This window comes from Ambystoma mexicanum, chromosome 8 (assembly GCF_040938575.1).
Source record: "Ambystoma mexicanum isolate Mex_15411 chromosome 8, UKY_AmexF1_1, whole genome shotgun sequence".
Taxonomy (NCBI): Eukaryota; Metazoa; Chordata; class Amphibia; order Caudata; family Ambystomatidae; genus Ambystoma; species Ambystoma mexicanum.
The window spans coordinates 1060879565-1061456280 of NC_090929.1; the positions used below are offsets into that span (position 1 = coordinate 1060879565).

A 576716-nucleotide genomic window follows, 5' to 3' on the forward strand; every position below is an offset into this window, starting at 1 on the left:
CATAGTTTCATGGTTTCTGAACAGGAACCTTTTCTGCCCCACAGGAGATCCTATTGGTCAGCAAGACGTTAAAGGGGACTTTGGGGAGGGTTGTAGGGGGTGAGAAGTCATGGAGGAAAGGTTGAATTGTTTAAGGGGGAGAGGAGGCTAGTTTGGATGAATTTTGTACAGTTTTCTTGGTTAGGGCACCCTTGGATTATATGGCAGAGCCTCAAGTTGAGCTCTTTTGCCTTGCAATTAAGTGGCATTTTAGAAACTTACGATCTAGGGAGTGGGCTTCTGTACACTGTCGGTACCCTGTTCCGGCTGCACGGCTTTCTGTACCATGCCCACCCTATTTACAAGTCTGAAACCTTAGCTGCACCCTCCAAAAAGAAGTCAATATCCTTTTAAAGGTTGAGGGGGGGCCAATGTTCTAATATCGCGGGACCTTGGCACTCATTTAGTACCTTAGGGAAATGTAGGAGCTAAAGCACAGTCCTTGCAAGATCTGTGGAAGTTAAGCATGACAGCTGCTTTTTTCCTGCAGCAAATCCATGAAGTGGTTTGCTATTGTACACCTCCGGGCTCAGTAGTAATGGTTGCTTACAAACCCTATGAGTTTTGTTGGATGACCCTAGACACCAGCAACCCCAGGCTGAACATGATTCTGTCACGCTTGGCGCGAACCTTTGAATGTATAACATCACTGCAATTTCATTATCATCCATTTAATTTACTTGCGTGTTAATTGAATTCAATGTTTCCAATTCACTTTGCTCTGCGAGCCACGACACATGCCTCAGTGGCCTGTGCTTGGAGACGTTACTTTCCTCTGCAAAATGGAGTCCATGGAAGGGCATGTGACAATTGATGGCAGGCCATAGCCAGGGGTGAACTGGGCTGGGAACCAAAATAGGCCCTGGAAATAATTTTAAAGTGCCCCATATTACATATTTTCAGCATGCCCAACCCTTTTCCTATGGTAAAATTTAGAAATACCACACAAAAGAGGCACAGGGTGCAGAGGCCTACCAAGAAATCTCTCGAGTTCCCAATCACCCCTGAGTACGTCTCAGAGGCTGGGTTATAAACTGCTACCTGGATTGTGGGCAGAGGATAGCACAGGGGCAATGGGCAAAGAGCAGCAGACTTTCAAATCCTGGATCCACGCTTTCTCGGGTATTAAGCGCTTTTTAAACAAACAATTGAATAAATACAATAAATAAACAAATGACAACGTGCTGTATGTAGGATTAACTGATGAGCTGGTGCAAAATTGAGCAGTCTGTCTTATTTTTCACCTTCTCTCCCCCTATCGTCAAGAACTCCATTGGCTTCCTGTGCATCAACAGATTATCTTTAAGATATTATGCTTCGTTTTCAAAAGCATGAGTTAGCTACATCTTACATGTATTCCCTCTTAACATGGGACAAGTCAACTACAAGCCTTAGATCAGAAAATAGATGTAGTTTGTCCAATCCAGATGTTTTTCTGTGGCAATTCCAAACGGTGGAATCAACTGCCTATGGAAATTCACGTAGTGAGTTCTTTGGAAGTATTTCAGAACAACTTCAAACCTGTCTCTTATAATTTGTGCTCGTTGTTTGATATGCTGAATCTCCTTATCTGTTTGATGCTTATAATAGATCTGCGCCTAGACGCAGGTTCTCCAGGGTGGTTCCTTATGTAAAGGCACTTTGCTAATGAAGCCGTTAAACTGAAATCACTACTACAGGGTTATCTGCCATGTACCCTGCTCCCCTGATGAAATATCTTCTCCTTCACTGCCCTGTAGTGGTCCTTCCTACGTCACCCTCTCTCCTTCAATGCTATCACCCCCCTCTTGAACTGGCATGTCCCATGCTATCATCTCCCCTCTCTGGCAGTGATGTCTCCAATCCTCCTCTACCCATCACTCATAGCTGGAGCCCCATTGGAATCCCTGCTAATTAAAATACAAGGTTTGTACAGTTAGCATCATATTTACAATGAGACCATGCACAAAGTTCACCTTGTGCAATGTATTTAATGCAAAGTTGAAGTTGAACAGGCATTTCAACATCAGGCAACCCCCAACAAATCCGTGATGGGATGAGAGCTGTACCTCATTCTTGCAGTGACATGTCATGTCTCGTGTGTAGCATTCCATAAGGCCCCCTCCCTGCCCCCCGTAATTCTTTGTGCACCTCTCTCGCCTTCAATGGCAAAGCCCATTCTCGCTACTTTCCTGTGAAGGTATCCCCCATGCACCCCTTTGTTTTTTCAGTTGTATGCTCAGTGCTCCCCTCTCAGGTGCAGTGGTGCATTTAGGCAGCCCTTTCCCTGCAAGGGTACAGGACTGCACTGCTCTCATGTCACAGCGCTTTCTTTCCTCGGATAAATGCGGTTGGCCAGGTAACCCCAGGAGATACTTTCCATAGAAAAAGGACTGGACTCCCATAAATCAAGCCACTGCTCTTCCACTGTGGGTAATAAACATCTTCTGAAAAAGTCCTTACTAGGGCCAGAAAATCCTATTGCAGACGTGCAGCACCTTTAATTATAGGAAGTCAGTCAGTGGTCAAAGTGTACGAAAATTAGTGGAACTGTGTTCTCTACTGGCCTACACTGCTCCTCACAAACCCCATTGCCCCCCCCCCCCCCACACGCAGATTACAAACCCCGAAACCCATGCTCCTGCTGTTTAGGGGAACGCTCAGTGCAGTGCACTGAAAGTGAAAGTTTCACTTCTTCCTACAGTTTTATTTTAAAACGAAACCATTCCAGAACGGTTTCTTTTTAAAATAAAAGTATAGGAACAATAAAACGTAATTGAATGACGTATAGGAGCACTAGCTACGTCAGTGTAAAGCGGGTCTGAACACTCCCTGCCACACCCCCCGTTGCATACCTCTCCTGACCCTGCCAATCCACATCCTTCTCTACCTCCTTCTCATTTTCCCCCCCCACCTCTGTCTCCTCACGTTATGTTCAGTGCAGCTGGGGTCTTGCATCCAGGGAGAGGCCGGGGCCTAGGAGCTTCAAGTTCAACTTAAAAGCTCCAAGCTACGGTCGCCAGTGCAGGCTCAATTATATTAACTTAAAAGCTTCAGGCTACGGTCGCCAGTGCAGGCTCGATTATATTATTATGCTAATATAATCGAGCCCGCACTGGCGACCATAGCCTGAAGCTGTAAATTGAACTTGAAGCTTGTAGGCCCAGGCCTCTCCCTGGAAGACCGGGGCCTAGTAGCCCACCTGACTCTCGGTCCCCTCAATGCAGGAGGGACAAAACGTGAAGTATGAAAGAAACTAAGGAATGGGGTGTTTGCTTACCAGGAAGCAGGCAAGGAAGGCCACAAGCACGCACAGGTTCACTTTTCTCCTTTCTGGCTCTCGTGAGCCACTGCACCCACCCACACTCAGTGATTGACAAATTTCAATGGCTGGTAAACAGCCAATTAAATTAAAGTATTTCTGTTACACAGATCCAGGTCTGGCCTTTCTGCTTTTAACACTGTGTTTGCCTGCCTTTTCTTGAGCACTGCATGTTTGGTGTAATGGTAAAGACTGCAGCCTGTTAACTTTGCGACCATGGTTGATTCCAGGGGATGGCAGATTACAAAAATGAAATGTAAGTTATATTATTATGCACATGGCCAGGCCTCTAAAATACCCAGGTGGGACGGCGTCCACCCTCTGAAAATAGTGGGTGGACGGTGTCCACCCGCGTGCACCCTCGACTTCAGCCCTGGGTTTATTTTCCCCGTCGTAAACAGAAACCTGCAATTACCAGCGTGCAATGTAATGCGAGCATGAACAATTCAAATCTGGCTTTGAAGTTTATTATCAAGATTTGGAATCCCCTTCCAGTTCCGCTTACCCACCAACTGCACCACCATAAGGGAAAATCGTGCTCCCAATCACCCACTCTCTGCATTGTCTGCAGCCATCTCACATTAATCACACTTTAATGTGCCTGAATGCAAAACCAAGACCAACTGGAGCAAAGCTTTTCCTAGATCTGAAGTTTATCCCGAAGGTTGGGGACAGCCGATCACTGCAGGTGCACTTCATGGTATGTCGACTTAGTCTTTCTTTCCCTGTGATTTTGAATGTGGCACCCGGGGTGGGACCTTCTTCTGATTTTATTTCTGTAGCACAACAACAGATTTTAAGGGCACTTAGAACTGCCAGGTAGAAAATCAGCATCCCATTTCCCCGATTCGACCATATACTGTGTTGAAGGGTGGGGGGGGTAGAAGGGGCTCTTTCGTCACCTCATGTCTCTGCCCGTCACGTGCTGGGTGAGGCTTGTTGACTGCAGCTCTTACCCGATTCTGCAATCAAGCTGGGGCAGTGTAGGGTGCAGAGAGTCTTTGTATTGGGACTTCAGTCAGTCTAGCCCATGCATACAAAATTGAGGCGGTCATGCACAAATGCCAGCGAGGACTCGCTCAGTGAGGAACAGAATACTTTGCTACTGATGTTTTTTGTTAATGTTTAGTGAGTGTGTGCTCACTAAACATCAGAGATCGAAGTACGCGGGAAAAGACAGGAGCGGAGTTCCATTACTTTTTCTTTTTTATTGTTAACAGTTGCACTACTTTTTACAACCTTTTTCACCTTTCCGGAACAGTACTTTTGGAAGTTAAAGCATACTTCTTCACTTTACCATGCTATTGCAGTTGCAGCTAAACTCAAATCTGACTGCAGAGTTATGAAGCCTAAGTGACATAGCCTGGATGAATTCTAACTGGCTCCATCGTAGCCAGGGGAAGATGGAGGAGATCCTGCTAACATTGGGAAGGAATCTCTTGCACACTCCATTTCCCCCTGATGTTTGCAAAACTTGTCAAGTTAGCATCTCTGGTTAAATGCCAAGACAATATTGTTTCTAAAATTTCCATGCTATTTTCAAGAGATGGCATTTTAATATATGGTGGCTATATAAAATCGGTCCACTCATGTCCCTGGACAAGTGTGCAGTTGCAGTAGAAGCTTAGTGACTAGTCACTTGGTCCATTGCAGTGAACTCCTGGGAGGGGGTAATTGAATGAAACTTTAGACTCCAGGTGGCTACATACCGATTGATTTCTGGATGTTGGTAAAGTGATCATGTCTAAGCTGTTCACAGGAACTGGCTATGGTTTCTAGTACAGTTGAGAGTTCATCTTAAAATGTGTCGCATTCTTTTCAAATGCATCCATGGAGCTGCTCCTGTGTACTTTAAGGATAGCATCATGAAGTAAATCCCCAGGATGGAATGTTTTGGCCTATGGAGCATCACAGACTATATCTAAAACTCTATCAGGTCAGAGGAGATTAGACTTTCAATCTTGGGACCCAGGACTTGAAGTAAATTATCAAGTTCTGTTCCTGACAACGCAAGTTTTTCTAATTCCAGGGAGCTTCCAAAAAGGCACCTGTTCAGGTAGAAGTTAGGTAAAGGTTCGAGTGAAGTTAAGGTCCGCAAGTCTAAGCAATATATAGGCACACTCAGGTCCGTCACGAGAGGGGTGCAGGGGGGGCAAACTGCCCCGGGCCTCGCGCTTGCGGGGGACCTCGCGGCCCTCTCTCCTAAGGAGAAGGCAGCACAGTCTCCCGTGTCCTTTATTCACACGGAGGACTGTGCTGTCTGCGCTCTGCCCCTGCAATGATTTTGCTGTTTGTTGCGAAACCGTTTGGCTCCGCAACAAACAGCAAAATAAGGGGAGGCAGCAGGGCTCAGAAGTGAGCTCTGCTGCCTCCCGTCATTCAGCTGAAAACGTGGACATGCTGAATGACAAGAGAGGACTCCTCTCCTGTCAGTCAGTGTGTTCACGTTGCTCAGCATGACCACACTGACTGACAGGAGAGGAGTTCTCTCTTGTCAGTCAGTGTGTTCATGTTGCTCAGCATGACCACACTGACTGACAGGAGAGGAGTACTCTCTTGTCAGTCAGTGTGTTCACGTTGTCAGTGTGATCACGCTAACTGATGGGAGAGAAGTTCTCTCTTGTCAGTGTGTTCACGTTGCTCAGCGTGACCACACTGACTGACGGGAGAGGAGTTCTCTCTTGTCAATCAGTGTGTTCACGTTGCTCAGCATGACCACACTGACTGACGGGAGAGGAGTTCTCTCTCGTTAGTCAGTGTGTTCACGTTGCTCAGCATGACCACGCGGACTGACAGGAGAGGAGTTCTCTCTTGTCAGTCAGTGTGTTCACGTTGCTCAGCATGACTATGCTGACTGATGGGAGAGGAGTTCTCTCGTCAGTCAGTGTGTTCACGTTGCTCAGCATGACCACACTCACTGACAGGAGAGGAGTACTCTCTCTTCAGTCAGTGTGTTCACGTTGCTCAGCATGACCATGCTGACTGATGGGAGAGGAGTTCTCTCGTCAGTCAGTGTGTTCACGTTGCTCAGCATGACCACGCTGACTGACAGGAGAGGAGTTCTCTCTTGTCAGGCAGCATGTCTTTGTGTCGGCTGCGTGGATGCTTTTTAAGGGTACATGGACGTAAGGTAAATGTTTTTTTATTTTAAATTAAAAGTGTATATGTGTATTTAAATTAGTATGTATATGTGTATGTATGAATGCATGCGTGCATGTTGGTGTTTGTGTCAATGCTGTGTTTGGGTTTATGTATACATGCATGTATGGAGTTGTGTAACTGGTGGATGAATGCATGGGTGAAAGTGTTTTTTGTGAGTGAGTGTTCAGCACCACCCCTAAATGTACGCGCCCTGGGGCCACTTCATTAACGGGTGGGTTCATGGCATCAGAGGTGCACCCAGGCTAAAATGTCAGGGCGGAAAGGGGACTAACACTTCAAATGTTGGGAGAGGCGCTAACGTCAGAGGCTGTGAGGAAGGGGCAAACTTCCTTGTGTGGGGGCACCTAACATCTTTCGGCATTTTGAATGAGACTATTCTTGTGAAGCTTCAATGTTACAAGCAGCTACCTCTTGCCTTCATTTCTGAAACGTCACACTTAAGGACTGCTGTGAGAATGAGATGTCTCATGTCACCACTTCCCTTCTAATCACTCCCCTAGCATGCAAGTGCTAACCCCACATCACGATTTCAATTACCTAAAAATGTATGGATATGAATGCAGGTGCTAACAGTGAAGTGACTTCTCATGGCCATGCTAATCCCTATGGCAATTCTCACCCAGTTCCTGCCCTCCCCACCCAAAACACCTTCTCACTGCAACTCTTTGAGCTAGCTTTACACATGCCTTGCCATCAAACTTAGCCCTCAATGTGCCTGCAAGTGTTTCCTCAAAGGAGTCTTCTGAGAGTTCATGACTTCATTGGAGTTGTAAACACGTAGCGGGTGTAATAAAAAGGTCTTAATCAGGTCTGCCTTTGGCCAATTAATTTAAAAACACCCTGCGTGTCTTTTGCTGAAGTCCTTTTAATAATAAGCATTGGCAAAGCCAACAGTTTTGACTTGTGTATAAGTATTAGGCATTTACCAGGCACTATTAGCTGCTGAGGTACTCAAACCATTTTGCACTGGCACTATCAATGGCCAGCTAATACCAACACAGAAGTGCCTTTCCCATGCCTACACAAATGTCCAAACTGTTAGCATTGCCAGTGCTCTTTTTCCTTTACCATTGATGCACAGGACTATGCATCAAGGTTAAATCAAACATACTACTTGGCTAAATTGGCCCACATTGAATGTAGTCCAATCTAGCCAGTAATAACACTTATGGTACACAGTCAGCCTGGATATACTTTCTGTGGTATGGCATTTATAATTAGAACAACCAGCATGAATATATTTTTATACTAGCATATCTCACGTGGAAAGGCGGCATGAAATGTATTGGAAAATGTTCCTATGCACAATTTATGATTTGCTACTTTGGGGAATTTCCATGTGCTCCCATACAAAACCAAATGCAAACTGTATGGATTTCTACCCAATTTTGCAAAGAAAGTGCTGTAAAATGCATACTTTTAACCCAATCTTTCAAACATTTTCTTGGGAGTGAGAGCCCCCCCCTCAAGCAACCCTTGTTTGGTTTGGGCTCCCTCACTGTGCTCTGTTGATCCTGCCTAATTGGCACAAACATTTAAGCCTCTTAAGTTCAGAAATGTGCCAGCCTCCACTGTGCGTCATTTGTCACTGTGTATGATGTGTGTTTTAATGCGCACACAGGGGCAGGGTGCTCCTTAATGATATGATATGGCATTTATAAAGTGCCTGTACACAGATGTTTCTAGGCGCGAGAAGGCAAGGAGGGAGAAACAAAAGAGTAGGACAAAACACAAATCTTACTAGGCCTTGTGTTATTCAGATCGCACACGAGCAGGCAAGGGGGAGGGGAGAAGTGCAGAGGGTGGGGTAGGATGCAGAAGTGCAGTAACAAAGGAGAAACAAGAGTGCAGCCAACGGGTGGCAAGTGTGGGTACTCATAAGTGCAGCCACCGGGTGGAGAATAAGAGCAAGAGCGGGAACTGTAGGGTTACAGATACAGACCACAAGTGCAGGGGAGCCAAGAAGCAGTGCGGGATTGCAACAGGACAGGAAGGGACCTGGGCCCAAATTCAGAGCTTGACCAGGTGACCAATGCATGGATCAGGCAGGTGATCAGCAAGGGAGAGGAATAGAGAAGGTAGAAGCAAAGACAGGTTTTGAGGTGCTTCTGGATACGGAGATGGTTCTCCACAAGTTTCAGCGAGGCAGGGAGGCTGTTAGAGGGAGGCCCCAGCCGAAGAAAGAGATCTGCCCTCAACTCTTTGCTTGGAAAAGTGACTGACCCTCAGAGAATTGGAGGTGGCGCAGTGGAGAGCTCATGCCATATTATTTATATTTATTCATATGATAAAAAAATTAGTCTGGCATGAACCTTTCTTCAGTAGAGCAATCTAAATGTGCTGTAGTTGATTTGGAGTTGTAGTAATAAAACATATTTGGGATCCTGCACACAAACTCAAGGGTAGATTTCTCGAGTCTCCTGTTTGCGGAGGTGCCGCTGCTGGCCGAGTGCAAATAATTGTAAGGGGGCCTCACCAAATGTTTTGTCCCGGGCCTCACCACATCTTCTGACAGCCCTGGGCACACTGACTGACAGACTGAGAAAAAGAAAAAGAAAAAGAAATACAGTGTTACCGCTGTCATTAGCCTGCCCCAGTTGCAATGTCATGTCACGTGTTGCACTAGTCTACCTACCCCGTCCTGTTACAAGGTCACAGTTCCATTACTTTTTTGGTGCACTTCTATCACTGCTAAACATTAACACGTGCATATTTGTGCATGTGTGTGAATATGAAAGAATTCCTGTGGACTTTGCTCAATGCATGGTAATGTGTGAAAGAAGCAGCAGTCTGGTGCACCCAATGGCTCTACCTTGCATGTGGTGGTGACCTACTCCTGTGGCACAATCTTTTGGTGAAAACGATCACGTGCCACAATCATTGTGGCATCCCTCAGCATCGTGGTAGATTTAGGATGATGTTTGTGGGTCCAGGTTTCAGAGCTAGATGTGTGGCCCATGGCATTAGGGACATGGGATTGCTAAGCATGGCTTTTGTCGGCCCTAGCGGCTTTGCCTCTTTAGCAGCATCTTGGATTTGGTCCTGGACTGACCGAATACAAGGTGGTATACTTTCCCAAAAGGTCTTCCATACTTCATAGCATTCCTTCCTTTCCACCTGATGTTTGGGACAACTTCTAAGCCTTCAAGGATGGCATGTACTACCTGTCAGTTGACTAAAAAGCAGTATGAATAGACCTATCAGCAGGAAAGAAGACATGTCAGAACACTTGTCATTCTTTGCCTCCATGATTGCCATATTTTTTTGGTGTCAGCTGCATCTGTTCTCAGAGTTGAATCTGATGGCTCTCGTTTTTAATGCTTTTCTGCCTTAATGTTTGTCTCTAGCAAGGGGTACACCCATGGGACACTCTGGACACCAAGTCAAAAGTGGCACCATAGAATCAGAGGCTGGTTGCCCGCACCAAGGATAGAGGAGCCGCACAGCCCCAAATACCCGTCAACAATGTGAAACTGGCATAGTAATTTTCAGGGGTCATTGTGAAAGTTGCTGGGGGACCCTTCCATGACATCAATACACCGACATGACATTTATTTAAGTAATGAGAAATCAACTGGATAACATTCTGTGAATCTATCACTAACAGCTAGCGAGAAAGCACCGGGACCAGATGGAATCCCAATCGACTTGTTAAAAGACAAGCCAGCCATTTGGGCGCACCTTTTAACACAGGTATTTGACCTTGATTCGAGAATGGGGATGTTGTGGCGTGAAGTGAATATCATCCGCTTGTATAAGAAGGGTTATAAGAAGGACTCGGTTAACGAGAGACCATTCTCACTACTTGATGCAGTGCGAAAGGTCTGTGCAAAGGTACTGTTGGCACGACTACAGCGTTGGGTCCAAGAGGGTAATGGGTAATCATATCAACCATTTGCAGGCTGCATTCCAGTCTGGCATTGGCACAGTGGACCAATGCCTTCGACTGTATGCAGTTCTGTCAAAATACATTTTCCTGCAAAATAACAATATCGTTGCTGTCTTTGTGGACTTACACACAGCATTTGATAGCGTTTCACGTAATAAATTGTCGTCAATATGGAAGGCTAAGGGTATCCCAGGGCCACTGCTTTTCAATATTAAAGCACTTTGCAGCAATAATGGACCCCAGTAAGATGGGGATTGGGTGGCGAAACCACCAAAACCTTCCCGGTAGAGATGGGGTGCGGCATGGGTGTGTGTTTCCCCCGCTCCTTTTCTGTCTGTACATTTAATTATATTGCGCCGGTCACATTAATGTGATCATTGAAGAATTGCAGGTGCGTTGTCTAGATCCCCCTTAAACTTGGGTCTGATACATTCCCTGCACTTTTTTATGCAGATGATGCAGTACTGCTATCCACTACCCCTATAGGTTTAAGGCGCAATTCGTTCATTAAGACGTGTAGTGAACTTTCTATGGAACTTAAAATAGTGAAACCAAAGGTAATGGTGCCCAGCCGCAAATGTAGCAAGAACATAAATTTAAGGATTTGAATTGATGAGCATGTTTTAGAGCAAATCTTTTTTTAGTGATTATTTAGTGGTTTGGGGAAGATCTATCCTTGTCTGCAAATTGTACCATGGCTCTGACCACCTTGGAAAAGTACATTAGTGTAATACGTTGTTTCTTTAGTTCTCATGGGAGAGGAGCAATTGCCACTGCCCTGAAACTGTATAAAATGTAGGGGTGGGCAGCTACTTTATATGGAGCTGAGCTGCGGGGTCATTGCCCGTGCAATCAAATTAAGGTGGCCGCCAACCAGTTCCTGAGGTCCTTACTCATGCAATCAAAGCAACCTCCAATGGCATGCTTGCACTGGGAATGTAACCTTATGCCCCTGTGTGACGGAGCAGCTAGTAAGACACTGCTATTTTTGACCCAATTGTGGTGCATGCCTGAACCTGCGAAATACACTGCAATGCTTATAAATTTACAAAATGTGCTTGGATCGAGTTAATTGCCATGGTTCAAATACATACACACAGTGTACCTGGAGTTGCCAAACATTTGCTCATGTCTAGAGGGTTTACCAGTTGGCTCAAAGGATGCAATTAAAACAAAATTCGGTGAATCTATAATCAGGAATATGAAAACGGTGTGCACCGCTCTAAAGTCTGGAGCTCCTTAATTATTGATAAAATAGTCGACTTTGAGCCCTATTTAGATTGCGTGACTCACGGGTATGCACGTGCATTATTCGTTCAACTAGGTACAAATGCTCTTAAGGTGGCTGCCTTCACTGCAAAATAGACCAGTCCACTAGACACTCAATTTAAATTCTGTGGCAACCTAGAGGAAATGGTCATTTTATTTTACTTAATTACTTATTTGTCTGTGATACCAGGGTCTTAGGAGGCATTACCGGGATACCCCTTTTTAGATTGAAGAGTATTTTGCATATGGAAGAGGCCTTGGTATATTGTAACAGTACAACAAATGTGAACAAGGTTTATTATGTTGTAACATTTCTTCATGGGGTCTGGTTAAGAAGAGCAAAATTGATATTGTAAGACTGTGGTGTTAATTCTATGATGGCCTGTTTTTATGATATACCTGATATTAACATCTCATGTTATCCCTGTTTTATCTATGAATTAATAGTATGTAATGATTGGTATTTGCTAAACATGAATGATATTTTATGGTGTATTAGAATATATGTATTGCTGCTTTTATGGTATTTATTGTGGAATAAAGTGTGTTCGAACACATGACAATTTTCGGTTGTCCACGTGAAACAGGTGCTACAATTTTCTTGGTATAAGAGATGCTAAAATAGTTTCTGGTGCAACTTGACAATCTTCTGGATGCATGTGGAATTCCTTTGACGGAAATTTGAAGCTAGCATGTGGCATTTTTATGGGGGTGCTGTGAAAATGACATGCCTCTTTTCTGAAGGAAATGTGAAAATGGCAAGGTCATCTCTTGGGGCAATGCAATGGCAAAACAATGTGAAGCTTTGGAAAGTGGCTGTAGAAACTGGCATGGCAGTTATCTGGAAGATATGCCAACTGGCATAGTAATATTCTGGGAGCAATGTCGCTGGAAAAGCTGCATTGTCTTGGGACAATATCAAAACTATTAGGACAAAATGCTTACCTTGGTAATAACTGTAATGACACAGCTGAACTGAGCATGTCAATTTTCTGGAGGTGGTACGAAATTGGCATATTTCAGTGTGCTATGAGACCGCCATGATAATATTCTATTGTCTTTTGAAATGGAAATGGAGCCTTTTCTGAGTGCAGTATGAAACGTACATATTTATGTTTGTGGGCACAATTAGCCTCGAGACATGTTCTGGAGTACGGTGTAAATGACTTGATATTTGACCTGCGGATGTGAAATTGAATTTTCTCGAAGTCAGCTTGAAACGGACACCAGCAAGGAAACGGACCAAACCCTCGCCAACTGCCTCTCACAAATCGATGCCCAGATGAGGAGCAACAGCCTTAAAATCAATCAGGGCAAAACTGAAATCATGATTCTGGCCAAGAACCTCTCTATACACTCTCATATACTATGGCCCACTGAGATGTGAATCAGACCTGTAGTATCCAAAGTAATACAAAATCTCATAATTTTCATGCACAACAACCCAACGCTAGAACCTCAGGTCAAAACAGTAGTAAATACATGTGTCTTCCACCTATGTACTATCACGCATATATCACTCTTTCTCACCTTCCCACACAGAGCACTCACCATTATCTTACTCCTCATGCCAAGAATGGATTCTGCCAACAGTATTTACCTTGGAATGCCCGACTACCTTATCAAAAACCTACAATGGATCAGGATCAAGAATGCAGCAGCAGCAACACTCCTCCTAAGACTCAGCGAGAGAGCACATCACACCAGCACTAAGATTTCTGCAATGGCTAACAGTCAGGAAAAGTATCTATTTCAAAACCCTCTGCATTGTTCACTGAGAAATTCAAGCCCAAGCAGCAGAGTTCATGCAAGAAACTAAATCTTAACCTGCAGAACAAGAAGGGCCCTGATTTCTAGCAATGCCATGCATCTTGAACCCAAACAATATTTGAAAATGAAATATAGTGGATCATACATTTTCAGCAAAACTCTGAACTCCCTTCCAAAGCGAATATGCACTATGGAGGAATGCCTGACCTTCAGGAAAGCATGAACACGTGGATCTTTGATTTGCCGACCTAATGCACCCAGCCATGGCCCATCATGCAGCTCCAATGCCAATGTACAGCACAAAATACCGGCGCTCACCTCATGATGTCATGGCCACATCATCCAAGCAATTCGTCCAACCAGTAGTGGTCATGCCACTCCAGTTCCCAGTTTACTGACAAATCTGTTCGATAATTCAGTCCTACACCACGAGGAACAACCAGATCTTTACCTACTAAAACTCCCCATACTCCTGCAAACGTAGCACACACTAACCAACTATGCCATCCACACACTGAATACGCAACACACACACGGCCACCAAACTCCACACCTTCTCCAAGAACACATACAGGGGTGCCACAGTCATGGCGCCCCTTCGCCACATACACAGACCACCACCGTTATTGATTCAAGTGCATGCATGTCCACTGACCAATAGCACCTGGAAGAAAACCCATACAAGGTGACCGATATTTCTGAACTGAAACTACCAGAACAACAGCAAAGCATGTGTGCACTCTTCCTCTGTACGCACTAACAAACCCAACCCTTCCTCTTATTTTCAGACTCCCCCAAAGCGCCTGAAGACCATGCAAATGGCAGCGGTGGGCAGCATAAATAACTTTAACATAATGATTTTTTAGGCTAGCTAGCCCAGAGTCCTGACTGTCCCGACATTAGCGTAGCCCCAGATCTTTTTCCAGACCTAGAAACACCCCCGGTGACTTGCTTGCTCCCTGGTGCAGCCTGTGTGAAACTGGCTTGTTAATTGTGTAGAGGCAGTGTGGAAACTGCCTTGACAATGTCCTTAGCTGAGGCAAAACAAGATAGTGGTGTGTGTGCCAAGGCGTAACTGGCATCACATTTTTTGCATGTAATGTGAAACTAGCATGCCCTGTAGAAAGGTTGCCATTGTAGCTTGAAACTGTAACCAATGTGGAAACTAGCAGCCTTGCACGCTGAGCGGATCTCTAGCATCTCGGAGCACGCCGTGGTATATTTGCGCAGCGCTCATGGCAAGGTGGCACAATGAACGTTAGATCAGCACCCACTTGAAAAATCTTCACAACACACTTCTATTACTGACAGCCATCTGGGTAGAACCCCACAGGGATGTTTTGGAAGTAAAATGTCAGATAATAGCACATACAATTGCATTTTATTTTCTGGCAATGCAGATAGGCTGTTATCAAGCACAGTACCAACACATTGCATTAGATCTCCTGGTTATTGTGTAATCTGGTGTGTTTACATATTCCCTGACAATATGCGGAACTGGTGCCATTTCTACTGGTATAGGTTTTAGAATGTTGCTAGTTCCACTCTTACAAATGACCTTTACCGTCTCAGGAACTGCTTTGGTGGTGAGGATTAGGTCTGTGCCTCCAGTGTATTGAGGATTTGTATCGGGCGGCTCAAAGTTCTGTTGCAGAGACATGCCCCTGTGTTCCGTGCAGTGCAGTCCCCTCCTCTGTACGGTTGGAATACTACTTGTCCCAATTGGAGCGTCCTCTACATCCTTTTGAGCTTCAAAATTCTCCATTTGGCTACTGATGACAAATGTAGAGGGTGGCACCCTCCAGCTCTCCCTGAAAGGCCTTGTGTTCATGCTTCGCTTGCCGCAGCTTAGCTGTTAATGGCCCTCTACGCCAGATAGTAACAGATGATGTGTTTTTGCATATATTACTGAATTGGCTAGGATTACTGGGTAGTTTTACTCTCCGGATGGCCCTCACTGAGGATCGGACTTTAGTGGGCTGTCCTAGTCAATGGGGTGGCCGACTACAAGCTACCAGTGCCTAACATTGCATGAAATTATGCATTCGAAAACTCTGTACTCCTCTAAATCAGTGACTGGTGGGGCAATAGGTAATTCGTGGTTTTGGCTGGTGGACTGTATGATGTTGAGGCTTTTCAGATGGAGAGGAGGGTGGGCGAGATTTGTGTTAAGGTTTTGGAGAGCTGGAGTCCTACAATGCCAGGCCCAGTCTCTGCATCACCACATCTCACGGTTCTGTAGCCATTGTTTCTGCAGATGTTTTCAACTAAAAAAAAGTATCTGCCCTAGCCAGCAGAGTCACTGTTGATGGCTCATGGGAGTTCTAATCCAATATATATGCTCATTGAACGGGTTATGGATGTGGCATGTGTTCCATTGTGGGTGGATGTCTGTTGATTATTCCGTTTGGACCTTTTTACTATTGTGTTGGGCCCAATTATTGTTGCTGTCTGTCTCTTGATTTTATTAATTGTTTTTTATATACATGATTGAAACTCCGCACTAAACATTAAAGGGAATAATATTCTTTAAAATGATACATCCGGCACGTTTTTCTGCATTAAAAAAATATATATAAAACTGATGCGAGATGTAGTCCTGAAAATATGGGAGACACAAGTTGCAGGTCCCTGAAATAGCAGGGTGTGCATTAACTCAATGAGACATCTATTGGATAAGGGGAGCGTGTTAAAGCTTATTCACACTTTTACTGATCATCCAATACACGCTTCATTTAGAGTTTGCCATATTACATTTCACATCTAAAAACCCTTTTATTATATACTCGGTTTCTCCACAACTGCTCTGATAAGTCTGTGGGTGAAAAGCTAGGGAGGTGGGGGGTGGGGGGGCGCAAGGAATCATATCAAATATATGGTTAATGAGGAGAGGAGGATGTTCACTTTGGCACATCAATGGAGTGAAAGGGGGGGGGGGTCACATAATGTGACGCGTTTTCATTTGTGGGAATACGACTGCATGTTTTTTCACTTGTGCTTTTTTTTTTTTTACCTTGAAGCAAAAAAATCCGGAGAATAAAGCAACAGGAAAACAGGTATAACTGGAAAGAGAGAATGGACACCTTCGCTCCCTCCCTCCCTCCCTCACTACCCATTTAAAAATAAAGTGGAGAACCTGCCAGCTTCTTCCGGGTGCAGACTCAATGCACCAAGTAGCGAAGACCCATCCACAGACCAATAGGTGCAGCTAGTTTGCCAACATGCCAGTGAAGGCCTGTGTTCAAAGCCTTCGATGCCAGTTTGATTGTAAAGCATGACTAAAAAGCCCAGTGGTTGAAGTTCTAAAAATAAAATCCCTCATTCTTTTCTGGCATAGCCACCTGACGGAGATAGGTAGAGCTAAAGATGAGACTGGACATCTGTTGGTTGAATACCCCGAAGGAAAGTGGCTAAGGGTGCTGCAGAAGGAATCAAACTCAATCATGGCAGCCGTAGAGGTTCTTTTGCCTTATGGTTGACACGCATGTCTCCCATGAAAACACCTCACTCTGCCACAAGCTGCCTGCTCTTCGATTTAATGAGACTTCAGTAGAAGCAGAACGTTCAGTGGTTGCGTCTAATGGCAAGCATCATCCTACCCATAGCACTGTCAAGCCAGCACTGGAAATTAACATTTCCTGGGAGGACCCCCCCCCAAACCTCTCCTATTTGGGCAAGGGGGGCAGATTGTCAGTGTTGTGGGCAGGACTGGAGGCAGAGCCAAGTGTTGAATGATGTGCGTGCCATGACTATAGAATGCTAGCTGCTTTGCATAAAAACACACTGCATTCTAGGAACACAAGAATGACCACCAATTTATCAAACATGCCTGTGCTACTAATTCATACGTTCATTCCTTTTGAGCATTGTGAGAAACCTAGTTCTCCCATATAGACCCCAAAAATCCTCTATTCAGGTGGCAAGGGGAGGGCCATCGCTTTTGGATTCCAACCCTGTGGGTGGACAAGTGAGGGAGCATCAACTGGGTAGGGGAGACCAGGACTGCTCCCAAGAGAATACCTAGGAGAGACGTAGTATTCCAATGGGACAATGGGTAGAGAAAACCCCGAAGCCTTTGTGGCTTATGCAGGCCCCATTATCCCTAAACCAAGAAAGAGACAAACCAATTATACCGGAGCAACCCTAGGGAACAGGGGAAGTCAAGTAAGACAAAGCCAGAAGCTCAAATCCAATGCTGCTTGGTCTTTTCCTCCCATTCAGATCATGGGAAGGGCTATGCAGGCCTAGGCTTGCATATCCCGGTGGGTAACAGAGAATAATTTAACAAAAAGAGAGGTCTTCCCATATTCTTTACCAATCATCTTGTAACAACATAGCCTATCAATGTCAAGTCCCATCTCACTCCATCTCCCCCTCCCCATTTCTAACAAATACTGAGACGAGGAAGAGGCAACCAAGATCAGTAAAGATTACCCGTAGGACTAGCATGGGGAAAATAAGGGCAACCTACCATCGAAATAACTCAAGTTGCCCCAATAATGGAGTCAGGCAGGGTCAGGCATTTAAAAGTAACCATTCACACCTGACCCCACTTTACTGGTCTTTTCACTTATAAATGGTGTGGTCTGACACAGATGGATGAGCGAGTAGGAGAGCAAGCAGGAGAAGGCGTTAGGAGGAGTACAGATGTCAGAGCTGCCAGGACTGGAGACATTAGGAAGCCGAGACGCTGGAAAACTGCAGTGCGAAATAGCAGAAGCATGGCGAGGGAGCCATGTGTCAAGGGAGCCAAAAAGAGTCTGTATGTGGGAGCTGAGAGGTGTGCTGGTCCTCTACGGGACCGGCAATTGTGAATGCTCATTCCCCTGGGCCAGGGAGACAGTCCAGGTATGTTTGAGGAGCAGGCAATGAGACCCTGACCTCGGAACGAACAGCCCAGTGGAACTGAAGTGCAGAAGTCAGCCCGGTGAGTGTGAAAGCATTACAGGGTGTGAAGAGTGCGATACATAGTAACACTGGAAATGTGCAAGAAAGAGGACCACATTTGTGGGAGTGTTTGATGGAAGATTTCAAGAATGTAATGGATTGCTTAGTGCAAACTGTTTTTTGCTGGTAAAGGACTAAGGGAAGGAATTGGCCAGAACAAGATGGAGCTGCGCTCCCACAAACACGGTCTTGGCAGAACGCTGTTCCGTGTCGATTCGAGGCCCATTTGGTGACTATTATGACAGATTAAATGAGCATCTGGGGCCTATGGGCGTGCTGCGCAGTGTACATATTTAATAATAATCATACCAAGTGTGCATTGCATGCTCAACATGAATGCACATTTGAATTACTCTTAGACATATTTGATAAATTGGTGTTCATTCTTATCTTCCCAAAATGCACTTGTTTTTATGCAAAGCATACAGAAATCTCTATTCAGGGCACCCACATTATTCGACACCTAGCTCCACCCCGCAGTACCAACCACACCACTGACAGTCTTCCAGCCGTACGTGCGAAAGGGGGGCGCGGGAGTCTTCCCCCCCCCCCCCCCAGTAAATTGTGTCAACTTCCAGCCCTGCTAAAGGTGGTGTTTTTGGAGGCAGAACGGGCCACTTTGAGCAGGAAGAGGGCATGCTTAGCTTACAGTTCACCGTAGAAAAAGTATTTGGATAGCCTCTTTAACCTGGGCCACGACGCCGACTAATGGACCCTTCACGCCCCTTCAAGAACGAACATATTTTAGCACAAACCATGCTATAGTTAAGGGGAAAGCCTGCAAATGAATTTTGAACCACTAGATGTCAGTACTGCTTCACTTCAAACCCGAATGAGCTTACTGGTCGTTTCTAAAAATGCCATTAGGATAAAGTGTTTCGCAATTTGGTTTGGGGTGTCCAAGGCGTACTGCTCACAGGGGACGGGTAGCTCTAGAGAAAGGCTACCTATTGAATTCTGAGACTAATAATTTTTCCCCCCTATATTAAATTAAAACTACAAGACCCGGAATTCAAAAAGGAGAAAAACAGGACTGTATGGCAAAGGGAATTTCGAGAGCTCTGGAACTCAAGGTTGTGGTAGAGGGGCAGAACCACAATAGAAAAGCGCACCTTCTCAATGTCTCATGCGGCAGTGCACGTCTGGCTCGCCCACCCCTTTAAGAGGCCAGCTCTTTACTAGAAGGGATGCATAGTTCTCTATGCGTTCCTTGGTATAGTCTTGGCAAGATGTTCTAACTATGCAGACTGAGATCACGGCAGACTGCCTTATGAGGAACTCCAGTAGGTAGTTCACGATAGAGGAACAATAGTGCTGTGCTTCATTGGCCCTACTCAAGTGCAGAGCCCTCACTGGATTGTAGGTCCTCTCCCTTACTTATTTCAGAGAATACTGATGATAGAAGCAAACACCTGGTAACAAAAAAAAAGCGGTGGGGGCTCACATAGGTTCCCTATGCAGCACAGGGAAGACGATCTAAACAGGGAAAAGTTACACTTTGAGGCAATTAAGTGCTTTGATGAACGGTTTTGAGAATGGGAGGGATTGCGTGAGTTAACATATACAAGTCACCACCAATATGGTAGTATGGTCATCCCACCAAACAACTAGCTTTTAATAAACCTTAGCATCACACGTGTATTTCAGAAGCATGGGGTAAGTGACAATTATGTCCAGACCCATTGTAGTTCAGAAAAGAAAAGGGCCCGCTTTTCAGGGAATTCCTTGGTCTGGTTTAGGCTCCACTGTTCCAGGATTAGCACCGCTCTAGAATGGTCTTGTAAATGTACACATCTGGTTCTCGCTAATGCACATACACCCACAGGTGGACTGGCCTACAGGGAACTCCGGAGATCACACAGTAGCACTCTGCACACTTGGTCTCTTATATGGCAACCTATTTTATTTCCACATTTTCCTCATAGGCAACGGGTTGGGCTTGCAGAAAATGTGCAATATGGGGCCACTTGAAAATTATTTCCAGAGCCTCTTTTGGTCCCAGCCACCCTTGTGTACAGCACTCCACTGCAGCAGAGCTAGGTTCACACTACTTGTTCTGGGCCAGTCTGAATGAGTCTTATGGGATATGGTGGGCGAAATTTCCAATGACGATTCCAGCTCATGAGGTGTGACTTCCCTGTTTTACAGGTTTATCCAATGTAAATAAGGCGAAGAGCGAGCTGGAGACCAGCAAATGACATGCACAGGAAAAGACCCCATAACTATTTGCCAATTTTTTCAGCTTTTACAAAAATGCATTAACAAATTGGCAAACAGCCATGCAACATGATGCACCCCCGGCTGTCGTTTTATTAAATTCCCCAGGATTAGCTGACATTGGAAAATATATCCATTATGGCAGTTACTTGTAAATCACAACATTTTTGACACAACTAGATTTTTGCCAAAATGTGACATGGGAACAAACAGGGATTTCAAATGGAAGTTGCCATATGTCTGCTCCAGAATCCTAAACCAATACAGAGAGAGAGTTTGGATTTGGGTGGAGAGAGAAGGGTAACTGTCTGATCCTATTTGCAAGAACTCTTGCAGGGCACTGCCAAAGATTGTAAACTCGAGGGCGTCATCACTAGTATATAAAGTTTATGCACGATGAGTAATGGACAGAGCTGCTGAAATGTACATTCTGACAGCCGCTAGGAAACAACAGAGGAGATTGCTGAGCATTGGATCTGGGTGAAGCGGTCTATTGAATTATGGCCTAAAAAAAAGCTGACTGGGTCCTATGGTGACAATCTGGGGGCCATCCTTGTGAGTGGAGTGACTAGACCCCTGCCCTGTTCTCCAAGAGGGTCCTGATATGCAGCTGGCTTTCCAGAACTTTAAACAGAGGCTTTCGATGCAAGTAGAATTGAGCCAATTGAAACCAAAAGGTGGGGGAATCTGCTTGCCTTAAAACCTTTCCCCGATTAGTGGGTGGGTGGGGCGTGCAGAATTGTGTAGATCCTTAGCCTATTTAACTAAACATATTGATTTAATTCCACTTGGCAGAACATCACTGGGAGATTTTTGTTACAATTCAAATGACCAAAGCTCATTCCCAATGTGCGCTGAAAAGTATAGACTAATTTAATTGGGTAATCTTTCAGTTCAGCTTCCCCAACACATGCCTTTAGGTAGCGGGCGTCTGAAATCCAAAATTCTTCAATCATCTAATTTTTTTGCCAACACAGACGTGTCAGGGGGTGTCTGAAAAACCCACTACTAAATCATAAAAAAGGTAGCAGGTACCCCTCTCCAGAAAGAACATGGCATGATAACTCTCAAAGGGGGGGGGAAAAACCACAGAACAGGTTTGCAGCCATCGCTTTTTGCTCACTGTAGCTTTCACAGATGGGAAATCTTTGTCCCGCCCTTGTGGGTGGGACAAAGGCTGATTATGCAAATGGATATTTCCCCATCTGTGAAAGGTACAGTGAGCAAAAGGTGATGCAAACTCTCAAAGTGGGAGTGCCTGCTACCTTTTTCAAAAATCCACTGCTAAATAACCCTATTTTTATTTTGAGCAAAGATAATGCGTGGGTGAAATAATTGCCAGATGCACTTGTCCAAATCTGTAAGCCAAACTGCTAGCCTTTTAAGCACGCAGGAAAATCAAAATTGCACAGAACTACATTGGTAAATTGATTGTGTTCACTGCCCAGCACCAATGATTTCTTGAAGTGAAATTTGTAGATAGAACTGTATTGTAATTTGCGTTTGTCCCAACCCAATGGTGTGATTGATTTGTGTGACAAGAAGTTAATTGTGAGCCACCACGAGGTTGGCGTGTGTAGTTTAGAGTGATTCTATTACCTATAAGTCAAATAAATACACATTTATTTCCTGTACACCAGTCTGGTTCTTGGCTCATTGGTAGTTGAGGGGTAGAGATCCAAGGGGCATGATATGAGGCTGAGCTAGGGCTCAATAAAGAAACTGACATTAACTGTTTGTGTGACACTTTGCTTGGGAAGAGAAGGAACTCCCTGTGTTGAGGGTGGCCTCTCAATAAACCGTTACATTACCCACCCAAATATCTGGACACAATGCAAATTTTGTTATACTAGAATGTTATGACACATTGTAAGATTGTCATGTTTTGTAGTTTCACACATGTCATTTTGTAGAAGGGCTGTCATATGTTGACATGTAGAACCCCTCAAACACCCGTAGAACATGTTAGCGACATTACATACATGAAAAATGCCAGAATGGCCAAATGAAACCTGCAAGCATAACCTGGTAAGCAGACTACATCTCTGTTGCCCCCCCTTTGACGGGGCAGGGTACCTGCAGCCCAGGTTGAGAAAGGAAGACAATGGACTAATAACCACCTTGAATCCAGTCCTTAAGTGAAGGCTTCTTTTGACTTGCCTAGCATGACATGCATTATTTTTTCAACGTTACCTCTACATTAATTCTCTTGCTGAAGATACACCATCCTGCCCCCACCCCATCACGCACAAACCACAGTATTTAGATGTGTTATGCGCGATGGGCTTCCCCCACATATTCCGTTTCTCTTCACAGTCCTCTGCATTCACCTGCCACCATCAACTCTGGGTTCCGTCACTTCTAACAGCAAGGCAATCACAGATGTATATGTATGGTAGGTTATTTAAACACCCAACGCTTTCTCATTTCAAACATAGGCGGGTGGACAGCTCAAGCCCATCATGCATCCGTGTAACTACTCATTTCAGGACTTTTTGAAAAAACTAGAAAGGGCCACCACAGGTTATATATATATGGATACTCAGGCACAGTATAAAAACGGCATCACATAACAGTCAATGGGTTTTGCGCACACAGATTTCACATGATATGGCATTTGTAACGCGCCTATACACAAGTGTTTCAAGGCGCGACGAGGCAAGGAAGGGGAAACAGATGGAGGACAGAGACAATGATCTCAATAGGCCATGTGACATTGGAGATCGCACAAGTGCAGGGGAAAAGTGCCAGGATAAACGGGGGGGCAGTGCTGTACAAGGGATCAAAACAATAACAAGAAGTGCGTCCAGCAGGTGGCAGGTACAAGGGTAAGTGCAGACAGCAGGTGTCCAAAGCGCAGGTAGGACTGTAGGGTTACAGACCCAACTGTGAGTGTTGCTGGGAGGCCGTGCGGGTGTGCAAGTGAGCAGGCAGGGACCTGGCCACCAAATCAGAGGGTAGCCAGGTCACCAGTGCACTATCAGACAGGAAATCAGCAGGGGAGAGGAAGAGAGGAGGCAGAGGCAAAGAGGAAAGTCTTGAGGTGCTTCCGGAACCAGATATGGTTCTCAAGTTTCATAGAAGGAGGCCCCAGCCGAAGAAAGATATCTACCACCAACTCGTTGCTTGGAGAAGCGACTCACCCTTAGGGAGTTGGAGATGGAGGAGCGAAGAGCTCGAGTAGGAAGGTATTTGCGAAGAGAGTTTGAAGTATTGAGGACCCAAGGCCCCAGAAGGCCTTGTGGACAATGCAGAGGGTTTTGAACATAATCATTGTTGCCACTGGGAGCCAATGCAGATATTTCAGTGCAGGAGAGATAAGAGCTCTGGGCTTGAGACCAAGGACAGGTCTCACAGTCCTGTTCTGGATGAGTTGCAGAGAGTAGAAGCAGGCAGAGTTAGAAAAAGACGCTGTTGCAGTAATCCAGTCTAGAGAGAACCAGAGCTCTAGAGACAGTGAGCTTCTGGGGGAAGGAGAAAAATACCTCTGAGGAGGTGCAGTTGGTAGTTTTACTTCTTAGAGACATCAGAAATGTGAGGAGAAAAGTAAAATGTGAGGAGAAAAGTAGAGTGTGGAGTTGAAAATGACCCAGAGGTTCTTAGTCTCACAGGTGGGAGCAGGAAGAGGGCCAATGGAGGCCAGCCAGTGTGTGTCTGGAAATGAGGGTGCAGGTGTGCTGATGGGGAGAACCTCCGTTTTACTGACATTTAGGCAGAAATCGTTAGCAGCACACCACTCTTTGGCAGCAGACAGACAGAGGAACGAAGAAGAGGTGGCAGAGGGGAGCCTGAAAACAAGCTGAGTATCATCCGCATAGCACTGAAAGTATCATCCGCATAGCACTGAAAGTTGGAGCAGACAATGCGGTGGGTGAGAGGTGCCAGGAATTGTTTGAACAGCCAGGGAGAGCGGTTAGACTCCCTGGGGAACACCAGAGGAGGAGAGTGAGATAGATGAAAGGAAGGAACCAAGTTGGACCTGGGAGGGTTGATCAGAGAGAAATGAGGTCAGCCAGGCCAGGCCCTGATCAGAGATGGCATGGTTGACTGTGTCAAAGGCAGAAGAGAGATTGATTAAAAGAAGGACAGAGGGAAGATTAGAATTAAGGTTAGAGAGCAGGTCTTCATGGATGTTCAAGAGCACAGTTTCTGTGCTTCTGGCTGCTCTGAAGCCAGACTGATGGGTCATGGAGAAAACCAACTGATTCAGGTGAAGGTTAAGCTGGGAGATGGCCAGCTTTTCCTGGAGTTTGCTCAGGAAAGGAGTGATGGAGATCAGTAATAGTTAGCTGGGCAAGAGGGGGAAGCTGAGGGTTCTTGAGAAGAGGGTGCACAAGAGAATGCTTTAGGGGTTGAAGGGAAGATTCCAGTGACAAAGGCATGGTTGTAGAGGTCAGCCAGGGCAGGAGCAAGGGTGTCATTGTGGTCCTTGATGGTTCTGGAAGAACCTGTTTTTACAAGACTTTCATAGATCGGATTGGTCTAGAAAGCTTGTCAGGGGAGAATGGGGGTAAGGAAGAGAATGAGGGAGGGGAGGTGGCCACAGGGGGGGCAGAGGTAGAAGAGAGAGTAGAGGGGGAGGAGGAGAAGAGGACGAGTGGATGGACAGGATGTCCTGGGTTCTAGAGATGAAAGGAGAAGCCAGGGCCATGCAGAGGGCCTGGGAGGTTACAGGAGAGGTAAACACTGCTGCAGGATTGGCCAGCTACTTGCAGATTTTAAAACATTCAACCAAGTTATTGGATGCTGCAGCGACACAGGCTTGGATGTGGGTTCTCTTCTTAGTGTGGACAGAGAGCCGGTATTCTCTTTGGAGCAGGCGGCAGGCCAGTTTGTGAGAGCATGTACAAGACGGTAGCCATTTCCTCTCAGCCACCCTGCACTTGTGTTTAAGGGTGACAAGGTCAGAGTCATGCCAGGAGTTGCACGTGGCTTTGGGCTTCAAGCAGATCCTCATGACAGGGGCAAGAACATCAAGACCATCAGAGATAGAAGAGTGGAGCATGGAAAGGGCTGTGTCAAGATGCGAGTCAACCAGAGGCAAAAGCCTCAACTGACACACACTTCATGGGTCGGATGACCGAGAAGGTAGGTGGTAGTGCTGGAGTTGGCTTGGCCAGAGGTGTAGAGGGAGAGATGGGAGGAAAGGAGAAAGTGATTCCCAGGAGAGAGAGGAGTGGTGAATGGGATAGAGAGGGGGGGGGGCAGATCAAACAGAGTGTGTGGTTTGCAGAGTGAGTCGTGCCAGAGTGGAGAATAGAAAGAGTCGCAGAGGTCATCTTTCCTCTTCTCTCACTAACCATTTTACAGGATCTGGCTTCAAGAGGCTGCCAAAATGGCACACATTGCACCATATTTTTTTTTTTTTTTTTTTTATTGATTTGGTTGAATTTAATCAACCTTTCAAACACAGAAAAGAAAAGAGTAAAAAATACAACATTTAACATAAATTTCAACAATCATTGTATAAATCTTAGACGACAGCATTTTGTATACATTATTCACCACTTAAAAGGATGTGAAGAAGCTAGAATATGCAACATTTAATTAGATTCTTGCTTGGATTAATTGTCTAGTTTAAGACTGATGAGAAAATTAACAGCTGCTATTTGGATTGCAATGTTGTTTGTACTCAACAGGACCGACCAGCATTCATCCTGTGAGAGATTACCCAAATATTGACAATGTCTAGCAAAGGCAATTCGTCTGTTAACACTCAGTGATAAACATTCTGTAAATAAATGAGCCAGTGTTTCACCTTTCGATGGGGCTTGACAAAATCTACAGATATTTTGGTCTGGTCTAACTAGTCTACGTTTAGCCCTGACTTCCATAGTAGCCCATAGATTAAAGCGCAGACGCATTATTCCTGCTCTATATTTTAGAGCAGGAGAGCGTACTAGGTACGCTGGGAGAGAAGTTTTTTTGGAGGAAAGCAGGCAAGATCACTGTAACGATACATGGTGCTTAATTCACATGTATTGATCCAGTCTGCACCATATACAACCACTTGCCATGTCCATCTGTAATGGTGGGCTCTTGTTGATGGATGCAATCTTGGAGGTTCCACAAACTATTACAATAGACAAAAGGGAAAACAGCAATTATTTGTAACACGCCCATTTACAGCACTTTTTCCATGGCCTTGACATTCTAGACTCCCACCAGGTAACTGCAGTACGCTTTCAAGGTCTACACCAGGAGGGAAGGTTACAAAACAGCCAGGAGCGAATTGCTGTTAGGTCTCGGGAGAATAGCTCAGGGGCAGCGTGCTCGCCTTGGAAGAAAGACGACACGGAGCAACACATGTTCGATCCTCAGGTCCTCACTTAGAAACATCTGGGTAAAAAGCGCGTTAGAAATAGCCCATCAGATCATAACCCAGACAGTCATATGTTTCAGGGATACTTATTAATTTATAAAACATATAGCCCAGATTGATTAGATTTGAGATTAATGTGGTGTACCCAAAAAGCCATTCAAAATGTTTTCGGGGATTTATTTTTCAATGTGTAAAATATTACCAACGTGTCCCTCTGTCACTTTTAAATAAGTCGCGTGAATTACATTTCTTAAACTGGTCCCCAAAATGCATTAAATGGCAATTTATAGGTAGTCTCTCTCTGGGCAAGAGTTGCATGGATGGCTGCACATTTGCTAGAGCCCTTGCAGTCACTGTTGACCGCAGCAAAACCAGATCCATCTCGAAGGAGGGGCTGCTCTGTTTTTTATGGTCAAACATTGAATAGGAGTGGCAGAGGCACCCTAGATGTTGGGACTGGCGTGATGTTTGTCGATGTAATTGGGTTGTAGGTCAAATGATCGAATCTAAATGGTCGACAGGATAAATGGTCGACACCAAAAGGTCGACAGGTCAAATGATCGAATGTGTTTTTTTCACATTTTTTTTAACCCCCCCTTTTTTTTTGCTAAAAACCACTTTTTTTCCCCTAAACGAAAACCTAAAAAAATATACATAACTAAAAAAAAATTAAAAAAAATCGATTATTTGACCTGTCGACCAAATTGTGTCGATTTTTTGACTGTCGACCCTTTGTCTGTCGACCATTTGACTAGACACCCGTTAATTGTGTATACGTGTGCCCTGCAGCAATGCGGCCATCCCATTTAGGGCAACTTGCCCGAATTGGGGGGGGGGTTTAAGAGGGTGCAGATAGGATTTGTGGGAGTCGGGTGCTGAGTTCTGACAGACCATGTAAGGGACCAGAGAAACAGGACGCTGCGTCTCTAAAAATTTCTGTGCTCCCCTACTGCTCATAGAAACAGGTCATTCGGTTTAATCCAAGCACGCCCCTTTCCAAGCAGGAAGGACATTTTCAGAGACAAATTAGCATTCTCAGCAAAACAAGCGATTGAAAGGAAATTATGTAATGCCACGAACATTGCAAACTAGTTATTGATCAGTGCCAGTATGTATTGTAGTTTTCGTAAGAATGTTACATTCGTCTTACTGCCGAAAGCACATTATGAAAACTATATAAAAAATAACCAGGGAAACTGTTTTCTGAATTAAGATCATCATTCTAATATGGCCTGTCTCGTACACTCCTATTGTAATCTTTTGAAACACCCTTATGAGAAAGGGGAATGGGACAAATGGGAACAATGAAGGTTCCTGGCTGCTGTGCAAATAAAAAAAAAAAAAAAAAAAAAAATGCATTTTAGACCATAGAAAATACATCTTTCCATTTGTCAAATCTGAACATTTTGAGTATTTTGAAAACGGAAAGAGCACCATCATTACATTCATCAAAATCCTGCCATTGTCTCTCACTATATTTGGTGCGACTCTGAAATGGCTGCAACATCGGTCACTCCATCAGGGTCTGAGGGTCAACCCGCTTATGTTCTGAAATGAGAATGTTCTACTTCCATATGAGGGGAGCCTTATGAACAGAGGGAGGGGTGGGTGTTACGGTAAGTGTGTCTCTGCATATAGGGTTGTTAGCTTGTCCAGTCACCAAGACATCCTTTGAGATTAAATAAAGAGTATACTATTCTATGCCTTTTTGCATGTAGGCTATGCCTCATGTATGCTACATTTAGGAGTAGCAACGTTGTCATTTGCAGAGGTACGGTTCAGATATTTCAGCACTTGAGCTGTGGCCTGCAATCCTAGAGTTTGTGGCTTGTGCGGTCTTCTACAGTGGTGGCTTGTATCAGACATCTAATATTGCAGTACATCTGGTTACCTTTATAGAATTGATTTCCTTACATCTGAAACTGTAATGTAGACGGCAAAATCTGGTTGAGACTTGTGACTAAAGACGGTAGAGAGACTCCCATAACCCCCCCACACCCCCTGTTTTGCATGTAGAAGGGAGAAAGGAGTCACAGTTCCTCCTGTTCCGAGTGTCCATGATTGCTATTCTTGCCATACCTGGTCCTTGAAGAATGTTTATATTGACAAATTACAACTGGAGTTGCCATTTCCTCCCGCAACGTTCGCCACCCCAAGACTATCTGGACACCAGTGTGTATTGAACAGGCCGTACAGTCACTTGGTGGGATGCACTGAACGATAGGATTAGGAAGCCAAGTTTGGCTACTCAGAAAGGCTAGCGTTATGCATCTGTACTGTTGTATACCTCTGTAAAGCGCTCCGTTATGCATCTGTATTGTTGCATACCTCTGTACAGATGCATAACGGAGTGCTTTATTGTTGCATACCTCTGTAAAGCGCTCCATTTTGCATCTGTATTGTTGTATACCGCTGTAAAGCGCTCCGTTATGTATCTGTATTGTTGCATACCTCTGTAAAGCGCTCCGTTATGTACCTGTATTGTTGCATACCTCTGTACAGATGCATAACGGAGTGCTTTATTGTTGCATACCTCTGTAAAGCGCTCAGTTATGCATCTGTATTGTTGTATATCTCTGTAAAGCGCTCCATATGTTTCTGTATTGTTGCATACCTCTATAAAGCGCTCCATTATGTATCTGTATTGTTGCATACCTCTGTAAAGCGCTCTGCTGCTTCTTGAAGCGAGCGCTGTGCTCCTTACATACCATAATAAAAGAACCATTGCGGTCAAGCTCACAACAAAGAGGACATCCTGTGGCGCAGTGGATTTCTAGGTTTTGCAACTTGTGGGGTACCACTAACACGTTCATCCCTCCAAATCAAACAACCCTTTTCCGATTCCTCCTTGAAGACTCACTTTCTCAGCTAAAATGGCTTCCTTTCCATTCCCAACTTAAATTTCACTTCCTTTGTCTGGTCTTTAAATCTCTTCATGACCTTGCTCCTCCTTACCTCTCCTCTCTTCTGTCATTTTACACCCCCTCTCACTCCCTTCGTTCTGCCGATCTCTTCCTACTTTCAGTTCCCGCTCCTCCCTGTGCCTCCTCTTGTTTCCGTTCCTTTCAACTCCTTGCCCCCTTACACTGGAACTCCCTTCCTTCCGCTCCTCACTCATTCCCCTCCCTGATCCCCTTCTTTCCCCCTTTTCTTCTCAAGTTCCCTTCTTCCTACTACTCATTTCACTCACTACCCTCTTTACCCTTTTTTTTTATCCACCCCCTCCTCTCCTCTTCCTTCTCATATGTAAATTGTTCTACATGCTGATTTTCTGGTTTGACTCATGTTTATCGTTATTGCTTCTACTGTTCCTTGTTTAATGTATATGCTGTTGTTCATTGTAAAGCACCTTGGTTTAAGGCGCTATATAAAACAAATACAAGACTTGTTAGTCTTTAGGCTAATCCCTGGAGTCTCATCTCTGGGCAATGTCTGTTCCGAGCCTACTTGATAATTCACCCATCAGGTTTTCCTTCCGATCGGATTATTGGTAATTTGGCCAAGTGAAAAGGAACACCTACATTAAACAAAATGTAAATAACGCAAGAAAAACAACTCGCACCAGTTGGGACACAAGGGAGCAGCTCACAGTGATTTAGAAGCATTGCAGTATTTTATTAACACAAGCACATCCAGTCAACACACGGACTAATCTGCATTATGGTACAGCCTATTAGTTAACCAGTGATTTTAGAACAGCAAAAGAATGTAGATTTTCAGAGCGTAGCCAACTCAAGAAGAAAAACACAATGATTAATACCGGGGTGCGAGTTGCATTATCTAAAAGCAACATACGGAGAGAGTGGGTGACCAGCTGCAGTCGCATAGGAAAGCTTGTTCGCAGAACACAAAGCACAGTGTTCCAAAAGTACATTTCAAATATATAATTTCTACCATTTTAGCTTCCTTTTTTTTTTTTTTTTTTTTTTTAAAAAGAAAACAAAAATACACACAAAGCAGATATACAATCCCTTTTGTAGTGTTCCCAGGCGTCCTGTACCCAGAAAGAACACTTCGATTTGAAAGTGCAAAAAACACTGTAATAATACAGTACGCATATTTGTAAGCTCAAGGACTCGACACAGGAACATGTTTAGCAGCAGAGTGTAGAATCAGAGCCAGCCTGTATTCTGGATGTTCTAGTAAACAACCTCCCTTCCCTGCCATCAGTACAGAAGCATCCCTCCGTTGCCATGGAATCTGCATCCGAGCCCAGCTATTCAACACCACCCCCTCCCTCTTTGTACCCTTTGCAGTAAACCAACGCCAGCACTGCCCTCCTCGCTGGATTTCTTTGCTATAGAAAAGACTCTTAAATGTCAACTATTGGCAAAATGAGTAGCCTTACAGTAAAGTGTGATTTTTGGATGCGATGTGGGTTTCAATGACCTTTACATACAATTACTTTCAATTGCTAATCCAGCATAATGCCACCCACCCCCACCCCCCTGGTCCGCCCCTAGGACCCGTCAAAACAATTGGAAAGATTGAAACGTTGACGGGCATGACTCTTACCCTCAAATTATAAATACCACAGAGGGAACCGGCTATGCCTGCACGTTTGCGCAACGAAAAGAAAGTGCCTCTATGCTATTTTCCACCATATATTGGCAAAGTGTAGTACTACAAAGGCACGGTCTCCCACTTGTTTGAGGAAAATAGCTATTGCCTCCCTTAACGATTGCAGGAGGCATTTTCAATGGCATCTTAGGGAATCCACCTACTTTCACCAGGTGGTAAATCCAGGTGGTTTTTTCTGCCGATCCCCAAGTCGATTTGATGGGCGGACCTGGAAGAGCAGGTGGACGTGTTAAGTCTGCTCTGCCAAATCAAAGGCATTCTAGCGGATCAACGCATTTACCATCAAATTAATAGAGCCGCAGGAGTTGGTAAAGGAACCCAGTGGAGGGGCGCTAGGTGGGGACCCAAATGAAGAGTGGAGTCTAAGCAAGAGGAAGAACAGAACGTTATATTCTTGGATACGGACTTGCACACCAGGCGTTTTGGCAAAAGAAGTCTAATTTGTGTAGGTGTTCAATTCTCCAATTAGTCGGACTGCAGAAGGCGTAATGTTTGGTCAGTCCATAAACACTGCAACCAAGTCAAAAGCAAAACGGCTTCCTCCGGTGGTGTAATAAGGGGGAACAGAGCAATGTCAGTTTACACAGCCGAACACCATAACATAATCTATTGGTACCAACACATTTTGGATCTTTATGTACAGGCATCAGCCCCATAGAGCAAAGACCACCCAATCTGGGTCTTCCGTTGCACTGGCACACTCTCCCTTTGTGCTTCAACTGCGAGCACAGGTGAGTTGCAAGATTAGGGGCTCGTGGCTATGACTAAAGAGCCATGCATGTGATCAGGAGAAAGCCCCTCCAATGCCCCCTCAGCTAAGTAAGAGAAGCAGAGCGAGTGAATGAGGTGATGCGCACAACACTCAACCAGCTCAACTTCATAGGAATGGCAGTCACTGGGAGCAGTCCCAAACCAAACGACTACCAACTAGAATGTACTAGCCACTGTATCGGACACACTTTCAGCATTGTAGAGATGTGTTCAAGTGGGTAATGGGGGTTGGGGTGGTCACTAAAACTAGCTGCACAGCTCAAGTACAAGAATCTCTTTGGAAACCTTATACTTCAGCCCTGGGAAGTACTCCAGATACCACACTGAAATGGAACCCACGATAGGATCTGCGACGACACCGTACACAGGTCAAAAGAGGCACATGCACAGGGTTGTGTGTGCCTCCATTCAGACACTCGCCTACAAAGACAAGTGTCCACAGGTCACCTTTATAAAATGATTGGTTCTGAAGGGCCCATTGGGTAAGGTCAACATGCACAAAGCATTGGCATCTAGGAAGCCATGTGTCTGGTTAAAAGTCTTGACAGTGAAGTTCTGCACAGATTCCAATGAATAGCCTACCAAAGCCACCAAACAATGAACTCTCGTGCTCTGAATGTGTTTCGTGGGTGGGAAGGGCAGATGGAGTTTGCGAGTTCTTACCATACCCAAATCTAAATCAAACTTGGCTTCCACAATATTCAGTACAGCCAGTGGGTTTACCAGAGAACCGTTTCATATTGCTGGCGTCCAGCAGTGCAAACATCTGTCCATACCACCTCTATTTGGTCAGTTAGACAACCTCAGGGTTATCGTTAGGGACATACATTACCCTACACCATGGAGCAAAGAGATCTGTCTCATGTGACCATTTTGCACAGAACAGAGTATAGGTCCAGATTCAAAACTCCCAGAAGTAATTGTTTTGCAAGTACTATTAAGAACAGATTGTGCATGAACCAAAAAGGATTCCAGAAGGAAAGACGTTCTAAACCTCGGCTGCCACAGGTAGATTTACTTCGCATGGCTTGTGTCTTTATGCACTTTTACAGATGGGTTTCCTCCCTCCCCCACTCCTCCTCCAGAACACACTGTGACCACATAGGCAGCCCTGCATGTACTAACTCATAACCCACTTAAGGAACCATCCCCTCACAAAAGATAATAGCCGCATCTCCTCTGTAGGTTATTGCCCCGCCACCTTCAGGGATTCACTTTCAAGTAATAAGAGTTTTTATTGAACCAGCTGACACCTCATATTCCCCCCCCCCCTACCCCCCCCCCGTCCCTTCCATGTAGTCAATCGTCCCTTCCATGTAGTCAATGATTGGACGGCCCGCAAAAGTGGCATCCGTGCTTTACTGCTTGCATATGGCACCATTGGGCGGTGAATGGGGTAAAAGTTAAAGGGAAACTAACCAACCTGCCATAAGTCAAAGAATACAGGTAGCTTTAGATTGCCTGCCTGGCTTTTAATTGGGTGGGAGATCTTTCACTCTGCCAATCATCTCACCAGCGGAGGCGATCTCCCACCGTCCATCCCCTAACATTTCAACAACCCTCCATTGGTCCCCTTCCATGGTAGGTCCTTCAGTGCACCTGCCGACTGTCCCGCGCCGTCACAGTTTGGGGGCGTTTGGCCTCTTCTGCACAGAACTTGACATCTTCAACTCGTCTGGTCCTGCGCATCCTTCACTCGTATAAGCTTCAATAGCATTTGTAAAGCTGATGTTTCACAACACTGGGAGGGCAAGATCAGAATTTCCCGGTCAGAAATCTCACCTCGTCACAGTCTTCCGCTTGTGGAAAGAAAGGCCGACGACCTCTTGCTCACAATTCGCCTCCACTCTTGGTAAATAGGGCCCTGCCCTTCAGTTTGCAACAAAAAATATAAGTTTCTCCTCAATGTTTTTTTAAGTGCCGGAAATTTGACTCACGAAATATATATATATTTATAATATATCCAATTTTCTTATTTTTTTCTCCTTCATAAAAGTTATTTACAAACTCCGCCTCAGCCAGTGAGGTCGGACTCATTCCAAACTTTGTCCTTTAGGCGCAATAAGCATTTCTTGCACGCGCTTCACTGCCGATGGAAGAGGTCAAGCCCTATTCAAAAGGGTACTCCTGCAAATAGAAGGAAAACGAAATATAAACTTGATGTATTTTCAACATTTCTCAGTACAGATTTAATTCCCTCGGGGATGGGGAAAAGCCACATGAATATTCGGGAAGAACACTTCATTTTCCAAGTACATTTTCTCCCATTGGCACCCAATTCTCACATTTTTGGAAGCTTTTGGGCATTTGCCCAACTAGGTTGGTGTATAGTTACCATGTATTTTGCTATATTTATAGTGGTTCGCTACAAGTTACTGTAATTGGTTATTTAATACCCAGAGGTTTCTAAGCCCGGACCCAGGGAATCAAGCCTGTGTTGCTCTGCATCGTCTGGCTTCCAAGGCGACGTTGCCCCCAAGCTATCCTCCCGATATTACCCGTAAATGACATTGTTAGGAGAGAAGGCTTATTAATCAAAATGGCATTTGAATAAATTACAGTGCACATGGAAATATCTTACATTATGCTAAATCCCGCTCATGTAATGCAGAACCAGGATCTGCCTACCATGCTACACCATCTGTTTTTTAATAGGTGTATGTGGTGAGGCTCCTTCCAGCCACTATAAAGGAGTGCCATGGGTGGATAAGTGCACATGTAAAGCATTTGTATCCGCCATGAGGTCTGCCTACATTTTTTAGGTTCGAATCCAGTAGCAGGATCGACTTAACCCATTACCAAAAAAAAATTAAAAAATACCGTGGGAGCCCTGAACATGGGACAAATACCGGGTTCCTTGGAATTTCTCCCACTCAGGAGGGTCTACAACCACGTTTTAGCTTTCATCCTTCTAAGGTTAATAATCATTTTATAGATTACACACCTTTTATGAAGCATTTATAGAATGATGCATGGAGCACTGTAGAAGGGCACAATAGTGTTATCAATTAACGCCAATAGCCTGCACACGATCGTAATATGGCTAGTCCTCCTAGGGTTCTGCAGCCACTTGCCAAAATAGCCACGAGTCGAGGTTACTATGGAATCACATACGCCAATATACTGGTTAAATAGGAGAGGGAAAACAAGTGGACTAAATCATATTGCAGGACTGCAAGTTTCATCCATTCTTGGGAGTGCTTGAGGTATGGGTGGGGGGTGGGGGGGTGAGACTTGTTCACAGCCCTAAAAGTTACCAATAAATATTCGTTGGGCACAAAACGGTTGGCTCAGTGATTCGCGATTATTCATGGGTCCCTTGGAGAAGTTCGGCCTCATTACAGCCTAGGCCAGAACATGCTAGTTTTAGGACTATTGAAAATCAAAAAGGCATGAAAGCACATCCATCCTAAATACAAGTGTTGTCACCAGCTGGATGGTCTGGCATGTACCACTGTGTTCAGGTGGTCAATGGGAGAACACACTTCCCGCCCGCCCCCATTAAGCCTCCCCATATTTTTGGCTGGCTCTTTTACAGAAACAGCACGTCCTGCCACATAACTTCATCACAAAGACAAGTCACATATAGGCTTAAGATTTGATACTAACCCTTTACCAGGGAATACCTATAGACCTATGCTTATCAGTGGCCTTATAGAATATCTAGAAATCTCTTGGTAATTCAGGAAAAACACGTGTATTGATTGCATCACCATCTCCTAAACATTGGGAAATGTAGACCATTTAGCCACGTGTTCGTTCATATATGGCAGTCGCTGCATACTTTAGAATACAAACCAAACTGGACCTCAACTCAAAATCTGATGCGGTCCCATATGAACACAACCCTTGCGCAGGACCCACCCATGGGCCCATGTAGGTAATCAAGGTCATAGCTATTTTTTGAATAATTTGTTTTCTCAATACAATATAAACATTTAGCATGCATCTGTAATACCTTGACTTACAAGGGGGATACCCAGTAAATGATCCTGCAGTACATTTCAACACAACCGGCAAAGTGAATAGCGTACGGGGGCCAGATTACAGAAATGTGGCACTAGTGCAAGGGTGCACAGCATTAACAGGGCAAAGTTTGCCCTAGTGCTAAAAACATTGGAGACACATTAGAAAACCTTTGCTCCCTGACCAGTGTAAGTTTGCATGGTAATACTTTAGATTCATACCAGGCAAATTGTAACTTCTCACAGTGCAAAGGATTTCTAACTTGGCGCCAATGTTTTTAGCACTAGGGAAATCTTTGCCTTAGTCGAATTCTGTGTAAATTTGCACTTGCACCAGTGGAACGTTTCTGTTATCGGGCCTGTTGCGCCCTTCTAGTTGTCGATTATCTGTGCTGGTCATGAAAACTAGAATGTTTTTCCCCCAGTAACTAGATAGGCCAATACTCATATGGCAGCATTGTACTAAAGTTACCCAACGCTGGTGCAAAGCGGATACCTGAGCGTCTTCCAGCTGTCCTTCTCCATGTGGTTCTCAGGGCCTTCGCTCTCAAAGGAAGCCAGGTACAGAGCTGGGGAGGAAGAGCATTTCTTAAGTGGGCGCCCCGCACCATTTCAGATCATCGTACTATTACTGTAAAATATTAGACACACACTTCTACACATTCCCCCAATCCCATTAGATTAGCGATTTTTAGACAATTATAGGAGAATATTGATTTAAAGCACACTCGAAAATTCAGATCACTCTTAAATATCCATTCCGCTATGCTAAAAGGGTTCCATGTCATTTTGTCGACCCGCTTTTCTGACAGGTGTTTTGTCACGTGAGGTTTGCCAAAAAAGTCAGTGACATTTTTACATAATTTTTTTTGGGGGGGGGGGCTTCCCACACCATGCCCCCCCCTTAATTTTTTTTTTTTATTTACCCCCCCCCCAACCCTTGAGCTTCCCCTCCTCCCCCCCAAAAGAATTTCGATGGGAATTTTCAGCAAAACTCCTGTGGCAAGACAGTCAGAAAAATGGGATCAGCAAAAAGACACAATACTGCTAAAAGCAGGAGGGGGTAACAATGTCAAGTTGCAAGTTACTAGCCAGCCATAAAAAAAGCCACTCACCACCTTAATTCTAAAAATCCACAGCAGACAATTGTACACGCCAAAAGTCAATCATTAGCCAATGGCTAGTGCAAATTGTGGGCCCTGCTGAAAGGGATTACTGAATGCATCATTAAGCTAGCATACATGAAAGGTAGCAGTATTATTATGCTCCCTTAGCAACATGCGAGGCAATTCTGGCTGCTCAGCCTAGGGACTGCATTCATGAGTAAAAAGCACTCGTTGGAGCAGCTACATAGCTGCGTGCTCATCCTGCCGCCATTGCCCTGCCTACGCCCCAGCATCCCCTGCGATTGCAAGTCACAGGTGCTTGAATCACTTACCTCATCCAGCATTTCTGACTCCTCTCTGTGCAAGTCAGTTTGCTATAGTTATTTACCCGGTCACAATCAGCCCACACACACACACTTCAGCAGAGGGAAGCAGCTACTGAAGGAAAGTTTGAGCAGGGCTTACCCTCTTCGGTGTAGATGGGGGCGGAGAGCAGGTACGTCTGGATCTTCTTGTCTTTCTCGAAGGGGCACTCCACCTGCTTCCAGGTCAAGAAGTCGTGGATCTGTCGAGAAATCTCCCAGAATTTCTGCAAGGACAAAGATTGGAAGAGTTCAGGAAATGGCAGCACGAGGGCGCCTATTTAGTAAACTAAGCACGCTGGTGCACAGGACACTGCGCTTTATGTGCGGCAGCGCACACAAAGTGGCCCATTTAGTAAATAGCCCCCCCCACAAGAAGCGCGCACATACGTTTTTTACAGAACTTGCTTCAAAGTTTTCCCAGGTATCACACAATTTCTCTGGCAATTCTGCAGGACATTGTACAAACTATTGCAACAGCAGTTTGTGCCCCAGCTTCTGCACCACTTGAAGTTAGGCATCAAAAAACATGGGCACGTTAATCACCACACGACAAGTGTCCTCTTATGTCCCTCAAGCTCTACCGAATGCCACTTTTGTAAAAGTAGCGACAGGCCACCAGAAAACCCTACAAAACACTAACCAGGCAAAACAAAAAACAAGTTACACAACTCAATAAAACTTGTTTATGTCATACTTCAAGTCTGCATGCTATGTGGCTATAGAAGAGAGAGGGTTGATAAACCACTGTATACCCCAAAGTATATCTTTAAAAACAGGGTGGGCCACTGGTTAGCGAGGTCAATCAATATCTGAAATAACCAATCAGTGGCCGTGAATCCAACTTATTAAAAAATGAGTTTAATTAGAAGAGTCTGCCCTGTGCTTTGCATCCATTCTTGTGCTTCACCAAGTAAGGGGATAAAGAGCACTCTGCCTTTGATAAGCCGCAGCACATACCACTACTGTACCATGCCTTGAATAAAGAATGGGCCAGGTTTTATCGACCAGGATTGTAAACAAACTTCTCAATTTAGGATCTGGAAAGGATTGGCAAATACAGAAGAAAAGGGGGTCTGGTCCTGGGGTTGCTCTCATCTCTCGGCACTCTCACTCTGTCCGAGTTTCGGTGGGTGACACGTTTTAAAAGCTTTGCTTATGGATCTATTAAATATGGTCTAGGTGACATCTGCTCTTCAGTATGGGGTTATCAGAGGAACATCCACTGGGGAAACGAAAATCTTTAGCTGTATCAGGAGCGCTCCCCATCCTACAGGAAGGTCACTCGCCAGCATGTATGGAACGCATTTTAACTCGGGGACGGTGGAAGACCAGAGAAAGAGACGCTACCCACAAAACTATTTGCAGTCACTCGTGTGGCCTTCTCCACCAGCCCAGAACCCTGCCTGCCAGCATCACTCCCACAGCCAAAGAGGACTCCAGCTCAGATGGTCCCCATTGTAGCTGGCCAAATGGACAATGGCTACAATAAGAGCACCCTGAATTTGCAAACATACACCCCTAGCCGATTGGTTTTTCTTGGAATCAGTTTAACAATTGAGTTTGTGCTACCCAAATCTTCAAAATGGAACAAAACTAAATTATCCAGCATTTTATTAAACACACATTTGTTGATGTTATGCCCAAAACCAAAAATGCTGAGACATTTTACTGTCTTTTTCATGGTCATGACTTAACCGTGTGATAAGCCATGGGGTTGGGAATGCTCAGACGAAGCTCATGCTGTTGGCGGGTGACAGAGGGTGGTTCCCCGACTCTATAGTGGGGGCATTGATCTCAGGACTTTTGGCACCGGTATGCACGCCAGTGGTTTTATCAAAAAGAGGAATACTGTCATCGCAAAACGCTTGTGCAATCAGAATATAGTAGGCCTGCATTCATTTACTAATCCAACTCCAGTCCTAGAATATTGGGAACATGATGGAGGGGAAACAATCTCCAGCCAAAACCGTTTTCACATAAACGTACCATGCCTATATGTAGATTACATGCATCCTAATGTAGATTGGCTCTATATGTGTTCAATGGATAACTGCTGCTCCCGTGTGCCCGCTCCCTGTAACTAAGCTCCTATCAAGTAACAGCGCCTAGATGCCCAAGGGCTGCTGTGCGCTATACAAATGTAATAAGCCCTGATGCCTGCGGGCTTACGGCGCTATAGAAGCATATATAAATAAAATAAATAAATAAACTTGGAAAAGAACTGGCTTTCACCACACCGAGTGCCTTTTCCAGCAAGAGGACCGGCTGGCCGGCCCCAGCGACTCACCTTGAAGTTGATCTGCTCGCTTGGCAGGCGGTTGGTGTGCACTTTGTGCAGGAAGAAGATGTCCTTGATGAATAAATTAAAGACGGGGATGACGATTTTCTCTCGGCTGCTGTTTGCCGTCTGCGATCGCTGTGCTGCCCCCTGCAGGGCCGTACGGTAATTGCAGAAGTTGCTGGAGGGGTCCATGTGATGCTGTTGGGAAAAGCCAAGAAAAGTAAAATCACAGCTGGTGGTATTTGTAGGCTAGAGGACAGAAGGACAGGGTCAATTCGTTAACCACATGCCATCAGATTCCGCTTTCATATCAGGCGCACACTTCCCGCCGGGTTGGGCACCGGCTCAAGTACGGTTGAAATATTGCGGGGCACATCTACTGCAGAAATACGTGTTGAATCTGGCGGTCAGATTTTAATAGGGTTAACCTTTCAACCTTCAAAAGGTTGAATGAAAGGAGCACCACTGAGCTGGACAATAGCAGTACTGTACGGTAGACCATCTATAAACTGACATGGCCATGATCTGCACTGGACACAGGTATGGAGGGTCAGTTACATTACAGTCATTTCATTTAGACTCCTCCCAACCTACGACTTCTTCAAACCATTTTCTGGGAACCCAAATAAGAGGCATACTGAACAGACCAGCAGCGCATAATGCCTGTGGGCACAACGCTGCAGAGAGGTAAGGGCAGCGTATACCATTTCAGCAGAGTCTACAGCGATAAACCACAGAGGTCAAAGTGGGAGGGAACTAAAGGGTACAGCGTTCCCTTACTTCTTGGGGAAAATCGTTCATAGTTATGTGACCCAGGAAGGAAGGAAAGGCCAGTAAACGACGTTGTGCTATTTCACAAGTGCTGGCTAAGTGTAGGTGTAAGGGGCTTTTTTAGGCACAGAGGTGTTTGCAGGTAATGGGAGGGGCGGGCCTATCAGCGACTATCGTTATGTACATGCCCCTTAAGAGGTGGGAATGGTGGGTGAAGGGGAGGCTGCATAAAGCTGCACGCTGTGGGGGGCAATGACACACAAATGGTTGTGTTGATGGTCTCGTTTTGTTCCAGATTTTTTCCTTTTTATCGTGTCCTGCAGCCATTTTAGTTTCTTTTAGATTTGGTCATTCTAATTAACAATGAGTTACTTTATGACCTTGTGAATGTTAATACATTTCATGTTAAATGTATTGAAAAGTTGATTAATTTCAGCTAAATCAATAAAGAAAAAAAAAAGTGGTCATTTAAATGTATACTCCTTCACTGCGTTTTCTTAGTTTTGAGAGAACTTTTCTAACTCACTGATTTTTGGAGTGGGGGGTGGGGAGGACTGCAAGAACCCAGTTAAGTGCTTGAATTGAGGGGGGCGGTGGGAATTGCTGTATGGGCGATTGCATGAAGCAGAAAAGGGGGCGTGGCAGAGGAACATTGTTTCGACCACTGATAAACCACTTCCAAATTGAAATTAATTTTTATAATACATTTAAACTACCACGTTCCAATATCCCGCCAGAGCATCTCACTTTTCCTTTCCCCTTCAGACAATAGCGGCTATTTTTTAATCAGATCGTTTGCACAAACAAGGTTACACATTGTGCGTGTTGTTCACAAACGCATTATTTTGGCAAACCGCAGCCTTACTAGTATATAGAGCGCACAGTACCAAACTCCACCACCACGAGCAGGCCGAACCAACTGCTGCCAAATCCCAAAAATGAAAAACCTACACACATGTAGCGAAAGGGTGGAGTTTTACAGGGGCAGCCCTTGTGTGTTTCTGAGCGTAATCCTGCAGCCAGCTTGGTTGCTTGGAGACTGGAATCTCTGAATAGGAGCCAAGACCACCCAAACCTGGTTTACATCTTCATCAACGCCCCAAGGCTGCGGCCATGCGCGCAGCTCAACTGTGCGAGACCCACAGCTGCGAGACTTCTGTTAAGGCTAGACTTCCAGGAACAAAGGCTGGCTCGGCCTTTTAACCTCCCCTCCACCCACTCGCGAAAAGATGATGACGTATAGCACAGACTGCACCCCCCTGACCCCCCCACCCCCGTCTGGAAAGCAATTGGAATCCCGGCCATGTGGACTATGCAAGGGGTGGATTGCATGGACCGTTTACACCACATAGCACAGTCCTACACGGGGCTTCTAATAAGAATAAAGGCCTTCACAGGTCAGGATTTAGTACACTTACGAGCGGGAAGCACTCCTTGCATCTTAGCGATGGAGGCTTTAAAACGGCTTGAAGACCCCCCCCCCCCCCCCCCCCCCGCGCGCTCCACTCCCCACCCCGCCCCTCCAAAATAGCTTTTACTTGAAAGGTGAAAGTAGAATTCGCGATTTGAGCCAAGTCACATTTTCTGGACCTAAAGGCACGCATTGTGATAATGCGCGCAAGCCTACATGCTTTTTGCGCAGGAGGCTGGGAAATGTAGGTGAACTTCCTGCTATGGCCGCTGGGTGATGCTGTGGCATGTGTGAATTGACTCAAAGGACATATTCTACTTTCTCATATCATCAAATGGACGTACTGCTGCGGATTTTTCTTTAAATAGCTTGCTTTGTTCACTCCAGGAAGTTTTTGAAATTTTAAATACTGCATTTCTAATCCTTTTCCCCCTGTGTGCGCATCAGTTTAATGTTTGCATACGTTTTATTGGAAACGTAAGATTGCCCACCCAACATTGGAAAGAGGAAAACCTTTCTGAATGTGCAGCTCTGGATTGGTGCCATGTCTTGATGGCTCGTGACATCACTTTCCACGTATTGAGGCGAACTAACAAAACGAGAATAACCCTCCTTCAACCAGAATATTTGGTGCTTTAACATCTTGTGAAGTGATCACCCCCTCTGACTCTAGAGGACAGAACCGTTTTCCTGGGAATAGGGAGAATTTGTCGAAGTACAAATTGCCAAATTCGAATTAGGTGCATTTTTTAAGCCACATTTGGCCATAAATGTATGTGGGGGGGGGGGGTGGCGGGATAAAGGTAATTTGGATGAGGGGGGGCGGGGGGGGGTCAGGGAGACTAGGGAGGAGTGGTCTCCCCCAGCATTGAAATGGAGGATATTTTTTTTTTTTTTAAAAAAAACGGCATCGAATTCGACGAAATAAACTCGATGAAATCACACAGAACAGTCTTCCTGCACTGCCTTTGTCTAGGATGAAACTTCAGATTCAAGAAACAGCTTTAGAGCAGTGGGTTGGGGGATGGGCAGGGAGTAGATACTTGGGATTTACAGATGCGATAAGGGGGAACGTAATGAGGAGCCACCAAGACTAAGAGGGGAATGAAAGGAAATAGTCTAACCCTGATGTGCAACTGAGGATGAAGCTACACTCTTAAACCAGAGGAAGAGCGGATGAACTGGTGACGAGAGAGGTCTACTAAAATTCGATGGAAGGCGCAAAGGTTTCCCCCATTAGAAGTCTGACCACCAGTATTCATGCCTAAAGTGAGACTGCATACATATTCTGGCAGCGAGCTCCTTTATCCCCAGCCTTTTCACGAGCATATTGTGACCTCGAGCAGCGGCTCTTTACCTCAGTATCTGGAATTATGTGATGAGGCTTCAAACACGTTCCATTGTTTAGTCCAAACATTGGGGAGTGAAATATGCTCCCTCTTTTGCAGGGGAGCAACTTTATAGTTGATGAAGCCTATTTAAGGCAATTTTCAAACAAAGTCAAGAAAGAGTTTACTAAGGCGTTTTGCATAATGCAGCACACCTGCAGTGATTCTGAACAGGGTAGGAGGCAGTGGTCGAAGTGTAGTGGAACCATGTTCCCTACTGGCCTGCTCCTCTCCCCACAAACCCCACTGATGCACCCCCTCCCATGCACGATACGAACCCCAAAACAGATGCGCCTGATGTTTAAGGGAACGTCCAGTGCAGTGCACTGAAAGTGCAAGTTTCAATGTGTTCCTACACCTTTATTTTAAAACGAAACCGTTCCGGAATGGTTTCTTAGTATATGAACGGTAAAACCTATTTAAAAGAAGTAGAGGAGCACCGCTCCCGCGCTCCCGCCCACTGGTAGGAGGGCAAAGCGACTTCGAGCCATGCTCTAAAGGAGCTGTAATAAAAATGGAGAAGTGAATGTTGAACATACCTCCAAAACATCGAATTTGGCAGTCTTCACTTTGGACCACGTCTTTTTAAGCCGGGCCACAGGACTGAGGTTCATACCAGCTGCAGAGAAAAATACAAAGCTTATTTTAGGTTCATGTAAATGGCGTGGTCGAATATCAACATATAAGGGATTAATCGTGTTGACATCTGCTGATGGGACCAGACTCCCTTTATAAGGTCAGGCCCAGAGTCACCACACACAGAAACATCACACGATGGCTCGAGAAAAATGTACTCCGCGGATAATGCACCAAACAAGGTTCAAATATCCTTCCTGGTTTCATTAATTTGCCAGTGTGTTGCACCCCAAGGTTGTAGGGGGATTGCCCCCCCAAAAGAGAACCAGAAGTATACGCATCACTCCAACCATCACCTTATGCCACACAGCTCCCAGCTTCCTCCTACTCCCCATATGTTCCTGCTCCAGTGCATCCATCGGGTGCATGGGTAAATTAGAAGGGGAAATGTAACCTTTCCGGGAACTCCCACCCATCTCAAAGAAGAAACTATGCAGAACACGCCCACAGTGCCGTTTAAAAGGAGCACCATTTTCATTTTTGACAGTAAAATCAGACTTTGGGTGTTCAGTGGGAAAGAGGATCTGAAGGCAGCTGACCGGAGGCATCGCTTGTGATCGGCAGTAGGACCCAACCTCAGTGGTCCAGTCTAAATGTGAGGGGGTGGGGGAGGGGTAGAGCAGTTAATGCTAGTCAGAGGCCTCCAGCATGCCTGGGAGCCCTTCCTGTTGGTACTTACAGATGATGGCCATCATGGAGTTGAAGTTGCCGATGTTGAAACACTCCCGCGCCACATCGATGAAGAACTCCACCACCCGCGTTCGATGCTTCTTTTTCACCACCTGCAACATGCAAAGAATAACGTCCTCATGAGTGCAATGACTTTAGCCTGCATCTTCTCTGCCAGGCCTGGCCCTCGAGGAGGCTGGGGCACCCAATGAGTGGAGCAATAAGCAAAGATCAGAAGATTGTGATGAAGCGCTTAAGCGTGGGTGCCTCAACTTGCGATTCTGAATCTCATTCCCCAAGGGCCTAAGGTCTCCCAGTAAATGGATTTCTAGGAACATACTGGTCCAGAAGGAAGGGCACCCTGGTGAATCATGGGTATAATGGTCTGGTGTAGGGCCTGGAGTGGGTTTATTCTGCCTAAATCACTTGTAAATTCACCACATTTATTTACACAATTATGCAGTCACCATCTATCCCCGAATGCTCTTTGGGAAGAAGTTGACAAAATTGTGTGTGTTCCTGCTATTGTCAAAGGCTGTGTGCGTTATTGTTCCACGGCAATACTAGAGCATCTACAAGCTTTCAGTGGCATGTGTGCAAATTAATAGCCCTTACAGAATCAGGTGGTAACGTTTGAGAGCACGCTCTAGGTGATCGTTGCCCACTTTTGAGGCAGAGGGCAATGGTCATGTAAAACATGGTTATCCAGCAACCCGGTAAACCCGACAATATCCCACAAAAACTTACCCTGCAGATTTCCGTGGCCACGAGCATGCTGAGGCAGTTAAACCAGTTGTCGTAGGCCTCCAGGTTGTAGGTCTTGCCCATGTCTGTACTCCGGCACTGAAAAAAAGTGGAGAGTGAGGATGGGAGCAAAACAAAGGCAATAGTGCAGATTTGGCATAACTGCTCACATTCACATTAAGGGAGCAACATAACTGGCTACAGGCAGGGCAGAGGTAAAGCGGAGGGCACACTGAAGGCAGAGAGAGGCAAGCATATAGGACAGGAGATCAAGACATGCTGGAACAAGCGAACACGCAAGAACAGGATAGGCATGTGGACTTTGCGAAATTAAAATGAAACTGTGGCAAGTAAAAGATATGAAAGATTGTACAGCTCGGTAGTGGGAAAGGGGGATGGCGGGAATGTGGGAGTGTAACTCCATTAGGCGGGCAAAACCGAGAATGAGACAGGAGAGTATAGAGAAAGAAAAGATTCACTAATGGGCAGAAATCCAATGAAGAGCTAGAATGGATCAAGAAAGCGGGAGATCGAGCAAGCAGTACATAACAGACAAGAGTGGGCCATCAGTGCAGGGATCAGGAGTGATGTACACTTACAGAAAGTACAAAGGACAGACAAACAAGATTCTAGATAGAACCAAAAGCAGATCACATCAACAACGTGCAGGAAAGATACGATAGGAAACTACACATGGAGAAAAAGAAAAAAATACATGAAGGACTAGAAAGAAAAGAGGCAGTATCCGCGGAAGGACCGACACCAAGGAGAACTAGACCAACACCACATTGTGGTTCTAGCTGCATCCCTTTCCCTGGCACCACCTATTAATTCTCCCTGTATTAAACACCAGCATCTATTTAACAAGTCCTACTATTCTGAAGGCAATTTCTACAAGGGAAAGAATTTCCACCTATAAAAACACAGGATTTTGATACAGGTGTAAGCTTGGTGGGGACAATGTCGTGGACTCCAAACTTTTAAGGGCTGAGGGACCATCGGTTACCATTTTCTTTGGTACCCAGGAATGTTCGATTTCTCTGTCTCCCACCATTTATGATGTTGGCAGGATCTTGAACTAAAGGCATAACTCCACCTCCGAGAAGTCCCTCCCTCGTTTTTGCAAACACTAGTAGACAGCCTCTCCTCTCATTCATACCTTATGGTTGTCCAATGAGTCCATGTGGCAGACTATCTGCATCAGATCCTCAGGATAAATATTCCCCAATCGCTCCTAGTGTGGGAGAAAAAGAAATTAAAAATGCATCCTGGTTGCTGATATCCAATCAACATCAATACAGAAGAAATATGTACGCAGATGACTCCAAAGAGCACAGACTACAGTATTGGGACACTCCAATGGGTTTGATGCAGTTGGACACATTTGTTGGATCTGAGAAGGCATGCAACATCCCATCAGTGGTCTGCAACCTTTGACTCTGCAGATGTTTAGACTGCTGCACCTATGATCCTTCACCATTGACTTTGCTGGCTAAGGCTGATGGGAGATGTAGTTCAAAACTTCCAGAGAGCAAAAGATTGGAGATCCCTGCCACAAACACAGTGATAATCCTTCAATATACTTTGGAAACTCCCCAAAGGTGGTTCATGATGTACAAAAAACCTGCATTTTGATTTGCATCTTCAATAGAATCTCTATGGAACTCTGACTTGCACCATCTATATTCCAAGCCAGACTGTTCTAGGCTATACCCCATGCAACACACCACTTATTTCATCATTCTAGGATATGTTTCCCCATGATCCATCACTCATGTGGTAAGCCGTCATATTTTAGGTTCCGTACCAACAACCTACAGTTGTAATCAGTACATTACAATAAATCAGGGAGAATAATTGTGTGAGGAGTTTAACCAACCGCAGGATCTGAATCAGAGATAAAGGAAGGTAGACGCTAATCTGGGAACACCGAGTAGTCAGGCCTAGAGCGTCCGATCTCAGGTCACTCATTTTTATACCTCACCCAAAAAAAAAATAAGGCTTTTGATTTTTTTCTCAAGAGTGATGCCAGACTTCCATTCTATTCCCCGAAAAACAGATTTCAGACAGAACATTGAATTCTGGTTCCCAGTGCATAAATATCTGACCCCATAAACTGACTCAAGTACCCAGGTTTCGAAATTAAGCTACAATGAGCAGGATCCAAAACCAGCTCCTGGGTGTCGGGCATCACCCGTTAGGCATGAGCTATTGAGTACCCAGCGCACCACAAATCTCACAGCCATATGAGTTGCACACTAACTTTTTGTCCATTTTGCAGGATTCATTGCGTTTAAATGTGTAATAGATGTGTCCTAAATCTTCTTTATCCGCATTCTCAAACTTAATGTCACATATGCATGTTTGTAAGGCACCATTTGCCCAGGGAGCCAAAAGTAGCTCCTGGTAGTTGTGGGTTTTAAGCTCATCAGACTCGCCTAGGCTTGAAGCAGGAGCTAAATAGTTCACAGCTCCCCTCAATTTCGAACTCTTGAGTTCGAACATTCAGGTTTCAGATCGAATTTGCAGGACCTGGAGCTCTAGACTAGATCCACCCCCCCTCAAAACTCGAGATCTGCACCAGGCAGACAAACCCAAAAGTGCTTGATCTCATCCACTGCCGTAGCCCTCACCAGTTCGATGTAGGTCAGCTGCTGCGCCAGGACAGATGGCTCACTGCACACGCTCAGGATGTCCTTCTGCGCGGACTGAGGCTTGTTCTTCATGATGGTGCCCTTGTCCGGCACAGGCTGCCGGATTTTCTCCCGGATGTCCTGGAACTGACCTCGAGCTGCAAGCGCCCTCACTAGGGTTTGCGTCATCTGAGCAATGGTCTTCTTCACCGTGGCATTTTCCTGTAGGTGGGAAATGAAGCACACTACAGGATGAGCATGTACCAACATTCATGGGCCAACGTGAACAGCCTCATCAAACGCAATCTCCTTGCATACCACCAACCTGCACTAAGGAGCACCGGGGCAGCGTCATTGTTAGACCATCCTTTATAGTTTGGAGGTTAATACAAAGAGCTAGCATTTCTTTACTACAAATAAAGAGAATCATGTTTGTTTTTTTATAGGCATCGCCTTAACCCCAAGACTAGTAGGAATGCACTCAGGTGTCTTCAGAAGACCCTGGGGAAACCCAGATGCAGATCTCAATGATAACAAACAGACGGCTCCACCACATTCATGGTTTTAGTTGGATGCTAAATCACAAATAAGCAGCATTTCATGGGCTTTTTTCTTAGCAATTTTCCCCGTCGACCCACTCTGCAGGTAATTCAATCATAGGCATGCAAGGTTTAAAAATAAATAAATAAAGGTTTCTGCCACACATCTACTGTGTTTCATAGATTTCAATTTGACAAATCAGAGGCTTCACAAAATGTACATTTGTATTATTGTATGTATGCAGGAAACCTAGCCATGGACCCCTCTGCTGCGCTTGACCTCATGGACCATGACACACTCTGCCTGCACCTCATTTGCCACTCACTTCACACTGGATGCTACAACTTGGATCAAATCCTTCCTCAGTGACTGCACTTTATAGTGTTCATTCGTGAGGCAGCTGCTGATCACATTCAGGTTCCTTTTGGCCTCCCCAAGGATCCTGCCTCTGACCCACCCTGAACAACACCTACACTAAGCCCCTCTCCAATCTGCTGGACTCCCTTGGAATCATCTCCACAAACTTAACCCATTCCAATCTCCCGTAATCACTCATGTGACGGTTACCATAAACAGAACTCTGGATGGCCTCCCACAAGCGTTGTCTTAATGATAAGACTGAACTGCTCATTGTAGGTTACCCCACCGATTAAAAAGCCTTCTCCATCATCTGCATTCATGGCTCTGACATACCGGTCCTTAAATGTTGTTAAAACATTTGTTCACCTGGATGCTGAGTTATCCATCACGAAACATATCAGTATGCTATAGTCAGCCACGGACCACACTTCCAAACTCTTCTTGAGCAGACAATTTCTCCCCTCCCTCCACCCCCCCACAATTGCCTTACGCTCACCAGAGCGCTCAGGATTAGTAAATTGGATTATTGCAATGTACTCCTTATGGGTACTACTGCAGCTAACTCAGCCAAACTTCAGCTGCTACAGAAGAAGGCCCTGCGTGCTGCTCTTGGCTTATGCCGATCTGATCACATCTCTGCTACCAGACGTGAAGTCCAGTGACTGTCCCATGAAAGCCTGAATCGACAGCCACGAAAAACCATTTGCACTCACTATGATCGGCATCCAGCACTGCGCTTTTCACTCCTCGCTACAGAAAGAGGAGAGCAAGTGGCGTTAGCTTTGGTGTCACAGGGCCCCACCCTCTTGAATTCTGCTACCGACAATCAGAAATGAACAATCGTACACAACCTTAAAAAACTGGCATTTAAAGTATGACTATAGTTTCATGTCTCTCCTCCCTGCCAACCTACTGCACAAATGCTGTGATACCGCTGGGTCTGGGTGTTACGTAAATGTGATAGAGTGTCAATAAAAGTGTCTTGCTCACCTGCTCAGTGGCGCTTATTTACCAAATTCAAAAGGAGGAAAGTGTGACACAATGTGGGCCATCTTGCCCAAAGTCGATGGATATTATAAAGTTATGTTATGCAGCATGTTCACCGCAGAAATTGCCACCATGGTGGCATGGCATTGTTTTCTTGTTTGGGATACAGAAGCTATGGTCAACATGTCAAACATCTTCACACACAAAATGTGAAATCAATCACGATTTCTCCATATTGAAATATGTTTGTGTTATGCAACTAATCACAGTGAAAAATGATTAAATAGCAAATATACTAATGCAATTGGACCCTCATACTTATTGAGTAAGTTAAAATGATTAGGACAGTCACTTCCTGTATGGTTTGGCGTTGAAGAGACTGGCCCTACAACTTCAGTATTAGGCATGGGAAACGATGTTTGCAGCTACACTGCAGTGAGATCCAATTGTGCGATCCTTGGAAAATTATTTAGTGAAGCAGGGATTTAAACCTCCAATGTAATTTTGGCACTTACCTTCCAAGCTCTAGCTGGTAGAAATAGAGGTTTTGGCTCTCAAGAACTATAATCTTATAGAAATAACGTGTACAGTGCACACATCACATAGTAGAACAATCTGTAAATGTATAAACCCGTGTAGCCAAAACGTGTAGCTCAATTTTCCAGATTCTGAATGAAAGACGAGTCACAGAATGCAAAACAATGCATAAACGTTCAGCACTTAAAGGCACACAATAAAAGAAACGTGCGTGATAAGGTTACCTGCCAAAATTATTAAGATGGGCACAAACAAACCCATTCTTTTTTTGCATGCTAAACTAGCACACATGGCCATAAACCAAGCATTCAAATTGAGTTTTGAGCTCACTCATTTTAGAAGGCACATTTTTGCAAGGAAACTGGGCTGCGTGAGGGCTTCTAGTTCCACAATACTCCATCACCTTATCAATCACCTCAACATTCACACATCAGAAAATGCTTTGCTGAGAACAAACCAATGCGTCTAGAAGCAATGGGCATGCCTTCATGTTCGCCTCTGCTCTTAGTCTACAGAGTGGAGCGGGAAGAAGCAATGGGCATGCCTTCATGTTCGCCTCTGCTCTTAGTCTACAGAGTGGAGCCGGAAGAAGCAATGGGCATGCCTTCATGTTCGCCTCTGCTCTTAGCCTACAGAGTGGAGCGGGAAGAAGGGAACACCATCGAGGACCGCTAAGCTTGGAGAAGTGCCAGTCCTCAATATTGCCAAAAACAAGCACATTTAAAGCACTGTGTCCAGGCATATTTCGAAAACTACGCACAGGATTTAGTAGGCCTCAAAAATAACGAGACTGATAATTGTTGCAACAGCTTTTACCAAGACTCCCAATACCACCACGCAAGTCACCCAGGTTGCAACTGTATTTCAGAAGCCGAAGGTATCCCTTTTTGGGAGGCGCGGCTGGCGGTCGCTACCATGTCACTCACTGTGGTCAATTCCGAAACTCCAGTTCTTCCTCGACGGCGGCTATTTATCAGATGTCGCCGGTATCGCTTCCACCCCCGCTCCGCCAGTGTTACTGAACCGGTTTTTCCAATTTCACTTGGCACTTCTAAACAAGGCACTTGTGCCTGCGGCCTAGCAATTTGCACTGGCTTATAAATAGCCTGACAATTTTTCTGAAGTGCAAAATGTTTTCGCAGCCAGTCTCTGGATCGGCTGTCCTCAAAATGGGGGGCTGCCCCCCCCCCCCTATAGGGAGGGGCGGAGGATGTACAGCAGGACAGAAAAGCGATTAAGAGGACTGTTTTTAATATAAAATATATGCAGATTTTCGAATGCTTCTATTTTCTGTTAAAAGCAGTACCCTTCATCTTTTTTTTTTTTTTAAAGAGACTGAGCCACCCCCTCCAAACCAACCCCTACGTGGACATCCTTTGCCTCCCTCCCCTGCCCAAGCGGGGGGGGGGGGGGGGGGTGCAGAAACATTCTTTACCAAGGGGGGGGAGGGAGGAGGGGCGCTCGGTATGAACACGTTTGAATAGCACTGCTCGAGATAATGTCTGACCCAAATTCCAGGTGAAAGGAAGTGTGCTCTGTCCTCGAAACAAACTCAATTGCATATATTATGGAGGGCAGAAAGCGTGCACTAGAAGAGTGTGCTCAATGGTGTGTGGCAGCACTGCTGTACACGTTCTGAGATTCGCACCCATGAAACGAGTGAAGATTAACTGAGTGGGGGTGTCCCGACCCATTGCCAGAAAGGGTGGACACCAAAGCACTTCATGTGCTACGATGGCCTCTTGCTGCTGTGCAAGCTCTAGGAAATATGCGATTTATGCTGTGGCGCGCGCATGGCCAGCCTTGAAGAACTTAAAGCCCATTCTTGTGAAATAATTATCAAACACCAGCCACATTGAGTAAGTCAGTTAGATCAGGAGAATGCTGGTGAACGCACACCAGTGGGCGATCCTCCTATTCTACTCAGTTAAAGGTGGCCGTCCCTGGCAGGTTTAAAAATATCCAAAAAGCAGCAGCATCTGACTTCCTACTGCAAAGGGGCGCTCCGATTTGCCATTCCACTTGGTGGGTAGGGTGGGGTGGGGGTTAGGGGAGGCAATTGCGGTTCTCTTCGCAGACTGGGCCAACCGGGCCTCCCATACATGCTGTGCAGAATTAAGAAACAGTGATCCAAGCTGGAAAAAAACAAGGAGGTGGTTGGTGGTTCACACATTCGGGAAAAAAAGGCTACACCAGTGGTATTCAAACTGTGGGTCGCGACCCCCTAGGGGTCCGCGGGTGCATCCCAGGGGGGCCCTGAGAGCTCAGCATGAAAAAAGATTTTTTTTTTAGATTGGAAGAAATGGGCAGGGGTGGCCCACATGGGCGGGCTGAAGCATGAAACTGTCTCAGGCAACAATGAACAAGTGGCCCACAGTTGTAAATGGATATTCATTCCTTTAGTCACAGACTGGGCCTCATTACTACTATGGCGGACCAGTAACAACGGTGCTGGTAAGCTACCGGCACCGTTGCTACCGTTCCGCCATAGTAAGAGTTGTGCTCGTGGGTGCTTGACAGCCCCCGCCAGGTCTGACCTCAGCTCGTCGGATGCACCAGCACCGTTATTAACGGTGCCGGTGCATCCGAGCTCCCCATTCCCATTTGAGCCATATGGGGCTCAAATGGGAATGGGGATCTACCGGCACCTTCGAAAGGGCAATTATCATGTCCGCCTAACTCGGCATGACCTAGTAATTGCCCATTCGCGGGTGCCAGACCCGGATGCAACTCCAGTGGCAGCCGTGCCGGTTTTACCGGCACAGCTACCGCCAGAGTAGTTATGAAGCCCACTGTTTCAATAGTACCCAAAGGGGTGCTTTGTGTTAAAATGTAAGTAAATTGTGATATATTCAGCAACAATGGTCAACATTACTAACTGCATAGTTAAGTAACTCATCAAAATGGTCCACATTGGCCAAAATGGTGGCCCATTTTGATTGGCCCAAACTAGCATTTTACATTTTTGGTACAGGCATTGCCCTATAGGCCTGTCCGAGCCTGGCGGCTCATCCATAATGGCAAGAGGCGCCCACCCAGTGGCCCCTCACCCATTATGGAGGAGCTAAGGAGCCAGCCCAGTGAAACAGTGAGCACTCCCTCAGCTGCTTTATCCAGCTAATGGAGTGCTCCTGGGCTGGCTGAACTGTCAAAGGGAAACACTGTTTCCCTTTGACAGTTCAGTTTAGTTCCCCAGCCGCACATGCTCACTGAGCCATGCAAGTGCTGGGGCGTTTTGCTTCGCCAGCATTGCATAGCTCATTGGAAATGCTGGCTGGGGCACTGCATGTCTGTATGTCCGAGGGGGAGCTCCTGCGCCTCCTCGCACATACGGACAGAGCAGCTGGAGCAGGCCGTTTCAGCACCCACACACAGGCCAATGCAGAAGGTACGTTTATGTTCATTGTTTTTATTTAAACATGTGTATGGATGCGTTGTGAGTGTATGGTGATGGATGCTCATGTGAATGATAGAGTGATTGCTGTATGAATGTGCAGCGCCTTGCATATACACATAATCATGTTCATTGCGTTAGGACCAGTGGGGCCCAGGGGACAGGGATGGTATCTTTTTACCGGACATCTATCATTCAAAACCCTCTGCCTTGTCCACAAGGCTTTCTGGGGCCTGGGTCCAAAATACCTTCAGCTATTCCTCCGCAAATACCTCCCCTCTCGAGCTCTTCACTCCTCTACCTCCAACTCCCTCAGGGTCAGTCGTTTATCAAAGAAACGAGCTGGGGGTAGATCTCCGTCTTCGGCTGGGGCCTCCCTCTGGAACAGCGCCCTGCCACTCTAAAACTTGAGGAGAACCATCTTTCTTCCTGCACTTATCAGACCTACCCTGTCTGCTGCCTTAAACGTAGCACTTGCAAATTGCTGGCTGCACTACCACTGTTTGTTGCCTTTATTATTTATTTATTGTTATTTATCTGTTTCTCCTCTGCTTCGCACTTTCCACTTCTCCCCCCTTCCATGCACTTTTCCCCTCACACTTGCGCGTTCTCAATGTCACTGGGCCTAGTAAGATCGCTGTTTTATTCTCCTCTGTTCCCCTCCCTTGCCTTGTCACGCTCTGAAACACTTGTGTACGAGCGCGATAGAAATAAAATATCAATGCCTGGACTCCCAGCAACAATTGCAAACTGTTTGGCTATTTACCCATTTTTTGTTAAAAGTATGCTCTACAATGCAACATTTTAACCTATTATTTAAAAAAAAATTCACAGGGGGAAACCCCCCCGAACCTCCCCTTAATGCCCCTCCACTTAAAAAAGATTCACCAGCCGCCACTGGCCCTCAGACTGTGTTGGGAACGGGATGGGGGAACCGAGGGACTATGGTGGGAGCACAATGGGCGGGAACCATGGGATAGTGATGGGAGCAGAGTGGGGAGAGCCCTGGGTGTGTGATGGGGTGGGGAGAGACCAGCGACTGGGTAGGAGTGGGATGAGGGAGCCCAGCGACTTTGATGGGAGCAGGTGACGGCGCGCAATATATACTGTCCATTTGGCATTTCTGGGGGGTCCCGACCTGCCCAAATTTTGCTCAGGGGGGCCCTGGCCAAAAAAGTTTGAAGACCACTGGGCTACACCATGTGGTCTTTTCATGATGGGCATGCAGGTATGTGCATATTGGACAAACTGTATTGGCCACTCACGCCATGGACTGGTCGATACATGTTGGGAAACAGGATGGAGCTTCTGGCCACATATGCAATACAGCCTTGACCGATGGCGTGCTAAATACGGGTTTGTCCTCCAAGATAAGCCCGACAATCATCATTACAAAAAATGTTCACTTTTACAGGGGTCTCCAACCTATAGCTCTTTGGAAATTTTGGACTGCAACTCCCATCAATGGCAAGGCATCATGCGAGCCATAGTAAAAAATTAATCATCTGGCAAGCCAAGGCATGCGACGCTTTGTTCTGAAATGTGATCTCTTTTCCAAAGTGGTGGTTTAGCATGGGATGGGTTTGATGAAGTAAGAAGGTGTAGGAGTGAGAGAGGAGTAGTATGAAGGAGTGCTTGATGTGGTTTACTGCTTGGATTTTTCACAGCACAAGACACTTTTCTATGAACAAAAAAAAAAAAAATAATGCAAACTAAATGCCCTGAATACGATAAACTGTCACTGTTTTGCACCGTGCAGATGACAAAACTATTGAGTAATGATCACCTATTACTCTGCGTATTTTGATTGCACTTTTAAGATCGTTTTGATATTAATAAAATGGTCATTTTTTTTACATTTGTCTCAGGAGTTTGGCTGAGGCTTCTGGTTGTCTTAACCAACGTTTGGTTGGCATTCACTTCAAAGCAACAGGGTGGCACGCCCCTTAGCACCGTTTCGTTTGTTGATGAAGGCTTCTCAGCCCATTTGAGGGATCGCTAGATGTGGGCTTCATTTCCCTTGCTCCTCCCCTCTTGTTGTGGTGGTGGTTTAGCATGTACCTCATCACACTGCGTGATCCTGTGGGCAATCTCCTTCAGCTCCCGCATAGTCTTCTCATCCTGGAAGTCATACGGGAAGGTCTCGGTCCACTCCTTAAGCAGCTGTATGATCTTGGCAGCAAAAGACTTCAGCTTGGCCTGCAAAGGGAGGGAGAGAGAGAGACATCTTAAGCTGTGCCAACGGGGTCACCACTAGGCCCTCAAAACAGCGATGCATATCTGCATGATACAAACAATGTGCTTATTACCGATATTGAATATGATAATCCTGTGAATCTGCCAGGTTGGCAATAACAATGGGGAACTGGAACAGTATGAAGGTATTCCTTTCCTCATTTTTAAACTAAAATAGACCCCAAACACATTGTGGGATGAAAGAGGATTGCACAGTTTTTACATTCTCAGAAGAATAGTGGGAACGTTTTTGTGCACGGAATGCAAGGGTTGTGAGCCTATTTCGATTTTCCTCATTAAAAAGCTTGTGTTTCTGCATTGAAGCCTAGAAGTTTAAAAAAAAAAAAAAAGTTTACCACCACCTACAGAACAAATGTTACTTACCTTATAATAGTCTTCCTGTGGTTTGGATCGGCTTAGAATAACATGAAAGCCCCAGGGAAAATAATAATTCTAGATGACATATCTTAGTTCCCATACTATAGCAGTATGGTTTTCCTGTGGGCAGCATTTCGATATACTGCCCCTTTTCACATTACCATCTTAATGAGAGCCTAAAAGGTTCTGAAACGCAACCAGATGTCCACCCACGCAAGGAAAGGTTTTTACAGACCATATACGCTTAGTAAAGGTCAGTGGCAATGCGTTCGTCTTGGAATCAAGACGACACAGAGCAACACAGGTTTGATTCCTGGATCTGCACTTAGAAACCTCTTCGGCATTAAGCACGTCATAAATAACCAATTAAATTACACACAAATAAATTAATTTTCAGAAAGGTTCCTTTTAGCATGTTAACATACATTGGTCATCGGTACTACCAGACTAACCAAACTAACCAAACCTTTTGGAGATCAGAATCGCTGTGGCCCTCAGCCAACGTGGAGATGCCGCGGAATGTCAAAATATAGAATGTTTACTTTTGCTATGCAGGAGTCTCACCACAGCTGTCAAATCCAATAGGTGGATTGCATCAGTTCAAGAAAGGCCCCATCAAAACACATACAACCGCAGTCACCTATGCGTCCTGGTAGCCTTCATTCTAAGGGAAGGTGCCTGAAGACACCACACAAAGAGGGAGCTTGCAAAAAAAGCTCACAGCAATGGATTTCAGTGTGCTCCCAATACACAGGAGGGGGAAGGGTGTCGGAAGAGGACAGGGATTTAAAAAATAAGGTATTTTACTGCATGAAACCGATGACCAAATGTGGCACGAAACGAGACAAAATGTGAGGCATGGATGGCAGCACACTGTGCCATGGTCCTGTCCATACTGGGTGATGATGGTAACTCCCTTAGTCTATGCCACAGAGAGTTATGCTGTGTGGTACAGGAATATCAACACGTCATGGCACTGCCTACAGATGGGTGACTAGGCTGGAGCAAGCAGATGACCCCCTACAGTAGCTGAACTCAAGAGGGATTCAATTCCGACTCTTGTATAATGATATCTAAATCTCCTAGCATCCCTCAAGGACTTCCAGGCAGAACTGCCACCAGGAAGTCAGTGGAGAGCGCCCATAGACCCAACCAGTTGTCTTGCTTATAGGATATGGCTGCTCAAGGTGTACTGGGAGCGCAGAATGAAATGCACCCACTTGCACCATTGTTTCAGCACTGCCACCTAGCCATCGCGGAAGGCACCAAAGCCTGATCGCAAATGAGCCTCAAATCATACAAGAGCAGGGTCTGAAAACTCTCGCCAGACGTTTTGGACTACAACTCCCATGAGCCCTAGCCAGAATACTCAACAGTGGCAGGATGTAGCGAAACAACGCCTCGCCACTATGCCAGCCATCGGAATCAAAACTATTGGAGAGGTGAATGATGTGCTTTAACAATGCAATTGAACATTAAAAAAAATTATATACACACACACATTTGGCGCGGAATTATCCATGCTATGTAGCGCCACCGAGCAAGTCTGTTGCAGCGGGTGGCACACACAAACTGTAAGATTCCTATGTGGCACGGAATGTATTGCTGAATGGCATGAGGTGTCACGCGGCACAGCATTGATGGGAATGTGGTTTGGCGTGTGTCAGTGTGTAACGTCTACTGTGCAGCACAACAGCTTGCGCGTGGGTGGTGTGCCAATTCTGAGCCGAGTGACAGCGGAAAAATAAATACAAATTCGTGTGTGCGCAGAGGACCCAACATACCGTGTTCTAACACCAGCAGCAATTCAGCCGTTCGGGAACAGGTTGAGCCGAGAACGCGGCGGCTTGTTCGCTCCATGATCGACTTGACCTTTCAAGCTGCTCCGGGGGTTGAAACGTGCAGCGCGTAACGAGAAGGTAGACCGGTTTATCGGCCGCAGTCCACACAGGGTTGTCAGGAGTTTAACGAGCATAAATAATACGGGAGGGGGGGGGGGGTAGTGGCGGTGTCTCGCTGTGACCACCAGGCGGCCGCGTTGACCTTTAATGTGCAGTTAAGGACCGCCCAATAGGAAAGACAGATTTTTCCATCACCTCACGCCGCCCCGGCAATGTGCGCTGAAACAGCCCAACCAGTACATATCAGTCTAGTAGCTCTGGCCTGCAGGAAGCTGTACAAACCCTGGCGTGGCGGGCCCCGGTGCATCGGTGAAAGGCCGGACACAAGCCAATAGCACACCCACGGATGCTCCTGGTAATTTGAACCCACGCGCATTTGTTAATAGTAACAGTTGTGGTTTAGGCGCTTAGAAGCGCGAGGATTCCGACTAAAGCAGCAAACGTTCTAAATAAAAACCAGTACCACCATGACCTGCAGGATGCCGCGAGGCCAACCAAACCCAGCACTTTGTTAGCCATGGCCCTCAAATGAACACCTCAAACATGCTGGGAAACGTGGGATACTCCCCCTGGCACACATCTATACAGCAGTGGCAGGATGAACTCCTCACCAAATAAAAAAAATAAATAAAAAAAAAGTGGTATATATCGCGCTTTATAAGACCGGGTCAGTCACATTCCATCAGAACGCTGAGCACATGTGAGACATTTCACACAACAGGAGAATGCACAGGATTTAAAACATTTTTCTTTTAAATTATTCCAAGACCAACTTTCAAAAGCAGCCGGGTTGGGATGTCAACTAAAAATGAATACTTGGCAGGCGTTTGGCAGCTCGACTTTGTTAGCGTGCGCCCTTAAAGGGCCAGCGCCACTGGCTTCTTAAGTACGATGTATGGCTACGTCATCATTGTTAAATACCACTCATGCCCGCAGCAACTACATACACGTGTGCGTTGTGGTTTAGCTACCATGGAGGATTAGGACAGGCGAAGGCCTTCACAAAGGGGCTGGGTCCGAGTCAGTGCCCCCCCCCCTCCCATACCCCCCCAATAGGCTACTATGCGTCAGAGAAGCCGCCGGAAGTGGGCCTTGTAAGGACCCAATGGCACGGGCATGGAGCGCTTGCTTGTAAACAAGATGTTCTCAGCGAGGACCGCAAGATCGGGGCGAGCGGCCAGCATTCCTACCCTCGTGCCTCTGGCAGGAAGCAGCGCCGCCGAGGCCTTGGCTTCGCTTGACGCACGCAGCGGTGGCGATAACCGAAGCGGCGGCCTGGGGTTGGCTAGTTCAATACACGGAGTGTGGCTCGGCACCTGCGGCGTGCGGGCATGCAGGCCTGCAAACAGGCTACACGGCGTCGCTGCAAGACCATTTGATACTTATTCTCCCTGCGGGGTTCCTGTGCTCGCACAGCCACTGGCTGCTGTAGGAAGCAGCAGTGCTGAACTTGGGGGGGGGGGGGGGTGTAAGTGGGAGCAAACCACAGCGAGTGCATTAAAATGAGGTGGGGGTGACGTACTCGCAAAAGTTCATACTTTTGACTGCTGTCCACGCTTTTGTTTTAGGCATTTCATGTAGCAGAGCGCTTCACTAAGACCATCTCAAACATGAGTAAACACAGATCATTCGTTCGGGGTCCCTTTGAGACTGACGTACAGAAACGTGCACCTGCGATTGGGTGAATAGTAGAGAGCAAACTGTGCCATAGAAGAAAGATTAAGACAACCCAAAAGCAAGCGATTTATTTCGCCACGAGCCCAGGATTTCGAGTTGCAAAGATGGCGCCTCTCTACAGAAGGCCTGCCGTAGAGATCGAGTACCCACAAATCTCTAAGACACACTACTGCATTTCAAAACCAGAAAACAAAAAAAGAAGAAAAATAACAGATAAGGATGCGTGGCGTGCAAAGGTTGTGTATCCAGTGGAGTAACACTGCTGAAAAAGTTGGGGTGGGTGGGGGGGGGGGGGACATGACATCTGCAGAAAACTTGCCCCGGCCAAATGAATGGGGACAAAATGGTGTGCCATGAAAGTTGGGTACAAACACCCCTGCCCCCCCCTAAAATGAGACCCATGCGTATATCAGAAGGGATTTTTTTGTTGTTGTTGTATATGGGGCACCACGCTTGCAAGGAGAACAAAAACAACAACTTCAGTTTTAAAAAGACGATGTGGCCACAAGATTGGACCAGACAGTGAGCATAGCGCAGTGGACAGAAACCTTTGACTCCAGCGGTTTTGGACTACAACTCCTATGATGACCCCACCATCAGGCTCGGACTGGCCTATAGGGCATGCCCGAGCCAAAAACACAAAATGCTAGTGTGGGCCGTTTTTTTTTTGGTCAAAACAGGCCATTTTTGTTGACCCATGTGGGCCAGTTTGATACATTACTTTGCCATCCGGTTAGTAGTTTTGACCAGAGTCGCTGAATAAATACCTTTAAAATGCACAATTTGATCAAAAACCTCCCCCTTGGATACTACTCAAACATTCTGTCACAAAAGGAATAAATTGCACTTTGCAACAGTGGGCCACTTTTTCATTGGTGCCCGAGACAATGCCCCAGTCCGACTCTGCCCACCATTGAAAATGCTGGTTAGGACTGGTGGGAGTTGTTGTCCAAAACACCTGGAGAGCCAAAGGTTGCAGACCCCTGGCATAGCGTGATCATTAAGGGCCATTATATATACGCAAATGCCGGTGCAATATTTCAGCTTTAAATCTGCATGTGCACACTTACACTGGAATAAATAAATAAAAGCCAGGTGGCCAGTCGGGAAGAAGTTGGGGCTAAACATGCACACGCAGAGTATGCCACAGTACGCATGTGAGGTTCGTGTAGAGCTGCGGTCTGGATGTACCATTCCCAGAGATCTAAGAGAAATGTGTTCAGATGTCTTGGCTTCCACAAGAAGAAGCTGCGACCCAGGCCACGTCGTGTATTCAATTAGCTAAAGCACTTTCGAACGGTGGTCCTATAGCTTTGTGGGCAGTAGAAAATGGCCGTTGGTGGTCACAGAGGACTGGCTTAAAGTTGTACTGGGAGTTATCGTGGCCAATTCAGTGTCCAAGGTGGCACCTGTGTAACCAGGAGATTGGAGTTCGCATCCCAACGAAACCACTAAAATTGCGTTAACATTGGCAAGTTCCTTTAATTACCTCATGCCACAGTGGCCTTCTATACTAAAAACTTCATTACCGATGGCATAGGTGCACCACTGTCATGGAAGTGATTTAAAGTGCAATTGATGTACCTATGGAGTTTGGAAATTAGAAGCATGAAAGACATTGCATAATTTAAACTATTATTTTGAACATCTTCGTTTGAGTGAAGTTCAACTGCCAGCTCCGCCCCCTCAGATGTCCGCCCCCGCCTCGGCCCTTGTGGGATCCATTTAATGTTTTTCCATTTCCACCACTGGCCTGATCAAAGATTAATCCAGGACAAAAGCCGACATGTTTTAAGCAAAAGGAATACATAAGTTACATTAAAAAAATGAAGGAAAAACGCCTCTCCCGCCCCCCAAAAATGTAAACATTTTCCATAAAATAAAACCCCAGCTGAATGAAGTGGAGTCGCTAGAGACGTTCGCGTGTGCCGTACAGATAATGCGTCACAGTGCTGCCAGTCAAGTGCCTTGCAATGAAGCCGTGGCGCGTGAGTCACAGGTCTAGGAACGCGCGCGCGGGACGGGCAGCCTCCCTCGCCTCAGTCTGACAGCTGCTGGCGCAGGAATGCAGCGGGGCCTCCCAAAGAATGCCCGCGAGAACAGGCGCTTGAACTTGAGGGAATAGTACACATAGTCCGGCCCTGCAGCTTCTCTTCACAGGAGCCGCAGCACGCCACCGTACGCCACCGTGACGTCCAAGGCTGGAGGATAATCAGCAGAGGCCTACGTGGCGCAGCACCGTGGCCCGGCGCCAGACTAGAGGCACCGAGAAGGCCAGCCGGCTGCGCCAGCTCCCATTCCAAACTATTATTTTACGCAAGACTTTTTTGCATTACTGTTCATAGAAGAACTGGAACCACGGCGAAGAACAAAGGTTGTTTTCGAAAAAATCTCACATGCATCCCCAATCCAACTAAATAATGTAGAAACATATAACTACAATGTATTTACATCTTCCCTTTTGGTGGTGTTGAGAACCTCAAGACTTCTTTAGAGAAAGCGGGAAAACACACACACACACCCATCCATCCACCCACCCACCCACCCCCCCTCCCTCCCTCCCTCCCTGGCCCACCTACCTACCTACTTACCCCGACACTTACTCGGCCCCCAAGAAAACAGGGTATTGTTTTTTGGAGTGTTATTAACCTATAAATCTAGGGGACACAGGGAGGAAATTGTTGAGGTGAAGCAAGGACTCTCATTCAAACTGAAGAAACGATTTTAAGGATCTGCCCCTACTTTTTTTTTTCACCATGTGCGAATCTTTTATGAAATATGTGGATACATTTTTTTTTGGGGCAAAGAAACTACGTGGTTTGACCCACCTACAAAACACGCCTGCCATATCATGCAAGATGGTGGCAAGTTTCACTAGATGGCTGGTCTCGCTTCATGGATTCCAGTTTCACTGTGTACCTGGCAGTTGCACTCCAGACAACAATTGAGGGATGACGAGCTTAGTCACCATTACTAATACTTTTTGGCCTTGTCCCGTTGAGCACACCTATACACAAGGTAAGGTATGGAACGCCGGAGATTGGGAAAGAGGCAACAGGTGACATCACTTGAAATAGCTAACTGCTGATGCAGAAGTGATCCATGAACATTGCTCCCATGCGTGCCCCTTCCATTTGGGAGAGGTTATTCCAGACCACTTTCCCCAGTTACAAACCTACCAGCACAAGTCCCAGAATGCCAAGTTAAAACCTGATCGGGAGGGGTTCTCCCTTCCCCCAAATGGAATAGGGCCCGTCAGCTTGCATGTGGTCTTTCCGGTAAAGGATTCAGATGCTGGAGGCCGCCTCCTGTAAAGGAAGCGGAGCTCAGAGCAGCTAGATTTGTCGATGACAAGGTAGACAGTAAAGCAATGCCTAGTGCCGATCACAGTTCGGTGCTCATCAGTGCAACCCGACCTCTGACATCACCTACGCCCTTAAATCACAGCGGTTCATTTTATTTAAAGAGACAGCAGTTAAGATGGCCTAGCAACTTTGAAACCTACCGTCTCAAAAAGTGCCTTTCACAGGCAGCACAAGCACTGTGGTATGCAACATACCATTGCATGTGAGTCAAATTAAACCAAGGCTATGCACACACCACTCCCAGCATTCTCATTACCAATAATATAAAGCCACTTCAAACGTTTTGAAACAAGAAACTTGTTCTATTTGCCAAAACCCATAGCACCCAACACGTGTTTCAGCCACCTCGTGGCCTTCCTCAGGGTTTACGTGGACTGTGTTCCCATTTGATCAATCCAATGCCTCCAAAATAATTGCATTTACAATACCTCTTAGCACTCGTGTAATTCTCATAAATGAATCTAGTCATTTTTGCGTCACAGATTCATGTTCTGCCACTATTCCAGCAAGAGTATCTTCCTATGCATATGCCGGCAGGTTCCGTGCAGAAAGCTGCAGTTCTCCCATCGGGGAGCTGGCTCTAACCTACCAGCACAGGAAAAAGAAGACACTCGTGGCAGAATTAATCTGACACAACTTTGAGACAAAGGCTGACACCGCAGTTTGCCTATAAGGGATCTGATATTAATCTCCCAGCACATGAAGAAGACGACCCACTTACCTCGTTAGAGGCTAAATACTACAGCATTACACAATGATGAGATAAAGGCAGACAAGATTACATTTATGGAAATTAGAGTGCTAAGAGACACTGGAAGTTCAATTATTTTGGAGGAGTTGTATTGAACACGGTCCACAAACACACGTTGGACGTTATGGATTTTGAAAAATAGAAGTTTCTGGTTTAAAAACCTTTGTATTATGGATATTGAGAATGCTAGGAGTATATGGGTGCAAGTAGCCTGCGTTTAATTTGACTGATATTACTTCCGGTGATTTAGGGCTGAGGTCACAAACCAACCAAGGATAGTGCAGACCCACCCCAAAAACCAATAATGTAGTCATAAAGAGAAAGTGACACTCTTGAACCTGATGTGTGGCAGTTTGCTCAAACTAGAACTAGTCCAAACCTACTATTTTCTTTAAACATTGAATGAGGGTAGGTATATAATGGAACGATAAGGTGACCAATCACTCCCAAGTGACAAACATAGCTCAAGATTTGCTCTAGTGGATTAGAGAAGCACGTGAAACTCCCTGGGGATTAAATATATAGAATTCTAGATAAGTAGCCATCAACTATAGGGGCCCATTACATCGAGGGGTTCTGAGACAAAACTGACAACTCGACCTTCACCCGGAACCCAGAGGTGGGTTAAAGTTACCCATCTATGATCTGTTTAACATATGGCCTCTCCCAGCACTCTTTTTCCAAACCTTGCACTGTCCTGTATGGCCCAGCTTTCAGGGGATCACGAGAGACTACCTACAAACTAAAAAAATATACCAAGGATGCAATGCAAGTTTGGCTTTGGCCATTTATGGCCGCTTCACCGCTAACATCCGGCACTACCAAATTAATCTGCAGAACAGTCACTCATTTGTACCCGGGTGGCCTTCCAGGATTGTGAATGGTAAAAATGTTTGGCGGTATTGCCACAGGGAATATTGCCAAACTTGTGTATGGCTACCTATGACAGCCATACACAACACGCCTAGTCTTCACTCCCACCCCATGTAGGGCCGTCTGAAGATCTGCCAGGTCTGGTGGGTGCCCATTTCAACACAATGTTTGCGCCCCCCTTCCCAACCCAACTCCTGCTCTTAAAGGGTGTGAAAAACCGTGAGTCAAACGAAAGTAGCGAGGTGGGTAATCGCAGTAGGTCATGGGGCAGGCTGCCAGCAGGGAGCAGACACACCAACATTCTGCTGAAATGCCACGATTCGCCGTTTGACAGCAGGGTGCTAATGACGGGGAGTCCTGCATAACGAGGCGAGGTGATAACAAGGTTGCTATATTCTGCTAGCGGTAGGTGAGTGCCCGTAACATGCGCCACACTGCACCATGTTTCAGTGTCATGTTACTGCCAACATGGCGCAGATCCACTGGGCCCCCCCGAGCCACGAGGCCCATTTTGATTGAAAGGCCCAAGAGCCGTCCCTGCATTCATACTATTCTGTACACTGTGTTGCTCTCCAACCACTGCCTCGATATTTGGACAAATGGGGCAAATCTATGGCTCCCACTGTGCCCGTCAACAAAAATGCATCCATGATGCCTAAAAAAAAAAAAAAAACAGAGTTTCTATGGTGTATATTACAATGAATATTCTCAGTGCTGCAGATATGATTTGAAAGTGGGAGTATGTTATTCCATATTTTTTTAAGTTGGGAGTAAACCGATTTTTTTTTTTAGGGAATATTTTATAAGCAAGTAAAAATAGGTTTTAACTGAAAAACGGAAGTGTTTCTAATAATAATTTCTTTGCACCTATTTTTTCATGCTTATTAAAAAAGATACATGTTTAATTCTCACAATCAGGCAGTTAAAATAGTAGTTCCCTTCCTGTGGTACTACGTGCATTACTGGTCCAAACATATGCACGGAGCTGTGAGGGTGAAAGCAGGGGTGCAATATTCTACTTGCCCGTTTCCTAATTTTAGTTGGGAGTATTTTTACCCCGTTTGTAATTTTTGGAAGTACTTGCCAATTTTTTTTTCCAGGGAGTAAAGGTGGCAGACACACCCCGTATCTGAAGGGCTGGATGTTCTATGTTAGCCACTCTCCTTCATGAGTCACCGCTCTCTGTGTAAGCCACCTCAATAGTATATGGGCACTAAAAAGGGGCGAAACGTGGTGGTGGTGCTCCATGAACATCTGGAATATGTCCGTTTTCGATGCACACTGTCGTTTCATGGTGCACTTTTTCCTGGGACATCAAATAATAGCAATGGCAACTGATTGTACGTGGATTCCGGAAGTTGAATTCCCCCGCTGCTTAAGGATCGTGGTGGGTCCGTGGGATGCGCACATCGTGTCAGATGTGCCCTGGGATACCTTCAAGTCTATTGCTCCCCTAATTTCGGACCCCGAGCAGACCAGACTCCCACTTACAGTCTTGTGCAAGCACATTTTTAAAAGACTGCGGCCTCACAAATATGGGTGGAAGAAAAAAAAAAAATCCATAAGCAGGCCCTTTTTTGTTGGGAGGCCCTTGTGCAGTTACCTTGTCGGCACCAGCGCCCGTCTCCAGTTGCTGCTTCTGCTGGATGCAGATCTGCCCAACCTTGGCCAGCAGCTCGTGGGGGTGGATGAAGACGCGGGAGCTCAGAAGAAAGGTAAAGATGTAGGTCCGCTGCAGAAACAGAGGCAGAAAAGACAGAATACATTTTTTTAATATTTTATTTAGTCATGCATCAGGAAGAAAACCAAAAATAACCACCATCGTCTCCAGTTCCTCACTTCTATTACTCGGCTTCAAGGAACACTACGACTCCCACACCACACATACTCCACACCATTTCTTCATCCTATGACAGCCACCACCAAATAATCAAGTGGCAGGCCCATCCTCAACCCAAAATTCTTCCTACCTCAAAAAGTTTCCACGAGCCGTAACTCCTACCAAGGTAAGCATACATAACAGCTGCGGCTGCCCTTGGATTGCAGAGAAGACTCCCTCCAGGCACTTGCATTTAACCTACAATAACATGCTCGCTGAAATCAGGGCACAGAACCTCCCAAACACCATCCGCTACCACCATAGCGACAGACCTCTTTGTGGCTGGCGGCCATTTCCCAAACCACCTATGCAGGATCCCAAATGCGGGTGCTCGGATATAAAGAACTGGCCACCAAATATCTGCTCCGATTGGGGGGGGGGGGGACCCATTTTTGTCGTCATCTAGTATGGGACACAAATCGCTAAAGCCGAAAGCGGTCAAAAGGGTGCGACTTTCGTTTACTCATGCCTGGTAAGTTTGTTCATAGAACTCTGCTCCAGCAAAGCAAGCCTCTGTGCTATAAGCAACTGCACATCATTTACAATACCCCTCCCCCATCTTCTCCACTAAGGGGGGGGGCGGTGGGGAGAGAAGTAGTGCTGCAAAGGAAAGATTAGAATCTTATAGCGATAGTTGGTGCTAGAATACAGAGCCAGGAAGACCGCGATTGCAACATTTCCAGAGAAACCGACAAGGCCTCAAACCCAGCAGCTCTCGGAACACAATCAAGGCCAGATGTGCAGAAGACATCCACTTCCGAAGGTGCCACGGTGCAGCCACTCAATGTGTGACCCCCCATGAGCTAGTCCTGGATTTTACACCATCAGGATTCTGGGTTTAAAGAAAGCTCCAAGCTCCAGAATGCAAAGCGCTGCCAAGTGAACAGCCAGGGCTTCTGGTAGGACGTTGGGTCGTTTGGCAGCTATGGGGTAGACCGATCTTTTGCAGCCATTGCCAAAGCCACAATTCAGGTCCCCCAACTCCAGATTTGGGTACTGGGTTGATTCAGAGCAACGGGCCCTGCAACGTACAGCTCTCGGTTAAATGCACAGATTCTCATCCCTGACCCAGGTGCTGTGGCACTTTCTACGCAAGGGTGTGATGTGGCGGCTGCTGAGCGTTTTGGACATGGCGCGTGCAAATTTAGTCAACGGCTACACAAACAGGCCAAGTTATTAAAATTCACTTCACGCTGGATAATATTAAAAATACTACCATTATGCAGAATAGAGCACACAGTCACTTTTGTGGTACACGAGCAATTCCAGGGAGGTTTCAGTCACCAGATGAATGCCAGAGAGGTAGCACCAAAAATAGCATTGCAGATGCGACCTCCCTCGCCCCCTCCAAGATTAGGACGCAGTTAGCAAATCAACATCCAGGGAGGGAGCACCCTCCACAGTACAATTGCCGCGGTACTTTTGCTTCCCAAATTGCTGTATAAAAAAAATGAAATTCCTGGGCCTGCAGCCGACGCACAGCCGTGCCACGCATTCCCCCCCACCCCTCCCACCTTGCCAGCACTGCTGTTTTTTTGTGTCAAAAAGTCTGGTTTGGCTTCAGAGCGTACCAAGTTTCAGGGCCCGACCACAGCAGTGTTTGCGTTCTGTGTGTTTTCTTTCCCGGCCTCTTTTCCCACCGCCGGTGACCACGTGACTTGGCTCAGGTCGGCCCTCATGTGTCAACAATTACGGCGACGTTTGCAACATGAAACGGTTCCGAGGCGGCTGTGATCACTGAACGAGGCACAAGGGCATTGCAGAGGACGGGAGGAGTCGAAAAGTATGTTAAATGCATATTTAGCCTGGGAGTGAAATGCTTTGTGTGCGAGCGGTTTACTTTCCCGTCAGCACCGCACCGCCACCACCACTTAAGTAACGAAACATGGCATACTGAAGTAGCAACGCGCCCATTACACGTCAGAGCCTTTGGAAAGGCCGTAGATAGATCTTTGTTTGCGATTGATAACTTCCACCCAGGGGAAAGAAAAAAGCAATGCTCCAAGAACTGTCAGCAGTGGTATTAGAGTGGGAAAAGGAGACAACACTACCTTCTGGTCCACTACACAGAGTGGTTAAGTGGCAGTGCAGGGCCAAGGTCAGGAATTTAGCAATCACCCCAGCTCAGGGGTGTACAGGGTAGGTATCAAGGACAGTGACTGGTCTTGTCAGGAACTATGTGTTTACAGTAGTCATTCCCCACAAGGCCCCCCACATTCATAAGGTACAAGTATGTGGTTTAGCGGAGACCAAAAGTTTGGTCTTGCTGCAGCTTTAGTGGAGACCTGCCGCTTCCATCTGGAACCACAGAGAGCTCAATTAACTAGAGAGACCCTTTGATTTACAGCAGACAGGAAGATGGGTGCGACTTCTTATATGTTTTCACCCCTTGACCTTTTCTGTAGCAAAGCACTCTGGTTATGACCTCATGCATACAGGAGATTGTTGGTGGGGACCTACGATTGGTTCATTAAGGTAGGCTTAGACTGCACCAATCCATGTAGTCCATTTGGCTTTGAAAGAAGGCTGAGCCCCTCTTTTGGGCAGATCATCTGAAGACTTGGCAATAGAACTCAGCATTGCACACTGGCTGAAGGTATAGTCTGCCTTACAGTTTACACCAGTGAAGGAAGGCCAGGATTTCGAAAGAGGGAAGCAAGATCCCTCCCCTAAACTTCTCCCAGGGAACAGATGAAGGGACCTCTGGTTTCAGTATCTCCATCAGCTCCAGAACCGGTACCCAGTGAGCACACAGCATGCCCTGCTGGGCTCTGCAAGCAAGCTTCCTAGGTGGGAAGTGCCAGAGTGTTTCTGAACCAAACCGAGGACAAGGCCGGTGCCTGCAACACCCTTTCAGCTTTAGGCCATCCCCCCCTTTAGAGGACAACACAAGCCCAGTGAAGAAGCTAGGAGTGCATCAACCAACATCCACCTTAAGGACATTCGAGCCAGTCGAACCCCACAGACTGTTGTCACGATCATCATCAGAGATGCCTCACCAGTGCTTCAGCATCGCCAACCAGCACTAAGACAATTCCTGACCCGAGCCGCTGTGTAGGTCAGCCTGCAGCCGTCCGTACAGCCTTGCTTGCTCAACTGCCTGCTGCCTGATACCTGCAGCAGTCTCCAGTCTTGAACGGTCAAAGGAGCTGCAAAGCACCCTGAAACAGACTTTGACCCTGTCGAGCACCAAGAACTACATTGTGGTTCCTTCCCTGTGGTCCCTCTCTGAAGGCCCCTAGTGACATTTTATGACCCATTGCTCCCTTTGTGTTGAAACCAAGTATCCTTGAACTAATGCAATTAATTACTTTACCAACTACCTGCCTGCCAGTATCCAGAGTGCACCTCTTCCTTCTTGAAATCGTCTGTCCTCTGCATTGCTTTACAGGGGCAGTTGTATTTTGTAGTGTGCTAGAACGGTCTTGAATAATAATCAAGTAGATATTTGTATACAAACTTGACTGGACAGTCCCTTTCATTACTGGGTAATGGTTGTATTTTTGCTGTGTTGCAACTAACCAACGATCTTGTGGAGATCAGCCTGCTGTTCCGTTCACGTTACCTAAATTGGACAAGGTGGTTTATAATTTGCTTGCGTTTCCAGTCGGTTTGGATCCCATCTGGTGTATTAGAGGTGTGGGGCTAATTGATGGTTTAGAAACCGATATTCATCCATGTACCATTGGTGCCCCGGACGTTGGTTAGTCACACTGTCCACTTAGTGAGGGATGGGACTTGTATAGCACCCTAACCAGAGTTTGAAATGCAAAAGAAAGTAGTTCAGGTGCTCGGACCGGCTTACTGTTGTGCAGCACTAGTACTCCTCCACTAAAAGTATTAGCTTCCCACTGAGAAGTGCTGGTACTATGTCTTTCATAGTAAAGAAGAGGAGATACTCGGACCAGGCAATTACATGCCCGTTTAAAAGCACTGACCATGCCACTCTATGAATGTCCAATGATACAGGACATGGTCCCTGCCACCCCACAAGGCACAGGTCTTCTCCAGACCTGGATTTCAGGTCCCTTACATTTGCCTGTGAAGCACAAAGCAGTCAAATGAAAATATATATATATATATATATATATATATACAAAAAATAAATAAAGGGAGTGCTAGCGTAAAAAACAACAAAAAAGGTCTGTACCAACTCCCTGGATTCAATCCCTGCAAACATGCACTTCGCCTGCCCCAAAACAAATATATATATATATATATATTTATTTATTTATTTTTACTAAGAAATCTTATGTTTGACTTCAGTGAACATATCTGTCAGCTGACCGGCTTCCATTATAGATAATCCAGTCAGTATCTGATGTAAGGAAAACACTGTCCGGCTTCGAAATTCCTTAACCTCCTCAGTCCCAAAAATGCCACGCACGTGAGAACGCCTGGGAAGACAGGGAATGCCAACCAGCCCAGGCTTTTGGGAAAAGTGCGAAGTAGGCAGAAAGAGTCAGTCATGTGACTGACTTCAAGACCACAACAGTGGCATGTCAAGCATGCACAAGACATGTGTCAAGAGTCTTCACCGGCCCTGGGTGTCCTACAATTTCCCAGCATTCCAGGCGGCATTTGTCCAACTACAACCAAAAAGGCCTCTGCAATTCAGGAGAACACCTGGGATTTCTGGAGCCGTAACATTTAGGCCAGGCCCCAACATTACGGGACATAAATCCAAGTAAGTAGGTGATGCTACACTACTCTACAATAAGACATTGGGCAACTCTAGCCCAAACAAGGCAGCCAGTCCAATCATCCAGAACCAATGGATTTTAAGGTTTGCGTAGCTCAAAAATCTGAATTTAGACGTTTTCCAATGAGGGCGGGGTAGGAACTGTCGATTCAGAACACAGGGACACTAAAAGTGTCCAGACGTCCCGTTTTTTCCCCCTGGGACTGTCTTGGTATTGGGTGCTCCGTCCTCCATTCTCACGAATATTTTCTCATTGGAAAATGCAGTGGGCCCGTTTTTTTAGTAGCGAATCTTCATAGCAGGCAGGAATGGGCAATCCTACACAAAAGAAATGCAGCATTTTACGAATTGGTATAGTGAGTGAGAAATGTGTTTAATCCACAAGCACACAACCTTTCTCCTCCAACCACTACAGAAGTGTAGTGCCTTTACAGTCCGTTTCAAGAGTTAGTCCCAGTTTTTTACTTTTTAAATCTGATCAACCTTAAGTAGGGTGACAAGAGACCTGAAAGATTAAGGATGCTTGAACAGCATGTGCAGTCTTTGGGAATCCTCAAGTGAGTGCACTGACTATTAGCAGGCCAAACAAATGTTTAAACACATGGCTTATGATCACCCTGATTTGCGACAGGGTGCACGTGGAGGTTGCCGTCAGAGTGGAGAGCCATGGGATGCTACCAGATTGGATTGTGGGCATGCAGAGAAGATCAACAGCCAGATTCCGGCCTCAGGCTCGGGCGTTTAAAACCTGTGGGTGTGTAACTCGACAATCAGTGAAAACAAACCTACCAGCCAGCTGGCTGAAAGGTTCCCCATCCTCATCATCAGAACATTCGTGCAGGCGACGGGTAGGCTGTGCCGTGGCGGTTGTCCAGATCGCCAAGTCGTGCCAAATTACTTCCCCAAAGATCTGACCTTTTCATTTTGGACGTAAATGGTGGTTTAATCCACAAAGCCACCGCTTCTGCCTTCAGTTCCAGATTCCAGGTTCCAGGTTCCAAGGCCCTAGAGACACGCGAGGCTCGGCCGCGTTGCGTCAGTGCAAAACCTGGGAGTGCGTGCACGACCCAGTGGTGCATGGGTTAGAGCCGACATAGTGACCAACACATCCAGATCTGCTTAAGAGTGGTCAAGAAAGGGTGGGAAGGGCTGGGGCAGAATCTGTGCAGATACCATGCCACAGAAATGTGCTTGCTAACAGGTGATAGGAACAGGGTCTCAAGTGCAATCCATCAGGAAAGGGGGGGGGGGGTGGAATAAATAATTAAAATGGAAAAAAAAAAACACAAACACCTAGGGCACTTCCGATGCCATGAATGGAACGGCTAGCTCACAAGTGACGTGCTGGGCTGGGAACTGAGGGAAGCCTACACTTGGCAAGTTTGAATCTTCGCAGCAAGGATTAACACCTATTGTAGCACTTAGAAGTGTGACGGACCCCTCCCTGCCTGGAAGTTGAGGGAGGAAGGAAGGACACCTGGCTAAAGGCATCTCCAAGCCACAGAAGTGTGAACAAATACTGCATCAAGAACGAGCTTCTCTCTGTCGATTCACAGCAGTGGTATTTAAAACGTTATGCGCAGAACGTCCCCCTTGCCCCCCACCCTTCAGTATAAGTATTGTTGCTCCTCCCACCCAAGGTCAAACCCGCTTGCATTTTCTACTAATAGCAGTCACTGTCCTCGCTTTTGGAAGCGCTTTAAGCCCCACTGGAAAATCCTTCGGCCAGCCCCACAGTTTGAAGACCACTGACACACAGTGACAATGCACCGTTTATTTGGGGGAGGGGGTGGAGTGGATGAAGGGAGGGCGTCAGGGGTGTTGCTAGGTCTGGAAACAATCCCGGCTACGCTAATGTCGGGACTGGGGGGGGGGGGGGGGGGGGCTACAACCAAAAGGCTAGCTAGCCCAGAGCTACAACCAAAGACCTGGGGTTATAGCCCCCAGAACCCCCCCCGCCCCCCAAATCAGCAAAGTGTCTGAGGGGTGCAGAGGAGCGAGTGGTCAATCATGATGACAAGCAGACCACTCGCCTGCAAATAAGTATTCCAAGGGGGGAGGGTGGAGGAAGCAATGGTGAGGTGGGGATGGGGGTCAGAACTTCCTGCGCGTCAGGATGTTATGCAACACGGTCAGCCAGAGACCGGCGCGCGCGACCAGCCCTACAGAACATTGCCTTATGATCCGGGAATGTTCAGGGGAAAGGGGCATTCCTCTCGCGCTCAGACTTAGGATTTACGGAGGCGTTTGTTTGCGAGAAGCTCGACCCAGAGGCGCACGCTGTGGCAACAGAGCTGTAGATGGGACATTCCATTCCCACAAGCCTAGCAACGCCCCCCCCGCCCCCCCAAAGAGGCACGAGGGTCGGCACACAGTACCAGAAGTCCTTTGCGCCTTTCTCAGATAAACAGAAGCGTGGGAGATACAGGGTAGCCCCTGCAAACCCCCCCCCCCCCCAGGGTCAACGGAAGGTCGCCATTTACGACTCCATCCAAAAAAGAAATCTTCTGCGTCACTGTCGCTAGCCAAGATTCCATTTTCAGTTGGAATGGAGATGGGAAAGTTGCATTTGTGCCACTTCATGCGTAAACTAAAGCTAACCTTGCCTTTGACCAGTTATGTTAATGGCTTTTATACCGTGCCAAATCACCACCATAGCAGTTTCAGAGCACCGGGATTGACCACAGTGTGGCATATTCTGCCCTGTCCAGGGGTATCCGTCTCTTGGAGGAAAGAAAACGAGAGGGAAGATAAGAGCAGCCCGGCAGACAAGGGGTGAAGAATAGGGAGTACAAAAATACTTCCAACATTAAAAAGGAAACCGACCCATAGTAGCGTGCCCGCCTGCTTTTACCCACACAACAGCTCCATGGACAGGTTTTTATCCGTAGTACGTTTAGCGTCACAGTCAGGAAGGTATATTTTTACTGCCTGATCTGAGGAGGTACAAATGCATCTTTTATTGTGCATGAATAACTAAGTGAAAATAAATATTAGAAAAACATTTGTTTTACAGTAAAAAATATTTGTATTTGCTTATAAAATATTCCCATGGAAAAAGAGACCTTACTCCCCTAAATACATTTCTTACTCCCAACTCAGTCAGTAAATTACTCCCACTGCGCGCGCGCGCACACACACACACACACACACACACACACACACACACACACACACACACACACACACACACACACACACACACACACACTTGTGATAGGCTGGGTGCATGCCGGGCGTACCATAGTTCTGGCAAAGGGAGGGGCGTATACGTCCTGAAGTGTTGCAATAATTGGGTTCCCCTCCAAAGGGAGGTTTGGGGAATTCTTAGTTACCAGACAACGTAGTGTTGGATGCATGAGGGGTTCGCGAGCGGCCTTGAAGTTTGGTGGCTTATTTGCCTGGGCATCTCTATACGTTGTACGTCAGGTCAAACCGTGCACCCTTCACGCTCACTGATCAAAGTAACAATGTTACTTCACGAGATGACAAAAATGGTTACAGAATCATCATACCCCCTTACAAGCCCTATCCCCCCCCCCCCCAACTAAAGCCAAAAGTCTTCACGACTTGAGAGGCCAATATGCCCAATGCATTAGCTCTAGCCTAGCTGGTTCACCACCAGACCAGGAAATCACACACCCGAGGCTGGGCACAACATTTAAGACAAGCTCCAACATCTGTTCATTTTCTCACACCAGTTATCTGTCCAGTGCCCTTCAGACACGAGAACTTATTGGCCCTTTTGGCTCTCATGATGACAAAGGATGGACCATGAAAGTCAAGGTTGGACCATCAAAGTCACGCAAACAGCCCAGTCAGCTCTGGACGTTCAGTTCTGCAACACGCGTTCAAACCAACCGTTCATGGTTTGCTCAACACCTGCAGGACACTTATCAGTGGCACACAAGTCACAAAATGGCTGACTAGAAGGGAGCATAGGAGATCAATTACATGGTGGGAGAGGCGAGATCCAGACAAGCCATGCCTTGCACTTACATCAGGGTAGTAGTCCACCGTCGGCACAAGCCGCTCGATCAGAGCCTCTAGGGATCCGGACACAACGTTCCCGTCCTGATACACTGGGTCACCGCTCCGCTCGCCCATGTCAGGGTGCACCTGCCCACTACAGCTGGATCCAAACATGCTGGGAAAAATCGGAGTCTGTGGCATAGTTTCCTGGGGAGAAGAAGAAAAAAAAAATAACTTCAAAATACACTTTTTCAGAATTCTCCTTTATGCAGATTTCACATCAGTTTCAGATTTCAAAGATAGTCCTCTTTCCATCGCAGCACCTAGCACGTGGCATAAATAAAAAAATCACTAACAAGAAACTAACATGATCTGGCAAAGGTCACACAGTGTCTGCGGTTGACATCTGCAACCAATGACAATGGCCTTCAACCCAGAGGCCATAACAGGAAGACGGAGCTACAGCCTCTTTTCCATGGCCATTGTCTCCCCCTCCTACCGTCTGGAGCTGGCAGGCTCCATCTTTACCGATTCGAACCCTACCACCTCGACACTACAGCAGGCCTCCCGCATCCCCCAAACTCAATTACACCATACCTACTGCCCATTACCAATTAACCACCAAACTAGACCACACCTCTTGCCCAGTGCTAAAGCCTCATTTTTAAATAGGTCCTTGACAACCCAGCTTGCCATCTTGTATGAAAAAGCTTTTTTTTTAACAACACATTTCAAATGTATATAGCAGAGAGAACACTCATTGAACCGTCTCCAAGCGCTCAGGTGTTATTGGATTCTAATCTTTGTTATACCTTCAGAAGGCAGAGTCAGTCCTGAAGGGATTCAAACTCGTTGCATGCAGATTTATGGCATCTCTCTACAGCAAGTAAATGACCCACTGAGCTGCGTTTCTCAGGACAACGAACCTCAAACCAGAATGCGTACCTCGATCTCAAATGACCGCGAGTTCCCATTAGCAGTTGACATTCTCACTCACAGCATCCACATTTTGGACAGGTCTTATACAAGTAATGCTTGCACTAGTAGCATCCAATACCCTATGCTGCTGCACAAGACGTTGCACTCGACAACTGACAACATAGGAGTTAGTTAGGAGCGCAAGAATCAACTTCCGGGGCACCAGCGGTCCAGGGATGAATATCGGTTTCTACACCATGAATCTGCCACACTTCTAATACACCTGAAGGGATCCGAGCAGACTGAAAACACGTCAATTATGAACCTTGTCCAATTTGGGTACCTGGACGTGAGGTAGGGTTGTCTCCGCAAGGCCGTAGATCGTTGGTTAGTTACAACCCATCCAAAATACAGTTATTAACAAATAAGGGACAATCCAGTCAAGATTGTATACAAATATGGACTTTATTATTAACAGGGTCGAGTCAGTTTCAGGGTGTTTTGCAGCTTCTGCAACCGTGTTCAAGATGGGAGACCGGCAGCAGGCAGTTCGGCGAGCGAAGCTGAACAGACGGCTGCAGGCTGGCCTACATGGCGTCCCGGGTCAGGAATCATCTTGGTGCTGGTTGGCAGTTCTGAAGCAGTGGTCGAGGTGTTCAGGGGGCCTTCGTGAAAGTCAAAGGGGGGCCTTCGTGAAAGTCAAAGGGGCAGTTGATTGGGGCTCAAAGATTTTTTTCCTTTATGGCAGACATCAGTAGATGTCCTCCTAGCTTCTTCAACGGGCTTGTGTCGTCCTTTAAGGTGTATGCCCAAAGCTGAGAAAGAGTTGCATGTGAATGCCTTGTCCTTGGTTTGGTTCAGAGAATCTCTGGCACTTGCCAACTAGGAAACTTGCTACAGAGCCTAGCAGGGCACGCTGTATGCTGGCTGTGCACCGGTTCTGGAGCTGCTGGAGAGTCCTCTTGATTTGCATCCCTCTCTGTTGCCTAGGAGTTGTTTAGGGGAGGGATCTTGCTTTCCTCTTGGATGTTCTGGCCTTCCTTCTATGGCGGAAGATGCAAGTCAGACTGTATCTTCAGCCAGAATCCAACGAAGAGTTCCTCTTGCTACTACTTGCAAAGTCTTCAGACTATCTGCCCAAAAGAGGGGCTTCACCCTCTTTAAAAGATAAATGGACCACAGGGATTGATGTAGGCTAAGCCTCTCATGATGGACCAATCCTAGGTCCCCCACCAATCTCCTGTATGCATGAAGCCATACCCAGCGTGCTTTGCAACAAAAAATGTAAAAAGGAATGAAAACACGCAATACTAAGCCCCACTCATTTCCTCCTCTGTTGTGAATCAAGGTTCTCTCTGGTCAATGGACTTTATGATTAAAACAGCATGTCACTCTTGAAGCTGCATCGAGACCAGACTTTTTTTGGTGCCATCAATCCGCATACTCTTACTTCCTGAATGGGGTCCCCCTGCGGGGATGACTACTGTAATACACACAGTCCCAGATATGACATTTCACTGTCAAAAGCGATACTAAGGGCAGGAGCGGGCATCAGGTTGACACTGTGCATATGAAAGGTTGTTGGGGGTTTCCGGTCTCCTGTGTTAGCATCTGCAGCCAGGCTCCATATTTGTATGTTAATCATTGCCACCAGCTGAAGGTGGCAACAAAACGACAGGGTGGATCTATGGGGCTTTGTCAAGCAATGGGGTTTTTGTCAGTCAATCAGGCTGGCCATGCAGTGGGAAAAGTTTGGCCCTCCCCCTTCTGAGACAACAGGATGTATTCCTGGCTGTCATATCCCAACTAATAGGAGAGGAGGGACTGTGTCTGTAGGCTGTGGCCACCCAGAGTACACAGGTCTATGTGTATGTCGTGCAGTGAGCATAGGAAAATGTGTGCGGATTAGCCCCACACATTTTCCGGAGGTTTATCTACATTCAATTTCATTTTTTTAAAAAGTTGAAAAACCCAGCCGCGTGCGCATACCCATCGCGCGGATGGTCGAATTCCTGCCAAGGAGCAACCAGAATCGTGAAGTAAAGCCTACATTACAAAGCCATAGCAAGAAAAGATTTGCACCTTCCATTGCATCATTAACCAAGACCGGTGCAGCACATACCAGTGACAACAAAGCGCTGTATAAAAAGCCAGGTTCCATTTAACACCGAGAGCAGACCCTGCAGGGGAAGAGGAGAGTACCTTTCAAAGTGGGCTGAAGTCAATATTTTGTATCTGGAGTGATTTTCATAAAGTAGTACGGGGTGATCGCGCCTTTCTACCACGGCCACACTCGGCCTGTCAGAGGTGTCTCCCCCAAACTGTTGGGATCTTTCCGCATGCCAGGGGGAGGGACTTAAGAAGCCTCCTCATTGTACGGCTGCTGTCTGCACAACGGGCCTGTTTATTTTCGCAACACTTGGACACAGAACGCATTCCAGCACCCGGCCTGGCTATTCTTCAGTCGACAGGTTGTTGGACATGTTTCCTTACACTGCTTCCTTTGTCATACAGTGCCTGGAATGACAAAAATCTGTTTTTCCGAACTCCTCGGCGTTAAACACAGTCGCCAGCACATTCTCTTGCCAACGCAACAAAGCCACGCTCCTTCAAGGCGCCCACAAAAAACAAAAACACAACTCGCACAACGGCCGCCCGGCCTCCAAGTCAAGGCAAGGGCCAATATTTACCAAACATCACGCCAGGGCATGTTGCTACACACAGCACCCAGAGCAGCAAACGAGCACGGTGTCCCCATACGTTGTATATACAACAAACAGTTGCTCTACGTGCAAAGCCAGCACAACGCCACAAGTTCACGAGAAGGCTGCAGTCCATCGTACCACATGGGTGTCTTCAAGTGAACACATATGGACCAAATAAATTTGACATTTTTTTTGTTTAAAAAAAACGATATTTTTCGACTAAGGAGGGATGAAAAAGGAGGGATGAAAACAGGATTAACACCCCTTCACCTCCCTGCCCCACCTTACCATCACCTGGGTCCAAAGTTGTCATCAGACAACATTAATCTACTCTGTACTAGAAGGTGTCCGACAGGCTATCCTATATTTTATTTATTTATTGGACACAGTGTTTCCAGGTGCCACATGACAATATGGTTGGGGAGGGGGGGGGGGCGCGGAAATGGGGAGAAGAGAAAGGAAAAGAAAAAAAAAAATTGGTCTTGTGTCAATCCTGCCGCGTAAGTGCTTGAGAAGGTTTTAAGTACAGGGGGTGCAGGATTGGGGAGCCAAGGGGAAGGGGTCAGGGAAGTGCGGATTGAGGAGTGCAGTGGGCCGGATGGGCGAAGTTGGGTTAATCCGGGAAAGGGAGCTTGAGGGCAAGTGTTAGCAAATGATGCAGAGGGGTGGTGGGGGGGGGGGGGGGGGAGGTGACAGGTGGGGATGGTCTGGCCCCTGTATGACTCTGAAGGGACCAATCGTAGTGGCAGAGAGAGTCAGCATGGGAGGGGAAAAGGGTATGAAGATGAGAAACGGACGTCTTGAGAAGTTTTCAGCACTTTAGAGGATCTGGCTCAAGTCAGGGGGGGGGCATTCCAGAGGGAGGTGCCGATAGCAGAAAGGGAGCTAGCTTCCGCTCTCGGTTGACCAGCAGAGAGTTGAAGCCAGGAGGACCAAAGGACTCTGGTTGGGAGGTATTTAGGGATGGAGAGCTGGATTAAAGAGGTCCCAGCCCCCCCCCCCCCCCGACGGCCTAGTGGATGATGCAGAGGATCTTGAAGTTGATCCTGCAGTCACCGGGACCCAGTGGAGAGCTTTTAGGACAGGAGAGAGGATGCCACTGGGCTTGAGGCCAATGATAAGTCTCTCGGTCCTATTCGGGATTAATTGGAGGGGGCGAAGGGAGGAAAGAGGAAGAGGCTGTTGCAATAGTCAAGCCTAGAGAGAACCAGGGCTCCAGAAACATTGAGCTTTGGGGGTGAGCTGAGGAAAGGTAGAATGCCAGAAAAGGTAGAGCTGAAAGTTGGACTTCTTGGAAAGGTCTGATGTGTGGAGAGAAATGGTCAAAGATGATCCCAAGGCTTTTTGCCTCACAGATGTGTGAGGTGATGGGACCCACGGAGTCTGGCCAGAGAGAGGGGTGAAAACAAGGAGCAGGCTCTCTGTCTTACTGGTGTTAAGGCAGAGATCTTTGGCAGAGCACCAGACCTGAATAGCAGTCAGGTATGAGGGAGGAGGAGATGGCAGCTTGAAGAAGAGCTGTGTGCCATCTGCATAACATTGTGAGAAAGTGAATATCAGGTAGGCCAGGTAGATGTTGAAGAGCCATGGCAATAGAATGCAGCCTGAGGTATGCCACAGGTAGAGTGTGGTGGAGGGGGGGGGGAAAAAAAAAAAAAAAAAAAAAAAACCCAAGTTGCACTTGGCAGGGTCTGTTAGAAGCCTGTTCGTGATTCCTAGGGTATCACAGACTGTTTATGAGGATGGAATGGTTGACAGAGTCAAAGGCAGAAGAGAGCTTGAGGAGGAACAGAACAGAGGGGGAGTCCAGGCTGGAAAGTAGATCCATGGTAGCCCTAAAACCGGACTGGTGATCATGGAGGCAGAGGGCCAATTTGGGGTGGAGGGTCAGTTGGGGGTGGAGGGGTTACCAGTTTCTTCCTGAGTTTGCCCTGGAAAGGGGTGATGGATAGGGCGATAGACAGCCAGAGGGTCAGCTGACTTTTTTTTTTAGAAGAGGGTGCACAAGAGAGTGCTTGAGGGGAGGGGGGGGGGGGAGGAATAGTCAGTGGCAAATTAGTGGTTGCAGAGGTCAGCCAAGGCTGAAGCGAGAGAGGCAATGTTGTCTTTGATGGTTTGAGGAGCACATGTTTAGAGGAAACTTCATAGAGTGGTTGACTCTAGAGATTGAGGAGAGTATGGGGGAGTTAAGGGGGGCCAAATGGAGGCGAGCGAGGCAGTGAGGTGATGGAAAGGGGGAGAATACAGAGGACAGGCTATCCAAAGTTTTGGAGGGGAAGTGGGTGTCCAGTGCAGAGCAGAGGGGCCTTGGAGGGGGAAGAGGAGACGAATTGGCAAGTTCCTTGCAGATTTTAAAAGGAGTTCACCCGTGTTGTTGGTGGCGCCATATATACACGCTTGGACATGAGCCCTGTTCTTGGAGCAGATGGAGAAATGGTATTGCCTTAAGTAGGCGGCAGGCCACTTTGTCCGAGGATGAGCTAGATGCCTGCCACTTCCACTTTGCACTTGTGTTTCAAAGCGGTCAAGTCGGAGTCATACCAAGAGTTGCATTTGGATGCAGGCTTCATGTTGATCCTCATGGCAGGAGCAAGGATGTCCAGGGTGGTGGAGGTTAGCAGGAACCGAGGGAGAGGCCAAGGATGGGGGGGGGGGGCGCGGAAGAGGGATGAAGGAAGAGGCAAATGCAGCGACTGACACACGCTTCATTGCCCGAATGACAGAGAAGGAGACTGGCAGTGCTGGTGGTGGCATCAGAGAAGGTTGAGTGGTCAGACCACGAGAGAGGAATGAAAGGGATGTCTGTTGAGATGAGAGCATCAAGGGTGTGTCTGGCTGAGTGGGTTGGGCCAGAAGGAAGGATAAAGAGGGAAAGTGTTGCAAAGGTTGTGGAAGAGAACACTAGCCCCATTGAGAGTCAAAATGTATGTTGGAAGTCCCTAAGGAAGACAACGTTTGGGGGAGGAGGTGAGAAGAGATGATGAGGAGGAGAGTCGGCCCATTCTGAGAAGAGAGGATGGTCGGGGCAGGTAAGATTGGTCTGTAGGTGTTAACGAGAGTAAAGTAGGTGAGACAGACAGCCTGCAGACTAGGCTTTCAAAGGATTAGTAGGTTTGGGTGGGGATGATGGAAGCAGGAACCCATTCAGAGAAGATCAGAGCCACTCCACCACCAGCCCGTGAGGGCCTGGGATTGGACAGGATCTTTTAGCCTTCAGGGAGAAGGGCCTCCTCAAAAGCAGTGACTGAGCTGGCCTTGAACCACGCCTCAGTGAGAACAAGGACACCAATGTCTTCAAGGAGGTCTGTGAATAATGAGAATTGAGGGTGGCTAAGTACAGTTGGTTGCTCCCTTAAGATTTGAGGGGGGGGGTGTGGGAGAGGGGATAAGGGGTGGAGCAAGAAGGGGTGGGGAGGGAGATGAAGAGAGAAGAAGATGCCTGTCCAGAAGGTGGAGGGCCATGATAGTGCCATTATGATAGACATTAATTGTACATTTGGAAGATGCGAAGTGCAGAAAGAGCACTTTCCATCTGGTGCTGCCAGTAATGGGGGATTGGACATAGACCGGATGGGGGTGGGGGTGGGGGGGGCGGGCCATAGGTTGGAAGAAGGAACGGCAAAGACAAGGTCAGTGATGGTCTGCCTAGATGAGACATTGATGTAGGTGTCTGCGATGAGCAGACCAGGGTTGTAAATCAGGAAGGCCTTTTTTAGTTTCTTCCTTCCAGACTTCGTGAGAGCGGGAGGATACGAGATATAGAAGCAGTTAGAAAAGATAGGGGATATGCATAGAGTCATGAGATGTGAGAAGAGGGGGTGAGGGAGCCAGAGGATACCATGGTAGAGAGTTAAGCACTATGCAACAGTAGAATCACACCAGGGAGATCGGCACAACTGCATCCTCCTTCCCAGTCACTCTCTGACCGGCCTACCTTGGCCCTCTTCCTGCTCCCACCTGTGGGGCTAAGAACCTAGACTCCACCCTCTCCTTTTCTCCTCACATCTTTAAGAATTCAAACTACCAACTGCACCTCCCCAGGAGATATTCTGCTTTTCCTCTCCTTCCCCCAGAAGCGCACTGTCTTCTAGCGCGCTGGCTCTCTAGGCTGGACTACTGCAACAGCCTCTTTCTAAGTCTGCCTGCTTCTACTCTCCACCCTCTGTAACCCTACAGTGCCCCTACCTGCACTTATTGTACACCCGCTGTCTGCACTTAGCCTTGCACTTGCCTACCGCACTTCTTATTGTTGTGATCCCATGTACAGCACAGCCCCCAACCTTGCACTTTTTCCCCTGCTCTTGCGTGACCTCAATGCCACTTGGCCTAGTAGTATCGTGGTCTGTCCTCCTCCCGCCCCCACCCCCCCCCCCCCCCCCGCCCTTGCCTCATCATTATGAATGCCATATATCATTGAGCACGCTGGAAATCCAAAAGCTAAATTCGATTTTAGCCAAAGGCACTAGAAACAATACAAAATGCACAGTTGGATGCACACCGACTTCAGCAATGGCATCGATTACCAGTAGCAGGCATTTTAAATCCGCAAATGAACGGCAAAGGGTTTTCAACACTGCATCCTTATAATGAACAATAGTGGGTTTTCTTTTTGTTTTTTTAAGTGTGGAATGCAGGCAGGGTGGTGATATTTTACTGCTGAACATGTTCACTGTAACCAATTGTGTAGTATTTGGTCCTACCTAGCACAATCACTGATGTAGTAAATTAATATGGACCGTAGGTTTCAGCTCATATAATCCTGGGGACCATGAGAGTAAAAGTGAGCTCCAGGAACAATGTGGTCCACACCTGAAAATGTGGGCAAACACCCATCAGCCAGTACCGACTTGTCTCAAAGTCCATATTTACTAAATTTAGCCTGCAATTGCCCACTCACTCCCTTTCCTCCAGTTGCTACTCTAGCCAGACCCAATGCCATGGTACTCTCACCTTGATGAATTGATGGTCAGTGGAAGGCCATATTCTTGGGGTCACAGAACATTTCCATGGTCGGGAAAGAGCCACCTCTTTAGGCGAGTTACTGGGGTGGAGGCTTGGAGGCATGGAGTGGTCCTCTTTCAGCAAGCACTCAAACACTTTGTGCACAGGGTGTTTGGCTACGCGCGCTCTGGCTCCGTTTAGAGCTGTCGATCAAGGCATGTGCCGAGCAATGGCGTAAACAGGCCGCAACCAAACCCCTAACCCCCCCCCCCCCCGTCAACAATCCAGGGAGCGCCAAAAAGCAAGGCTCTCCCTCGCATTACAGGGCGTCTGCCCAAGCCTGGAGCACGCAGGGCATTTCCCGTCACTTACCCGTCACAGGGCCCAGGGAGACGCCCATTCAGAAAGGAGGCCATGGCGACGGCTCCCGCCCTCCCCTCTGCTGCATATTTACAAGGTAATGCTTCGAGTTCCTAACAATCAGTGCAAACAACACCTTATGCAAGAGGGAAAGAAGCAGAACAGCTCGGCCTTTAATCCACTTTCCGCCCTTGAGCTCTAACAGGGCTCAACGGGATAGCTGCAACAATACAGTGCATTCTGTAAAGCTGCACGTCTGTAGTTTGCAACAGCACACAAGGCATCCCCAGGAGGACCGTGGTGCTTTACAAAGTTTGCTACAGGCCTGGGATTACGCAAAATAACACTGTGGCACACAGACCCAGTAAGCATTCCTATGGCACTCAACCATCGCACAGTGTGCGGTTATGCAACAGAAAAGAGCGCTTCAAATAATCGGATTGACAGAGTGCAGGTTGATCATAGTGCTCAATTCATCATCCGATACACAAATAAGAGAGGAGGGTCGGAGAGGAGGATGCAAAGGGCGGAAGGTCCCTCTGGCTGCACCAACACAGAGGATGCAAAGGGCGCCAGGTCCCAGAGGGCTGCACCAACACAGAGGACGGAGCGTGAGCAAGGTCCCAGAGGGCTGCACCAACACAGAGGATGCAAAGGGCGCTAGGTCCCAGAGGGCTGAACCAACACAGAGGACGGAGAGTGAGCAAGGTCCCAGAGGGCTGCACCAACACAGAGGATGCAAAGGGCGCCAGGTCCCAGAGGGCTGCACCAACACAGAGGACGGAGAGTGAGCAAGGTCCCAGAGGGCTGCACCAACACAGAGGATGCAAAGGGCGCCAGGTCCCAGAGGGCTGCACCAACACAGAGGACGGAGAGTGAGCAAGGTCCCAGAGGGCTGCACCAACACAGAGGACGGAGCGTGAGCAAGGTCCCAGAGGGCTGCACCAACACAGAGGACGGAGCGTGAGCAAGGTCCCAGAGGGCTGCACCAACACAGAGGATGCAAAGGGCGCCAGGTCCCAGAGGGCTGCACCAACACAGAGGACGGAGAGTGAGCAAGGTCCCAGAGGGCTGCACCAACACAGAGGATGCAAAGGGCGCCAGGTCCCAGAGGGCTGCACCAACACAGAGGACGGAGAGTGAGCAAGGTCCCAGAGGGCTGCACCAACACAGAGGACGGAGAGTGAGCAAGGTCCCAGAGGGCTGCACCAACACAGAGGATGCAAAGGGCCCCAGGTCCCAAAGGGCGCCAGGTCCCAGAGGATGCAAAGGGCGCCAGGTCCCAGAGGGCTGCACCAACACAGAGGATGCAAAGGGCGCCAGGTCCCAGAGGGCTGCACCAACACAGAGGATGCAAAGGGCGCCAGGTCCCAGAGGGCTGCACCAACACAGAGGACGGAGAGTGAGCAAGGTCCCAGAGGGCCGCACCAACACAGAGGACGGAGAGTGAGCAAGGTCCCAGAGGGCTGCACCAACACATAGGATGCAAAGGGTGCCAGGTCCCAGAGGGCTGCACCAACACAGAGGACGCAAAGGGTGCCAGGTCCCAGAGGGCTGCACCAACACAGAGGACGGAGAGTGAGCAAGGTCCCAGAGGGCTGCACCAACACAGAGGATGCAAAGGGCCCCAGGTCCCAAAGGGCGCCAGGTCCCAGAGGATGCAAAGGGCGCCAGGTCCCAGAGGGCTGCACCAACACAGAGGACGGAGCGTGAGCAAGGTCCCAGAGGGCTGCACCAACACAGAGGACGCAAAGGGTGCCAGGTCCCAGAGGGCTGCACCAACACAGAGGATGCAAAGGGCGCCAGGTCCCAGAGGGCTGCACCAACACAGAGGATGCAAAGGGCGCCAAGTCCCAGAGGGCTGCACCAACACAGAGGATGCAAAGGGCGCCAGGTCCCAGAGGGCTGCACCAACACAGAGGATGCAAAGGGCGCCAGGTCCCAGAGGGCTGCACCAACACAGAGGATGCAATGGACGGAAGGTCCCTCTGGCTGCACCAACATGGAGCGGAGCATAGCATGGGGAGAAGGGCCAGAAATACTGCATCAGCTTGGAGGAGAGCATGGGTGGAAGACTTGGAGTGGCTGGGGGCGGAGGGGGGGGGGGGTTGTGGGGATAGAATCCAAATCAAAGGTTGACTGCAGGTCCGAGAGGAGTGTATATGGCTCAATGTAAAGCATTGAGCTTTGTCCAACAGGTTCGATATGATTAAACACTAAGGAGCCCTGCACAAGCCAAAGAGCCCCGGCAACCTTCAGGCATTTGCCATGGACGCACTCTTGGAAAACAAAACAAGGGAACCCCCAATGACCAAAAGAAACACAGGAACAAATGATTGACAGCTAAAACAGCTTCCGCTTCAGGCACACGTAATAAAGAGTGATATTTCAAGCAGCTGACATGACAAGGCACGATGCAATGCCCTATCGTGACACTGCGCTCACGGGTCCTAAAATAACAAAGCATGACCTGTGTATGAGTCAAGTTGGCATCCCTCTTTTTTTCCCTTCAAAATCCAAGAGGAATGCCTACGAAACTCGTACACAGCGTGACTTGGGCCATGACAAACTCCCCCGGCAGTCCCGCTCTCCACAGCAGGAAGTAAAAAGCAGCGCATTCCGCGAGTATTACAGGTGAGCGTTTCTGAGGCGCATGGCAAGAGGAGGCCCAGGCGCTGCCTGCAGTGCAGGCCTTACTGGGACAGGCGCTGGCTTCCTTGGAAAGCGTGGGAGCAGGCCGCGACAGGGGCGACAGGGCCGCCAGGCTAACTCGGGCAGAGCTCCTTTATTTGGTCTGGGAGCGGTTACTGCGCCGGGCCAATGTCAGCTTTACTGCTGGGCACCGTGGGCGAGGATGACAGCGTAAACACTCGCGCGTCGGATTCCTGCAGCCTCCGGGCTCGTCTTCTCCCCGGGGAATCGAAAGCCTCGGCATCCCTGCAATACAGTTCCCAAATGAAGGCCCTCTATGGAAGCACACGCCAGCCTTGGCACCGAGCATCGGCCATTAGCTGTTACGTGTATTTAGCATCAGGTTTGAGTCTTGTTGGGCTTCATACGTGGCTTACACGTTTCAACTCACAGCCCTTGAAATGATGGAGCTACATTAGCAACATACTAAAATACAACTGAAAATAACTAGGTGTACACATTTGGATGACGCGAGGCAGTGCCAACATGTGGACTATATCAGACTGGGGAGATCAATACATATTATATTTTTTTAATCAGGGTGATCAGGTGCCATTAATCGATATTTGACATGTTCTACACCAGGAGAACATAATAAAACACAAGCTTCGTGATAACCAACAAACCACAGATAAAAACATAAATATAAGGGCAAGGGGGTGGAGATGTGGGACCCACACAGACCAGCCGTATACACTATGCTTGAAAAAAGAACCTGGGTACTCACTAAACGTGGCTTGTAGATTCGCGCAGCACGTTTAACGGAAGAAGGCCACGCTCTGAAGAGAAATCCAGGATTTTGACAATCAAACGATATTGCCTCCCACAACATCGAGCGTCCCCCCCCACTTTTTTTAGAGGGCACCTTGATATGCTAATTTCTGGTGACATCACATTCCATTGGTAGGTTATGGACTACTCCATTTTGAGGACTTGACCCATCGCCTCGAGACAGACACACATCTCATAGGACCTTAATCAGAGAAATTCGGGTGTGAATATTATCACGGGACGATAAAAAGACGAGAGTCAAGTGGTTCGCGCGGCGTTTCTTTGTAGCCGAAAGACTGCCAAGCGGCGCTGTACCCCTCCATATACACCCCCCCCCGACTTGACCTGCAGCAGAGGGTCACTGGCGTATTCTTGGTAACCGCTTACACAAGGGGTTACATGACCAAGCTGTTATGAACATGTAGTAACCAGGCGGTCCGGACAAGTGGAACAGGACAGAGGGAGTGGTGCGGGCGTTGGGCATGGCCCGCTTGGCAGCACTCCCCAACTACTCCTCCCTCTGTACTGTTCATCTTGTTCTTACCGGGACGAACGTGTCAGCACGAGGGAGAAGCTCGCCAAAGATACATGGGGAGGCAGCAGACAACGGCCTCTCCAAGATGCACAAAACAGCAAGGACGGCGTCATGGCCTTGCACATTTTTCAGTTCAAAGGAGCCTCGGGCGTCAGGGGGCACCCCAGCAACTCTCCCTATGTTGCCAGCCAGCAGTCTTTTAACACAGCAAATATATTGCCTTCTATAGGACGTTGCATTACAAGCCCCCCCATTTGCTAGAGCACGTCTGCAGTGACTTCCCTTGTGGTACAAACAAACAGACAGAAGAAACAAACATGTGATCACCTCATTGCCCTTAAAACCAGCTCCTTCACAACAGCCACAATGAATGATTTATCGCTTCTCAGTGGGCATTTAGAGTTTCAGCTCCCTGTTGGCTGGACGAATAGTGATAATTGGCGGCTGTATTTCTTGGGCTCTATAATGTACGTACACCACAGGGGCTACAGACTGTTTTCCCCTCCAAGCAAGGGGTGGGGGTGGGGGGTTGTTGGTTCTTCCCCATGTTGAATTGGGTCCCCACACATCTTCGGCCAGGCCTGCAAAACAGCTTGTCGGCATAAATACCTAGAAATGGTCAGCACCTAAAAAAATAATTAAAAAAAAATAAAAATAAAAAAAATAAAAAATCCACTGGGCCTATGTGTGAACCAACCCAGACTGTGCTTTATGCACCCGGGGCACATGTACACTGCTCCAGTGAAAAAAAGCCACACAAAAAATGTTATTTTAACAGAGTGAATAATTAGTCTGACCAATGTTGATACTTGGAAATGATCAAACATAAGACTACTTAGTAGGCAGTGCAATATTGCATTCCTTTGCTTCATCTTCACACAACTGCGTTATGCCATCTAATGACTGGGGGGGTGGGGGGGATCCGTCTTGTGTGTTCTGGAATCTGGACAATATTTTGAAGAAAACATGGCAATTTCTAAATGAAGTCAGAAGACCGTTAAGAGCTCTGCACAACACTCAAACGCGATTGCAGTATTCTACTAGAAAGTTACTTTTTTTTTTTTTTTAAATCCTGCATTTCTTAAAAGATCACATGTTCCCATTTAGGCCGTGTAGATCCACAGAAGTAATCTGATCGACTGCACCCCTCCTTGTACTTCGGCCAGAGCCATTTTGCATGCCTGAACGCAGTTCAGCAGTATGGCAATATTCCACTGACAACTAGCCTGCTTTCAGAAAGAAAAAAGTATCTTGGCTGCCTCCAGTCATAGCCAGACAGCACTGTCCAAAGGAACGCATATATGGACGCCTCCAGCCACTGGAACGTCTACAGTGCAACCCAACATTGCTCTCTCAGTGGAATGCGCCAGAGCGGCTTAGACTGCAACATTGTAACCAATACTGGCCAACCAGAAATCCGCACCACACACAGCGAGCTTTGCAGAAACCAAGGCCCAAAAGAGTGTGCCTAAAGCAGGACGACATCATGGTTTGCTTGCCAAAGACCCCGACCCAATGATCCTGCTAAATAATGGTGGCAAGCCAAGCATGTCTGACAAGCCCCAAACCTGAAGCACTAGTAGAAAAGAACACGAAACAGTGAATGCATACGTTTTAAGGCAAGTAGAAATATTCAGTGTGCATGTCTCCTGCATGGTATAGCAGGGCCCTCAACTGTAGACAGTGGCCCTTGGTTGATGTTCTTCCTTTAGCATCACAACTCAGAAAATTTGGTCCAGCTGCCACGTAGCCATCAACATAGCATGCCTAAGTGTTTAAACCAGTCATCGCCGCTACTACACTAGTTGCCCAATTACTATTCACAGACACTCTTATTTTCATATTTGTTTGGACTGATATGCCAAAGGGCTTTACACCACACTCAGGGGCCATAAAAATGGAAGCAACACTATACAAATATAAAGTTACATCAACATATGCAACTTACTTTCACTCCCCCTGCATAAAATGTTTAAGTCACTGGGATCTGTCACACTCCGGAGCCCTGTATTGGCAAAAGAGAGAACCACTTTTTTGTCAGCTAGGCATAATGTGTTGATAGTCACCAACCCAGAGATCTCTACCATTTAATGCCACCGGGCTTAGACTTATGGGCGAGATCAGCGCAAGAGGGGCTTTCATGAGCAAAGCAACCATGGCTACTTGGTGTAGCCGGTAATCGGGATCCAAGACTGAAGTGCCACAAAGCAACTCCCACCGGAGAGCAGCTGGGGCCCACTCTGCACTGCCTGTGGATGGACACTTGGTCACAGGAACATGCACCGCAGGCTGGTGGATACGGCTAGAAAAACACCAATCACTGAGCTAGATTCCACTAATGGTTTACAAAGTAACGCCACATGAGCCGTCGCCAATGTGAAATACCCGGGGGGGAAAGCTAACTTCTGAAGAGACCTTGCCAAGGAGTGCAGTCTAAAGTCTTTTTCTGGACTGGTACACCGTTTCCAGAGCTTGTGGAGGCCCGCCCTTCCCCGACATGGAAATGTTTTATAATGGCGCAATCCCATAGGAAAACGTTCCATGAATCAGGCCCTATGCATTTCTGTTTTCAGACCTGGTCCATCTCACGGGTTGAGACCATGCACCTGGAAGCCTAGTACACAATCCCTCAACATGAATTTGTTTCAGTTGGAGCAGACATTGGGCTTCTTGCTAAAAAGATTTGATTGGTGCAGTTTAGAGCCTTGATCTCGAAGCATTGCATACAGAACACAATGAGAACAGATTTAGTGCAGTACCCAATTAGTGCAGTACCCAAATTGATCATCTGGCAGCAGGGTCCAAAAGAATTCTGTGTGGCAAGCCTATCACTTTGTACCATGCCACTGTCTGAAGAGGCCTTCCTTCTGATGCCGGCGCCCATTTCCCAAGCCTCTCAAGCCTACACGAAGAGCCCGGCTCATGGAGGCCCCCTTGTGTGAACTGAGAAGTATCACAAGATTTGATCAACTGTGTCTTGACGGTTTAGTAAAACAAGCGTGGAAATGTTTTGTTGCACACAGAAAAAAAAAATAATAATAATTAAAGAAAAACCGAGTTGAACAAGAACTCACAGTACAATACTGTATAGAGAACAATGCACACTTAAAGGCAGTAGCACTGAAGAATGCAGTTTCTCAAGGCGTCATTTTCTAACAAATAGCACACCTTGAAGTTAAAAAATAGCATCAGTTATATTCAATAGTACATCAAATCTAACTGATCTAGGTCACCCCCGCAGGTAATTTTGCTATTGAATAGCAGATATTGTGCGATTACCCCGAGATATGAATATTAGATCAACAAAACGTAGTGACAGCGTCAAAGCTTTGACGCCGTCACAAAGGTTTTGTTGATCTAATATCCACATTTCTAAATAAAAATGATAACCAAATTTTTGTTTCAGAAGCATGCCCTTCTCATAACAGAATAAAACCTGTAAGTCGGCCGCCCCGTCCTCCACCCGCGGCTTTGGTCCTCCATACAAGCAAAGCCGCGGGTGAGGACGGGGTGGCCGACTTACAGGTTTTATTCTGTAATGAGAAGGCCATGCTTCTGAAACAAAAACTGGGAGTACCTTCATTTAGAAATGTGGCCACCCATTAAAGACTTTTATGGCTAATTGTGAGAATCTGTTGTGTTGCGAGTAGAAACCTGGTAGGAGCTTGGCTGGGTTGGTTGGGCGTGGTTTGTTGTTTACATGTGTCAGACTGTAATTTTTTTAGGAATGTTTGTTAGTGTTTAATCATCACCCTGTTACACTATTGAAATATTCTTATAGCTGGTGAGGAAAAACTAGTCATGGATGCCAGCAAAATGACTTTCAAATTTCTTACTGTGTTGTATTTTATGCTAAAATTAAAGAAACGTATTTTTTTAAAAACTAGCATCAGTTAAAGCACATCTTTTTTTAAAGGATTTAAACAAGTTGAGGCGCTCCAGGAAGGCTGAAATGAGCAGCAGAGGGGAGATTGCATTATTGTTGTGCACATCACCAAGGGCAGCCGTGGCCTCATCGTTACTGTGCCCCGGTCTGAAGGCCAGAGTACTGTGCCCAGCTTTGAACGCCACACCCAGAGCATGCCCATTTCAGAGACCTACTGCCGCAGCACCAGGCCCAGTTCCCACCCCTACAACTGCTCAGAAGCAACGCGACAGAATGGAAACGGTCCAGAGTCTGGGGACCCAGAGCATGCCAGCGTAGACTACACACAGGGTGTGAAATGTGCACTCTCCACTAGCTAGTGATATTGGACTCTTGGCGAATAAGAAATGGAACACTGTGCATAGGCGTGTCAAGAGAGTGGCCTGGAATCCAATTGGCCAACCCTGGTTCCCCCTCCCTCATTATCCTAAACTATGATCATTACCTGGCGGGACTTGTGTGTGTTCGTACTACTTGCCGCATCTGCATAAATCCGTGCCCCGCTTGGGCCATCCCAGTCAAAAGAGTCCGGACACGCCACTGTGTGCACGCACAGAAATGAGGAGGCGCGCGACTGCGACTTATGGCTGGGTAGTAGCTTACATTTCCCCCCAACCCCACTTGCCACACATTTAACAAGGAGGGGTTTAGGAGCGTAGCATTTAGTAGACCGAAGAGGATAAAAGTAGAATGATTGAGCGCCACTCAATCGGCAAAGAGAAGCCATGTGGTGAAAGAAGCTTCCCTTTCAGACCAAACACGCTCATTGGTTAGGCTGGGCATGATTACATTAGAATACGTTATTATTCTACCTGGAAACAGCACAGAAGGTCCATCCTTCAACCCCAAGTGGAAGAGACAACAGGGATTGAAATGAAAACTCTCAATTAAAATGAATGCCAATTTGGAACCAAAGACGTAACTTTAAGAGGCAAGATTAGCAAATGTAGTGAGTAGCATGAGCGGTGCCCAGCTGGGCTCTCTGCGTCCCTGGCCTTTCATTACATGGGTGGGGGCTGTATGTGCATCATGCGTGCATGGGCCTGGACATAGGTGTTGAGAGGGCAGCGTCACGCAATGCACAAAGCAGCAGGGATTATCATGAAGAAGAAAAGGCTGAATTAGCCAATCCCAGGGGCCAGCTAGGCTAAGGGACACTTCACAGGTCGGTGACCCCGGAGGGCCCTAGTGACTGCCACAGAGTCAGTTAGATGCCGGTCCCCACCCGAGGTCACCCATGGACGGCAGGTGAATTGACAGTGCCCCCCCCCCCCCATCAGGCAAGCGACGATGGCCGCTTTGCAAAGCGTCGAGTTACGAGTTTGGCGCCTTCAATGGCAAATTACACCGTCAATTCGAGTTGGCAGGCGGAGAAGACGCCGCTCCGCCATCTGAAATGTAATTATCCGCCTAGCCCTCGCGGGACCCTGGTTAGCAAGGATCAGGGCAGACGGTGAACGGCGCGGGGGTTCCTCAGGGCAGAGAGGGGGGGGGGGGGGTTACGAGGATAAAAACACCGGCTCGTGCTGCGTCCTGCGTGCGAGCGCCAGGCGGCACCTGTCACTCACACCATCAGAGACATACATGCCTGCAGGTACCGAGTCCACGCGCAACCTTGCAGCTCGTGGGGGGCGCGCTGTCAGCGGAAGTGCTTAATGCCAACCGACAGGCCCAAGATTGCAAGAGGGAGGAATCTTACTGTGGCACAAAAAAACATAAAACAAAGATGCGCCGGTCACGTGCTTCGAAAATCCAGAAGAGACCAGCAAACAAACCTGCCCAAAATACGGACTCTCATAAAGCAGCAAGACTCCTCCCAACCTACAGGAGCTTGTCATTTAGGACTTATCCTCAAATCTACCCCCTACTAAGCCCTTTAAGACAACATTTCAAAACTCATTTGGGGGTCGCGCCTATAAACACCTGTGTACAACACCATCACAGCAAGGATGAAGGGGTGCTGCCAACCAATTACAAATGATGCCGGGTTTCAATGTCAGTCTATGGTCTGGTGGCCCAGCGGTACCACATTAGCCGCAAGGATTGAAAGCATGTGGGCAGCTAGAAGAAATTGCACACAAGAATTGGCAGGATGGTGCACGCCAAGGCCTGCTTTCGTTGCCATTCAGCAGCGGCAACACTCGGGTTAAGACATGGGCTAAATCCTGATGCAGCAAACAGGTGGCAGGAGAGGCAGGGCAGTGATAATTGGCAAGATGGATCTCCTCTTTAGATATGGCATGCTGGGTAGGCCACCGTCACAGTTAAAGACTCTGTGGGGCAGCATTAAGAGCCTGTTGTCACTGAGGCCTACAAAGCTCCCGCGTGGCAGGGATAGACACGGGGCATATGGGATCTGTGGCCAATAGTCTGCAGAAGGCCAGTGACCCCCTACCACTGAGGATGTATAAGTGGCATGTGGGCGCCCAATAGGATAAAGTGGCACATGTGATGCAATAGACCTCTTCGCGCCACCTTTGGTTTCCGTTTTTTGTCAGGTACCGGCGTGGCAGGGGGTGGAGGGGGGGGGGGGGCAGTGTATTCCTCCTCAATGGCTGCCACCAACGGTTGAACGGGCTTCAGGGTAGATACTTTTCATGCTGGGTTCCTTCTGCTTTTAAGTACTGCAGTAACAGGGGTCAGTATTACCCAACTTCGGAGTATGCTAATGAAGTTACATTGCGGGGGTTCGCCAAGCTGGAGGCTACGCGAGAGGTCTGAACCCGGTGCCCATTGGGACGGGCACTGCAGCAATTAGGGGGGGGGGACTACAATACTGAGGCCAAAGCACCCCAGCAAGAATGAGGCATGTCGTTGAAAGGTGCACTGAAGAGCACGGTACCTTGTGGGGCAGCCCTGGCGCCAGAGTGCACCCAATCCACGGCCTTCCTCCATCTGCATGCCACTCTCCTCCACCGGCTTTTACACAGATGCGGTTATGTTTCCCTGGCTTGCCAGGGTTTTACAGCTCCAGTAAATACACACACAGGCTTGACATGCACCTTCAAATTGTGAAGTTTACATGTGAACTTCGTAATTCATAACGAATCTGACGGTAAGTCACAAGCCTCGATTATTCACTTTACATTTGATAGGCAGAATCCACGCCAGTGCCAAGGAGCGCTATACACATGCCGTTAACCTAACAGTCGCACTGCCGCTCCTGCCAGGCCTAAAGCGGTTTGGCCACAAATACCAGAGCTGGCAGCAGCTGATGCACACATTTGTTCACAAAACCAGTACTTAACAGAGCTGTGCAGCAAATGCACTGTCTGACAAGTATGCAGTGCCATGAAGCCATACGATAGCAGCTTCGCGCTATAACAAAATACCCATGACACAGACTTCCATTCTAAAGGGATTTCAGCTTCACAATCCTGAGGCCTGGACCCTTTAACAACATAGGTAACAGAAAAATAAATATAAGAGTCTTTATATGATGATGGAGAAGAACGGACCTTTAAACTGTAAAACAGAAGAAGAAAAAAAAAAAAAAAAAAAAAAAAAAAAAAAAATCACATTGAATGAACACAATAATTCCATCGGTTATCTACCAACACTTGACTGGGGTCCAGTGGGTTTAGACAACCAAGAACAGCGGCTGCTCCAGGAAGAGCACATTATGCATCACTCAGTAACTGTGCCTCGAGACCGATTTCAGCGCGCTTTATCACAAATGACCCATAATCAGGCATTCATCTTTAACTGGGAAGCAGAGACTCCTCATCCACTAGGACCACAGAAGCAAACATTGCCACTGCACTGTGACAGAAGCGCAACTCGAATTAACAGAGGGGTTTCGTTGAAGACTTCCCTTCGGCCAATCAGAACGCATTCTATAATCTCTGGTATAAACCTCATTCCAAACATTCCAATGTAAGACTTAGCTATACAAGCAGTACAGAAACAAGCAGCGTAAAGGCAGAGGGGAGCATGCGCAATTCAATCCGCCAAACTAAAACAGCTGCACCTTACATTAAGTGATTTGCGCACGCTCACTCCCCCACCCCTTCAATAAACACATTCTTGTTTAGCTACACAACTAGCCTCAACTGCCTGGAAGGTGTATTTATTCCTCACGAGGACGACCCTTCCCCCATTTTATAACCGATGAGAAACTTGGTGGGGGCCGGCATTATTCCACAATAATGACCCCTCCCTAGGTATGAAAGTCTTAATTATAGAGGTACTCAATCATATATTTCAACTTGAGAAGCCCAATGCCCATTGAAGCACCATACAGCCAAGAGACACAAACAGCGTAAACCTGTGGTCTTCCAACGGGGCGGGGGGTTCCGAGGGTGAGCAAAGCAGACTCTTAATAGAAGATAAGCATTAGGTACTGGGCTTATTTTTTAAAGAGCATGTGCACCCCCTGGACATAATTTGGGACCTTGGTGGGGCAACCCCTAGGGCGGGCGGGGGCGAAACAATGTTTAATCAAGGGTGAGGGGAGCTCGGTATGAAACAGTTTGAATACCACTGGATTAAACCCCGAGTTAGGGCATCACACAAACATACCACATGCAAAACGAAGGGACATTTACTGTGACTTCACACAAGATGATTCGAGCCGCACGTGTTATTATGACAAGCCACTGCATAACACGGCAATTGCACAGAAGCAGCTGAGGGGCGCTGTCTACAGTTCAAAAGCAGCCACTCTAGTGTTGACATTAAAAGACATCTTTCGTTCTAGTCAACTTGGCGCATCGAAAGTATAAACCGTGCAAGGCACCGCCTATTTGAGGCGAGGGGCGAGCCAAGTGAAAGTCGTACCACCCCCTGATTTCAAACAGCGGCGGCAGCCCCCGCCCACCTAGCCCGGGAAAACTGACAGCCGCGGCCTCTTTCAAACAGAGAAGGGGGAAGCAGGGGAGCAGCCCCAGGGAGAGAAGGCGGCCCCAGCTCGCGCTCCAGAGCGGAAGAGGCCAGAACCGTTGGCCTCCCAAGTGCAGGGAGTCGGCCCTTCCTGGGTCATGCCCGTAGGTGTAGAATTGCAGTGACTTTTCTGTGTTAATACGCACTAAACAGCAGGTAGATGCACTCCTTTTAAAATCGGCGAGGGGAATGTGTTGAGAGGGGGGGTGTATTCCCCATAATTGGCACCGTGACCTCTCAACTGACCCCACCTATGCATCTCCGGGGAGCAGCCGCTGCCTGCCTCCTGTGCGCTTCTTTACAAGCTTGGAAGACCGCAGGACTCAGCACTAAACAATTGTAATTGTTGGACCCCCCCAGGGTACACGGGTCCAGACACAACAGAAACGTCTAGTCTATACAAAAATAAACTACTCACACTATCAAGCAACCCCACGCCATACACACACCCCCTTCAGAAAATGAAAAGGTGCCGTAAACAGCGGCGCAGATCTGCTCACCCGCATTTTCCGCACCAGGCTGCGCCTGTGAAACCGAGGGGTGGCCGTTCGGATCTGCGGGGGCGCCTCAGAAGTCCAGCGCTGTGCCCCCCACACTCCCGGCGGCACGGAATGTCCTCTGCTTCCCGCCAGTGCAAACAGTCAGCCAGACCTCAGATATACGTGCGTGTGTATATGTACGAATGCCTCCAGAGGACGCTGCCTTGCAGTGGGTGGTCCTGATCCGCCCCTGACCCCAGTCGCCGTCACTCTCGGAGGAATGCCGGGCACTGCTGCTTTTGTATGTGCTCTGAATACTTCTAGCGGTGCGGCCGCCCCCTTCTTCCTGCGGTGGCGGGACTCGTCCAGCAGGTTACAGACAGACAGCCCCGTTCCCTGCTCTGCACCGAGCTCCGCCCACAGCGCGAGGCCACGCCCCCAACCTCTGCTCTGGCCGCCCCTAGGCAGCGCTGTGATGGAATCACGTTTGTCTTCAGCACCCCGCTGCACTGTCATTGCCGAATGGGGGCATGACGTCACACAGGCATACAATGTGACCGGGCACCAATGAAAAAGTTACCCACAGTAGCAATTAATTCTTTTAGTGACACACTGAGTAGTACCCACGTTTCTTGGAGGGGGGAGGAGGGGGGTGGGTGGGCAAATGTGTTGCATATTGTGCATTTTGAAGGATATGTGTTCAGTAACACTGTTCGAAACTACTAGCTGCATATAAGATGTTTTATTTATATAGTGAAGTAAGTAAGCTAAAACAAGGGCCCATTTTCACACCCAAAAATGGCCCATTTTCACACCCAAAAATGGCCCACACTAGCATGTTGGCCATTGCCCCATGGGCCAGTCCATGCCTTTAGGACACACTGAGCCAGTCCTAGCTCATTAGCCGATAGACCACTGCATTCTGGGATATGTAGTGAGCTTTTCATTTTCTTTGTGCGTGCAGAGTCGCAGCATGCAAGTTGATCGTCGATGGATGAAAGTACGGATAGGCAAGTTATGTTCTAGGGGACAGAGTAGGCATCCTCCTTTCCTGAGCAGGTCAGTGGGCAAAAGGGTGGGGGCGGGATAGAGGCGGGGCGTTTTTATCAGGGAAGCCACGTTTTTCTCCGCAGTTCAAGTGGGGTCTTATTTAACTGATTTGTTCATTTCATTATTTTATAAGTCCAGCACACACTAGACCCACACTTTTCTGTTGGTTTGGTGCGACTTTTATCGTGGCACCGCCCCCAGGGCGCTTTATGGCATAACACTGCATTGGAGCGCTTACGTAATCAGGATGCTAATAGATGACACATCACCAAAGCACTTTATATTGTGACAGAGCATTAGATAATTTTATACGTGACAGGGCATAGTATCAAAGCATAACACGAAAGACCGTCGTGGTTATTTGTAAACATCGGTACTGGAGCGCTTTTCAAATGCAAAGACATCGAAGTGCTACAACAAGGCATCGCAGCACGTGCGGGCACCAAGGCTCATTGCAGATGAAGGGGCATCGGATCGCTTGTTAGCATGGCGAGACTTTAGCCTACTTTATACGGGACTTCCCATCACAGCGCTTTACTATAACACGCATCGCAGTACTTTACAGCATGAACTACCCCGATCATCTTTTGCATGCTTGGGCAAAAGAGCACTTTGTAGCAGAACGGGAATTTAGGACACTTCACGACATCAAATGCCCAGAGCACGTCGGAGCATGACGTCGCCAGTACGGTTTACTAATGATAGGACTTGCGAGCACTTCACAACATGCCAGGGTAGCAGAGCTCTTTAAAAATAGAATGGCCTCGGAGCGCTTTACAAATGACGGGACGTCAGAACAGTTTGCACCCTGACCGGGGTTATTTGTTTACAACAGTAGTGTGGCCATTAGAGCGATTTACCGACATCAGATGCAGAAATCAGCAGTTGAACATAAAATAATGGCTTCTGGGGATGCTTGACTGGTATATGCTCCCCACTGTGCTTGAATTAAAGAGACCTTGTCTGGTCTCCAGCTTTACCGTTTCTAGCTCCACGGCTGCCCACTCCCCCTTGCCTCCAGTCACTATCTGTGTCTCCCCACAGCTGCCTGCCAGGAAACAATTTCCTACATGAAAACGAAACTGTACTGTTTTCGTTTTCACTGTGCTGACTGGGATTTTCCCTGCAGGTCTTTGTGCCAGCCACAGAGCTGTCTTGAAGTATTTAAAAATGCCACAAACCGTTTATGGGCGCTTAATGCAGGGATGTCATTTCACCAAAATGTGTGTGTGTGTGGGGGCGGGGGATGGGGTAGAGGAAGTGACATCACGCGACCTTTGACCCCCTGATGATATCACAGGAAGTGATGCCATTGGACCCCAGCCCTCAAGTGACATCACGGGAAGTGATGGCACACGACCTTCAGATTTTTCAGATGCGTCTAGCACCCGTGTTTCCAGGTGCTCGCATTTCAGCCAGATATAAGAACCGAGGCACAGAAGAAGGCATTATTTCTCCACCATCACACACTTGGAGAATGTCATTTTCCTGATTCGACCTGGGGTCTATATGTAAAGCATATATTATGCAGTACTTGTAACAGGGTAACCCGAAATCTGTAACGTAGGCTACAGCTCAGCTAGTGTAGGAAACATCTATAGATCAATGGACACAGAAGTACGCGTTATCTGTGGCACAGACGTTATCTGTGGCATTACTGTGTTAAACAAGCCAAAAAGCACTGATCTGGAGAGGTGTGCACTGCTGTTTACCCAGGAGAAAAATGCTGCACGAGCTAGGCCTGAAAATGAAATCATTGACCAGGATTTAGTATCAACAAAATTCCCTGGCTAACAGTTTATCTATGAGTCCGCTACCACTACTATAGAAGAAACCTATTAGACTGGTCTGCGTGCACACAGGGGAGTACACCTCATAATGTTATCTTTTCTGCAGTATAATACCTGGGAAAGGTTCTTTCAATATAACCAAGATCCCCCCCATACATTTTATTATCTAAGCGTAATACTGGGTGCCAGAGGACTTAAAAAAACACCATTTAATGTGATATCATTACTGCACACATAAATCCATGGCCCCACAGTTATTTTAAATTGAGAACACCCGCAAGTTGCTTCTCACCCGTGGACTCACTGGAAGACTTCAAGGCGCGCACTGCACACTCCCCCTTTGTTAGACCCAGTGGTGCCCAATGGCTTAGCACAACATTTGACGGCTCCCCTGTGAGCTACGCTGTGCCCTCCCCCCAAGCTCCTTATCAAAGCATAGGGCATGCCACACCCTGGGCCGGTCCGGACCACCACGTGTGCGGCATGTCCATGATGATTATGCCTCTGTAGGGACATGCACTATTGCAAGTGAAATAAATAAATATGTTTTTTAATCAAAGCTTAAATGTTTGACGTAACATAAAAAGAAGGGGGCAGTGCCTAGTCCACAAATGTAACAGCCACAAGTGGTGGCTGGTGAGTTGTTTTTTGGAAGGTATAAATACTTGCCACAAGTGTATGATTGCGACCAAGTGTAGCAAGGGAGCCCGAAATAACGAAAATGGGTTTGGGGGGGTGGGTGGGTGGGTTTTAAATCAGGGAAAGTCTTTTCCCTCCCCTGAGAAAATATTTTGAATAATGGGTTAAAATGGTGCATTACACAGCACACTTTCTGTGAAAATGTGGGTAAAAGTCCAACAGTTTGGGTAAAAGGCCAACAATCTGTTTTGTAGGGTGTAGGGTAAATTATGAAAAGAATTACAATAGATGCAAGTTACCAAAAGTGCACAGGGCATTTCCCAATGCATTATCATGCAGGTCCCTGCAATATATTCCAGTATAAAAAATGGTTTCATGCTGGCTGTGCCCATACATTTCCATGCTGGCTCCACCAGCATATGCTGGTATTCCCATATAAAACCATACTCATGTTCGCTTTAAGATGTTTTTTTAATAGTATAATTACTGGCACTTGACACAAAACTGGCTCTGCTAATATATGCAAATACCTCCTATGTAAGAACATACTCCTGTTGGTTTGGCCATTAAAAGTGAAATGTCACAATATGAGAACCTGTCCAAACTGGTTCCAATGTAAGCCAGTTTAGACCCATAAGAACACTTATCATGCTTGATTCATCATAGATGCTGAGTTATTAAAATGCCATGCTATGGTAAAAAATATACAGGCCGCTACACCAAAACATCAGTCTAGCGAGGTATCACTACTTATCATATTTGCCTTTTTTAAAGATGCTGAGTAATAAATGTCATGCCACAGTGAGCAATGGCAAGACTGACTGCACCAAAATGCCAGTCTAGACAGGTAATTACACACATGAATTTAGCTCTGCCCGAAATACAAGTAAAACATGCAAAGTCAAAAAAGGACGTGGCAAACCTGCTCCAGGGATCTCAGTCTCCCAGGGCCTTAAACAAACTTGCACCCCCTTTCATCCACCGGTCACTTACCCATACATCCCATCTAACATTCACTCACACTGGATTCACCACACAGGCACACTCCAAACCCCACCCAGAACATTCAAACACACACTACCACATTCATACTCATTTGCCCACCAGTCACTCACTCACACCTTTTCTTACATCCTCTCATTGCATTCTCTACACAGGCACACACACACCCACCCACCCATCACATTCGAAAACACACATCACATCACTTCTCATTCACCCACCAGTCGCTCACACCTTCTCTTGCGTACACTCATGGCATTCTCTACACAGGCACACGCCCACCCACCCAGAACATTCAAAAACACACATCACATAACTTCTCATTCACTCACCAGTCGCTCACACCTTCTCTTGCGTACACTCATGGCATTCTACACACAGTCACACACCCACCCACCTAGAACATTCAAAAACACACATCACATCACTTCTCATTCACCCACCAGTCCCTCACACCTTCTATTACATCCCATAATTGTATTCTCTACACAGGGACACCCCACCCACCAGAACATTCAAAAACACACATCACATCACTTCTTATTTACCCAACATTCACATACATACAGCTGACACACACTTCACACATACAAACTACACATCATATTTCTTTTTTTTTAAAGCCTTCTTTCCTTTTTCTTGTAGCTTGCTCTCTCCTTCCAGTCAGGCCAGCCTTGGCTCCTATGTGCTGCTCACCAACAGGAACCAGGAAGCTGCAAGCGTCTCCTGGTTCCTCTATGTGAGCTGCAAGGAAGCCCAGGGAGAAGATTTTATTTTGATTTTGAAGAATGTATAACACGCTTGAAACAAACTAAACCATATAATGGCACAGGTGACATGTAGAGAAATGAGTTAACTGAGTTGTATAGATACTCTGTATCCCGTCCTAGGGGCCAGGCAGTTCCCAACAGGCCCGAAGCTGGCTAAAACTTGATTTAAATAAAAAAGTTTCTAGGGCCTTACAGAACTTGAAGAGTGAGTCAAGGGACCTAGTTTCCCTATGTATACTATTCTAGAGTCTGGGGCCAAACACTGCAAACCTTCTGTCCCCTCTTGATACAAATGTGAATGGAGGAATAACCAGCAGAGCTTGGTCCCTTGAATGTAGACTTCTGGAAGGCTGATATTGCTTAATCTTATCCTTCAAGTAGTCGGGTGCTAGGTTATTCAAACACTTAAACACTAGGCATGCTACCTTAAACTTAATGCGATCCTCGACCGCTACCCACTGGAGTAATCGACGTGAGGGGGAAACATGAGAAGTTTTATTCAATCCACAGGCCACCCTCACTGCTGCATTCTGAGCCTTTTGGAGTCTCTGAAGCAGTTTTTTTGGAATACCCTCTTGAGTGGAAAACATTTCATAGAACATGGTATTTACCCATGTTCGTTCTCAGTCGAGGGGCTCCCACGCTCCTTTGTTACGGAAGCAGGTGCATCAGTGCTGCAGTGGCACCTGCTGGCCAATTCAAGCATTGTTCAGACTGACATGTTTGTATCTCTGAAATCTGTTTCTTGGCCAGAGAGGGCAAAATGCTCACCACTTGGACCATCCATGTGGAGGCATGAGACAGGTCGCTTTACCCCCTGTGTGCCAATACCTCAAATAAATGTGTCATGTTGGGCCTATCTCTCAGGACTAGCAGTTGGAACTCTATTGTATTGATTGAGAGTACTTTGAAGCAACATTGCACTGCTACAAACAGTATACAAATACCAGATAACAAACCAGGACATTTTCAGGAACATTCACGCTATGTCCATTCTCAAGCAGGCGTGGCAATTTCAGGACACGGCCCTGATTTCAAGCTCATATCCTTAAATGTGACAGTGTTTGCCACCCTTGTCAGCGCGCCAGTGGAAGAAAGACTGGAGTACTGTCATGATCTCTGCTTCCAAAAGATCAGGACTTGCCCGACTCCCTTGGAAGCAGACCCATAACCCCGGTTCCGAGTGCCAGCCAGTCCCAATTGGGACCTTTTGGACCCTGTCCTGGCGCCAGTGGCACCAGGCTCATAAAGATGCCCAGTCCCAGCGCTGGAAGCGCCGGGCTCATAATGCTTGGGTGGACTTACCTGCAGCAGACCATGCTGCTTACTTACCTGCCAGTTGAACCCCTGATCCTCTTCTGTTTGGGACTACTTTTCCTGTTGGGTGGGACAGGAGCCACTCCCTAGGTTCAGAACACTGGAACTCTTCTGGAAAGCAGGAACTCTTTTCTTACCTAGGTGTGGCTGTGGAAGGAGACACCTAAGCACTACAGGAGGCTATTTAAACCACACCCGATGGATGAATCTTGCTTTGCGTTATTCTGCATTCTCTGCAGCAGAACGCTCATCGTGTCTTCTGCTTCTGATCCTGGGCCTAAGGGAACAAAGGCTTACCATCCTGGAATCCAGTCTTCAGCAGCACCTGTAAAGACAAAGAAAGAACAGGTTAGCACTACGGTCTTCAGTGGCAGCGCATCTCTTACCTGGTCCATCGGCTGTCACCAACGCCTCGCGCTGCATTCCGGCATCTGAAAGACAAAGGCTTACCTACTCTTCGCATGCTCCAGAGGTCTTCGCACTGCATTCCGGCATCTGAAAGACAAAAGCTTACCAGCTCTTCGCACGCTCCGGAGGCCTTCGGCGCTGCATCCCGCATCTGAAAGACAAAAGAAGGTGCGTTTAAAGACATTGGGCAACTTTATTACTCACGTGCCATTACTCCTTCCCACGCCGAATCCAGTTGGTATTCCAGCACCCTTCAGCTTCTCTAAAGCTCCAAACTTGTACCTGCAAGATAAAAGGGACAGTTAGTGCGCATCGTGAAGCAGGCTACAAGCGCTTACTTACGTGCTTCCAGGCGCTTCTATTCCTCACGCGGGTTCGATCCTCAACTCTCATCAGCCCGCCATCCGCCATCGCCGGAACCCTGCAAAACAAGAGATATCATTACAAAAGACTTTTAGGACATTTGAAGTGCCCAGAACTTACCGTTCGTGCAGTTAACGACGGACAGCAGTCCTCTGAGGTCAAGAGGCCTGCACCCTTATCCAGTGAAGAAACTGGTTACGGCACCCTGCCCCGAGGCAGATGGAGAGCTCGCGTTCACTTACCTAAGGTGAGGGCGTTAACCTTTGGGGTTCTACAGGAGAAGAGAAAGGGAAGAGGAGAGAGGCACCCAATAACCCCAGTTCATTAATCCCATATTTTCTATCTGCAGACATCTTACTCTTCGAGTCAGACATACAGTGCACAGAGGTCCAGCCCAAAGAGCCAACCGTGTGTTACACATCACCTTTGAAGATACGGCATTCACCCAGTCAAGACCGGCGCCTCTGCGGGAATCAGGTGAGCGTTACAAGTACATTGTATCAAGATTAGTGATAGTGTTTGATGGATGGCCTCTGCAATACAGGCATCATTTTCAAGACCACATAACACCACGTGGTGGGAGGGGGGTGGGAGGCGTATTGGAGCACACCCTCTGAGAATTTTTTTAAATAATGTCTTGCCATGATGCATTATACTGAACAAACTAAACAAAAATGTGAAAATAGACACAATTTACAACCACGAGCAGCTTAATTGGTTACACATGAAATGTTCAAGTTGATGCCGGGTGACTAATGGTACACGTGATGCCTCTCTCCCAATGTATAATAGCACTGCTATTGTAAAACACAATTCATGATACTTGTGCCCAAAATATGGCAGTATGTCCACTGTAAAACACTTTCATTAAGTCTATGCTCACAATATATAGCAGGTTTGCCACTGTGACTTACACCTCATGATGTATGTGTCCCAAATACGTACCAGCCTTGCCACTTCAAACACTTTCACAATACATGCCAGCATTGCTACTGTAAAACATACTTCACGTGGGCTGAATGTACCCATGATTTATGCCTCCATTACCACTGTAATATGCACTTCATGTTGCATGTGCCAGCGATATATGCCAGATTTGATAATGTAAAACACCTGTCATGTTTCTAGTGCTAACAATGTAGACCATCCTTGCTCTGTAAAACATGTTTTATACAAAAAGTATTCATAACTAACTCAATGGAACAATGCTCCTTCAAAGGTATTATTTTAAACTCATGATCTAACAATGCCCTGCGGGGTGTACCCCATTCTATCTAGATCCTGATTTCTAAATGCTAACAACATTTAATCACTATACATGGCCCAATGTGCTTTAAATGAATCAACTTGCCACTCCACACTTGGATGAATTGTGAATGGTAACATGTGCCACACTTGGATGGAATTGTGAATGTAACAAGTGCCACACTTAGAATGGTTAATGGTAGCATTTGTCTCACTTAGATGAAATCGTGAACATTAGCATGAGTCGCATCTCGATAGAATACAATTGTCAGCATGTCCCAAACTTAGATGGAATTGTGAATGGTAGCATTTCCCACACTTAGAGATTAAATCATGAACATTTGCCTGCGTCACATCTAAATAGAATTGTGCATGTTAGCATGTCCCAGCATGTGCCACACTTAGAGATGAAATCGTGAACATTAGCCCGAGTCGCATCTACATAGAATGCAATTGTCAGCATGTCCCACACTTGAATGGAATTGTGAATGGTAGCATGTGCCACACTTAGATGGAATTGTGAATAGTAACATATGCCACACTTAGATGGAATTGTGAAGGGAATGGATTGAGGGAATAGATGGACGGAATGATGGAGGGAATAGATTGACGAAATGGGTGGATCGAATGGATGTTGTCGATGCATGTATGGAGTGACGGATGGAGCGAACGGAAGGAGTGGATGAGAGGATAGAATGAATGGAACAGATAGACGCATGTGAAATGAAGAATTGAATGTATGGCACAGATGCATGTAGAATGAATGGAGGGTATGCATATAGAGTGGATAGAATGGATGAACTAGAGAGAATAGACAGAATGAATAGAACTGATGGATGGAGTGGATGGATGAATCGGACAAATGGAACGGCGGATTAATGGATAGATGGAGGGGCACGAGTGGACGGTTGGATAGAGGGGATTGATGGAAAGGATGCTGGATGGAATGGATGGACGCAATAGATAAAAAGATGGACAGATGGAAGGGATGGATGACATGGATGGAGCGGATGGACGCATGTGTATCTCCCCCCTGTTGCTGTAAGCCCAGCCCGCTGTCTCTATGTTCCATGTGTCGCTCTGTTCCCTGCCATTCTGTTCATGTGCCTCGTCTCGGGTGCTTCAAAGATAACTATCATATCACATCACTATGCTTACTCTCTACTATACACCATCATTCAACTAGAACACAGCTATAACCCAGATTAATTCAGCCTAGCTGTTCCCATACGAATGCAACCCCATGAACACTCATCACCCTAATAAAACGCAGCTAGCCAAGCACATCCTGGCCTAGTTGCTCACATATGTGTCCTTCAGGCCTAATGCAGCCAGAGCCCAGTCTGGGTGTCCACCCACCCGACTGTACACATCCAACTGATATCTTCAGCACCACACCTAACGCTAGGATGCAGCTACCACCCTGCCATTACATCAGCTGCACACACATCTGGTGCACCCACACACCCTACGACACAATCTCTATCTACTGACCAGAACTACGGTTCCCGAGGGCGTTCAATCTACCAGAGCTTTGAGGTCATACCAATGATATATAGAGCGCTATATAAATGCCAAATAACATAACATTCATTTTCCCTTAAAGTGATCCCTCTGGTCCCAGTAAATTGTTTTAAGTTGTATAATATTTTGATGGCTGTTACTGACACAATCTACATATATTTATGGATTATTTGTATGAGGAGGCTGCATACTTTTGGATGGGAACTGTAGGGAGCAGGAATGCAAAGGTTTTGCTGCATGCTGTGATGTGGTTAGCATGCGGTAGCGATAGATGCATCACCCCATTGTTGATGCTCCAGGAAGAGCTACTTACACAGCCACCACTTTCATCTACACATCCTGTACTGTTCTGGTTTTGGCACTTCTAGAATCCCCCAGAACGCAAACCTTTCCACTGGAGTGTCGGACAAGGCCGCGGCTGGCTAGCGACCTGGATCAGCGAGTAGTGGACGAGTGGCAGTGCTGGCTGGCGCAGTAGGGTAGAGGGTACAGTGCCCCTCCTCCTTTTACCCACCAATAAGAGGGGGACAATGTCCATGAGTGTGAGGAAGCCCAACACTGCCTCACTCGTGGACATTGCAAATAGATCAGAGTTATCCAGTAAACCACAAGGTGCTCTTCAGCCTGGCTCCCGTGACACAGCCACATACTAGCACAATCCACACACACCTCGCATATGTACTCCTACGCACACATGCACACATACATACTTATCAACACCCTCTCACACATGGATCTGCTCATGCACACCCACTCTCATGCAGCCACACACGCGCACACACACTCTCAAACAAATTCCCTGATTTTCACCCACATACAGCCCCCGCACACACTGACACTTAAACATACACATCCAAACATGCATAAAAGCTTGCGCACACCTACACACTCTTCAAACAAGTGCACCCACTGTTACACTCATACTCTCTCTTTCTCTCTCCCACCCTTTTGTCTCCCTCTCTCCCCTCTCTCTCCTCCTTTCCATCCCTCTCTCTGTCTCGACCCCCTCTCTCACACTCTCCCTCTCCCCTCTGTCTCCCCCTTCTCTCCTACCCTCTCTCCTCTCTCTCTCCCTCCCTCCCTTTCTCTCCCTCTCTCCTCTCTCTCACTCCCCCCTTTCCTCTCTCTCTCTCTCCCTCACTATCTCCCTCCCTATCCCCCTCTTTCTCTCTCCCCTCTCTCTCTCCCTCCTCTATCTCTCTTTCTGGCTCTCTCTCTGTCCCTTTCTCCCCCCTGTCTCTCCCTTCTCTCCCTCTCTCTTTCTCTCTCTCTCTCTCTCTCTCTCTCTCTCTCTCTCTCTCCCCCTTTCTCTCCTCCCCCTCTCTCACTCCCTCCCTCCCTTTCTCTCTTCTGCCCCGCCACCTCTCTCTCTCTCTCTCTCTCTCTCTCTCTCTCCCCGTCCCTCCCTTTCTTTCTCTCTCTCCTCTTCACTCGAGAATCATACTCGGGATGCTGGCAGCCAGCAGGCACACCCAGACATACTTTTCCATGATTAACTCCTCTTGCATCGGGCTAGAACAATCGTATTACATAAAGCGGGAGTGGCCCCGCACAGGATGCCACCATTCACCCCTCCCTCTTCCTACTTCGGCAGAGTCTACGGGTGGGGTCACTTATTTAACAGCATTCTCTGCTTTGGTAAGAGGGGGGTCATTGGTTACAATCATAGAGCTTTACGCTTCCGTGTGTCCCTGGCTTGCAGAGCATTGCTCCACAAGCTGAGTACAAACCTGTCCTTTGCACGTGCTCCAAAGATGGCTCAGCCAGCCATGCCCTCCGTACAGCCACAATGTCCAGGAACAATGTCAACGAGTGAGGCAATGTTAGGCCTCCTCTCACTCATGGACTTTGCCCCTCTGTTAGTGGTCGGTAAAGGGAGGTGCGGCACTGCCCCTATGTCCTAATGGACGAGACACCTCTGCCTCTCACCCAAGGCCTTCTGGTCCATGTCACTAACCAGCCCCAGTCTTTTGGACACTCCAATGAAAAGGTTTCCATTCTGGGCGATTCTAGACGTGCCAAAACTGTAATGGTAGAGAAGGGATGGATGTTTAGGCAGATATTCGCAGAGAACCCAAAAGGTGGGTCCTGGGGAGAACGAGAGGGGTGATTCCCCACAGTGTTTGAGATAGGGGCAGTGAAGGCTCGGGAACAGTGAGCTGTTGGACCCATCTTTTGTTGCACCTAACCCTTTGTCTTGCAACAGTAGGCTCCTGGCCACGTGGCATGGCAGGCCTTCTTGGCATGGTTGGTGGTCCAGCGCGGGTGGTGCCTGAGAGCGTGCCAGAGTGGATGGGTTGACCAGTTGTCCAGCGGTATGGCCTTGCCGCCAATTTGTGGGAGGGGTGGAGATGAAGCCATGCAAGTGGAGCAGGTAGAGCAAAGGCGATCAGTGCTAGGAGTTGGGGGTGGTAGAGCATTGAGGGAAGGGGAGTGGCTAGTGCACAAGCAGGTGCAGCGTGCCTGCAGAACCTGGAGACTGCCGGGTGAGGACTGCATTCGCTAGAGGGTGCCAGATAGTGGGGGCAGGAGAGGTTGGGAAGGAGCGGGACAGCGGCAGCCACTGCAAGTGATTGATGGTTGGTTAGGAGGATTGGGGGGCGAAGCGCTTCTCGGGTGGGATGCAGGAAAATGTGATAGGTAGCTGCTGAAGGTTAAAGTGGGATGGTGCAACATGAGAGGGGGCACTCCAGCTCAGCATATAAGAGGAGTGCTTAACTGTTTACCAGGTACCTGGCGAAGTAGGGCATCACAGTGCAAGGTTAGGTCACTTTGGCACTGTACACCAAGGGAGGTGGTGCTGTGGGTTGTGTGTGCAGCATTGTGAAGAATCTTGCTGGAACCTGAGCAGTTGAGGTGTAAGGAAGGTGGGAGTGTGGTTGATCCAAAGGCCCTGAAGGAGGCCTTCCAGCTTATTAACAGTGTGACATAGGGGCCGATAGCAGAGGTTGTGACGGATATTACTTGGGAGGGAGAACAAGCCGAAAGAGGGGATATGTGACAGAGGAGAGTAGCGTCAGATGGGGCTCTCACTGCAGTGGTGGTGTGTAGAGGGTAAAAGGGTGTTAGGGAGAATTCTCTCTTTAGGATGAATTTCCTAACCTAGTGAGTCCCCCAGCAGCTTTGCTGGATTTCTGGAGTTTTTTTTTCCTCCTGCCAAGAGTGAGACTCTTTCCCTCCCACTCTTGGACATGATTCATGGTATTCCTTTGATTGGTAATGTGTTTTATGGGCTATGGGGTCCTTTACTCCATAGGGTCTCATGTGTTTTTACTATGTGTGTTACACAGCACCCTCCGTGCAGTAACACAGGGGTGTGATAGTGACACCCCACCATAGACTCCATACCCTGGGACTGACTACTGTCTCCCAGGGCATGTAAAGTCACCATTGGCTTTACTGGTCCCAAATTATTAACAGAAACCAGTACAAACCATTGTATTGTGGACGTACAGGTTGGGGCAATTCGATTGCCCCGGGGTCTGTTATTCAAGGGGACACGTCTCCGTCCCCCCTGATCGAGTTTTGGCTGGTGGCAGTGGAAACTACTTTTTATATTCGACCGCAAATATTTTCCTATGGGATTTTCCCATTGTTCGAGGCTACCAAATTTAATTATTTAATTCTCATAGCCTCGAACATACCGCCGGTTTATTTAATTAATATTAATTCTCCGGTTGGTATTTTTTGCCAAGACTCGATTCTAAAATGGCGTTTGTGTTCTCTTCTGTGACTCCAACCGAAGTCGAGCCCTTGTTCCACTTTTTGGCGGGCTTCTCAACAGAAGCCTCCAAAAGTGGTGGCACTCTGTCTGGGTACCACAGGGGGTGTGGGAGGGGGTTTAGGCACCCTGGACCGAGTTACCTAGGTAACTCAGGTCGCACTCTTGTGTGATTGGCCCAAGTGGTGAGCTGGCCGGCTCACCACTTAGCATGTTTGATTGACAGCTAGGCTGAGTGAATGGGGGTATGCTGCATAAAAGCAGGGCTTTGGGGACTGGAACTTCAGATGTCGCCACAGGACCTGAGAATCTGATGAGGGAGAAGCTGAGCCGACCTAGCATGAAGACACCACCGGTGGAGCCCTGCAGAACCGACTCACCACTTCCCGACGACAGAGAAGATCTCCCGGCTGGAGAGGCTTCTTCCCCTGACTGGTGGGCACAACCAGTTTTCCTTTCTTTCTTCGCACCCCAGCCCGGGTTTGTGGTCAAACTGCCCGTGCCAAGCACCCCGGCAGCCGGATAGCCACTCACCACTGAACCGCGAATCACCGGACCGCTCCTTGTACCTGAGAAACTCTGCGGCTGGTTTCTTCCATGGCAGTGCAACAGACTCCTGTCTTCCTCCACGACGAGATCCTCTCTTCCCCCGGATGAAGCACCAACTTGCACCCGCTGCCAGGAACAACTGCCCCCGCTGGAGCGCTCTCACCACTTTAAGGTACCGTGTCCGCCAGGCCTCCCTTTCTAAAGATTGCTACAGGGTAATAATAACTCCTTAACCTTCTGGACTGGGCTGGCCACCTTGACCCTCTAACTGGTCCCTTTCTGTGGTCCAACTCCTTTTTGAACCTTTACAAGACCTTTGTGCACTGCAACCGTGTGACCTTGGACACATTTCGTTTGGATCCTCCGAAGGTGGATCCGGCCTCTTAAACTCTAACTTCACGGTTTTACTTTGCCTTTCTCCCTTGTTGTGTTCTTGAAAAAGTGTTGGGATCTGTTTCAATTTGTTCTCTGCTTTTCTCTCCCTTTTTAAAACAAACTATTAGAGTGCCATCTACGTTAAGCGCTCACCGCTGTCTGAAAATAAGTGGGGCTTTACTTAAGACTTGTCTAATATTCTTTTAAGGGAGTGTATATCTTTTAGTGACCGTGTTTCTGAATTGCTTATTATTAGTGCCTGTGTGTTTTTCTAGATGTGGTTTTAAATAAATAATTATATCTCTTTTACACCAAGCCCTGGTCAGTGTTTACTTGTTCTATTGTGTGCTCTTGACCTATTGTGAATACTCTGTATACTGCCTAACTCTTCTTGAGGGAAGTCTGACTGCTCAGCCACAGCTACCAAGTGAATCTGTGTGGTACAGACTGCTACCAAGTGGGTTTACTGCCAAACACCTGTAGTCCTAAATCTTTTGCAGTGCTCCCAGAGGGAACTGCACAGGTTTCTGTCTAACACTGGTGTACAGCGGTGGGATTTGTATTGAGTATACACTTTAGAGTGCTTGTTGAACACTTTAGGACAACTATCCACAGAGCTTAGCACTAAAAAGCTGATTTTCTAACTATGTCTGCTATGGAGAGTTATACCCTAGAATCATTGTCTGCCAAAACTGCTGATTGCTTAAAAGTATTGTGTAGACATAAGAACCTCTCTGAGAAGGGCAAGAAAATGGAACTTATAGAAAGATTGTTAGAAAACCAAAGTCTGGGTGGTACAGAGGAATCTACCCCCCAGCCAATGTAGAAAACAGTGATGGTATTGATCTGAATCAAAGTCTTGAGAATGAGTCAGAAGAGGGAAGTGAACCTAATGAAGTTAGCCACTCTGAGCCTCTGTCTGCCTTATCTACTGTACCTACTGGGCCTATACCAGGTCCTACATGTAACCCTGCTTATTTTGAACTTGAAAAAATGAAGCTTGAATTAGAGTACAAACGTTGTATTGCTCAATCTGAAAGAAACCAAGAGCTAGAGTTCAGAAGAATGAATGTCCAGGCTGAGAAGAAGCAAGCCGAGTTAAGACTCAGAGAAATAGAGCTTAATCATGAGTTAGAAATGAAAAAGTTGTCTGTGGAAAATGCTTCTCTCTCCTCTGGTTCTTCTAGGAGTTCCAGTCCCAAAAGTCCCCGGATGCCTAAGGAATTAGTGGGTATGTATGAACCTAGATTGGATGTGTTGGATTGGTTGAAAATGTTTGAGTTTAATCATTGGCTCCAGGACATCACAGGGAATGAGTTACTTCCCTGGTTGTTCTCTAGGCTTCCCCCTGTTGCAACTGATGTGGTAATGAGTTAGGGGAGGTGGATAAGAAGGATTATGAATGTGTGAAGCTAGCTTTGATAGCTAGATTTGAGAAGACCCCTTCCCAGTACCTTAATAGGTTTAGGACCCTCAAAAAGAATGATGGTACCCCTTGGGCTACCTGGGTGAGTGAGTGTTTGAAAAACTTAGAGGGATGGATTAAGGGTTACAAAGTTAACACTTATGAAGGAATGAAGAATCTTGTAATGTTGGAGTCAATTTATGATGCCTGCTCTCCTGAGCTCAGACAGCACTTGGCTGATTCAAAGGAATTAGATTCCAGGAAGCTAGCTAAGGCTTCTGACTTGTGGGTTGCCAACAGGGCCACTCACAAGGATTCAGGGGTCACTCAGAGAAAGGATGAGGGAAAGCAGCCACCAAAAGGGAACCAAGAGATTTCTAATACCTCCCGACCCAAAGAGGGCCCCAAACAACAAAATAACCAGGGTAAGCCCCAGGTTAAACCACAACAGGCTAGTGTACCTTCTGGTCACAAACCAGAAGGAGGTCAGGCCAAGCCACCCTTCCAGAGAGCACTTGGAACATGCTACCTCTGTGGGGCAACTGACCACATCAAAGGAGATCCCAGATGTAAGGGTAAACCTACAGGAATCGGCACAGTCTCCTTAGCCTTCACTCCTGAGGAGGAAGTCCAAATGGCTAGTGCTCACTTTGAAGTCTTTGCTGAAGAACCTTTGGGTCTTCGAGCAAGTGTAACAGTAGAGTCCATGGGTCTGGTTAGTGATCAGAATAGGAGTGTGTACAACTCCATACCAGAAAACTCTGAAGTTTATTATATGGACAGTGTTCTTGTCAATGGCCAGGATACTCCTGCCAGGCGAGACTCTGGGGCCAGCAGAACAGTAGTGGATGAAAGCTTTTTCAGGCCTGAGGATGTTGCTAAGGCACCCAAAGGTCCCACTAAGATGTCTGGAGGCTCTGTCCAAATGGTTCCAATTCTACCAGCCCTCTTTCAGTGTAATGACATGACAGTGTTGATTCCTGTCAGTGTCCAGACTGAGGTGCTGTCAGAAATGTACCAAAGTATCAACTGAAAAGGATACAATACTCAAAAGGATACAGGAGGTAGGGTCTTCCGGATCCCTGTTCACCCGACTTGATAGTCGTGAAGTCAACAAAGACCTTCCAAATGATACAACCCTCTGGCTGATAAAACAGGCAGAGCGATGGATCACTGGAAAGGGCGTGGGTAAGGTATAGTAATCCAGCCTAGGACAAATTAAAGTATCATGAATAACTGCTCCAATCTGAGTATGATGAATTAGATAATGACAGGAATGATCACACTGACCTGTATCTCTGGGTAGAACAATCCAGAAGTCTCTTGATGGATTTGAAATGAAGAACAAAACGACAGGGAAGGGAAAATTAGTAAGGGAGACTTATCCCGAACGGAACGAGGCTCACGCTAGATACGGGTTGAATTCACCACAGGATAGCGTCCAAAGTTCAGTTCAAAGTTACTTCCAATGATCCTTGAAAGGCTTCCTTCCCACTTTAGGGATCAATCCTTCTGTTAATTCCACAGATGCAGGAGTTAGAAGAAAATAGCGTTTGAAGACAACGTGAGCGTGTGGATTTACACGCGGGCAGGATTCGCGCAGCCTGGGCCAGCCGCGTGTGAAGACAACGTGCGCGTGTGGATTTACACGCGGGCAGGATTCGCGCAGCCTTGGCCAGCCGCACTTGAAGACGAAGAGCGCGTGTGGATTCTACACGCGGGCAGGATTCGCGCAGCCGCACTTGAAGACGAAGAGCGCGTGTGGATTCTTCACGCGGGCAGGATTCACGCAGCCTTGGCCAGCCGCGTGTGAAGACAACGTACGCGTGTGGATTTACACGCGGGCAGGATTCGCACAGCCTTGGCCAGCCGCACTTGAAGACGAAGAGCGCGTGTGGATTTTACACGCGGGCAGGATTCGCGCAGCCTTGGCCAGCCGCGTGTGAAGACAAAGAGCGCGTGTGGATTTTACACGCGGGCCGGATTCACGCAGCCTTGGCCAGCCGCAATTGAAGACAGAGAACGCGTGTGCATTATCACGCGAAGGGATAGTTCCAGGAATCAGCGTGTGGCGGAACACACGCTATCGAAGGCCCAAAAGTAGCTGTAGGATTATGCCAGGATGTAGATCAGAGGTTCAGCTACACAACGCCAATAGAGACGATCAGAAGCAGCGAGTGAAGTTTCTACGCTGCTTAAATACGTAATACCGTAGTTCACGTGACGAAGCAAAAGTCACGTGAAGTTAGCGACGTGAAAAGTGTAAACGTCGTTTTCCCGGTAACGTATCGAATAGCCTCCATTTGGAGTAGAACGGTCTCGCTGTCCTACGAGCGTAGCGTCCAGCATGCATGACAGGTGCCTGGGAGAGTCCTGTTGGGGAATGATCTAAGATCTCTAGGAGTAGTATCCAGTACCCCCAGGCCTCCCAGTATGGAGACCCAGAACCAAACCAAATTGGCTAGAGAGGCCACCTTAAGGAGCCACTCTAAGCCTGTGGGAACCTCTACTGAGAACCCCACTACAAGCCCTGGTGTTGGTAAATTGACCTCTGACCCAGGCAATTTTCAGGCTAACTTGTTAGGGAAATGGGAGCCCCAACCAAGCTCCATCATTGTCCCCCCAGTTATAGAGTCTGTGACTCCCCCTGCTTCTGAGGAAGAGGTGGATAGACCTACTGGAACCCTAACTAGGCCTAAGAGAACTGGTAATTCTCAATGCTGGTGGAAAACAGAAAAGAAAAGTCTAAGGCCAAAAACCTTCAGACTGTTGGACCTTCTACAGAAGACTCCAACCCAAATCCTAGTATTAGGGGGGAAACTCCTAAAGTAGGTAAGGTTAAATCTAAGAGGAAGGGGAAGCAGGTACATTGCCTAACCCCAACCCCTCCAACCAAGAGGCCTAAGACCCAACCTGCTCCCACAAGAGAGGTGGTGAGGAACCTTGGAGGCCCCTCTAGATCTAAGGGAATCCTATATAAGGACCCCTTGAAAAAGCCTAACACAGGTTAAGAAGTTGTACCAACTTCTGAGGGACTGGTCAACCAGATCCCCTATAACATTAAAAAGACTGATGTTCCTCAAAGGGTTTGTAGGTCATATAGTCCACAAAAGAAAACCTTTGATGTAACAATTGAACATAGGTCAAGGTGTCCCACCAAAATGCTGATGGTCTCTCTAGGATGTATGTCATCGACTAGAGGTATGAGATTCATCCAGGAGTGGATTAAATCCTCCTGTCCTTTAGTCTGGGGGGCGCGAGTGTTAGGGAGAATTCTCTCTTTAGGCTGAATTTCCCAACCTAGTGAGTCCCCCAGCAGCTTTGCTGGATTTCTGGAGTTAGTTTTTTTCCTCCTGCCAAGAGTGAGACTCTTTTTCTCCCACTTCTGGACATGATTCATGGTATTCCTTTGATTGGTAATGTGTTTTATGGGCTATGAGGTCCTTTACTCCATAGGGTCTCATGTGTTTTTGCTATGTGTGTTACACAGCACCCTCCGTGCAGTAACACAGGGGTGTCATAGTGACACCCCACCATAGACTCCATACCCTGGGACTGACTACTGTCTCCAAGTGCATGTAAAGTCACCATTGGCTTTACTAGTCCCAAATTATTAACAGAAACCAGTACAAACCATCATATTGTGGACATACTGGTCGGGGCAATTCGATTGCCTCGGGGTCTGTTAGTCGAGGGGGCACGTCTCCGTCACCCCTGATTGAGTTTTTCCTGGTGGCAGTGGAAACTACTTTTTATATTCGACCACAAATATTTTCCTATGGGATTTTCCCATTGTTCGAGGCTACCAAATTTAATTATTTAATTCTCATAGTCTCGAACATACCGCCGGTTTATTTAATTAATATTAATTCTCCAGTTGGTATTTTTTGCCAAGACTCGATTCTAAAATGGCGTTTGTGTTCTCTTCTGTGGCTCCAACCGAAGTCGAGCCCTTGTTCCACTTTTTGGCGGGCTTCTCCACAGAAGCCTCCAAAAGTGGTGCCACTCTGTCTGGGTACCACAGGGAGTGTGGGAGGGGGTTTAGGCACCCTGGACCGAGTTACCTAGGTAACTCAGGTCGCACTCTTGTGTGATTGGCCCAAGTGGTGAGCCGGCTGGCTCACCACTTAGCATGTTTGATTGACAGCTAGGCTGAGTGAATGGGGGTATGCTGCATAAAAGCAGGGCTTTGGGGACAGGAACTTCAGAAGTCGCCACAGGGTCTGAGAATCTGACGAGGGAAAAGCTGAGCCGACCTACCATGACGACACCACAGGTGGAGCCCTGCAGAACCGACTCACCACTTCCCGACGACAGAGAAGATCTCCCGGCTGGAGAGGCTTCTTCCCCTCACTGGTGGGCACAACCAGTTTTCCTTTCTTTCTTCGCACCCCAGCCCGGTTTGTGGTCGAACTGCCCGTGCCAAGCACCCCGGCAGCCGGATAGTCACTCACCACTGAACCGCGAATCACCGGACCGCTCCTTGTACCTGAGAAACTCGGCGGCTGGTTTCTTCCCTGGCAGTCCAACGGACTCCTGTATTCCTCCAACATGAGATCCTCTCTTCCCCAGGATGAAGCACCGACTTGCACCTGCTGCCAGGAACAACTGCCCCCGCTGGAGCGCTCTCACCACTTTAAGGTACCGTGTCCGCCAGGCCTCCGTTTCTAAAGATTGCTACAAGGTAATAATAACTCCTTAACCTTCTGGACTGGGCTGGCCGCCTTGACCCTCTAACTGGTCCCTTTCTGTGGTCCAACTCCTTTTTGAACCTTTACAAGACCTTTCTGCACTGCAACCGTGTGACCTTGGACACATTTCGTTTGGATCCTCCGAAGGTGGATCCGGCCTCTTGAACTCTAACTTCACGGTTTTACTTTGCCTTTCTCCCTTGTTGTGTTCTTGAAAAAGTGTTGGGATCTGTTTCAATTTGTTCTCTGCGTTTCTCTCCCTTTTTAAAACAAACTATTAGAGTGCCATCTACGTTAAGCGCTCACAGCTGTCTGAAAATAAGTGGGGCTTTACTTAAGACTTGTCTAATATTCTTTTAAGGGAGTGTATATCTTTTAGTGACCGTGTTTCTGAATTGCTTATTATTAGTGCCTGTGTGTTTTTCTAGATGTGGTTTTAAATAAATAATTATATCTCTTTTACACCAAGCCCTGGTCAGTGTTTACTTGTTCTATTATGTGCTCTTGACCTATTGTGAATACTCTGTATACTGCCTAACTCTTCTTGAGGGAAGTCTGACTGCTCAGCCACAGCTACCAAGTGAATCTGTGAGGTACCAACTGCTACCAAGTGGGTTTACTGCCAAACACCTGTAGTCCTAAATCTTTTGCAGTGGTCCCAGAGGGAACTGCACAGGTTTCTGTCTAACAAAGGGGGTGCTAACTGTGTAAGGGGTCCAAGGGAGGTGTGCGTGTAGGAAAGAAGTGAGTTACCTGGGGGTCGCAGGGGAGCGAGCAGGGACATCAGGGGTTAAAGGTGGGAGGGAGATGGGCATGGCGGGTCAGCCAGAAGTAGCAGAATTTAGGTGGGTGGGTGCAATGAGGAAGGGTTAGGGTTTTGGCCGCCAAAGCCTGCAGTGGAAGAACGTCCAGGAAGGTCCAGAACGGCCCCATGGAGTGTGGCGAGAGGTGTGTTAACTTTGCTCTTGAAGGGGAGGTGGCTGGTATGCCCCGCCCCCTGAGGACGGCGGCTTAGTGGTAAAGGGTGTCCAGAATGGTCCTAGGGAGTGTGGTGAGAAAAGGGGTAGTGGGAAGGACACCCTCACCCAGCTGCAGCATCGGGGAGGTGGCCTTTACTTTACTTAATAGCATTTGTATGGCGCACCATAGACCCATAGGTGTGAGGGCGCAGACAAAAACATAGAAGAAAGGGGAGATAGAGAGGCTGAACGATCTAATGGAAGAAGTAACTGAAAACCAGGGGTAACTATTTGAAGAGGAAGGTTTTAAGGCCCTTCTTGAATGTAATCAGGGATGATGAATTTCTCAGTTGGTCAGGCAGAGTGTTCCAAAGCGCCGGTGCAGCTGAGGCAAAAGCACCACATTGTGCCTTTTTGCCTTTGACTCTGGGCTGCTGGAGCAGATTCCGGTTATTGGACCGAAGGTTTCTGGCTGAAGATTTTATTCCAATGTACCTTTGCAGGTAGGAGGGCATCTTGCCCTGACGGCATTTAAAAGTGATGACCATAAGTCTGAAGGAGATTCTTGATTCAACGGGCAGCCAGTGTAGTGCTCGACGTGCCTCCGAGACATGTACCCTGTATGCAAGACCAGATACCACTCTAACAGCTCCGTTCTGAATCACCTGAAGGCGTTTGATGATTTTTTTACTGGAGCCTGCTAATAGGCTACAACAGTAGTCTAGTTTGGAGCCGATAATGGCTCGGGCGATGGTCTCAGCATTGGATTGGGAGATGGATGGACGCAGATGGGATAACAATTTAACATAATAGTTGGTGGAAGAAACGGTACTGGCCACATAAGAATTCATCTTGAGTGATTGATCCAAAACCACGCCTAGGATTTTAACCTTGGGAAGAGTGGAAATTAGAGCATCTCCCAGCTGGAAATGTTTGTAAGTTGAGTCTAATTTGGCTATGATGCTATCAGATCCTACAACCATGAGTTCTGTCTTGCTGCGATTGAGTGCAAGATTATTCAACATCATCCATTGTTCTATCATAGCAAAGATGCGATTAAGTTCTTTTTCATCCTCCGAATGCTAGCCTGTAAGAGGGATGACACATTGAGTGTCATCTGCATAGTTGGAAAAGAGGATGCCCTCATGGGCCAGATGGGCAAAGAAAGGAGACATGAAGATGTTATAGATGCAAGGCGACAAACTGGCGCCTTGTGGCACTCCAAACAGTGTCTGAATTGCAGGTGCTTTGGCATTGTTGGCACATACCCTGCTAGACCTGTTGGATAGGAATGAAAGTATCCAGTTGGTAGTGGCCTGCGAACAGTTAGCAACTGACATGAGCCTGTCTGTTAATATGGCGTGATCGACGAGATCGAGTTCGGCCTGGACTGCTCCTCAGAAGATGGTGGCCAGGAGAGTGGGGATGAACCCCCTGATGGGAAGAATGTGAGCATCCAGGGAACAGTGAAATAGGGAACAGCGATTGGTACAGGGCATGGGAGAGGGGAAGGGGTTGAAGGGGCTGTGATTGATTGGGAAGAAGGGTTAGGAAATGATTGATTGGGGAGAAGGGTTAGGAAATGATTGATTGGGGAGAAGGACGGCCAGAGTGTTGAAGAGCGGGAGATTTTGGAGCAAGAGAGTGTGGGCCAGGGGCAGGTCAAATAAGAGAGGAGGATGTATGGCCTTGGTGGAGGGATATCCGGGGTGAGTTGGTGAGAGGAGGATGGACGTAGGGAGGTGGGATGTTGTGCAAAGTTGCTCCGCAGATTTTGTTTCTTCCAGCTGCAGGAGCCCCCAGGTGTCCGGATCGAGCGTGAGGGTAACAGGGCCTGCCAGTATAATGCAGGCAGAAAGGATTGCAAAATTTCTGAGAGGCGAGGAGGTGCAAGGATGGTCCTTGGTGTGGCAGCATGCCATGGATAGTGGAGGGCAGCAGGGTTGGGATGTAGCAGCGGATGGCCGGGGGTGAGGTGGTGGGAATGATGAGGGTGGACATGGAAGTGCAGAAAGGGGGTTGCCGTCGACGAGGGTGGATGTGATGGTGAACACGCGGGATGGTAACAGGTCAGGAGAAAAAGCAGGGAGTAGCAGCGGGCAGTGTGTAGGGGATGGGTGAACAAGACGAAAAGGGTCACAAGACGGAAAGGGGCAAGGAGGGGGAGGTATGGGAGATACATTGGAAGAAGTTACTGTATAAGGGGGTAACATAGCCTTTGGGATTGTATTTGTTGCAGTGAACAAAGGAGAAGATATGGAAAGGCGAGTTATTAGACATATTTAACTTACTCCATAGAGATGTGAGGGCTAAGGAAGGGTCTAAGGAGGAGGAGAATGAGGTGGCCAGGTGACCACTGCAAATTGCGGTACCGTTATTAGCTTCATCCCCATTCCCATTGAGCCCTATGGGGGCTCGAATGGGAATGGGGAATGGTTCCCGGAATGGGGATTTACCGGGTCCTCCAAGGTTGGAATGACCTGGTAAGTCCCTATTTCGGGAACCCGGACCCAGAATGCAGTAAGGGGGTAGCCATGGTGCTAATAGCACCATGGCTACCTCCAACCTCGTAATGACCCCCATCAGCTTTTATTGTTTATGCAAGTGGCTACTGCGAGAATCACCCGGAAAGGTGTGTGATGCTATTTTGATACATGGATACGATTAGGAAGGCGTCTGTACATTGTGGGGCTTGGCCTGGTCAGGTACGATGATGAATTTAGATCAAGGATGGGGGAGGATCAAAACGTGATATGGAGGGAGCTGGATCGTTGGCTACAATGGATGGCGCCAACGTTCTGTGCCCCGGCCATCCATATGGTGAGTGGTTTGCTACTTCCGCAACGGCCCTTTATTGGCTGCCGCTCCCAGGAAGGGGTCGGGCAGCTGGCAGAACAGCAGCCCATGGTGTGCTGAGTCTTTAATAAAGAAGCATGTTTTAGAGCCGTCAAGTTCAGGGATGAGTGCAGCAGGTGCGCGGGATGGCACCCAGTTACTAAATGCTTTGGGGCCATGACAAGAGGGGCTAAGATTAGGGGCCTTGGATGCAGGAAGGGAATTTCTGGGCAGAGGCCCATACACCAGATAAAGTGGGCCTTTTGCTGAGCTGGCTGGAATTTTATATGCAACGGGAGAGTGCAGAGGTTCTTGTGGAAGGGTTTGAGGTGAGTTTTGAGTTGGGTTACCGGAGGCCCAAGGTGACTAGATGGGCAGAGAATTTGGGGTCGACTAAGGAGAGGCCAGAAGCGGTGTAGATGCAGAATGGAAAGGAAGTTGCAGAGAGGAGAGTGTTGGGCCCCTTAAAAGATTGGCCGGGGCGGGGGGGGGGGCGATCTAGTGGTATCTCTGTTGGGGATGGTGCCAAAAAAGAAGGAAATGGAGTTTGGACTCATACATGACTTATCCTGGCCGGAAGGCAGGTCGGTCAATGATTTCCTTGCAGAAGAGGAATGCGCAGCTACTTACGCAAGTGTTGATCACGGAGTGACACTGATTAGGAAGCGTGGACTGCGGGCCCTGTTAGCAAAGTGCCTTTAGTTTGCTGTCTGCACATTCACAGGATTTTTTAGGGATGCAGTTCCAGGACAAGATATTTGTTGACAAGGCCTTGCCGCTGGGTTGTGCAATTTTATGTGCTTTTTTCAAGCTTTTCAGCCCACTTTTGCAGTAGTGCTTCTCGTTCAGGACAGGATTGGACCAGCTCTTACATTATCTGGATAATTTTCCCTTCATGGGGAGAGCGGGGGAGCCTGGTTAGTGGGGAATGAAGTTACAGGAGTTCATGGCCTTGTTGAGTGAGCTTGGAAAACACTGGTTGCAGAGAAGACCAAGGGCATTCCTGTGCATTTAGTTGGACTAAGTAGCTATGACATGCAGACTGCCAACAGAGGAGGTAAGGAATTTGTTTGACATGCCTGTTGCGTCTTTGAGTTATGAATCATGCTATTTCTCCATGTACCTGCCATCTGTGTCATTATGGTTAGGTCATGCTCCATGTAACCCACGAGCACGCCCGCCTAATCCTGTAACTAAGACATCTGCTTGCAACAGCGCCTCGATGCCCGTGGCTGTAGTGCGCTTTACAAATTCAAAAATAAAATAAATAAAGGCTGTCAGTTGAAGTGGAACCCCAGATGGTGACGCTTCAGGAAGAACAAATGTTGGGGCACCTACATTTTACATGTAAAGCAGTTGTTCGGTGGATGGCTTTTTGCAGGAACACTGCACGGTTATTGTCTGGGGCAAGATACTGCATCACAGAGTGAGATTGTATGGAGTGATGAAGGAATACTTTAAGTTCTGCTTGACAGAACTGGAAGGACACAATTGGGTGTCCATTTGTCTTCTGGGGGACCCTGAGTGTTGTGAAGTGCAAATATTTACAGATTCTTTAAGAGCGGGAGGTTTTAATGTGTATTGAAAGGGAATATGAAGTGCAGAGGACTGGCTGGAACAGTGGAAGGGCAAAGGGTGCACCATTTCATTTTTGGAGTTTTTCCCATTGGTGGCGGCGATGCCCCTAGGAGGCTAAGCTAGCTGGCAAAAAGGTGAATTTCAATGTGGATAATAAGAAAACGTTTGAGGCGGTGAATAGACTGAAGTCAGCAAGTGATGTGAGGGTGGTCAGGCTCTTTCAAGTTTTTTTCAGAGGGTGCTTGTACAATAACCTTATGTTTAAAGCACAGCATGTGCCTGGGAAGGACCATGGTATAGCAGATGCATTGTCTTGTTTCCTTTGGCAGAGGTTTCGTGGGTTGGCTCCGGAGGTGAAAAGTGAGGGATGGCAGATTCCAGAAGTTCTATGGCAAATGAGAGATTGAGGGTGCTGGAGGTGGTGGACATATTGCTGTCAGCAAACTCACTTTCAGCATATCAGATAGTGTGGCTGGGGGTTGTCAGATGGGGGCAAGGAGCTGTGCACTCAGAAGAAAGTTGGAGAGATGAAGTGGTAGAATCAAGGTTAATGGACAAAAATAGGTTGAGGGTTACAAATGATTTGCAGGTTAGTTGGCTGGCATTTCCTTTTATGACACACATTTGCGGCTTTGAGCTGAACGGGGGCGAAATGGCAAGGCAAGCGATGGAAGTTTGGGTAAGGAAAGAAGGCAGATGATGGCACTGAGCAAAGCAGATTGCTGAGGTGTTGTTGGGGAAAATGTGTTGGTTAGGTTGAGAAGTCGCAATATTTAGGGCATGCTCACGTGGATATTTTTGTGACCTTTTAGGGTGTCTGAGTTGGCTTTAATGAAAGTGAGGGGGATGTGTTGGTAAGATGTGAGTTTTACGGAGGAAGGGTTCGATATTTTGATGATGGAGGTGGAACGTAGTCCAGTGTAATGAAAAGGGGAGTAGATTTTACTTGGAAAGGGGGGCAGAGTTATGTCTGGTCAAAGAGGACAGGGAATGGTGACAGATTTGTGGGGAGCACACACTTCCTCCATCTCAGCTTCCTGTTTCTCCCACTGCTTGTAACCTGGGACTCCATTTAGGCTCTGCTTTATCCTTTAAGCACCACATTTCCCTATCTTCGTGAGCCTGTCACTTCCATTTATACAACATTCGAAAAGCTTGTCCTTTTCTGACTTCCAAGGCTACTAAACTCTTAGGCCCTTATTCACAGAGCATTTCCCAATGGGGGTTTGCTGTTATAAACGCTTGTCGGAATTAGACCCTTAACGTTTTCTCTAAATTTTTCACTACTGCTCAACTGCTCTTTTTGGTGTTACACTTAATCAACGTGCTCCTCTGAAATCTGTTTTTAATGCCTCCATTCTCCTACTTTGCTCTCTTTTTCCTCGTGATCCTATTTCTTCTTCCTTTTCTACTCTTGGCTGGTTTTCCATCCAATCTCAGCTCAGATTATATTTGTTGTGTCTTGTCTGCAATCCCTTTATGGCCTTGCACGTGACTACCTTTCCTCTCTATTCTATGCCCCTTCTCGCTCTCTACATTCCTGTTATCAATTTCTTCTCGTAGTTCCCTGTCCTCCTTGTGCTCAGTCACGTTTCCGATCCGTCTCTCTGCTGACACCCTTGTACTGGAATGCTTTTCCCTTCGCTCTATTTTAGTTTACTCTTTATTTCGTAAGTCGCTGAAATCCCATTTGCTTCACATTGGCTGACAGGCAGATTTTAGGTGTATGGCGCAAGACTTTTAGGGTTTTAGGGGAGGATGCTACTAGTTTTACAATGCATTTCGTTTAGAATTGGGGCTACATCGGAGGATTGGAGATGGAGGAGCAGGAGATAAAGAAGCTGGGAGGTGGAGGTCTGAAAGCTATAAGGGGTATATTAGAAGGATGTAAGGATTAGAAGGATTTAATGTCTTTGTGGAATGAGGAGGTATCAGTTTGATGTGGGTGGGGGGCCTTTGACTGTTTTGATTTTCTTTTGCAGATACATTGCGAATGCAGGGTGGCGTGTCAGAATCATGGATTTACGTTCATTCCTTGTCGAAATGGGTGGGCCAGCAGGCATTGATGAAAGTTTTTGGGACCCAATTGGGTTGCAGTTAAAAAGATGTAGTGGTGAGACGGTCTGGGTTTGGGGTTTTGGATGGGATGAGCTATTACCAATGTTGATAAAGTTGACGGTGGGGCATATAGTGCCAGCAGCGGTTATTATAAATGCAGGGGCTGATAGTTTTGTAAAAGACTCCGGGATTGCTCTCGTCAAAAAGATTGAAATAGATATTGTGATTATAGGGGAGGATGGGCCAGAAGTGTCATTGTTTTTGACAGAGTTTTTGCTGAGGAGGGTATGGAGCTTTGCTCTTAGGGATGGGGCGAGTGACAGGACTAGAAGGAAATAAACAGAAAGATGGAATAAATGGGTATGAACTGGGGAGTTCAGGTGGTGCAAAACCCAGATATAAGCTATGAGGTGGGGAGTTTATTTAGGGAGTTTGGGGTGCATATATCCATAATGGGAAATTAATTTTAAAAACTATATTTGATGATGGTGTTGGAGGGCATAGCAAAAGGTTTAAAAAGCCACTTATTGAGGTTGGGGAAGAAATCTCTCCATGGTCTTGCTCCCCCTTATCTCTCCTCCATCTTCTCTTTCTACACTCCTTCCCGCTCCCTTTGCTCAGCTGACCACTTCCTTCTCACTGTTCCTCCTTCCCTGTGTGCCCCCTCCCATTTCCGCTCCTTCCAGCTCCTAGCCCCCCTGCACTGGAACTCCTTACCTCTCTCAATCCGCTCTATACTTATCTTCTCCTCCTTCCTCACTTCCCTAAAATCTCTCCTTCTCCATGCCCCGCCATGAAACCCTCCCTGCTTCTTGCTCCCCCTCCTTCCTTTGTCTGTTCCCTATGATCCTCTACCTCCCCTTCCCCCCACCCACCCCATTCTCGCCCTTATACCCCTTCTGTTTCCCTCCTCTGTCCCCTTCTCAACCTTCCCTCTCAGTTTAATTGCTCTACTTACTGTTTTGTTGGTTTGATTCATAATTTAAAATTGCTTCTACTGTTATAATGTCATATGTATCCAGTTGTTAAAATGTACAGCGTTTTGGAGTAAAGTGCTATATAAACATAATAAATACAATACAATACAAACAACTCCTCTGGGGAGGGGTTTTCTGGATGCCCAACCATCTAACTGACTGGTTGGTTTAAGCTGCAGGGTTATTATTATATTGTTAAGGAGGGTGGTTATTTTTGTTTGGATGGACAGGCAAGCCCGGAGGTACAGACGGGGGTGAGCTAGTGGAAAGCGGGTGGTGTTGCAGCTTGAGAAAAGGGAGTTATAAATCTTTTAGGGAATGCAGAACAATATGTTTGTAGTATTCTTTGAATTTTACAAATTATGTAAATGTAGATATTTTTGTACAGAAAAGTCACACAACAGTTATTCACATAGCCTAGCATCAATGTCGGCTAGGCTGATATTCTGAGATGGAACTAGAATCTTTGAGTGAAAATATCAAAGAATAAAAAGCTAAAATCTGTCACACGCACATCACATATTGTGTGGAGATGAGACTAGCATCATTTGAATCACCTGAGTGAGATCATTTTGGCAAACAAATTAGTAACTTAATCACATGTGTAGAACATAATGTTTTGGAAAATCACAATTATTTAATGTGACATCTCCACAATTACATCACATCACATCAAATGGGATGAATACCGGGTTATAATGTTACTCCCATTGGACTGCCTCTATAATATCCCCAGTACAAACTGGATGGTCTATTGTTATCTCACTTTGTAACACTGTTCAATCACATAGACTGACCAATTAAAATAGAAAAAGGATACACACCTCTACAGGCCGTGGACTTTGACCTGTAGAACAAAGTACTTATGGGTATGATCCAAAAAGGGGATGAAAGGTGCTAAAGGCCATAAAAAGTAATGATAGTCGTATGTTAGAGCGGCAGGCCAGGTGCTCTAAAGACCAATAGACCACCTATATAGGCCAAAGATATGTGTAAGTGGAGAAAAAGGAGCTGGGTCTTAAGTGTCAGCGCTCTACCCTGTCGGTTCTCAAAAAGGTATTTTAAAAAAGTTAATACAAATATTAATCAAATTCCAATTCTGTGTAGTTAGCAACACAATATCCACCTTCAGAGGTATTTAATGTATTCCTTAAGCATAGTTTGTGCAGCTGACATGTGTTTCGACCCCCTCTGGGTCATCTTCAAGGCTGTTATTGTACATGCAGAATAGCATAAAACAGACAAAACCAGGTAATACATGTGTTGAGTTCACATGATAAACAGCAATCATAATGTATGGCAAAGGTGCACATATATTATACAATAAAGTCAGTGGTACAAAAACAGAAGAAGAAAACATAAATTGTTTGTTACATACCAAATGGTCATTGTCACAGAGAGACATATAGACTTCCAACGCCCAGATTTCAGGGGACTGCTGGCAGACTGATTGGCAAAGGGGAGGGAAAGAGGAATTGACAACAGAAAAGAGACTAGAATAGCTTGCTTTCCTTTGGACTCATTTTGGATTGCTGGCAGCACACTGTGAAAAAAAAGCTTAAATGGAGTTCAACCCGAGGCCTTCCTCAGTGGAAACTGAAACAAACAGACCCAAAGCAGAAGGATAGAAACCGGGCTGTGAAGGGTAGCTGACCCATCTTGCTGACTGATGCAAATCTGTTACTAGAGGGGTAGACTTGAACCAGCCTTTGAGAGGGTGCCCACCTGTATGTGATACAGCCAAAATATATTCCTATGTGAGTATAATGGGAAGGGGAAATATCGTTTTGAGGGAAGGGGTACTCTGAAGGGGAATAGATTACATTGCAGCCCCTCTTTTTTTAAAGTACTGAATGGGGTATATTAATTGACTGTACATATGGGGAAAATGAAACTTTTTCAGAAGTGTAAGTGCTTCTGTAAACTTTGGATTCAATCAAAAAGACCCAAATAGTGTATATATTGTCAGATCTCTGACTCCTTTTCTGTGCAATGGCCAAGCACTGACTGGGAGCCCAATAATATCTCATGTTGCACAGGCACAGCAAAATAGTGTAATTGAAGTCAATCCCTGGTTATTTCACTGAGCAAAGTCCTGCTATTGGCTCTGAACCATTCAGGGAAAATGGCAAAGGGTTTTTAAACTGCCACCCATTTCCTCACCTTAAATTGCACACTGTTGACGTGTGTGCCTTTAAAAGCTCTGTGGCCAAGTTAAATGCAGCTTTGACAATTGAATTGACCAGTGTATTGATCATTCATCTTTGTGGTAATTATTGACAAAGGGATTTTAGAGAGAATGGTAAAGATGTATAATTTGTTTATATTTTAAATCTGTTTGATTATTTCTATTTTTAATATAAAATATAGACCTTCAGTGCAACCCTACATATTTCTTGCCCCAAAAGGGCAGGGAGACTGTAGTGGATCAATACTGTTAAACTGGCTTGTCCTAGATTCATTAAAAAAAAGAACTTTGGTCAATAAATCTAAATTGTGCACGCCTGATGTGGAGTGGGTGGAAATTTCCCCTGAACTATATATCGCCCGATTAATTCCTCCTATGCACCATATTGACCACTAAAATGCATACTGCTAATTTCACACGCCCGGGAACACACATTGTCTGTTTCACATGCTCGGTAACAATAGTCCCAGTTCCCAAAGGCCCAGTAACAGATATTCTTAGCTTCCGCCTCGCCAGCAACAGGTACAAACCTTTTCATGGGCCCTGGAATATATTTGATCAGTTAAAAAAAAAAAACGGTAACTTCACTGTTGTATGAACTGACCCAGTGTAAGAGGTATTTTAAGACTCTACATACCGAGCCGCAGAAATTACATTCCCACATTTAACACACCTGTAACACATAATGTCAGGATCCACGTGAAACACTTGTGTATAGGCCTGTTATAAATGCCATATCATATATCATATCATATCATATCATATCACTGACAAGTATTGCATCCACCTGTCTGCATACTTCTCCACATATAGCATGTGCCCAGTAACAGATAATAGCCGTTTTCCACATGCCCGGTAAAGGCCTTTGCAGTGGATCCATACTAACAGGTGTAACTGATTACATGTGCCCGCTCATCAGCTCTTTCAGGTTCCAAATTCACAGAAACACGCATGGCATATTAATGTGTGCAGTACCAGGTGTAGCCACAATACACACGCTCAGCTTTCTTCGTTTTCCAAGGACCCAGCAGTTCTAACCTGCTGCTGGCAATGGGGCAAGGGGGAGTGGACAGCTTTGCTGTGTACTCTCCCCAGCTCAGGGTGACTAGATAAAAAAATTTAAAAAATTACGGGACAGGCCATAGACATGGAAGTAGGACTAAAGTAAAACCAAATAAAGCGGTAGTCCTACTTCTATATCGCTATGGTTTCGAAATCGGGTCCCGTCAAAAACCGGGACCATTGCCACCCATCCTTCCAATCCCGGGACGGGATGCGATTTCCCCGGTCTGTCCCAGGAAAACCGGGGCGTCTGGTCACCCTACCGCAGCTGTACACCACGGCAGCAGCCAGGGTCCCTGTTCTTTGATCGGCATGGTGGCTCATTCAATGCTGAGAACATTCACAGCCATTTGTGGAATGGGCAGTAATACCAATCAAACAAATGCCTGTCACATGTACAAGCCATTCGAAAAGTATACTAGCAGTGAGGCAAATCATCGACGTCCATCAGTTGTTTGCAAAGAGCTTGCTGAAAGAGAAGACACAAAAGAAAGGTATCATGGGATAAAGTAATCCTGGCACCACCACAGCAAGTTTGGATCAAAGGCATGGCATATGATGGCGTTAGAGTTACACCATCATGCTTATGTCGTGGGAAATAAGTCGAACCCACTTCATCCGCGGTCCCGACCCGTATAAAATGTACGCTGTCGCTTGCAGGGTCGCAAGAGGTGTGGGTGGCAGAACTATACAGCAAAAGGTTCCATCGCAGAAAAGGGCATTTCTCTGTAGTAAATTGTATCATAGCGCTGCACGGGTACGTTGGGGCACGTGGGGGAGGGGCATAGAGTAGCTTGGTTGCAAATTCATATCGATGTTTTGTTGTGCAGAGGAGTGGATGCAGTTAGAATTAGTTGCTCTTGAAACTCTGTAAATATTGTAGGTTGTTCAGTGGGCAGAATCGGCCAACTGCCTGATAACATGCTGTCAGTGCAGTCTGTCACACATTTCGGGAAATGAGCCAGTCCGTATCGCTTCCCCATCCGTGTTGTCATTCAAGGAACCTGAAATCAGCTGAACGCGCCCTGGAAGTGTAAACGCGTTTCCGCATGGTTTCTGCAGTCGCCATGCGTCTGTCTCATTGGAAGGGACAGGCTGAAGAGAATGTATCCCCGTGAGAACCCGCGAACACACATTCCAGCCCGACCTGCCCAGCGACAAGGAAAGTTTAATATGGCAGCAAGATTACCGCATTCGGTTTAACCCTTTGAGCCCTACAGAGGCCTCCAGTGAGGCGCAGGAGGGGCCCAGACGTACTTGGGTTCTTCCCCAAGCCACGCTGGCACCCGAATGACAGGCCACTCGTATACGTTCCAAACGTGTGCCTCTTTCTCCAGAAGGTAAAGGGGGCGAGGCCCAGACTGTCCTTGGAAAGCTTCCCTGGGAAGCACTCCTTTTCATCATGGCCGCCCTCGCTGCTCCCTGTAACCAGATCCAGGGGCAGGACTTCTAGCCGCTGGGCAGGGAAGTTGTTAGGTCTGGAAAAGACCCGGGGCTAAGCTGATGTTAGAACTGTTGGGACTGGGGGCTAGCTAGTCTTTTGGCTGTAGCTCCTGAGATTCTATCCGGGGCTACAACCAAAAGATCAGGGGCTATAGCCCCCTTAGCCCCCCCTAGCAACGCCCCTGCCGCTGGGTGAAGTAAGCTCACCAACTCCTGAGTCATTCCTCTATCCAATGCCTGAAGTGGCACGGCAAAACGAGCCATAGCTCATCAAGAGGGCGTGACCTAACAGCGGGGGCGGGGGGCTGCCTCTCATTAGGCAACGCCCTCTTGACGAGCCCCGGCTTAAAGGCCTACAGACACCCCCACCATGCAGCCCTTTGTATGGGGGAGAGGGGGTTGATCTCTGCATTTATTACCTAAAAGGATGGCTGGTAGGGGACAGTAGCCACATGTTTTTAGCCTTAATGGGGGCGCTGACCCTCGCCAGGCATTTGACAGGAGCAGCAGGACCATTAAGGCTGAAAAGGTGAGGTCGCTGGAAGCCGAGGACTTTTTTCCTAAAGGCTGAAGCTCCCGCGAACAAGTCGGAGCTTCAGGCTTTACAAGAAAAAGCCCTCTGCTTCCAATGGCTTCACCTTTTTTTCCATAATGGGGTGGCTCGCAGGTGCCAGTGGCACCATTATAGAGAAAAGGATTTTTTTTTTCTGAAACCTGAAGCTCTTGCACAAGAGCGAGAGCTTCAGGCTTTAGAATAAAAAACCTTGTCCTCCAGCAGCCGGGCTGCCAGGGGACACTAGTGGGGCCTGGGAGGGCCTTACCTCAGACCGATTTTTCAGAGCCTGCCAGGGCTCTTCCCCATCTAGCCCCGGTCCACTGATGGATGCCAACTCCAAAAATGTGTCATGTGGCCCCTATAGCCGAGGACAGAGTGTGGACGCCTAGCGCCATGTAGCCAGCCTAGGAAATCTCTGCACAAGGCAAGTTTTCTTCTGTGGCATCAAGCCAGAGGTGGAACTAGTCGAAAGTGGTACCCAATGTTCCTTCTCATTTTTTTTTTAAGTCACCCTGTTCCTTGTTTGTGGCAATCATTTTACTGTCTCCCCTTTATATCCCAAGCCAAGGAGTCGATTAAGTCCGCTACGCCACCCATGGGCTTTAAAATGCTGATTGTCACTAAGTCTCCGTCTTCTTTCTTATAATAGGTCGGGTCTTGGGAATAGGCGAACTGTGTCCTTGCTGCGATTCCTTTCACAGGAAACTATGCGTAGTGGCGGGTCCAGCCTAGGGTCTCTCACCTTACCTGCACAATGAGCTCTGGCCGCGATCTACCACAGGGTTCCAAAGCAGCGTGCACATAGGGCCTTTCCATCAGCCTTTCAAAACGTGATACATCTAGCAGGGCAGCCAACCCGCTGCACATTTCTTACCTAATATACTTATTTCAGTCACACTTTTATTCCTAAAATAGGCAGAACATGTTTGTAGTCTATATAAGTTTACATTCTTGTACATTTGAAGTTTACGCATTATAGTACATTTGAAGTTTACACTTGCATCAGTGGACCGGGGCTAGATGGGGAAGAGCCCTGGCAGGCTCTGAAAAATCTGTCTGACGTAAGGCCCTCCCGGCCCCGCTAATGTCCCCTGGCAGCCCGGCTGCTGGAGGACAAGGTTTTTTTTCTAAAGTCTGAAGCTCTCGCTCTTGTGCAAGAGCTTCAGGTTTCTGAAAAAAAAATCCTTTTCTCTATAATGGTGCCACTGGCACCTGCGAGCCACCCCATTATCGAAAAAAAGGTGAAGCCATTGGAAGGAGAGGGCTTTTTCTTGTAAAGCCTGAAGCTCCGACTCGTTCGCGGGAGCTTCGGTCTTTAGGAAAAAAGTCCTCGGCTTCCAGCGACCTCACCTTTTCAGCCTTAATGGTCCTGCTGCTCCTGTCAAATGCCTGGCGAGGGTCAGCGCCCCCATTAAGGCTAAAAACATGTGGCTACTGTCCCCTGCCAGCCATCCTTTTAGATGTTGGCTGCCCGAGCCTCTTGAGCCCAAGAGCATTATTTATTGGTGGGACACGAGTCTTGGGGGGAGGGGGCATATTACCTGGGGCCTATGCCTCCAGCTCTCCCCGTCTCACCCACTACATCTAATGGCTCACTGGGTAAATCTATCCCTCAGGGTCAGTGAAAAGGGAGCCGAGAGAGATTATCTGTAGAGACTGTGGGGAAGCTCGCTAGCCTCCTTCTTCTGCCACTGTGCTCCCTACGTTCACTGTCAGAATGCTGCTTCTTTCCACTGCTGCCATCTGATTTCTCTTCCACCTTCGCCAGTTCCTCTTCGCTCTCCTAATCGCTTTCTGAACCCTTTCTTCTCTCTCCCAATTCAACTTGAATCAGCCTGAAGGTGGTAGTGAGCTCTATACAAGAAATATATGTACATTCAAATCTGCCTTCTGATCAAGGCACATTTGGAAGGGTCACGGTGCATGGTGACCAGGGGAGATTACATGTGTCCCTGTGTGCAAAGTATGCATGCATCCGGGACATGTGATGAATGGATGCATTGATGCAGTCTGCAAAATACGGTGGGGTCTTCAGTGTATAAAAGGTGATCTTTTACCCAACACCCCATCTCCCAAGCCACTATCTATTGGCTCACCACCCCCCTAAAATCTCTAAAACATGTCACACTTTCACAGCCCTCCTCTCACTCCCTGCCCCATACTCCTTCTGTCCACCAACTCTCCCACCTACCCCATCTACTCTTAAATACTTCTCCCCTTCCACTCATTCTAAATCAGCACCCATCCTCCACAGAGCCAACCCATCTTGCGGCCTGTCAACCCGTTTTGTTTACTTCTCACAAGATCAAAGGCTTACACCCAATCACTTGCCTTTATCTCTCCTAGCTCTTTGCCCTCTCTATTTCTCTCCGCTGGACCATTCACATCTTCCTCCAAATCTGCAACTTTTCTACCCCTTTTGAAGAATCCCTCTGCTGAAATCCTGGCAAAATATTGCCAAGTTTCCCTCCCGATTTTTAAAAGGTCCTTGGGTGGATGATCTACAACCAAATCATTAAGTATGGTCTTGGAAATCCATGTCAATCTGCCATGCATAGTAAACACTCCACTGAGATTGCACACATGCAAGTCTCCAGCTTTGTCATGGATGCTCACCGCTCCAAACGCCCTTCTATACTCATAAATTGGGGCTTTTTTTCCACAGTGCCCACTGCTCCTCTCTCCTCCTCACTCTCCAGGACCTTATATTTTGCAGATTCGCTCTCGCCTGCATTACCTTCTACCTGGAAGTTTGTTCCCTTAAAATCTACTGGACCTTGCGTACATCGGACCACAAACCTCTGCCTGTCAGTGTTCCCCAAGGATCAGTCCTTGGGCCTCTGCTCTTCACTCTTTAAACCTCTGCCTTCGAAAGATTCATCTTGTCCTTTTGCTTTCACTATCCCCTCTTTGCTGACAACACTCACATTGTTTTCTTCTTACCCTTCTTAACCCCAGCCATCTCGCAATGAATTACCAACTGACTCATCACAATCCGTCACTGGATGGCTCTCCACTGACCCACCCTGAACTCTTCAAGAATGGAAGTCATCTTTCTATGTGGTGGGGCATAGATAGAGAGTAGTAATACTAACCACAATTTGAAAGGAGAATATACTTAAGAGGGACATTTGCACTAGGGGCATGCACGGTCAGGAGGGTCATTTACACGGGAGGTGTCATATACATTAATTAGGGGCATATATAGTGAGTGGGACATATGCCCTGTGAAGGGGGACATACTGAATACAGCCATAATTATCGGGGAGTGATATGTACCTGAGCAGCAACATGTAGGAAGCCCAGGGACACAGCCACACAAGAGGGACATATATTTGAGCAGCAAAATGCACACATATACACTGAGGAGGAAGGAATACACTGGAGGAGCACATACTCCAGAGCCAGTGCATATCGACTAAGGCGGGAGAAAAATATAAAGCAAGGGCTTATGTTCTAAGCAAGGACATTTACCCAGTAAAAGGACATTTATGTGATTAGAGGCTACCACAATGGTAGAAGTTGTGCTGTTTAAATCCACTTTACATGACACACATACACCAAGCAGATACAGCTACACTAAGAAGGGAGAAACATTTGGATGAAGAACATACACAATGAGCACTACTTCCAATATCTATGTATTTATTTTATTTTATTTAATTGTTTTTTTTATAACCCGCCTAATACCATACCTGAGTTCGGTTTCTAAGCGAGGATCAGGGATTCAAACCTCTTTTGCTCTGCGTCGTATTGCTTCCAAGACCAGCGCGTTGCCCTTGTCAGTGTTTTGAGATAAAATAGCAAGTTGCCTCCTCCCTTTTTAAAATTTGTATTTAAATTTTATTTTATTTATACCGTGCACCATCGACGCTGAGGCACGAGGGCACCGACAAACAAGCAAATACAGAAATCAGTAGCCCAGAAACTGAGCACAAAGTATATAAAATGAACAAGTTAGTAACAAACAAGGAGACAAAAAGATAGAACAAAAAATACTATTATAAAAGGCATAGAGTCAGCAGACCATAGGAGGATAAACATCATCAATACATGAGGCTAAAGCAGGAGCTGTTATGTGAAGAAACATCAGTGAGTGAAGCAGGTCAGTTCAACACAATTTTTAATTTAGAGGGCGAGGACAAATGCTGCAGATTTGAAATTCTATTCGGGAATGAGGGTAAACTACCAGAGCCACATCCCACAACAATACAATCGGTGTTATCGGTAGAGCACCAATTGTCGATCTGAACTCTGCAGAGGACCCTCAGGTCCTGGGATCTGACGTAGTTAGGCCCCACTTTTAAACTGAGCCAGGCTAGAATTGTGTTCTTGATGCCTCCCTAGAGTCAGATTGTCTCAGCTTGTCTACATGAGTAATAATGAAGTTTCTGGAATCCAGAACAAAACTCCTTAGTTAAGAATTGATGATTTTTAAAGTCGAATATCCTTAGGATGTGGGGAAGCCGACACAATAACAGGCTTGGCAGGAAGCAAAGTGCCTTCCCTTGGAGCTACACCCACTGGGCTGGGAGCAGAGACCACTGCCTTCGCCTGCGAGTGCAAACCCAAAGGAGAGGACTCAGTAGGGTCTGTTTGGCATCCCCGGTGAAGACCATTCTGGAAAGCGGAGGTTTGAGAGGACCTTTCCATTCCTTTGGGTTCTGTTTGTTTAGACTTCAGTGAGTTTGCTAAGGATGTCGTAGGTGTTATTAGGCCTACCGAAACCACCCAGGATTGAAATGCCTCAATACTTGAACATGCCATGAGATCCCGCAGCAAATGAGCTTTAGAAAGCAGGGACACCCAGCCCCCTATCACTACTTTCTGCTGTCGTTTCTCCCGCCTGCTCTCCTTTTGAAATGTGCTGCATTGACCCAGTCTGGGCACCCATGGGAACGTGGCCTTCTGAATTATCGGGTACCTTATTCTCTAATAACACCCCATTTCCCACTCCATGGTCATCATGAGAGTCAGGTACTTTTGATTGTAAATGCATATGTGTAGGTGAAAGGGCACGTACAACACTGGCCACATTCTCAAAGTCGTTATTGAGGTTTTTGTTAATAAGCAGAAGTTTGGTGAATAGGAGCTGTTCCTTTTGGAGCTTTTGTCTCCTCAATGCACCAAGGGCTAGAACCTCTGAGAGATGGCTGCCGCTCCCCGGAGGGGTCGGGGAAGAGGAAAGTGAAGAAGGATCCCCCCTACACATGGCTTCATTGTGATTACTGTGTAGCACCGGGGTACAGTCCAGATAAGCTTCTGTGGTCTTATTCCTGCTAGGCATTGTTAGAGTCTCGAAGCAGGCGAACCACTTGAAAAATAATTAAATCAAAAAGCAAAAGTGGACCAAGCCATAGACACAACTGAAGGCAGCGGGAAGACGAACGCTTACCCACAAACGGGGCCTGGAGCCCAACGAAGCACCGAGCAAGTATCTGCAGAAATGCTCGATGGAACTGCAGAAAGCTCCCTCCGATAAGAGCCAGAATACCACCGTCAGAAGACGTTTACGGTGAAAAGTCGTGGGGCTAGCGGCTTCAGGGGGCTTCAATGGAAGTATGACGCTGCAATCCTGGCAGCAGGGGTCACGACCCTGCACGCCTTGCAACATACCTGCCTACATTTGAAAATCAAAATTCCTGAGATTTATGCCCCGCCCACAGCCACACAAGACTCCGCCCATTTGCACACGGCCTCCGGCCACCTGTCAAAAAGGTAAACTCGGTTGTTGTAGCCTTCAGTTTGATTACTATAGCACTGAAAATAATTCATTCAATGGTATAGTAAGCAAAATGAAGGCGGCGCCGCAGCAGAAATAATGCTGCTTTTAATCCAATGACATGGATTGAAAGCAGCATTATTTCGGCTGCGGCGCCGACTTCATTTTGCTTACTATAGCACTGAATGAATTATTTTCAGTGCTATGGTAAGCACAATGAACGTGGCACTGCCGCCGTAATAATAGTGCTTTCAATCCAATGATATGGATTGAAAGCACTATTATTATAGTGGTGCAGGCAGTGGGCACAAACGTTTCGCGCCGTTTCCGAGTCCCGTCATATTCTCCACCTGATTGGCTACCGGCGGCAGCCAATCAGGTGGAGAATATGACAGGACCCCGAAAGAATCTCAAAATTCCTGAGATTTAAGGAACTTTTCCGGAGACCCGGAGAAATGCTTGAAATGCCGGAGTCTCCGGAAAAATTCCGGAGGTTAGGCAGGTATGCCTTGCAACCAAACTCGCTGGATGCGCTATTCGTTACTCCTCCACTGCGAGATTCGAGTAAGGGACCCTACGCAGGAACAGAGCCACGTCAGGCTGCACCATCTAGAATGGCCGCCTCCGACATGGCCAAGGAATAACCAGGGTTGAATTTACAACTAAAGCAAACCCTCCTAATGATCCACTGAATTTTTGCTCCTTCCTCTTTCTTCCTACCTTTTTATCTCCATATTCTTCACCTCAACTCTTTGAGATGGCCCGGTAGTCTCATATAGAATGTTCTGTTGTCTTTTTCCCTCTGCCACTGCCTCTCTTCCTCTAATTCTTTTCCCTCTCCCCACTTCGGGCCCAGCTCTTTGGCAAGGCCTGGTAATCCCAGATCTAATATTATGTTGTCTTTTTCCCGCCACTTCTGCCTCTATTCCCTTAATTATGTTCCCTCTCCCCTCTTCACCCTCAGCTCTTTGGGAAGGCCTGCTAGTTCCTTATATAATATGTTGTCTTTTTCCCTCCACTTCTGCCTCTCGTCCTCCAATTATTTTGCCTCTCTCATCTTCACCTTTGACTCTTTCGGAAGGCCTGCTTGTCCCTAATACGCATGTTGTCTTTTCTCCTCGACTTCTGCATCCCTTCCACAAATTCTTTTCCCTCTCTCCCCTTCAGCCTCAACTCTTTGGGAAGGCCTGTGGTGTGAAGTGCTTTATAAGCGGCCATCATGACAAAACAAGAGTGCTGGAAACGCTGAACACCTGTGTTCATTCAGAGCTCTTCTTCCAAAATAGCTCTGAAATAAAAACTGACCACCCATGTTCCTTTCCAAATAAACAGCAAGGATTTAAGAAGAAAAATGCCATCTTCTTTTCGGAGAAGTTGATGGGCTGGTTTAATCAAGACTGAAAGGTGTCCCATTTTGTTTTGTCAACCACAAACGTTTACTTTTGAGAAAGAGAATGTATGCCCACTACCCACTAACCTAACACCGCCCTCTTTCAGTTATGCCAGAATGAAAATAGCAGTGGGGCACGGTATACAGCGTAATAACGCAACACAACCAACACTGGAACTTGGTGGCAGAGGAAGAGATTTCTAAGGATCAGAGCGCAGCTGGCAAATTAATTTGCAAGCCTTTTCACTACCTCCCTTCCTCCCCAGCAAACCCTCCCCACCCCCCTTACATATAAGAATATAAGAATGATGACAAGATCTGACAAACAGGGGAGAGGGCTCTAAAAAGTGTCACAGAAATGTAGGGGGCCGGTGTTTGTAAAGTATGTCAAATTTACAAAAAGGACCCTTGATGCTTAAACGCCTTGTTTAGTGGGATGAGGGCGGAATTTCCCGCGACAAGGCTGCACGCTCCTATCCAAGTGGTCGATTTGTGAAAATGGAAAACCAGCCGCCCTGAGGGTGTTTTGGTGCATTTTTTTTAAAGGCCCCCGCTGAGATAAGGAGTTCGGTAAACAGGAGCCGCCTGGCTGTTAGACGCCCCCCCCCGTCTCTGTGGTGTGCAGGGCAGACCCTGAGGCGATGATGCCAACATAGCAGCATTTCACACGCCTGGTTACACGTGCGATACAGCGGCTAATGGACCCTTTTCGAGTAAGGCGAAAGGACGGGGCATCGCTTGCTTTTCAAAAATGCCACAAGCCCTGCTTCAGGATTACCCGCACTTTTCACATTTATATAAACATTTCTTTCCAATTGACCTCGATAATATAGATACACATTAGTTTAGCTCTAATTTTCCTTGTAGTTAGTACTACAGTTTTCTACAGGACAAAGCTAGTTTGACTGCAACACAGTGTTGTGCATGCCGTTGAGGGTAACATAGCAGGGTGGGAGAGGGGGCGGGGGGGGGGGTTACAGTATGTGGCAGAGGATGTTCTGTCATGGGGGGTGGACATGAGCCTCGCTGACACCTAGGTCTTGACTGAAGAGTAAGATCTTAGCCCTCCCTACTTCTGTACGAGCATTGGCACAGCTCAGAGGGCCGGTGCGATTGAGTCCCAGTACCCAGAGGTGTAGCAGGTGGGTGAGCAGTGGTTGGTCTGTAGGTCATGCAGGCAATCCTAAAGAGTATGCTGGCCGGGGTGGCAAGGCAGTGCATGGAGGAGTCCGTGCTGAATATGAAGTCCTCTGGTCAAGTATCATGGATGGCCATGAGTGTTACATGATTCACTGTGCCACTCGTGTCTGGTAGGACATGGTAAACATACGGAACGTGTTGGACTAAGGCACGCTTTATGCTCTGTCTTTATCTGCTATATCAATGTAACCCCATTTTGAGATGATTGTATTCAGTGCTTTTCAATGGGCCGGCTCTTGCCATCAGAGGTCTGTCCGGATCTTGGACCCAGCCTGCCTCAGCCCCGATAAGGCTTTACCGAGCTTCGCTGCTCTGTGCTCCTTTTCCCAGTCGTCTCTCGTGCGTTTGCAAGATCTATTTGCCTAGCCTGCTTTTTCTTTCTTCTGGCCTCAAAGGGACACCACAGGGACCAATGGGCCATGACTATCATTGGGGTGGAGGCCATCACTGTTATCACTGTTAAAATTAGGCTTTCAACATGCTGGACACACTATTGTCTTCCAAATGTGCATTTTATACTTTCATAGAAAAAATAATCATTGATTTCCAAACTCAAAGATGCTGTTTAAACTTGCATCCACTAGTTTTCTTTGAAATGTTTTTTGTTGGACTTTTTTTGTTGGACTTCCACACAAATACCCTGTAATTTTTGTGCTGCTTCCTTTGTGTTTTATCGCAGGTTATTTATGAAGATGTTATATGCTTGTCAAACTGCTTATTCACAAATAAATGCTTCGGTTGTGCTGACAGCAGTTTTTAGGAAATTAAACTGTGGGTTCGTGGGTGCCAACTTTTGATTTTCACTACAGGGGCAGAAATACCCCCACCTCTGGCTAGGGCATGGGTGGTCCCTTGCTTATATTCAAGGCAAACACATTTTATAGCACTTGTTTTTTTTTTATAAGGAATTGCCAAAAGTCATATGATTAACAACCCGATATTTTAATATATAACATCTCAGCAACTGTCTCTCAACCTGCTGAGCTACCCTGGTAGTCTTCTACTGTAGAGCGCGTCTATGGATCCATAAATGTACAAAAAAATCAATGCATTACCAACAGTATTGTGAGTTCACCACTGTGCTGGAAGTGATTTAAAGTGGAATTGATTTACAGTGTGGACTTTTGAAAGAAGCATCATGAAAGAAATTGCACCATATTCAAACTATTATTTTGAAGATGTCCTTTGAGCGGAGTTGAACAGACAGCTGTACCCCCTCAGAAATCTGCGACCACCTCCAAACTCTGCCCCCACCCTGGCCCTTGTGGGATCCCCCTTTAAATTGTTTCCATTTCCACTACTGATTGTATTGATTTATCAACCCTCAATGTTTCTTCCTAGCAATGAAATCACATATAACCCCTGACTATCTGCAGCTCGGACATCCTAGTTGTTCAGCCTGCTTCTAACTGACTCTCTGTCATTGCTATGCATTGAAACGAAAATATATTCAACCGTCAACGAGGTATCACAGAATGAACAATCTCAAGGTGCCAAGAAGCTGGCACAGAAAGGAACGAGAAAGACGGACTGTTACAGGGCAATGCGCCTTTAAGAAAAGGCAAGAGACAAGCCACGTGACCTGATGACGGGGAAGAACGGAGGGGGAATAGGGACAGTTAGGCAGTTCCTGTACAGATATTGATTAAAGAAGCCGTTAATACTTCCCGCTGGTGTGCGTCCTCATTTCACGGGTGAACAGGGCTCAACATTGGAGACGAGGCTTGCTCCAGTGCACCAGCATCCTTCTTCCTCGAGCGCGAGCGATCCCGCCACGCTACGCCAGCCAGCGCACCCACTGCCTGAGGCAGATACGGCCCAGGGCCCTGTTCCCTCCACAGTCCTGGCCTCCATCTCTACGCGCGGGCGATCGCGCCACGCATAGCTATAAAACAAAGAAGAAGATTCCTAGCTCCTCCTAAACATTGGGCATAAAGGTTCACGCCATAGTTGAAGAGGATGGCTATTCCTGAGGAAGAGGGCCTGTACACACAAATATTTTTTCCTATGCACATTTCCTGAAAACTTTGTTGCAAAGAAAAGCCTCATCTTCTGATAGCAAGGGCCATACAGGAGAGCATCAAGTAATATTGGCTTGAATGTAGGATAGAGTGGTGGCATTTGGGCAGGAGGATAGATAGGTGAAGCACATTTGTCTTGGAAGCAAGGCAATGCAGAGCAACACAGGTTTGAATCCCGGTCTCTGTATTAAGGATGTTATAAAAGTTGAATTCATTAATTATACCCTCGATCCATTTAGCATGCAGACTATCGACACAAAAGCCCATGCAGTTCTAACAGAATACTTCAACTAAAAGGCCATATCAAGGGTACCCTTTCCTGTAAAGTTGCTGAAAAAGGCACTGACAAATCAACTCTTTGTTTACAGAGACGAACCAAGGCCTGGCAAATCTGCAAGCAGCGTTTAGACCACTCCACACTCTGGAGTCTGTCATCAATGCCCTGCTGGGTGACTTAAGATGTACTTCAGATGCTGCAGGCATGGGCACTCTGGTGCTACTAGATTTACCAGCGGCATTTAACACCATCTATCACCCAAAACTCCTTCTCGAAATATATATACTAGGCATTAAGTCAAAGACTGACAGAGGCTGGAATCCTTCTTGATAAACAGAAAGCACAAGATCGGGCTTGATCCTATACTACTCTGTAATGCATAATGCATGATGTGGAATAGACAGTCCTGCAAGGTTCCTCCCTGTCTCCACTGCTTTTAATTTTTTATTAGAACCACTAAAGAAGCACTTTCAGAAAATGGGCAAGTACGTGGGTGCTACCCAATTGAAATTCAATATCACTCAGGAGAAATCAGTTCCATGGGGTAGTTTATCAGACTGTCTTCTATTCATTTATGCATCGATGAATGATAACCAACTAAAAATGAATCCATCAAAGATAAACCTTTTGGTCATCACACAAATTCCAGCCCGGCCAAAAAACACCTGGCTCTACTCCTTGAGAAACTGTCAGAGTCCTTCCCTGCAGGAAAACCTGGGGTCATGTTGGACAATTAACCTTCCATGAAATCTCCATTATTCACCATAGTGAACACATTTATTTTCTCTGTGAAAACATTACAAAATATGTTCCCACTTTTGATATATTTCTGCAAAGTTCAATTTATCTTAACATTGGTATTTTTGCATTTGGACTATGTGAAGAACACTAACCTGAGGTTTCCAAATAGACCCCCAGGAAGATTGAAGGGGATGCAAAGTCTTGCTGCCTGTCTGCTTAATGGGCTATGGAAGTTCAACCATCATTGTCTGTCACCTAATACCTCCTGTCCTCCACATAACACTTGGAGCTGTAGAGTGAATACCCGCTCCAGTAGTTTAGCCAAAAAAGCGATGTTGGCGATTCAGTGATAATTACCTGCTTATTCTTGGTTCAAAGAGGTTTTCTTCAAGAGTGGAGTAGCCCATGTTAGTTTGAGTGCATCTGGAATAACGCTTTAGAGCCATTCATGATCACCACCAGAAATGGGAGTAACTCCATGCCGCAACTTTTGATAACAACAGTTCGACAGAGGCTTCTGGGCCAGTAAGTCACTTTCATAAAGTTAATAATCACTCCAAGTTCTCCATAAGATACTTGACAGCAATTGAAATGAGCGACCTTAATAGGAACAGCCCCAGACTCAGGAATACTGGATGTGAAAGATGGCAACCATTGATTGTTAGAAATCTGGTGAGTAATAGAGACAATCTTAGTCTAAATGCAGTTAGAATAGACGGTGGCCATTCTTTTGTAATTGGAACTGTAGGTTTGGAAGTGAGTTTCTTTTTTTAACAATCTAAGAGTTTGAAGAATGTGTTTCCTGTTTGATCAATGGCAAGTGATCAAACATTTAATACCAGCAAAATGACTAATTTATACTAATTTCTGACCATAATTTGAATGCTTTTTCTGTCTGATAATTTGGACTTAACCTCAGCTCTCTGACCTTTCCTAACTTTATTTAATGTAACATGAATCCATAAAACATGGTTGTTTATTCGATGTAGATAAATGTGGCCTGGTTTTAAAAGGTGCCACTAAATCATCAAAATGTTCAAGCAGATTTGATATTGATATGACCAAGGCTAGGAAGATGTAACTGGATTAGAAATCCCACACCCTTAAATAAAAGCAAATTGATCGAATGGCGGTGGTGGGTAGGACCAATAGACACAGGTGTGAGAGCAAAATCAGTACCAAATGCTAACAGAACTGGTGTGAAGGGATTAGACTTATCTACCACTCTTTTATTGAAATCTGCTAAAACTAAAACAACTTCAGCTGCTATGGCGCAATCCATAACCAAAATAGCCAAATCGGTCAAAAATTCTATTATTTATTTTACTACTGAAGCGGTCGATAGATTAATATCAAAACTGCAGTTTGGTGTGTAGAGAGTAATATTTTATCCTATACACACTCAAAGGAGATATATTGAGTAAGATGTAATTCATGTACATTCAAAACATTCCTAAACTAATGGCTTAGACCTGTCCCTTTCTTGTTAAAACGGTCGTGAGAAAGTAAGGAATCGGAGGTGTGTCGGTGGGGCAGCGTTTTGCAATCTCTGAAACTTCACTGGAAACATATTTGAACATTAAATACAATATATGTGTTATTGTCATTTATTAGAGCATGCATTAAATAAAGCGCATTTCAGAGTGGCACTGTTTCCAGATTGATCAGTAGAATATATATATACATATATATATATATATTTATATATATATATATATCACCCAATGATTTGGATATAAGGGAGGTTCCTACCATGGACGTTTTGGTGCAGGTTTGCAACATGGGTTCAGAGAGAACATTAGATCCTATGGTATTATCCCTCATTTTTGACAGATGACATTGGTGGTGAGAACCCGGGGGGTCATGACTTTGAATAAGGTCTTTTGTGACAAATTGTATAAACAAGTGATAGTAGCAATCCATGTGTTACTGTGGCAATAAGCCACGAGACGGCAGGCCAATACCGCCCCAGGTAATGCCCCTGGGGCTGTAGTTACATGCCCGAGCGTAGCGAGGGCCTTAACGAAGCCCCGGGGGCATTACCGTGGGAGGTATTGGCCCGCCGTCGAGGGGCTTATAGTCATTAGTACCCCGGTCCGTTAGACTGGGGTAGTAATAGCATTTTTTTCTGTTCCGAAACGCTGCCACATTCGGAACAGGAAAAAATAAAAACATTCAAAATAAGGTAAAATAAAATGGCCACCTGGAAAGGGAAAACATAGTCAGTTTTCCCTTTCCATGGCGGCCATCGGGAGCGGACGCGCTGGGCACAGAAGTGTTCCCAGCTCGTTTGCTCCCGAGAAAAGAAATAAAAAGAAGGTAAGTGATGTTGGGAGGGTGGGGAGGGGATAGTTTAGAGGGGAAGGAGTAGAAAAAAAAAACGTACCCGAGTCCCCGGCGGGGGACGAAGGCAGCCCCCAGCCTTGGGGAGGCTCGGAGCGGGGATTGCCCCGTTTTTAGCCTCTTCATTGGCTAAAGCTGCCACAACCCTCCCTGCCAGGAACAAACACAGGCACGTAGGTGCGTCCAAGGGATTACACCGTGGTATGGCTCGAAAACGAGCCAATCATGTTACGCGTATCCCGTGGACACACCCACTGCGAGTACTAATTAGCTCTAGATACATCCTGGAAAGTGAGGACAGGCGGAAAGGTAACATTTACTTGATCAGGTACAGACAGCCTGCTACCCCGCAAAACTGTGCCGGGGTCCAGCACTTCCAGCACGAACAGACACCGACAGGCTTTGCTTGAGCGCATGTGCTTTTTGGGTGCCGGTTGGCGAGATCTTCACCAGCACACAACGGGAATGTAGTGATAATGAGCAGAAGTAAATTGTTATGAGTGGCAAATGTGCGGTATCGGCACACCTGAATGACTGTCTTATAACAGCACACCCATCGCTGAGGACTGCAGAGTCAATCGCATAAAGGCGCAAATATCACATGCAATCCCAAGTCATAATTAGCTGGTATTTTAAGAATATAAAATATTTAAAATACCATATTTTCTCATTAACGTCATACTAATTATGCATCCCATTGTACTAATGACTGATGGCACAGCCAATAGGAGGTCCGCTACTAGCTGATTATCTAGGAAATACATTATCAGGCCAAGATCATTGAAAAAAGTACTATGTTATAGAGTGTATGCATTGGCTTGCCGGAGAAGATGCACTCCAACTTGTTGCTATGTGGTGAACCATTCAGGAGCCTGCAACCTTTGCACAACGACTCCCATGAGGTCCCACCTTTCATTATGCTGGCTAGAGCTGATGGGAGTTGTAGTGAAAAAAACATCAGGCGAGCCAAAGATTACAGACCCCTGCATCTTAGTCAAGTTTTGCAATGCACTGCATGCAGTTCTCCAGGACAGGAACGAAGTGTGGACTCTTTGCTTTATATGGATAAGACTTTTTCTGTGCGTGAGTGCGCGGAGCCTGCAATGATTTCTTATGTGAATTCAGGACAAACATACGCGCCCTTAGCACTTTTAAGCGTAGCAGGACAAATAGGTTTCCCTCTTTCAGTGAAAACCGTAAATACGGTTCCTAACCACCCTCCGACGTTGTCTGCAATTGCTTAGAGCTTTGCGTGTATTATCTGCTAAGACCTTTCCACCTACGAATACCTTTGCTTGGCGCGAAAGGTCTAATACCCCTGCTTACTGCTAAGCCGCGTTCCGCCCATACAAATCCTTTATAATCGTTGTTAGTTGAGCATGGATGTTGTGATTGTGCAGTATTTGTTCCATCTGAATCACTCACAAAGGCATCTGAAAACTTTCAAGCCACGATTCAAGCTACCCTACGTGCAAGCAGGGGCGGACAGAGAACCAAAAGAGGCCATGCAAATAGTTTTTGAAGTGGCCCCATTTTAAAAAATGTTCAGCAAGACCAACCCTTTTCCTATGGGAACATTTGGAAATACCACCCAAAAGAGGCAGAGGGAGCAGAGGCCTACTGGGAAATCTCCAGAGTTCCCTAGAGGCCAGTCCACCCATACGTGCAAGAGGCGAGTCCAACGGAAATCCCTTAACATCTGTGTGCACTGAATTATCCCCTGTAACCAAAACCGGTTACATTTTTTGTATTGAAACTCAAACATAATGTACTTGTCCTTCATTTATTTAGTGGTTTAAAATGGCTAGGAGCACAATGTGAAAGCAAAGCTTTGTAACATAACATTAGACAACTGTACAACGGCACTGGCCCATCTGATCGTGACCCTTTCACCGCAATTGGTGAACCGGCAGTTTTGCAGAATTGCTCAAGTTATCTTTTTAGGGGGTGGGCTGGGTTAGGGTGCATTAAAAATTGATTTTGGAGTACTAGGGCCGAGGGCACAGGTGGAGGGGTTACAGGACAGGGGCACAGGGGGTCTACCACCCGTAAAAAAATGCAGCAATAACGCAAATGGGATCAGGTGTCAACATATTCTTTAGGCATCAAACAAGGTGCTCGTGATTGAATTATCAGTGCACAGAAGCTGTCAGAGACACACCCCTCTCCGAATACAGTTGCTTCAACATGTCACTTTATAGGCCGCAGTAGTCGTCCCCCAGAAGCAGCCATAAGCTAACAAACAAAGGTCTTGGCATTTGAAGGCAAATGTCTGTATTTTATTCTTTAACAAAACATATTGGGACTCATTCCGAGTTTGGTGGTCATTTCACTGAATAACCACCAAAATCGCTTTCCGGTCCCATAGATTCATGACAGTATTACAAGTGGTGCTAGGGCGGTGTTAGTCCCCATTTTAGGGGTCCACAGGACTCCATGGGGTATTACAAGTGGTGCTAGGGCAGTGTTAGTCCCCATTTTAGGGGTCCACAGGACTCCATGGGGTATTACAAGTGGTGCTAGGGCGGTGTTAGTCCCCATTTTAGGGGTCCACAGGACCCCATGGGGTTTTTGGAGGAATTACCGTGAGCTGGGTAATTCTGCCGATTTATGCCTTTAAAGTGGAGGATTACATCCAGCATGCTGCGGAAAGTAAACCCTCCACTTAAAAGCTTAACTCAGGATTTGGCAGAGCAGTAAAAATGGCTGTAGTTCCCAAAAAAAGTGGCAGTAACGGAATTACCAGCACTTTTATTTGCAGCTATGGCAAACTTGGAATGCGTCCCATTGCGCATAACGTTTATGTAACTGATACTTGCTTGTGGCCATTGTGGACTTAGTCTGAGCCACCAAGACAGAAAGATACCAAACTCTGACCGTACTGCCATTTATTAAGCAAGAACAGCTTTCTTCCAAGACAAGGCTGTGTAAGACTCACAAGTACACCCCACTCGTAGCCCCCAATACATCCCCACCCTCCCCCCACTTACCTTTCAGCGTCTGCCTTCATTCTGACCCTGCAGCGTCAGTTCCATCCCTGCAACGGTGGTCAGAACTGACGCTGCAGGGTCTCTCTCCGTTTTCTTTTCTTTAAAGTCCCCCGCTTCCAATGTCCTGGAAGCGGGGGACACCCCCGCAACCTCCATTCCCATTATAAAGAGCAAGAGGAGCGGGGGATACCCCAGCAACCCCTGTTCCCCTTGCTCGCTGTAATGGAACCATATGGCCTAGTTGACTGAATCTTTGGCTGTATGATCATTTCCTATAGCCTAAATTCGGTCAACTAGGCCATACGGTTAAATATTTTCAGTCAAATAGGCCATTTGCGTAGAGTCGCCAACTCAAAATGTCCGGATGCCATGACAATGCAACACTGGGAGAAGGGCTTTCTTCTGCCACTGGGATAGAGTGGCTCATCCCCCATTTGATCTGCCCATCAAATATTTGAAAGGCTAGTGTAGCATCCTGCACTTGCCCCTCCCCTATCCCCCAGTTTGTCTAGCTCCAGTGCCTCCCATTGGCACTGCCTGAATTTGCACGCTGTCATCGCAAATGTGTGCATGGAGCCAACAAAACGGAGGCGGGTGAGTGGAAGAGCGTGGATAGATCTCCTTCCACCTTCAAATACCCCCCATATCCGGGGTTCCACAGTGGATGTCGCTATACATAGATTCTGCTTTGATAAAAGTTGCTGTTAGCTCAATTAACCTGAGTCAGTTGCATTATTTCCCTGCCCGTGTTGAACCCCATTAACAACATATAGTACAGTTAGCATTCCAGCAGAAGTGATCAACAAATTCAGCAGCACCTCCCGTTTGACACACCAGTTAGGTGAAAGGGTGTCACTGGTCTCAACTGCACCCAGTTCCGGCCACTTCTCAAAGATACTCATAAGAGAACCACTCTGCTCGTTCTGTACAGGGAAACATGCCCATCCCAAGCTAAAAATAAACCCCCCTCTTACCAAACAACACGGAAATAGAACATCCCCAATCATGCCCCGAGGAGCTCCAAGCTGTTCTCGGCAGACAATTAAAACATTGCATAATGATTATGAAGACATGAGGAGCTGACGTGATTGGCACAAGAATGCAAGCGGAAGTGGTCAAATATACCACGAACCCCAGAGGCTTGATCAGATGCTCTGTGCACTGCTCGAAGCCACTTCGGCCACATCCAGCTGCAATCAGAGCCCCAATAGCCTTTTAATTCTGAACCTTCTCTAGGATTCTGTTTTACCGCCAACCCGGTCGCATGTTCTCTGAGACAGAGGCGAACATTGTGAAAAGATATAAACTTAGGTTCTAATATATGAATCCTTGAAGAAGCACACCTCTGATCTTGAAACATATGTTGTTTTAGTATTTACGATCTGAACTGAACACTGTGCACATTCAAAATGATTTTCTTTGTCATAAAAGCAGATATTGTAACAATGCAATTGCTTAAAAGTGATCTGAACCCCTGATTGAGCAAGGAATGTCTGTTTGTTAATGCATTCGCTTGGAGACTTTCGGCAGCATCCTGGACCATTCCACAGCCCACAAAGTATATTATAAGGAATAGTGTAGAGGGAAACACATTTTTCTTCACTTGTCACATAGTCATTTGTATGGGAGTTCGTGGAAGGATGATGCCAACACTACTCAAAATTCAACAGCTCAAGAGAAGGATGTTTGGATTCCCGAAGTGCAAAGATAAACTCTATGTTACCAGCAAAATGCATTATGTTGTATTATGTTACTGGTATTTATATCGCCCCAGCCGGCCATATGCATGGTCTTCAGGTGCTCTCATGGATCTGAATGGGGGGAGCTATGTTAGTGAGAGGAGGAAAAAGGTGGTGAAAAGCGAAAGGCTGACAAGGAGAGAAGCGACCTTGAACTTTCCAACCCAGATGCGCGAGACCTCCGTGATAGGAATCGTAAGACCGCTAACAATAGCCCAACTGTGTTGCAGCAGATGTCAATGGTACACGGAGCATACCTATGCTTATAAGCAGGACAGAGGAAGAAGCCTGCTACCGTGGTACCAGCCTTGACTCCCGATACAACTTAAGCCAAGTGGTTCATCACAGCGCTGAGTCGAGGGGATAACCGATAAGAAACCGAACTGTGTTGAATGAAAGTCGCAAAGTGGCAAATTAAGAAAAGTACAAAGAACTGTGAACATTGAGGGACACCCAGCTGCAGAGGGGTCAGTTACCACGTGCGTGCTCACTTGAGAGACTCTGGTTGATCCTGCATTTATTGAACTACCGATACCAGACGGCCCTAGGAGAGCCACAAGGAAAAGGTCAACGTGGTCATACAGGGGTCTAGCAAAACCCTATGTACAGTCAGAAATCTTTGACATGCACGTAATTGGAAAGCTAAGGGAGGCAAATCCTGCATAGTGAATTCAAGAGAAAGAATTGAATGAAAGGAAAGACTTGCGTGAGCCTGAAGGAGGGATGCCAATAAAGAGAGGCAAAGTCTAAAGTCCCAAAGAAAAATATGTTGACAAAAGTGAGCTCGACAGAGGGATGTCCACGGTGAACTGTTTAAAAACACATTAAGAGTTGTGATTGCTAAACAAGAAATTGATTTGTGAAAAGCTGTAGTGAACCGACAGAGGGAGGCAAACAGTAGAGAAGAGTCTGAGCCCAGAAGAGGGGGATCCAAGGGTGAAAAGTCATCACCCACGACCCGTGAATACAACTGAGAAATCTTTTTGAGCATAAGCCAGAGTGAACTCGACCGAGGGAGTCTGATAATCGAAAGGGGTCTGAGCCCGGAAGAGGGGGACCCAGGGGTGAAGAATTATCACCTCAAATGCAATTGGAAAGGAACTTTTGTTCTTTGTTATTTTGAACCTATCAGGCCATCGGAAGCAAGAGAGTTAACTATCGAAGGGCCTGATATCGCGCAGAACTGTTTGTAGATCTAAGCCCGGAAGAGGGGGATCCAGGGTTGAAAAGTCATCACCCAATATGCATACGAAAAGGGACATTTGTTTGTTAGTTATTTTGAACACATCAGGCCCTCGGAGGCAAGAGACTTTCTTGGGGAAAAGACTTAACCACCGAAGGTCCTGATAGCTGAAGCTGGAACTGTTGTCTCATGCTGAGAAAGCCTGAGCGTGTGCTGTGCTCCAGAGTCCCACCTTATCCCGTGCTCAAAACGTCGGAAAGGGAGACCGCTGGCTACCACATCCTGACTTATTATTTGTGAACACTTCTTTCTTTCTTGCAAATCTTATCCCACACCCTTTCGGTATTAGTTGTAAGGATTGGCAACAGTTTTCTTTTTAGAATAGGCCCTTTTTATTTTGACAAGACGCCACTAGGACTGTCTGATTATGATTTGATGGTCGTAGCTTGCTCCAATCTTAGAGTTAAGTTTAGATTAGGTGTTTTTCCAACCTACCTACACAATTTAATAAACACCCTTGAACTGTGATCACTTGTGTCTGTCTGTTCTTGATACCATGCCTTCCTTACAAGGTGCATTTGAGACAACATTATTTTTGCTGAAGATTGCAAATAGAGTGTGACCTGGAGAGGGTATCCGTATAAATGTTCAAATTAAAAACAAATAAATGGGAGATTTGTTCGAGTTTCAGCTGTATGAACATTTCGTACAGCTGAAAATGTGTCACAAATCTCCCATTCAGTGCCATTATAGTGAACAAGGAGAGCGGGGGTTTCGAGGGTGTCACACCATTGTTCACTACAATGGCACTGAATGGGAGATTTGTGCCACAATTTCAGCTGTACGAAATGTTCACATGCATCAGTTTTGAAAGCTTCCCTACGAAATCCCTATTTAGACCGTCCCTCTTTGGAACCAGTGGTTCTGTAATCATGTGAAATTGACTGTGGTGAGAGCCTCCCCCTGAGACAAAGTGTCATTTCAGTTATCTCTTGTGGATCCTGTAGGTTGTCACCCCTAGTGGGCTATTTTATATCTGTTGGTTCAGCTGTTGTGAGTGCCTCCTTTGGTAGCCTATCGTGGTTAGTTCTTCGCTTGTGGAGTCCTATGTGCCTGTCTTTCCTAGATGGGTAATTTGGTTTGGTCTTCTTGTGTCTGGTTCACAGTGGCGGTAACCTTCCTGGGGTCTTGTGTGGTTTGATTTCCTCTTGGGGTCCTGTGTGTCTCTGCTTGAGTGTTTCTCTCCTTGTATTGTAATTTCTAGTTATATCCGGTTCACCAAACGGGGATCTCCTGAGGTGGCGTGTGGTATCCTGCAATTAGTTCCATCCTTGTGGTTTCTGTAGCTTTTTAGTTGCATCTGGTTCACTGATGTGGTGGCCTACCTGTGGTGGGCAGATTATTATTAGTTACTAGGTACTGTTGGTCTTATGTCTGCTGTCTGCTATGGAGTGTGGGGGGTGCTGTGGGAAAAGACACACTTTGATGCAGTGCTTTGTGTTCTTCTGCTACCCTTGTTGGTTCGGCAGCATTTATATTGTGAGGTTTTACCTAGCTTTGAATGGGGCTGACTCACATGATTTTAGTAATGTGTTAGATTCAGGTGTATGCAGTATCTATAATGTGGATAGGTACCACATATGTTCAGTACTGGCAAAGTAACTGGTTTCTCAGTGTGTGCACTTCCTACAATGCTGCTATTTTTGGATGTGCACAGTGCTTACACCACTGCGATTTTCAAATTCTGTATGCAGTACCTGTAAAAACTTGCTTCGAATTCTATGCATTGCCTATAACTCATTGAAATTACACTTCTGTGTGCCGTACATATGACACACCTAGATTCAAATTATGTGCAGTGCCTACAACACAGTGAAATTCAACTTCTATGTGCAGCACCTATAACACACCAAGATTAAAGTTTGAGGCGTACCTACAATGTAGTATAAAGGAAAGTGTAAGGGTTTTCTGGAGCACAGTAATGGCTGTGTTTCCCATCCTTACCACCTTACCTGGTTGTTGCAGTTGAGATGGCCATCGTACAGGTGCCCACAGGTGAACAGGGCTAAGCAGGGATGGGGCTGCCCAATGGGAGCTGCCCTTTGCCTCTGGCCCATAGCCGGCCGCCCAGGTAAGGCTGCCCTGGGAGGGCCTCTGAAATGCAGCTGCAACAGTGACATGTGGGGACACAGACCAATGAGAACCAAAAGGGTGGCCAGGGGAGAGTGGGGAGGGAGGGTCAGAGAATGGATGAAGGTGGATGGGACAGGGCAGACGGAAGCAGGGAGGGATGGCCACCAGGACAATGGCAAAGAGACAACTAACTGCCTAAGCCAATTGCTAAGGGGTTCGGTGGGAAAAGGAAACAAGCCAGAAACAAAGGACTACTGCACAAAGGCATGGTACTCTAGACACAGACCAGCTCAAAAAATTGACTGGGAATCAAAGGAAAAACACAAAAAAAACTCCACAGAAAACCACCAAGCAGGCCAAAAAACAGATTGTAAAATAAACACAAGTCCCTCCAACCGCACCAAAAACCAAGCCAAAAAATTGATTGAAATCAATGTAAAACACTCACAAAGCAAGAGGTGGGCCCTAAGACTGCCTACCAAATGGTCTTTGTGCAGCATGGCTACAGATTACAGTTTTTACATGGTTCTTTCCAATTGGTTCTTATCATGGTTGTTATCAGTTTTATATTGTTCTTACATGGTGGCGGGGTAGTAATTCTGCTGACAGCAAGAAGATTTTTTTAAACTAAGATATGGCTTTTCTTACTGGCATTAAGGCAGCAAAGTCAACATGAGTTTTATTACCTGGTTGGGCGTGGGGGGGGCATGTGTGCAGTCAAGCAAGGAAATGTTTGCATTGCATAGGGCATTGCATGTTTTACTGGACTTAAAAGCAAAGCCAACATGATGAGAAGTCTTACATGGTGGGAATGGGGGGTGGTGGAGGAGCATTTGTGCAGCCAGCAATCAAAAAATGTCTTCCTGTGCCATGAGAGTTCTACTGGCTTTAAGGGCAAAGCCAACGGGGCTATGTTTGCACATGGAGAAACTGGAATATATTGGCCAAGTCAGCATAAAGATGTTTTCTTACAGTATTATTACTGTGCATTATATTACTGGTCCCGCACAGAGGTGGCTGGTACATTTGGGTTCCAGGGATCAGGCACGGCCCCCTTGTTTCTAGGCAGAGGGAACGATTTAAAGTTAAATTAAAACACATGTCTACACCTGTCACTTAGTGCAGTGCACAGCGTGCCACTATAGCAGCATTATAATCGTGTGCATTGTGCATTCATGGTGGTCCCGGCCAGTCATTCGCATTAGGGTGGCGCAGCCTGTGCTTTGGTGCCAATCTTAGGGGGATGCCTCTTGAGTATGGCTTGCAGGGGAGCCCCCTCATTCTGTGTTAGGACACTGTTCTAGGGTGTGATTTCTCCTCTGAATGAGTTCTGCCTCTGCCCACTCCAATGTTCAGGCCTTTATGGCAGCCAGTATAGGGCTAGGAATTCTGGTATGAACTTTATTTTGTTGTTGTAGTAGCGGTCTTGTGGCTTTGTTTGAAAACAGCCATCATCCCTGTCTTCGGGGCCATAAATGGCCGGTAATGGCCTGACAGTCTGTAGTCCTGGGTGCAAATTCTTTCCTGCTTCTTCTACATGTGTACTGGGTTGCCCAGGTGGATGCTATTGAATTAGTCCAGCCTTGATTGGCACAGGGATATGTGCTATCCATCAGGACTCTGAAATGTTTGGCCACCTTTGGCATGTCCAGTCAGTTTTCAATGACTATACGGGGGTGGTTGATTTTAGTGGGGCAGATCATAATTTCCCTTTTAAGTTTCATATGTTCATAGGATAGACATATTGAACAAGTGTAGGTTCCTAGTGCTCTTACAATTGGGGAGAAATGAATGTTAGAGACATTGGAAATGTAAAGTGAAATTGCAAGAATGGATCCAAGATATGTTGAGCGTGTAGAATATGGAAAGAGAATTCCAGAAAACAATGCAAAAGAGAGCATGTTTAAACACATACTTGGAGTGACTTGCTACAATTGTATGGCTTAGTGTGCCGAGCAGTTTGAAGTGTCAGACTGGATAATCAGAGTCGCTATCCTTTATCCATACTGGTTCCATTAATTGATTTTACCGGCCTATAATAATTATACTTGCCTGCAAATGGTCATTTATAACGCGCCTATACACAAGTGTTTCAAGGTTGCCTTGAATAATTACCCCTTTTAATTTCACTTTTCTCCAGTGCTTTAAATGGGCCGGTCCTACCCTGCCCCCTCAGTACATGCATTTCTTACTTTTTAGCACTTCAGTACCCGCACTTCTCAAACCCTGAAAGAGAGTACCAGCACTCAACTATGTTGAGAGTTGACAATGACAGCATTTCATTTCACTATTTTGCAGTGAAGGAGTAAGTGTCTCAGCCTTTCCTGAGGAAAGCAGCACCCTCTCCCGCCCCCTCTCTCCACCACATGCAATGCACAAATAGTCTCCTTTAGGGTCCTCCCTGCAAAATAAAAGGAGAGGCAGACATCAGCTCCTGAGCTTTGGGCATGCTAGGCGCAGAATACTGTTCCACTAAGTGTGCTTCACCTGTTATGCATGGAGGTCCCTTGAGAGTTTGCATATGGAGCACAGATTGATTTGGAAACCCTGAGCAATTACTTTTTCAACACGTTTCTTTTATTGGCAGTGCCCTTTCTAGTATATAAATGTTTAAGTGATTGGACTTGTGATGCAATGTTTTGGGCTGGAAACCCTGCACACAATTGCAGTCATACCAAATATCGCATTATAATAATAATAATTTGGCATTTATATATAGCTACGAACCCTCAGGTATCTGAGCGCTGCTTATTATTACCCACACCGGGATTCGAACCTGCGTTAGCAGGCTCTGCACAGATGTCAAAGCAAGCGCTCTACTCGCTGTGCGACTTGACCAGCATGAGACAAAGAAAGCGAGCATTTATTAAACTCCCCTTTTAAATTTTACCTTACAGCTACGATAGCTGCTAGTTTGACACGCATAAAAATGAGTCATTTTATATGGATATTGAAATGTTTTTAACACAAACAAACTGGGAGTTTGCGTGAAAAAATCCCAAATAACCTGTTTAAGCAATGTGTGTGATCCTCGGCAAATAATCTGATGCCACTGTCCATTGCCTACAAAAATCGAGAGATTTCAAATCTTGCCATCTTTTATTCATAACAATACTGGTGTCAGGTCAAAATCAGTCTATTATTGATGAGTGTCCATGAGTGATGGTTGGATTAGGCTGACAGACTCAAATTTAAAGGTAAACCATCACACAGAGGATGTGGCTGGAAACACTGAGATGTTTCAGCAGAACATGCTCCCTAGGCCTGACTCCACAGAGAGTTAATGAGGCTGTAAGATTACAACTGAGGTGGGAGTGAGGCATATAGAAATTGACTCAAGTAGAGAATGAGACATGAAGAGCGAGACACACATGTAAAGTGAGACAAATAGCGAGCTGGGAAAATGGAGTTTGAGATGGCCACACAGTGTGTGATTAATTGAAATGGGCCCTTGGGCTCTAGCGTGAGAGCGATTTTAAGACCCTGGCAGGCTAGATTGGCAAGTACCTGCACTTCTCATTTTCCATTCAAAACACTGATGTTCGCTCCCCTCACACCACAGCGAGTTTGAAAAACATACACAAATTACCGATTTTAAAACGGTCATAGAAGCTTGGCTGGAGAGCGCACATGCGCAGGAGAAGGGAGCGTGTTATTCAGTGCTCGTAGGTGTCTGTTGACACTTCACGCCCACATGCGTAATTCGTTTCCAGTGCCATTGTGCAAGGGACACAATGAACCCAGGGCTGTGCGTACAGAGGCCTCGAGGAAGCCACGCCTCCTCTATACACAGTCCCCACCTGTTACCTGACAGACATCTGCTGGATAATTAGCATCTCCCAGGGGCGCCTGCGGGCTTCGCCTATCATCAACAACAAGGCCCCAAAGGCCAAGCGTGGTGTATTTTTAGCAGGTGCAGACTGCGAGACACCAATTAGCAACTGAGGAGGCCAGGCTGGAGTAGCCTGAACTTGCACTCCCACAGACAGACCTGGTGTTTCCTTGGAGGCTGCGCTCAGCTCGGCCGCTTGTAAACAGGCAATTTAGAGGGCGCGGCTGTTCTTGTCACGCTCCAAGATCCCCTGGCCTCCGCCACCACTGTCAGTGACGTCCAGAGGAGAGGCACACTAGCATCAATTGCTGCAGCTCTACTATTCTTTTTTTGGGGGGGTGTGGGGGGGTGTTTCTTGCATTGATTCCTCTTTCTTCAGTTGAGGATTGAGGATGGTAGGGTTGGCAGTCCCTGCAACATGTCTTCCCGCGAGAAGGCCGTGCAATTGTGTTTTTGCTTGGAATTTTGGGCCTTGTAGTTTTCCTAAATTTCAAATGATAAACCTAAAACCCACGAGTCCCAGAATTCAAAGGAAGGAAAACAGGACTGTATGGGCTTCTCGTGCATGGCCCAGGAAACTGGAGAACTCTGTGTTCTGCTTAGGGTCTAAGGGAATAGCAGAGGCCAAGTCCTAAAAATAAAAGTGGGGGGACTCATCAACAAATTATATGATATGGCATTTATAACGCGCCTATACACAAGTGTTTCAAGGCGCGACGAGGCAAGGGGGGGGGAACACAGGGAGGACAGGACAACGATCTTTCTAGGCCAGGTGTCATTCAGATCGCGCAAGTGCATGGGAAGGGGGCAGGGACAGTGTAGTGCATGGTAAAGATAACAAGTAATGGCCAGCATGTGGCAAGTGCATGGGTAAGTTCAGACAACAGGTGTCAAGGGCTGGTAGGGGGACTGTAGGGATACAGAAACAGTCCCCAAGTGCGTGGGTTGCCTGGTGGGCAGTGCAGGTGTGTGACGCTGGCGGGGGAGGACCTGGGCCTGAGCTCGGAGGGTGTCCAGGTAGCCAGTGCAGTTCTGGTTACAGCCACAAAGTCAGCAGAGGAGAGGAGGAGAAAAAGCAGAAGCAAAGAGAAAGGTTTTGAGGTGCTTCCGGAACCGGAGATGGTTCTCCTCAAGTTTAAGGGAGGCAGGGAGGCTGTTCCAGAGGGAGGCCCAAGCTGAGGAAAGAGATCTACCACCAACTTGTTGCTTGGAGAAGCGACTGACCGTGAGGGAGTTGGAGGCAGATGAGCGAAGAACTCGAGAAGGAAGATATTTAGGAAGAGAGAGTTGAAGGTATTGAGGCCCCATGCCCCAGAAGGCCTTGTGGACGATGCAGAGGGTTTTGAACTTAATCCTTGCAGCCATTGGGAGCCAGTGCAGAGATTTCAGTACTGGAGAGTTACAATCCCTGGGCTTGAGGCCAAGGACAAGTCTTGCAGTCCTTTTCTGAATAAGTTGCAGAGGGCGGAGAGTAGAAGCGGGCAGATTTAGAAAGAGGCTGTTGCAATAGTCCAGCGTAGAGAGAACCGGAGTTCTGGAGAGAGTGAGCTTCTGGGGGAAGGAGAACTGAGAAAAGGAAGAATACCTGCAATGGGATGTGATATCGCCAGAAATTAGCATATCGAGGTTAAATATGCAAATTCCATTAAATTAGTTTTGCATAACCACCCTAATTGCACAGGAAGAATGGCATTTGTATTTAATGAAATCAGCACACACAAAACCAAGAGAGGATAATGTCTTCTAATAATGTTTTAGAAAACGTTAAAAGGTGTGCATGTTTTAAACTCCAAGAACCAATATAAATGTTTTCCCTGGAACTCGCAGTACTGAAATGGGACATTTCACCTTTTAGCTGTTAGTTATTTTGCATCAGGTTATATAGTGCAATAGTGCAATGGTAAAGTGTCTGGCCTGCAAACCTGATGACTGCAGTTCGATCCCTGATCGTACTTATATTAACTGTCAGTTAAGTTGTGTGTTTATTAAGCCTGGATCTGCCATTTACATGGGATCTTGCGTTTGACACTGGCAGCTCTGAAGGTAGTAGCATGTTTCCTCTGCCTGTTGCTGGCTTCCTTATGGAGGGAAGAGTTGTGGTTTGGCTTTGTGACCTCCCCTCGCATCTGTGTGAGTTTCCTCACATCATGCTTACAGCAGTTATTTCTCTTCCAGTGGTGGTTTTCCCTATGGGGAGGTGAACGATTGATTGATAGGTTATTTATAACGCGCTTAATACCCAGAGGTTTCTAAGTGCAGACACGGGGATTGAACCTGTGTTGCTCCGTGTAGCCTTGCTTCCAAGGTGAGCATGTTGTCGCTGAGCTATCCTCCCGAGACGAGAATGAGAGAAGTGATCAATGTCTGTCAATCCATGCACCTTATCCGATCTATGTGATTTTACCCCGAAAAATGTCAGAGAATGATTTTTTAACAGAACCAAAAAATCAAAAAATCACTGATTTTTATTTTATTATTTGGGGGGGAATCCCCTCCCAAACCCTCCCTTTCCATATGTTTATAACCCTATCTCAAACCCCTCCCCACATGCTTTAGCCCCTTACCCCACCCATATATATATATATATATATATTTTTGTTTGCTACATTGTTTCGTTAAAAAATAATTCTCTGAAACATTTTCGTTAAAAACACTGGATACCAGCTTATCCCAGCCCTGATATGTGGGTCATTATTGCCAATTGGAAGGATATTATAGAGGTTCAGTTTTCGTGTGGACAATAGGCAGCAGAATGTAGGGGCTGGGCGGGCTCGCAGTGATTTATGCATGTGACAAGACAGGGCTTCTCCTGGTCGGGTCCACTGAAACCCTAAAGAAACTGAACACAAAATTCAGACACTTCACTATTGACAACATCCTATTCCGTGAAAACTCTCGGATTATACCTAGACTCAAACCTCTACCAGGCAAGTCAATGCCATCACCTCTGCGCGGCATACCATGCTAAACCTTTAAACGCAGCTAGATCATTCCTATCCAAGGACAACTGCCTTACCTTTGCCAGAGCTATAACATGGTCAAGACTCGACTACTGCAATGCCCTTTTTCTGGGCACGTCAGTAAAAAACATGGAGAATCTGCAGATTATCCAAAACAGTGCTCTCCATGCAGCTATAGGCATCCCCAAAAGGGAACACATTACTGCCGCCAGGAAACAGGAGCGCTGGCTACCTATCAAAGAACGCGTCCTATTTAAAACCCTTGCTCTAACCCACAAATGTGTCAACCAAACTGCTCCACCACCTGTCCCAAAAAATACACATATCTGCATCCACAAGACAAACCAGAACTCCTTACTCTAACATGCTCACAGTTCCCAAAATCAAGCGAGTTAGAGCAGGAGGAGCCAGCTTCCCTTCTTTAGCAGCCTTGCAGTGGAATGTCCTTCCACCACCCCCAAGAGTGGAAAACACACATATAGCCTTCCACAGAGCTGCCAAGACCCTACTCTTCACCCAATCATCACCTTGTGCTGCCTGTATACAACATTATCAATATTACCTGCCTGTAACATACAATGTATGTATTTAATCTGCTTTGATTCCAAAGTCCACATAAATGCCTCATGTAACTAAGCTCATTGCAGGTAACAGCGCCTCGATGCCCAAGGTCTGTTTGCGCGCTATGTACATTTAAATAAATAAATAAAGAATTAAAATATTAAGTCGAGAAAGCAACGTCAAGTCTCCAAGATCAGCATAACAGATCACCTGAATGTGTTATTCCCGTCTGTACCTTTAAAGCTGATAAAACAAAAATGAAATATATGACTAACATTTTACTGATTATAGAATATCCATCTTGATGGTAACCACGATGTTAGAAGAAAATTAAACAATCTGAGACATCAACAGTCTAAGACGCAGTATAACTAGCTGTGATATCACAGTTTGTAAGAAAATTACTTCTGCCCCAGAGGAGTACAATGATGAGTAGCGGCTAAATCACCTACTCGGCCTTCACACTTCTACAAAACAAGAGTGATCCCAATCATAAAGGTGAACCAGGCATAGTTAAGAAACATACCTCTTACACCTTTTCTGGTAAAATGGGCCAAGGGAAAGCAATACTCTAAAGATGGATGGAATTCTGAAACAGTAGTAACTCAAAGTCAAAAATAAAGCATTGTCCATTTGCAGTTCTATAAAAATATATATATACGTAAGTTCAACACACAATATGAAAAATAACTAAATAGAGCAACACTACCTAAAACCCACCCCTGTGCAAAGAACACAGAATATGCAAGGGATAGAAAGATGCATTTTTGATAATGAAACAAGGGTGAAAGGCAATCAGTAACAACAATGTGGGTCCATGTGATAATATCCCCACATAAATGTCGCCATACAAGAATGGCACCTGTTTTTGTGGCGATATTACCCAGTGGAACTTGCGGGGGACACCCCTGCAACCCCCATATTTTTGAAAAAAAGGAGAAGGAACACCCCGCTCCCATTTACCCCATCAATTATCCCCATAAATAATGTTGCCTATGCCGTATCCCGGCAACTATATGTAAGACGACATTATTCATGGGTATTATATTACCCGCTACCAATAATGTTTATAAAGGGATATGTCTTGTACAAGAAAAGGGGATGAAAGGTGACCTTACCAGTTCCTAGGGCGCAAAGTTTGACATGGGGGGAAGTTAGGAGTCAATAATACGTTCTCATTATTCTTGGCAGATCAACTGTGCCGAATCAGGCTTCTTGACACTGTACGAGTGGATCATGGATCAAGAGAGTTCCAAAAGCAGTACCGGAGGGTCCTGGAGGTTCAAAAGTGTCGAACGAGCTCAAAGAGCGTTGACTGCGAAAAACAGGGTCTGGCTCTCAGGTTGCTGTTAGTTCCAATCCAGGTGCTCAGGGACAAGGTAAATTCTTGTTCTTGTTCTCCAAACACAGGGAGGCTGGCAAACAATTGCAGGGATCCTTCAGCTCCATTGAGGTGTTGGGTACCAGTGTACCTTGCAGAGAGGCAGGTTTCCTCCACCAGCAGGTCACCCCCAATGTGCCTTAGGGATTGTTAGGGAGCAAAGCTTGCCTCTGCCTTGGAACACCTCCCGTCCCCTCACAACTGTAGGACTCTGGAAAGGGTTGCTCTCCAAGCAGGTCCACATGTGGTCTTATTGAAGTCTTGTAGTCCAAAGATGATACAAAGGAGTGAGAGACCCCTCTTTCATAGGACAACGTCCACTGGTGATTGGACGAAAGCAAGCCTGCCTTGAGGGGTCCAATCCATGTGAGAAGTGGTCTGTTCCTTTTTTAAATCAAATCATTTCCAGGGTGCTATGTCCTAAAGGAAGTGGAGGAGACAGAATGTAAGGAGATGTACAGAACAAGGTGATGGGATCTTTCCCCAACTGTGCTGAACTCCCTCTGTCTGATTTATACTAATTTACTAATGGTAAAACACCTCTCCTGAATTGGTGTGTAAAAAAGCACCTCTCCTCAATCGAGCATGTACAAAAGGAAGATGGCCTATTTGTTATCAGTAATTCCATCTTATTATTTTTGTGGTGGAGTGACGTCATCACGTTACACTCCGTGGCAAAATGACATTATCAGCAATAGATGTCGCTTTGTGAAATGCGGAAAACAATGGAGCATTTACTCTCTTTGTGTGGAACGCTACATTTTGGAACCGTGGGATCGTAGAATGGTGGTAAGAGAGCTTTCCTAATTGGAGGATGCTTTTCAGTTTATTTCGCCTCTAGTTCTCTACACGTATATCATAGTATTCCCCTTTATTTTCATATGATTGAAAGAGAAGGGAGCTTGTTACTCCAGTCTCTCATTAATTAATAATTTGCTACTTTGATATGTGCTCGCGAGCCTTAAGTAGAACAAAACATGCCTCCTTTTTCAGAAGGAAAGGTATGTGTATGAACATTTATTATACACTTCCTATGTTCATATAATGAAACTATTCGGAATACAATAGTCTGTGTGGACCAAACTCAATTTTTGCTTCATTTACTTTACTGTAGATGTTGATGTATGTACTTGTACCAGGGAGTGAGATACTCTGATGATAGACTTAACCATGGATTGCACTGGATATTTAGATTCTGAAAATCAATGAGAATAGGTGAGTTTTGTAAGTGCTATATATTTATGCATCTAACAACGGTGCATTTAGTTTAGTGGGTACTCTCTATTTTGATTGTTTTTATGTTTACCAGGGTGTCTGGTCCCGAGTAAGGTGGTACAATTTAGCTCGCCGAATCACATTTCCTTGCGTCGACCGGGGGATATCGTGTGACTAGGATTGCTAGATATAATGATTGCGCTCTGAAACTTTGCATGGTTTTCCATGATCTGTGCTAGTTCCGCACAGTGACACGAGAAACTTTGCGCAGGCTTATTTGAGATCTGTAATAGTTTTGCATAGTGGCACGAGAAACTTTGTGCAGCTTTTTGTTCAATTTGTGCAAGGTTCACCTAGCAGCATAAGAAACTTTGTGCCAATCTTTTCGATCCGTGCTAGCTAAGCGCAGCGACAAGAGAAACTTTGCGTGGCACATTTTGGTTTGCGAGACGGCACAAGACATTTCACGCTGCTGTTTTATATACGCAGGGGTGGCAGAACAGCAGATTTCTGTGAAACAGATCGAAATCTTACAGATTACGCTTCTGCGGCTGGTAGAACGGAATTTAACAATATCGCCCAGCCCTACCTAGAACTACCATCAGTTACCATGATATATGAAATGGGATGTTGCACAAGTACCTATATCTTGGCACCAGTTGGCTCCAGAGACTCAGGAGATGTCAAACCTTAGAGCAACCCATCCCAGGAGCAGTGAGATCACTATGGAAACCTTAGTGGTCACACGTTAAAAATCTGGAGACTGCTAAATGGCATCCACAATGCTCTTAAGCCAAGGCAACCTAAACTACCCTAAATGAAGAGGCTACTAAATCCTTTTCTGTAAATATGGGTTCAGTCTTTTCAGGGCAGGTCACGTTGATCCGCCAAGCACTAAAATCCAGTCACGTTTTTAGAATGACCCACATGCAAAAAGCCTCAATTGAAATTTTTCTAAAGCATGATTTTCTCACCCACATTAACTGCAGATATTCTGAAAACCTGACTGCATTTTCCTATTCGGCGAAGCTGCAAGATAGGCCCTGCCTCACAGGAGGTGTTGGATAATTCTGTGTCTTGTCACATTATGTCAAAATACCTCACCTCGCGGTTGCAGCTTACGTTGGCATTTGCAGAACGTCGCCGCATTTGCCGGTTGATCCGTACCAGCAGTGAATGGGGCTAGAGTGATGTGGCTCTAGGCATACCCCAAGGGTATGCCTAGAGCAGTGGTCTTCAAACCTTTTGATGTCAAGCTCCCCTAAAGAAATATTTCTGGGGGCTAAACCACCCCCACCACCCCCCACCGAGTAACTTAAAGTGTAAATGTTAGTCAAAAGCAATGAGTTCCTTTGCGCTAATGTTCAGTAATTAAACAAATGGAGGTGGGGTGAGGGCATACATGTTATAAAATCTTTAAAAAAACAAACTTCTTTGCATTTAACCAAATTTAATGGAAATACCCTTGCTATGCTGCGAGTATAGCAAGCAACATTTTTAAGGAGAATCCCGAAAAACTGGACTAAGATGGTCTATGATATGTTATTTTTGACAAACAAAATGTAACAAAGGCTAAGGTTTTCATCCTGAAATACACAGCAAGAGGTTGTCAGGCATCCTGTGAGGCCAGTGTATCTTGGAGGTTTTCCTACCAACGGGGATGTGCAGGCTGCTTGTACTGTAGTTCTGTTTCCTACCCACTAGTCCTGGGGACTGCCAAGTTTGCAAAAAGCATGCCTAGAAGCTTACTGTTTTTCTGTGTGCTCCGTGAGTGAGCTTGGAAAACGATGTAGGCTGCAGGTGGGCGGAAAGAACATGCTGTGGGGGTGATCTATCTCCTAACAATATAGAAGAAGTTCGTGGGAGAGCAGAGACATGCTGCTGGTGACCTTTTCCCCCTGAGATGGTATGCAGGAAGCTAAAAGCCAGAGGCCTGCATCAACCTCCACCTGTCACTCTGGATGAGGGAGGTGTTCTGAAGGTTGACTGCTCATGCACCCTCCCATTGTGATAGGATGACGTGCAGTCTGCTCATGCAACACCCCCCTCCCCACCCCCCACCAATCCAGGAGAGTATTTAATGTTGATGACACCAGCTTGGAAATTGAGAAAATATGATTTAGTTCCTTTTTCGTGTCATGCTGTCTTCACATTGTGACACTGTGCAGCTGATATTTTCCTGGGTAAACGTTAAGTGTTACACATGTGAAAGTTAATGCAGCTGCCCTCACACTTTGTTTTGGGCCCACCCCCACTACCTGTGCCAGAGTGGCTGGCTCAATGGATGTGCCTCCCTCCTTGACTGCTCGTTCCTTGATAAGCACCTTTTCTGTAATTGACACGTTTTTAAATTAGACGCAGGATGTTTTTAATGAAGATCCCATGTAAATCTATACAAATAGACTAAAGGCCTCATCGTGAGTTTGGCGGTAGCCCTTAAATGTGGCGATAATGCTATTACCGCTGTATTTAAGGGAAAGCCCAGTCTGGAGTTGGGTGGATTGTTGGAGCTTTACCGCCAGCTTTTTCTGGAGGAAGAAAGCCATTGCCCATTTTTGGACTTTTTTCAGCACTATTACCACCAATGCTATTACCTCTGGCGGTAGTGGTGATGAAAACCCCCATAGAGTCCTAGGGACAAAAAATGGGGAATTACAGCCTTACCACTACTCATGATCTAGCTCAAATTGCGCCAGACTCAGTAGCGGTAACGCTCTTTGGGTTGGCAATATTCGGGCACTGTTACTGCCCGGATACCGCCAGGGTCATGATAGAGCCCTAAAATGAACTTATCGAACATTTTTCACTAGTGACGCTGTTTGAAAAGGGGGATTCGTTATCTCATTGATGAGTGCCTGTTTCTGAAAACCAAAACATTTTTTCACACAGAATAACTTTCTACCAAAGACTGCATCTGCAAACACATTTGATTACGCCTTGCAATGTGGCTTGTATTCCAATTTAAAGGAGACCAGCTTCCCCTTTCAGACACGATTTCCATGTTTAGAGCCTTGGCAGAGTACCAGGAAGTTTATTTCCCTTCAACATTACATGGGGTGTAAGCTAGCAATGGTATATACCGAACAGTGCACATTATGTACTGAACAGCCGCTTCGTAAGCAGCCATGGGTTGTCACTGAACTGCGGGGTAGGAGATATTGACTGCAGCTGCTCTGCTCCTCCATTGTATATTTTCATTGAATGTGGCCCAATTGAGTACCAAATACAATATCCATCATGGCGGCATTCATGCTTACATACAGCTTTGACTCTCCCTAGGCCCGCATTTCTACTTTTTAAAGCTAGAAAATATAAGGAGAACCGGGGAACATGTTTCCCACATCACTGATATATTCTTTTAACTTAATCTGACAAAGATACACCAAGATGCTGAAAAGATTTTAGAAAACCGTGCATGTACCATCAATACTTTAATCGAAAATCCAGACACGGTGAAGCGCGCCCTTATGCGCGCCGACTGGATACAAACCAGGGCCTCAATTAGTAGTCTGAAGAATACAAAACATTTCACACTATGCGGAAAACCTAGTAAATGTGTTCTTCCATACATTAGACGATTTGCCTAATCCTGCCTGGCGCGCAGAGTTATTGCGCTTTCGTTTAAACCTGACTAAAACCGATTAAATGCAATATGGCTAGTGAATGCACCCTTTGCGGTGAAGGGTTTATACAGGATACGAGACACTTGCTGATATCATGCCCTCAGGGAAAAATGATTTGCCCATTTTGTTCATGATACAGCCTGGCTTTCCACTCAGGACTTTTGGTATAGGATCTCAGCTAGTAAGGAGATTCCGTTGTCCATTGCATTGATAAAATTCTTAAATGAATTGAATTTTATAAACATTTCTTTGTGAATGAAAATATTGCAAAGAATGAAAGAATGGAATTACTTTTTATATGTGTTTTATATTTTTGGGCTTTTGCTTTAAATGTTAGTATCTTTTTTAGTAATTGATATGTCTCATTTGAGTGACTTCGCAGTAAAACTTTGACGAGCAAGGTGTAATTATGGATTTCTTTTGCTGCAAGTCTTTTGATCTTTGTTTTTAGATTTTGAACATTTTCTTTGTTGCTTTTCTCTTCATATATCTGCTTTCGTTCTTTTTAATATCAAACATTTGTGAGTTCATTATTTGATGTAAAATGTGTAAAAAGTTATTTTTTGTGACTAAATGCACAATAAACAAAATAAATAAATGCCACGCCTCTGGGGCTCAAAGAAAGCAAACTATTTAACAAGCAGCTTATGAAACTCGGACAGACACGGAACATGGACGTAAAACGTGTACTTAGGAAAAATAAAAGAAATGATGTGTGGTGTTCGCTCTTACGATTGTGTTTGGTAAAGAAAAAATGGATATTTCCAAGATGCCATCATTAATAAAGTTTCTTTAATGTTACACGCTAGTTGTTGCTGCAATGTCTTTCCTCTGAGCAAATGCATCCTTGCGGCTTTCCTGTACATGGGCAGGCTCTTAATGTGAGAGCCGAACAAGACATAGTCCACAGAGTGCGATCCGCTGGACAGCTATACACTTCCAAGATGCGTCATTTCCAGACTTGGTTCCTCGCCCCTTTGACCTCAAGGTCTCCTTCACACTGAGCATGTGCGACAGAGGCCGAACTGGATCAATGCAGCTGTTCTAGGCCAAGAGCCCAGGGAAGATTTTAATGTTTATTTTGTGGTGGCGTCACACCCCCCTTGACATACAGCCACGCCCCCAGTTTGAAGACCTCTGACCTAGAGTCTAGTCACTCCAGCTGTGCACCAAAATCCTTGATCTAACACATACTAAAGCACTTGGATATGCTCATAAAGTTGGCTGGGGCTCAGCCTGCGATGGTCTTAAAATCGCTCTCACTCTGGAGCCCATGGGCCCATTTGAATTAATCTCACACTGTGTGACCGTCTCAAACTCGATTTTCCTAATTCTCCGTTTGTCTCCCTGTGTGTCTCACTCTCCGTGTCTCATTCTTTAGTTGTATCCATTTCTATGTGTCTTACTCCCCACAATCCTATTTCAGTTATACTCCCACACCCTCATTAACTCTCTGTGGAGTCTGGCCTTGGGAGCATGCTCTGCTGACATACCTGTGTTTCGAACCACAATCTCAGTGTAATGGTTTACCTTTAAATTTGATTCCGTCAGCCTAATCCAACCATTTCTCAAAGACGCTTATGAATCATAGACTGATTTTGACCTGTTTTGAAACGAGTATTGTTATGCATAAAAGATGGCAGGCTTAGAGAAATCTCAATTTTTGCAGGCAATGGACAGTGAGATCAAATTATTTGCCAAGCAATATACAATGGTTACTAGTCTTTCCATCGAAGATTTACCATCGAACATAAAATGCATCGATAGTTATCACGTTAAGCATGTTCCATCGAATTGCCATACATAAAGTGCAAAGTGTTTATGCATCGAAACCCTTGCCTCGAATAGGGTTTCATTATGTAAACACTTTACATTTTTTGCATGGAAATTCGATGAAGCATGCTTAACGTGATAATGTTACAGGGAGCTGTCCAGTGCTGAAATGTATAATTTTAACACTGGACAGCTCCCTGTTACTTGTGGTGTTTATTATTTATTGGGGGGTCCCTCTCAAGGGGGGGTCCCTCCCAAACCCTGTCAACTCCCAGGGGTCATCCCGCCTATCCCCCCCAAACCCTATTTTCAACAATTTAACCCTTGTCCAGTGCTGAAATATTAAACATATTTCAGCACTGGATAGCTCCCTGTAACTTGTGGTATTTATTGTTTAGGGGCGGGGGCAAACCCCCCTCAACTGCCAGGGGTCCTCCTCCCAGCACCCCTAAAACCCAATTTTTTAAAAGTAACCCTTTCCTCAACCCATTGAATTTATTTCCAACCGAAACAGACATCTTTTTAAAGGTATGTTTGAGTTGGAAATCCATCGAAATGCATTCAATGAATATGCTTTTCAATGGAAAAGCATTTCAATGAATGCATTTCGATGGGTAATGATTCGATGGAAATATTTTCGATGGAAAGACTGCATAACATAAACAATGACTCTTATTTGCATGTCAAACTAGCAGCTATCATAGCTGTACATTTAGTTTTAAAAGGGGAGTTTTATTAATGCTCGCTTTCATTGTCTAATAAAACGGTATTTGGTATGTAGCTGTGTGCAGCGTTTTCAGCCCAAAACATGACATCACAACTCCAATTACTAAAACATTTACATACTAGAAAAAGCACTGCTAATAACAATGAAACTTGTTAATAAAAGGAATGGTGCATGCTGCCCCAATCAATCTGTGCTCCACATGCAAACTCTCAAGGGACCCCATGCATAACAGGTAAAGCACACTTAGTGTAACAGTGTTTTGCACCCAGTGTGCTGAGAGCTCAGCAGCTGATGTCTGCCTCTCCTTTTATTTTGCAGGTCGGACCCTAAAGGAGACAGTCTGTGCACTGCAGGTGGTGGAGAGAGGGGGCGGGAGAGGGTGCTGCTTTCCCCAGGAAAGGCTGAGAAGCTTACTTCTTTGTGAAATAATGAAATGAAGTGCAGTCATGTTCACCTCTCAACATAGTTGAGTGCTGGTACTCTCTTTCAGGGTTTGAGAAGTGCAGGTACTCAAATGCTAACAAATAAGAAATGCAGGTACAGAGGGCCGGGTAGGACTGATCCATTTAAAGCACTGCTCATTTAGCACTATAAGTGTCCCTACGTCCCAGGGTCAATTGCAAGACTTCACCTTGAAATCGTATTAACTTCACGTCCTTAGACTCTTCCACTTTCGAAAACCAAGCCGCCTATTGGTTTCTTGAGGGTTGGGCCAGGGTTGGGGCAGAAAAAAGAAACCACAGAAAAAGGCATGGATGATGTGTGCAATCACCACACAGGAAAAAAGTGTACACTTATGTGTGGTCTTGAACAGGTAGAAACCCAAAGGAGTCTGAAATAAAAACATATCCCAAATGAAAAGCTCACCAGTGGAATGTTTGCCGAGTGTGGAAAGTCATATGCACTTGGTTGCCACAGACCTTTTAGCCTTTTCTTTCCCCTTTTTGACTTATGGGTGAGGATATCGGCAAGTCCTCATCTTTGTGTGTTTGCTAATATGGCAGCTTTGTCTGTGCTTGCAGCCTGATGTCATGTAATAACGCAACACAAATAATAATGCTAGACATTCTGCTGGTAGCAAGTCTGTAAAGCCAGACCTTTGCTGCACTTTGAGAGGTGCCTGGCTTTAACATGGCTCAAAGCGCCACAGGCAGGGTCCTGGATAAAGACAACACTGAGCAATAGGGCTCATGCATTTGTCCTGAACTTGCATCCCGTAAAGGAGGTTCACACCCTCTGCGCGCCTCCCCCCGCACCCACCACACAAGACAACACTGGCCGATGTGCCCAGTGCTGGGTGCCCACGTCATTGCCCCACACTATGGCCTATGTGTGTGTTAAGGGTTTATGTTGATCTCGAAACTCACGATCCATCTGTGGAAACAAGTGACCAAAAGGAGGGAGAATAAGTGGATAGGCAGAGAAATGCACTGGGCATTATTTGTATCTACTCTGGTTGTGCTATTTATTAGCCCAGTCTGCAGAGCCCTATACTCATATGTAATGTAATTGTCATTTGTATAGTGCCCTTCGCCATTGGTATGGTCCCAACACGCTCTAGGTTGAACGCCCGTGGGGGACAGAAGTCCAGGTATGGGTAATTCGCCAGGGAGTTGTAGAATGCGTGCGTGCATTTTAGACTATATGGGGTAGGTAAGGGCGGCCAAGTCCCTGCTAGTCACCCATGGTGAGCAGGCATGTGGATGGGTTTTGAGAGGCATCTAGAGGGTTTGCGAGGGCACGAGAGACATTATCTGCACAGCTAGATCAAATGTTGTCATGGGGGATAAATGCGTTCTAATGGCAGAAGTGTTGTGCACTGTATCCTAGGGTTGTGGAGGTCGTGGATGTGTGGTAAGAGGTAGTCAGAGGAGTATGTGAGAGCAGGAGAAACCTAATGTGCGCAGCTAGTTCTATTTTTCTTTGTGGGGGATAGATGCATTCTAATGGCAGGGGTGTTGTGCACTGTGTTTTAGGGTGGTGGGTATGTGTATTTGTATTGATTAGGTTTATATAGCGCTTTACGCCAAAGCGCTTTACAATACAACAACAAGAATACATTGTAAACAAGAAGCATAAAGTTACAAAGACATGATACAAACCATCAAAAACAGTATGTAGATCAATTAACCAGTTCTAAAGGATGTATAGATAAGAGGAAGAAGAAAGGGAAGTAGAAAGGGAGGACAGAGCAGGGGAAGAAGAGATAACAGGAGGAGGGAAGTGGATGTGTGACGAGAGGAAGTCTGGAGAGCATGTGAGAGCAGGAGACGTGTTAAGTGCGCAGCTAGACCAAATTCTATCGTGGGGGATAGCTGCATTCTAGTCACAGTTGGTTGAGCAGTGTGTCTTTGAGTAGTGCACGTAGTGGACGGGCACTGAGAGGTATTCTTGAGAGTACGTGAGAGCATGAGAAACATTATGTGAGCAGCTAGACCACATTTTTTACCGTGGGTGATAGCTGCATTCCAACGGCAGAGGTGTTGAGCACTGACTCTTAAAAGAGGAAGTAGTCTGGGGGAAATGCGAGAGCAGGAGAAGCATTATGTGTGCAGCTAGACTGAACTTGTATTGTGGGCGATAGCTGCATTCTAACCGCAGATGTGTTATACAGTGTGTCTTAGATGTGGATGTAGTCTGCAGAGTATGCAAGAGCAGGGGAAACAGTATGTGTGCAGTTAGACCAAAATATTATCAAGGAGGAATTCAGCCAGAGACAGGTTATTATTTAGATATAAATACAAATAAAAAGTGTGGCATTCCTAAAGCAGCCCTATGGTGCAAGCAGAAGGCACACCAGTTTTCATTTGCCTTTAAATGTTTCTTATTCCATACAATAGTCTATGTGATAAGTGTGAAGACGGAGAGAGAACCCTTATCATTCCACCACTTTCTCAATTTTCTAAGGGGCACAAGAGCCCTCAACCAATGAGATTGTCAATGGGTTGTTTTATGTGTAGGAGTGAATTCTGGGATAAGTAACATGTAGCATTAGAATCTGTGCCTGTTGCCAGCACAGGGTGGAATGGTTTGGTAGTTGACTGGAGTCAGGATACTTTCTTCCAAGAATACTTCCTCAATAATCTGTGGTATATGCCATGCCCAAGATTTAAAAAAAAAAAAACCTGCAAGTGCCACAATGCAATGTAAGATCTGAAACAGCATAGTCATGTTTCATCACTACAACCATCACAGTGTAATGTGCTGGTAAGCCCTGGAACACAAAACGATGCTTTTAAGCACAACATCCACATCACTGTTCTGGGGCACAACGTTGTTACAGCAACAGATTTTTTTTCCAATTTTGTTTTACTGATTTATTTTTTCTCGAAAAAACGAATCCAAAAATATACAGGGTTGTAAGTAAGGGTATATAAGGGATTGAGGGGTAGGGAATAATGTTAAATGAATAGGGGAGGGGGAGTTAGAGGGGACCCCCCCACCCAAAAAAAAGGTTTCTTTAAGTAACCCATGGAAAAAAAGACTGTCATCCTAATATCATAGAACCAAGTCCTGGTATACTGGAAGACCTGGAACAGGAACATAAATACACTTTTCAGCACTTCGTTCACCAGTCTGCACAGTTGTGGGGTGCATTTAAAGGCCCCCAACAGAAGTCCCTTTCACATGGATGGCAGGCATTTAAACCCTGTAACAAAAACGGCTTGGCTTTTGCTGTTGCCTTTCACATGAAAGGCAGGCATTTAAACACTGCAACAAATACGGCGTGGCTTTTGCTTCTGTTTCATGTAAAGTTAAAGAGCCATGTGGAAAGGGGCCTACCTATCATTATCAATGGACAAGCAGCAGTTTAATTTACAAGAGAAGGAGGAATCAAAGAATCCTCTAACATAGTAAACAGGATTTTTCAACATTGAAAGCAAAAACGACCTGCACATGTGTTTGCAAATAAAAACGGGAAAAAATATCACTGCTCACAGAAAAATGTCAGGAAAGCAAAACATGATGTGTGAGTTGACCAAAACAATATGTATTATGTTTCACTCACACAACTCTAGTTACATTTGAAGAGACACTTAGTCTTCAGGAAAAAACTGTTTCTGGCTGAGGACAAAACTTCCCAAAGGAAAGCCCCACTTCAGCCTGGATGTCGCATCTCACACCTAATGACCGAGCAATAAAATTTGGTGCTGCTAAAGGCGTCAACATTCAATATGCTCCAGACCTGCTGACTAGGAAAGCAGGGACTTCAAGAGAAAGCCATCCTTGGCTGGAGCAGGACTAAAAGGTTTGAATCCTTGTTGCACCCGCTTCAAAGAGCACACACTAACTTCAAAGAGACTCAAAAAAACCTCTGGTCACAGGCTGGCTCAGGAGGACAGATGGCATTGCTGGATGAAGCAGCCCTCCCATTGGTTGAACAGCAACACTCACAATTAATTTAAAAGACTATTTTCATTTTAGTCATTGTGCGTAGCAACCATACTGTGGATTGATTTCATTTTCATACCATTTGTTATATAATTTCCAGGCAGTTTTGGGGATATAGAATGCATCTATCTGTGACTCTGGGAAGTGTAATGGCCAGTTAGACTAGGTTTCTGGCTGATCGGCATGTAACAAATGTGAGAGTTTGTAAAATTAAAATTAAAAATTAGAAAATTAAATTAGGGATATGCTTGATAACCTACATATTCACAACTGTTGTACATTTTATGAAAGGGATACAAATGTGATGCCAGGCCATGCTACATCAGACAAATTTGGCGGTCGGTTTATCTAATTACCCATGATCAGCTAAAACAGAAAATATGTTTAGTATGGCAGTTGCTAATACAATTATGAAGTTGTGATACATAACTAGTTTTTGCCAAAAAGTTTCAAGGAGAGCAAAGGATGATGACAAATGGGAAAAGAGAGATGTTGCTCCAAACCCCTAAACCAATCCTGACTGGGGGCGGAGAGAGGGAGGGTAAATCCCCATCATAGCAGCAGGGATTATTGCAGGGTACTTTCCCTAGATTGTAAAATGAGTGATGTCATTTCTGCTATATAAGGGGGCCTGGACTAGGACAGGGGAGACACACCAAAAAACAGGGAGACAGAAAAAGGAGAAGGAGAACGATGGAGAGAAGGCTGCTGAAACGTACCATCTTTGAAAGTGGCGTGACCAGACTCCTACACTCTCTTTCCAGAGTGTCCCGAGATGCAGCAGGCTTTCCTTAACCTTAAACAAAGGCTTGCTATGTAAGTAGCAATAAGCCCTTCATTCTTGTAGCATTGCATCCAATATTTTCCCCATTGAAAATTCCCCATTGAAAACCCCAATTTCCAGTGCAATTTAGTCATCTTCCCATTGCAGAATCCTTTGTTTGCCCATGTAGTTTAGTCATCTTCCCATAGAAGAATCTCTTGTTTGCCTGTGTAGATCCTTTGTATTTTTGTAAGTAAATCAATGAATTCCCACATTGAATTTCAGAGGATCGGGATTGGTGGAATTCGAAAACAGCAATTTTTGTCCCAGTGTTTTTGTTAATTGTTATAATTACAAATTGTTATCCCAAAATAATTAATCCCATGGTGATCTGAGAAACGAATTTGTCCCTGTGTTTAAATTGGGCCCTGCTAAGTGAATTTCCTTTTGCCACTGTATTTTCCCTTTGCATTTGCTATCCTAACTCAAAACCGATTTCCCTCTTGTGAGCTAATCCCTTTCCCAGCGCCTACCTGCCATTTGCAGCCTCAGTAAAAAAACGAATTTCATTTGCATTTTCCTTTCCATTGAAACTAAGCTTCACAGCCCAAAAAACGATTTTCTGTTTCTGTTCCTCTTTCTCTATTGTGTGGTCAAAACCAATTTTCATTTGCATTCCCTTTCCATTGCCCATGTGTTGTATATTCTAAAAGTCGTTTTTCTCCTTGTGTGCTGATTAGTATTCCCTAATTTTTGTAGAGATTATTGCATTTTATGTTGCCACAACATTGGTGGCTGCTATAATTGGTTGATTTTCCTTTTTCATTAAATAATAAATTAATAAATATCTTATTGATACACACCGTCCTGGTTCCTAGTCCATTGTGACACAGGGTGTTTGTGGAGGTTGGGTGCGAGACGGGTTGGAGGCCTACTTAAAGGGAATCTGTAGTATACTAGAAAAATAAAACAAGTTTTATTGTGCGCCATATTCATTGAAGGGGAAAGAGTTCCCTGGCTTCTGTTTACTGTTTAATAAACTGTGACAAAGTGCCGCTCAGCTGTAATCCTTCGCAATAGGAATTTTCTCCTTGAAATGTGTATGGATGAGACACAGGGGATGACTGCTTCTATCAAAAACTCTTGACAACAGTTTTCATGCAGCACAGAGCAATTCTATAAAAGGGTTACTGAGTGGTAGGGATAACGTTGTTGTGCCATGAAGTCCAGTTCAGGGAGGAGGCACATTGGCATGCAGAAATGGGATGATACAGACCAGTGGCTGAGTGACTGTGCAAAACGTTGTGTAATGTGCACCATTCACAGAGATATACAGCTCTTTGATGCCATTGTGTACTCTATAAATGCCACATAACATATAATTAGAAGCAAGGGGGGGAGGAACCTGATTTCTGGTGAACTTTTACAGTGGAGAGGCATACATATTTTCCACAAATGTGTACAATAAACCGAGTGTAGAGAGCGATCCCAAACCATCATAAGGGAATTCACAGAGATTCTCTCCCTGAGACTTTGTTTGAAATAATGGGTTGAAATGGGGCAATTTTACAGCACATTGTTTTGCTAGAAAATGTGTAAAACGCAATACAGTTTCCAACCCATTCTGTAGGATAACAAATGAAAATCCAGTAGATCCTAGATCCCCAACAGTACACAGGAGCATTGGACAACACATTTTAATAATCACTCTGCACAACATATGTGCCAGCGCTATCACTGTAAAGCACATGTGAGGAAGGAAAGCTCAGCGGCAACGAGTTTGTCTTGGAAGCAAGACAACGCACCGCAACACAGGTTTGAATCCTGATCCTGCACTTAGAAACCACTCGCTGGTATCAAGCACGTTATAAATGAACAATAAAATATTTGTGATGCCTGTGCCCAAAACTATATGTGTTTTTACTGCCACTGTAAAGCAATTCCATAATGCTGGTCCCCTAATATATGTCAGGATTGCCACTTTAAAGCACTTTCATGAAAAAGATGCCACCAATATGTCAGCATTATCACTCCATGATGCTAATGCCACCAATATATGTCAGCGTTGCCACTTAAAAACACTTAAATGATGCTGGTGCTGCTAATATGTCACCATTGCCACTTCAAAATTGCTCATAAACAAAAAATGTGGCCTTGCCTCAAGCATGCATCCTCTCCTGTACACAAACTCAGAAACACATGTATACCCATAAAGGCATGTTTGCAGACTACAAAGCGTCTGACCCCCCCTCCCTCTCTCTCTCTCTCTCTCTCTCTCTCTCTCTCTCTATATCTCTCTCTCTCTCTCTCTCTCTCTCTCTCTCTCTCTCTCTCTCTCTCTCACACACACACACACACACACACGCAAATCCACTTGCCTTAAAATACGTTCTTGTTCCTCTGTGCTGCTCCTCCAGGAAATATCCCAGAACCTGCCATGAAAAAAACTACGCAGCAGGAAGCATCTGGGTGTCAAGTCTCAGAGCCCCCGGCATACAGACATTGTGCCTGAGCCCGTGCAAAATGAATGGTACAATGAAGACAGGGTGCAGAGGAGCACTACATCTCTCCGCAGTAACGCAACCAGCATGGCAAAGGCCATGCCTGGGTGGGAGATCTGTCACCCACAGTCAGGCAAGGCGCATTGGGCCTGCACTACAAAAAGGGCCTCCTGCAGGGAAGAGTGTGCTCCTGTGTGCCGTTCTCTCAATGGTTTTCTGTGGGCTGCTGGCTCCTCCACAATTGGTGCGTGTGTGGTGGGTCACGGTCCAGCCACTCGAGCCGCCCCTGGAATCAATGATAGTAACGATGCAGGACAGTCGTACTCCTTGTAGGCCAAAAAGGTGTCTTTTTAGGACTAATATAAAACTCTGGACAGTAGCAATATTTTTCATTTCTGGGGTAGGGTATTTTCCGGTGGAACGATGCAAGGACTGAAAAGGAGGGGAAATGGGAGAGCGCACAAGGCGGGTGGGACAGATATGTTGAGTATTGCATAAGAGCGATAACTGTGAAGGGGAGTCTAGAGGAGCTATCTAGATGGGGGATGGGGAGGGACGGTTAGTGGAAGAATGTAAAGACCAAGAAGACGAATATGATGTGTGACCAATAGTACATTGATAATCATCTATTTTGAAGGTGGTGGTAAAAATCATAATTAATTAATTCATCTTTAATAGCGCACTTATTACCGGAGACCAATCTCTAAGCACGGGACCAGGATTCAAACCTGTGTTACTCTGCCTTGTCTTGCTTTCAAGCCAAACGCGTTGCCCCTGAGCTATCCTCATGGCCCATAAATTTAGAGAGGGTGTGAGTAGCAACAATCAGTATTTTGTTCAGAGTAGTGAAGAAGCAGAGGGGTAGGCCCAAATGTGTCAGGATAATTGAAAACAAGAGTAAGGAATAAAGGGCAGGTGCTAACGGATCGTCCTGATGTTTTCCAAGATTCATCCTACACACGGTGGAATTCACAGTGATGAATTATTGGAGCTTAAGGTCACTGTCAAAGAGGACACCAAGATTTTGAGCCTTGGGGAGAGGTGTGGAATATGCGAGACACAAGAAATGTAGAATGGGGGAAGTTATAGCCAAGAGGTAGATTACTTCAATTTGGGAGGAATTGAGCATAAGAATCCCGAGAGCCATCAGGAAGATTGATTGATTGATATTTTATTTCTATCGCCAGATAATCGTGTAAGCATGATGGCAGTTCAAGGACGAGGTAGGGAAAGAAAGGGATGATTTGGGTGTCATCTGCAAATGGATAAGGTAAAGCAAAAGAGGAGTGAACATTGGAGATCTCAGCACATACTATTAAGGGGCTGCAGCGGCATGGGGCAGGAGCAGATAGCAGTTTGTGCTGGACTGCCCCTTTTTTGGGTGGGAGCAAGCCTGATTTGCATATGGTTTTTCCCCCTTTGAAGTGGCTTGGCAGGCAAAGAACGGTGGTCTGGAGGGTTGCCCAGAGCAATGCCAGAAGTTACGATTTATTCTAAACCTTCCAGCCCTCACCTCTTTTGTTTTGCTATTGTCATCCCAAGTGGGACGGTATGCCCAGGCATGGGTCCCATGCCTGCTGGTCATAGAGATCAAAGCTACTTCTCACTAATGATGCCCAATAAGACCAAAACATGTTTGGGGATGCTTGTGGTCTCAGGCAGAAGGGTTGTGACCTAGCAGTTCAGGCTGGACATCCTCTTTTGGGGTGGTTCCAAGCCTGATTTGCATATGGTCCTTCTACTTTTGTAATGGCTTGGCAGGTGAAGAACAGTGGTCTGTAGGGTTGCCCAGAGCAATTACAGGCATTTAAATTTATTCTAAACCTTACAGCCATCACCTCTTTTGTTTTGCAGGAGAGGATGTGGCAGAGTTCCACAAGATGAAGAACGGTTTGTTTTAATAGTAACCAATGTCATCAATCTATCCATAATGTTCATTAGGAGCCCTGAGAACAGATAGAAAAACAAAGTTTGATGACCTGCACCAACTAGGATGGGAGCCAATATAGATTTAAATATACTGCCTGCCTTCCAAAGGACCTCAAGGTTGCAATTTCAAATCCAAGCAGGGTTGGGTGGGCCTTTCATTTTTAGGGTGTATATTCTGCTTACCATTGGGTTGGCTAGTACTATCACTGACTATTGAAGCGTCTTGAGGTAATCACCTGTATTATGCATATTACATATATAGTAATTTTTCTTCATGCTCCATAACAAGAAGGCAAGCACAAGACATGTTTGCAAGATAAAATGCACTTGTATTTCATTTTTTAATGCATGATTTTATGTTATACATTGCAGTGAATTATCGTGACGTTGTCGGATAGTGAGGAATATGAATTTGAAAAGATTTTAATGTCCATTTACCACAAGTTACTAAACCCGGAGGTGTAGTTAAAAAAATCTAGCATTAAATATGATAAATGTTATAACAATGATTGCAAGGTGGCTATATCAAAATTGCTAGATTGTTTATAGCAAGAGGAGGGATTTAACAGAGAAAACCTAAGCAAACTCAGGAACAAAGTTAAACGATTGACAGACGAGATAAAGAAAGTCTTTCTAAGTACTAAATGGGATAATCTCCTGGAGGGGTGACTCAGCTTCCTTCTGGAAGCAGGCCAATGATAGTGGTAAAACAATGATTCGACTATACAGAGCTGCATAACCAAAGATATGAGGTCTAACCACTTTCAGGGTCTTTACGAAGAGACGAGAAACTTCCCGGTGCATGATGTTAACCCATCTCTACAGATAGGCTCATGCTCAATAGTAGATAGAATTGTTACCATTTCGGAAATCCATGAGGCACTGTGCTTGCAGAAGTGGGGAAGTAACCAGGGCCTGATGAAGTCCCCATCAACATCTTTAAGGGACGTCCTTTCAATGCAATGATTTCAATAAATAAAATACTGGTGTCCTGGACAAAAGCTGGAAATAGTGCCCATCTACAAAAAAGGGGGGCAGAGAGGACCCGGCGAATTATCGCCCAATACCAGGGAACATATTTGCTAAGGTCCTATTGCACCATTCAAAGGTGTGAGTAACAAACAACAATAATATCAGCCACTTGCAGGTGGGCTTCCAGACAGGAATGCGTACAGTGGACCAACACCCTGATTCTTGGAGCAGTGCAAAGTGTATTTTTACTGCGCAAAGTCGCTTGGCACCAATGAAACGTCACTTTGCACTGTGCAAAAAATTCCACGAATCAGGCCCCAAGGGTGTAAGCATTCTTCAATTTTCCAGAAATATACCATATCGAGAAAGGTTTGCCTCTATGCTATTTTCATCGATATCAAAACAGCGTTTGATGCACTTTGCAGGGTTATACTTGGGGAGGTGTTCAAATGTAAGGGTGTCCCAGAAGATTCGCTGGGGGTTATATAGCAATTATATGTCGAAAATGAGCCTGTGGCCCGGTGAAAAAACCTGGCCCTTCAGAGTCGAAACATTTGTCAGGTAGGGATGTGTGTTGGCGCCGACTCTGTTCAGCATATACATTAATGAAATAATTGATGTACTCGTAGCAACACTTCCAGATCCCCTAAGATTAGTTAAGTGACAGAATGCTGGAGTTATATTTTGCTGACAATTACACCCTCTGGACTCAAGAAATCGGTGGCAATCTTCAATGATAAGTGCAGAGCAATGTGCATGGAAATTAATAATGGGACAAATAAGGTGATGGTTTTTCACCCTAAATGCTCAAAGTGCACAAGTCTAAACATCCCAATTGGTGATAGGAAATTGGAACAAATAAAGGCATATGGATTATCTGGTTATAAGGTTCACCGAGGATTGTTAATGGGCAGCCCAGGTAGAAAAAGCAAAAATAATGGTATATCGGAATGGTGGGGCAATATTGAGATTTGCTCACATAGATGGTTGTAGCCCAGTAAAACCAGGCATAGAAATGTATAAAGCACAGGTGAGAGCAGCGGCTACATATGGGGCAGACATTTTGGGGAACGTGAAAACATTTGCTCTTGCTACTAGTGAAAACATATTCCTAAAATAATGCTTCAACTCCTTATAAGCAACCCAAATACTCTCGTGCACCTGGATGGAAACGGCTGTAAAATCAATATCTGACGAAATAGCTCTAAAACCAGTCCTCTAGTGGACATGCCTATGGGTTTCCCAGAGCTCGTCAAGTATACAAAAGCCTTATGTGACATAATGGCACAGGAGGATGGGAGGGGTAGGAGAGGTCTCCCTAGGCTACAACACTGAACTTGGCACACATCTGGTATTTACCAGAAGCCATTAACATAGACACTAAGGGAGCAGTGAAAAGAGCTTTCACCGCAATGTGCTGAGAAGGCAGAGGAATTATGTCCCCGATTATCTGTAGGTTATTGCCACTGGCAATGAAAAAGAGAGCTAGGTTAAGAAGATTAATTTGGATTTTGTAAACCATGCATTCGCAGACTCTTTGTATACCAAATTTAAAATGGGAATCTTGAATGTCACAGGGTTCTCTAAGACTTGGAAGCAGCAGCAAGATAGTAAATATCCAGCTTGCAATGAGGCAGATGAGAGTGTGCAACATTTTCCCTTCCTATGCTCGACATACAGAGACCTTGGAATCATCTATCTAATACCAATCCTAAAGCATCACAATATTTGTTTTTTTTTACCAGATGCTATGACCACTATTAAGTCAAACATGAAAAAACTTGGTATAATATACTTTGTGGCTAAGTCCATACACTGGGCCTGATTAAGAAGATGTATATGGACCAGGGATGCTATTTAATACCATATAGAGGAATTCATTAGATTGTAGGTCTTATCTTACTTAACTGTTTTAATATAATCAATCCTACTTGTAGAGGAGCAGACGTGTTCATCACTAATAGACTCCGTCCCCTCACCTCCATCATACTAGATTAATAAAATGAAGACTCTGTGCATGACACCAGGAATCGCCCAATAACCCATCGAGTGTATGAGAGATGTTATGCACTCAGACAACTATTGTATTGAGTCAACTATTGACTCAGTATTGTATGTACCCTCGTACTGAGGTGGTCCGGGAGATTAGTAGTCAGTAGTAGTTGTAAAACTAGTAGTAGTTGTAAAGAAGATCTGACAGGTGCAAAGTGATGTCATAAAGAGTAGATCAAATGATGCACTGAAATAATATAAGAAAACTTAAGAATAAAGATGTAATAGAAGACACAAGAGTAAACATACATACAAGTAAGAAGAAACCATATGTACAAAGAAGATAAGTAACTAGATGAGTAGTGAATGTATATACTCAGAAATGCAAGGTAGATGAGCCATATTGAAACCTGCTGCAGTAGACAACATAACACAGGTTAAGCGACCATGTTTAAAAGATGGACGTCTGCTCTCAATGATAGTAAGCGGAGAGCTCAAAGGAGAGAGACCAGAGCTGCAGAGCTGACAGAGGCTGGAAATACAAATTCATGCATGAACAAAGACAAGATGCAGGCCAGAGATCAAGGATGCCACAGCGAGAAGTGACTGAAGGGTACATGGAGAGGTAATGAGGATAAGCGACATACGTGAGACATATTTCTCTTAGATTAAGTAAATGAGCGAACATTTGCAAGTGCCAAGTATTGACAATAAAAGATGCAGAAAAGCCTATATGATTTACAGCAATCAAGTCTCCAGAGGCCAAAAGGAGAAATGACACCTAGCTTAATTGAATCAAATAGCACTAAATAAAAGTTCGAAATTGACAAAATTGTGGTCTCTTCACACGTGATTCAGAACTCTAAAACAAGGCCTATTCATTACGCTACAGATGCACATAGTGGTGTACCTACACTCCCTTAAAAGTCCTAGAGAAGAGAACAGTCCACAAGGTCAACTTCAAAGAAGAGACCTTGGCTGAAGGCCTTACTGATGAGAGATGATGGACGAATTACGCAAGTGGGTAGTAGTCTGATGTTGTTCTCTGTACCTGAGTTTTGTTTTGCTTATGTGCTGCTAGTGAGCAGAGAGTCCAAGGTTGGGAGAGGATGCCTACCTATCGTGAGGGTGTATGCATCGATGAGCATACAATGCTGCATGAGACAATCCGCTACTGTTATACTGCTATAATCTGTATTACACATAGTTAGAGGGACGTTCGAGGCATGCCTACCAGAGAGGAGTAGCCAATAAAGTAACTAATATTTATAGACTCTATAAGTAGATATGTTCCCATACCAATTCCTAAACCCGATGGGTTTCATTTTTTGCCACGTAGGATGACATCATAGCTGACATTATTTGAGGTATAAAGCCTTTGTGTGAACAATCTTCATTGTGAGTGTGTGGACTGCAATTTGTTGTTCACCAGATTGCCCTACTTTATTGAACTGATAATAACGTCATATTTTGCCATATTCTTTGAGTCTGTCTGGTCATTTGGGTCCAAGACTGTTTATTATGCTAATCACATTCTGCGCATAGATACACCCAAGAAGTGCTACTGCACATACTGGTGATATTATTGATTGGGTTATGTATAGTTTGCTCGGTCTGCAAAGTAGCTGAATTCATCTAATTGATGCACTGGCACTTTAGCTTCTATTACGTTCAATTATCTTCTAAAACGTGTAACATTTTAATATGTATTCTTCACATTCTAGTCTGGTATTTTCTTCTGTATTATGCAGGTTTTTTAAATGAATATGAACAATTATGAATTGCTAACCTTGGAATAAATAAGAGGTTTTTAATTAATGGTTTGGTGTGTAAATGTATGCTTTGGTCTTTTCTCCATTGTTATTATTGTATGCATATCTGATGACCAAATGTTGAATAAAGGTTACAGAATGAAATCGATGAATAGATATATTGTAATTGTAATTGGTTTTTAAAACTTGCTTAATACCCAGAGGTTTCTAAGCGCAGACCCGGGGATCAAACCTGTGTTGCTCCGTGTTGTCTAGGTGCACTTTCTTTAGAAATGCAAGCAAGTAGAGTTATTTGGACAGTGTCTTGTACTGTGACAAGAATACATTCCCAGTCTTGGGAATTGAGTTGTGTCATTGAAATGCTGTTGGCAATGTTTCTGACGTTTGTTGAATATTGAATGCTCTTCGTTTTAACAGCCAGTGGTGCTGCACAACGGTGTTGGTCATTAGCACAGTATACAAAAAAAGGCACCAACACTATATATAAAACATGCTCAATAACTTTATAAACACGTAATAGGCATCTAAACGGCCATGAACAAGCAGTCATCACTTTATGTGAGAGCGAGGGTGTTTGTGTAGGCCACATTATGGCGTAGCATCTCTGTGCACTGGTGCATCTGGCCACCGACTTGGAAGATTAGAATGCTGCAATCAAACGAATCTAAGTGCACATCAGTATATCAAGAATACTATTATACCTTGTTTAGAAGTAAACATAAAAAGGGGCAGTGACAGGTAGGGATGCGATCAACTTTCGCAATATGAGGGTCGTCTAATGCAGCAGGAACTGCACACGAGGTTCCCCTGGATTTCTCCATCAGTTAATAGCATGGAAGTGTGCTTTGTGCAGTCAGTCTGGCCAGAAGACTCAGTAATGAAGTATTGAATTCCTTAGTGATAGTACATCGACTCTTTTTCGAATAAACAGGAAGCAGCAATCCAGCCATCTGCAAGAGGGATCAATCCCTTAGACTGCATCCGAAGGTATCAGAACCTCGAATTCTGGATTCTTAATTTTCCTGCCTGACAACTCTAGTCAAGATTCCTTGCTCCTGCAACTATGCAGCGCTATTATTGAGCATCATTCAGGTAATAAATAGAACCCTGAATATTGGATCGGATTTTACCGACTGTCCCCAAAGTCAAGACGCATTGCCTCCACAACTTAACGGTGCTTTTCCTGATCATCATCTAGGACTAACCTGAGACTTTCAACGCTATACACCACGCTAGCATTAGAGAGGACACCACAAGGGATAATTCCCTGATATTTTCATTTATCGCCTTGAGGACAACCCTTAGGTCGAAACACGTGTCGGCTGTGACCATAATAAATCACCATTCACACCACTAGATGGCTGCTTCCTGTTTATTCGAAAAAGAGTCAATGTACTATTACTAAGGACTTAAATACTTGATTACTGAGTCTTCTGCGCAGACTGACTGCACAAACCACACTTCCATTCTATACCTTGTTTAGCATTCATCTCGTTCCTGCTATGTTCCAGCAACGATTCCTGCGTGTAGTCATTATTTATAATAACAATATGTCAATTATAAAATCCTCATCTAACCATTTAATTCAATAAAATACCAAATTCTTGCCATAGTGGAATGGCACAGTTTATAATATTAAACTCTTCTCCCTCCATTATCCTGATCCATAAAACCCACTCATTTTAGTATTCATGTCTGATTTGAGATATGACATAAAATATATAATTAATACCTGACTCATTCCAGGACAGAATAGCAGTAACAGTTTAATAGATTCAATGTTCTCATCGAAACAGATAAGCAAGTTCTACTACCAATCGGAATGCTGGCCCAGACACCATTAACTTCCATTGTTGGTAAAATATCACATATAACCACGCCAGATTCTGTGACTCGGAATCTCAGTCGCATATTTAGGTTATAGTCTTACTGAAGGTACAGGTACCAATGAACTATATTTCCAAGAGTGGGATGTAGTGGCCAGGTCTTTCAAATTTTGATCAAGAGCCAATTCCGTAATTGACCATTTGATGCAAGTTTTCAGATCTATCACAATGCCATCTGCAACCCTTATCTCAAAGCGTTTGGACCAAGGTTCAGATTCACACAAAGTTTCCAAATCACATTTTCTTATGGCATGTCGTATCTGCTAGGCAGTCCTCCTTCATGAGTTACATGAATGTGTTAGCTGTGGCCAGTTGGATTTTATTACTAAAATTTAATTGTCTCTGTAGCAGCTGAAACATGACAAACATGATTCCAAATTCAGCACCTATACATTTATCAGGTCGACTTTGTGGGGGGCAAAAAGCCCTCTTTATGCAAAAGCTCCCCATGATTCATAATGCCTTTACCTGTAATAGACCCCACATTTTGGGACCACATAACATTAAAGGTAACATTTTCATTTTATACACGTCAGTTAAAGGTTTCAGGGTATATCCACAATTTGACGATGAGAAAGTCCTGATAGCAACACGAACATCCGACAAGCACACATATTCTATTTGTTCTTTCCACTAAAGTTTATCATCAAATATAGCAGCCAGATGAGTATAATTTGGCAGAACCTTCACAAGGAGCGCATTTATTAACCATCTATAGCTGTTCCATTTACATGTGTGATTAAAAATCAGAACCTCGGTCTTCCTGGTACTGATGATTAAACCATGACTTCCTGCATTAGCTCGCTTAACCGCCGCGTAAGCCAGTGGGAGTAGAGTTCAATGAAGCAATGTCATCCGCATAGTCCAGCCACTGCAGTTTAAAGGAAACCAGATTTAGTGGCAGGGGTGTTGCTTACTCTGGAAAAGATCCGGGTCTAGGCTAATGTTGGGAGTGTCGGGACTCGGGGCTACCTAGTCTTTTGGTTGCAGCCCCTGAGCTTCTATCCGGAGCTACAACTAAAAGACCTGGGGCTTTTACCCCCTCAGCCCTCACCTAGCAACGTCTCTGTTTGGTTGATACACAGCATCCAATTGAAGGTCAATGGGCAACTTGGCTAGACATAGATTCAAAAATATTAGGGCAAAAACACAAATTTGCTGCAGCCAGTGTGTTTAGCAATCAAATCACGTAATTGGCCATTCTTGTTCAGCTGCAAAGGCACCGTTGTGTTTTCTTTTAAGGCAATTAACATTGTTAATGGACCTTTCTGTACGCCCTGATGTTGTCATTTGAACCACAGTGTCAAAGGCAGTGCTGAAGTCGATAAATGATACAAACACTGATCGTTTCCAAGTATTTCTAGCCCATTCAGTAATACTGACAAGTGGCATCATGTTTGTTAGACAAACCTGCTCTGACTCCAGTCTGGTTAATTGTGAAGGCATTATTACCCTCCGTCAAATTGCTAAATTCCTTCCACAGAACAGGTGAAAATACTTTGTCAGGAGCGTCAAGCATAGCAGGTATCTTTTAACATCTGGATCCGTTACTACAACTTGCTTGCACACAGGGACAATTATACTGTGCACCCACCTTGCTGGTAGCGGTCCAGTAATACTTATGGATGCAAATAACTAATGGCGGTTATGTCCCCATAAGATAGAACCCCTTTTAATCAGTGCATTATCTAGACCGTCATCCAGGGGCTGTCCATTTTTTCAAGTTTTTTAAAAGCTTTACAACCAGGGGCCAGATTACAGAAACTTTGAACTGGGGCAAGTGCAAAGTTTGCACGGTATTAGCAATAGGGCAAACTTTACCCTGATGCAACAATGCATCAACAATGTATCTTTGTAGCACTAGGGCAATTTTAACCCTGGTGCTTTTTATCCCAAACTGCCCTTGCCGAGATGCAATGGTTTTTTAATGTGTCCCAGTGTTTTTAAAAATAGGGCAGACTTCGCCCTAGTGCTAATACCGTGCAAACTTTGCACTTGCCCCATTTCAAAGTTTCTGTAATCTGGCCCCTGCTCTACACTGCCAGTGTAGTCCCAGCTTGCAATATTTCTTGCACTAGTCTCGAATAAAGTGGGGGACTTTATCTGTATAGTGGAGGAGATATAATTCTCCCACCTGTGCTTGGAGACCCCTGCCACAAGAGAAGAAGGGGGCTCATCACCATGCATTTTTTTCCAAAATAAGCACGTATTGTTGTTCTTCTTGATACGATCACTCCTTTCTTGCCCTTTGCTAATTCTATGGTGCGCCTTATGATGCTTTACCCATCTTTTATATTCATGTTTTCTTCTCCTATATGAAAGCGTCGCGGCAGCTTGCGAGATGTTCTTGCCCATGACATGTTGCAATGCCTTCCAAAGGCAGTGGTCGAAGTGACCGGGAGCGCTTGGGGCAGTGCTCCTCTACTTTTTTTTAATGACGTTTTATTGCTCTTATACTTTTATTTTAAAAAGAAACCGTTCCGGAACGGTTTCGTTTTAAAATAACAGTGTAGGAAGAAGTTGAAACTTGCACTTTCAGTCACTGCACTGAACTTTCCCTTACATAGCACGTGCATGTGGTTGGGGGGTTTACATTGTGTGTGGGAGGCGGTGTGCAGATGGGGTTTGTGGGAAGTGGGTGCAGGCCTGCAGGGAACGCAGTTCCACTACTTCTTTTCGTACACTTCGACCACTGTCCAAAGGGCTCTTTTCGCTTTGGCAGCTTCATGGCCAACGTTATGCCGATGGCACTGGCTAATTCCGTCCCTAGAAATGTCAACCATTTTCAAATGATCGCGAGATTTTGTCCGGCTGACATTTAGCGCCACTTTTGCAGGTAGCCCCTGAGAAGCCGAGTTAGTGGATTGTTGCAGCAGCTCCTCAGAGACAGGAATCCTCACCGTACCCCGATTTCACAATAATAACAAAAAAAGGCGCAAAGTTTAAAATGAAAACGCGCAGAAAGTGAAAATGCAGAGGCAAAAAATGAATAGAGGTTGAAGGGTAAATGGAAGGTGAAGAGAAAGAGAGCGCACTGGACATGAGAGATCCGAAAGTGAGGTAGGCAGAACATGGACGAAGAGAGCATTGGGCCCTGGGGCAATCAGGCCCTCGGCCCCTGCACTCTCACCCTCTTGTGCCTGCCCCACTGCACTGGATGTTTGAATGTGGACTTGCGTTCAATGCAAAATGGAAAACACCCTATCTTTTCCATATTTCTCTCTCACACAGACCCTCTCTCCCAACCTCCCACCATTTCTCCTCGTCATGCAAACTCTCTCCGTCTCCATCTTGCACCCTCTCTGTTGCGCACCGTTCCTTTCATACAATCTCCCACTCTTGCACACCCCCTGTTGATTGCACTCTGGCTCTTTCACACACAGCTTGGTTCTCTTGCGTTCACACTTGGTTTCTTGCATGCACTGTCTCCAGCTCTCTTTCCAGGAACGTCAATTCACCAAAACGCCAGGTCTAGTCGAACGGACATCACGTATCTGATGATACCACTGGAAGTGGCATGAAATGACCTTTGACCTTCTGATGTGCCCGGCAGGGCCTCGGTGTAGGGCAGCCAGCTATTTATCCAAGGACCATCCAGTCCTATACTCTTCCACCTTGATAAAGACCCCTGGTTGAAACACATGTTGGCTTTTGTTTGTCATGCAAATCTACAAATACTTGCCTGCAAGACCTAGGCAACCAATTGTCCGTTAAAAAAACAATGAAAACCAACAACATGAAAACCTAATCGTTTCCAGCAGTGATTCTGTGATCATACACTCAGGCATCACTATAATATGTGACAACGGTCAGATCCATTGCCATTACCACCAGGGATCCAACCCCAGCCACCATTGTTTCGCAAAACCTCTTGACTTCAGGAGCTCTGTTCCGCAGGAACCCTGGAACGGCTGCAGGAAGTACCATACACACGATTCATAAAGCAGATCAGCGCAGGCATCCGACTTTTGCTGCAAGCTCCTACCTTCCTTGGACCACTCCCAAATGACGTCCATGTCTCTTTCACTCTTGCAACCACTCTCATTCATTCTTGCACCACAACTCTCTCAGGCCTGCTTGACTCGGTCAAAAAGTGCAACAAAAATATAATTTTGTGCTACAAAAAAGACATGTTTTATTGCACAAACGTTCCCATTGCGTCCCATGATCTCCTCGGGATCCGCTTAGATTGCGTAAGTGAGCAGACTGCTATCGCAGGTCTGTGGCTCGTAGAGAAAAGCTTTTTCTGCAGCTGGTGTGTGTTCATGATTTCTCTTTTGACAATGGGCCTCATTACACGGAAGGCGGTAAGGGTTAACGGTCACCGGTAATGCTACGGGTGACCGTTAACCCTTACCGCCTTAATACGAGTTCCCTTTGCGGGACCCGACTTTAACGGCTGGTTTTACTGCCCGTTAAAGTAGGGTGCCGCAAAGGGACCTTGGGGCTAATTACGGTACCGCAATTTGCGGTACCGTAATTAGCGCCTTCCTCCATTCCCATTATGCCCTATGGGGACAAAAATGGGAATGGGGAAGGGCCTTGGTGAATGGGGAATTACCACCCCCGCTCACCTTGGAGTAGGGTGGTAATTCCGCCATCCACCAAGGCGGACAAGGTAAAATACCGGCGGCAACCATGGCCCTAATAGCGCCATGGTTACCGCCTACCATGTAATGAGGCCCAGTGACATTAACCTAGGACTCGATTGCAAGGTTGCCATCCTTCCAAACAGGGTGGTGTTCTCTATTGGTGTTTTTAGCACAGCTTACTCCCCTAACATAGGGAGACTGTAATGCAGTGGTGTTCGCCGGAGGAGATGAAAAATCACTACCTTCGTTTCTTTCTCCCTTTCTCCAGCCTCTTATCTAGTCTTCGATTATACGGTCATAATACCTACACATTCAAAACCATTCCAAATTGACTCGGCGCTTCAGGAACTTTGTTATAGAACTGGATGCCATGAGCATTCTACTCCCACTCTACCCCTGCGGGTTTCATCAATGTTAGATAGGGGAATCAAATATATTTTAAAAAAGATTGATGAGACAGGTGAGCCTGAGGGACATGGCCTCCAGGCTGAGTCATAGCAGCTCCACATTCAACCATCTGCATGGGTGGGTGTGCGCTCACCTGGACTTTTTGAAATTTCGGATGAAATTGAATGATAGTAGATCAACTTCTGGAAAATGTGTGTGGCTAATCCATACACATTTTCCTAAGCTCACCGCATGACATAAACATAGACCTGTGGACACAGCTCACAGGCACAGTCAGTCCTCCTGTCCTATTTAGTTGTGATATGACATCCAGGATTACACCATGTCCTCTCAGAAGGGGGAGGTCAAAACTTTCCCCCTGCCATGACCAGCCTAATTAATTAACAACAGCTCCATGGATCCACCCTGTCCTTTTGTAAGCCCTGTAGATGGTGGCAGCATTTTACATAATTAATATACTAATAGAGATTACTTCAAACAGGCCCACAGAGGTTTAACAAAGGAGACAGGAAACCCAAACAACTTTTGATAGGCACTGTGTCAACCTGAAGCTAGCTCCCACCCTTAGTATTAATGGACAGTGACATGTCATGTCTGGGATTGCATGTATTACAGTAGTCATACCGCAGGGGGACCCCAGTCAGGAGGTACAAGTCTGTGGATTTACGGAGCCAGGAAGTTGGATCCCGCTGCAGCTTCAAGGGAGACCTGCCGTTTTAATTAGGAACAACAAAGAGCTCCATTGACCAGAGAGACCCTTTGATCCACAACAGACAGGAAGATGGATGGGACTAAGTATTACATGTTTTCACCCCTTTACCTTTTCTGTCTAAAACACTATGGTTATAACCTCCTGCATACAGGAGATTGTTGGTGGGGACCCATGATTGATTCATTAAGGTAGGCTTAGGCTACACCAATCCCTGTGGTCCATTTGGCTTTAAAGGACGGTCAAGCCAATTATTTGGGTAGATCATCTGAACACTTTGCAAGGAGTAGCTGGAAGAACTCATCATTGGCCCCTAGCTGAAAGTACAATCTGGCTTAAATCTTCCACCAATGAAGGAAGGTCAGGACCTCCAAGAGGGAATCAAGATCCCTCCCCTAAAGATCTCCTGGGAACAGAAGAAGATACCGAATCCAGAGGACCCTCCAGCAACTCCTGAACTGGTACTCAGCCAGTACACAGAGTGCCCTGCTAGGCTCTGCAGCAAGCTTCCTAGGAGGGAAGTGACAGAGAGTCTCTAAACCAAACCAAGGACAAGGCATCTGCCTGCAACACTCTCCTCAGCTTTGGGCCATCCACCTTAAAGTATGAAACAAGCCCAGTGAAGAAGCTAGGAGAAGCGTGTCGACAAGCATCTACCGACGTCTGCTTTAAAGAAAAGTTTTGAGCCAGTCGAGCCCCTCGAGCTTCGACCGATTGCACAGCTGACTGTCGTTAATCCGCAGTTGCTAACGCCAACCGGGATGCCTCGACCAGTACTTCAGAACTGCCAACCAGCACTAAGACAGTGATTTCTGACCCTGAGCCACCGTGTAGGCCAGCCTGCCGCCGTCCATCCAGCCTTGCTCGCCAAACTGCTTGCCGCCTGATACCCACAGCTGAAACCGATTCGACCATGTTGAGCCCTAAGAACACCTAGAGCACAAGCACATTGCGGTTCTGTCCCTCTGGCCCTTTTCTGAAGGCCCCTAGTGACAGTTTACGACCCATTGCTCCCTTTGTGTTGAAACGAGGTATCCTTGAACTATTATGATTAATTACTATACTGACTAGCCTCCTGCCAGTAACCAGAGTAGCTCAGTTTTCCTTCCTTGAAACTGTCTTACCTCTGCATTCTTTTACAGAGGTGGTTATATTTTGTAGTGTGCTAGAACTGTATTTTGTGATCATGATAAAGTAGATATTTTTATATAACCTTGACTGGACTGTCCCTTTTATCATTGGGTAATAATTGTATTTTTGCTGTGTTGCAACTAACCAATGATCCATGATCTTTAGGAGACAAGCCTGCTGTTCCGTCCATGCTACCAAAATTGAACAAGGAGGTTTATTATTGACTTGTTTTTCCAATCTATTCGGTTACCTTCTTGTGTTCTAGAGCTGTGGGGCTGATTGATGGTTTTGAAACCGATATTCATCCCTGGACCACTGGTGCCCCGGAAGTTGATTCATCATAGCAGTCTCACAGGGTTATCCTGTGACCTCTGCTACACGGGAGCCATATGAATCAGTATCTTGCAGTCTTCCTACATCATCAAGCTGTTCTAGACTTTGAAGGAGGACCATCAATGTTATGGTGGGTTAAAAATATAATCGGATAAAAACCCTACCTTAAAAGGGAGAGCAGAATACACCATTTTAGCTCACAAGCTGTCCATGCTACAGCTATTAGATCAGAGCCACTTAGCAATTCATTATTGCTCTATGTCCGGTTGGGTTAGTCATATTGTAGGAGATATTTATGCGGCAACAATCGATACAGAGAATTTTTTCACTGACCAATAAAAAAGTGCCACACCAATATTCCTTTTATGTTCAGTCTAGCCCTGTCTGTGATTCATATAGACCCACATAGGTTCCTCACCATTTAGCAATAGGTAATGCAAAAACCAGGCTGGCGTACAGAAAGAATATATATTAATGAATAGGAAAATTAATATTAGTAAAAAATCACGCCTCCTCACTCCATGGGCCAAATGCTTTTTCTTTCCCACCAATTCTCTTTACACACAAATTGAAAACACTAGTTGGTTTAGGATAGCATGGATCACAAACTCTCTCCACAACATGTCACGCAGGAGGATAGCTCAGGGGCAACGTGCTCACCTTGGAAGCAAGACACCATGGAGCAATAAAGGTTCAATCCGTGGGTCCACGCTTAGAAACCTCCGGGTATTAAGCGCGTTATAAATAACCTATCATATCATGTACAGAAAAAATACTTTGCAGGAGGTTCACTTTTAATAACATGGAGCACCTTGAAACATGGCAAGTTCACAAGCTTGGCACTCTACTTTATATGACGTTTAATTTAAATGATATGCAAAACTTTTCTATTTGCAAAAACAATTTCCCACATGTAGAGCTCTGTTGTTTTGGAACACAACAGACATTTTAAACAAAACACTTTATATATATAGAGAATCCTTCTTCCTTCACAAGAATGCAAAGAAAAATCTCTCTCAGGAGTCACTTTCTCACTCTCTCTAGAGAGTGTGCTTTTCAAATCAGGGATTTCCCTCTACTTTTTTCTGCAAGACACTTTTCTGCCCGAGCACACACAGAAATCCAGATATTCAGTTTCCTTTCAGCCTCCCATTGCTTTTAGGCAGGATTTGAAGAATGGTCAACAGTTAGGAATTTCGTTTTGACAAATACACCCCTTCATTTTAGGAAATTCTGCAGTTGGCACTGATATATAGGTGTACCCAATTACTTTACAGACTATATTTTTATTCACACTGGAAGCAATGTTGTTGAGTTCCAATTTCAACAAAATCACCCCATGTTAGTTGAGTATAGGGGAATTAATCAAATTGTTATATAGTAAAAATATTAAGGGTCTATGTAGCCTGCCCACCCCAGTAATAATGGGAAAATATTAAATCAAACAGATCCGAACAAGATTTGGTTTGGTTAGGTTTACTTACATAGAATCTCTAGGTTTTTCAAGCTCAGGGAAAGGACACCACCCCAGGGCTCCTGGATACTCAGGGGAAACATCAGGGCTTGGCTACAGGCCTCTCCAGGTTCAGTCAAGAAGGGCCTCCAGCATTAATATGTATTTGATTTGCCTCTCCTTGTATAGATCCCAGACTGATTTTCGTCCCCTATTTTCCGCCAGCAATCGGCATTGTATACAATTAATGGCTAACACAGTATTCAATTAACGGTCCGCAGAATAATACACAATTAAGGGGTGCCACGGTATTCGATTAATGGTCAGCAGCATTGTGTACAATGAATGGTCAACACAGTATTATATTAATGGCCAGCAGCATTCAAGGTCTGCACAGTTTGCAATTAATGGTTAGCAGCACTGTAAACAAGTAATGGCAGCAGCACTGCATGTAATAGGTGTGAGTCAACACTGTATAGAATTAAGGACCAGGAACAATGTGCACAATTCACGGACAGTGGCATTGTATTCAACTAATGAATGTTTTATCTGAATCTCATTAAGGTTATAATTTGGGGCAATTCATGAAATGGTAGTCAGAAATATACTTTTTCAATGGACAGAAAAGCAATAAGGGGAGGAAGGGAGGGTCGACACCCGTCAGAGAGAGGTAACTGTTCTGCCATACTCGGGCACTTAATGTCTTGTGGTATTTGGGGGTCATTTCTCCTTTTTGTGCTGATTCAGTTGAAACAGGCAAACATTTTTTCACAAAGAAATCTTAGAGGAAGAACCTTTGCATTTCTAAAATAGAATCTGCTTTGACCCTTGAACTTGACCAAATGATAATATGACCTTTGCACCATGAAGCACTTTTTGAGCACAAACCTTTAGGAGTAAACATTCCAGACTTTTACGAAATGTTGAGCTACATTTCACCTTTTATTCAAATAATGTGCCAGTAATAAACAATGGAGGCTTCCAGACATCAGCCAATCATTGTTCCTTTGTTATCATTGCTGCAGAGCGGCAACTATACATTCTAAAATGGATGCTCTTAGCTTCTCCCAGGATTCAAATTGAGGGCTTGTTTTGCAGGTTACTTTGCAAATGTAAGTCTAGTCAATTGAAATTCACCAAGGTGCCACTGATGATTACTTCAATGCTTTGAAAAGAAAATAGCGCTTGTCCCCACTCCTTCATACTTGTGGTATTTCATATCCAGCAGCAGCAACACATTTAAGATACACAATTGCAAACTGTAGACATGTTTAAGGGGGAACATAACCCTGTCCCTTTAGAACAAGGGTCACAGTTACCCCATTTACCATTGTGTACTCAGTTCCTATGATATGAATGCTGGCCAATGTCTTGCCACAGCAGCACAGTTTTGCACTTTCCGCAAATTAGTCTATAATCTCTCAATCGATTACCGTTAGACAGATCAGGTTTGAGACATATAGGGGGTCATTAGAAGTTTCTCGGTCTGGTAAAAGTGCCGGTATATTCGTCACCAGTACTTTTACTGAACTGGGAATCTGCTGGTTTTCCATTGGGGGATACCTGATTTACCTCCAGCCAAGAGCTGGAGGCAAATCGGGCCCCCACTGGCTGAAAAATGCCGGAATTACAGGCACCGGTTATACCATGGAATGGGAAATTACCGGCATTCCCACCGCTTGTAATATCCTGGTATTCCCACTGCCTGCAATATCCCGGTAATGCCAGGATATCAGGCAGTGGGAATGCGAATACTGTTTTGGTGGGTTCCCTCTGGCTTTACCAGCGGGATACCACCAGAATCGCAATGACCCCCATAGACTCGAGAGCACCATTAGTTTGCCTGGAAGCAGTTCTAAATATGAGAATGCATGAATAGCTTAATGTAAACCTACGCAGTATTTTCACGCAGCTTCAAAAATACACATGCACCACCTCCAAACACTGTGATGTTCAGAATGGGGTATTGCAGAACGGTACGAGGAGCAGAAGCTTCGTGGGGGATGGAAAAGAACATCAGCCTCCCTTTCAACCCTTTGTACTTTTCTCAGTTTATAGCCATTCAGATTATTACAGCCATCCGGCATAAATCCATATTAGGGAAGAGGCGATCCGAGAAGATGGAGATAAAAACCAACTTTTAGGGGCCTGTTGTACCTTCTACATTTTACACTAAGGTGGGAGTGGAATCACTGCAAGGCTTCATCAATGACCAAAGCAAACGATCCCAGGATTGCGATTGATTTTGTTCAGAGCCGGGACCGATCATTTCTCTGAAATCAAAACATCCAGACTACAGTATCGATGAAGACTGCAGGGTGAATGCTGAGGGCAACTCATTGTGTGGACTGAATCCAGGACCATTCTGGCTATCGAGCTCAGACTGGATGCAATCTATTATTATTGTATTACCAATGGACATTTCAGAATTGTTCACAAGGCTCCAGACATGCGGTGTGAAGAAATTGACACTTCCCTCTACTGTGGCACAGGAACGGGATATATGGTATCAAAAACGATCTCCAAGACTGAAACCAAATCTAACATGTGACTTTATTAGGGAAGAATCAGGATTTACCTAGGTAGACATGCATTCATCCCACCAAGCAGTTAACCCCAGGCATGTGCATGAGCCCTAGTCTGCCCAAGCAGTTCAAAAAATAGATGTTACCATGTGTACAGACATTTCTTTAAGATGGACCATAAGACCACCTGTCTGAAATGCCTCAGTCGGGAAAAGGGGTACCTGTGAAGAAATGTCATCTGGCAATGGTGTAGAAGCCCTGGATTTCAATTGTTTTTTATTAAAAATACAATAATGAGGGTAGTTCCATTTCGGGAAGTGAAATCTGCTGATCACATTTCCCTTTCATAAATCTCCATGCCAAAAGCATAGTGTACACTTGTGATCTGATGCATCAGTAGCCTGATCTGTAGCAGCTGCTCTCCAGTGACACAGAGCAGGTTCAGAGGTCAAAGGTGCCCATTTGAGAGCTGCAGTGAATGCCAAGTCTCTGCAGCACTGGGGCTGCATTTAAGATAGGCACCCCTGTTCCAAACACTACATAACTGTAATATTGATGCCCGGGTGTCAAATAAAACTGTAAATACAATCCATACTCGAGATTATGGTATGGTGGTCAATATCTCTCATAGTTATCCAAGACACACCAATTTGATATCACACGTGTCAGCCCTGTGAGCCCAAATCAGCTGTTAAAGGATTAATGTATATTCTCCCCAGACAGGGTGCAGATTGCCACTGCTGGCATGACTGAAACCTTGGGGATTGCCTCTCTTTGTTCCTTTGTGAGGGCAGGCAACACCTTCCCCTGAGAGACAACCACTTCACAGGAAGCTGTCTTGTGAAAAGGAATCAAAAGGCACACCCATTCACAACAGGAGTAACCAAACACCAGGATCCTGCATAGTTGAAGGTATTTGATTCGACTGAGAAGAGAAGGGACAGGGTTAGCATAGACAGAGGCTGCCCTTTACAGCTAGAGGAATGTTCCACCACCTTGATTCACTCTATCTTTCCTTCCTATTTCATCCACTTACTGTAGCACAAAGCACTTTGGGTGTGATGTCAAAGTCTACTTGTTCCAAGAACAGGGTTTGCACACCTAAAGGAAGCTAGCTTTAATCCAATCACCTGTAAGCTTTTATCTTTAAAAGAAGGGGTCTCCCATCACTTTCATTAATCATCTCTGGACTGCAAACCTTTAAGAAGGTTTCACTGGACCCTGTTAGGAGAACATCCCTTTCCAAAGACCTTCAGTTGTGAGGTGAAGGCAGGAGTTCCAAGGCAGAAGCAAGCACTGTCCTCTGACCATCCCCATTGACATTGGGGGTGAGCTGCTGCTGGAACAAGACATGTAGCTCAGCAGCCACATTGCTGCTCAGGACCTCATGATGTTGAAGTATGCCTGCCTCTGGCGTGTTTGGGAGCCTGAGAAAAGGACTCCTATTGTCCCTGAGACCCTTTGGTGAAATTCACAGCCCCTGAGAGGCAAGACAGCCAGGATTTCGCTGTCAAACAACTGCGATCTGTGATTTGAGCGTGTTCAACCCTGATCAACCACCATGACCCTCCAGAGCTGCTTTGGGCACTCACTGAACTTTTAACCACTGTTTGCATGTTCTAACCTGTTCACTTCTGCACCGCGCCATTTGAAAGCATATTTTTGCCTCAGCTCAAACGAAGTACCCCTGCATCTGCACTGCTCAAACAACCGTTCAGATCTTTAGCTTCTTCATTGCTGAACGAGTCACCAATCAAACCAATTCTAGCGTTCTTCAAACACTGGCCCCTTTGAGACCCCACATCAACGGACTCACCTGCGCACCCTGTCATCAGTCCGTCTACCACCAATCCTTGACTACCGATCTGAACCTGATGACATACACAATCCACATTGTTTGAATAATGCTTTGAACCACAGCCTTCTTCAGTTCAACCCCTCTTTATCATCTACTTGCCCTTTGACTTTCGCGACTGCTCCATTTCCAACTGCATCGAACCGAGGCACGATACCCAGGAGCCTGGTTCACTGTTGTTGAACTGCAAGACACTCCAATAGTATTGCTGAATGATATCCGCCCCCATGGTCCATTTGTGCACCCTACAGACTGGCTAGGCCACATTCGTTTCTTTTTCCGAATCAAGAACATGTCCTTTGAACATTCTGGTTTTTATTGATTTTCGTCCCCCTGACTCATCAGCCAGAGTGCGGCACCTTGATATCTTATAAATTCTGTGTTCTTTCTACAGGGATGTGTTTTTACAGTTTTCTTCTAGTTATTATTGTGCATGTTGTGTTTAATTAAATTATACATTTTTTATGGAACCTTGATTGGATATGCCTTTATTTTGGAATGCTATACTTCACTGTTTCCATTGCTACTGAACTACATTCACACCCTTCTTCAGAGTATAGCCTTCCTTTGGCCCACGTTGCCACAAAAGGCAGAGGAGGTATATCTCTTCACTGTGCTTGTTTTACCTTTAGGATTATGTTGGCTCTTGGCTTGTAGAAGTGCTAGGGCTGAATAGGCACTTTAGCTTCTGCTCACCCTTGGACTTCTGCAGGGCAGAAGTCAATTAGTCACAGTTCCATATGGTGCTTCCCCAACTGAGTGTTCCTGGTTTCTCCCACATGCCACATCTGCCTTCCAAAAGTCTACCCTATATAAGAACAGCTCTGAGCTGCCCCAGAAATGGGTGAATGTCCTCCCTGCAACACTGGACCAGTAATATACATTCACCATAACTAGCAAGTGCTATGGGGGGCACGTCCAAAGTAACATGAGACATGCCATCCGCCTATCCCCAAATTGGCTTCGGTTGACAAAAGTGGGTGGAGGATGCATCTGGTGTTTTTTTCCCCCCATCAACAAGAGCCTCTGTTTGGTACTGCAGTGTTTATGTACTAGGAGCCCGGTCTGCACGGCGGCCGTCCCACCAACTTCGGCGTTGTTGTCTCCAGGCTTTTATATAATGAGTGACATTTCCTCTACAATTAGGTTTACTACTTCAAATGTGGTATGCAGAACTGGCCAATAGCCCATATTCGTATACAATTTAGACAGAGGGCCTCATCACGAGTTGGGCGGTAATGCCGGCGCTAATAACCCTACCGCCAAACCCCCCGGCGCTATTAGCGCCGGATCACAGGTTTTGTGGAACGGTTATTGCCCATTCCCCATTGGGCCCATTCGGGAATTCCTCATTCCCCATTGGGCCCATGTCATGTCCCCTATCGTGAAGCCCCATTCCTGCACACCGGGTCCCTATCCGTCTCCCACCGAATCCCCTGCAGATCCCGTTTCCACACACATACCAGACGGCAGCAGCTGGGTGAACATGTCCAACACACCCGGAAGTGGAGAGGCTTAGTCGGCAACCCAGGATCCTTGCAACCCTTTCTCCACTGGCAGCTGCCATGGCGGTTTTCCCGTGGACATCGGCATTATACGGGTGCGCGGAGAGTTCCGCGTCACGTGATCAACAACAGTCCCTGTCATCATCACGGGACACGTGACACTGAGCACGCGCTCACGTGACCCTCGTAATGTGACCAATCCCTGCAGTCAAAAGGATTGGGGAGACACGGAAGCAACGCTTCACAGCTGCTTCTTGCGAGTACTGTTTTGGCGTCTTACTTTGGATTCTCCCAGCAATCTTGACCAAGGAACGTTATATGGACTGCCTTGTTTTTCCCTTGGATCAGTCGCACGGTTTTTTGTCTTTCCTGGATTTCCGACCCTCTGCTCTGTTTCCTGGTTATTGGATTGAACTTTCCTGATTCTGGCATTTGCTCCTGGCTCCCGACCTCGGATTGTCTACTGGACTGCTTACGGATCTGCACTCAATCTATTTCACTGCTGGCTCAGGGGTTCCTCTGCACCACCTACAGTGCTACTCAGACTCATACCTGTCTATTGCTGCCGCCGGTTACCTGTTGACTCCTGTCCCACTTACCCTACTAAGGCTACCCTTCCACCTCAATTAGGTAAGCCCTCTTGTATTCTCCTCCATTATTTCTGATTGGTATCCATTGCTACTGTCTGACTTAACCCTTGCTTGCCTTATGGTGGTCGGGGGGGGTTCTTCCGGCATTCCTGGTTCCAGACTGACGGCACTCTACACCTGTGGCCTCAAAGATTGTACGGGCAGGAATTTGACTGTCTTCCCGTGCGGTACTTGGGGACGGAGGTTCTATATATCTGCACGACCATCAAGTCAGAACAGCCCAATGGGGAAAATTTGCGCTAATACCGCCGGTGGATTTCCCACCGGTGGTAAACGCGCTGAAAATCGGCAAATTTGCTGCAGATTTCCCCCAAGCTCAGAGCTGGGGAGAAATCCGCCACGGTCATGATCTGGCAGACCCTTAAATGCGGCGGTAATAGCGCTACCGCCGCATTTAAGGGTTACCTCCAGACTCGTGATGAGGCCCAGAGTCTTTAGAACTGGACATAATAACAAATATGCGGCCATATTTCTGGAATCAATATGCGAGAGGTGGCCTCTGGCGCTGCAGGTGCTGCAGGCAAACCCTAGATGTGGCCTCCAGACCCCGACAGAACACTCTAAATTACACCACAAGGATGCGCACATCATCCCAGATTAGGATTTAATCGTGTTGTGCACAGTGACAACACAACACCCCTTTTGGACCATAAGCCATTGCTATTAGATGACTGGTTGCTCGACCACAAACCGATCCATTGCTTCTCATTGCTGGCAGATCTTCAAAGGGCATTACTTTTAGATTACATTTAGCCCATCAACATTGTTTTCTAATGACTGCCACAGGAGTGACGTTGGGGTTAATCAGCAAACAAATAACTGTGGTGTAACCACCTCTGAAATACTGATTTGTAGGTACGCCAGTCAAATTAAATTAATGTGTTAACCACGTGCAAGAGGGTTTAGGGATAGAAAGAGCTTGTAATATCAATTTTAAGATGAAACGTTACATGGAGATTGGCAATATATTTTCTGGAGTCAAAATATGAGATCTGAGCGGTCTCAATTGGAGAAGAAAAGATTTGGAAAGGAGTTATTAATTAGAACTCGGATATGTGAGCAACTTGAAGAAGCATTCTCACTATTCAACAGTGTATGTATGTGACAGTCTTAAGCACTATTTGAAAAATCCTATGCTTCTACCTGAAAAGAGGATATGTGTGTCTAATGATAATTGAATTGGAAGAGGTGGGAGTCTGACATGCAAAATAATTACTGAAAATTAGTGAAACAAAGTCTATGTAAATATGGTACTCATTAAGGCACTCCTCAAAAATGCTGCTGGAAACCCAGAAGACCCAACAAACTATTGGCTGTTCTCCAACTTACCCTTCCCATGAACAATCCTGATAAGCTATGTTTCTACCTGAAGCAGGAGGAGTAGAAGAACATCAAGTGCCGTGCCTAAGTAGTTTTCAGACGAATGAGGGGCGCGCAATCAGCTCTAGTATCCTTTTGGGATGCCATTAAGGCCAATGCAGATGCCAACATCACCTCAGCACTCATACTCCCAGGCATCTTCACAGAATGTAACACTGTAAACAACATCCATCTAGTAAAGAGTCTGGTAGAAACAGGCCTGTGCAACACTGTGCTACAACCAATGAAGCCATTTCCTGCAGAAAAAAACAGAAACAACCTGGCTAACTCTCCCGAGTATCAAACTGGTGCTACATATCCCATGGAGTACTTCAAGGATCGATCCTCTCACCTCTGTCCTTCAACATATAGATGCCACCCCATGTGAAGCTGAAAACAAGGCATGGCTTCACTTTCTGCAACTACCCAGATGACAAACCAGTCATTTTCAAAATTACAAACATCAAAGACACAGAAGCTGTCATCACCAACTCATTTTGGCCACCAATGTAAATCTAAACACTGGCAAGTTGGACATCATGATTTCTTCAGCCAAGCGCACCACTGGCAGTAATACCTTGGCCTACAGAGATGCTTACCTTCCCAGAAACCTCAAAGGGCTCAAGAACGTATGGAGTCCGATGGGCAGTGGACTAACCCTGGAACAACAAATTAATTTAGTCATAAATTATTGTTTTAACCACATATGGCCGATCATCAAATTATGCCCTTCCTCCCTTCCCAGGCAAACTGCATTATATTGCTGTTTTGTTACCAAAGATTATAAATTGACTGTATCAAAAGTGTCTGTATATGTTTGTGTGTGTGTGTGTGGGTGTGTCTGTGTGTGTATATATTATATCAGCATATATCTGTATCCCTACTGCCCCTACTAGCACTTAACTCCTGATGTCTGCACTTAACCCTTGCACTTGCCACCAGCTGGCCGCACTTTTATTTATTGTCTTTTCTTATTTCACTGTTATCCTATGTACTGCACTGCCCCCTACACTTTCCCCCTGCACTTTCCCCTTCCCCACTCCCCTGCAGTTGCGCAATCTCAATGTCACCTGGCCTAGTTGGATCGTTGTCTGTCTTCCCTCTGTTTCCCCTCCCTTGCCTCGTCGCGCCTTGAAACACTTGTGTATAGGCGAGTTATGAATGCCATATCATATCATATTATATCATATCATATAATATCATACTGTAGCACTTTACTGAGAAACTTCAATGTATCCAGACAGGGGTGAACCCTTATTAGCATCCTGGTGGGAGGCGCCTGCCAATCAGGTGGCTTGGAACTTGGACTTGAACCACTGATGAAAGCCTGCGTTCCATCCCACCAGATGGACGGTTTTTCCCCCCGCTGCCATCTTCCCTACACCCTCCGTCCATATTTTTGTTGTTGTTTCCCCCTCCCCACCCCCCACTTACAGTATTTTTGTGGCAGTGGCACTCCCCGCCGCCGCACCTTCCTCTCCGCTCCTGCAGTCCGCCATGGAAAGAAAAGACAGGCTCCGCATGGAACCACTCTTCCCCTTCCATGGTGGCCATCTTGGAAAAGCATTTACCTTTGTTCAACGGGATGCGCGTGGCAACCTGTTGAATGAAGGACTTCTTTTTAGCACTCTGGTTTACCGCTTTGGCAACACAGAGTGCTAAAAGCCTTAATCCCCTGTTCCAAGTGCTGCAACAGGGGTAACAGCCTGGTGCCCTTGCTTCGTCCGGGACAATGGGCCTCATTACGAGGTTGGAGGTAGCCTTGATGGTAAGAGCGGCAAGGCTACCTCCATACCGGCATGAAAGTCTGGCACCCGTGAATGGGCAATTACCAGGGTATTCTGACTCCGCCGGACCCGGTAATTGCCCTTTCGTAGGTGCCGGTAAATCCCCATTCTCATTTCAGCCCCATAGGGCTCAATGGGAATGGGGATGCCTGTAGCACCGGCACTGTTCATAACGGTGCCGGTGCTACAGGCATGCTGTGCTCGCGTGTGCCTTTCATTCCGCCAGGGCAGACCTGGCAGAATGAAAGGCACCCACGGCACAACTCAGAGTTTGCCAGTCCAGTAACAATGGTAGCGTCAAACATACCAGTACCGTTGTTGCCGGACCAGCAACCTTGTAATGAGGCCCAATAACTTGGGCTGCCGGGCTGTTACTGCCCGTTCCAACCCATGGAACATGAAATTAGCACCATATTATAAGGACACGATTGCTAGGGGAGCGATCTTAAATCTGTTGTGATCTGTTTCCACCTACCAGTCAAGAAAGGAATACATTTCAAAGCTCTCTGCATTGCCAAAGGGTTCTTCAGTGCTGTTGAGCCAACTTCATGCAAGAAAAGCTCATCACATAGCAACAGAGGAGAACTCTGCAACTAATAACCGTGTGGTATGTCAGTAGGAGACATGGAGGATTGGCCTTTTCAACATCACAGGAACGGTGGTCAGTCAAAAGGCTGAAAAAATAATATCGAATTACAAAAATCTCTAAAAAAAAATCTCTAAAAAAAAAAAATATCGAATTATTTATTTATTTATTTATGTGTGTTTTAGTGTCAGGTAAGTAAAAAAAAAGGGGTAAAATAAAAAAAAAATAAAAAAGGAGGGTTCGGGGGGAACCCCCCCATTTCGAATAAAAAATGTCATTAAAAAAAATTCGACTTTTTTTCGGCCTTTTTTTTCGAGATTTTTTTTTTCGAGATTTCGAAATTCGGTATTATGACCATAAACCCACAGGAACACCCTAGACTACCATTCTGAAGGGAATACACATAATCCTGCATTACTTTACATTCTGGAAAATGCTAAAAACCTGGCTTTTCAAGACACCTTAACAAAGGCACCTCCATGAATCATCAACTGGGCTACTCCCCAAATGTAATTTGAATTAATAGAGCCTAGGTGCCTCACCTTGAGCATATAGAATGCTAAGGTGTTCCTGTGAAGCCCATGCACACTCTGCCCTCTCTGGAATCCCAAGCCTGACTTTCTATTCGGTACCATCTGCTTCATACTCCACTCAAGCCTGGGCTCCTTGACTTTTATCCAGGATCAGTTGCTGCACTCTGTTCACTTCCAGAGATACTAGCCCACACAAGTGCGCCTTGCAACATTTCCTCATAGGAACCTGCCCCAAAGGGCAACACTGGTGAAAATGTCGCCCAGGGGGGACTCCTACTTAGATATCACCATGGACACATTGGACAGTTACTTTAATTGCTAATCAGGCCCTCAACTAACCTCTCTTGAATTACTTTATCAACTTCTATACGCAAACACACTACGCTGAGACCCACTGAAACACTCACACAAGACAATTTACTATCTCAGCCAACAGACATCCAACACCAGAATGCTACACCACTAAAGCAACTCATTTACTACAGCACAGGTCAATGCATCCTGGTACCATGGGCAAGCAAGGCTCCCGCCTGGACATGAATACCTCTATGCTCTTCGGTAAGGTCACCTAGAATCACACCCGCACGCAGAGTTCAGGGTACCTCTGGGTCTGCTTCCATCAACACAACATCAACACTCTCTTGCATTTTCCTTCTCTTCCCAGCAATGCCAACCCACGCCCCAGTCCTAAAGATCTGCCAGAGCACTCGGAGACCATGCAGATGCCACTAGAGATAGCGATTGGAATCCCTGTAATATCACACAGCATACAACATGCAATGTCACTGATTCAGCCCAAAACACTTGCTATGATTGTCCTCAGCATGAACAAGTAAGAAATATGTGAAGTATTTGGCACAAAAATATTGTTCATTCTTAATAGGACAGAATATTTTTTACAATATTTTTGCAAGGTCATTGTATTGGGGGAAATATATTATGACCACAATAAACTAAATGCAACATGAGTAGAACTAAATCAAATCTATGTTACCCCGAAATCTTTATAGTTTCAACAAAGTAGATTTCATATTTTAGTCGCTAATTTTTAAGATGTATAGAAGGACAAGGCTAATTATAGTTTACAATAGGACACACTTGTAGTCAGTGGGTGAGGATGAGTTCGTGTTTTTTAGTATGTTTTGTTCTTTTAATGTATTGCAGGATGACATTCCTATCCACCAAGATTTAATAACATTAGTCATAACAATGATAGTAATAATCTTAGCAGCTAGCTGTACCCTCCATTTGTATAATTCCCTTTGGTGTCATGCGAAGGACGCATTCTTTGAAATAGTTTATTTTTTCCTTGGATTTGATAAGCCCAGTTTAATTTATCCCCAAATGTTTACTCTTGAAAATGTATAAGTGTAATCTGCCTATTTTTTGGGTTATTTTTCTGATAATGATTTGCTATTTGTGTAGTTTGTTCCCCAAAGCGCTGCACATATATCGCATACATATTGTAGTAGAAATATCCTCCAACCAAAGTTGGTGTTCATTTATCCACCTTGGAAGGATGAAAGGCTGAGCTGGCCTTGCAGAGATTCTAATCTACGACATGCCGACCAATGATAGATTGCAGAAGCGAGCACTCAACCCGCTGTGTTATCTTACCAGCTGGGATAGAATATAGGTCTTTATTGTGAACAGGGACTGTGACAACTTTGCAGTCCAGACATTTGGTAAGTGAGACCCTCATGGTTTTATGATCATCATTTTTCTCTTTGGGTAAAAAGGAACACACCTTCTGCCCCCAAAGGGAATATGGATTTGCCTTAAAGAATCAAGAAACAGAGTTACGGATGAAATTCGATTGTAAAATCTTAACAGAGGAAAAGCTATATGTAAAAGGTAAGCCTGGCAGCAACATCCAAAGAACAGGGGTATTGTTGCAAGGAAGGCTCTGCCATACAGCATGAACTGCCCTTGAGTGGACCCACTTACCCAGTGTTGGTGCAACACGGTGGGTCTAGCAGATGTCCTCATTTGGAAGACACAAAGGTGTAGGTTGCACGGTTATGTGCGTTTATCAAGTCTAGTTTATAAGCTGCTCTGGCCAGTTTAAACCAGATATGTAAAATCACTGGTAATCTGTGGTCAGCCCCCCCAGAGGAGATTCTGGGCTGAGAGTCAGATTCTCCTCTGACACTCAGACCTGCAGCGTTCTGCACTAGCTTGACTTTCCTAGCCCGTTTCACGCTACACCAACCTAAACATGTGAACTAACAACACCAGGATTTCAGCAGATCTAAGTGTTTAAAATACAATAGATGTCATGAGACAAAGTCTCATCTCTAAGGCTGTGTAAAGGGGTGAGAAGAACCCTGGGCCCTAGAGAAGCCACCCACTCAATGTTGCTGATCCCAGTTGTAGTATATGGGGGATCCCTTACAGCCCACCCTTCTCGCTGCCCTCTGAAGCCTTTCCATCTGGGTGTCCACAAACCAGAAGACTGAAAGGTATTTAGGCAGGGACAAATTTAATTTCTAAGAAGGGTTCACAATTTGTGCTCACTAACGTATAGTAGTGGTAGAGGAAAGAGATATGCACACAATTGTGTCCCGTGGCAAGGCTTGTGATCAGGAGGTCACCTGCCATTCAAGCGAATTAGACAGCAAACCCCTGCATATAGCGTACTATGAAGGGTTGATGGAACTGGCTCTGGCAGGAGAAGACCATCACAGAATCAGGCGACTGCCTTGACAGAGCTGCCTGATTCCAAGATGGTGGCCCTAGCGTTTATAAAATCAGCACACAGACCCGCATGAGATCATTAGTAATAAAAGAAGTACACCCACACGAGGGTTAAGGGGCAAAAGTTAGGATGCAGACTCAAACAGGAGTGGCAGCCAATGCTCCTACAAATGAGCCCCAACTAACATCTTTAATTCCCTACGGGACTAGATTGTAGAAGAGGGCAGGGACCAAAACAAAGAGTGGTGAGTTGGGGGGGGGGATTATAAACCAGTGTTTATGTGCGCAGAACGAGTGAGCAGTAGAGTAGAGGAAGGTTTCAAAAGAAAAAGGAAGGCACCGGAGGAGGGAAAGACCACAAGAGTGGACAAAAGAGCATGGAGAACACCTTAGGTGAGGAGAAGGTGTAGACAGAGCAAAGGGGAGGAGGAAAGAGACAGAGAGCACACAAAAGCACCACAAGGTTGCTAAACTATAGGTCCCTGAGTTGGGCTGCAGCCAAGGTACACATGCCTGGTTAACACATCCCTAGAAATTGCCAGGACCAGAGCCTAAAGATCCCAAAAGAGAGATAGAGAGTGTAAAAGAGAGAGAGAGAGAGACAGAGACAAAAGGAGGATAGCGCAGAGACCTATTATGGATCCTGGCGAAACCCAGCATAGTCACCAAACTTTCTGGAGCAAATCTGTGCAGAGCTCAGAGCGGATTCCTGTAAACATTGAGCCATGAGGGTTCAACAACCTCAGCGTATGCATTTACCCTTGGCAAGGGGCTATACTGACGATGGCTGAAAATCAACACATAACACATGGGGAAAATGAGGCTGTCATTTGCAGGCCAGGTGACTACTCCTGTAACATCTGGCAATTTTTTGCCAGAGGGGGACAGCACATCCCACGACCTGTAAAATAGCTCACTCTGATAGCAACAGCCAGCCAGGCAGGCATGTTCAGGATAAAGTCTAAGATTGTCTTCAATTGGCACACCTGAGTCACTATGAAAGCCAGCAGAACATCAGAAGACAATAAAGCAATCCATTAAACCAATCAACAACAATGGGACAGCATTTCATCTGAAATCAGACTGCCCCCTCTCTGTTACATTCCAGATAAGGGCTGAAGGTGCATCTCTTCACAGGCTATATCCCAGATCCATGGTCTGTACACCCACCTCCACTGAGCTCCCCCTTTTGCTTCCTAAACTGTATCTCCTGCCAGTAAACCACTGTATCCCCCTCTTGCTATATCCTTCTAACTGTACCCATAATATTGTAACCTTCAATGTGCATCTATGTTCCTGTATCCTCTTGTTGTACAGTGCTCTGTTGCTTCAAAGCTAGGTTTGTGCTGTACCAAACCCCATCCATCCATACATAAGCAGTGTATACAACTATCAATAATTATGGCACTGTCTCATGCAAGCCCTACTCCACAGATGTTTTTAATTTATTTATTTATTTTTTATTTTATCTGCCACTTGTAAGGCACTTATACATCAGGAAATTGTGTTTCAAAGTGCCCTGAATTGCGCTAACAATGAGTTCTTCCACATTAGGGTGACTATCTCAGCCAGGGCAAGGATCCGGGTCCTGTGTCTGAGTGGTGCACAACAAGCCATAGATCAGTGACTCCTCGTTATATTAATTGCACATCCGATCATGTCTCAGATGATGTCTACTAGTGGCTCATATGCAGTAATATGCAGCATAAGCACCATTTGCTGTTGCTTCATGCGCAGCCTCATATTGTCCAATGCTCCAGTGGGGGCCCTGCAGCTAAACCTGTAAACTTTAAGAAGTTACCTAGACGAGGTTTGACCCTCGCATGCATAAGGAATCCACGCTGGATTGCCAAATTATCTTTCTTTAGGCCATTAAGATCCTGGTGTGCATGCAGTTAGATGAACGTTCAACCCCGTACTGAAAATAATGATACTTTATGTACTGTGAAGTGCTTACTATCAGTTTCCTGCCGCTTTTAAGCACTGTAATACTATATTCACTACTCAAACCTAAAAAAAGGATTCTCTTGACCCAAGTATTTCTGAGAACTATCACCCAATTACTAATGTGCAGTTCTTATTAAAAATACTGGATAGGATCGCCTAGGTACAGCTCCAGGATCATATAGAAACTCATCGTCTTCTGGTAAGCGATAATCAGGATTCCGGGCTGAGTGTGGCACGGAGACGGTCATGATTCATTTTAAGGCTAATCTTGACAGGATTGTTGACTCTGGACATGTTCCCCTACTTATGTTACTCAACCTCTTGGCAGCTTTTGAATTGTGGATCACGGCCTACTGCTTGAGAGGTTGGAGGGAGTGGCAAATTGTTCTGTCTCAGCCTTGGCGTGGCTGCGACTGTTTCTGGGACCAAGGACAGCAAGAGTTGCTCTGGGGGGTTTTCAGTTTGACTCTGAAACGCTGTTATGTGGTGTCCCGCAGGGGCCTGTCTCCCCCCCCCCATGTTATTTAATTTATATATTCGCCTGCAGTTTTATATTTTGGACAACACTGGTGTTAGATATACTAACTACGGAGACAATACTCAGGTTGTCTTCCATATGTCTGGCGACTATGGTAGGGACTCAGCAGAGATTGGTTGCATTCATGAGATTATTCAGAGATCGATGAATGTCAACTCACTTGCATTAAACAATGGGAAAACCGAGCTGATGCTAGTTGGCGCAAGTTAACGTTTGCCCAGGTTGGATCCTAGGTACTCTCAATTTCAGACTGCGGACTGTGTCATGCAAACCTGCTCTTAGGTAAAGACCCTCAGAGTTTATTTACTTAGACTTCAACTTAAATATGAGAAAACATGTTACGCAGACAAAAACGACATGTGGCTACACAACTAAACTTGTTATGCAGATAAACCCGTACCTCTCCGAAAACATGTATTCCTCTGTGGCTACTGTCCTTATTAAGTCTAGGATAGATTACTGCAATAGTTTCTTTTTGGAACATCAAATAGCAACCTTGAGATATTGCAGAGCTCCCAGAATAATGCGGAAAGAGCTGTTTGTGGCCTTAGGAGCTCTCACTATATAAGGGAAGCCCGACGGCCTTTACATGGGTTACTGGTTAAACAGCGTATCTCTTCTAAAATTGTTACCATGACATACAAATGTGTGGCAAAAATAGCCCCTCCTTACTTAGATGATAGAGTGTCTAAACCCATGAACCTTCGCTCAGTGAGATCCTCCAAGCTTGATCAAATTTTTCAGCCTAAATGCAAATTGATGAATTTAGGAGGTACTATGTTTGATTTCTATGCTCCCTCTCTCTGGAATTTCTTGCCCTGTTATCTTCGAAATGTTGCAGTTCTACCACAGTTTAAGAAAGCCCTAAAAACCTTTCTATTTAATTCCAACGACTAGACTTTTGTGTTCTCCCTATATGCTCTATGATTGATTGACTCCTTCTTCTTTCTGGACTACTTGCACACTGAGGCCTACGGGCGATTTGTGCTATTAAGCACTCCTAATAATAATAATAATATGTTGGTGCTCAATATGTCAAACTGAGATGGATGAAGAGCTGAGTCATCCCTGTTGGGGTTTCAAACTTGTGGCGTGCCAGCTGGCCCCGTGTTAGGGATGACCAGATTTTGAAAATAAAAACCCAAGTCAGGCCAAAAACTTAAAAGTAGGATGAGAACCCCGAGCCCATTCAAGCCCCCTCCCACCGCTGTCTCCCCCCTCCTTTCCATGGGATAAAACATTAAAACAAATATCTCCAGCACTTCTCCTATATATAAACTGCAGGGTTACAACATGATATCTCACTAGCGCTTTGTGGCGTGTTTGCTGTGATTTTTGTTACAGGGTTTGCTACGAATGTTTATTAACCAGTCTCTGAAGCGCAATCAGTAAATACATATGACAAATACCAAAAGGTTTGGCGTTTCGAGGCTACCCTGGGGTGTCTGACAAAGGTGATAATGGGAAGGTGGGGAATCAAGCTGTTTATTATTTAAAATGTCAGGCACCCTCCCTTTCCCAAAACCGTGTCATGGTTTTTAAATTTTAAAAAAATAAAACACTCGGGAAGGGTGGACAAAGAACCTAATTCCCACACGTCCTGGCAAAACTGCGACCCGTGGTCACCCTACCCCATGTGAGAGTGGAGCACTTAACTTGCGAACTATCCGCCCATCATATATAGATGTTACGCGGATAGTGCTGCTGTCAATATCCACAGAAATCCTACATTTCACATGTGTTCATGAGCTTGCCTTAGAAAGCAGTGCCATGATGCTGCCAAGCTCGCAGTGTTAATGTGTTGGCTGAAAAGATCACAGTGTAAACAGTAGGCTGAGCCTTAGGAGGGTTAAGGAATCGGTTTTGGGGCCCTCCCGCCTTGCAAGAACAAGTGTCTGGCGTGGCCTAAGAATCGCAAGTAGCTAAGAAAACTTTTAAGAAGGTGTGACTTTTATTTTCATACCTTCAACAGACTTTTGTGCATATACATCATTTGAGATGTTATAGGATTCTGGACTATGTGATGAAGAATTGAATTGCTTCTTTTATATAGTGTTTTTATTCACAGCGTATGTGTTTTGATGTCTCATTACTATGTGTCATTGTTTGGTTCTACATGAGTTTCAAATGGGATACAAAGCTGTGCCAGTGCTTATGATTGATTCAAAACCTTCCAGCCATCACCTTTTGATTTTGTTAAATGGTATAGAACAAGATATGTCTATGTGTTTAGGATTTCTGTTCTTTTTTCAATGTGTATCTGTTGTTTAACATCACTTGAATATATCTTTATATGATTATGTGACTGATTGCAGCAAATTAAAGTATGTCAAACAGTAGTTACATGTAGGTTGACTGCCCCAAGGCATATTGGGTTAAAGGTCACTTTCACTTGGTCACTATGGGCCAGCATATAAAATGATGTCCTAGACGTGTGGCAGTCCACTTAGTAATTACAGCCGTGCTGTATGGGGTTCCGCTTGAATAAAAGCCAAAGAAAGAAAAAAAAGAGGAACAAAGAAAAAAAGATTTTTAATGCCAATAAGGGCAATTAGTGTAATTTGTCCTTTGAGTTTCCATACCTTTAATGAAAGTTAGAAAAATCTATGAATAAGGTGTGCTAAATATAATTAAAACGCATTAAAAAATACTAAAACGAAAAGATTCAATTAACAAAAGGACGTCAAGTAAAAATGTGTCCATGCAGGTTCCATTCTATGGATGATAGCCCAGTGTGTTGCATTCTCTGCTGCAGAGATATGTAGGCCACAATTTGCCATTCCAGTGTGTTAGGTAAATGCTACTGCTGCAGAAATCAGCTAGTAGATCCCACCAACAAAACGGTGGTCCCACTGCCACTTTACCAGCTCACTCATCCACTCAAAATTGAAAGAAATATTCTCCAAAGAACTACCGAAAAAAGAAAAATAAATATTTGAGGATGTCAGTGATGTCATTTAGGGATCGCCATGGGTCGAACCTGTGTCCCCTGAGGTCTCCCTTGCTACCCCAGTGGTCTCCCTTGCTACCTCTAAAAAAAGGTTTTGAAGTGGCTGTTTTTCTGCTAGCTATAGCCATTAAGATAGCTCAGTGGGTTGAGCGCTCGCTGCTGCAATGTGTGTGTGATCTGCAGGTTCGACTCCCGGAAAGGTCAACTCAGCCTTTCATCCTGCTGAGGTTGATAAATGAGTACCAAAACAGGTCGGGTAATAGTGTATGTAAATTTGTTCTATATGAAGTGCTTAAGCGTAAGTGCTATATAATGCGCCTTGAAACACTTGTGTATAGGCGCGTTACAAATGCCATATCATATCATATCATATCAATAACACATCATTATCGTTTGGCCTTGGACGTCTGTTTGCATTCACAGTAATTTGGAAATATGGGCCTATACACGCTGGTATTAAATATGGTGATCCATTCTTGTATAAATGTATATCACATTACAGTGATATTGTAACCATATTTTTCGTAGTGTACTTAGAAACAATGCTATGTGATGCCACTTACTGTTTGGTTAAGGGGGTGAAAGGTCGTGTTACATCACTTCCTGTAATGTCACTTTGGGATGGGGTCAAATGACATCACTTCCTGTGAGGTGGTCAGAGGTCAAGAGTTGTGTGATGTCACTTCCGCTACCCCTGGCATTTTGGTGAAATGACGACCCTGGGGGTTGTCTTTTCCGAGGTGGAAGGCTCGTTTTACCCAAGCTAATGTTTCTGTGCCGCACCAATAAGCAGTGATGATTGATACGTTGATGTATACAATTGGCTCCTTTTTGAGTTTCTATGCTTCCGTACGTTGGATGTTCGTCTTGCTGTGCATCTTGGAAGAGGAGTAGTGAAACTGGAAGAGGAGGGGTGAATATGCTCATAGCCGGAAGAGAAGGGATATCAGAAAATAGCCTACAGCATTGCAATAGAAACGTCTTGTATCCCAGCTAGAGCTTTGAGTGGGAGTGCCCTGGGTGGGCCAATGGCGGTCTGATGTTGGACTATGGCAGGCTAGGTTCATAGTAGAATATATTTGGGCTGGTTGGTAACGTGGAAGGCTGTGTGCGGATTCTGCTGAAGTGAGGATCACATGGTCTTAGTTCAGATGCTGGGTGGGAGACTGGTTGTCTGGGGTGGGATGCCGGTGGACTGAGTTCGGTATCCTGGACGGCTGAAGTGGGATACTGGTAGATTGGAGGTGGGATGCAGGCTCAATGCAGTAGAGTCCTGATCAGTCAGAAGCCTGGTGAACTGCAGTGGGGGCTAGTGAGGGTTGCAGAGAATCTATTGGACTGGAATGCAATCCTATTGGGCTGCGAAGGATTGCAGTGTTATCCAAGGGAGCCAGGGAAGGATCCTGGTGGGTTTGCATCCTTGTGGGCTGAGGCAGGACAATGGAAAGCATGGAGTGGAGTTTATTGCAAAGCCAGGGGATTCTAATGGACTTGGGTAGGATTCGGGTTGGCTGGAGGTGGAATCCTTTTGGAATTTACTGCAATTCGTGTGGGCTTAGGTAGGAATTGACTGCACGACAAGGGGATTTTGCTGTGTTGGGGCTGATGCTCGTGAATGGTCTCGAATGGGTTAATCAGAGCAGAAACTCGCTACATCATGGCATGCCCTGCTATCATCCTGACATGCGCTGGGAGCATCTGAGCGAAAAGAGAGCGGACGGTGTGGGGGTGCAGGAGGGGTGGACTGAGAACGAAAAAAGGCCCTGGAAATAATGTTCAAAGTGGCCCCATAATACACCACACAGAAGAGGCACGGGGTGCATAGGCCTACCGGGAAATCTCCAGAGTTCCGTATAGGCGAGTCCACCCCTGGGGTGGGAGAGGGATGAGAGATTGCACATGGAGTAAACAAGAGGGTTTACAAGGGAAGAGATCAAATGCATGCAAGGAGAGAGAGAAAGAGTAAGACAAGAGAGAATACACAAGGAGAGAGAGAGATAAAGAGCAAGACAAGAGAGAATACAGAGGGAGAGAGGGGGAGAAAGAGAAATAGCAAGACAAGTGAGAATACACAAGGAGAGAGCAAGACAAGAGAGAATACAGAGGGAGAGAGGGGAGAAAGAGAAATAGCAAGACAAGTGAGAATACACAAGGAGAGAGCAAGACAAGAGAGAGTACACAAGATGAGAGAAATAGCAAGATAAGAGAGAATACAGAGGGAGAGAGGGGGAGAAAGCGAAATAGCAAGACAAGTGAGAATACACAAGGAGAGCGAGAAAGAGCAAGACAAGAGAGAATACACAAGAGGAGAGAGAAAGAGCAAGACAAGAGAGAGTACACAAGAAGAGAGAAAGAGAAAGAAAAGAGAGTTCACAAGAAGAGTGAAAGGGCAAGACAAGAGAGAATACACAAGAAGAGAGAGAGAAAGAGCAAGTCGAGAGAATACACAGGGAGAAATAGGGAGAGGGAGAGAGAGAGAGAGAGAGAGAGAGAGAGAAATAGAAAGAACAATACAAGAGAGAATACACAGGGAGAGGGCGGTAGAGAGGGAGAAAGAGCAAGGCAAGAGAGAATACATAAGGAGAAATAGAGAGAGAAATAGAAAGAACAAGGCATGCTGTTGGAGGGAGGAAGCAAGCTTTTTCTGATTTGAGTATTCCCTCTGGCCAGGCCTTATTCCCATCCATGGTGTATTGGCAACGGCTTCAGCGGAATAGCAGGGGAACAGGCCATGGAAGCAGATGGATGTGGCCCCATACCTGACAGCATGCCCCATGCCATTCAGGAGATGCTGGGTCTCCCTCGCATTCTTGGCATTCCGGTCCTGGATTTACAATGTGCAAGCAGAACTAAAAGTCCCAGAATGGAAAGGCAAAAACAGTACTGGATGTGCTTATCCCTAAGTTTGCGTGCTTTTCGGCTTGGATGTGTTCCGTGTCTGATGCTTGGATCGGTGGATGCTCACAAGGGCTAGTGGCTACGCCTCTATCTTTCATTGTTGTATTTGTTCTTCATTCCCATGTCCCCTCCCTGTTGCCCTGGGGGCACTTTGAAACACGATTTACTTATATAAGCTCTTGCACATGCACAATAAAATAAAAATAAAAGAAATAAAATCCCAAGTGCTTTGGAAAGTTATTTTCCATTTGGTTGCATGAAGGTTGGGGGACACAGCAGGACACAGAGATTAGGGTGGGAGGCAAAGGTATGTCGACATAGTGCTGAGGGGGGGAAGGATATTGTGCCTCTGCTGGGAGGGGCAGGGGACTGAAGTGCTGCCACCTTTACCGGAGGGATGCAGGTCAGTTTCTCTCCGCCTGCCTGAATGCCTCACCAGTGAGTTGACTGTAGTTCATTTACTTGCGTGCTTGTTTGCAAGTATGAACATAATTGATGGACTATGGCTCTCCCTCCGTCCGAACAGCAGGACATCTTCTTCGTATTACTGTGTGACTACACAGATTATGCCTCAAGCCACTGTTCCTGTTGGAATACTTCCTCATCCAGTGCCGCACAGGCACCACTAGAAGCCAGATTGACAAAAGGGTCTTTTGATGATCTGCCGAAGAACAGAAATGTCTGCGCCCCCAAATCAATAATACTTTTGAGAAGATGATTCACTTTAAAGTTCATGATTGCATGAGCTACCCTCAACGAGCAAGCCAGAATGTAGGGTCTGTGGCAAGCCTCCCAATGAGTGGCTAGTGAGTTAGCGCAGAAGTCTGATGGCTCTTCTATGGAAACCTGTGGCCACCCAGCCGGTCAGAGCTTTAAACACCCTGCATCTTCCTCAGACCTTTTACTTCTGAGGACCATAAAATGCATCCCACTGGAAATAGCAACACCATTTACGTACAGCGCCAAGAAGCCATACGGTTCTGGGCTCAGTTCAGGGACCCGTAGAATATCTGCACTTCATACAATGTCACCTTATTTTGAGCAGTCGCTGCTGTAATAAGTTCTCTGTCTCCTGGACGCCAGCATCACTGTCCCGCAAGCGTAATTCCCTCTAGCAAGCCTCTATGCATGCTTACAACTTACTAGTTATAGTGCGCCCATTGTTAATAAACCCAACTCAAATCCGCTCCCACTACAAGTGTAAATAAATAATTATTACCAGTATTGCCTAGATACAGTTGGATTCGTTTTTGTTTTTAGAAACACAACTTTCTTGTCAGAATTGTAGCAACCCAGTGTCGAGACACTGTAGCCCGCTAAACAGTCCCACTGGTGCTCTTGCACAGTTATGCTGAACTGATCACCCAATAGGAGAGCCATACGCAGCAGACAGTAGACTGCGGGTGATTCCACAATGACGTCACCCAAACCAACTTTTTGAGGAACACAATTTGTTATAGAAGGAAGTGGCCTAGAGTAGCGGTTGCACGCAATGTTGTTTATGCTGAAACGATGTTTTGAAATCTTCATTTCACAAAACTAAAGAAAGAAAAGTATAAGGCAACTCTTTAAAGAAATCTACTCTAGAGCAAATGCACAGTTGCCAGCTTTCCTTGAGCCTGGTGAACCTCAGCAAAGGGCGTGGTTAGTGTAGGCCAGGGGTGCACAACTGATTTTGACAGAGGGTCGAAAGTACCTTACATGAGGGCTATATTGGGCCGAAAAGTAAAAGTGGGCGGGGCGGTAGGCGGGACATGTCAGGAGGCTTTTCCAACCCCCAATTTGTATTAAACACATGGAAAAAGAATATGTTTTTGATGGGTAACGATTTTTATTGCATTTCAAACTTACATTTTGTACTATACATTTTCCATTGTTATCATTTATTTCGATTTAGTTATTGTATATCGTCTGTTTGATGAAATTATATATATTTTATTGACCCTTGATTGGACATTCCGTTATTTTGGACTGCTATAGTTTGCTGTTTGGGTTGCCCAAGAGGAGTATGGCCCTCGTTGAGTCAGGTTTCCTCAAAAAAGCAAAGGATGTACATCTCCTAACTGTGCCTGTTTTAGCTTTATTATTGAGTTCACTCTTGGAGTGCAACACTATGCCCCATGACTCACACCCCCAACCAAACACTATGCCCCATGGCCCCCACACCTCAAGCAAACACTATGCCCACTGTCCCTCACCCCCAACCAAACATTATGCCCCATGGCTCCCACCCCCAACCAAACACTATGCCCCATGGCCCCCTCACCCCCAACTAAACACTATGCCCCATGGCTCCCACCCCCAACCAAACACTATGCCCCATGGCCCCCTCACCCCCAACCAAACACTATGCCCCATGACTCCCACCCCCAACCAAACACTATGTCCCATGACCCCCTCACCCACAACTAAACACTATGCCCCATGGCTCCCCTCACCCCCAACCAAACACTATGCCCCAAACACACTCTCAAGCATGCACCCATACAGACCCAAACCCCCCCACCCCCCAACTCACCACACACTCTCAGGCATACACCATGCACCCATACAGACCCGAACCCACCCACCCCCCAACTCACCACACACATTCTCAAGCATGCACCCATACAGACCCGAACCGCCAACCCCCCAACTCAGCACACACGCAAGCATGCACCCATACAGACCCGAACACCCAACCCCCCAACTCAGCACACACTCAAGCATGCACCCATACAGACCAGAACCCCCCGCCCCCCCAACGCAGAACACACATTCTCAAGCATGCACCCATACAGACCCGAACCCCCCACCCCCCAACTCAGCACACACACTCTCAAGCATGCACCCATACAGCCCCGAACCCCCATCCCCCAAATCAGCACACTCTCAAACATGCACCCAAACAGACCCGAACCCCCCACCCCCCAACTCAGCACACTCTCAAGCATGCACCCATACAGACCCGAATCCCCCACCCCCCAACTCAGCACACACACTCTCAAGCATACACCCATATGGACCCGAACCCCCCGCCCCCCAACGCAGCACACACATTCTCAAGCATGCACCCATACAGACCCAAACCCAACACCCCCCAACTCAGCACACACACTCTCAAACAAGCACCCATACAGACCCTCACCCCTCACCCCTCAACTCAGCACACTCTCAAGCATGCACCCATACAGACCCGAACCCCCACCCCCCAACTCAGCACACACTCTCAAGCAGGCACCCATACAGACCCGAACCCCCCGCCTCCCAACGCAGCACACACATTCTCAAGCATGCACCCATACAGACCCAAACCCCCCACCCCCCAACTCAGCACACACACTCTCAAGCATGCACCCATACAGACCCGAACCCCCCGGCCCCCAAATCAGCACACTCTCAAACATGCACCCATACAGACCCGAACCCCCACCCCCTAACTCAGCACACTCTCAAGCATGCACCCATACAGACCCAAACCCTCAACCCCCCAACTCAGCACACACTCAAGCATGCACCCATACAGACCAGAACCCCCGCCCCCCAACGCAGCACACACATTCTCAAGCATGCACCCATACAGACCCGAACCCCCCACCCTTCAACTCAGCACACACACTCTCAAGCATGCACCCATACAGACCCGAACCCCCCACCCCCCAAATCAGCACACTCTCAAACATGCACCCATACAGACCCGAACCCCCACCCCCCAACTCAGCACACACTCTCAAACATGCACCCATACAGACCCGAACCCCCCGCCCCCCAACTCAACATACACAACACAAACACTCAAAAACAAACATTCATACACATCCGACACGCCCCCTCACCCCCATCTCAACATACACAACACAAACACTCAAAAACAAACATTCATACACATCTGACATCCCCCTACCCCATCTCAACATACACAACACAAACACTCAAAAACAAACATTCATACACATCCGACACCCCCCATCTCAACATTCACAACACAAACACTCAAAAACAAACATTCATACACATCCGACATCCCCCTACCCCATCTCAACATACACAACACAAACACTCAAAAACAAACATTCATACACATCCGACACCCCCCATCTCAACATTCACAACACAAACACTCAAAAACAAACATTCATACACATCCGACATGCTCCCCACCCCCCATCTCAACATACACAACACACTCAAAAACAAACATTCATACACATCCGACACCCCCCATCTCAACATACACAACTCAAACACTCAAAAACAAACATTCATACACATCCGACATGCTCCCCACGGCCCATCTCAACATACAGAACACAAACACTCAAAAACAAACATTCATACACATCCGACACACCCTCCACCCCCCATCTCAACATACACAACACAAACATACAGCAGAACAGACCCGACACACAAAAACAAACACAAACCACTTACCGGAGACGTGCTGGAAGGCAGGTAAGCTGGAATGCTGGCGAGGTAAGTGAAATCGTACTACGGCTGGCGTGGCAAGCAAGGCTGAAATGCCTTCCGGCATCAAGCCTTACTGGCCATGCCAGCCGTAGTGCTGGCCCTCCATTGGTGCAGCACACGGGCACTACGTGGCTCGTAGGAGCGACGTGGTGCGTGTGTGCTGAGCCAATGAGGGCCAGTGTTTTGTCCGGCCCAGAAGACAACAAAGACTTTCCTAATGGAGGGCGGCTGATGCTGCTTGCGGGCCGCCCTCCATTAGGAAAGTCTTTGTGCCTCGCGGGCCGGAAAAAACAGCATGGTGGGCCGCAACTGGCCCGCGGGCCGGATGTTGTGCACCCATGGTCTAGGCGCAGGAATTCACTGATCCAAACCGTCCAGAGAATTCTATTGACTCGATCCAGCAGAACATGGAACATCAGTGATAGCCATAGGGAAAAATGGCCATCTACAAACCAAACCGAACACGAAGTTTCAGCACCGACAATCGCCTCAATCTTAAATACTCAAAGCGCAAATTTGGGTTAACAGCATTCTCCTGCATAATTGCAAAACATTGAAACTCGCTCCCAAAGAAAATACGAATAACAGAATATCAACTAAAGTCCAGAACATTGTTAAAAACATGGCTCTTTAACTCACTGAGCTAAATATGAAACATCATCAAAGGGAAACTGCTAACTCATCAAAATAGAAACGCCAAAAACGACTGAAACCTGATAAACCGAAACAGGGCCACCCAAAGAAATAAAGCATCCTTCCGCAAATCACCACAAAATAATATTAATTTGATCGATCAACATAACCTCACACAAAAGGACTCAAATGACACCCCACTAACCCTACTAAAAACTCTCCAATACTCTGCATACGCATCCTGAAACACTTCCTCCTATGCAGAGAAAAGACCTAAAACCACCACAAACTCCACACATTTCACAACACCCAACAGGAAACTAAACCAATCACACACAAATCACCCCATACACACTCACGCACCAAACACCACATAATGTATACCGACTAACAGTACACAGTGACCGTTTGATCCAAACTGAATCTAACAACAGCACATCAAAGGTCTTTTGCGCTTTTTCCTCTCAATCCCACTAGGCCCCCCCAACCCACCTTCCTTTTCACATCTGCGAAAGCGCCTGGAGACCGTGAAAATGGCAGCAGCACACGGTATAAATCAAAATAACATAACGTATTGGGGTGCCCTTGGTCTCTGTTTACAATCAGGCATAGAGCATTGCGTAAATAAGTCACACCCACTAGGTAAGTGACTTTACTATGCACCAGCCTCTATGCCCTCACCTTCCAACACCCAACTGCTCACATCAAAGCCTCACACATAATTCCAAAGTAGCATCCCTGAACATTGCCCTTAACACATCTTCTTCCCACTTGAATAGAACTTTATAGACAAAGCCAAACGTGAGAAGAACAAAAGTGCAAATGTCTCTATAAAGATAATTTGCGCACAAAATCCTCCATTCACTGTGGCTGTCGAGAGGCCTCTTCAGTAGTCATGTTTTTTCCTCATATTAAAGTTAGTCAGAGAAGTCCTCTTTCCCCTTTATTGTGCAATCATTTCCTGTACACACCACACAATCTATATTTGGACGACACCGACACTTGCCCACCTTCTATGATATGATAGGTTATTTATAACGTGCTTAATAACCAGAGGTTTCTAAGCACCGACCCGGGGATAGAACCTGTGCTGCTCCGTGTCGTCTTGCTTCCAAGACAAGCATGTTGCCACTGAGCTATCCTCCTGGGACATGATCAAAATATTCTTCTTCTTCTCCTTCTTCTTCTTCTTCTTTTTCTTCTCTTGACTTCCCTCTACTTCATGGATTTGGATACTTAGCTCTCCAGCCCCCGAGATTTGACCAATGCCACACTTTTCCCTGCACTCCATTCGTGGTAACAAATATTGTGTTCTTAATCAAAATATTCCTTGTATCCATCTTTTTTGTCACTTATCCTCCACCAAAATCTGCTCCATTCCTGTTTTCTTGCACGTTTCCTTGTGTCACAGGATACACTTCTTGCACTACAGGCACCCCCTTTTCTTAAATATTTCCATGGCCATATCTAATAAGTGACAGCTGGAAACATTTTCGGTGCAAGGGCTGTCACAGCATTTTTATGTTATAATTCAATATCTTTATTTGGGTACTAAGTACCAGAGGGGGCAACTTAAATGAAAATAGGATCATGACAAGACAATGGTCAAGATGGTTCTCTCCTAGGTGGAATCTTATCTCATCCCCCTCAGACCACCTTCCACTGCACAATGTATCTACTACTGTTTATGGGTTTTTAGGCCTTCTGGACCCTGGCTTAATTGGCCCAGATCATGCAGTTCAAGAGGAGTTGTATCACCCCTTCCTGGCATTGCAGGATTCACATCATCCTGAGCTTGATCTAGATTCCAGCTTTCTGGGGTCCACGATCCCAAATCCTACTTGGGTGCAAAGTCAAGTAGACATGTCAGTGGAGATAGCCATAATGGAGAGCAAGAGAGGGATCCCTGGAGTATGGTATTGCCTGAGTTTCCTCACGATTCCTTGGTACTCCCCTTTTTGATCTCACTATAATCTTCCTGGTCCGTATTATTCCTCATTCGACATATCACAATGGCTCGGACTGATCCGGCACCATAGACCCTTCCTGCTTTGACCATCTAGAAGATTTCTGCCTGCCTTGGTCCCTCCTGCGCTAGCTGATGTTCTTGCGTTTTCCCATACTGATACTACTCTGCTTTCCTTCTCTGCCTTCCTTGTCTTGGGTTGTTATCCCCTGGTCTGTTCTGGATTCTCCACAGCCTATCATCACCACCAATCTTTTGGCTCCTGTGGGTTTTATTTCCTCTGATGTATCCTATTCTTCCCTTGATGTTATGTTTTCAACCTCCTCCGTACTATCTCCACTACCACCACCATCTCATGGTAGACCTTCAACCACCTCCTCCACGTCATTCACTTCGGCTCATGTTACCTTCTCTGTGTACATTCCTCTGATTATAGAACATCCTCATTCCTTTTTGTTTTTACCAGCTCCCCCTCATGTTCATTCTCACAACTTCTTGGCTTTGTGAGCGGTCAGCAATGCGAGACTCAATACTTTGTTTAGTATTTTCGAAGTTCAACATTTTATTTCAAATCAAAATAAACAATAAATCCTAACTAAACCTACTCTACCAGGGAGCCCCTACCTGGTCTAAATTCTATTATTATTATTAAGGGGAAACCTCCTGGTATTCACAAGTCTAACCCTCACACTTACCAACATAACCATTTAAATAAACTGAAAACAACACAAATCAAAGGTTACCCAACAACCCAAGTCTTGGATGACTTCTACTTGTTTTGGGCAGATCTTGTTCCCCCAGAAATGTCCCACGGTCAGTTCTTCCAAGGAATAGAAAAGTATTGAAAAGTTCCAAAGAATCCACTGGTATAAGTTCTTCTTCGCTTGCTGAAAAGATTCCCTCTCTCTGTCTCTCTCTCTGTCTCTCTATTGCTGTCCCTCTCTCTTTCTCCCTCTCTCTCTCTCGCTATCTCTCTCGCTATATCCCAACCTCTCTCTCCCTCCCTCTCTCTCTCTCTATCTCCCTCTGTTTCTCCTGCACACGTCTGATGCCACCTCACCACTCTCCTCCATATCTCAGCCTCTTCCTCTCCCACAACTCTCCAGTCTTAAGTCTTCTGAACATTTTAGCCTACTGCTCCTGTAACCCAAACTGAGCAACTGGGGCTGTGTGCTTTGACACTGAGCACTCTCCTTCCTGTACGTGCTTTTTTAGTGATAGTCTGCACCTGTGTCTTGCAAGAGGCCGAGGGGTGGGTTTGGTTGTTTTCCCTGAGAGTACATGGCCTGCTTTGGGTTTAGGGTGCTGGTCCAAACCTACAAATGGCATATCCACCATTTTGAAATTTAGTTTTCCTCTCCTCCCCTCACCCTCCTGGGTGCTGCCTTTGTTTTGCTGATGTATCCGGTGTGCATGATCTGTGAATTTGATGCTAGAAAGACACAAGGGAAGGCCTGTAGATCATTTGTCCATAATGCATATCAGAACTTTTACTGTAGTTTTTTGTGAAAACTGGAGTGAAAGGGAGGCATGGAATCTGTCAGTCCCTTATAAACCAGACCAGCTTCAACATGTAATGATGGGCAAAAGAACTGACAAACTACATGGACGATTTACACATCTGCCATTACCACATTACTCCAAGGTGTCCACAAGCAAATGGTGATGCCGAATGGTTCATGAGAACCATAAACAATGTGTTTTGAATAGCAAAAGACGAGAACAGCCCATGGAGGGTGTACCTGTACCGTTTGTTGCAAAACTACCGGCTGACCCAGCATAGTTCCACAGATGTGCCCCCGGCAGACCTAATGTATGTAACAATGCTCAACTCTTCCATACTGCAGCACCCCAGTAGGTCAGTGAAGACACTAGACAAGGAGCGCACTCACTCCAGGTGGGTGGCAGCCAATGAGCGCATGGGCACCCGGCGACGTGCAAGAAAATCAAGACACAAGGTGGGGGACCAGGTATTGGTGTTGAGGAACGTATCAAAAGCCAAGCTATCAGCCTGATATGACCTTGCACCATGCACGGTAATCAGGACAGAAGGGATGATGATAACAGCCAGCAGAGGACAGGAGATCATCACAAGGAACGCATTGTGGTTCAAGCGTGTCTCAAAAGAGATGTGGACGGAAGATCAGAACTAGCCACAAACAGAGAGTGAAGAGGCACACACCTCCACGATATGACACCGTGGGGTGGGAGACAGCGTGGGGTCCTGAGCCCATTGACCCAACAGAGAAAGAGGAAGTGGCCCCGAGCCCGAAGGGTGAGCGTGACGAGGATGAAAATGCAGAAGAGGCGCCACGTCAACGCTACAGTGGATACAACCTGAGGGTGGCCCACGGGTAAGCTGAGAGACTATGTGTGCTAATACGAATTTGAGCTTATCAGAGGTGTAAAGTAATTAGCAAGATCTGTGAGTGTTCATGTATTTTGTCAATATGGAAATAGAGGGATGTTGAGTACGCGTCACGTCATTGTGCACGTGGGACGTGACACACTGTAATAAAGAGCTGGAAGGCACGGGCAGTTCTGCACCAACCATCTCACTGTGTGGACGCAACTTGATTTGCTGGCGCCACGGCTCCTAGGCTCACACATGGCGCAGTGGAGCTCCCTCCCACAATGGGGAGCACCCGCTGATATCTAACAGGGGGAAACAATATGTTTTACAAACTGCCCTGTGGCCCTGTAGCAGAATGGATGCTGTCCTAGCCCAAATCACTGTGGCTCAACAAAGAGCCACTTGGGGGGAAACTCTCTCTCTCTCTGTCTCTCTCTCTCTGCACTGGTCTATGAGACTGATACGTTCTGTCAGGGAAGTTCTCCCTGCAACTTGGTCCAAAGGATAGGATGCGGCCACAAAGGCATGCATCCAGAAATCCCAGCAATGCCTGTATCAATAATCCGAGGGGATTCAAACCCTCAGCCTAGTTGCCACCTCGCAACGTGGGGCAGAACGGCACTAGGTGGGGCCTTGCAGCCTGTACACATCAGTAGGATCTCTAGCATCCTGTCCATATGGTGTTGAACGAGTGTCAGTCGCTGCTTTCACCTCCACCTTCATCCCCCCTCCCACCCCAACCTCTGACCTTCACTCTGACTCTGTCCTTGCTAACCTGCACCTCTCCATCTCTAACACTCTTGACATCCTTGCCCCTGTCATGAGGATCTGCCTAAAGCCTGCCTCCAAGAACAACAGCTGGTGCGACTCTGAACTAGCATCTGTGAGATACCAGAAGGTGTCTCACCCACTAGTCTTTGGGGATCTGTCATCCAGGTGGCCAGAACACGGCCATCGCTTTTGGATTCAGTTCCTGGGGGTGGACCAGTGCGGGTGCATCACCTGGGTGAGGGGTCTTCGGGGAGTGGTAGTGAGACACGGTATCCCCTTCCCTGTAACACCTTTACCCCATCCTACCAGGTAGGATATTTAGGAACTCAACCCCCCACCCCTTTTACAACACAAACACTTTCTCACAAACAGTCCGCTATGAGAAAAAACTGACTAACATCCAACCCATATACCTGACATGTCCGAATACAATGGTCAGGCAAGGTCATGCAATTACTGACCTTCACACACACCTGACTTCCATTACACTTCCCCACAAGCACACACTTTGAGTGAGGCAAAGCATACAAGGAAACAGCAGTTCCAAGATGGCAGTTTAAAAAGAGGAGAAAGACAGTGAAACAGAAGGGGATAGCAAGGAGGGAAGCTCCCTTCACCTTTTTGACAAGGAACCATTACTTTCACAAAGCCTCGAGAATAGAAAGCGAAAGACCAGGAAACCAGGCTGAGAAATCCTGCGTAGTGTATCAGAGGTACGGGGGCACTCCCACGTCGATAATCAAGGCAGGGAGAATCGCCAGCTATCGTGTTACTATCCTTGGCTCCAACAACAAAGCAGCGTCAGTGAAATCAACACAGCCGGTGAGTTGGGGAGACCAATACAAGACCGGTCTGTGTTGAAGCCAAGGTTGCAAGCAGCAACATTGTAAGGCGTTCGCTGGAATGAACATTGTATGAAACGCCTGTGATAACCAACGCGAGAAAGGTTGAACTGCATATGCGTGATTGAACTTTGAAACCAAGATACAATACCTTTGACAGATTTGTCCAGCACCGCATCTGTGCTCAATGGAATGTCTCTGTAAGGTATCCAGCTGAAAGTAAGTGAAAGAGTGGCAAAGAATTGTGAATCAAAGTGGTCCTGCAACAGGTCAAGCAAAAGTCTGTGCACAATTGAAAGTCTTCGATGTTGATACAGTAAAGGAAGTTGGTGGAAAAGTAGAAAAAGTTGGTTTGAGCCCACAGATGGAGATCAATTGAAAGCTTTTTGTTAAAGCAAGTTTGTGTTACAATAGATAAATTGGTCTGAGCACGGCAGAGGGAGACTGGTTGAAGACTTTGTTTTCAAACGAATCTCAGCCCGGCGGAGGGGATCCGGGGTGAACCGTGAATCACCCGAGAAATTGGATGTGTGAAAATACTGAGAACTTTATTTTAAAGTGGATCTGAGCCCAGCAGAGGGGGATCTGGCGAGAACAGTAAATCACATAAGAAAGTTGTGCTTAGGAGAATCCTTAAAAGGAAAGGAACTTTATTATTTGTTTGTTGCATCAGGCCCTTTGAAAGAAAAGACTTTGAATGGCAAAGAGACTTTGGTACACACGGCCATGATGTTGAAGTTTTGAACTACACCCTCGTGCTAGAGAAGCCTGCGACTGTGCTAGGCTCGAGTGTGCCACCTTATCCCATGATGAAAACGTGGGGAAGGGAAGCCAATGGCTTGAATATCCTGATATGTCATTTCTTGAACACTTTTCTTTTGCATAACATTGTTTCCCACACTATTTGTATTTAGAGGTAAGGACTGGCAATAGGTTTATTAGTATAGGCCCTTTTATTTTGACAAGACACCATTAGGAGTGCGTTATTATTATTTGATGGCCATAGCTTGCTAACATCTTTAGATTTAGGATTAGATAGGCATTTTCCAAACCCAACTGCAATGGCTCTTCAATATCTATCTTGCTCACCTGATTTCCTCCTTCTCTCCTCATTTCCAGTGTTATGCCGATAATGCACAGCTTTCCTTCAAACTTCCCTCAACTACCTCCTCTTCCTCCTCTCTGATCCCTGACTGTCTGACCGCCATTTAGGCATGGTGTGCAGTCAAGGCTCTCTGCCTTTACGCCAGTAAGACGGAGATCCTTCTGAATGGGAAACCTGTGGCCACGTTTCCCCCTACCCTCTGGCCACTCTCTTTGGGCCCTCTACCCTCACCATCCTGGGAGGCCAAGAACCTTGGGGTCATCTTCGACTCTGCTCTCTCCTTCATCCCTCACATCATGGATCTTACTAAGAAGTCCCACTCCCAGCTTCACCACCTCAGAAGCATTCTTCCTTTCCTCACCTTCCACCAGAAGCTCAATGTCTCCAGAGATCTGGTCCTCTCCAGGCTGGACTACTGCAACAGCCTCTTTCTCAATCTCCCTTTTTCCTCCGTAAGCTCCCTCCAGGTAATCCAGAATAGGGTTGCAAGAATTATCCTTGGCCTCCGGCCCAGGGACCGTATCTCTACAGCCCTATAATCTCTCCAATGGCTCCCGGTGCCTACAAGGATAAAATTCAAGACCCTCTGAATCATCCACAATGCCTTCTGGGTCCTGGGGCCACATTATCTCCAATATTATCTCCCTAAATATTCCCCTGCTAGAGCCCCAAGCTCCTATAACTCCAACTCTTTGACTGTCAAACGCTTCTCCAAGCAGAGAATGGGGGGCAGTCTCTCTCCTCGGTTGGCGCCTCCCTTTGGAACAGCCTCCCTGTTTCTCCTCAAGTTTTGGAAACTGCTAAAAACTCTGCTGTTTTCTACCTCCTTCCCTCTTTCCCTTCCCTGCTAATCGTCCCACTGCTGCTGTGACTGGTGACCTGATCCTCATGAATTTCACAGGACTCCATTCCTTTCTTCCCAGTCAATTTCAGAACCCTCCCCCTCACTGCACTGCCCTTGAAGGCCCTTGCTTGCAGCTCTGCATCCCACTCTTGGTAGTCACTTGCACTAGCACTTAGCCTGAGGTTCTACGCTCTGGTTCCCCTTAGCACTTCCCTCCTGGGCCCTCCACCATCACTTGCCACTCTTCTGCCACCCCCTCCCTATATCCCACACTTCTCCTCACTGCACTTGCAAGCCCGAATGCCACAAGGTCTAGTAGGACCATGACTGTATTGACTGATTTTGCTATTGTTATTTTTCCCTTCCCATTTAGCTTTTAAACAGGATTCAGCTGCATAAGCGCCTAACAAATGCTCAATAAAATAAAAATAAAAATAACATGGTGAGCCAGTCTTTCAGGAGACCCAAGCTGTCAGAGGCCCGCTGACACCACATTGTACAAAGGAGCCATCCTGCACCAACACCACTGCACACGTGACAAAGACCTAGAGTCCCGTGCACCCCACTCCAAAGGCACAGGGGAGAGAGCGAGGAAAAAGGGCTAAGATACACTTGGTCCTGTGAATGCATCATCCGAGCTTGTCGCTGAACCAACATACATAGCACACAGAGACACCTGGTTGAAGGGAAGGTCATGCTATCAACATGGCACCTTCCAGTCTCGTAATCAAGGCAGCATTACTTATCAATGCTTAATTTGTGGGGTATTGTCTCAGACTCACTTTAATTATGAAGTGCTGATAGTCAGGGTATCCACCAACTACAATGAGCAGGTGCGAGCATTAGTGTAACCCCAAATATGTCGACACTGTGGGGAACAGCTATGGGTGCTGGCAGCAGTGGTGGGGAACTGCCAACCCACAGTGTCACAAGAGTGTTAAAAAATATTTGGGCCCTGGCACTTATTTTTTTACAAACTAAGCGCTGTAACTTATTAATTCTTTTCTGGGCATTTAGTCAATTTTTTTGGCCCTGATGCAATCTGTAGCTGTTCGGCCCATTAAACGAAACCATCTGAACATTTCACTCCAAGTGTCGTTTTTTCCTGCGCCTTTGCACATTTCTACATCACAAACTCTTGCCACCCATACTAGACCTAGACGTAGGGCTTTCAGATACTCGAGAGTCTCCAGCAGCTCAACATCGGCTATGGGTATATCACTGGAATAGGTAGTGTTATCTGCTTCTGCTCTTTATCATTGCCATTAATGTGTTGCTAATATTTAAGAGGGTCCTGTCGTTGGCCCTTCCACTTAAGGTGGAGGCACTCTTACAATTACTTTCATGGCCCTCAAGCTCGGGTGTGTTTACCCTTGAGGGGTGTGAAGTATTCCCTATTGTCTCGGGAGGACAGCCCAGGGGCAACATGCTCACTTTGGAAGCAAGACGACACAGAGCACCACATGTTCGATCCCCGGGTCCGCGTTTAGAAACCTCTGGGTACTAAGCACGTTATAAATAACCTATAATATCATATCATATTCTGTGCAGGTCTGTGTCCTTAGTATTCCCAATCATCTTCACCTTGAAAAAGGGGAGCTGCACCCCCCTTCCAGCTATCAGACACTAACTGCTTACATCAGGACACCCTCGGCAACTCATGGCATAATTGCTGAGAGGAACAGAACAGGGTTTTAAATTCGGCCTGGAGAGGGGACCACACCGTGGACCAGAGGATGGACAGATTCCCCTTCCTCTCGTTACCTGCCACTGCCTCTGGGTCTTAACCTTCTATGTGTGAAGTCAAACCTTGCTTTTGTTAAACCATTAAAAAGTACCCTATCCCCATTGCTTAATTTGTAAGAAAATAAGTGCCAAGGCCCAAGTATTTTCTAGCACACGTGAAACTGCGGGCGTGCAGCTTCCCACCATTGCTGCCACAGTCTACAGCTGCTCCCCACAGTGCTGACATGTTTGAGGTTAAACTACATCTCACACCTGCTCATTGGGGTTGATGGATGCTCTGGGGTGTCATTACCTCATAATCAATGAGAGTCTGAGACAATAAGTGCTGGAGCTCAGAAATAGTGCCAGGGCTGAGCCCTAGCAAACACCCCCACAAATTAAGCACTGCCTTTCTAAGAGAAGACGTTTGAATTTTGAAATGTTATAAGCATCCAACTAGAGAGTGTATTTTTCAGTCTTTTAGTGGAGGGTGGGAATAGTGTGTGCTTTTTTAGGAGGGAGCTGTGCCCTGTATGTTGCATACACATTTCTGAATTGGTCCAATGTATTTCAATGGGCGGTGGTACTCCGCCCGCAGGGCAAAGCATATTTTTGCAGCAGGCACTGTGACTCAATAAGCTGTCTTACAGAGTTTGAACCCTGCCAGGAACCTATTTTGATTTGCCTTCGTTTTTATTTAATTATTTTTGTGGATTTTTTAATTTCTGATTAATTCCATTATATATGACATACTTGTTTAAAATATAGATTCTTCTCCCTTACAAGACAGTTATTTGTTGTAACTGTAATAAATATAAAATGTGACCATGAGGCCAGTCCTTTCACTGCATTGGCCAGCCCTCTTTTAATGAGCTGTGCTTCTTAGTCCGTTCCGTTCCCCATAATAGGAAGCTCCTGTCTGAGGAGTTCTGTAAGTTTTAGCGCCAAACAAAGCAAAGAAACAATAACAAATGTCTGGGCAAACAATTAAAACCTAAAACCACAGCTGCTGTGCTGTAAACCTGCTTCCCTTTTGCTGGAGATAGGTCTGTCACTTCCCGCCTGCGATGCGTGGTGTAGTGGAAAGCAGGGCGACGAAGGAAGAAGAGACCCCCCTTTCAACATTGTGATACGCCGCCATCGCAGGACAATCTGACCCCTGTGCGTGTTATGCCTCCTCAGTCACTTGTTGAAAGCAGCAGAAGGTCTTATGTTTAGCAGCATGTCAGGCCCATGCTTTGGAGCAGAGAACTAAGTCCTCCACTCTGTTGACCTTCATGGCATTCCTGCTCAGTGGCGTCTCAGGCCCAGATCGGGGAATATTAGAACTTCACAGAAACATTATAAAATGCCCCTCATCCCTTGCCTTCCCCAATCCAAGCAGCAATGCTTCCCATCACATAGCTGTTTTTTTTCAGTCATTCAAAAGCACTAAAGGTTTTTCACTACTTTATGTACTTATTGGAAAACATTAGAGGCCTTCACTGGCTCCCAGTCCATCAGAGGATCCTCTTTAAGACACTTTGGGCCTCATTACAAGGTTGCCGATCCGGATACAACGGTACTGGTAAGCTTACCGGTACCGTTGTATCCGGACTGGCAAACTCCGAGTTGTGGTCGCGGGTGCCTTTCATTCCACCAGGTATTCCTGAAAGGCACCCGCGAGAACAGCAAGCCTGTAGCACTGGCACCGTTATGAACGGTGCCGGTGCTACAAGCATCCCCATTCCCATTGAGCCCTATTGGGCTCAAATGGGAATGGGGATATACCAGCACCCGCGAAAGTGCAATTACAGGGTGCGGTGGGGCCGGAATACCCCGGTAATTGCCCATTCGCAGGTGCCAGATTTTCTTGCCGGTATGGAGGTAGCCTTGCCGGTAAAACCAGCAAGGCTACCTCCAACCTCCTAATGAGGTTCACTTTAAATGCCTCCATGTTTTAGCACAGCGTTATCTGGGTGACAACATTTCTGTTTATCTTCCTACCCGTCCATTGCAATCGGTGGGTCATAATCTCCTATGCTTTTTTTAACTGGAGGGTGTACATTTTTTAACTGGAGGGGTGTAGATATTAGTCCCTGATATGTCCGTACGACCGAGCGTAGCAAGGGAGCTCAAACCACTCAAGGGGGATTTGGGGAGGGGGTTTTCCCCCGATAATTTTTTTCAAATAAAGGGTGAAAATGGTGCATTTCAGAGCAGACTTTTTAGAAAAAGTGGGTAAAAAGCCAAACATTTTGCAATTGGGTTTTGTAGGGTAGTTCATGAAAAAATCCAATAGATGCAAGTCACCAACATTGCACATGAGCATTTCTCCAACACATTTTCATGATGCCTTTCCCCAATATATGTGCCAGTATAACACATTTTCACACTGGCTGTGTCCATACATTTCCATGCTGACTGCAACATTATACCCTATTATTCCCATATAAGAACATACTTGTGTTTGCTTTGTGCATAACGCCGGTAATTATGCTATATGAAAACATGCCTGTTTGTTCTGCCAATATATAGCAGTATCCCCCCATAAGAACATACTTCAGTTGGCTTTACCATTAAAAATTCATCCCAAAGTATGAAAACATGTCCAAACTGTGTACTAAAATGCCAGTCGAGCTACATAATAACACTTATCATGCTTGCTTTATTAAAGATACCCAATACAAAATGTCATGCCACAGTAAGAATAATACCACTAATCCTGCTTGCTTTATCAAAGATGCCCAATACAAAATGTTGTGCCTCAGTAAGAAATGGCTAGACTGGTCACATAAAAAATGTCTGTCTTGCTTCATAATAACATTTATCATGCTTGCTTTACCAAAGATTCCCAATACAAAATGTTATACCACAATAAGAAATGACTAGACAGACTGCATTAAAATGCAAGACTTGCTACATAATAACACTTATCATGCTTGCTTTATGTGGGATGTTTCAACCCACGCATCCAAGCCCTACAACATCATTGTGCATTACTGACAGCGGAAATATCATAATGGCAGCCGGAAAGCATGCTGCTGGCCAGAAATCACCAGAAAGTGCGCAGTGAAAACCTGACAGATAGGCCACCATCTTCTTTTGCCTCTGTCAATGTTAATACAGGAGGTCATTGCCTAAAACCACCATTCGGCTACACACACAGTAGCCTAAAACCATTTGGGAATAGCAATAATGATTGCCAAAAGCAACCCAGAGCTGTTGGGAATTCATTTTCTTGATGTCAAAAATTGCTAAAATCATGGCTCACAAAACAATTAAAAAGATCCCACCTCCTTGTTGGGGGGTCAATATCATTCTCCCGCAAGAATCTACATGAATCTGAGGTCCACAGAAGTGCATCTATATTTGAACAAAGTATATTTTGAGGATTGCTTACTGGTAAGGCAGCTGTCAAAAATGGGTGCAATACCGGTGCTTAAACAAAAAAGAAGAGGCTGGATGGACCATCCAGCCAAGACTGGTGCTCACGTTTGTGTTCCAAGAACTGCGTGGTGTGATTATTTTCTAAATAAAGTTAATTCGAGTTCCATTTGTACCGTATTTCTTCATAATTTAATGAATATTCAAAATATGTTGATCATTGTGTTGATCAATATGCATAGTAAGCTCAACATCATCCAAGTTGATTGCCAAAAACATATGGTTAACAGTGCCTATGCATTTCGGAGTCTAGCTCCTTCCTCAGGGCAAAAACCATAACGTAATATGCTTTATCTAATGAACCACAAAAAATTAATAATTTAAACAAATTAAGTCCATCATATCATATACATGGAATGTTCACAATATATCACAAAGGGTGTAATCAAAGAAAGTATACATTACAGATACATACCGCATCCCGCGTGCACACAGGACGTAGTAAAACAGGAGTGCAAATCATGAAAATAAAAAAAGAGAAAAATGCAAATGAGGGAAAAGAATTTATGTATAAAACTTCTTAAATAATCTTACAATGATGCCCCAACGGGATTAAGAGCAAGTGTACCTGAAGTTCAACTTGGATATACCATGTATTACTCATCCCAATCGAGTGTGTGGAGTAAAAACTGTCTCCCTCGCATGCTGCGTAGAAAAGTAAATAAAAATGGGATATGAGTGTAACTAAATATAAGTAATCCATAATTAAAGTGAATCTTTTCGAATAACGTTACATATAACCACACGTACTGTAGTAGTTACCTTATTACTCAAATGTGTGTCGGAGCACAAGAAGTACGTGTGTCCAAGGAGGTGAATGGCGTTCACTTCCTTGTTTTATTAGTTGCCATGGTTTCCTCGGCAGGGCGCTGCACAACGTCAATCAGCGTGTTGACGTGGCAGTGCCTCGCGTCCCGTATCTCCAAGGGAATCGGAGTACGGGAATGAGGAATAACTATTCAAATGAGCATTTAGTAATAGCAGTGTTGAAAACACCCGCTCGTATAGATCAAATGCGCATAGTTATGCGAGCTGGAACCACCATTATGATGATTAAGTATGTTAGATCGTATCTCTACATACAAGGCAGGGATATCAATGACTGGTATGGCAATTTTCTTGATATAAAGTATTCGTGCCTGTTCACTAAATAATGGGCAGTAGACCTTTCTCTGGTATTTGCAAATGTAGCTCTAATCGGCTAACTTAAGCAGGTTTTAAATCCCTTCGCTGAGTCCCAAACTAAGAATAGAAGGGATTAGTGTTTCCAAAGTTGAACAAAACATTCGGTTTGATCGTGGTTAAATCAATACATCATGCTTAAATAAATGGAACGTCATTTTTCAAAACTAATATACACTAAGAGATAAACTGGGACCAAAAGGACAAAATTAAACAACAAAAACTCCAATACATTAAAGTAAATAACATGTCCACAATGTGCATCTGTATGTAGGTGATCATGTATTATCTGTACCCTACAGATAACAGGACCAATTGATCTCTTCATTAAGCCCTCTGGGGGCAAGTGTCCCAAGTTTTTCTATCCAGAAGCATTCTCTCCTATCAAGTCTTTGTTGGAGATTCTCATGAGGTTCGTATCGATGTATGACCTCCAGTATTTGGAACCGTATCTGTGCCAAGTTGTGCCCTTTCTCTGTCCAATGTTTGGCCACTGAAGAAGTCATATTCCGGTTGCGGATACATGACCGGTGTTCATTCCACCGCAATTTCGCCTTTCTCTTCGATTGTCCTACATAGTACAACCCGCATGGACATTTAATGGCGTAAATGATATTAGCTGTTTCGCATGTCGCAAAGTCTTTAATTGGCAATTTCTCACCGGTGTGTGGGTGGTTTATAATTTGTCCTTTCAATATGTATCCACAGTTGCTGCACTGCAGACATGGAAACGTCCCTTTACGTTTTGTCTCAAATCTTTTCTGAGGCGGACGTGTCTTTACCAAATGGTCTTTAAAATTCCTACTGCGTTGATATGCAAAAGTAGGTAAATCCTTGAACAAATGTTCTACTTTCTGGTCACATGATACAATTTGCCAATGCTTCTTAATGATAGATTTGATGCGATTACTTTGTGTAGAATATTTTGTCACAAAAACCAACGGTGGTTCAGATTTAGTTCTTCTAGACGGTGTTAATAAATCCTCCCTATTAATTGTCTCGAGTCTGGTGTTTGCATTCGTAATTTCACATTCTTTGTAGCCTCTCTTGATAAATTTCTCACCCATTTTGTGTAGTTCGATGGTATAATCAGTAGGATCACTGATAATACGTTTAACACGTAGCATCTGGCTGTATGGGAGATTACGTATAAGGCTTGGCTGATGAAAGCTCAATCTATGAAGCAAATTGTTGCGATCGGTGGGTTTGGTATATATGTTCGTCCTGTATCCTTCTCCTGTAGTCTTGATTTCCACATCAAGAAAATGGATGTTTTCTTTTGAATACTCATGTGTAAACTGTATTCTGGCATCGATGGTGTTGAGATCTCTAAAGAATGTTAGCAAGCTTTCTTCACTCTGGGTCCAAATTCCAAAAATGTCATCAATGTACCTGATCCAGATAGCTAAGTGTGATTTCCATATGGGATGGTTCAAAATATGGTCTGTCTCAAATTTGTACATGAAGGTATTCGCATATGTTGGTGCCATGGTGGCACCCATCGATGTTCCAGCAATCTGCTGATAATGTTGTTTCTGGTATTTAAAATATGAGTTTTTGGAAATAAACTCCAACAGGATGATCAAGAATTCTTTGCTTGCTTCTAATTCGCCAGTATTTAACAGTAGCCAATCAACTGCTTGTATTCCTAAATCATGTGGAATTGATGTGTATAGATTCTTAACATCCAAGGTGAACAAAAAGTTCGTTGGGACATGGGGTATGGTTTTAAGTTGTTTCAAAAAGTGAGTGGTGTCCTTGATGTAGGTGGGGGTATTCTGAATGAGTGGCTGGAGGAAAAAGTCGATGTACTTCCCAATCTGTTGCAATACACTGTTGACACCTGCTACGATAGGTCTGCCGGGAGGTTTAAGGGGATCTTTGTGGATCTTAGGCAGAGTGTAAAAGTTAGGTACACGTGGGTTGGTATTCTGTAGAAATATATGTGTATTGTGGCTGATCCAAGAGTTTTCTTCAGCATTCTCCAAGGTCTTCTCCAGATCCTGCATGATCCTTGCGGTAGGGTCATTCTCCAATTTTTTGTAAGTATCAGTGTCTGCTAATTGTCTCAAGCATTCTTCGTTGTAGTCTGTTGTATTTTGTATAACTAGTGCTCCTCCCTTATCCGCCGCTCTGATAGTTATTGATTCATCGCCATACAGATCTTTTAGTAGTTTAAGTTCATGAGGTTTAAGGTTCTTATGCTTGGTGTTTGAAAATGTAATCTTGTCTAAGTCTTTAAGTACCCGTTTCTCAAAGATCTCCACACCGGGGCTGCTGCATGGTCGTATGAATGTACTCCTGGATTTGAATTCTTTGTATGATGAACCATCCCTTCTGTCCCCTTGATCTTCCACTTCATCAAAGAAAATTTTAAGTTTCATCTTTCTCACCAATTTAAGTACCTCCACTTTTGTATCAAATAAAGAACTATCATATGTGGGCACAAAACTTAAACCTCTTTGTAAAGTGTGTATCTCTGATTCTGTTAGAACTCTGCTAGAGAGATTGATCACTAGGTTTTCCTCTGTTGATATCTTGTCTGCGGGCCTTCTCGCCCTTTTTCTTTTCCCCCGCCTTGTTCTCTTTGGCCTCTTCCTAAAAAAGAGATTCCTGAAACACCTGCTCTTGCTTCTGTTGGTCTTGAAGTTTCTGGTTGCTGTGTATCCCTTTCGGGTGGTGTTGCTGAGATTGTTTCTGATTCAGAGCTAGATGTATTGCTCGAGGTATTAGGTCGAGGTTTCCTCACAGGTGGTCCATATTTTTCCATCCAGGTGTACACCTCTTCGTTAAGGTAATCGTAAGTGTCTCTTTTGAATTTTTTGATCTTCTTCGTTTCAAGTTCTGATTTATAATCCGCAAGTTTGTTATTAATATCTGTTAGTATTTCTTCCAAATCCTCCTTTTTCAGTTTTAGTGTGGTAGTAAGTTCTTGTTGTATTTCTTTGATCTCGGCATCAATTATGTTGAGATTAGCCGTTAATTCCTGGATGGTAAGTAAAATCAAGTCCAAAGAACATCTATTCAATATAGCTTCACATTTTTTAACAAATTCTTTGCTTTCCTTGCATAAGGTGGGCCGCAATTGTATTCTTAGTCCTCTAGGGATCCTTTGATTCTTGTAATATCTTCCTAAAGTGATGGCGTGAAGCTTCCGATTAATTTCTTTCCTAATGAGGTACTCAAGTTGTTTGATCTTTTTTGTGGGATCTTGTGTCGTTGTGCTCTCTTTGGTAAAACCACTGTCATTAATCAATCCTAAAATGACGTTGGCTTCTTCTCTCAGATTCAGTCTGATCCTTGTTATCTCCACCAACCCCCTCCTCACCTGAAGTCTTTATGACTGAGGTACCGTCCGAATCGGAGTCCCAGGATTCATCCGTTGGTATCTCCTTTCTTCTCTGTCTCCAAGAGTCGCTGGGCTTCTTGGGCGTCCTTACTCCTGGTTTGGTGCGATGGGTATGGGCTCCACTAGAGGCCACTTTGCCTGAGATGCAATTTGCCTGGCAGTGGGGACCCCAGGGAGCCCACCCCAGACCAGGGAAAAAGCCTTGCCGAAAAAACCCTGGTAGGTTGTGATATCTTGCTGGGACTACTGGTCCCAGAATGCACTGAGATACTGAAGGAGTAGGCAAAGTACACAACGGCTCCAAATAAACACCCAAGAGAGCAGCAGCAGGATACTAGGAGTCCGGAGGGCTAGGTTGCAGAAGAATCTCAGGTTCCTCGCAAGAACTGCGAGTTAGGAAAGAGGGAGTTCCAAGAAGGTAAGGTAAGCAGTAGACAGCATACAGCGGAACAGCCGTCCGAGAACGGCAGAAACGGAAAAGGGAAGCCGTTCGGAAAGCGGCCAGGAGGGAAAAAAAGGAAAATAACACACGAGCGCTGGGAACACTTTCCAAAATACTGGAAGTTGCAACGCAAGTGCGTTAGCAACTTCCGGGAATATAAAGTCAAAAGACTAGAACGCGCATAGCGATTCCAAGGAAGGAGTCCGTCTTCTACCTTCTTTCCAGTCTCCATCTTGGGTATAGTCTCCACGGCGGGCGAGTCGTGACAGTATGACCCCCTTTCAGGCCTCCACCCCCTGGTTTTCCGGGATGGAGGTGATGGAATCTCCGTAGTAGACGAGGAGCAGAAATGTTCTTAACTGGTTCCCATGTGCATTCTGACCTTGGGTATCCCTTCCAAAAAACCAGGTATTGTAGTACACCTCTTTTGTATCTGGAATCCATGATGTCGGAAACTTCATATTCCTCAGTGGTCTCTGGAGACTTTTGAGGGGAGCTTTTTGTCTTTCGTGAATGAGGATCCTCAATATATGGTTTAAGGAGTGAGGTATGAAAGACAGGATGAACTCTTTTGAGAATCGGGGGAAGGTCCAGTCTAAAAGCCACAGGATTGATCTTGGCTGAGATACGAAAGGGCCCAAGATACCTGGGTGCAAACTTTCCTGGATGAACCCATCTGGGTAAATACTTGGTGGATAACCACACCTGCCTTCCTACTTCCCACTGAGGATTTGGGCTTCTTTTTTGATCTGCCCATCTTTTACAGTCTTGTCGAGCTTTTGCGAGATTGGATTCTGATACTCGATGCATCCTCTGTATGGTATCCAGTAGATGATCCACTGAAGGTGTGTTTGTAGGAGGGATACCAGAGAGAGGTATATGCTTTGGGTCGTAACCATAGGTGCACTTGAAAGGACTCATGCCTAGGGAGGTATGTCTAGTGTTGTTATAAGAGAACTCGGCCATGGGCAGAAGATGGAACCAATCGTCTTGTTCTTGGTTACAAAAACACCGTATGTACTGTTCGAGAGTGGCGTTCAATCGTTCAGTTTGCCCATTGCTTTCCGGGTGGAACCCTGAGGAAAGAGATCTCCTGATTCCTAATGTTCTGCACAGAACTGTCCAGAATTTGGACGTGAATTGAGCGCCTCTATCTGAGACTATATTGGTGGGAATCCCATGAAGCCTGACTATGTCCTTCAGAAAGACTTCTGCAGTCGTGCTGGCAGTAGGGAGTCCTTTAAGAGGAGAAAAGTGAGCCAGCTTGCTAAAGGAATCGATTGTGACCATTATGGCGGTGTGTCCACAGGATTCTGGCAGCTCCACTATGAAATCCGTGGATATCTGTTGCCAAGGTCCTTCGGGCTGTTTTTCTTGTTGTAGAAGTCCTAGGGGTTTGTGGTAATCGTACTTGTTTTGAGCACACACAGGGCAGGTCTTTACATACTCCTTCACATCCTTAGCCAGGGAAGGCCACCAAAATTGGCGAGATGTTAACTCTAGTGTGGCTCTTTGGCCCTTGTGTCCAGCAGAAGGAATATCGTGACACCAGGACATTGCTTGTACTTGGAGTTCTCGGGTTGGTATATACAAAGCTTCCTTTTTAAAGAGAAAGTTGCCCTTCCCTTTCAAATCCATTTCTGAGCTCCTATTGTTCTGTTGTTCCGCTTTTACCCGTTGAAAAAATGTGTTTATGTTGACGATGAATGTCTTCCCTGCTAACATGAGTTCCTGTTCTGGTAGATCTCCCGAATCTTCACCCATACTCCGAGAAAGGGCATCTGCCAGAGTGTTGTCCTTTCCTGGGAGATAGGTGATCACAAAGTCAAATTGTGAGAAGAAATACGCCCACCTAGCATGTCGTGAGTTGCGGCATTCCATCTTTTGAAGGACTTTAAGGTTTTTATGATCCGTACGGACCAAAAACGGGACTACAGAGCCTTGTAGCAGATGTCTCCATTCCTCACACGCTTGTCGGATGGCCAGGAGTTCTTTTTCTAACACGGAATAGTTGCGTTCACTAGTGGTCAACGTACGTGAAAAATAAGAGACAGGATGTTCTAAGCCGTCTTCCTCCTTCTGTAGTAATGCTGCCCCGATAGCACCGAGGGAAGCATCCGTTTCCACTATGAACGGGCGTGTTTGATCTGGTTGTCTGAGGATCGGAGCTGTTACAAAAGATCTTTTCAAAGTTTGGAAGGCTTGTTCAGTGCCGGAATCCCATTGGAATTTCACCCCCTTTTTAAGAAGATTGGTGATAGGTAGAATAATCTCAGAGAAATTGGGGATAAACTTTCTATAGAAGTTCGCTAGTCCTAAGAATCGTTGGATTCCTTTGACATTAGAGGGTACAGGCCAATTTGTAATGGCATCCGTCTTGGCCGGATCCATCTGTATGTTATCTGCAGATAATATAAAACCCAAATATGGTACTGTGGATGCCTCAAATATGCATTTTTCGGGTTTAGCTAGTAGACTGTTTCTCCTTAAACGTTGTAAGACTTCTGTTACCAAGACACGATGTTCAGCCAGGGTGGTAGAAAAGACAAGAATGTCGTCTAGGTAAACGACCACTGAGGAGTAGAGCATATTTGAAAACACATTGTCCATGAATCGTTGGAATTGTGCCGGTGCATTGACTAGTCCAAAAGGCATTACTCTATATTCGTAATGTCCTAGAGGTGTCCGGAAAGCCGTCTTCCACTCATCCCCTTCGCGGAGTCTTAAAAGGTGATAAGCTCCTCTCAAATCCAGGTTGGTGAAGACCCGGGCCCCCTGGACGGCTTCGATGATGTCCTTCATTAATGGCATAGGGTATCTATCTCGCACTGTAAGACTATTCAGACCTCTGTAATCTATACAGGGACGTAGTTCTGTTGTTCCTTTCTTTGGAATAAAAAAGAGAGAAGCCCCTGCTGAGGAAGATGACTCTCTAATAAGGCCGTTCTCTAGGTTGGTGGCAAGGTACTCTTTCAAAGCTTGCTTTTCCGGTAGTGACAACGGAAACATTCTCCCGAAAGGCACAACTGCTTCCGGTGTCAGATCAATCTTGCAATCTTCTCTGCGATGTGGTGGTAGAAGGCGGGGTTGTGTGTCTGTGAATACATCTATGAATTCCTGATAGGGAGCTGGTATCATGTTGACACTGAAGGAAGGATGCAGTGTTGCTTGAATGACTGGGGTGATTTCTGTAGTTAAGCAGTGTTGACTGCAGTACTGTGATTTGAAGTCTACTGTATTCAAACTCCAATCAATGTGAGGATTGTGCTTTCTTAACCAGGGAATACCCAGTATTACCGGAAAATGTGCCGCCCTGATCAGATCGAATGAGAGGTATTCCTGATGATTAGCCATCTTTATCTTCAACTCCTGTGTTTCGTGACTAATTGGGCCTGATGTTAGTGGGGTACCATCGACTCCTTCCACCGGTATAGATCTGATCTTCGGTCGTCTGGGTAAGAGATGTTCCTTGGCCCACTTGTCGTCCACAAAGTTGCCAGCCGCTCCACAGTCTAACATGGCTATGCACTCCACGGACCCTGTCGGCTCCCATTCTATTAGTATCTTGATCACCATAAGACTGCAACAGTCCAAAGCCGAAGGCTGCGCTAAGTGACAGGGATTTATGGTGTTCACCCCTTCCCTTTCCCTGTTTAAGGTTGGGGTCCTTCGTTTCCCTGTCTTTTGGGGGGTACTGCAGGACAATCTCTTAATAGATGGCTGTTCGACCCACAATACATACACAAGCCGAAGTCCCTTCTTCTTTTGCGTTCGGTAGCAGATAGAGGTCCACGTGTGGTTCCAATTTGCATAGGTTCTTCTGTGGATCTCTTTTCAGGCATCGAAGAGGGGTTTGGTCCTGATAAAAAATTGCGTGGTCTTCTTCTTTCTGCCTTCCTTTCTGCCATACGGAACTCTACTTGTAAGACTAAGGAGACCAGGTCTTGGAAAGAATTAGGTCTGGCAACTCTCGCCAGTTCGTCCTTAATGTCTTCGTGGAGTCCTCTTCGGAATATAGTCTGTTGGGCAGTTTCGGGCCATCCTGCTTCTGCAGCTATCCTTTGAAATCTCACAAGGTACGTTTGAACATCCGATAACCCTTGTCGTATGTCGAGTAGATTTTCAAAGGCGGAATACAAGACCTCCGGTCTCTTGAACCTTTCTTTTAGTCGTTGTGTGAATAGGCCGTAATCAATGAGAACCGGATCTGAAGTAGTAACAAAAGGCGTAGCCCATGCCAGAGCGTTGCCTGTCAGATTGGATACCAAGAACCCAACCTTAGTTCTGTCTAATTCGTAGGTCCTGGGGCGAAAGGCGAATTGGATTGTGCAGGCATCCAAGAATTCTTTTAATTTCTTTGGGTCCCCATCATATTTCCCACACGACAAGGGAAGAGGGAGTAGTTCTCCTCTGTTATCATCCCGTTGAGGTGCCCGTTGTCCCAACTGTTGAACCTGTTGCTGTAATGCTCTATTGTCAGCTCTTAGGGACTGTACTTCAGCCGTCAGGGCTTGGATGGCATTTACCATTTCTTGGTATTGTTCTAGGGAGGCCATAATCTCTGGGCGTTGCAATCTCTCAGATTCAGTCTGATCCTTGTTATCTCCACCAACCCCCTCCTCACCTGAAGTCTTTATGACTGAGGTACCGTCCGAATCGGAGTCCCAGGATTCATCCGTTGGTATCTCCTTTCTTCTCTGTCTCCAAGAGTCGCTGGGCTTCTTGGGCGTCCTTACTCCTGGTTTGGTGCGATGGGTATGGGCTCCACTAGAGGCCACTTTGCCTGAGATGCAATTTGCCTGGCAGTGGGGACCCCAGGGAGCCCACCCCAGACCAGGGAAAAAGCCTTGCCGAAAAAACCCTGGTAGGTTGTGATATCTTGCTGGGACTACTGGTCCCAGAATGCACTGAGATACTGAAGGAGTAGGCAAAGTACACAACGGCTCCAAATAAACACCCAAGAGAGCAGCAGCAGGATACTAGGAGTCCGGAGGGCTAGGTTGCAGAAGAATCTCAGGTTCCTCGCAAGAACTGCGAGTTAGGAAAGAGGGAGTTCCAAGAAGGTAAGGTAAGCAGTAGACAGCATACAGCGGAACAGCCGTCCGAGAACGGCAGAAACGGAAAAGGGAAGCCGTTCGGAAAGCGGCCAGGAGGGAAAAAAAGGAAAATAACACACGAGCGCTGGGAAACACTTTCCAAAATACTGGAAGTTGCAACGCAAGTGCGTTAGCAACTTCCGGGAATATAAAGTCAAAAGACTAGAACGCGCATAGCGATTCCAAGGAAGGAGTCCGTCTTCTACCTTCTTTCCAGTCTCCATCTTGGGTATAGTCTCCACGGCGGGCGAGTCGTGACATCTTCGGGAGAGAAACCAAGTGTTTCTGCTCTTTTCGTAGTTAAAGCTTCTATATCTTCATATGACATGTTGCGAGAATTTCTTCGTTGTGATTGCTTTTATGTTTTCTGTAGCGTGCCTCCACCTTAATGGTGTCTAAGAAAAAACAGAAACTGTCAGAAGGCCAGATGAAAGGCGGGCACCACTTTACCACAATACCGGTGCTTGACACTGACCGGCGCTAGCGATCTAAATTCTGACAGGAGACCTGTATTTCTGAAGCTAAACTGTATACCTGAGTTAGCTGAGACTTCAAAAGGCTGTCTGTCCCCGGGAAGCCTTCACATCTAGTCTTACCAGCAACAGCACAGGAAATCACATGATCATGTAACCAGATGCAGAGTGGCATCCTGGTCTGATGACCTCAGTCAAGACAATAGACTCTTTCAATTGAACAGAATATGCTGATTTGGGTGTGCCTGAACAACTGCTCTGGGGGAAGGCAAGACATCTGATCTCTTTGAGTCAGAGCCAAACATCTGGAGGCGGGGACAAACCAATGGGTGTACTGCAGTGGAGGCAAATGCATGTTTTATTAAATTGCTTATAAAATATTGTATCAAGCTGACAGAAATGTACAATTTGGAGATTCTTAATATGAAAAATTCACTCAAAATTTGAGACTAAGCTGGATGCTGTGGGATGTACTGAGGCCAAGCCCCGTAATAATTAATATTGTGGGTGCAGTGTTTATGCTACAAACCTAAGAACTTCCAGTAATTTGCTCAGAGAGGGTGTGTACCTCCGTGTAAGATTTGATGCAAAATTAATATTGTGAAATCCATCAAAAGCGCAAAATGTTGTCATTTCTGAACCGAAGCTCGTAGAAACATGTGACTTGAACTGAACTGTACCTTAAGCAATCTGCCATGCAATTTAGGTAATATTAACAAGTGGGGTATATTGTAAATATGTGTTTTATGAAAAGGAAGATATGCTGTACATACACAAAGGGGAGAGTCCTTTCCTTGAGCTATAAATATGATACATCATGACTCATTCTGACTCACAACTCCGTTCTCCAGTCAGGTCACAATAAATCTTTTAACCTATCAGGATCCTCAGAGGATTGGGCATAGAAAGTCAGCCTTCCCACCCTCTTTCAAAAGGCATAAAAAGAGCCACTGAGACCCAGATAGACACACTCAATTTCCATTCGTCAACTGATTCCTGCGCAGCACTTTGCCAGATGACTTCAAACCCAGATAGATCCAGAGACCAGACTCTAGAACCCAGCTCTAGAACCTTAAGCAGGGGCCTAACCCAAAAGCTGAACTCTTCTCAGCGGTCCTCAGAATCCAGCAACCTAACTCAACTATTCAACAGCTGGGTGAGCTGTTTGATTCTGGCTAGAACTCTGTGCCAGAACCATATCCAGACCCAGAAAGCAGAGCTGTATCCAGACCCAGAATGCAGAGCTGTATCCATACCCAGACCAGACCGCCGTGCAGTGCCAATAGCAGACCCAGACCAGACCGCTGTGAGCGAACCAGTGCCAGAGACCGTCTGGTGGCGACAGAACCGCAGCCCAAACCTGACCAGATCCGTGACGAGGTCGCATTCCTGGTCGCATTCCTTCCAAAACTAGGAGTGAGTATCCAGTCTAAGAACTGTACAGAACCAATCTCTTAGTCTAAAGTGATCCTATCCCATCCAATTCAACCTGTCCAGAACTGCATAGAATTTTGTGTCCATCCTGTGATTTCAAAGCTGTAAAAATGTCATCTGTCATTCTGAAATCTTGACTTCATTTCTGAAAATCTACCTCCACAAAAACGTCAGTATCTTTTGAACCGTATGTCCTAGAAGCGGGATTTAACTGTCATTTGAAAGCTAAGAACCGAAGCTTTCCAATAAACCCAATAAATCCAACTCCTTATAGTTTTTCCGTAATCGCGCTTTACGCACTCTGAAAAAGTGCCGCGAATTGCAAGTTGGTTCAATTTCACCACTTCTAAAAATAGCTGCTTCTGGCTTTCCAATGCTGAAATTCGTTTTCTCTCTGATAATCATTCAAGAATCATTGTTAGTGTTGACCTGAACTAATTGAAAGTAGCTGTCACCTACCCTGAATCTCCTATAGGGAATTAAAATAATTTTTAGCATATTTTTCACTCCATTGCAATCACATTTAAAAGTATTTGGCCTGTGTTGAAAATCATCCCTGTTTCTCTAAACTTGCTGGGGGGAACTGGAATTTGAACTGCATTTGATAATATTCCTGAAAACTGTGTGCTCTCCTTTCCATCTCTTTAGATTGCATAAGGGGGGAGTGAGTTGTCACAAGGGAAAAAGTGATCATATTATCTATTGTTGAAACCATATTAGTTTATATCTGTGCTGCATTCTTTCCAACATTGCTTTTCCTTGAAACCATACAAAGTATTCTCTGCTACCTTATCCTTTCTATACCAACTCCTAAGTAATTAAAGAATTGTGCTACTGTAATATTATCCATTGTTGATCACTGTTATATTCATAAGTGTCCTATCAAATATTAATTTATTCATAAAAGTGTGATATATATATATATTGTTACATTTTTCCAATAAACCTTTTAATTTGCAAAACAACCTACTTCTTGGCTCAGTGAGGTCAGGGGGATTCAAAGAGAGGGGCATTATATAAGGGTTAATCATCCAGATTTAAGAACTTGACATAAAAATATATACATAAGGGCTTCCATTGGGCATCCCAGACTAGGCATTGACTTAGTTGGATTGCTGAATTGAAGTCACTTACATTTATCAATCATGCGCAGTATAAAATGCCATGCCCGCTCCATGGCGTGCCAGCGCCTTGCAGTCAGACATAATCACAATAATGATGAATGTGATTATGTGTGATTGCGAGGTGCTGGGGGGCACTGGGGTAAGGCATGCTTTTTTTTACTGCCTATCTATCATAGATGCCCAGTAAAAATAATGACATGCCTGTCCCTTGGGTCCCAAGCTCCTCACACATGCACACAATCAACATGATTATGTGTGTACACAAGGCGCTGGGGGCCAAGGGTGCATTTATGGTATTTTTTTTTACTAGACATCTATCATAGATGTACAGTAAAAAAAAATACCATGTCTGTCCCATGGGCCTCACAGCACCAAACATGCAAACACAATCAATGTGGTTATGTGTGTATGCCAGGCACTGGGGGGTCTGGGGGCAGGGATGGTATTTTTTATTCGACCTCTATCATAGATCTCCAGTAAAAAAAAATACCATGCCAGTCCCCTGGGCCTCACAGCGCTAAAAACACACACACAATCAAAGTGATTATGTGTGTATGCAGGCCACAGGAGTCCAGGGGGGCAGGTATGGTATTTTTTACTAGAGATCTATCATAGATGTCCAGTAAAAAATACCCTGCCTGTCCCCTGGGCGTCACCGCGCCAAACACACACACACGCAATGGAAGTGAATATGTGTGAATGCAAGGCGCTGGGGGCGAGGGAGGCATATATGTTTTTTTTTACTGGACATCTATGATAGATGTCCAGTAAAATAATACCATCCCTGTCACCTGGGCCCCACAGCACCTCAGAAAGAGAGCTGATTTTGGCTGGTGGGGAGGGGATTTTTGCAACCAAGGCGTTTTTAAATGCCTTTGTTGCCCAAACCTCCTATCCCCACTCACCAAAATCATCTCAGGCCAGCACAAACACACACACCCACACACTTACACAACATATTCACAGCAAGAACTCACTGTCTCATTCACAGTCCTGAGCACCCATCATGCACTCGTAACACAAGCATACATGTATCCTATAACAGATTAGTAATAGTTGGTGGCGCTCGCCCTAATAAGTAAATGTAAGTAAGCTAGTCTGATGGTCTTTTGCCAAAGTTCTTGCTTTAATGGAGTACGCTATTTAAGGAAAATTCAGCCGATGCGTGTTTCGACACAGGGTCTTTCTCAAGGCATTTGTGGCAAATTCTACTTTCCCATTGTAATTTGGGTAATGCTTGACTGAAGCGTGATATTAGCTTGGGCCGGTGTACTAGATTCTTCTTTAGTAGCTCTAAAAGATTAAATGTTCATTAAATGTTGCAATGGCCATTTGCGCTTTCTTTTCTTTATTCCCGATATATACTATTATGGATGGGGTGTCCTGTCTGGAATTATCCCAGGGCATTGAATTACTGTAAAGAAAAAATCATGCGGAAAAGCCAACAGTTTTGGCTCCTCTATAGGCATTAGATTGCCATTTGCCAGGCACTGCCATACAATGATCAGGTACTAACACCTTTGGCCAGCTCTTGCCATTCTATGGCCAAGTAGTACCATTATGGCAGTGCCTGGAAAATCACATAGACTGGTTAGGTTTTTGGTGTAGAGTTTGCATATTTCTAGGTTTTCGGACTACTCATTCTTTCATTGAATTTTTTTCACCAACATATAAGGCTGTCTGCCTAGCAGTCTAGCGATAGCTAAACTAGTGCTCTGTGAGTGGGTGACCACTTATATATTTTACGTGTTGGAGTGTTGAGGGTCGATCTTAATGCTCACACTTTGTCTGAGCTGGCAGGTTCTGCCTCAAACAAGTAGGGGTAAACCAGGGAAGCAGGAGGAGGTGCCCGAGTTTTACGCATCCCTTTTAAGGCTGGATCTACAATGCTCCATTGTCCGCCATTAATTCAGACCAAAATATCCCAATTGTCTGGAATACGGAAACTAAGGAGTAACCAACTGAACAGGCTGCATTATATAAAATAAATATGCAGCAAGAGCTGTCTTCGGTATTGGTTGGTCTTTCTTTATATACCGTGTTATTCAGTATTCTTGTACAGTATTGGTAGCTGAATGTTTCTACTTGTCTCACACTTGTCATGGTCCCACGCAGGATGTCTTTAATATAAATGTATGATAACATTACCCACTCTTAGTCATTGTTTGATACAACCGACCAGCATATTGTTTAACTCTATTAGAATACAAGTTGCATTCCCACAAAAACCCTAGCCATGTAAGTTATTTAAATCAGCTGGTGGGTTTGAGTGAATTTGAGCATATGGTCAGGAGAATAGTTCAGGGACAACACACTCAACTTGAGAGCAAGATGATGCTGTGAAACATGGGGTCGAAGCCTCGTCCAGCACTAGCACACAGGAGGAGTCTGGCATTAACCACATTAGCATCTTCGGCAGGGGAGCCAGCCAATCAGGTGGCATGGAACGCAGGCTGACACTGCTAGTGTCAGCCCGCGTTCCCAGCTGCCCAATGGCTGGTACCCCTGCCCACCATCCCCCCCACGACCCCACAATTCTTTTTTACACCCCTCTCAATCCCCACTTAACTGATTGCTGGGGCGGCAAGGCCTGCAGTTTCGGTCCCTGCTCCTTTAGGTACCCATGGAAATGGAAGAGGGGCTCCATAAGGAGCCCCATCTTCATATTCCATGGTGGCTGTGTTTGTATATTGTTTTCTCTCCATGAACAGGAAGCTGCGAGGCATCCCGTTCACAGAAAGAAAATACTCCACATAAAAAAAATAACAGCACCTGTGTGGTGAACTACACGAGTGCTAATGGCGATATGCCCCTCGTTGGTGGGATGAACCTGTAAGTAACGGCCTGCCACCCTCATTAAGGGCCGAGCACAGAAAGGGGCCCTTAACATGGGCAGCGGGCCATTACCACAGGGTCAGCCTGCCACCTCGGGTCACATTGCCTCAATATAAATCAGAAATAAATAAATGGTTTTACTTTTTAACTCAGTCTATTTTTAGAGAGGTTGGAATAATGCGATAGCAAGAAAAATGGCACTGCTTGTTATATTTTTAAGAAGCCAAAAATGTACACAGGATTTTGGAGCGATTATTCTATTTTATACAATTTGAAATCAGTACGCTTGAGAAGGACAGTGCATGATGAGGGGAATTTCACTTTTAGGTTTGGATACTTATCTATCCGGTATTACCCAAATTGACCTTTTACAATTGACCTTTTGCACAATTGACCTTTACATTATTTTTGTTATTTTATATATGCATTGAGTTGGTTTTGGATTATAAATAAGGGGATTGGTTCGGGTGTTGCAGGGGTTTTTGGATTGGGTGGGGGCTTTGCGGGGGGTTTCCCCACACATATATGTCCTAATTGACCTTCTAAATTAGGTCAATTCTCCCGAGGTCATTTGTGAAAAGGTCAATTAGTATACAACCATCTATTCCACTGATAATGACTAGCTTTGACTCCTGTGGTCTGAAATAAATCCCTGCTGTTCTGTCTTTCATGGCTCTGTGGGTGGATCACCGTGGACCTTTCAGTGATGGAAGGGTGAAACCCTCTGCTCCCCCTGCGGTCGGTATCACTACATAAACGTGCATTCCACAGTCCCTTGCACCACAGATAACAAGACTGTGAATTGATAACTGGTGATTTCAAAAGCAAAGATCTCGGCTCACATGCTTCCAAAATTAAGGATGTGAACTGGCTTTATTCACTCTCCATTTTTCCTGCATGCAGAATTGTGAAAAAGTGACCACTACTCCAGAGAAAAGAAGGACGAAAGGCAACTTTGCGCTTGCAGCCTTTGTCAAGGATTTCTGTTTTTTGTTACTGTAATGTGACAGCACATTTAGTAAATACAAGTAGCGCTGCATCAGAGTCTGACTTGTCCTTGTGACAGGTTACAATTATAATGATAGACACAGTACTGCATTGGCAAAGGAACAGAACAGCCAACACAAGTTTCGACATAAGGGTCTTTATCAAGGCAAGGTGAATACCTTATGTGGTCCCCTGCTTGCTGTTGGTCAGATGGTTACTGGGATCCATGGTTTTGTACAAGGTGTAGACGCATGAAATTCAGTTGAATAACTGGTTGTTGAAGGGTTTAGATAGCTGCAGGATTCTGTGCTTTCATGTCAGTGGTTCGTTGGTCATGTTCCTCAAAGGTTCTCATCCAGGTGTTTGTTTAAACTGCTAGTGATCTTGGCTGACCAGGCACCGGCTCTTCAATATGAGCAGGGGCTTGTTCTCCATGCGGGTACCGGCAGATAGGGTGGTCTGCCCACTACTTTGGGGCTTCAATCTGTTAATCTTTGCGAGCAAGTTGCTTGCGTCCTACTTGGGCAGATGGTGATTCTTGAATAGCCTGTACCCATGGTTGAGGCCTAAACACCAGCAGTGAAGCAAACATGCGTAATGCACTGCTGACAGAAGTTTTAAGATGACAACTTTTAAGATGGCAGCTCTGATCACAAGCAGCTGTATCCCCGCAAAGAAACTGACCACCAGCATGTCTTGATAGTTACATAGCCACCAGAGTAGAAGAAGGAAGTTTTCTCCTGGTTATCTTGCTTCAGTGGTTCAAATGATAGTTCTAACTCAGTAGTTATTGCGATACAAGTTTCAAAAGCGAAACTTGTATTGCAACAACTACTGTGTTAGAACTATCATTTGAACCACTGAAGCAAGATAACCAGGAGAATACTTCCTTCTTCTACTTAACAATTGGGGTGCTGGCTAAACCCCAACAGCTCCTGTGATCTTGCAACATAAGAACCCCATTATTAGACTTGGACAACAACAGAGCCTAGCACAGGCGGTGTCCATACCTAGAGCCAACCATGATTCTATTAGCCACAAGAGTAGTTCAGAAGGTTAACTTCCTGCTGCAGAGATGTGTGTCTAACCAGCATTTTTAGCTGTGTATCTCCCTTGGACACACTCACCCTTTCATCCTTCTTACAATAATGTAATCTATTGTGGCATAATTATGACTTTGATGCCCCAGAGCCTGTAGCAGCATTTCATAGCTTAATAGTATATTAACATAACTACACCATAAGCATTTCAAGGATTAATGCTTTCAGTGAAATGGAACAGCATTTCCTGATCTGCAAGCACCACACACTGCCTTTCCTTCCCCATGCAGGGAGACGCTATTTTACCTAGGCAACGGGCACAGCCGTCTCAGAGGTAATTTGCCACTGATCAACCTATGGAAAGGTTATTGTGTTTGTGGTGAGTAGCGGGCAGATGGGTAAACATCACAATAGGGTACCCACATTTATCAAAAAATCACACGTCTGGGTACAGAAACAAGTCTACACCTGGTTATTTATTTGTATCCTGCTATTCGAAATCCAGTTCGTTCACTAAAGTGCTACACAGTCATGCCAATGGCAGCTGTGCCCTGTACAGAGCCCTGTTGACATGACAACTCTCAGAATATATCAGATTGCGGATTAAAAGCTCAGGACTTGAAAGTGGGTAGGCTACTGAGACGTGTCGCCATCTGGTGAGCCTATTTATAATGGGAAAAGCAAAACTACAAATACCAGAAAGCAAAGGAAAAGAGAACTGATGGAGCTACTCACACAGACCTTGCGCAAAGTGAGATCTGGGCGACTTGAGAGTCAAATGGGAGCGCTTACATCGCCGTCCTCTATTTCTAGTGTCTTTTGTGAAACCAGAAGAACTCGGCCAATGAGTCCTTCCAGAGCTGATGCTTTCCAAGTGCGAACAAGTGCTAGGAAATCCCAGCCAGATGCATCCGCTTACAGAGCAATTACAGTTCATTGCCTGCCCTTCCTGCCAGGCGTGTGCTCTGGCCCTTGTGACCGAGCGCAAGAAGAAAAGCACCAGCTGGAGGGCGAGATCTGCTCCACCCGGCACAAAATGCTGCCTCAGGAAGGAGAAAATGTCATGGCAAGGGCGGCAGCCCCAGCAAGTATTCACTGGATAAAGGCGACGGCGGGCATCCCAGCTACAATGGACGCAAGGAGGCGGACGTGGGGGCTGGCAAAAAGGGCCAGGGGCACTGATATTCGTGCCATTGGTAGAAAAACACAGGCTTGACACGAGTTATTGACATTGAACAGAACCCCTACACCAGAGGGGCTCCATGGGTGACTGGTATGCCCGACCCACCTACTCTCTTTCCAAAATGGAAGGCGTCCACATGGATTAGGCTATTTTCATTCATTCATTTTCGTCATTTGTACAGCGCCTTTCACTATAGGTATGGTCTCAACGCACAGTAAGTTAAACTCCCTGGAAGGACCGACGTCCACAGTATGGGAAAATGGGAGGTGCTATTATGCGTGTGTGCATTATGGCCAGTAAAGGTTATGAGGGGTGGCCAAGTCCCTGCTAGCCACACATGTGTGAATGGCATGTGGATGGGTGGAGAGAGGTACACCAGAGAAATAAACTGGAGAGCGTGTGCAAGAGGATAGTCAACTATATGTGTAGCTACATTTAGAATTTCTGTTGTGCAAGGTAGCTGCGTTCTTATGGTAGAAGTATTGTGCAAAGTGTCATTCGAGCTGTGGGTGGAAGGGAATGTTTGCAGGAGTGCGGCCGCGCCTTTGGCTAATTCCATAAATGCAGGGTGCGGGAGAAAAAATGCAATGGATAAATTCAAAGGAATGCCTAGAATGGTGTCATTCAGCAAGATTCTAAACATCTGGGTACATAAATTAAGGTGCCATCATTTTGCATGTTTCCAGCTATCATAAAGTGGCTACATTCTAAACCCCAAATTACCCTACAGGCTGCATTCTGCCAACAGCTGCATTCCATGTATGAGGATGATGTTATGAGAGGTTTCCTGGTAATACAGTTTGGAGCTTGCAGAGTTAGAATTAACCTAAAATGGGACCTAGGGTGGAATAGGAAGTGGCACTCTTTTCCTTCAATCTTTCCATACTTCGTCCCCACCCTTGGTTTATACCACATATTCATATCCTTGAGTCAGCTTTCGAAATGGTGCAGGTACTACCCTCCTCCTAATCTCCTTGCCTACAAGAATGCCCCTTTCTCCTTCTTTATGGCCCTGACTCTGCTACCTCTTCCTATTTCATCATCTAATCTCTGCACTCCGCTTTCACTCCTGTAAGTCCTCCTCCAGTCTCTTGGCCATGCTGACCCCCTCCTTGCTCTACTGCTATCTCTACTTCCCTTCCTTCTAATGTCCAATACTTCTCAATCAAAATTGCCAAAGTACTGGACATTTCCACCACTACACCCCCTCCTTCAGCTTTCTCCCCTCCTATTTCCACTGCATTCGTCTTCCCACTCATGCACCCTTCTGAACTTATATTCTGTACGGGCTGTCAACGCCCCCTGTACCCTCAATGACCCATTCGACTTTCAAATGGTAAAGCAGCCTGCAGCTTAATTCTTTAACCTCTCGCTTTCCTCTGTACTTGTGCCGGCCTGATAAAGGTAGTACCTGTCCTACCAATCCTCAGCTAACCCCAATAAATCTACCAACGTCAAACACTGGGAATCCTTTTTTCTTTTCTTTTTTTTTTTTTTTCTTTTTGTATCCTGATTGTCCCATGCAAGGGGGTTACATGCTCCCCCATTGAACTATCCTCTGCCCTGAGGATAGCCTTGCCATGCTCTATAAATCAAGCAATGATTTAGATTTACAGGCCACTGATTGCCATCCAGTACCCTGAATCTGAGGCACCTACCACTGTATCCCTAGACTCTAAGGAACATGCTCTTACAAAGAAGGAACTTAAAACTGAGAGGAATGCACAATGGGGACCTTACACTGGAATCCGGGTGAATCATGTCCATTTCATGACAGGCCTGCTCTCCCTGGTGGAATAACGGAGAGCAGCTGGGGCCTCATCTAGGGTTTCCTCCTGACCCAGCATTGAGACGCCGTACCAAGTTATGGTCCCTATCTTCCAGTGGAGGAATGGGCAAAGGTTCATCTACCACGTCCAGCATAGTAGGGGCATTTGGAACAGTATAAGTTTTGGACTCTGAATGAACACTCTCAGGCTGGGGTTCAAGTTTCCTAGGAGCTGTATCTGTGCGTGTAGGGACCAACACGAGTGTCTTGTCAGACAAATGGTCTTGGTAGATGCCAAATTGATCAGCGTCGGTGTCATATCTGGCTTCAGGTTGGCCTTCTGCTAGTCTCACTGACTCTGAAGCTTGATGAGCTTCCCAGGGATTGAGCTTTTAAAGGATTTGTCTCTTCAGGCCTTTCAGCCCAGAGGCGCTGCTTTCATTATTGGTCCCTTGCCCAATTCTTCTTTGTCTACTGCCAGCTGAACCTCATCCCAGGCTGGGAGAAGGTGGTTCTGGTGCCAGTTCTTGATGCTCCTTGACCATCATTCTTCTCGCATTGGGTATACGGGGAGCTCTCCTAGAATGACTGAGACTCCCAATTGTTTCCTAGCTTGTTGCATCATTTATTTCCTAGTCTGTGGATTGCCACATGATTGCCAAGCTGGAGAGTGTGAAACCTGGCCTTGGCATCGTAGCAGCCTTTGTGTTCTTCTGCAGTCTTCTCCACCGCAGTCTAGGCGAAATGATGTGCTTGCTCTAGTTAACGCTTGAGATGCTTAAGGTAGCTGGCATAATTCTCGCTGCCTGTTTAATCATCTGCGGACACTCCAAAACACAGGTGCATAGGCAGCTGAACATCAAAAGGTATTATGTAAACCCAGTGGTATAATTCTAGATACAATTATGGGCCAGGGTAGCCACATGCTGACTCCACCTGTTCTTCTCTTCCACCCTCAGGGAGCCAAGCATTGCCAAGAGGGTGCAATTGAACCACTCCACTTGACCATCCCCCTGAGGGTGGTATGAAGATGTACAGGTTTACTTGATGCCAACCAGCTCCAGCATCTGCTTGATAAGTGTCAATTCAAAATCTGGTCCTTGGTCAGAATGAATCCTGGCCGACCAATGGTTATGCACAAAGTATTTCTCCTACAACATGCGGCAACAGTGGTGTCACACTGATCTTTAGTGGGAAACACCTGTTCGTACTAAATTCTGTCACCACCAGGATGTTCTGAATAGCATGCCTGTTCATCTCCAACTTTAGAAAGTTGATGCAGACGAGGTGCGTGGGCCTAAAACTCTGCAGATGATGAAGACAGGCTGCAAGAGGAGCCATGGCAACTGTGACACACCTGGCTCAGTGCTGGCAATAATACTCAACATCTGTTGCTAGTATAGGCCAAAAGACATTAAGCAGACATACTCAAATTTTCAGTCGCTGCCTAAATGTCTATGCTGGTAATGGAGAGCATGCAATGGAGGTTGGTGGAATCTCTGTGGTAATACCAGGCAATGTACTAACCTGTCTTCAACTTTGCTCTCCTTATACAGGATGCCATCATTCTGCATAAGTGTCTTTCACTCCTTCAGCATTGTAGCTTGTTTGGGGTCACCATAGACATCACTGGACATTTCCGCGCCAGTGATCCTGGCTTTTAGGATTGGAGCAATGCCAGGATCTGCAAGCTGTGACATATGGATTTGATCTTGGGTCAGCAGTGTTAGCTCACATACCTCCAGACTGGTGATTTTACAATAGACAGTCTGACTTGCAGCCTGGCAGATAGCTCTGACACCTGCTGAAGACAACTCCTTTCTCGGGGTGGGTCCAGATGTATCATCTGGCAGAGCATAAAGCCTCCAAGTGAGGGCACTAGCATTGATGTTAGTGCAGGTCCATATTGAAAATTGAATTTGGATGTGGACAATGTGACAAGTCATTGATGTCCGGCAGCATCCATCTCTGACAATGTCAACACATATGTTGGGGGTTGTTGTCCATCCTCACCATGAAAGTGGCACTTCAGAGGTCATCCTGGAACTTTTACGCCACACTTCAATGCCAAATATTCCAACTTGTGGACTGGCTCATTGCTCTCAGCCGCATGCAGGCCTCAGATAGTGAAAGTGACTGGTCTCTTCTCACTGTTGCCCTCCTGATAGAGGACAGCTCCCATCCCTCCAGACTTGAGCCCACGACCAAAATGTAAGGTAACTGTGGATTCACGTAGGCCAGGAAGGGTGATGTGGTGAGGGTCTGCTTCAGCTCCGTGCAGGCCTGCTGTCACCAGTCAGACCAACTCTGACCACAGGTCCCCCGTGCATGATATAAATGGTCCACGGAGTTAGTAGAAGTCCTCCGACTTCTCTGGGTAGGTGGGCATCCGTTGGCGAGGTCTAGGAATGGTTGGGGCGATGCTGACATATCCTGCGATTAACCTCCAGTAGTAGTTACAGAATCGCAGGAAACTCTGTTTTCATTGAGGGTGTAGTCTTGGTAGGTGAGTGGGGAATCCATCTTTGCCGTATCCATGGTGATGATGCCTGCAGAGACAATGTGTCTGATGTATATGATGCTCTGCCAGCAAAACTGGCAATTGTCCACACTGACCTTTCGCACTTTCATGAGCCTCCTGTTGTGGTCTTCCAGGGTCCTCCTGAACACAATGATGTCTTCCAGGCGCACAACTATTTCCAGGAGGTTCATGTTCCAGGTGGTGTTTTTCATGAGTTGCTGGAAAGTCGCTTGTGCACTGGAGATCCCCTGTAGCATCCTGGATAATTTGTAGAATCCAAGCAGTCAGATGGACACTGTCTTCTCATGATCCACCGTATGCATCAGAACCTGGCAGTACCCATTCCCCAAAAGTGGCAACTGGTTTGGAAAAGTGCAGTGTTAAGACATCCAGACATCCCTGTTCTTCTTCCTGGCGATGACAATGGGAAAAGAATCGGAGCTCCTGGACTCCTGGAGGACCCCTGCAGAAGATTGTCCAGGTGGCAGCTTACATCCTCCACGCCCCCTGGGGCCTGGGGAAAGCTAACATTGCATAGTGAATTCATGTGCAACTTTAATATATTTATGTTTACCCTAGACGTTGCAGGTTCCACTGGCTAACACAGCCTTTCATCCCCCCATCTTAATAAAATCAGTGCTGTTCCCACAGGTCTTTAACTGAACTGAGGCCCTGCGGGAGCTCACCAAGCTGACATCCCAGTCTTAATTTCCAAGCACCCGAAAAATCAATGAAAAGAAGATGATTGACAGTTATGCTATTAATGCAAAATATAACATAGGGAATACATAGAGAATACTTGTTTGAGTTGCGCAACAGATTATAATAATAAAATCTTGCAACTGTAATGATTCACTTCAATTAAATAATTCTTCACCACTTCTGACATGTACTGTAACCAGCGCCCAGATACCTAAAGTTCGGCGTGCTTTACACATGGAAATAGATAAATACATAAATAAATAAATATATTGCAATTAAATCATGGATTCCCATAAAAGAACTGTCACACTAGAAACTGCATTGACCTATTTTGATATGATTTGATTTTTATCCTTACATATCTTTATTTAAGATGATTTTACTTATACACCTTTTAAAATAGATGCTGCCCTTTGCATGCTAGAAACCAAACCTCAATCGTGTCAGTTAGGCCTCTCGCTTAGTTGGACCCCTTTTAAACTTTCCATAGCTACTTGCAATCATTATTCAGCACCAGATACTTCTTACAGCCCCGGCCAATATTGCTTTGTGACTCTTCAGAGCTCCATCCTCGTTTTCCCATCCCCATTAAACCACTGTTACATTGTGTAATTTTGGCAACTGTTAATGAAAATGCTACAAAGTTACACAGCTGTGCAATTCAGCGCCTTACTGAAAAAGTGATATTTTCTTATTTTTTCAATACTGAACATTTTAATTAAGTGTTTAAATAAAAGTGTATATATTCAAAGAACCTGATCATGGAGCTCTCGGTGGGTGGCATTGCATGCACTTATTAGGACAGAGCGAATCTGTGATATTTGGGCCTGCAGTGGGTCACTCAAACAGCACACAAAAGGGAATGTTGCTGTAGGGAGAACACAAGCAGCCATCCGCTAACTGTGGATAATGCAAGACCCTGCACATTGCTGCAAAGCTGTGTTGGGCAAAGCACCTGCTGCAAAAACAAACTATGTACAATTGGCAAGCCACAGCCTCCATTCCCAGTAGGGTCTTCATGTTCTTCTGAGGTCAGTACAATGAGGTGTAGCATGCAGTTGGGTAATCTTACTACTTGTTACTCAGCACCACACACCAACTGTGACTGCAAGGGCTACATAAGTAGCAGGGTATTGCCAACCTCTTCATCTCCACCCATCGGCATATTCCAACACAGTAAACCAGACCTGCAGAAAGGCAACCTTCAGTTGGAATCAGTATATTTTGGGGAATGGGACGGTTTGATTGCACGCATGTGTGTTTGTGTCTTGGTGGGTTTATGAATGCCCCAGTGCTGTTTCTTTCCTCCATTTGACTATGACTATACACCTCCACTCGGACAACTGGAACACCCAGAAATCTAACAACCAGAACTCCCACTCGCCCCCTGAACTATTTGCCTTGCTTTCCACCGGCATAGTTGCATATGCCCCTCCATCATATGGCAGCTATATCCTGAACATCACCCAACTACATTTCTACACGAATTTACAAAGTTGGAACCTTTTTTCCAGCAATTCATAAATATATGGCAAACTACCACCCACTTTACTCCTCACTTAAGCTGGCTCTACACACCTGTAGAACCCAAGACCATCCTGGTGGTATTTAAAGATGTAAATAGGAGGTGGTAACTTTGTCCTAGGTATATAAGTGGTCAAAAGGTATTTCCTCACTGTTAAAAAATATGTCATGTTTTAATGTATGATGTTATGCCAGTCAATGCTTGATGATATCTCATGTTTATTGTTGTGGTTATTATATTGTAGGCAGTTGTATTGAGAATTGTGTATTGCTCATTGTTTAAATAATTTTTTATATTGTCTTTCACCTGTTGCCAACAATATATTGACTTGATGTGAGCTATGTTGCTGAGCCTTTTTTGTGCCATGTGCCATGCTTTGGCCCTCTAATCTCAGTGTATTTTGCTATGTTAAGATATGCTACAGTTTTTCTTCTGTTATGCTATGTGTTGTTAAGCTATGTGCACCATTCCCTGCCCTGGCATGTTTAGCTTCTCCATGCTAAGCTATTTGGCTATGCTATGTAAGATTAGGCGATGGGTTGGGGTAGGCAGGGGTTGGGGTTCTGGTCGGCGAAATCAGGTCTCTGGTTTGTACCGCCAACCATTTAACCATTGCCGTTTGCCTCCATGCACCCACTGTATTTATTATTATTTTATGTTATTTTTGTTGCTTTCATTTTTGTGGATGGCATCGTCTGTGTGCCTCACACCTAATCCATAGAGGTATACATGAAGCGAAATTGTGTTGTGGCCTCTACACCCGAGTAGGGAGCATTGGCTTCATCTGTTTTTGCAATAGCAGGAAACATTTGTTTTTTCAGGCAAATATTAATTCAACTCCATTGTTATTAAATTCCTGCAATACGGGCTATCGACGTTGTACTGCCCGCTGTGTTTGTGCAGGCTCCTAAACTATCCACCTTCTGAGTACAATCATAGGACCCTTAAAGTGACAGTAACAGAGTAACTGCTTCCCGCTCACGGGTGCTGGATCAAAGAAACACCGTTCCACAACTCACAGAGGGTCTCATCACACGCCACAAAACACTTTCCTCCGACTGCCTTTTCCCCATAGTTTTATCATTTTTGGACTATCCACTTGTCTATTAGGTTTTACCCACTGCGGCTGCCACTCCCCAACCAAGCAATCTTTAATTTTCTTAAATCTTCAACGTTTGTGAAGGTGTGAAAAAATGCATTTATTATACATTGATAATCGACGTATAAAATGAATAAATGCATTTTTGTCACACCCCCGTTCCCTTCCGGTGCCATCCTACTCCACCACCAACAGTCAGCTGCTCCCTTCTCAATTTAATTCTCTCCTACCTTAATGCTCTGTTTGTCGCTCGAGTCGTTGTCGGAATTGGAATTTGGAAAGAGAAGCAGCCAGTCCTGTGGCTGACTGACTGGCTGGCTGCTGCCTTGCCTGCCCACTGCCGCCAGTTCCCGGTAGCTGCTACAGCCTTCCCTACACCTGACCTGTGCAATGTGTGTGTAGCAGGCAGGGCACGTGCAGTTCCCCTGTGCACTTAAAGCCCTGTCAAGATCGATACATTGATTATAATTGTACTATTAAGTTCAGCTGTATTAGATTATAATGAATTGATTTTAAAAACGGAATGAATGGGATAGTTTCAATTATTTGTGGATTGTTTATTTTAAAAGCAAATGATGTTAAGTGCCAACATGTATGTTTGGGTTTAATTGCGGTTTGTCTGAACTTTCGTTTGCAAATGGTATGCACAATAATAAATAAATGTGTATACATATTTGTGATGTCATCATTTCATCTTTCATGGACTGGGTGTTTGTCTTAGCAGGGCACATGGTGGCGTGAGTTCTGGTTGCTTAGCTTATCATAACTGGCGGATTTCTGGGTTTTTTCGGTTTTACTTGTAACCATAACGTCCCTTTAACAACATCTTTTCATTGAATTTCATAGGTTTTTATTAGTGCAACTTAACCATAACGTCCCTTTAACAAAGATTTGTCATTGAATTTCATGGGTTTTTATCAGTGCAACTTAACCATAACATCCCTTTAACAAAGTTTATTCAGTGAATTTCATGGGTTTTCACCAGTGCACACTAATTTGTTACAACTTACTAATATCATACTTACCGCAATATAGCACCATTTCTGTCCAATTTAGAAAGTTTCACCTTAGAAATCTGCCATTCCCGACCTTATAACATAATTTCTGACCCTTTTATACACTTCTTGCAACTTTTTCCACCGTTTTTGTATTCACTGATGTTCGCGAATGTCTGACGTCATTGCGGACTATTCGGGCAATGTCATGTGACTGTGTGCATGCGCACAGCATGGTGACACGTCCGCAAACGTGTCTGCACTTTTCAAACAGGTCCGTGCTTCGCTAACAGTTCAAAACTGCATTTTGCAGCTCATCTAGAAGCTATAAAGCTCAAAATGTCCCCTTGCACAGCTCCTACACCTATTCTTACTCATTATCCATGAACGACCAAGCACACATCCCATACTTGGAAGGATATTAAGAAAACTGCTATTTATCTTAAAAATGGCATCTGCTATTGCCATCCCTCCTCCCCAAGAGCCACCACCACCAGCTGGAGGACCTACACAATGAAAGAATAGCAAACCTCAAAAGACAATCAAGAAGACCAGGAAGATGAGGTAGTAGAAGTGCATACCTCTAGCACCCAGAGAGGATCATGGGTGTGGCAGTTCCTTACCACTGTTGGAAATGTACCAAAGGCTAAAGCTATCAAAGTGAAATGCACTGAATGCAACGTTGTACTCAGTTGCGGACAGCCTGGGCAGTACTCCAACGGGACCACTTCAAAGCACCGCCACACCAAATCCAACCACTGCAATGCTCTGTTGCTTTCTTAGGAAGTAGTAGGCTGTATTCTTCTAACTCATCTTCCTCAGCCATTGCTGTAACCACACAGCCTACTTCTGTGGGACACAAAATCCCACCAGTTACCTTGCAAGCGATAAAAGAGGCTGTTGATCCACATCTTTCAAAAACACCTGTACTCTGTATATACTGCAACACACCACTCTGCAGGGGGGAGCAATTTCGAAGTGCTTTTGAAGCTGTAATCAAGGAAAATGAGAAACACTGCCCTCTACCTTCGGTTTAACCCACACGCAACATCTTGCCCTGTCCACCTGCTCCTCCATATATGTGGTTGGCACCCCTTCCCACAATTCCTTCCCCACCTTACCTTCTAGCCTCTCCTGCAAACATAAACTAAAAATAAAACCACCTTTCACAGTTAAAAAATAGAACTAAAAAAATAAGCTTATAGGCCCCATCTATTTTACATTTTTCAGTAAGGTAGTTAGATTCAATAAGATTCTCCCACATTCCCATTAGCATTTTCTACTATGCTAATGGAAATAATGGACAATTGTATACTAGCGAAAAACAAAAAAAGCACAGAAACAAATGTCTGTCTGAAATTCCTCTCTCTAGCATACAATAAACACCGTAATCCATTGCAGTTTATAACTATCCACAGTCTCCGCATTCCCGTCTAGCCCATGCCTTATTAGAAAACCCGGATTGTAATGCACACCTTTTTACTGATATGTTTGTAACACTCCCTCATTGCCTGCTTTAAACCATTCAAACGTGTATCCACCAATCACTTAAACAAAACCTACAAATAGTCCATCAGCATATTTAACGCCCACCCACTAACTGCCACTTAACAATGTTGTACAAATCTTATGCATCTACATTTCCCATACTTATACCAACAAATTGCACATAGTGCTCCTATGAATGCCCATATGCATTGTGTAGTGACAGAAGTGCATAAATAAAAGAGGCAACACGGATGGACAAGTGCTCATGGGAGCCCAGAAGGGAAGTGCCAAGGGATGCTAAGGTGGGAGGTCACTAGCTAACTGCTGGGACAGAGCTGTCCCATGGGTGGGGTACATCTTAACCGTAATATCCCTTTTTCTGTCAATTGAATACGTTTTCATAAGTGAAAATATTTCATAATGTTACATAACTGTACATAAGTTATTCATAATTCCTCTTCTAACATATATGGAATAAATATAAACCTCCTTTAACAAATCTATTTTTTGCAACGCATACTTACGTGAGTCGGTAGCAGCAGCGCATACCCCAATATGATATGATATGAAATGGCATTTATAAGGCGCCTGTACACAAGTGTTTCTAGGCATGACAAGACAAGGAGGGAGGACAAAACAACAATCTTACTAGGCCTTGTGTCATTCAGATTGCGTAAGTGCAGGGAAGTGGATGATGAGAGGTGCCGTGGGGGGGTGCAGGTAACTCAAATGTGCAGCCAGCAGGTGGCTCAGTGCAGGTAAATCAGAAAGTGCAGCCAGCGGGTGGCTCATAAGTGCAGAGAGAAGTAACTGTAGGGTTGCAGATACAGGCCACAAGTGCAGGGGGAGCCAAGAGGCAGCGTGAGGTGCAATTGGACATGCAGGGACCTGGGCCCAAGTTCAGAGGGTGGCCAGTTGACCAGTGTGTGGAGCATTCAGAACATCAACAGGGGAGAGGACGAGAGAAAGCGGAAGCGAAGAGGAAGGTCTTTAGTTGCTTTGTGAACCGGAGGTGATTTTGCACAAATTTGTGAGAGGCAGGGAGGCTGTTCCAAAGGGAGGCCCAAGCAGAAGATGGAGATCTGCCCACAACTCTCTGCTCGGAAAAGCGACTGACTCTCAGAGAGTTGGAGGTGGATGAGTGGAGAGCATGAGTATTTAGGAAGAGAGAGTTAGAGGTAGTGTGGTCCCAGGCCCCAGAAAGCCTGGTGGACGATGCATAGGGTCTTGAACTTGATCCTTGCTGCCACTGGGAGCCAGTGAAGAGATTTCAGAGCTGGAGAGATACGATCCCTGGGCTTGAGGCCAATGACAAGTCTTGCAGTCCTGTTCTAGATAGGTTGTAGAGGACAGAGAGTAGAGGCTGGAAGAGTTAGAAAGTGGCTGTTGCAGTAGTCCAGCCTTGAGAGGACCAGAGCTCTGGAGACAGTGAGCTTATGCGGCAAAATCAGGAACCGAAGAATACCTCTGAGGATAGGCACATCAGAGTAGACAGGCCAGGCCCTCTACCCACAGCAGAAAAGTTTATATCACTATTTTTTGTACTTGCGTTTCAGCAATTTCAAAAAAGTAAAAGACAGGACAGATTTCCAAAAGCATCCTTCCAGGTCTTTGCTGATTCTCGTCGTGCAACTTTGCTGCAATCCCATCCCGTACTCCTGGCTGCAGCCGCATGCAGATTTTATTTTCCCATTTAAACCTAGAGCTTTGGCCATGCTGCATGCCCCAATACGTACATCAAAGTAGGCGTTCATCTTTGCCAAGGGCCAGTCCTATTCTCCATGCACCAAACTTATATCACAATGATTTTTTGTGCTTACATTTGGACCCTTTGGAAAAATAAAACACAAAAACGCTTTCAGGTCCTTGCTGACGCTCCTTGCGCAGGTTGGTTGTCATTCCGTATGGCAGGTCAGGATGTGAACACAAGCAAAATATTTCTTCCCATTCAAACCTAGGGTTCATCCATTATGCATGCCCCAATAATCAAATCATGGTACACGATTATCAAATAATTGCAGGGTGGTAGAATGGGTAGACCACTGCGCTTCATCTAGTACTTTAAAAAGATTACCCTGCTGCTGATAACGGGGTTCTTTGTGAAGGTGCCCTTCCTTCTTCTATTGTTAGGTTTTGAATAGGAGAGTGACCCCTGTTCACCTCAGCGCTGGGTTATTCAATAAGTAACTGTTGCCCTAATGAAGCAGTCTTCAAAATCATTCTTGATGCTATATGTATTGTTCAAAGTCAGCTGGCACGTGGTTCAACCCTCTAGCGTCTTTCTCAAGGCATGTGGATTGTGGACCAGTCATTACTGCAGGGTTGTAGAAATGAGTCTGGCATCCAATTCCAATATCCTGACCCGCAATGGTTGCAAATAAGGGTGGTGAATGATTTCAAGGGATGGCCTGGTGACCATGTGGGCACCTAGTTTGGTGTGCTTGTTAATTATCTGCTGATTAGCATTGTCTCTGAGCTTATGCAGCGATAGACATGGCGATTTATTGATGCAATCCAGTCATTTTACCGAAAATGCTTTACTAAGGTACATTTTAACTAAATAATACTGAAATTCAATTATATAGGGGGGGATAAGAGATTAAAAGGGGAAGGGGGCGATGTTTAAAACATAAGTAAACAGGGGTTTGGGAGGGAAGCCTCCAATCATCATCAAAAAAACAAAAAAAAAACGATCTTTTTTTTCTGTAAAATGTACCCCTGTAAAAATGGCTTCAGTAAAATGACATTAAACTGGTAGGGAATTTCCATAGGAGGCTTTACTGACATATGGAAGCAATGCGCCTTCCCTGTGATGGCTCTTTTTCGTGTGCCACTGGAAATATTATGACTGCACCCATGTCATATCAAGGCAGTACCCCAGTTACATATAGTTGGTACCTGAAATAATCTTTTGTTTATTTTAGAACCCATTTGTTTAGTGAATGTAATACTTTTTGTAGACTTTTTACATCAGTGAGGCCAATTCGTGTGATGTCATTGAGGTAAAACGTCATGGGACAGAATTTAATGGGATCTAATTGAGGTTGAATACCCTGTGATGTCACTTGCTATGATGTAATTTGGCACATGATGTGTTATCCGCTTCCCCGGACATTTTAGTAAAATTACGTCTCCAACTTCCTCGCACATTCTGCTACAGTCCTTTTCTACCAGCAAAAATGGAGGAATTGTGTGCGAGATGTAATACCTTTGTAAACAAACGCACATTGAACCCATATTTTTCAAGAAGTGATGTGTCACTTGAATACGAGCTTGGGTGATCTGCTTAGATCTTCTTAGCGAGTTTTATCAAGGGGATTCTCTGACCTAAAGTTGGTAGTGATTCCAGTGGAGCAGGTGCAGTTTCTTTGAGTATATTAACTTGCAGCCCTTGAAAACCTCAGCCTCTGAAACTTTTGAAAGCCGCAAACCAGTTTTTGGAATACATGTAGCAAATGAGGCTAACCAGCTGACCAATACCCACTTATCTGAATATGTGTAGCTCCAGGAAAATATACACATCACATTGCATACAGTGCTTCATGGAGGACTCCTTATGCTTAATGGTCCCCAGTTTATCGGCCACAGCGGGGGGCGAAAGGCTGAGTGAGTCCTTCTGGAGTTGGAACTTGTAACTGCAGTGAGTACACACAACTCTGAAGCAAGCGCTTAATGCACTGACCCAACTTTGGGCCTGATTACACACATGCATCCTATTGATAGCCAATCAGGCAGCCTTCTTCCACACAATCTCTGATGGACAGCTACCCCCACAGCTGCCTTAAGAAAATGGATACAGAAGCATTTGCAGTGTGCTGAACTGCCATTGGTGTGGCCTTGAAACCCCGAGAAGGAGTTCTGCGATCCCGCAGACCTCTGGTCTTAAGTTTCATTACACAATTGCAAATATAATTGTGTTAGCAGAGGAGACTAGAGAAGTTTAACATTAGCAATACAGATCATCGCTTTCTGCCACGTTGTGTGTTCGGCCCTATTCAAGTCATTGCAAGGGTCTTAAAGATAATGCATTCTTTGACTGGGAGCCAGTGTGCTTTGCGTCTAGCAATAGAGATGTGCTCCCTTTTGGGAATATTCAATGCTCCTCGGAGCGCATTATTCTGAATAGTTTGTAATTTGTTCTGATTTTCTGCAGAAGTACCTGCCAAGAGCATGTTGCTGTAAGTTATGGTAAATGATTGTACGAGGAGTCCCCATGAAGCATCACTCAGCCAGTTATTAAGTGATGCTGCTTGTAAAAGTGATGTATGCAAGCATAGTTCACATCACACATAACAATCACAGTGAATATGGTTGCAGCTGTGGGGTCTGAATGGGTAAGAAAATAAGTTAAGCGCACTCATATATTGCACAATGGCATACAATTCACACCTTATGAACATCGCCTAATCTTACATAGCATAGCCAAATAGCTTAGCATGGAGAAGCTAAACATGCCAGGGCAGAGAATGGTGCACATAGCTTAACAACACATAGCATAACAGAAGAAAAACTGTAGCATATCTTAACATAGCAAAATACACTGAGATTAGAGGGCCAAAGCATGGCACATGGCACAAAAAAGGCTCAGCAACATAGCTCAAATCAAGTCAATATATTGTTGGCAACAGGTGAAAGACAATATAAAAAATTATTTAAACAATGAGCAATACACAATACTCAATACAACTGCCTACAATATAATAACCACAACAATAAACATGAGATATCATCAAGCATTGACTGGCATAACATCATACATTAAAACATGGCATATTTTTAACAGTGAGGCCCTTCGCTCTCTCCCCATATACTTGACCAAACTGAGCAACGATGTGCTGAGCAGGCCATTTCCCACTCACTGGCTGTTGGAACTAAATGCTTAGAAACCGCTATGAAGCCAAGACCCAGTGCGAAAGTGTGGTAAACGTGTTTGGTGTGTGGTGCCAGGATAGCGGCGGTGAGGCCTTCGTCTATGGCATGTCGAAGGTAAGCAGATAGACCCTTAATATTCTACAGTGTTGTGAACGACGAGATATGAGGAACGTTTGAACTGTCACTGCTCTTCTTACCGTGGACCATCCCGCAAGTGCCCTGCCTACAGTCACTGCAGTGCATGCACATTTTAGATTGATCTTTGTGAATCACAAAGATCAATCTAAAATGTGCGTGCAAATTGTGGACCCTCTTATTGTTACACTTATTTGGGGATTGTAAACACTCTTTGAACTCGGACAGTGAGAAACGTGAACTGATCCCGTTGCACACAGAGTGCTAGGTTGATTCCAGTTCGTGTCTGCTTTTGAAAACAAGGAGGTTACAAAAACTTTGCACACATCAGACGATGGCAAGATTTGGTAGTGACTGAAGTCTCTTGGTGTTTCGCGGCCTTTCACTTCACTTTTCTACTCCACATGCAGGTCCGGCAGCACACACTGCTTGACGTTGCTGCATAGCTTCAGCCATGCGGTCACCCGGCACCTCTGTCCACCCTCACTGTGTGTGGGCAATGCTGGCTTCCCTCACCCGGCAGCTATTTCAAAGAGCCCCAGCTCTTCCCAAACCTTACCCCTTTGGCCGGAGCTATTCCCGCGTGAGGCTGCAGCCCGGCCCCTGCCCTTCCCAGGTTCTCTAACCCTTACCCCACTGGGCCACAGCGAGGTCACTAAGCTATCCCATCTAGGCTCTTCCACAAAGGTTAGCAGACTCACTTGGAGGTTCTGGGTGTAGGCAGATGCTTTGGCGGGGATTGTACACTGGCGCTCATGCACTCAGGGTGCAGTGTATGACTGGGTCATAAAATTGTCTTGGGCACCAAAGGAAAAGTGGCCCACTGTTGCAAATGGCATTTCATTCCTTTTGTGACAGACTCTTTGAGTAGTACCAAAGGGGGGAGTTTTATGATAAAATGTGATGCAAATTGTGCATTTTAAAGAATATTTATTCAACAACACTAGACTGGTCAAAACTACCAGCTGCATGGTGAAGTAACTCATCAAACTGCCCACTTTGGCCAAAAAAAGTGGCCAACTTTTACCAAATAGGAAGTTGGTAGGCAAAGGTCAAATGTTGTAATGACAAACGACACTGCACTGGACGTCCCACTAATGCTGCACTGCATCAGGTACCCCACTAGCACAGGCCTGAACCACTCATCGCAGTCAACTCTTCCAGGCACTGCATGAGAGAGCGTATAGGTCTTATCGTTGTTGTGTACAGCTGAGAAGTGTGTTGCAAGAGTATGTGTGAACTGTGTTTTATAGGGGGTTCGAGCCAGTGAAAATTCATTCTTTTTCTTTTTAATTTCTTCACAGGATTTCGTGCAACCCTGATTGTCTCCTCCCCTGTGTTTCTTGTTCATTTTTGATGCCCGCAGCCCAAGGTCTGGGGGTAACTGCTGGTGGTGCCATTTTCTGATCACGTGCCTGTGTCCCAGCAGCTCAAACACAGATTGCGGTGTAGACCGGTGAACATTTCTGACCATAAACCTATACATTTTTCAAACTAAACTTGTCGTTACTAATCACATTAAGCTCCCAAATGTTGTCATTTATATTGAACCCAGAGTTTTCAATGATTTCTGTTACTTAATAAAAACATTTTGTTACAATCCACGCTTTATTTGATATGTTTCTTACGTTTATTGAGACTGATATTGCACTTGTGGTTTGTCCATTTATCATTGAAGATCTACTTTGTGAGATCATGAACTTATTTAAAACATGAATTTTTTCATCCATATATGATTAAAACATGGCTTTAATGCACTATTTTGGACTAATTTTACTCAACATCTTCTTGGGGGATGCCCGCAATCCCCTCATAGAAGGGATGGGCTCACACGGTGTGCTCGCTCCTTCGGCGAATTATGGGGCCACTTTGAAAAAGAAATGTGCAGGGCCACTTTTGGTTCCCAGTCCAGCCTTGAACACGGGTAGCAGCCTCTACTGCCGGCGGCACAGTCCTATATCTACTAGAGAGACTGGTTCAGTAGAACGTTCTCCAGAGGTCAAGATCTGGGAAATGATCAACTGTTGATCTACGAGAGGATCAAACGGTCCCATGGCATCCTGTGCCAATCTTGTTTCAAGGAAGTAAAGCACATTTAACGTTCCTGCCCCCAAATATCATGGTCACAGCTCTTACGAGCCTTGCACCAATTCTCTCCATCTGTAAGAACTCTCCCTACAGAGACGTACAAGCTTTGATGGAGTTTGCTGGTTCCTCCGCAGAAGCAATGGTCTCTGTTGCCTGTATAACACATAGCATGTAAGTATACTTACTCGATAATGGGCAAGGGAGAGGATGGTCTCAAGTAGTCATTGATTAGGCGTGGGATCTGGGAGAACCAAGGTGAATTCAGGGTTCAGACCCGTTAAACCCCAATAAATAAGAGCGTGGGATGGAGCCAGTGCCGTATTATCCATCAGGCCAAGTAGGCACCAGCCTATGGGCCCTACTCCTTTTAGAGGCCCCAGCGCCCACCAGTGCTTAATTTGGATTCTGTATTTGTGCCCCGTGCCTGGACCTACTGGTCCGGCATCCTGTGCCATGTTAGTGTTTTCTTTTTCTTTTAAAAATCTTATCGGTCTGTCTCCCACTGCGTCCGCGTGTGGGCCCTCCTGTCAAGTACAACATGCATTTTCCATTTTTTCAGTTTCTTTTTTTTTACGTGTGTGCCAGACAGGGCCCAAGCGCAGACTCAGTCAGTCTAAGAAACACCCTGGCTGGAGCGCATGGGCAGGCAGGCGTCACCAGAGGCCCTGGCGGCGCTGGCGGCATTATCCTTTGCCATGGCCAGTCTTGGCCACAGCCATACTACAGTAGGATTCCTACTCAAGAGCTAGCGGTGGAGGGGCTGCGGTCAAAGCAGTCAAAGCTTCTCCCTTGTGTGGCCTGCCTGCATGGGTTTACTGTGCCGCCGGTACTCAGACGACCCTCATCTGGCAAGTGACCCGGCCGGGCCTAAGCTTCTACAAGACCTTTTCTGCAATGCTATCACCAGATACGCCTGGCCCTTGTCAGTTGTTAGGTGGCGGTGCAGAAAGGTGGTATAATGTGTGTCTTTGTTCATAGTGCCGTTCATAGTTGTCTTCATGACAACAGTATTTTAAATAATGCAACATTTTAACAGACCCTCCGAGATGTATGTTTTATTTAAATCACCATTTTCAAGATGTAATGCTGCAATGTGCAAACATTTTCTAATATGGAGGTTATTTGCAAATCTTTAGTATGCACATTCAGTGTAAAATGTCAATAATTATTGTAATTAGAAATATGCAGATTGGGTAAAAAAAGAGCAGCATAATGAACATATTGCAATCTACTCCAAACGCACCTGCTCCAATATTGTGAGGTCTGTTTTGAAAAGAGCCACAGAATGGGAGGTGTTCATTGGGCGAGTCTTAAAACATGATCTTGGCCCTGCCACTGAAACTGAGTTCAACACATCGAGGCAGTGATATAAAGTATTTGGTTGCAAAATACATTTGACAAGACGTACACTTTTGTCAATGTACATGTACTGAAAGTGCCATAGTGGTGACAGCACGTACCATGTCAATACAATACGTGCTAAAAGGCACCATTTGCCAATCATTTTACCCAGAAATATCCAAAATTTAAAACGGATTAGGAGATCATTTGCAAGGAGGTACCTCAAAATGTCAACTGCCTAGGGACCTCCACCGGGTTTAATCCGGCACTGGTTGGGGTGCTCTCGCCTGTGGTATTGGCTTCTTTTATAATGGTATCTGGTGATTGGTTTCTCCTTAGCCAGCAATACGCCACAGTCCCAGTAGAGAACCCAGAGGACTACCTATGTGCCATGCTGCTTTTCCAAATAAGAACCACTACCATTACAACGGACTAGGGAGGGATTCTTCAGAGTTGGCAAGCAGTAGTCCCCTGGGTATCCCTCCATCGCGGGGACCTTCCACCTTGCTCCCTGGCCTTTTGCAAGGTGGTATGTTGCCTCAGGTGAAGGGCTGCTTCGTTGCCCCCCTGGATCTTATGGGTATTAGGATCAATATGATGCCCTAGGGCACACAGGCTGGTGGTGACAGTTTAGCATTGTCTTATTGCAGAAGCAGCACCGATAAAGAAGGTGCGAGGCGGTCCGAAGCTGCGCCTCCCTTCCTGCCGCTTCCACTGACACGGCATGAACCACGTAGCTACATCCCCTATGCAACTCCCTATCTGCTACTTACTGGACACCAGCCAATTAAAAGCCTACAGTCTGATTTCACACAGTAAGGCAGTTTACAATAGTGTTAATTAAGAGCAATGGGCACCTCTGGAAAAGTTCTGTGATGTTGCAGGGAAGTATAGTTACAGAAGCTAAGTTATTACAGCCAGGCAGAAACAGGTGAGTACCGTTCCCTCCAAAATCTCGTTTGCATTCAAAGCAAACCCTTTCTTGTTCCTGTGTAGGCCATGCATGGACAAGCGTGTGCTAGCCCATTCTCGGAACAATAGATCATTGTCTCAAATGTAACTATTTATTGGAGGGTCATGCCTACCAGGCTCATTCACAACTTTGTTGAGTAGGGTCCACAAGTCTACTATCTCTGTGGTCTACCAGTGTACAGCATGCGACACTGTGTACTAGGGTCCCTACTTTGGTGATGTGATGTGATAGGTTATTTATAGCACGCGTAATACGTTTCTATCTATTGGGATCGAATCTGTGTAGCTCCGTGTCGTCTTGCTTCCAAGGCGACTACGTTGGCCCTGAGCTATCCTCCCGGTGTGCCTTTTATGATGAGTGATTGACAGCAAGATATGATGTTGGTTGTTGTTCTGATCAAGGAGGATGCAACCTACCACTTAGGGTGGGACTGCCTTTTGGGGGGATAAGTCCAAGGTTGATTTGCATATGATTGGCCCATTCCTGTAATTAGAAAGATGAACCAATGAAAGGTGGCAAAGGAGGTTCCTTTAGTTATTCCTAGAGGTTATATGATTCGTTTAAAGCATTCCATCCATCATTTGTAGGTCAGGTGGGAGTCAGCCAGACATATAAGATAAGCAAAGCAGTCACATGATGAGAGCAGAAGGTGCATCAGATGTCATTGGTTGTCGGTGTGTGTGCTTCCATGGAAGAGTCCCTGTGATTAGGCAGGAAGGCAAGAGGAGGAAGGCAATGACTCCTCTCTGCAGGGGTTGGCCACCTCCTCCTTCCTTGTCTGAATGAGTCTGCTGTTAGGTAGCCATTCTCCCATCGCCACCACCAAGCCCACCCCATAGTCCTTAGCCAACGAAAGTCTGCATGGGTGAGTAGGACAAGGAGGCCTGCAGAGATCAGTGTTTCTGATGCGGTTCACCACGATCCACATTAGAAGAAAGGCATTATGGGACAAGTATTCATGGGGGATATATGGAGTAAGTGGGGCAGAGTAATTCCTGGGATTAGTAGGCATGTGTGTTAGGATTGTGGGTATGGCCAGCAGAGGATGGAAAGGGTTGGAAGTCCAGGAACTGAAAGTCCAGGTGATTTCTCCCAAGAGGATTTCATCGATAATCTATTGTAAAGGCGGACATCCAGAACTGGAAGTAAAATACTTTTCATCACTACAACTCCTACAATGCACTGCACTGGTCTGATGGAAAGCCTGAACCAGAATACGCGATTGTCAGCAGTAAATCCACCACACTTTAACAGTCTACTGGAGAAACTGGAACATCACTGCTTTTGCTTCCCAGGAACAGAGCATCCTCTATGGACCCTTGGAAACAGGAATATGCACTTTTGAACGTGATGCTGCACACCAAGCCGCAAAAACGCCATCAACCACAATGCGCTGAAATGGGGGTGGGGGGGGCTTGAAGATCACAATCTTTCCATCATTCTTCTAAAAAGTTTTTTTTTAGCATGTAATGTTGAGGGAGAGTGCTATCCTACACATATAACTTTCACCTTTGCTTCATCGGCCCACACATTCCATGAGATACTGGCAATTGATGTAGAGGAACACCATCCCCCGACTCTTAATAATAATGGGAAGTAAGAGGGGAGCACTGTGTATTTACAACACACATTCGCAGACTCACGCGTGTGCCCCCCACCCCCCTCTCGGGAACATTGGGGGCATATGGGCCTCTAGAGGGAATATTAGGGAGGCGGGGTGGGATTTTAGGGAGATGTTTATAAAGACGAAAGAGAACAGCACACGCTTTAGGGAACTTTAGTGAACTTTGCAACGTGGAATGTCAGTGGTCTTCCAAATCGGGGCATGGTTAAGTCTGGGAGTCTGGGACACGCATCGCAGGATGGGGTGCTGCGCGTTCTTGGGCATATTGCACCCAGGCACCTTTAGGCACGCTGGAGAGTCCTGGGGTAGGGCGCATGTTTGGGCATGTGGTTCTTCTAGACCTTCTGCCCTAAATGAGGGAGAATGACTTCTACTATGTTTAGTACAGTAGGAACCTCGTGCACTCTGGGATATGTAACACAACTCTGAAATGATTATGATTTTTGTTCAAAATCAATGCTGGCGTGTTAATTAAAAAATGAGCTGCAGTGCCTGTGCCTTAATTTTTTTTTCAGTTCTCTCAAAGCGCCTGTCCCCTGTGAAGGAGTGTGTCTTAAAATAAATGTATTCCTGTGGGCACTTCTATTCAGAGCAAAGCAATGTGCATTCACAGACATGTAGTCCTGTGTGTATTGAAAGGAGGCATTCCAGCTCTGCCAGGCAAAATGCCTCTTGGAACATGTAGTCCTGTTGAGGCATCTGTTTTGAGGGATCCCGGATGGTGTATAGCACACCGTCTTTTGGAGATATCACGTAATAATGTTCCCATACACAATGTCCCCACACATAATGTCTCCGGGAAAAGCCATTGGTGTCATTATATATGGGGATGTGTTGTGGGGTTGTCCCCTGCTCCCATTTAAAAAAGTTGCAGGGGTGTCCCCCGCATGTTCAATGTTATAATGTCTCTGCAAAAAACAGGGACTTTTTTGTCAGGGGACATTTTTGCGGGGACATTATTAGGATAGGTAATCTGAAGTGGTTATCTGCACTGTGGGAAGCTTTGTAGGGACAGTCCCACCGAGGAAGAGTGCTTTCTGGGTCCTATTGTCCACTATGTGGATTTATATATTGAGCAACAGAAAACATTAGGGTACATACAGAGCTCTCCCAATATCAGTGGCGAAGGATACAGAGGTCAAATTCGAACATATGCACAGAAAGAGCAGAATGAATTCTGGGTAATGTAGCCCTGCGCTGCCTGTGTACTTGGGGAACGAGCAAGCAGTTTGGTATGTGTCTGGGCATCTAGTCATGTGATACCATACACTTAGCATGTTAAGGGAGACTCTGGGTTAATCAACTACTCCTGAAAGTTCCCAACTTTTGATACAGTGGCTGGGGGCACAGAAGGTTCTCAGTGGTGGCCCCCTAAATCATGAAACCACCATCCAAGCTAAATGTGGCAATCCAACACCCTTCTGAAATTCAGGAAACTCCTCAAGACCTGCCCCTCATTCAAGATTGATGCACTTGCCAGAGTGGCAAAATCTTGCCTTATCGAGCAAGTGTGCCAAAACCAACCAAGGGGAGATTTGGGGACTAGGGGTGGACCAGTGCATGGGCCGAATCCGTATGGGTGAACTTGTCTACACCAGGGCAAACAAGGCTTCACCCATCATAGTATGTCAGTAGCTCCCCTATTACACTGCACCCAGAAATTGATGGTGATGATGTAGCTGACTTTATGAGATTGGAAGTAGCTTTGTTGGTGTTTGTTCTGGCATTATACCGAATCTACCTAAGAGAGATAGCTTTTGCCCAGACTTGGGTCTGTTTGTCTTTGGTTGTCCATGAAACAACTGGAAAAAAAAACCTAATTAGAGATCACCCAATTTATTTTGGTCGACAAACGAAATTTAGTTTGGGGGTTTTTGTTAATAATGCAGAGGAGGCTCCCGCACCTCCACCCCCACACTTCTCCCTACCTGAATTTATACCCTTAACCCAGTCTCCTACTATTTTTTTTTTTTTAAACGTACAACAATCCCTAATAAATTCGACCCAATAAATGTGGTCAATTCTTCTTCGGTATTTTCGTATTCGATTTTTTTCTTCCAATACCTTTCTCTTTGTGCCTAGGGTACTGCGTTGACCCTCACTGATGAGGCCCAGCCTTACCAAATAATGCCCGCAGTTCTTCCTGCTCCTGGGTAGAAGTGTTATGGTGCACCAATGTTGGCAGGGCTGCTCCATTTGGGTGCTGGCTTGAGGCTGCCTTGTATATAGTCGGACCTATTCTACAGTGGCAAAGATGTATCAAAAACAGTGGAATGGAATCTGTACAGGCCTGTTCGCTTTGGTAATCATTCATTCAAAGCTTTTTATTCTTCAACTTTCAGTATTGTTTGTGGGAATTTCCAAGAGTTTTCCATATTATCCAAACTACAAGCCTTTCCCAAGCCGGAGTGTTTCAAGCAGTCTCTGGATTAAACTGGTTGGAGTGTTAATGTAGGGAGGCGAATGATAGAGAAAAATTCTATTGGTTGACTGACACGACAGCTGCCCTGATGAAAACTTCAGACTGCGCTGTCCCTTTAAAAGTTGGGATGTTTTCTGCTTCGCTTCAGACTTCTTACGTGCTAGATGAGAAAGACATGCACCACCCATGCAGAGATCGTGTGAATGCTTGACGGGAATGGCCTAAGCTTCTGCTTTAACGCCTATAAAACCCCAATAAGGAATAATGCACCCCTTAATTCAGGGGCCTGCAACCTATGGCTCTCCGGATATTTTGGACCACATCTCCCATGATCCCCACCATTGACTCTCCTAGCTAGAGCTTATTGATGGTGTAGTCCAACACATCTGCTGAGTCAAAGCTTGCAGACAGCTGCCTTAATGCTTTGCGTTCCAAAAGAGACTGGCATGTAATGTGTCTTTCAAAGACTTGCAGAAGTGAAAAGCAAGAATGCACTGTCCCTTTATAGGGCTCACGTTCCATAGGATACCGTCTTGTACTGTTCCATTGACCACGCCATAGGGAAAGGTTAAAGTGCTGTTGCATTATTCATATTACATTCCCGAGGATAACGAGCTGAGCCTTCTATGGGAATGTGCCTGGGTCCTATCAAGAAGGCCTGCATTATCCATTTGAAATCCTTGCCCTGCTGGTAGTGATCTGCAAGTACTATATCTTAAAGGTAGTTTATGTGTATAGAGGGCAGGTGGAAGAGGTATCGGAATCCATTAGGGCACTTTTTAAAATGATGTTTCGGGGTCCTTTGCCTACAGCTTGGGAAAGCAGCCTGAGGCACCTTTGGGGAGAATAGATTATAATGGAAAGATAAAGGAATGTGGGGCGGGGGTGAGTAGCTGTAGATCATCACGGGAAAGGTTCATTGGCCTCCGCACAAAGAAAGGCAGCCACTGGGGAGCTGAAACACAAACTGTCCACTGAAAAGATATTGGGCCTCATTATAACCCAGGCGGTACGGGGTTAACGGCGCCGGTAAAGGTGCCAGTGCCGTCAACCCCGTACCGCCTGATTACAAGGTCGCCTCGCAGGACCGGGTCTGCACGTCTGGTTTCAACAGACGTGCAGACCGGGTCCCGCGAAGGGAGGAGGGAGTAAACAACGGGCCGCTCTTAATCAGCCCGTTGTTTGCTCCCTCTCCCATTCCCATTCAGCCCTATGGGGGCTGAAATGGAAATGGGGAAGGTCCGGGCCCGGGTTCCTAGAAAGAGGAATTACCGGGCCCTCCGAACTCGGAATGGGCCGGTAATTCCTCATTCTGGGAACCCAGACCCGGACGCTATTTCGGCGGCAGCCATGCCGCCAATAGAGGCATGGTTACCGCCGAGATCGTAATGAGGCCCATTATGTTCTTTGCAAGCAATGGGCTAATGCAGTCAAACAAGAGTAAAAAGGCAACATGGTAGTAAGAACGGTGCTGGATACTGCAAGGTCAGAGGGAGGTGAGGGCCTGCGGGCACCAGCAAAGGCAGCCTGTTCCTGTTTTTGTGATGAGACTAACAGTATGGGGGAAAGCCACTCGGGACCCCCTTGAGGCACAAGGCCCATTTCAACTGAACACGTTGAAAGGCCCTGGCACTATCCCCGTGTGAACAGTGATTCACTAGTTTTCCACTGATCAATTTCAGGAGTTTGTAGCAACATTGCTGCCACTTTAACCGAGTTGGTATTTTGCCTCTCCGCCCTCCTACCTTCTTGCGGACCCGCCCTCCTCGTTTTTAAAGGGGTAGCAATGGCGTCCCTTTTTGGCTGCTGTTTTAGGCGGGTACCCGCATCGCATGAGTAGGGATGGGCAAGACAGGGCCAACGCGCCCATTAATTCCTGCTGTACGGTGGCCTGGGCCGCTCGTGGGGCAGCTGGGCCAGTGTCCAGGCTCTCCAGCTGGCAGCCTGGTTGAGGCATCCCAGGGGCTGCAATGGGCGGGAGGGAGTTGCGGTGAGTGCCAGAGCTCCCCTTCGTGAAGCAGATGCGTCTCGAAGAGCCATCTGAGAGATCATTTATGTCGGTCTCTATACTGTGTGCACTAAGGCCTCCCTCACTGATGACAAGCCCCGCCCACACACTGAGTGCGAGTCATCCGAATTCTGAGTCTGCTGCCCTGTGACTGCACTTAAAGGCGTGGCGGGGAGGAAGTACAGTGGTCTGTGTCAGGGGAGTCAGCTGATACGACGTGGAAGGGTGGCAGGAAGGTCAATGGAAGGTCAAAGTTCGAAAGATAAATGTCAAGGGACAGGTCCCCCACCATTCTTTTAAGAGGCAGATGATGGCAAGGCCTGACAGAACCAATCTGGGGAAGGGTGGAGGGGGTTATGTGAGTATCAAGGCAGGGTGGGGGCTGCTGATCAATCGGGGACAGTGGGGAATGGTGGACTAAACTACGAGTTCGGGGCAAACCACTGTGAAATATTTTTTAAAAATGTGTCTAGTACCTAATTAATTAGTAGACCATTGCATATGTGGGTGTGATTTATACAGTGCATACCTGGCTGGGAAGCAACAGCGTGCTGGACACACTAAGGGGGTTAAAGGTAGTGTGCAAGCGGTAAAGGAGACAGTTCTGTCCCACTTGCAAAAACTTTAATATGGGTCAGGTTGTGTCACAGCCAAACCAAGTGGCAGAGTATTTTCTATTATCTGAGCCCCTGATTGATGTTTCTGTTATTATCAGTGCTGAAAATGGACAAAATGTAAAGTGTCCCCCCAATCCACCCTTAGCGTGCCAGGGGGTCCAGGGTTGGATTGTCAGTGGTATGGGCGGACCTGAGGGGCAGAGCTAAGTGTTGAATGATGTGCGTGCCCCGAATATAGGATGCTGGCTGCTTTGCATAAAACAAAGTGCATTTTGGGAGCATAGAATTATCACCAATTTAAGAAACATGTCTCTGCCAGTAAATCAAACATGAATTCCTTCTGAGCATGCAATGCACACCTGATATGGTGCTTATTGCCTCTGTCCGAATAGTCACCCTGGCAGTAGAATGTGTACAAAGCATGAGACATATATAAAGCATGGGGGACCTGCCATGAGCGACACTGGTAGAGTCTTCCGATAGTCCAGAACAAGGCTCTGCAAATATCGTCTGGAGCTCCAATCTTCACAAGGATAGCTGCTCTTCACAGGGAACTGGACATCAAGATGTTGGACGAACATCTAACGAAGCGGAGTAAGAACTTCTGCCAAGGACTGGATCAGAACCCGAACCCCCTGATCAGAAGACTCACTGTCACCACTGCAACCCCATTCAACCGCTACCCGCGGCCCATCACAGCGAAGACCCTGTGAAACCAGCCCTACTGTGACAAGTCCACACACAACAAGAAGAATCCTAACCCACGACTACATAGTAAACTCGAGAAGATGGAGTAATGAGGCTCAAGCCTCGGTATCCAAAAATCCCAGTTGATGGATAAAAATCTATCAGCAAGAAGAAGACAGACAGCCTTGTTCAACTTTGGGCTGTTCAGTAAAGTGCGACTAGAAAACACACCTGAGCAGCTTTCTGAAGACTCACAGGCAATCCGGTGCAGAGAGTTTCCTCAATTTAGCAGGGGTTTGGGCCAATGGTGCCCCAGGCAAGGTGGTTTTTGCAGGAGCACAATTCCAGCCTCAATTCCTCCTCTGGATTACTGTGTGTGCTTGATGTATACGCTGCATAGTAACGAGAGCACAAGGGCAGTGGATGCATGGGGAGGCGTACATTCTGGCACATATAGCCCCCGCAAGCCTGCTGACCCTTCAGGTGCACTGGAAGGGTGTGGATTATGCTTGAGAAGTAGAAGAGGACTGGTAATCTAATGAAGACGAAGTAAGAATGCTTGCCCAGCTGGCATGGCAGATACCATGAGGTGCTGTAGAGATGCGCGGCTGGATGATACAGGAAGTAGGCACCTGGGGTCGAATTAAAACCTTGGGCAGGGAATGAGTCCTTACCACTAATCCAACACCTGCATTATGAGGTCAGTACTGCATTGGTCTGTATAGAATAAATGGATATGGGAGTAGCATGGAGGCAAATGGACACTTTTTGTAGGTTTGTGGGCCGAAGTATATTCTGAGTGTTCATGGACTTGGGGTGAGTGAATAGAGGCTTGGGTGAAATTGGGGTACAGGAATAGCTTGACGATTTAAAAACATATATCCATTTGATTGTAATTAATATTTAATAGCATGCACACTTTTACTCTTCATTATTGTAGTTCACATGTTCACATAGAAAAGCTCTGTTAGATTATGAGAGCTGTCAATTATTTCAAACATTCCGAAAGATGTTTTGCCAAATTGTCAGTATGCCTAGCCTGTTATGCTATTATGTTAATCCGCTTTTGTACTGGTCCCATCGCCAATGTAGTGGTCTTACAGCGTGAAGATTTATCCAAAGCGTGGCATATTTTGCCCACAAGAGGAGTATCCAGACCCTGGTCCGATGGGGGCTACAAAAGGGCAAAGGGGAGAGGACGTTTGAAGCAGGAGTTAGTGCCCCAAGGTAAGAAAGGGTTGAGAAAGAGGCTTTGATATGCTATGTGATATGCTATGTGATATGCTATGTTAGAAATCTGTTCTACTGCACCGAATCCTGAGCCTAGTGGTCTCAAAGTGCCGAGGCTTCCCTGGAAGTGGGTGTATTGTAAACCCCCGCCCCTCCACGCCGGGTAACCCAGACTGTAGATCCGACCAAGGGACCTAAAAGATAGCAATTTAGAAAGACCACCTGCTGGGTATCCAGTGATTTTACCAAAAACTTTTTATGCGAGGCATTTTTTATCGAAACAAATTTACTGAAAAAATACTTATTTTCAATATTATTATAAAATATATGGGGAGGCAAGGGGATAAAACAGGTGGCGAAGGTCTTGAGGGGTTAAAAACACAGGGAAACAGAGAGGCTTGGGTGAACCGGTGGTGGGGAACCCCCTGATACAATTTTAAAACATCAGTATTTTTTCAGTACATTTGTTTCAGTAGAACATGCATTGAATAAAACGTTTTCGGTAAAATCCCATAGAACTCTCCTGCTGCACTACTACTGTGGACAGAATACACGCCGCTGATTCACTCTAAATCTGTGTGTTTTTCAGAACATTGCAAAGATATCTTTAGATGGCCTCCACCAACAGGGATAATAACCCCAAAGTCACGGTGGGCAATAATGCTCCTACGAGTTCCCTTTACAAAAATGAGGCACTAGCTGTACACAGCCCTGTGTGGCTAGACAGCAGTGTTCATCCTTTAACGATCACATCTCAAGGGAAGTGTTACTCTAGCCCAGAGTTACCCAAGGCGAGGTGCTTGGCCTTTCACCCAGGTACAGGTGAAAATAATGTTACATCTCCCTTCGTCCATGTTGCTCTACCAACTCCAAAGAACTTAACGGCCAGTTGCCGTAGCTCAGTGTCCTGGTGCATGCATCCGAATCCCCTTATAAATCTATGGACCCAGGAGATGTTTCTGGTGAGAGGAAGGTAAACACCTGAGGGTCTGAAACAATTCAATGAAACTGACTAGCTGTCTGCCTGATATGCCCATTTGCCTGATATTAGGGCTGACTTTTGTTCAATTGACCCGTAATTATATTGCAGCCATCTTGTACTTTTGTACAAGCGTCCATGCCAGTACTCTGTCATAGAGGCACGACCAGTCCTTCTGACATTACATCGTCGGAGACTCTACTACTTGCCTACTCACAAAAGTCCAATCCTTCCGATAGATGGATGGTCACCTTGTAAGAAATGTCCTTTAGATGTGAAATTCAGGACCACCCTGTAACCCGGTCCTTACTCTCCACTGTAAATATCTTGTACCCGGTTCCCTGTATAGTCTATTTTGTATGTAACTACTCAGAGCTTGGACTAATGTATGCTCTGACTGGTGTATTAAGATGTTTGTGTAACGATATGTAACGCTGCTGTGCACATGATTATGCGCCCAGCTACCTGAGGGTTCGGAGGCGCTTTATAAATAAACAAACTAAACTAAACTAAACTAAACCAAATGTTTCTTGTATCACTGCTTGGATGTGCTGTCCTTTCAGAGTCCCTTCAAGACCAAAGAATATGAAACCACACCTCCTTGCAAGGACCAACCCTGCTGAGCACACACCATCACAAATTGTTTGGCACAGAGTGTTTCTTGGTAGAACCTCGAGAGGATTCTCCTTTCCGACTGGCTGTTGCTGGATCATGGTCACGACAGATCCAGACACTAGGATGTTGTCCCTGTGATGAAAAGGAATCCTGTTGCCTTGACACTGTGCAATCAGTGAAGGTCGGATGCTACATAGTGCCAGGTGCTTTCCTTCGGTGCTTAGAACCATGCTTCTATGTATTTTATTAACTTGAATCATGAGGTTCTAGAGCCTTCAGAACTGTTTGGGTCCAGAGATTATTTACTAAAAGCTTTGGTATTGTTTCAAGAATGGGTACATCCTTTGAACTCAGTGCATGTGTGATATTTTCAGTGACTTAAAGGTATTTTTTTACAATGATACCCGCAGGGACGTCATTTCACCAAAATGCCTGGGGTAGCAGAAGTGGCATCACATGAACCTTGACTTCTGATGACATCACAGGAAGTGATGTAATTTGATCCCACCGAGAGTGACATCACGGGACGCGATGCAACGTGACCTTTCACCCCTCAACAAAACAGAAAGAGGCATCACATAACATTGTTTCTAAGTATACTACGAAATATATGGTATGATATCACTGTAAAGTGATACTTCATACACAAATGGATCACCATATGTATCATTAATATCAATGCGTATGGCCCATATTACCAAATCAATGTGAATGCAAGCAGACGTCTAAGGCCAAATGATAAGTATGTGTTATTATATAGCACTTACACTTAAGCGCTTCATATAGAACAAATATACATACAATATCACCCAAACTGTGTTGATTCTCATTTATCAACCTCAGCAGGATGAAAGGCTGGGTTGACCTTGCTGGGAGTTGAACCTGCAACCTGCAGATCACACACACATTGCAGCAGCCAACACTCAACCCACTGAGCTATGTCACTAACTATAGCTATCATAAAACCAGCCAATCCAGAAACAAAGTGCCACATGCTGCTGCTGGCCACAGCCCATGAGCCTCTAGGAAAAAAAACAAAAAATAAAAATAATCCCAATATTTTTTTAGGGGTAGCAAGGGAGACCCCAGAGGTAACAAGGGAGACCTCAGGGGTCACAGTTGTGACCCCCGGTGACCCCTAAATGACATCCATGGATCCCTGCTTAATTACTATGATTGCGGCTATGTGCTATGCTGGGTTGCACATGTGATTTAGTTGTGTGCACTGTGTGCACTTTTCTTCGATTTTACATTGACCCATTTTTTTTAATGGGCTGTCCCCCCAATCTCCTCTCTACCCCCACGCTGCCACTCCATCAACCCTCATCCTCCAACGCCTATGCCATACCACCACTTACACATTATCATAACCCCCCTCTCCCCGCAAACAAACAAAAAGAAAATTGGTCAATCTGGAGGAAAACTACACGAAGAAAGTGCACACGCTGAAATGCACATCTAAAAACAGACATATATTACGCTATGCTGAATTCTAAACCTTCCTAACCACCTTCTACAGACTACAGCCTGACTACCAAAAGGTCAAGTAGGTGTGGGTGGAGTCGACAGAATGGTTCGAGTAGGTGGAACGGATGGAGCAGGTGAAACCGATGGAATGGGTAGAACGGATAAAAAGGACTGAACGCGTAGAGTGGGCAAAGCGGATGAGTAGGTAGAACGGATGAGTGGGCGGAACAGAAGGAGTGGATGGAACAGACAGAGTGGATGGAAAGGACAGAGTGGATGGAACGGACAGAGTGGAAATTGACAGAATGGAGGGAATGGACAGAGTGGAGGGAACGGACGGAGTGGAGGGAACAGACGGAGTGGATGGAACGGACAGAGTGGATGGAACAGATGGAACGGATGGAACAGATGGAGTGGATGGAACTGATGGAGTGGATGGAACGGATGGAGTGGCTGGAACGGATGGAGTCGATGGAGTGGATGGAATGGATGGAGTGGATGGAATGAATAGAGTGGATGGATCGGATAGAGTGGATGGAACTGATTGAACAGATATTACGGACGTTGCAGAAGATGCGGACAGTGCGGACGATGCAGATGATGCGGACGGTGCAGATGCTACGGATGGTGCGGATGATGCGGATGTCGCGGATTGTGCGGATGTTACGGAAGGTGCGAATGTGACGAATGGGACGGATGTGACGGACGATGCCGATGTGACGGACAGTGTGGATGTGACGGATGTTGCGGATGTGACAGTTGGTGCGGATGTGACAGTTGGTGCAGATGTGATGGATGGTACGGATGTGACGGATGGTACGGATGTGACGGATGGTGCGGATGCCACGGATGGTGTGGATGCCACGGATGGTGCCGATGCCACGGATGGTGCCGATGCCACGGATGGTGCCGATGTTACGGATGGTGCGGATGGTGCAGATCATGCGAATGCCACGAATGGTGTGGATGCCACGAATGGTGTGGATGCCACGAATGGTGCGGATGTCACGAATGGTGTGGATGTCACAGATGGTGCAGATGGTGCGGATGATGCGAATGCTGTGGATGGTGCGTTTGTTGCGGATGTTGCGATGGTTGCAGATGATGCGGATTTTGCAGATGGTGCCGATGTCACAGAGTTTACAGATGCTGCGGATGTTGTTGCGGATAGACGCAACACCTGTTCACCATGATGTTGCCAAATATCTGTATCCCCTATACATGCTATGTACCTGTAGCCCCATATATATCTGTATCCCATCGCTTTACATATGTATGTCGCTATGTACGTCCCCGCCGTCCTGCTCACGTGCCTGGTCTCAGACGTTTTTACTGATCACCACCATATCCCACCACTACGCTCACTCTCTTCTGTACACCATCATTCAACTAGAACACAGCTATACCCCTGATAATTCGGCCTAGCTGTTCACATACAGACACGACCCCACGATCACCTCATCACCCTAATAAAACACAGCTAGCTGAAGCACATTCCAGCTCGCATAGGCGTTCCTCGGGCCTAACGTCCCCAGAACCCTGTCTGTGTGTCCACCCACCAGACTGAACACATCCAACTGATTTTCTCAGCACACCTATCGCTAAGAAGCAGCTATCATCTAACAACTACACCAGATGCACACATGTCCGGTGCACCCACGCACCATATGACCTTCTCTCTCTCTACTGACTTGAGCTGCGGTTCACGAGGGCTTTTAACCTACCAGCGCCTTGAGGTATATGGTGCTATATAAATGCCAAGTAACATAACACAACATAACATTATAAATCCCGTGTTTCACTTTAAATTAAGGGCTGCATATTATTACGCATCAGGGAGCTTCGGGGGGTCATCTTCAGACATACTCAAGCTTTCCGTCCGCCACTCTCACAGAGACCAATCAGCTTCAGACACATGTGCCATGGGCAGCCTTGACTGAGTAGCCTGATCCACTGGCACATGGAGCCTTTTCCTATGGGATTGCACCAGTATAAAACGCTTCCGTGAATCACGCCCAGTCTTTATATTTATCAAACGCTGCTTGGGATGAAGCTCAGAGCAGGACAGGGAACCTGTGGGTTCTGCGCTCTATAGAACTCTCTGGTCTTCTCAGCACTAGCACCGCCAAAGTCTTTCTGTGTGTGCTGTTGTCACTGGGGTGCGGTTCGCTGCGCTGGTGTCGCCCAAGTCTCGTTCACTGCACTGAGCGAAGAAGTCAAACGAAGTCACGCAGGGCTCAAATCGAGGGTACACGCAGGGGGGCTGAGTCCACCCACTTTATTCAGAGGGTGGACTCAGCCCCCCCCAGCAAAAATGGCAAATATTGTATGTCCTCTTTGTATTTATAAATTAAAGCCGACGTCGGGGACGAAATGCAGTTGTCAGGTTTGCAGGCTAGGCCCTTCACCACTGCACTATGTCACCTGATGAAATGTAATGAACAACTAAAGGTGAAATGTCCCCTTTCGGTACTGCAAGTCCCAGGGAAAGCAATTGTATTGGCTCTCGGAGTTTAAAACGTGCACACCTGTTAACGTTCTCAAAAACACTATTAGAAGAAAATATCCTCTCTTGGTTTTGTGTGTGTGTTGATTTTATGAAAGGCAAATGCCATTCGTCCGGGGCAATTTGGGTGGTTATGCAAAGCCAATTTAATGAAATGTGCATATTTCGCCTTGATGTGCTAATGTCTGGGGACGTCACAAGCCATTGTGTTTTTTGATTAGTCCTCCCACTTAAATTTTTAGTACTTGACCCCTGGAGTCACGGATTCAGACACTAGCGGTTAACAACTCTCCATATCCTCTCGCTCCATGTCCATCTATTACAATGGCACCCTTTGCTTCACAGCTAGGTCCGCACTATAAAGAACCCAACCCAATACATACATAGATGCCTATCGGCCCTGCCAACGGTGTAACCGCGAACCTTTCGTCTGTGCTCCCCGCTCTTCTCTGGAGATTAAAAGAGCGATTAGTGGACACAAGACAACATCCTAAAGAGCTCCCGGAAATTCAGGGGACTTGGGATAATGTGGATGGAAGCACCCCCATAAATCCTCCCCAGTTACAGGGAATACATGCACAGCCGGTTTCCTTGATGCTGGGGACTGGTGCACCTCTTGGTCACATGGTGTACATCCGCCATGCCCTGCAGAACTCATGAAAGGATTCCCAATAACAGCGCCCCTCTAAATCATGAGCGGCTATTTGGAAGGGTGGTTGGGCTGGGGAAGAGTCAGGCTCACACTGCGCACGCCGGCTTTCAGAAGCACGGAGTCATGTGATTATCTCATAGTCCCAATATATCTTTTCCAAAAATGGGGGAGCCCTTCTGCTGAGGATGGGCACGGCTTAATTAGCCTGTTGTATGGGAAAGGGTCCGCTCGCTCTGCCTTACCAGAGAAGAAAGAACCATTTGCATACCAATCTTATTCTGCCCACAAGGTGGGCACAGCATCAAAACGCTAGTCAGTTCATCTCTGAATAAGAGTAACGTGACTGTAGACCCCAGTTCCCCTCCCCCCACGCCCCCCTACCCACCAAGTGGGCACCTGCTCACAGAACAGGCTATTTGAGTGGTGTTCATCCATTTGTTGAATATGTCTTTGTTCCCTGGGCACGATGAAGGGTAGCTCTCATCTCACACTGAAGGTGATGCCTGGGATTCAATGGGAGGAAGGAGGGGGCTGTCAAGACATAGGTGGAGGGGCCCACATTATGGCCAAGCATTATATTAACAGGTTTGAACCCCAGTGAGACCTCCACTGCATTCCATCCTCCCAAGGTTGATAAAAGTAGTTCTGTTAAGTTAGGAACTACAACTGCATGGCTATTAAAACACCAAGATGCAGAGCTATTGTATGTTGTGTACCATAGAACTGACCAATATATTCCCTTTAAGAATATATTCAATAAATGTGTCTTTTGATAATGCTTGCTAACATTGCTAGGGCTCTCATTTATCTGTTGCCAGATGAAAACGCAGCAGAGTGCAGGACATTCACAGAGACCCGCTAACCCCCCTCTCCCCCCTTCCCCCCTGCACTGGGAATAGTTAATGTTTCTTGGAAGAATGCACTACACAAAGTGTGTAGGGCAGGAATGCTCCATCCTTGATTGGCATGTCCCTGAGCTGCTTGACCACTCCGAAAAATAATGATTGATTGGGCGCCGACCCACCACTCAATATGAATGAACTCAGCCAGCACTTTGAAAACACGGAATGATGCCCAGTGCTTGAAGTGGGATCGGAAATCGAGGAGGGGTGTGGCCTAAGGACACGCCCCCTAACTAGAGTTCCCCCCCCCTCAATTAAGGGGGGGACGGCTGGTAAATGTTGGAGCTAGGGTACACTGGCATTATTACCTTTGATGCACCCAGCCCCTCCTTTTAAACAAAAGAAGAGGCTGGGCGAACCAAAAGGTGTGACACCAGTGTGCCCCAGCTCGCAGGCAGTCCTTTCATTCAAGGAGCCCGCTTTTTACCACGGGCTCCTTAAATGAAAGGTCTCTACTTAAAACAGGAGGAGGGCTGGAGGGCCCAGTCTCTCCTTTTATTTTCAAGTAACTAGTCATCACCCAGCATCATGCTGGGTGATGACTAGTTACTTACTCGAAATAAAAGGAGAGCTGGGCAGTCCAGGCCTCCTCCTGTTTCGAGTACATAGACATCAGACAGCCTGCACTGCATGGTTACACCTGCTGCTTCCAGGTGTCAGCACTTCGGTTTAGAAAAAAGAAAAGGCTAAGCCTTTTTTTTTATGTTTTTTTTTTTTTATTTGTTTTGGTAGCAAATTTAATTTACACCTTTACAAAATTTGTTCATCATAAAAATACATTTAAAAACATGTTATGTACATAAGAATAATACAATAGTTTTAAATCAGCACCACCTAAATTCACTTCCTCTGGAGAGAACCTTGAGGCCGAACCATTCAGATATGCAAATAACACTGTACTCACATCAACCAACCACCTAGAATACATCATAACAAATACCAACCACCTAAGAAATAACATACGCATCATAGCGCAAAAAAAAAGAGAGCAGAAATAAAAACAAAAACAGAGGAGAAAACAAAAAAGAAAAGAGGTACAAAACTAATTATTGCACCCTAACCCCTTGTTACACATGCGGATAGGCCAAACCTGTCCTATTAAAAATTGCACTATTCATTGGTAACAACTGATCTTCGATCATTGAAACAAGTCTAACAGTTGCTAGAATAATGGCATTCGTGGAGCCCTGCATGCATCTTAACCATACTAAATTGGCTTCAAAACTAGAGTAGGAGAAAAGCACAGAATCCAAACAACATTGCCTTTGCTTAGCAAAAAATTCACAGTGCATAAAGAGATGTTCAAGAGTTTCGTTTTCAAACTTATTCAGGCAAAATCGACATCCATCCCACCTCACCAGATCCCTATACTCAGCCCAAAACCGGATACGTGCTCCAGTGTGGATAAGATCCAAACGGAAACGCATGTAAATCCGTCTAGCCACTTTATCAGGAAAACATAAGATATATGGCAACCTTGGAGTAATTGCATGCCTAAACGTGGCATGGGTCGAAAAGGAGGAATAACCTCCGATCTTATCAGAATTTTGGGCCCAAGAGTTTTGAAAGAAGCGAGTTTTGACTTTAGTTGGAGTATTAGTCAAATCCATCAGAGTCATGTTGAGTGATGTTAATATATCCATTATGACCTCTTTCGCTTCTAAAACCGAAGACGGACAATTTTCAACCAACATTAACTGAAAGTCCTCATAAAGAGAATTTGGGGGAGGCAAAAGGATTTTAGAGAAGGCATTTACCTTCCTCCAAAGATGTTTATCAGCTAGAGAATACAGCCCCAACTCATGTAAAATGATGGAATTTGGTACATAGCCTGGTAGCCCTAAGATTTTCTTCCAAATTTGTCCTTGGATCCGATTCAACAAAGGCCCCAGCTTCAACAGACATATATCGAGCGTATAAAGCAGAATAGGCTCTATTTTCATAGTGTAGAATTGGATAAGGGGCAAAAGAGAAAATCTGCAGTATTTGGCGGAAATTATTCGCATTTGGCCCATAAGTGGATTAAGCTTCGCGTTCAACACTGTCTGCCATCCCCCAATTGAGGTCCTATTCGACAGGTGATAACCCAGGTAAATAATCGCGTCCTTCCTATAAATAGGCTGCTGATTGATAGTAAAGGTAAATCTATGCAATTTTTTTTTTGCCGTGAAAATCATAATATGTGATTTCACCGGATTAACGGTCATGTTGTTCTGTGTGCAATATTCATGGAATATGTTTAGTTTGTTCTGAAGACCGAATGGCACTCTGTCGAATAAGATAATGTCGTCAGCGAATGCCAACCAGTGCAGTCGCATAGAGCCCAATATTACCGGAAATGCGTTGATATCTTTCCAGAGATTCTCAATATCTGCGAGGTAAAGATTGAATAAAACCGCGGCTAGATTGCAGCCCTGTTTGACCCCTATCCGCGTAGGAATATTGGCAGAGAGAAGCCCTTGGGCATTTATCCGAATCTGACATGAGGTATTCGTATGTAATGCAGCAATTAGAGCCACCAAGGTGGCAGGAATGCCATATGCCAGCATCTTCTGCCAAAGGCGAGCTCGAAGGACATTATCGAAGGCACACGAGAGATCCAAGGCTGCCATATAAATGGTACCCTTTGACTCTACATGTACAGATCTCCTAAGATGCGCTAGAATTGAGGCATTTAGTTGAGTTCCCATTGCCCTTCGAAATCCTACCTGAGCTTTGGACAGAATATTGAGGGCCCTTATATGAAATTCTAAATCAACCAGAATAAGTCGTGTAAAAATTTTAGCAGCTGTGTCAATCAGGGCAATGGGTCTAAAGTTTGCAGGATTACTTAGCACACCCTTTTTGTGTATGGGAATAATGATGGCTGTTAGCCATGATTCCGGAATACTCCCAGTATGATAAATCAACTGGTAACGTGGAAGCAAATATCTAGCCCAAAAATGGGGATCGAACTTATACACACATGGGGGCAACCCATCAGGGCAGGCTGCTTTGGATGGTTTCAGTTGCTCAATCGCCCATATAATATCGTTTACTTCCCATGGACAGACCACAGGAAGGGTCAAGTGCATGGGAATGCTTTCTGATTTGATGTACCTAGCAGGTAGGGTGAATTTCAAACTAAAGAACCTCTCCCATTCCGGGCCTAAAATGACAGCCACCATGCGAAGATCGACCTTTCCAGATGGATTTCTTAAAATGGCCCATAGGTCACGCACTTTTTTTTTGCACAACAGGCCAATCATATGTTGGTTGGCAAAAATGTGGGCAGCCCGGCGCAACAATTTTATTTGCTGCTTATAACGCGCCTCGATCTGATTTTTTTGACGATTGTATCCAAGCGGGCATATGACGCGCTTCCTTAAGAGCCGAAGGTCGCAACTTCTTTGCTTTTTTAAGCTCGCGACCTGGGAAGCATTAACCTGGACATCCCCGATTTTAGCCTTCAACAAAGGATCTTTCGCAACACCTACCAGATGCATATGGATCATTTTAGCATTAATTTTATTAATTTTGATCCCATTCTCTGTTGAAATCTTGGCGTCCCAGCTCACTAGGAGGTCCCTGTTTACCAGAAATGCCAATTTCCTACACACGGCGGGGTGCCAGTTTACAGATATAATGTTTCTGTCACACTCCATCAGGGATGCAGGGGCAGAGGCTGCATAACGTTCACACCCCATATGCAGGCGTGAAAACAGCATATGATGATCGCTCAGGCCCAAGTCTAATATTAGTATAGGCTCAAGCAGGCCAGAACTCGCTTTAGAAGCGAATAAATAGTCAATAAGAGAGGAGGCTGAACCTTGATGCCAAGAGAACGGAATAGATTGCGGAGCCAATTGTATTAGATATAGCCCCCATGATTGGAAGAAAAATAATAATTTCTGCCCTCTATCCTTAGCCTGTTGGGTATAGGCTGAGCAGCAAGCGGATGAGCGTATTACGCTCTTTAAATATAGATAGCAATTCAGATCGCCTCCGATCATGATTTCATAATCGGGGCAAACACTAGCTGCATGGAATAGAATCCGTTCCAAATCCTCCAATAACAAGTCCAGAGGAACAACTTTGGGATTCCAATATATGGATAGTAAGAGCAAATTCAAAACTTTGAAGCCTTTAAGCGACAATTTCACCAACACACAAGAGGCCGATGAGTCCAATACAGATGCTATTGCTTTCAAGCCGTTATTTATGAGAACAGCAATACCTCCCGAAGGACGACCTGTACTATTCCTCTCAGCCACGATGGAGAAACAAGAATAACCATCTAGGCTAAAGGCATTTAGTGACATAGTTTCTTGAAGAAACAAAATATCGGGCCTCTTGTCTGGCTCAACTTGCTTGTGCCATGCTGTGAGATTGCCTAGCCCACAACAATTCCAAGAGGCCACATTCAAATATGGAAGTTATGAGCCTGAAGTGGGCCCTGTATTGGCGACTGCCACTTTTATCAAAGGTTCCAACCAGGCTAGACCACTTAAGACTTGCGTAAGTGAGGCCAATTGGATAGATAATTTGTTAACTTGTGAGTCAGGCAGGTCACCGACCAAAGCATTTGAACATACTGGGGGGGAGGGGCGGGACCCATTCAAGGAATTCCCATGCGGTTTCCATATCAGAAAACAATCTAGGAACAAGACCAATGGATTGAAAGTCTTCAGCAAATTCCAATAACATTTTAGTAATGATTTGCGATTGAACTCTGCTGAGTACTCTGTTATTATTGTGGGCCGCTAATTTGACCCAGTCCAGGTCTTTGGATGAGAGATTTCTTAATGCTGGAATTTGAAAGAATGAATTCCTTAGAAAGGATCTGTTTATACGAGCGGGACCGTTTATCTTTGGGTTGCTAGTCCAACCTATTATTAGTTTCATGTCCTTTGGCGTTTGCACAAAGGATAGCGCCTCCAGATCAGGCCCTCCCGGAGCTACTATGGGTGGGGGCTCAACTTCAACACAGCGAAAACACGCCGGAGACACCAAAGCTGATGTAGTAAGTGTTGGCCCAGCAGAACAGCTCATCTCTTCGGGGATTCCCACCGGTAAAGCAGCGGGGCCCAGGTCCACCTTGACATCCCGCTTTACCGCAATAGATATGTCCTGGGTTGTAATGGGGCTTTGTGGAATCGCGATTGCTGCATCTAGCTTGCCTGCTGTCGACCCTGTGGCCACTTTTTTTAGAGGCAGTGTTAGGGAAGAAGCAGTGCATCTTAGGTTGCAGCTTGTCAGTACCTGCCCTTACCGGCGGACGGGGGACAATCTGAATGTTTCCGTTCTTCAGGGCAGCGATCTGCAAGTGCCGCCTACTTTCATCGTCCAAATCATACAGAGCCATTCCCAAATCATCGTGGCAGGTACCATTATTGGGATGTGGCCTCACCTCCGACACTAATGCATTTTCAGGGACGGAGGTGGATATGTCAACTTTCTTTTGTCTCGCTTTAGTCTGTTTCAGTCGTTTCTGGGCTCTTAGGAAAGATTTCCTGGCTTTCCGCAAAACAAAGTGCCTTCCTTCATGTTCAACCGGGTCGTCCTCAAGATCTGAGGGCGGTGTAGGGACCGTGTCGGGAGGCCTAGACTGAGCATTAACAAAATCTAACAAAAGAGAGGGGCTATCAGGCGGGGAGACTTGCCCATCATCAGCCTGAATAGCCTCTCCTGCGCCACCTTGGAGATCTGGCGGACGCTGGACGACAGCAAGCTTGTATACTAGCTGCTACATCTGCAACAGACGCACATGTTGCAGTTTCAAAGCCTGTACCAAATTTATGTCCTCTGCCCACACTTGCTCCACTCTATCACCCTTTTCTCCACGCACCACCTGAGAGTAAGATCTCTGTGGTGCATCTATAGCAAAGGCAACACTATCCGTTTGAGAGCTTTGAGAAGCGGTCGTAACCCCAAATGGGGGCTGGATATGGGTAGCTGCTATCCTCTCCAAAAGTGTTTCAACTTGGGCCAGATAGGATGATCTAGATCGTTCCTCCGCCATAATAAAGCCTTCCACTTTTGCCATTCTGTCTTTCATAAGAGAAAGCGAACCCTGCATCTCCCTAATAGAGTAGTGTGTGAGCTTGTGACCTCTATCTAATAGGTTAAGTAAACTCGAGATTACAGGAAAATTAAATGGATCAGCGGTTTGAGCTGGAGGCCGTAACTCCTCCGGGGTTGAAGCCGAACCTCCCTCCCCCTTTGGGGCAGCAGGATCAAAACCCTCTGATCCCGAATCAAAAGGACTAGCACCAGCTGTCTGAGGAAATCCTACAGGCGAAGCTACCACAGCCTGGAAGTCCTCATAAAAGCGGGCAGCCCCCCCGTCGGCATCTCTACATGGCATCAGCACCAAATTACTCATACTGCCTCCAGCTTTTGCACAGCTATACAGTGGAGGCTGATGTAGGTGCACTTGTTCGCGAAATGGAAAAGAAGATGCAGCTGGAGAAGAAGGGCCCAACGAGAGCCGCATTCTTCGGCCTAATTCGTTGACAATCGTGGGGGCCAGAATCGAAGTATCAGAGCTACAAGGAAGACCCTGCTGAACTTGGGAATGTAAACAATTTACAAACTGACCATGGCAGACCCCAAGCCCCCCCTCCCCTACATTGTCATTCGCCTCCTGTAAAGAAAAGGAAGACCTCAATGTGGCCGAGACCTTTTCTTTTTTCTAAACCGAAGTGCTGACACCTGCAGGCAGCTTGTGTAACCATGCAGCCTCTACACGGGCAGCCTGAGGTGTCGGCTGACTGGGGCTAGTCAGGGGCGGGCCCCGGCAGGGCCCTGGCTCGGGAGCCCTTTCTGGAGACAGCCAGAGCCCAGTCCTGGCCAGCCCCGGCACACTTAAAGCCCTGATAATGACTCAGCTGCAGCAAGAAGTTGAGAGAGTGCTCCTTGTCTGGCGTTAAGTGTACAGACAAACCATGTTCCCCTTTGACAATTAAGGACCCCAGCCTGCATGTCCAATAGCCAAATGCAGGGCCGAAGACATTTTGCTTACTCAGCTTTGCATATCCTTTGTGGTCCCAGGCTGGGGTATTGCAATGCTAACTGAGCAAATGGAGAGATCCTGCTTCTCCCCGCACATTTAGATTGAGATTCTACAGCTCCACTTCACATGTGCAGGAAACAGGACACTCTCCTGCTTCCTGTTGCGTGATGTACAGGAGCCAGAAGACCATCGAGGGAGCCTGAGGCAGACATTTTTTATATGTGTCCATATGTGTATCTGATGGTCTAAGTGCTTGTGTGAACTAGAGACTCAACACAGTTAAAACTGGTCTAAATATCACCGTAGCGTGGAAACATTTCTGGGACTGATCAAATCCTAGCCTGGAGCCCCACATTTGTACCAGACTCCCTATATGGACATTAGATGCCTAATACCGGGCACACGTGACAGTATCAGCAGTGCTCCAGCTTATGCTATTATGTACCTTATAGCACCAATTTTAACATGCACCACCAATGTTTATTTCCTGTTGTATGTTCATTATGACTTCTGGCATTGATGCACCCTGGATGCACTTAGTCATTGATCAATGAGGTTTTATATGTGTTTTGATTGTCATTTATAATAATCACTTAATAATCACCCAGTGACATTGTGATGTTTTCCTGAGGTTTAGTTTGAACATGTTTTATCTAAATGTCAACCTACTCGCTGGGCTATTACCCTTGGGCTTGTACAGCCGCATTTATAGCCATGCCACCATCAATTGGGTTGGATGTCACTCCCCTCAGCACCCCCATTTGACCACCATCAACCTTGTCCACTCATTTACCTATGTCATCCATTATTGGGGCTATTTTTCCTACTCCCATGGACCACACACACAGGTTGTTTTACTCATGATGTGTCCACATGCCATTGGTCAAACACTCCCCACCAATTTCCATTATTGTTGCTCACCCTGGAGCTACACGCTCACCCCAGCACCCAGCCGGCACCCCATTGGCTGGATGCCCTGCAGGGTAAGTGTTTTTAACAGTGGCAGTGACACTCCTCTGCAGAATCCATTGCCGCGAGGAGTGCTGTCGCCATTGATGTGCATCGGTAAGTCACGCTGCCTTTTTTGGCTTTATCTCGATTTAGTATTAGTCCAGGTACCTCCAGCTCTCCCCACTAGCCTCACTGGCCTTTTTTAAAACGATCCAAGTGGCTCCTAACTCATCATCTTGACCCGTGCACTTTAGATGTTGTGATACATTCCCGCCACAATCGAGCGTACGCGCACCGCTGCAGTCTTCTCTGTCATTTTTAGGCAAACTGCTTTTTTAAACCACCTTGTGGGCAGCACTTGACACATCTATACTAACCTCACATAGATGTCCGATACGCATTGTCACTAGTTGACACTAGCCTCAGTATGGGCTAACACCACGGCAACACCGGACACCCGGTTTAGTCGCCACCAAACTAGATACGGGCACAGTACCCCAACGTGTATCTTCCACCACGCTTGTTTTGTGAGCGTTTTTAACAACCTTTTTAACATTTAAAACCCTGTACTCAATACTTGGGACTATAGTCAGCGGCACCTCCCAGCCTATAGTTCACCTAGCATTCATGCTTGATCCCTGCAGTCGGCAGGGTAGTTTGACAGATAGCCCAATTACTATTAGGCTATGACCATTTCAACACGCTTTGTAGACACCCACACCACTGGTGTCCCTAGTCCTTGGTCAAACGCGTACCACACCCACACAATCCCACGCTGGATGTGCCTTGGACCATGCTTTTCACATACACAGTCCCCCTCGAGTGTGAAGATAACGGTTTGTTAACCTTTTCTTTGACAGCTCGCAAAGGCCCAAGGCTGTATTTTTTTGCCTACTTCACCCAATTTGTACGAGTCTTTCCATGTCACTCCCTGACATGGCTCTCAGAGACCAGTACCCATAACAGGACTCCCAGCACAGCGTCCCCACTGCAACACAGCAGATGGTAAGATGTTCCATTGAAATACACCACCAGTGTATTTGAGGCACTAATCAGCCATTATTCATTAATATTTGAATTAATCATTGATTCCCTGAGATCCTGACAGCTATCCCTTCGCCCACAGATTACCTTTACGGACAGCACCACTACCAGTGATTATCCTGATGAAGGCCGCCACCACCACCGCAGGCTCTTACCCAGCCCAGCTTGGCCGAAACACTTCTGTGTCGATGTTTTGTGGCACAACCCCTGTATATATGTGTTTATAGATAGTGTTGTGTACACTATTTTGTTTAGTACCCCCGGACCCACCACAGTCCTGGGTTGCACCCTGTAAAAATTCCATGTCACCACTTACCTGTATTGTATACTCATGCATCACTGTGGAAATTGTTCCTCGACAATATAAGAGGACGATACTCACCTGTATTTCCCTTGTAAAATAAACATCTGTCCTAAAAACTTTCGTGCTTATCGAAAGTCTTGTAAATGTTTAATTGTATTCATCTGTGCAAAATCGTTTGGAGGCAAAATAAAATTGCTTTAAAACTAGACAGCTGTCAGATCTTTCACCATGATTTCTAGCATTTTGCATTCATGAACTAGAGAGTGTACATTTTATAGGTGTGATGGTGAGTCAGAGAGTGTATGAATGCTGTATTGGTGCACAGGATAATGTGCTTGAATACTTTATGACTGTATATGCATGTGTGTGTGCTGGGGAACAGGTCTCTGATTCGGGGGAGAGGGGCTAACAAGTGTGCTGCTGCTGCCAGTCTGGACATCTTATCTTGCTGTGGCATGGCATTTTTTTCTGGAATCAAGGGTCATGCTAGTATGATGAGTGTTCTTACATGCTTGTACTGGCCTATATTGGTGCAGCCAGTCTGGGCATCTTTTCTTACCTTGGAATGGCACTTTTACTGGGCATTAATGGTAAAGCCAACATGATGAGTGTTCTTACAGGGCTACACTGGCCTAAATCGGTTCTTTCAGTGTAGACATCTTTTCTTACTATTGTATGGCTTTTTTTTTTTTACTGAGAAAGCCCTGGCATATATTGGTGCAGCCAGCATGTTCATCTATGGGTAAAGCCAGCAGGATTATTTTAATACTGCCATATACTGAGGCTGATGATCCTGTGCACTGCTGGTGTCTTGCAGCTATTGCAAATTTTCATGTGTTATCCTACAAAACCGATTCCAAGCTGTGAGACTTTTCCCTTAATTTTTCCAGAAAGTGCTCTGTAAAATGCACCATTTCAATACACTATTTTAATTATTTTTTTATGGGGGGGCATTGAATCCTCCTTGGTTGGGTCTGGCTCTCTTGCTATGCTCAGTCACTCCCGCATATTTGTATAAAACATTTACACCTCCCCAATTCATTGATATATGTAACAGCTACTGCGTGGACCAAACCACCTCCAACCCACACACCTGACACAGCCAGGATTCCCGCAGCAGAGAGCCCCATCAATGGCTCACTCTGACCGAATACGGCTCTAGCCCATGCAAAACACACTTGCCTGCGCAGACGAACCGCTGCAACCCGTTGAAATGGATGCAGTCGCCACCAATCTCTCTGTATCGGATCCTGTGAGAGACACTTGTATAGGAATTAAGTATGTAATTAATAAACCAATCCTTATTTACCTACAGCTGCATGGTGGGGATATGCAGGGGAGCACCCTGCTTCTGTGCGCTGACATTTTGTGGGGCAAAAGAAGAAACATAATTTCGGAAGGCCCGGTAAATAGATAGGAGTGTGACGCAGTTGTAAGAGGAAAGACAGGGCTGGAGACTAGAGCAAGTGGTGCCAGAGCCAGGAAAATGAACGAGGAATGTGGACCTGTGATCTGGCGTTGATATCCGAGGTTTTCTAAGCAGGGCCGGCCTTGGGGCAGGGCTGCCCCGGGCTACCGCCCACGGTGCCAGTAGCCCCCTGCCACGCCAGCTCTGGGGAGTCTTTCAAGGGATACGCAGAGCTGGCGTGGTGGGAGATGGCGCATCAGGTGCCCTATTGAAATGAAAAGCGCCCCGCTCGTGTGCGTCATTAAAATAGGGTGCTGCATTGGCTCCTTATTCCAGTGATTAACTCCCTGCTCAGCGCCCTATTGAAATGAAATGCACCCCGCTCTTGTGCTTCATTAGAGTAGGGTGCACGTCCTATTCCCGTGATTAACTCCCTGCTCTGGTTAGTTAAAACAAATGTGCCTCCCCCACCCCACCAATTGACCAGGGGAGCGCGGGTGGGCAGCGCCAAATGTTTCTTTCACTGCCGCCACTAATGCCGGCACTGCTTCTAAGGGACGAGGGCCGCGCAAGCAAAACAGCTGCTTCTGGGAGCTCGTTCCGTGGCCCCCCTTCATCACTTTGAGCCGCAGCACCTGTTGTAGGAACGCCATTGAAGATGTGCGCAGAAATGTACAGCGGCAGCTGCCCTGCGCATCTGGTAAAACCCCTTCTCACACCCCTCGCTACAGAATGTATTGGGGGGTTCGGCTGGGCTTTGACGCCAGGTGAGCATGCGCGGTGTGCGTGTTTATAGGGGAGCCTGTGAACGGCTTCGCTGCTCCTGTCGTAAAATCGGCACTGTAGCTCCGGGAATAATTACAGCGCCGGCTGCAGCTGGACACTTTGGTTCTGCATTGAATGCCATCCTTGCAAGGTGTATGCAAGAGAATAATACCAACCCCTGACGCTGGAGACCTGCCTCCGTGGTCGAGGACAGGGCAGAGTCCGTGGTGCCCGCCACTCCCGATGGACACACACCGTGTATACGGGTCACGTGAACAAGGAACGCTCCTTGCTCACAAAAGAACGCACGAACTCGACTGTTCATTTTACAAAAATGAGATAGCATGTTTTCATGCAACCCAACATGTAACATTACAACCAAGAAGGTGTCGCCGTCAAAACAGGGAAAGGGTCCAGATAACCACAGTAATGGATTTCAATTACACGACGCACTACTGTATATGTAGCGCTTCCTGCCGTTGGTAGAGCTTTGTAACGCTTTGTGACGATCCACCTTCACCAGACACAACTTAACTCATTGCATTTCATTATTTGGAAGAATGAAGGGATGAGCCATCTCAGCGTGCATTCAAACCTAAAATACAGATGTTAAGTGTCTCTCCCTAAAACGGCCTCATTGACACTCTAAACTGTCCCGGCGCATGTTCTTGTTTTGAACAACGCGTGTGTGCTGGGTATCACACAGCATCGTACTTACTGGAAGAAAGTCGCGTCAATTATTCTGGATTCTTGCATAGCGTCCAAAGACTGCCGCAACCTAAGTAGGCGCTATAGACAGCAATATGCCGCCGTAGACGTAGAAGAGCGCCCCCCCCCACTCCCCCCCCCCCCCCACCGACAGCAGAGGCGCTGCTGCACAAGGCAATAGAGACATGGGCCAGAAGATCACACCGTGTGTTACAGCATCGTAGGTGCTGGAAGAAAGCCGCGTGAATTATCCGAGATTCTTGCATAGCGTCCAAAGACTGCCGCAAACTAAGTAGGCGCTATATACAGCAATATGCCGCCGTAGAAGAGCGTCTCCGCCCTCCCACCGACAGCAGAGGCGCTGCTGCACGAGGCAATGGACGCATGCGGCCAGAAGATCACACAGTGTGTCACGTGGCTGGACAGGGATGCGGTCACGGTATATGATTCAAGCTGAGCGCCGAGTGGCCTCTCCAGCTGGGCAGCTGCAGCGTGGACCAGCAGCAGCTGTTTCGCACAGACAGCGTCCAAAATAGCAAGCGTGTGAAAGGAGATTGCACGCAGCCCTGCGGTTTGAAGGGCCGCGGCGTCGTCCCGATTGCACGGCCTGTTCAATAGGCACCGCTACTGTGCGTCGAAAGGAGTCCGGAGCCACAGGCCCCGCCCCCGCGGACAGATCCCTGGGCATTTGATAGACCGGTAGCTGGTCCCACGTGATGGCACCCAGGCATTTGGGGACATGTGCATTCAAACACAGCGTCGACCTTCGAGGAGACTGATCATCAGTCGTGGAGACTCCCAAGAGTTCCGGAAGAAATTCTGTGTGCGAGCTCGCAGGTATCTTTAGCAAGCGATGTCTTTCCTGTACAATCACAACAATTCCAAGATGGAGATTTTCAACACATCCTCGGAGTCGTGCTTGGTTACAGGACTAGCGAAGGTGAAGCGGGGCAATGCTATCTTGGTGTTATTTGTGTAGAGCTAATGCCACCCGAAATACCCCACCCCACCCCCCCAGAGCTGCCAGTCAACCGATGTCGCTCCTTGTACACCAGCTGGGGTCCCCTGACTCCTGTCCGACTCCTTAACTTGTATGTTGGCTTCTAGGGTACCATTTACGTCCATTGGCTTCCAGTTTACCACTGGCTACCAATGTGGGGGGGCGGGGGGGGTTCAGCTAACTGCTAGGCTGCTTTCGCTGCCAATCAGGGCCCTGGGGTAGCAGCTGCGCTCCTTGTTCATCCAGTGAGACAGCGTGGCTACCAGCTAAGCTCTTGATCTGGCAATTACGCCCCTCATACCTCATTGGCTACTATTTTGGCCCTTTGGTAATCATGTAAGCCTATTGGCTGATAAGAGCGCCCAATGACTACGAGCTGGACCTCTTCAAAATCACCTGTGCTCCTGTGCTATCTAGCAACTCGGCTCATTCCCTAACACTCCCAGCTTCTAGCTGCTCCCGAGCTGATTGGCTGCCGCTTTCTAAGCTAGCCGTTGGGCTCTAGTTAGGATAATGGAATTTAGAGCACGCACCAGTGCCATTTTCATGGTCTCCATGTCAACAAATTCTTCACCGCCATTTACGTCAGATGGGTAGCACTCGGGCTCCTTATTTGCCACCTGGGTTGTTTGGCTATCAGTTTGAGTCTATGGCTCACATTTGGAGTATTGGACAACGAGTTGCCCCCGTTGGCTACCACTTAGGCTGCTTGGGATTCCTATCTAAAATGCACCCTCCTCGGCTGACGTGTGAGGTCCTTTGCTCCCATTTTGAGCTCCTTGGTTACCACGTGGTTCCCATCGACAGAAGCGTAGATTTGCACTGAGTGAAATGGGAGGAGTGCGCACGTGTCTTTGCACGTGCCATGCAGACCATGCACAAATTGAAAAATCTGCAGGCACACGCCCGTGCGCCATAAACTGCTTCGTACGCACAAGTCACACCACGCGTAATGCACATGTTCATAAAATGCACTCTACTCTCTAGACCCCCTGCCCACCCCATCGCATGCATGGACGAAAACGCAACCACCTTGCTAGTATATTTATGTTTTATGTTATATAGCGCCTGCTTCTGCTGACTTATGTCATCGTAGCACTGCAAACAAAACATGCGTTACTATTACTTACCTCATTTGTCCTCACTTCTTTTACCGCCAATGGACGACTGGTTGTGTCGAACCCATACAAAAAATCCAATCTGCAGGTTACTGCAGTAGATGCATGAACCCGCCGAGCTACATTTCTGTTTTAGAACGTCGGTAAAAAAGGCGCTGCAATCTTTCCTTTCGACGTGTGTTTTTCGCTGAACTCGAAATCGCTCCCTCAATGCCGATTATTGCATTGCCAGCCGAGGATGCCCAAATAACCACCTCCCCCGGCCCCGAGGGACCACATTTAAAGGGTCGTCAACACCTACCTTGCAGCGCAGGCATCCCTATGGCGGTCCCTCCCGCAGACAACCAGAACCACAGCTCCGCAAATGAGCACCGCTCCGTGGCTATCCGCGATGTTATTCCCGACGAAGCCCAGATCCGCGTTGCATCCTAAAGGATCCAGCGAATGCAGGAAAGTACCCAGAAGCCAGAGAGTCCGTGCCTTCAGCCCCGAATGGGTGGCAGTGCCTGTCCCTCCCTCTGCAGGCAGGGGGGCCAGAGGGGGCGCTCTGACTCGGTTCGAGGGGGAAAGGAGTCCCACTCTGCCTTCTGAAAGCTGACACAGCCCCTTCTCCTGGAGCTCTGGTGCTGCTGGCAGGCAGTTCTGCAACAGCACCGACGCGATCCCCTGCTGGTCGGAAGCGCCACGTTCAGAGCAGGGCATGGGGGAATAGGAGAGCAGGTACTTGCTGTGTCACTGGAACTGCGCGCACGACCCCCCCCCTCCATGAGCGCTGGCCCTGACTTAGCAACAACAGTCCAAACGTGCCCCCCCCTGAACCCGTTTGCAAGTTCCTGCACCCAGGGGTGTTGCTAGGGCTGGAAAAGATCCGGGGCTGCGCTAATGTCAGGAGTCGGGGCTAGCTAGCTTTTTGGTTGTAACCCCTGAGCTTCTATCCAGGGCAACAGCCAAAAGACCTAGGGGTATACCCCTCCCCTCCCCTTAGCAACGCCTCTGCCTGCACCCATTCCCTTTCCCGCCACCCTGTCAACCTCTTTCTTGCTTTCGCCGACCCCCACTTCTCCCCATTGCCCCCCACGACAATATCAGGTGGACAACAAATTGTGGATGGATCTGGCCGCAGCTGCTGTATCAGGCAGGAGGTAACTTACAGGTGTTCCGCTCGAGGCATCTAAGCACCCGGGTTCTGCTCTGAGCTGACCCCCTTGCACATTTATAACCTTTCCCAGGTGATCTCCTAATAGCGAGCGCTGGCCATACATCCCCGCCTGGTTCTTTAAAACCTACAGTTCCCAGGTGCCTACCACTCTTCTGCTACTCTTAATTCCCCCACTTGTCTTGACTCTTACCCAGTATTTTGTACCCCAGGTGACTGAACTCATACGCAATTAATCATTTTCAAGTTTCTTGACTGCTTACCCAATTCACTTTTCCCGGGGGTCTTGACCTCTTACACCTCTTACTCGTAACCTTAGGCTTCTTGACCTATTACGCAGTTAATCATTTCACAGGTTATTGTGACCTCTTACACAATTCCTAATTTCTCCAGGTTTCCTGTCCTCTTATGCAGTTACTCTTTGCCCCAGGTGACTGACCTCATAATCAGTTAATCATTTTCAGGTATCTTGACCTCTTACACAAATCATGTTTCCCGGGTGTCTTGACCATTTTCACCTCCTACCATATCCCCAGGTGCTTTAACCTCTTACGCCGTTAATCATTTCCTTGGTTTCTTGACCTCTTACACAATTGCTCACTTCCCAGGTTTCTTGTCCTCTTATGCAGTTACTCCTTTTCCCAGGGTTTCCCCAGGCGTCCTGCCCTCCACCCCCTTAAACGTTTCCCCCAGTAACTTGTCTTCTTCCCAACTTGCTTTCTTCCTGCCCCGGTTGTTGCCCTATTCCCAAGTTCCTCGCTTCCGCAGGTGGCTTGACCTCTTAACCCCTTGTGGCTTTCCCCAGGTCCGTTTTCCTCTTACATGCTTTACTTGCTTCCACGGGTCTCTAGACCTATTACCCGATCTTTGGGGTTCCTGGTCCCCTGACCTTGTACTGCATCCAATGGTTTCCCCTTCTCTCCCCCTCTCTCTTACCCCTTTCCTCGTCTCCTTTGTTTCAGACCTCTATGTCCTCTGTTACCTCCCCCAGCTTGCGTGCCCTTTAGCAGTGTCTTTGGTACGCTGCCCCTTCCCCAACCTAACTTGTTTGCCCGCACACTATACCCGGTTGCTTGCTAACCCCTTCTGCCTCCCAGCTTGGTCCCGCCATTTCTATTTGCACAACCTCTTCAATCCCACACACCCCATGTGACCAGTGACTCTTCGGAGGTTAGGCCCCGGCTGCCGTCCATTAACTTCAGTGACTGCACAGTCCCTTGCAGTTCCTGTCAGCACTTGCAGCCTGGATGCACCATGTTCCTCCACTGCGACGACTCTTCTGTAAATTAAGACACAATAGACAGTGAAACATTGTTAAACATGTTTCATCCTCGTGGGCGGGAGGGTCTCTGCCTCTGGGCGCTGGTTTTTAATCATTTTTTGTAGGTTGGGTCACCCTCCCCACCTTCACCTTCCCTGCCCCTTAACACCTTGGACCGTCCTCATCCCTGCCCACTTCCTTATGTATTTGGCGCCTACCTGTCTGCATCTGTTGTGGCCCTATGCATGGGGCAGGGTTCCCCCGGGGCCTGGTGAGCGGCGCGACTAATGCAGCAGCCACCAAGCCTCCTGCAACTCGGCGCGTCCCCTGGCAGATTGACAGCGCTGCACCGATGCTAAGGAGTGCGGGTACAGTCCCGATAACAGAACAGCAGTCCTCTATGGGAGGGATGATACTGCCTCATGAAGAGTGAGTGACTATGCTGATAAGTGCCTCGGTTGCACTATTAAAGTGCAGTATCGCCGCTGAAAAGTGCTGGTACTGACTGATGAACAGTGAAACCCTGATTCTCAGGGTTGCAGGTACAGTGCAGTCCCATTAACAGTGCAGCAGCCCTCTCAGGGTGGGAAGCTCCTGCCCCATGAAGGGTGAGCGACTCAACAAATTAGTGCCTGTAGTGTGGCAATAAAGAGTAACATCCCCGTTGAGAGGTGCTGTCCCTGACTGACCAACAGCAATGCCATGATTCTAAGGGGTACAGCAACCCTGCAGGAGGGATGAGATTTCCCCATGACCAGTGAGTCTGAAAAGTGCCTCTGTTGCCCTATTAAAGTGTTGTATCCCCTGTGAGAAGTGCTGAAATTGACTGATGAACAGTGACACCCTGGTGTTAAGCTAAAGTATTCTGGGACAGCCCCATCAATAGAAATGCAACCCTCGCGGCGAGGGATGGTCTTGTCCCATGACGAGTGAGTGGCTCTGCCGAGAAGTGCCTGTGGTGTGGTATTAAAGTGTAGCATCCCCGCGGAGAAGTTTGTTATATCTTCGGTTGCGGTGCATCTGCATGATGATTGGACTGCGGCTGGAATGTCATGATGTCAGGAGAGCGTGTTGGGTGAGTGACTGAGCAGAGTGCTCTGAAAGTGTCAACTATAACTCTAAGCTGGCTGGAGTGGATGTGCCAGTGTCCTGTCCATTCGTGCTTACCGTGTATGTCACTTACCTTCTGTGTGACACAGACAATAAACGTACCAATAAGAAGAGAGTGTCCAGACATCTTCCTCAACCCATTGAGTTTATTTAATTAGTGACAAGGCGGTATTTGAAGCATATGGTAAAGACCTGCTGAGGAGAGGTCAGCAGGCACACAAGACAATGCCCTCCAGGCCACACATCCATCTCTCGAGGTGCCAGCTGGGCTCAGGACCAGGGGGTATGTTCCTGAGGTGCTTGTAGGCGGGCGGTGCAGGTAGGTACCCTGAATGAGCTGGCAGGTGTTCAAGAAGGGTTGCCCTGAAGATCTGCTGGCCGGGTGGTGCAGCCTGAAGCCAGCAGGGAGATGGAGCCAGCGGAGCCAGCGTGGCAGAAGCCGGCAGGAGGCAGGGACCCAGTCAGAGGAATGGACCCTGGGCAGTTTGCATGTGTCGCTCAGGCGACTGCAGATGGATATGGTCGCTGCCTGGCCAGTGGTGGAGGAGGATCTCCATACGCAACAGGAGTGTGGCAAGAGCTGTTGGAATTTGGGTCTGACGGTTGAAGCCTGGATATCTGTTCATGTTCACGGCAATGGGAAAATGATGACGTCACCCAATGGAAGCGTGGGTGCATCATCATGCACCATGCATGGGCCGGGCATGCAAGACGACAGCCTTATGACATTGTCCACGGTGCATCAGGAGTGGATATAGCGTCTTCGGATAGTGATAGGAACAGTGTGTTGATTGGCGCAGTGCAAGTGGGTGCTCAGGCATCTGGTAACGTTGTGGGGACATCATCGGGGAGCATGGATGGCAATGTCGCGTCTTCTCCTGTGTTGCTTGGCACTATAAAATGTTATTGTTGGGATTTGTACATGGGTGTACCCAAGGAAAAAGGGTTCAGGCCGTCAGAACCAACTGAGGTGTGTGATTCATTACTGGACGTTGGAAGAATCACTGGTGAGCCGGGCGGGTTATGTATTGCATGTCTGGATTATTATGGAAACTTTCTGTATTGGGAGCCTGAATTGTGGAAACCTTGGATTTGCAAGTCGAGGGGGGGTTGGGTTGTTGTAGTTGGCAACGTGGTGTTTGGCACCTGGCCCACCAAACAAATGAGGGACTCCAAGCGAAAAAATACACATGGCCGTGCTTGGGAGAAACAATTATATATATAAAGCAACTAGGAGACGGAGTATAGGATCTTGTTTGGGTGAACAGACAAGACTAGACCATAAATACCACCGGTGGTAAAAAAAAACAACACATTCATCGATACAGACCACATCACAGAATCGGAGATGAAAAAATTCAATTTACATCCTGAATTTAATAGAACATTTTATTTTATTTAATAAAGAATCTCATAAGAATTGTAAAAACTCCTAATGTTTCCTGTAACATTGAAGTAATAAAATGCAATCCATGAAAGAAATTAGTTCATGAATGTCCAAAAAATTGCTCAGAACAATATGCAACACAACCAGACCCAAACAATTCACCAATCACTCCATTCTTACTAAAACTCATACACATCTAAAATTCGTACCTCAAATACAATGGTGAAACACATGAATACATTAACACAAATGGACTAGTTACACAAGATATTGTAGCACCATGTTCAAATTCCAGTCAGTATCAAGCACTAGATAACTAGAAAGAATATCCTGGAATTAGAAACGTTCAAGAGTCATATCAATTGACAAATTAGGCCACGCCAAGACTGGGCCGCTTAAAAAACCGACATGTTTCTTTCCATATTCATAGTTATATTAATTATGTGGAAATTCATCAGGGTGACAGAAGTCATCAATGATCGATGGTGCTGGGGTATTGCAAACTTCCATAAGCCAGTCTTGTCCTGTCACTCTGCCGTTGGCCAAAACATGGCATCTACATCAATAATTGGATTGGACAAATAAAACCGGGCACAATGTGACCATGCGGCAATTCTGGGAAAATATGCCTAGGATGCGTCAGTGCCAACTGAAATTAAATTAACAGATGAGCTGCAGCATGCGCCATCAGGTTACCGGAGCCACGTTTGCAAGTGCAGAGAGAGTCACAATAAATGTGTCTCAACAAAAGCCATTCGAAGAGTCAAAGGCAGAAGCCTCCATCTGATGTCCGGAATGGAAAATGAGCAGAGCCTATTTTTTGGGTGATGCTTTGTTTATGTTCTGGCCTCCACAGGTTAGGTCGGTTTAGATGGGCTGGTCATGAGAATATGCTAGTTTGAGGCCTGTATAATTATGGTGATGTTGTGTTAATGTTGTGGCTACCTGCGTGTCCCTATTAGTATTTGTGGGAAGTATGGAACTTTAAGGTGCAGTGAGCACATGCAGAGGCACATGCTGCTTTTGGGACTTGAGGGTGCCTGGAGTTCATGCAGAGTTGTGGGCATGTTCTCATTTTACCGGGGGGAGTGCGGACATGTGAGTTCGGGGCATGTTCTATGTGTTTTACAAATTGGGACATGCTGTTAGCTTTTTCTTGGGACATGTTTGGACATGCATGTGTTGGGCGATCAAGACTTTTCATAATGTTCATGGAATGTTTCATCTGTTTATTTAGTCTTATTCGTGTATTTGGTTTTGACTATTGATTTCAGTGTTTTGGTGGCCCAGACTGTTGATTACGGTTATTACCGGACAGTGTGTTTGGTGCCACTGTTGGTCACAGTGTTTTGGATGGTTGGTGTTTTGTGTAGGATGTGGTTCCCCAGGTTCCATGTTGTTTTTGGCATGTATGTTGTTTTTGCGCAGAATGGCTGTGCGTGTTCTGTGCAAGTATTTCGACTGTTGGATACAATCAGGTTTTGAAGGTTAGTGTACTGTCGTTTTGGCTGTTGGTGGATTGGTGTTATTTTGACTATGGGTTACAGTCAGGTTTGGAGGTCATTTTGACTGTTGGTTATAGTCCGGTCTATGAGTATCATTTTGACTGTTGGTTTCAGTCAGGTTTTGGAGGTTAGTGTACTGTTGGTTACAGGTGGGGCTGTAGTGTTCTTTGGACCATTGGTTAGAGTCAGGGAGGTTTGGAGTTTTATTGGTGTTGACTGTTGGGTACAGTCGCAGAGGTTGCGTGTTCTTGTGGTGTTTTCAACTGTTGGTTAAAGTTGGGTTGTGGTGGAGCTTTAGTGACTGTTGATTACAGTAAGGGTTTGGAGGTTAATTGGATTGTTGTTTCAGTATGGCGTGCCCTACTGTTCGGGGTACAGTTACCACTGTTGAACTGTCAGTGTTCTGTTGTTTTAAAATCATTTAGGAGGGAGTGGGTATGTGGAGTTTCAGATATTAGAATTTTGCTCTTGTATCTTTTCCATGCATTTGTGGAGCATCAGTGTTAACGGTCGGAAGTCTGTGAGTGTGTTTCTGCCGTTTTCCACTCTGGGTCATCTGCACTCTGTATGGTTTGTTTCCCCAGTCTGTTTCTAATGTTGTTCCGTTCAATGTTTGGTGCAGCACAGTTTGATTTACTGGTTGCCCTGTGTAGTGTATGCAGGGTTCCTTCTGTGCTGGTATGTCCACCTTTTGTAGTCCGCTTTGTGGGCACCGTTTCAGCTACATACTGGTCACATGTGAACTGAGAATGGTTCTCTTTGTGTTCTTGTTGGGGTTTTCTTTCCTGTTGTGTTTGTTTTGTTTACTGACGAAGGGTGATGTGTTATATATTGGGTTGTGGTTCCTCTGCATGATTATTAGAATATGGTTGGAATGTCGTGATGTGAGCATAGAGTGTTGGGTGAGTGACTGAGCAGAGTGTTATGAAAGTGTCACTTACACCTGTAAGCTGGCAGGAGTGGATGTGCCAGTGTTTTGTTCATTTGTACTTACCTTGTATGTTGCTTACCTGCTCTGTGACACAGACAATAAACTTATCCATAAGAGGAGAGTATTCAGGCATCTTCCTAAACCCACGGAGGTCATTTCAAAGTTCTGGCCCTGACTGATCAACAGCAACATCCTGGTGATAAGGGTTGCTGGGGACAGTCACAAGATTGCCCCACCAAGGATGAGTGGCTCAGCACAGAAGTGCCTCTGATATTGCGTTAAAGTGTAGCATCCCTGCAGAGAGGTGCTGTCCCCAACTGTTTAACAGAGCTACACTGATGCTATGGGGTGCAGGTACATTCCCACTAACAGTGCAGCAGCCAGCTCAGGAAGAGATGGTCATGCCTCATGAAGAGTGAGTGGCTGTGCTGCAAAGTGCCTGTGGTGTGGAATTAAAGTGTAGCATCCCTACTAAGAGGTGCTGTCCCTGACCGATCATCGTCGATGACCTGATGCTAAGGGTTGCTGCTACGGGCCCATTGACAGAATAGCAGCACTCCCAGAGGGATTGTACTGTCCCACGAAGAATGGGAGGCTATGCTGAGAAGTGTGGCATCCATGCAGAGAAGTTCTGGCCCTGAATGATCAGCAGTAAAGCCCTGGAGCTAAGGAGTTCTGGAACAGTCAAGGTAAAAGTACAGCAGCGCTCCCAGGGGATGGCCCTGCCTAATGAAGGGTGAGTGGCACTGCCGAGGAGTGCCTGTAGTGCATTATTGAATACCAGCCTGCACAGAGGGCTTGCACTGCCCACGCAAGAGTGGGGGATCTGCTGAGTAGTGCCTGCATGGCCCTATTTGGGTGTAGCATTTGCCAACTGAGATTTGCAGACCCTGACTGATTTGGCGATGCTGCAACAGTCCAATCAGAAGAAAGACAATCCTCCTGCTGAGTGTCTGCTCTGTCCTGCGAAGGGCAGGCAGCTCAGAAGCTCAGAAGTGCCCGTACTGCTGCCCTGTCAAAGTGTAACCTATGTAATGAATCCTGCACAGTCCTCACAGAATCCCTGCCTTAAGTCTCCTCCCAGCTGGCGAGAGAAAGGCAGACAATTCCTGATCCTCATAGAAGAAGTTGTGAATCTCAAAGTTAAAGACTTTGCTAATGCTTGATGATAACCTCATCACATAGTACTTGTAGTAGTGATAGGAGTTTTTATCCTGGCAGGCGAGTATACCAGGAGAGGGATTAATAGTGGTAGTCCTGGCAGGTTAGTAAACCAGGAAGAAGGCATTGAAGTGCTACATTGTGGTGAAAAGTTGAGGTGGAAAGAAAGTGACAAGACCACTCAAGTTGTTTGATGAACTGTGGTAAAAACAATCCTGATGAAAATAGTGTTGTGTTTATAAAGAAATGTTATGAAGTAGTTGCCTTGTGCAATGAAGAGATGTTCCATTGAAATGTGTATTGGTAATATGAAACAAGGACTTTTTGTTTGATAAGCTGGAGACTGTGGAAACTTATTTAGCAGAGATATGAACTTTGTTTAACCCTAAAATATTAAGTGTCAAGTGAAACAGAACTTGGATGTTATCCTTGAAGTGGAATTTGACAATTGAAAACAACTTTTGCTAATTGGAATATTTATTTAGAAAATCCTGCATTAAACTCAGGGAAGGGAATCCGGCCCTTAGAATGATATTTAGTTACAAAGTTTTCCTTTGAATATAATTGCTATTTTTGTTGAACTTGAACAGCCATATACCTTCCTGTCTTATTTTGTTGTAAGCACAAGTGTGAGGGACAGATAACGTTTGATGTTAGAGTGTTTTCCTTTAGTCTTAGTATTATAGGCAGGAAAATCCCTGTTAGGTTAGGGGCATTTATCTTACCCTTTACTTTAATAAAATGGCTATTTATGAAAAACCTATACCAAGTTGTCTGCTTTGTATTTCTGATGCCTTACACCTCTTCCTGAGAATGCTGCTGTACTGTGAATGGATGGTATTGTTTCATAAAGTCTGAGCAGCTCAGTCAGCGAAGTGCCTTTACTGTGGTATTAAAGTGTAGTATTGCCCGTTGGTGAGTGCTGGTCCTGAGCGACTTATAGCTTGGAAGTGCACATTTTGGTCAATATTAGCAGCAACAGCTGCATTCAGTTAGTAATATAGTGGGGGGAACTGGTGCTCCCATGGGGTGACAAACTTTGTGCCCCTTTGGATAGATGTCCCTGTACTTACCCAGCCCCTTCAACACTCGTCGCCCAGTACCTGAGATTTGAGTGACTAAGTCAGATGCATGTGACTATCCCCAAATCCCAAATTAGATTCACAGGGCAGGGAGTGAGGGCACCATACACAACTGCTTGCTGAAAATGAAAGTGACTTCACCCTTCCACCGGTGCTCTGCCTGCAGAGACTGCGATGATGCCCCCACCCCCAAATCCATTTCCAGGGTCAATGTACTGTGGGGTTTTTCCAGCTCCAGGATACAAATGAATTGCATCAGGCTAAGTCAGACTTAGAGTTGCAGACATATGGAAGACTGTTGGCTGGCAGACAAAAGCCTAGCAGTGAGGCCTCATTCAACCAACATGTGACTGAGGCACTGAAGTGCAACTTTGCCAAAACCATGAGCTGCTAAGGAGAACTCTGTGAATTCTGCAGCTTTGATTGAACAATAAACATATTGAAGATGAAACTCCGTTGCCAGAGTAATTCAAAGGAACACTATAATGTAAGATTGAACACTATTAGCATGTGGCATGTCTAATGTAAAGAAAAGCAAATGCAGCATGTTAAAAGCACCATTTTCTGTTCATAAGAACTAACTTAAGGCTGTGCATGGAGAAGGGAAATCTTCCCCCATCAAATCACTGAAGTCAAGCACTGTTCACCTGCCCATTACATTTGCCAGACTCATGGTCAATCCCCTTGTAGTTTATCAGAGCCAGAAAAGGGACAGCGCTTGGATCTTGGAGAGATGTTTATGGGGTTGGGATGGTGTCCACTGAATCAATAAAAGTACAACCTGATGACATGACCTTTCTAAAATACTCAAAATGTAGTTCAGTTTTGTGGAGGATCTCGGGCATAATGCCAAATGACATACACAGAATGCAACATGAGTCCCAGGGGAAGAGGTGTTCTCCCTCTGCCTAAAATGATAAGGAACATATGGTCTGGTCATTAGCCCAGAAAGACAGGTGATGTTTGTTTTATTGGAGGCTAAGTCATGAGAAGAGATATAATCTGGCCTGGGAACAGACATATGCTATTTAATTAAAGCTAAATAAATGCACATAATAATTAGAGACTACAATGAACATCTATGGAAAATCATATTTTGAAAATAAACATGGGAACCATGACAGATACATAGATGTTTCATACATTTCCGTAAATCACACAAGCACTATCTATTGATTGGGCTTCCATCAAAATTCGACTCTGGGAACCAAAGTTATACGGCAAAATATGATTGCAACTTCTCAGAATAAGTTGTAGATAGGAGAGCTAGATATCTGGTAGCTTATTGAATCAAATACTTTTCTATAAAATATCATGATCCTAACTTTAATCCTGTCCATAAAAATCACAAAATTCTGTCATTCACACAGGAAATCATCTGCCGACATCAGACAAATTTCATTACAATCAGTATGATCAGATCAATTTAGAAATATGAGTTGCGACCCTTATTTGCAAGTTGGAGAAAAGTGCCAGGTTAGAGATTTTTAACTTCATATTTGTGCTGTTCAGAAATGCAATTTCAGATGGGTTGAGTAAGAACTCCTAGAAATGGGGCCTGGAGACCCAATGGCCAATCATTGGGAGAGGCTAAACCTTGTTAAGGGGAAAGAACAATAGATGTCCAATCATAATAATTATCCAATGAGCCGGTACCTCTTAATTTAGATATTTTGAGTTGGGGTTAGGTGGTTTTAAAAGTTGCCACAGTGGAAAAGCGTAACCACCAGGTGAGGCAGACAGCAGGGCCTAGGCTGGAGGCCATCCATAACAGAGGACAGACAGGAAAGCAGTCCAGTCTGATCCGATTGCTTCTAATGAGATGACCCAGGATGACTTCCTGTTGATTGTACCTGTGCAGTACCTCAGGGATTCAAAGTAAGTACATTATTCCAAAAGAACAAACCATTGGTACAGATCTATTTGAATTAATATCTTCCCCAATATAGACATTAATGGGGTGGGCATCCGGAAGTACATCCCTAGCATTTCCTTATTTATTCATTCTTACATAGCCAAAGGACATGGGGCGATCTCCCGGAATTGTGAAAATCCCTGACATCTCTCGAATTGCTAATAAGGATATAGGGCCTCATTACACGGAAGGCGGTAAGGGTTAACGGTCACCGGTAATGCTACCGGTGACCGTTAACCCTTACCGCCTTACTACGAGTTCCCTTTGCGGGACCCGACTTTAACGGCTGGTTTTACCAGCCGTTAAAGTAGGGTGCCGCAAAGGGACCTTGGTGGTAATTACGGTACCGCAATTTGCAGTACCCTAATTAGCAGCTTGCCCATTCCCATTATGCCCTATGGGGGCAAAAATGGGAATGGGGAAGGGCCTTGGTGAATGGGGAATTACCGCCCCCGCTCACCTTGGAGTAGGGCGGTAATTCCGCCATCCACCAAGGGGGACATGGTAAAATACCAGCGGCAACCATGACGCTAATAGCGCCATGGTTACCGCCTACCGTGTAATGAGGCCCATAGTCTTTTAAAGTAATTTTGGATCAGCTATAGCCTTTTGTCAACCCCAAAATCCCATAAAGTGGAGGGGTGAATTCAAAAATGAAATTCCAAACTGCTCAACACTCCCCAGACACTGCATTAAAGCAGAAGGGGTCCCAATAGTAAACAGAATGTATGGGTCTATGCTGTGCAGAAAAGTGCATTCTTTTTTAAGCAATTGAACGATTTTCATGATCTGCTGTGAAGAGTTTAATTAAATGGAAGTCCATTGTTCGTCATGTCAGAATCTTAGTAGAAATGGAAAGTGCACAGGGTGGTTTCAGATAAACAGCGCAGTGCATGTCAATTTTCCTTTGTCCCATAGAAAAGCACTGCATGTCAGTTAACTTGGGCCACATAAAATGCACACTGGATAATAAAATCGTCCTGACATGTTTCGGGTCCTGAATTCATTATGTTCATATGAGAGATATTCTGGTGGGGGACCCATTTATCTGCCTATTCATTGGACCGGTGCTCTCTCCTACATATTATTAAAGGGGGGAGCAGGGTACAAATTGCAATCCTACCTTCACCTTAAATGTGCACCCTAGCATGGTATGCTTAGACTGAGATCTTGAGCTTTTTCTCTCTATAGATTCTGTAAAGGCAATAAGGAGGGAATAGAGACCAGAAATGGAAACTGTACATATGGTTGTGTTTTATATGTTATGTGATCTCTTGTTTAAAAAACGAAATTGTAGTTTCAACTTGTTTGTAGCGAGAAGTATTTTCAGGAAGGAAATGTGTTAGGCCGCAGAGTAAAGTGGCGTCCATCTTGATAATTATTATGTGAATACGGATTTATAAACCTATAATCTTTCTAAACACCAGCCTGGTTCTTGGTTTACCCATTGCAGCAGGGTTAGGGATTGCAGTGGTGTTATATGCATCAAAGACAGAGTTAGTTAAGAATCTGAATAAGTTATCGATTGGTGTGACACTTGGTTGGGGCGGGGTGAAACTCTCAAATTGTCATCCCAAAAATATATTCTGCATTCCCCTACAAGCCCCTGCTACTTTCCCATATCATTCAAAGAATGTATGTAGGCAAAAGCCCGTTGTGTGCGCTCTACACGTCCCAAAACCGAAATTGGGAGTTGAGCTGCGCTGCTGTGGTCAGATTCTGAGTGTGCCTACCGATGCACAGTAAAGTAAAACCTTTTGATGGGTGATGACCCGCAAGTCGCGCTCCTCCTTACTTTTACATAAACTGGTAGTAATAAATTAGACAAATATATATATATTTAAGTCCATGTGTTTATGATGTTTTATTGTCAAACTATATCAGCCGACACGTGTTTCGATATAGACGCCGTTCTCAAGGCTATCATCCTATGTATCAATACAGATGGATTCCAAAGGCAAAAATTCATTCAGAAGTGCTTCCTGGTATTATTAATCCATAACTGATAATTGGCTTTATAATTGCCATCTGGTTTTGAAGTAAGATAATCAATGCAGGTCCATTGGTGTTGTATTACCGTTATGCACTGCCAGTATGAGTATTATCTCATACTGGTAGTGCATAACGGGCAGTTATGGATTAATAATACCAGGAAGCACTCCTGTATGAATTTTGCCTTTGGAATCCATCTGTATTGATACATAGGATGATAGCCTTGAGAACGACGTCTATGTCGAAACACGTGTCGGCTGATATAGTTTGACAATAAAACATCATAAACATATGGACTTTTGATTGCTTTTCACAAAATATATATCTGTCTAATTTATTACTACCAGTTTCTATAAATGTAAGGAGGAGCGCGACTTGCCAGTCATCATCCATCAAAATACTTTCCCATATCCTTCCTCGCCAAGCACTCCTTCATACGGTGGGACAGTAGAAAACCAAAGAGAACAACTGCCGATGGGGGTGGGAGGGAAGATCCTGTGGGGTGAAGAGCAGACTGAGAGGGATGCAGAGGTGCCCTTCACTTTTAAGTCACCTGTGGCTGGCACCAGCTGCTCTCAAAATGCTCTCAGGCATGTATGTGTATGTATATGTGGGCACCAGGAGTGGACTGGCCTTTTGGGAACTCTGGAGATTTCCTGGTAGGCCTCGGCACTCTGGGCCTCTTTTTGTGTGGCATTTCCAAATGTTCCCATGGGAAAAGGGTTGGGCTTGGTGAAAATCTGTAATATGGGGCCACTTTGAACATTATTTCCAAGGCTTCTTTTGGTTCCCAGTCCACCCCTGGTGGGCGCTGGGGTTGTTACACCAATATTAGATGTACAGAAGCTGCCATGGGGAGGGATGGTCCTGCCCCTTAAAGAGGAGACCGCCTTGCTGCGAAGTGCCTGCAACACCCTATTAAATGGTGGCGTCTCATCTGGGAGGTGCTCACGATGTCCCGTTTAAAGTCCAGCATCCCTCATGGAAAATGATGACTCTGTCCCGGCCGTGAAGAGCACGCAGCTCTGCTGAAAAGTACATGTTTCAGCCCCATCTAGAAGCGCTGGCCCTGTCCCTTTAACAACACGGCACTGATGTTTAGGAGTGCTGTCGCCGTCCCATTAAAATGACACCAGCTCTTTTGATAAGTGCCTTTACAGTTTAAGTGGAACAGGCATGCTTAGGCGTGTTGGGCCCGTTCTCCTATTAAGCGTGCAGCACCTTTGCTGAGCAATGCTGGTCCAGTTTGGTTGTGGCAAAAACACAACATGGAAAATGTTACAGCTGCGACGAAAAGACGGTAAGCCACTATGGTAAGGGCACTCACTGCTCGACTAATAGCAATGATCCAATACTTAGTAATGCTGGCACAGGCCTTTTAGAAAATGTACGAACTCACTGACAATTGTGTGTGTGGGCCTGTGGGCCAGGCTACCGCCTGGCTGTTCCACCCAGTAACACCCTTCTATGGTCAAGCTCTTGGAGACAGCAGAGTTTGCAAAGTCCCTGGGTTATCTTTAGGCTGACCAAAATAACACCTTCATAATTTCACAGAACATCAGAGCTGGAGCGCACCTGTGAAAAACTATTACAATGAATACCACAAAAGTTACCACAAAATAACTGTGTGTAAACAAATAAATTAAAAAAAACATGTCCATGAGGATAAGACAGCTCATCTCCAAGCTCTGTGAGGAAGGCAGGAGACTTCCCTGGACATGCTGACAACATGTGAAGCAGAAAATATTGCCACAAATTCAATGATAAGCCAGTGTCACTGGTCAGGAAAGGGGTGGGAGGATGAAGGTCACCGTAGTCTCCCAGCCAGTCCTGTAACTGAATAATTACTAATCCTGTCATTTCTGGCCTCGCGGGATTGGCAGGGCCAGACACTGCGCCCCTCCCCCTCTCCCACGAGGAAAGCCCTTCTGTGAAGAATAAGTAGGGCTCCACTAGCCCATTTAAAGAGAACAGCATCCCATCCCAGTTGAGAAGTTCTGGTACAATGCCTTTAGGGTACTGCTTACTCAAAAAGTACAAGCGATCATCGATTATCACCACAATGTAAGCAAGAGAACACCTTCTGGCACTTCTCATTGAGAAACTGATGCAGCTGGTCAAAAAGGAAACAGGATGGCTCGCCGGTGCAAGCAATCCTGAATTACACCAAAATAAGCCAGATGTTGTCTTTTAGGTTCTGTGAACTGAAAATAAATACTGATGAGCAAGCACCATAGACATGGGTCACAATAATAATCTTCTTCTCACTAACCCACTCATAATCCATATTTCCACCATAGACACACAGACCAGCAAACACAGACACACACAAGTGCCCTAGATGCTTCACTAGTCCCATGTTTCTAATCTCAAAGTCAGGAACCACCAGACCTCACTGACCGCACCATCACAGAATCATTATTATTATTATTATTATTATTAACATTATTAATAGGGTATTTATTGAGCGCAGACCTAGCTTCACAAAACAGCATTTACAATCAAACGGGGAAGAACACAGTGAGGGAAGCAAAGAAAAAGGGAGCAGGGAGCTTACAGCGGAGGGCGAGGGTGGGCAATTGGCAACAATGGATCGACAAGAAAATGGAAGGAGACAGTGTGGAGCAGATCACTGAGCCTCAGTTAGGGTGGGGAGTGCAGGGTATGTGGACCTAGGTGTTAGGGAGGAGCTATTCCTTGAAGAGGATGGTCTTAGGCACTTTCCTGAACTGTAGAAACGATGGGACAAGCCTGATGTGTACGGGGAGGAGGTTCCAGAGTCTTATATCGTATACAGACATAGTCTGTCTTCTGTTTCTTTCCTTTTTGCACCTTCAGAGTTCAAGTCTGCACATTTCCATACATCTGGTGGATTTTTTTCAATTCCTTAAAAACAGAGGAGGGTGATGGCCGCCCTCTCAAAAAAGTGGGTGGACGCCATCCTTCCGCATGGTCCCTCGACTTGAGCCCTGCCCACAGCTCATGTTTCACATCTCGCCCCCCTTCCCATGTACTCTACCCATTTTATCTTACAGGACATAGCTCCAAGAGTAGACACTGTATAAGGGTACCTGGTAAAATCTTGATCTTCAGTTTTATGTAACATGACAAAAAAGAACTATGATCAAGACTACTAGTGATAGACAGTGATCAACTGTCAATAAATGTCTCTTTTTCTATTTGTTTTCACAACTTATATATCTTTTCTATTTATTTACTTTTCTGTATACATGCATATTCCACTAGTCATACACGTTTAAATCCTACTTTTAAAAAAGAATTGTGCCTTCAGTCAAAATTAGACATTTTACAAATTTACATCAAAATCAGTACAAACAATGTTATTCTGAAATCAATTTAATCAAAAATATTTAAAAAAATACTTTAATTTCTACAAAAATCATGAATCATCTTAATAAATGTACTAATTCATCAATCAGTTTTCCGTAATGCTGATAGTTTGTTAAAATGTAATTCATTAAGTAGCTTTAGTAACTCCAGAGATAAGAAGATCTTCTTCCCCGGGGATAGTATTAGCCAGAATTATTGATTACTAAGCCAGTCAGTATGGTGTACAAAACGTGCAAAATATCTGAATCTTAGGTCCCTGTAAATTTACAAGTGCTCAAAAGATGTTGAATGTCTTGGGGACAGCGTTCTCCACACAGATCCCTTCCTTGGATCTGATTTTGATCAGATTATTTGAGTTTCCTTAGTTTTAATAAAATCTAATTGGAAATGCAAAATCTCTGCTCGCCATATTGGGTTAGAAAATCTTCTTATGTAAGGCAACATATAACTTCTGGGTTTCTCACAAACAGTGACATTTTAAAAAAAAACTTCATGTGACAGAACAAAGCCCTGGTAGAGATCCAGTGCATTCTCATTAGTGAGCATTTCCTTCATTACTTCACGGGCTGGTAGAATTCTCTCTGCATCCTGTTTCAGGGCCATCAAGTAGTCACTTCTTTATGAGTCCATAAGTTCCATGATGTCTTCATACAAAGGCTGCTTACAAGGGGCCACTATTAATCAATATAGAGACACTATTTTCCAATCGAAGTGAGCCTGAAGGGATTGTAGCTCAAGTTCGTATCTCAGAAGTGCAATTGGCAAGGACGGGGGAAAGCAAAGTGCTTTCTTCCACAGACATAGGAGCCCAGTTGAATTTATGTGCACTGCAATTAATTTCAGAGCAATAAAGAATCACTGGGATTACCTTCCCCTTGTAAAATGTTATTAGTGGAAGGAGAGAGAATCTATAGAATGGGCCTCATTACGACCCTGGCGGTAGAGTGATAACGGCACCGGTAGTGCTGCTAGCTCCATTTTTCACTCTACCGCCACATTACCAGTTCTGCTCGCAGAGCCGCTCTTTATGCCTGGTCAGACCAGAGCAGTACCCGCTAGCAGAACAGGATGTTAGCAACGGTACCTTTATTAACGGGGCCATTGTTACCATCCTCCCAATTCCCATTGAGCCCTATGGGGTCCGAGTCCCGCAAATGGGAATTACTGGGCCTGCAAAGGTCGGAATGGCCCGGTAATTCCCAGTTTTCGGGACCCGGACCTGAGTTTGGGGATAGCCATGCCAGTAAAAATGGCATGGGTACCTCTAAACTCGTAATGACGCCCAATGTATCCCGCACTTTAGCTGACTAATACATTGGGTTGTTTTACTCTTCATCTCAGAAGTTAGATCTTTTATGGATCGTAAAGTTCTCAACTGAAATCCCAGGTATTTTAAAATGGTCAATACTTGCGTGCCCATCTTCTAAGTAAATCTGATTTTTATTTTCATGCACTTCTCAAATATTACAATGTTAGATTTAGAAGGATTAATTACCAATTCATTCTCGCAAGAATACCTCTCCATGGCCGAAATTATATGTTGGAGCCCAATGGGAGTGTGGTCAGCCAGGACTATATCATCTGTGTTGGCAAGAAAATAATTTTAACATTTTCCTATTTTTGGGCACGCCAAGATGTACTTGGTCAGGAACTCAGCGGGGTCTGCCAAATACAGGTTGAAAAAACAGGGGGCAAGAATTCATCCCTGTCTCACACCTCTTTCTATTGTAATATCAGAAGACAAATCCCTCTCATCCCCTCTCATATTAAGTCTCACTTCGATTGTCGTTTTCTCATGTATAGCTATAATGATTGCTCAGAGTCCTTCAGGGATTCCCCAACATTTAAGCTTGAGCCATAGCATAGGTCAATAAGGGCCATAAAGAGAGGTTTTGTTTTGGCCTTGTCACTTTTCCCCTTGATGATATTCAGAACAAGGCCATTAAAAGTGGTGGGCAATCCTTTGCAGAATCCAATCTGTAACCTTGACAAGATTCCCGTAGACTCCACCCATTTCTCTAATCCCCGGAGAAAAATACCTGAAAAGATCTTGCAATCACAGTCCAGAAGGGCAATAGGGCGATAGTTGACAGGCTCAGCTATCTCCCTTCTTATAGTTTGGAATAATAATCGCCCCTCTCCAAGAATTATGTGATCTTTGGGTAAGTATAATGTTCTTGAACAGGCCAGACAAGATCAACGACCAACTAGTAACATCAGACTTCAGGACTATGTTAGTGAGTCTGTTAGGACCTGTCAATCTCGATCTCAAGGAGTTAATGATTAATCTTTAGACATTGTCCCTTTCTATATGAAGCTCCCAGTGTACCTTACTCAATAGGACCGCAGCCTCTAATACTAATTGTTTTGATGCCTCACTAAAATACTTTAATCAAACACTTTCAGGAATTATGGTTGATTGCTCGACTCCTTGTGAGAGCATCTGGTTGTTGAAAATTGCCCAAAATTTCGTAGCATGCATAGGAAACACTTCCTCAAACATTAGCTGTCCCTCCCTAGTATTGTGTATGAACCTATGTTCACGCGACCAAGTACGTAACTTATTACAGAGTTCTTTCTTTTTTTTATAAGAAACTGCTCTGTGTGAGGCCCAAGGATTTTAGGGCGGCCGCAGATGCTCTTATGCTGTTTCTTTTTCAGATAGGTTTCTTCGTCAAGGTTATGGCGATGGTTGTTCACCCTGGGGGCCCCCTTAGACCTAGGAAGTTGTATATCCCACAAAAATTCAACAAAACAACCTGGCGAGACGAGGTTCTGCTTCTCTGATCGGGAACCCTGCTGAATAATTGTTTTCAATTTTGTATTCAAATTAGAACCTGCTTTTGTAAAACCTACCGCTCTGTTACCTTTCATATTTACTTTTAATCTGAGAGAATATACATTGATCACTTTGGGGATTCCCAACAAGAACAAGGCTTGTAAAGAACTGTGATCACTAGAGCTCAATGGTTCTACTCAAAAATGTGCACAGCAATGGAAGAGTTCCAGGGAGACATCCAGATAATCAATTATGGATTTAGCCTTCCCATTGGACCATGTTGCCGCTGGGACCAGATCACCCGCTGTATTACTATTGATAATTTGCATGTTCCAATCAAGAAACAATTTTTCCATATCTGCCTATTAGAACTACGTATTGAAGACCTAAAAGGCATCTTGGCATTAAATAAACAGTGTGCGTTGAGGTCGCCCGCTATCAGCACAAGGTCATCGGGAAAAGAGATATTTGTCTCAGTAAGCATATTCCATTGGTCTTCTAGAAAAGATGACAAATTACTACCCAAAGGTACGAGACCTCTCATTCTTTTATTCCATCTTATGCAACATCTAACTGCCAAGATACCTAAATAAGAGTACTAACACATTCAATACTGTACCCTATTGTGTTTCGAATTGACAGAAGCAGGCCTCCAGAGGGTCTGCCACCATTTGGGCGGGTAGCCAGCTGTTAGATATCGTCAAGCCATCTATTTTTGTCCTACCCTTTGTCACGTCTCTTGAAAAAAAATCAGATCATGGCCGTGAAAGATTAGCATGTTTGTGATGATCTCCCTAAAGAGGAGGGTCCCCTCGTGTTCCCGCAACATTCTTTTACCACCTCCACTCCTAAAGAAAATCTTCATTGACATTTAATTTCTGAAACACTTCAGATATAATTTCTGGCAAAAGGGACCATATCTTAGATTTAACTTTGGTAACCAGATCAGTATTTCCTCCTCGTGAACTGACAGCGTTCTCTCATGGGTTCTTGTACCCATGATTGTTTCTCTCTGTTCATTAGACAGGGGTCTATTGAGACTTCTGTCGCTCATGCTCTCATTCTCCAACTGAGTCAGATGATAAAACACCTCTATTCCTACATTTTTAAGGGTCCATACCTACATTAGATTTTAAAATATTTTCAACACCATATGTGATTTTTTCATAAGGAAGGGATATATGTCTTGGTTGGAAAAGAGATATAAATCTGGCACCTTTTTGGTGATTGATAGAAGTTACTTCAATTTAATGCCCCCTGACCCACTTTCCGATTCATTTGTTGCAGCCACACATTTGGAGCTCCATATAGTTTTTTTCAAGTGTTTTGTTAGACCTGAATTTGTTGGGGTTGTTGCGATTTCATTATCCCCACTAAGCTTCTCATCTCCCAGAAGAGTTGTTGATTTGATCATCCATTTGGCCTTATGTTTCATCCTGCCTTCTTCTTCCTCATTGGCCATTTCTGGTTTTCTTTTTTTTACAGATGATTGGTGTCAGCCGTAGGGGTTTGGCTGGTGTATAAACAGTGTCCATCGTTTGTGAGCCAGTGCTGATTTTAGCTTCGGGATTAATTCCCAGTTCACGTCCTTTATCTTTTCCATTAGTGTTGTCTTGTTCTTGAGCCAAACTCTTCTTGCTCCTGACCACTTCCTGGGTCACAGATGACGCCTCTGTTCTGTTTTTGGCTTTAGTAGGGAGTTTCTATTCAGTGATCTTATTTCAAGGCTTTTAACAAGTTTTTCTTGCCCGCCTTCTTTTGTTTACCAGATTTGTTTTTTCCCTCTGTGCGTGCAGTACTCTGAATTTCCTGCACTGTCACTAAAGTGTCTTCTACTATTTGTTTTTTCTTGTTCTTCGTTCTGTTCCTTTTTATTTCTATGAGATCTTTCTCCTTCTCCTCTCAGTTGTCATCCCCCTGTTCCATGTTCTTGGATCTAGGATCATTAAGAGGAGGAGATGTTCCTTTTTGTGGAGCATTTAGGATTGAATCTGTCTCACTCTCGATGTCAGGCCTCAGTTCCGACTCGTCCACCATTAGCGCCAGTGTCATAAATTCCTCTAGTACTGACATTGAAAGAGGAGTGTCGTCAGAGAAGGATATCCCACAACCATTCTCCTTTTGAGCAAGCATTAAGTTGGGTTCCACACTTGTTATATTGTCTTGTTCACGTTTGAATTCCTTCCATCTTTGCTCATTGAAAGCTCTGAAGGAATAAACTCCACTTGTAATCCGCCTAGCCCCTTCTCGTGTTCCACGCTGGAATTTTTCATTGTTTCCATCGGTTCCTTCACCAAATTATTCATGGCCCCACTTAAGGCATCAAGAGAAGATTCACAGCCCCCACTTCCTTTGTTAACACTATTAGTATTCCATAGTATGTTTGGACTTCCCCCTTTAGTGACTCGAAAACGTTTAACAGTGAGTTGAGAACAAAACTCAGGGCTGATAGAGTATAATACGCTGATTTGTGACATCTGTATTCTTGTTGCCATTTAGAGGCGGGGGTTGGGCGATCTTTGATGTTCGTGCTGTCACTATTAGGAACAAATTGGAAGCTCTTTGGGGTATTAGGAGTGAAGTAATCCTGGGCACCTTCAGTGACACCAGCCATCACCAAGTGGGGATCTTGCCGAATACCGAGTTCGGCCCTGTAGTGATTTTCTTGAGCGTGGAAAATATCCTTATTTATTTCATCCATCTGACAGTGTTGCGACGAGGTTCAAGCAAATGATATATTATCTATCGTGCTGAGGCTCTGCAATCTTTTTTTTGTTAGGTATTAGATTCCCTATAGTTCTTTTAATAGAGGATGTGGATAGGGTATATTCCAAATTTCGTTTGGAAATGTCTCTCATTAGATGAGTCGATTAACAAGGGTTCTCTGTGAGAGATGGCGCTTGCATACGTAGGTCATTTCCAGCCTGTGGAAAACATCAGGTATTACCACTGTCTTTGTTGCAGGAAGGGTAAGTGTTTGGGCATGTGTGCCACGAGGAGGAGCTTCAACCTCTGGCACCCTAAGAACATCGTTATAATTAGAGCTTCTCTGATTATACATGTTTAGCAAAACTTGGTCTAACTTGCCAAACAACGTGTATGTCAATTCATTATCCTTTGCAACCTTTCAGTGCACATCTATAGGTGGTGCACCCTATTAGCAACCAGACTTACCACTGTTCCCAATAGTCCTTCCGCTGGGTCAGGGGGCTCCAAGATCACAGAGATTTGTACACGTGCCACACCACCAGGGACCCTGAGTTTATTTCATCTTGTCGGTTCACAGATCTGTCTGCTCATCCAACATCTGCAACTCAACAAACACGGCCAACACACTCGCACCACTACACTGCGCTTCGCTAGTGAGGGACATTATATAGTTAGATCCGCCTCCTCAATCCGTGGACACTGCAGAAAGACTTTCACAAAGCTTGCAGAAGCAGGCTAGCAGATATGTGTAGCAAAGACCCAACACGGCCAACACACTTGCAGCACTCCCTGCTATACAACTAACAATACATTTCACTCACACCCTCAGTCACACTTCCACGGATACAAACATCATACATCTACCCTTTGTAAACACTCTGAATCGACCGAAACAATGTATCTATCGCTTTGACTGTCTGTCAACACGTGTTTCAGCCGGTTCTCGTTACCTATCCGTTTAAGCTAATTACTGCTCTGGCCTTATTCAGGACAGAAATGGAAAGAAAACAGGTGTGCCACTCCAACTCTAATTTAGTGTTCACAGGTGTCTGTAACTTAGTCACACATGCCACTTATGCTTCTTCTCTGCCAGAACTCTTTGTGGCCTGGTCTTTCTCTATGTACTCCCTCCTATGACTGGTCAACCGATGTATTCATCATCCAGTAAACATACGACTGATGGCCTGTCAATGATTTGCTGATGTTGTTCTAAACCAGGTCTACAAAGGGCCCCTTTACCTTTGGTTTTAATTTGTTTCTCAATGTCAAGTGTTCCTGCTCTTGACCATTGTCTTCGGCTACTCCTCTTGAGCCAAACATTATTTTTGAGATCTAATGGCTAGAGCGGTCATTCGTTTGTGCTGCATTCAATGTATCTGGCATTAGTGCATACTTTGTTATCGCTCTGTTCCAAGTGAGAACTGTCTACTGACGATGGAATAATATTAGCAAAGTATCCCGGGTGAGACGTTCTGGCACTGCCCTACCAGAAGTGTTTTAGACCTGATTGGAAGTGCTAGTGTTGTCCCATTAAATATGCAGTGGTGAACCGGATGTCACCAATCTCTTTAAGAATGTACCTTAAAGGTGACAGTATAATCTGCCTATTTAAGGCATGTGCTCCTTTTGTCCCACCCACAAAGCTTTTGGAGCCTCTTAAGTACAGGAGGGGGCGGGATTTCAATTATATCCTATATAAACTAGGATGCGAACTGTAGAGGAGCAGCTGTGTACATCTGCAGACGATCCCGCCCCCCTACCTCCCCTGTATTGAAGACATGATATCGTGTCGTGTCTGACACCAGCCATAATACCAATACCGAAGGGAGTGTTGGAAAGAAGATACCTGTTGAGGCAACCTTACCGAATGTGCCCTCTACATGATGATAACCTAAAGGAGGAAAACCCTGAAGAAGTATAAAAAGAAGGTAACCAGGTGAATTGATGATGTCATAAAGAAGTGTGCAGGACTGTGCAAGATAAGAAAGTATGATAATGTATGAGTGCTAGAGGACAAAACAACGATGCAAGAGGTTGAATTAACTATTGACGTATACAAGAAGAAGACTAGGCAGTAAATAAGATGTTGCAGAAAACAGAAGTTCAACACATGTACAGATGCTGAAACACAAGGTCAATTAAGTCATCATAGAGGCCAGCTATAAGTAGTAAATAGAACGCAGACAAAGCCGCCATTGTACAGACCTGGACATTGGTATCATAAAATAAATAGTCAGAAAACCATGAAGGGAGACGGAAAGTTGCACTGCAGCAGAATAACAGGCTTGTGGAGCTGCGTGGTGAGACTGTCTGGCCCAAAGTCACGACCGTAAAAATCGAGGTCAGCTATCTATTCTGAAGAAGAATGGGTGTGCGGAGGATGAACCTTCTCACATCAAGGTGTAAAAAGGAATGCAAACAATGGCAAGTTTTAATTAACTTAGAGGCTTTAAAACTTGAAAAATGGACCAGATCGTGATCTCCTGTCACGCGAGTCAAGGATTGAAATAGAGCTTGAACTTGAAGTCCCAGACACAATAGCGAGTGCCCTCACTCCCGTGCATTCCCAAAGATGACACTACTCTACAAGGCCAAGTACAAAGACAATTTCATGGCAGAAGACATGGGCAATGAGAGATACAGGGCTAATTGGGTGGTGAAGTACTATCATGTCCTATCTCCCTGCACCTGGGTCTGGGCTTATGTGCTGCTAAATGAACCGAATGTTGCAGAAATGACAGTAGCGTGGCAACCAATTGTATTACTCCATATAACGAAGGACCTTATAGTCTGTAGGACCAATGAGAAACTATGTAACTAATGTTTCTGGAGTGACATGTTTTAAGAGGTGGGCATAAGTTGTCCACCTGACATTGGACAGCCAGTAACAATCCCAGCTTCTATACAAATGTATATCTAGATGTTTCCCTTAACCAATCCTGACCCTTGATCTTTTTTTTTACTATTGCCACGCAGCATGATGTCATTCTGATGCATTATCACTAATAGAATTGTATTTTTTGTGGACATCTTTGAGAGATTGAGTGTATGTCTGTTGATGTTCGTTGTCACCTTCCTGTTTTCGATAATTGCTAATAAAACAGTACTTTGCCATCTTCCTGAGTTGGTTCGGTTATTTGGACTCAGAATTATTCTGGTGTAATTCCATCCATTCCATATGCACATTTCTAAGGGCCATAAACTCAGAACGGTGCCCTTAGCACTTAATTGGTGACAAGAACTTTCTCCTCCTGACTGGGATGATATAAAAATAACCCACACATGGAAACAATAACCACCTTCTCTATTTCCCCATTTACCTCACCCCACCCCAGTTTGGCAATGCTGCCTGTGCTTTTGATACAAACCTGGAATTTTACATAAAAGAGCTGCCAAATGACATCTCAATTTTAGCACCTTTGTGGTGGAACCCCGGCCGTACATAGGAGGGGATAATGGGTCTCATTACAGGTGTGTCAGTATTGCGTCTGCAAATCCACTGAAATGGCGGCAAACGGAATTACTGTTACCGGAACTTGGTCTGCCAGAATTACCGGCAGTTTACAAGTGCCGCTAAGGGTGGTAAATCCACATTCCATGGAGCCACATAGGATTCCAAGGGGGGATTTTGCCTCAATTACCAACTGTGCCAGTACTAAAATCAGTTTGTGTTTTGTCAGTAGGAGGCAGATTTACCTCCAGCTCTTTGCTGGAGGTAAATCAATAACCCCTACCAGCAAAGTTGTAGCTGGACGGTCCGGTAAAAATGCTGGTAAACGTCATTACCAGCACTTTTACTATGTGCCAGCTAACGAAGAATGAGGCTCAATGTCTTAATAGCTTACCTGGCGATCTCCAATGCACCCTGTCCAATCCATCCTCGTCCCATTCCTTACTACCTAAAGACTGGGGTGAGGATTAATGGACATGGGGCTGATGTCCACCTCACATTAAGAGGTTTAGAGATAGCTCTTCTCCCAATCGCGCAAGCAGAACATTTCAATATCTGTCTACACTTCCTACAGTGGAATGCAATACATTCAACATAACATAATGTATTCTGGGATTTATTTTCTTGGTTCACTTGAATTCACTCAAATAGACTACATTAGAGTTGGTTGTTGCATCTACATGGTGGGCCGAAAACACATGTTTTTGGGAGGGCAATCCCATTGAGTGGAATCATGGTAGTTTCTAGCTAACGTCGTGCCCAGGGCGAAACACTAGAATGCGCCCCCAACTGGCACACATCACTCCCAAACTACACCTCTGTGTCGTGCGACAAAACCCATCCTCAGTATCAATAAAACATTGCTAGATAAATGTAGCTGGTTTCATTACATTGTAATTCAAGTACTTTACAGAAGAAATCTAATATGGAAGCACAGCTGTTGCTGCCCACGTAAATGGTTCTTCTGTTATCTGCTCGTAGGGAAGGCCTTGCCTGAGCGCAGCTTCAAACTGTCCATAATGTGGGGATCTGAGGACCCACTGACCACCGGCCCTCTTTGCAGGTGTTCTGTTCGTACCACCTCACTTGTATTTCGCAAGGGGAAAATACTAGACTAACCATAGCACCAATTAGGGTTCCTGTCTGCGTTGCATTAAATCACAGAGCATTTTCGGGAATGTAACGGTGTTCAGGGATCCCTATTTTGATAAACAAGTCTGTGATAAAATTATTGTATGTGTGAATCTCTAAATACGTAATAGAATCATGGCTTGGTGCTCACATCACAGTTCACAACACTCACCCTAACATTAAAATGTTTGTAACCATACATACTCATTCGGACAGCTTAAGTTTTGGGGTGTGAGTATAAAATGGGTTCAATATCAACCACACAAATGGAGTACAGGGGCTCTTTTGCTTCTTGTTTCTGGAGAATTTTAGATGAGGAGGGGCTGGGTCTCAGTGTGAGCATGCCCAGCCCCCAATACAGAAACACCTTTAGGGAATTTTATCAATAGGCAGTAAAGGATACTCTACGAGAAGCCAATAAATAAAGCACAGAAAGGATACACAGAAAGGAATGTACCTCTTACAAACACTTGCCTAACCAGTAATAAGATGATGAAGCATTTTAAACAAAACCTGCTTCTAATGCATGGTAAAGGGTCCACAGTTCCTCAGCCACTACCTCCTCACTATTACGCAGGCCTCAGGGGTTATTTCTGAACAAAAGAGCAGGCCCATGCTTTATCTAACAGAGCCTGTAGCTAGTGAAAATCACAGTGTGGCTGTGTAGAGGGGGCATTTGGCCTAGTGGATGTACAATTTGAGGCAACTTCTTTGACTGCTTTGTGTGTTTAAGTTTGGGCACAGTATGGGATCCTCATCAGCGCTAGATACGCAAAACGTTCAAGTGTGCTATTGTATGGACATGGCACACATGAGACAAAAACAGGCATATGTGCTGTGATATAGAGGAACACCACATAGACACCATTAACCAACAAGGTGGTGAATTGTGCCGCACACAAACCATCACTGCACTCATATCGCTCCATTGATTTGCCATGCACTACTGTCTGTATGATGACACACCATGAACCCTGCTTTCCTAATCAAGGTGCCAAGTCACATTGAGGAGCCAACTGGTGTGCGCACTAGGCAGTGGTTGACTTGTTTAGAAAATGAAAAGACCTTTGATGCTGAGTGGATACATTTAGTCCACATCCCAAAGCAGCCACAGGAATACTTAAGCAAGAAAATAAATTACCAATAACCTTTCCTGGTATGCTTCATATGTAATTAAAAAGTAATATACAAAAATAGAAAACATTTTAGGGTGTCAAATAAAAAGACATTAACATAAGAGCATAGTTTAAAACTTTTTCTGTGTGGCATGTTAATTCTCTTGGCAGAATGTGTAGATTTGGTCAGCTAACTGATGCTTTGTGCTTGCCTTCTGAATAGAAATGCCCCTTGTTCTGTTCCTAACACTGAAATGTTAAGCACATACTGTGTAAAAACAATGGCTTGATAAATGAGTCATCACTTATAAATTGCCCCTCATGAAAGGCTGTCAACACAAAGAGTGAGGTGCACAGGGTTTGTGACTCCAGAGCATCTCAGAGGTTACGTTTGGAAAATGCATTCCTTTGCATATTCCGAAAGCATTGCAGTCATCCACAAGTCAGCAGAGATCAGACAGCCATACATAGCTGAGGAGCAACCTTCCGGCACAGCTGGCTACTTAACCTTTTCTGCGGCAAGCTAAGAGGAAGCTTTCTAGGTAGACCCTTTTCTGCTCGCCCCCCTGAGCTATTCAACTTTTCTACCTGGGCAGCAGGCTGCTTTGCCCGTCCCAGGAAACGGGTCTGAGTGCAATGGGAATTTATACATTTGGCTAGTGATAAATGGTTTCCTGGCATGGTGTGCCCATGGACGCTCATTTAGGGCAGCCCCCCTTACCCGCCCTCCAAGCATTTGTTTGTTTTATCAGGAGCACAGAATCCTGTAATGGGCAGCAGTTTATTTTGTTGGTGGAACAGTGGCGTGTGATAATCGTTCTCTACATTGTACTTGTTGGGAAGAATGGCTTTTCTGCTGTTGTCTGCTGTTTTTTCAAGGGTGGTGTCATGGTGTGCTTGGTGGTGAAAAGAAGATGGAGTTTTAAGATGGTGACCTTTACGTAATGAAGGACGCCCAGTGATTGGCTGCGGGTAGACACTCTATGCTGGTTATGGGACATGTGTTTTTAGAGTCAATCTCGTTATTTTGCCTGCTCTGACATGGTATGCACTTTTTTCTGCTACTGGAATAAAGACACGATTAAGATGCACGGTAGGAAGCCTCTGCGCTGTACTACTGAATGGCGGGTGATTTTCGCTTAAAATATTTCCTCAGAAAATATTCACAATATAAAAAAAAGGAGATTGTCTATTGGACATAATAATGGTGGATATTATGATATCAAATTGTTTTATATTTAATAAAAGTTCCTAATCATTGTTTCTTTGCCAAACGATGTGTACTCGCCGGTACATGATTAATTTGATAGGAGGACAAAATAAACCTCTCCAATTCGAAGCTGCTGATGAACGGCTTGCCTACGGCTTATAGTGAGGGGGAAACCGCAGCTTTCCACACAACACAACTCGCGGAATCCTGCGTTACTTACCACCCAGGAAAGAAGCATATTTCAGATAGTTAAAATCACGGGAGAATGCGGACGCTTGTCTGCTGTTGTGCGTTGTCGCAGGGGTTAAAAGGTGAAAGGTCGCGGCATTCATCAGTGACCACTGAGCAGCGAGACATGCTAAGCGCCGACTGAAATATGAGGCTGCTGTCATGGGAACACGAGGGGAAAGCGGATTCGTTTTAAAGGAGCCGGGACACACACAGGCAGCCAAATAGAAATGCCGGGCAATTAAGGCTCCGTAGAAATGCACCGTTCGGTCTTTTTACAGCCCGACCACTTCTACTGCACACAGGGCTTTGATCTTTTACCCCCTCGTACCGCTCCCACCGCCCTTCCCGGGGCAGGGGGCGTGGTGAAAAGCTGTATGGGGGCTTAGGGATTCTTTTGGATAGAGAGGGGACCCTGCAAGAGGAATTCCTGAAAAATGCCCCTTTAGAATGTCTGGGACAATAGGGAAAACTCCCACTGGAGCTGTTTTATGTTGGTTGAGAGAAAGGGTCCAGAGGAGATGGGCCAGAATGCCCACAGAATCGAGCAGTGCCATACTTGGGATATTTTTAGTGAATTCTGTGTCCCCATGGGGAAGTGAAGTAACTGGCACACACGACCGCCTGGACATGTTAACCTACATTGTTTAGGAATTTGATATAGCACAGAGCGAGCTCCTAAGTGGGACCCCAATGCCACCGAAGTGTGTAGCCTTGTTCACCTGGGCCCAAAGATTGGTAGGGTCAAAGTCTAGAGACCCCGAGAGAGGCAGAGCAGACAGAGGCTAGCAAGGAGCCATATGTTGGACTCTTTTGGGACTGGCAAGACAGCAAGGTAACTAAAAAACTCTCGATCACTGGGAAACTGAGCCAGGAAGGCTCACAGAGAACCAGTGCCTTAAGTGGCCAGGAACTCGAACCGGAGCTCTTAGGAGCCTGGCAGCGGTTAGGCACGCAATTGAGGCAACACCTCAACCGAATGCTACCTGTTAGGCCACGCTCCATTAAGTGCCCTGGCTTGATTTTGCAAAACGGTCGGGGCACGTGACCCAATAGGCAGCATTCAGGTCAGGTAAGTTTTGCCTGTCTTTTAATTGCTGAGCTTATCCCCTGCCAGGCACCCCTTTCACTGGAGATGCGGGGATCATCACCTTTTCACCTGGGGTGCGTGGGTCAGGATCCCTGCATCTCTAATGAAAGGGGTGTCTGGCAGGAGGTTGGCGACACAATAAAAAGGCAAGGCTTTTCCAAAGCCTGAAGCTTTCGCTTACATGTGAGTGCTTCGGACTTTAGAAAACGATCCTTGCCTCTTAGTAGCCTGGTAGGCTGTGGTTAGCAGGGGACTTCAGTCTGGGAGCCCCAGCATAGCTGTGTCTTAGTTACAAGAATGAGGGCTCACTGAGAACACTAGCCAGGAGGTCTCAATGAGAACACTAGCCAGGGCATCTCACTGCGAACCCGAGACACAAGGGCTCACTGTGATCCCAAGTATGAGGGCTCACTGAAAACACTAGGCAGAAAGGCTCACTGAGACCCTGAGACACAAGGGCTCGCTGTGAACCCAAGCCAGGAGTGCTCACTGAGATCACTAGCCAGGAGGGATCACTGTGATCCCATGTATGAGGGCTCACTGAAAACACTAGCCAGAAAGGCTCACTGACACCCCGAGACACATGGGCTCACTGTGAACCTAAGCCAGGAGGGCTCACTGAGAATACTAGCCAAGAAGGCTCACTGAGAACCCAAGGCACAAGGGCTCACAGTAACCCCAGGGTAGGAGGACTCACTGAAAACACTAGCAGAAAGGCTCACTGACAACCCAAGACACATGGGCTACTGTGAACCGAAGCCAGGAGTGCTCACTGAGATCACTAGCCAGGAGGGATCACTGGGTACACCAGCCAGGGCAGCTCACTGCGAACCCAACACAAGGGCTCACTGTGAACCCAAGAATGAGGGCTCACTAAGAACACTAGCCAGAAAGGCTCACTGAGACCCCTCACAGAAAAGGGGCCCTGGAAATAATGTTCAAAGTGGTCCCCAAATTACACATTTTCAGCAAGACCAACAATTTCCCTATGAGAAAATGTGGAAATAAATAGGTTACTACACAAAAGAGGCCCAGGGTGCAGAGGCCTTCAGGGAAATCTCCAGAGTTCCACATAGGCCAGTCCACCCTGGTTCCTCAGCCATCAAAAATGTAGGTTGTGTTGAGAAGAACACTGCACAGCACACAGGCACGCACGTTCCTGACATTGATTCTGCCTTTGTGGCTCCTGGTGCACCCATGTGAAACGAGACCCAGAGAGGATCATCGGTGATGGTTCAATGTCATTTCATCACCTGCCTGTTCATCCCCAGGCTTTTTAACGTGCACATTCCATCGAATGTGCTCATCGTTTTTTTCCTTTTTTTGGGGGGGGCTGATACCCCCCAAGCCACCCTGCCTCACTTATTTTTTGCTATTGCCCACCTGTCAAAACCCTTATCTGCCCTTTACCACCCCCCCTAAAAAATTCAATGAGCACATTCGATGGAATGTGCAAGTTAAAAAGCCTAGGGATGAACAGGCAGGCGATGAAAGGACTTCGTATCATCAGTGATACGGGGGTGGAACTGTGATGAGAAGGGAGCTACACCACATGTTCCTTTTGCACAGGAGGATAATTAAAGGGCTGATGAAGCACTTTGGCTATTGGTAGCTGTGAACCGTGCAGTAGCCCTCCAAAATATTGATCAAGCACTGGATACAATTACTAGTTTGGCGGCCACAGCAGAGAACTGCCCTGTTCTACTTTGAGTGTGAAATGGAAGCCTGATTAGTGCCAATTGAGAATTTCACAAGAATGGGAAACATGAAAAGGAAATGCCAAGTTTGTTAATTAATTCATGTATGTGCAATTGAAGACCTATTGCTTGCATTATTGTGTACAGACGCTTTTGCTAGGTCTTTATGCAGCCACCATTTGCAAAAGCTTTAAAATGAGCCGCAAACATAATTGTCGGGCAATCAAACCTCTTGCAGGGAGAGCCCATCTGTTCATGGACCCACTATTTCATTGATGTTCTTGTAGGCACAGTAAGAGAGAAGGTGTTTAAAGAAGTCAAAGAACAGCTAATCTGAGAAACCACTTGTTTTGTATGCCGATATCTACTTCATTAATCTTCATAATTTATTTCCACATTATGCATCGCCCACATGGATAATGACCAATCACTGGCGGTAAACTCCACAAAGTGGTTTGTCTTCTCATGCCTAGATGTTTCTCAGTTATATTGTAAAACCATATTTCATGTAAATCCGCCTGATAATGAACATTGGCCTAAGCACATTCTCATTGCACTGAAAACCGCATCCGAATAAATCTGAATCAAAGCTGACTTCACTGCCATTTTAGAATCATCCGCCCTTTTGTTTAACTCCTGTTTCTGTCTCATGTCAAACTGTGTTTTCGTCTTGAGCTGAGAGAAATTAACTTTGCACTGTCAACATGTTGAGACTGCTGAAGCAGAATGTTTGTCCTGCACTAAGAAACCGGTCTGCACTAATAGCTTCATCCTTGTTCAAATAGTGGAACTGAATGCTGAATTGCAGAAACTGCGTGCCTTTGCGGAAACCCATTGTGGTTGTTCTTGAAACTGGACTTACTTTAAGCTTGAAAAACAGATGCTACCATTGTATTTTGTGTGCGGCCAAGTATGTTTAGTGTTTAAGAAAACATTGTACAATGTATAGTTATTTGATTCTGTATTAGCAATGTGAACTGGGTATAAACCCTAGCCAATTATTAACTTGGAGAAGGACTGGACGATGTAACCTGGATTGTGTATAAAAGACGCATACTTTGTAATGTCCAGCTCTCTCTCCCCTCAGGGTGTCTGCTGGTAGACACTGCGAGGCGCTGAGAGCCAGATAGCTATCTGTATTTGCATATTAAATAATACATGTATCTCTGAACTCGTGATTGGCGGATTTCATTTTGGTGGTACTAAGCCTCGATATTTCTTTGGTCTTTCAGATGGCGCCCGAATAGGGAACCTCAAGATTCATGTTGCATCGCTGAAAAAGAGACGCAGCTACTGGACTGGGATCAGAGAGTGAAGGGGCCCCTACAAAGTGAGATGCGACTCCTCAATATACTGCGCGATCCGATCCCTGGACGTGAGCAAGCGGTTCAGGAGGACACCTTGACGAGGGTGCCCATATCGAGGCAAGCTCTTTGCTGAAATCACCATCCACGACGATCCTTTGAAATCCGATCGGACCCTTAGTATCTTTGAAATCAGATGAGTCGTGCCCCGATTCCGAAGAATCCTGATATTGATTGCAGATTTGTAATTGTGAGTACAAACGACACTAGGTAACACCAGTAATCTGAAATGCCTGGGGAAATTGTCATCTTGTTTCAGGGTAATATTCTGCAGTGATAGACAATCTGTGAGACGAGGCCAACCGGAGCCACCTGTTGGGTCGCCGGCTTGTTTAATGTACGGCCTGAGTAGTCTTGTATTTAATGATATTTGGCACAGACAGACTAGACATGTTTCCGAACTTCAGTGGCCAGTGTATGGTAGTTTTTAAATTGCCCGCCTAGTGTATTTAGAATCTATATTGTTGAAGAAAAAGGCTAGGCCTGCAGCATTTGATGCAATTAAAGATTGGAGAAAGGAAGATATGCAGCAACTTATAAGTAAAGAAAAATATGCACGTAGACACATGACAAATACTGAAACAGCATTATTGCATGATCAGCAGAAACAGTCAGAATCTATTAGAAGTATGGATGGGGCTTTTTCACTTGATGTACAAAAGATATACCCATCTCAGGATTTTCATACCTCAGATGAGTTGATTAATAAATTATTAAATCAACGGAGAAATGTTCCCACTGCACCTCCTCCTTAGGTGCCTCTTCCCCTTGTTGTGCCTCCTCCCATTCTAGTTCCTCCTCTTCCTGTTGTTGTTCCTCCTCCTGCACCTCCACCCTTACCGACAGTTGCCGTCCCCATAATTCCATCTGCACCACCAGCGGTATTGCCTTTGTTACCTGTTGACTCCTTACCAGGTGGTTCTGCTCCACCTGTAGTAGTTGAAGGGGCAGGAGTTGATCCAAGAATAGTGACTTGTGGTACAGTATCTAAAGCTAGAAAAAGAAAATTGCATACATGGGCTAAAATGTACATAGAGCAAGGCCATGAATCGGCTGTATTAGTTGCGATTTCTGTCCAAGAAAGGATTCCTGAACAGATTATTTTGATAGAAGAGATGGGAATGCACTTAGCTGATATTTGGAGTGATTTGACGGACATGAATGTCCCACAGGGGTTGAGGGATTTTAATGTCCTAGCCTACTCAAGGGACACTGCGGAGAAAGTACATGAGCATCTTGAGAAGGTATTTGAGTTTAAGAGGGAGCTAGATTGGTTACAGAAAGATGAAATGGATGGTAATGGACGGGAAGCCTCATATGTGCAGAAGCAATTTCTTCCTCCATTGAAACCAACGAGGGAAGAAATGCGCATTTGCACAAGAGACACTCTTAGATGGATTTCAGATGTTTCAATTTCTCCCATTGAAGTGCATGACACGTTTAGTCAGTATGCTCTGGCAATGCAAAGGAAAGTGTTACAGATGATGGTAGAGTATCTACAAGATGAGTTTATGAAGAGAAAGGTTTGTTGTCCCACAGATTTGATGGTCATTTATAGGAGAGCATTTTCGCCAGATACTGCTTTGACTACTTTGTCACTTGATTTAGCTTAGTAAACGTTCAGATTTGCCTATTTTTCAATTGCCGATGAGGGAGGTTCCTCCGACAATTGTTCTGAAAGTAGAATTTCCAGCTGATGCCGTAGCAGGAACGCCTGCTAATACTATTGAAGCACATTATGTTTCTCAGTTTGTTCATGTGCCATTTTCTAGAAAGGAAGTGAATACCATTAGACAAACAATTCCAGATACCAGGAAGAATCCAACTGGATTTTATAAAGAAATTGAATCTGTTTTGCATTCGTCAGCTTTCACACTGGGTGACATAGATTTGCTGTTTCCTGTGATCCTACCTGCTGATTTATGGAAGCAGATTAGAACTGTAGATAATCGGGCAGGGATTGGTGATACATGGGTTAACTTAGTACGAATAGATGGGAAAAGAAATGCTAGTGAGAAACCGCCACAAGTGATACTGATGTTGCAAGATAGAATAGTGATTAAATTAAAAACTCTGGTTCCCGAGAAAAGAATCATATGGGATACATTTACGGCTTGCATACAATTGAAGTCAGAGGGTGCAACAGAGTATTTAACAGATTTGAGCAAGTATTTTCAGATTTTAGTGGTCAAGACTTGAGTACAGAGTCAGGGAAAAGACTATTTATAGACAAGATTGTGCGCGGATTGTTGCCTGAAATCCAATCACGGATTATGACTTCTAAAAGTGCTTGGCAAGCGAAATCCCAATTTGAAGTATTACATATGGCTCAGTACTATGAAAATAGGGTTAATACAGAGAAGGAGAAGGTAGAAAATAAGAAGGGAGACTGGAAAACTAAAGTATTGTTGCAGCAGATAGCTAGAGGAGCCAGAGGTCGGAATACACAGTTTAGGGGCCAATTTACACCACAGAGTAATGCACAACTGGGTCCTCTACACATGAACCAATGTGCATATTGTAGACAGGAAGGCCATTGGCGAGCACAATGCCTGATCCTTCAGCAGAGAATGAATAGCACATATGGTGCCATGGGTAGACGATCCAGAGGCCGTCCTGGGTAAGGGGGTCCTGGTAGAAGTCAGTTTGTACAGAATCAACAGGCACCATTACAGGGTAGTTAGCAAAAGAGTGTTAATAGTGGGAACATTTTCGATACTCCTTTGACTGTCTATTTTTCTGAGGAGCTTGCATTTGATGATATACTGATCAGTTAGGACAACCCGAAGCAGAGCCTGGAAACGGTAAGTATTCTCGTCTATCAGAAAGGGCCCTACATTGAAATGAAGGTGGTGAATGCGGAGCATCCATTCTTGATAGATACAGGAGCACAGAAGTGTTCTATTGATCATTCACGGGTTCCAGATATTCCACTGTCATGGCAGAACAACATTTCTGTAGGGTTTTCTGCCATTCCACTGTCATGGCAGAACAACATTTCTGTAGGGTTTTCTGGTACGCCAGTGGTTAGTCCGATCTCTCGGCCGGTACCGATTTCACTGGGGCCATTCACTGATGCCCATTTCTTCTGACGACAAATTGTGGGGAAAATTTGTTGGGATTAAATTTATTAAAAGAATTGAATGCAATAATTTACTGTTCTTTGGATGGAGTGCATTTAACGATTTTGCCTAAACAAACTTCCATTCCACAATTTTTGTCTAGACCTTTACCGCCTGAATTGAATAAGGTTCCAACATGTCTATGGGCAGTTAATGACAATGACGTTGGCATTTTACAAATTGAACCGGTTCAATTTGTATTGACACCAGTTGTTAAATTGCCACGTATACCACAGTATAAGATTTTGGTTGAAGGTGAACAGGCTTTGAAAAGTATTGTTTCTGGTTTTGTAGACATTGGTGTGATTGAGGAAATTGCAGGGAGCATGTGTAATAGTCAGATTTGACCAGTTTATTAGAAAGGGGATAATGCAATTCCTTTTCGTTTCATTATTGACTTGCGTGCTATTAATAAGGTTGCTGCTCCACAGTTTCTGATTGTACCTGATGTTACTACGATATTGACCATGATTCCAGCCTCAGCTACACATTTTAGTGTTATGGATTTGAACAACTTTTTTTCAGTATTCCTGTACATGTTGAAAGTAGATATTTGTTTGCGTTCACCATAGGAGGGCGCTCATTTACATTCACTCGTGTGCCACAAGGGTACACTGAGAGTCCAAGCATTTATAGTAGAGCATTGAAAGAACAGCTTGATATGCTTGAGTTACCTTCTACTTGCACGTTGTTGCAGTACGTAGACGATTTGCTTCTAGCTGCTGACTCTGAAGTTGCTTGCAAGGAAGGCACCATGTTGCTGCTTATCCATTTAGCAGAACATGGGCACAAGGCTTCACTGAAAAAGTTTCAATATTGTCAACTGGAGGTCTCCTATTTAGACTACGTCCTGTCAAAGGAGGGAAGAAGATTGACACCTGAATGGATACAAAGCCTCTATAGCACGTCTGTTCCAAAAACACAGAAAGAGGTCAGAGCTTTAATAGAAATGGCTTCATACTGTAGACTGTGGATCCCAAATGTTTCATTAATGATAAACACTGAAAAAGAAGGGCATTTCTTTGCCTTTACCGTGGAACATGGATTGCCAGAATGCTTTTGATCTGCTCAAGGCTGCGTTGTGTTCAGCACAAGTTTTGGGCATACCAAATTATGAAAAGATCTTTGCGTTGTATGTGCATGAATGTGATGGATGCGCTTTGGCTGTTTTAACACAGGGACATGGGGGCAAGAATAGACTGTGTGGTTATTTTTCCTCTACGTTAGACCCTGTTGCATGCGCTTTGCCGAGATGTTTGAGAGCTGTAGCTGCTGCTGCTGCATCTGTAAAACAAAGTGAGATTATGGTTTTAGGTCATTCATTAACTGTGATGGTACCCCACTCCGTAGACATTCTATTAAACAGAACGCAGACGCAACATCTCACATCAGCACGACTAATAAGGTACGAGCTGATTCTATTTGCTCTGCATATCCAAATCAAGAGATGTTGCTCATTAATTCCGGCTGAACTATTGCCTCTTCCACAAGAAACTGATTGTAGCGACAAAATGTCACATGACTGCCTCTATACCACAGAACAAGAAACTAAGGGCAGAATTGATCTAAGTGATACACCTCTAAAGAATCCGCAAGGGGAGCTGTTTTACGATGGATCCTGCTTTAAACTCCCAGATGGTACATCTAGCATCTAGTAATGCTTACGCAATCACCACATTAAGCACTATTGTGAAACCAAACAAATTCTGCATAATTCTGCACAAGCCACAGAGATTATTGCGTTGACTAGAGCTTGTGAAATATCTGAAGGGCTTAGTGTAAATATATTCACAGACAGCCAATATGCGTCCGGAGTAGTGCACAACTTTGGTCGACTATGGGCTAAGAGAGGTTTCTTGACCTCGCATTGAACAAAGATTCAGCATGGCACTTTAATAGTCTGGTTACTTTCAGCACTTGAGCTTCCTATACAGTTAGCAATAATGAAGTGTGCCGCTCACCAGAAGGTGACGGATGACGTAGGTAAAGGAAACACTTTTGCTGACAGAATAGCCAAACACACTGCCTCCGATTTACACTTAAAAATGTATGTGCTGAGCCCAACAGAAGGGGTCACTGATATTTGTATGATAGATGAAGAAATTGGTTGTATAAAAGAAAATCAGGCTGGTGCTACTTCATATGAAATCAAACAATGGGCTGAGGGTCCAGCGAGTCTAGATGATGAGGGTTGTTGGTTGGATAATGAAAAGAAAAGATGGATGCTACCCAATGCCTATGTAACCGCTATGGTGACAATGGCTCATGGTCAAACCATATATGTGCCAAAATGATTTGCAAACTGTTAGATCCTGTCTGATATAATACTAATATTCAAAAGACTGCTGATAGATTCGTCCAAAGTTGCATGATATGTTTACAGCATAATATTGGAAAAGGAACACTGACACCAAAGGGTAGTTTTGGTCCCCCCTCCATGCCTTTTGAGGTTATACATTTTGATTTTATTGAAATGGAGCGTTGTCAGAACTATAAGTATGTTTTAGTTGTCATCTATGCCTCCAGTAAATAGGTTGAAGCTTTTCCTTTAAAAGTTGCCACAGCAATGTCAACGGCGAAACCATGCTGAAGGAATATTTTCCTAGGTTTGGTTTTCCAAGTATCATTTGGTCGGAGAATGCTCCATATTTTGTCCCTGCTGTCATGAAAGTATGCGCAGGGTTACAGATTGATAAACGGTTCCATTCAGCCTGGCACGCTCAGAGTGCCGGCCTTGTTGAACGCCATAACGGCATATTGAAGAACAAGATGGCAAAAGTTTGTGCACATAGTAATTTAAAATGGCCTGACGCCTTACCAATAGCCTTATTATCAATACGGGCTACCGCTCACTCAAAGGCAGGGCTCTCCCCCTATGAAATTATAATGGGGAGTCCAGCCAATATATGGAACGTACCAAAACCCAAACATTTGAAGAATGTTGAGCATTCACTTCTTTTTGACTACTGTGACCAGTTAACTCAAAACTTGTATTTGATTCATCAACAGGTGCGAGCAGCCCTCCCAGTAAAGTACGAGGGCCCAGGTTATTGACTCAGACCTGGCCAATGGGTCTTGATCAAGAACTTTGAAAGAGACTTCTGTCTCTCATCTCGCTGGAAGGGACCGCACCAAATCCTTTTGGCCACACAGACCATGGTAGAGGGGCAGGCAAGAGGAACTGGATCCACACGATGCATGTGAAGAGGATTCCTTTTCCTTTGACCTACGACAAAGGAGAGGTGAGAGGAAATTGCTGATCTTGGTGCTTACAATGAGCTTGCTCTAATCAACACTGAGGGTGTCATGGAAATCCTTCCCGAGCCCGTGTGGCCTGGGGAGACTGCTGCTTTGTCTACGAAAGTCCTTCCTGAGCCCCTGGGGCCTGGGGAGACTGTTGCATCTTCATGTTCTTCTTCAAATTCTTCTTCACCATTGAGCGATCTTCAGGAAACGACGACACTTTTCACAGATCACACCGTACCTGGAGTCTTAAAGTACAATCTGCGACCATGGAATCAAACTTAAAGTGCAGCATAGGCTGTGCTCAGAAGAAACCACTGTTGAGCCAGTCCATCGTCATTCCTCAGCTGAATACAAATAAGAGGCGGGGACCGGCAAAGTTACCTTCAATCAACATAGGCAACGTGGTCAGGTGCCACCGATGGATGAACTAAAAAAGCCTAACAGCGAGGCTTCTTAACGGACGGTGAGAAACAATGCCCATTTTGAAAGCCACTCATACTAAAATGGAAATTGGTCACTTGTTTGATGATGAATCTGCCCATCAAGGGTCATGGTCCCCTAGAACCAAATGTTTACTGGTTACAATAGTAGCAATTTTTATGATTACATTGACATTTGGGTTTTGGTATATAGAAAATGTGCATCCACTCGATGTCTTGTTACTGACTGCTAGTACCTCCACTGTGTCTCCACCTTATGCGCATCTGCACACTCTTCCTCCTCGAGATCTCCAACTCAGAGGGGGTTATCATAATAATACTCCTTTAATGAAAATGAATGCAACAAATGCCATTCTAAACAAATCAAATTGCTGTTTGTGTTCACATTTGCCACAACATGGGGAAAAGGGATTGGGCTGGTATATTCATCCTCTCCCTTTAACCTCTGCTTGCTACGCTTCACTATTCTTTGCTTGTTGGATCAATAGCATCACTGGTAATTTTGACGGCACTAATCTTAATCAATTTGAAAAGTTTAACACCTTTAGGATGTTCTTTGTTTGCAAATAGGACCAAGCTAAATGTTGCTTCTATTAGGCCTTCTATCAGACTCTCTAAACCTTTTCAATTATTGATTTCCTTCAAGATGGCCCGTCTAGGCAATAGGGATGCCATACCTCCTTCCTAAACTATCAATCATAGTTCCAATTCCATTCCATTCTGCATACAAAGAGAAGGTTCTCAACCAATGGGTACATTCAAGGGTTGTACTAACATTGCAGTTCTAAACAGTGAGGATAGACCTTTGTATGTATGAGACCCTGTTTACTTTGATTGCGGCAATGAGGCCTATCTGTGGTTAACAAGAGATTGGGAGGGTACTTGTTATTTGGGTATATTGCTGCCAGGAGCATATGTCAACACCACTGCCGAAGTCTCTAAAACCCGTCCCAGGCGGGATGAGGATGGTGATACTCCTTCACAAGTCTTGAGTGATGTTGCCAAATCCTTTGTGCCATTCTGGGGACAGATAATGAATTCCGAAGATATCAGAAAATTAGCAAGGGTATCAGAGAAAACCATCAATAGGACCACTGATATTTTGTATAACATGACGTTAGAAGGGAAGGCAATTAGATTAGTGGCTCTCCAAAATAGGATGGTATTAAACATGGTGGGATCTGCATGCTGTGTTTTTGTACCCGATTCCTCCCCCACCATATTTAAGGTAATTCAGAATCTATATACCCTAAGTACTGAAGTACATGTCCCAGAGGGAAACTGGAACATTACCACATGGTTCTGGGACTTGTTGTGATCTTGGGGCTGGAAAATCTTTGCAGTCTTAATGGTAATCCTTGGCATTTTTCTGTTTTGCGGTTGTTGTATACAATGTCTGCCTGTCATTTGTTCTATGATAGGAGGATGTTGTGCACAGGCAATATGTACACTAGGACCTAAGATACATATGCCTGTAAAAGCTACCAATGTTTTAGTAATGCAGGATATTACCATGAAGGGGTTAATGGCGATTGATCTCTCTGAAACCAGTGACTTAGGTTGCTCTGACGATGGCACATGGTCTTTATATAGTGAAAATGTTTAGGCCAAAAAGAGGGTTTGTAAAACCACATTTCACAGAAACCCGCCTAATAATGAACATTGGCCTAAGCACATTTGCATTGCACTGAAAACCGCATCCGAATAAACCTGAATCAAAGCTAACTTTTGCAGACATTTTAGAATCATCCACCATATTGTTTTACTCCCGTTTCTGTCTCATGTTAAATTGTGTTTTTGGCTTGAGCGGAGAGAAATTAACTTTGCACTGTGTCAACATGTTGAGGCTGCTGAACCAGAATGTTTGTCCTGAAATAACAAACCTTGGAACTGAACTGAACCCCAATTTAGATGTTGTCTGCACCAATAGCTTCATCCTTGTTCAAATAGTGAAACTAAATGCTGAATTGATGAAACTGTGTGTCTTTGTCTTTGTGGAAACCCATTGTGGTTGTTCTTTAAATTGGACTTACTTTAAGCTCAGAAAACAGATACTACCATTGTATTTTTTCTGTAAAGACAAGTATGTTTAGTGTTTAAGAAAACATTGTACAATGTATAGTTATTTGATTCTGTATTAGCAATGTGAACTGGGAATGAACCCTAGCCAATTATTAACCTGGAGAATGGCTGGACAATGTAACCAGGATTGTGTATAAAAGACACACACTTTGTCATGTCCATCTCTCTCTCCCCTCATGGTGTCTGCTGGTACACACTGTGAGGCACTGAGAACCAGATAGCCATCTGTATTTGCATATTAAATAATACATGTATCTCTGAACTCGTGATTGGCGTATTTCATTTCGGTGGTACTAAGCCTCGATATTTCTTTGGTCTTTCAATATTATTTCTAATTAAAAGATTCCTCAAATTCCGGCTTCTTTTATATGCTACTAAAGGTGAAGGTTTATCATTGTTATAAACTTTCTTCCACGTTTTAGTAATCACATCTTTGATTTTGTAATATAAATTAGAGAAGGTGTTAACAAACAGTGTCCCTTCATAATGCTCTTTCATGCTGCTGCTCCGTTTAAGTCTTGAAAACAGACCAAAAGGCAAGTTTCACTTAATGTGTTTCGCATGATGACTAGAGAAATGCAACAAGGTATTTATATCTGTGGCCTCAATATAAGGTTTAAGCCGCAAGGCACCTCCCTGGTGGAAAATAGTAATATCCAAGAAATGTATTTCTTAATCTTTTTTCTCCTGAGTAAAATTTAAAAAAAACTTTCTGCTGATTGAGCCATATCATAAAGCTATCTGCTTCCCCTCTAGTACCATCAATGAATATATCTGGACCACTGCAACACATACTTTTTGTAAGGATTATTTTCAGAATATATGATGGTTTTGTCAAACATTTTTACATACAAGTTTGCTAAATTAGGGGCCATAGCAGCACCCCTAGCAGTGCCTTCAACTTGTTGGCAATAAATGCCCTGAAACTGCATGCAAAAAAATATTAAGTGCAAATTCAGTACACCAAAGAATGAAGCTGTTACTAACTGGATGATCATCTACTCGACCCATAAGGACCTCTTTAATCACTTCTAAGGTGGCTTGCTGGCAGAATCACAGTGTACAAAGACTGGATATCTAAACATATGAGCAGGTGGGTACCAGGAGTGAAAATGCACCCTTCGATCTTATTAATAGCGTCCGTGGTATCTCTCAAGTAACTCCTCATTTGAAGTACAAAAGCTCTTAGATAATAATCAGCAAATTTGGACAAAGGTTCCAAAATGGAGGTGACGCCAGAAACAATACGACACCCTGGAGGATTCAAAGGATTTGTATGTAATTTAGGCAAAATGTAAAACACAGGAAATCTGCCTTTTTCCCTCATCAAATAATCAGCTTCCTGTTTACCAGGATCGAAAGCCTGTGTCACCTTGTCTCTGATGACACAAACCATTTATTCTGTGGGGTCTTCATCGAGATTGCAATAGCTATTGCCATCTCCAAAAAGTTTATAACATTCCTTGATGTAATCAGAATGATTAAGAAGCACAATAGGCCTGCTCTTATCTGCATGTTGCACAATCACTTGATTGTTCTGGCTAATTTAAGCATAAGGTCCCTTTGACACTTACTGAAGTTGGAATGAGTTTATCTCTCCACACTGTAAATTCTAACCACTTCCTCTAACACTCTTCTTTCAAACACCACAGATTCAGGAGAATAACTATGAGCTGGAGCATTAAAGGTGGAAAGATTACATAATCCACTAAAATTCATATTTTCGAAAATAGGTTGATTCTCTAAAAACCTACTGAGGTGTATTTTACACATAGACTGTTGAAATTCAGTTCTAAATTCGAAAGTGTCATGTTCTTGGTAATCACAAAGTTAAGACCTTTATTGCGGATTCTCTCCTCTATGGGACTAAGCTCATAGGTAGATATATGAACTAGCATTGTTTTTGGCTTCGACTGTGGGTTCCTATTGGGTCATTGTTCCAATCCCCTCTGTGGGCACCTCGATCTAAAAAAGAAGTCCTACTTTGCCTGGATCGATTCTGACCTCTATACTCTCTTCCTCTTGTGTTGGTGTTTTGTTGACCTGCACCATCACTAGTACTTGCTCAGAGCTGTTGTTCCCATCATCACTTGAGCTATATGAGGTGATACGGAAACATACTCGCCTCCTACTATTGAGATTATTACCACATTTGTAATTTTCCAATACCTATGGAAACGCTCTTTCGTACCCCTGATGAATGTCCTACTGAGGTGGTGAACAAGATACACAAGTGGGTTTGCTCTGACAACTGGATTTGGGGGGGGTACTCTTTTTTTATTTTTTTATATATAGTACCCATTAGGTTATTTAGTCATGACACACGTGTTCAATCATGTGCAATAAAAGTGAAATCTAAACACAAATAGACTTACAGATTGACATCTTCATATAAAGTAAAGGTGCATTTATTCATTTTGCATTTCAACATAAATATTTGGTTTTTTATCTTTGCATTTAAATTTTTAAATTCAAAGAAGTTTTTTTTGACAAACATAACTCAATTGTGATGCCTAGGAGTTAGAGTCGTGACCACCACCTATTGGTGACAAGTGACAAACAAGTTTAACTTAAGTAAACATATTCCAACCAATGTTCAAAACAGTGTAAAGAGCTATTGGTTTTCAGTAGCCAGGCTTGGGGTGACCTAACACGTGGTCATGCCTTAGTGTGTGTAGATGCGTAAAAGAATGTGTAAAAAACCTATGGGTTAGGCTGTGTGTCCCCTGTGGGGTGCTGTAATTCTAACGTCCCTATTGTAGCATGGTGCTATATCTAGGTTTTTGTAACTAGAGGGAAAGCCCTTGGAGTGTCAGAGCAGAGGGCTGTAGAGAACAAGATATACAAGGGTGGTGTGACAGACAGAAACATGTTGGGTTCTTTTTATGCAGATACATGAATTGGATCATTATGTCAGTATTTGTTCTATTGTGTCTTTGTGTTATGTTTTAAAAAGAAGTGTGTTGTAAATTTCATGTGCATAATTGTTGTTTCCGGTTTTTGTATTTGAACAGTATTGTATGGGTGATTTGAATATGTTTTAGATTTGAGTTTTTCATGAAAGAAAATTGTATGTGTACTTTTGGATTACGACTACTGAGACTGAGGCTAGCTGGGAAGAGTAGTAAGCTGCCATCTAAAACAACTTTGTATGTGTTAATTCCTAGCTCTTTTTTTGGTTATTATATGCTGTCCATCCCAGACAGTAAAGATAGGTTCACCCAGGAGTGGGTGAAGTGTTTAGGGTATTTTCTGACCTTGTCACATGTTCCACTACGCTTCCCCTACACTATCCCCTGCCGAGACCACAGTTCCACTACTTTGTTTCGTACACTTCTACCACTGTGTCCGTCCCCCTGACTGATGTCAGGCTGTTGGTGATCAATTACACAATTACACATTCCTCTGCCATGATTTCAAAGAAGGAAGATGCAGTTTTCAGAAAGAGGAAGTTACTAAAAGCCATGCTGAAAATCTGGCCATGGAGAGCTCTCTGAAGCTTGTTTTACCCTGTCTCCACGATTCAGGTAAGACTGGACACAATTTTGAGATCTAGCTTTGACTATCCCTGTGCTGTTGGTTCTTTGTTTTAAAAATCTATTTTGCACAATGTATTTCAATGGGGTTGCAAGTGTGCTCCTATCTCTCTGCAGTGCCACACAGTCTATGCCACCTTTTAGGAACTAAAAAGGGCCGATTTCCCCCCCTTTTCAGCAGCAGTTCCTTTGTAAAATTCCCTACGAGCAGTGCATTTCATTGGGCAAAGTTCCATCCAGTTTAGCATTGAGGTGAATACCTATGGAGGTTTTCTGGTACCAGCTGAAGAGCTCCTCCAACAGCAATAACCATGTCAGAGCACTTGTGCAAATGGGCCTCATTCAGAGTTTGGTGGAGCAACAGAAAAGTGGTCTTAATTCCATTACCGCCACTTTTTTTGGGAGCAACGGATTTACTACATTTTTTACTGGTCCAAATCCCGAGTTTGGCGTTGAAGAGGAGGATTTACCTCTAGCATTGTAATGGCCCGAATTGTCACCCTGAGAATTCCGACTCCCGAAATTCTGACTTTTTTTTTCAAACCCCCCCTTACACCAAATATTTATGTGGGGGGGTATGGGATATAATAGTAGTATGCGGGTGCTGCAGCGGTGTCTCCGCGCATATGTATGTGGTGTAAAGGGGTTTTAAAAAAATAAATCCGCATTTTCGGCCGTCGGAATTCTGGGGGTCGTAGTAATCACATAGATCCTCTGGAGGTAAATTCTCCACTTTATCGCCGAAAATTGGAGGAATTACAGATGATGGTAATTCCGCCAAAGTCCCCATGGACTCCCATGGACTCCACAAATGGGAGCTAACACCGCCTTACCACCACTTGTAATCCTGTGGTAAACCCATGGGACCAGGTGGCGGTAACAGTAACCGATTTGAGAAGTAATTTGACGGAATTGCCACCGAATTACATCCAAACTCGGAATGAGGCTCAAACATATTTGGCATGTCACCAAAGAAGACACAGGGCCTCATTACACGGTAGGCGGAGGACCAAGGTGCTATTAGCACCTTGGTCCATGCCGGTAAAATACCGGCACCGCCTTGGTGGAAAGGGGAATTACTGCCCTATTCCAAGGTTGGCGGGGCGGTAATTCCCCTTTCCCCCATTGCCCTTCCCCATTCTCATTTTTGCCCCATAGGGCTCTATGGGAATGGGGAAGGCGCTAAGTACGGTGCCGCAAATTGCGGTACCGTAATTAACACCCTGGTCCCTTTGCGGGTTGGTTTTTAACGCCTGCTAAAGAGCAGGCGTTAAAGTACCCACCCGCAAAGGGACCTCGTAGTAAGGCGGTAAGGGTTTACCGGTACCGGTGCCCTTACCGGTAAACCCTTACCGCCGTCCATGTAATGAGGCCCACAGTGTATAAAGCAGCAGGCACTTCTAGAGAAATGGGGGAAAGCAAAACGATCACTGTTCGTGAGAATGCACAATCTTATGTATCCGATGTATTTACTGTGGCAATATTTGTCTAAGTTGTCAGGCCAATGCAGTACCTTGCATCATGTTATTCCAGGAGCTGAATGTTTGATAAGAGACATTTCAAGTTGCATGCACTTTCCCCCTAGAGTTGAGGACTCTCAGTTTCATCACTTGAGCTTCTCAGATGAATGCTGAACGTGGGTGGGGGTTGGGGGGGGGTGAGGGATTAGGTGTAGTTTTCACCCTAGGGAGGGTGGTCTAGCGATAAATATACAAGAAACAAATGACCAGCAAAGGCTGTAGCATCAAAGGCAGGGTTTCAGTTGCACACATTCCGGCTTCAAACCCACAGGCTGCCAGTTCCTGATGCAGCCCCGCCCCCTCCCAGAGAGCCCGGCCTTACTGCAGGGAGTAAAATAACACTTCACGTTAATGTCTGGCAGGGCGGAGGGGGTGACCCTGTCTAGGCCTTAGCAGTGATTTAAGCACTCAGCCATCAAAGGGTTCTGGCTGGGTATAGCTCTGACTGGCAGCACCGCCTCCCCTCCATTTCTTTCGCTTTCACTAGCCCTTTCTTTTCTGAAGTTATTTTCAAGCAGAACCTTCATAGGGCGACGTGACAGATCATCTGTCTTTCACTTTTCAACAGTGTGTGTGTTCTCCACCATTACCCTCTCTTAGTGTTGCGTGTAAGCTCCCATCACACAATACAGTGCAATACAAAATACTTAATTGGCATGACATGTTAGACACATAATGACAAAGTACAGCCATGGGAAACGTAATATGCTACATCCTTGTCAGCACAGATCATTTTGGTTTTCAGTTTTTTATCTGAAGCAGTTATCTGCCGGTAAGATAGCTCAGCAGGTTGAGCGCTCGCTGCTGTGATCTTAGCGTGATCTGCAGGTACCAGGTTTGAATCCTGGCAAGGCCAGCTCAGCCTTTCATCTCCCCCCAGGTCGATAAATTAGTACCAATTTCGGTTGGGTGATATTGTATGTAAATATGTGCTCTGTAAAGCGCTTTGGATAAAAAGTTTCTCCTGCTGCCTTTGTTTTCCTATGCTGGGAAACTGCGGTAAGACTGCAGTTTTGTAATCTGGTGTCCAAATGCTCGTTTTAAGGGTGTTAATGTTTGATCTTGCAGTGCCTGTTATTGTACAGAGTCTGGGCTTCTGTTCTTGACATCCTGTCATAATTTCTTAAAAAGTGCTTTTGGATGTTGAGCAGCGGGGGGGGGGGGTCCTTCCTAGTTTTGTTCTGTATCCATGGTTGGGGCAGTTTCTTTGCACACAAGGCACTTGTTTGCAGAACTGGAGGTGCAGGATTTCTGTAGGAGTTTTGTCCCTGGATTTTAGGGGTAGGGTCGGGTTGGGAGGCAACAGGGAGAGGCTCCCTGTTGCATCCCCACACTAACAACAAGAAATGGATTGGTGCCAAACGTGGAAGGGCCCCGGGTGGCTGGGACAGCGGGCGGAGAACGTCTATTCTCACACGCTGTTCCAACCACTTATTGGCTGAGCGCCCTTCCGCAGGCGCGAATGCACTATATAAGCACCTTATATGAAATGATACCATTCTACGCATATAAAGACTTGGGATCTGTGCGCACTGATCCCTGAATGTGACCTAAGGCCTGATTATGAGTTTTAGCAGTAGCAGTAAAAGTGGCATTATTTAGAAAGACTGCATGTTTTACTGCTCTGCCAAACCGTGAGTTTCAAACCTGAAATTCTTCTATTCCTCCTGCTTTTGTGCGGAAGTAATTATCCCCAGAAAAAAAAACAACAATGAATGCAGCATTTCTCCATTGAGTTCTGTGGGACTCCAAAAAAGGGGAATCACTGTCAGGTTTGCATGACTCTGAATCAGGCAGACCTTTCCAGTGACCGCATGCTTACCACACGTGGTAACAGTAGTAATCAGAGCCTTAGAGCCACAGAAGGCGTGAGATGCCACATTCACACATTATATGTGCGTTCAAATGTCCACCGCTCAGATGTTACTGATAATGGCTGACACAATGGAGCAACCACAAGGGACTGGCGTCCAGGAATGCCCCAGTTCATCGGAGGCTGGCGTTAGAGGCTCCAGCCAAACTGTGGAGCCAGGTCACACGGCACACTGTGTCCGCTTTCCCAAAGACTGCAAACACCTGTAAAGCGGCAGGACTGGTCACTGTCTTTTCAAATCTCAATAACTGAACACTTTGTAAGCACATATGGTTAGAAGTGATCTTTGTGAAGCTGCTCTATAAAGTGGGAGACACAGAGACAAAAAACGGAGTCACACCCAACCTCCCCTGACCCCCAATATAGCACTAATGCAATTCAGTGCCCTGGAGGACTGAGATCACAGTGGTCCAGCACAGTGTGGGCCTCATTACACGTTATGCGGTAAACCATGGTGCTATTAGCACCATGGTTGCCGCCGGTACCATACCGGTACCACCATGGAGAAAAGGGGAATTACCACCCCATTCCAAGGTTGGTGGGGCGGTAATTCCCCCTTTCTCCATGGCCCTTCCCCATTCCCATTTTTGCCCCATAGGGCTCAATGGGAATGGGGAAGGAGCTAATTACGGTACCGCAAATTGCGGTACCGTAATTAGCACCATGGTCCCTTTGCGGGTCCCAACTTTAACGGCTGGTCTACACCAGCCGTTAAGGTCTGGTCCCGCAAAGGGACCTCATAGTAAGGCGGTAAGGGTTTACCGGTACTGGTGCCCTTACCGGTACCGGTAAACCCTTACCACCTACCGTGTAATGAGACCCTGTGTCTAAGTCTTCCTACCAACACTCCACAATCTCACAGATGACATGATATGATATGGCATCATTTATAACGTGCCCATACACACACATGTTTCTAGGTGCCACAAGGGAAGGTAGACATAGGGAGGACAAGACAAACAAACCTACAAGGCTTTGTGTGATTCGGATCGTGCAAGTGCGCCAATAGAAGTGCAAGGGGAAGGAGAGGGGGAAGTGCAATGGAGAGCGATCAGGGCAGCATGGCTCTGAGTAAGTGCAGCCAGGGCAGCGCAGCTCTAGGTAAGTGCAATGGGGCCAGGGGGCTGTCGGGGTTAGTGTTACAGCCCCTAAGTGAGCCGTAGGCCTGGAGGCAGTGCAAAGAAAGACTAGTCATGGAGGATCCTGGTACCCAGTGAGACTCCGAGGGAACCAAGCAACCAGTTGGTGCAGCAAACAGGTAAGTTAGCAAGGGAGCGTGACAATGTCCAATGAAACTCGCTTCATGGGCCGAATGACAGAGAAGGAAGGTGGCAGTTCTGGGGTAGACTTTGATCGAGGGGCAAGAAGTTTCAGGTGAGAAGGGAGCAGAAAGTGGTCAGTCCAAGAGAGAGGAGTGGTGAGAGGGTTAGAGAGGGCAATTTTTGAGGAAATGAGATTATCCAAGGTGTGTCCTGCAGAGTGTGTTGGACCAGAGGGTATAATGGAAAGGGAGAGAGAGTCGCATAGGTTGCGGAAGGGCCCAAACAAGGCATTAGAAGCATCCAGGTGGATGCTGAGGTCTCAGAGGAGGAGAAGTTGAGAGGTCGAGGCAAGGAGAGAAGAGGAGAGGTCAGACCATTCTGAGAGGAAGAGGGTGACCTGGCCAGCTGGCCTGTAGATGATGGCCACAGTCAGAGAGAGACCAGGAGAGATAGAGAGCCTGCAGACTACACATTCAAAGGAAATGTAGGCCTGAATAGGAATGACACAAGCATTCTGGAAAGATCAGGGCCACTCCACCGCTGGGTCTGTTGGTTTTGGGCTTGGAGAGGATCTTGTAGCCCTCAGGGAGGAGAGTGTCAAAACCTGTGACAGAGCTGTCCATGTACCTTCTCTCTCTCTCAGAGCAAGGACATCCAGGTCAAGGTATTCAAGGAGGTGGCAGATGTCAGAGGACTGTTTGACAGCAGAGTGAGAGTTGAGAGTAGCTACATGGAGCAGGTTGCCACATTTGAAAGACTTCTGGGGTGGGGTTCAGGAGTAAGGTAACCTAGCGGAGTGAGCAGAGGCAGTACATGTAGGTGCTATAGGGGCCAGAGTGGAGGAGGAGGTGGGTGTCAGAGAGGCAGCAGAGGAGGAAGGAGGTCCCAGAGGGGCTAGAGAGGTGTTATAAGGAGTGGCAGGGGAAGGGAGGAAATTGATGAGACACGGGAGACGCCTATTAAGAAGAATCCGATTGGGATGAAAGCACTGGACCATGACGGTACCATTTAGCTAGACATTGATGATGTCCTTGGAGGATTGGAAGGGGGCCACAATGACCTCCGACAGTGCACCACGATTAAAGGGAGAGAGAACAGTGACCACATGACGGGTCCATAGGTCTGGAGAGGGAACGACAAAGAGGATATCGGTGAGAGTTAGTCTGAAGGAAGCGCTGATGTGGGTTTTAGCGATGGGCTGGCGTGGGTTGGAGACCAAGATATCCCTCTTCAACTTTTTCCTTCCAGACTTAGTGAGAGGAATAGGAGATAGAGTAGCAGTTTCAGAAGATGGGAGAGATTGAAAGCACCATAGAGGGTGCGAGGAGGCAAGAAGGGAGAGTGAGGGAGGAAGGAAGCACAGACCACAACGGTGCACCACAGGAAGCATCAGAGGCGGAAGGTTCACACAGAAGAAGGCACACAGGAGGCAACAAGCAGGCAACACACCACAGCGGGGCAGGGCACTGAAAAAACACGTAGATTCCACTTTCCTTCTCTTTTCTTTTCCTAGCCTTGCTCCAGTGCTGAGTGTCTGGCTGCAGTCTTTGTTTTTATTGAGTTAAAATGAAAGGCACCTCACCAAGAAGCATTGTATAAAGGGCATATTGCTGGCTCAATCAGCCCCTTTTCTGGGTGCTTCATAAACCTTAAAAATATCACGATATAGTAGTTAACATATTAATCTGGCACTGTGTTGGGGGAGAAGCAGCAGTACATGGGGAAATCACAAGAAGGCTGTACATGCATGTACAGTGTTTACAGGTATTCAGACCAGTGGTGACACTGGCTGGGGTTCATTGGGGGAGGGGCTACATTGACAGCACTCTCCTTCCTGAGAGAGAAGGTGGTTCTGAGGGGTGATATTGAAGTATAGGTCGGGATGACCTTAATTTCAGGGAGGTAGGGAGTTCCAGTGATGAGGAGCCAGGAGGATGTAGGGGTGAAAGCAGAGGCAGCACATGGTGGGCTAGAGAGTCTGAGGGTGTGAGGATTGGCTGTTATTTAGCCAGGAGTGGTGGGGGGTGGGGTGCGGTGCGATGGCGTAGCCTTGGCCTGACAGGTCTGACGGCCAAGTGAAAAAGCACACCTGCAAGGGAGGATGGACAAGGAAATGGAAGACTTGTGGGACAGTGAGGTCAAGGACATTGGGATCTAAATCACTCTAAAAGAAGTGGAAGTGGTTTAAAGAAAGATGGGTACGAATCCAGATATGCTAAAGGTGCTGGGGTTTACCTATGGGATATGAGGGCATTCTTAAACGAATGTGCTTGCTTTGGCCTATAATAGAATTTTGGGGCAACTGGGATTTAATGGCAATGTTTTATAAAAGTGTGACTATCACAATAAAGCAAGTATTTCCCCACAGACAAGGTGCTGTCTCTTTGATGCCATCGTGCCCTATATGTGCGCTTTCAGGTTGTGCATAGTGTCAGCTCTGCCTGGGTGTTACTCCACAGGGTCAGCTCTTACCCCTGTTCCGATAGGAGTGCTAGCCGCTCATTCCTCTGCAGGTTCCTAGTCTTTTTTTTATCCATATGTCAATATTCACGCATTTGGTGGACTTCACCGGACTGTAAAGGCACAGGGCACAAGTAATAGGCCGCACGCGGGGCTAAGGCCTTAACACTGGGCCGGAGCCATTACCAGGCAGGTGAAGCCCACCAAACGCGGGATTATTGCCATTAGCACCCCGAGGCAAACCATTGAAGTGCTATATCAAGTTAAATAAAACGCCTGCATTGCTTACTTCACAGCAGCGGACGGGGAGAATCAGGATTGCCATGGAAATGAAAGGGGAGGCTCCACTCGGATCGCCTCTTCCATTTCCATCGTGGAAAGAGGAAGCCAAGTGGTGCGGTCCATGCAGAGGAGCCGTGGTCAGTTAAAGAGGGGGGGCGGTGTTGAGGGGCTTGAGATTAGGGTGGGAGGCAGGGAAGGAGGGGGAACAGGCAGCACCAGATGGAGGGCAGGTGCGCAGAGCACTTGGGTTGCTCCGAACTCGGGCTTGCAGCGTTAGACTCAGCCTGGGTGTGGAGCAACTTGACTTGCTGACACACCTGCCAAAGTTGCTAATTCAGCTTTATTATAATCTTGCCCCAAATCACAGTGGGGTGGGTTGCTTTAGCCTTTCTTTAACACATCTTCCATTTTCTTACTCGTAGTTCCTGTGTGTAGGGATCAACTCTCTGCAGTGCAAGAATTGCATGTGGTATGTGTGGCCCAAATAGGAACTTATAAAAAAGGACCTGATCAGTTTGCGATTCCTGAACACCTTACCTTAAAGCATAGAGAAGGTTGACCCGGGGCTGGATCAATGAACCAGCCCTTTTGCCACTCAGCGCAGATTGTACATACTTTCCTTGACAGAAGCGGATTTAGCAAGACAGAATAGTGTATAGGAAGTGGTAAGGTCTACGCACAGCTCAGGACAGTGACATTCAGACTCACAGAAGATCCTCAGTGAACCTCAGGAACTTGATTATTGACGCTAGACGCGATGAGGGGAAGGTCACCCACAATCCTCATCAGTTCACAAGGACATAATGGATCTGCTGATTGTTGGCAGCCATTTTGGTTCTTCACCCAAGTTTTCTATATATGTACGACTACACTGCAGTGTGGGTGGTTAGCATGGTGGTGTTCTCAAGCCTCTTTCTCCTCAGGTCTGTATCATACCTATGTGTTTTATTTCCTGTGTCTATATTGTGTGCAGAGTGTGATGATCAAAGTTATTGGGGTGGCCGCAAATGGAAATTCGTTCACTTGTGACAGATGTTTTGAATAGTGCCCAGGTGGGGAGCTTTTGGGTGCAATGTGTTGCAAATTGTGTATTGTAAGGAATATTTGTTCAGTACCAGTGGTCAAAACTACTAGTTGCAGAGTGAAGTAACTCATCAAACTGGCCCACATTGGGCAAAAGCTGGACACACTGGCATGTTAGGCCTGCATGTTGCACTACTGCCCTATAGGCCAGTTCAATCCTGGCTACCAGGCTGGGCATCAACGCCCATTCCCTCCCCGCCACAACCTCCTGGTTCTGTAGATGAATTTACATGAGTAGAACTGCCTGTGACTGGCATCACCTTTTGTAATTTTGTGGAAGGGCCCCGAAACAATATTTGTAAAGTGGGGAGGGGCAGGGGGCAAGGGTGTCTCACCATAAATAAAGTTTGAATAGGGCAGATTGGGCCCATGCATACACTTTTCTAAGTCGGCCGCATTTGATTTGGTGGATCATAAAACCCTTTGCCACCATCTCATCTCTGCCGCCAACTACCCCCAAAGGCCATTGCTTGGAACACCTTGTTTCTCCAATAAAGGGTTATAAAAGTCTTTTCAGACTCAGCTTGTGCCCACCCAAGCCTCATCAAATGCGAAGTCCCACAGGGCTCTTGCATCTCACCGACACTCTATAACCTGTTCACCAGGCCATTGTTCCACCTTCTGGACCCCCTGTGCATCGCATACACTAACTATGTTGAGGACACACAGGTCCTCATCCCTCTCACCGGTGACTATGAGGCAGATTCGGCCACCCTTGAGTCCATATACTCCACCATCCAAACCTGGATGGCAGAAAACTTAAGGCTTAATGGTGATACAACTGAACTTCTGTTAATTGGGGCTCCTACTACCATCAGGAAGTTGGACAAACAATACGGTTCCTTTACGATTGACAACACTTCAATCACTGTATCACAAGTGGTAAAGACCCTGGGGGTCTACCTGGACTCTGACCTTTCTATGAACAGGCAGGTCAATGCCATTGCATCGACCTCAGCTTACCATTCCAAACTAATTAATGAAGCCAGACCCTTTCTGTCAGAACAGAACTGTCTCACTATTGCAAGAGCAATAATTGGATCTCGGCTGGATAACTGCAATGCCCTCTTTCTGGGGATGTCAGCTAAAAACATCACTAAACTCCAGACGGTGCAAAATAATGCCCTCAGGGCGGCCACGGGTATCTCCAAGAGGGAACACATCTCGAAACTAACTTGGCTCCCCATTAAAGAGAGGATAGTCTTTAAAGCTCTTGCACCTATACACAAATGCGTCCATAATCTCGCCCCTTTGTACCTGGCCCAAAGAGTTGTCAAACCTATCACAGTTAGACCCACAAGAACTGCCTACACTAACAGGATATCCGTTCCCAAGGCCCTAAGAATGCGCGTATGAGGATCTAGTTTCCCAGTCCTGGCAGCAACACATTACTCCTGTACGTTAGAAGCATTGAGCCGCATATAGCCTTCAGGAAAGCAATAAAAACCTTGATGTTTGTCTAATAAGTATCTTTTGCACCACTGTCATAGGAAGACTGCATTATCTAGTCTTATCGCCTATAGGTCTCACTGTAATGTAATGCCAAAACCAAATGTAATCACATTGTATGTTCCTTGTTACTATACTACTTGGTGAGGCTACATGCTCACTGTAACCAAGAGCCTAATATCCAATTGTATCTAAGACAATTTCATGCAGCAGCGCCTGGATGCCCTTGGGCTGCTAAGTGTGCTTTACAAATCCAAATAAATAAATGAATTGCATCTCGGGGCAAGCCACCAAGTATTTGGCCAGTCGCATTTCATGCCTATTGGCACGTAGAGTGCTGAGATCAAATACTGGTCTACTAAAAACTAGCAGAGCGCATCTGGCATATGTGGAGCATAAATCCTTTCCACATGCTGCTCCACGCATATGGAACTCCCTCCCACCAGATCTGAGATCATGCTCTAGTCTGCAGCTCTTTAAGAGCAGGTTGAAAACCCGTCTATTTCAGTAACCTCTGTCTAACAATTCCTGACTCTGTGTCCCAGCATGACCACTTCTTCTCCCTCTCTATTCCCTTGGGATACTCTTTGTCATGTGTTGGTTGGTCATATTGGTGCTACCCCGCCTCCGGGCTGGTTACCATAATATAAATAAATACATCTTCTTTCTCTCTGTCACTCTTTCTCATTTCTGTTGCCTCCAATTCCTCTGCTGCAAAGAACTATGGGTGTGATGTCAGAAGGGCAAAGACCACTCATTTCAAGAACAGGAACTGGACAACTAAGGCAGGCTAGCTTTAGTCCAACCACCTGTGGACTTTTGCCTTTAAAAGAAGGGGTCTCACATCACTACTTTGACTCATCTTTTGGACTCCAATGAATGAAGAATATTTTGTTTGGACCCTTCTTTTAGAGGAGTCCTTCCCAGAGTTCTGCAAAGGTGATTTATGTTTCATAAGAATTATTCGTGGTGAACCTAGTGCTGGAACAATACCTGCCTCTCTGCAAGTCACAGCAGTACCAGGGACCTCACTAGTTTTGAAGGGCCCCTGAAGTTGTGTGCCAGCCTCCCCTGTGTTTGGGAGCACGAGAAATGTGCTAATCTTGCCCCTGAGTCGCTGCATTGGGACTCACAGCAACCTGAGTGCCAAGTCAGCCGGGAACAAAGTGTTTTTTTCACCATAAAACTGCTTGGAGCTCATTTTCAAGAACCTTTTAGATACATTGAACAACCGGGAATCTCATGTGCTACCTTTTGTGCTCTCTCGATCTTCAAATTGCTTGCACAGCGCCAAGAAGTCTGATCTGGTATTGCTAGGCCACCAAGACCTGCAAAAAGGCCATATTGACTGCTTATTCCCCCCGGTTCCTTTGTGGACACTAGAGATTAGTTAGGTTAGGTTTATCCATTTTGCACCCAAGAATATATCCTTAATTAGCTCTTCTTATCCTGTTTCATTACCCAGAGTGCTGGATCTGCTATCTTTGCATATTCTTGGCTCATTCTACGGGTTTTCTTTTTTTGGTAGTGTTTTCTAGTTAGTTAATACTGTACATGGTGTGTTTGACTAATACTTTTGTAGAACCTTGATTGGGCATTCCTTTATTTTTGACTGTTATACTTCACTGTTTGTTTTGTTAGAGCGTAGTCTTTCCTCTGCCCACATGACCACAAAAGGCAAAGGAGGTATTAACTCTGTCTCTTTTACCTTTATGACACACATGTCCAGCTTGTTCGAGAGAAAACACAGAATGTGGACATTGAGGCAATTTCGCTAGGGTATGCCACCAGAAAAACAGGAGAACCATTGCTGAAATGTCAAACAGGTATTCAGATTAGGGTCCTGAATCTGAAGATAGCCACACCATCCTAACCACTGATGCCAGGCCAGAGAGAAGAAAGAAACTGCACTGCCTGGTTTAGGCAGTTGGCAATGCAGTACAGTTGATGGCGGACTCAGCATCTGACCTCACTGCTATGCCAGTGGACACATAAAAAAGCATGGTCGGCAAATATCAGACCGGAACTGTGCAGGTGCATTGTTAGCCAACCGTCAAGGGGTGCACACATGTTAAACTACTGGTCTATAAGTCATGCAATATTGTATTGAAACGCCAATGTAAATCTTGTTGAACATAGTCCATTAGACCCAGGGTGGCTTGGCCAAGCGAAGCTGACCATTATCCTCAACCCCAATAGGAAGTAGATAATGATACACACCATTACTATTTAAAATAGGATTCTGAGATATCAGACACACATCCACATCACACATACACTTTAAACAATCGTAACTTGATACATTAGAGATACCATCAATTACATACACTTTTGTACAAAATCTGGTTGATATGATAGGAGGTGTGAATATGTATAATATGGTGGCTTGTGAATGCTTGCTCAACAATGAAGACTCCTTTTGCTGACACCACTACTTACCAGTGAATATCTTTCCCTATGATGTTTGACACTGTTGAATGCAAGGACCGGAACTATACAGTAACGGTCTAGTCTTGTAAAGGTTACTATCATTTCCTGCACGAGACATTATATGTAATGTGCGTGTCGGCATTCGTACGCGGAGGTAGCAACCAGAAGCACGCACCAACTACGAAAGTGAATGCAGCTCGACTGAGCACAAACACGCGCAGTGGATTCATCTTCCGTGGCAGATTAAGAACTTTCTCTCCACGAGATCCTATCATAAAAATCAGCTGTATGATCAGAAGGCACAGTGTCTCCTTTTGCCAGGGACGACTTATACCCTCCGGCATTGGATTGACATATTTAATTTAAAAAAAAAAGATATGCTGTGTCTAAAATACAATAGTGTCTGTTAATACGACATCACAGACCAGAACAACCTTTGCTCAATGTGTCCTGAGGAAAGCCTTACATGAATGATAAAATCTTCCAAGCAATGGAAATTGAACTATATGTGTAGTCAATAATAAGGCTGGAAACAGACTTACCTCTGTCGACAAAATTAGTCTGGGGATTCTTTTGGAACTTGTTATGAATGACACTGTTTGAAGTCACCCAGTAGCTACGAACATCACTTTAGCTATTGTGTATTTGTATCGAACAAATACACTAGTAAATTCAAAGGCAACTATTGGCATATTACCAGCTTTCGTTTTAGAAATTGCGTTTTACAATTATGTTTAATTTTATTTTGATGTTGTACTGTGACCATTGTGTCAATTTTCAGAATGTTTATGATATGTTAATCAATACGTTATGATATATGCTTTTTGTTAATCCGACCTTATCATCTTTTTATATGTGTTAAAAAAGATGTGCGTTTAAGTTCACTAGGGCTGTGACCTAGCTCCCAAGCCTCCAGTGCTCACACACTCAGGTAGCTCGTGGGGTCTTTTTGCTTCTTCAATAATATTACTCAGTCCCCCTCCACGAGCCCCTAAGATAGAAAAAGAGGATACCCCTTCAGTTAGCTCACTCGAGTTTCTCTATGTAATAATGTGCTACTTCATTTTCATGACATTGTGTACCAGATGATATATATAAAGTTATCTCGGCTACTTTGTATATATAATCCATCTAGCTTTCCAGTGAATGTTTTCACTTTGGGATTTGACCCTGCTCGATGCAAGGACCTGAACTGTTTGTATAGGTCTAGTCTCTGAATGGTAATTATAATTTTCTCAAAGAGACATCACACATAACAAACTTGTTTCATGTCATGACATCCGGCACAGATGACCGTGACAATGTTATCTCAGCCACTGTTTAAAACCTGCTTCATGTAGGAGCAAGCCTAGAATGCTTTTGTGACCTTCGGTTACCACGGATGGAAGTGGATGAGATTGTGCACAGGTAAGGATGGCTAATGGATTGTGTCTGATAATTCCTGCCGGTTAGCGCCGTCTCGAGGACATTATGTAGAAGACAATCCGAATAGTAATGTTGGTCTTTCTGTGCCTAGGAGTTCTTTCACGTAGTGCATGCTGGTTGACGGGGTAAATATCACTGCTCTTTATTGTCTTTTTACTTCAAAGTTCTATTTATTCGGACACTGAATTGGGGTGTCTTATTGACATGGATCTCTTATATTTTTCTTACAGCTAGATTATATGGATCAATGTTACAAATTCAGATGTTTTGTGAGGTATTGCCTACATAATCTTAAATCGTGGTAATGGCAGTTTCTATGTCCCGTTTCATTTGTAGTATATATGACTTTTAATGTCCCCACTGTATACAATGGCCCTCATTACGACCCTGGCGGATTTTTTCCGCCATCGGCGGACTTTTCCGCCATGGCGTAAAGTCCGTTTACGCCATGGCAGATGGTGGACTTACCGCCCCATTCCGAGGTCGGCGGGGCGGTAAGTCCCCATTGACCCATTTACCCTTCCCCATTCCCATTTCGGCCCCATAGGGTATAATGGGAGTGGGGAAGGAGTTAATTACGCCACCGTAAATTACGGTGGCGTAATTAACACCAAGGTCCCATAGCGCCATGGATTTTTACGCCCGCAAAAAGCGGGCGGAAAAATGACCATGGCGCTCTGGGAACTCGGGATTGGCGGTAAGGGGTCGGCGCAGCTAACGCTAGCGTAAACCCCTTACCGCCAGGGTCCTAATGAGGGCCAATGTATTGTACAACTTAATTGGGTATTGGGTGACTTTTATTTTTTCCAAATGTATTTTCCTCTGTGCCCCCTGCACTGTGTGTGGGGGTTGTGGACCCACACCATGATCCCTCCAAGAACCAGTTCAACTTGTTGCTCAGTTACAGCCTGGAACCCCTTTCAACTTTTCCTCCCACTCTATAATTTCTAACTCCCCTTTGTCTTGGTATGAAGCCTCTCTGTACCCTGCAAAACAAGTTCCACTTGCTGTGTGCATCATGGGTGATGGGCTCTGGAATACCACTTCTACCACACCCTGCAATTATCCTGCCTTCTGCAAGTCACCAAGCTAGCCCCTGACGTCTTGCACCCTTTCTTGGAACCTTCTCATTCCCCAGTCCAGCAGTTAATCTCCCTTTGGGGTTCCAACTGCCCTGCACTCTATATTTTCATCTCCCCATTCCCTACAATTAACCTCCCCTCTGGGCCCCAATTGCCAACTCCCCTGACCTAGGAATTACACAGAATACCTGAAAGTGGGTGCCCCGCTCTGCATCCCATCTCCCCTGGAAATGACAAAAACATGTCCTGGCAACAACCAAACCAACACTTGCCTGGGTGGAGGCTGGCCATAGAGTGGGTACAGTAACAGCCTTATATAAGCCATTGGAAAGAGGGCTGGCTCTCTCTTTGGTTTCTGGTGGTGATGTGCTGACAGGGGTGGGGGGACAGCAGAGGACAGGAAGCCCCTTCGACAGGTACCCTTGTCAGCCCTCTCCATCCTTCCCCTCATTTCCTCCTCAGCCTGCTCTAATTTTCCACCCGTAGGGCTCCTGACCCGTCTGCCTTGCCGCCCCTGCCAGGCTCTCTCTTTCTCTGTCTCTGTGTCTGCCTCCCTGTGTCTGTGACTCTCTGTCCCTGTTTGTCTCTCTCTGTGTCTGCCTCTCTCTCTTTTCCCCCTCACCATCTCTACCAGCCCCCTCCCAAACTCCCTCTCCAACCCTTCCCTTTCTCCCTTGGGGTCCCATCTCCCACCTTGCATTCAAGGGTACTCCCCAAGACCCCTGGATTCCATGCCAGTGGGTGTACTTCACTAGTATGCCTGCCATCAATGCCCCGCCTTGTGCCCACAGACCAGTGCAGGCCATATCCTGTGTCCAGTCTGTCTAATCTATCGTAATGGCATTTAGTTTACTTCTCTTCCTGTAATGGATCTGTTCCTGGTTTCTACAAAGACTTTGGTACCTTCATTATGTTCTCACCTTTCAGTGTAACCTGCCTGTTACTACCAGAAGAGGGACCCTGTCCATCTGCGCACACATCTGTTGACTCCCTGGACCAAAATTGTGGCCCTGACTGGGGTCTCCCACATGGCCTCCTCCAATTTGGCTTGCCTCCCACTTCTACTATATCCTGTTTGAGGTGTAGGGGTGACTCTTAGTGCTATGTAATGTCTTGACATGGATGACTCAATTCTGATGAATGGATATAATATTTTTTTTGTTTGTAGCCTGCTGCATTTCTGATGAAGGTCTGATGGCCGAAATGCATCAAGTGACAAGGCTTAGGTTTTGAGTTTTTTCGTCATCTTGGCTCACTCCTGAATGTATATTAATACAATCATGTTATGTAATTGTTAATTCATGTACATGTGATTGGATTATTCATTGAAACATTTCAATAGGTTTATCATACCTATAATCTAATTTATTATTTACTTAAAACAATTATTTTGCAAATCCTTTGAATATGTGTCTACTTCGACCATATCCCATTTTTGAAAGTCTACATAATTACATTGTATAAGCTGAGCATTGATGCTCCTGTAGATTACTGTACAAAGCCTGTTCTTTTGATCTCAGTCATTCGCAATAAGAAACCTTCCTATGACAACCTTCCCCTATGCATGGACCTACAGAGTTCGAATAGGGACTTTGTAATGATAGAGCGTGACGAAATTGTTAGATTTCTCTCTGCCAGCCGCTAAAACTAAACCTGTCAGATTTTTCTCGCCATTGCCCCGCTCCACCTTTCTGCCATGCACGCGTATCGAAAAGAGCCAAGCAAAGTTTCTTGTGTCACTGCGCAAACCTAGCATGAATCAAAACACCTGTGCCAAGTTTCTCGTGTCGCTGCCTGAACCTAGCACATATCGAAAACACCTGTTCCTAGTTTCTTGTGTCGCTATTCTAGCCTAGCACAAATCGAAAAAACCTGCGCAAAGATTCTCGTTTCGCTGTGCGAACCCTAGCACGGATTGAAAAAACCTGTGTGAAGTTTCTTGTGTCACTGCGCAAAGCGAACATGGTTCAGAAAGAACCGCACAAAGTTGCTCGTGTCTCTGCGCGAAACTAGTACGGATTGAAAAAAAACCAAAACAAAGTTTCTCGTTTTGCTGCATGGAACTGGTATGGATCGAAAAAAGACCCAAACAAAGTTTCTCGTTTTGCTGCATTTAACTAGCACGAATCAGAATTTCTTTGTTGTAAATTTTCTTGTGCCACTGTGCAAAAAGAACTGCACAATGTTTCTCCTGTCACTTTGAGAAACTGTCCATGTAAAGTATTTAGTCTCCCTACCCAAAGCCAGCATGGCACTGAAACACCACACTGTTGCATCACCAAGCGCAAGAGTGAAAAGTGAACTGTTTCACTGTTTCTTTGCATCCCTGGTGCTCTGTGTGGAACCTCATAAAACCAAGCAAAATTACCCTGGTGGCCATATTTCAGTGGTAGTGGAACTGTAATGCTATTTTTGCGGAATGGGCAGAAACTGATTCCAGTGCAAATTTTGCACTTTTTGCTTTGCGGGTGGAGATTTCACCCAGCCCTAGTAACGGATATTTATCCCCTATCCTTTGTTTCTGAACTCATCCTCATGATTCAGGATGCTATAATGTTTTCAAATCTGGCCCTGAGAGATGCTTACCACCAGATCTAATTCCATAATTACGCCAAGTCTTTAATGATTATCATTATTGCTCCTTTTGGTACCTTCAGATTCACCACTGCGCCCTTCAGTGTCTCCTAAGATACCTCTGTCTTCCAGTGGATGATGGACATGCTTTTTTATGATGTCAGGCCTGGGGTGTATTTCCAGAACGACATTCTGATTTATAGACAAACAGAACAGAGTCATAATGTCGTCCTTCAAAGACTTCAGAATGCAGAGATATGCATTAGGAAGGACAAGAGTACATTTCAATCTGTGTCAAGCGAGGGCATCAATCCCTGAAGGAACCTCCTCACAGCCGTAGCTGATGTCCCAGCACCCAGCAACAAAGAAGAATGGAAATCCTGCCAAGGCTTACCAGAATGCTACGCCAAATTTGTGCCAGCGTTGCCAGAGAAGACGGAGTGCATAGTGTCCCGGCTCAAGAAAGGGACCGTTTTTGAATGGCAAACACACCAAGATACATTGTTTACATGCATCAAGCAACATATACTCAGTGCACCTTTCTTGATGCCCTTCAAGCCCGCTTAGAACACTTTCATCACATTGGATGCAAGTGTGTATGGTTTAGGAGCCATGCCAGGAAACACACACACCACAGAGAACATGTTTGAATTTTCCTCATTGACACTCATTACCTCTGAATACATCTATTCACTAATTGAAAAGGAGATGTTGGCTTGTGTCTGGGCACTGAATACCTCAGAAGGTACATATGCGGAAACAAGTTTCATCTGCCCCAAGATCATAAAACTCTAATGCACATGTTCACCCGCGGAAGAACCAAATCTTCCACTCTGATACTAGCTGTAAATCTTCAGGAGTGTAAAGTGCTTCTGTAGATGGAAGGACAACCATGCCAACTGCATGCTATGTGTGCAGTTGAAAGCTTCTACAAGTTTCCATTTCTTCAGGATGAATGTGTAGCAGCTAGTCTAACTCTGATATGTGGTGAAGAATCATCAATCCTCAATGAGATGAAATACTAAAGAAAGTGGAACAGTATGTAGTCAATGATTTGCTTGATGAAATAAATGCACTATAACCAGCAATACAACCCTACTGACCAATGGCATCAGAAATATCGCTAGTCCACTTTTTTTATTATTGGTTTTATAGCTTGAAAACCAAACCTTTCACCACATCAGGTGAACAATCTCTAACAAACAATAGATGCACCAATTACCAATTCTATAAAAAAAAACAAGTAACATTTTTTTAAAGGAATAGGTAAACATAACACAATTATTTACTTATAAAATTGTTCATCAGATTTAGGAAGGATTTCCATGAAAAGTTTAATGGTGGCTAACATTAACAACACTTGGTAATCAACCATAATCCTATTCCAAGGTTCAAATTCATTAATAACATGTATCCAAGGTTCAAATTCATTAATAAAATGTATATCATGAAAGAATTTTCCAAACTATGGCTGATGCTTATACTTATGGCTCCACAGACTCTACAGAGTCTTTCGGCTCTTGCTACATTGAGGAGAGCCCCCAACATGTCATTAGTTGTGAGGAAATTAAGCCTAAACCTCAGAAACCAAGCTCAATACCTTCAGTATGGAAATTCTTTAAGGTGGAGCGGAACAAAATTCAATGTTTTTTCTGTTTCTATGATGTGTGCATACAAATGGTGTCTCTTTATACATTTTCTAAGTAGGATCCAGTCAAGCGTCCAGAGGGCTTTGTCGGTCATACCTAACGAGTTAAACAGCTGATTACCAAGGTTAGTGCATTGGATTAGTTCAAGATCTGTTAACTTAAGAAATGCCATGTTAAGTACGCTAAATAATGAGCTTTCAATTGGCACCAGTATTTTCCAATGTAGTGCCAGATATTTCCAATTTACTAGTGCTTTAAGAGATAACATACCCAACTAATATCTCACGATTGCAACGGGGATGCAGTTAAGTAGGTTCAAAACCCGCCTCCAGAAGAGGCCTTCAAGCCTATCTCAATTAGCCCCATCATTTTATCTCAATACTTCAGCTCAATAAGTGAGGATGGGTATAAGCTTTGCCTTAAAATATTTCATAACAGGCGATAGAGAGAAGCACCCATAGCACATACTAATTCTTTTATTTTGACCGGCAAGCGCAATGCATTTGTCACAAAGCCCTGAATATTGTGCTGCAGTCCTATTCTCACATACATTGAGAAACCCAAGAAATAAAATGAAGCGGCGACTTCAAGTGAAGTTTTGTTTAAGGTCCAATTAAACTTTTTACGTTTCTTTCTTTTATTAGTAGGGAAGATAAGAATCTTCCCTTGTTTTTGCTGCAATCATGTTGAAACCATTTGTCTTCACATATGTATCTAAAGCCTCAAATTGGTGTTGTTGCCCAACATGGGTGTAGTGTAGCATAAGCAGATCGACAGCATACATCAACCAACTTACTGGGGGTTCCCAAATTTAGGTGGAAAGGATCTTATCTGACCTATGGCCTCCCCAATCTCAGCTATAAACATTTAAATAGAAATGGAGCATAACACCCCCCGGTGGGTAATGGTTTGGAGAAAGCAGCCTGGGCATACAGTCTGATTTGTACTAATACACTTGATAATTTTCAGAAGAAACAAACCAATACCAGTGGCAGGAATTCGCCCGGCCATCACTGACAATGCCCATCAGGGTCATCTATGTCTCACGCTCAACAGAAGGAGAATATGAGGAGCATGTTGGTGGTATTTTAAAGTAGCCCATGCCCTAGAACATTGCCATGGATACAAAGCCATTGAAAAACAGTTATACCTAAACAAAGCCCAACTACAGAACGTAGAGACTTCATTGGTTCCCTGGAAGAATGTCTAGCTCAACTTAATGTGTCCTTTAAAAACAATGGAACTGCGACACAGATATGGTATAGTCATGGTTGACTACGCGTCTAAGTGGATTGAACTCCACTTTAACCCATACATTATCACAGTCGCAATCATATTGACACTCACAGACATATTTAGAAGGGAAGGTCTGTTGCAACAAATGACTAAGTACAATGGGATACAACTGGTCTCGAATGAGATGAAAACTTACTGGGATAAAATTAGTATTATCCAACACAAAGCTGTACTCTATCCCCCCCAGGTGAATGGTCAGGTTGAAAGGGCCAATATGTTTTTAAAACACAGTGTGCAACTAACTGCAACTTCTTCCCTAGATGCCTACCTCACGCAGCAGCTAACTGGCCCACCCCCAACTCAGTCACCCAAATCTCTCCCTTTCAATTTTTGAGTGGTTGATGAGCCACATCCAACCTCTTACCCTCTTTATTACTGGAGACAAGTGATGAGACAGAGGCATTGATTCAAGACATTCACTGGAGAGTCAGAAACAAATGGATTAAATAGAAGATAAGGTATGTCGAATGCAGAGCCGTACAGACAACGAACATGCAAGAAGGTGATAAGGGGAAAACCAAATTGACACACTCCAAGTTCAGTTTGCCCAAAAAGGTGCTCAAAGGAGGGTGTAATTAGGCCCCACCGATGATACAAGAGTATGAAATATAAAGAGAGACAGAAACCCTCCAGTTTGTCAGAATTCCCACTGAAGGGGGAATACAGGGGACCGGAAGCTGCTCCAGAAAAGATCTTCCAGCTGATTTAAGACAACCATGAGGAACCCTTTATAAAAAAAATCACACAGCTCCAATCCAAAATATTTACCAAACAAGTCACTCGGCCTAAGGCCAATATCCAACCTGGACCCACCCATGGCGACATCCCACCCTTCAAGTTTCAGCCAGCCAGCATCACTGCCCTTGCTAACATCATTGCCAGCCTTAAACATTCCTGATGCAAGGGAGACACTCTCTCAGCCACCCTGGTCAAAGACCATTGATAGTCTCCATCATCAACTCCGCCTTCACAGCCTGCTCTGTCCCAATCTCACTTAAGGAATCCTGGTTCTCACTGCTCCTGAAAAAAACTACCCTCGAACCAGCCATCCACACAAACTATTGCCCTATCACTACTGTCCCCTTTCTCCTCAAAATCATGCACAGAGTAGCCTATCTACAAATATAATCTTTCCTCGAACACTACAACATTCTAGGCTATCGCCAGTAAGGTTTCCGCCCTAAGCAAGGGACAGAAACAGCCCTCCTTGATATAAAAAATCAGCTTGACACCGCCAACAACAAGGGTTCCTTATCCCTGCTCCTCCTTCTTGACCTCTCAGCGGCAGTCAACCTTGTGGCCCACACAATCCTTTGCCAAACCCTAACATTGGCTACCCACTTCTCCCCCGATGCCACCAACTGGATTGTCTCCTTCTTGTTTAACAGATCCTCCAGAGCATGGGTGCACAACATACGGCCCGCGGGCCAATTGCGGCCTGCCATGCCCTTTTGACCGGCCCGCGAGGCACAAAGACTTTCCTAATGGAGGGCAGCCCGCGGCCGCCCTCCATTAGGAAAGTCTTTGTTGTCTTCCGGGCCGGTGAAAACACTGGCCCTCATTGGCTCAGCACACACATGCATCACGTCGCTCCTACGAGCCACGTAATGCGTGTGTGCTGCACCAATGGAGGGCCAGCACTACGGCTGGCGTGGTCCATAAGGCTTGATGCTGGAAGGCATTTCAGCCTTGGACCACGCCAGCCATAGTACGATTCCAGCTTACCTACCTGCCTTCCAGCACGTCTCCGGTAAGTGGTCTGTTTGTGTTTGTGTGTCGGGTTTGTTTTGCTTTCTGTTTATATGTGTATGTTGCGGGGGGTGTGTGTCGGATGTGTATGAATGATTGTATTTGAATGTATTTTGTGTGTATGTTGAGATGCGGGGGTGGATGGGGTGTGTCGGATGTGTATGAATGTTTGTGTTTGAATGTGTTTTGTGTGTATGTTGAGATGCGGGGGTGGGGGTGTGTGTCGGATGTGTATGAATGTTTGTATTTGAATGTATTTTGTGTGTATGTTGAGATGCGGGGGTGGGGAGGTGTGTCGGATGTGTATGAATGTTTGTGTTTGAATGTATTTTGTGTGTATGTTGAGATGCGGGGGTGGGGGGGTGTGTCGGAAGTGCATGAATGTTTGTGTTTGAATGTATTTTGTGTGTATGTTGAGATGCGGGGGTGGGGGGGGTGTGTCGAATGTGTATGAATGTATTTGAATGTATTTTGTGTGTATGTTGAGATGTGGGGGGGTGTGTGAATGTTTGTATTTTAATGTATTTTGTGTGTATGTTGAGATGTAGGGGGGTGTGTGAATGTTTGTATTTGAATGTATTTTGTGTGTATGTTGAGATGCGGGGGTGGGGGGGTGTGTCGGATGTGTATGAATGTATTTGAATGTATTTTGTGTGTATGTTGAGATGTGGGGGGGTGTGAATGTTTGTATTTGAATGTATTTTGTGTGTATGTTGAGATGTGGGGGGGGTGTGTGAATGTTTGTATTTGAATGTATTTTGTGTGTATGTTGAGATGCGGAGGTGGGGGGGTGTGTCGGATGTGTATGAATGTTTGTGTTTGAATGTATTTTGTGTGTATGTTGAGATGCGGGGGTGGGGGAATGTGTCGGATGTGTATGAATGTTTGTATTTGAATGTATTTTGTGTGTATGTTGAGATGCGGGGGTCGGGGGTGTGTCGGATGTGTATGAATGTATTTGAATGTATTTTGTGTGTATGTTGAGATGTGGGGGTGTGTGTGAATGTTTGTATTTGAATGTATTTTCTGTGTATGTTGAGATGTGGGGGGGTGTGTGAATGTTTGTATTTGAATGTATTTTGTGTGTATGTTGAGATGTGGGGGGGTGTGTGAATGTTTGTATTTGAATTTATTTTGTGTGTATGTTGAGATGCGGGGGTGGGGGGGTGTCGGATGTGTATGAATGTTTTGATTTGAATGTTTTTTGTGTGCTGAGTTGGGGGGTGGGGGTTCGGGTCTGTATGGGTGCTTGTTTGAGAGTTTGCTGATTTGGGGGGTGAGGGGTTTGGGTCTGTATGGGTGCATGCTTGAGTGTGTGTGTGCTGAGTTGGGGGTCGGGGTTTGGAGTTGGGGGGTGGGAGGTTGGGGTCTGTATGGGTGCATGTTGGTGTGTGTGCTGATTTGGGGGGTGGGGGGTTCGGATCTGTATGGGTGCATGTTTGTGTGTGGGCTGAGTTGGGGGGTGGGGTGTTCGGGTCTGTATGGGTGCATGTTTGTGTGCTGGGGTGGGGGGTTCGGGTCTGTATGGGTGCATGTTTGTGTGTGTGCTGAGTTGGGGGGTGGGGGTTCGGGTCTGTATTGGTGCATGTTTGTGTGTGTGCTGAGTTGGGGGGTTTGGTTGGGGGTGAGGGGGCCATGGGGCATAGTGTTTGGTTGGGGGTGAGGAGGCCATGGGGCATAGTGTTTGGTTGGGGGTGAGGGGGCCATGGGGCATAGTGTTTGGTTGGGGGTGAGGGGGCCATGGGGCATAGTGTTTGGTTGGGGGTGAGGGACATGGGGCATAGTGTTTGGTTGGGGGTGAGGGGGCCATGGGGCATAGTGTTTGGTTGGGGTGAGGGGGCCATGGGGCATAGTGTTTGGTTGGGGTGAGGGGGCCATGGGGCATAGTGTTTGGTTGGGGGTGAGGGGGCCATGGGGCATAGTGTTTGGTTGGGGGCGAGGGGGCCATGGGGCATAGTGTTTGGTTGGGGGTGAGGGGGCCATGGGGCATAGTGTTTGGTTGGGGGTGAGGGACATGGGGCATAGTGTTTGGTTGGGGGTGAGGGGGCCATGGGGCATAGTGTTTGGTTGGGGTGAGGGGGCCATGGGGCATAGTGTTTGGTTGGGGGTGAGGGGGCCATGGGGCATAGTGTTTGGTTGGGGGTGAGGGGGCCATGGGGCATAGTGTTTGGTTTGGGGTGAGGGACATGGGGCATAGTGTTTGGGTGGGGGTGAGGGGGCCATGGGGCATAGTGTTTGGTTGGGGGTGAGGGGGCCATGGGGCATAGTGTTTGGTTGGGGTGAGGGGGCCATGGGGCATAGTGTTTGGTTGGGGTGAGGGGGCCATGGGGCATAGTGTTCGGTTGGGGGTGAGGGGGCCATGGGGCATAGTGTTTGTTTGGGGATGAGGGGGCCATGGGGCATAGTGTTTGGTTGGGGGTGAGGGACATGGGGCATAGTGTTTGGTTGGGGTGAGGGGGCCATGGGGCATAGTGTATGGGGCATAGTGTATCTAGGGTCAATAAAATATATATAAGTTAATTAAACAGGCGAGATACAATAACTAAATAGAAATAAATTATAACAATGGAAAATGTGTAGTACAAAATGTAAGTTTGAAATGCAAATAAAAATAGTTACCCCTCAAAAACATTCTTTTTCCATGTGTTTAGTACAAATTGGGGGTTTAAAAAGCCTCCTGCCACGCCCCGCCCACATTTACTTTTCGGCCCACTATAGCCCTCATGTAAGGTACTTTCGGCCCTCTGTCAAAATCAGTTGTGCACCCCAGCTCCTGAGTATTTGCTGGCAAGCCATTGCCTCTCCAAAACCCAACTCTTGTAGGGTACCCCAAGGCTCTTATGTCTCACGCACCTTTCACAACGTCTATACAAACCCACTGTTCGACGACCATGAACCCTTGGGAATCTCATGCACTAACTACACTGACGATGCCCAAATTTGCATCCCCCTCTGAGGCGACCACTCGAAAGACACCCTGAGAATCAACAAAATCTACAAAACTATCCAAGCCTGGATGGCAGCACACAGTCTCTGCCTCAACGATGAAAACACTGAGCTCCTTCTCATTGAGCTCCATGCCCGCCTGAAGAGTCTCCCCCAGGATTACACATGTTTCATCATCGACGGCCACAAGATTATTGTTGCACCCTCCATTAAGACCCTTGGGGTCTACCTCGACTCATCACTCTCCATGTCTCGCCACGTCAACCACATCGCTTCGACATCAGGCTATGCGATTTAAACTAATCAACACCGGCAAAGCTTTCCTCCCCACCATGAACCGTCTGGAAGTTTCACAAACACTACTATGCTCGAAACGTGCCTATTAGAACTACCTGAACTGCGGCACTTCAGAAAAAACCTCTGCAAACTTCAAACTACCCAGAACAATGCTCTCAGAGCCGCCCTTAACATTGGCAAACGGGACCACATATCAGAGGTCAGGAGATCCGCCCACGGGCTTCCAGTTTAGGGTAGAATCACTTTCAAAATCCTATCCCTTACTCACTGCTGTCTCTCTAATAGCGCTCCAAGCTACCTGGCTGCCAATCTAATTAAGAACACCTCAGAAAAACCCACTAGTCACCGCCTCATCACCCCAAGGTTCAATCGTGCCAAAGTGGGGGGGGCACCAGCTTACCAGTCCGGGCGCCGTCTCTTTGGAACAAACTACCCCTTGCCTGCGTGCAGAACCATCTTAAAATGTTTAAAATGTTTAAAATGTTTTAAGAAAGCCTCTTAAAACATTGTTGTTCAACTGACTCTCCTCCCCCCTGCCCGAGCCCCTACTGACTACTGTTTTCTCTACCTGTAACTAGCGCCTAGATGCCTATGGGCTGTGCACGCTGCTATAAATGTACAACTAAATAAATAAATAAGGAAAGAGTTAACTGCTTGTAACATTGAAGATGCACTAGGATAGTCTCCTTAGAATGTGTTAAGAAGTTAGATGCCCCCTCACACGTAAGGTTGCCCCTCCTGCACAGTCCCTGACATTAGCCCCTCCAAAATGTGAAGTTATTCCCACCACCTGAAATTTGGTCTAGGTGCACCTGTGCGTGCATGTGCGTAGTGAGTGCCGTGGAACACCGTTCAACGCCGAGGAAGGAACTGACCGTATCATTTTCCTTTTCTCTGTCAAATAGTAGAGTCGACTTTCTCTCCCACCCAACCTCTCTTTTGATGTAATCCACGAATAAAGGACTACACTTGCTAACCTGGCTCTGATATCCTATACCCAGGCCCACACTACAGGCCCACTGATTTTCCATTTGTTCCGTTTAGTTTGCCTCATTAGAGTTAAAACAGATTCCAGATGCCTCTGGAAACCAGTCGCAATGGCAGAACTACAGTAAGCAGAAGCCGAAAAATACACGGTTCTCATGAAAATGCACGTTCTTTGAAACATGAGTAATCATCCACGTGCGCCGTCACAAAGAGTGCTAAAGAAGGAAGCCATGTGGGAGGAGCAAGAAGCCTGGGTCCCTTTCACAATATTTTCCAGGACCGTTTTCTTTCTCAATCTGCCAATTCACTTCACACTGCCTTGTCACGCTGTGCTTCCTGCATTAGCCAAACGCCAGGTCCTTTTCCTCTGATTGACATTGCGCGTTGTTGCAATGAGTCCCACTGCTGCCGTATAGACGACGAGCAGGGACCTAGTACTCACGCACATTGGATTAGATTTATGTGCAGTGGGGGTTCGATGACACCCCAATAGTCACGTTGTTCTCTATGAGCGGATGCATTACCACCGAAGAAAGTCCAGATTCCTTTAAAAAGCAGAATGGAGGGGTGGGGGTGTGGGGAGTCTGCAGCTAGATAGCACTGGAGACATAACATAATGATAATTATAATGTTGTGGTATTTATATAGCGCCTTTATCCAAAGTGCTTTACAGAGAACATAGTTACATACAATATCACCCAATCGAAATTGGTACTCATTTATCAACCTCGGAAGGATGAAAGACTGAGTTGGCCTTGCCGGGATTCGAACCTGCGGCCTGCAGATCACGCTCAGATCGCAGCAATAGCCAGGCAATTTAGGCTGATCTCGCTCGAATAACCGGGTTCCTGTAGAGTGTAGACCCAGAAAAAACAATACAACCCACCATGCAAAGAAGGCATAATATGGCCTGTCGTTTATGTTGAGTTGGGGGCTTTGTGATGTGACCAATCGCCAGTTCACAATATATGCTCTCTGCAATGGATGACCTCCATTATGAACATGCGGATTAGGAGTGGCCTTGCAGCTGCGATAATCAAAAGGGTCAGAAAGGGACAGGGACTCAGTCAGGGCACCAAAAAAATGTGCCCACATTTGCAAATCACAATTCACAAGCTTTAACAACGAACTTCAGATAATCAATGCCAGTCCAACCCCTTCCAACATAAATGCTGCTCAGAAAGAGATTGGATTGCCTCATTTGGAAAATAGATGTATGGCAGTAATTCCAACATCCCAGTTGTTTTGGTAGTGTGTGTAGATTTCTCAAGGCAGTGATGGCTCTTGAATTTTTTAATTGGAGGGATGCAAATATTTGCAACAAATATGCAACAGCTACAGAGAGTAGCGACAAACACCAAACTAACGAATATTGTTTCGGGGTTGTACCCAAAGACCATTTCTGGAATAATGGGTTCAAATGATGTATTATATAGCACAATTTCTGTGAATAGCTCGGTAAAAAGCCAGTCAGTTTGCAATCGGTTTTGTAGGGTAACTCATAAAAAAATACAAGAGCTGCAAGTCACGAACAGTTTACAGAGGCATTTCCCAAAGCATTTTCATGATGCCTTTCCCGGCAATGTATGCCAGTTTAAAAAACATTTTCACACAAGCTGTGCCCATACATTTCGATGCCGACTGCTTCAATATCTGCCAGTATTTCCAAATAAGAACATATGTAATTTTGCTTTGTGCATAATGCAGTAATGTGTACAGAAGGTGGTCCTAACCCCCCTCAAACTGAATGTCTAGGAGGTGGACCCCCTCTCCCTTAAACCAAATGCAGATTACTTATCGGGTTGATCAATGACTCTAAATGATGCGAAAATCAGAAATGTAGTGCCTTTCAGGAAAGCGCTTAGAAGAGTGATCTATTGTGTGGTGTCAGAATGTCTTGTGCAATAGAAAGTATGTTAAGTAGTACATGCTTATTATAAATTACTGAAAAACTAGATTCAAATCGGAAGAGCAGGTATCAAATTCTGATTATGAATAGGTTGATCAACAATTTTGTGATAAGCCAGGCATGGGCAGGCAATTTCTAAGACGGTGGATATTTGCTAAATCATGATGACATCAATGGATAACTTTCTTCATAAAAGTTCACACAGCGTCCACTTGTGTAGAATAAGACAGATAACCCCTGTTTAGACTGAGTCTGAGTGACAGCTAAGGCAACCAACCAGGGATTGGAAAAGGGGTTGTACATTGATCATGCCATTACCTCACCTTTCTAAACTGTTTAAAAAGGGGTGAGAGACAGGGAGAATTGGGAGTTCCAGTTTTTTCTTCAGAATGCTGTATGATGTGTCCTGCTCTGCTGCAAAGAATAAAATTATGATTTTTGAAAACCAGCCTCAGTGTCCTAATGTGCTTCAGCCTCCCTTTCCTGATCCCAGGGTGCCAAAACCAACATAAAGTGTTTGGACCTTCTGTACAAATGTGTCATCGGGACCCTGCAACAGATCACTTCAGGGAGGAGAGAAAAGGGGAGGCAGTGAATAATGGGCACAAGTGATAAACAGCCAACATAATGCTTATTCTATTTTGCAGGTCTGGGCATTGACCAGAGGGGGGGGGGGACAGAAGAAGGAAGGCGCATCGCACCAGAGGCAGTTGGGAAGAACCGTATCCAGGCCCTCACCCTCATTGGGCTGTTCAATTTGCAAGTAAGTTATAGCAGCCATTGGGAGCGCACAGCGCGGGTGATCGGGCAAGAGGATCAGACATCATTTCATAGCATTCCCAGAAGTCGGCATCCAGTAAGAACATTACAGATAGTATAAGAAAACATGTCCAAGCTGGCTCTTCCAATATATGCTAGTATCCCCACTAAAGAACATACAACTGTTGACTTTGCCATTAAAAATGCCACGCCACAATTAGAAATGTGTCCAAACTGGGAGCAACAAAGTAGGCCAATCTAAACACATAATAGCACTTACTGTGCTTGCTTTATCACAGATGCCCAATACAAAATGTCATGCCACACTACGAAATGGCTAGACTGGCTGCACCAAAATCTTATTTTAGTATAACACTTATAATGCTTGCTTTATCATAGATGGCAATTAAAAATATACCATGAATGGTAAGAAATTAAAGCTAGGTTGGCTGCACAAAAATACCATTCTAGCCATGTAATAACATTTATCATGCTTGCGTTATCCTAGATGGCCAGTAAAATATGTCATGCCACAGTAAGAAATGCCTCGACTGGCTGCTCAAAATGTCAGTCTAGCTATGCAATAACACTTATCATGATTATTTCATCATAGATTCCCAGTAAAGAAATGAAACCCCCTGCCCCGCAAATCAATGCCTGGGCCTGCACAAACCAAACACAAGCACACACAACTTCACTAGCTAATTCAATCACACATTAACTTGCTCATGCACACAAACATTCACACAGCATGCGCGTGCCCATTCACACACGCACCTATGCACCACATGAACTCAGCCTCTCATCCATCATACACTCCCTCATTCATGCATACATACACACATACCCACTTAACAACATGCACATTCATACATGCAAAATTCTGCACTCACCTCTAGCCCGGTCTGAATTCTGCTACTTGCCGCAACACCACATTCCATGATGAAGGTCCTCCGATTCTTTAACACAAGAACATGAACTAGGAATTGAGAGAGCTTCCTGGTTCCTACACAGAGGAGCCAGAGTGAATTGTCCACAACTCCCCAGGCCATCTTAATGTGCAGGGAGGCACAGGAGCACATCCTCTGCACTTTCAGAGGTGCAGTGCCCCAGCCAGCATTACCAATTAGCTATGCAATTCTGGGGAAGCAAAATGCCCTCTATGGCCTTCCATGAACATTGTACATGTGCGCTGGGGAACAGAACTGTCAAAAGGAAAATATGTTTCCCTTTGATAGTTTAAGTCAGCCCAGGAGCCCTTCTTCAGATGCAGGAAACAGCTGAGGGAGCACTCAGCGTTTTCAATGAGCTGGCTTGCATCCTCCACAATGGGCTGCGGTTCTGGTGGCCTGGCACTCCATGGCTCCTTATGGAAGAGCCCCTCCTCCCAGAAGACTTTCCTTGGAAGAGTACATTGTTAAATACTAATAAAGGAATTAACATACACTGTGAAAACACAGGAGGATGTTCTTTTCAGTACAGTCCCTGCCTCTCATAGTGAGTTAGAAAACCCATAAAAAGATTTGATTGGACAGCTGACCAGAGGAAGTGGTAGGGTGCGTGGGACTTAGTTTGTGATCAGAAGTGATGATGCTGATCCAGGGCCCATGTCTCAATGTCTTATTAGGGGGAAGGGGTCATGACTTTATAAAGGTTGTGAACATCTCATATATTATTGTGGATAATTTAGATGACAGAAATAGGGGAGGGGAGATGTCATGGGTGGGGAATGTAGTGTTGCTTTGTTAAAGAGGGGAGGAACACCCCTGTGGCTAAGCAAAGAAGACAGGCTAGGGGAAATCACATGCCCAAAAAACAGAAGAGCCCAAAAATCTGACAAATAACTGCTTTATTCAACAACAACAAATGTAAAACAGGGACTGTCCAGCACCACTTTCAATAATGCTAGGGGTGTAGCTGGCTTTCCAATGCTATCCTGTCTCCATGTAGCCTCAGTGGGGGATAAAGAACACCCCATTTTCTCCATCTTGCTTGTATTGTGGTGCTCGACCATGTAACTCAATTAGCTGAACAATGGACAACATATTGAAACCTCCCTTCACCATCATACATCATCCTGTCATTTGAGTAACACTTTTTACTTCAAATTCAGAAATATTTGGGAAATATGCTGCCCTTTTGGCTTCTACATCTGTGACTTTGTTACCAAGACAAATCATGTCTGTCCTTTTAGTGTGGGCTGTGCATTTCACCACAGCGGTAGCCAGGGTGAGTCTCGATGCCTTAATGAGTTCATCCAACTGAGACTCATATTGCACTGGTGTGCCGTTTGTGTTGAGGAAACCCCTCCTTTTCCAAGGTGACAATGCTGCATGTACGGTTGATGTCACATAGGCAGAGTCAGAGTACACTGTCACTTCCTGACCTTCATGTCTCTGGAGTCTGATGATAAGCACCACTAATTCTGCAGCCTGTGCTGAACAATGTGAAGGCAGGCTTGCACTTGTCACTACTTCAAATTCACCATCACGGTTCAGCTTCACTACTGCTGATCCTGCATGTCTTTCTCATGTAGTTTGGTCAATTTTCAAAGAACCATCCTTGTACAGAATGACCCCCCCATCCTCTGAGAGCATTTTATCTAACATGGGGAATATCGTCATTGAACTCAGTCATGTACATAGTCCTCCTTCCTTGCTGGTTTGCTATAAATGTTGCTGAATTCACTATTCTACACCTAAAAATTTTGATCGCTGGGTTAAAAATTATCACCTCACTCCCGAATGCTCTTTGTGCAGTCAATGCACTTTTGGGTTTCTTTAGAATGGCAAATAACGAATGTTCCACAAATAATGTCACGGAACACCCCATTGTAATACTTGCTGCTTTTTCAATAGCGAAAGCAACAGCAGCTTACACCTGTTTGCAAGGGTTATATCCTTTCATTACTGGGTCTAAAATCCCACTATAATAGGCTAATGGTTTATGTACTTGTCCTAATGTCATTTTCTGTGTGATGACTGCTGCCATTACTTCTCCATTTGAATGTGAAAATAGATAAAACACTTTGTTTTAATCTGGAATTCCTAACAGAGGTCTGTACTGATCAACTTTTTTTAATTCTACATATCCTTCAGTCCTTTAATCTGTCTGTGTTATTTTACTTTTGCCTACTTTTGCTTCCTTAAGTCCTTTTAAAAGTGGTTGAAAAGTATTGTGCTCTAGCAACTTGAAGATTCTTTTGTGCTAGATGGAATTACAATAATGACCTCGGACCAAATAATCGGACAGACTCAAAGAATATGTCAAAGTTCTACTTTATTATCAATTTGATAAAGCAGGGTCAACTGGCAGACATCGGCTCACCCATACAGAAGCTTGATTACATGTCAGTCTTATACCCTCATCTATGACCTCATTCTATGTGGCAAAATACAAAACCTATTGAGGGAAGTGATTGGGTAATGGAACATATGTACTTATAGAACATTTAAGGATTAATGCATCATTGGCTACCCCTTATCTGTAGGGCATGCCGTGAACTACTTCTAAATATGCATAGTATGGATTAAAGCAGACAAAACAACAGTGGATTGGTTTATGCTACATTGCAGGTTAGTTTGTCTCTCAACCCCACTGATTGTTTGGCAAACTGTCCCAACCTTGGACTTTCGGGTCCTTAGCAGCATGTATGAGAAATGAAACCTAGGCTTTGAATCCCACCAAACATCTCTCATCGGTAGACCATCAGCCAAAGTCTTGCATTTGTAGTTTGACCTTGTTGCCTGATCACTGTCCTGGAACATTCAAGGCAGTGTGAGCACACCACTTTCTTAGTTTAAGGCTCTAATGAATAGCCTTTGTTTTTGACTTCTAAGTAACATGTGAAGTGACCACAAATTAGTAAATTTCAGCCTTTCATTTACTACTAATTGATTTAATTATACAGGGTGCTGTTGCTCCTCTTGGCCTCTAGAGACTTGCTCATTCTATCTCAAATGAACTTTGTATACTTTTGTGGGATGTCTCAACCCACTCATCCAAGCCCTGCAACATCACTGGGCATTGCTGGCAGCAGAAACATCAGAATGGTCACTGGAAAGCATGCTGCTCGCTCAAAATCACCAGAAAATGCACAGTGAAAACCCTGAAAAATAGGCCACCATCTACTTTTGCCTATCTTAGTGAGCACAGGAGACCACTGCCGAAAACCACCATGGGGCTACCCACAAAGTAGCCTGAAACCACTTGGAAATAGCAATGCTGATTGCAAAAGAAACAGAGCTAGTTTCCAAAATAAATCTGTTTTCATGATTGTCAAACATTGCCAAAATCATGGCTCACAAAACTACCAAAAAGAGCCAACCTTCTTGTTGGGTGTTCCACATTACTCTACTGCAAGAATCCACATCAATACAATATCAGCAAGAATCCTATGCTATCAGAGCAAAATCCCCTTTTAAAGATACTGATGGAAAGAAAGCTGTCAAAAATGGGTGTAGTACCGTTGCTCACCTCTACCAGAAAGACGGCGTTTTAAAACCAGTTCTTTGTAAAGTTGAACATGGAACCCCAAACTATGCCAAAGAAAGACTTGCTAAGGGGTGGAGACAATGTAAAACTATAGTCTAAAATGACTTGAAGGAAACAATTGTTTAATGTATGTATTAAAAATGTGGGTTATATTGTAAGAAAAAAAAATGTGTAGACATTGGTTGCAGAGTTAAAATGTTTCCCACACTGGGTTCAACAGATTCCACACCTTTTCCCTGGACAAAAGAAGCTTCCTTCTGCCCTTTGCCAAGAGATTGACAGACTGGTGTGAACAGGAACTAGCCAAGGCACCCTGGCATGTTGCTCTCAGTCAAGACAATGGGGGCTCTGGAATGAATAGGAATATGCTGATTTGGGTGTGACTGGTCAACAACTGCTCTGGGAGAAACAAGACATGTGACCCTCTGAGTCAGCCAGCTCTGGGGGCGGAGACAAACCATTGTGGATTCAGGTAGCCCAGCAAATATATGTTTTTATAAAATTGCGTATAACAAAGAGTACCAAGCTGACAAAAATATGAAACTTTGGGATTCTTAAAATGAAAAATTCACTCACAATTTAAGACTAAGCTGGATGCTGTGTGATGTTCTGAGACCAAACCCCGGAATTTATTAATATCACAGCTGCAGTGTTGTTGCTGTAAACATAAGAACCTACAGTAATATGCCCAGGGTGGATCTGCATGCATGTATCAAATTTGGTGCAGAACCAATATTGGGAAACCCACCAAAAGCGCGAATAAGTTGTCATTTTTCTCTGAACTAAAGCTCTTAGGAAGATCAGAGTTGGACAAGAATGTACCTTAAGTAATTTGTGATGTGTATATGTATTATGAACAAGTTGTGCACCTTAGAAATATGTTGGTTATGAAAAATTGATTTTCTAACTAAAAGCAAAGGGGAGTTTCCTCCCTAGATGGTAAATGGCAGCATCATGATGACACTTCATGACACGCTGTTCCTTTCTCCAGTCAGGGGACAGGGAATCCTCTAACCTATCAAATCCTTAGAGGGTTGGGCATTGTAGAATCAGCCTACCCATCCCCTTTGGAAACACATAAATAGAGACTGCTTAGGACAGATAAGACAGACTCTTTTCCACTACTCACCGATTCCTGCGAAGCACTCTGTCAGACCAGATCCAGACAATATTCAGACAGAGACTCCAGACTCCAGATCTAGATCCTGAGACCAGAACTTAGAATCCAGACTCTAGAACCTTGAAGCAGAGAGGTTTAAACCAAAAGCTGAATCCTTTTCAGCAGGCTTCAGAATCTTTTGCAAACCTGATTCTCACATTCAACAGCCGGGCTGAGCTGTCTGCTTCTAGCTAAGAACCCTGTGCTAGAACCGAGGTCCAGACCCAGGAAGCAGTGCTGTGATCCAAGACCCGTCAGATCCAGTTCAAGAGGCCGCGCAGTGCTGAACGCAGAACCCAGAGGGCCTGATACCTGTCCGGTGGCGAGAGTGAAGCCAAAACCCTTGACCAGATCTTTGACGAGGCCCATTCCATTCCAAAGCCTAGGAGAGAGTATCTATTCTAGAACTGTCCATAACCAATCTCTTAGTTTAAAGTAATCCTCTTCCAACCATTTTAACCTGCCCAGAACTGCATTATAGAATCTTGTGTCCATCCTGTTGATTCCAAATCTGTAACGCGCAATCTTTCATTTGAAATCTTGACTTTATTTCTGAAAATCTTAGTGAATTAAAATCAATTTAGCATATTTTCACTTTCACTGCAATCACATTCAAAAGTATTTTTGCCTGTTTTAAAATCATACCTGTTTCTCTAAGCTTGCTGGGGGAACTGGAATTGAACTGCCTTCTTCATTGTATTCCTGAAACCTGTGTGCCCTCATTTCCATCTCTTCATATTGCATAGGGGGGGAGTGAGTAGTCACAGGGGAATAAGTGACCATATTATCTTTTGATTGAAATCATATCAAGTTTATTTCTGTGTTGCATTCTTTCCCATTATTGCATTTCCTTGAACCATAAAAGTATTCTCTGCTACCTTATCCTTCCTATTCCTACTCCTAAGTGATTAAAGAGAGTGTTAATTTTGTAATATTACCCATTGCTGATTACTGTTCATATTCATAAGTGTGCTATTCAAATATTATTTTGTTCATAAAAGTGCGATATATATATTGTTTAATTCTTCAAATAAATCTTTTAATTTGCAAAACAAACCTACTTCTTGGCTCAGTGAGGTCACGGGGATTCAAAGAGAGAGGCGTTATATAAGGGTTCATCATCCAGATTTAAAGAACTTTGACATAAAAATATATAAATAAGGTCTTCCTTTGGGCATCCCACCCTAAGCATTGACTTAGTTGGATTGCTGGATTGAAGTCACTTACACTTTTAATTGACCAGCAGTTTGGCTCTCACGGATGTTTTCTTCACCCTTCATCTATCAAGAATGTCCCACATTCAGAGTTTATCCATGTACTCCCTTTGTGCTTGGTGCTTATCCTTTTAAAAAAGCATCCTTATCTCAGGGCCAACCTTGACTCATCGTCCGCTCTGCACATGGAACTGTTTTCCTGCATCTCACAATTTCTCAGCCTCGGCCTGTCTCTGAGGTAGCTTGGTTAAGTGGAACGTGAGCCAGCATCCATTTTCCTACTATGCCCATCCTTTGCATGTTATATATTCTTCTATAGCAAACTTCTATACTTTTTTTCTTCCTTGCATTAATGTATATTTACAGTTATTGGTCAGTAAGTTACTTTATCTTCTTTAGATCCATGATTACTTTAGCTTTAGGCACATGTTACTCTTAGTGTTTCATTTACATCGTTACTTCTAAGTATTTTCATATCGTTTCAGCATAGGTTCATATATCTTCTTTACGACATCACTTTGTCTCTATCAGATTTCACTTTAACATCTTGGCAATCAACATCCTTCCATGTAGCCTACTTCCATGCAACTTCCTTCCACACTATCAGTGCAAGGGTACATTCTGTTTGGCTTTCTAAGTGCATACCTTCTCTCAAACACTCAATGCGGTATGGGAACATTGCAGGAGGTCCCATTTATGGGCTTTCTTTGACAGTTCCAATATGACGGTGGTGAGGGGGCGTGAACTGGAAAGTTAGCATCTACCTGCTCTTCTACAGTACTCTAAAAACCCAGGCCCTACAATAGTTACATAGGCCTAAACATTGTTGCATTGTGCTCACTGTTTTAGGTTCTGAAGTCTTCATCATTGCTTCTGTTCTCTCAGGTGTCACTTTTCTCCCTTCTTGAGAGATTAACTATCCTATGACAGGACCTCTTCCTGACAATATTGTATCTCTTCTTTGCTACTTTATATCCTTTCTATGCTAGTATGATCATGAACTGAACTGGGTCTTTTCTGCACTTTTCGTCTGTCTTGCTGCACACTAATGCCATCTACATACTGAATTATGGCATTCTTGTGTCTTATGTTACCTAGGTCCATCTGAAGGACCATGTTAAAGATTGAGGGGGCTCACAGTACCCCCGAGGAAGTTTTGTTTGCGTCCCGTGCTGGTTTGTATATGAAAATCAGGTCAAATCCTGTGAGTCTTCATGAAGCGGTATTGAGAAGAAGGCATTCTTCCAATCTATTACTGTAAACTTATTGGCTGTGGCTGGAATATTGCATAATATCTTATCTGGGTTTGCAACCAGAGGAAATTCTGCTTCGACTATATTTAAGGGACAGAGATCCTGAATAAATCTTCACGGCCCTCCTGTTGATTTCTTCAATAGATACACAGCTTTGTTACATGGGGACTCTGATGGCACTAATATTCCCTGTTGTATTAAAGTAAAATGATTTCATATTCACCTTCATCTGCTTCTCTGGACATGGGGTATTGCTTGGTTTTAACTGCTCCTGCTCCACTCAATAGGTCCCTGTCATATGGACTGCTGGTCCTTAGGATGCTTGGCACTGTCTCTAAATCTTTCTGCAAAAATTATGGTTTCTTTTTTTTCCAAAGCCATTCTCTGTGGTATCTCACTATTCTCGACTTTAATCCAATAAGTGAGACTTATGATAACATCCAAACTGAGTCTGTATTTGTTATGTTTGCATAGGCACTTGCCCTTGGTTGCCCTTGTGGCATTTGTGTTTGCAATAGAGCTTGCTGTGTTTGCTGTATTTTCGGCACACATATCTGATTCTGGGTGTGATTTTGGGCATAATAATCTTGTGGTTCTGTATTGTATTGTGGAACATAGCCCACCCCACCTCTTGGTACTTGCTAGATTTGCTGCATGCCCACTCTATTTCTATATGTTTGGGCTATGTGTCCCATCCTTCCTCAATTCCAGCATTGCTGCAGCTGTCTGCCATTAAACAGTTCTCCTCACTGAGGGTTTTGGAATCTGCCTCGTCCTCCCCTAGATCCATTCCCTGTACCCCGTAGCCAGTAATTGTATCCCCCTTGATCTCTAGGATACACTACATTGCTTGACTGTGTTGGCTGTACCTCTTGTGTCGTCTTTCCTTCACCACTTGTCAATACCGCTCACTCTATGGCTAATTTTGTCAATTGTTTCGGAACTAATTTTGCTTGCTCCTGCTTTCTACCCTCAGCTTTCTTCTTATTCTTCTCTTTCAACAATCATCAATGATGTACAATGGCCATGGCTTCACCGCCATCCCTACCTTATTCTTCATCTGCCGCTGCACTGGCTCGGGCAGTCCCTGACATGAAATATGATAGAATAATGCCACTGATTTATCCCATGGTTCGCTCGTCTGAAGATGCCAATGTTCTTGAATGTCTTGAATAAAGGCAACATGATCTTCATCCTCACCCATTTTCCCTGTTCTAATTGCACCCATGTCTGATGTGTCGAGATATTGTACTCTGAGCACCCTCCATATGTCTGCTCTGCAATTATTAAGTGGCGCTCCTCATGTGTCATGTTTTGTGCTGCCACATTCGCATACCCTGCTCCTCTCCCTAGAATGGCTGCTAGCAGGCCTTTTATGTTATCTATTGCTAACGCCATTCTCAACATCATTCTCTCTAACTCATGAATCCACTTCCCTGCACCTGCAGTCAAACTAGATAATTTACATTTCAATTTATCTTTATCCATTTGTGGCCACTGTATATATTGTGGTCATCCTTCCCCTATCTGTAACAATGGGAATTGTGTACATCCTGGTCCACAATCATACCCAGCTATACGTCTTGTCTTCCAGGTGGGCCTAGTCGTGCCCATTCATCTTCTCCCTGGCAGTGACCTTAATCTGCTGACATAGGGCAGAGATATGTCCCCTGGACTGCATGATCGTGCTTGTGGTCGCTCAGTATATGGTGTCAGTTCTGGTGTTTTTTCTTTGGGGTCTTCTAAGTCTGACCACTTTACCTCTCTTTCTATGCTTGAATCTTTGGAAAACCTGAATGCGCCCCCTCTGCAGGCTCTTTCGCTCTTTCACTTTCCTCCCTTTCTTCGTCTGACGTCATTATACCCAAGCTTGTATGACTATTGTCCCTTTCCACGTGGTCAAGATTAAAGGCAGTATTCTATGTTTGTCTGTCATTTCATCATCTGATCTACTTCCAGGTTCGTTTGATGGAAATTCTTTGGTACTCTCTTTGGTTTTGTAACCACCTTTATCCCTCATTTGCATACATGCCTTCTGCTTCATGTTCACCAGCCCATGTCTGTATTCTCAGTATCCCTTGCAGCTCCCTTTGGGGCTCTTGTGACCCTCTCTCTTCTTCCCATCATTCTTGTGCTTCAATCGGCACTATGCATCTATTAACCAAGTGATTCCTCACGCCTTCTTTGTAACCTACGTTCTTTCAATCTCTGTGTTTCTATCTCATCTCGTTTCTTCTCCTCTAGTCCCTATTTCTTTTTCTTTTGTTCCTCATACCTTCTTTGTTCTTCCTTTTGCTTCCTCTTCTTTTGCTTCTCTTCCTTGTATGCTTACTCTCATTCTATTTCTTTCTTTTCTGGTTCTTTTCATTCTTTTCTTTCTATAACCCCATTGATGCCATTGTCATCTAGCATAAGTAATATCTGCCCTCCCATCCATTCATTCTGTACTATTGTCACTTCCTTGTCCCCTTCACTTCTCTTTGTCTCTTTACTTCTTCGTCTATCTTTATCTGTCAGTCCTTTCTTTCATAATGTTGTTTATTTTTATGGCGTGTTGACACATATTTGCGTTCTTCTGTTTTTCTTCCATGTTATCCTCACTGTTATAAGCGGGGCGGGAGGAGGGCTTGTTTGTCAGATTAACATACCCTGTCACTGCTTTTAATTCTTTTAAAGGATAAAATCCCTGTTTTTCAGTGTCTGTACTCTTGTTTTCAGAAGGGGAAAGAGGTGCCAAAGGCATAACATACTCCCCTTTATGCTGATTAAGCACCCACTCCTTCTCAGGTGAATCTTCTCTCTCACTCTGATACATCTTCCATAATTCTAAAACAGCTAATCTTTTCTGTAGCTTCTTCCCTTTATATGTAGCATGTAAGTATGTTGTCGTATGTCCCAATATAGTTTTTGATAATGATACTTCTTGAGGCCATGGCATAAGTGTTTTATTAGTCATGCCTTTTACCCACTCAGGATGGTACTTTTTAATTTTAGGTGTCTACCTGAATAGATGTAGAAGGGGAAATGTCCCCCATGATGACAAGTCTTTTTTGACTGTAAATACTTACCAGACCTATTATCCGTTTGCTTATTTAATCAAATATACCACAATAATCGACTTGCACCATCAATCCCTGTCCATTACCAGAAAACCCAATTCTTTAACCAATTTATTAAATCTATATGTTAATGTTCTCTTTATTCCTTAGTTAACAATTTCTGTCAATTCTTGCTGTCCCGTTGTTTTATTATCAACACTCTAAGAATCTGTTCTTTATTTGTTTTCCTTTAATTTTGATCCTTCTATGATTGACGTCAATCTCTCGATTTTACAATTTGATGATCACCTAGGTAATTACTGTCACTTCATATCTCCTATTCTAAACATAATAAAAGTTCTACACTGACATATTTGTAACCCCATTCACATGTACACTTCACATTTTTTTTGTGAATGCCTTTTTTTATTGTCTCTTGAAAATGTATCTCATCTCACTATTTACCCCAATTTGTAGTTCGAGACACACCCTTTATCTCGGCCTTGCCTCAGGAATCCTTAAAAAATACCCTATTTGGAGTTTAGTGTGTATCCTTCTGTCCCTCTTGGAACCAGGAATCAAGGTATCTCTCTCTCTCTTTTTAACCCCCCCAAAAAAATCCTGTTACTATATATATATGTAAGTAATTACACTATAATCCCTCCCCCTTTAGTTGCCACTTTCGATGCTCTACTTACATCCAGTGCTCAGCTCAAGTCCCAAGGCTTCGACCTTTCCCCAATCGACCACTTCACCTTCTGTCCACGGGGCACCTGCAGGGACCGGACATGAATTTTGTCAAAGGGGCCCCTGCCAACCGTCTCACTGTCACACGTGTGTCGTTACTCTGCTCTTTGCAGGGAACTCTGCAATCTTCTTGCTAATGGTGGAAGCTTTTGATAGCCTGAGAGTCTGGATCTGGGCCCAGGCGACTGGATCAGAATGATCCTCTGCTACCAAAATGTGCAGTAGCACCTGGAGCGTTCCATGTGCCAGATGGAATTACCAACTATGATCTCAGACCCAAAGAACTGGACACACTCAAAGAATATGGCAAATTACTAATTTATTATCAACTCAATAAAGTAGGGAAACCTGGTGAACAAACAGATTGCAGCTCACTCTCGACAATAATTTGATTATACAAAGGCTTTGTACCTCAATGTGTGTCAGCTATGACATCATCCTACATGGCAAACTTTAAAAACCTATTGACAGGAGAGATTGGTTAAGGAAACATATATACCTATAGTTCATATGAGTGTTAGTGTCATTATTTGATACTCCTTATCTTGAAGGCATTCCTTGAACTACCTCTAAATAAGTATAATTACAGATTAATAGCAGAATAACAGAAGCAGATTGGCTTTTGCAACATTGTATAGTGGTTGACATACTGTCCCAACCTTGGACTTTCGTCTCGTTACCAGCACATAAGTACAACGAAACTCAGGTGCAGAGAACAATGTTAGGCTACTACCCACTCACCCAATTAGTCTACCGTCTCTCATTGGTCAGGCTCTAAGCCAAGGCTTCTTCTTTGTTGTTGACCTTGCAGACCATTGTCTTGGGAGGATAGCTCAGGGGCAAAGTGCTCGCCTTGGAAGCAAGACGACACAGAGCACTGATATTTCGATCCCCGCTTAGAAACATCTGGATATTAAGCATGTTATAAATAACCTATCAAATCATATCATTCTGTTCTCCAGGACTTTTAAGGGAGTGCAGGTACACCACTATCTTCAACTGAAGTTTAATTAATACTCCTTGTTTTTCAAGTTCTAAATCATATGTGAGGAGACCACATGTCTATTTTGACCATTTATTTAGTACTAACAAATTCAATTATATTTGGTGCCATTGCTACTCTTGGCCTCTGGAGACTTGATTGCTCTGATTCACATATGTCTTCTGCATCCTTGATTGCCCAATACTTGGCACTTGTGGATGTTTTGGTCTTTTCTTGATCTAAGAGAAATAGGTAATGCGTATGCAGCTAATCCTCTTGACTCCCTTTGTACCTTACAATTATTTCTTGATGTGGCATCATCCTTTATTCCCAGGCCAATGGATATTCTGTGTTCCTCACACAGAGCTGCTATCCCAGCACCTTTCAGCTCTGCAGCCCTGGTCTGTCTCTGAGGTTGTTTGGCCAATCCGAAAATGTGTACGACGTCCATCTTTTAATCATGGCCGCTTTAATCGCGTTATATTTCCTTCTGTAGTAAGCTTTTATATGTCTCATCTACCTTACATTTCTGCGTATGTACATTCGCTTTGTCGCCTCTCTCTTATCTCTTGGGTGCACATGATTTCTTCATATTCATTTTCATGTTTCTTATGTTACAGTTACATCTTTAGTCTTAGAGTATTTGCATATCATTTCAGTGCGTCTTTGTATATTCTTTTCATGATTTCACTCTGCATGGGTCTGAGTTCAATTACAGCAATTCGATGTCCAATGGTCTATGCAGACATCCTTCCGCCACATCAGTGCGAGGATACATTTGATACGGTTGTCTGAGTGCCTAACGTCTCTCATATGTTCAATGAGGTATTGGGGCAATACCTGGTGTCACACACAGTGCTCTCTTGCTGCTATTCCAGTATGACAGAGGTGAGGGGGCAGGCACTAAAGATGACATGTTCATCTTCCCCTGTACATTATCCTTTTATCCCTCCTCCAGAAGTCTTATATCATTGTTTTAGGTTTTCTGTAGCTATCGTCAAAAGGGAACATCTTTTGCAACATCCACCGTAACGTTGCCCACTTCACTTGAAACTGGCCCGTAGTTGTGTAGTGTGCCAAATGCATTAGGCCTTGTGCTCTAGTTGCTGGGATTTTAGTGGCCACAAATGTCCTGGAAGCAATCATGGCAAAGGGAATGTGAGAACACACATAGCAGCTCTCTCTTGATGTCCCTCTACCCACGCGGGTCATGTGCTGGTACCACATATTATTAGTTACTTGAGCCGATTGAGCCATATACACTAATATGTGTTCAAAATTGTTATTGGCGTTCCTTTTGAGCTGTTTTATTTCTTTAGTGGTTCTGGTGAAGGGCTGGATCATGACTTCATGTGCTAGGGGAAGAGGGGTATCATTAGCATACATTGGATTGTGTGCATGGTTGGGGGCTGCTTGTGTTCAGGCTATCTTGCTGCCATCTCTGTGAGCCTCTTTAAATCCTGTTAGGAGGGGCATGGTGTATGTGCTGTAATCAAAGACCCATGCCCTACAATAGTTCCAAACCCTAAGAATTGCTGTATGTCTCTCACTGAGGATGGACATTATGTCTGAAATGCATTGGCTGGGGTCTCTGCTATAATGAGAAAAATTTCAAAATAAAAGAATCATTTGAATAAGATGCATGAGCAGTTGAAGAATGTTTTTTGATACAACCTCACAGGTTGGATGAGAATTAAACTAATGAAGCAATTGGTTTAAGTTCACACAGTAGTGTTTACTACACATAAGGCGTCTCCAAAAAGCCCAGTGAGAGATTCACTGAACATTTTTGTTTAGAAGCTCCTCCTGACAATATTTTAATTTGGCACTGTCCACATTGTACCCCTTGTCTTCCAATACTGTCAATAACTGTTATGAGTCTTTTCAACACTTCTCTTCTGTCTCACTGCACACCAAAATGTTGTCCTCATTCTGAACTACTCTGCTGTCAAGGTATACCTTCCCTAAGTCTATTTGAAGGACTGTGAGGAATATAGACAGGGACTCACAGTCACCTTGGGTAATCTTGTATGTTTCTACTTTTTATTTCTATATGAAAACAAAGTGTGATTGAGAAGAACACCTTCTTTATACCAATCACTGTGAAATGTGTGGTTTTAGATGAGGTGTTGCATAAATTCTGCCTCACAAATTTAATGTAGGGGTGCAGATCCTGAATAAATCTCCATGACCACTCGTTGCTTTTTTCATTGTATACACAGCCGTGTTACATGGGACTCCGATGGCACTGAAATTCCCTGCTCTGCTAACATGGAAATTGTCTCAAAAATACCCTCATCTGCTTCTTTGGACATCGCATAGTGTTTTACTCTTGTCAACATTGCTCCCGGTTTAAATTTTATCTTCACTGCCCCAACTCCCTTCAATAGGCCAACATCAAAGGGACTACCTGTCAATAAGTCACTTGGCATCTGTGCCAAGCCCTTTACAAGAAATGATGGTGTCTTTTCTCCCAGGACCATCCTCTGTGGCACTTCCCTTTTCTCAATTCTCATCCAATAAGTAATACTTATGAAAAGCACCACTTCAACATCTTCCTCATTGTCTTGGGAGAGCTCTTCATCCGTCAATTCTGCTAGACTGGGTCCCTCATCTAAATCAATCACTGCCAGCCATGCTTTCCCCTCGTCATTAGTCCACTGGAGAATTACTCTCTCCTCCCTAATAGCACTGATTCCTGGGAATACATGCCATTCCTCTTCGCCCATGGTATGATATGGTATAGTAATATTTATTTGGTTAACAAGCCGATTGACAGTGTGTTGCATTCACCCGATTATTCCTCTACAACATTTTGAGCTGTCTTCTGATCTTCATCTGGTAGATGGAGAACATACCAATTTAAACACAAAATTAAATTAAATACTATTGCAATGAAATCATCAAGTAGTTAAATGATGAACACAGCTTTGGAGCATCACCCTGTCTGACATTACTTAACACAAGAAATAGCCACTCTTACCATCTGGTTTCTATTTGGAACACTTCAGTGATCTCTGAGGTTGGCGGGTTTTGAGCACTCCATATTCAGTCCAGAAGTTTGTTATAGACTACAGGAATTTAAGATTGTTCCCAACAATGTAGACAAAAACTACTACTCTTGAGGTTGCCTAAATCACATGTCAATTCAGACAAAATAAATAAAAAAATACTAGAGTTTTCAATCCCAATAATTCTATTCTTTCCAACTTAAATATAACTGTTAAATAAGAGCTGTTCATTTAAACCCTGCAGAGCAATGCATTGCATACTGGGTATTCAGTAAATGTCTTTATGTTTGTTTGTTTCATACTCTCCCTCCTTTTGGGATCTTCTGAAATATTTCAAACACCTGCAACAAAGTTGCACACTTTAATTGCTAATTTTATAAATAAAATACGTGAAATTGAACATTTTACATCACATCATCTCATGTCACTTTTTGGTTTTGTAGTGATCTCCATCGACATAGGTCAGCCCACAAGGGCATTTAATCAGTTAAATTACCAAATTAGTGGTACACGTTGCAATGAGCTTCAATACAATATTTCACATGTTGCTTTTTGTATTGACAGTCTTACCATTCATGAGGTTATTGCAGCAGCTGCACATAACTTTTTGACTGCAGTTAGTCTATGGTGTCACAAACGCAACTTTCAAAATTAAATGGCGGCAAGAAAGGTATGATTATAGTTGGGGTGCTTTTAGTGAATTATATGTTTACCTGAGCGACCCATTTTTTTCTTCTCTCTTTCCCCCTTCTGCTTCTTTCTCATTCTTATGTGGCCGTTGAATTGTAGCTCATATGTATTGTAATTAGCTCTGATATTCTGTTTGTGAATACGCTTTAAAAAATAAAAAAATAAATACATTCGTGAGGTTTGTAATGCATTTTATTGCAAATAAAGGTTTTCTATGAAACACATTGGAAAAAGTCTGCATCATTATCAAAAATCAACAATGTTTGTTAATTAACTATTTCACAAGTTGTGTAATTTGCCCACATTTTAAAAAAACAACCCAGCCGTTCCATGCTTTGTTTATTATGTGATTTGCTTGCCAGCAATTGGTTGCTTCTGAGAGTTCTGCTTGACCAAAATGCTTGTTTAAGATACCTTCAGGATATGTCCTAGGACGAAAAGCATTTTAAATGTCCTCAAATTCCTATACATATTGATCCTCATTTATGGGGATTTTGTTATGCTTCTAAATTGTGAATATGTTAAAGAACTTTTAATTGGTGGTGAATGATAGGAATCATATCTTAATAATGTGTTTTGTCACTCAGCTCTTGATTGTTATATTGCTGACACCTTGAACATTTGTGTTTGGTAGTTGGATTCCGAAGCAGTACATTAAACTGGGTTCAAATAACATTTATTAATTGGGCCGACAAGGTGAAATGTGCATTTAGACCACAAGATATGTTTTTTAGAGATTTTAAGCACATTCATTGTAAGAACTCTAATTGATGTCCACACATGTATTTGTTTAAACCGATTTTACTGAATGAAGACTCATATTTAAGGACAATGTCAAAAATGAGAAGATAACAGGTAAGCCCCATGCCGTTATGCATACACAATCCTAGCAGTTCAAGCAACCCCAAATATCCCATTTTGCACCCCTTCCCTTGTTCCCCTCTGCCCTGAAACCTGGACCTGAGTAATGATTCACAATGCTAGGAAAACACTATAAGGATAAGTGTATATTTTTATGCACTAAAGGCCAGCTTCTGAGGTGCCTACACAAACAGGAAAGTGTTCTTCCATAAAGGAAGAACACTTTCCTTAAAAGCACCATATTCTGCCAAAGTGAAAATGTAGTAGCCTGTCATCAAAGCCTCCACTTTTGCATGTGCCTGATTTATGGCTTGACAACAGGCCTAGCAACCATCAGGAATGTAGGGCAGGCACTGTGCGAGGATTCTCATTCTGAAAACTCAGGTTTTGCATGGCAAAAAAAGGAGTTCAAACATGGCATTACAATATGGCGCCTGTGAGGTGCCTTTAAACTCTGCATGCATTTTCCCTTTACAAAAATATAATTTCCTAGACTACAGCATCACTTTTCTAGTTTACTGAAAGCTTAAGAAAACATTTGTACCTTAGAAAAATGGTAGTCTTTTAGAAAATGCTTACAATTAAACTGTGCACCCGTTTCTGTCAAAAGGATAGATTTTATTAGCTTTTGCTGCTGGAAAGCAGAACATCTCCCCTCCAATTCTTCCAACCATCTCAGAATGGCGGTGCTGAAAACTGGAAATGAGAATGTCTGCTTTCTTCACTGCCTTTATCACAAGCTCAGAATTTGGTCCTTAGTCTTTACTTAGTCTCCAACAAAACAGGGACATTTACATATTTGTGAAACCGAGGGCTTGCAGGCATCTGGGACAGAAAAGACTGATAGAGCCCCATGGTACTAATTCTACAAATGGGCCCACAACCTGCAAAATGAAGTCAGTATTCCCTTTGAGGATTTTGACAACTTGTCTGTGACAAGAAATCTTCCACAACTTTGACAACTATACAAATAAATCCTAGATTCCTAAAGCACACTCCCTATTCGAAAACATAAGTACTAGGTTAAGGTATCAACACATAAACATTTGTTTGGTTTTTGTTTTATATATAATTCAAAAACGTGTTATTCTTGAGTCACTACTGAATAACAAATTGCAATCGTGCTTGAGCCTAAATTCCAAATTTTAATCGGGCTTGAACAAAAACGTGTTTCGAACCAAAGGGCTCTTTCTCAGGGCTCCCACATTGAAATGCTATCAGAATTGTAACTTAGCGTTGGTAAAAAAAAATAATTGTGATAAATAAAATAAGCATTTTTGGTAAAAAACACGTATTTTGAAACAGTTAAATCAAAGTAAATCCAAACGGTAAGTAAACAACAAATGATAGTTAATCAAACCCAGTCCCAAGGTTAAAAGTATAGCAATAGAAAAAGTATATGATTATCAACATTAAAGACAAACATAAACGAAAAGAAAACAAATAGGGAAAACAAAATTGGTTAATATATATCAATGAATGCCTCATCCTCATTCTGAGCATCTCATTTGACTCTTGATTATGTGATAGTCTTCATTCATTTATGTGAGACACTCTAATCCACCAACACCCACCCAGATTAAGGAACAAAACTGAGTTCGGGTTGTGACTGAGTGAACTCAGTGTTGTTCAGTTGGGGAGTGTGCTTAACACACTAGGTCCCCCTGCGACACCCAGGTTCTAAATACCAAGTAACTAGTGCATAGATTGTGTACCCCCCCTCCCAATTAGTTGTCCTTTAAAATTGACAGCTACTTTATTGTATTTGGGGTGGTCTTTCTTATGCCATTTATTAGCTATGCAGCATTGAGCTGCCAACAAGAGGTTATGCAATAGAGTGGTGTGTTGTAATTGACAACTTTCCAGTAACTGAAATGTAGCTCCAATTAATAACATCCCTCAATCGTTTGGAATGGTGTATCACACTGTTGTTGCTATTACAGTGCATACTTTAAGCCAACAATCTCGAGTTGCGTACCTCCCCCCATATGTGCATGCATGTGAATGTCACTACCACTTCTCCAACACACATTTGATCTCGTTCTGGCATTGCATGTAATCTAACTGTTGGGTAAAGCCCCATGTACATAGGTTTATACTGAGTATCAGACAATAGCACACTTGCCATCATGTCATTGGCCTGTCACCATATTACTTGCCAATGTTCATATGCAGATGGAGGTTTTATTTATTTATCCCAAATCAATGTACACGACGTTATCTAACAAATGGTAGGGGGCCAACACGAGTTTATATATCCTTGATTTGAAGCCCTTGTTAGATCCCATAGTCTACCCCGATCTCTCACAATCTGTAGAACTGGATGCTGCACCTCACACAGAACCATGCATAACCCAGTACTTAATTGGTAGCTACTGCATACAATCCCCTTCGCCCACCTCAAGTTCTTTCTTGCAAGAATTAAAGCACTTTATAAGTCTCTCCTGAACAAATCTCACACCTTAACACGTTTCCTTGCCTTCAATGCCTGCGGTACCATCCTTGGTTTAAAACCAGGATTATAAAATATTTGATGTGTAACACTTGATAAATGCATGGTTGTACTTATGCAAATGCCAATAAAAACATTTTAAAATAAATAAATAAAAGAATGGAGAGAGGGGAGCATAGTCAACCCAAATCATGTAGCATCTTGATCCCACATTCCTAGGGTGCCATTGTTATCCGGTTGACAGAAAGTGTGGGAATCCTATGGGTTCTGTATACCCATGGTTTTGAACATATGAATATGCCAGAGACAGATTGTTCAATGTGGACCCACCTACACTTAGTCTCCACCCTCCTCCACTCCACCAGAGGTCTTCACTGTGCCACCAAGTACTACTTCTGAATATCAGGGGAGCTCAGACAAATAAGTCTCTTTCGAGTAACCCTAGGTCTCATGCCTTTCCAAATTAATGTAAAGAACCTCTAGTGTAATACGTTACACTTTTCTAGAGGGATCTGTTTAGGGTGAGGTTGAAAACGATATAAAAGGTGTGGCAGGGTGTTCATTTTCACAATGGCTAGCCTACACCACCACAAAGCAGATAAATGCCACCACTTAATTGTATCCGCCTCTTGTTGAATTAACAGCTGTGGATTATTAGATGGGTTCATGATGCCACTTGCCAGATACATGTTGCTATTTAACATTATCCTTTTTGAGTTGGGTGGACAGTAATGGATAATTGGATGAGGATAGAGTAGCAATTCTAGGAGTCAAATGAACTCATACGCATTGAATAGATTTTCCTGGCCAATGGAACAGTGTTTTAGGTTGTCGCTCACCCATCATCACTGGGGACCCGAGACACAGATTTTCTCAGATATCCAATCTTTGGACTTCGAAGCCTGTCGAGAATTTTCTGAACGACCACCCGCTAGATCAGACAATGTCAAAATCACATCGTCCATGAATAGACATATTTCACGAGAGTGTTTGGCCAATGCGATGCTGGGCATAGATTGATTTGCTTGGATATGAGGTGGAACGTTCTCCATAATGAGAGGAGCGAAAGGAGGAGCTTCAAGAGTGGCAGCCTTGTTTGGTTCCTCTTGTGAGCAAAAAGGTATAATTGAATGTGCCATTCGCTGTTGCTCATGTATTTGAAGTGAAATAACTGGCCGTACTGATCTGCATCAGCTCCTCTCCAAGCCCAAACCTTGGTTGGTTGAGCACAAGGAATCCCCAGTTCATATGGTCAAATTGACTCTCAGAAAAGAGTGAGAGACACGTAGCTTGTACATTCGACCAATTGAGCTTATCATAAAGATGAAGAAGCCTGCATGTATTCTAACATCTATTTTCTATTCAGAATGATCCCTGACTGATCATGGTCTATCAAGTTCAGAGGAGTCCCTCTTGTTTGTTCACAGGGATGCAGGTGTAGAACTTTGCATCTAAGTTGATGAGAGTGATGTAGTCTGTAAGAAGTGCATTGCTTTGAGTCTTTGCCAGTTTTGAAGATAATAGTTATGTTGGAAAGATCCATAGGTTGCATCAGCTCATCTTGGCTCCGATAGGCATTTTATTATTTTATTAGAATTGAGGAAATAATATGTTATTCTTTTAGGATTTGTACTGTGCACCACTGTCTTTTCCTTAGTCTCCAGGCACTCTGTTGGATCTGGAAGAGAGTCAGTAGGTTTGGTTACTTGAGAGAGGAAGGCATGTTTGCAGTGCTTTGTATTGAGGCTGCAGAATGGAATTCCCCTGAGCTTGCATTTAAGCGTGCATGTACGTATTCTTGGTGTTAAGTGTAGGCAGCAAAGAGGTATTTGTATGAAGAAAGGCAGCTTCATGCTTATAAGGTGGGTGTGTGTTGGCCATTGGCTGTGTATGTCAGCTGTAGGGCTGTGTGAAATAGTTACATTCTGTACCACCAGCCATGGAAGTGAAATCTGGAAGATTTTGATATGTTTCACTGCAATCTGCCTTTCCGCTACCCGTGCGAATCGAAAAGAGAGGAGCAAGTTTTCTTATGCTGTCTCTTAAACCGAAACAACCCAAGGAAAGTTTCTCGTGGGGCTGCGCAAACCTAGCATGGATCGAAAAGAGCAGCACTAAATTTCTTGTGCCGCTGTGTGAACCTAGCAGCAATCGAAAATAGCGGGACAAAGTTTCTCGTGCCGCTGCATGATCCTAGTACGAGTCTCACAAAAAGCTGTGCAAAGTTTCTCGTGCCGCTGCATGATCCTAGTACGAGTCTAACAAAAAGCTGTGCAAAGTTTCTCGTGCCTCTGCGCAAACCTAGCACAAATCAAAAAGAGCAGCATGAAGTTTCTCATGCCGCTGAGCATACTTACCATAAATCGAACAAAAAGCTGCACAAAGTTTCTCGTGCTGCTGTGTGAATCTAGTAGGAATCAGAAAAAAGTGGCACAAAGGTTCTCATGTTGCTGGGCAGAGCTACCAAGAATCAAACAAAAAGCAGCATGACATTTCTCGTGCCACTGCGCGAACCTAGCTCGGTAAAAGAAAACTGCACAAAGTTTTGTGTGCCGCAATGCAAAACTAGTACGGATCAAAAATAAACCTGTGCAAAGTGTCTCCTGTTGTTGGGCAAAACTAGCATGGATCATGGAAAACCACGCAAAGTTTCTTGAGCCTCTGCACACAACTACCACAGAACAAAAAGACATGCACAAAGTTTCTCATGCCACTGTACGAAAATAGTATTGATCAAAAAAAGACAGGCACAAAGGGCCTCATTCTGAGGTTGGCGGTAACCCAATGGTTCCACTGGCAGGATGCCGCCGACAGGGAAACTCTAAATCCACCGCCTGACTTCTCGGTGCCACTGGGACATTACAAGTCCCAGCAGCGCGGGATGTCAGGCAGCAGATTTGCTAACTCCCCATTCCTGTGGAGTCCCATCGGACTCCATGGGAGTGGGAAGACAGAAGCACCGACACCGTTTCTAAAAAAGCATGCAAAGTTTCTTGTGAAACTGCGCAAAACTAGCACGGATCGAGAAAAAAAAGAACCTGTGCAAATGTTCTTCTCTCGTTACACTAAACTAGCATGGGAGCAAAACTCCATGCTTCGTGTTAAACTGCACAACACTTGGCAAAATTTCAGTGGCAGCGGAACTCTAATGCTAATTTCGAGGAATGGGACGGAAGCGGATTCTGCACTTTTTGCTTTGCGGTCGAAAATGTCACTCACTCCTACTCAGCTGTAGTTAGAGGTGTATGTTTGGGATATTTGATGTAGGGCGAGAGGGTCTATTTTAAAAGATGTGTGTGTGGCTGGTTTGTGTGTGCTGGGTAAGGCGGAGAGAAATTGAGGGTTAGTGAAAAGGTGGGGCGTGTTCTTGGGGTTTCTCCGTGTGGTGCTTTTCATATACTGGTCTTACTGTTTGTCGCATTATGGTGAGAATGTTTGGCTTTAGTCCTTGATTTGTGAAGTTCCTCCAAAATAGGGCCATAAAACCATCACGGTCTTGGCTTTTATTAATTTTAAATTGTTTGATACCCCCCAATATCTCAGATTTCTTCATAGATCTTTTCAGCATCACCCTGTACATTTCCAAGATATGAGGGAGATCAATCCCTCTCAAATAACGGAGCTTATCTGTCAAACTACTCCATCATGTAAAGCTTCTGCTAACATCTCCTCAACTTTTCTCTCTTTTGGATTCACCATGACCTCCTCCATTCTCAAGTATAAACCTATGTATACTTGCTTTATTATTTTGGGCTTTCAACAATTCCGTCAATAGGGACCCAGATTTATTTCCATCGTCATGGAACAGCCCCTTAATGCTCAGAAAAGCTCCTTTTACTTTATTTGTAATGAGCGTATTAAGCATATCTCTGGCTCCTAGCACCTTTCTATATGTCCTTACAAAGCTATAATGATTTGCAGCTACTTTTTCAGGCTTCTATATCATTGGCGCTCTGACACTAGTTGAATGAACTTCTTTCTAATGCCAGCTTTCATAGCAGCCCATTTGTTCTGGATGGTAACGTGAGGTGCTTCATTTACATCTGAATGTTGTTCCTTGAGCATTTCAAGTTTATCTTGGTGGGTAAGAACATATTCCCCGAGCCTCCCCAGCGCCTGATCCTTCCTGCTCCCACCATGCTCAATAGAGGTTATCAGGGGTGCATGGTCACACCGGGTTATCAACGCATCAGTGACCCCCTTTGGTCTGAAAGTCAAGTGAGAAGAGAGAAATATGTGGTCAATATGAGAATAAGAGTGATGTTAATGTGAATAAAATGTGTAACCAGTGTGCAGAGACTCCATGTGAGATCAGGCATCGACCAACCCCAAGCATTATGTAGTTTCTGCCTGTGGCAATCACTGCATCATGGAGAGACTATGTAAATGTGTCCTTGTCATGGTGTAAGGCTACTTTGAAGTTACCCCTGCAAATAGTCTCATCTTTGGCATGTTTCTCCAAAATACCGAACATTCCATCAAAAATCTCACTTAGCCCTGATTTGGTGAATATATTCAGGCAATAGTGAGTATGCAACCCCAACATTTACCAATGACATTACAGTATTTCCCATTCCTATTCCATCACTGAGTCATCCACTGCAAAGGGACGTTTTGTGAAGTATTATTTCTAGCTCCACTCTTATGGAAACAGTACTTTAGTGGATTTGGTTTGGAAAGTCTCTCTGTTTTATCCGACAGTGGTCAGCTAGAGTAAAGTGAGTTTCTTGAAGACATACAATGTGCATGATCTCATTCGTTATCTCTGCAAATACTTTCATGGAGTTCACAGGGGACTTGAGGTCCAATACATGTAGAGACCATGCTTTGACTATATGGGTTAATTATTGAGCGTGGCCTATAGACTTATTCCTGCCGCTTAGAAAAACGTGTTCCCCAAAATTCCATAGCAGTCTGTCAAAGTTAATTTTAATGATAAAGGATAATTATACCACGCACTATCACCACCAGATCTGAAAGGTAAGAGAGTAGGATCAGTGAGTAGGGTGTAGCGGGATAAAGTTAGAGCAAGATTTATGATGTCCTGTTGTCAGTTTCAGTTCGGTTAGCACCGTTCGCTGAGCATGGATGCAGTTTACGGATCTGTGGTGTCCCATGTGCTGTTGTGCAAGACTGTGTATGGTTTATTTCGTTGTTGCAATGTAGTGAAGTGCTGCGGTTTGCAGTGTGAGAGAGTGGTTGTGTTTGTTTAGGGTTTGAGAGGTATGTGCAGAGAGTTGAGATTTTAGCAGATGGGGTAGTGGGGATACCTCGTTCTTTTTTCGGGAGTCTGGGTTGGGTGTCTTTGGCCTTACTGTCTGCTGGAGCGTTCCTCTGTGGTTCATTCACCTGGTTCTGCGTGAGGCAGTGGCCTATCTCTGTTTGTCTAGTGATCTGTTGGCGAGAAGGTAGTTATGGCCTCACCCACCCAGGGCCGAGATTGTTAAGGTTGTGTGTTGCTCTTTGGTCGTAAGTAGGCTCTGCCTGGCATCGCTTCCCTGAGCTCCTAATGCGTGGTCCCCTCCATACGAATTCTAAGCTGTCCTTGGGATTTGCCTAGCGAAGGGGTTTGGCTTGGGAGGGTTGAGTCCTGTTTTTTTTCTTCTTCTGTTTTTTTCAGTTGGTTCCAACTAGTTCTGTGGTGAGGAGCCAGGTTTTGAGTAGTTTCCTGTCTTTTGGGAGGGTGCCCCAAGTTTTTGCTGCCAGGTGAGAGAAAGAGGATCCCCCAAGTTTTTCCCTTGTATATGGTTTTGGTTCCAGGCAGATGTAGTTGCTTGATCGGAGTGTTCTTGTCGGTTTGTAAATGGTTATTTTCTTTTGTAGAAATTCTGCTCCTTGGCCTTCAATTGCTCTGTGCGTTATGCACATTGTTTTGAACGTGATTCATTGTTTGATTAGGAGCCAGAGTAACATTTTTAGCACTGGAGTGATGTGGTCTCTTCGTGATAGTTTAAGAGAGAAGTCTGGCCGCTGCATTTTGTATGCATTGCAGTTTCTTCAGCAGGTGTTCTGGCATTCCGAGGTAGAGGCTGTTGGCGTAGTCAATTCTTGACAAGATGAGGGCAATGATTGTCAATGTTTTATGGGTGAAGGGCAGGAACGGTAGGATTATTTTTATCGAGGGTAGGGGGAAGTAGCATTTCTGGATTATTGTGTTTACTTGTCGTTCTAATGTTAGCATTTTGTCCATTAGTATACCAAGGTTTCTGATTATTTTTCAATAGTGTGGGTGCTGTTCCTAGTTCTGTGAGCCATGTGATATAAGTGTTATTTTCCAGGTTTTTGGATATAACCATGATTTCTGTCTTGCTTGGGTTGAGATTTAGGCTGTTTTTTGTTCATCCAGTCACAGAGTTCTTTGAGAATTCTCCCAGCGCTGTGTTCTTTTCTTGTGTATCTTCAATTTTATAGATGATTTGTGTGTCGTGTGTGTAGTTGTAGCACTTGCGGTTGTGTTTTTGATGACCTTGATAGCAGGGCCAGGTAGTTGTTGAAGAACAGTGGGGCTAGGGAAGATCCTTGTGGTACTCCACAGTCGGTGTCCTGTGGAGTGGATTTGAAGGTGAACATTGTACCTCACCCCCCCTACACAACGACAGGTATCAGACTTTCAATATCTACCCTTCCATTCCCCACCATGTCTTTCAACCAAAGGTATGTGACGCCCTCCTGTTCGCAGCCAGAGTGTGACCTGCCCACTTGACCTTCCCAATAAACTCCTGCATGCCACCATTTTTCATGACAACATATGCCCTCCAAGCCTCTATCATTTCTGGGACCTTTCAAATGCAAATAATAGGACAGACAGGTTGGATACTTGAATACTTGATTTCAAAACTAGCTGAACACTTGAGCTATTCAAATGCCTTCAATAACATAAACCTTTCAAAGAGAAACCTTCAAATTTTGAGATTAGAACATCTGCACTGTTACGAGCGTCAATCAGCTCTCATATTGTCCACCGTTGGGCTACAGACTACTTAAAGTTATCCCATTCAAACTCCCCACCCACCCTCAAGGTGATATCAGGCTTCATCCCCCACTTGCAGCTCTTTGCCACTCTAAGAGCATCAGCATCTAAAATGAATTTGCTGAAAGAGGGTCTGTTCCATAGGAGCTGGACATTTGGATCCACAAAAAACTATTAAGAGGTAATTTTGATGTACCTTCTCTCCCAGCTCAAGGCTATTTAAGTTTCACACATTATCCCATCAGTTTAGCTTTCTTATACATCTCATCTGTATTGCAAACTGGTATATCAGTTACCTCTTATAGTCAAATGTCTGCTGGCTCTCGAACCTGAGCATTCCCCAACTGCTGCTGCAATTAGGCTCTTCCCTCTTGATTTCTCTGTCAGGACAATTCCCTCAGTGGAGGTGCATGTTGTGACCTCCTTGTTATCTACTTTACTTTGCAACACGAATGTCAGGAGCCATTTCCATCTTGAACTGTTCTGGACCAGTTCATCAGTTACATGCTTCCTTTGGCCTTGTCAATCTAGACAAGAGAGAGGGCAATATCATTGTAAGTTGCACCCTACGTCCAAAAACACAATCTTTCCTTCCTTTCGAGCAGCCGTCATTATAGTCTCTTCAGTGGAGTAAATATAAAGTTGGACAAGAAGATGCCTTGGGGAACCTCTGGTTTCTTCATGCAAAAGACTAACTCTATCAATCCTGAACTCAATGCTCTGGTTTTGGGTCAGCACTGTAGAGAAAAATGCATTAAGGAATCACATTGTAACTTACATTTTGGAGACTTCCTTTAGATGCTTGAACTCATGGTCTCACATTGTGAATGATTTTCCACATCTTCACATTTGTCTTGAATATCCTTCATTGACAGTAGGACATCTCTTACCACCCTGGATGTCGAAGCCACCTCTCCTTGGATTGTCTTGACATAATTTTCAGCATTGATTTCAAAAGATTGAGTTTGAGGAGCTACATTCAGCACACACGATGGTCTTGAGGTCATCTTTTAAGGAATTGAGCAAAGATCCCGACATCTTCCTTGTAAGAGAGTGTTCCATATTCTCTGAGTGTGACTCTATCCTTCCCTAAATTTCCTGAATGGTACGATCTGCACCCCGACAATACGACGGGCGGGTGCTGTGAGGGCAGAGGAGGACTCTTGAAACTTGCTTATTCTGCTAATCCCACAGCTTTGTACGTCCCCGACCCCACCCATATGGGCTTTTTCTTAATGGCATGTAACACACTTAAACCTGCCGCTAGGGGACTAGCAATACTAAGAGAGTAGTTCCTTAATGTTGTTAAATCCTCACAAAGATTGGCATATATTTTGTTAGATTCTAAGAACTCTTTACTAAACGAAGCCTCAACGCTTCCTCACTCCATTGCTACTCAAAACATACAAAGTTGGTACGTGCCACCTTCATTGCACAAATTAGTATCAAATATGGACCAAAGGGATGGATCCATTTTAATCGCTGTCTCAGGATCAATGATTAGTGTAGGCCTCTGGCATTTTCTCGTCTCTTTATTCTTGCTTAGTTGTTAGATGTGTACACCGTGCATGCGGATTCCCTCAGGAGCAGCACAAGGGGGATGGGGCACCAGTCAGCTTAGATGGAGGTGGTGGGGACATGGTGGATACGGGGTCGGATTGTTGTTGGTATAAAGGTTGATGGAAATGTAGCACTTGCTACTGGCGTCTACTTTTATGATGCAAATTATGAACCTCAATACAGATTGTGCTATTAAAATTGTGGATGTCCTGCTGTAATTTATCGATTTCATTTGATCTGTCTCTCAGTTAAAATCTCAAAACTGGACCAGCAAGAGTCAAGATCGGTCAAAGTATCTTTTTTTGTCGTGAGTCTTTATATCACTTTTACTTTATCCCCTTTCAACAGTGTAGTTACTCAGCTTCAGTCTGGTTTTGTAGATTCAAGTGAAATGTTCTGCTTTAAATTCAGATGTTGTATTGGATCTTAGGTTATTTTGCTTTAATTGACATTGAATATGTTTTTTTACCACCGTTTGTGGTTTTCCAGGCTCCCTTCACTTTAAGCTTTGTAGCTGTCCTTCACTCCCAGTTCACACATATCTGTTCTGACTTTCAAGGCTGACATGTGTTTTTCTACCATTGATATCCGAGCCTCCCGTTGGAAGATCTTACCCCTACAATTTCATCTAGTGACTGTCATTGTAGAATACTGAGGTCGTCCAACAAAGGGGATGTCAGTGGCTAGGTGTTACACTTTGGCAGACAAAAACTTCTCTGCGGCGTATGTCCCATTCACAGGCTTCTTTTTGGAGCAAATACAGGTTGCCATGGCGTCTGTACAAGCTACGGCGGAACCCGTGTCAGCTGACACGGCTCGTACGTGAAGGACGTACAACAAGGCACGCCCCCTTTACGGGTTTAAAACCAGTGTCTTGCAGCAGGCTTTTTGCTGCTAATTAGTGTTTCTTACTATTTGCGGTTACGTCCATTTTCCTTCGTGAATTCCTGTCACGAAATTTCAACTTGATCTCCTGGTTTTGACCCACGTCTGAACTTTTGGATTGTTACGTCTCCTATTCCATTTACACTTCAATGACCACTACGGTATCGACCTGGACTGCCCCTGGACTGCCTTCTCTACGCCCTTACTATTGTTATGATCTTCTGATATTGACACGGAACGTTACTTGGATTCTTCTTCCCTGCTCCTGCTGTCTTTGCAACACCTTCGTCAGCAGTTATTCGGAACAATTCAGTTGCTCCAACTATCATTTGGGAAGTCTGTGTTTCAGGTAATCAACTATATTGATTTTCTTCTATTTCTGCCAGCACCATCTTTGACTACTACTGCTCTGCTGGTATTCCTCACTACTGGATTTGGGACATTTATTGAACTGCAACTCTCAACAAACTTATTTTCAAAGTGTATATTGACGCTCTCCTGCTCCTGCATCAACCCGGCTCTAGCGCGACCCTCGTGCCTCCCGGGTTAACTTCCCTGTACTAACTTCCCTGTTTATTATTTTTTCCTGTCGCTTTGTTCAATCCTGGAATTCATTAACCCTTGACAGTTCCACAATTCAGGACTGTAGTTTTTTTACTAAAACTCTCTATAGGAAGAATCCATTAGATTAATTCACTCATTTGGGTTTACTTCTTTACTTGTAGGTCCATTCCCGGGGAAAGTTCCACTCCAATCACTGCCTGGGTATTTCCTGTCCTATACTGTGCTAGATTGCTTACTTGGTTCCTCAGCACTGTCTAAACTCTTTGTATTCCTTTGCAGCTTGGGTATTGGCGGTGTGTGTTCTCCCCGCTCTTTTATTCAACTGACACCTCTGCCTGTTCCAATTGAAACAGCAGAGAGGTACGTTGTAAAGAAGAGCTCCTCTCTTGAGGAAGCCTGAGTCTTGAACTCAGGGGAGCTGGAGTTGGAGGCTGGATATCGATTCTTGTGAACATATCGTCTCCAAGGTCATCTATCTATCTTCCTGACCTATATACGGAGCGGTGTGTAACACTAGGTGGCAATGGTAGCTAGCGCAAGACTCTCCTTATTTGCCTATGTGTTGCGTACATTCTTTATTTTGTTTCCAGAGAGGTGTTTGTCAAATTTTCACATTAGGTACCTGGTTCAGAAAGCAGGTTCCCATCAGTGTTGCGTTTTAACGTTGTTGCAACGCCTATCCATTAGGTGGACTGAGGAACTCAGCACTCAGGATGCCACCTCCTACGAGTCATGTGAAGCACTAATACTAATCGATCTCTCAGCAGCCTTCGACACAGCCATCCACAACGCCCACATCAAAAGACTCAAAGATATTGGGATCTGCAACGCAGCTCTCCTCTAGCTAAAATAATTTTTGAAAGAAAGAACAGAAATTACTTGGCTAGTGCCTTTCAAATCAGCACCATGGAAAATAACATGTGGACTACCACAGAATTCTATGCTGTCTCTGCTACTTTTCAAAATCTACATGACCCCCCCCCGATTAACAACATCAAAGAACATGGCCTTTCCTGCTACAACTACGTGGATGACAATCAAATCATCTATAAAATAAACCCCAGCAAAGAACAAAAGTCAAAATCCACTGACTGCCTCAGTGAACTAAAGACCAAGTAATAATACTGGGTCACACAACCGCTCTCATATGGGGCCCAAGATGGGCACGTATTTATATCTGATTCACGACAATATGTTCAAGTATCCATAATATACCATACTTCTTAGAGAAAGGAAGATGAGTCTTTCTGATTCATAACAAAAATGATTTATCCATAGTAGTTCAAACAAAAAGCTATCACTAATAATCCTTAGTGAGGAAGCAGTTGCCACAATCCACATGTATTAGACTAAAAAAGCCAATGCATTTCGGAAATTATTTCCTTCAGCAGGGCGAGTCTCATTGGTGTGGTCAGTGGTGAAAAACAGAACGTCCTGCGTTCATGCCCACTCAGCAGTGGGTTGTAAATGACATTGAAATAATTTCCGAAATGCATTGGCTTTTTTAGTCTAATACATGTGGATTGTGGCAACTGCTTCCTCACTAAAGATTATTAGTGATAGCTTTTTGTTTGAACTACTATGGATAAATCATTTTTGATATGAATCAGAAAGACTCATCTTCCTTTCTCTAAGAAGTATGGTATATTATGGATACTTGAACATATTGTCGTGAATCAGATATAAATACGTGCCCATCTTGGGCCCCATATGAGAGCGGTTGTGTGACCCAGTATTATTACTTGGTCTCCAGCGTGTGTTGCAATTATAAGTCCGGGTGTCTCCAGACTTGTCACAGCCAGCTCCTTTTCAATTGGATGTATATTCTTTTTTGAAACATTTGATTTTTACTTGAATATTCTGAACATTTTTGAATACATGGTGGTGCCCACTCTCTTCTCTGTTTTTGCCTCAGTGAACTAAACCAGTGGATGAGCACCAACAGTCTTAAACTCAACCAGGACAAAACCGAAATCATGATTACACCCAAAGACCACCCACCACAATTCATGGACCACCTAGCTGGGAAACCTACCAGAACCATGCAAGGTGGTTAAAAATCTCGAAATCCTAATGGTCAATGAACTAACACTACAACTACAAGTTAGCGCAGTAATTAAGAAATGCTTCTTCCACCTAAACACAATAAAGTAGATACTTCCCTTGTTCTCTTTCACACAAAGAACACTCGCTGTCATCTCTCTCGACATGTCAAGAATATACTATGCCAGGAGCATCTACCTCGGAATGCCAGAATACATCATGAAGAAGCTACAACAAATACAGAAGACAGCAGCAAGACTACTCCTTAGACCTACAAGAAGAGAATACATCACACCAGTTCTAAGAACACTGTGTTGGCTACCAGTCCAAACCAAATCTTCTTCAAAACTCTCTGCATAACACATAGAGTGATTCACGACCAAGGGGCGGAACTTAAACAGGAACAAGTCTCATCTGCAAACCAACACGAACACTAAAATCTTGCAACGACATTCGCCTCTAACCGAAAAAATACTCATAACAAAAATTCAGGTGATCAGCATTCTCCAGCATAGCAATGGAACACTGGAACTTGCTCCTAAAGGAAATACACACAACAGAAGATCACCTGAAATTCAGAAAACTTGTAAAAACATGGCTCTTTAATAGACCAAGTTGAAGAAAACTTTGGAGCAACAAACCCTGCAACCCCAATACAAGAGAACCCTACGAAACATCCAAAGAAAATCTGCCATGAACCCAATGGAAATAAGACTAAGCCAAAGGGCTCAGCCATTGTAAAAACAACACAGACAGACACGATTAACCCTACCAAAAACTCTCTACCACTGAGTATAACCACCACCCAACACAGGATTGACATGACACAGGTCTTCAAACGAAAACACCCATCCCGAAGGCACTCTACCAGCGCTCCACAGCACCCAGCATGCACATGAAACACCTGCACACAACCATCCACAAAAACATCACACAAACGTCAACCTACCGCCATCATTCAACTACACAGTGACTGGTCTTTCTGAACTAAAGCTCTCAACAGCACATCAAAGCTCTCTTGCTCTAGTCCATCTAAATCCTACTAACCCTCTTCCTTCTCAGATCCGCCAGTGCGCCTGGAGTGCGCGGTGCACGTCTCAATAACTTAACAAAAAGTCACCTCTCCTGTGTAGAGGCTGACTGACAGAATGGTAAAAAGGTGTACTGTTCAACAGGCTGCTGTGGTGTGAATCGCATGTCAAATTCTCTGACCTGCGATAGGCTTACCCGCAATCGCTCAGGGCCTTCAGAGGCACAAAGGAGGTCCTTTTCATAATGGCAGTACTTCAAGAGCATGCATACACACCTGCATGAATGATGTTTGTGTTCTGCCACATTTTCATTGATAGGTATGGCATAGCAGGGTCACAAAGCGGCATTATTACCTCTGCCACCTCCATCCACTACACCAGACACATCTGCCTCAGGTCAATTGTGAAAAGGTCAATTAGTATACAATCCTAATCTAATAGGTCCCTCCATTCAAATACTAGGTCTTCAGAAGGTTTCTGCTCTGGTTGATGCCTCATACTAGCATTAAATAACTTGTCATTGTGGTTGTGGTAACACAACAGCAGCAAAAACATTGTTCAACCCATATATGTGTTAGAGAATTGGCAATTGCTTGTGTTATTATATATTTTTTTTAAAACATCAAATGGGTGCTTTTTTTCCGTTGTGGTTTTCTAGAAATGCATACACATTTGAGAATGTGCAGCTAGAAGCATTGATTTGTAAAGGTATGGCACATGTGCAGGGTCAAATGGCTTTTTTTTGCAACATGAACGTGTATGTGCTGACATCGCGTTGTTTGCTATTGACCATTTCTAGCGAGCACTTCACCGATTGGTTTGCCTCTGCTTGCCTCTGCTAAACTTTATTACTGTGCTCATTTCCATCGAGTTCAGAATGATGAAATGTTGAGTTAGTCCAGCCAGGATTTGAACCAGCAGTGTGCAGATTAGCCTATACAAGTGCCGCAGGCACTTCACTTGCTGAGCTATTTCACTTGTTCCTTTGGTTTGACAGTAGCATCTTGTCTGACCTGACGGCCTCCATGGGAGGAACTTTGCCGGCTCCTCCTGCCCCTTTCACGGCCTCTCAAGTAATGAAACTCCCAGACAGCGTGTATTAATCTCGCGGGGTATATATTGCCTGGTGGGGGATGGGGGACATCCCGGCTCAGATGCAATCACGGTAAGGAGACGTGGATTGATTGACACTAATCCCGTGTAATCCGTCTCTCTGGCTCCTGGGTTTTGCATAGTTATTTCGCTCTATTTCCTTGAAACACGATAGGCCTTCCCAAGAAAGATGACCGTGATAAATGATGATGATGATGCTGGTTTGGGATGTGAACAGCAGTGAATGATGGGCGTCTTGGCGATGAACCTTAGCCGCCCCTTACAGGCGGTATATCAGCAGCGGGACATATGCTCAGGGCCCTCGTGAGTGTCTAGGCGGCCTCCTTGCACGACAAGTCCTCAGCATAGCCACCCTCTCTCCTGGTCACTTCCTCTCCGGGCTAAATCTCGGCCAATCGCATTTACTTTGTGAATGATGTAGCAGGTATGCAACTAAAAAGTCACCTCAGGGCGCTTTCCCAGGAGTAGGGCCGAAGGAAACAGGAGAAGTCATCACAAAGTTGTGTGGAGGCAATAGGTAACTAGAGAAGTGTGCTTTCTTGCTTTGGTTCTAATGAAAATAAAATACTACGGTCAACACATGTCAACAGCAAGCTCTGACCAGTGTCATATGACTGAATGTTTTTTACTTCCTCACTTGGGGAACAGGCCAGGCCCCAGGAATTCAGCACATTACTTGATTGCCTGATACATATGCTTGTTAGGATTGCGCTGCCTAGCTGATACAAGGCAAAGGGATTCTTGGCCATAATTGACAGATAGTCCTGAGTAGGCGGGGCATGGGCGTGGAGCTTATGGTGGCAGAAGTTAATACCTGTAACAAGTAGAGCAAATCTTACTTGTTTTATAATGTGTCTCTCTCTATATTGTCTTTTAAGTTTTCTAGTATTGGGGTTCAGTGTATAGGCATTGGACTCTGGATGGAAACAGCCTGGTCACCTCACCAGGCTTAGCTGACAAAGTGATTTGCCCAGGATCACTCAATTTGTTCAACCAGGAAATTTGCTCTCTCCTTCCATCCCATCATCCATTCCAAAATCGCATGCTTTCCAGTACCCCTACCAAAGTCCTCTTCCATCTGCTCCTTTGTTTACCAGAAGCTACCTCACTACCTTGACCTTTCATTGGCTACCCCCTTCAGCTCCTATCCGCTCCCACGTCTCCACAAGGAAGACTATTGCCAAAGCATAACAAATAAAAAATGTATACTGCAGAGCCCTGAACAAGAACCTAAGAAATCCATCCCAATTAATCAAGCCGCAAGAACAAAAGTTGTGCTCCTTGTTTTCAACATAATGCTATGATTTAGCTTTAGAAATAGTGCAGAGCCTAAGAGAATCAAGAAAATAGTACTTATTGCCATTCCTATCTGCCCTCCGCTTTCTATTCTATCCACTCCCCCTGCACCTTTCACCCTTACAGTCCACTTCCATCTGCTCCCCGTGACCACCATTCCCATTTGCCACCACTACCACCGACCCCCACCATGTCTTCTTGGCCTGGATGGGAAGAATCAAGGATAATACCGCCTCCTCCCCTGCCAGGGTTGAGCAACAAGGCCCCTGTGCTTATTCCATCTCAGATGGTGTGCGCACAACAACACCTTCCTGAAAAGTGTGGCTTCTCCCAGCAGGCCACAGACAGGTGCTTGTGGTCCCTCCATCCTGTGAAAGAAAGACCCCCCAGAATGCTGAAGCAAGGAATTGGATATTTTGTTTCTTACAAAATGACATTTTGAAGCCCAAAATTGTATATTTCTTTGTAATTTTACAGCACGTTTTATTTGGTTTGAGGGCAGAGAGAGTGGTAGCATGCAGGAAAGAGAGCCAGGGATGGGGGAATGGGATCAGAAGGCAGACAGTGCAGGTTTAGAGGCTTCTGGTGTCAATGCTCCCCTGCCACCTCCCTATAGGTCATTGTTTGGTAAATGCTGTTTACATACTGTTTATAATATGTAATCTTCCATGATAACTTCTTGTTTGACAGTTTTAGTTTGATTTGCTATTGACTGTTACAATCTTGTTCAATAATTGTGGCTTTATAATTTCCCCAAAAATATGCATGTGTGTCTTTCATTGGTGGAGCTCTGACCCCTGCACTACCGATCTATTAAACCGTGAGTGAGGCTTTTTTGGAATAGCTCATACTGCAAACTGAATAACCTTTAGGGACACCTAATTTTGGTTAAGGGATGAAGCCAGTATGTCAGTCTAGCCTTACATCTACGTACCTTACCATGCATCTTCCCAGCTCAAGTTGGCATAAATATGTGTTGAAGTTTAGTTTTGAATACCTAAAATAATACTTAATTTCATACCCATTTCTTTAAAAATTCAGAAATCATATGATAAACTAAGCTGACAATGTATACATCATGGTAGAAATGTGTTAATTAAAAAGAATAAGGGGGTCATTTTGTTTCAAACTCTATACTGCATGGAGTGGACCACTATGGTTTGTACCTTTTTACAAAAAGCCCTCTCCAGGCAATTTTGTTCCAGTAAGTTCTGGAACATCCGTATTAAAACACAAGCAAAGTCACCTTTACTCTTTTCTTTTCCAGTATTTATCTGGAAAAGATTAAGGGCCTCATCACGAGTTGGGCAGTAACGCCGGCGGTATTACCACCAGCGGTATTAGCCCTACCGCCAAACCCCCCGGCGCTATTAGCACCGGATCACGGGTTTGGCGGTAATGGAATTCCCCATTCCCCACTGAGCCCATTCGGGAATGCCCCATTCCCCAATTTTCACGCTCTTACCGCCGGTGGATTTCCCGACGGCGGTAATAGCGTGAATTTTCAGCGGATTTCCCCCCAGCTCAGAGCTGGGGAGAAATCCGCCGAAGCCCTGATTGGCGGACCCTTAAATCCGGCGGTAATACCGCGACCGCCGGATTTAAGGGTTACCGCCAAACTCGTAATGAGGCCCTAAATCTCTCTCACAATTAATGATTGTGGGAGACTTCTACAATGGATTCCTGTGGAATCTACCTGCTTTTTGCCAATAAAGCTAGATTCATAGGGGGTTTTCAAAGTCCTGCAGAGTGGAAGAAGTGGCAGTAAAATGCTTTTACCGAAACTTCTTCCATTTCGCAGGACTTTGGAAATGAACCCATATCATTGCAGCTTTATTTTCCCCATCTTGAATGGAAGCCTACACGCTTTAGCATGCAAATTAATGAGATCTTACTAAAAATCTCATACACAAAGTGAAATGAAATGCATGCCAAGGGTTGTTTCACACAGCTTTTTCAATACCCCCATAACTTCTAATCACACAACAATCACAGTTAAATACCTTATAAAAACCATATGTAATTTAAAGAAAAAAGTGCCAAAGCAATGGTCACTGCCAGTTACCTTTTTTTCCATCCCTAATCACTACCTGTTGTAAATAATCTGCTTCTGAGACATGTTAAAAAGATGAGCCTTCACTTGGAGGGCCTATGCCACCCTGGCTGACTTTGAGGGGAGAAAGGCAGAGCAGAGACCCCCAATGCACATGATGTATTCTGTTTGCATAAAAGCACTGTTAGTAGTTACTAATACAGTTTGATTTTACCAAGCCGTTACTTATCAGTTCAAAGCAAGAAGCTTTCTGGTCTGGCAGGCTAGGCTTCCACGCAAACAAAGATACATTGTATTTAGGCCAGAACTCCACTAGTAAGAACGCATGAGAAGAAGATCTGAAGCTAGTCCATACTTGCCATCCTAGCCTTGACATGTTCAGGTAGGACCTTGTTAGACCAACTCAGTGAGGTGCAGCTTGATTCCGTAGGCGTAGCGAGCAAAGCACCCACATCTGGGCATATAAACTTTCACTAAGGGAGACAAACTGAAATCACCACGCATTACCAAATCCAACACGTTGGGCTTTGGTGTACACTTGGGATAGGCATTTGTCATGAACTGTGTTAAGAATAACACCTAGCCATAAAATGGGAAAATCAAGAAAATGGTGCAAGTACCTAAGCATATGATTTGATTGTCTGCCAAATATCTGTCTAATACCTGTACACAATCCAATATGGTTGGCTTTACTTGTTATAGACAGGACTCCAGTGCAAGTAACGTGTGTTACGACACACATACCGGTTATAAATCAACTGAATGAAGACGCACATTGTTAAGAGATTTATATTACAACAGGAGCTCATTCACAGAGACATTAAACACTCAGAAGGAATCTTATAATTCTAGCAGGCCCTATGCAGCCAAAGATTGGTGTTAATATATAATAGAGCTAGCGCAAAGAGTACTCAAGAGTATCAGCAGCACTGGGCAGGTAGTTGGTGGGAATGCAATAGGTGGGTAAATGACCAAATGTGCCCATACAATGCTTGTCCCATCTAAAATCCCAACTCCATTCTATCTGTGTTCCAATGCGACCGTTGTGGCTTAGATTTAATACCCTAATTCAAAGCCTTGCATCAATTCACTTTTTGATTTTACCACACTCTCTCAGAATGAGAGGCCAGTCCTGGGGCCTTTGGCGCCAGGCTCATACTTAATGAAGACTTGTGCTTGGGGACTACTTTATTTCAGTGCCAGTCAACATGGAGGCATCCACATAGCTTGGCTCCTTGGAACCAAGCTATGTGGTATAGTGTTTTGGGTGTGGTATCCTAGGGACCATTTTACCCAGACTACTTTCTTGATGCTATTTAAACCACACCCGACTTGGATAACACGCTTCGCGTTACTTTGCAATCCTGCAACGTGACGCTCATCGTGTTCAGCTGCATCTGCGAACCTCGGAAGAACAGCATCTGAAAAACAAAAGGACATCGTTAATAGCAGCAGCTTACCTTTGATTCCACCACAAGCTGCCCTCCGCTCCTGCAACCAGCATCCAAGGAACACCGAGCCTCCCGGACCGTCGGATTTGCAAAAAGGAGAGAAAAAGGACATTGGACATTTTACAATTGTGCCGACAGCTTACCTCACGAGTCGCCCATCGACCAGCATTGCCTTGGGACTTCTTGCTCCGGGTGAGCACCGCAACCTACGGGAACAAAAGACAACAGGTTAGCAAAGGCAAGGTATCATAGCGCTGCGCATAGCGCCTACTTACTGCATCAAGGCTCTCTCAAAGCAACATCAACTGCCGGCGAGTCCCAATTCAGCCAACGTTCCACAGCGAACTTCCGCGCACCTAAGGAGAGAGAAAAGACATTATTTAAATCCAAAAAAGGCAAACAGTATAACAGTAATAAGACCTACCTGAAATACTCTAAAGGGCCTGCATCAGTGAAGTAACTAGATCGCACTCGCCCACAAAGGACAACACACCCCTGCCAAGAAGGCAGGACGGAGAGCATGCCAAAACCCATAACAAGGTGAGGAAAGGTCCAGGGAGGGGGTGCGGGCATACAGGGTGTTGGGAGGCTCTTACCCCAGTTGCCCAGGCTTGAACATTGCCCACCTATTTTCCAGGCAGAAGTTCTCCACTGATTATACCTGAGAGCGGCTGAGAAGGGCACCAGAGTCCTCAAAGCTGGGTGGCGTCCCCGTGGATACCAGGTGAGCGTAACAGAACGCGAAGCGTGCCAAACCAATCCACCTGGGCACCATGGAAACATCAGAATTAGACCAATTGGCCCAATTGTTGGGAGAACTTCGTGCCATTCACTCTGCCAGACAGGAGACTAACGCTCTCCGGAGAGATTATTGGTGACTAAAGACCATACCGAAGATATCAGCAGGCAAGTCTTGCAATCACAAGTGGGTCAGACGCCTCTACCTGGGAACAACCCACCGATGCAAAATCCTAGCATGTCATCCACTGTCTCTACTCCGGTACAAGTTGTGTTACCAGGTACAGTTCCTTTGGCACCACCGGAGAGGTTTGCTGGTGATCCACGAAAATACGTGTCGCCTTCATTTTCTTTGCAGGCCGGGAGCATTCCCAAATAACCAAGCCCGGATAGCCTTTGTTTTATCATATCTAAGTGGCAGCGCCGCAGATTGGTCGGTACCATTGGTGCCCCATGATGATCCTTTATTACATAACTTTGGGGACTTTCAGAGGGAAATGGAAAAACTCTTTGCTCGCCATACCCGAGAACAAGCTGTGGACAATGTACTCCTTTCCCTCCGACAGGGGAATCAGGATTTGTTAACGTACATCGCTACTTTCAACCGATTGGTTGCTGAAGCTAGGTGGCCTGAAAACAAAAGAACCACGTTGTTTCATCGGGGCTTATGAGGCGAATTAAAAGACGTTCTTGCTCAAGTGGTTAATCCTCCCAGAGATTGTTCTGAATTCATAGACTTGGTTGTGCAACTGGACCACCGGTTGCAAGACCGAAAAGCAGACCGTTCTAAAATGGACCCTCGGCCAGTGTACGTTCGACCTAGAGACAATGTAACTTGAGTACAAGAAAATACTGTGGACCCCTGCAAATCGGAGGGCTACAACCCCCGCTAACAAAACAAGAGCAAGATAAAAGGAGACAACAACAACTATATCTGTACTGCGGGAAGTCAGGGCATTTCCTGAAGAACTGCCCAGTGAAACCTCAGAGGAAGATCGTTGGAGCCACGGAAAAAGACGAAGAGAAGGAGTGTCAGTCGGGAAACTACCCAGCTCGGCAAACGTAGAGGTCAGTTTGTTGAGGGAGGGAAAAGAGCCACCGACCTCACACTTTGCAATTCCGGTGATCTTAATTAATAACCAACGGTCATCAAAAATGCATGCCATTGAAGCATACATCAACAGCGGAGCAGTTGGGAATTATATGGATCAGGACCTAGCTGCAGAGATGGCGCTTCCCCTGTGTTCCAAACCGACTACAGACAAGGTAACCACGGTGGATGGGACAGAAATCGCTTCCGGAACCGTAACACAGCGCACAGCTGAGATAACCTTGCTGTGTCAGGACGGACATTGGGAACTTACTGCGTTCGATCTCATCAAGGCACCTCAATTCTGGCTCATACTAGGGATGTCATGGTTAGTTGCTCACAACCCTTTGATTGACTGGCGGGCAAGAAAATTAACCTTTCCCAGCGACTGCTCTCCAGCCTGTTATTACCAAGAACAGAAACCTGCTTTCAGTATCTCTATGACTCCTGAAGTGGCAACTTTGGGAGTGACTAGTACCTTGCCTGAGGAATACCACTATTTCCAGGATGTATTCCAGAAGGACCAAGCAAACACGCTGCCACCGCACAGGCCCTATGACTGCCAGATCGACCTTGTTCCCGGGGCTCAAGTTCCTTGCAGCAGAATCTATGCTCTCACGGAACCCGAAAACCTTAATCTGAAGGCTTATTTAGACCAGTACCTCGCAAATAGATTCATTCACCCATCCAAGTCCCCTGCAGCTAGTCCTTTGTTCTTCATACCGAAAAAAGAAGGGGACCTAAGAACCTGTAATGAGTACCACACATTAAACCAGATCACTGCAAAGAACCATTCCCACTTGCCGCTCATCCCAGAAATGCTGGACCAGGTCAAAGATGCCCAAATTTACACCAAACTGGACCTTCGAGGAGCATACCACCTGGTGCGGGTCAGAAGCGGAGACGAATGGAAAACTGCTTTTCGCACCAAGTATGGTTTGTTCGAATATCAAATCATGCCCTTTGGGTTATGCAACGCTCCTGCAGCGTTTCAGTATTTCATGAATGACATTTTGAGAGAGTTAATTGATGTCTGCGCCATAGTGTACATAGATGATATTTTAGTGTACTCAACTTCAAAACAGGATCATATCAAGCACGTCCGTTCAGTCCTCTCCAAGCTCCGGGAACATCGTTTATATGCAAAGCTGGAGAAGTGCTTTTTTCACGTCACCGAAGTTGGGTTTCTGGGTTTTATTCTTACTCCAGGAGGCATCAGAATGGACCTGCATAAAGTGGACGCCGTTTTGAAATGGCCATCACCAACATCAGTAAAAGGGGTACAGAGCATGTTGGGCCGGTTCATACCAGACTTCTCACAGGTCGTACACCCGTTCACCATATTGCTAAGAAAAAATAACAAAAAATTAGATGTGAAAGCTTTTCAGGAACTCAAGAAAAGGTTCACCTCCGCGCCAATCCTGCGACATCCTCGCCCAGATCTTCCTTATATCATGGAAACAAACAAACGCTTCCAGGATAGCAATGAGAGCTGTCCTCTCACAAAGAGACCCAGTAACAGGCCAGCTACATCCTGTGGCCTTTTGGTCAAAGAAATTCTCTCCCCCGGAGATGAATTATGCCATCACGGACAAAGAACTCTTGGCGATCAAATCCGCCTTTAAGGCCTGGCGGCACTACCTTCTGGGGGCTAGACACACCATTAAAGTTATCACGGACCACCGAAACCTGCAATACCTTAAGACAGCTAAGGCCCGGTCTTCACGGCAATTGCGGTGGGACCTTTTCTTCACCGAATACGACTATGTCATCACTTTTCGACGAGGGGTCAAGAATGGAAAAGCTGACGCACTCTCTCGTACAGGCACTGATGACTGGGTATATATGCCCCCAGATCCAGTCCCCATCATACCGGAAGACAAGCTCATGGGCCTCACTACGGCCTTAACCCAAGTTGAACTGAGAGATAAGATTCAACGAACCATGAACCCGGATGCCTTCCTTGCATGGCAAGCGCAAGGAGAACAATATTCCATCAAAATTCACTTACCCTTTTTTAAGGATCGGTTGTATGTACCCACCAAAGACTTACAACAACAAATTGTTTCAGGTTATCATGATTCCCTGATCGAAGGGCACCCTGGAATCACCAAGACCCTAGCCAAGGTAAAACAGAATTTCTGGTGGCCTGCCTGGCGTAAAGATGTCATCCAATATGGTCAGTCCTGCGGAGTCTGTGCGCAAAACAAGTCACAAAAACAAAAACCATCTGGTCTTCTGCAACCTTTGGACATTCCTCCTGCTCCTTGGCACACTCTTTCCCTCGACTTCATCACTGACCTACCTCCCAGTCAAGGGTTTAACACCATCCTGGTAGTCGTGGACTTGTTCTCAAAGATGGCGCACTTTATTCCATTCAAAGGCCTCCCTGACGCACCCACTCTAGCCAAAGTGTTCCTGGATGGTATTGTAAAACTACATGGCTTCCCATCAGTCCTGATCTCCGATGGAGGTAGCCAGTTCATCTCCAACTTCTGGAAAAATATTGTGCAATGGCACAAATTGACGTCCGGCTATCCACTAGCCATCACCCTCAAACGGATGGTCAGACCGAGAGGACCAACCAGACCCTCCAACAATACCTACGGTGCATGTTACACCATGAACTATGAGACTGGAAAGATTTGTTATGGATAGCCGAGTATGCATATAACAACTCCTTGCACTCCAGTACCGGACAAACACCCTTTTATACCCTTTATGGTAGACACCCACGTACCTCAGAACTAGATGTCCCAACAAGTTTGGAAATGCCAGCAGTAAAAACTCTTCACACCAACATCACTCAGGCTTTCAAAAAGGCCAAAGAACATCTTATTTTCGCCAAAGAAAAACAAAAGCAATTTGCCGACCAACACCGGAAAAAGGCCCCAGACTATCAGGTAGGAGACACGGTTTAGCTAGCTGCCAAGTTTGTACCCATCAAGGGAACCCAGACTTTTCAACCCAGGTACTTAAAACCTTACACCATCAAGGCAATTATCAATCCAGCGGCCGTCAAACTAGACTTACCACCTAACCTACAGATTCACCCAGTATTTCATGTGTCCCTATTAAAACCAATGCAGCCTGGTACACGGATTGGGACACCACCAAAACCCATACTTATTGACGGAAAACCAGAATTTGATGTCAGAAGCATCTTGGATTCCAAGTATTCGAAGGGAAGGCTATAATACCTAGTTGATTGGAAAAGATTTGGACCCCAAGATAGATCCTGGGAACCCTGTGAAAACATTCATGCACCACGTCTGATCAGAACATATCATCGCAACTTTCCAACTAAACCAGGGCCGGACAGAAGGAACACCTTGAGAGGGGCTTTGGGGGGGGGGAGTGCTGTCACGATCCACTTCCTAAAACCCCCCCGGCAGGTCCATGGGCCAGGAGGGGTCTCGGTTCGGGCCCCCAACAAGCTTAGGCATCCTTTGCCTAGGCCCTCTTGGGGCCAGTCCTGGAGCCTTTGGCTCCAAGCTCATACTTAATGAAGACTTGTGCTTGGGGACTACTTTATTTCAGTGCCAGTCAACATAGAGGCATCCACATAGCTTGGCTCCTTGGAACCAAGCTATGCATTATAGTGTTTTTGGGTGTGGTAGCCTAGGGACTATTTTGCCTGGACTACTTTCTTGATGCTATTTAAACCACACCCGACTTGGATAACACGCTTCGCGTTACTTTGCAATCCTGCAACGTGACGCTCACCGTGTTCAGCTGCATCTGCGAACCTCGGAAGAACAGCATCTGAAAAACAAAAGGACATCGCTAATAGCAGCAGTTTACCTGTGATTCCACCGCAAGCTGCCCTCCACTCCTGCAACCAGCATCCAAGGAACACCGAGCCTCCCAGACCGTCGGATCTGCAAAAAGGAGAGAAAAAGAACATTAGACATTTTACAATTGTGCCAGCAGCTTACCTCACGAGTCGCCCATCGACCAGCATTGCCTTGGGACTTCTTGCTCCGGGTGAGCACCGCAACCTACGGGAACAACAGACAACAGGTTAGCAAAGGCAAGACATCATAGCGCTGCGCATAGCGCCTACTTACCGCATCAAGGCGCTCTCGAAGCACCATCACCTGCCGGCGAGTCCCTATTCAGCCAACGTTCCGCAGCGAACTTCTGTGCACCTAAGCAGAGAGAAAAGACATTATTTAAATCCAAGAAAGGCATACAATATAACAGTAATAAGACCTACCTGAAAGACTCTAAAGGGCATCAGTGAAGTAACTAGATCGCACTCGCCCACAAAGGACAACGCACCCCTGCCAAGAAGGCAGGACAGAGAGCACACCAAAACCCATAACAAGGTGAGGAAAGGTCCGGAAAGGGGCTGCGGGCATACGGGGTGTTGGGAGGCTCTTACCCCAGTTGCCCAGTCTTGAACATTGCCCACCTGTTTTCCAGGCAGAACCTCTCTGCTGATTATACCTGGGAGTGGCTGCGAAGGGCACCAGAGTCCCCACAGATGGGTGGCGTCCCCGTAGATACCATGTGAGCGTAACAGTAGTCTTGTGTAACTCCTTTAATCCATTCATAGAGTTCCATCAAGACTCTGTTGCATTTCTTTCCCTTGTCAGGTATTGGTTTCTTGAACATTGACCAGCCCCCTTTCCCAGGTTAGCAATACCCAATCTCTGTAAATCTCTCTCTTTAAATCCTCTTTTCTTTTCCTTAGGTCACAATATTCTTTCTCTGTGTCTTCACCGGCTTGTGACAGATATTCCAGTTGACACTTTTTTTCAGGTGTGGCTCTCTCACCCTTAGTGTGTCCTAAAGTTCCTATTGCGTTCATACTTTTCTCAATAAACACGGATTTTCTCCTCAAGTGTTTGTTTCTTAACTTCTGTGTCTCTTTCCAGGTTTATAATATTACGTTTTTTCTTGCCATCACCATTCCATTTTCTTACTAATGCATATTTATCACTGGGATGAGTATGAATAGTCCCATAATGATTGCTCTTAACATATGCAGTGTTTCCTTAAAGGTTTATTGCATTCAGGCTTCTTTTGTCACCATCATTACATTTTCTTACGCTCTCATGTATATCACTGGGATGAGTATGAATAGTCCCATAATGATTACCCTTAGGCCTCCCGGGTCTCCCGTTTTCCCCTTGACCTGGGCTTGCTTGTGATAACATCACCGGGGCCTTCATATGCTTGGGGTTTACATTTTTCCTTGACTTCTCTATCTCTTGCTTCTCTCTGGTGTCCTGAGCTCCATATTCTCATTCTTTATGGCTTGCCAGCTCCATGGGTTGGCTGTTGCTAGGCGGTTGTTACCGCCTAGTGCTCTCAGCGTAGTTCGAGGGTCCACCAGAGGAGCACTATTGCCTTCTCTCTCCTTTGTTCCTGTTGGATGCTTGACGTCCCATGCCCTGCTCTCGGCTTCCATGCAGTTTTCCAACTTGCGGGCTACACCATCTGCAGAGTCTCCTCTCCTCTCAGGTATTGCGTTGGCCAGGGGCTTCACTGGCTGACGTACATGCTTCCCAGCCTCCGCTTGCTGCAGCGTATCTCTCTTGTTCAGCTTCTTCGTCCCATTAAAATGGGAATTCTCCTTAAAGAGACATTTTCATTTTCTGGTTGACATCTTCATTTTCTGGTTGCCCAGGGTCAAAGCGTTTGTCTTGGAAGCAAGCAACGCGTTGCAACACAGGTTTGAATCCCAATCCTGCACTTAGAAATCACTCGCTGCTATTAAGCGTGCTATAAATGAACAATAAATAAATAAGATAAATAAATAAATAAGTAATAATGAATGGTAGCATCTTCTTCCTTGTCTCAATATTCTATGATCTTCAAATGATATGATATTCCCAAATGGGCCATAACGGAATTTGGGAGCTCCTCAGAGGAACGGGAGTCCTTGTCCCCACAGGAGGAGTCTCTCCCGGTGATGTCCCACTTGCCTCGACCCCTAGGGAAGAGTTGCAGAGCCGGCTCACCTCACTACCTTCACGGGGGTGCTCCACCTTGGAGAGAAGGGATGAAGTCCCTCAATTCATCACTCTGGTCATTTGTGCTTTCATGGCTGCGGGGCAAAACACATTGTCCAAGGCAAGCAAACAAATCCTGGTCTCCTGCAGTGCATCCCCTCGGAATGTTAATCACTCTGAAGTTGCTGCTACACATTTAGAGTGAAAAACCAGCCTGCAACCCCTCCACCCCCCACCCTCATGGTCCAAGTGATGGTTAGCACCACTAGCAAGGGAGGGAGCAGGGGGTGACCTTGAGGGGGCCAGCAACCCCACCCACCCTGCTGGAGCTGCGCCTATTGGCCACTCCAGGCAGGTATGTACTATCCTTTTCAGTATCTCCTGCTCCTCTCCTTTTCTCTCATGTTAAAAGGCCAGATGAGTAGTGCTTCTTGAGTTGAGTTGTGAGCTGTGGGCTAATGGGAAGTTTCACAAAGGAACAGAAATTAATTAGAATGTTATTAAGCATGTATTTTGCATCTACGCGTAATGGTCATATTGTTGAGCTACGTGTAATGGTCACATTTCTGTGGTATCACCTATTGCTTATTGAGATTACTTAGATTATTGTAAAAAAAATTCAATTTCCAATGCAAATGTCTGTAATTAAGAATCTTGGCCTTGTCAAAACAGGAAAAGAACCCTATCAGTAGGAGGTTGGAGGGGTAGTGAGAAATCCAGCGCCAGTCCTAAATCTGAGGGCAGTGATTTATGACAGATCCCCATTTCCTGCCAGCCCCATGGTGCCTGAATGTTTCCATACAGTACACTCAAGCATTGCCTCAAATAGATACTTGCCACCAACTGTCTGTTTTTCCTGGAGACAAAACCCTTCATCTAGAAGGCAGGCAGTGAAAGACAGGAGAGAAACTAGAACAAGTGACCCACGTCCCTAGCGAAGAAGAGAAGCATCAGACTGCTGGAGAACGAGATATGCATACAAAGACAGCAACACCGTAGACACGCATCGCTGGCTTTAGAGGTGTACCACTGGAAAGGAGATTAGAGTCGGGTAGAGCTACCCTGTAGGTGCGACCAAGAGACAATCATTGTGTGACTGCCGAAAAGCTCCGACATGCCCATACAAAGAGACCAAACCCCATTAAATCAGAGACAAAAGCAGGTGAAGTATTCACACTCTCTTGGGCTAATTGACTCAGGGACACCTAACATCAAGCCATTTGATATAAATACGAACACTTATGGCCGCTCCGTGCAATCCAGTGAATGCAAAGTGGGCAGGGCTTAGGCCACTACTTATGCACATACGTGGCTCAGGTGGAGAAGACAGGGCCACATTGGGAAGGGAAAGGGGAGGAGAGGAGAAGTGGAAATATATGAGAGGAACAGAAAACATGAATTGTGGGTTATTAGGGTGAAGTCACAGGCGGAAGTGGAGGACTACCAAGAAACCAGCAGGAGGGAGGAAGGAGCAGCGGACTGTGGAGGTGATTTGTGGAGCAGGTGAGGTGTTGGCTAGAGAGTGGAAATGGTAGTGCAGTGTGAGTATGCATGTTTGTGTGGTGAGTATGTACAAAAGATAGTATAAGGAGTGATTGTAAAGCAAATGTTACAGAGTGAAAGGAGGAGTTTAATAGTTTGGAGGGGAGGAGTGGATTAGTTGTGTGGAGAAGGGGATTGGTAGTGTGTAAGAGGGGAGTAAAGCATGGAGGAGGGGATTGGTAGTGTGAAGAGGGGAGTAGAAGAATGGAGGAGGAGTGGTAGTGTGAAAGATGGGAGCAGTAGTGTGGAGGCAAGGGGTAGTTGTGTAGAGGAGGGAAGCAGTAGCGAAGAAGCATGAGCAGTAGTCATAGGAGGATTAACCTCAAAGGGTGCAGGTAAGACCTGTGAGGAATGAAACACTGTAGGGACAGAAGAAGGTTGGGAGATGTAAGAAGGAGAGACTAAGCAGTAAGAGTGGAAAGATAGAAGTGAGAGTGAGCGTGGTAGAAAGAGCCTGAATCAAAACATTGCAAAGCATCATCCCAACTCCCAATGGAACTGTGGACAGAGTCACAGCAGTCCCTGAAGGAGCTTTAGATACCTAAGAGTAGTGGGGGAGGGAGGTGATCCTACTGCACATAATGGGAGACGAGTGTGGGAAGACACAGCCATGTACTTTTCTGTCACTTTTGTCTTAACTTTAAACCTTAACTATCCTTTTACCTGTCTATCGCAACCTCTGCGCACCTGATATCTGTGTCATCCAAGTGAACCTCTGTGGGAACCTCTGTGGGAAGTGGGAAGTGGAAGTGGAATGAGAAGGCAAAGATTAGGGCTGGATTCCCCAAAACCTCTAAGGAAGGAGCAGCGGGTTATTAAAAAAATGATAGCACCAGAGGCGTTGCTGGGGGGGCTTAGAAGGCTATAGCCCCTGGTCTTTTGGTTGTAGCTACAACCAAAAGGCTAGCTAGCCCCCAGTCCCGACAGTTCCGACATTAGCGTAGCCCCGGGTCTTTTCCAGACCTAGCAACACCCCTGGATAGCACACACAACAGACAGATAACGAAATGCTGGTGAATGGTTTCTTTAGTTGATTGTTTGATTAGTTATTTACGTTCTCTCAGTACACCAGCAGTTTTTAGGCTTTTATATAAAAAGGGGGAATCACAAAATACTATGTACACAAACACTATAACTAAAACAGCTGTGTAACTGAGAAAATTGAAGAATTAAAAAAAGACTACAAATAGTTATTTTCGAAAATAGAAATAGTTCTTTTAAAATAAAGTCTTTAAACATGTATTATAAAATCTCTATACAGAGCGCTGTCAACTATATATGCATATAAAAATGTACTTAGGAGTTAGCCTGGCCAGGGCTGTCTCACGGTCCTTCTGTGCTGCAGTTCTTTCTCTTCCTCTGTTTTATGATGTCTCTCTGTCAGGCTGGGCAGCAGCAGAAGCGTGTGGGAGGCCCCAATGTCCTTGTTGGCTGGGATGCATATGCTAGCTGCAGCCCATCAGACAGTGGCAGCGTGGAAGGAGAGTCCTTATGATTTGTTATGGCCGGGCTGCATGTGTCAGGTGCAGCCCAGCATTAATTGCAGCAATGAGGGCCCCCCAAGCACGGTCTCAACCCGGGCCACGCAGCCAGCAGCGGCCTGGGAATAGTAATAGTTTCAGGCTCACCAGGGGTGGACCCTTTCACAGCAGCTTTGGGGGTGCGCGGAACGTTGGGCATGCCTGTGAGCTGGGTTGCAGTGAAGGTGCTGCACTGGTAGTGGGCGGCACATTCGGGCCCTCCCCTCCCTGTCACGGGAGCTCCACCTTATTAGCCTGGGTGTTGGCAGTGAAGAAAGCCGGCAAAGGCGTATAGTGGAGTACTGGCTTGCACCCTCCTTGGTGTGGGTCGGGATCCTTGAGTCTAATGGTGCGTTGCTTGCGCCATGATCAATGTTTTTTTCTTTTGAACAAAGGAACCCTCACGTGGCATCACATGCCAGGTGGTCCTTAGTTTTTTTTTCTTTCCTGTTCTTTATATTCCTGTCTCCCAGGGGGGTTATATAAGGCCGGTTACCCTTTAGATGCTTATCACCAGGACGAAAAAGACTTTAACGTGCCAAGGACGAGTATGCGCGTCCTTTTTGCATAGATTTGCATAATAACCGGGCACTTAAGGGGTTAAACATTAGGAGTTAACATTTGATATCTACTAACCTGGGGTCAAGGACGCCTGGGTTAGGGTGGAGAGTCACAATACGATGAGAGAGAGAGGGACAGACCTGGGACACACAAATACATCAATAAAAAACCCTTGAACCTTCGCAGAGGTTTAGAGTGATTCTCTTTTCATCTGTGGCAAGGTGTACTGTGTGCTGTACTTTAAGTGAATGAGTCATATTTTGAGGTATCAAGACCTTGGTAAGTGCATGGTTGAGTGAATCCCTTTGTTTATCTTGATGAATCGCTGCTTCTGCTTCCAAGCAGAAATCCAATAGCCTTCAAGCGTTCTTCACTTCAAGTTATCCAGCTCTGATTATATAACTATCCAAAAGAGTCTTTACCTTTCTTAGCATGCATCACTACCCATGTGCTACACACCCAATGCTTTTAGGGGGGCTTTTAGCAGCATTGCCCACTGAATATTGCCTTGGTTGAGTCTCTTCAACCCTAGCTACCGTATTCATGGTTTAGTGCATTGCCTATGTTTATCACAGGATAGGTATGCCTTAAAAGGTTAACATTATAAGCTAAGAATCCTTGCCCTGTGCTTCCTCAAGCACACCTGATAGTTATTTGATATTGCTTTCTATGTAGTTATCACCAAAAACCTCAAATTAGACGGTATTTATAGAGGCACACATCATGCATCCTTCATGCATGTATCACTTGTGGGTAGCAGCTGAAATACAATAGTCAGCAGGTTTTAATCCATGCAAAACCACCTTCTCCTATTTGCCTTTATCAGATGCTGCAGTAATGTCACATCTTAGCACCCAGAATTTGTCTCAAACAGTGTCAGACTGGGGCATACATTTGTATCAGGGCACCAATGAAAAAGTGGCCCACAAATGCAAATGGCAATTCATTCCTTTTGTGACAGACTGTTGTGAATAGTACTGAAGACGGAGGTCCAGGCATAGCCCTCATGATCTCCACACAACTCTCAGCCAGAAGACAGAGACATGACAGATGCCCCTCACTCTTAGGCCCTTCCCCGCCATCACCGATGTATTGCAGATGTGAGAAACGTTAGTCTCCCAGACAGCCATTCAGGCCATACCCAGTCAATGACCTGGCGGAGATGGAGATGCCATCAATCAAACAAGTTGACTGACTGCAAATCAAGAAATCACTGACATCACGACATAGCCGCATGTAGACATGAAGTACATAGCCATCCATTCACAAAGTTACATGAACATGCATTAGTTTGTTGCATAGAGACACAAAAACCATGCTTATGACTCACGCAGGTAGATGACAGATATACATACGTATCTCTCTATATATCCACATTCTTCACCAAAGCTGAACCGCAAGACACAAAAGTATACATATACCAAGCTTGCACATGCTTGACTGCCACTAACATGGAAAAGCCATAAGGATGAATATGGAAGCTGTAGGCCCACTGACGTGAATGAGCAAGGGTAGACAGGCTTCAAGTACATGGAAGGGTTGGCATGATTGCTGCAGCCAGAGGCAAGCAGAACAATGCTTTCAGCCAAGGACGAGTGGAGACGGGAAAGTTCCTGGTTACCAAGACGATAAGCCACCTGCAAGAAATTCAGGCTAGAATTCTCATATTTAGAGGTAAGAGAGCTCCATTTCGTGGTCTCAACACATGTGACCCAGCAGAGCAACAATGCCCATTCAATCAAGGTAGACAGAGAGAAGCTGTTCCCACCAAATCGGAGGTGGAAAGATACAAGTGTTGCTCACAAATTGCCAACTGAATGCACTCTCCCAGGCTTAGGTGTTCAGAGATGGCAACATTAGGGAACATTTGGGAACACACAGCACCTCTATGTTCATTCTCATCGCCTTGAAAAGGTACACTCAGCATGCTAACCATCCAGGGTCCCAGGGCTGGGAGGACACCTCCTGCCCAATCCAGAGTCACCTTTCGAGTGAAGATATAATATGTTTCAGGAGCCAATGGTCCCTCTGCGGCCCTGCAACATTGTAGATTGATACATGTAGAGGCAGTGCCAGGAGGAGCCACCAGATATGACTACCCAATAGTAGAATTAACCCTTATGCGATACATATAGAGTTTGCCTAAACAGACCAATGTGAACGCCCGATAGGTTATAATGCTTATAATATAGGTTATTAATGCTATCTCTTTCGCTTATCACATTACGGTGCCTTGGAAATGTGTTGGGCACAAGAAAATGGCATACAGTTCTCCTTATTTTCATGTAAGCAGTGGAGATAATCCTCAGAGTTCATACAGAAGCAAAGCCTCTCGATCACTGTTTCTTTATATTGTATTTCCAAAATAATGAACTTTCCTCATCTGTGCAAGTTTCCACTGCATCTCAATGCATGGTTTGCCACTGTCTACAATAATACTAGTGAACAAATTGCCTTCATCAGGATCATTCTGATGTGGAGAATCGATCAAGGGTTTCCAATTTACTGGCAGAAGTATGGTCTCTGCCAGTAAATTATGAAACATGACATTATCATGCATTCTCTGCATGGAGCCGAGCTGCAGTGCATAAAGATTGTGTCCACCTCCCCCATTCACTTATTATAGAATAAGAACATGCATGCCCCCAAACCCCTGGCATGTTTTTTAATGTTAATGCCGGTGGAGAAACTGGAGCCCAGAGGGAATGCTGCCTGATGTTTTTCTCCTGAAAAAAACGCGTGGAATCCACTGTGATTCCTGTAAATGCCGCCTGCAACGTACGGACATTACAGCTGGCATTTACGATTGTTTTCATGGATTGATGCTTCTCATCCAGGGAAACACGGGCCTGCTCAGTTTTCCACGCAGAATAAAATGTGACTTAGGAAAAGTAGAGTATAATGCTGACAAACAGCACTATGACAATGTTCTTCTATGTCCTGGATTATCTTTCAAAATGAAAATGCCTAAAACATTATAAGTGTGCAATCCAGTTTTAATGCTGGTGTCTGTCACAGCTGACACGTGTTTCGACCTCTGGTCGTCCTCAAGGCAACTTCTTTACACAGTCAATTTCCCTACTGGTAGTAATTGCCGGAATATTTCCAGTATTCACTCCAATTTCCTGTCACTTTTCTATGAGAACTATCACTTGGCTTGCAATTCTTTTTATGAGTAATATTATTCCTTCTCAAATGGCATAGTTGTATATTGAACCTGTGGATCTCTTCCTTCAAATGGATCAGTTTATTGTTTTCCAATGATTAAGTAACATGCACGAACATGCAGCCACGCGGGATATGGCCTGAGGACTGGAACTTTGATGCATAGGTATTGGGACCTTGACAGGAGGAACACCATGAGACACTAGAATGACTAGCCTTAATAATTGTCTAAGTTCAGTCTGCTTAAGCACAATGCTCTTTGTTCGTGACTGAACGGAATCTCTTCTTCGCTTTGTGATTGAAATGCTAGGGATTGATCCCTCCTCGCTCGACTCCGATATTTGCTTATAAATCTTGTCTCCGATGCTCTCCGCATCAAAGCTTTCATCTTCCAATACTATTCTAGATGGCCCTGATGTTGATTTCTTTATCAGAAGGAACTCTTCTGTTCTGTCCCATCATATTGCTGGGCTTGGCCCTACTGATTCCTTACCAAGTAAACTGATATCAAGATCTTCTTCTTTGTTCTATTTCTTCATCTAGTTCCTTCTCTTTCTCACCTCCCTTCTAATTCTTTCTTCCTCTTGCCTTCATTCTTCTCTCCTTGCTCCTACCCTTCTTTTCTCTTCTTCTCTTCTTCTCTGTATCCTTTTATCCCTTAACCTTTGCGCTTCCTCCTCTTCTCCCTTCCTCTCTCTTCTATCACTGTCTTCTATCACTCTCTGTCTATTGTCATACTTTCTTTGCTCTTCTGCTTGTTCTTCTTTTTTCTCTTGCTCCTGCTGATACATCTGCTCTCGTCACTTCCTGTTCTTCCTTTTCTGCTCGTCTTCTTTCAATCTCTTCTCTCATTCTTTGTCTCTTCTATCTTGTTCGTCCTTATCTTCTCTTTGCCTAACTTCCTCCATGCTTTTCCCATTGATTTTAAATAATAACTGTCCTCCCATCCATTCGTTCTGCATGAGCGCTATCTCGTCAGCTTTTCTCTCCTTTCCATCTCTTAATCTCCCTTTCTATTTCTGTCAACACATTTAACAGCTCACTCTTTTCTTCTTTGTCTTGCATGATCTTACAGAGCCCTTCTGTTCTCATATTCTCCTCTGGACTATGATCGCTGCTATAAGCGGGAGGTTCATATATTGGATTACCATACCCTGTTGCCGCTTTTAACTTCTTTAAAGGAAACAACCCTATTTCGTCTGTGCTATCGTCTTTTACTTCAGGCGAGGTAAGGGGAGCTGAGCGCTCAACACCTTCCTCCTTTCGCTGACTGAGTAACCACTCCTCAGGTGACGGATCTTCCCTATCTTCCTGATATATTTTCCAAAGCTCTAGAATCGCTAACCTTTTCTCTAATTTCTTCCCTGTGTACGCAGCATGCAAGTATGTGGTCATGTGTTTCAATACCGCTTTTGACAATGATCCCCCTTGTGACCATGGTATGAACATCTTATCCGCTGTGCCTTTCATCCATTCCGCACTATACTGTTTGAACCTAGGCATGTGCTTTGGCAATGTCTTGCATAACTGCATCAGAGGAGTATCTCCCATAATGACAAGTCTCAATTGACTGTCAATACTTACCAGACTTAGAAAATTACCTTTATACTTTAGCTTAAATCACCACTTTTTCAACACCTTTAAAACAACAAATATGAGCGTGCACCATCAATCGCTGCTCAAGCCTCTTATTTATCAATTAGCTATCTCTACCTTTGGATTGGTACCAACCACTTCACTAGGGTAGTTACTATAACACCTCAACTTTTCTCAATTTCTTCACTTATATCACTCTTCGATATTTTTACTCAACAAACAACACACAGACTAGTTAACTTTACACATTAATAAACACTGTGATCACCTTTTTCTCTCGCTTTTTCTTAATACCCTGTACAGGGTTTGAGACATCACCTTACGTGAACTGTTCATACGTTATATATTTCACTCTACTCCTTTTTGAGTTTCAGACGTCTTCTTCTGAATTCCCTTGAGCTAGGACGCTATTCTTCTCTGCACACAATATTTCACGTTACTCAAAAATGATCACAACCCTATCCCCTTAATTTGCCATTCCCCTTAGTCTACTCACCATTCGTTCGTTAATTGATTGAAGGTCTTCGGTATCGTCTCCTCCTCCAATCCAACCACTTCGCCTTCCGTCCGCAGAGCGACCATTGAAACCTGGCAGGGATTTCATCAAAAGGGGACCTGCCCATCGTCTCGGTTCTTCTTGCAAGTTTATTTCTATCGGCCACTCTCCACAGAAAACCATATGATCTTCTGACTAATGGCAGAGGATGTCTGATCGTCTGAAACTCTGGAGACAAACAGGTTTGGATCTTGAACCATCCTCTGCTACCACATGAGCTTAGAGACCTTTGAATAACCTGCATGCAATGGATGGGGATGCAGAATAACTCTGACACCAAATAATCAAACCAACTCAGGAAGATGGCAAAGTTTGCTGTTTTAATATCACTTGTCTAAAATAGGGAGTTACAACGGACAACAATGGCCGTTCGCTCGAGCTCTAAGTACACCTCACATAAAAACACATTTATATACTAAAGATTCATCATACGTGACATCATACCACATGGAATTTGAGAAAAACCTATGAGATGTTGTGATAGGCTCAAGGGGAACATCTAAATATGCTTTCTCTGAGGGGTGGGATTGTGATTGGATATCCACTGTCAGGTGGACAATTTATGTCTACCTCAAAACTTGTCATCTTCAACACTATTAAGTACACGGTATCTGATTGGCTCTCAAACTATAAGGCTCTTTGTTATATGGCCCTCTATAATTGGTTGGCATGCTTGTGCCATGTCTGGAGCATTCGGTTCACTTAGCAGAACGTACGCTCTGACCCAGGAGGTGGACTTGATTTCACCTCTCCAGCCAATTCACCCAACATCTCTCATCACCAATGACTTCTGCCATGAAGATTATCTTTGAACTTGGCTTTTCAGAGTGTTCTTGTCTCTGAGAATATAAGGGAGTGTGAGCATGCACTATCGTTGTTCTAGAACTCCAAGCAAACTCTATTCCTATCCTTGGCTCACGTGACAGAAGACCACTATTTGGTCCATTTTGCAGCATTTAAATGTCCTAAATGAATAAAACTTGGCACACTTGGTGTTCTTTCTTTGCACCTTAACAAGGGATGAATCAGCTTCTCATGTTCACCGCCTTCAAAATATAGACCACCAATCTTGGCTGCTTCAGCTTTGACACCAGGTCAAACAGCGTCACCATTCGTGTCCACAATCTCAGCTAATTCTTGCTGCGACACAGCTCTCAGCTTTTCGTCTTCATGGGTCCGGGCTTACTAAATTCACGACAGTGATGTCCCATTTCTATGCAATTGTGGCTTCGCCTGCAGTCTATTCACTCCTTATAGCCAGTTTCTAAGATTACTTGATCTATTTGCGTTATAGCATGTGTACAGTTATTGAACGGCTTGCATTTTCTGCTGTGCTCTTCACACGTGCAATATTCTTTTCGTATATGAAAGTTAACTTGATTCTTAGCTCCGTCGTCAGTATCTGTAAGATCATCCATTTTCTTCAGCCAGTATTCTCAGAGTGTCACGCTTTTTACTCGTTTTCAGATTCCTTCAGGGAGTTCCTCCCTTAGATTATTGTCTCTTCGGGAATACATCTGATAGGGTTTTCTCACAATGGGTATCTTCTTTCGAATATACCCTGTGGTATGGTCTCAACTGCTGGTGTCAAGCATGGCACAATTTCAGGCTTCCAACATACAGGCGGTAGCGGGGTGGGATTTCCTGTAGATGTATGCAGCTGCTCCTCTACATTCCCCCCTCTGGTGGATTCCTTGACCACCTCCTCAAGATTTTCTTCTCCTTTGTATTTTCTCCTGAAAAAGTGTTTCTTGGGTTTGCATATCTTCGTCACCCCTCTCAGGATGCCCACTGTTTTAACATGTTCATCCACAATGCAGGTCATGTAGCTGCATTGTCCATTTTGAGGACAGTAGATCCAACATCCCATATAATTCTTATGATGATCCCTTGGATACCAGAATCTCGTTCCTTCAGGTGCAACAATAATAGCTTTTACATAGTCTCTTATGGCATCATCGGTCAGCACCTTGTCTTCCAGTCCATCGTTTGCATAAATCATGATCTTCATTCCCACTGCTTTCTTTGAAGTTTTCTTACATTGTTCAAGTATTATTCTGCTCATACCGAATTCAAATATGATTATCACCAATATTGCTCCAAGGAACTTGAATACGTTTTCCATTCAAAAGGGATCCATGAAAATAGGAGTGTGAACCCACTGTCATCTCCAATGGCCTCTGTCTCATCCACCAAGTTTATGTGTAGATCTGTCAACATCGATATGACCTCTGTCAAGGTCCCTTTCTCGCCATCATGAGATGAATGTGCAACATGATAGCCCGATCTTGGCGCAAACACCTCCTTTCATTGATGTAATCATGTCGAGGACATATCTATTATGGAGGGTCATCAGCCTTATGGCCCTCAATTCTTCTTTTATGGCGTTAAATCCTTTTGCAGTGGCATTGATTGATTGTAGCTGCTCTCACCACGTGATCTGCAGCCATTTGGCATTCACTGTTGTTTGAATTCCAGGCATGAAAATAGATATGAACATCATTGCAGTTCTGCTGAACAATTTGTGCTCGTATGGAATATTTTCATAACCTGTTAGTGATTTTGTGAGAAATAATTCGATCTCTTCATCCGCCAGAGTTCTAATGACTCTTTTTTTCTCAGGTGATCATCTACTTTTGGAAATTCTTCAATCTTCAGGTCACTTTGTGGAATCACAAATGCTGGAACATGGGTATATACTAAAGAACACACTCTACCCCAATTCCTGGGCAGTTTCATATATGGTCTAGTTCCGCAGACCCAATATTAAACCATTAAGACAGCCGTTCCTTCCTGGAACATCAATTGTGTTTTTGCACCCTTTATTATGTCCAACGTATTTATTTTCTTTGCTCTGAAAGCACAGTGTTGCATTAATCAGTGCGACCACGGACACCGGGCCTGCTTCATCTTCCACCCATGTCAGCAGTTTGGAGTACTTGTTAGAAGACTTCAGACAACCATCATTCACCTTCTGTACTCCTTGCACTGCTTCCTTCCTCTGCAGATGAGCGGCACAGGGCATAATTCCATCTTCCCATCCTTTATTTTTACTCACTCGTCCATAGATCAGCAGTTGTGAACATTCCCAGCATCCAGGCATTCCAGTCTTCTCTGTCATGTCAGAACAGTTCATTCTTTTCATCTCTTCGACAATCACCTTGTCTTGTCCTGCAGCATGATACACAAGCATCCTGTCTGTCCATCCAGGCTCTTTCTCCATTTGTGCTGTCTTGATGTAATCATCCTGATATTCAAACAGCTGTCTTGAACTCCATCCAATGTTGCCCAGTTCCCTTGAAACTGTCCTCCAGTAGTACAAGCTGCTAGGTGACTGAGTCACTTGGCATTGTGCACTGGCATCTCCTATGAAATGAAGGTCTTTACTGTATTCACGGCATGGGGGATGAAAGAGCAGACATAGCAATTCTCATCAGATGCACTCTCCACACCTTTTTCATATGCTGGTACCTAATATTATTCCCCAGGTGCACTGCATTATCAAGATAGGTGTTTATCCCCGGATTATCTTCTTCCGCATCCCTCTTATATTGTTTGACATGTCCATAGAGGTTAAAGAAATTATCATCCTTTGTACTCCTCCTTCAAAAAATCATAGGTGTTGTTTTTTCAATAGAACCATTATGATATTAGAGACTTCGAAATGTAAGGTACAGAAAGAAAAATAAAATACGCAGGCATATGTATATCAGGCACAGAAGTCTGGAAAACACATTTGGTGTGCCATCCCAACACTTGTTGAACTGGTGGACTCTCTATAATCACATAATCCTCTTCACAAATCATTTTTAATGCAAATATTCAATTTTACATTTGTAGTTGCACAATCGGCTCCATTATTGCTATTAAGAGTCTCCTTATCACGGGACCATTTTTAGGCTCATGTAGAAAGGTATGAATGTTGACCTCTCTCCTAACAAGGGCAGGGTAGGACTGGAGTATAAACACAAAAATAGCAACTAAGAGCCAATGTGTATCACTGTCGACAGGTATCTTTCAATTATAATTGAAACAGGTATTCTCCTAAAAATGTATCTGGGTATTGATCTGTTTTCTATTTTCTAATCAGGAACTGACATTTTGGCATAGTACTGATGTAATATTATTTCTTCAATGAATTTTGAAAAAGTGTGTTTTAGCCTCTGGAATTTTCTGCAAGTCTATGCACTTCCTGCTAAAATATTTAAGGAGTGTCCACTGAATTCCAGTCTAAAGGAAATATGTGCTAACCACTCACTGTTTTATCGTCCTTCTTCTTGGTCATCGTTCAAGCCTGCACATGCAGACATTTTTCTTGTCTAGCTTCTTGGTCAATGGGCAGTAGAGGGATGGTCTCTCCTTTGTAGATTTTTACATGTCCTGAGTGCAATCAAGCTCTTCTTTCCGATACCTTAACTGCAGAAGGGGAGACTTCCTCAACACAAAAGGACCATTAAACCTAGGCTTGTGCTATATTCGGGTACAATTCTTGACAGGGATCTGGTTGCCAACATATAATTTTAGCGGTGGCAATAGTTCACTTGGATTGATTACTCAACTGTCCTCTTCCGTGTTCCTTGACCCCCCCTCTGATGCTTGACTTGATCTGCAATGAAAGAAACACTGGTATTCATACCTGTCAAATAATTGTGCATTTTATCACCCAGAGCCTTCACTACACTCTCAGTATCACTTCTGCCTCTAGATTGAGGTGTAAGAGGTGTTCTCATGCAATGTCCTGTCACTAACTCATGGGGAGTAAGATGGTGGTCAGAACCTGGCTGATTTCGAATAAGACTAGGGGTAGGCAATATAGCCATCCCTTCTTCAGAGTTAATTTGATATTTGCTATACTCTCCTTGAGGAGACCTTTCAGTCTCTCGCATAATCTGTTTTCTTGTGGATGATAAGCAGAAGAAAATGTATGCCTTATGCTCAATAGAAGTCCTATATGTTCAAATGGCTCTTTAACAAAATATGGTCCATTAACAGATCTTAATACTTCGTACACACCCCATCTTGGGAAGACTTTGCACACTAAAACCTTGGCTGCGCAAGTGGCTTCAGGGTGTGCTGATGGACCGGATTCGATCCACCTAGAGAAGGGACACACTACCACTTATAGATGCCTATTTCCATTGCATGGCTGCAGCATATCAACGTAATCGATATGCAAATGTTGAAATGGACCATTTGGTCGAGGTATTACTCCTATTGTTCTCGGTGTATGCCCAGCAGTAAACTTCTGACACTCGATGCAATTCACCATGAACTGTGCAACGTGTTCCAATACATTTGGAATAAACCAGTCTTCTGCAATTGTGGCAGTAAGACTTTCTCTGGGTATATGCATAGGTTAATGCAGCTGCTCAAGTGCGTCCTTCAACAATTCTGCTGACATCACTGGCTTTACAGTGCTTTCCTGTCTCCATAATGCTTCTGTGGGCGAAAAAAGAACACCCCCTTTGTTTCCATAGCTCTTGCTCTTCTTGTGGGCCTCTACACTGGATCTCTATTAATTTCATAATTGAAAACATATGAAACCATTCTCGTACTAGCAAGCTTCTATCCAAAATGTGTTTAGTATCTTCAGTATGAACACTCAACATTTCAGAAGTATATGCAATTCTTTTGGCTTCTATGAATGCTGCTTTGTTTCCGCACAAGAAAAAGTCTGTTCGTTTGGTATATGCTGTGCTTTTTTACGACCGCCATAGCTACTGGGAGTTATAGTGCCTTTATGAGCCTGTCCAATAATACGGTAGTCTTGCACTCACCACTACCTCAAATTCATCATTTAATCTGCGTCTTAGAACTGCAGAGCCTGAATGCCTCTCCCCCACTAGTTTGATACATTTTTGAAGATCCATAAATAAATAGGATTTCCCCTCCTACTATAGCATTTTCTTCCACACGGGGTATATTATCTTAAAATTCGACATCATTTGAACAGTCATGCACATGATCACCTTCTTCATAGGTGCATCTACAAATGTGGCTGGCTTCACTATTTTACATCTCACTACCTTAATAGTTGGAATAGAAATCATTATTTCATAAACTGAAGCTCTTTGCAATGTTAATGTGTCCTTGGGTTTCTCTAAAATGGCATAAAAGGCATGCTCCAAGTAGAGAGTCATGGAACAGCCCATGGTAATACTTCTTCAACTGCAAATATGGCAGCAGCCAAAGATTGCTCACATGGAAAATGTCCTCTCATAACTGGATCTAAAATCCCACTCTAGTATGCCAAAGGCTTGTATCCCAATGTTGCTCTGTGTGTGAGCTCTGCTGTCATTACTGACCCATTGGTGTGTGAAAGTAAATAAAATTCCTCACCATAGTTGGGAAGCCCTAAAACTGGAGCTGTACAGATTGCTCTTTTTATTTCCTCAAATCCTTCCTCCATGTTTTCAGTCCATTCTATCTATTCCGTGCCAACTTGTGATCTCTTTAGTGCTTGCAAAAGTGGCTTGGTATATGTGCTGTAGTCGAACACCCAAGCCGTGCAATAATTGCACAAGCCCAGAAACTGCTGCATTTTCCTCACTGTGTTTGGCTTTGGTGTCTTCATGATAGCATCAGCTCTTTCAGGAGTTAGATTCTTTCCTTCATGTGAAATGAACTGGCCTATGTCCAACACTTCTTCCTGACAATACTGTAATTTCTCCTTGTCTACCTTGTACCCGGTGTCAGCCAATATAGTCATTAACTGAACAGAGTCTTGTCTACATTCATCTTCTGTTTCACTGCAAATTAATATGTCATCTATGTACTGAATTACTGTTCTCTTGAGTTCAATGTTGCTTAGATCCATCTGTACGACCCTGTTAAAGATCTGTGGGGACTCACTATACCCTTGAGGTAAACAATTATTTTTTAGTCACTTTTGGCTGTACATAAAGGAAGTAAGGTCTTGTGCGTCCTTATTCAATGGGATCAAGAAAAATGAATTTTTCAAATTGATCACTGTGAATATTGTTGCAGGATTAGGAACTAATGGAAATTTAGCGGCTACAATCTGATTAAGAGGGTGCAAGTCCTGGATAAATCTCCATGACCCCCCTTTAGATTTTTTTATTGGATACACCACGGTGTTGCACAACGATTCCGATGGCACTGGTATTCCCTGATTCATTAGGACTGAAATAGTCTCAAATATGCCTTCATCAGCTTCTCGAGACATAGGGTACTGTTTTGCTCGTGATAAAATCACTCCTGGCTTGAATTTTATTTTAACTTCTCCTATTCCCTTTAATAGGCCTACATCATATGGGCCCGTAGACCAAAGGACACTTGCCACCTTTTCCAGGTCTTCCGGAAAGAATGCTGGTTGTTGCTGCATTATCGCCAATCACTGTGGGTCTTCCCTTTTCTCGATCTTTATCCAGTATGTAATGCTTATAAAATACATACCTCGTCATTGATACGTTCATCTCTGAACATATTTTCATCTGTTATGTCAGTCTGTATCCCTCTCCCAGAGCTATCACTGTCCTCCATGCTCTGCCTTCATCATCTACTCCTCTACTCTTTCAAGCATTGCTATTTCTCCTCGTACTATAGCTCCTTCCAGTTGTATAGGAATAGTACGCCCTTCTTCCTCATCCATAGGTACTTGTGGTCTAAATATGTACTCATCAGATATTCTCACAATCTTTTCCACCAGGCCAAGTAGCCATGTCATTAAAATGCTCACTCCATATAGAAAAATCTCTGGATCTATTGGAACATCTTGCAGAGCCACCTACCCTGTATGAGTATGAACTCTCCTACATTTAAACAGTGTATTCCTGGAGCGGAGCACACTATTCCTTGATCAGTAAACTAAATCGTCATGTTAAGTTTCATCATTAAATCTCATCCCAAAATATTAACCGATGTCTGTCGTGAATATAACAAGGGAACGGATATGTCACATTCTCCTCTGGAGACACTTAATTTATCAGTAAAAGGAACTTGACTCGTAGTTCCAGAGAACCTGTGAGCATTCATGGCAATACCTGACATTGTATAGTTCATGAAAACTTCCAGTTCTAGCGGGACCCCTCGTAGAGCCACTTGCCCTGTAAATGCCAGTATAAACTCTCCCATGTTTAAATAGTGTATTCCTGGAATGGAGCACACTATTCTTTGATCAGTGAATGAAATCACTATGTTAAGTTTCGTCATTAAATATCTCCCCAAGATGTTAACTGGCGTCTGTCATGAAAATAGCAAGGGGACAGATATGTCACATTCCCCTATAGAAACAGGTAATTTTTTCAGTAAAAGGAATTAAATTCGGACCTTCAGAGAACCCTTGAGCATTTATAGCAATACCTGACAATGGATATTTTCCCTCTCTTATACAAGAGCGAATCATCCCAGTGTCTACAAGAAAAGGAAAGGATTTGCCTCCTATCGCCATATCGACCCTTTGAGCTCATGGCCCTTTAGGAACATGCATGCAATGGATGGGTTCAAAGAATAACTCTGAGTCCAAATAACTGAACCAACTCAGGAAGATGGAAAAGTACTGTTTTATTAACAATTATCTAAAACAGGGAGGTACAACGAACAACTACAGATGGACGTTCAATTTCTCTCAACGTATTTTTCACACAACATAGACTTTATACTAAAACATATCAGAGGTGACTTCATTCTATGTGGCAAACAATAAAAAAGCTACTGGGGATCGAGATAGGCTTAAGAGTAACATCTAAGTACACATTATATAGGAACTAGGATTGTGATTGGCTGCCTACTGTCAGGTGGGCAATATATACCTACCTCTCAAACATGTCATATTTAAAGCCATTAGATATGTGGTTTCTCATTGGTCTTTAAACCATGAGGTCCTTCGTTATATGGACTGCTACAATTGGTTGGCACGCTTGTGTCATGTCTGGAACATTGGTTCATTTAGCAGCACGTGAGCCCAGACCCAGGTGCAAAGGGATGGGCCTGACTCTACCTCCCCACCCAATTAGCCCAGCATCTCTCATCACCCAAGCCTTCTGCCATGAAGATTGTCTTTGAACTTGGCCTTGCAAAGTATGCTTGTCTCTGAGAATACATGGGAGTGCGGGCATTCACTATCGTGTTCTAGGACTCCAAGTTCGCACTCTATTTTCATCCTTATCTTCACGTGACAGGAGACCACAATTTGGTCCATTTTGCAGGTCTTAAATGCTCTAAATGAATTAAACTTGGCACACTTGGTGTTCTTTCTTGCACCTTAAATTGAGAAGATTCGTCCTCTACATACTCGTTCTTCTCCAGAGTAGATAGCTGACCTCAATTTCTAGGATCTTGACTTCAGGCCAGACAGCCTCGCCACACAGCTCTGCGAGCCTGCTATTCGGCTGCAACACACCTTTCCATTCTCCCTTCATGGTTTCTGGCTTACTTATTTCATGATACCAATGTCCAGTTTCTGTACAATGGCGGCTATGTCTGCATTCTATTCACTACTCATATCCAGCATCTATGATGACTTGATCTACCTTGCGTTTCAGCGCCTGCACATTTGTTGAGATTCTGTTGTCTGCAGCACTATTTAACATGTAATCTTCTTCTTTTCCACATTGCTAGTTCTTCCATTCTCTACTTTGTCATTTGTCCTTTAGGATCCATACATTGTCGTCAGTCAGTATCTCAGGACGTTGTGCACACTTTCTTATGGTGATATCAGTTCATTTGCTTAGCTCCCACTCATATTCCTTCAGGGAGTTCCTCCTGCAGTTGGCGTCACTTCAGGGGTACATTAGATAGGGTTGTCTCAATGGGTATCTCCTTCCAAATACTTGCTGAGGTATTGGTACGATAGCTGGTGTCAGGCAAGGCAGAGTCTCATGTCTGCAATATAGAGGAGAGAGGGGGACGGGATCTCCTGCAGATGATACTGCTCTAGACAGCTTTTAAAATGTCAACGTTAACGCCTTGAAAACCACACTCTCTGGTAATATTTCAGGCATGCCCTCCCAGACGTGCAACAAAAAAAGAGACAAAACGTAAGCCACTCAAATTCAACCATATTCAAAGTCCTCACATGTCTTCCACCTTCCAATCAATTGACTTTTGCAAATAGCGTGTACACAACTCTTCCAAGTAGGGGTTAGGTAGGTCGAACATATGCTCCAATGACCTCTTCAATTGACTATGCATGAATGGTTCTGCATGTAACCCCTGGGCAGCCAATCGCTGTCAGGTGGATGCGAGTTTTGGCTTGCCCCTCAAGGGATCCTTTGATCTTCCAATAAGCCAACAGAGTCCAATGATGAAATGCAATTTCCACCAAGTTCACTTATCCAGCCTGTGGAGAAAAAAAAAACGTTAGTTTGCTAGTGGACCCACTATGACAATTCTTTGGCCCAATCTCTCTGCATTTTCCCATGCCCTGCTCTGCACTGAGTCGTGTGCAGGCCGAAGAGCGGCATTGAATATCTCAGAAAGCCACAATACTCGCCGCAGAGGCATCCAGCTTTTATCAATTGTGTACGGTTATTGCACGCCAGGACAAAAAGCATTACTGGAATTCATGGGCCCAGGGGTCCTCTCATTTTTCTCATATTTTTTCTGTTTTATGAGCAATCCTCTCACTATGTTTACGTTTTTATTTGCCAGTAGACAAGCTGAAGCATGTGCTCGGGGCCACCTGTGGACTTGCCGTAGTAATAAGAGTGCTTTATAGCAGAAGAAGCCCGGCTCTTGTCTCTGCGCCAGCAATATATAAATAAAACACCTCTGTGGCATGCTATTTAATCGATCTAAGGCTTTTTTCACTTTGAGCATGTTGGTGTGAATAAAATAAGGTTCACAGATGTGCAAACTTGGTTCATAAAATGTTTACAGACCGGAACAGGACCTTTGAGACCTCCCTCACGTATAACCAGTGTCTTTCTGATTGAGATTGCTCCTCTCCAGAACCAGTGCAAGGAGGTTTTCTGCCACAGGTAAAGTGCTCTTTTGCCCCCCCTCTTAGAATAAGCCCACATTTGATTTTTTTAGATTCAAAATTGCACCACTAGGTAGGGGTGTTGCTAGGTCTGGAAAAGATCAGGGGCTATGCTAATATTGGGACTCGGTGCTAGCTAGCCTTTTGGTTCTAGCCCCTGAGCTTCTATCTGGGGCTACAAACAAAAGACCTGGGTCTATAGCCCCCACATGCTTCCCCGAGCGACGCCTCTGCCACTAGGTGCCCCATTGACCGTGGGCACCTGCTAATACATGTCTCAGCACTGGCCATGATCAGCTCCTATCCTACTTGGACCTTCCTGCTTATCTGGGGCTTTGCTTAGTGGTGTCAAATATGTGTTTTCCGCCGTCATGCTTTTGCGAAGTTCTTGACTGTGCAGACACGCAAAGTTGGCCTTTTTTCCGCTTACGCCAATAGCAAGTCTTTCTCTGCACTATTCATTTACAGATTACATTTGTCGGGGATTCTCTTCTGGGTAAACATCATCCCCCAGATGTATGCGAGTATGATGTAGTTCACATCAATACATTAGGGCTTAGGAGCGAGGAAGCACAATGCCATTTTGCAAAGTTTATTATTTGCTATATAGTACATTCATAGAAAAATAAAATATGCATAACCACATTTGCAAACTTTATTACTGGATAAAGTGGAATGAGCAGACAACTCATAGCCACATTTAGTGCTACGTATAGCCAAGTGTATTCATAATTAGGGAGCTTGATGTAGGCAGAAGTGGAAGTCCATGTACGCTGACAACGCGCATGAGTCTGAGATGTCCTGGCTACTCCTGCACTCACTCTCCTGGTGACCACCCCAGGGCGTTTGATATGTCCTTTTTTTGGAGACGGCCACTGCTAGGAGCGTTATGTTTTGTGGAGTGGAGGTGGTTTGTGTCATATGCTTTGTGGTCCTTTGCATGCCCAGAATGCTGGCACATCATGTCCAAATGTGGAAGGGCATGCAGAGAATGTGATCATCTGAGAACTGTCAGGAAACAATCCCCAAAACATGGCTGTCATTGCTGGGACATTTGCCTGTGAACCTGACCTGCTTGAAAGCCTGGGTATGCCGCAAAAAACAGGAAAGCTGTGAAACCTAGTCCTAAAGCAACAGCAGAGGGTGGTGGTAAGCAAGCGAAAGGAAATTATGACATCTGTGTCTCATTTAATCATTTTAAAAAAACTCTAGACTTTAATCTCCAGACTTTAAACGAAACTATACACTATTTGATACTATAATATACTATACCTGTTATACTATACTGCACTATACTATATGTGGACTAAATACTTCACTATATTATTTATACCTGTTTCCTTTTCTCGGGTGGCGCTGCAGCCAGCATCTCCCAGCACCCTTTGCAAGTCACTGCAGCAGAGGAACATTCTACAGGTGCGAACATTCTACCTTAAGAATCCATCTAGAAACACAACTAAAAAACAGACCTTGCATGCTCTTCGAAACCTTTAGGAAATATTGATCTGTTACCAAATGTATCGTATGGGGTTCGGCTCAAAAACATCTTCGCCAAACTCGCGGAAGCCTTCCCCTTGCAATTATTTGTCACCCAATCAGGATCCTGGAATCTCAGATGCATTCTTCGTATTCGTGCTGCCAATCATGCATGGTTGTTTTCGTTGCAGTCTTGCCTCTCCATTTGCTATTGTGTTGCTTGTCATGTAGTCTTGTTCGTCTGGGTAGTAGTACCAGTATACAAGTATAGTATTAGATTAACTTTTTGTATCTTGTTTGGTAGGTATACTGGTTTACTTCACTTGATTCGGTTGTTGATCATGGTTCCCAGAGTTGGTTTCACCCACTTTTGGTTTCTTCTTTCATTTCTCGATGTTCACTCGATTGGGGTTCTCTCATGGCACTGCTACAATGATAGGTCAGGAAGGCAAAGAAGGTGGCAGTAGAGCAGGGGGAGGTGCTGTGTTTCTCCTCACAGGTGGAGGATTACCCCATGAAAGTTAGCAAAGGGGGAACATTGTGCTGTTTGTTGGCACCAGTCCATGACCCGTCACTGTTCCACTGTGACGGGGGAGCCGGAGGCCTATTGGGAGAACTTGGGAGAGGAGATAGGGCCGTCAGAGGAGGCTCTGAGTAGTAGCACAGAGGCCAGGTAAGCAGGGCATCAAGTCGATGACCAACAGAGGCAGGGCCAGTGATGGAGCAGGACAAACACTTTCCTCATGTGGGAGGTGGGTGTGGTCTCAACAAGCACCCTGGAACAACACTATGAGATGGCTCATGCCTGGGTGAAGGGCATTCAGGGACTAGTAGTCCCCAACCAGCAGGTGTGGGTGTTGAAGATGAGTCAGTAATCTATCAGGCAGAGACTCAAGGCGGTGAAGACCAGTAGGGGGAAGAGGGTGAGGTCTTCTGCATGGAGGAGGGCGTTTGGATGAGGGTGAAGTGGAGGCAGAATGAAAAGGGCATGATCCAGGCCCTGGGGATGACAGCAATGAGGAACCAAGTTACTTGGTAGTACAAGAACCTTCCCCAAGAAAATGAGGCCCCTGTCCCAGAAGAGCTCACTAGCAGACTGGCAGTCACCGCAATCCCCTTCAGTGGTGGTCAGGAGGATGTGAAGGGTCCTAAATACTTCTAAAAAGACCTGACTCCAGGAATTGTTATCTGGGTGGGCCTGGTTTGTGATCAGGGGGCCCAATTTCCATTTGGTGTGGGTGTATGAGCACCCTAATCAAAGTGCTGGCATTTATCCAGAGTTCCCAGATCCAGCAAAAGATGTCTTCCCAGATCCAGAAAAATATATCTGCACCGGTCTGTAAAAAACAGTACAGAGCAAAAGATAAGCAACGAAAATAGTGTTACAACATCAATCTACCTATTGTCCTGTACCATCTGCTCTCCCTTTCTATTATATCCACTTCTCCTTCACCTTTCACCCTCAGTCCCCTTCCATCAGCTCTCTCTGACCACAATTCTCCTTTACCTCCACTTTCACCTTCCCACTCCAACCCCCACTATGACTTTCACTGGCTAGGGAGAATAAAGGGTGATGTCTCCACTGTGAGGACCGTGCACCAAGCCCCCAAGTCTTTGTTCCAGATGGTGTGCACACACTGTGGCTACTCCCAGCAAGCCGCAGAGGAGTTGCTTGTTTTCCAGTCATGTTGTTGTGAAAGGCAGACGCCCCTCCAGAATACTGAAGCAAGGAATAAGACATTTTGTTTCTTAAAAAATTACATTTTGAAGCCCAAAAAGCATATTTTGGTGCATCTTTACAGTACATTTTAATTAAGTTAAGGGCATGAGTGAGCTCTAGCATGTAGGAGAGAGAGCCAGGGTGGGGAGAGCAGGATAAGGTGGCAGACAGTGCAGGTTGAGGGTTTCCAGACTCTTGGTATCACTCCTGGTGGGGCGTGGCAGGTAGGAGATGCCCTTGGTCTCCTATCATTCCCCTGTACAAGATTGTGTGGTACATACTGTTTACATACTGTTTATAATATGTAATTATCCATGGTGACTTTTTGTATGATGTGTTTACTTTGATTTGCTATTGAATCTCACAATTGTAATCAATAAATGTGGCATCATATTTTCAAAGAAACATGTGTGTGTGTGTTCTTGGTGGGTCCTGACACCGCTGCTGCCCAGCTATTAAACCAGGAGTGAGGATTTTTTGCAATAGCTTCTACTGCAAACTGAATCACTTCTAGGGATCCCCTAATTTTGGAAGATAAGGCACAGTGAAATGAAATGCTTTGCCTGGGAATCCCCACTTTGGATAAGTGGTTAAGTCAGAATTTGAGCCTAGCCTGAAAAATAGATACTTCACCACACATCTTCCACACTCAAGTTTGAACAAATATGTGTTGAAATTTGTTTTTGAATACCTAAAATAACACTCAATATTATATAGATTAATTTAAATATGCACAGGTCGCATGATAAACCCACCTGACAATGTATACATTATGAAGGAACGTGTTGATGAAAAAGAGTGAGGGGGTCATTTTGCTTAGAATCCTAAATTACACAGAGGGGACCATGCCTGTTTACACTGTTTTGCGCAAAAGGGACCCTCCATGCAATTTTAATTGTTTCCACATTGTACTGGAAATGTAAAGAGCAAAACACTGGCAAATATCGTTTTTGCTCTTCACCTTTTCGCTAATTGCTTGGAAAAGATTGTGGGAGCCATCCGCAGTGGATTACTTTGGAATATGCCGGCTTTTACCACAATGTAAAAGTAAGGCAGATTACATAGGAATCCATTTGTTTTCCGCCAACATAAAAATACATGCTGGTGGAAAACCAGTAGGTTTGGCAGGGGGACCTGTAAGAGCAGGAACACTTGTTAAGTCTGATCTGCTCTACAAATGTACCTTCCAAACCATACAAAAGCCTCCAGCCCATAAAAACAGTTGTTGAATGCTTTTAGCACTACTTTTTCCACTCTGCTTGACTTGGAAAAAGGACCCCCTGGAATTGTACCCTGCAAGCTCGAGCATAGAAACTCAAATGTCAGGGTGGTTGAAGGCCTAGCTTGCCCTACGCTAAGGTGGGAGTTCCCTATCTGAACAAAACTAAGAAAAGCCTGAGACAGAAAGTTCAACCTAAAAGTCTGTTTGTGTCAAAAACCTATCCTTGCCCTCACAACTAAAGCTTCCACCTCCTAGCTTCCTTTTCAGCTGTTTTCCCAAAGTTCAATAAAGATCCACAAAAGTCTCAGGATTAGCTTGCCCAAGTTCACAATAGTTCCACAAATCCTTGTGGATCCCTTCCCCAAGTTCAAGGAAACACGGTTCTGCAAATCCCTGGTGTTCCCTTCCCCAAGTTCAAGGCAACACAGTTCCAAAGAAAAGGGTCTTGAGGTTGCCATCCTCAAGACAGCATTACAATTCATGAAACCTCAGGGTTCCCTAGCTCAAGACTTCAACTTGACAACTTGCTTGGCCTCTGTCTTTCAATGTTCAACACAAGACCACATCATCTTGACACTCCTTATTGATTGGATTAACAGTTCAATTAGATGACTCCGTCAGAGGTTACTTCAACCATGTCTTTGGCTTTCTCAATACTTCAACAATGTCTTTGGCTTTCACATATATAGGCGCAGTTATCAGACCACATGGTCCAACCATTACAGGTCATGCAACCAGGAACCCTAGGCTTTTCAGCCCACACAGTTTCTTCTGTATTTGCCCCTGTGTAAAGATTCACTCTCACCTAGCTTCTCCTGGTCATCCTCTTGGCCTTATCTGAAGGTTCACACTCACTTGGCTTCTCCTGGTCAGCCTCTTCACTTTGCCACAATTTGTCCCATATCCTATGCCAGTCTTTGGCCTTGATGCACTGTTTTCATGCATAAAGTTCACTTTGTGGTGGTTTTATTTTTTCCCACCTTTCTGTCATGCTCTTTCACAAAATTCTACACTTGCTCTCTAATATCGTGCATTGCTCTCAAATGGGCAATTTCACATTTTATCGCAGGTCCTCAGCAGTCTTTTTGGGCAGCTGTGTTGTTCCACTTTGGCTCTGCCAGCTGGCTTGCCTTGCACTGCGAACCCCACTGGCACTTCTGGAGCTTCTCTTCTCCCACCACCAGCTCCGCTTTCCTCCCGCAGACCCTTGCAGCAACTTTGCTTCTTTTGCTTTTCTCGCAACCCTGGCTGTGCGTCGTCTCCGACCACAGAGGTTCCTGCACCTGTGCATTCCTTCTCGCCTGCATACTCCTGGGCTCCACAGTCCTTTGGGATCCTCTTCCAGCACACTGGCTCTCCTGCAGGACCCACCACGTCTGCCTCCTTGCAAACAGGATTCGCTACTGGTCCTCCTTCTGGCCTCTCTCTCCCATTTTATACACCTGCAGCCACTTCACAGGTTGTAGGTATGGATTCCAAATTAGCCTTGCTTGACTGCAATTAAAGGGACATGCCTGACGTTTACAGTGCTTTGCATGCATCGTCTTCATTTCAGTACTAGAGTGGTGAAATGAGTTACTGGTGTTCACTACTCCTAGTCGTCTCTTCCTTATCCCAGTACTGTAATTGATTGAATGAGGACAATTGAGGGGAGCTGTTTTACAGTAGCCTATATAGGCCAGGGGAGGGTTGGGGTGGCCCTCATAAGGGCAAGGGGATATCATATCTCACCTGTGGGTACCTTGTTCCCAATCCCCAAGGAAGTCCGTCTCATTCTTTGTTCCTCACATTTGTAAGATGTCACTTTCTCCACCTCTATGATTGTGTTACTTCATTGTATTGTGGAGCGCTACCAATTGCCACAGGGCCCTTGAGAGAGCTATTATCAGTCTGTTGTCTTATTGATACCTTCTTGAGCTTTTCCAAAGTTGGGAGTGAAGGAAGTTTCCAGGTGATTGGACAGTGATCCAGATAGATAGCACCAATTGAGAGGAAGGGCCACACTTGCAAATGTGAACAGCTGCTGTAGGTCCCTCCAATACATTTGCAGAAGGGGGTACTGATGCTAATATTATGCATTGAAAAAATGCATTTTTTGCACAGTGGTATTTACTATGTCGACACATAATTTATAAACGCTATGTCACAGCAAAATTATTCTTTTTGTGAAACTTTCAGTTTGAAATTTTCTATTCAGGGATACCAACATTTTTCTAATGTGATTTTTAATCATGCAATTTGGACGAATTGGTATTTTGTCACAAAACAATGGTGCACGCCAGTGTGTCGTATGTCATAGCGTCCACAGGGATGTGCTTGTCACTATGAGATGGAAAAATAATTTGGCCACAAAAGTATGAATACGTTATAAGCCAACATCTGTAAGTAATTATCCATTGGTCCCGTCATGATGAGAAATGCATCAATTTATTCATGCCAGAGAAAGGAATCTGGTGAGCAAATTAGTAAAGTGGTAATATGTGTGGGATTCCTTACCTGAAATTGTTACAATATTTAATGCATGGAATCCCTGAGATGACTTCACATTAAATGGAAGGGAAACTTGTTTTTAGAAGTTACTCCCATCAGACTGTCTCCTTCATAAATATGTCCAACGACTGCAGTATGTCCACTGTGATGTCACTTCTGAAACACTGTCCAATCACATACATTGACCAATTTGATTGGGAAAGTTTGCACTCTTCAAATTACAGTTTTATATTAGATTCAGCACAAACCCACTCAGGGGGAAATGCTGACAGACTCACTTGCTCACTCACTGACTGATGAAGAGAAATAAGAATTGATAACAACAGGAAAGAGAAGGAATACATTCCTCTCCTTTTGGACCCATTGATGGATTATAAGCAGAGACTAAGGGCCTCATTACACGGTAGGCGGTAAGGGTTTACCGGTACCGGTATTTTACCGGTACCGGTAAATCCTTACCGCCTTACTACGAGGTCCCTTTGCGGGTTGGGGATTTTAACGCCTGCTTTTTGCAGGCGTTAAAAACCAACCCGCAAAGGGACCCAGGGAGCTAATTACGGTACCGCAATTTGCGGTGCCGTAATTAGCGCCTTCCCCATTCCCATTATGCCCTATGGGGCAAAAATGGGAATGGGGAAGGGCAATGGTGGAAGGGGGAATTACCGCCCCGCCAACCTTGAAATGGGGCGGTAATTCCCCTTTCCACCAAGGCGGTGCCGGTATTTTACCGGCATGAACCATGGCGCTAATAGCACCATGGTTCTCCGCCTACCGTGTAATGAGGCCCTAAGTTAGGCATAGCAGGAGTTAAAGCCCTAGGCCTTTTTTGGCGGAAGAGACAGAAGACAAGCTGTGGCGGAAAGCTGATCCCATCTTGCTGACTGATGCCCACCTGTTCCTAGAGGGGGAGAATTGAACCAGTCGATAATGGGGTGCCAACCTGTCTGTTTTAAAGCCGAAAGAAATCCATATGTGAGTATGATCTATGGGGGGAAATAATCCTGAATGGAGTGATACTGTAATGGACGCTAAATTAAATCCTGGCTCTATTATTTGCAAATACATAGGAGCTGAGGTATAGAAACTGACTGCACATTCCAGGAAATAAATAAATATTTAGTAAGCGTATGTGTTTCTGGAATTATAGATCAATGAAATAGTATCTATAGTCTGTATACAGGAAAATCCTTTGAATGCTTTTCTGTACAGTCTACAAACACAGAAGAGCAAATGACATCTCCCTGTATGCATACCTAGACAAATAAAGTAATTAAAGTCACTTTCTGAATACGCCATTGAGCAGAATCCTGTTGTTAATGCTAATTCGTTCCAGACAAAAAGGAGAGGGTGATTATTTCCTACCCATTGTCTCATTATTTAAAGTTTGCCGCGTGAAAAAGGTATGCTTTTATATGATAATTAAATAGAAACATTAGACAGGGGAATCTATTATACGTACATGTTGAAGATACGCTCCTTTGTACAAGCCACATGCATACATGAAGTTCTAGTAGTCTGTTGAAATTGATTCTAAACCGCTTTTGAAATTCTGACCTGTCTATTATGTAAGGGGGTGGTGTTTCCAATAAACGTGAAGTAGCGAGCGTTGGATAGGTACGGATACCTTAACTAATTTGTTGTTTTTCACAAATAACACCGTCCTCCGGGACTCCCTGCATTGAGTCCATGGTGCATTCATGCTCAGGGTGAATTTAATGCAGGGATACCTATGATGATGTGTGTGTTACAAAAGCCACTTATTCAATGATGGTAGCATAGGAAACTGAAGTCACTAATGTGATGATCATTTCTTATCATTGGCCTTTTATAAAGAAACAATTTGTTTATCTTTAATCTGATTCAATTATTTCATTTGTGTTAATAAATAGAGCTTCTGTGCAACCCTGTGTGTTTTTTTTTCCAGAAAGGGGAGGGAAGATGTAAGGAATCAATGTTAGTACATTATGGGCTTGATTATAACTTGATTAAATGTAGGAAAATCGCACGTGCCTGGTTTGAGGTGGATTGAAACATCCTACAGGAACACTTTGCAGAAACATATGCTGTAGGCCTCCATCAGAACTTTGGCAGCACTCTGCAAGAACTGATAATACAGGTCAATTTCATGAACTGGAGAGTAGTAACCCATGACTGGATTCTCACTCAGAATGTATTTATTTCTTCTCCTGTTTCTGACCTTTGTCCTTGGTGCAACCACTTTTGTATTATGTTAGACATATTTGCACCTTCTCGATGCCCCTTCCTAAAACCCCTAAAAAATAGTTTCTAGTCATGATATTAAAAACATCACAAAGTCCTCCTTTTATTCTACTATTCAACCACTGTTACATCAATTATCCGATTTCAGTGATGTAATCAGTTTGGTTAACTTATACAATAACGCCTTTACCACAACTATTGATACTTTAGCACCTGTCAAAAAGAAGGGCTTCAAACAAGTGGCAGTAAAAAATCTGCGTTTCTCTGGCTGTCTTCTTAAATGACATAAAGTCAAGAGATCTGCAGAAAGATTTTAGAGAAAATACCCTACTATTGAGAACCAACCCATTTATAATACTGCAGCTGACAACTATAAGATAGCCAACACCAACGCAAAATAATTATTTCATGAATGCTATAATTTGTTCCAAGCTTGATTACTGTAACCAACTTTTTAAGGGACCTCTCAAGCCAACTTTAACAAGTTACAGGTCATTTAAAATTATGCTGTTCATGTCATTTTTAATCTTTCTCACTGGAAGCATGTCACCTTTTCCAGAAATTTGTTGCACTGGCTCCCTCTTCAAGACCGTACTAAACACAATATTCTTTCACTTACCCATAGACCCTTACTTGGTTTGGCACCTCCCTATCTTATTGTTGGGATTAAGCTTCAAGAATCCAGATGAGTCCTTCGGTCTCAGGACCCCTTATGCCTAGTAACAATAGATTGGGAGACCACGCTCAACAAAAGGAGTACCCTCGCCACAATAAACATGGACTACAATAGATCATTTATATTGTTTAGATTCATTAAGTACTATCTATGGCCCATATAGAGCAACATGGATTCCTCCCCCTCTGCCAACCATGAGCCAAGAACCAGACAGGGGTATGGACTGAGAATATATTTATTTAAAGTACATTTTATATAGATCTTTTAATGAGTACACACCGCACCTTCTCTGTGGCACAAAAAAAAGCTTCAACACACAATTCAACATACAATGACCTTTCCTTTTTGTAAGAAACGGGCACATATAACTTGATAATATTTAGAGAGAACACAATGCACAGTTTTGACTAGAGAACATTTCACACATTGTGCACGCGATCCTTTCTTTAATTTCCTGCACACTTGACAATTGTTGCAGTTTTGAAAACACAGCTTGGGACAGTTGGGAATTTGTTTGGGGCTAAGGCATCCCTTTTTTTAATCTACAAGGTTTAAGGAGTGGTGACAATTGAGAATTCCGTTTTAGGATAAGGGTGTCTTTTCTTTAAAAGCAAGTTTTGGGAAAGGGCATCAGTTGGGAATATAATTTTATGGGGAAAGTCCTTTCTGTTTTAAAGGAACGGTTTGGGAATGGTGACAATTAGCAATTTCGTTTTTGTGGCCAGGACAACCCCATTACTTTATGTGACTATAACTGAACTTTCACTAGGGACGAGGTGAGGGGTTTCAAACTCCTCCAATCTCCCACTGTGTCAGTCTATTTGGGAGTTAATTGAATTACTATTCAGTCAAATATGCTATGGGTCTCTACACAATTTGTCCCACCACCCACTATGAAGGTAAGATATTAAGGCAGGCAGATCCCCAAACTCTTGGTTTCAAATGGATCAATTCTACTTACATGGGACCTCTTTTTTAGGGTTAATGTGAGAAGACAACCTGACTGCTCAGGGTCTGGTCACTTCAGTCAGAGATTGTCACCAGCTTTTACCCCTCATCTAGCTCTACTTATGACTCAGGGCCTGGTCAGCTGTGGGCTTCCCTAGTGTATCCCTCCCTGGAAAAGTTTAAGGCCTCTCAATGTTAAGGCCACTACACCCGAGATGGTTTTAGGTAGGTTTCCCTTTTCCTCATTCTGGTCTTTGTCTTTTTTGTCTATGCAAAATTTAAGGCCTCTCAATGTATGCCTCCCCAAGTAAGATCAAGCAGCTGTCTCTGGATTCACCCAGGTGTATTAACGACAAGTCCTGGAAGATGTTTAGCAGATCTCCCTTTATGGCAAATTTTAGTAATTTACTAATAAATGCCATAATTAATAGATGTTAATTGTCCTCTACTCGTGACAAACTGGTAAAGCTCACTTTCATTTCGGCACATTATTGCATGGGTGCCTTATGCGTTTTCGTCCTTTATTCAAAAACAAACATAGTTGGGAACATGAAACTTCATAATCAAATAACTAATTTGACATGTCGTTAGTTCCACAACGTTCAGATTTCTAAAATTTTTAGGGACGCTCCGTACGCCTTTCGTGTTGTAACTTGAATTCCCCAAATCGTACTTCAATGAAATTTACATTACACCATTGCCTGAAAATCTGCTTTAAAAGGAGATCTGACAAGACTCTGTATGTATAATGATTTCACATTTAACGAACAAAAGGACCTTGAATTGTAAGGTAATGACCATTTATTTATACAGATAAGTAACAGTTTTGTTTTTGGTTCCTGGTTTCATGTCCTTGAAAACACATGGTTCGGAGCCTCTCCCATCTCTTGGCTGAAAGTTGATTTTAGGATGGGGTAAAAGCATTAGCCTTTTGTTCTTTGCGAGCTGATGGGCTGAGGATATTCTTATCCTGTGGTAGATGGCTCACCTCTTCCCTCTGACATCATGAGGCACTGCTGGCCTGTGCTGCCATTTATTCTTGTAAGCTTTTGTTGACCATTATTCAGATCTAAGTTTTTTTGAAACATTTTCAATCACTCATGCTGGTCCTGTGTCAAGCTGGCCATCATAAATACCTAGCATGCAAGAGCTTCAAGATATCTCCCTTCCAGATAAGGAGACCACCAGATATGCCATGGGAGAAAACACTTGCGAATTCTGCCCAGTAACTAGAAGCATTTTTCTATCTTGGGCTCATACGTGAGTTACATGTGCATTTACAAGAAAATAGCCTTTTCACTTGGTTGCATGTATTTATGAGGTGAAGCAATAACTTGCATCTCGCCATCATACTTCACTTCATCATCCTGATATGTCCATTCTTAAAAAATATTTTTTGTTTTTTGTGAAATGCACACACCTTTGGACATTGCAGTTTCAGTGTTAGATAACCCTGCGTTTCAGGTGGCATCAATTTCTTTTTTTTTTCTTGGCCTTCTAAGTACATGCAAGTCACTTTTGAATTAGTGTCTTTCTTTTTGCACAGCAGTAATTTATTAATGGGGCAACAAAATTAAACCGTGCTGTTCATTTTGTCATTTACCATTTGTGTTTTCATTTTAAATGAAGTCAGTTTCTGTGTTGAAAAGTGGGCCTTGTGCTCTTTATTTCTCCCGATGCAAAGGAATTAGAGGTGTGGTAGTTTCAATGAAAAATGCTGCTTTTTGTTTCTCAACCAACACTGTAAGGTATACATGCGCAGATGTAGTGCCTCCACCAGTAGTGATAGAAAGGGAAAAACACCCAGATTCCCCTGCTGGAATGGAAAAATTGAACAACCATCTTAGTACAGGTAGTGCGTAACTTAGTCAATGGTCCTCATTATAAGTCTGCCGGTACGGAAATAAGGGTGCTGGTAGCAACGTACCGGCACCCCTGTATGACTGGCAGACTACAACTCTGCTTTCCTGGGCCTGTGCGCGCGGTAGGTCTGACCTGATGGGCGCAATGGCCCCAGAAAGCAGAGTTGTCACTGTTAGCAATAGTGCCGGTGCATCTAAGTCCCCATTCCCGTGGAGTCCTCTTGGACTCCACGGGAATGCGGATTAACATTTTCCACCATTGGGATTTGTAATGTACTGGTGGCACCTGGATATTAGGCGGTGGAAACAATGTTGCCGTCCGGCGGCAACCCACTGGTAGCACCGGGGGGTTACCGCCGAACTTATAATGAGGCCCGATGATTGGACAATGAACAGTTACACAGTGAAATTGTGTGTAAAAACCCTCTTGCTAACATTTATGTAATAAATAAATAACACCTCCCCAAATATGGGGAGCTGACAGTAAAACCTCAAGGTGGTACTTACATATAAATAAATATGCAATCAGTCTGAACTATTCATGTAATTACTTCAGCTGAGAGTGGTTGCAGAACAGTGTGCCCAATACCACACATTGCAATAAACAGTTTCCTTGAAAGTCACTTATTCTCCTTCTCTCCTATTCCACAAGGTCTGGACTTTACAGTTCTTTACAGCTGCCTTTGTTACCACCCCATGACGGTGGTATCGGTGCCATTATATTTTAGACAGTTCCTGTGTTCTTGATTTAAACAAATAAAAAACCTTCAAAATGAATTCCTGCACATGCCTTGCACCTTTGAGTCATTACTGGCTAAAAGTAGGTGCACAAAATAAATGAAAAAAACACAAAATACACCTTATGAAAACCTCACATAGAAAAATAGGAGAAACACATCAGCAGGCTTATGTATCCAACAGCAGTACCTGCCTTCTGGGTACCAGCCGAACTGAGCTGTAAGTGTAGGTGGAGAACAGGCAGAGGCCAGAGGGGCTTGTTGAAGAGCCCCATATTTCAAATGGGGGTGGGGAGGGTCTTATTCTTTGGGCGTAGGCGTAGGCACAAGCTCTGGTGTTGGATTGGCTCTGTGTTAGCAGCTATATTGTCGAGGAGGTGAAACAGCTTCTTGGTGGTGAAACGTCTTGAAAGGGGTGGGTTTCTTCTCTTATTCTTTTCCACTGAAGCAAGCTTCTTTTGCTGGGTGGGCTGGGTTGGTCACTTAGAAGACACAGGGCAGGTGGATTATTGGTTAAAGCAGTGTAATCACTGTCAACATATGCACATGGGAACCCTAGCCAGATAGGCATTGGAGGGGATTCCCTTCTCTCCCTTTTTATGGGGTTCCGACACCACTGGTATTACCAGAGTCAGAATGATGGCGACTGTTAGAAGATGGCTCCACTTTTCTCATGCTGGGCACTGAGGGTGAGTTAAGGCAGAAAGGGTTGGGATAGACTATAACTGAAGTCTCTTTAAATACAATTTAGAGTGAGACTTATTACTAAGCAGTAATTATCCTGACCACAGGAAGAACTCCATTTTACAAGCAAGTCAAGACCCTCAGTCTGGGCAGGTTTAACAGATAAATAGGTCGTAGTATCCTTTATATAAGTGAAAAGCTAGCTCAAAAACATCCTAGGAAGAGGTGTTTTGGGCGGGAGGTGGTGAGCAGGTAGTGGGTGGGAATGGCCATGGGGACAAAATGGCCACAGGCAGTCAATGGCTTGCTAAATAACTAAACCACACCCTCAAATTGTGTGTCCCTCCATCACATGTCCTCTCCTTCATAGCATTACTCCTGTACACTACGTTTAGCTTACCACCTAATAATAAAAACTAAAAATGGGCTGAAGTAAAACAACGGTACAAGCAAAGCTCTGGTAGGCATCGCTCTTTTCCTTGGCTGTTCTGGTGCGTCACTCTCCTTTGGTCCTTGTCTGCCTGGGGAGCTCACTCGCTGGTCCACCCCTTGTCTGGTCCTTGAGTCCCTGGTGAGTCGCTGCCAGAAACAAACTGAAGAAAAAGGCTTCCATTTTCTGTGTGTTGTTTCTGTTTAAAGTGCACTTTGAAAGCCTCAGATTCTCCCTCTTGCATGGTGTGGAAGATATGGCAACAAGAGCCGCTTCAATAATGGCACACAACCTGTGCACCAGAAAAACACAGGTTACACAATTCAACACACACCATCTGAACACAAAGAAATGCTCCAAATGTCCTTAAACACCAAACTAACCCACCGTAAATATACCAATCAACACAACTCCTCACACTTGTTAAGCACCACTCTGACAGACCCACAGACAACCACACAAACAAGTACCTTGGTAACCTGGAATGCACATTAACTACTGCCCCAGACAGTGTACAAAACATCTAAAACTCACACCATATAGAACCCATCTTCATATCTGCACACATTAACATTGTAACAAAGCAATCTTGCCCCGCTTCTTCATTACTCGTCTGCCCCACTGCTTGTAGATCCTGAAGCTCCTATAAAGTGAGAAAATGGCAGAAGGTTGCTATAAAAGATGCAATAAAAGAGCAAAGAGTTTCATTCATTCATTCTCCTGTGGAGCAGTACTCTGCATAGCCCAAGCAACTTATGTGACTGGCAGCAACAGGCGAGACAATGTTGGCTCTGCCACAGTTAGTGTACCCACGATTGTAGTATAGCAGACAGACTCGCTGCTGAGACTATATATCTGCCTGTCGAATCAAGTACTATAGGACTGAGGGAGGGCCAGTGCACCAATAATGAAATTGTAGAATACCGCTTTGCGGTCCACTAAAAATCCGTATAGCAACAGGTTAAGCCAAAAGACTATCATTGTGGCTTTGTCACATCCTGAATGGTAACCTATGAGTACAAGAATGCAAGACAATGCAAACATGAAAAATCTATTTAACCCGGCTGTACTTCGAGTGATTTAAGACATTGTAATAAAGTCAGCAAGATATGTGGATTCTTTGTCACACACCTCCAGCTCATTGTTTATTCATGATGTTGTGAACATTTGATTAGTGACATAAAAGCAACTGTATTTTTTGCATGTCAAGCTAGTAGACATCATGGCTATAAACAAATCTTTAAAAGGGTGCTTTTTGTTGCTCCCTTTAACTATCATAGATTTGCAAAGTAACTGGTGCTTTGCATGGTCTTTCAGTTGGAAATGTGCAATCTTGTATATGAAAGGCTCACTGTCAAAGGAAGGACTGTGTTTGCAGGTCAATAAGGTGCGCAGGCTGCAGAGCCACCAATGGATGCTTTTTGTGTCTATGCCTGGTTGTGACTTGCGAAATTAGCAGTGCTTGAATATCCTGTCCAAGCCGATTCTCTATTTGGCTTGGGCAAAAGAAAATCCATCCAGGATGCTTTTCCTGAGCTTTTAAACTAAAGGTACGCTCTCTTAAAGCGAATATAAAAGTAAAAGCAAATATAAAAGCAAATATAAAAGTGTAATATAAATTATTGGTATATCATACAACTGTATGATGTACCAATAATTTATATTACACTTCCATTTCTCCTTGTAGGATGGATGGTGTGAGCGGGTTTCCAGCAGCGGAGCAGACCTCTATGTTACTCTCAGTAGCAGCTTCTGACAGGTGTGGGGCTCCACTTCCACACCAGAGGGCTGCTGCATTGCTTCACTTTTGTTTCCCTTTCTCTTGTATTTGTATTTATTTGGGACTTATATAGCGCCTTCATCCAACGCGCTTAACATAGCAACAATATAAAAAAATGGTACAATAGTAAACAAATGAGGCTTGACATAAGGAGCCTGATATCAACCCTGCTGGGTCAAATAAAGATTTAACGATTTGCGGAATAAGGAGTAGGTATTTATAGAGCGTAGAGAGAGAGGAAGAACATTCCAATGCAGGGGGGCAAGGTGAGCAAATGTGCGAAAGCGTGATTGAGCACAGGGAGGGGCTGGAACTGAAAGACGAAACTGAGAACTAGAGCTGAGGGAGCGGGAAGGAGTGTAGAATGAGATCAGTGAGGAAAGGTATTCCGGTGTAAGACTGTAGAGTGATTTGTAAACCAAGCAAAGAAAGTTGAATTTGAGCTGTGCATGAAAAGGAAGTCAGCCAAGAGTGAGAAGAGCAGAGGGTATAGATTCACGTAGGGTCAAACGTAAGATTACCCGAATAGCAGCATTGAAAACAGATATTAGAGGAGCAAGTTGAGAGGTTTGTAGACCAGAAAGAGCAGTGGAACAGTAGAAGGGACGTGAGAAAATTAGTGAAGATATAAGTAGCTTAGTTGCATCAAAAGTTAAGAAATGGCGGACTTTGGAAATATTAAATAGATGATAGCAGCAGGCATGAGAAGAGATAGAAATGTGATGTTTAAATAATAGGGCAGAGTCAAAGTAGAGTTCCAGACTGTGAGCAGTAAATACAATGGGAAGTTGCACAGGGGGAAATGAGATACATGGAGGAGGAATAGGAAAGAAAATGGTATTAGAAGGGAAAAAGGATACTTCAGTGTGTGTAGTGTTAAGTGTGAGGTAGTGGGATGACATCCATGCTTTGATGGCCGATAGGCATGAAGACAGCCCAGTATGAATGTCAGATGAGAATAAAGAGAACGAAAGGAAAAGCTGGGTGTCATCAGCATAGAAGTGGTGAGATAAGGCAAAAGAGGATATAACTTTAGCAAGAGGAGAAGTGTAGAGAGAGAAGAGAAAGGCCCAAAACTGATCCTTGTGGGACAGCATGAGCAAGCGGATGGGAGTCTGAGGGTGTCCCACCCCAAGAAACAGAAAATGTCCATTGCACTAGTAAGGTTTGCACCAGGAGATAACAGAACCAGAAAAACCAAAGGATGACGGGAAGCTAGCAAGAGTGAGTGATCAACAGTGTCAAAGGCAGCAGAAAGATCTATTAGAATAAGAATGGAAGAATGCTTGGAGTAGCGCTTCATAAGTAGCAACTTAGCACCCAAGCTTGTGTTTTCTTCTCTATTGCCATCCACATGTGATTGGTGCAGCCTGTCCTCTATACTACAAGGGATTACATTATTTGCCCAGGATCACACACTGTGGTTAAACAGTGACACTGGAATTTTAACCCATGCACAGTTTAACCACTTCAACACACAACTGCAAAGCTCTACTTGGCACAAATATTTAAAGTTTGGATTTCAAGCCCTACAATAATGTCTTCTAGAGCAGAAGTCTCATGTTTCCCATGGCAATGCATGAGAGTGCCATCCAATCCTGATTTTCCCTTGGATTCTGGGACTTTAAAGTTTTCCTAAATTTCAAACGGAGATAAAAAATAAAAAAAAACTACAGATCCCAGAATCCAAACTGAACTTCACAGCCTTCTCATGTGTGGCCCTGAGAAACCTCAGAGTTCAGTTAGTTTAGTTATCAAATACACATATCTCATATTATAGCAACATTACAATTGCAGTTGATCCTTAGAGATACAAGTTATGTTTGTTGCTTTATTTTCCACATACTGACTGCAAAACTAGAAGGCTCACAATGCAAAATATAACAAGACTTAAAATATATTCTTGTTTTAGACCACCACTTGGACAAAGGTTACTATTGTCACAAACTTCCGGCAGGCTGTTGTGCAGCATATTAAGAGCATTTGCTTATTCATATAAAGCAACCGTTTTTTTTTTACATATCAGACATCATTGAAAATCTTAAAAAGAGATCCTTTATTTTAAGTGAACACCTTCTTGCTAAGATTGAAAAAAGGTAGCAGGCGACCCTCTCCAGAAAGAACATGGCATGATAACCTGTTCTATGTTTTTTTCCCAGTTTGAGAGTCCACACCCATCGCTTTTTGCTCATTGAACTTTTCACACAGGAGGAATATCCATTTGCATATCAGTCTTTGTCCTGCCCACAAGGACAGTCTAGCACTGAAATGCCAGGCAAACCTCCTGTTACAAGAGTACCAAGAGCAACCTCAGACACATGTTTCAGCTGTGAAAGATTATAACCGGGCATCACACACCGGATCAGGACTCTTGCCTAGGAGGTAGCGCACAATTAGAATACTTCCTCTTTATTTTCTACGAATTCGAATTGAGCTGATGCCCAACCCGTCTCACAACCCCTTTTACAAATACTCTGGGTCACAATGGACCATGAACCAGGCCGGTTGGTGGGAATACAATATTTATTTATTTTCTTTTCAAAGAAAATCACACAAATTTTATATTGGGCAGCAATCACCAATGGGGTGATAATTATAATGAAAACCACTGAAATGCACTTGGGTAACCTTCTACAAGAACATATCCAAAGCACCAATGAATAGGAGTGCTTTTTCAATTAGGAGAGATAGCACCCGAGTTAAGGTTTCCCCCTGCAATGTTCCCTCAACCCACAATTAATCCAACCTTCCATCACAAAATATGAGGCAAAAACGGATTTTAAACCCTTTGCAATGCTTAAAATGACACTCGGATTTTGACAAATATTTAATTATATGTGTGGTTAAATAATGATATACATATGTTTTATCACAGTATCAGTGATGTAATATCACTAGCAACTATAAGGTAAAGTATCACAAAAGGCATTCAGTTCAAAAATCAACTTGAAATGAAAACACAGCGCAGCCCAATTCACACGTTGAAAAGTTGCAATTTACACATTTGCAGTTTTAAATGTCAAAACAGTTTTAAAAAAAAAAACAGGTGAAATACACAGAATCGGAATGCGGTTTCTAGGCTGGCTGATAGATGCACATCATAGGGACAATATAGAAGTGAAAGAGTGGCTATAGCTGAAGAATTGGATAAGATTTTCAAGGTGTAATGAGGTTCGGTTTAGGTATAATAAAGCAGTTAAGAAAAGAAAATAGGTTTTAAAAAGGAAAGGCAATTTTTACTTAAACTAAATTATCTAGACTATATGGTTAACGAAAGACATGGTACGTTCCAAGATTGATTCGCAACATCAACCTTTTCACCCCGCGTTCAACTTTATGTGGAATTAATTTGATAATTCAAAATATGACTAAGGACTTATGATCTATGCAAGACAGAAATTAATAGAAAAGTGGCGCTAACGCTTGGAGATCAATGACAAGATGCACAGAAAATTCTAACAGTTTTAACAAGGAATCAGGCAATGTATGGATAGGATTACTTAAAAAGTAGGACCAAGACAAGGTATCAAGATGGGTAGACTATGTGTTGCTATGGGATATGGAAATACTCACAATCAGCGCTGGAGTTTGGAATTTGGGACAGCCAACCGGGTTCTGGACTCACAAGGTTCTGGTCATAGGATAGCTGCGGACACTCCTAACAGCAAGCAGCTGGGCAAGTCTGGTAACTGGATGGCAAGGGTACAGCGGGCATGTAGGTAATGAGCAAAATGCCAGTCTGGTAACAGGATGCTTCCCACGGGTACCACAGCTTTTACCCTTTACTATTGCGATGTTTGTGGGGTTTCTGGATAATTGGCCCTGCTTGGATAGGTTCAGTTATGCTTTGTCCTACCAGTAGAGTCTGGAATCTTGCAAAGGTGGATCTGAATGTCTGGATACGCAGGCGCTGGAAATTCAGGAGAGCATCCCTGTCCCTGTGAGCTCCCACTCTTTATATAAAAGCAGGTGACATCACCAGGTTTACTGTTGGGCAGAACTGAGCTAGACCTAACCCCAAGAACCGGATAGGTCTGCCTAAGTTAGTTTCCTCCTCAAGGAGGAGACTCAGTTCAGGGGGGTTGTTTTTTATGAGATGCATAGCCTTCCCACAGTCCCTTTTGCCAAAAATCAATCTTAACATAAATTACACATTTGTACAGTTGTGGCACTTTAACAAATTACATAGGCAGATTACATATTTCACGCAGAGCATGGCAGTCCAATTCTCACATTTGTAGGACTTTGTTTCATCCGTCTAATAATTTTTCATCCTGTTCATCCTAAAATTCTATAACTTTATACATGTGTTTATCATAAGGCATGTTAATCTTGAATTTCAAAGTGGCACCATATACACTTTCCTCAGAATATCCAATTATCTGCCATTTCTGTCCCTTATATTCCACTGAAGGCTACCATCTAGATTGTGAAACATTTGCATTTCTGCGTTGTCCAATTGCGAGATAAAAGTCTCAAAGTTTTATTAATAAACTAGTCTTTAGAGCCAAAATGGGCGGCCTTTGTCCTCCACTGGGACAATTTTTTTCTTCAGGCTACCACTAAATGTCAGTTCAGCCGAAAGGCTGCCCTGGAGTTTCCCCAGCTTGAGTGACTGGTGGTTGTCACTTCCAAAATTCACACATAGGCATCGCAGATCTATTGGCTCAAGCTGAAGCCCAAACAGAAGTCTGATGAGCTTGTGATATTTCTTTCTATTGGTCCATTCAAAGTTTTCGAGGGTGGCAGTTAACAGGTAGGTGTCCCAGAATCTAGTGTGGCTTCTTTGCGGGGGAAGGCCTCTCCTGTTGCTAGCAACCCCCCAAGCAGAAAACCTGTTTGGCTAGTTCCACAATGCAGCCAATGCCTTTACTTAGTTATTTTATTTTTCTGCATCGGAATCATGTCTGTTGAAACAAAACATCCCATCTAGGTTTTCAGACAACATCCCCTGACATTCCTAGGCAAGGAAAGGGCTTTATTCAACATTGTACTTTTAAAACAGGCATTTTTCTTGGTTTGCAAAAACACATTTTAACACATGGTGAATGCTGCTGGGATTTCCCTTTCAAATTCGTTTTTCTCTCTCATCTGGATTCCAAACATTGTTTTGCAGCCCTAATCAGTTTCACGTATAAAGCAATCTGTTTAAGACACAGGTCCACTAAAATTGACATATGCCCTTAGAGCTAGGGTTTCTTTTGAAGCAGTGATTTTTGACATTTTGTAGCCCAAAAGTCAAGTGTTTTCCTGTGCGGTTGAAAGTAAAGCTTGTGTTGATTTCCCCGACTTGGTCTGACACAGCCTGCCATTCAGCAATAAGGCTCTCGTCTGCTGGAGCACAATCTGAATATGGATGGGCATGGCAGTGCCTCACTGATAAAAGCAGAGTAATGTAGAACAGATGAAAAGAGCATCAAAGCGGCATCATTTTAAATGTAAAATACTTCCCTTTTTCAATGGCAAACTTCGGGCTAGCAGCAAAGCAGCGCTGCTTTTTTACTCCGCTTCTATAGTACACACCAGAACACACCCTGGCAGCCTTTCTTGGTGTGCTCCCGGTTCCAACTTGCCCAATCGTGCTTGGCAAAACAGTGTAGCCATTCTTTTCTAGCTGCAAAATGCAGTTTTGATGTGAGGCTGTGCTGCTCAAAGGAGCCAGCACAGCCATTTTGCTGTTAACTTCTGAAGTACAGCTTGGTTATGGATGGGAATGCTGCTGAGTGAGTCAATGTATCCCACACAGCCTTGTTGGGCCTCATCAGTGAGGTGGATCTGTGCCTATCTGAGCACAGTGAGCAAGGGGTCCATGTCTGAGTACCCCAGGTAACTTAGGGTGACCAACCCCAAGTTCCTTCCACTTGGAGCCCTTGATCACTGTTCTTAGAGAGGCACAGTTCTACCTCACTGATGAGGCCTGGCTAGGCCGAAACATTTGTCTGGGGTTGCTGTTGGTACTCTTGTTCAGAGGAGAATTGCCTAGCATTTCGGTGCTGGACTGGCCCTAGCAGGACAAATAATAATATGCAGGGAATGTTCTCCTCTGCTAAAGGGACAGTGGGCTAAAGACTTGGTTGAGACTCTCCAGGGGGCCCTTTACCCAAGAACAGGTCAATGGGCTGTGTTCGTGCTGGTAGAAGGACTCCCAACCCCTCTTGTTTTGCATATTAAGTAACTTTGGGTCTCACCCTAAGTTACCATAGGAAACCAGACGTGGACCCCTTGCTCACTGTTCTTAAAGATGCACAGCTCCATCTCACTGATGAGGTTTGAGTAAGCCGAAACACGTGCCTGGTGTTTCTGTTGGTACTCTTGTTCAGAGGAGAATTGCCTAGTATTTCGGTGCTGGACTGGCCATGGGCAGGCCAAAGACTGATATCCAGGGACATTTCTCCTCTGTGAAAGGGACAGTGAGCTAAAGACTTGGCTGAGACTCTCCCGGGGGCCATCCACCCAAGAACAGGTCAATGGGCCATGTTCGTGCTGGTGGAGGGACTCCCAGAACCCCCCTTGTTTTGCCTTCTTGCTAAGGTAATGAGCCTATCAGTGTCAAATAAAGGGTGTGCTGGATAAAAGAAAGGGGCATGTTGCAGGCCATTGAAATACCACAGGGTGCACAAGACTAGCAATCAGCCTGAGCTTTGAAACTGCAGGGGCTGGGATTGGGACCCTTCTCGGCCTGTCGTGGCTTCTGTCACTATGTAAACACACATGAGAAACGAATGTCCCGCCCTCTTTTGGTGTTCGTTTATATTGTGAAAGAAGCCAGGCCTGGCCAAGAAGGGTCATTGGGCTGCATGATGGCTGGATCCCCCACTGACTACAGCGCTGGAGATTCTCAGAGGCGGACCCTCTTTCTCCCAAGGGCAAGGAGGCTCAGCAATGTGGGGGCCTCATGAGCGCAAGGCCAAGTGCAGCTGCCCATGCTGCACTTGCCTAGCCCCCGCCCTGGGCTCCACTAAACCATGCTATCCCCAAAGGGGTGACAACTTAAGTCACACGTTTTACCTCAGGAAAGAAAACTGCCCCACCCCCACTGGGACACATCAATGAAGTCCATTTCTCGGAGCAGCCCACAAGGAAAGTAATAATGACATTAACATGTTGCGTGGGTGTACATTTTATTTTCTTACAGGAAAGCAGTGCTTTATAAAACACTGATGAGGTTTTCAGTTTACCATTTAAATGAGATAAAGTATCACAGAACACACTGAGGATTGCATACCACTGTAAAACGCTCCACATTCAATTTCTTCATAACCACAGTGCATTGAATTTACATTTTATAGTTAAATAAAGTGTTCACAAAATACATTGTGTCTGTCTCATAATTTCGCATGGTAATGCAAAACAAAATGCTGATCTGAAATACCTTTTTCTTTCACTCTTAATGACTCCTAGTTTAGGCATGGGTAGTATAGCTCAGTGGCAAAGCGCTCTTCTAGAAAACAAAGCAACACATAGCAACATAGGCTCGAGTCCCAGATCCGTGCTTAAAAACCTTTTATAAAGAAACAATTATAATATAATGTGTTACAACTGTACAGGAAACGGTGCTACAAATCTCACACAGCATAGGGAGTGCACTGTGATGCAAGACCTTCAGGTGCTCCCGCAACTGGGCATTACCTGAAGTATTGAGACTGCAATACACTTGTATCACCTTTAGCGCCTGGACAACACTGTATAAACTGATGCAGCAGTTGCCTTAATTTCCTTGTGCAATCCCCCCCCCACACTCAATCCACCCTCTTCTCTCTTTTTCCACGTTGGGTACTTTGTGCCCCCTCCAAGTGTGCAATGACAGTTGTGGACACCCTACGTTTTACAGAACACACAGTCAGTCAGTACTGAGCGGTCAATCAATTTACCGTCCGTTGACACAGCTGACACCATCATATCAGCAGTACGAGAAGAAGGAATTCAGAAACGTTCATCTTTTGAAAGAATACCTACGAGCCAATATCATCCCTCTTGGGCTTCAAACTCAAACAACTCCGGGTCTCTTTTCCGATGACGAAGAATATAAAATTGGACATAGTCAAATTGCCACAAAATGTAGCCGTGACCTTATTTTACACACTATCCATACGGCTGAGAGACTGTCAGATAAGATCAGACAGGAACAAGCATATAATGAGCGAGCACTTTTGAGTAACATATTCATTTCAGATGCTAAATCCAAACTAGACGCATTTAATATGGAGGTAGATGAGTTCAAAACGTTTAACCCCCAAAAGAAATCAACCAAACTACAGAGGGACATCAACCTGTTTTCCAAAGAAAGATTATATCCATATATACTTGCTGACTACAAGTCACCATCATTCATGAGCTACCAAGGCAGCAATAGACTGAAAAGGCACTGGTTAACCTTGTCGGATACCAGCAGCTCCTCTGCAGAAGAGGGCACCGGTACTGAAACTACTGAGCAGGGACATACCCCAGATTAATCGACTTTTTTAGGTCATGGACAGACGCGAGGCAGCCGCCCCCAAGGAGAGGAGGGTAAGATCAATTCTAAGGCACGTTGAACACATTTGACATGCAGAGATGGAATTACCCTCGTTGGCAATCCCCATTTTTAATTTAGCTAAGATCCAGCTTACTGAGGTACAGATCAATCTCCTGTCCAAAGCTCTGGACAGTGTACCTTTTTCAAACGGAAATAGAGCTAAGACAGTTTTTCAGACTGATCCGGTTAAAGGCCTTTTTCGAGAGTTGAGATACCACAGAGGAACAGGCTGCCAGACAACCAAGACCAAAGTCAACCTTTACCCCCAGAGACTTTGAAATCCCATGTGAGATTGCTACTTTTGAGAAAATGGTATTAAAAGATCGCCCCACATTGTTCAGAGACCACGGGTACCAATGTAATTACAATAATATGTAATGTAAATGAACAGTTAACAGTTAAAGATCTTGCAAACACAGGAGTCTAGTGATTAAGCCCACAACAAAGGTGGGGGAATTGTGCTTATGTATAATGGCCTTTATACAACCACGGTCAAAATTTTGGTTGAAAATGAGGAACGCTATATTAAAATCTGAATGGTTCCATCCGTCAGACTGAGGGATGAACTGCTAGACCTCTGCAATAAGGGATTGGGGGATGGTTACCTAACACAAAAGAAGGCTGAATTCCTCACCCATATGAATATAAGGTGCACGCAATACATGCACTGCTGAAAATGCATACATTTATGGAGGTACCACCTGGTAAGACCATTGTCGCCCTGTGTGGCTCCATACTCTAACCAATGGGCAAGTACATTGATGTGTTTCTACAGCCCCTTGCCATGGACACCAGGCCTACCATAAGGATACCACAGCAGTTCTAAATAGCTTAGAAGGAGGGCAATTTGATTTGATCACACCTCACAAATGATGGTGACACTGGACATAACTTCCCTGTATACAATCAACCCCCAGATAGAGGCTCTTGCAGTGATTAAAGGAAGGCTTGACTCTAGACAACTGTGGCAAGTGGTCCCCACTGCCTTTATAGTAGCACCCCTCTCTTTAACCCTCTGTAATAACTTTATCTCATTTGGAGGGGACTTATACTCCCAGAAGAAGGGTACAGCTCTGGGTGCAGCCTTTGACTATATGGCGGAATATGAAGACAACTTCTTATTCACCAGTAATCCATACACGGCACAGATAACAATGTGGCACTCATACATTGATGGCATTATCTTTATCGGGCCTGGTACAGAGGAACTGCTAGTAGAATTTGTGTCATGGCTCAATGCATGCCACTCCGACTTCACTTTCATCAGTCATGCTGATCGTCACATATTGCAAGTTTTGGATCTTTACATAGGACATGCAGCTGGGACTTTACATACCAATCTTTTCAGAAAGCCCACGGATAGAAATACACTGTGATGTATTAAAACCAACATCAAAGGCCCTCAAGGACAGTTTACCTTATGGAAAATTTCACGGACTAAATAAAAACTGCACCTTTACTGCAGACTTTGAAGATTACGCCCAGATTTTAGCCCATAGGCTTGGACAATGTGGATACCCACGCAAGGTGGTTAAAGCACAGCTAAAATAGGGCCTGATATACTGATTAGGAGACACTGCTAGCCTCAAAAGACCGTCCTGAACAAAGAGAGAGAATGGTGTGTGTCACTACCTCCTCGTCACATACCAATCAAATCCGGCAACTCATTAAGAAATATTGGCAGCTAGTGACTTTACCTCCGAGCTGCCTCTCTTTGCCCTGAAAAGTGGCTTAACTGTGAAGGATAAACTTGTCCATTCTCGATTATCAGTTAAGGAAGGGCCCACACAAACCACATTGATGGGAGATGGGCAGATTTTGAGAACTAGAATGATGGGTCAACACCCTGGTGGTAATTGCTGGGTTTGCTGCTTCACACAAAAAACGATGGAGTTTACTCAAAGCAATTTTAAGTAGCAGCTGCATAAGTTTACCAACTCTAATTCCACAAATATCATCTATATAATGTTGTGCCCTTGCAAATTGATCTATGTAGGAATAACCACCCGAAAGATCTCGGTACAAATAGGTGAACACTGTAGCAGGATTAGAAATGCTGTGTCTACGGCACCTTTGATGCACCATTTCCTTGAGCAAAATCATGTTCCGGATGATATCAGATGGTGTGCCATCGACCAGCTCTCAAAGCTTACTGACTTGCCCTCCCTATTAAGACCTGCCTATTTAGATTTGGATACATTAATTAAACAGTGTCAGGCTGGGCCTTAATTACAAGATACACTGGACAACCTTGACAAAGTGACATGCTTATATAGAACCTTATCTACAGCTATGTATGAGCTCTGTGGCTATTCTTGATACTTAATTCCTAGGTCCTTTGAGCACCTTTTTATTGATCAAGTTTTTTATTGTCCAAGCATGTTATCCCCTTACAGGGATCTATGAATACACATTTATGTATTTACCCATACATCCTCTCCTATATACATATATGTGTTTGAGAAGATGCACCCTACTTGGCTGCTGACCTACATCTATCTGCTTTAATGTTTTATTTCTTCACTTTTTCTAACACTTTTATTAATCCTCTGATTTCCTCTACCTGAGCCACTTTCTGTGTTAGGTGCAATAGATATTGGCAGTCTTGCCTCCCTGTTCTAAAATGTCCGCTTGGTTTCCCACAAAAAGGCTCTCTGGACCTTTTGGCCAGTCTTCTTTCAGTGACCATGATGTCTGTCAGTACTATGTATATTTTCACCGGCCCATCCGTTGATACAGATGAAAGATTGTGCTTGGCACCGTGCATAGTGTGCAGTAGGTAAGCAGGGTATGTGAACCATATATTTGGGGCCCCTGCTCCAAGCATGAGCATGAGTGTATATACAACATGGGAATGGTGTCAGCTCTTTAAAAACTAATTGATGGCATTCGGCACCAATGGGTCACAGCACTGGACAGCCTCCAGCTCTGTGTGTTCACCCCAATACATTATTCCCTTAATTTATTTTACTCTCATCTATTGTAGTGTGTGCATTCAATACCTTATTCGTAGTGTGTTAAAGGATACCACTGTGTGGATACACACAAGCGGCACTGGGACTACCACGGTTACAGTGTACCGTGGTAATCTATGCTACCACAATTCATTCTAGGACACCCTCTATATTGGACACTCCATTTCCTAATCATCTCTGATATTCCCCAACACTGCGTAACGTAATGGCACTTTTCTTCCATTCGTCCATATCTGCATTTCAGCATGCACCTGGAATCATTCACAACTCCAGGTGCTCGTGTCTAATTGTAATTGTAATTGTAAGCGTCATTTATATAGCCACATTTCCCCATTTGTATGGCCTCAATGCGTTTTGTGGATGGAATGTTCTCGGGGACCAAAGTCCATGTATAGGAGATTCTAAGAATTACGTTTAAAATCCTTGTGTGCATTCTGCCAGGTTAGGACTGAGGAGGGTTGGCTGGGCCCCGGTAAGCAGGCCCGAGGTCAGGCACATGGGTGGGTGCTGTTGGCGGATTAGGATTTAGCGCTAATTAATCACTTAATTAGTTTGTTTGCCCATCAGCGATTGATATCTGGCTATTTATTCACTCTAGGTGATTGAAGCACCTTGACAGGTCAACATACGAAGTGCTACGCTTTGTATGCTTTTGGTCCAAGTATATATACTCACCAAGCACCTGTATTGACTAATGTGGCAATCTTAACAAGGTATTCTGTTCCGCCTGCATTCTAACCACTTGCTCACACTTCTCTTTTAACACACTTCAGTGGTTTCTGACCTGTAGTGTATCGTTCTTATTGCTTAGATCAGGCCTCCCCTTCTTTTTGCAGGTGACCTGGGCACTTGGAAAGGCGACCTGCTTTTATGTTTCTGTGGATTTAAAACATGTATTATCTCCATGCATGAAATCTATTGTGGGGGATTGACTTCTATGATCTGAGTCATAAGGTATCTTGCTTTGTCGGCCCCTTGCTTTTCCAATTTTTTCAAATTATTGAACTCTCTAGTTCTCTAGATTTTTCATACATCTGCTTAAGGTGTTCTTTCTCACTGTCCGGGGCAGCGACAAACTGTAATTGATGTATCCCTACAGGTGAGGGGGACCATTTTGATTCCTGTACTCTTACGGATCCCTATGCTTAAATAACTTCACAGGTTACATTACTGTGCTTAAAAAAACATATAAAAAATAAAAATGTGATAACACGCCACGCAATGAGAACAATTTCACCCAACAGTGATTTCTTTCTTTGATATCTCTCTTGGCCACTGAACTGGTGATGCTCACGACTGTGTCCATGAATAATTCATATCCACCAGCTAAAAGTCCATTGTGTCTGCCCTGAAGAAGGCTGGGTGTGCCAGCAATACATACACTGCACGGCCGAAACTCGAGTTGGCATTATTTTTTCTTTTACCTGAAGGCTTGTTCTCTGTGGCATAGTTGTTGTGCAAACACGTTATTAGGAGTCAGATTAAGTGAAATGCCAGGTGGAACATTCATTATTGGTGGACAACAATACAAATTGTGGCGCTAGCTGTGATCTACACCAACAGTGTTAGAGGTGCTATACGTGCAATCATCTCTCACCATGCTGTGTCTATTAATGAAATGTTGAGGTATACATGAGGTTGGCTGTTTGAGGTTGATAGTTTGGTGGATGAGTGAGTGTGCCCAGTTCTGGTGCACACTCATATTGTAATATGTAGATTTGTACTAATTGTGCTCAGTGTTTTTCACTTCTTTATGTAATTCAAGGTTGTGTCTCCTTATATGTCTGTGGTTGTGTTTAATTTCAAAACAGATTACTAGTATGTTAAAATGTGTTTGTATCCAACATTCATGTGCTTTTTTTATGTGTATTTGCCTAAAAAAATGCATTTATTTGCCCAATCTTATACGATTCTGTTCAGAGTGATCTTCAAGATCTGTTAAATATGTACATTGTTTTTTTCCTCCCCATGTAAACTTTTTTCAAATTGTGCCCCGGGCCCCTTTCCCTTGTTGGCTTAATATCCTGGACAGCACTGTGAATCCCACACACGGAAAACAAGAAGGAACAGTTGGCGGGAGGGATCCTCCTCCGAAGAAGTCCACCACCAGGGATAGAGCACCAGGAAAGCACTCTCCCAGACCCATCCAAGTGTCACTGAAGAAGCCCATCAACCAGGGATAGAGAACCAGGAAAGCACTCCCCCAACCCCATCATAGTGTTATTACAGAAGCCCACTAAACAGGGATACAGCACCAGGAAAGCACTCACCTGGACCCACCCTAGTGTCACTGAAGAAACCCGCAGACCAGAAATAGAGCACCAAGAAAGCACTCTCCCAGATCCATCATAGTGTCACTACAGAAGCCCACTAACCAGGGATACAGCATTAGGAAAGCACTCTCCCAGACCCATCCTAGTGCCACTGAAGAAACCCACCAACCAGGAATAGAGCACCAGGAAAGCACTCTCCCAGACCCATCCCAGTGCCACTGAAGAAACCCACTAACCAGGGATAACACATCAGTAAAGCACTCACCCAGACCTACCCTAGTGTCACTGCAGAAGCCCACTAACCAGGGATACAACACCAGGAAGGCACTCTCCCAGACTCATCCTAGTGTCACTAAAGAACCCCACCAACCAGGAATGGAGCACCAGGAACACACTCTCCCAGACCCATCCTAGTATCACTGCAGAAGCCCACTAACCAGGGATACAGCATCAGAAAAGCACTCACCCAGACCCATCCTAGTGTCACTGAAGAAACCTACAAACACGGAATAGCGCACCAGGAACACACTCTCCCAGACCCATCCTAGTGTCACTGAAGAAGCCAACCAACCAGGAATAGAGCACCAGGAACACACTCTCCCAGACCCATACTAGTGTCACTGCAGAAGCCCACTAACCAGGGATACAACACCAGGAAGGCATTCTCCCAGACCCATCCTAGTGTAACTGAAGAAACCCACCAACCAGGAATAGTGCACCAGGAACACACTCTCCCAGACCCATCCTAGTGTCAGTGAAGAAGCCAACCAACCAGGAATGGAGCACCAGGAACACACTCTCCCAGACCCATCCTAGTGTCACAAGAGAGGTCAGTGACACCAGGAAGATGGTGAGAAAACAGAGAGAGATCTGTGGGAGGCTGATAGATAAAAGCAGATGCTGGGCCCCACAGCAGTGAATGGCCATGCGAGACAGGGCGCCCTGCAAGGGTGAACCGCAAGAGGCGGGGTGCCAAGGAAGGTTCCATTGTCACTCTATGGTTAGTAGTAGAGGGTAGTCCCAAGGTGGGTGACCGGAAGGGCAGGCTACTGGGAACAGGGACACTGCAGTGTTAGTCTTTAGTGTGGGAGTGCTGCACAGGGTAGATCGCTGTCACTTAGGGAGACTGTTTTGGTTGCCCGAAGTGGGTGCTACAAAGGACATGCCCCTAGCACTCCAGACAGTGCGTGGGTAGAGTGTGGTGGTGTGAAGTAACCAAGGTGGGGGTTCTTCTTCCAAATGCTAAGCAGGAAACCAGGTAAATTGGTAGGTTTATGTATGCTCAGCTGCACACCATAAGTCCAAGTGTAGCAGCGGAAAAACACTGGTCCATCCACACACCACTTCAGGTCACTCTAACTGTCACACACGTACATCATTCTTCAAACAACAACAACATTCCAATGACATCATCGCATTCCACTGACAGCCCTCCCACTGACAGCTAAACATGATGTAAGGTACAAGAGGCACATTACTGCATAGCCCTATGGGGGTGTGGGAGGGGGGAATCCATATAACATATGGATGTTTCTTGGGGAGTCCTGAGGTGGGCGCTACAGGGTAGGCACTGTCAGAAGCAGCACTCTCTGGAAAGAAAGATCCCTAACACTTTATGATATGATAGGTTATTTATGCTTTCTAAGCGAGGACCCGGGGATCGAACCTGTGGTGCTCCGTGTAGTCTTACTTTCAAGGCGAGCACGTTGCCCCTGGACACAGTGAGGTAGCAGAGGAGCGTGCTACCGGGCAGGTCCAGTCAGATTGACAGCTATGTGAAGATTGACTCCCTGTCACTTTAGGGCGCAAGTAGTACCTGTGGCACGCACGCACTCGGTGCTGGAAGTTGGGAGTGAAAAAGCTGGTATGGGGCAAAGTACAGCAACAGCTGTGGCACAGCTAGCCACCCACCCACACAAGAAATGCGCATTGATTACCATTGTGCACATAAGGTGGATGGTCAAAAAACCGTGGCTGTAAAGAGGCAGGCTTCTGAAGAGGAAGACCAGGCCAGGTCACCATGCACACTGCACTGACAACTGTGACTTCCAGAACAACCTACCTGCCCAAACCAACCTGTCCGGAAAGGCAGACTGCATAACAGTGGCCACGAGGCAGCGCAGGGGGCCCCGATGTTACCAGTTCCCACCAAGTCATAGATAGTTTGAGGGGAAGCGGTGCTATATTTGAAGGCTGCCTGGCAGCTTCCGCTTTGGCATGGGCAATGTCACAGCCTGTGCAACAGACTGTCCGAGAAGATGGGATTTCTGTGAGAGCACTCAATTAAGTGGTGCCAGTGCACCATGGCAGAAGAATCAGCATGCTGAGCACCACCAGAAGTCCTGTCATTGCAGTGCGCACACTTAATTGTGTCATACTAGTGGGCCAGGGACGGCAGCTGCGACCTCTGAGGTCTCCCTTGTGACATCTGTGGTCACCCTTGCGACCTCTAGAAAAAAAATATATATATTTTTTTTTGTAATGCAAGCTCATGGGCTGTGGCCAGCACCATGTGGCTCTTTAGTTGGAGTGGCTGGCTTTCTTGTTAAAGCCCCTTAAAAAAAAGAAGAAAAAGAAGAAAAGGAGTGACACAAGTCTAACACTTTTAGCACTGACACTAAATAAGAAAGATTAGGAATACCAAATAATGTCTCTTTCTAGAATTCTATATAATAATTGCTAGACTCATTAAAGGTTTATATCAGGCATATTTTTTCTATATAAAGCGCTTAAGCGTAAGTGCTATATAATAACACATCATTATCACTTGGTCATGGATGTCTGATTGCATTCATAGTAATTTGGTAATGTGGGGCTATACACAATGATCTTAACGATAGATTTGGAGATCCATTCTTGAATGAAATGTACATCACATTATAGTGATATTGTAACCATATTTTTTGTAATGTACAATGCTATGTAATAGCACTTCCTGTTTTGTCAACAGGTGAAAGGTCGCATTTCATCGCATCCCGCGATATCACTTCGGGGTGGGGTCAAATGACATCACTTCCTGTGATGTCACTGAGGGTCAAGGGTCATGTGATGTCACTTCCGCTACCCCTGGCATTTTGGTGAAATGACGTCCCTGTAGTGGGCTGTGTTGGTGAGGCAATATACATAATGTTCATAATCAGCCCCTCTCCTCTTCTTCACAAGGATCCAGAGATGGGAGGCAACACCCAGTGTGATAGAAGGGAAGGGATGCTGTCCCATAAAGAGCTTGCAGGGGCCATTAGCTGAGACCAAGGCATAGAGTGGCCGGGGAAATGCGCAAATCTGCCATTTTCTATGATGTCACATTAGAGGAAGGGCCTTGGACTGTGCGCTCCCTCACAGGCCCCTATATTTGTTTACGTGCAGCAGCATGTGGAAGGGGCCGCGCCGAAACCACTGTGCGGTGGTTCCCTAACGAAGACCACCCACTAGTTGGGTCTTGCGCTGCATGTTGGGAAATGTAAAATAATTTGAGCGAAGGAAATATCAGACACTGAATTCTGGAAATTGTAGTCAAAGTAACAAAACAATAGAATAGGAACGCTCAGGTGCTACTTCCTAGGACACCTGGACAAAGTACCAAAGTGTCTAATAAAGATTGTGAGCGAAGGCACGCTGAGACACTGATTCTTACAGACTATTGTCAAATTACCAACATGTCTAATACAGACTAAGGTGGGGGGGGGGGGGCTCAGAAAATGCATTCTGGGAAACATAGTCAAAATACAATTATTGTCCAATATAGATAGTGAGGGAAGGACATCGTATACACTACATTAACAGAGATAAAAGTCAAAGTACTAAAGTGTTTACAAGAGACTTTGTGAACAACACTGATTTGAATGCTCCGCCACTGCATCTGGGGGAAACTGGGGAAAACTGCAGGAACATGTGTTACAAGTCCCTCCCAGTACTTAGCGAGCACTACAATGAACGGATGAGGAAAGTCTATCTCAGCACTGGAGAGCACCCCCCGGGGAACCCTTTTAGCAAGTACCTGTCAGCTCTAGACAGCACCATCCAGGGGCTGCTGCTGCTGCAAGGCCATGTCAGCACCTGCAGAGGCCCCTGCCTCGACTAATGGTGAACCACAGTCTGCTCCTGGACAGCACTGTGCACCAACGGAAGCTGCAGTTTCCTGCCAGCCGCTGCACAGTACTGTGCACCAACTGATGCTGCAGTTTCCTGCCAGCTGCTGCACAGTACTGTGCACCAACTGATGCTGTAGTTTCCCAGGAACATCATTTGGGGGTCTCCAAGGGGCGCAACTGCAACCCCTGAGGTCTCCCTTGCTACCCCTAAAAAGCTACAACAGCTGGGCTGTGGCGAGTGCCATGTGGCTCTTTGTTTCTGGAGTGGCTGACTTTCTTGCTCAGTCCTCTTAAAAAAATATGGGGTTCCAAAAGTGTTACACTTTGATCAGTGACCCTAAATAAGAAAGAATAGGAATAACAAATAGTGTGTCTTTCTGGAATTCTATACAATAATTGCTAGACTCTTTAAAGGTTTGTTTCAGGCATATTTCAGCGGGTGATTCACTGATTTAGTTTGTTCTTAAACACCTCAACTCAGCCTTTCATTCTTCTGAGGTGGCTAAATGAGTATCAACACAGGTTGGGTGAAATTGTACGTATATTTGTTCTATATAAAGTACTTAAGCATAATGCTATATAATAACACATCATTATCACTTTGCCTTGGACGTCTGCTTGCATTCACAGTAATTTGGTAATATGGGCCTATACACACTGATATTAGAGATACATATGGTGATCCGTTCTTGTATGAAATGTATATCACATTATAGTGATATCGTAACCATATTTTTGTAGTGTACATAGGAACAATGCTATGTGATGTCACTTCCTGTTTTGTAAAGGGGTGAAAGGTCGTGTTCCATCACTTCCCATGATGTCACTTCGGGGTGGGTTAAAATGACATCAATGTCTTCAGAGGTCATGGGTTGTGTAATGTCAAAATCACTGTGTAGGAATTTCTGCTGCAAGTCTCTTTCAGAACCTTGAAAACGCTGTGTAGGAACTGATGCTGCGAGTCTCTTTCAGCAAGTGCACAGCACTGCGCAGGAATTGACGCGGCATGTCTCTTTTTGGCTTACTGCACAAAAACCCAGACTCATTTAAAAGTGGAAAAGGTCGCTTTAATGTGACAGGCCAAAGCTTACAATCAAAACGCTTAACTGGCTCCATGGCCTAACAAACTAAAGAAATATTTTAACAACCAATTAAATAAATTAAACATTTTCATTTTCATTTTCCCCCAACTATTAAATAATTAAATAACCCATTTCCTCCCTAATTATCCCTTGGACCCTACCGTCTCCTTGCCCCTTTTCCAGGCGTCCTGCTTTCTCCCAGGGGCCATGCCCCTCCAGGCTCAATACCTGTTCCCCCGGGGTGACCTGCTTGTGCAAACAGCGCCACCCCATCCTTTCCCGTGTCATTCCCCCATTGTGCTTCCCTCCCCCCACATCAAAAGGGGCCATGCCCCCGACGCCCCGACCCACTTCAACACCCTTCAAACTCCCCTCTACACCAAACTCCCCCTTCCTATGACCTGCAGCCAGCCTGACCTTCCACATCAGCAACATATATTACACACAAACTTTCACAATGCCCTGACCTGTCACACAAAACTACCAACCCCTACCATCCTAACAGCCCCAAAACTCATAAAAACTCGCCATGTCATCTAAAACCCCCCGCATAATCCCATGAACAATGGACCCCCCCATATTCCATAACCAGACACCAACCTAAAACCAAAATGAAGGGGTGGGAGGGTAGGCCAATCACCAAGTCCTAACCGTCGCCTGCCTCCCGAACCTTCCCTGAGCCCTTAAATACCCCCGGGAGGCGCTCTGCCCCCCCCACGGCCAATCGCTGGCCGTGTGCAGCGCCAAAAACTCCCCGGGGGGAAACGCTTCGCGTTCCCCCCGGGGCCCCCCTTTTGGCTTACTGCACAAAAACCCAGACTCATTTAAAAGTGGAAAAGGTCGCTTTAATGTGACAGGCCAAAGCTTACAATCAAAATGCTTAACTGGCTCCATGGCCTAACAAACTAAAGAAATATTTTAACAACCAATTAAATAAATTAAACATTTTCATTTTCATTTTCCCCCAACAATTAAATAATTAAATAACCCATTTCCTCCCTAATTATCCCTTTGACCCTACCGTCTCCTTGCCCCTTTTCCAGGCGTCCCGCTTTCTCCCAGGGGCCATGCCCCTCCAGGCTCAATACCTGTTCCCCCGGGGTGACCTGCTTGTGCAAACAGCGCCACCCCATCCTTTCCCGTGTCATTCCCCCATTGTGCTTCCCTCCCCCCACATCAAAAGGGGCCATGCCCCCAGCACCAGAAAAACCCTCCCCCGAGGAGTTCTTTCTGCCCCACCGCCCCCCATTTTTTTTTTTTTTTACCTCCAACTTTTTACCCAGTCTCCCAGCAAAGAACCCAAGTCCGCCAGGTAGTGATTATTCCCATACACGGACAAGTGTACCCCATCCTCTCTAAAGATAAGGAGACCCTCATATGTTATTTACTTATGGTCCATGACCTGCACCGCCACCGAGGCACAAAATTTGACCATTTCTCTGTTTATTCCCTTCCTGGCCTGCTCTATTGCTCCCTCACTTTTCGCTCCCCTCCAAACTCTTCTCGGCAACAACTTAGTCCACACCACCACTGCTTGAGGCCACATTTCCCGCACCCACACTAAGTCCCTCTTCATTTTCTTTAGCAGCGCCACCCCCGTATCTCTCACCAGGTCATTCTCCCCTGCATGTATAATCATCATAGCGTTCCCTCATTCCTGCCAATATAGGAAGCAGCTGATGCCACCGCAGGCCCCCCAACCCATGCCATCTCACCACCACTTCCTTGTAACTGCACCGCAGTTGCCTTCCAAACACCCTTTTCTCCGCCTCTTTCCCAGCCCACTTAACAATTGAATGGCCAACAATCCAAACTTGCGCCAACTCCCCCTTCTTTCGCGCAGCATCTGAAAAAGAAATTACAAAATCACTGACAAGTCAAAAATATTTCAACAACAACAGTTGGCCCACAAAGTCCTACTCCACCTTTCTTCAACATTCCCCTTTATAAAACTCCCTGACGTACCCCTTGAATTTCCCAGACCTCCAATGCCCCAATCTTTTCCCTTGTCTTCTGAAAAACCCCAGCCTGGTACCCTCAGATGCTGCGCCCATCCTAAAGGAATGAGTCCAAAAATCCTCTGCCTTTTCTCCCACTGCCACCAGCGCCTTCCGCAATACCCCTAGCACCTGGGCCGCTGAAACCGGCGATCCATCCGCATGCTGAAAAACCAAGCCTGTCTTACCCCCACAGCGCTCCTTCCACACCTTGCCTGCCTGAACTGGGCATAAAACCTTGCTCCCTCGACCCAGCAGAACCCAAGAGCCCCTTCCCTTCTGATCCGTCTTAGACCTTTTAATCTTGATGTCTAAACCTTCTTCTGTAATTTGAACATCTTCCCATTGCAGTCCCCCTACCCCTCTTTTCCCCCGACCAACTCAGAGACCCTGACAGCCCCAAAGAATAACCACGTAAAACAAGTCGCAAACAGTTCCCCTACAAGCAATAAACCATTTGTTCCACTTGTTGTGCCCAGTTTATTGCTTTACAGTCCTGCGTTGCCCCCCCTGCACCGGGGGCCCACGTGCACCCCCGTCCATGCAGGCCCTTTAGTTTAGTTTATTACTCCTCTCGCCACTGCACCAGGGGCCAAACCTGCACCCCCGTCCATGCAGTCCCTTCCATATAACTAATCTTCAAGCTCCTTGCATCCATTACCAGCTGTTTCCCACCTGCACCAGGGGCCCCAGTGCACCCCTGTCCATGCAGGCCCCTTTTCTGCCTTACTCCTCTCCACCGCTGCACCAGGGGCCAAACCTGCGCCCCGTCCATGCAGTCCATTCCACATAAATTCCTCTTCCCGCACCTTGCTTCGTTGCTCCACTTTTTTCCCCCAGCTGCACCAGGGGCCCTAGTGCACCCCCCGTCCATGCAGACCCATCTCATCACTTCCCCTTGCTGCACCAGAGGCGCTCCCGTACCTCCGTCCATGCAGCCTGAAGCCTACTCACCTTGTCGTGCGGCAAGCGTGAGGGCTTCACCACCGTCGTCCATGCCCTCCAAACGACAGCTACCACCCCTTAACAATTTCCACCGTTACATCCCCCCTGTGGCCCTCCCCTACCTACGCATCTTCCTCCTCACCCTTCTCCTACCCCCTTTAAGTTGCCCCCAAAAACCTTTCATCAAACCTTGCGCCCCCCCTCCTTTTACGATAAACTGAGCCCGACCTACCAGCACACCCCAATTTACCTGGCATGCAGTCCTTCCCCCCCACCTACTTGCCCCGCTCCTCGCCCTGACCCACTGTCCCCTGCCTGAAAACAATCTGTAACCGGATGCCGACCCGCACACCTGCTGCACTCGTGTTTAAATTTGCACATCCACCTCGTGCAGCCTTCTTTATTGAACGCCCAACATGCTGTCGAGGGCTGTCCTCTGCCCCCTCCTCCCGCCCCCTCATGGGCGGGGCGACCAAGAAAGGGCCGGAAAGGCACGGGCAGCCCACTTGCTGTGTGCAATGTCGGGGCAGGCCTCGTTGGGGCCATTCATTGCAGCCAGAGATCCATGTCTATCTCCCCCCAGACTGCCTGACTGTCCTCTGCCATTCTCGCTCTGAATTCCTCATCATACCTTACCCAGGCAAAGCCCCCAAAACTCGTGAAAGCCTTCCTTTAAATATATTTAAGCAGGGCCACGCAACGCTCCGGGAATTTTTCACACACTGGCATAAATGATAAATGCCGACATCCAATTCTCAATAGTCACCGGGACCCTTGGGCGTGAAGCCAGTTCCCTCTCTTCCTCCTTAGACCCCTCCTTTGCTCTCACTTCCCTATGGAGCAATTGAAAGACATCCACAAATTCCCCCGCCTGATTCTTCTCCCTGGTCGCTGCCATCAAGTGCGCCCCCAATGGTTTTGTTATCCCCATGTATGGCAATTTTTTCTCTTTTCCTTTCACTTCAACCTCCTTATCTTTTCCAGCTTGCACTTCGAGCACCAATGGCTCCACCACCTTGTCCGTTTGGACCTCTACTGAGCAAATGCTTTTCTCAGCCCCTGCGGCTCCAATGGTCTGCACACCAACTTCTTTCCTTACACCTTGCAGTCCAGACCCTTCATCCCCTGTCCCCCTTCTTGTGACCCCTCTCTGCCATGCAGATGACCATTCCCTTTCCCGCTCACCTCTTTCCAACCTGCCGCCTGTGGTCTGGCATCCACATCGATGCTCCTCCTCTCCTTTCTTAGAGGGCTCCTACTGCGGGGACAAAACATGTCAGCACTCTCACCCAGCCAATAGTTCCCCTGACCCCTTCCCCCCGTCCACCCTGCACTTCCCTTTCCATATCCCACCTCAAACTTCTTCTCTCCTCCCCCCTTTCCCTTTCCGCCCTATAATCTTCCACTTCCCATTGCCCCACATATTCCTCCCATCCAACTTCATCACCCCTTAAATACCATTGCGGATGCGAGCTCATGCCCGAGTTGAGTTGATGATCTTCTTGCGAGCCCGGGGCGTCCGTCCCGCCACTCCTTTGACGTCTTCTCGGCGGGGTTGTGGAAACCCCTGCCTGGTCCTCTTCTCTCGGGCGAGGTGTTCCGTCCTCCATCCTGGAATCCTCATTGCTAGGGGCTGTGCTGCACCCTCTAGGCTCTCCTTGCGCTGACCGAGGAGGGGCCGTACTGAAACCCTCTACCTCCACCTGACCAGCGGGGGCTGCGCAGCGCCCTCCTCCCTCACTCCTCCTACCCGGGGGGGGGCATTCCGCGCCCCTCTCTAACCTCCTCAAATGATGGGGACTTCTCTCTCCTGCTCCCACCTGCACTCTTCTGCCGGTATTTACCCCCTTTTCCCCTCTTCCCTGTCACCCCCTTATGTGCCCCATCACCGCCCCCACCGTTGTTCTCTTGACCCACCTCTCTTTGAGCACTCCTAACCTCCCCTTGGCTATCATTGCCTCCCTCCCTCTCTGGTTCCCCACCCGAAATCATTTCTCCCCCGGAAACCCTCCTATCTATCTCCCTCCTCATCTTCCTGCCCCTGGATTCCCAAACCTCCCCTATCCCTGCCGCGGGGGTGCAAGCCACCACTGCCGAGAGAGCCCCATCTGCTGCTGCTCTGCGCTGCGGCCTATCCCCACCTACCTCCCCTTCTCCTGTTACTTCCCCTACCGCCCCTTCCAATTGGGCCTTAGATGCCCTGCTAATAATTTCCAGGGCCTCCGTCAGAGCCCCAGCATCCACCAGCCCCTTCTTACTTGCTCCCTGTCCCACCATTGTGCACTAATACTCTTAGTGTGCACTAAGATTATGTCCCTGCTGCTAACTATCTAAGCCCCCGAGCCAACACCTACCCGTGGACAATATCCCAGGAAAATGGGACACCCAATAAAGAAAATTGCACTACAAAGCCAATATCTTTGAGAAGTCAAATACTGTATAAATACAAGGTATAAGTATTATAAATAATCATTACCCTAACAAAAATGTTTTTTTTTAAACCTTTTAAACCCCTCTTAATAATCCCAAATTGCCCTAACAAGCCCCTTCTAGCTCCTAAACTGCTACAAATGAAAAAATTAACCCCAAAAACTAACCCAGGCTCAAATAGGCCCCAAAAACGAACTTATCACACTGCCCCCTGGAGGATTGCAAGTCTAACCGCACTCACAAAAAAAAGTTATTTATTCAACCCCTAAAATGACCCTTTCTGTGATGGACCCCTTCCTTAATTTAAAAATAGCCCACCGCCACAAAAGAAACCAAAAACTGGCCGCACAGGCTCCAAATTGATGAAGAAAAAATCGCTGTAGACACTGCCCTCTAGCAGCGTGCCCGTAGAACCGCACTGTAGCTACTCTATCTAATAAGCGGGCCCTTTAAGAAACCCGCACTGCCCCCTCTGTCAAGAGACAGCTACCGTGCCATAAAACGAACGCTTCAAAGAGAAACGCTCGCCGGCACCTTTTACAATGCCCCGAATGATTAAACTTGACAAGGATACGCGTGCCTGTCCCCGGCGCTCGGCACCACCCCCTCATCCCCCTTTGCAGCGGCCGAAACGTTCCACTCCACAAAACCTGCAAACTTTAACCCCAAACCAACTGTGCTATACAGCGGCTCCCGAAACAGTCCGCCAACGGCGCTTTCCTCCCAGCAGGTAAGAAAATGGAGGTACCTTATTTACGGTACCTCCACTATAAAATTTTTAAAACATTTTTTTTATTTTTTTTTATAACTAACTACCTACCCAACAATCCTACGCTACAATGCCCTACTCCTCACCTCAACGGCTAACACCCCTCAAAGGCCCAATTCAGGGAAGGCTCAGGAGCAGGCAACAGGACTTCTCAATCACCAAGTCCTAACCGTCGCCTGCCTCCCGAACCTTCCCTGAGCCCTTAAATACCCCCGGGAGGCGCTCTGCCCCCCCCCCACGGCCACTCGCTGACCGTGTGCAGCGCCAAAAACTCCCCGGGGGAAACGCTTCACGTTCCCCCCGGGCGCCCCTTCTGCACCTGAACAGCATTGTGGAGATATTAATGCGCTGCCAGAACCCCCAAAACACTGGGTAGAAACATACGCTGCAAGTCGCTTTGAGCACCTCGATAACACTATAGATGAACGAATGCTGCAAGTCTCTTTAAGCAACTTGATAGCACTTGCAGGCATCGGTTCTTCATGTCCCTTTCTGCACCCGAACAGCACTGTGCAGATATAGATTATGCATGTCTCTTTCAACCTCTAGATCGCCATGTGCATTAACTGACGCTGCAAATATCTTCCAGGACCTGGGCAGCAGTGAGCAGGAACTGATGCTGAAAGTGTTTTTCAGCACTGGGAGAGCAGCGTGCAGGAACGGGTGCTGCAGATCCCTCTCGGCGCCTATGCAGCATCGCGGAGCAAAGGAGACTGCACTTCTCCAGAAAACACACGAATATTCTCCTTGGGCAGCTCTGAATGCACGACTCCGTTGGTAATTGATCAACACCCCGCAGATAGTGAGCATACAAGTCAATGAAGAGCATCCTGTATGAACTCTGGCTGCAAGCCCCTGCGTGCACCTGGACAGCAACCTGATGCATCTGAACAGCGCATTGCAGGAGATGGCAAGCAGTGTCAGCGCCTGGACAGCAACCTGAAGAAGTTAGTATGGAGGTTTTCTTGGGATCTGGGCAGCGCATTGCAGGAGGGGGTGGCATAAGTCATTGTCAGCACCTGGACAGCGACCTATGTATGTTTTTACTGGCACCTGTCTTCTATTGTCCTTAGAAGCTCAGGCTTCGAGAAGACGCCAGTGGCTTGATTATAAGGTGTCCAGGCTCTTTGCACACATAGACACTACCATGCAGGAAGTGGGGCTGCCCGCCAGAATGAGACACCTGGCCAACACCATGCAAGTACCTCTCACGCGGATCCTCGAGGTCTCTCGGACGCTTGCCGAAGTTTGCAACTCCGCATTTTCCCTACTGTGGAACCTGGCCCCTGCCAGAGGCTGAACCACACACACACCGCTTCCAAGACGTGCACACACCCGGCACTCTTGCCTTCCACCTGTACAGCGTCTTAAACAAAACATATTCACCTTTACAGGAGTCTTAGGTGCAGCACAATCATATTAGAAGAAGCTAATGTTGGCGCTGCAGACACTTGCCACTGTCTCAAAATGTGCTTGAAGTGCCAGAGCTGCATAGGTTTGACCCATAGGTTATGGCTTTTGAGCTTGGGGTGATAGTATATATTTGCATGGGAGGCGGGCGGGGAGGAGGGGGATGAAGCTAATGCAATGGCTGTGGTGTGTTTAGCCACTGGCCCCAACTCTGATATATTTTGGCATTTACTATGAGTTAGCCTGTTCACTCGATCACTGATTCCAAATAAACCAATTAATTTGCTTGCATAATAGCTTAAATCATTTCCCCTACACTTTAGAAATCCAACGGTTCCCTTACCATGCTGTCTGATTCGGTTTTTTATCAATTACATGCCCATTTTTGTTTACACCGCACATAACAAGAAGCTGCATGCTTCGGCAGATAATGACTAAGAGCAGGATGCTTTATCAGACTGGTATAATCCAAAGCATATGTAGAATTGATTTTATTCTGTGTCACTCAAGTGTGCAATGGTCAGCCATTCCTGGCTTTTAAGTTCATACCATGCTGCATCTTGGTACATGTAGTCCTGCATTCATGCAGGGAAATATAGGGATACAGCATGAAATGAGCTAAAATGCCAGCATTTCAGAACATAACACAACTGACAGTGGACAAGTTGAAAGCTTTCCTTCAGAATACTTTCGACTCCTAAGTTTTGATATAAGAAAATGCGGGCTTCCATTGCAATTATTTATAAAACCATGTTAGGCCTCAACCAATGTGGTAGAAAATTGAAATCGCACCAAAAGATCGAGAAAAAAAAGACTGAATGGATGGTTTGCCCGTATTCGGTATAGCTAGAAAAGACAGAACCTGAAAATATCGAATTAGGTGAGCAGGTGTTGCAGGGGTGTAACCCCCCCCCCCACACCCTCCCCCCCTAGTTTGGTATTTTCAGGTTCGGGGGTTGCGGTGGAGTCCCAGCACAAAGAAAAAAAAAGTGGGGACAAATAAAAAAATGACAAGCTCAAATTGCAAAATGCGGCAGAGTGGGCCTCGGTATTTTGCAATTGGAGGTTTTCGTATGATCAGGTACATCTAGAGAAAACAGAAGGGAAATGTTCCCCTACACTGACCAGAAACAGGGAAAGGCAACAAAACCGCAAGGTTTTTTTTTCCGTCAGGCTATATTCAAGGATGCTCAAGGCATTCCAAACACGTATACATTCAATAGATGAACATTAGTTTCTGGCAAGAGATGGCCCGTATAATACATATCAATGCAATATAACATAAAACAGAGATACAATGTAAAAACACATATAATACATTAGACACACACCTAATTACATGAAACAATACATGGCAATCACTAATACATCAAAGACAAAATTACATTCAGTGGTAATGTCAATCAAATAAAAAAGTAATAGAGTTTACAAAGTCGAGTCAGATCCAATGACAGGGTGAGTAATACATTTGGCAAAATCGGATCAGGATTCAAAACAGAGGGCCTCATTACAAGGATGCCCGTCTGGAAACAACACTACTGGTAAGCTTGCCGGTACCGTTGTTTCTGGACCGTCAAAAAGTGAGTTCTGCGGACGGGTGCCTTTCCGCCCACCAGGTCGGACCTGGCGGGCGGAACGGCACCCTCTCGCAGACCATGTCGGATGCATCAGACCTCCCCATTCCCATTGAGTCCAATGGGACTCAAATGGGAATGGGAACTAATGTTTTCCGGCGCCCGAGAATGGGCAATTACCAGGTCCGCCGGGGTTGTAATGCCCCGGTAATTTCCCATTCGCGGGTGCTGGAAAAAAAACTCCGGCGGCAGCCGTGCCAGGCCCGGGTTTCTGTAGCCATGGCTCATCGTTTCGGTGAACAGTGAATCAATCGCCTTCTTCAGGACCTCAAACCCATGTTTCTTCAACACTGGATGACCACAAATGTATACAATAGGTCCTCTTCTCTTTAGCACAGTATTGTGTAATCTGATCTCTCAACCTAAGCTAAGGCGTAATGTATCTCTATTCATATAGTTGGTAACCTCGCGTCGACAGCCGCGCCGTACGCCTATCCATTCATTCTATGCAATGAATTGATAGGCTGATAATGGCCATCAGTAAGGTTCTCTTACGATTAATTGCGTCAGCAGAATAAATCACGCCGAAGCAAGCCCCAACCAATGTGGAGTAGCCTTCATTTCGTGTAGACACACGCAGGACCTCTGTTTTGCATATAGTCGATGCAGCATCCGTCACAATCATGAACATTCTAAGTAGACACACATAATGCAAGTGCCCCACCCCTTCCCAGAGCATCCGAGGCACACTAGGCCTACCAGTGCACAGCTGCCTCTGCTTACCAGTGCCATGAAAAGCACACTGCCATTGGTTTGAGAAATCTCATAACACAATTTCTTAGGTTATAAATAGCAATGAGGCTCAGAGACATGCAGTACCTGTTGCCCTGGAGGGCCGCAGCTGCCCGAGGCTGTACTGCCCGTCTCATGTTGTCACTTTGATTCCCGTTTCACTACCCACAAGTCCCTGGTGGTCTCATCTAGTCAGCAACACCCTGGTGACAGGTCTCAGCCCCGATCTGATCAGTGCGGTGACATTACTGATATGAATGTAGCACGCTGCTCCTGAGGCCAGGCACATTTTATTGGGTGAATTACCAATGAATGTGACAGGGTTGTTGAACACTGTAGCACGCAGTGGAGGGAGGGCTGGTAAATGAGATATGGAAGTGGGGGAGGTCAGTCAGAGGAGAGCAGGGCTGGTGGAGAATATAAAAATCAAATCATTTCACAAACCAAATAAAATGGTCAAATCAAGCAAGTGAGGTGCTGAGAGCAGTTTCTGAAAACAATGGAATTCCCGACGGTTTGCGTTCGTATAGTCCCGCCTTTCAGCATGGCGAAAGGTTCACTGAAAGCTCTGTGGTGAGCTATGGACTTGCGGTACACTGGCCTCCAGCTTGTATCATGTCTCTGCAGCATTGTATGCTTTTGTTGCTTTCACACTGTTGCCTGTGTTGCCTTTTTGTTGAATGCCAGTTCTGCAAATGTACTCTGGGAACCAACCTCTTGTGGGGGTCCTTGTGGGGGTGAAGAGGAGGGGCCGAAGTGATGGGGTGAGGATGGGATTCGGAGTCATGTTATGCAAGGATAGGCTTGCACAACGCGAAAAACAACAAACGGACAAAATAGCACTGTTTTATAGACATAATTGAAAATATACACAAGTCACATAATAAATCAAACTAACAATATATGAACCATTAAAACAAATTGTTGAACAAAAATATATGACATACAGAATGTATGCCTACAATTATCAGCATACAGAGTTGTGTGAGCCTAAACAAATCTCCTTTCTGTTGTGTTACTGGATTATCAGGACTGAAGATACACAGTTAAAGAACATGCATGACACAATCACCTGTCTGTAGTTTTTCTTCCATACACAAGGCGATACATTTTCAACAGTGATGCTTTGTTTAAAAAATATTTTAATATAATCTGGAGGTGATGTATACATGAATATAATACAATTTGATGAAATAGACAACGTGTACAGCCCTTTCATTAGCATATGAACCTTGCTCGACAGCAGTGGAGTGATTTGCAACACGTTGAAGCCAGGCAAGGCATTTTTGAACATTGGTGCAATACTGTGGGGCAATGGCAGAAAAATGTGGATTAAGTTGTTTGGGAGGTATTGATGAAAGTGCCAGTTGATGGGTATTTTGCTGAGCTGGAGAATGGCATGGCATTGCGAGCCTGCAGCAGGATGGTGTTCCAGACGCTCCGGGCATGGGTGGAGAGGGAGTCTTTGTGTGCCTTCTGTTTGTGGCCTAGTTTTGACACCAACATTTTGATGGATTTGCTAATGGAAGCGTGAGAACCTCCAGAGAAGTGCAGTTTGGCTGCTGGCCATGTTGGGGTACTGTTTAAGACTGTTTTGTACATGGTGCAATCAGTTTTTCGTAGGATCCTGGCATGAAGAGGGAGGCGGTGAAGCCTGTGCAGAGAGGGAGAGATGTGGTTACATTTGTAGCCACCTGTAATGAAGCAGGCTGCAGTGTGGGGCACAACTTGAAGGGGGCCAGATGCATAGCTGAGCGCGTGGTTAGGAGGGCATTCATCCCGTCAATTTAGGAAATGGCGGGAGCCTGAACCTCCATGCAGAAGTCATGCAGGGGTGCAGACGAGTTTGATTTTGCGGAATGTGCATACATCAAATATTCTATTAATGCACTTGTGGAAGTGGAAGGCAGGCCACAGTGGTGAGGGCTGTGTGGGAGACCCGAGGCAGAGCCACCATTTTGGGACAGGGAGCAAACAGACCCCAGTGATGTTTGCATTGTGTATGCGTACTGGGTCTCCCCTCTGGCAACAACAGGCAGGCTACACAGAAATGTAGGAATACAAATGAAGGCGCCAAAGTCTTTGCAGAATTCAGGAAATAGATTTATTATAGACAGGGAATTAGACTCATTGCCAGCAGAGTAAGTGAGGCACACTGAACATGGATGATTGTCTGCACAGGCTGGGCATTGCTGGAAGGCATACTGGCTCGGCACACCAAGAGGAAGAAAGAGAACAAGAGAGAGAGTGAGAGAGAGACAGAGTGAGAGAGCGAGTGAGTGCGAGAGAGAAAGAGCAAAAGAGAGAGGGAGAGAGAGCGAGAGAGAGAGAGAGAGAGAGAGGCAGAGAGAGAGAGCAGCAGAGAGAGAGCAGCATAGAGAGAGCGGTAGAGAGAGAGCGGCACATAAAGACAGAGCGGAATAGAGAGAAAGCAGGTGGCACAGAGAGATATAGAGGGTGTCACAGATAGAGAGAGTGTGGCACACAGAGAGGGAGACAGTGACAGAGAAAGAGAGAGGGAGAGAGGCAGGGACAGGGGCAGAGAAAGAGGGAGAGAGACACAGAGAAAGAAAGAGAGAGAGAGGCCTGGACAGAGGAGAGCAGGTTGTGGTTGTGTGTGCAAAAGGGGAAGGAAAGGGGAGTCGGCCAGACTGGGAGAAGTGTACCTGCTAAGGGCCTCTGTAATTCCTCTGCCCCTCACCTACCCATCCAGCACAGCACTGACACCAAAAAAGAGAGCTGATCGCCCTTGTCCTCTGTCTACCTTAAAGGCTGTTGCTCTGCCCATGCAATGCCTGGATCCCTCACCTCCCCCAATGGATACAATAGGAGATGGAGGGACCAAGGAGGGAGGGGCAGGGACATGCCAGGCGGGGGTTCCCAGGATGGACATAATGGTTCCCACACTGCTGTTCCAAGATTCAGAGGGGCTGATGACGGGACGAGGAAGCAGGTGAGCAAACATTCAGGGCCAACAGCTTAGGAATGAGATGGAAGGGCTCACTTCACCCACCCCTGTGGTGACCACATCTGTTCTCATGAGTCCAAGGAGGAAGGGGGCAGGGATCATAGGGTGTAGGTGACAACCGATGCGGTTTACTGGGGAGGGGAGGACGTTGTCCAAGAATGGATGGAAGGGAACACCTCCAAGGCTGCAGAGTTGACACTGGGGAGAGGCAGACAGCCGAACATACCACATGATGCTTCCCACTCCTCTAGAGCCTATCCCCAGGATGAAACTGTTCCCAGGGCTTGGTGACAGGAAGAGGAGGCAGGTGAGCAAACATTAAGGGACAACATTAAGGGCCTGCCTCCCTCAGGCTGCAGTAAAAGCTTTCAGTTGTTGCCTGGGCTGAGGGTGGGTAGACTAGGCCTGGCATTCCATGTGGCTGGCCAGGAGCAGGGTTTATACAGTGCAAGATAAAAAAATACATTTCTGAACATTAGGTCATGCAATACATTGAGGTTTCCGTAGAATGTGCTGAACCAGAAAATCCTTACTGTATCCTTGAGGGTACCCCAAAGCGAGCTGATATAAGTGGCATGGTGAATACTTCTGATGTGCAAAGCGTGCTGTAACAATTCCTTAATTCTGCATTTCCATTGTATCAAGCCCTGCACATTTTAATCTGGGAGCCAGACATCTTCCATTCCGCTCATCCTGTTCAACATATTTAGGCCAGAGTTTGAACAAGCCATACTCATGTCTGTCAATTAGGGTCGTGTACAATGCAACACTCATCCAGAAGAGACCTTTAACCTGTTTGACCTCCCTGCCCTGTCTCTTCACCACTCTCCCCTTCGCCTTATGTTTCCAGTTTGTCAGAGACATTATGTAGCCCAGCATATAGCACTTCAGTGCTTCCCAACCTGTGCAGTCATCGACCTCTTTGTTTTTTTTCTTTCAATGAAATCTTCGATATCTTCAAAGATCTGTTCCTTGATCTTCTTATCTCACAGCAAGGAACTTTTCAGGCACCAGTTAAAATAACTGATTAGGTAGTGACTTAGGTCACCCCGTTTGAGTCAGAAAATTGCCTAATTGCGAATAGGTATTGTGTACAGTTGAAGGAAATGCCTAATCCGTCCTGGATGAATATTGCAATCTCTACATGTGAGCGTGCTCTTTTGTTGGATTTTCAATCATTCTGCCTACTATGGCAAGTCAGAATCAGCGGACAAACAAGGTGGCATTTTGGATCAAGTAGTTCTTTATTTGAACACGAACATCCTAAGCTGTCCCTTTGTTTCTCTGCACTATTCTTAAACAGAAGAAAGGAAACTAAAATAATGCTTGTCAGGATGTCCTACAAAATAATCAAAGTCCAATGTCCAGAAACCTGTTCTAGCCCGATTCCTTTCCCCACCACTGTAAACTAAAAAGAACCACAGTTTAAACAAGCTACAATAAGGGTCGCTTGCCCAAACAATAGAATGGTGGCTGAGTTCTGACCCCACTATGATGTCGCTTTAACAGAAAGGGGCTTCTTGCCTCATTTCACAGTTCAAGCAAGGGCACCAAAATATCTCTTCCACCTTCCCCTCCTTGGATTGCGTATCAGTCTTTGGTTAGCCCCGCTCTCTTTCCCTGCTTACCAGGCACTTTGTCTGACTCCATAACAGCTACCTCCTGGTTTGTACCCCTCCTTGGGGTCTTGGGAGTCACGCACTGCCTTGGGGGTTGGGTTCTCTCAGCCCACTATAGGGCCTGGTTTATTTGACCAAGCCTTGGGTTTGGATATGTATCTCCTCACCTTGAGGCCATATTTCTCTCTCTCTCCACTCTTGGGGTCTGATTCCTGTCACCCCACCTTGGAGTCTGCTTGCTCTCACCCCACCTTGGAGTCTGGTTCCTCTCACCCCACTTTCGGGTCTGATTGCTTTCACCCAGCCTTGAGTCTGATTGCTCTCACTCCACCTTTGGATCTGGTTTCTCTCATCCAGCCTTGGGGTCTGTTTGCTGTCACCTCGTCTTGGTGTCTGGTTTTACCTTTAAGCCCTCCTCAAAGCTCCGTGGAGTGATCATGTACCTTCAGTCTCCATGAAGTGCTTCTCCAGGTAGGAATAAATGTAAGTCGATGTGATTTCTTCCTTCTGGCTTACTCCAGGTATTCCATGTCTGATGGAGCCGATGCTCCCAGCATGCTGTTTTCCTGCAGGGCTTTGGTTCTGCTGCTCGTTCATGACCCCTTGTTCTTTGCTGTGGGAGTTTTTCTGCGGGGTTGGCATATCTGAGTGTTCTGTGGGCTTGGCGGCAGGTTTATCCACTGGGCATGTGTGTGCTCGCTTTTCCCGGCCACACTTCCAGGGAGGAGGTCTCTCCTTCTCTGCAGCTCTGTGGGCTCCTCTCCTCTCTAGGTCCAATGCTGATTTGGTCTTCATCCTCCACGCAATGAGGGTGTGGGCTTTTCTCCCATTCTCTGTGTTGAGTTGAAGAAAGTGCCTGAAAAGGGTCAGAAACTATAACAGCCAGCGGTGTAGGAAGTGGCAAGTCATTATAAAGTTTAACTCCCTTATAACCAACTAAACTATTTTTTTCAGGGACAAGGAAGGATAACACATATCTATGCATATCCACCAAGGGGGATCAGCCTCAGGTGGATCCTGCTTGTCTTGTCCCGTAGGTGGAGTTATGGTTAGTGGGGTGAGCTCCCTCTAGATCTTTCACACTGCTCTTAAGCAGATCCTTTAGAGATTCCCAGAGGATCTATCCTAATGTAACTAAGGTACCTTAGATTCCAGATTACAAACGTCATGCTGTCATTCATAGACATATTCCTTCTGCCCACATTCTAATGAATACTATATTGTGGCTCCATACCCCGAAACAGACCAGTGACAACTCATTGCCCTATCCCCAGGGCAATCCCACAATCACAATGTAAGAGGTTGACAATGATCGCCGTATCTGGATAAATAGTGCAGGGCTTATTGGAGACTCTTACCATCAGTGACACCTCTTCTTATGATAAGTGTTATGCATTTGAGATCCAAGTTCATGTAATGTCCTTTTCTGTTATATCATCTGGTGAGTGATGTGGATCCCACTCCACTTGACATTTTGTTGAAATGACGATCCTACTCCGAGCCTTTCCAGCTCCAGAAGATGGACCATCCGGGCCTGGATTCCACAAGGCACCCTGTCATCACTACTAAAAAACACGTACATCATTTAAGGTGATCAGGGGTCACAGCTGCGACCCCTGGGGACACGCCTGTGACCCCTGCCACTGCCTCTGCCACCCTGCTGAAGGAGAGCAGAGGCAGGTCTCCTGAGCACAAGTGCAGACACCAGGAAGCGCTCTGTGATTTTGTAATGCAATTACAAAATGTAATTTTGTATGTGTATGTTTTATGTGTGCATGTGTTAATAAGAGAGGACTTGATGCATGGATGGTTGGGTGCATTTGAATGAGCAAGTAAATGCTGTATGAATATTGTTTGACTGAGTGAACATGTGTTTGACTGAGTGGGTGAATAATGTTTAAATGCAGTTCCGATGAGTAAATATGAGTTTGAATAAGTGACTAAATGATGTGTCAATGCTGTTTGCATGTGTGAATGTGTGTTTGAATGAGCAAATAAATGCTGTTGAATGTGTAAATGTGTGTTTGAATGAGCAAGTAGATGCTGCATGAATGCTTTTTGAGATTAATGCAGAGTGAATGCTGCATGAATGTGTGTTTGTAGGAGTGAATGAATGTGGCCGATCTTGTGTTGGGTTTGTGCCAGCCTGCAAGGCTGATTTGCCCAGTGTTGAAGAGAGGAGGAGCGGGTGTAGAGCAGGTGAGGGGAGGGGGAAGGAGCAGAGATATTCTACTGGGCACCTATGATAATCTCGAAATTGTTGTCAGGGTTGAGATTACCCAGGCATCTGGAAGGACCTGAAGTGAATAACTCACAAGTGATTGCTACAATTAACTAATATGTTCTCCATTTTCAGACTCATTTACAATATTTTAAACATTTGCGTACAACAGAATTTCTTTTTGGAGTCTTCAATTCTTTTTTGTGAAATACTGAAGCATGTATTCCTTGGACATAGGCATTTTTGTGACGTCCAATGTATTTCGGTCTCACTAGACCATCTTCAGGGACCAATTTCTAAAATATATATAACCAAATACATACTGTAAGTAGGGGATATTATTTTCATATCACATTGGCTGTAATTGGCTGGTATGTGGTAATTACCTGTCTAATGTCCTGTCTTTCTAATATGTTTCAATTCTCCATGTGGTTTCTGGTGCTGCTGAGCTATTATCAGGTCTTGAGTGTAAACCTGTGTAACTCTTTTATAACCTGCAATGCCCCATCTACATTTTGCAACCATCTTAGTATTAATGAAACCTTAGAAGTTGGGCATTTTTATACATTTCACATACCTTGAGATCACAATGTGTTTCCCTTTACAGCTGCCTTTTCCTGTTGTTGTGTTTTTAAAAATGGGACTGATAAGTATTCATGTTTAACCCAGAAGTCAGTGGTGTTTATTTTTATCTTTATGAGTTTTAGGAAAACCAAAATAACTCTTGTTCAACTTCTTGTCTATTCCTTAAAGAAGTACTAACCTAATTGTGTGATGATCTCTTCTCCGGACAACAGGATCTGCCTGCTCTGGATCTCTGTGTCTGGAGAATGGACTTAAATGTGGAAATGGCGCCAGCAATTGCGCGCGCAATGGCATCACCAGGACAGCGACGTCATTGCGTGCCAGCCGCCATTTTGCTTGTTGTCTTTCTTGTGCGCATGCGTGAAGATGCGCATGCGCTGTAAACTCAAAAAGAAGCATCTCATATTCTGCAAGTGTTTTCTCAGTACAAAAATGTGCCTTAAGAACAAGGTACAATGTGATGTGGCGTTCCATTCTGGCTTGAAATTGAAAACCAGATATCCGATTAATATTGTTTAGTGCATACATAATGATAAGCCTTAGTACAGATAGTTACAATTATGTACTTGAAAGTCCTATTGAATATAAAGACATGTGTACATTCCAGTGGATGCTGAACTGGGAAGTCATCCAGGTTGTCCTAGAAAAAGTGGGCGTGATTTCTTAAACAGGTTATCAAGCCAGTGATGGTATGAATATGATGGTTCTCAAATAACAGAGCACAGATTATAATGGTACATAAGCATATGTAGCATTTGCAACTTTATACAAGTTTGGGTATGACATATACTTGGTAGGCATTTTAAAGTATACACTTTGAAATATACATAATTTCACAGTAGTTTTTGATTCTTTAATCTGAGTGTACCTTCTTCTATTTACTAGCAAACATTCTAATACATTTTAACATATACACTTCTGGATATACATAGTATCGTAATAGCTTGTGAATATGAGTGCATTTCATTGTTCATGCTGTACACCTGTTACAAGAATGCGTAGTCTCCATGCTTGGTGAAACGTTTCACATTCCAAGATGAACATGGTAGGGTAGTTGCTTTTGAATATGGAATTAGTGGTAAAGGTTGATATGTGATTGTAGTGGCATTTTTGTTATACTTTGGCTGTTAGATGACAAGTGCACAGCTTAGTGATATTGTTACCACGTTGGGTTAGTTCTGACTATGCACTATTATTTAATGTTTCATGGCTCTATTCGTTTGGTTGGAATTGTACATTCTAATTATCACAGGAAACACACAAAATTGCACTCTTCGTTCATGCCTCCCGGGTTGAGGGAATTTAACCTTTCTATCCAGAAGGTTTCTCTCTGGTCAAGTACTTTGGTGATGTTGCATCAACCTCCTCCTCCCTCAATGGTCTCCAGTATTTGACATTTTAATTGTTATATCTGATGTCATGCTTCTTGGAAATTATGAATTGCTGGGGATTTCATATTTCCTGTACGGGTGTTAATTCCACCTAAGTTTAGCCTTCCTTGTTGCCTGTCTAACGTTGTACTTGCCACATGGGCATTTGATGCTGTAGATTATGTTGCTGCTCTCACAAGTGGCATAGCATTTTAAGAAAATGTTCTTTCCTGTGTTGGGATGGAATATTATGTTGGCCTTTTGCACTTGACTGCAGTTGGTACATTTAGGGCATGGGAAAGTTCCACATTTCTGGGGTTTCTTGACTGGTTTGTTGCTGTTGCTTAATACCAGCATATATTTAATGTTCCTGCTTCTTTTGTGAGCGAACCATGGGGTGATTTGTAAACTTTTCCTAGTCTCCTATCTTGTGACTGGTAATGCCAGTGTATGTTCACAATCTACTTGACCCTGTCACTTTGCAGTGAGTATTTTGCCACGTAAATTAGTGGAGGCTGGGTTTGGTGTTATCCTTCATCAGGATAGTCTCTCTTTTGACATCTTCTAATTTGTCTAGCGAGTTTGAAATGCCCACCTCTGAATAATCCATGGCTTTAAATCTTTTAGCTACGTCTCCCAGGTGCCTCTCACAATCTGTCTCATCTCGAACAATCTTTTTTACCTTAAGGAATTGGCTCTATGGTAGATTCTTCATTGTGTTAGGTCGATAAAAACTCGGTCTGTGTAGAGGGCTGTTGTGATCAGTCATTTTGCGAAATAAGGTTGTTTCTATTTCATCCTCTTTGTGTTTGACTGTCACGTCTAGAAAGTCTACTGTTTCTTTGCTATGTACTGTGGTATACTGTATAATTTTGTCTATCCTATTTAGATAACCACTGAAAATTATGAATTCCTCCTCAGTGCCTGACCAAAGCTGAAAGATATATTCAGTATATCTGCCCCAATATTTGATATAGTTATGCCCGACAGGGTGTTCAAACATGTGTTCTGTTCCCAATTTGAACATGAAAGTGTTTTCATAGCTGGGTGCCATTTTCACACCCATGGATGTCCTAGACAACTGGATGTAGTGTTGTTCTTTGTATCTTAAGTAAGAATGACCTGTTGTGAAAATGAGTAACAGCATGAGTAATTCCTTGGTTGCTCTCAAATCCTCGGCTTTTAGGAGTAGCCATTCAATAGCTTCCTGACCCTGTTCATGTGGTATGGAAGTATAGAGGCTTTTGACATCAGCTGTAAAAAAATGTCATGAATGTTGGTATTAATGCCTTGAATATGTTTAGAAAATGTTTGGTGTATTTTGTATATCTATTGGTCGCTTGTATGAGTGGTTGTATAAATGAGTCAAGATATGTCCCGAGTGGTTGTAAATTACTGTTCGTAGCTGAGACTACGGGTAGTCCTGGTGTTTTTTCTGGATTGATCTGGATCTTACATAGAGTGTAGAACATAGGCGTTTCAGGATGTAATGCCATGAGGTAATTCCTTGTCCTGTATGAGATACAGCTTTTTTCTCCTGCTTTGGCTAATAGTTTTTCAAGATTAGCTCTAATTTCTAAAGTGGGGTCTTGGTCCATGGGGCATATACATTCCTGTCTAATAACTGGGTTTCACATTCTTTATTGTAATCCTCGATGTCTAGGATAAATAGTCCTCTACATTCATCTGCTGGTTTGAATTTAAGTGTGATGTCAGCAAACAAAGTTTGTACTATGTTGAGCTCTTTCTGGATAAAGTTCTATGTTTGGGGCATGTGTAGGAAGGTTTTTGAAGTTCAATTGTGGCCATTCTTTTAAATAGGTCAGTAATGGGATTGTAAGTGGGAGGGATGAAGGTACTCTTTGGCTTCAATTCAGTGAATTCTGATTCTTCATTGTATTCTTCCATATGATCCTTATCTGAGTTTTGTAAAGAATTTAAAATGTTACATTTTTTTGTCATACAGGTTGGTGCTGTAGGTTGGCACAAAGTTGAGACCTTTCTGTAGAAGTTCTAGTTTGGTCAATGTGAATTGTCCTTTGGATACATTCACTACTAGGTTCTCTTTGGGTTCTGCCTTGTTTAGGCAGGGCTGAACGGAGGTGAAGTCTGTGTGGAACAAGGGAGATGACGGGGGAGCTAGAGGTGTTTTACGGGGCACCTATGATAAACTATCATAGATGCCCAGTAAAAAATGTCATGCCACAGTAAGAAATGGCTAGCCTAATTGCATGAAAATGCATTTTAGCCACATAATAACACTTATCATGCTTGCTTTAAAAGCATGATAAATCAAGCATGATGAGTGTGACTACCTGACTAGACTGGCAATTTTATTCAATCCACCTAGCCATTTTGTACTCTGGCATGGCTTTTTTACTTGCCGTGAATGATAGATTATTGAGATTAGTATTGGGCTACATCTTTGCTGAATTGAGGAAATGTAAAATGATTGGGGATTTAGGCCTTGAGCACAGAAAAATGTGGAGAAGTGCCCAAAATGTAGAACAATGTCAGGATCATAACCTCAGAACGCAATTTATGAGGTTGAGAATGAATTTGATACATACGAGAGAAATTATCACTCTAAGGACTAGAAAGGTGAACCCCCTACCTAGCTGTCATGATTGTAACAGCACTGAGAAAATGGAAACTCTTAAGCATATAGTCAGCGTGTGCTCAGCGCGGACTCCTTTACAATCTTGGTACTGGGGAGAGCTTGCATTTAAGAGTGAATGGCTGGGAATCCATTATCATTGTCAATCTTGCTTTGAGGGAAATTCTGTTATGCAGATAATTAGGTATAAAGGAGATAGAATTAAATTAATGCAATAACGCTCATTTAGGGGAAGTGTTGATTTACATAAATGTAAGGTATATTTTGTGTTATTGCAGTGAATATGAAATCTGTTATTAGAAAATGTGATTCATTTTTCATTTGAAGCAACCAGTCTAGCCATTTCTTACTATGGCATGACATGTTTTACTGGCAATGTATGATAGAGTATCATAGATGGCCAGAAGAATTGTCATACCACAGTGAGAAATGGCTAGACTTACTACACGAAAATGTCAGATGAGGCATGAAATAACACTTATCATGCTTGCTTTAAAAGCATGATAAAGCAAGCATAATATGTTTTATTACGTGGCTAGTATGCATTTTGGTGAAATCAGTCTAGCCATTTCTTACGGTGGCATGACATATTTTACCCAGCATAGATGGCCAGTAAAAAATATCATGGCACAGTAAGAAATGGCTACACTTACTACACCAAAGTGTCAGTCTAGGCACATAGTACAAATAATTATGATTGCTTTATAAGCATGATAAAGCATACATGATAAGTGTTATTACATGGCTAGACTGGCATTTTCCATGCAATCAGTATATCCATTTCTTACTGTGGCATAACAAGATGCAGTATCATAGATGCCCACTCAGTACACCAAACTTCCAGTCTAGCCAAGTAATAACATCTATTGTGCTTGCTTTAACAACATGATAAAGCAAGCATGAAAAGTGTTATTATGTGGCTACACTGGCATTGTGATGTAATCAGCCTTGCCATTTCTGATTGTGGCGATTTCTGCGATTCTTTGATAAAGCAGGCATGATAAGCATTATTACATAACTAGTCTGGCATATTGGTGCAGCAAGTCTAGCTATAATATCTTATTATGGCATGACATTTTTTACTGACCATTTATGATGAAGCGAACATGATAAGTGTCATTATGTGTTTGGACTGGCCTGCAATGGAGAAGCCAGTTGAAACATGTTTTCTCATTGTGGCATGGCATCTGTATTGGCAAAGCCAACAAGAGTATGTTATCATGTGCTGATACTGGCATATATTAGCAGTGTCCATTTAGAGATTTTTTTAATGGTATTATTGTTGTCATGATTCGCCGTCTACACCCCTTTTGGACTTCCTGGTCCATGGTGCACCGCAACATTGGAGCCGCTATCCTCCCAACATGGCGGCCGGCTCAGACACGTAGCGGTTCAATGTTTACGCGGGAACTCTGGCTTCCTAGAAAACGGGCATGCCCCGCAGTGCTGCGCGTCTCAATGCTCCCTTTTGAGTTTGCGGCTAGTGTGCTCGCTGTTTCCTTCCTTCTTTGAGAACCAACCATCCGATATTCTTTCCCTTCCTCTTCCTTCCTGAAGTGCTAGTGCGGCCTTCGACTCCGCCTGAGGCTGCTCATTCCATCCTTCCTGGAAACCAACCTGTTTCTTCCACGCTTGCTGCAATCCCCCTGTCCTCTGCAAGCTGTGCTGTTCCTCTCCTAGTTCCGCGCATCATCCCGGACACAGACTAATTGATTCTTACCTTCCTGGAATCCTGAACTCCTGTCTCCTTCCGAGACTGCCTACGATCCCCACACTGGATACAGAAGATCACCGCCCTTACCTGTATAAATCCCGGACATACCGGAACGCTGAAAGACCTCCAAAGAAGAAGATTACCAAGGGCAAACAGGTGAGAACAGGGGCTGAGTGTGACAATTACTGGCAGTGTGCACAACATGAGTATGTTCTTTTATGTGAATACTGTCATAGATAGGTGCAGTCAGCATGGAAATGAATGGGCACAAGTAGTCTGAAAATGCTTTTTATACTGGCATTTATTCTGAAGAAAGGCATCATAAATATGCGATGGACATGCTCCTCTGAACTGTTTGTGACTTGCATCTATTTGAATTTGTTCATGAATTACCCTGCATAAGCAATTTTTCGCAGACAGTGTGCTTTATAATGCACCATTTTAACCCATTATTAAAACAAAAACATTCATTGGGGAAAATACCCCGGATCATCCTTGGTTGGTTTGGGCTCTCGTACCATGCCCCACCAATTAAAATATTCACTAAGCGCCCACTTGCAGCGTGAAAACAAACATAAAGTGAGTTCTTAAAAGCTGCTTTATTTTTGGAAATAACAGTGTGACATTTGGCTTTCTGTAGTGTGCCATTTTCTCAAAGGCAAGACTGAAGAGTAGTAGTTGTCTGTGTAAGCCAGACAGACTCGTTGCTCCAGGTGAAGGGCTACTTATTTAGAGTGAACTTGTTTGCTTTGTTTTTCTGAGTCCTATCATTTTGTGCAACAACACTCTACGTTTTGAAGTTACTGTGGCATAGAATTTCCCATATCCAAGTAAAATAGTTAGTATTATATCATATTTCTATATTTCTATAGGAGTCAGACACTTCATATCTGACTCCTGATGCCTCCTGCCTTTAAGCACTGTAGAAATAGGTGTTGTTAGTATGACATGTGATAGTACTTAGTGTATCAACCTTAGAAGGATGAAGTACTACTTTAGCCCCGCTGAAATATGAACATGGAAATTGCAGCCTGGCACGTGTGAGAGATGAGCTTTCAACTTGCTGAGCTATCCAATTGCTGTTTAATCAATAATGCAGTTAAAAACATTTATCAGGATATCTACTCATCGCCCTCTCCTGTCCTCCCCAGTCCTTTTAAAAAGAAAATGCAGCATTTTTGTTATCGGTTTATTAGTGGGTCATGCTATCATTACAGTACTTAGAAGCAGTAGGAATACAAGTGTTCTGTTAATAAGACATGTGCCCACCAGAGCCAATGCATTAACAAATGCTCTGTTTTTTACATTTAAGAACAAATTGCTTGTAAAATAGCTCAGAGGGTTAAGTGCTCACTGCTGGTGTTTATGTGTCTTCTGAAGATCACAGTTGTGAACCGTAGCATGGTGTACTAGTGCATGGTGAACCGGTTTTATGGTCAGCGCCATTTAAGTGTACATCGATGTGGGATCAACCTCTTGGGTTTTCTGATGATGAACCATTTACGGATCGAAGATTTGTTTGCTACATATTACCTCTATAACCTGGCATTATGATGAAAGTTTGTATGTGGTAAAAAGAAGAAATAAAGGGTCTTTGTTACTTATTTCAGTGTTTGGGGTTTTGTGTCAGTTGGCTATTCCTCTGACTTTATCCCATACCAGGCTACGTGCATTAATTCACATTGGGTGGCATTGCTGGACATTTGAGGGTGCACTTGGCATATGAAAGTAGCAACTGAATATGCAAAGCTGTAACTTCCATATTTTGACCATGCCTAGGCTGTATGATTTAATAGACATGAGATGGCTGCATCCTCAGAAGCTATACAAGCCATACTGAATTATGGCAGCACCTGCGACTATGCGGCTTTACTTGGCATATGATTACTAGAGCTGACGCGTGCAGCAATAATTGGTGTACGTTGTCAGTAAATGGCCACTTGAGGGTGTAATGGCATGTGCATGATGGCAGCACCCCTGGATTATGTTGGTTCTACTTGGTCTACTTCTGTCATAACATGACCCCCTACATGGCATGTCGAGGCAGCAGCCTAGTGAACATTTTCTTGCTATCTAAAAAACCTTATGTCTGCTTTCGTGCTGGTTTGGTAATTTGGGGAATGCATGTTTTCTTCTATTTTTACAACCATCAGTCACTTCAGGTGATGATATCGGGGTTAAATGTCATTTCATGCAATGTCGTCAGTGGAAAAGGACATATAACAATGCTTTGTGTGATGTTATCGGTTGTGTGATATCACTTCTGATACTCCTGGCATTTTGGTGAATCGACATCCCTGCTTAAAACCTGTACTTAAAGGGAGCATTTTTAAATCGTTTCTTAAAAGCGGACACAAACTCTCCTTTTCAATTGAATATGTAAAACGTGCGGGATTACCCATATAGAAAGGCCACTCAATCGCGTCTCTGCTTCTCGTTGGCAGAGAACAAGGGTTTGCGTGTCAGGCCCTCCATCACCCGCTCTGGGAATGTAAGGCGAGCCATTCCGCTGTAGTCTTTCTATTAATCCTGTAATTACATGACTTGGCGGGATTTTTTTTCCCGAATGTAGATTGCTTCTTTAATGTAAAGCTAAGCCTCTCTCTCGGCTGAACTCGTCCACATGTCATAAAGCAGGGCAGAACGGTTACCCCCTGACCCCCCAGACTGCACTTTGGAAAATGGTGCTTATTTCCACAGGTCTTGTGAGTCTCACCTGCCAGGGCTTCTATTTAATAGTCCGGTTGCACCACCGTATCCGGTTACTTGCTTTATGTAATGAAAGGAACCTGGGAGTGACAGAATCGTGTGATTTGTGTTCCTGTGAGCTGTAAGCATCTGGACGCAGGTGCACACTCTCCATGCTGTACACTTGAAACACTTGTGTATAGGCGCGCTATAAATAAAATATCATATCATTTCATGGTGCTTGAGCTGCGAATAGGTCTGTTTTTATTACATAGAAGTCGAGATTTGCAATACACACAGCACCATTTCCCCATTACATGGTGTAAAAATAGTTTGCTACAATTGTTTGCTCTTTCTGGCTCAGGGGGTTGGTGAAGGAAAAGTTTAGTTGCAAATTTTCTGAAGCTTATACCTCTGCTTCTGAGTCAGTGTTGTCAATGGTACCCGCACCACGGATTTTATCACCTTTTTCCAGAAGTGTGAGTCTTTTTAATTAAGAAATCTGTTTACGGCACCTGCCTCGTGGGCTATTGTGCATTATCTGGAGAAGATTGCAAGTCGAATTAATTATTGTGTTTCATTCATGCTTCTAGCCATCTGTGCGCATGGCAGATCTTCGTAGTTGTCGCATGTCGGGGGAGAGTGGCTCCTGTAAAGTTATTTTTATCTTTTTCCAGACTTTTTTTTTTATAGTACACAGACCCCTTCCACTTACATATGTGTTCTGGCACGTGTACCTTTGCTAACCCAATTAAAAGCTCTGACTTGATGAGCCAGTTAGACCTTGCATGGGACACTTAGCAGTGGAGATGGCTCCCCTAAAAGGGCCTGGAGGATGTCCAAGGGGTGGATTTAGGTTCTTTGGTTTGGAATGGAGGTAGGTCACTGCCTTTAATAGGTAACATTATTTTTATTTAAAGGGGATGGGGTGGGGGTTCGGTATAACACAATTTTGGTTTTTCCCTTTTCTAAACAGGCCCTCTAGGATAGTGCGACATGAAATGGTAAATTGTGCAGCACAAAAAAACACATTTTGTGGCACAACATGTTATTTATTGCAGCTTTTTTATGCACATTTTGTTTTGATTGGAGGGTGTAAGAGTGGCACATTGAAGGAAGGAGGCAGTATGCGGCACTCCAAGAGACCCAGATTGTAATTATTTCTACCTTTTGGGCCAAACTCAGCCTTTCATCCTTCTGAGGTCGATAAATGAGCACCACACACCGTGGGTAATAATAAGCAGCGCTCAGATAACTGAGGGTTCGTAGCGCTATATAAATGCTAAATTATTATTTTGTATCAATTTAATAGGAAGAGTATCAGATGTCCCTAGCTTGACATAACAGTGTTTGTTTTGTGCTACATGTTTGGTTTAATTTGCATGCCTATTCCCCTTCTATGTTCACCAATCCCCCAAACAGCTACATGCCTCTCTCATCAACACCCCTCCCACTCACCAATTTCTCATCACAACTGACACTCCTGAACCTCTCATTCTCCTATGCTCTGTCACACTGGCAGGCCACAGTTTCCACTCCCCAGTCCCTGCCACAATCCAGATCATACTCACACATTACGCTCCGAAATTTTTCCCCCAGTCTACAGTCTGTCATTCTTTCTCGCAGCTTGTGTACCTTCTGTGCTTTCTCCCAATCTGCAGCTTACCGCCTCTTTCTGGCCAAGCGCTCCCTCTCTGCTTTCTGGGCCACAGCTCCCTCTGTAGCCCGCACTCCCTGTGCTTTCTGTTCTGCAGCTCCCACTGTGATTTCTGGCCCACCGCCCCACTTCTTCCTCTCTGCTCTCTTGCCCACCACTTCCCCCTCTGGCCCACTGCCCCCCCTCTGCTTTCTTGCCTATCACTCCCCATCTGACCTTTCACCCCCCTCTCTACTTTCCTTCTCATATTGTAACTATTTATTTTTTTTAAGTGTAGATTTTGGCCCAGTATCTCAAAAAATTAGGCATCTAAAAATAGAGCAGAGGATAGGCTATATATATATTTTTTGGAAATGTGCAGGCCACCTTATTCTCAAAGGTGACCTGCGCATTTCCATGGGGCTGAGCTGTAGCGCAAATAATGCTCTGGCCAGCCGCCTTCAATACGTTTGTGTCAGTAGCACTCTCCGGCTAATATGTTCAATAGGCTACCAGCGTATTTCACTTTGAGAGGCACTTAAGGGGCCTGTCACTGTAAAATGCAATAAAAAAAATACATTTCTATCTTGTTTGAGGAAAATAAATGCCAGTGAGACCACAGCGATTCATACCTCTGCTGTGACACTTAAAAAAGAAAAAAGAAAAGTTGCATGACCGGGTCAGGAAACACCCTGTCACGCAGTGTGCATCCACGCCCCCCATGCCTATTCAAAGCAGATACATGGGGTTGCCTTCAATTTCTGCAGATTAAAGCGCATCCTGTTTGTAAATTTGGGATGCGCTTTTAAATGCGCAGAAGCGCCCCTTGATTTGCATTTGCACAGAGGTGAAAAAGGCCATCTGAATGGGCACATATACGTATACTATGGACCCTTTCTGTTGTCGTTTGTGGATTGGGGTACTTTTTTGGGGTGCAAATGATGTAATGTTCTTGCACATTTCATTACTTACATCAACAGAAACTTTTAAAAACCTGGTTTCTTGTGGATTTTTTTAAAACAGCTGTTTTAGCAAAATCTGACATTTTTGCAGCATTTTGCAGGATTGCAAAATCACTATAAATTGGATGGTCTGTCTAAAGCCTGATCTGGTTGTGGACTGGCCCACTTTAATGAAAACGTAATTCTTCCGTAATGTTTATTAGACACAGGGGCTACTCCTTTTTAATGAGAATAGTCCGACTGAAACCATTTCAATCAACGATTAAGGATAAGACATTTCAATTTTGTTGCAATTTCTGTATCAATGCTGAGTTTCACGGTTCTATGATGTTTCCCTGCAGGTCAATTTGATCGAATCCCGGTTCACTGGGTGCGATCTCGCTGCTGCAGGGAAACATAATTTCCTTTGAACACCCCCTCCCCACCATCCTCCTATGCAGGGGACACCGCTGCAAACCCCATAACCTCCCCTGCCCTCCTCCCCACTTTCCTTGCCCCAATCACGCTCATACATACATACACATACAACACAGACGCAACTAACCACAGTCCCCCTCCTTACCTTCCGCGTCCGTCTGTCGCCACTTGCACGTTTCCGTCTGATTAGTTCACAGTGAGCGAACCAAATGTATCGTGTTGCGCAGTGACCGATATCCGCTGAGTACACCGCAAACAAATCGGCTAGAACAGACTTTCACATGAGCTATGAAGGAAGCCTCACACAGGGCAAAGCTTGATCTCAAGAGAGTTTAAAGATCTGGGAAAGACGAGAGATCAAAAGATAATCAATCTTTGCTTGATTCTGAGCAGACAGTGGGACCCACTATACAAGATGGGACCTTTCCCACATGCATTTCAGGAAGGAAAGGAAGACCTAACTCTTTATTGAACCCCAGATGACAAATGAACCCCTGAAATCATGACTGCCCTTTCCTTCCTCCCTGTTCTCCCTCTTTCTCTCTCTTTCCCTCTCTATATCTGCCCCCTTCAAGCTAGATTTGCCTTGCCGTTTTCAAGATTTGAGCTGCATAATTCCCATGCATACATACATACATACCTACATACATACATACATACATAGAGGAAAGAGGGGATATTTAAAGTTGGATGTAACCTGGTAGCGCCAACATAGATCAAGGAAGCAATCCAGTGGGTGTGCTCTAACAATGTTGGCCTCCTTGGTTGACAAATCTCAAGAAAGAGGTAATGGCAGGTTGGATATCTAAGATGTAAAGACCATGGTTAAATGTGGGTGTAGGAATATGGATTGGGTGTGTTGTAATGCAATGGGGGTGGGAACAGGACCCTGTGTACCACAGAACACCACATCACTTACCCCTAGGCAACTTATAAATATTGACAGATATACTGACAGGCGAACATAAGGGCGAACATAACTTTTCACTGCCAATTCGTAGCACCCTCAAAATGTTAATATGAAGTCTGTTGCGGTAGATTTGAAATCCAAGATAAATTATGCAGATCTTAAAGCACAATACATTTGCTTTAAAACAGACTCCCACATAGATATATGGGTATGTAGATTGCTGAGGACAGCCCATAAAATGAGCTCTGGTCACTAGACTTTGCCGAGTGATAATCCACTCTTGGTGAGTTTGACACATCAACTTCCGGGGGACCAATGGTCCAGGGATGAAGATCGGTTTCTAAACCATTAATCTTCCCCACACCTCTAGTAAACAAGAAGGGATCCAAACAGATTGGAAACACAAGCAAATTATAAGCCTCCTTGTCCAATTTTTGGTAACAAGGACAGAACGGCAGGCTTATCTCCGCAAGGTCGTGGATCATTGGATCAACACAGCCAAAATACAATTATTACTCAATGGTAAAAGGGACTGTCCAGTCAAGGTTGTATACAAATACCTACTTTTTTATTATCACAACAGACAGTTCGAGCACACTACAAAAAACAACCGACCCTGTAAAGGAATGCAGAGGACAGACAGTTTCAAAGAAGAAAAACGGGATGCACTCTGGATACTGACAGGAGGGTAGTCAGTAAAGTAATTAATCACAATACTACAAGGATACTTGGTTTTAACACAGAGCAAGCAATGGGTTGTAAACTGTCACTAGGGGCATTCAGAGAAGGACCAGGGGGTCAGACCCACAATGCACCTTGTCTTGCAGGTGTTTTTGGTGCTCGACAGGGTGGAGTCTGTTTCAGGGTGCCTTGCACCTTCTGCGACAGTGTTCAAGATGGGAGACAGCTGCGGGTATTAGGTATCAGGCATCAGGCGGTTCGGTCTGCGATGCTGGACGGATAGCTGAAGGCTGGCCTACACTTAGGGTCAGGAATCGTTGTCTCAGTGCTGGTTGGCATGTCTGAAGCTTGGGTCAAGGCATCCTGGACAGCATTAGCAACTGACACGTAACAACAATCAGTGGTCCAGTTGGTAGCAGCTCGAGGGAATCGGCTGGCTCAAAAATTTCCTTTAAAGTGGCCGACGGTAGGCACTTGTCGATGCACCCCTCCTAGCATCTTCACTGTGTTTGTGTCATCCTTTAGGCGGCCGGCCCAGAGCTGAGGAGAGTGTTGCAGGCAGCTGCCTTGTCATTGGTTTGGTTCCGAGATGCTCTTGCACTTCCCACCTAGGAAGCTTGATGCAGAGCCTGACAGGTCACACTGTGTGCTGGATGGGTACCGGTTCTGGACCTGCTTGAAGATCCTCTGGATTCAGTATCTCACTCTGTTTCTGTCATGCCCCGCATTCCTGCACACGGACGACTAGGGCCGTCCGTTTCCATGTGGAAGTTGCCTTGGCGACTAAATCCAAGCCGCGGGACGCGCCGCACTACATTTCCCAGCATTCCCACTTTTTACGATCACGTGACACGCCGGCAACGCGTCTCACGTCCTAGGAAAGTGAATCGTATTTAACTACGCTTGTCCATGCAATAGGTGCTCCTAAAACTAAGCAGTTAGTTTAAGCGCCCGATTCAAGTTATCCTGTTTCCTGAACCTCCTAGACCCGGCTCGTGTTTAAAGGATTATTCTATACGTCTCAGCCCTTACTATTTCTGAAGCCAAAACCCCCTTCTGATTTCCCTTTGGCAGTCGAACTCCTGGCTTTGTATAACGGATTGCTCTCTCCTACTCCTGTTTGTTGCGACGTTTTCGGATTTGCTTCTCACCACTGAATTTCCAGATATAAGCTTCCATTTGTCCCCTCTGAACACTATCCTCACGGACTTCCTAATTCCCCTTCTTTTTCCACGCATCGACGTGACTATATGAACGCTCTCCTGATTTTCCTGGTCACTATTGGATCGCTCACCTTCACTTCAAGGACGCTTTGCTGAACTCACCTTTCACTGCAAGGACGCTTTGCTGAATGGAATAAGGGATTGCCTTTGGACATTAGCTGCGCCCTCGTGCCGTTCGGGTTAGGTGGAACTCTACGCTAACTCCTACCAACTGGAACCTTCTTCCTGCACCACCTGGTTGTCGTAGAGTGCTTTGGACTCACAATAGGTTGTGGGATTTCTCTCTAGCTAAGCAGGTAAGAGAGGAGATTGTGGGTGGCTGGTCGCTGCACAGTTGGGTACAATTAGTTGCTCTCTTGAACCATTGTTTTTTCTTGTTTGTCCCTTTAGCTCTGTTGTCGCTGCTCCTGCCTTTTCGCCCAAGCCCCTGGCCTGTTAGTTATTATTAAATCCCTACAGGCTACGCTCTTGGGGGGGGAAGTCTTGTTTAGCATCACGCGCAAGGTGTCCCGGAGGAATCTGGTTCGCTGCACGTTCAAGATACCCCAAAACGGAAGGGCTCCCCGAAAGATTATACTGACTGTATCCTTTACACGGCTGTATCCTTTATAAAATTTGTCTAATCTGTGACAGATTTAGGAGCCTATTATTTCTTGCCTGTCGGTCATGGAAACCGGAGCCGATCAAATGGCTGCCTTGCTGCAAGCCTTTGCGGCTTTACGTACCGACATGGCATCAGCACATGCGACCCTCCATCAGCGCATGGATGTGCTACAGAGTTTCGTGCAGCCACTACCACCCGATGAGGAGTTTGGTGATGCTATTGCAGCAGCCCCTCCTACGCCCCAAGTTCCATCTCCTGCTTCAGCCCCCATTGTCCTTCCGGGACCTTTCCCTTTGGCCCCTCCGGAACGCTTTTTTGGAGATCCAAAAACATATCGGACCTTCATTAATCAGTGCCGTCTGCATTTTCTGTGTCGGCCGCTGGCATTTCCTGACGCTGTTACTAAAGCAGCGTTCCTTCTTTCCCATTTGGGAGGTACGGCAGCGGCTTGGGCTAACCCGTTGCTCGAAGCCAACGACCCAGCCTTATATGATTTCGATACCCTTATTCAATCCATGAATAGTGTATTCGATATGCGTTACAAAGCACAGACTTCTGATCTCGAGTTCCTTGCTATCAGCCAGGGCAAATCGGACCTTATATCCTACCTCGCCCGTTTTAATCAGTTGGCAGCGGAAACTACCTGGCCCGAACAAGAGAAAGCGGCCGTCTTCTATAAGGGGCTTTCGGAAGAATTAAAAGACGCTTTATCAGTGGTACCGGCCCTACCATCCGGTTTTCCGGAACTGGTTGACTTGGTTTTACAGGTCGATGCTAGGTTACGGCAGAGAAGGGGCGAACGGCGTGTCCCTGATCTTCGTCTTTCAGCCAAAGCAGTAAGCCCCCCTTCTGCCACTTCAGGAGAAGTCGAACCAATGCAAATAGGGGCTATCAGAGGTCCATTAACCAAAGCCGAACGTGAACGGCGTATGGTAAATAATTTATGTTTCTATTGTGGCCAGTCAGGTCACTTCATCCGTGTCTGCCCCAGGCGACCTGTCAAGACGGCGGGAAACGCCAAGACTCGTCCTTAGGCCGAGCCCTAAGGATGGGTCACCAAATGGATGGCTCGGAACAATGTCCTCCCTCCTCACACATCTATCTGGCAATGTATTTTGTGATTCCCGGTGTTGAGCCTTTCACCAAACCAGTCATGATTGATTCGGGGGCTAACGGTAACTACATGGATATACAGTTAGCTCAATGCCATGGTGTAATGGTAGTCCCTAAAGCTAGACCTGAGGAGGTGCATGCTGTAGACGGTTCTCGTCTGATATCCGGATGGGTAACGAAACAGACAACCCCGCTTTGCATGTCCACCCAAGAAGGCCACACGGAACATATAGTGTTTGACCTTATTTCGGCCCCTCAATTTGGGATCATTCTTGGTCTTCCCTGGCTTCGGACTCACAACCCTGTAATTGACTGGGTCCAACGGACGGTGCAGTTTTCTTCCGTGTTTTGTATCCAACATGGTCCTCAAAACCCGGATATGTCGCCTGCTTCTCCTTGTTTGGCATTGTTGTCTAATGTTCCCTACATTAATGCCACGCTAAAGGATCCAACACCCGAACTGCCAACGGTATACAAAGCATTTTCCGATATCTTTGACAAAGGACTATCAGAGATGTTGCCCCCACACCGTTGTTACGACTGCCCCATTGACTTGGTACCTGGGGCAGTGGTGCCTCACGGTCGTGTCTATTCCTTAACCGTCAAAGAAGAAGAACATCTGAAAGGATATGTGGATAAAGCATTGCGTCTGGGTCATATTCGACCTTCCCGTTCCCCTGCTGCCTCTCCCATATTCTTTGTGCCAAAAAAGGAGGGGGACCTGCGCCCTTGCGTAGATTACAGGGCCTTGAACAAAATAACGATCAAGAACCAGTACCCGCTACCTCTCATAACGGAACTACTTGATAAGATGACATCTTCCACCATTTTTACCAAATTAGATCTCAGAGGGGCATATAATTTGGTCAGAATGCGAAGCGGTGATGAATGGAAAACCGCTTTTAAAACGAAGTTTGGGCTCTACGAGTATTGTGTCATGCCCTTTGGGCTTTGTAACGCCCCAGCCACTTTTCAGCACTTCGTTAATGACATCTTTGGAGACATGCTGGATTGTTATGTGGTGATCTACTTAGATGATATCCTGATATTCTCGGATACACTCGCTCAACACATCCAACATGTCCGCTCCGTATTGCGGCGTTTGCGAACTCACTCCCTCTATGCTAAACTAGAGAAATGTGTGTTCCACGCCACCTCAGTCGAATTCTTAGGTTTTCAGATTTCGGCAAAAGGGGTGCTCATGTGTACTTCCAAAGTCAAGGCTGTAATGGACTGGCCGGTTCCGGACTCAGTAAAAGCGCTCCAGTCTTTTCTGGGTTTTTCAAACTTCTACAGACGTTTTATCGCCTCCTTCTCTGAAATAGTGGCACCTCTTACCCGTCTCACTAGTCCCAAGGTCCCCTTTGTTTGGGACAACGAAGCCCAGTCGGCTTTTGAGACATTAAAAAAGGTCTTCACTACAGCTCCTGTTCTACAACACCCGAACTCCTCTCTCCCTTTCATAGTGGAGGCTGATGCCTCCGCGATAGCGGTGGGGGCCATCTTGTCTCAGATCTGCCCTGCTACACAGCGGTTACATCCGGTGGCCTATTTCTCCCGAAAACTATCTCCGGCTGAGCGCAACTACACCGTCATGGAGAGAGAGTTTCTGGCGATTCGAGCGGCTTTCAAGGAGTGGAGACACCATCTCCTGGGTGCTCGACACACCATCACCGTGTACTCTGACCATCGGAACCTTCAAGCTCTTTCGCATGCAAAATGTACCAATGCCCGTCAAATACGTTGGCATTTGTTCTTCACACTCTTCGATTTCACAGTTACTTATCGCCCCGGCCTTCTACATGGGAAGGCGGATGCCTTATCCCGTGTCGGTACTGATTTTAACAACCAGACCTCGGTGTCACCTATATTGCCCCCAGGTTCTGTAGTATGTGTCTGTTCGGTCTCCACCTCATTCCTTGACCAAGTACGACAGTGGACCAAAGATCATGTTTCCTTTCTCAATACCCTAGATGCCCATATTGTTACGGGTCTTCCTTATGTTCACGGGCTTTTGTATTTACCTGACGACCAAACCAGACGGAAGGCCTTGGAATGGGCACATGATACCCCGTTGGCTGCGCACCCTGGTCAGCTTAAAACATATGACCTTTTACACCGATGGTGCTGGTGGCCGGGTATGAAGAAGGATTCTGATTCGTACGTATCCAAGTGTGCGGTGTGTATTCAATGCAAGAGACAACCTGGGAAACCATTCGGTCTATTGATGAAAATGCCTCTCCCACCACATCCATGGCATACGGTCACTCTCGATTTCGTGGTGGAACTCCCTTCGGTCAGGGGGATGTCAACTGTACTCGTGGTTGTGGATGTTTTCACAAAAATGGCACGGTTTATACCATGTTCTGGACAACCTACTGCTCCATCGTTGGCTAAACTATTCTTTGATCATGTGGTGCGTTTTTTTGGTCTTCCCACAATCATGATTTCCGATCGGGGCACCCAGTTTACCTCACGGTTCTGGAAAGCCCTTACCCATTCCTTGGGCATAGATGCACGACTCTCGTCATCCTACCACCCCCAAACGGACGGACAAACCGAACGCACCAATGGACCATGGAACAGTACCTTCGTTGTTTGTGCTTACAACATCAGACCGACTGGTTGTCCGTTCTGGGAACCGCGGAATTTGCTTACAATAACTCTCGGCACTCTTCAACAGGTTGTTCTCCGTTTTACGCATTGTATGGTGTACACCCAAGGATTCTTCCACATGTCCTACCTTCACTGGACCAGATCCCTGCTGCAAAATCTACAAGAGACACATTGGTTGCTATACGCGACTCGATTGTGTCTCATCTATTGGCTGCGCAGTCCCGGACAAAAAAACAAGCGGATAAGCATCGTTCACCTGCCCCCTCCTATGCTCCGGGTGATCGTGCCTGGCTCTCGACCAAGCATCTTAACATTCGGGGTAAGCGAAAACTATTGCCTCGCTATGTAGGTCCCTATAAAGTACTACACTGTCTCAATCCTGTTGCAATCCGTTTGGACATTCCATCTCATTGGCGGATTCACCCTGTTTTCCATGTTTCCCTCCTCCGTCCCTTTGTACCTGGCACTCGACTTTCTGTTGCTCCTGCTCCCATCAATGTGCAGGGGGAAGACGAATACGAAGTACATGCTATACTGGACACTCGTCTGCGCCACGGAGTGCGATCTTATCTGATTGATTGGAAAGGTTACGGCCCCGAAGATAGAACTTGGGAGCCGGCCTCGAATGTGCATGCTCCCCGGCTTTTGCGTGCCTTTTTTTTGGAAAGATTACGTGCCAACCGGGGTAGCCGCTCTTTGCGGAGGGGTACTGTCATGCCCCGCATTCCTGCACACGGACGACTAGGGCCGTCCGTTTCCATGTGGAAGTTGCCTTGGCGACTAAATCCAAGCCGCGGGACGCGCCGCACTACATTTCCCAGCATTCCCACTTTTTACGATCACGTGACACGCCGGCAACGCGTCTCACGTCCTAGGAAAGTGAATCGTATTTAACTACGCTTGTCCATGCAATAGGTGCTCCTAAAACTAAGCAGTTAGTTTAAGCGCCCGATTCAAGTTATCCTGTTTCCTGAACCTCCTAGACCCGGCTCGTGTTTAAAGGATTATTCTATACGTCTCAGCCCTTACTATTTCTGAAGCCAAAACCCCCTTCTGATTTCCCTTTGGCAGTCGAACTCCTGGCTTTGTATAACGGATTGCTCTCTCCTACTCCTGTTTGTTGCGACGTTTTCGGATTTGCTTCTCACCACTGAATTTCCAGATATAAGCTTCCATTTGTCCCCTCTGAACACTATCCTCACGGACTTCCTAATTCCCCTTCTTTTTCCACGCATCGACGTGACTATATGAACGCTCTCCTGATTTTCCTGGTCACTATTGGATCGCTCACCTTCACTTCAAGGACGCTTTGCTGAACTCACCTTTCACTGCAAGGACGCTTTGCTGAATGGAATAAGGGATTGCCTTTGGACATTAGCTGCGCCCTCGTGCCGTTCGGGTTAGGTGGAACTCTACGCTAACTCCTACCAACTGGAACCTTCTTCCTGCACCACCTGGTTGTCGTAGAGTGCTTTGGACTCACAATAGGTTGTGGGATTTCTCTCTAGCTAAGCAGGTAAGAGAGGAGATTGTGGGTGGCTGGTCGCTGCACAGTTGGGTACAATTAGTTGCTCTCTTGAACCATTGTTTTTTCTTGTTTGTCCCTTTAGCTCTGTTGTCGCTGCTCCTGCCTTTTCGCCCAAGCCCCTGGCCTGTTAGTTATTATTAAATCCCTACAGGCTACGCTCTTGGGGGGGGAAGTCTTGTTTAGCATCACGCGCAAGGTGTCCCGGAGGAATCTGGTTCGCTGCACGTTCAAGATACCCCAAAACGGAAGGGCTCCCCGAAAGAGTATACTGACTGTATCCTTTACACGGCTGTATCCTTTATAAAATTTGTCTAATCTGTGACAGTTTCTTGGGAAATGTTTAGGGGAGAGATCTGGCTTCCTTCTTGGTTGTCCTGGCCTTCCTTCACTGGCGGAAGATGTAAGACATACTATACCTTCAGCAGCGGTCCAAGGCTGTGTTATTCTTTCCTGCTTCTGGTGAGGCCTTCAGATGATCTCCCAAAAGAGGTGCTCAGCCCTCTTTTAAAGCCAAATGGCCAACAGGGATTGGTGTAGGCTAAGCCTACATTAATGTACCAATCCTGGGTCCTCACCAACAATCTCCTGTATACATGAGGTTATAACCAGAGTGCTTTGCAACAGAAAAGGTAAATGGGTAGAAACAGGTAATACTAAGTCCTGCCCATCGTCCACTTTGTTATGGATCAAAGGGACCATTCTAGTTAATGGAGCTCTTTGTGGTCCCTGATTAAAGCGGCAGGTCTCCCTTGAAGCTGCGATGAGAACAGACGGTCTGTCTCCATCAATCCACATGCTCGTACCTTCTGAATGGGGTCACCCTGCGGGGATGACTACTGTAAATATGCAGTCCCTGGCATGATATTTCACTGTCTATTGACACTAAGGGTGGGAACTGGCTTCATGGTGATACAGTGCATAGCACAGGTTGTTGCGGTTTCCTGTCTCCATTGTTAACCTCTGCAGCCAGGTCCCATGTGGGCCTGTTTGATTATACTCTATTAATATGCTATCTATGTTAATCACTGCCACCATTCTACAAAAGGACAGGCTGGATGCATGAAACCTTTGATAGTTAATTAGGCTGACCATGGCAGGAGGAAGGTTTTGCACGCCCCCTCTTCTGAGGTGACATGGTGTACTTTTGGCTGTCATATACCAACTAAGTATGACAGGGGGATGGCACTGTGTGCTGTGTCCGCCCAGAGTACACAGGTCTATATGTATGTTGTGCGGTGAGCATAGGAAAATGTGTGCAAATTAGCCCCACAGATTTTGCAAAGGTTGATCTACCATCATTCAATTTCATATAAAATTTCAAAAAATTCAGGTGAGAACACACCCACCCTCCACATGGTCATATTCCTCGCAGTGAGTATGATATTGTGTGCTATGAGCATGTGAGGAACTGGCATGCAAACCAGAGAAGAGTACAAGTTTACTCCTTGCTTGCACCCTGACCTTTGTCACTCAGGGTTAGTGTATAAGGGTGTGATGTATCTGTTAGTCATGCAGTACCGTCACTTATATTACAGAAGGTCAAAGATATAGAAGCACTGTGCAGATGTAAAAAATATGTAAATATTATATGATATGATTTAACACCCCCCAAATAGAAGCAAGGGCTAAGGCTAGTACCCTGTCCCCAGGGCAGTGTACTGTGTGGCCCCAGATTCTATAAGGTGTAGTTTAAGGAATTCACCTATTTGTAACTTGTAGATAAACAAGAATTGCCCCAGCTACAGTTAAGCACCATGAACATACATGACTGAGCATATATGCACCATAGGATTCTATGCGCTAAAAGGAAAACATTTATGTAAAATGCCTTTTTAAACTGCACTGATTTCTATGAACAGCCATTATCTCCCATGGACCCTCTTCCTGTTCTTAGAACTTCATTAACTTTAATGAGATGCAAATCTACAGCACTCCAGCTATGCTGCCAACCCCATTGCCCATATCCTATCTACCTGATTATTCCGTTTTTGATAGTTGGAAAATGTTACACTGTCTTTCCACAATCTCTTTGCCTATAATGATGAAAGGTTTCATGCCTCCTTCCCACCAGGAAGAGATAGCCCACCTGTGACTAACATTTAAACACCTTTTGAAACCTGCATTTATTTTTTTAATTCTATGGAATCAAAAACCATGTGTGATTTCATTAACTGTTCACTTTATTGCATCATTTTAGTATTATGACTGTTGCTGTAATGTGTGTTATTCCTTTGCAAGAGTTTGTCTGTAGATCTGATGCTGTTATCTCTTTTTAGTAAGTGGTACTGTCCTCCTGCCCCCCCACCACTAAATTTACTTGGAATTTCCCTTTGGTTGATTCTGCCCTAGTGCCTGGGCTTGTTTATGCTTTTTACACTTGAGACTTACTGCTGAGACTCTGCCAGCCTGTGTTCTGCTGTCAGACCTACTTGAGGTATGTCCCTCTGCTAGTGCCAGGTCTGCTTCAGGCCTCCCCTTCATGCTGCTGGAGGGATGTTCCACTGCCGGCCACAAGACCTCCTGTGCGCTGCCTTGTTGCTCTTCTGGCTGCCAATGCTGGGACCCTGGCAGGTGTGGTGGTCCCGGGACTTCATGTGAGCACCCCAGCAACATTTGGGAGATTCTGCCAGCTTCCAGCAAAATATACTTGTGTTTCCCAGTTCCTGAGCAGACACTGCTCTTTTCGGCCTCCTCTGGCTTGTCAGCTGTCTTGACTGGTGTACTGCATGCATTTTCCACTTCCTTCCATATGCATATGCCTATACTTTCAGTTCGTGCTTTGCTCTCCAATGATACAGTAACCCCAGCAATTAACAGGTGGCTCTGCACTCACTTTTCCATAGACTTCCAATGTGTGATCCATTTCTGAGATTTCATTGAAGTGCAGCACCTCTAACCATATCTAGAGGCCCCTCCCTCCTGTCATAAAATGTATGTATGCCCCTGTTTCAGTCTGTTGTTTAAGCCTTGTGTGACTCTGAAGTGTAAATATGCTTTGAATACTTTTACGCGGTTGCTGAATCCTTTGGATATCACTCCCTGGACTTGTGTAGCTCATCATTCATTGCCTCTGGGCAGGATTGTGGGTTGGGTTGACCCTGGTGGTTCTGAGAGGTGGGATGCTAGTGCGGGAGTCCTGAGAGATACATGTAAAGAGTAAATTGAATGAAATAACTGGTTTTAACTTTACAAAAGGGATCTTAGGTTGAGAGGCACCCTACGTTTGTCAGTACCTTGTAGTCCTAGACCCAGGGTCCCCAACCAGTAGATTGTGAGCTACTGGTAGCTCTCCTGGGGCTTCCCAGTAGCTCTTTGCATCAGACACCAACATGAGCAATGTGAGTTTATTTTGGTGTCTGCAGTCCATGGGCCTCTTTCCCTGCCACCTCGATCTGCTCTCCTTTCAAAGCAAACAGTTAAAGGCTGTGTACACGGTGAGAGGAGGGGCTGCATCAGGGCTCATAGGGCTTGGGGCAATGTCAAAACAAAGGGTTACACATCAATAACAAAAGCAAATAGGAAATGTGTGTTGTGGCCATTGTCACCAAGAGGTGCAGATGATGGCTGATTAAAAAGGGAAGGTGTGCATACATCTGCATGCCGTGCATAACAAAGCTGGGGATGTGATTGTTTCAGTCTCACTGTGTTTCTTTGGATTTATTTCGGTTAGCATTAATTTGCATGCTAGTATTTGTAAGCTTTCAATCAGAATGGGGAAAATAAAGCTAAAGGTGTAATAGTTTTTTGGCGAGTGTGGATGTGTGTGCGCTTGCGTGTAGAAAAAAGACAACCCGTGCCCCAGTGTGCAAGACAAATGGTACATCTAGCATTAAGTGTTGATGTTTATGGTGCAACTCTGCATTCGTTTTTATTGAAGATACTGAAAGGCAGTAGTAGCCCAACTGTATTAAAGGTTAAGATGGAATTTGCTGTGACAGGGAGGAGCCCACCTCTATGCATGTCCCAACATAGGAATTCAACCGCTAACATCAATTTTACACTTATGTAAATATGGAAAACTACTTGCGGACTGGATTCTGGTGCTTGCCACTACATTTATAAAACTAAACAGGAATGTAAAGTCGCATGTGCCATTAATGCCAGGGCTTAAAAAAACAGGATTTGAGAATTCTTTGTCAGCCTTTGTATTACGAAACAAGAATACAAATTAAGCAATTGGGTGGAAAAAGTGAGCAGTGGTTTGTATGTATACACTTTGATATGTATAGGATTAATATAGCTTAAACCTAATTACTAAGTAACAGACTACTGCCCAAAACAGAATGGTGAATACATGGAGAGAACACAGAGGAGAGCCATGGGATGGGAGAACAATTAATAGGGTTCATCAGATTTGGCTATGTAGACAAATGGGGAGATCTACAGAGATCTGTGGGGAACCTGCATGAATATGTTGAAATTCAGCCTTTCAATACTGGGTTGAAATGGTGCAGCAATTTAGGAGCTGTGTTTTCCCTAAACAATTGGGCAACACACCATCCAATGTAAAAGTAATTCTCTAACACATGGGAAATTACCATATGTCTGAAGGAGCTGCAGTGCAATCCAGGCATGACCCATTGGTCATGCACCAGAATTACCTGCATGATTCCTGCATGGACAGGAGGTGATCCTGTGATCTGTTCTCTGTGTTATTACCTCATTCATAAACGGCAGATTGGTGTCAGGTCGCTACCCATTATGAATTAGTCTTCCCACACTACGACCATGCTCTCTTTGCTCAACATTTTTATGTAATGATTTGTATTTTGGCTGGCTGGGTTGTTCTATGATTTGTGCAGGTTTCAAGTCATTGCTGTAAAACTGATGTTATTTTAGCCCTGTGTTTTTTTTTACATATAACTTGATCACATGGTTTCCACATGTTCATTTGTTCAATCTTGCCAATTTTTTTGACATAAAAACATTAAAGGGTAGTCAACAAAGTAGGCTTTGGTCTTCTTTTCCTTGGCTGAATTCTCTGACTTAGCATGTGAGCAGATTTCATGAAGTGGGGCTACGCTAAACTAGCAGAGGATTTTATATTGACAAAGCAAAATGTGCTATATGAGTATATGCTGGTTTCTTTCTTTCTTTTAAAAAAAAAAGTGTAATACATTGATTGAAATACTCTTCAGATTTATTTTGCACATGCAGCACCAAAAAAGACACAAACTACCCTTGTTGAAATCCTGAAGACAGATGTTGATGCACCATCCAACAAAAAGGCAAAAGACGCCCATTTGTATCCAGAGTGGGAAACCATTTTTTTTTCATCTAGCATAAAAAGAAAATGTGCATCTTTAATGTATGGTGCCTAATGTACGGTAGGAAAAAAGCATAACCTGATAGGCATTTTGCAATAATACACACAACAATACACACAAACTATGAAAATAATGTTCCCACGGGATGCTGTCTGCGATCCTAAAAAGTTGCTCAACTAAATGCTGCAGTGCAAATTCTGTTACAGAGGCATCCTTCAAAGTTGCTCATTATTTGATGAAAGACAAATGTACTTTTGCAAATGGTGCAATTGTGTAGAACACAGCGACTCCAGTGACAGCCTGTTGAAGATTTTAAAAACTGTCCTGAATTTATGTCTGCGATGTCAGGTGTGCAGTTAGGTGAAACACTATGGAAAGTAGGGTAACTGCACTACGATTGTCTGGCCCTGAAAATATGCCCTTTTCAGATGAAGTTCCTGAAATCAAATTTATGATCCCATCAGACAGCATCTGAGTGCTGTGCTGTTTCAAGCTGCACACCAAATTACCGAGCGCTAGTGCATAGCAAGCAGTGTCAGCCTTCACATTGAATGTCCCGATTAGTTTCCTACATTCTGATATTTGACAATTTGTAGGAGACAGCTACTAATAAAAAAAGAATGTAATAAATATGTTTTTTAAGTTGTTAATATGATAAGTGGACGTTATTCCTATTTATATGTAAAGAGCAAATAAATTGAACAAAATAATCTTGGTGCAAGTTCCCATACCCATGGACATCACCACCCCAGTAGCTCTCACCAGAAGCTCCCACCTATTGGCCATTAACTAGAAGTAGCTCTTGCCAACGTAAAGGAAGGAGACCCCTGTCCTGGACCATTCATCATGTTGTATCATTTCTCACATCCCTGGAAGGGAGCTTGTTTGGCTTCAGGTTGGTATGGAGAAGAAGAGGAGAGGATGGGAGCTCAGCTGTGACACGCAGAACAGAAGCCCCAAGGAGATACACTGTATGTGAAAACAAACTCCTGAGTTCATTTCAAATCATACATGTGTAAAGTGTTCATAATTAAATAAGGTTGAGAATATATGGCCCTGTACTATATAGCAATTTTCCTGATTAGTGACCCATTGCAGGTTTAGTTTTCATAACAGCTGCGCCTATATGCAATTTGATTCCTCAATCAATCAATCAATCAATCAATCAATCAACCAATCAGTGCAGTGGAACTCCCCTCTCACTGACACACCAGAGAAATATACCTCACCCTCATTGGCCCCATAAACCTCTTTAATTCACTGATGCCAAGTGTTGCAACACCACACTGACACATCAGAGCACTATAGATCCCCCTTTGCCTACCTCTTTGGAACATTATACCTCCCCCTCACTGACCCCACATAGCTTTTTGACTCCCCCCCCCCAAAAACAGAGCTCTATAACTCACTGGCACCCATGCCCTGTCACCCCTCACTCACCATCAGCACTCAATGACTCCTGACTCACTGACTCCTCCAAGGTTCTATAACATAATGACCCCCAGCTCTTTAGGTCAGCCCTTGGTGACTCTGCAGCTCTCTGAGTCTGCCTCACTTACCCCCCCAGAGCTTGTTGCTCAGCCGTCACCTAACCCCTCACCCCCAGCCTGCCATACTCGGCCATACACTGACCACTGCCCCAACCAGAACTCCATACTCTGCCCTCCAGTGACCCCCCCTAATATCCTCCTTCTCAACCCTCCACTGATCCTCTCTAGTAGTGCAGTACTAATTGACCTCCCGGAGCTCCATCCTCGTTCCTCCACTGACCCCCAGTTCTCCATACTCTGCCCTATACTGATCCCTACAGCTTCATGCCCAGCCGTCCATGGCCCCCCTCCCAGAGCTCCATAATCAACTCTCACTGACCCCTCTTCCCCATGAGACCCATACTCAGCCCTCCCTGAGCATGAAGCTCTTGGACATACACACGTTGTTGAGTATCTCCAGTGAATGGCTTGGTCCCTTTCCTCCACAGGAGCTCCCTCCGCCGGAAGTGGGAAGTATGATATACATTCTGATCACTGAGGCATGGGTCGGCTCCTTTCAAGGATGTACTAGTTTGGGTCCCTCTAATGTGTTGTGTGTCTCGGCACCGAACACTACTGTTTTTGTCAGCACTGTAAGCAATTGCTCAGACTCAGTAAATACGTTGCCTGATCATTTATTCTGCCTTAAAACGGAACCCTACACGAAAGATATTAAACTATTGACCCAAGCTGCCTTTAACTTTGTTTTTTCAAATTTCTTAATGTTACCCCCCCCACCCCCCCCATATCCCCCACCCCTGAATCCCCAAATACCGATTGCTTTCAAAGCCGGAAAGGGAATTGGAACGTGGTTGCTGTTGTGCAGATGGCTTCGCCTCCCATGCAGTCTACAGTAATCGCAGAGCACTTCTGGGAAATGTATCAAGCATTTATTTGTCTATCTAAAGCATGATTGTAGACCCTTGTGAGTGGGCACCATCGCAGATAGCCTATTATTTGGTTTGGTCAATTCTCTACCTGCCCACTCTGTACCCACTTTCTTCTACATGATAATGCACGCTGAGAATGCCCACAGTTGGTGTCTCTCATCAGGTCATGCCATCACACAATAAACCAGAGTCTCTCCTCTTACTAATCACTGCCCCCTCCCACTGACTTTTCCTAGTTGCACTGACTCAGTGATCTGCCCAGGATTTTAAGAGGGCAGGGCAGTTTCTGCTTTTTTTGGGAGGTGTGGGGGTGGGGGGTCAATGAGCATACGGTCGAAGGGTACAGTGATACATTTCCAGATTGAAGAGGTCAAACATACACTATTGAAAACAAGTGTACTCAATAGTGAAGACATTGCCTTAAACGCTCAGAGTGCTCTGCCCCCGGCATACTATAGGCATTCTGGGTCGATCACGGCTGCCTTTGTTGATGAATATGGTGTCTAGCTCCCTATTATTTAGCCACTCAAAACCCCCATTACACAATGGCACTACATCAGAGTCCTTGTCGTGAGCATCAGCAAAAAGGCCAATCACAGAATGGTCACAGACTTTGATGCACACTGGTTGGTGTTGTGATGCTTCTGTGGGTAATATAGGGTCACTGTGTTGCCAATCTGCCTTCACTGCCATAACACCAGCAGCCCAGAGGAGATCTCGGTAGCAGTGTGACATGCACAAGGAAACTCTTGTTTTGGAGAACATGACCAGCCCTATATTCTTACTGCAATGCCATGAAAAATGAGTGTGAGTCCCTGTTCCTTTGATGATTGTGCTGCAAAGAGCGGTTGTGTATCATTAACGCCAAGAACCAGGCCACAGAACATCTCAGCCTAAACAGCACAGAACATTACAAAATTAAACAAATATGGGCAATGTAAACAGATTTGGTTTTTGTGTAGATATCGGGAAGGTTTTTGCCAGGCATTGCTGTAATCGTGTTAACTGGCCCTTAATGGTAGCAGTTTTGAGATGCAGCACATAGCTGGGCATTTGATAGCAGTGCGTACCAAATGCACTGCTACTACCCACACACAAACCAAAACTGTGTGCTTTTCTAATGCTTGGTTTTAACAGGACTTCACTTGGTTTTAACACGATCAAGTGGCTAACAGCTGACCTGGTTAAGACATTTGTATTACACCAGTAGAGCATTTACAGCACAAATTAAGCCATTACATCTCAGAAGACTGCTTTAAAAAAAACCATGCCGGCATTTTGAATGCGACGTTTGATTTTAAGACTTGATAAAGTTAGCTCAAAGAGATCCCAGGGAGTGGTGTTTGGGCTGGGAGGGGTAGGAAATATGTGTGAATGGCCATAGTCATTACAATGGCCATGAGCAGTCAATGGGTGGGTAAATAACCAAACAAACCTGCAAGCATTGTGTCCCTCCTCATATGCCATCTCTCCCTAACTGTACTCCAATGCATTCGTTTTGGCTTCTAAGTGGCGCGCTGCAGCCACAACTACAAATGAGTGATAATAAACAATGGTGATGATTCACATTTACAAGAAATTACGCAAGTGAAAAAAAGACTAGTGGATACCGTTTTTCTAGTGTGTGTTTCGGACAGCACCCATGTGTGCAATCAGGGACCTGGATGGGCGGACAAACCCGAAGCCACATACAGGAGATCATAAAATGGCATAGCAAGGCATGCACACAGGCATGCAAGTCAGTCACCACAAAGCATTAAAAGTCATAGAAATGTATGGAAAAGGCATTACAACGTTGTGTCATTCCCGTGCCCCTACCACTAGCCTCTTGAAGTCATCTCCCATTTCACTTTCTCACATTGCCCCTGATAGACCCTGTTGCTGACTCACTCTCTCTTTCCACCTCTCTCTGCCACTCTCTCTCTGTCTCTTAAATATATATATTTTACCTTGTGCCAAAAGAATATGGGAATTGGCAGATACGAGAAAAGGGAAGACTGGAGACTTAACTCATTACCCTCACTCATTACCATGTACATTTGGTTCAGAGAAGGAGCTGCTTGAACTTTGAAGAACCCCGGTACTCCTTTCAACTTCATAAGACACTAGATTGGCAAGCTGATCACATTCTCAAACCTCATTCTAATTTGACCAGGAGCTGGGATCAGTGGGTTTGTCAGTCAAGGGATAGGAGGGTGTTTGTCAGGTCATTCGTTAGGTGATCTGGGCAGGGGCCAGGCTGCTCGGCTTTTCTCCTAGAAGTCTACCCCCATATCGTCCACAAGCCTCAAATTCTCTCCCATAATATACAAAGCAAGAGGCCAAAAATAATTGAAATAAATTCTTCCACCCTCAACCCGCTATCCACTAGTTGATTTTGCGACCGTTCCATAACATAACTTTCAGAATGGTGCCAAAACCCTACACTGAGTGCCCAGAGGGAGGTGAAATACCAGTGGGATAGGGTGGCCCCTCGTCAATATGGGGAAGGTCAGGCCCTGGGACGGTCGCTCGCTAAGGCCACTCGGATGTGAGGGCAGGAAAATAGAATAACAGTAATCACTGATGAGAGGGGGGTGGATCAATTTGAAGATGAGAAAATAGTTCTCGAATTTCATAAATGTTATAATCGCCTGTACTCCACCCAGTCACAGGCCGCACACACGGAAAATTATGCTTATCTGGATCAGGTGGGATTGCATTGGTGCTCGGATGGGCAATGGGAATGGCTGAACAGACCATTAACATTGGAGGAGGTGGTTGGGGCCATTAAGTCACTGCCGGCCGGGAAGTCTCCCGGCCCAGGTGGCTTCACAGCGGAATTTTATAAATCTTAATGCTGACAAATTGGCACCATACCTATTGCAAGTTTATCAACAGGCGGTGGCCGAGGGACGTCTCTCAGATTCCCTCATAGAAGCATTGGTTGTTGTATTGTTAAAACCTGGGAAGCCTGCCAGGGCTTGCTCCTCGTATCGCGTGATCTCGCTCATCAATCTTGACAATAAAATACTGGCCAAAGTGCTGGCTGCTAGACTGGCACCGCTGATGCCGACTATGGTCAGAGCTGATCAAGCAGGGTTTATCCCAGGGCGGTCGACATCGTTTGGGCTGCGAAGAATGTTTGGCCTAATGGCGGCATTACCGAGGGACGAGCCGACGGTTGCAGCCTTTTGAGATGCCACCAAAGCATTTGATTCCGTTGAGTGGGCGTTCCTGTTCACAGTCTTGCGAAGGCTGGGGCTGAGGGGTCTGTCTATTTCCTTGATATCTCTGGTATATAAAGACCCAGCGGCCAGGGTGAGGGTAAATGGGCAAACAACCAAGTCAATACCGCTCGAGCTTGGGATGCGCCAGGGATGTCCGCTATCCCCCCTCCTGTTTGCCCTGGCATAAGAGCCATGGGCTGAACGGGTTAGGGAACTGCATATACAACGTGGAGTTCAACTACACACTCATTGGGTGGTGATCTCACAATTTGCGGACAACATGGTTCTGTTCATCCTTCACCCCAAGGTTAATCTAGATCCGATCATGGTAGATGTCCAGCTGTTTGGGGAACTGTCAGGGCTCAAAGTGAACACTAGTAAGTCAGTCATATTCCCACTAACGGAGGTGACGGACCGGTTTCAAGATATTTGGGGATTTCAGTGGGAATTAGTCAGCACCCGCTATCTGGGAATCACGATAGCCATGGAGGAAAGGGTGGTCTAGCGCAGTAATTACTTGGAAACACTTGAATCAGCCAAATCGGCAATGCTTAGGTGGAGCTCACTCCCACTCAACTTATATGGTAGGATTTAAGTGGTCAAGATGACCATTCTTCCCAGGTTTCTCTATGTGTTCTTTAACGCACCTATTATAGTGCCCAAGAAATTCTTCTGGGACCTCCGCTCAGCTGTGACAAAATGTATTTGGGCTGGTAAGCAGGCACGGGTCTCTTGAGATAAACTGGTGGCACCCGTTCGGGAGGGGGGTCTAGTCCTGCCAGATTTTGAACTATGTTATACAGTGGCACAAGCTAGTTGTCTACGGTACTGGTATGGGATGGCGGCTGATCGTCAACATGAAGAGATAGAGAGATCAATTGCATCCCCAGAACTACTACGGGCAGTTATGCTTACTGCACCGGGCTGATCACGCACAACTCGGAACATGGTGGACCTGACATGCAGGGCTTGGACTCTTCTGCAACGGAAATCTAGAGGGGATATACTATATTCTCTGGAGGTCCCGGTTACACACATCCCGGACATCTGCCTGACCAGTCAAATGGGTTATGTGGCTCTGATGAAAAGGTTGGAAGTGACCAAATTTGGAGACCTGTTCCCATCCATCAACCAATTGAAAGAGAGAGGGGCCCTATCTACGCTAGATATATTTTCGTACTACAAGCTGCGGGTGACGCTGCAGCAGCTGCTCCCATCTTTCCCTGAGCAACCCTGCATGGCAGTATACTTCATAAGATGATACGGAGGTGCCTGGGGTGTCGAGTAACATCCGTACTGTACGCGATGGCCCTGAAAAACAGACCAGCAGCCGCAACATCATTGCGGGAGGTGTGGGAACGGACACTAGGTAGGGAGATATCAGCAGCCACGTGGGAATACTGCAGTGAAATGACTAGGGAGGGGGCCATCTGCACTAGATTTAAACTGATTCACTTCAAGTTTTTGCATCATTACTACTATTCCCCAACCCAGCTAAAGGAGTATTTCCCTCAGAAAACTGGTGCATGTATTAGATGTGGGCAGGCTGCCGTGGGTTTCCTCCATATCGCATGGGAATGCAAGGAACTGCAACGGTTTTGGGTACAGGTCTTCGACATTGTCGGGGAAATAGTGGGTCAACAGATTGCTCCAGGCCCCATGATGGCTTCATGGGGTACACTAAACAGATATCTAAAGGGACCAGGAAATTGATAGTCCTCCTTCTGATCCTAGCAAAACAGAGAGTGGCTATGGGGGGGGGGGGGTAGGAAGCGTTGCCCCATGGTCACCCAGTGGGCAGAGGACATTTTGTATTGCAACGATATGGAGTCCAGATGGGATGCAATGCAAAGAAATTGTTGGGGGGGATAGGCAGATGTGGGATGCATACACACTATGGCCCTCATTACGACCCAGGCATTGGACCATGGTGCTAATAGCACCATGGTCCATGCCGGTAACTTACCGACTCCGCCATGGCGGAATGGGGAATTACCGTCCCATTCCGAGGTTGGCGGGGCAGTAATTCCCCATGCCGCCATGGCCCTTCCCCATTCCCATTTTTGCCCCATAGGGCTCAATGGGACTGGGGAAGGCGCTAATTACGTCACCGTAAATTACGGTGCCTTAATTAGCTCCTAGGTCCCTTTGCGGGTTGGTTTTTTAACGCCTGCTAAAAGCAGGCGTTAAAGTGCCACCCGCAAAGGGACCTCGTAATCAGGCGTTAAGGGTTTAACGGTGCCGCCACCTTTTACGGCGCCGTTAACCCCTTAACGCCTGGGTTGTAATGAGGGCCAATATCTCCTTAAGCAATCGAGTGATGAAGATGCTGAAACCACTTCACCACAGGATGCTGTACAATGCTCTCCATCACAGGAGGAGGCTTGCTGAAAAACTTGCATCCCACCAAAGTATCAACAAGAACAGGGGCACGAGAGCTAGGTGTAACAGAGACACTGGGCATTAAGCAGACACTCAGCCAAAGCACAGACTTCCTGAGGGTGTCATCTGTGAACTTTTGAACTTGTCATCTACACCGCATGGGGGTCCATTCTGATGCTCGTCATAATACCCTTGAAGTTTACCTGATGGTCGGCTTATCATGTAAAGTCTCGTACCTAATTGCACGTACCGGGGGAGGGCAGGGGTGGATGGGAATGTTATTTGATGTGTTTGTTGTTATACGAAATGGCAATAAAGAAAGAATATAAAAAAGCTGTATATGTTTCAGAAATGTAAGACAAAAGAATAACTAAGAATGTGTATACCAATATAATTATAGGCATCATAGGTGAAGATTACAATGTGGTTTTCTTCTTTTTTTTACGAAGTTCAAGCATTTCTCACATTGTTCCTTGAAACTTATTCTAGGGAAAAGGTTCCACGATTACTGCAAATTAATTAGTACATAAGTCAACCCTATTCTAAAAATGTTTCACTTTCTTTATCCAGGTTCTTGACAATTGATCATGTGGTCATCCGTTGTCGCTCTTCTCTTGCTTCACTGTGGGTACTTGCTTCGATGGGAATACTTGATTAGCTGGTTGTAGGTGCAGGAGTGGTCAATGCTGCACCTTTATTGGGCTTGATATCATGCATATGGATCCATGCTTGTCAGCCCTTAAGCTTTGTGGCATTAGGGCTTACATCCTCCACTTTGAAGGGTCTGTTGAATCGTGGTGTATTGCAGGTGCACACAACCTGACGTACTAGGACCTGGTCCCCTGGGTACAATATTGGAGGTTTTAATGAGTCTTCCAAAATGCTAGGGAAATTGTTCATTTCATTCACTTTTGACCCCTCCTGTTGGTTTTTGATCTGTTGAGAAATAAAAGAAACCTGTTGAATCGTTTTCAAATGATCATGCATTTCATCAGCTATTGCCTTCACTATACTGTGGGTGTCTGCTTTTGCCCTTTTTGGGGGGTTGAGAGGAGTTCTCATTCGGTGTTCAGTCACCAACTCATGGGGTGCTAAATGGTGATCTCAACCAGGTTGATTGCGTAATGCATATCATGCAAGTGGTAGGCAATGCAGCCATCCCTTCTTCAATGTTATTTTAAGCTTGGCTATTCTCCCTTTCAGAAGGCCATTTAATTTCTCACATATACCATTGGCGTGTGGGTGATAGGCCAAAGCAGACTTATGCTTGATACCTAAAAGTTAGACTATATTTTCAAAGAGTTAATTAACAAAATGCGATCCGTTATCAGATTGCAAAACTTTGCACATACCCCATCTTGGAAATACCTCACTGACTAAATGTTTTACAGTGCATGCAGCATCATGATGCTGCTTAGACCTGTTTCAAACCATCTGGAAAAAGGACAAACTACAACTAACATGTATCGATAATCATTATATGTTTGCAACATATCCACATAATCTATATGCAGAAGTTGGAAGGGGCCATTAGGTCTAGGGATTACTCCTCTCACTGTTCGCAGGGTCTGCCCTGCTGTGAATTTCCGGCACACAATAAAGTTTACAATGAACTATGCCACATGTTCACTGAGGGTCGGTAAAAACCAATCATCTGCTACTGTAGCAGCTAGACTCTCTCGAGTCACATGCACGGGATAGTGAAGCTGCTCCAGTACTACTCTCAACAATGCTTGAGGAATAAATGGCTTTCCTGTACTGTTCTGTCTCCAAATTGCCTCAGTGGAGGATATCGAACACCCAAACATTTTTCATAGCTCCTTTCCTTCTTGAGATGCTTGTCTTTCTATGTCAATTAACTATACAATGGAGGTCATATTAAATCCTTCTTTTACCAAGATGCATCACCCTTCCAATTGCTTTAAAGCTTTTAACTCATCTTCACACATGGTTGAATAATATGCAGCATGTTTGGCCTCTAAGTCTGTGGCTTTGTTCCCATGAGAGATTAAGTATGTTCTTTTTGAATGCGTTGTGCATTTCACGATGGCTGTGGTTGCGGGAAAGGTTAAGGCCTCAATGAGCTCGTCTAATACCCCTGCATGTTGAACTGAAGTGACATCTGCACGCAGGAAACCCCTCCTCTTCCAATGTGACAGGCCTGCATGTGCGGTTGACATCACTTAGGTGGAGTCAGAATGCACTGTCACTTCCTCATCCTCAAAACTTTGTAGGGTGTTAATAAGCACGGCTAATTCTGTAGCCTGTGATGAATAGGTTGATGGCAACCTTCTGTTTCAAATGTGCCCTCTAGGGTCACCCTAGAGTAGTGGCCAGGCAGTTATTTGAATCTTTGTAGATGTCCAGGTCTAAAAATGGTATCCTGTTAGGGTTGTAGTCGATCGTAAATTTGATGCATGGGTTGCGTTCATTCAGCCAATCTTTGAAAACAAAGAGTCGTTCAAGTGTGTCTTTCCAGGTCAAGAAGACATTGTCAATGTACCTACACCAACATCCGATCTGGACATCTACAAAGATCCGTGGTCAATTACGATGTTCATTTTTTCAAATCCTCTGTGCTACTACGGTAGGGCAACGGTCCATGCACCGTATAATCACGCTACTCCCCTACACATGCGCACTGTGCTCTTTTCCAATGAGCCATTGCGCATATACTCTTTCTGTGGCTACACATGCATGCACTGTAAACAGACAACATCGGGAGCAAATTACACAGCTCGCTCAGAGGTAAGCTCCGTGCACCACCCAATAAGTAAATTTCACAGTACCTCTGCACCAACGGGACACAAACGCATTCAGCATTTTGCTTAAAACCGATTGCTTAACGGAAGCCTGTAATCTATCTCTTTCGGGCAGTCCATGCGCACTTCTCCCGAATTTCATCTTGGTGAGTGCGTTAAACACGTTTTCTCATGGTTTATTCTTTATTTGATCATTCACATGCAAATACACCTTCACGGGTGACACTTCCTTGAGCAACTAGATTTCACTTGGTTCCTCTGGTCACTCAGCCTTTTCCTTTCATAGCTTCTCCATTTATTTGGCCGCTTCCCTCTGCTCCAACATGTAATTACACATACTTACCTCTGCAGCCAGAGATGTGTACCTAATATTTTTCCTCTCCCACAGAATAATCACAGTACCTTGGTGAATACTACATAGAGTTTCCCTCATACTCACCTGGATCCCAGACTAACCTTTCTAGGTAATCCTTGCTTTGTCAAATAACCCACTCTCTTTTCTAACCCAAAATCCACCTTGATACATTCTCTACAATTAAATCACCTTTGGATCTCTCTAATAATTTCAGAGACCACGTGGCCCATTTACGGACATCAACTCTACGCCAGAGATTTACTCGACCACTGGCAACCAAACAACATTCAGCCATGATGCTTTCACTACCTTAGGTAGGTTGCTTTCTGCCGTGTCCCTTTGTGCAATTACCATTTGCGTTTTAAGTTTCCACCCCTAACACCCCATCCCATGTCTCACCATTTGTAGGTGCCTGGTACTTTGCTGCACCATCGTGCTACAATATTCCTCAGTCCTGAAGACAGTGCGGTGCCACAACCAGCAAGATCTGATCCCTCCAACCGCTGGCAGCTACATCTATTCACCACACTAGAAACACCTTATTTTATTGTGTGTCGACCATGTTTTTGTACTGCCTCATTATTAACAATACATAAAATCATAGTCACCTTAGATGTACTAACCCACCAAAATATGTATAATCTGTTGTGATTTATATGCAATATTTTTCCCTGTGCCTAGGATGGGATGTATCATTGTTTTAAACATATTTTCTTATGTAAACTAATAAACTGCATTATTTAATAATTAGAAAGGAATTCACTTCCCTTTTCTTTTCCCTGTAAGAGCTAACTGATACATGTTATCTGAAGCTCCACTGCTGACAAAAGCAAACTACCATAGCGTCAATGACAAGGGTAGCTTTTGACTCCATTTTTCTTTGATGAATAGGGTTTGAGATACTTACTACATACCCCATGCTCTTTGAGTGATCAACATATTCTTGGATTTCTCAAGAATTGCAAACAATGCATGCTCTACAAGTAGAGTTACGGAACATTCCATAGTTATACTTGAATCCTTTGCTATGGCAAATACGGCAGCTGCCAAAGATTGTTCACAAGGATAGTTTCCTTTCATAACTGGATCTAAAATCCCACTGTAATAAGCCAATGGTTTATGACCATGGGCCTCATTACGACCCAGGCGCTAAGGGGTTAACGGCGCCGTAAAAGGCTGCAGCGCCGTTAAGCCCTTAACGCCTTACTACGAGGTCCCTTTGCGGCTCCCGACCTGAACGGCTGGTCTGGACCAGCCGTTAAAGTTGGGACCCGCAAAGGGACCTTGATGGCAATTATGGTACCGCAATTTGCGGTACCGTAATTGCCGCCTTCCTCATTCCCATTGAGCCCTATGGGGCAAAAATGGGAATGGGGAAGGGCCATGGAGAAAGGGGGAATTACCGCCCCGCCAACCTTGGAATGGGGTGGTGATTCCCCCTTTCTCCATGGCGGACTCCGGCATGGACCATGGTGCTAATAGCACCATGGTTTAGCGCCGGAGTCCTAATGAGGCCCCATGTCCTAATGTTGTTTTCTGTGTAAGGACTGCTGACATTACTTCTCCATACAGGAGCTGTACTAATCATTATTTTTAATTCATTAAATCCTTCAGTCATGTCTTCTGTCCACACTAATTTAGTTTTAGCCAACTGTTTTTCTATGATCACTTTTAAAAATGCTTGAATATAGGTACTACTATATGTACTGTAGCCAAAGACCCAGGCCCTGCAATAATTGCATAGACCTAAACATTGCTGCATTTGTTTCACCGTTTTTGGCTGTACAGTTCTCATAATGGCTTCTGCTCTTTCAGGTGTCACTTTTCTTCCCTCATGCAAGATTTTTCTTTGACTCATTTTTACCCTTTTCTACATTTATCTTCTTTCTTACTGCACACTAAAATGTCATCCACATATTTAATTATGGAACTTTCGAGCTCAACATTTCCCAAGTCGATCTGAAGGACTCTATTAAAAATAGAAGGGAACTCACAGTACCCTCCCAGTACCCCAGAGGCAATGAGTATGTTTCTGGTGAATCGTTCTATATGAAAAGAAAGTCAAATCCTGTGAGTCTTTTTTTAGGGGAATTGAGAAAAATGCATTTTTCAAATTGACTATAGTAAAATACCTGACTGTTGACGGGATATTGCACAATATTGTCGCCAGATTTGGAACTAAAGGAAACTCTGCTTCAACTATATGGTTTAGAGGTCAAAGGTCCTGGATAAATCTCCATGACTCCCCTTTTGATTTTTTGACACCGTACACAGCCGTGTTGCAGGGAGAATCTGATGGCACTAAAACAAGGATATAGTTTCAAATATCCGCTCATCTGCTTCTCTGGACATCAGTTAGTGCTTTGCATGTGGTACAATAGCTCCTGGTTTAAGCTTAATTTTCACTTCTACTACTCCTTTCAGTAGGTGCATGTCATATGGACTTGTGGTCCATAAGATACTTGTCACTTTTTCCATGTCTTCTTCAAAAACAGTGGTTTTGTTTTTACCAACGCCATTCCCTTCACTCATCATCTGTCCAATGAAGCATCACACTTTCTTCTCTTACCACTGCTGCTTCTCATACCAATGGAATAACATGCCCTTCCTCATCATCCATAGGAATTTCTGGCCTGAACAAGAATTTATCTGGCATCCTTTTTATATCACCTGCAAATTTAGATGACCTTGATAATAAAACGATCACTCCATAGAAGAACTCTTCCTCGCATAAAGGTACTCCCCTTAAGGCTTTTTTTCCTGCAAAGGCTAATATAAATTCCCCCACATTTATATAATGTATCCCCGGGGTTTAACCCACTATGGCTGTATTAGTAAAAGATATTGGGCCTCATTACGACCCAGGCGTTAACCATGGGGCTATTAGCGCCATGGTTGACGCCGGTATTTTACTGATTGCGCCATGGTGGATGGCGGAATTACCGCCCCATTCCAAGGTTGGAGGGGCGGTAATTCCCTATTCACCATTGGCCCTTCCGCATTCCCATTTTTGCCCACATAGGGCTCAATGGGAATGGGGAAGGCGGTAATTACGGTACTGCAAATTGCAGTACCGTAATTACCTCAAAGGTCCCTTTGCGGGTTCCTTCCTTAACGGCTGGTAAAACCAGCCGTTAAGGTGAGGACCCGCAAAAGGACCTTGTAATTAGGCGGTAGGGGGTTAACGGCGCTGCCACCTTTTACAGCGCCGTTAACCCCTTACCGCCTGGGTCGTAATGAGGCCCATTGTCATGTTATGTTTTGTCATTAAATCACATCCTATAGTATGTTCACCAGCGTCTGTTTAGAATATAGCAATGGCATAGACATGTCATGTTGCCCTATAGAAATTGGTAATTCGTCTGTAAATGGAACTAAACTCATCACCCCAGAAAATCCCTAAGCATTCATGGCAATGCCTGACATTGGATATTTTCCCTCATGAACACAGGAACAGGTTGCTCCAGTGTCTACAAGAAATTAGGATGTCTTGCCTCCTCGATTCCTTTCGGGGGTCTGGTCTTACACATCAGGTTGCCCTGTGGACTATCCTATTGTGGGTAGAAATTCATCCCCATGGCTGTGAAAGGATTCCCTCCCACCACAGTAGCACTCCCTAATTTGGGTTTGGCTGCGTGTATAGCCCCTGTGTCCATTTGCCATTGTGATGCACCTGTTTGTTGTTTTGGGATACATTGTATTTGTTGAGTGGGTGCCTGTTGTATTTGCATAGGTGTTTGCTGTTGCCTTTGTAATGACGGTGTCTGCATTTGTGCTTGTTGGAACTGCTGTGGTTGTGGCAATTGTGTCTGTATTGATACTTGCTGAAACTGTTGTGGTTGTGGCATATATGCCTAATTATTTGTGTGATCTTGGGCATAATATCCTTGTTAGTCTGTATTATATTGTGAAGCATATCCTGTTCCCCCTCTTGGGGAGATTTCCAGTTCTGTTGTTGCATGTCTCCTCTTCTTCCACATACTCTAGCTGCATGTCCTATTTTATCCACAATTCCAACACGTCAAGGGCTGTGCGCCATTAGATCCTCCCCTTCCTTGAGGGTTTTGAAATCCTCCACATCCTCCTCCTAGAGGCCCTTTCCCACTGCCTCTTTGCAAATAATTATACCCACTCTGATATTGAGCATTGACTACATTATTTTGCTTCTGCACCAACTTTGACTCTTCTTGCTTTCTACCCTCAGCTTTCTTCTTGTCTTTCTCTTTAGCATTCTGCAATAATGCACAATTGCCAAAGTTATCTTTGGCTATGATTTTGCTTCCATTCCTACCTGCATTTTTAACTGCTTTTGTACCAGCTCTGGCAGTCCCTGACATAATATGTGGTAAAATAATGCTACCATTTTATCCCATGGTTAGAGTGTCTCTGCACTCCATCTATCCTGAATATCCTGAATAAAAGCAATGGGGTCTTCATCCTCCCTCATCTTCCTAGCCATTATCACACCAATATCCGATGTATCTGAATATTGTACTCTGGGTGCTTGCCATATGTTTGCTTTACAATTATTGAATGGAACCCCATTGTGCACTTTGTTTTGCGCAGTTACTTTTGGATACCCTGCTCTCTTCCAAATATCATCAGATCTCTCCCGTAGAATAGCTGATAATAGGCCTTTTATATCGCCTATAGTTAACGTCATTCCTGATGTAAGTTTCTCGAATTCCTTAATCTATTTTCCCGCACCGGAAGTCAATCTAGGAAGTGTGCATTTTAAATTATCCTTATTCATCTGGGGCCATGGCATAGGAGCTCTGGGCCCTTTAGGAAAGTACATATGTAATGGATGGGATCACACAGAATAACTCTGAGGCCAAATAACTGAACCAACTCAGGAAGATGGCACAATACTGTTTTATTAACAATTATCTAAAACAGGGAGTTTACAATGAACATCAACGATCTTTACACAAATCATAGCTTTTATATCAAATATATACATCAGAGGTGATGTCATACTGCATGGCAATAATGAAAACCTGTCAAGGGTCGGGATTAGTTAAAGGGAACAACTAAGTATACTTTCTATAGGAACTAAGGTTGTGATTGACTGTGCACTACCAGGTGGACAACATATGCCTACCTCTAAAACATATCATCTTCAGAAACATTAGATACACAGTTTCTCATTGGTCTTCAAACTATAAGGTCCTTTGTTGAATGGACTACTACAATTGGTTGGCATGCTTGTGCTAGGTCTGGAACATTCGGTTCACTTAGCAGCACATAAACTCAGACCCAGGTGCAAGGAGATGGCCATGAAACTACCTCTCCACCCAATTAGCTCAGCATCTCTCATCCCTTCTGCCATGAAGATTGTCTTTGAACTTGTCCTTGCAAAGTATCCTTTCCTTTAGAATACACAGAAGTGAGAGCACTCACTATCGTATTCTGGGACTCCAAGTCCGAACTTTATATTCATCCTTGGCTCACATGACAGGAGACCACAATTTGGTCCATTCTGCAGGTTTTAAATGTTCTAAATGAATTAAACTTGTCACGCCTAGTGTTCATTCTTTGCACCTTAACAAGGGATGATTTATTCACCACATGCTCTCTCATTTCCAGAATAGATTGCTGACCTTGGCTGCTTTAGTCTTGACTCCATTCCAGAGAGCCTCATCTTGCAGCTCTACGACTCTGCTTATTCTGGCTGCGACACAGTTTTCCCCTCCCCCTTCATGGGTCCTGGCTTACAAAATTCATGATACCGATGCCCAGTTTCTATATAATGGCAGCTTCACCTGTGTTCTATTCACTATGTATAGCCAGCTTCAATGATGTCTTAATCTACCTTGCGTTTCAGCGTCTGCACATTTATTGAACAGATGATTTTCTACAGCACTTTGTGAATGTGTAATCTTCTTCTTTGTATTTAAAAGTTGACTTGATTCTTTACTTCATCATTAGTTTCTTTAGGATCTTCATATCCTCTTCAGTCAGTATTTCAGACATTGTGCATATTTTGTATGGCGTCACTGGCTTCTTTTCTCTGCTCTTTCTTATATTTCTTCACAGAGTTCCTCCCTTAGGTTGTCATCACTTCGGGGATAGATTCGGTAGGGTTGTCTCAATGGCTATCTTCTTTCAAAGTCACGCTGCTGTATTGACAAAACTGCTGGTGTCAAACACAGTACGTCTCATGTCTCCAACATATGGGAGGAAGGGGGGCAGGGTTTCCTGCAGAGGTATGCAGCTGCTCCTCTACATATATATTGTGGTTGTCCTCTTCCTTTCTCTAATAGTGGGAACTGCGAAAACTCTGATCCTTTGTCATACCTACCCACACTCCTTGCCTGCTTGTTTTCTCCCTGGCAATGCCCTTAGTATGCTCACATAGGGCGAGGACGCATCCCCTCTATTGTGTGATCATACTTATGGTTGTTCAGTATATGGTATTGGTTCTGATGTTCTTTTTATAGGATCTTATAGATTTAACCATTTTACCCCTTTATCTACACTTGATTCTCTTGAAAATCCATATGCACCCTCTTCTTGCGTCTTGTTATTTTGTTTCCTTTCCTCGTCTGACATTATTATGCCCCAACTCATATGACTATTGACCTCTTCCGCGTCCTCAAGAGCTAACACCCATAAAGATATAGATTTATGATTGTCTAGTCTGGCGTCATTCAAACCTCCTCCTGTTCCTCTAAAGGATGCTCCTTGTTCACCCTCTTGAGTTCTATAACCTTCACTATCCCTCATTTGTCTATATAGTTTCCCTGTTCTTGTTCCTATAGTCTGTGTATCTTCTTCTCTCCATGTAAGCATATCTAATGGTCCCCGCAACCCTCCATGGGACTGTTGTGACCCTCTCTCTTTTTCAGTTCGCTCTTGCGTTTCTATGGGTATCATGCTTCTATGGCATAAATATTCAATCTCATCATCTTTAAATCCCCTACTTCTGTTAATTATTTCCTCTCTTCTCCTTATTTCCTTTAATTTATCTTGTTTTTGCCTTTTTTGTAACATACATGCTTTCAATCTTTGGGCTATTTCTTCTTTTTTATTTTCTTCTAGCCACTCCTTCTCACTTTTTGCCTCATATGTTCTTTGTTCTTCCCTTCGCGTAGAGTTCTTGTCTCTTTCTTGTTTGTATACCCTCTCTTGTTCCATTTCTTTTGCTTTCTTATCTTGCTCCTCCCTTTCCTCTTTTTATCGAACTCCACCAATACCTTTATCATCTAGTTTGAGCAATGTTTGTCCTCCCATCCCTTTGTTCTTTACTATTGTCATACCCTTAGCTATATCCTTTATTCCTTTCCACTGCCTCTTCTTCTATTTTTATCGGTTTGTTCTGTCTATCCTTTTTCTCATCACACTGTTTACTTTCATCACGTGTCTGTATATGTTTACATTCTCTACTTGTACTCTCTTCACTAATATAGGCAGGGGGTTTATATAGTGGAATTACATACCCCGCTACTGCTTTCCCTTCCTTTAGAGGGTAAAATCCCTTCTCTTTCTCTTCTACATCTTGTTTCTTGGGAGGAGAAAGCGGAGCTGAAGATGTTATGTCTTCCCCTTAATGCTGACTAAGCATCCACTCCCTATAGACTGGATCTTCTTTCTCATTGTGGAACATTTTCCTAAATTCTATAACTGCCGATCTTTTCTCTAGCTTCTTTCGCTTATGCGTGGCATGTAAATATGTTGTCAGGTTACGTAACACCGTATTTGACAACAAACCTCTTGGAGGCTATGGCATATATGTCTTATTGGTCATGCCCTTAATCCATTCGGAATGGTACTGCATAATCCTGACTGTATATCTTGGTAGTTTTCTGCATAGGTGTTTGAGAGGTGTTTCTTCCATTATGACAAGCCAATTCAGACTGTCAATACTTACTCGGGATCCTTAATGCTCTGACATGGAACTATAGTGTGTGCCCTTTCCGTCTTTTTTGAGCCCGTGAATTTGAGGTATTTTATCACTCTTCCTTTTATAATCCCTCAACATCCAGTTACTCTTTATATCTATCTCATTTATAACATAACACAATTACAATCCCTCCCCCATCACTCTATAGCATATAAACATCATGTCCTTTTAATTGTCCAATACTTGGCATCCGTAAATGTTCTTGTTCCGCCTAATCTTTGGGAAATATGTCCTTGCGCATGGTCTGTTCGTTAAACTCCCTTCGTGCTTTGCCTTCATCTCTTGAAATAGCATCCTTGGTTCCAAGTCAGTGTACTCCTCTATTTGCATGGGAAAACAAATCTTCATCATCTTCATCATCTTTTCACTTTAAGATCCTGAGGTCCTATTTTGAGGTAGCTGGTTTGATTGACATAAACCGTTGTCCATTTTCTTCTGATGGTCATCCTAAACGTAGCATATATACCTCTCAGAAGCAAGATTCTATGCATTCTTTCTACCTTGTGTTTCAGCGTATTTACAGTTATTGACCAGTGAGTCACTTCATCCTACTTTGTGCTCATATTTACTATATCGCAGGGTACATGTTGTTAAACGAGGTTTCACGGGATCGCTGGTTACCTTTTCTTCCCGGGGTTCGTGGAGTCGAGGCAGCCAGTCTGTCAGAGCGACGATGCCGATGAAGCAGTAACGCGGGAAATTAACCCAACACCCTCCTGACAATAAATGGCAGGATAGCACTGAACCAACTCCCAACGCCACGGGTGGCACTTCTCTGCATTAACGTGACGTCGGGACAGTGTTTCCACTGGCAGAGAAGGCAATGCTTCCCAGGAGGCTTGCTCAGTGGCAACGTGCGCGCCTTGGAATCAAGACAACACGAAGCAACACAGGTTCGATCCCCGGGTCCGTGCTTAGAAACCTCTGGGTGTTTAAGCACGTTATAAATACGCAACTAAGACAAAAAGAAAAAAAAAATTAGGCAACTAAAAAAAAAAAAAAAAAACATTTCCTGTAACAGCGCCTCGATGCCCGCGGGCTGTGTGTGCGCTTTAAAAATGTAAATTAAATTAAATGAGTCCTTAAATCACAAGAAGATGGAAAAGCTGTTCTTCGGGAAGGCAGTAAGGCACAGGTACCGGCAGGGCACAAGGCGGAGGAAGGGAAAAGGCCAGGCAGCAAGGACAGGAAGGACTGACCAGGGAATCCCACGGGACAGGAGACCAGGAAGGGAGAAGGCTAGACAGGCAACCCAGAGAAGACCCCTCCAAACCCCAAAACCCAGAAAGTAGATAAGGACAGGACAGGGCTGGGAAACCAGGAACTGAAGGTACCAGGGGGCTGGAAGAGAGGGAGGTAGGAGGGCAGGACAAGGCAGGGCAAAACTAGCAAGGGTGTCTGGAGAGACTGTAGCACAGGAAACCAGTCTCCAGCAGCGCATACATGGCAACAAACGCGTTGAGACGCGTTGTCTCCGTGTATGCGAAGCCCTTTTAAGGTCCGGGGCCAAAGCGAGGCCCGGAACGCAAGTTCACGTTACTGCGCATGCGCGAACGTTGAACACTGACGATCCGCGCATGCGCAGAACACGCAAGATGGCTGCGCCCACGGACCGCGGAACGGCGTGGGGAAAGACGCCACCGCGGATAGAGTCTCCATGAAGGAGGAGACTGCCGAGGCAGAGGACCGGGATCCCCGTAGCAGGTAAGTGGCGCACGCGAGCGAGCACGTGGCGTGACACCATACCCCCTCTCGGACAACCCCGGGGCACCAGGCTTCCAGGGATAGCGGAGATAGAAGTCCCGTACCAGGCGCGGTGCATGCACGAAGGAGCGCGGTTCCCAAGTGCGGTCACAAGCCGGATAACCCTTCCAGCTGACCAGGAACTGCAGCGCACCACGCCTAATCCGCGAATCGCAAATCTCCTGCACCTCAAACTCAGGAACCCCCTGAACCAAGACTGGGGCAGGACGGGAACAGGAACGCCCCAGAACATCAGGTACATAGGGCTTCAAAAGAGAGACGTGAAAAACGGGATGGATCCTCCAAGAACGGGGTAGGGACAACCGAAAGGCAACGGAGGACACCCGCCCAATGATGCGGAAGGGACCAAAAAAGCGGGGAGCCAGTTTCACAGGTAAATTGCGTACCGGCAGATTCCTAAAGGACAGCCATACTCTGTCACCAACTTGAAGGTCAGGCTCAGAACTCCGTTTCTTATCAGCCTGTTCCTTCATACGTGCTTGTGCCACTGCTAAGGTACCGGCCGTCAGGCGATGTTGATCGCGTATCTGAGTCGCCAAGGCATCTGCGGATGGTACAGTACTGGTAGAAGTAGGACGAGCAGGTAGTAGCTTGGGATGTAGTCCGGCAGAACAAAAAAAGGGGCTGAGTCCGGTAGCAGAATGAACAACATTGTTGTAAGCCACCTCTGCGGTGTCCAACCACTCGGACCAGTTGTCTTGAGTGGCATTGGCGTAACAACGTAGATACTGCTCAAGAGTTTGGTTGGTACGCTCTGTCTGCCCATTGGTCTGGGGATGATAACCAGAACTCAGAGCACGCTGAATATCCAAATGCCGACACAGTTGGTCCCAAAATGAAGAGATGAATTGAGACCCACGATCCGACAGAATCTTCTCAGGAAGACCGTGGAGACGATACACCTTGTGAAGGAAACGTCGTGCCATCTGGGAAGCGGTGGGAAGTTTAGGAAAGGGCAGGAAGTGAGCCATTTTGGTGAAGCAGTCCACTACCACCATGATACATGTGTAACCACCAGAAAGCGGCAAGTCAACGATGAAGTCCGTAGCAATGGTATGCCAATGGTATGGGGGCGTAGGCGTGGGTTTCAGGAGACCAATGGGTTTCTTGCGAGGAATCTTGGTCTGGGCACATACTGGACAGGAATCCACGTAGACCTTCACCAGCGTGGCCCATCCAGGCCACCAGAATTGCCGTGCGACCAGTTCTTGAGTTGTGCGAACTCCTCGGTGACCACAAACTACGGAATCGTGACAATTCTGCAGAACGATCCTCTGTAGCTCTAAGGTGGGAACGTACAGACGATCCCCGAAGAACAACAAGCCGTCACGTTCTTTGATGTCAGAGCGTTGCAGTATCTGTGACCTGGAGGGATCCGTCCGTGTGGCTTCTAACAACTGTTGAAGCTGGGGAGTTACCATCGACAGGAAATGCTTCGAAGTAATCAGAGGTTCTTGGTCCTTGGCCCCTTCGACATTGTTTTCCAGGGACCGAGACAGGGCGTCGGCCTTCACATTCTGGGAACTTGGGATGTACGTTACCGTGAAATCAAACTGCGAAAAGAAGAAGGCCCAACGAGCATGCCGGGATGTTCTGCATTGCAAAGACCGTAAAAATTGAAGATTACAGTGATCCGTGCGAACTTCCACCGGATACCTCCCACCCAGCAAGTGATGACGCCATTCCTCGAATGCCGCTTTTATAGCCAGTAATTCCTTTTCAATCACAGCGTAGTTTCTTTCACTCACAGACAATTTCCGAGAATAGTAGGCCACCGGGTGTTCTGTTTTCGTAACTGGATCTTGCTGTAGTAAGACCGCACCAATTGCGTAGTCCGAGGCGTCGGTTTCAACTACAAACGGCCTTTCATCATCCGGATGTAACAAAACAGGAGCCGACATGAAGGATTTCTTCAATTCCCGGAATGCCACCTCAGCCTGTGAGTCCCAGAGAAATGGTACTTTGGTGCTGGTCAGGGGGGTTAACATGTTGGCAAGGTGAGAAAAACGTGGTATGAAGCGTCGATAAAAATTAGCGAAGCCCAGGAACCTTTGTAAAGACTTAACCCCGTGTGGCTGTTTCCATTCCTGTATGGCTTGCAGTTTCACGGGGTCCATCCGTACTCCTGTGCTGCTGACTACATAGCCCAGAAATTCCATACTCTCCAGATGGAATTGACACTTCTCAGCCTTGGCATACAGGTGATTGGCAGTTAACCTACGGAGTACTTCCTGAACGTGCGCCACGTGCGCAGTGCGAGTGTCAGAAAAAACCAGGATGTCATCAAGGTATACCCATACAGATATACCAATAAGGTCCGAAAAGATATCATCCATGAACCGCTGGAAGACAGCCGGGGCATTGCAGAGCCCAAACGGCATTACTCTGTACTTGTAGTGACCAAAAGGTGTCTTGAAGGCCGTCTTCCACTCATCCCCCTTCTTAATCCGCACCAGGTGATAGGCCCCTCTAAGATCCAACTTGGTGAAGACCTGCGCGGATTTCAGGGATTTGATGATGTCCCGGATGAGTGGCAGTGGGTATCAGTCTTTCCTTGTGATCTCGTTTAATTGGCGATAGTCAATACAAGGGCGCAAAGTACCCTCTTTCTTCTTGACAAAGAATAGCGGGAATCCTGCGGGAGACTTGGAAGGCACGATGTAGCCCTTGTTGTGGCAATCCTTGATGTAATCCTGTAGGACTCCCTTTTCGAGTTGGGTTAATGAATAGATCTTGCCGTGGGGAATGACAGCATCAGGCAGGATATCGATGGAACAGTCAAAGTGTCGATGAGGCGGTAAAGGAATGTCCTCTGGCTTGGAGAACACCTTGAGGTATCCGGCATACTCCTGAGGTACCGACTGAGTGGCACATAGACGGTCAGATACATTGACAGGATTAAGAGACTCCAACATCGCTGGGAAGGAATCGTGAAGACCACAGTCCTGACGACAACGTGCCGAAGTGACTACCAGGGATCGAGCAGTCCAGTTGACCTGAGGATTGTGATAAAGCAGCCAAGGCAAGCCCTCCACCACCGGAAAAGAGGGAGACTTGATGATGTCCAACGAGATTTGTTCGAGATGCCCTTCCACAGAGAGCCACAAGGGATCGGACCGTTGGCACACCGGACCCGAAGACAATGGAGAGCCGTCGATTACTTCTACCACTGTAGGCCGTTCTTTGTAGTGTAGACGGATCCCATTGGAAATCGCGAACGAGGCATCGATGTAGTTACCTGACGCACCACAATCCAGAAGGGCCCGGGTCTTTGTACACTTCCCTAGCCAAGCCAAACCAACTTCCAAGACCAACAAGGGTACCGGGTTCATGGGATGAAGGTCTGATTCAAGGAGACGGCCCGTCGCTGCCTTCACACCAAACAACGGGCCTGTTAGTTTTCCTGCTTCCTCAAAGGACGTAGTGGGCAGGTGCCTAGAAAGTGACCAGAACCACCGCAGTACAAACACAGGTTATGTTGCCGTCTTCTTTTCTTTTCAGCACCGGACAAAGGACCTCGGATGGCACCCAACTGCATGGGTTCTGGGCCCACGTCGGTTGAGGTAGATGGCCCGGATGATTGAACTGGAAGGACTGGGTGGTACTTGTCGATTCTGCGACGTTCACTCCGTCGTTCCGCTAACCTGTGGTCGATGCGTAAGACTTGTTCCACCAATGTGGGCAATGTTTCCGGCTCCGGAATGTGCAAGAATTCGTCCTTGTATTCTTCTCGCAGACCCCGACGGAATAATGTCTTCTGAGTGATTTCGGCCCATTGGGAATCGGTTGCCAGTTGTCGAAACCGACTGATATACTGGATGATATCACCTGATCCCTGTTTGATCTCCATTAGTTGGTTCTGGGCCATGGCTGCCAAGTTAGGCGGTTGAAAGACATCCAAAAAGGCCTTCTCAAAAGCGGTGAAATCACCCAGCAGGGGGCTGTTAGTAGAGACCAGAGGTGCGGCCCAAGCAAGTGCGCTACCGGTCAGGTTTCCTAGAATGTACCCGATCTTGGCCTTGTCTTGACCGAAATGACTGGACCTAAACTGAAAATGGATCCTACAGTGGGTACAGAACTCTGCCACTCGACGCGGGTCTCCATCAAACTTCATGGGAGTCGTGTAAGCCATGGTGTTCTCAGGCGGTGGAACTGGTTGTGATAGTCCGCCCATACCCCGGCCCATCGCTTGTCGAAGGGTGTCGCTCTTCTGGCGAAGTGTAGTCATCTCGAGCCGCATGGCACGCATTTCTTCGCGTAGTTCCTGCATGTCAACCATGTCGAGGCTGGAGGAAAGGCGTCTCAATCTGTTAAACGAGGTTTCACGGGATCGCTGGTTACCTTTTCTTCCCGGGGTTCGTGGAGTCGAGGCAGCCAGTCTGTCGGAGCGACGATGCCGATGAAGCAGTAACGCGGGAAATTAACCCAACACCCTCCTGACAATAAATGGCAGGATAGCACTGAACCAACTCCCAACGCCACGGGTGGCACTTCTCTGCATTAACGTGACGTCGGGACAGTGTTTCCACTGGCAGAGAAGGCAATGAGTCCTTAAATCACCAGTAGATGGAAGAGCTGTTCTTCGGGACTTCCAGGAAGGCATGGGTACCGGCAGGGCACAAGGCGGAGGAAGGGAAAAGGCCAGGCAGCAAGGACAGGAAGGACTGACCAGGGAATCCCACGGGACAGGAGACCAGGAAGGGAGAAGGCTAGACAGGCAACCCAGAGAAGACCCCTCCAAACCCCAAAACCCAGAAAGTAGATAAGGACAGGACAGGGCTGGGAAACCAGGAACTGAAGGTACCAAGGGGCTGGAAGAGAGGAAGGTAGGAGGGCAGGACAAGGCAGGGCAAAACTAGCAAGGGTGACTGGAGAGTCTGTAGCACAGGAAACCAGGCTCCAGCAGCGCATACACGGCAACAACCGTGTTGAGACGCGTTGTCTCCGTGTATGCGAAGCCCTTTTAAGGTCCGGGGCCAAAGCGAGGCCCGGAACGCAAGTACACGTTACTGCGCATGCGCGAATGTCGAACACTGATGATCCGCGCATGCGCAGAACACGCAAGATGGCTGTGCCCACGGACCGCGGAATGGCGTGGGGAAAGACGCCACCGCGGATAGAGTCTCCATGAAGGAGGAGACTGCCGAGGCCGAGGACCGGGATCCCCGTAGCAGGTAAGTGGCGCACGCGAGCGAGCGCGCGGCGTGACACATGTTTCTCTTAGTGCTTCAGTTACATCGTCATTCTTAAGCATTTTCATATCGTTTCAGCATACAGTCTCATATCTTCTTCATGGCACTCCTTTCTTGTCATCAGACTTTGTTTTAATGATCATCCTTCTGTTCCTGACTGCATTTCGACAACTTGGTAAAGTACCTCCTTCTTAGTAACTTTCCTCCACTATGTCAACTTGCAGGTTAAGTCTGAAGGGTTGTCTGAGTGCATCTCATCTCTCTGTCTGTCATCCAATATGATGGTGACAAGGAGGCAGGGACTAAGGAGAAGACGGGTGCCTCCTGTTGTGATCTTAATGGCCAATGAGGGTGAGCCAGCTCAGAACCGCCAACAACCATAGACCGAAGACAGAAAAATCTTTCTCCCAAAAGCGCAGCCTGCAGGGTAGAAATGGTACCTGCCAGGCCAGGGGCTTGAGCGAAAAGTCAAGGAGCAGCAACAGTGCTAGAGGGAAGAAAAACAGTACCACAGCATAAATACCAAAATACACCGGTCCAACACTCCGCAACACCCCAAGTTGCCCCACTCTTACTTGCTGAGTTAGAAGAAATTGCAAAGAACCTACATATCTTGTGAGAAGGAGTAGCAGAAAAGAAGAATCAGGTCCCAAGAAGTCTTGTTCCAAGTGCAAATGGCCCAACAACCTAACCCGAACGGCACGAGGGCGCATCTAAGAAGTCCAAATATATATTCAAAGTGGAGTAGAAGCCAGGCGATCCAGGTGAGCTGCTGACTTAGTGACCCAGAAGAAGAGAGCAGCAGAGCGTCCAGGGGTCACCAATGTTTTGTGAGGCAGCAGGTAGGTAACCAGTGTAGAATACAGCAGAGCGTCCGATGGTTACCAAATGATGTTATTATGCGGCAGTTGAACGGCCAGTGTGGAAGGTTGCAGACTGTCCAGTGGTCGGAAGAAGTATGGAGGGAAGGAGCAGAAAAGCACACCACAGGTAAGTGACAAAAGGAACTCTCTTGTTGGAAAGCAGCAGTGATTCCTATACAGGTGCCAGGGAATAGTCTTGCAGTGGGAGGAAGAGAAGGACAGCGCACCAGGCGAGGGAGAAATCAAGCAAGTATCGAGTTGGCCGGCGTGTAAAAAAGTTAATGCCCAAGCGACATGCAAGCAGGTGCTATTATATCCGGATGCAACAAACAATTCCAGGGGGCAAGCAGAGGAGCGGCGTAGAGGGGAAAGTCCAGAGGTTCGGCAGCCAAGGAAATCAGCAATAGAGATAAAAGGGTGCCAGGCATCAGAGACCAGATAGGGAACAGACGAAATCAATCCTTAAGCAAACCAAATATCAGAATACCAGGAATTCAGGAGTACCGATGCGACTTAACGTGACAAGAGTAAACTCAGTTAAGGAGCACCTAAGGAGCGTTTCTCACTGCTATAAGTAGTGTTCCTGACTGGAAGCCGGGCGGTACCTCGCTTCCACGTCATGCGGCCATTTATATGCAGGGAATGCTGGATAATGTAGTTCTTTTGCGCTTTCAGCTGTAACAAGTGCCACGGCAATCTCCAATTGTGTTTGATCCCATGGCTATGCGAGGAAATCGAACACCGGGGCATGACACCTCCTCTTACAACATATTATTTTTCTGATTTTGCATGAGTGTTGTAACAATGTGTGTGTCTTTGTGAATATGTGCATGTGTTTGCTTGCATGCACATGTATGTTTCTGTGCATGTGTGTGTGTGTGTGTGCGCTTTGGGGTCCCTCTATAACTGTCCGACTTTATCTTCTCCTCCTTCAAGCCCATCTCTGTCCACGTTCTTACCCCATTCCTCTAAAATTCCTCCTCATCTGCTGCACACCAGGCACCCTTAAACTCTTCTTCCTTCAAATCGACCTACTACTTGATTCTCTCCCAGCTGATGTCCATGTCGTAATAATGGGTGACCAGAGCCTCACCACATTGACCAAAGCCCATCAACTACAGCTGGACGCTACTCTCTTTGACCTCTCACTGGCCAGGTTACACAACCTTCCTGCTCATTCCCTGGGCAACTCCCTAAATCTCATAATTGTGGCCTCCACTCTTAACTCTTCGGCTTTATTGACCCCCCTCTCTATCTCTTAACACTCACTCATCCAGTTCACTGTCTTAATTTCCCATTCACTCTCGCTCCCCCTCCATCTCTTCTCACAAATGGAAGATTCAAGCCTGACTCCTTGGTGTCCTCTCTTGGCAAAGGCCACACCTCCATCCAAGTCCTCTCTCCCCCCAGCTGTTGACTCCATCACTCTCAGCTGTGATGAGTTTAATATACCAATGGGCACCGCCTTAATTTGTCACTATCGTGCTCACCCTCACCCTTGGATCTTCCCAATCACAAAACAGCTGACGACAACCATACACTTCCATGTCTGTTACTGGCACAATAATTGCTCCTATTAAGTTTTTACTATCCAAAAACATTCTCTCTTCACCGTTACTATTGATCCTGACTCTACACAAACATTGGACTCTTGCTAGATAAATATGACCCTACAGCCTGTGCTGCCCTCCCTGAAGAACACTCCTTATCATATTCTCCTCTTTGTCAACTGATAACTTTTCGGTATACCAATCCCCCAAATCACCAATATCGCCAATATATGACAACCTGTGATGTCATTGTGGATGTTCACGCCCGACAGCATTCTCATTGTCTTCTCTTCCCATGATTTCTAGTTGGCAGCATTTTAAGGTCAGGCATCCTTGCTTACTCGAGCCTGACACTGGTCCTGATACCTGCAAGAAGGGTTTGGAGGATGGCTGAGTCCAAGACTGTGGTAGGCGATGCATAATGCGCAATGTGGCACAGTCCTTCCCATTAGACACAGGCTGTCACTTATTCTGTCATGTCAGGAGCGCTGTGTATGACAGGATAATCACCTCCTGCCTGAACGGGTAGGATCCCTGCAGTTCCTTGCTTAGCGCTCTGTCCCATATGAATGCCTGGAGGGCCGCAGTCCTTGTAAGCAGCATGGGGAGCAATGGAGCATGCCCGTAGAATGTCGCGAGGGCATCGCTTAAGATGCTCTCGGTACTACAGGGTCTTAAAGAAGATTTTGCAGAGCGAGCGACTGGGCAGCAAAGAATGGCACGTGGAAACACGAAACCGTTTTGTGATCAAGCCTGAGTGCTGGGATTATGCGTGTGTCTTTGTGAATGTGTTCACACATGGACGTGTATGTGCATGCATTCAGATGTATGTTTCTTTGTAAGTGTGTGCATGTTGCGGGCCCCGGCGCAAGCAGGGAATGTGGTTTACTGATAATGTGTTTTTCAATGAAATGTTTGTATATTTTGGGCACTTGCTCCAAGATAATTTATTTATTTAGATTTGTAGAGCGCACTACAGCCCTTGGGCAGCGAGGCGCTAAAAGCTGAACTTAAGAAGGCTTGATTCTGGGTTACATGAATGCCGTCCATGGAAGGTTCTTAGACAGGGTACAAGGTTATACAACAGAAGTGTGACAATGGATGCATAGTTACAGATGTTGCGGTCGTCAGTGTAAGTTAATTACAAACATATCAAAAAGCCTAGTTTTGATAGCCTTGTGGAAGGCTGAATGAGAGTCAATGAGCCTGATGTGTGGAGGCAGGGCGTTCCAGTGATATGCAGCCTGTGTAATATGCATATATTTGACACCGGCTTCATAATAAAGCTTGAAGTGGCAATGCTGACCTGTATTCAGCATACCCGTAATGGAAATGTACTATTGCAAACTAGAAGCTTCTTCCTTGTAGAATTTAAATCTATGGGGGAGACTCTTAGTACATCGGATGGGTGGAAATGCGTGTTGATAGGGGATCAGACCAGGCTAGTAATCGCTGCTATGAAAATGTTGGAATAGGTATTGTCTACTGAATCTAAATAAGTAAAATGGTGGAGTCTGGAGTAGTGATCAAAGATTGAGATGAATAAGCAACTTGGGAAGGGGTCAATTGAAGGGTATATAGGTGATGAGGACCTGCACCTTAGGAAGTGAATGTTGATACGACTTCATGATGGTTTTTAATACTGTATTTGCGTTATGTGGGAAGATCTTTAGGATAAATATGATGGGATAATGGTAAAGGTTTCTGTGTTCGTATTAACAATTTTTGTTTTTTTCTTGTGACTATGAAACCAATAAAACATTTATTTAAAAAAAAAAAGTTTCTATGCTGTCTTGTATTGGATGAGGAAGTCGTGTGTCTGAGACTAAGTGGGTTTACTAATTTCTTGAATCCCTTCCATCTGATGTCCCTGTCATAATAATCGGTGGCCTCAGCCTCATTAATTTGACCGAGGCTGATCAACTACACAGCCTTCCTCCTCATCCCTGAGTTATGCCCTCGATCTCTTTTTGATGTCCTACACTATTAACTCCTCTGCATCATTGACCCCTCTCCTTCTGGAAATACACTCATCCACTGCACCATCTACATTTCCAGCCCACTGCCCTCCTCTCACCAAGAGAAAATTCAAGGCCAGCTCCTTGGCCTCCTCTCTTGATCACAGCAAGAACTCCCCCGAAACCCTCTCTCCACCAGCTGCCCACTCCATCAAAGTTGCCCTTGAAGGGTTCAATACCCCACCTGCTCACCCCTTCAGCTTGTTTAACATATGGGTACTTCCACATTTTTTGTTTTCTGCAGACCAGTTTCAAGGCGGGAAGATATGAGTAGCACAATATATGAGAGGAAACCTGTTACCCCTCCCTTTCACACTAACACAGTTTAGAATGGCACATAGTCCTAGATAGATGCTTCACAAGTCATCATAATTGACATCAGCGTGTTTTTCATTATCAAAAATATGTATTTATTCTTTTTTTTAATAAAAATCTTAAGCAAAATGTGACATAAATAGTTCCTATATAAATATAGATAACATTAAAAAAACATTGGCGCTAAACTGTGTTTGTGCTTTTGTGCCCAGGGGTAGGTACAAAGTTATATGTTTTTATATTGCTGAAAACCACCAATTTATAAGAGACAATTGAACCATTCCACAATAGTCAAATCCACACATGGCACACCCAGTGCATAAGGCAAAGGATGTTACAAGATGTTCCAACCAACTCAGACCCTTCACATGGGCTGTCACTTTATCTTTAATGTACAGGTGTTAATTGTTGTGGGAAGGAAAGTTTATTGTGCTTTTTGCAGATGATGCCCAGATATTTTCTCCTTGTCCTCCTTCACCCCTGATGTCTCAGAATGCATCAGATGCTGCCTCACAGCCATCAGCTATAGGACAGCTCTATGGTGCCTGATGCTAAACTGCTCGAAGCCAGACGTCAGGTTTCCCTTGCGTCTAATGCTAAACCCATGAGTCCATCTCCATTATCTCCTACCCTTCAGAACTCCTCACTCCATCATCTCTGGCTTCTGCAGAGCCACCTTAATCGCTCTGCTGCCATGATGAACCTCGTCAGCTTAAAGGATATCTGCCCTCACCTCGCTCTCCACTCAGCAAGAACTCTCACCTCTACCATAGAGCTCAGCAAAGTAGACTAATGTTCTAGCTTGCTCCTAACACTGACACCATTCTGGATTACTCTCCATTCTAAATGCCTCCCTCTTTAGGTATCTGCTTTTTGTCTTTATGTTTGTTTGTTTGTTTGTTTTATTATTTATAATGCGCATCATACCCTAGGGTAACAGGGCGCAACAGTTACAAGTATATGCGAAGCTTAGTTACGCAACAATGTATACAGTTACATACAGGTTATAGTTACAATATACATATACATAGGGTACTTATTTACAGGCATGGTATGCAGGGGAAAAATGCATGAAATTTCTAAGGAACATTATATATGACGTCGGGTGAAAGGTCACAATTACAGGGATGCTAGCATATAGGTGAAGAGATCATATTAAATGGTGGGTACCAAGGCGGTGGCCGATCAATTCTAACAGTATCCTAAGCAGGGGTTATTATTACTGGTTATTAGATTTCAGCCATATGATGATGTTGGATCTAAACTTGTGGTAAGGTTGGTCTAGTCTCAGACTGGGAGGCAAAGAATTCCATAGTTTGGCCGCTTTCACTTTCCATGGTATTGCCCCTTAACCCCCTTACCAAATGCATTTCACTTTACCCTTCCTAACAAACTATATGCGCCTCCTCTCTCCACAACGTATAGCTCCCCACCAAACCCCTGCATGTCCTCCTGCGACAACGCATTCCATGTATTCTTCCTACTTGCCCTTCCACTGGAAGGCTCTTGCCCTAACCATCAAACTCATTCCATCAATGTTACTGAGTAAGACTCAGCTTAAGGGCCTCTTACCAGCTGATGAGTGGGTGACCTCAGCCCTCTTCCTATTCCATTCTGACTCCCAGTCCACCTCTCCAGATTCTTTTGCAAATGGATGCATATATGCACAATGTACCTATTTCATTAATGGTGAAGAGCAGGAGTCTGCAACCAGTGTCAATCCATGTGATTTTGTACTACAAACCCCAGAGTACCTAACCATTGACTTTGCTGACTGATCGGAGTTGCAGTTCAAATTATATGGAAAGCAGCGGTTGCAGCTCCCTGGCATAGACCCTCAGCGTATGTATGCCTGTACCCTAGTCAATGTCCAAAGTTCTCAGAACCCACCCCCCAGCCCACACCCACGTCCCAGTCTGTTTTCATCCACAGTGCAATTGCAAAGGTAAGCTACACAGGGGATGCCTTTGCCACCTGTTCTTTATCCTTTGTAAGTTATTTCGGTTTGAAATCACATGCATGCCAAATAAATACAAACATATTTGACACAGACCACATGCAGGTTTGTTCTTGCAGTGGCAATACAGGCATATACAGGGCACAGCCTACATAAAAATGCTGGTATATACATTCTGGGAACAGGAATCATAGAGATGTGCTTTACAGTGTTAGTGAAAGCATATATTGTGGGCAGAGTCATCATGAAGTGTGTATTGCAATGGCTGTGCTGGAATATTTTGAGGACAAGGCATCATGCAGTGTACTTTGTGACATGTTGTGAATGAAGAGATTGTGAAAATCTGTTTCGCAGTGGCACTAGCAATGTTGGTTTATATTGCTGGAACATGCATCAAGAAAATCTGGCTCATAGCGACATTGCTTGCTTATACTGTGGGCATCGGCAATGGGAAGTGTGTTTTACAATAGTACGATGAGGGACTTCTCTCAAACCCAATAAAAATAAACAGAGGAGTAAGGCAGGAGTGCATACTTGCACCATTGCACTTCAATGTATATGTTGCGAATCTGCCCACACGTCTGGCTTTAAAGGCAAAATGTCCCCCTAAAATTGCCTCCATGTCTGTGTCATCCATGCTTTATGCCGATGATTTAGTTCTCTTCGACTAGTTATTTAGGGGCATGAAGACAATGCTGCAGGAATTGGGTACATATGTGGATGATAATGGCTTAACAGTAAATTAAAGGATAGTTCCGGGACTTTTTTTTTATTGTCCCTACGGTTCGGCCATGTGTTTTTAAGCATAACTCGGTAGATCGTAGAAAACTTTCCTATGGACCTTACCCGACTTTTCGTCCATTAACGCACTCGAAATCAGCCGCCATTTTCTGATAATCCTATCATTTCCCCCCATCGCCCTGGCTCACCTGCTTTTGCGGCACTAAATCAAATCCCCCGCCCCTGAGCCTGACATCAGCAGACGCGTACCGCCCATTTCCCAACGCCAAAGCACGTTTCGTGTCAACAATCGCTGCGCCTCAGCTAATGACGTGTCGCCATGGAAATGGCAGGACGCCTCTTTCCTCAATAAGTATAAACACACCGTTTCACAACACACAGCAGCAGATTTTCGATTCCATTACTCTCTCTGTGTTACTTTGAGTATTCTGTGACTCGTTTCTGTGCTCTGGTCAGCTACCTTCGCCGCTTCTAGGCCTTGTGAACACCTGTACCATCTCTGTAAATTATTTTACTTTCTTTACCACACAATGGCTACAATAATGCCGTATATGTACGAGCCCGAGTACACCGAGGAAGAACTACTGGAAAGGCAAGCACGCGAAAACGATGGGGATTCGGACGGCAGTTGGGAGGACCAGTCAACGGATGAAGAGCCTGGACCATGTCGCATGGACGGCGTCTCCACCTGGTGCACGTGCAATCGGTGCGAGCTAATGCCAACTGAGGAGGAGAACTGCTGCTGCCGTGAAAATTCCGGGTGCTTGGCCTACATTTCGGAAGGCGAGCCAAGTCCGCAATGCATCACCGAGCTGCCAGAGTTCAGGGAAGCCTGCCTCTCACGGACCGTGTTGAGGATGATGATGGTGCTTATGCACGAACTTTGCGGCACTGTTCGTCCGCGTAATCCGAGTAACGAGTAAGTATACTCTGGTTGTGATGTCAGTGATGCCACTACTATTTCATGGTCGTCTCATCATTCGAATGCATGTAAATTGGTTCCATGTTGTGCATTTTCTAGATAGAATTTTTTTCAAAGCAGAATGACATTTTTTACCTGAATCGACAGTGATAAGAAAGTTGTCATTTTAATACAGTTTGCATCTTTCATTTTCACAGGTGGTACAGGCTGGTGGCCTATCGTTGCTTCACTTGGTGGCTTCACGGGAGGCTCGGACACCGCGTTCGGAGAGTAATACCTGCCTGTGCGGTACTTGCCATTAGACAACATTTCCCCAGCGACAGTGGACAATACCGCGGATTTTCCCTGGATGTGCTGCAACCGCAACTTTACAATGTGTAATGTTTATTATTTATGTTCAATTGAAATTAAGATCTAAAATAAAACCCAACATATATTTTAACAATGGTTGTTTTGATTTTTTAAATGAATCTAGTGTGTCTCCATTGAATAGTCTTCCTGTGCCTTGACTTGTCACACCACATGTCTCCGGCCAGCATCCTCCCTCACGCTGGCGGCCCACCTTCAATCCACATAACCGTTGAACCCATATGCAGCAGACATACATATGTTATTTTGCGGGTTGGCATCAAGCCTCCCGGCCTTGCCTCCGACCCCAAAAATACTTACCACACCACTTTGTTCAAGCGTTGGCAATAAAAGGAAGGCCGTTGGATTTTATTGATACAAAACATGGTTATAGGTAAATAATCAATATGGTTGATCATAATAAATAATCCTTTTGGGCACCGGGTACAGATATGACCCCCTCTGGCCCGTGCCGCCTTGCCACCACAGGCCAGCCTGCTGCTGACTAACTGCCTAGGCATCCAGGGTCTCCAGGGTGAACTGCACCCATATATTCTCCTGGGAGGGTGAGGTATTTATAAACTCACCCCCCTGCCTTCCATGTACTAGATCCTGCAGCCTGCCTCTTACATGCAGTTAGATGGCCTCTCCTTGGTGAGGCCCTGCGGCAAACGAGTCTTGTCTGCACGACCACCGCCCCAATCCACCCCCCGCCCTATCAAAGGCAGTTCGCACCGGGGTACTTGTGCTGCCAAGTGGAGCTGTCAGGGAGCGATAAAGGCCAAGAGGTGCCAAAGACCATGTACACTTCAAAGTGGTCTATAGAGCATGGGTTGTTGTTCCCATGTCTACCGCCAGACCCCGTGTCTCCTGCCAAGCATCCCCCCTCACGCTGGACGGCCCCCTGCAATCCACATAAGTGTGTCTCCATTCACGAGTCTTCCTGTGTCTTGTCTGCACGACCACCGCCCCAATCCACCCCCCGCCCTATCAAAGGCAGTTCGCACCGGGGTACTTGTGCTGCCAAGTGGAGCTGTCAGGGAGCGATAAAGGCCAAGAGGTGCCAAAGACCATGTACACTTCAAAGTGGTCTATAGAGCATGGGTTGTTGTTCCCATGTCTACCGCCAGACCCCGTGTCTCCTGCCAAGCATCCCCCCTCACGCTGGACGGCCCCCTGCAATCCACATAAGTGTGTCTCCATTCACGAGTCTTCCTGTGTCTTGCCTGCACGACCACCGCCCCAATCCACCCCCCGCCCTATCAAAGGCAGTTCGCACCGGGGTACTTGTGCTGCCAAGTGGAGCTGTCAGGGAGCGATAAAGGCCAAGAGGTGCCAAAGACCATGTACACTTCAAAGTGGTCTATAGAGCATGGGTTGTTGTTCCCATGTCTACCGCCAGACCCCGTGTCTCCTGCCAAGCATCCCCCCTCACGCTGGACGGCCCCCTGCACACCGCATAATGCCACGGCATATACACGTCATTCATTCACAAACACACCCCTGTTTCGAATTCTTTATAACCCACTTCATATTTCTAATGAGAACTTCTTTGCGCTTTGCTAGTCAACCCGTGAAGGTGCTGGTTATCTGCTCTTCGTCTCTGTGAACTTCCGTGACCACTTCGAGAAAACTCGTCAGTTTGCAACCTGTGAACTGCTCCCTGTTCTACGACAAGAAACTACTCTGATCCCTGCATCTAACTGTTTGCTCGTCAAGGTAAGGCCATGTACCATACTCATTTTGCGTCCAATTTCTTTTCGTTCAAGACAGTACATGCAAGGAACTAGTCACATGTTCTGAGTTTAGTCAAATTATTTTTCTATTTTTTTAAAGTTATTCAAATACTTATCCGCATGTGAATAACGTGTATAGTTCCAAGAACCAAAACATACCTTGCATTGAACCTTTTATGTGTCATTTAATTTTTTAATACATTGATATTCATAGAGAATTGTTGATCTTTACTTTTCAGAACTTTCCACAATGCCTGCCTGTTCCATTGGCGGTTGCCCTTCGAAGACCCATAATAAATCTGAAGGTACTATAATGCATGTTTTCCCTAAGACAATAGATCAGATAAGAGAATGGGTCCGATATTGCGGATATTCACCCTCTGAGCTTGAAAGTAGAGTCCTAGAAGTCTTTGCGGACAAGAGGGGTGATCGATACCGCATCTGCAGCAGGCACTGTACCTCTGACATGTACTCCACATCATTGCTAATAAAGAAGAACACACCGCGAGCGAGGCGAAAATTGCTCTCAACCGCTATTCCCACTCTATTCGTCCACATCCCTCCACTGGTGAGTCAAGTTTACGTATTTATCTCTCGGCCTTGCGGTAGTGTGTAGCATTAGCTAACAATAATTTCCCCATTTATGTATCCACTCAATATGAAGGCGGAAGATTCTCCATCCGTGTCGTTATTGCAGTCATCAGCCACTTCAAGCGCCTATCGGGTAATCTTACTTGGCTATTCTGCCACTGACTTGTTTTAGGCATGTAAATCAATAGTTTTAATTTATCGTGTAATTATTTTACCTAATGGTACACCCTTGTACTCGTCCTCTAGTCTTTGTTTTCAGTTATAATTATTGTTATCCAAAATAATTCAAGTACTGTCTTTCAGGGAGATGCTGAGGAGTCCAACGTATTGATGACTACCGTTGATGTCACTCAGATGCTCGAGGTACGTTTCAGGACAGTTCCATCGATGGAGATCATCAGATCTTGCATTCTTGTAGCGTGATTGTTACACACAATGTTTCTTTCGTTTTTAGCCATTGATATGTCCTTCTGTCGTCGCCCTCCTATGTGTCTTCTTTTTTCAATATTGTGTTCATTACTAATGAAAGTCCTATGTTTCAGGGAGTCGATGGAGCATTAGTCCAAGAAGAAGGGGGAGCGTGCAGTTACGGGTCGGCGCAACAGCTTGCAGAAGTGTGCACCGCAGTTACATCGTCCCTTGATGTTCTTATGCATTTCGAGGTATGGATACTGACAGTTCAATCAAGTGAAATCATATGACGTGATTACATCCGCTATACTTCCTTCTTTATTAACGCAAGTACTATGTTTCAGGGAGATGACGGAGCTTCTTCTACAAGAACATCACCCCTAGTAGTTGATGCAGATCTCTGGGTGGTGACACTTCCAACGATCGAGCAAATCGAATCATATTTACATATCCATTATTTATTTTAGACAACTGATCATTTGTGCAGGTCTATTTAGATGAGCCGTTCACGCCTGCACAAAGTTTCTGTTCTTTTTATCAAAATAGAAAACCATACTAATGCAATTACTGTGTTTCAGGGAGTCACTGAAGCATCATCTTCAATAATATCATCAATGGAAGTCTATGAGGAGCCCGAGGTATGGATCTTGACAGTTCCATCTAACTAGATCAACAATGCGTGAATAATTGTCGTTTGAATGTTCTACACAAAGCGTTCATTCGTGTTTTGCTATTGAGATGTACGTGGGTATTGGTCCCCAAGTACATTTTGTGTTTTCGATATTATTATACATACTAATGAAAGTTGTATGTTTCAGGGAGTCGATGGAGCGTCAGTGCGTGATGGATGTGCTTATCATGAAAATATAGTCGTTGCAGCGCAAGAGGAAGTGGAGACATGCACACACGAGTCGGAGCAACAGCGTCCTGATGTTGAAGTTCGAGGCAAGAAAGTTTCAAAGAAAAGAAAGCAAAAGAAGGTTAGTGTCCTGGTCACTATATTATGTTGTTTTTCACTGTTAATAGTTCAATACTGTAAGTTGTGTTTAAACTGAACATCCCTTTTCCAATCTGTCCTCTAGTTGCGAGTGGGTGTACGAACTAGATCTACACAGACAGTGAAGCGAACGAGAGATGTTGCTTGTCAAACCTTTTGGCAGGGACTTCAGACTGGAGATGCATCGTGCCAATGGGAAGAATATGAAGTGATTGACAACGGAGCTATACCACCACCAGCCATTGATAGTGAATGTCCTCCTGGTAGTTCGGATGCAGTCGGAGATCAATTCACAGAATCCACACCCGCAAAAACTAAGACCGCGAGAAAGTTGAAGAAATTGTTTTATTCACCCATCTCCGGAGAAGGAACAGATGTTGCAATGGAAGAGAATGAAGTGGACGACAATGAAACACCATCAATATCACTGAACATAGCGGAAGACGATATCAGAGATTCTACCTTTCATGTGAGTGACATGTCCTCAACGTTACAGGCCGAACCAGCTGGGATGCAGAGTGACAGTATAAGGAAAGAGGCCAAATTCATTGTATTCGATAGTTGTTTGATTGATATTATTATTCGGATGAAATGTGGGCATTCGGTTGGTGGGGAAGTATGTGGGGAGCCATTCATTAATGTGACTCGTGCAATTCGAGGCACTAACCTTAAAATACATGCCACCTGTACAAAATATCATCCTTTCTCATGGTCTGCACAACCTATGCTGGGACAACTGCCAGCAGGCAATCTACTTTGTGCAGCGGCTGCACTTTTTAGTGGTTCAAGTTTTAAAAAATTAGAGTCTTTCTTTCAGTTTGTGGGAATCCATTTCATTGCGAAAACTCAGTTCTACAAATACCAAACCGATTATCTATTTCCAGCCATTAGCGAAGCTTGGAGAATGGAAAAAATGTCTATTGATAGTACATTCGCGGGCAAACGGTTCAGGCTAGCCGGTGATGGACAGTGCGACAGCCCAGGATTTTCAGCCAAGTACTGCACCTACCACTTTCAGGACATGGAAAGTAAGAAAATTGTGAGTTCGGTGGTCGTGCAGGTGTCACAAAGTACATCCTCAGTGGCCATGGAGAAAGTTGGCTTTGTAGCATCATTGCAAGAACTACAATCGCGGGGAATGGTGATCGACCTGATAGCCACGGACAGACACGTTTCAATTGCCAAGACAATGAGAGAACAGTACAAAAATATAAATCACCAATTTGACGTTTGGCATCTTGCAAAATCAATCAATAAAAAATTGTCGGCTGCAGGTAAAAAAAAAGAATTGCAAGGTATTTCACAGTGGTCCAAGTCAATCAGCAACCATCTTTGGTGGAGCTCAAAAACATGTGGAGGGTCGTTGGAAATTCTACTGGAAAAATGGCGGTCAGTAATGCCACACTGTACGAACGTTCACCGATGGAACACGAACCAACATTTCCACAATTGTGAACATGGCCATTTGTCCACAGAGGAGGCACGGAAGAAGAAGTGGTTGATTCCTTCATCACCCACTCACAAAGCCATTGAAAAGATTGTATTTGATAAAACTATAACAAAAGCTTTGAGGGGACTCACGGAATTCTGCCACACAGGAGATTTGGAGGTGTTCCACAATATGTGCCTAAAGTACAGGCCAAAACGATTGCATTTTGGCATGGAGGGCATGATAAATCGGACTCTTTTAGCGGTCTTGGCACATAACCATAATGTTGGCAGTCAACAAAGTAGGACGACCGGAACTTTAGGGACGCTTCGCTACAATAAGGCCTTCACTAAAAGAAGTAAACAATGGGTGATCAAACCAGTGTTTGAGGATATGCAATATGAGTTTATTGAGAAACTTATTGTTGACGTCCTAGATAGGCACATAAATGGAGTTGTGAACGAACCTGTGCAGGGGACAACTGCATTGCCACCCAACATTGCCTCTGTTCCATGTCCACCTAAAGAAGAACTCATTGAGAAATACACATCACGGTTTAAATGATTGTAATTTGATTGTCTGTTCTCTCGAGTCTCCTCATGTCGCAGGCCCATTGAATATGTGTAGCTATGTATTGTGTAAATAAAAGTGATTGCTCAGTGTACATGCAATGTGTCTCTCCACCCTTGCCCCTCCCTTCACCGTGCAGTAGTGCGAACCACCCGGGTGTCACCTGTGACTTTGCTCTGGAGTCTCCTCATGTCGCAGGCCCATTGAATATTTGTAGCTATGTATTGTGTAAATAAAAGTGATTGCTCAGTGTACATGCAATGTGTCTCTCCACCCTTGTTCATTTCAAGTCCTGTGAGACAGCCTTACACTGAATGTAGCTAACTAGGAATGTGTGCTCGTTCAAAGTGAAGGTCAGCTGCTTTGATTTTTTCTAGGGTGCCAGAATGGCCCACGACTCAGTATAAGGTTCTATTGTTATTTGACCTTGACAGGCCGGGACCACGTAAGAAACGATAATGAATATAATTTCAGAAACGAAAGCCATTTCATGTTCGTTCATTAGAAGAAATAACATCTGCATAGAAGGAGTGGTATTTCGGGACTGCCCTACGCACAGACACAATGGAAAATGCAAATATAATGTAAGTAACTCTTTAGATGAGTTTATACCGCAATTTAATTACTATACAGTAGCTTTAAAGACGGGTTAAGTTGGACTTGTTCGTTCTATGTGGCATATTGTTTTGTACCGCGCACTATCTTGGGGAGAACCGTCTCCTTTTACGGAAGCACCTCAAAACCTTCCTCTTTGCTTCTGCTTTCTCTCTCCCTCTCCCCTGCTACAACTGGTCCACTGTCTGCGATCTCGGTCCTGGGCCCTTCCACTCTCCACCTGCACTCCCTGTCAACCCCTGCACTGGGGGACTGTCTCAGTATCCTACAGCCCCCCCTTGACGTTTAAAACCCAGTTGCACTGTCCTAGCTATGAAATAATTTACCGACCGAATATATAAAATGAATAATTTTAATAAAGATCTGATGGTGAGACTAATTTCATTTTTTATGTTTTTCAAACAGGTACTTCACCCATTATTGTCTGTGTCACGAGTACCAGACACCGGCGGATGGCTTTTATAACCGCCAGTTGTTTCTCCGCGTGAACAACGTTACCACCCTGACCATTTTATGGGACGATCGCCAAGTACAAGTATGCCCTTACGCGGTACTAACGGCTAGATGCAACATACAGACCGTTGTGGTGGCCTAGTGCCTCGTTGTTGGAACAGCCATGCGATTATCAGTGCGACCGAAGAGCTTATGTTATCGTAAACCAACACCCTGTGTACTGCACACGAACATCGCTTGCCTCAAGACGAACTATTTTGGATCGAGAGCAAAGAAAAATGAAAATCGCTGAATATTCTCTAAACATTTGATGTCCAATAAATGTACTTTGCCAAATGTACAATCTTGCAGTTTGCTTTTAAACCACAGTTTCATATTCCGAATTGTGGCGCTGTATTGTGAGATGATCTAAGACCCTGTGTACAGCAAAGGAACATCGCGTGCCTCAAAACGAACTTTTTGGAACCTGAGCAAATAAAAATGCAAATCGCTGAATATTCTCTAAACATTTGATGTCAAATAAATGTACTTTACCAAATTTACAATCTTGCGGTTTGATTTAAAAGTACAGTTTCATATTGCGAATTGTGGCGTGCTGTGTTGTGAGCTGATCTGTGTTGGTTTCCGGGTTCTGTGTGGAGTCGCGTAGAAGACGCCTGGGCGCGTTTGCCTACGCAGCACAGTCACGTCACGGATAGAGGCGGGGAATATGAATGTTTTGATAAAGTCTGTTTCAGGGGCGGGGGATTTGATTTAGTGCCGCAAAAGCAAGTGAGCCAGGGCGATGGGGGGAAATGATAGGATTATCAGAAAATGGCGGCTGATTTCGAGTGCGTTAATGGACGAAAAGTCGGGTAAGGTCCATAGGAAAGTTTTCTACGATCTACCGAGTTATGCTTAAAAACACATGGCCGAACCGTAGGGACAATAAAAAAAAAGTCCCGGAACTATCCTTTAAATGTGCATATTTTGGCAACGACACACGCCACTGTGTGTGTTGATGTGTCCCCCCACTTTTATTTTTAGGACTTGAACACTGAACCCAAAGAAGTGTTCACATTCATGATTTAGAAAAAAAGCATGAATTGTGATATAGTGACTTATTGCAACAACAAAAAACCCTAGCATTAAATTACCATCTCTCCAAGGTTACGGCTCTGAGTGCCAATACAGCCGCCAGTATTCCGATTACACATTACACATTACCACAAGAAGTATAACATAATCACCAGAGGCAAATAGCACCAGAATAAATACTCCTGGCATTAAACACATATGCTTGTGGAACCCATGTGTATATTTTTGAGGAGCTACACAAATACCGCTAGGAGTAAACACCATCAAGCAGTAAAAATACAGCTGGTCATCCATTTCGATTTCAGGGACTTGCAGGCAACCTCTCATGCATGAACCTCCATTATCATGCGTGTGTGTAGTGTTCACATATGACATGTTACAGCGGCAGCTAGTGATGAGCACTAACAGCTGTTTCTATTCTACAGAGTAAACACATGCCTAACCTGCCTTTGTTTTATAATCGGTTCGGTTGTCAGCAATGATAGGTTATTTATAAAGCGCTTAACAAGCCCACGGGTTTCTAAGCGCGGACCCGGGGATAGAACCTGTGCTGTTCCATGTCGTTTGGCTTCCAAGGCAAGCACGTTGCCCATGAGCTATCCTCGCGAGACCAGCCGCCTGTGACCTACCAATTGGCTGCAGTGGTATTTATCAGCAGCGGAAACCTTGTGGAATGGGGTTTATTGGAAGACAGTATTTTCCTTTTCTGAAATGGGAATGTCTTTACATTTGGAACTAATTTGCAGTTTCCGCTGATGGGATTTTTACCGTTTAATGTGAAATATTGCCCAGTATTTTAGTCCTATCCTTTCACCTTTTCAAACGTGACGCTATTTTTCCTTTTCTTACCTTTTCACATGGTAGGACATTTTGTTTAGCATGTGTGTGCCTGTAAGGATTCTGGGGGATTCATTCTCAGACAATAGTGCATCTAAAATAGTGCAGAGCATGGGCTTTCTTAGATGTCTGATTCTTGGAAATGTGCAGGGCACCTGTGCATTTCCAGGGAGTTGGCAGTTCGGCCCCTTTACATACATTAGTGTCAGGAGTTAATGTATAATGGGCACCCGCGTGGGTGCTCTGTGCTGGCTTCACAGTGTTGAGACCTTAAAGGAAAAAAGTTTTTTAAAAAAAGTTCTAACCCTTTCTGAGGGATAGAAGTGCATGCGAGACAGCAGTAGTTTACTTAAAAATAAATGCGTGGAAGAGTCAGAAATGACCCACTCTCCTTGCCCATATCCCTGCACCGTTTCCAAAGAGGTATAGGGGACACTTATGGTTTCTCTGCATTTCAAATGCCACACTTGTAAATCATGTAAATAGTAATTTATACATAGTGAGCCAGATACCACCTTAGTGGTCTACCCGCACTAGGGCTTTTCCATAATGTTTATTGGCCAAACAACAGTATTAGCCAACCCTGAGTCAGAAGAAAAGGGAAGGGGGTGGTGGCAAAGAGGGAGTAGGTAGATCAGATGGTAGTAATGAAGAGTAAGTTAGAAGAACATGGAAAAGGGTACATGCATGTTTAGGCTTGCATGTATATGAGCTGACAGTCTTTGCATTCAGCAAGGTGCCCTGGCAAAGAGGATTTAGGGTGAAAAGAAATGAGGTTGTGAATTTGAAAGGGGATTCAATAAGCACAGACACATCCCCTTTAAGTTGAATCTTTGCACAATTGTTCAAAGGGCGGTTGGGGGAGGGCTTCAGAATATTTACATCTATGATTCACACTTTCAGATGTTATGTTATGTTATGTTATTTTGCACTTATATAGCGCCTTATATACCATTGGTATGGTCTGAAGGCGCTGGTAGGTTGAACGCCCTTGGGAACCGAAGTCCTGGTCAGTAGAGGGAGTAGAGAGAGTCCAAAGGTGCGTGTGCGCACCAGGTATGTGTGCAGCTGGTGCGGAATTCCTGTGGCAGCTGCTTCCTAGCGGTAGGTGTGGTGGCTGATAGATCAGGAGTATGTGTTCGATCTGTCCGGAATTATCCAGACCGAGAGTGGCAGCGTTAGGCCTGAGGAGAACGCTTGGCTGGGAGTGTGAGACCAGCAATGTTTACTTAGAGTGATGGGGAGTGAGCGGCAGATGTAGATATGAGAACAGTTATACCGAATGGTGTCATAGTATCTCTGTGTTCTAGTTGAATGGTGGTGTAAGGAGAGAGTAAGCGTGGGGTGTGATAAGAGGTATGCATCCACACTCAGCCTCTCTCCACACTCAGCGCCTCTCCACACTCAGCGCCTCTCCACACTCAGCGCCTCTCCACGCTCAGCGCCTCTCCACGCTCAGCGCCTCTCCATGCTCAGCGCCTCTCCACACTCAGCGCCTCTCCACACTCAGAGCCTCTCCACACTCAGCCTCTCCACACTCAGCCTCTCTCCACACTCAGCCTCTCTCCACACTCAGCCTCTCTCCACACTTAGCCGCTCTGCTCATTCTTCCCCTCTGCACTCTCTTCCGCTCTGCAGGCTCCTCCGTTCTCCACTCTCTTACTCTCTTCCGTTCTCTTCACTCATCATTTCCCCAAGCCCCTCTGCTCTCCATACTCAGCTGCTCTCCACATTCAACCATTCTCTATACTCGTCCGCCCTCCCCACTCATTCGCTCTCCGTACTCGTCGGTTCTCTACACTCATCCGCCCTTCATACTCATCGGCTCTCCATATTCATCCGCCAACCGCATTAATCCTCTACACTCGTCCACACTCATCAGCTCTCCTTTCGTTTTCCAGACTCATCTGTTCTTCGCACTCATCCGTTCTTCGTACTCATCCGTTCTCCACACTCATCTGCCCTCTACACTCATCCGTTCTCCACACTCATCTGCCCTCTACACTCATCCGTTCTCCACACTCATCTGCCCTCTACACTCATCCGTTCTCCACACTCATCTGCCCTCTACACTCATCGGTCCTCCGCCTTAATCCTCTACATTCGTCCACATTAGTTCGCTATACAGCCTCTTCCGCTCTCCACACTCTTCCGCTCTCCACACTCTTCCGCTCTCCACGCTCTTCCGCACTCCACGCTCTTCCGCTCTCCACGTTCTTCCACTCTCTACGCTCTTCCGCTCTCCACACTCTTCCGCTCTCCACACTCTTCCGCTCTCCACACTCTTCCGCTCTCCACACTCATTGGCCAACCGCATCAGTCCTCTACATTCGTCCACACTCATCCGCTCTCCACACTCATCCGCTCTCCACACTCATCCGCTCTCCACACTCATCCGCTCTCCACACTCATCCACTCTCAGCACTCATCCCCCCTCCATACTCATTGGCCCTCCACACTCATCTGCCCTCCACACTCATTGGCCAACTGCAATAATCCTCTATACTTGTCCACATTCATCCGCTCTACACAGTCTTCCGCTCTATACACTCATCTGCTCCATACACTCATCCGTTTTCCTGACTCATCCGCTCTCCATACTCATTCTCTCTCCACACTCATCCGCCCTCCACACTCATCCGCCCTCCACACTCATCCGCCCTCCACACTCATCCGCCCTCCACACTCATCGGCCCTACAGACTCATCTGTCCAACACACTCATGGGTCCTACACACTCATGGGTCCTACACACTCATCCGCCAACTGCATTAATCCTCTACATTCATTCCTACTCATCTGCTCTACACACTTATCCGCTCTACGCACTCATCCGCTGTACGCACTCATCCGCTCTACGCACTCATCCGCTCTCAGCACTCAACCGCTCTCAGCACTCATCCGCTCTCAGCACTCATCCGCTCTCAGCGCTTATCCGCTCTCAGCGCTCATCATTACATTGCTCGTTTAGTACTGTTTGTCTTTATAGTTTACATTTGAGATTGTTTAGCTGTAAATTTCTTGCATCAGGTCGATTGCTGGGTCGGTGTTATTGTGATGAAGCTTGTTTGGAACCGTTTAGTCCTAGGGGAAGAGCCAGGTTTTCAGTAGTTTGCGGAAGGCCGTTAAGTCTTCAGTTAGGCGGATGTGGGATGGGAGCGAGTTCCACAGGGTTGGGGCCAGGGCTGAAAATGATGATCCGCCTAACCTGATTGAGTTTGTTTTAGGAATTACTAGGAGGCCGGCTGAGCTTGATCTTAGGGTGCGAGTGGGGTGGTAAGGTATTAGCTTGTCTTGAAGATATTGAGGTCCAGTTTTATGCAGTGCTCGATGGGAGAGGCATAAGGTTTTGAAAGCCACCCTACGGGCTACTGGAAGCCAGTGCAGTGTCTTAAGGGCTGGGGATATGTGGTCTCTTGGACCAAGCGCAAGTAGCATTTTGGCTGCCGCGTTTTGTGCTCTTTGGAGTTTATTTAGTTGGTAGGTATGAATTCCGAGGTATAGGGGGTTTCCATAGTCGAGTCTTGATATGATGATTGATTGGACTGCAGAGACTCTGTTGGGAAATGAGAGGTATGGAAGGATGCTCCTGAGGTTTTTGAGGTGGTAGTGGCAGGATTTTGAGACATTGTTGACTTGGCGCGAGAGTGTTAGGTCGGAGTCCAGGGTGCATCCAAGATTTTTCACTGTGTTGGAGGGTGTCGGTGAGTTGCCCATGGCGGGTGGCCAGGGTAGTGGGTGCGGAAGAAGGTCGGAGTTGCCGCAGACCATGATTTCTGTTTTGGAGGGGTTTAAAAGGAGGTGGCTTTGGGTCATCCAGAGTTCTATGTTAAGGAGGCAGGATGCCAGGTCAGGTCGGGAGTTGGGTTTCGAGTTCAGGAGTTTTAGAATTAGTTGAGTGTCGTCGGCGTAGTTGTAACACAGGATATTGTGGGAACGAATTATTGGTGGGAGGGTGATCAGGTAGAGGTTGAACAGGAGGGCGGATAGACATGCTCCTTGGGGGACTCCCGTGTCGACTGGTCGGGCTTGTGAGGTAAAGCTGGAGAGTGTCGTTATTTGGTGCCTATCTTTGAGGAATGAAGCAATCCATTTAAGGGCGGTTCCACGAATTCCTAGGGAGTGGAGGCGGTCTAGGAGGATTGAGTGATTGATCGTGTCAAAGGCGGCCGATAGGTCGAGGAGGATTAGTGCGGCGCATCCCGCGGAGTCTGCTGTCATTTTAAGGTCATCCCAGATCGAGGTTAGGGTGGTTTCAGTTCCGTGACGTGATCTGAAGCCTGATTGGGCGGGGTCTAGAAGGTTGTTGGTTTCGACAAAGGCATTTAGTTGGGAGTAGGCGGTTCGGTCAATGAGTTTGGCAAGGAACCTGGTGTTTGAGATTGGGCGGTAGTTTTTGGGCTCGAGAGGGTCGAGCGAAGGTTTTTTTAATTAGAGGTTTGACGTGCACTATTTTGAATGCGTCGGGAAAGATACCGGAGGAGAGGGAGGAATTTATGATAGATCTTGCATGTTCGTCAGCGCAGGTGGAAGCAAAAATTTCTTTAAGGGTTGTGGCAGGGCAAGGGTCCAGTGGTGATCCAGATGGTTTGCGAGCAGATAAAAGTTTGAGAAATTGTTCTGGTGATGTGTTTGTGATTTGGGATAAAACATGTTTTGGCGCAAGTAAAGGGGATGACCTCCGAACGCATCAAACACATGTGCCAAAAAGAGTTTTGCGTATCTGAACTTTATTACGCTGCTATGCCTCTGAGTAACTTTTCACTCCCCTCCTTTCTCATGCAACAGGCTCCCACAGCCCGGCCGCACTCTGACCTTTCAACTCGACTTACTGTTGTGTGTGTTAGTGTGGCCCCTCAGCTCTCTATTCCTGGCAGCGCAACTATAGTGCATTCTCTGACAATTAGGTATTTTACATATAGGGCCGCATTACACGGTAGGCGGTAACCATGGCGCTATTAGCGCCATGGTTGCCGCCGGTACCGTACCGAGTCCGCCATGGTGAATGGCGGAATTACCGCCACATTCCAAGGTGTGTGGGGGCGGTAATTCCCCATTCACCATGGCACTTCCCCATTCCCATTTGAGCCCCCATAGGGCTCAATGGGAACGGGGAAGGCGGCAATTATGGTACCGCAAATTGCGGTACCATAATTGCATCCAAGGTCCCTTTGCGGGCCCGTTCCTTAACGGCTGGTAAAACCAGCCGTTGAGGTCGGGTCACGCAAGGGGACCTCGTAGTAAGGCAGTAGGGTTTACCGGTACTGGTACCCTTACCGGTAACGGTAAACCCTTACCGCATTCCGTGTAATGAGGCCATAGTCTGCTATTCCGTTTCCCCAGGTCTAAATTCAGCAGCCTCTGTTCTCTGCGCTGCCACAATGCTCTTCTTCAGTATCACTGACCACATTTCCAGTTAATAACAGTTGGCTCTGGACCATTAAGTTATCGGTCTGAGGCAGCAGGGACCAATAATGGGAACCCTCCCGTCCCCTGCACACTATCACAATCCCGTCATGAGACGGTTAACAATTTCTTATTTCAAAATAACAATATTAATCATGATGTACAATTTCAAGAAAGAGCATTAATTGTCTGCAAGTGGTCAATTAGAAACATGAGAATTTTATCAGTTAAAAATTCCATTAAGCAGAAGTGGATTCAACATAACCTGTATACATTCACTGTTAAATGCTGTTTATTCATAATTCTGTATGTGCTTCCCTGTGCAACAATAAATAAAGTTTAAAAAAAAAAGTGCATGTAGAATCAGTCCAACGTAAACGGCTGATGCGTTTCGCGATCACAATCTCTTCTCCTTGACCCAAAGTTGAACTAAAAACAGACAATATAATACAAGGAAACTGTCAGGAGAGTTACTTCTAAGTGAATATGGCAAAGCAAAAAATAGAGACAAACAAATCATAACTATAAGCAAAATATGATTTTGCTGCATACCCTGATGCTCAAAAATGACTTAAAAACAACCTTGATGTGGAAAACAATGCTCATGTCATTCATGTAGAATGGAGAATCAAGATATAATTCTAATTAATACTCACTCGACATTACAACACATTTACAAGACATCTAGTTCGGTATATCATCATATTAAAGTAGAGAAAGATACACAACTGAGAAAATATACCTTCAATCCAGTGTGTAGGAACTTCTTCCCATCTAAATGTGAATTTTCTGTGTCCTAATTGCGTAACAGGTCAAATGTGGGTTGCATCACCCTAATATCAAATAAATTGAAAAATGATGTCCACATGAAAACACCTAATCAAACAAACATTTTGAAACTATTTTTATTTTTATTTATTTGGTTTTGTATAGAGCCGAGCGGCCCGAGGGGATCAAAGCGCTTGTTACAGAGTACTTGTTGATTACAGAGATTAGTTGCATACAGGCTATGCAGTGTTCTTGGTCTGCTTACATATGGGTGCAGACGTACGAGGCAAGTTACAGGTTAGTTAGAAGGTTACAGTTGATCATGGTCTGAAATCAGCTTAAGTACATTTGCAGATGCAGAGTAATTAGTTAAACAGTTTTGAGCATTTTTCTGAACACAGCATTTTTCTGAACTACCATCGTTGTGTCTCATAAAGGTATGGATATGATCAAAAAAGCAGATTCTCACCATTGAGAAGAGGAAAAGGAATTATCCACAGCGCAAAATTGTACACGTAGCCTTCCTGTCTCCTCATCACCTTGAGGGTGACATGTATCCACAACTTCAAGGTAGGCTATATCGGCATGATGTAATCCCATTCTACAAAAAAGAGTAATTAGCATGCTCAGTAAGTCCTTAGTGTCTATTACATGTGTGAAATGGGGCATTGCTCATGGTTGATTCAAAACTCACCACTTAAGTATGACTAATCGTGCCGAAATACACGGCGGTAGATTGGCGCCGTATACACCAATCTGTTTCGAATATTGCTGCGCAATATATGTCCCCACCGAATCCACTTAATGTAGAGAGCTATTCAAACAAAACACAAAACAAGAACGCTATGTAATTCAATCAGCTGATGGCAGGTGGCTAAACAAGAGTGTTCTTTCTTCCAAATGTAATCGTTAATTTCAACACATCTCTTACCCAGTTTCCAACGTTACTCTCCTGGATATGGGGGATGAGATCAAGCGTCTTACATAGCGTTCTTGTTTTGTGTTTTGTTTTGTGAGTGAGGTGGAGGGGAGGAAAGGGCCTAGTTGCACCTGGAAGGTCTCTAAGATAGGAAGAAGGTCAACCAATCCAGTGCCAGGTCTATGATACCAAGGCTGTTACAGAGCCACTTTGAATCAAGGAGGATGAGAACAGAAGGAAAGTTGGAATTGAGGTTTGAGAGCAGGTCTTCACAGGTGTTCAGGAGAGCAGTTCCTGTGCCCCTGGATGCTCTGAAGCCAGATTCATGGTCATGGAGAGGGCCAACAGATTCAGTGCGGTGCGTCAGATGGGAGATGACCAACCTCTCCAAGAGTTTACACAGGAAGAGTTTAGTAGAGATAGTAGAGATAGAGCAGCAGTTAGCGGGGCCAGAAGGGTCGGCAGATGACTTTTTAGAAGTGGTGCACAAGAGAGTGCTTGAGGGATAGTGGAAAGGAGCCAGTGGCAAATGAGTGGTTGGAGAAATCAGTCAAGGCAGGAGCGAGAAAGGAATTGTTGGCCTTGATAGTTCTGGAGGAGCAGGGCAACACCTGTTTGGAGGAGACTTGCATAGAGCGCATAGCTTTAGAGGCCTCATCCGGTGCTATGTGTGAGAAGGAGGAGACGATGAGGGAGGGAGAGAGGAGGGCCAAGGGACACCTGGGAGCAGGGGGAGATGTAGGGGGGTAGAGGAGAGTGAGTTCAGGATGTCCTGGGTTTTGGTTGCGAAGTCGGAGGCCAGTGCAGTACAGAGGTCCTGGGATGGAAGAGGAGAAGTGAACAGTAAAGTCACATTATTGGTGCCCCAGAAATGCAAGCTTGGATATGGGCCCTTTTCTTGGTTCAGATGAAGAGATGAAATTGCCTTTTTAGCAGGCGACAGGCCAGTTTGTTAGTGGATGTGCTTGAAGCCTGCTACTTCCGTTCAACAACTCTGCACTTGCGTTTCAGAGAGGCTAGGTTGGAATCATACTAGCTGTTGTGCTTGGAATAAAGCTTCATGCGCATCCTCATGACAGGGGCAAAGGTGTCAAGGGTGTTGGAGATGTAGAGGTGAAGATTAGCAAGGGCTGTGTTGGTGATAGTCAATAGCAGGGGTTGGAGGGGGATTAAAGTGACAGCAAAAGCAGCAACGGACACTTGCTTCATCAGTCAAATGACGGAGAAGGAGACTTGTAGTGCGGGCAGAAGCTTAGCCAGGGAGCCCAGGAGCTCCAGGTGAGAGGAGGGGAGAGCATGATCAGATCAGGAGAGAGGTGTAGTGAGAGGGTTAGAGATGCAGATGTCTGCTGAGATGAGGACATCCAAGGTGTGTCTAGCTGAGTGAGTCGGACCAGAGGGAAAACTAGTGAGGAAAAGAGAATCACAGTGATTGCAGAAGTGTACAGTGGACGCATCAGAAAAGTCAAGATGTATGTTGAAGTGTCCGAGGAGAAGCTTCGATGTAGGGGTCAGGAGAGAAGAGGTGAGGACAGATGAAAGGAAGAGGGAGACTAGCCATGGGGCCTGTAGATGGTGGCGAGAATAAGCGAGAGGGTAGGACAAACACCAAGCCTGCAGAGAAGTCATTTGAATGTAGAATCGGATTGAGTGGATATGATAGTAGCAGGGACCTATTCAGGTTCGACCATGGCCCCTCTGCCTCCAGACCGGTTGGGCCTGGGCATGAAGAGGATCTTGTAGCCCTCAGGAAGAAGAGTGTCAAGAATTGTGACAGAGTTGGCATTGAACCACGTCTCAGTGATGGCGAGAACATCAAAGTTAAAGTCTTCAAGAATGAGGGCGATGTCAGAAGAGTGTTTAACGAAAGAACGAGTATTGAGAGTAGCTAAGTGAAGCTAGTTGTCACCTTTGATGGTTTTCCAAGGAGGGGTACAGGGATATGGAACACCAGTTGGTTTTGGTGAAGGGGCATGGTGGTGGTAGAAGGAGAAATGGCAGGAGAAGGAAGGAAGTTGATGAGAGATGGAAGATGCCAATCAAGAAGGAGGGGTTTGGGCTTAGAGCCCTGGGCCATGACAGTGCCATTCTGATAAACATTATTGATACACCTAGAGGATGGGAAGTGTGCCAAGAGTACTTCCCATGTGGTTCCACCATTAATGTGCAAAGCAGAGAAAGGGGATAGGATTGAAATGATATGTGGAGTCCATGGGTCTGGAAAGGGGGCAACAACGAGGTAGTCAGTGATAGTCTGTCTGGAGGAAGCATTGACATAGGTGTCAGCTTTGGGTAAACCTGGGTTGGAGACCAGGATCGCTTTTTTAAACATTTTCCTTCCATGCTTTGAGAGATAGGTAGCATAGGTGATATAGTAGCAGTTTGAGTAGCTAGGGGAGATGGAGTGCACCATGGATGCAGTGGGGAGAGAAACAGACAGAGCGGCTGCACAGGGCTTGAGGAACTCACCAGACCGCCTAGCAGCAAGACAGGCACAGATGAATAAGATGTGGTCACACAGATTGCCAAAAAAGGGGGTTGCAAGAACTTGCAGTGCAGGGTGGGAACCGGAGCGGTGCTCAGTGTTCCTGTGCTGGGAAGTCTTTGAGGCGCCATTTGACAGCGCCAAATGCAGTCCAGTTGTAATAATGTTGCTATCTTCAGCATCTCCTGTATTTGTATGGCTTAAGACTTCCTCCAAATATTTTAAAATTTCTTCACAGGCAAGCAACACCAGACTGCCCAGTAGTCACCACAGGCTGGCACTCGGCTACCTCATTGAATCTGCGGCTAGGTATCCCTCCTGCGCTCTATTTCTTTAGGATTACACAGGTAGCTAAAGTAAAGGTCTATCCCCACCTTTGTCTGCTAGCTTTGCTCCATTTGCCAATTATTTCTTTGACAGGTGGTGCCTTCCCTCCCGAAGATCGTGCTCTTATCTGATTTCAGTAGGCTCCTCACCTCAGCCACATTCTCAGCAAGCGTGGGGTCTCCCTTTTCTCCTC

At 45.2% G+C, this 576716-nt stretch overlaps 1 protein-coding gene across 3 annotated transcripts; it reads right to left on the reverse strand.

Annotated features, from left to right (window-relative positions):
* Nucleotides 1-30510: 30510 nt before the first annotated feature.
* On the reverse strand, nt 30511-304449 carry RASGEF1A (RasGEF domain family member 1A). Of its 3 annotated transcripts, none has more exons than XM_069611040.1 (13): nt 304042-304449; nt 75816-75995; nt 66839-66967; nt 56117-56254; nt 48238-48459; nt 46764-46838; nt 45608-45703; nt 44871-44973; nt 44095-44174; nt 39992-40183; nt 37805-37928; nt 36730-36802; nt 30511-34395 (listed from the first exon to the last, which is right to left on the reverse strand). In XM_069611040.1, the coding sequence occupies exons 2-13, from the start codon at nt 75987-75989 to the stop codon at nt 34371-34373; spliced, it is 1431 nt and encodes a 476-aa protein (XP_069467141.1). In that variant the 5' UTR covers nt 75990-75995; nt 304042-304449; the 3' UTR covers nt 30511-34370. The 3 variants fall into 3 exon arrangements, with proteins under 3 accessions (XP_069467141.1, XP_069467140.1, XP_069467142.1); XM_069611039.1 differs by lacking the exon at nt 304042-304449 and adding an exon at nt 98016-98357; XM_069611041.1 differs by lacking the exon at nt 304042-304449 and adding an exon at nt 84725-84743.
* Between the last annotated feature and the right edge of the window lie 272267 nt (nt 304450-576716).

Bases quoted from the DNA above. Each gene is read 5' to 3' on its own strand.
- RASGEF1A (XM_069611039.1), bottom strand. The intron at 44,175-44,870 runs GTAAGTACCAAC...TTTTCTCTGCAG, and splicing joins CTCCATGATGGCCATCATCT to CTGGTATGAACCTCAGTCCT. The intron at 37,929-39,991 runs GTGAGTCGCTGG...TTGTCCTTGCAG, and splicing joins GCGAGCAGATCAACTTCAAG to AAATTCTGGGAGATTTCTCG.